We start from the raw sequence: 556,877 nt of genomic DNA on the forward strand, positions 1-556,877 counted from the left end.
TCTGAAGATTGGGGTTTAAAGCCAGACTGGGCAGGAAACTCCATAAGACTCCTCTCTCCAAGAGGAGCTGCGGCTCAAAGTGGTAGAGGACTAGCCTTGAGCATAAAAAGCTCAGAGATAGTGCTCTGAGTTCAAGTCCCCATGACCAAACTTCCCCCCCCCCAAAAAAAAGTTGAGCGTGTGGTTTATGTCTGTCATCTCAGTTACATTGGGTAGAATAAATAGGAGGATTACAGTCCAGCCCACTAGGGCAAGAAGTGAGACACTCTCCAAACTAATTGGAGCAAGGCTGTGGCTCAAAGCGGAAGAAAACATTGCTAGAAAGTGCACAACTCGGCGCTGGGATGTAGCTCAGTGGCAAAGCGCTTGCCTAGCAAGTGCAACGTCCTGGGTTCCATCCCCAGTACCAAAAAAGAAAAGACAAAAACAATACAGTTAAAAAAAATAAAAGAAAGTGCACAACTCTGAGTTCAAACCCCATTACAGTAATAACAATAAAGATAACCATAATGATGGTGGTGGTGATGATGATGTGTGCTGGGAAGGGGAAAGGACATGGCATGGGCTGGGCTGGGCTGAAAATAGAGCAGGATCACTGGTGGAAATTTGGTCTGGGTTTGCGGGAGCTTGGCTAACACCCAAGCACTGGGTGACCCTGCAGTAGAACAGAGACCTTCAACCTCCTGAAATTCCCGTCCAGGCCAGTGGGGGTGTCTAGGTGCTGATCGGACTCCTGGGACAGCAGAGCTAGGGTGGCCACACCTTCACCCCGTGGATTGTGGAGGAGAGAGGGTGAGGGCCTTCACATCTGTCTCCAGGTGTCAGAGCCTTCCTGACCTCCACCCCCATCTCACACTGGAGGTCACTCAGGCCCGGAGAGGGCAACACTCAAGGATGCTGGTTCTGCTCTTAGTTCTGTTCAGGTTGCTGATTCAGAATCTCCCAGGATGCCGTGCGGTGGGGCCTGGCATCTTCACGGGCAATATCTTCTCACTGGAGTCTGCACTGCCTGAAAGAGGGGAGGGGCGAGGGAGGAGGAGGGGAGGGGGAGCGCACAGACCCCCCCCTCGGTGGCGGGGGGCTGCAGGGAACAATCAAGCACTGTCTCTCTCCTCCCCACCCCGCTGCCTCTACAGCTTTCATCACTGACCTAACCCAGAGGGCAGAGTGCTGGGGGGCAACGGGGCCAGGGAGGGTCAGAGGTCAACCCACTGCAAGCCAAGCTGAGCCAGAATGGAGCCACTCAGGGGATGATGGGAAGGCCTACAACTCACCCTGGCTGAATCAGCTAGGGCTCCACCAAAGCTGGGAATTACTGAGTGGCTTTAGGCTGGAGGGGCATTTCCCATCCCCTACTGTCCTGTTGTCTCTGTGTCTCCCCACCCACCATCCCGCCCCCCCCCCCCCGCCTCCCACAGCCTGCCTAGGGAGCCACTGGGCTCCAGGCATATGCAGGTAGCTGCTCTCCTCTGCCAGAGTCCTGTGCCTGGTGGGCAGGTCTGGGGGCTGGTTTTGGCACTGAGGCACGCCCCCCCCGAGTCTGGATCCCCCTCACCTGGCCACCCCCATGACCATCATTTGTGGGGCAGCACAAATTTGTGGATAACATTGGCTCCCTCCCCATCCCTTGGAAGTGCTGCCCCCCCCCCTTGCCACAAGGACACGGCGTGGAGCCCCTCTCAGCCACGTCTACAGGTCCCATCACCATTTCCCATTGTCCTGCCCGACTCTGAAATCATGAGGCCCGTTGTGTTCTTGTGACTTATAGTTACTGATGAATTAATGAGTGAGTCAAACCTACTTCTGGCTTTGTGTGTGTCTGTGTCTGTGTCTGTGTGTATGCGCACTGGTACTGGGGCTTGCACTTGGAGTCCCCTTAGCTTTTGTGTTCAAGGCTACCAATATACCACTTGAGCCACACCCTCTACTTTAGTCTATTTTTGGTAGTTAATTGGGGATGAGAGTCTCAGGTACTTTCCTCGGCTGGCTTCAAACTGCCATCCTCAGCTCTTAGTGTCCTGAGTAGCTAGGAATATAGGAGTGGGTGACCAGCACCTGGCTTCCCCGTAGCTTTTATGTTCAAGGCTGGCACTCATCCATGTGAGCCACAGCTCTACCTCTGGCTTATCACTGGTTAACTAGAGATGAGAATCTCACAGACTTTCCTGCCTGGGCTGGCTTCAAATTCCAGTCCTGAGATCTCAGCCTCTTTGAGTAGCTAGGATTACAGGCATGAGCCACCAGCACTGGCACCCTTGGCTTTTTGACCATTACAGCAGCTGTCAGTGCCAAACAGTGGGCCAGAGTGAGGACTGTAGTGGTGACGGCACTGGCTAAAGGGCAGAGGGCCGGGCGCCACTCAGTGTGCCTGCGCCCAACACCATCCATCCTCCACAAACTACAAAGAGGCCCAGGCTACAGACAGCCCTGAGGCAGGTGGTGACAGTTGCTGGTGTCCTGGCTGTTCTGATGCCCCAGGAGCTATTTCTGCTAATGGCCATCAGGTGGCAGCATAATCCTAGGAAAGAGTGTAGAGGGGACCAGCTCTTAAGGACCTGTTCTGAGCCTGGGAACCAGAGGGGGACCCAAGTCAGTTCCAGAGAGGGACTGGAACTTATTTAGGGTCACACAGCTCTCAGTGGTAAGACCCAGTCAGGTCAGCAGCCCAGGAGGGAGAGGATCTGAGCTGAGTGACTGAATTCACCAAGGTTTCCTAGAATCCCACCATCTTTAAAGAAGGTGTCCTGGAAGTCTCTGAGACCCCACTGACCCCTCTTTCACCTGCTGAGAAAACCCAGGCCATTGCCGCTGTCCACGCCAGGCATCTCTCCTCTTCAGCCCTTTGGATCCCTCCCTGTCATGTTTCATCCGTAACTCATATAGGAAAGATGTCCCCAGGACTCTCCTCCCTTCTGCAAGAGCGATATGGTTTCCACAGTGCTTAACACAATTTGTTTTTATATAAACTCTAAGTCCCAATTTTAATTATCCTCTTTGTTTTTAAATTTTAATTATTAGCCAGGTGCCGGTGGCTCACTCCTGTAATCCTAGCTACTCAGGAGACGGAGATCTGATGATTGCAGTTCAAAGCCAGCCCAAGTAAGAAAGTCAGTGAGACTCTTATCTCCAATTAACCACCAGAAAACTAGAAGTGGAGTTGTGGCTAGAGCACTACCTTGAGCAAAAGAGCTCGGGGACAGCATCCAGGCCCTGAGTTCAAGCCCCATGACAAAACAATTTTTATTAATACACATGAGTTGTACAAGGGGATTTCATTGTGACGTTTCCACAGAGGCATATAATGTAACCTGACCAACCTCAGCCCTTCCATCTCTCTATCTCACTGCCCTATCTTAAAATCACCCCAACAGGTTTCATTGTTCTATTTTCTTTTCTATTTTTTGAAAGCATTTTGTTAAGTAGTTGTAAAATCCTTGTTAGGTTATGTGTACAATGTTTCTTGGTCAACATGGCTTTCCTCCATTCTCTTCCATCTTTCCCCTCCTGTCCCTACCTGCAAGTTACATAGTTCATTTTTCACATTGTTGAATATAATGACTTCGTTTACTCACCCTTCTTTCATTAAGGTAATCCCCCTCTGCCCACCCTCTACCAAAACAAATCCACGTCCTAGTATTCGTTGTATTTTGTTTTGTGTTTTTGTTTGTTTTGGTCGGTCATGGGGCTTGAACTCTGGGTACCATCCCTCAGCTCCTCAGCTCAAAGCAAGAGCTCTATCACTTGAGCCACAGCACCACTTCCGGTTTTCTGATGGCTTATTGGAGATAAGAGTCTTAGGGCCTTTCCTGCCCAGGCTGGCTTTGAACCTCGATCCTCAGATCTCAGCCTCCTGAGTAGCTGGGATGACAGGCGTGAGCCACCGGCGCCCGGCCTGTTTTAATAAGCAGTAGTTGTTCAGAGTTGTGCCTTTGCATCATCGTCGTATTTTCATACATGCAAGCAAACTTCCTTAGCCATATTCTTCCTCGGGCACCCTCTTCGCCAGCTTTCTCCGCTCATGTTGGCATACCCCCCCCCCCCAATAAAATGCCTGTTCTGCTTTCCCTGACCATGTCTTTCTGGTAGTCAACGCAGTTTCCTAGCGCAAGGCTTGACAACGTGAGAGGGAAGCTCCCTGGGTCTGTGGCCACCGCACTGCGCCCCGGGTAACCCCGGCCCGGGGATGCTCTCGTTGCCACGGCAACCGCCAGGCCCGAAGTGGTCCCCAGAGTGCCGCTAAGGAAGCTGGGAGGAACCCTGCCCTCCCCAAGATGGCGCTAGCCACGGGGCAAAGGGCGGGGCTCGGGACTGTCAGCCCGCCTAGACCTTTCTTTTGTTTCGTTTTTTCCCCCCACAGTAACGTCGAAGAACCCACACTGGCTCTGCTTCCCGCTTCGGAGAGTCCAGGAACACGGAAGGAAGCAATATTTGAGGAGACCGGGGCCGGCATCCGGGTGGGGAAGGCGGGACTTCCGCTCCCTGCCGGAAGTGACGACACAGTCGCGGCCGCCGCCAGGTGGAACGGCAGGTGGGCTCAGGTGCCAGCCTGGCCCGGGCCCGGTTGTTGACCGACGCTTCCGGTGAGCGACAGGAGCGACTCTCGAGGGCCTGGAGACCCGTGGGACGGGCTCTGGGGTAGGAGCCCATCGCCCTGGCCGGGAGTGCCCCCCTATATCTAGTAAGAGCCCGCAGGCCCTCCCGCCGACGGCCCTCCCGGGTGGGGAGGGAAGGGGAGGAGGCCCCGGACCGCGGGCCCCAGCCCCGCGGCGCGGCCCGGCGCTCGGGGCCCTCACCCAGTGCCTTTCTCTCTTCTGGCCCCAGTTCCCCATTCCCCTGGCGAACTGGGCGGTTGGCCAGCCCATCCCTACACTCGGAACCATGTTTGCAGACTTGGATTATGACATCGAGGAGGATAAACTGTGAGTATTTTGGTTTCCCCCCCAAGACCCGCAAGTTCAGCAGGCCCAGCCCCATGTCCTCGGGCTTCCCAGTTGTGAAACCCTTGCTTCAGCCAGGCACCCGTGCCTCACGCTTGTAATCCCAGCTACTCAGAAGATATGAGATCTGAGGATTGTGGTTCAAAGCCAGCCTGGGCAGGAAACTGTGAGACTGTCATATCCAGTTAATCACCAAAAAGCTGGAAGTGAAGCTGTGAGCCACACACACACACACACACCCCTTGCCCCGCAGCTGGGAGGACCCGGTTGTAACACACACACACACACACACACACACCTTGCCCCGCATCAGGGAGGACCCGGTTGTAAAACACACACACACACACACACCCTAGGAGGACCCGGTTGTAACACACACACACACACACACACACACACACACCCCGTGCCCCGCAGCTGGGAGGACCCAGTTGTAACACACACACACACACACACACACACACACACACACACACACACACACACACACACACACACACACACACCATGCCCCGCAGCTGGGAGGACCCAGTTGTACTGAAGCAAAAGTGGCCCTGTCCTTCCAGGGCTCACAGATGGCTCCAATCCCATTTGACTGAGGGACAGAGCAGATGGAGCAGTACTTCTGCCCAGGAGCCAGCTCCTGGAGGTAGCATTTGAGCCCAGTTTTGAAAGCTGGAGGAGCTCATACCTCTCTGCAGCAGATTATTAGTAGGACAGGTTTTCAAGAATTAAATTTGTCTGCCCATTAGAAAATATTCTCTGCACAACGACTAGGTCTCATGCTTTCTTAGTCTTATGGATCACTAACCACTGTTTTTTGAATGAGTGAATAAACTAATATGTGAGTCTTTACTACAGCACATAAGTAAATGCTAAATTATAGTGAAGAGTGAGGTAATTGAGTAGAGCAGTTGACAGATAAAGCAAGAGGAATGTCGGGTGGCTCAAGCCTGTAATCCTAGCTACTCAAGAGGCTGAGATCTGAGAATCACGGTTCAGGAAAGACAGTGAGACTCATCTCCAGTAAACCACTAGAAAACTGGAAGTGGCCCTGTGGCTCAAGCAGTAGAGCACTTGCCTTGAGATGAAGAGCTGAGGGACAGCGCCCAGGCCCAGAGTTCAAGCCTCATAACTGACCAAAAAAAGAAAAAAGAGTCTCATTGACTTTCCTGCCTGGGCTGGCTTTGAACCGTGATCCTCAGATCTCAGCCTCCTGAGTAGCTAGGATTACAGGTGTGAGCCACCATCGCTCAGCACTCTGAGACTCTTATTTCCAATTAACCACCAGAAAACCAGAAGTGATGTTGTGGCTTAACATGGCAGAGCACTAACCTTGAGCTGAAGAGCTCAGGGACAGGGCCCAGGCCCACAGTTCAAGCCCCATGACCAGAAAAGAAAGAAAGGCAGGCAGGCAAGCTGGAGGATAGTTGGGTAAAGAAGGAAAAACTTTCCAAAGGCAGATAGAGAGAATGTGACTCCCAGAATCCCATGTCCAATAGAATAGCAGCTCTAGCTTTGACTCCACATCTGCCTGACTCCCAGAACTGTGGTCCAGTACAGATTGCTCTCTGACCTTGGTGTTTGGAGGCCCACCCCTGCAATCACTCTTCCTCCAGGAACTGAGCCCCACTTGCCTTTCTCTCCAGCGGAATCCCCACTGTGCCTGGGAAGGTGACCCTGCAGAAGGATGCCCAGAACCTGATTGGGATCAGCATCGGGGGTGGGGCACAGTACTGCCCCTGCCTCTACATCGTCCAGGTACAAGGCACTTGCGTGTGGGCCAGGGCTTGAATCCCCTCCCTGCTTGGGTATGCCAGAGCCAGGTTTATTTCTCCACTCTGCAAAAATGGGCTGCTTCTCCTCCCACCTCAGCACACCCTCTGACCACCTGAGCCATCCGTTTTCTCTGCTCTTGTAGCTTGATCTTTGACTTCGTGGCATCCATTCCAGCCATCTGCTTGTTCCTTGCTCTGCATCCGGCTGTTTCACCAGACACTTGGCACGCTGCATTCTGTCTTTCCACTGTGATTAGTGCTAGGTGTCAGGTACAGTGCCTGCCATGTACAGAATGTTCAAAAAGCCTTTAGTGAGCCACAGCGCCACTTCTGGTTTTCTGGTGGTTCATTGGAGATAAGATTCTCATGGACTTTCCTGCCCAGGCTGGCTTCAAACCGTGATCCTCAGATCTCAGTCTCCTGAGTAGCTAGGATTACAGGTGTGAGCCACCGGTGTCCAGCTTTGAATTTAGATTTTTATTTTAAAATTTTCTGTATCTCTGAGAAGTGTCATTGGGATTCTGACTGATTGCATGGAATCTGGGTTAAGTCTTCTGGTTCACCAACATGGGATGTTGTCTTAGTTACTTTTTCATTTCTGTGACCAACTCCCAGAGAACAGAAGGAGGAAGGCCCTGGGGCCTTGCTGTTTGTGGCACACGTGGCCTTTCTGTGGCCTGGCTCTGCTCACTGCCCTTGCCTTTCTTTGGCAGACATTCGTGTTCCTTTCTTCTCTAGCCTCCAGGGTCTTCAGCTGCATGCATCCCCTCTTGGGCTGCCTGCAGGGGTCCTGGCCCTACCACTTGTGCCCTGGCCTTCTAGCCTTTGCTTTGACTTTTGGGTGGAAGCCAGCACAGCCCACCACTACTGCACCTGTGGAAGCTCTGCACACTGGCAGACTCTGCCACTAGAGTGCCCGCTATGCCTTCTGTATGCCAGCAAGCCAGCCTTGTGTGCACTCAGTGGTCCCATACCCACGTGACAGTACAGAGCTTCCTTCTAAAGTTGCCTTTCAAATGAATTAGAACCTATGTGCCCTGCCATGGGCGGCGTCTGGCCATTTCCTCAAGGCCTCTTTCCCATGTCCTAATGCTAAGTACTTGGCTTCTTTTTAATGATCTGAATGTCCTCAGCAGCCATACTCGCCCAAGCTGTTATAAGAAAACTGCAGGTTCGAACCTTCCTGCTCTGCTCTTTTTCACCACTCCCACTGTAGACTTGACTAGAAAGCACACAGCAGTACCCATGCCACAGTCTGGAAGCTGGGGTGAAATTTCTTCAGATGTCCTCCACTACATCAGCCTCCCACAAAGTCTCAAGGCACAGACAAAAGGCAGTTAAATCTTCTGGAATGTAACAGAAATGGCCACTAGCCCTGTTCCCAGCAGAGTCCCCATTGCCTGAAACCTCGTGAGCATAGTCTGGACTGTCTACATTTCCGTTGTTGTTTTCATCTGAGTTTTCCCCAGAAACATCTGTGGTGGGCTTACAGCAGTCTAGAATTCTAGCTTGCATCTCCTACCTCTTCTAGGTTCCTTCCACAAACAAACTCCAAAGGCTTGAGAACCACTTACCTCTTTTCTCTGGTACCAATTTCTGTGTTGGTCAGACTTTTCATGGCGGTGGCAAAATTTCCAGAGAGAGCAACTGGCCGTGTTCACAGTTAGAGAACGTGGGGTGCCTCGGGTGTCATGGCCGCGGGAAGCAGAGAGGGAGGCTGTGGTGCTGCGTCCTGTCCTCCTTCCTCCTGTGGGCCGTGCTGCCCACATTTGCAGAGGCCTTTCCCCCAAGCTAAACCTCCAGAAACCCCTTGCAGAAGCACCCAGAGGTGCTGGGTGCCGGTGGCTCACACCTGCAATCCTAGCCACTCAGGAGGCTGAGATCTGAGGATCGTGGTTCAAAGCCAGCCTGAGCAGGAAAGTCCGTGAAACTCTTATCTCCAATAAACCATCAGGAAAGCAGAAGTGACGCTGTGGCTCAAGTAGAGCACTGGCCTTGAACTGAAGACCTCGGGGACAGTGCCCAAGCCCAGGGTTCAGGTCCCATGACCAACAACTACAACAAAAGAAACACCCAGAGGTGCACTCTACTACCTGCTGCTTCTCCTTCCAGCTAAGGTCACAGTCCATATTAGCCACTCCTGCCACCTCCCATTATTTACTGCTTTGCTTAACAGTGCCTTGTGGCTGTTCTCTTTAGGTGGTGCCAGGCGGCGCCTGGGCCTTGTGCACAATGTCCCTCACTGCGCTGCACACGCAGCCCTATGGCTTCACCACGCTTATCTTTTACTGCCACTGTGGTATTCTCACCGTAATTCTGGAAGGTGGTAGAAAGAAACATATTAATCTCATTATTTGTAGCACTGTAAGTAAACATCGTAAACATCGTGAAGGGCCCTTTTGATGCTTTCTTATAAGACTTTAGGGACTAACGGTGCTGCCGAGGAGTGGTGTGAGAGCTGCTAATGATCCTGCTCCTAGCTGCTGCTTCTTGGGTCCAGTTTTGGGTCCAGTCTGTCCATGTGCTGGAGGTGGGGGCTGCTTTGCCCTTGTACTGCTCACACATTTGATCTTTGATGGACACACATTCTGAGAGCCTGTGAGTGCACGTCCTCCTGAAGGGGTCATCTTGAGAAAAGGGCTCACCAAGATGGTGGGGCCTTGCTCAGGGCAGCTTTGGGTGGTTCTTTGAGGACCAAAGTGAGAACTGTATTGGGGTATTGAGGCAGCTTAGAGCATCATTATTGGAAAAATTTGAAGAAATCATATTGAAGCTGCATGGGTGTAGTGTGCATGCCTGAAATTCCAGCTTCTTGGGAAAACAAAGGCTGAAGAACTCAGGTCCAAGGGCAGCCCAGATAAAAGCCTGAGATCTATGTGACTTAGTGGTAGAGTGCTGGCCTAGCATTCAGGAAGCCCTGGGTTCAATTCCTTAGTACCACATAAACAGAAAAGGGTGGAAGTGGTAGAGTGCTAGCCTTGAGCAAAAGAAACTCAGGGACAGTGCTCAGGTCCTGAGTTCAAGCCCCAGGACTGGCAAAAAAAAAAAAAAAAAAAAAATGCCTGGGACCCAATCGGACAAACTAAAAGCAAAAGGACTGGGGCACGGCTCAAGAGGTAGAGTGTTAGGATCCATCAAACCATCCCAGGGGACCATGCAGAGGCAAGCAGGCACAGAAGATTATAGAAGGTTTATTAGAGGGCCATATCTCCCCCTGGAGAGGGAGCAAATGGCATCTGCTCCCATCCAGGTGGGTAACTCTGGAGCAAGTGTTGTGTTTAGGTAGCTTGGGGTTGGGGGGGGGGGGCTGGGGAAGGGAGGAGGAGGGAGGGAGTGGCCAGCTGTATGGTGGGAACTCTTGTGGCAGGGAGGAGCTGAGGACCAGACACGGGGATAATACTAACATAGATTACCTGCCTAGTAAGCCCAAGGCACTGGATTTTCTTTGGCACTGCCAAAGAGAGAAACCAAGGCATTGGAGGACCAGCTGCTCAGATGGGTGTGTGAGTGAGGGCTGGAGTGTGTGCTACTAGAAGAGGGAGGTTTCATGAGTTGGAACTTCCCTCCTGTCCTCCTTCCTCTCCCGCAAGAAGTTGGGTCATTTATTTCTGCCGCAGTTTTCCCCTTGCCCTCGCTGGCTTTCCTAGAAGCCAGCAGGCAGTGGGAAGAGGAAGATGGCAGGGTGGCGCCAGGGCTCTCCTCAGGTGTCTCTGTCCCCCCACCTCCTGCTCACCATAGGTATTTGATAACACGCCTGCAGCCCTAGATGGCACCGTGGCCGCCGGCGACGAGATCACTGGCGTCAATGGCAGGTCAATCAAAGGGAAGACCAAGGTGGAGGTGGCGAAGATGATTCAGGAGGTGAAGGTGAGCCTTGCTGCTTGGGGCCTCACCCGTGCCTTAGTTTCTCCCCATTTACTTCTCAGTAAACACTCATCATGCTCCAGGACAGGTGCTGGGCCTGGGTGAGAGTGTGGACGGGACAACCAGGGCCCAGGAAGACCCAGGGAGCTGGCATGTGGGCAAGCCAGGCTGTCCCTGGCACGGCTCAAGTAGAGGCTGAAAGCCCACAGGTCAAAAGTTGGCGGCCTGGAGCCAGGTGCTGGTGGCTCACGCCTGTCATCCTAGCTACTCAGGAGGCTGAGAGCTGAGGATCATGGTTCAAAGCCAGCCCGGGCAGGAAAGTTCGTGAGACTCTTATCTACAATAATCAAAAAACCGGAAGTGGTGCTGTGGCTCCCTGAAGAGCTCAGGAATAGCGCCTAAGCCCAGAGTTCAAAAGCCCCATGACCGAAATAAAAAAAAAAGTTGGTGGGCTGTAATGATGCCAGCTGGGCTTGGGCAGGGCACATCCCTTATCCCTGCAGGAGCTTCTGGGTCAGTGGTCCCCCTCCATTCAGACTCCCTAGGACCCGGGTTCCCAGACCAGATGGGCTTCTACTGCCCACAGTCCCATGCCTCTGCCCTCTGCTCCCACTTGCTAGCTGCCCCCGAGGCCTTGCCAGTGCCCTGCCTCCCCTGCACAGCCGCCACGGCGTCCTGACAGCTGGATGAAAGCAGGCACCAGGCCCCCACCTCCAGTCTGGCAGCGAGCCTGCCAGGGGAGGGCAGAGCCCTGGACTAGGGTGGAGCCATTTCAGTCTTGTCAGTGCCCCTCAGGGCTCCCTGCTTAGATCCTGTCTTGGTTTGGAAGGATTCAGCTCCAGGTTCAAGGGCCTTAAGGAGTATGAGGACCAGAGTGGCCCTGGTGGCCTCCTGTGATGGGGGAAGGCTGGGCCTGCGTGGTTGGGGAAGCTGCCCCTCGGCTTAGAAGCCTCCCTTGGCCAGTCCTAGGACACGTTCAGTGATGCCTTGAGTTGCTGGTCTGGGGTTCTGGGGGCCCCTGTCCCATCTCCTTGATACTCAGCAGAAAGTGCTTGCCAGGGAAGGGCCCTGGGTCCAGGAGACTTCATCACAAGTACCTGTGCTGCAGGCTGGGAAAGTGGCTCAGTGGTAGAGCACTTGCCTTGCATGCTCGAGGCCCTGGGTTCGATTCCTCAGCACCACATAAGATAAAAGCCAAAAGTGGCGCTGTGGGTCAAGTGGTAGAGTGCTAGCCTTGAGCTGAAGAGCTGAGGGACAGCGCCCAGGCCCAGAGTTCAGGCCCCACGACCGGACCCAAAAAAAAAAAAAACAAAAACCAAGTACCTGTGCTGCCCTTGCAGGGGGAGGTGACCATCCACTACAACAAGCTGCAGGCCGACCCCAAGCAGGGCATGTCCCTGGACATCGGTAAGCCAGGCCAGAGCAGGCATCAGTGCCCCTCCCCCGCCCCCACTTGTGCAGCTGGGTGCCCTTTTTCTGACCAAGCCAAGCTAAAGAAGGGGAGCTGGGGTGTTCCCTGTATCTGTTTGCAGTGCTTGCCCCGATTGATTCCTGCTCTGCCCCACCCCTCACCCCCACCACCAGCCACCATTTCTGCCTCCTAGGGTCACCACTGTAGGCCAGCTCAGGGCTTGCCACAGCTGAGAGCAGCCCAATGCTGGCCTGGGGCTGTGTCCACCTACGCCTTTCCTGTCTGCCTCCTCCCACCTCCTGTTCCTGGAAGACTCAGGCTGTGACTAGGACCATATGCTTGGGCACAGGACACAGCTTGCTAATGGAGCCTCCTGTTGGAGGGCCAGGCCTTACTCCGTAGGACCTCTGAAACAGTGTGCTGGACTTGGTGACTCACACCTGTAATCCCAGTACTTGGGAGACTGAGGCAAGACAAGCATGAATTTGAGGCCAGCCTGAGCTACAGTAATAAGAGAGACTTGGAAGAAGACAGTGGCTTCCAGATCCTCTGGCATGACAGAGGGGCCTGAGGACCAGCGTGCTTGCAGCCCTCCTGCAAGCACACGGTGACCTCTAGTCACAACCCTTAAGGCTCCAAGAAATCCGTCCTGTCAGGAATCCTTGGCTGCCCACCCAGCCCCCTTCCAAGGTCTAGGCTAGCCATGTAGTAACCGAGTCAGGGCCCAAGGCCACTGGTGTTTGGTGGTGGTCACTACCCCAGCCCAGGCCAACTTTCTCCTTCCCTCCCTTCCCCTTGCCTAGATCACCAGAGAGGAAGGAAGAGCCCTCCCTGGCTAGGCTGCCAGCCGTTTCTGAGCCTGGGCAGTGCTGGGCTCTGGGTGGGGGCTTGTGCCCAGCCTTGGGCTGAGCCTGTCATGCTCGCCTCTCAGCATGCCTATCCCCTGAAGTGGATCATGGGTGGGGCAGAGGCTCAGGAACACCTCCCTCCCCACCCTCTCCATACCAAACCCCAGTGGAGCTCTGCTGCTCCCGGCTGGCCATTCCCAGTGAGTCACAGTGGGCCGAGATGGCCTGGGAACCAGCTCCAAGCCTGGGTCCTTTCCCTCCTGGCCCCAGTGCTGAAGAAGGTCAAGCACCGGCTGGTGGAGAACATGAGTTCGGGGACAGCTGATGCCCTGGGCCTGAGCCGGGCCATCCTTTGCAATGGTAAGAGTCCCCTTCTCCCTCCAGCCCAGACTCCAACCCACCGGAAAGGACACCCCTGCTGCCCATTAGGTTTCTTTCTTTCTTTTTTTTTTTTTTTGGGGGGGGGGTCTGGTCGTGGGGCCTGAACTCTGGACCTGGGCGCTGTCCCTCAGCTCTTCAGCTCAAGGCTAGCACTCTACCACTTGAGCCACAGCGCCACTTCTGGCTTTTTTCTTTTTGCTTATGTGGTGCTGAGGAATCGAACCCAGGGCCTCAGGCATGCAAGGCATGCGCTCTACCACTGAGCCACCTCCCCAGCCCCTGCCCACTAGGTTTCTGCAGGCTGGTAGGCACACCAAGTCAGCTATCCCAGCCCCTGCCCAGCTCTTGCATGCACCTCTAGTGCAGCCCTCACCGGGCGCTGGCACTGTTCCCATACTCTTGCCTCAGCTCTGTCCTTGTCCAGGAGGTGGCGCTGCTGCCCCTGGTTCCTGCCGTGTGCGGGCGCACTTGCACATGCTCAGACACACGTGCGCACGTTATCTCCCTGGGGAGGCCAGTAGAGCACGCGTCCTGCGCCTGCCTCACCAAACCCAAGCTTATAAATAGACTCGCTGTGCCCTGTACGCGGAGGGAGATATAAATACCTATATCAATTGTAGGCTCAGCCGGGCATGCTGGGCCTTATTGGCTGGGGAGGTGGGGGCGGGGCCCGAGCGTGTTCCAAATGGGGTAGCAAAGTGGCGGCTGCTATTTTCGTCCTCCTGGTGTCTGTGAATCCTGTTACTGTAGTGGCCATGCATCGAGATGAAATTGGAACTGGCTGTTGTGTCCCCCCCCTCCCCCCAAACCTTGCAATTTCACCAGCTGTAAATAGAGTTTCTAAAACTGAAGCTGTCATGATGTCCCGTGACCCAGCTAAAAACAACCGCACGACACTTGCGTGGCCGTGTGCTTGGCTGGAGGGAGCCGGGCCCTAGAGACTGCAGGGTGGCAGGGCCTCCTGAAGATGCCATGGTGCTCCCTTTCCCCTTACACCTGCCCTGCCCGCCCGCGGCGCAGCGTGAGGCCCCGGCCTCTGCCACACCCTCTCCCATGGCCGCTCACTGCCACGCCCCTGCCTCGCGTCTTTCTGGCCCTGGACGCCCAAGGACGGCTCTGGACCTCCATGGCCACTCTTGGGCCTACCGTGGTGGCTCCCGGCAGTGTTGAGTAAACGCCTATGAAGCAGTGCTGCGTGAGGACTCGCACGCGCCTCTCTGGTCCATCGCTGGCACCTCCCTGGCCCCTCAGGCTGTGTAGGATGTGTGGAGCATCCTGGCTGCTGCTGAGGAGCTTCGTGCTGGGACTCTGGGGTCCGCCCCTGGGGTTGTCCCTTCTGGCCTTGGGTCCCTTGAGAGTGCTGACACATCCCAGCCAGCCCACCCCCCACTCGTTTCACTGGGCACGCTCACTTTTGACACACTCCTGAGCCCAGCTGTAAGGGGCCAGCACGCCCTTCCCCCGCCCCGACGGGCCTCTCCTGCTCTTCCCCGGCTCACCTCCTCTCCCTCCCGGCAGATGGGCTCGTGAAGAGGCTGGAGGAGCTAGAGAGGACTGCAGAGCTGTACAGAGGTGGGTGGGTGGTGACCCAGCCTGGGCCAGGCAGTGCCAGTGTTGCCCAGTGCTGGCTCTGCCTCAGGATCTTTGCCCCACAGAGGGCAGCCGTGGGGCTGTGGGAAGTGACTGTGGGCCTGGGGTCCAGTGAGGCCCTGGGGGTGCGGGGTGGAGGCAGGGTTGAGGACCTGGGGGGAGGGAGGAGGTGGGGGTGGTGTGCCCCTGCCCATCCTCTCTTACTGGGTGTCTCCCACAGGGATGACAGAACACACCAAGAACCTCCTGCGGGCTTTTTACGAGCTGTCCCAGACACACCGGGGTAATGGCACCCCAAACCCACCATGTGGCCCCAGGCCAGTTACACCCCTGTCGGGGCTCAGCTTCCTCCCCCCTCCCCCCCCCCCGCCCACCCAGTGGCAGGCCCTTCTTTGGCACGCTGGCCGCATGCGCGCTGAGACCGCCAGCCAGGTGCCAGGGTGGTACAGTGGGGGCCAGGAGGGCGCAGCCCCACCCACCCCTCACACAGCCACGTTTGCATGGCCCTTCCTCATTTGGGAACTCGTTCATGTCCCCTAAGTCCTGTGGCTGGGCCGGACAGCCACAGGGAGCCCCGTTCTCAGGGGAGAGGAAGCCCGGGCTGGAAGTAGCCACGGCCTTTTTGAGGGGCGGAGCATCCTGGGACAGCTTGCTGGGGTCTGGAGGGCAGCTTCCGGGCAAGGCTGTGGTCTCCTCTGGCCACATTGCCACATGTCCCCATGGATGTAGACCCCCCTGCTGACCTGCCCTCCAGCCTGTCAGGCCCCCGCAAACCCCTGGCTTCTCCATTAGGGGGTCAAGTAGGGGCAGCCTTCAAGGCAAACTTGTCATGCAGCCTTTGGGGACGTGTTCTCTGTGATTGGGGTGCGGGAGCCCCAGCCAGCAGCCAGCGAGGCTTTTGTGAAGTTTGCCGACGCCCACCGAAGCATTGAGAAGTTTGGCATTCGGCTGCTGAAAACCATCAAGCCGGTGGGTCCCGTTGAGCGCATGCTTCGAGTGTCCCTCTTCCGAGGGAGGGGAAGGCCGAGTGGTTGCAGGGCAGAGTCCTGTGCTGCAGGCCAGGTGCCAGGCGGCGGTTGTGGAGTATCACCCACATGTCGCCACCAGTGGGCCCTGCACCGCCTGGGCGCGGTGCCAGCGCTGTCCTGCCCCTGGGGCACTGCTTGCCTTTCCCCTCAACGAGACACGGGCATGGCTGGCAGGCGCACCTTTGGCTGACAGCCCGCATCCATCCGCGGGTCACCTGGCCACGCATGTCTGTGACGTCTGAGCGGGCCTCCCTCCCTCCCAGATGCTGACAGACCTGAACACGTACCTCCACAAAGCCATCCCCGACACGCGCCTCACCATCAAGAAGTACCTGGACGTGAAGTTTGAGTACCTGGTGAGTGGGCTGCAGGCCGAGCCCTCCACGCAGCTCGCCTGTGGCCGCCAGCCACATGGGGAGGCCGGGGGGGGGGGGGGGGGGAGGCGGCCAGAGGCCAGATCTGCTCTCACGCACAGCCCCTTAGGGGTCTCGTCAAAAAGTGATCGCTGTGGGGCGTTGATGAGTCCTGGAGCCCTGTTGTGTAGTCTTAGGAGCTAAGGGAATGCCGTGCCGCGGCCGCTGGGCACCCTTTGCGCTAGGCACCTCAAACCGGCCAAGGGGCTTCCCAGGCCAGCTGTGGTGGCCATGGAATCCCTAACAGCCCCCCCCCTTTTGTGTTTGGCTATGCTGGGTGTGTTCTGCCACCTCCCAAGTCTCCAGAGCATCTCTTAGGGGTTGGATGCCCTCACCCACCTGCTGCACCCTCCCTGGGCCTCCAGAGCATCTCTCAGGGGTTGGATGCCCTCACCCACCTGCTGCACCTCCCTGGGCCTCCTGTGCACTTGAGCTCTCTTGAGTGGCAGCCAGCATGGCTGCTGCCCTCTGGATAGGCCCGGCTTCCTGGGTGGCCAGGGGGCAGCTGGGACCTGCGGATGGCCGTCCAGGAGGCCCGGCCACTGACTGCCTGGCCGCCTCTGCCCCACAGTCATACTGCCTGAAGGTGAAGGAGATGGATGACGAGGAATACAGCTGCATCGTGAGTCCGCAGGGTGAAGGGCCCCGCTGGCGTGGGGGATTCTGGGGAAGATCCCGGGACCTTCTTGGTCTGCAAGGAACCTGGCTGAGATCAGGCCAGCCTAGGGGCGCCTGGAACCTGGCTGAACTCTTGTTCCTATAGTTGGAGGCACTCCATGATCCCCCAGCCTCTGGGCTTCAGTGCTGGCTAGCTTCCCCCGAGGCCCTCCCCGGGCTGTCCTGGGAGCCCCAAGTCCGCAAGGCTCCTGCAGGGGGAGCCACCCCATCACCCTTCACGTACCTTCATGTCCTTTTTGCTCTCAGGATGGTCTTAAGGCCAGTGTTCATTTATTTAATGCCATTGTAATGGGCTCAGTGTGGTGCCCTGTGAGCTGGGCCCGCCCCGCAGCCTTCCCGCTCCCCACCCCCATTCTGTCCTGACCCTAATGTGTCCCCTGTCCCAGGCCCTAGGGGAGCCCCTGTACCGAGTGAGCACCGGCAACTATGAGTACCGTCTGATCCTGCGCTGCCGCCAGGAGGCGCGCGCGCGCTTCTCCCAGATGCGCAAGGATGTGCTGGAGAAGATGGAGCTGCTGGACCAGAAGCACGGTGAGGGCCGTGTGCCAGCCTTTCCTGGGCTGGAGGTGGGAAAACAGCCCAAGGGGGGTAAAGTCTCCCCAAGGTCCCAGGGCCAGGGACCGGCAGAAGCTCATCCCCTTCCCATGTCCCGCCCTGGAGCCGCAGGTGGGGCGTAGGCCGCACCCACCTCTGCCTCTACCCAGGCCAGGGCCAGGGAGGTGCCCGGGTAGGAAGACCGGAGAGGGGGTCCTGCAGCCACCTGAGTGCCATCGCCCCCACCCCAGTCCAGGACATCGTGTTCCAGCTGCAGCGCTTCGTGTCCACCATGTCCAAGTACTATAACGACTGCTACGCCGTGCTGCGCGACGCCGACGTCTTCCCCATCGAGGTGGACCTGGCGCACACCTCGCTGGCCTACGGCCCCGACCAGGGCGAGCTCACTGATGGCGAGGATGAGGAGGACGAGGACACGGCCCAGGCCCCCCAGCAGCCCCGGGAGACACGCGGGGCCGCCGGGCCTCTGGACAAGGGCGGAAGCTGGTGTGACTCCTGAGCGCTCCATGGGACGGGGCAGGGCAGTGGGAGGACCCCGCGGGAGCGGGGCAGCGGCTCACCGCAGGGCAGGGCAGGGCAGGGCGGCATAAAGGCCTGCTGGCTCGGCTTGGGGCGCCTGCCTCCCTGCTCCTCTGTCCTCGCACAGCGAATCCGGGCTCCTGCCCAGGACAAGCCCCAGGGCCTCAGCCTGGGCCCTGGACACCGGCCCTCACCCTTCCCACCTCCCCGGCCCGGCCTCAGGAAGGACAGGGCAGCGAGGAAGAGGGGCTGGGCCCGAGGTGCCGCTCCGTGTGCTCCGGCCTGCTGCGAGCGGGGCGGGTGGACGGCCAGGCTGGCCAGCCTCTCACGCACACCTCCAAGGCCTTTATTTATTTTGTTACTGGGCTCAGTCGCTTCTGGAGAGGGTTGGGCACCGGGCTTCATTGAATAAACTCAAACCCAGATAGCCCGGCTCCGCGCAGTGGCCTCAGCCCCTCCCTCGCTCCCTCCCTGAGCAAGGGGGAGGGGACGCCCCCCCCTCCTGTGAGTCTCACAGCCCCCTGGGGAGTGGCACCAGCTGCTGGGACAGGAGACCCCAAGAAGCCACTTGCTCAAGGCAGAGTGGGATCCGAACTCAGAACCCAAAGCCTTGTCACCTGACCCTACGAACCCATCTGGGCTGGATGTGGGAGAGATCTTTATCTGAGGTGGGCAGGCAAGGCCAGGGGCTCAGCCCCAGCTGCCCTGTGCCCTCTGCCAGGGCCACAGGGCAGCTCTGGAGATGCCGCCCTGGGCTGTCCAGGCCCTCTGCTCCTGCCAGAGAGAGAATGCGGGTCCTGGGGGGAAAGGAGCAGAGTCCAAAATGGAGAAGCAGGCTTCTGCCTGGCAGCTGTAGGCACGTGGTTCCGGGCAGGCTCGTAGTGGGGAGGGCTGGGCTGGCCGCGGGAGCTGCAGGCATCCCTGGAGCGTACCCACTGGAGAACGGGTGCCGGGCATGGTGCTGAGCACCTGGCTCCCACACGCTCCCCCAGTGTTTCTCTTCAACCTGCCTGGGTGCTAAGGAGGCCTGGTCCCAGGTCAGACCACGGTCACGGTCACGCACCCTTCTTATCCAGAAGCGATCCCCCCCTCCCCAGCCCCCTCTTCCCAGGGGGCGGGGCGGCCGACGCTGGAGGAGGCAGGAGCAATGTCTTTCAGCTGAGCTTTTATGAACTCGGGTTCCTTCCTCGAGGGGGGGGGGGAGCGCCTTGGGAGGATGGCCAAGGGGTCGACGAAGCCCACCGGTCTCCAGGAAGGACCGTTCGGCCAGGACCTCTGAGGGAGGAGCCACCTTCCCAAGCCCAGGGGCCAGCCCACCCAGCGCATTACACACACTCCTCATGGCCGGGCCTGGGCTCTGCCTCCGCCTCCAGTTCCGGGGACCCAGCAAGGGGGCTCAGCATCTCCAGCGCCTCCAGCCTGCTGGGCATCTCAGTGCTGGCAGGCGGTGGCTCGGAGTCCCCTTCAGCCTCCACCTCAGCCTCCTCCGTGTCGCTGGCTCTGCCCTCGGAGGCTGGGCCGGCCGGGGCATCCTGAGAGCGGCGGCGGCGGAGGCAGCAGAAGGTGGCAGCTGCCATGAAGATTCCAGCCAGGGCCACCTCAGAGCCGGCCAGGTAGAAGATGATCGCGTAGTTCTTCAGTGCATCCACCAGGCGGCCTGGGAGGGGTGGTGCAGAGGGGTCAGGGCCTGCCAGGGTTGGACCCCCTCACCTGCAGATATGGGGTGCTCCTGATTTCGTAGGGTGCACTGGTGACATTTCCTTGTCTATTTCTGTCTTGGGAAACCTCACACGGATTCTGCCATTTGGGGCATCGTTGGTGACGTGGGGCTTTTGGTCAGGCAGCTCTTCAACGTGTAAAAGCCGCCGCACCCCCATTCACGCTCACAGTGGCCTGTGTCCGCCTGGCCTGGCCTGCCCTGCCCTCCCACTGCCCCAACTCTTTCCACTTTTTTTTTTTTTCTGTCGGTCGTGGGGCCTGAACTCTGGGCCTGGGCGCTGTTCCTCAGCTCTTCAGCTCAAGGCGAGCGCTCTACCACTTGAGCCACAGCGCCACTTCCTCTTTCTGTGTCTGCCATCCTCCTGCCTCTCCCAGGAGGGCATGTGCACCCCGCACTGAACTCTGCACACGCTGGAGGCAGGCCTCAGCCCCTCATCCTCAAACAGGACCCATTTCCTCCTTTTCCTGAGGTTTCCCATCAGGTGCACACGTGCCTTCATGCTTGGGAACATCCCCCCCCTTCCCCCCTCCCTCCCTCCCTCTCTCCCCTCCTTACCTCCCCCCCTCCTCTTTTACTGGGGAGCACATAGGACCTTATTCATGCTAAGCAGGCATTTTCCTAGAAGTCACTTATCTGTAAATATTTTCCCCTAGGGTGTAGTTCCCCCTGGGGCTTTGCCCTCTGGGAACATTCTTGTGGCTGCCCACGCCAAGCTGTGATCTCTGGGGAGGTCCCTGGTATCCCCGGAGCGAGCCTCTAAGGGACACGGCCCTACGCATCCTGGATCCCTGTCCAGTCAGCTGTGGCTGCCTGTCCCTCTTCCACGCAACCCTGAGGGCTGTGACACACCGCCATTCAGCCTGCAGCCTGCCCACCTGAGCCTGACGCTCTGAGGCTCGACCCTCCTGCCGCCTGACTGTGGCTTCTGCCCTGAAGCAGGCTGTTTCACAGTAACGCAGCAACTCAGGCACACCTGTGTCCCCCATCTCCACCTTTCCGATCTTAGGTCCCTAAGCAGATCCTGTGTCTCCTCATATTGTGCCTTTCCCATTGGGATGCCCTTCCTGCCCTGAAAAGAGCGTCCCAGCAGTGGTGTGTACAGGGAGAAGGGCACCAGGGCCTTTCTTCCCCAGCTGCCCATTGAACACCCCCACTTTGCTTCGAGCCCGCCCCCCCTTGACCCCCAAAGACACAGTCCCAGTCTTGTTCTGTGTGTGTGGAAGGGGTGGGGCAGGGGGGGAGAGGAAGGAAGACACCAAAACATCGATACACTTTCAAGGTGTGGGCAGATCATGCTCTAACTCTAGGCCCACAGTTGTGCAAAACCTCCCGTGCCTGCTTCCTGTTCACCCCCACTTCACAAGGCCTTTGTGCCAACTGCTTGGGATGGCCCAGCGGGCCCGCGCTATCTGTTCGTTTTTTCCTGGCATTTCCGTGGCTTTTCCATCCGCACCCAGACTCTGCCTCAGGGAGGGGCTACCGACCGTAAAGGGGGCCCTGTCCGTCCCGTCAAATGCTGCCCGGGGCAGGGAGGGGCTTCCCTTGGGGCGCACCGGCGGAGGGCGGTCCGATGAGCACGGCCACGGCCTCCACGAGCAGCACCAGGCCGAGCGCGCTGGGGAAGCGGGGCGCCCCCACGGTGGCCATGAGCACCTCGAACTGCAGTGCGCCCACCATGCCGTAGGAGAGGCCGAAGGCCACGCAGAAGGCCACGAGGGTGCCGTAGGAGCGGGCGTGCGCGCTGCTCAGGTCGGTGAGCCCGTTGGCGAGCAGGGCCAGGCTGAAGAGGTAGGGCACGTGGGGTCGCAGGCGCGCCAGGCCCGCCAGGGCCCCGCACGCCGGCCGCGCCACGATGTCCACGAAGCCCACGATGGACAGCAGGAAGGCGGCCTCGGCGTCGGGCACGCCCGAGTCCTTGGCGTAGTTCACCAGCAGGATGGCGGGCACGAAGAGGCCGAGCGCCATCAGGAACTTGGTGACCACGTACACGAGGAAGGCGCGGTCGGTGCACACGGCCACGTCCAGCAGGCGGCGGCGCGGGGCCCGGCCGGCAGGGGGCGCCGCGCGCGGGCGCGGCCCGGCGCCGTCCGCCGCCTCCGCCTCCTCCCCGCGCGCGTGCCCGACGCGGGGCGCGCGCGCGGGGCCCGGCGGCCGCATGACGGCCCCGCAGGCGCAGCAGTGCAGCAGGAGGCCGCCGAACAGCAGGAAGCCGCCGCGCCAGCCGAAGCGCTCGAGCAGCAGCTGGCCGAGCGGCGACAGCGCCGACAGGAACACCGGGCTGCCCGCCGCCGCCAGCCCGTTGGCCAGAGGGCGCCGGCGCTCGAAGTACAGCCCCAGCATGATGAGCGACGGCTGGAAGTTGAGGGCCAGGCCCAGGCCTGCGGGGAGGCCGGGGCCGGGGCCTGAGCGCGGGACGAGACGGGGCGGACGGGGCAGATCGGGAGGATCGGGGAGGACCCAGAGGATTGGAGAGGACCCAGAGGATCGGGGAGGATGGGGGAGGACGAGGAGGATCGGAGAGGATGGGGAGGACGGGGCAGATGGGGAGGGTCCAGGAGGACGGAGAGGATCGAGGAGGGCGAGGGGGATCGGAGAGGATTGGAGAGGACAGGGAGGACAGTGGGGGGGCGGGGAGATCGGGAACGATCCGGGAGGACGGAGAGGATTAGGGAGGACCAGGGAGGCTAGAGGAGGACGGAGGAGGATCGGCGAGGACGGGGAGGATGGGGAGGACGGGGAGGATGGGGAGGACGGGGAGGACGGGGGAGGATGGGGAGGACGGGGGAGGATGGGGAGGACGAGGAGGATGGGGAGGACGGGGAGGATGGGGAGGACGGGGAGGATGGAGAGGACGGGGAGGACGGGCAGGATGGGGAGGACGGGGAGGATGGGGAGGACGAGGAGGATGGGGAGGATGGGGAGGACGGGGAGGATGGAGAGGACGGGGAGGACGGGCAGGATGGGGAGGACGGGGAGGATGGGGAGGATGGGGAGGACGGGGAGGATGGGGAGGACAGGGGACCCCCCCCCCCCCGGCCCGCGCCGCCCCGGCCCGCCCGGCTCACCCGTGAGCACCCCGGCCGTCAGGTAGAGCTCCAGGAGGCGCGTGGCGAAGGAGGCCAGGGTGAGGCCCGCCGACGCCAGCAGCCCGCCCACCAGCATCACCGGGCGGCAGCCGAAGCGGGTCACGAGGATGCTGGACACGGGGCCTGCGTGCGGGACGGGGTCACCCGCGGGGCCGCGCCTCCCTCCCGAGAGCGCCGACGGCGGGGGAGGCGGGGAGTTACGGGGGATCCCCGTCCATCTACCCGCGCGGACACCGCGCCCCGCCCCGCCCCCCCGGGGGCGCAGGGAGCACACGTGCGCCCCCTCCAGCCTCAGTTTCCCCCGCGGGTAAAGCCGCTGACCCGTGCCGTAGAGCATGGCCAGCATGATGGACGACACCCAGGCCGTGTCGCTGTAGCCCGCGCCGAAGTCGCGCATGAGCGCGCGGAAGAAGACGCTGACGGCCTTGGGGAAGGCGTAGGCGAAGCCCGTGATCACGAAGCAGGCGGCCAGCACCACCCAGCCCCAGCCGCCGTCGGGGGGGCCCGCGCCCCGCCGCGGCCCAGCGCCCATCGCCGCCAACTCTGCTGGGGAAAAGGAGGGGGCCGCAAGGAGAGACTGGGGCTGGAGGTGGCAGGGGTGGGGGGTGGAGATGCAGAACTGCAAGGGGAAACTGAGGCCCAGGACTGACTACTCTCCAGAGCCTGGCTTAGGTAGTGGAAGCAGGAGGGGAAGTCAAGGGAGGAGGTGTACCCGGGTACCCCGTCTCCCCCACCTGTGGGAGGCTGTGAGGGGTCGGGGGCAGGTCCCGGTGGGGCCTACTTGAGACCTGACTTCAGGACCGCTCCTTCTAGGGCGCTGCTCCTCTCAGGACCTAGTGATGGCAGGAGAAGCATGTGTGAGGGCGGGAGGCCAGCACCCACGATGTGCCCAGAGGTGCGGGGGGGGGGCATTGCCAATGTCCCCTCTGCACCCATGTCCCCAGAGACCCATGGGGGGGTCTCTAGACAATGAAATAGCAGGGCAGATGCCAGCTTCCCTGGGCCCTGCCGTACTTTCCAAGATCTCCTCAGGAATGACTGAGGTGCTAAACCCTCACCACCACAGGGCATGAAGTCTCAGAAGCCAGGGGACCCCAGGTCCAGCCATCCCTCCCCCAAGCTGCATGACCCATCACCCCCTAGACCAGAGGAGAGGGGCTGGATAGGTAGGGACCCCTGCCAGGGTACTGGGAGGGCTACCCTTCACCCCAGTGGCCCTCAGTCCCTCTGTCCACACAGTCTCACGGGTGGGCCTCCTGCTGGGGCTGGTGTGGGTAGGGATGGGGGGGCTGGTTTGGGACCACCCCGCAGCTCTTGGGGTCTCCCAGCAGGGCAGTGCAAGGCCCACCGGCCCCAGGCTCTGGCCTTCTTCTGCCCCCTCTCACGGTGGTGTGAGGCCAGCGGCAAGGCGGGGTGCCCGGGAACCCATGCTTACCCGAGCCTGGCTGAGGGTTTGGGTGCCCGGTCCCCCATCTCCCAAGGCCGCCTCAGTCCCAGTGCAACTCCGTCTCCTTGCTTTCCCACGGCCAGCCAGGGATCAGCCGCTGGCCTGGCGCCCTCCCGGCCGCCCCCCTCCCGCAGGAGTCGCGCCCCTCGCCCCACCCCTGATAAGCAGCTTTTGCCCAGGAAGGGAGAAGGGGCTGGAGTGACCACAGCCCGGGCGGCTGGGTCTCTGCAGGGACCAGAGCCATGGAGATTCCTCTGTCTCCCGTACAGGGACCCAGGGCCCTGGTCAGAGGGTCCTGGTCTGGGGCCGGGGGCACAGCCCTGCCCTGGAGACCGTGCCAGGCAAGATGGTGCCAGTCTCTGCCTCCCCCCCCACTCCCCCGCCGCATTCCAGCAGGGACTCCTGGCTTCCCCGGATAAAGCTAATCCAGGACTGCGTCTGGAGCCCGGGGTGGACAGAACAAAGGGCGCTGTGTCCCAGGCCAGCTGAGGGCACGCGGTGGTCCTGGCCGGGACGGTGCTCCACCCCTCCCTCCCTCAGGAGCAGGTGGAGATGGGGGCTGTGCAGCGTGAGGCCTCTGGGGCTCGGGATGAGGGGTGAGGGGCTGGGGGAGCGAGCATCCTGGGAACCCTCCATTCTCCATTGGGAATCTGCACCCGAAGCCCCACTGTCCCCCCAGTCAGACACCACATGCCTGCTGTTGCTTCCTTTATTTTTCCTTTACAAAAGTCCCAGGGAGAGCGCATGGGCAGAGGTGGGGCTGGCAGGGCAGGAAGGGGGCTGGGAGCAGGAGGCCAGACCTCCCCCCACCCCACACACCAGGAGAGGCCTAGCCCCTGGAAGGAAGATGCTGCTGTCCCCCAAGTCCGCCTGCTGCATGCTGAAGAGCCCAGGTCCTTGCCCGGTAGCGGCTGAGGCTGGGGGTGCTGGGCATCGGCGGCTGGGCACCAGCGCCCTGCCATCTTGGATCTAAGGCGAGTGTGGCCTGGGCAGAGCTCAGGGAGGAGGTGGCTCAGCGGATGAGGGGGGCTGAGCGGTCATTGGTGACGGTGGGGCGCAGCTTCACCGTGGCAAAGGGGTTTGTGCCCCTGTGAGGGGAGGAGAGGCTGGGGTGAGACAGGGCAACTGGCCCCGCATCTGTAGCCCACCTCCCCCCTGCACGGGGCACCGGCTTCGCCCCACCTGCCTCCCACCCGGGGAAGGGCGCTCACCGCGGGAAGAGCTCTGGCGGGTGCTGCTCCCAGGCAGTGAGGGGCTGCAGAGGGGGGGAGGAGGGCGGGCGTGTGGGGAGGAGGGCAAGGGAGCCCCGGGGCCTCTCCACTGGGTTTTTGTGCAGTCCTGGGGTTTGAACTCAGGGTCTCAGCGTGCTCCCTCACTTGTTCTTTGCCCCACGCGAGTGCTCTACCACTTGAGCCACAGCGCCACTTGTGGGTTTTTGGTGGTTAATGGTAAGTAAGAGTCTCATAGACTTCCTTGCTCCAGGTGGCTTTGAATCACAATCCTCGGATCTCAGCCTCCTGAGTGGCTAGGGTTACAGGCGTGAGCCACGGTGCCACCCTGGCAAGGTGACGTCCAGCTCTGAGTTTCCAGGCTTAAGACATCTTTGGGTTCTGGAGAGGACCCGGCCTGGGCTGCCCACCCCTCTAGGGTGCGGCCCCCGCCCACCGCCCAGGCAGCCGTGGCTCACCTTCACGTTGCTGGCCGCCCCCGTGCTGCCCATGCTGCCTCTGCGGCTGCCGGGCAGAGGCGTGGGCACAGGGCTGGGGGCACGGCTGGGGACGCGGCTTGGGGTCCGGGAGCGGGACTGGCCATCCCAGTACTCAGGGGGCACCGTGGAGTTGCCCGGCTGGCCCAGGAGGTCATTGAGGCTGTGGCTTCCCCGGAGGGGGTAGGACCTGAGAGGAGGAAGCAGGGGTCCGGTGGGCCTCAGCGCGCACAAACGTCTGCCAGGTACCGAGCATCCCACAGCCTCCCCCTGTATCTGGGCGGGGCCTGATCACGGGGCAGGGAGGACAGGCAGCCTGCAGAGTACACAGATAGGGGTGCCTGGCCCTGTCTGTCCAGGGTCTGTACCCCCAGGTTTCTCCTCTTGTGGGCAGGGTCACCTCCCTGGGGTCTGCGGCTGCCCATCAAGTACCTGGCAGGAAGCTCATTCATCGGGTTTGGGGAGGTCATAGGGCTCGGGGGGCGCAGGGGGCTCGCAGGCGTCTCCTCCAAGGGCTTCACGTAGGCCTCAGGGAACCAGCCGCTCCTGCGGGGCACAGGCGGGCCGCTGAGCCGGGACAGCGACTCCTGGAACCCTAGCTACTCAGGAGGCTGAGCTCCGAGGATCTGGGTTTGAAGCCAGCCTGGATAGGAAAGCCCCTGAGCTTTATCTCCAGTGAACCACCGAAAGGCCAGAAGAGGAGCTGTGTCTCGAGTGGTAGAGCGCTAGCCTTGGCCAAGCAGGAGGCCCAGGGTTCAAGCCTCAGTATGGGCATCGAAAACAAAAAAACCAAACCAGTTCCCGGAAGGCTCTTTTCGTTTAGGTTTGGCTTTTTAGGGGGTGGGGTGGGGTGCCTGTCCTGGGCCTTGAACTCGGAGCCTGGGCGCTGTCCCTAAACGTTTTTGCTCAAGGCTGGCACCCGACCACTGGAGCCACAACTCCACTTCTGGCTTTTTGGTGCTTGTTTGGAAAGAAGGGTCTCACAGACTCTCCTGCCCAGGGCTGGCTTCGAACCTCAACCCTCAGATCTCAGCCTCCTGAGTAGCTGGGATGACAGGCGTGAGCCACCCACCCTGGGTTCCTACAAGTGCCCTGCAAGGGAGGGGCCATTTTAGCCTGGCTCACACCCATCTGCCCCGGAGCCAGAGATCTGCACAGTTTCCCAGTCTTTCCACACCCTTTCTCTCACCCCAAAGGCTCTTCAGGAACGAGTGTGGGCCAGTGAGGCCGGGGAGGGGGCGCGGCCGGGCCGGGGAGGGGGCGCGGCCGGGCCGGGGAGGGGGCGCGGCCGGGCCGGGGAGGGGGCGCGGGCCGGGGAGGGGGCGCGGCCGGGCCGGGGAGGGGGCGCGGGCCGGGGAGGGGGCGCGGCCGGGCCGGGGAGGGGGCGCGGCCGGGCCGGGGAGGGGGCGCGGCCGGGCCGGGGCGGGCGCACTCACGCGGACGAGCCCTCCAGCTTGCCGTAGAGCCAGCCGTTCTGCGCCTGGGGCACCAGCACCTCCACCACGTCCCCGGCCGAGAAGCGCAGCAGCGTGTGGTTGGCGCCCTCGGAGTGCGACACGAGCGCGCGGACCCGCCGGGCGCCGCCGGGGCCCGAGGGCGCGCGCGGGGCGCTGTACAGCGAGGCTGCGGGCGGAGGGCGCAGGTGCGGGGAGCTGCGTCTCCGCGCCCCCTCCGGCGCCCCCTCCGGGGCCTCCGACGCCCCGCTCCGCCCTCCTCCCCGCGCGTCCCGTCCCGGCACTCACAGGCCGACGGCGTCCGCGGCAGCGGCCGGCGCTCGGGCTCCCGCGGGGCGGCGGCGGCGGCCTCGTCGGGGCCGTGCGGGCTGCGCGCGGGCTGCGGGGCAGAGGGCAGGGTGGGGGGCGCGGGCGGCGCTAGTGCAGCCACCACCCCCAGTCCCAGACGTCGGCGTAAGGGTTGGGGGGCCGGCGGCCGGGCCACCAGGGCGGCCCGAGGGGCGCGGCGAAGCGCGGGAGCCGGGGGCCGAGCGGGCCCCAGGGCCCCGGCACGGGCGGCGGGGCCAGCGGGGGCGCGAAGGGCGGCGGGGGCGGCCAGGGCCTCACCATGTCCAGGCGGGCGGGGTAGGGCGGCCCCAGCGCGGGGCCCAGCAGGCCGGGGGAGTGGGCGCGCGACGGGCCGCGGCTGGCCTCCGACTGCTCCCTCCACAGCACCACGCGGTTCTGCAGCGTCCCCCGGGCCTGCGGGCGGCGGGCGGTCAGCGCGGGCGGAGCGAGGGGGCGGCCCGGGCCGCACGCCCGCTCCCCAGCCCCCCCCAGCGCCCCCGGGCTGGACCTGGGCTTCCCCCGGTGGTTCTCCCTTGTGCTTTAGTGGGAGCAGCACCCCCACCCCTCCTTTGGGGGTGAGGACCACCCCAACCTCTTGGCTCAACTTTGACTCCCAAGAGCTGTGACCAGTGCCCAGCCCCAGGACTGACCCCCGGGGGTTTACTAATGGGAAGCTAAAGCAGAGCCTCCCATGATGCTTCCTGTGCTTCCCCATCCAGCTATGTCCGAAACCCTTCAGCTTGTAACTCTCACAGCTGGTGACAGCTTGTAGGTTTGCGTCCTTTTCTAGGAAGCCTTTCGAATACAGCCTTCTGGGCCCACCCCACGGCCTGCCGAAGCCCCGGTTTTCGAGTATCACTCCCTGATCTGCCTCTGAGTTCTTCCCAGGACAGGAGCTCAGGCTGACCAGGCTGGAGGCTTTAAATGGCGGCAAGTCACCTTCTCACATGCTCTCAATCCATCTGACATCTGAACCCCAAGCCCACCACCCCAGCCACCAAACCGCCTTCCCTGCCTGGAGTGGGCAGGGCCCGATGGCCAAGGCCGGGGCCAGTCCTGAGCTGCCCTCCACTCCTCCCACGGCAGGGTCACCGCCGGGCCCAGCCTTCCCCGTGGCACTTCTGTAGGACACTCAGCTCCCTCCATGGGAACATGGCTCTCCACAGCACTAACTGTGTCCCTGGTCCCCGGGTCCCAGTGCCAGCCTGTGTCACCTTAGAACAGAAGCGCTTTCCTTTAAGCCACAGCACAGCATGGGTTCAAGGACCACTGGGTCCTTGTCTGAGCAAAGAAGGAGAGGAGGAGGAGGAGGAGGAGGGAGAGAAGGAGGAAGGCTTTCTTCGGCTCTCCCTGGGCCAGGCCCCTAGGCCAGGCTCTGAACATTAGCGTGATGTGTGGTGAAGCTGGGGGTCAGAGGTCAGTGCTGGCTCAGGGCCTCCGTCTAGAACCCGTGTGGCTCGTGGCACAAGCCTATTTTATACGCAGCCTCTGGTAAGTCCACCTTGCAGTGACTTCTCTGACCCCAGCAGTAGTCAGGTGTCACTATAAAGACTGGGGGAGGGGAGGAGCAGGGGAGGGAGAGAAGCGTTTCCCAGGCAAACCCGGTCCACACCAGCAGGGGGCTCAACTCTCAACCTGACATCCTTGTGCAGTGCACAACCCGCACAGCCGGCCCTGCGAGCCCCACGGCCTCAGTTTGCACATGGGGAGGCCACGTTAGCCCCTGTTCCTGAGACAGAATGGGAGCTCGGGCTTGTTACGAACAGAGAGGCCTAGGACCAAATGGGGTCCTCCCTGAGCCTCAGTGGCTGCTGGACAAGACTGGGCTGAGCTTGGTCCGCACCCCCGAACCCCCGCTTTCCAGTCAGCACCTGCACTTGAGCACCTGTAACCCTACTCTACCCAGAGTGCGAACAGAGAAAGAGGAAAGACAGGAGCTCTGAGGAGGGCTGAGGGACCACAGAAGAGCCACGTGACCACAAGAGCCACAACACCCAGAGCACAAGCTTGCACTTGAGGCAGGACAGAGCAGGGAAAATGAGGCGTGCCACAAGGCAGCCTCTGCATAAAGCAAATCCACGAGCGCCATCGTCACCCATCAACTTCCCTTAAGATTAAGGGACCAAAGTTGTTTTAAGCGAAAATGGGAGGGGTAAGGGTAAATATGATCGATATATATTTATGTATGGAAATGCCCAAACTAAACCCCTTTATATAATTAATATACATTAATTAAAAGGTGCATGCATTAAAAAAAAAGAGAAAATGGGGCAGGATAGACTAGGGAAAATAAGGTGAATGGCAGCCAGGAATTTCAAACCAATGTATTTAGCAACAGAGAGCTATGCTCCTTGTTTTAACTCTCACACTCCTTTTTTTTTTGGGGGGGGGGGGTCCGGTCGTGGGGCCTGAACTCTGGGCCTGGGCGCTGTCCCTCAGCTCTTCAGCTCAAGATGAGCGCTCTACCACTTGAGCCACAGCGCCACTTCCAGCTTTTTTCTTTTTGTTTATGTGGTGCTGAGGAATCGAACCCATGCATGCAAGGCAAGCGCTCTACCACTGAGCCACCTTCCCAGCCTCTCTCCCACTCCTTCTTAAGCTGCAGTATTAGCACAAGGGGAAAACAAGGTCAAGCGCAGCTTCCTCCTCCTGACCTTGCCCGCTGGCCCCTAGCAATCTGTGCTCTAAAAACTGAGAAAGGACGTCAGAAAAAAGACATATCCTTGAGAAGCAAATACTTAGGAAAATGGCTCCTCTTGGTTTCAAATGCTCATCTCAAAGGATGAACATTTGTGACAGGATGCATTCTTTTTGTTTTTTTTGTGCCAGCTGTGGGGCCTGGACTCTAGGCCTGGGCGCTGTCCCTCAGCTCTTCAGCTCAAGGCTAGCACTCTACCACTTGAACCACAGCGCCACTTCCGGCTTTTTTTTCTGCTTATGTGGTGCTGAGGAATCGAACCCAGGGCCTCATGCGTGCAAGGCAAGCACTCTACCACTGAGCCACCTTCCCAGCCTTATCCAGATATTCTTTTTTTTTTGTCAGTCATGGGGCTTGAACTCTGGGCCTGGGCGCTGTCCCTCAGCTCTTCAGCTCAAGGCGAGCGCTCTACCACTTGAGCTACAGCGCCACTTCCGGTTTTCTGGTGGTTTATTGGAGATAGGAGTCTCACAGTCTCTCCTGCCCGGGCTGGCTTTGAACTGTGATCCTCAGATCTCAGCCTCCTGAGTAGCTAGGATGACAGGCGTGAGCCACCAGCGCCCAGCTTCCAGATATTCTTGTTCTACAATCGAAGTCAAGGACCCTAAATGAAGAGTCCCCACTTTTAGAGGGAAACTCCACAAACCCTCACTTGCATCTGGTGACAGACCGTGGAGGAGGAGGAAGAAGAGGAGGGGATGATGATGCCAGGAGAGACGACACTCCCAGGCAGACTGGGGAAGATGGATGAGATAAAGACACAGGAGAAGGTAACTCAGGCGCTCCCAGAGCCCGGCCTGCATCTGTGACTGCGCAGGCACTGGGACGAGGGCCTGAGTATGGGGGCGTCCGTGGGGAAAGACGCAGCACACAGGGCAGCACCAGGCTCCAGACAACCATGGGTACCATCTTGGACCAGAAGGCAAATGGCCTGCAGCTCTAGAGCCCTGGGGGGCGAGGCCTAGCTCAGGACAGGGGAGCCCCCAGGGGAGTATGACCGGGACCCCGCCATGAGTCTACATCTGCAGCCCTGGCTGAATTCAGCCTCCCAGGGGCTGGGATTACAGGTTTGCATCATCATACTCAATGTAAAGGTTCTTCACCTACAAGAACCAGGATGCAATGGGATGATCAAGAACTAAAAGTCCTGAGCTACTTTGGCAAGACCTAAGGTAGAAGTTCTCCAAAGGGTTCATCAAGCAAACAACCCCAGAAAATACTTTTCCAGGTCTCATCTTGCACGCTGCAAAGAGTAGTGCAAAGTAGGGTCTGTTAAAAAGCCAGATGCTGGCTGGGAAGGTGGCTCAGTGGTAGAGCGCTTGCCTTGCATGCCTGAGGCCCTGGGTTCGATTCCTCAGCACCACATAAGCTAAAAGAAAAAAGCCGGAAGTGGCACTGTGGCTCAAGTGGTAGAGCGCTAGCCTTGAGCTGAAGAGCTGAAGGACGGCACCCAGGCCCAGAGTTCAGGCCCCACAACCAGACCAAAAAAAAAAAAAAAAAGCCACATGCTGGTGACTCACTTCTGTCATCCTAGCCACACAGGAAGCTGAGATCTGAGGATCATAGTTCAAAGACAGCCCAGGCAGGAAAGTCCATGAGACACTTATCTCCAATTAACCACCAGAAAACCAGAAGTGGTGCTATGGCTTAAAGTGGCAGAGCGCTAGCCTTGAGCAAAAGAGCTCAGGGACAGCGCCCATGCCCTAAGTTCAAGTCCTACAACCAATCAAACAGACAAACAACAAAGTAGGGTCTGGGAGGAGGGGCAGGGAGTTAGGATTTCTTTTTTGAAAAGATAATTAACATATAGTGGTCATGAGTCACATAAAAGGTAATATTTACAAGAGAGGTATAATAGTTATAAACCCCAAAGCACCAAACAATACAGCAACCAAATATGGAAAGCAAAACCATTAGAAATCCAATAAGAAATGAAGGAATTGGACTGACCCAGCAGATGGAGCAAGAACATTGAGATTTTTTTTTAATCCATGGCTAATAACTGAACAAACCTATCCATTTATGAACATGTAAATGGTGAATATATGTATTCAGGATTTTTTTTAAATAGTTCATTCCTGCTGGGAATGTGGTTTAGTGGTAGACTGCTTGCCTAGCAGGCATGAAGCCCTGGGTTCAATTCCTCAGTACCACATAAACAGATAAAGCTGGAAGTGGTGCTGTGGTAGAGTGCTAGCCTTGAGCAAAAAGAAGCTCAGGGACAATGCCCAGGTCCCTGAGTTCAAACGCCAGGACTGTCACCCCCCCCCAAAAGAAAGTTCATTCCTGAATGAATTAATATGTCAATTAGCGAATCAGGCAAAACCAAAAGAATGAATGAATACCTGGGAAATACAAATAAACACAGAACTAGTCAGGTAGACTGGGTAGAGATGAAATTTTGCAGAGATGGAGGAAGCAGTCTTGCGAGAGGGAAGAAGGGGAGAAGATTCTGTGTGTGGGCAGGGCTCAGCTCGCTGCCCTCTGCCCCCCCATCCCCTCCACGCCCCAGCTCACCCGGCTGAAGAACTGCAGCAGGGTGTTGGAGAGCAGCAGGTGCTTCTCCGCCAGGAAGCGGTACCTGCGCTTCTCCTCCAGCTCGGCTGACCGTTGGCTCTCCGACACGAACGCCTGCATCTGCGCGTGCAGCCGGTTCACGCTCTCCTGTGGTGTGAATTTGGGGCTGGGCGTGGGGGGGCCTGGGGTGGGAGGGGGGCTGGCCAACCTCTCCCACCCCAGACCTGCCCTCCTCGCCTCCTGTGGCCACCCCAGTCCCCTCCCTGTACCTTCATCTCCCGCGCATTCTTGTCCCGATTGCGTTCCAGGCGCCACAGCTCAGACATGCACTTCTCCAGGTTGGCCGCTCGGTGGCGGTACTCGATCTCGTAGTGCTGGCGGCTATCCTGGGGTAAGGTGGGGGGACACGGAGGCCGGCACATCAGAGGGCTCTGGACATGGTTCCAGGGTTCAAAGCACGGGGTCGGGGACCAGGGATAACCTGGGAATGTGGAGAACCCAGGGCTGGTCTCAGGGTACCCGTCTGTCCAGCCCGACTCACCTTGATGTACTGCATGTCCAGCTTGGTGTTCTTCTCCATGTGCTGCAGCAGGTCTCCGTGGAATGTCTGCACCTGTGTGGAGCGCAGATTGGGGTTGCTCAGGGTGGGCCCTGTCCCCAGACCCCAGTGTCCTTCGCAGTTTCTGTTACAATGAAGTGCTTGGCCAGCCTCAGACAGAAATCCCCCTGCCTCTGCTTCCTGTGTAGCTGGGATTAATCTCTAATCGCTAAATTGAGCTGCCTTGGCCCAGGGTACCAGCCTTGGCCTCCTTCCTGTTCTGTCTCCATCCTTTGACCCCCAAATCTGGCCAATCTCTCTGCCCAGACCTGTCTCCTACATGGCTGACTAGCCCCAGCCTCTGGTTTGGTCCTAAGAAACACCCAGCTAGTGATGACCCTATTGGTCCCGAGAAAACATTGGCTGGCGTTATCTTTCTGGAAGTCTCTTTCACAGCAGACCCCAATAATCAGGACATCTTGTTGGCTGTTTTCTCACCTGAACCTCTTCCAGACACCTCCCCAGCCACGCCTCCCTCTTCTAGGGTCACACAACCACCTCACTCACTGCGGGAACACAGTAACCCCACTGAATAGAAGCCCAGTGACAAACATCTAGGAAATGAAATCGTCCATGCCATTTATGACTTCAGAAATCAGATTGGCAGGAATGGATCTAGTCACAGGTAGATGAGAACCTTAGGCTGAGAAGAACCAAGTAGTGCAGAGGAAAAGAAATGAAGGAAAAAATAAACGGAGATGGCATTCATCACCTGAAATGGAATATTAAAGTAATCGCCAGCCTCTAGATCAATGACATCTCTGTCAAAAATCCCAGTGCTTGACAGTCTGGCTATGCAACTGATGCACACATGCAAACAATCTTCAGCAGGCAGTACAATTCTGAAGAAGAACAAAGTTCTGTGCATCAAATACATGATACCAGAAAATGAATCAGCTGGAGATGTGGCTCTATGGGAAAGCACTCACCTAGCAAGTGCAAGGCCCTGAGTTCTAGCCCCAGTACTGCCAAAAAAAAAAAAAAGGAAAAGAAAAGAAACTGAATAAGCCAGGTACAATCTGGAAGATGGCAGTTCAAAGCCCGAGTGGGCAGAGAGAAGTCTAGGAGATTCCATGTCTAAAATAACCAGCAAAAGGTTAGGCTGTAGGCTCAGCTGAAGTGTAGAACACCAGCTGAGTAAGTGTGTGAGGTCCTGATTTCAAATCCTGGTACTACAATCATCATCATCATCATCTCACAAGCTGAAGTCAGATTTTTTTTTTGATTGGTCGTGGGGCTTGAACTCTGGACTTGGGCATTGTCCCTGTGCTCTTCAGCTCAAGGCGAGCGCTCTACCGCTTGAGCCACAGCACCATTTCTGGTTTTCTAGTGGTTATTGGAGATAAGAGTCTCACAGACTTTCCTGCCCAGCTGGCTTTGAACCGAGATCCTCAGATCTCAGCCTCTTGAGTAGCTAGGATGATAGGCGTGAGCCAGCAGCGCCCGGCTGCTGAAGTCAGATTTTATCCCTTCTTTGTTTAAAATCTATGAATGGTTCTGTGTTCACCTACCAGGTGAACAGCAGAACTGCTTGCTGCCCAGGGCCCTGTTCTGTTTGTCACGCCCTCCACCCTCCCTCACTGACGCCCTGCAAGCCCATCTTTCCCTGCTGCTCCTCTGCCCGCCCCCTGCTGGGCCCCTGGCTCTCCTCACCCATGCCCCTTTAGCCCTTTCTTTTTTTCTTTTTCTTTTGGTTCAATCGTGGAGCTTGAACTCTGGTCCTGGGCACTATCTCTCAGCTCTTCAGCTCAAGACTAGCACTCTACCGCTAGAACCACAGCGCTACTTCAGGTTTTCTGTAGCTAATTGGAGATAAAGAGTCTCACGGACTTTTCCTGCCCGGGGAAGGCTTTGAACCATGATCCTCAGATCTCAGCCTCCTGAGTAGCTAGGATGACAGGTGTGAGCCACCAGCACCCCGCTCCCTTTGGCCCTTTCTCTATTCCCTTTCTGGTAGCATTTCCCTCCAGCAGCTGTTAAAAATCGCTTCCCCTGATGTTCCCCACCCTACCCCTGCTCCATAGCTATCCTGAGTCTTCTGTGGGAGAGGCCACTGACCCGCTGGTCTGGATCCAGGACCCTGGGGGAGGGATCAAGAGCCCCTGCAGGCAAATCAGGGACACTTGGGGGGGGGCAGAGACCCGGCCGGGGCCTGGGCAGGAAGGAGCCTGGGTGGGGGGACCTCCAGTTTCTGGCACTGTTCTGGTACAGTTCTAGGGGGCCCCCCACTGGTTGTCACAGCCAAGACATGGTATCTGGAGAGGGTGGCTCTCCTTACATCTGTCCCTGCCTAGCCCAGGTGTGCCACAAATAACACCAGGACAGGAAGGCACAGCTCCCTCGGCGATGCCCAAGGACACTGGGGACACAACACCACCCCAAAGTGGTCACAGAGGCCCTGGCCCAAGGGGCCAGGGCACAGCGCTGCACGCGTGTGCGGGATGGATATTTTCTCTCCGTGAAACAGATGCCCACACCAAACAGTGTTTACGGCGTCCCCCAAGAGCACTCTGTCTTTAGGATCCCCCCCTACCCTGCTATAATTCTGAGCCTGGGAACTATCACATGGAAGTTCCTCCTCGGCCTTCCAGGCTGTCACCACCAGACCCTGTTCCCACCTCTCCTGCCTGGCAGCAGGCTCTGGCTCCCTTCTGCCCCCCACTCTGTGCCCTGGAAGCCCCCCTCTCTCCCTTCTCTCCTTTTATCCTTCTTCGCTCCTCTCCTGTCTCCATCTTGCAGCTCAGAGCCACGCCCCTCCAGGCTCTGCAGCTACAGAGTAAACATGTCCCACCTTGCTGGGCGCTGGTGGCTCACGCCTGTCATCCTAGCTACTCAGGAGGCTGAGATCTGAGGATCATGGTTCAAAGCCAGCCAGGGCAGGAAAAGTCTGTGAGACTCTTATCTCCAATAAACCACTCAGAAAACTGGAAGTGGCGCTGTGGCTCAAAGTGGTAGAGCGCTCACCTTGAGCTGAAGAGCTGAGGGACAGTGCCTAAGCCCAGAGTTCAAGCCCCACTACTGACTAAAAAAGAAAAAACAAAAGTCCTACCTTGCAGATTGGTAAGGTGAAGTCTATCTTGTTTGTTACAGCCAAGATGTAGGGAGAGGGGGAGATACAGGTGAGGTCTGATAGGTAAACTGAGGCATAGAGTCCAAAGGCACAAAGCAGGTAACTAGTGGAGCTGAGCTTGTGTATGGAGGGGACTTGAACTCAGGGCTTTACATTCTTGCTTAGCTTTTTTATTCAAGGCTGGTGCTCTACCACTAGAGCTGCAGCTCTGCTTCTGGCTTTTTGGTGGTTAATTGGAGATAAGAGCCTCACAACTTTCTTGCCCAGGCTGGCTTTAAACTGTGATCCTCACATCTCAGCCTCCTAGTAGCTAGGATTACAGGTGGGAGCCATTGGTGCCTGGCTGGATCTGGGCTTTAAACTCAGGAACTCTCTTCTTTCTTTCTTTCCTTCCTTCCTTCCCTACTTCCTTCCCTCCTTCTTTCTTTCTTTATTATTGTTGGTCCTGGGGCTTGAACTCTGGGTCCGAGTGCTGTCCTTGTACTCTTCAGCTCAAGGCTAGCACTCTACCACTTGAGCCACAGCACCACTTCCAGTTTTCTGGTAGTTTAGTGGAGATAAGAGTCTCACAGACTTTCCTGCCAGAGCTGGCTTTAAACTGAGATCCTCAGATCCCAGCCTACTGAGTAGCTAGAATTACAGGTATGAGCTGCAGGTGCCTGGCTGATCCTTGTTCTTCCCAGTCCCCCCCCCCCCCCCCCCCGATCCTAAGCGATGAACTAGATCTGAAAGACTCAGCTCCTCTTCTGTAAAATGGAAGGCCCTGAGTGTGCTGAAGGCACCACTGATCTACTACAGACCGTGCACCTGGGCAGACCCTGGGGAGGAGGGGCAGGGGAGGGCCGGGAAGGCCTCCCTTGTTCTCCTGGAAATGGGCCCCAGATGCTTGTGTGGCCACCAGGCCTGGGGACAGACACTCACCACCACCTCCAGGTCTGAGTTCAAGTGCCGTTGTGTGTCGGACATTTGCACTAGGATCTCACCTGGAGGAAGAAGCTTCAGTGTGAGGAGCCGAGAAGCCATGCCCGCCCTCCTCCCGCCCGCCAGCCTGAGGAACAAAGTCCGGGGACTTCCCACCTGCTCTACTGGAGCCTGGGTACTGGGCACAGCCCCGTCTGCACTCAGGGAGTGGGGGAGGGGTTGTGGATGTTGGGCTGCAGGCTTGAGTTGGGGGTGCCAGGCTTCTGAGAAGGACAGTGTGTATAAGGACCCCCCTCTGGGCTTTAGAATGTGAGCAAATGTGGGGCTCCAGCCTTGAGCAGGTGAGAGCTTGAGGAGGATTGCTCCCCACCCCCCCCCAGGCCCAAGACAGGGAGCCTGAAGTAGAGGGGGTGCCTCACCCAGAATCTGAGAGGTAGAGCTTTGCAGGGCCTGCTCCCCAATTTTCTGGATGGCGCTGAAGTACACCTCGGCTGCCTCAGACAGAGCTGCAGGGAGAGAGTGGCCTCAGCCTCGAATGCTGAACCTCCCAGCCTCCCTGTCAAGACTCCTCCTTTGGTATGGAGAGGATGTGGAGGGAGCGTGATGGGGATCTGTGTGTGTGTGTGTGTGTGTGTGTGCACCTTGGGCACTGTGTGCAGCTGTGGCATTGGTCAGGGGACAAGCAGGGACACAGGTTCCCTGGGGCCTGGCACAGAGCAGGTCCCCCATTTGTATTTTGGGGGTGGGGGGACATGGGGGGGTAGAGCACCGAGTGAGAGGCGAGAGCTGAAGACAGCTGGCGTGGGGTGTTGAGTTATAGGCTGGGACGCTGAGGGGAGCACTCACCGTGGAAGGCCCGCAGGTAGTTATTACCCAGGTACACCAGGTTCTCCAGGGCGGGGTTGAACTGTTCCATGATGCTCTGCGCCCAGGGGAGAGGAGGCCGGCCATGGCGGGAGCAGAAGGGAGGGAGGGGTGGTGGTACCCAGCCCCAGAGAGAAGTGGGGGCCCACCCCTCGGGAGCCCAGAATCCTCTCAGCTGCAGAGGCCTCCAGGACCATCTTTTGGGGACCCCTTCCCAGCCAGCTTGTGTTCATACCCCTGCCCCAGCCCTGGGTCCAGCTTTGCCCAGGCTGAACTCACAGGGCTTCTCTGCACCCAGCGGTGCAGGCAGATCTCACCCATCTCAAAGACGACACCCCCCACCCCCACCCCAGGATCCAGGATCCAGGCTCCGGCTGGGTCACCCTGGCCACCCGGGGTCAGGCCAGTTGGAAAGTATTAATGGGTGCTGGAGACAGAACCTCAGACTTAAGACTTGGCACTGAGCCTTGATTCAAATCCCAGTAGCACCTCTTCCTCCCTGGGTGACCTTGAACATGGGGTTCAAGCTCTCAGTTTTCTCATCTGCCCCACAGCATGGTTCATTTTCTATCTCACAAGTAGGGTGGCGTGAGGCTTGTGTGTGAGGGGGCCCTGCATACAAGGAGGCGCTTAATAAATGTGTCTACAGAGACTGTAACAGCTCTACTAGAGGTGAGGTGGGAAATGAGAGGCCCCGGTCCCAGCTCCTTTCCAAGGGGACCGGGTGGACTTTATGCTCTGCTCTGTGGGTCTCTAAGCCACAACTGCCCTGGTTCCCCAGCCTGGGTCTGCCTGGGGGGTGGGGGCAAGGATGGCCACTATCCCCAGGAATGCCCGCCCAAGGCCCAAAGCTCAGTCCACCCCGGCCCCCTTCCCACAGCCCTGGCCCCCCTCCCAAAGCGCTGGCTCGAGGGCCGTCTATTCTCCTGGCTGGGTCCCGCATGCTCACCTTGTAGATGGCCATGGTGGATCTGTAGAACTGGTCCATCTCGGGGGCCATGGGCAGCTGAGCTGGCACTGAGGAGGCGGAGGCCGGGCTGGGAGCCCCAGGGAGCAAGGTGGCTGCAAGTGTGCGCTGCAGCCCTGGGCCTGGCCTGGAAGGAGGCAGCTGCTTAATTATTCACCAGGCGGGATGTCAATGTGATCTGGGGCGTAACCAGACCCAGGCGGGGGGGGGGAGGTCTGTGACGCAGGCGGCTCGGGTGACCGGCTTTCAATTATTTACCCCTGTCTTGCAGAGGCTGGTGGTGGGCACTGGTGGCTGTGACACTCTCTCTGGGGGACCCTGTTTTGCTGTCTGCCTCTCCAGGGCACTGGCAGCCCCTGTCCCCAGGCTCTGGGCATCCTCCCAGCAGGAGCATCTGCACAGGTGACCCCACGTAGGCTCACCTGGCTGTGTCCAGGCCCATGCTGGGGATGGAGCCCAGGGCCTCATGGATGCTAGGCAAGGGCTCACCGCTGAGCTCCACCCCTAGCCCAGCGGAAAGCGGCCCGCGGGGCAGGGGCAGAGTGTGGCCGTGCTCATCTGCTCCCACGAGCATGGAGCCCCGCTTCCCTCTGGACTTGCTTGGGCAGGTGGGCCTGCCAGCCACCTCTGGCCATCTTCCAGCTTGCCCCAGGGAGACTGGGCGCAGGGATGGGATACCAGAAGACACTGCGGGTGGGGGACGGAGAGCTGGAGCCGAGGGGGCACCCACCCCATAAAGCACACTGCACAGGGCCACCTGAGTCAGAATAATTTATTTCACATTTCGGGGTGGCCCCTCCTGTTCTCACAGCACGTGGGCAGGGAAGTGAGCTCACAGGAGTGACCTTTGGGAGCTGGGCAGCTCTAGGGGTGGGGTGCTGGGGTGTGCAGAGGGCAAAGTTGAATGGGACACCCCACTCCTGGAGCCTGTGTTTCTGTAAGTAGTGGGGCAGTGACTCCCCATTTCTCTGGCCCCTACCGCCAGGGAAGGGGGTAGATTGGGTGGGCTGGCCTCCAGGCCAGGCGGGGTGGGGCTCCCCTGGTTTTTAGTCCCTCAGGCAAGTCAGGAAAGGGGCCAAGGGGGGCCTGAAGTGACAAGGCGGGGGGCTGGCCCCCGGATGCAGCCGCCGGCCCCTGGTGATCATGGAGCTGCAGGCCGGCTCTGCGGTCCCGGGCCGGCGGTGGGTCGGGGGCTCAAGGAGCGAGCAGCAGCTGGACCAGCTTCTGGAACTGCTCCCGCTGCTCGTAGATGTACACCTCCGTCTCCCACAGAGCGTTCACCAGCACAGCGTCGCTGACCTCATCCAGCATGATGTCCATCCCCAGCTGGGGGTTCAATCTGTGTGAGCCAAGGAGCCGGGCTCACCAGGGGGCCCGGCCTGGGGGCCAACGGGTCCCGCCAGGCCTGAGCCTCACCTGAAGTACTGGATGTCAACCATCTCGCACCAGGCCCGGGCCCGGTCCACGGCCCGCCCATCTGGATCTGTGCACTGGTGAGAAGAGCCTCTGTGAGCCCCGCCTAGCACTGGCCTTTCCCCACTGGGCTCCACCCACCACCAGGGTGACTCTGGGCCTCGGTGATGCCCAGCTGAGCAGTCAGAGGGGCAGGGCCTGCGCGGCACACACAGCTCACTGGGGTATGGGGGGGCAGTGGCAGGGTGACACCTCCCCCTGTGGCTTTAGTCCATGCACACCTGGCTCTCTCAAGAGATGAACGGGTAAAGATGGTTTGAAGAACCCCACCAAGGGCACTGCTGAGGGACAGGCCCAGCCCGGAGACATTAGGAGGCTGGACAGAGCCCCACTGTCACCCATGAGGACGGGGGGGGGGGGGTGATAGCCTGGGGGAGGCCCCAACTCACACAGTCCACCACCATCTTGCCCAATTCCTTGGCCCCGAAAACGGTCTTGGCCAGTTCCCAGGGGTTGCTGGGCCGGAAGACATCCACACAGGTCACCGGCACCTGCGGGGACCTCCCTGTCCCCAAGGAGACAACGATGGACAGTTTCTTCACCTTGCTCCCCTGGCCCTGTGGTGAGCAGGACAGGGTCAAAGGGGACCTCCCATGGGGGATACAGGGGAGGCAGAAGGGACCTCCCACAGGGAGCACAGGGGAAGTCAGAGAGGACCTCCCACAAGGGTATGGGGGGCAGAGAGGACCTCTCACAGAGGGCAGTGGGGGGCAGTGGGAGGTCCAGGCGGGCACTAGGAAGGGGACGTGGCCCTGGGGGGGGGTCTGGCAGTGTGTCTGAGTGCAGACTCTTGCAGACAAGCTGGTGTGGGCATCATGGCCATCTCTGGGGCCAGCACCTGTGTACCACAGGCCTCACAGGGCCACCCTCAGGGAGGAGGGCAGCCATGGCAGGCAGGGAAGGGCAGATTCGGGATCTGTATCAGTGTTTTACAGGCTGCCTTGCTCTACCATGATGGCTCTGAGAGGCTGCCAGCCCTTCCCGGGTCCTCTGAGCCCTGCACACAGACAGCCACTGGCATCCAGGCTTTGTAGAGGGTCTGGCCCAACTACAGTCTGTCCAGGAGACGTGCGTCCTGGCTGTCCCCTGGCAGTGGGCATGCACTGGGCCTCGGAATGCCTGGTTCCTAGGCTGCGGGCACCCGTGGGCGGCAGAAGGGCCACCGGGCTTCCCGGTGCAGAGGATGTCTGCCCTGTGCAAACATGCCAGCCCGGGGCTGCATGGTTCTCACCTTGCGGATCATGTCCTGGTTGAACTCATGGATCTCGGTCATAGCGTCCAGTGTGGGGTTGTTGGCCAGCAGCCCGCCGTCCAGGAAGCGCCCGTTGGGCCGGAAGTAGGTAGGGGCTGCCCCACTGCTCCGCGCCGCCCGCCATACCAGCTGGTCTAGGGGAAGGGGGAGGGGACCAGGTTGGCACAAGAGCTGGTATAAGGCCTGTGCCCTTCAGATCTCAGGGTGCAAGTGTGGGGTGTAGGGACAGGTGTCCTACATCCCAGTGAAGGTGCGGTGTCAGTGGGGCCCAGGAGCCCCCAGCAACGCTTGTCCTCAGCCAATCAGGACAGGGGTGGTGGGAGGGGGTTTGAGAGTACCCGATGCCCCTCCGCGACTCACATCCATCACCCGCATCCACATAAGCATTAAACATGGTTTGAACCTGAGGGGTGGGTTGGCGGCTTTAGGTTAACATTCTGAGTGAAGCGAGGCTCCCGAACGGCCTCTGGTGCCTCATAGTTCCGGAAGAGGTGGAGCTCAGCAGGCTGCCTGTCCGACAGCGTCCCAGTCAGCATCACCCTGGGGAGAAGGAGCGAGGCGCTGACCGGCCACCTGGTCCACGCTCCCCACCACCTGGCAGAGCTGCCACCCACACGGTGCCGGGATTCTCCAGACTGTCCTTCCCGGTGTCTGTAGCACTGGTGGTCAGCCCATGGAGGTGATTTGGCGAAAAGCGCCACATTTCCCACAGGTTTATCCTTACGCCCAAAAACCCACTTCGGGGAATTTGTCCTGAGCAATCACATGTATGCAAGACAGGCTGCCAAAGGCCAGGAATGGCAGCTGCCACTTCCTAAGTAAACAGCGCCAGGGGTGTTCACACACACCTGTAATCCCAGCACTCTGAAGGGAGAGCAGGAAGACTGAGGCAAGCCTGAGCTGTTCCACGGTGAGATCCTGTCTCAAAAACACCCAAAACCAAACCAGAGCAAACCACTAAAAAATAGCTGGGGTGTCCATCAGCAGGCCAGTGCAATACCCCGAGGCCATCTGCCCGATGGGCTCGGAGCCCTCATAGAACGGCTGTGGATATGTTTACGTACTGACAGGGAGTGGACTCTGGGACAGTTAGTAGGCCACCATTTACTCAAAACCGAAACAACATATGTTCCTGTTTACACAGCCAGAGGGCAACTCTGAAGGGACGTTGGCATCAGGCAGCACGGGCGGCTTTGGGGAAGGGCATGCGGGGGGACTTTTGAGACTTTTCAACAGCCTACTGAGAAGCCTCCTCCTGATCCTGAGACACAGGCACCCTAAACACTGAGGAGTGCCCTGGTGAGAAGCTAGTATGTGTTAAGTCCCAGCTCCTTTGATCTGAAAATTCCACCCTGGATAAAGTCTGTCCTAAAGGAACAATCCGGACCACAATAGTGGCTTCTGGTGCAAGGCTATTCTTTGCCCTGTGATTTATTAGAGTGAAAATCTAGCTGGAACAGAAGGGTAAGGAAACAATAAAACACTTTACAGCCATTCAAAATTATGCTTACAGAGTAAACCAGAAATGAACTCGTTATATTGTAAAGAAAAATACAGAGGAAGGGAAACAACCCTGAACAAAGGATTTTCCCTCACTTATGTGAATACTGCGGGAAGATTATTTCAACAGTGCTCCCGTTGAGAAAAACTGCAATGCTACATATATTTTTAATCTTAAAAGCATAAGAGATCTGACAAGATAGAAAAGAGCAGGAAAAACGGAGAATAAGCAAGAACTCAGCCCCATCTCTACTCTAACCAGAGGCAAATTACAAACCGCGGAAAGCTTGAACTTCAGGAGTTCTCTAGGGCAAGGGGGACCAGGTCAAAGTCCAGGGCCCTTCAGAGGAGAGGGTCTGGCTGGAGCCTTCCCATGCTGTGTTGGGGATCCTCAGTGTGTAGCTTCTAGCATCAGGATAAAGATGGGCTGGAAAGAAATCACCCTTTTCCAGACCCTGGGACTATAAGGAAAGCTGTCCTGGCCCTGGGAAGACACAAACCTCAGAAAACATTGACTATACTAGCCCTCATGCACAGGGAGTCAAGATTCACATCATCTGGGGGTAAGGCTCTGAACCTCCAGGACAGCAGCCTAGCCGTTAGTGTCCAGTGTCTAGAACAGGTCAACTCTCTCGATCAAGGAAGCCCATTCTGGCCTTCACAGAATCTGCATGTATTATTCTCAACACTAAGGAGCAGCACGTGGTTAAAAATAACAAAAAGTGTACACACAATGAGATAAACCACCATGAGTGAGAACGAGTTCAAACCACAGAAACAGCACAATGTATCTACAGAGCCTTCAGATATCGGAGGTTGTAAATTAAGATGACTACGTGGCGATACTCATAATGTTTGAAGCTAGCAAGCTAAGCTTGATAAAATCTTAAGGGGATAAGAGGTTGTAAATGCTGACACATGCATGAAATAGGACGATCACAGTCCAATACTACTAGCCTAGGCAAAAGTCTACCTGAAAACCAAACTAAAATAAAAAAAGGACTGGGGCATGGCTCAAGTGGTAGAGTGCTTTCCTGGCAAGGATGAAGCCCCGAGGTCAAACCTCAGAACCACCAAAATGGGGGGGGGGGGGGGTGAGGGACTATCAATAATGACCTGAGCCAGGCACCATGGCTCACGCCTATAATGCTAGCTATTCAGGAAGCTGAGATCTGAGGATCATGGTTTGAAGCCAACCCAGGCAGGAAAGTCCATGAGACTCTTATCCCAAATTAACCACCAGAAAACCAGAAGTGGCGCAATGGCTCAAAGTAGAAGAGTGCTAGTCTTAAATATAAAAGCTCAGGGACAGTGCCCAGGCTCTGAGTTCAAGCCCCACAACCAACAACAGCAACAAAAAAGACCTGAAAAATTCGAAGAAGAACCAGAGTATTTTTTTTTGGAGGGGGGGGCAGTTGTGGGGCTTGAACTCTGGGCCTGGGTGCTATCCCTTAGCTCTTCAGTTCAAGTCAAGCACTCTACTACCACTTGAGCCACAGCATCACTTCTGGTTTTCTGGTGGTTAATTGGAGATAGGAGTCTCACCAACATTCCTACCGGGGCTGGCTTAACCTCTATCCTCAGATCTCGGCCTCCTGAGTAGCTAGGATTACAGGAATGAGCCACTGGTACCTGAGTACTTTTTTTTTTTTTTTTTGGCTGGTCATGGGGCCTGAACTCTGGGCCTGGGCACTGTCCCTCAGCTCTTCAGCTCAAGGCAAGCGCTCTACCACTGGAGCCACAGCGCCACTTCCGGCTTTTTTTCTTTTTGCTTATGCGGTGCTGAGGAATCGAACCCAGGGCCTCATGCATGCGAGACAAGCACTCTACCACTGAGCCACCTTCCCAGCCTGCCTGAGTACTTTTGAGACTGAAAAATATCAATACATACAAGAATAGACTAAAGAACTCAATGGATGTGTTAAATGAAAAATTAGATAACGCTAAAGAGAGAATTCATGAGTTGGAAAATAGGTAAATAGAAATTATCCAGAAAAAGAATAAAAAATGATAGAGAAATACAATGACAGAAAAGGTAAGTTAAAAGACATTGAGAGAAAAGAGCAAAAATGTCTGTATTAACTGAATTTATGGGAGAAGGATAGACAGAAAACTAGGCAAAGGCAGGAGTTAAAGGGATAATGACTTGGGAGTTCCAAAACTGAAGGCAGAGTCAAACCAAAATATTAAAACACGGTGGCAGGGCTGAAAATGTGGCTTAGTAGTAGAGTGCTTGCCTAGCATGCATGAAGCCCTGGGTTTGATTCCTCAGTACCACATATACAGAAAAAGCCGGAAGTGGTGCTGTGGGTCGTGGTAGAGTGCTAGCAAAAGAAGCTCAGGGACACAGGGCTCTGAGTTCAAGTCCCAGGACCGGCAAAAAACAAAGCAAAAAACCCACAATGGGGGGCTGGGAAGGTGGCTCAGTGGTAGAGTGCTTGCCTTGCATACATTAGGCCTTGGGTCTGATTCCTCAGTACCACATAAGCAGAAAAAGCCGGAAGTGGTGCTGTGGCTCAAGTGGTAGAACGCTAGCCTTGAGCCGAAGAGCTGAGGGACAGCGCCCAGACCCAGAGTTCAAGCCCCATGACCAACAAAAAAAACAAACAAACAACAACAACAACAAAAAAACCCACAATGGAAGCAACAAAAAATCCTATGCAGGGGGCTGGGAAGGTGGCTCAGTGGTAGAGTGCTTGCCTTGCATGCCTGAGGCCCTGGGTTCGATTCCTCAGCACCACATAAGCAAAAAGAAAAAAAGCCAGAAGTGGCACTATGGCTCAAGTGGTAGAGCTCTAGCCTTGAGCTGAAGAGCTGAGGGACAGTGCCTAGGCCCAGAGTTCAGGCCCCACGACCAGACCCAAAAAAAAAAAAAAAAAAAATCCTATGCAGGATAAATTAGGAAAAAGCTGTATCTATATATCCAGAAAATTAGGGGAAATGTGTACCTAGATATTCCATAATACAAATACAGAGCCCCAAAACCCAACGAAGAGGCAAACAAAGAAAGGCATAACAGATTGAAATTGTGCAAAATGGAAGGTAACAAATGTTAGAACAAATGGCATCTGGCATGTCTAGAAAATTAGCAGGCGCACTGCACAGGCCCTGGAAAGAGATACGGAGGGCGGTGCCAGGGGCAGCGCCACCTGGCGGGGGTGGGGGGCAGCATCAGATTAGTGTTGGGCAGGGCAGTGACTGCTGCCTTCACTGGGTAGTCCAGAACACTGCAGGGCAGACAGACTGCCGGCTCACTGCTGGCTGTTGGGCAGATGACTTTGGGGTCTCTTCTAAGTGGGGAAGGCCCTGAGGATTTGGTAGAATGGGAGGGGACGCTCCATGAATCCGCACCAGCTACTCAGATGCCCTCTCCCACGCTCAGGCCCACGGGCTGAGCTCAGGGAAGGGCATCACCAGGGTGAATGGAAGAGTGCTATGCTCAGTCCCCAGTGACCTTCCGGTGAGGAGGGGCTACCAGAAGGGGCTTACTTGGGTTTCTTGACATCTGTCATCTTGGTGTGCTCCCCAAATTCCCGCTTCAGGAACTCCTCCAGGGGCCCCGACTCGTAGGGCCTTGAGCCCCGAAACACCTCGTCCTTCATGCGGAAGTACACGCCACGCATGTAGGCCATGGACTTGCCTGGGAACAGTGGGGGGAGGGGAGACTTGAGGGCCACACCCAAGACCGTCCAGGAAGAGGGTCTGCGCAGGCCAGCCATGGGGACCGGGGACCGGCGCTGGCAGGCGGTGGAGGATGCCGGGTCAATTAGACTTCCAGGCCCCTCCTGGTGAGTCGCACACAAGCCCAAGCCCCGTCAGCAGCCCCAAGGCTCTGTACCTCATCTGGTGTTCACACCTCTGCACCGTTTTCCTTAAAGGGTCCTAGATGTCTGTGAAAGCTAATCCCTACTAAGTGTCATAGGCAAGGTACAGCAGCCTGTCCTCTGAGCCTGCAAGGTGAGAGAGGCCACCCATTCCCCCCTGCCCCGAGGCAGTAAGTCCCAGGCCAGAGCTGCCACCCTGGCAGTGGAAAGTGGCTTCCACCTGTGTGAGAAGATGAGCCAGGTGACTTCACAACCCCCTTCCAAAGTGCCCAGGAGAGCCTTGGCTCATGCCTGTCATCCTAGCTATCCAAAAGGCTGAGATCTGCCTGGCGCCAGTGGCTCACGCCTATAATTGTAGCTACTCAGGAGGCTGAGATCTGAGGATTGCAATTCAAAGCCAGCCCTGGCAGGAAAGTCCATGAGACTCTTACCTCCAATAAACCACTAAAAAACTGGAAGTGGCACTGTGGCTTAAGCGGTGGAGTACTCGCCTTTAGCTGAAGAGCTCAGGGACAGCACTCAAGCCCAGAGTTCAAGTCCCATGACTGACCAAAAAAAAAAAAAAGGCTGAGATCTGAGGATTGCAGGTTAACATCAGCACAGGCAGAAATATTTATGAGACTCTTATCTCTAACTAACCACTAAAAAGCTAGACTGGAGGCAGAGCACCATCCTGAGCGAAAAACTAATCTAGAGTTCAAACCTATGGGCTGGGAACGTGGCTCAGTGGTAGAGCGCTTGTCTAGCATGCATGAAACCCTGGGTTTCATTCTTCAATACCACATACACAAAAAGCCAGAAGTGGTGCTGTGGCTCAAGTGCTAAGAGTGCCAGCCTTGAGCAAAAGAAGCTCAGAGACAGTGCCCAGGCCCTGAGTTCAAGCCCCAGGACTGGCAACAAAAAAAAAAAAAGAAAGAGAGAAAAAAGAAGAGTTCAAACCTCAATACCCACGCATAAGTGTGCATGTACACACACGCACATGCACACACACACACACAGAGCACCCTGGAGTCTAAAGACCTGGAGAGAGGCTTGGGAAGACCCTGCTGCAGGCCTCCAGGGGTTGGTCACCAGGCTGCAGGTTTCGAAGGCTCTTGGAGAAGATGGGAGCGGCCCTGCTGCCTGTACTGGGCAGGGCTGACCCGAGTGTCCTGCCAGCCAGCACCCCAGCTCCACTCCACAAAGGAGACACCACTTGGGTGGCATGTCTCTGGCCGATAAACCAAGCACCTGTCACCTGTGCTGGGCTGCACGAAAGGAGATGGAGTGGACAGCCACTGTGATGGGCTGGGGGTCTAGGGGCTTCTCTGGCCTGAGGAAGCCCGTGGGTGAGCCATGAGGCTTGGGCTCCGGTGTTCTGACTCAGGGGCTCCCCTCAGGCGAGGTGGTGAGCTCCACAGGGTTGGCTGGAGTGGGAACGAGGCCCCGGCACATGAACACCCCCTAAACTAGCTTTGCCCTCTGAGTCAGTCTGTACAACCTGGGACCCCAGCACCCCAAGGACCCCATGAAGGGCCAAGGTGCTGCCCTACATCCTTACCCCAACTTCATGCAAAGCTCTGCAGAGGCACTTGGTCCTCAGAGGTCTGAGCCCACCCCGTCACCCCTCTCCCAGGGACACTCACTGTGCAGAATGGCCAGGGCCAGGATGCCCCCGGTGCTGGTCCCTGCCACCCAGTCAAAGAGGTCCTTGGTGGCCATGCCAGAGGCCTTCTCGATGGCGATGAGGAGCTGGATGATGACCAGGCCTTTCACGCCCCCTCCATCCAGGCAAAGCAGGTGATCATGGCTGCAGGGGACAGCACAGGGAGCCCAGGGCGGGGGGCGGGGGTCCCGTGATGACTCGGCACCCCTGCCCCCACACTCGCAGCTAATGCCCCCCAGCATCTCTACTGTAGTGGACGCCAGCAAAGCCGGCCAGGCCTGCGTGGGGCCAGTGTGCTAGTGGGGAGTGGGTGGGGTGAAGGGAAAAGGTAGGAGGGCAATGGCACAGTTCCAGGTCAGTTCTAGGCCTGCCCCAAAGCAGGTGCTGAGCAAAGTCTGTTAGAAGGGAATGGGGGAGGGGGCGCGGGGGCGGGGGGAGGCTCCCTGCAGCTGGGTCAGGTTGGGGGAGAGGGCTTTCCATTTGGGAGATAAGGGAGGTTGGAAGGTCTGTGTGCCAAGGCCCTGCAATGCGGGGGACATGGGCATTAGCTCACTCTGTGCTGCCCCGTGCCCACCTGTGTGAGTGGAGGAATGAAGGCCACAAGTGAGGAGACTGGCACAAAGTCACATCCTCCTGCTGGCCCCCGAGGCGCAGGCGCCTGGCCTCTCTGGTCAGGCTTGAGGGGCCGCCTTCCTTCCGGTCTCTTCTCATCTTTCCCTCTCAGTTTGACTTGCTGTCTACAAACTCCCCAAAGTCAGCGGGCCCCTCAGGCGCAGCTGCCCTGTCCCCCTGGGTTCAGAGCTGTCTATGAACACCGGCCCTTGGTTCACCTGCTTCTCTCTGCCCTCACCTCTGGGCTCGATGCTCCACTAGCCAGGGGCCAGCTCTGCTCTAACTGCAAGATGGTGTCATCAAGTGAGGGGGATTTCTGCAGTCAGGTGGCAAGTCCCTGTCCTGGCATCGTGCTGGGCTGGCTAACATTCACCAGGGTCTGTGCCTAAAGGGACAGGCTTGGGCAAAGGGGGTCCTTGCAATGTGCATGCTGATAGGAAATACCCTGCTTGGGAGTGAAAGTGGTCCGCCCTGTGCTCTGGACCCTCTCCCACTTCCGGTCACTGGGGCTCAAAGTCCACAGACAGAGGCCGGGGGAGAGGAGAACCAGAGTTTTGGGGCCAAAACTACAAATGAATTCATTTCTCCATTCACATACAGAGTAGGCCATTTTCTCCTAATTGGGGGGGGGGGGGGGGGGGGAAGGAGTGCTCAGATTCAGACCTAGGGCTCAGAGGCTCCAGTAACAGACTTGGCAGAAGGACTTGAGTGTCTGGCACACTGGCGCCCCCAGGGCCTCCCCCATGGGCCTGGGGACACAACTCGGGAAACAACTCATCTGTGGAGGGAGAAAGGTGAATGAGGAAGCCATGGGGAGCCAAGAGACAGTGCTGGAATCTGCAGAGGGGTCTGGAGGATGCTCCAACTATGTATGGTCAGGGAAGAGGGCCACACGATGGCAGTGCCCTAAGGCTGCTGTGTGAGCCCGCACTGCCTGAAGGAATGATTACGTCATCACAGGCCGCAGGACTGGGTGGAAAGCTGCCTCACTAGGCAGGGTGGGACAAGGGACACCAAGGGAGGCGTCCATACCGGCCTGGCCCTGGCCTCGGCTCCACTTACGTCCGCTTCTCGTCCCTCATGGAGCTCAAGATGAATGCCGGCTTCCGGGCCCGGGAGATGGGCAAGAGGTCCTGCAGCTCTGCGGGGCACAGGGCAGGGCATGCTGCACATCTCATGGATCCTTAGACACCAGTAGAGCTGTGCCCCAGCTAGTTGTCTCTCCCTGTGCCCTGACCCTCTGCTTCCTGCCCCAGGGCCCATGGGCCCGCTGGGAATGACCCCGGCCCTGGCTCCCCAGCACACAGCCCCTCCCACCTCCTCCTGAAACTCTGCCCCAGTGCCCGGCGACTCAGTGCGCAAGCGCTGCCCAGTGCAGACCTGGCTGCTCTCAGCTCCCCAGGGGCATCACAGCTATTGCTGCCAACGTGCTAGCAGGCCCCAAACGTGCTCCGAGACCCATCAGAAGGGCTTAGTGCGGACAAGGCTGAGGACTGGACTCCAAGAATGAGGGGCACATCCCACCCATCCTTTGTCCTGGCCCCAGGTCTGAAAACTTCCTTGGTGGCCTGGGGATTCAGTTGCACCCACTCATCCTCTCCATCCAGTTGTCCTCTGGACGTAAGGCCCACCCCCTCCCAACAAGCAGTGCAACCCCACACGTCCGTGCTCGCGTGCCCGGCACGTGACTGACAGCCCATGCGCGATGGTGCAGGAGCTAGAGGCAGGCAGTACGGCAGGCAGTACGGCAGGCAGGCAGGAGCAAGGCAGTGTCCCCCCCACCCAGGACATGGCCAAGGAGCAGGCAGGGTCAGCAGGAGGCTAGCCAGGAGGGGTAGTGCTGGGGTGGGGGGGAGGTGCGTGTGCCTGGAGGTACAACTGAGGAAAGGAGAGGGGACCAGGGCTGAGGCTTTGTGGGCAGGGCTGGGCTCAGCGGCTTTCCTAGGCCCAAGCATTACCCTTCTGCCGCCACGCCCCAGGCCTACTGTCCAGCCTGGCTTGGGAGACTGCCTGCCTGTAAAATGGAGAGAGAAAGATGGGGTGCTGGGGGCAGTGGGGATGGCGGGTGCTGTGCTGGAGGGACTGGGATCTGCCTCCACCGTGGCTAGCAGGTCAGCTCACCAACCATAGGTTCCCGGCTGCCTTTGGAGCAGGAGCTCCCCTCCCCAACAGCCTAGGCTCCTGGTGAGCCAGACTCCAGAAGGCCAGAGCAGGGGTCCTGTCCTCTGGGGCTGTCCTCCAAGGGTACCAAGGCACATGAGGACAAATGCTGGTCACTGACCAAACCAGCAGGGGGCAGACTGGGGCTCTCACACAGGACAGACTCAGTAAGACAAGGATGGAAACCCAAGGACCAGAATCCCCCCAGGGGACAAGAGATGGTGAATGTCACAGGTAACATGGGTAATGCCGGGCCCCAGACTGAGTCCAAAGCACCCTGCTGGGGACTCCAGCTAGAGTCTCCCCAGGGCTTGGCTGTCCAGGTTGGCTTACAGCTCTTCCCCTTCATCTCTCGCTCCCTTCAACTCCTCCCATCCTCGGATCCAATTCTTCCTCTCCAGTGGGGGTTGCTGGGGCCCAGGCTTGGGCCCTGTGGGGTGGGTGGGTGGGGGCGGCGGGGGGAGGGCAGAGGCCTACCTAGGTTGTTTAAGCTGATCTCTGGGGGCTGAGCTCTCTCCAGGGAGAAGGGATGAGGTGACGCTGCAGAGCCCTGAGCCGCAGGGACCTCTGGGAAGCTTGGGATGCGGTAGTCAGCCCCCACGGTTTTCAGCAGGGCCAAGAGCGCCTTCCTGGTGACCACTTGTCGTGGTGGGAAGGAGAAATGGCAACAAGGAAGTGAGGTCCCTCCCTCCACACAGGAGCCCTGCCTCACTGCCCGGCCGCCTGGCGGTGCAGGAGCCGCCCGTGGGGTGTGCTGAGTGCCAGGCTGTGAGGCTCCACGCGTCTCTCGGCACTGGGGTGGGGAGTGTCAGGGATGGACCACAGGGTAGGACAGAAGGAAGGCAGAGTCACCTGCCCCATTATTTTGGGGTTTCCCTCTTTCCTTCTAATGTAATCAAGGAGGCAGGGGAACCATCTTCATGGTGAGCAGTTCTCAAAACCTCCATGTGACATTTCCTTTCAGAGTTTGAAAGGGACAAGGTAGCAGCCTTCCACTTGTCCACCCGTGACCTTTTCCCTTCTCTGCAGGGACAACTCTGAGCCAAGGGCCTGAGCACAAAGGGAGCAGACAGCAGGAGCAGGGAGGGCATGGACCACCTAGGTTGTTTAAACTGATGGTGGGGGCCGAGCTCTCTCCAGGGAGAAGGGGCAAGGTTGCAGGTCAGACCTCAACAAAAACCTCACAGGTCCCTCCAGAGGGGGCTCCGGGCCCCTGTAAAGACAACCTGCCACCTCCTGTGCTATACAGGCTCAGTGCGCAGGGGTGTAGCGCATGCACGTGTGTGTCTACGCACATGCACATGTCTGTCTGTGCACATGAAGGCATGCAAAGGCGTGTACAGGCATGCTCACGTGTCTGTGCACTAAGGGCATGCGAAGGTGTTACAGGCATGCACACACCCATCCTGCACATCCCAAGGCCATTCTGCTGCTGCCCATCCTAATCGTGCTCCCATAGGGGAATCTGAACCCCCAGGGGCTGCATGGGAAAGGACCCAGCTTGGCCAGCCCTTGGTGAGCCTGCCTTGGGGGAAGGACGCCCCCTCTTGGAGCCCCACATGCTCCTGGCCACCCTCAGCAGGGAGCAGTGGTGGTCAGCACAGGGCACTGGCACCTAATGGCTGAGCAGTTCGTCCTCAGTCTGCCCCTGTCCCTGCGCAACTCTAGTCCCAGGTGGCAAAGTACATACTTTTGCTGATCTTGGAGGCTATTAATGCAGGAGTCTCCCCGAAGTCATTTGGGACGTCCACCTCTGCTCCAAACACAATGAGGGCCTTGACCAAGTCTAAGTTGTCATTCTGTTGGGGACAGAGGGAGGACAACATGTGACAGCTCATCAAATAATGTGGGAGGGATCTCCCGAGCACAGAGACATTGCGGTCTCTGACCCCACTCCCAGGGAATCTGGTATTCCACAGCCTGCAGTTTGATGACTAGTGTCCTGACCAGGGGGTTTCAGAGCCCACATAGAAATGGGAGGGTCACCAGGCTCCTCTAGAAGCTCCTATGTGCTTCCAGGAGCCCTGGGATGCTAAGGAATTAGCTGCTGCAGCTCTCAGGGAAAGCCCATCCGGTCCAGGGAAACAGAGCCAATGCCTGGCCCAATGGCTGCCTTCTAGGGTAGTTTTTCTCTCTTTCTGGAGAACTTTCATTTAAATCTCTAGGGCCAAGCAGCAGGGTGGGAAGACTGCACAGGACAAACCGACTGGCAACTGGAAACCAAAGCTCTGTTCTCATCATGTTCCCTCCCAGGACCCCATTTCCCTGCCTGGAGAATGCAGCAGTGATGTGTGAAGTGGTTTCCCAAACATTCTTCACGTTTATGAAGATGCACACGGGATCCAGTAAAGCGCACATTCGCATCGCTCATTTCATGCTCTTGGGGGTTTCCTTTTACATATGGCACTGGTTTGTCACTTGTGCAGTGACAATGACTTCCACAGAAGTTTAAGGACATTTCAAAGTAGAACAGCTTGAAGATGCAATTGACCACCTAAATGGAGAGGGGGCTGAAGAATGGCTCAAAAGCTGTGAAGAAAGCAGGCACATGCAGAGGAGCAGCACACAGGAAACCGTGCACTATACTCGCAGCCCTCCAGCTGCTCTACCACTGCACCCCCAGCCCTCCGGCTGCCCTATCACTGCACCCGCAGCCTTCCGGCTGCCCTATCACTGCACCCGCAGCCCTCCGGCTGCCCTATCACTGCACCCGCAGCCCTCCGGCTGCTCTATCACTGCACCCGCAGCCCTCCGGCTGCTCTATCACTGCACCCGCAGCCCTCCGGCTGCTCTATCACTGCACCCGCAGCCCTCCGGCTGCTCTATCACTGCACCCGCAGCCCTCCGGCTGCTCTATCACTGCACCCGCAGCCCTCCGGCTGCTCTATCACTGCACCCGCAGCCCTCCGGCTGCTCTATCACTGCACCCGCAGCCCTCCGGCTGCTCTATCACTGCACCCGCAGCCCTCCAGGTGCTCTATCACTGCACCCGCAGGCCTCCAGCTGCTCTATCACTGCACCCGCAGCCCTCCGGCTGCTCTAATCACTGCACCCGCAGCCCTCCGGCTGCTCTATCACCGCACCCGCAGCCCTCCGGCTGCCCTATCACCGCACCCGCAGCCCTCCGGCTGCCCTATCACTGCAACCGCAGCCCTCCGGCTGCTCTATCACCGCACCCGCAGCCCTCCGGCTGCCCTATCACCGCACCCGCAGCCCTCCGGCTGCCCTATCACTGCAACCGCAGCCCTCCGGCTGCTCTATCACTGCACCCGCAGCCCTCCGGCTGCTCTATCACTGCAACCGCAGCCCTCCGGCTGCTCTATCACTGCACCCGCAGCCCTCCGGCTGCTCTATCACTGCACCCGCAGCCCTCCGGCTGTTCTAATCACTGCACCCGCAGCCCTCCGGCTGCCCTATCACTGCACCCGCAGCCCTCCGGCTGCTCTAATCACTGCACCCGCAGCCCTCCAGCTGCTCTATCACTGCACCCGCAGCCCTCCAGCTGCTCTATCACTGCACCCGCAGCCCTCCAGCTGCTCTATCACTGCACCCGCAGCCCTCCAGCTGCTCTAATCACTGCACCCGCAGCCCTCCAGCTGCTCTAATCACTGCACCCGCAGCCCTCCAGCTGCTCTATCACTGCACCCGCAGCCCTCCAGCTGCCCTATCACTGCACCCGCAGCCCTCCAGCTGTTCTAATCACTGCACCCGCAGCCCTCCGGCTGCCCTATCACTGCACCCGCAGCCCTCCGGCTGCTCTATCACTGCACCCGCAGCCCTCCGGCTGCTCTATCACTGCACCCGCAGCCCTCCGGCTGCTCTATCACTGCACCCGCAGCCCTCCGGCTGCTCTATCACTGCACCCGCAGCCCTCCGGCTGCTCTATCACTGCACCCGCAGCCCTCCGGCTGCTCTATCACTGCACCCGCAGCCCTCCGGCTGCTCTATCACTGCACCCGCAGCCCTCCGGCTGCTCTATCACTGCACCCGCAGCCCTCCAGCTGTTCTAATCACTGCACCCGCAGCCCTCCAGCTGCCCTATCACTGCACCCGCAGCCCTCCAGCTGCTCTAATCACTGCACCCGCAGCCCTCCAGCTGCCCTATCACTGCACCCGCAGCCCTCCAGCTGCTCTATCACTGCACCCGCAGCCCTCCAGCTGCCCTATCACTGCACCCGCAGCCCTCCAGCTGCTCTAATCACTGCACCCGCAGCCCTCCAGCTGCCCTATCACTGCACCCGCAGCCCTCCAGCTGCTCTATCACTGCACCCGCAGCCCTCCAGCTGCCCTATCACTGCACCCACAGCCCTCCAGCTGCTCTATCACTGCCCCGCAGCCCTCCAGCTGTCCTATCACTGCACCCGCAGCCCTCCAGCTGCTCTATCACTGCACCCGCAGCCCTCCAGCTGCTCTATCACTGCACCCGCAGCCCTCCAGCTGCTCTATCACTGCCCCGCAGCCCTCCGGCTGCCCTATCACTGCACCCGCAGCCCTCCAGCTGCTCTATCACTGCACCCGCAGCCCTCCAGCTGCTCTATCACTGCCCCGCAGCCCTCCGGCTGCCCTATCACTGCACCCGCAGCCCTCCGGCTGCCCTATCACTGCACCCGCAGCCCTCCAGCTGCTCTATCACTGCACCCGCAGCCCTCCAGCTGCTCTATCACTGCCCCGCAGCCCTCCGGCTGCCCTATCACTGCACCCGCAGCCCTCCAGCTGCTCTATCACTGCACCCGCAGCCCTCCAGCTGCTCTATCACTGCCCCGCAGCCCTCCGGCTGCCCTATCACTGCACCCGCAGCCCTCCGGCTGCCCTATCACTGCACCCGCAGCCCTCCGGCTGCTCTATCACTGCACCCGCAGCCCTCCAGCTGTTCTAATCACTGCACCCGCAGCCCTCCAGCTGCCCTATCACTGCACCCGCAGCCCTCCAGCTGCTCTATCACTGCACCCGCAGCCCTCCAGCTGCTCTATCACTGCACCCGCAGCCCTCCGGCTGCCCTATCACTGCACCCGCAGCCCTCCAGCTGCTCTATCACTGCACCCGCAGCCCTCCAGCTGCTCTAATCACTGCACCCGCAGCCCTCCAGCTGCCCTATCACTGCACCCGCAGCCCTCCAGCTGCTCTATCACTGCACCCGCAGCCCTCCAGCTGCTCTAATCACTGCACCCGCAGCCCTCCAGCTGCTCTATCACTGCACCCGCAGCCCTCCAGCTGCTCTCATCGAATGTCAAGGTGTTATCTGCCTCCTGTACCACTCTGACATTTGTACTGCTGGTGCCTCGCCACTAATCAAATTAACAGCCAGAGCACAGTTTTTGTCCAGAGAGGGGCAAGTTTCACCAGAGAATAGCTTTGGTTAAGTCATAGTGACATAGCTGTCTCTGTTACTAGCCCAATTGGCCACTTTGGCTCCAAGACTCTATTTTTACTAGAAAAGACTGTCAGATAAACTAGGTATGTCCTGCTTTGGTCATTTAGGGAATGCTTTCTCAAAACAGAAATTGGGAACCTGCTGCTTCAAGAAAAACAACTGAAGCCAGGCGCCGGTGGCTCACGCCTGTAATCCTAGCTACTCAGGAGGCTGAGATTTGAGGATCGCGGTTCAAAGCCAGCCCGGGCAGGAGAGACCGTGAGACTCCTATCTCCAATAAACCACCAGAAAACCGGAAGTGGCCCTGTAGCTCAAGTGGTAGAGCGCTTGCCTTGAGCTGAAGAGCTGAGGTACAGCGCCCAGGCCCAGAGTTCAAGCCCCATGACTGACCAAAAAAAAAAAAAAAAAAAGAAAAACAACTGAGCCAGGGCCAGTGGCTCATGCCTATAATCCTAGCTACTCAGAAAGCTGAAATCTGGAGGACTGACAGTCAAAGCCAGCAAGGCAGGAAAGTCTCCATCTCCAAGCCTGGCACTGGTAGCTTGTAATCCTAGCTACTTAGGAGGCTGAGATCTGAGAATCACAGTTCAAAGCCAGCCTGGTAGGAAAGTCCATGAGATTCCTATCTCCAATTAACTACCGGAAAACTGAAAGCGGCACTGTAGTTCAAAGTGGTAGAGCACTAGCCTTAAGCAAGAAAGCTCAGGGACAGCTCCCAGGCCCTGAGTTCAAGCCCCATGACCAACAAAAAAATTCCATCTCCAACATAAATCAGCAAAAAGCTAGGCTGAAGACATGGCTCAAGTAGTAGAGCACTTGCTGAGCAAATAAGCTGAATAAGAGTGTGAGGACCTGAATTCAGACCCCAGTACCAATAGAAAAAAGAAAAAAAACCCACCAGTATTCTTTGCCCATGGTTTCAACTAACCATAAGGATTTCAGGAAACTTGCATATTGCCATGATCAGCTTGACATCTTCCTCAAATTTTCTTTTTTCTCAAGGGTAGCACTTTACTACTTGAGCCACAGGCTCTACTTCAGGCTTTCTGGTGCTTAATTGGAAAGAAGGGTCTCATGCACTTTCCTGCCTGAGTTGGCTTTGAATCTCAGTCCTCAGATCTCAGCCTCCCGAGTAGCGAGGCTTAGAGAGGCATGAGCCACTAGTACCTGGTCTAATTAAGATGATGAGGTTGGAAACTCAAGCTTTCTATGACAATGTTGAGCACTCCTTACCTGAACTCTGGGACTCCACAGATATTCAGACAAGGTTGCCCAATGGATGAAGCATATGCAAAGGATTCGGAAATCCAAACCTGTGAGATGACAGTGGTCCTGGCCCCAAGCATTTTGGATCAGGGCTACCCAACCTGTACTACATATCCACACAGGCCATTCAGAGACCAATACTTGGTGCACTGATGTTTTCCAGGGACTACACCAAAGCATGATGGGTAAAGGTCCATGTAATACAGAAGAGGCAGCAGTGGGCACTCACATGACAAAGAACACAAAGTAGCCAGTCAAGCTACTCAGGAGGCTGAGATCTGAGGACTGAAATTCAAAGCCAGCCCAGATAGATAAATTTGTGAGACTACTGTCTCACAAAAAGCCAGAAGCAGAGCTGTGGCTCAAGTGGTAGAGCACCAGCCTTGAATGAAAAAGCCAAACAAGAGTGTGAGGCCCTGAGGTCAAGCCCTAGTGCCAGCATACACACACAAAAGCCTGTACAAAACAAAACCCGTTATTCACAGAAGTATCCATGGACTGGTTGAACCAAAGTTTGAGAATGACTAGTGAAGGGTCCAGTCAGGGCAACTACGTGACAGTCTTCATTATAGTTTGAGCATCCTGGGCAGCAATGTCTCTGCTACAGTGAGAACCTTTGGTAGGAATAAGATGTTTCAAATCCATCCCGACTTGTCTTTTGGTCTTGGGTGTCTGTCTATCCTCCTTCTCTGATACTTGCTCATCAATGTCTGCCATGTGGCATCACCACCCTCATGTGAACTGATGTAACAGCCCCTGCATCTAATACGTGCACATACTTTCTGAACAGACTGCCAGGGCTTCACGGGCCAGTGAGAAGCCAGCAGATGTCCCAGCCCACCGGGACGCCTGCTGTGTAAGGGGCCCTATAGTTCCCAGGGAGATGAGATGTGTCAAGGCGGCGGCCCTGGCCTCTATGAGACACCCGCCCCCCGCCAGGCACTGGTGTCCTACCAGGTGGTGAGTTCTACCTCGAGCTACCAGGTGCCACCATTACTCTTCTCCATCTTCCAGATGGAGGAAAGCAAGGCAGCCAGATGGCGAGCCATGACGTGTCCAAGGCAGACATGTCCATCTGCAGCCAGGGCCATTTGTTCTCTGACATGATTTAAGGGGCAAATGGGCTGGGGGCACAGAGAAGAAAAGATACTGGAAACCTCTCTTCGTGCTGAGGGAGGACATGGAAGGCTTCCTGGGGAGGAGGCAGAGGTCTGAACTGAGCCTTGGAAGGGAAGCGGGAGTGGAGGAGAGCCGTGGCGAGGCCTTCCTGCGCCCCCACCGCACGGCAGCCCGGCAGGCCTGGGCAGGGAGGACAGAGGCGGACTCACCGACATGGCCAGGTGCAGCGGGGTGTTGCCGTTCTCGCCGCGGGCGCCCGCGTTGGCCCCGTAGGTCAGCAGCACCATGACGCAGTCGAAGCGGTTGCGCATCACGGCCACGTGCAGAGCTGTGTTCCCCGAGGCACTGGTGCTCTCCACCTCACAGCCCCGCTTCAGCAGCATGCGCGCCATCTGGGGAGTGGCCAGGCCCCGTCAGCATGACGCTCGAGGGAGCAGCCATGGCCCACGATGCCTGGGCTATCACTTCCTCCCTGAGTGGTCTTCAGCCGTGAGCCCTCTAGAAAGCTCTAGCAATGGGAGAGGAGCCTGGGGCAGGCCTCCATTCTGGGGTGTCCCTGGACCCTGACTCCCTACATCCTCAGTACCCCAGGGACAAACAGCTGAAAGATGATTCTCTGAGCTTCTGGTCCTTTCCTGGAGCTAACGACCCCATCCATCTCTGCGAGGCCCCCTTGGCCCTGTCCCAGAAGCACCCCACTCCTTGTGAGGGGGGGGGCACGCTCAGGGATCACTTCTCAAGGGCCTTGGCACCTACATCCCTGCTCCCCAGAAACCTTCCAACCACAGGACTGTGGGGGACACAGCTGAGCCTCTCCTCCCGCTATGGCGGCCTGGACAGGACATGGCTGCTGGGGCACTGTCCTCTCTGTGAAGTAGGGCGTGTCTAGCTCACTGCGGGGAAGAGGCAGCCATGATGAGGAAGCATGAACAAGGGGTCTGGCACTCAGAGGTGCCCCACAGAGGCAGGCAGACTCCTCCCTTCTGGTTTGGGCCACAGAACAGCAAGATGGATCATGGGGGCACTGGTGCAGAATCTTCTCATGTGCTACCCTGCTGGTGTCAAACACCTCTAACAACTGGTACCTGCCAGCAAGCAGCAGAGCAATGCCAGTCCCTCAACTCTTCTCCTCAGGCTCATCAGCCCACTACCAGACCTGCCCTCAGTGTGGCCATCAGAGTCCTCTCAGGAGCCACCTTCCTGCACGCACCAGGGAGGCAGCTCTGGGCTGGGTCCGCCCCTCCCACCCGCAGACTCCGCCTACCTCAGCGTTCTTGGCCCAGTGGAGGGGGCTGGCTCCATAGCGAGGGTCTTTGCTGTGGATCTGGTTGCTGTCCATGCTGATAATCATTTCAGCACACCTGAGGGGGAAAAGGGGAGAGAAGAAGAGGAGGAGGAAGAGATGGAGTTAGCCTGGGTTTCTGACCCCAAGTTCTATAACCCCTTACTGATTAGGGAGTTCACCTACAAACAAAGGTACAACCAAACCCACTAGCTACCTTGGCAAAGTTTTCTAGAAGAGCACACCAAAGCTAAGGCTACAGAGGGGAAAAAAAATGAAAATATACTGAACTGCAGGCAATGGTGGCTCATGCCTGTATTCCTAGCTACTCAGGAGCCTGAGATCTAAGATCAGCCTGGGCAGAAAAGGCCAAGTGATATTGGCGATAAGCCAATAAACCACCAGAAAAACCAGAAGTGGCGCTGTGGCTCAAGTGGTAGATCGCTAGCCTTGAGCTGAAGAGTTGAGGGCCAGCACCTAGGCCCAGAGTTCAAGCCCCATAACTGACAAAAAGAAAAAAGAAAATATACTGAATTAACAGGCTGCTGCACAGTGAAAGAATCAACAACCTATACACTGGGGACAAAAATTTTACAAATCAAAGGGCTGGGAAGGTGGCTCAGTGGTAGAGCGCTTGCCTTGCATGCATGAGGCCCTGAATTCGATTCCTCAGCACCACATAAGCAGAAAAAGCCAGAAGTGGCGCTGTGGCTCAAGTGCTAGCCTTGAGCTGAAGAGCTGAGGGACAGCGCCCAGGCCCAGAGTTGAAGCCCCACGACTGACCAAAAAAAAAGCAGGAAATGGAGATGTGGCTTAAGTGGTAGAGTGCTAGCCTTGAGTAAAAATGCTCAGGGACAGAGCCAAGGCCCTAAGTTTAATCCCCAAGACACACACACACACACACACACATACCACAACAGACATCATTCAAAGATGGCATACAAATGGCCACCACATACAAGGCATCTTCTGTGGTCCGAGCCAGGCACACCAAAACCACTACGAGATGTCCGCTCACAGCTGGGCTTGGGCTCAGCCCCACAGAGCCCTCCTGGGCCAGCTGCCTATGCACCCCCTCCCCCAGCCCCAAGTGCCCTCCATCTCAGTTCATCTGTCTGATCATCTGTCCCCTTCCTCATAGGCAGGACTATCATGTGAGGACAGACACAGACCCAGGTCTTGTCAAGGTCAGCTGAGTTGAAGGACAAAGCAGAGGGACACCAGCCTGCGAACACAGGCAATTCCCAGAGCAGGGCTAGGCTGGCTACTGTGTGGAGACACTAGCACCACCCTGCTGGCACTCAGATGCCCCGTGCCTTCCCATCTCCACAGAGGACAGCCGGGGGGAGAGAGGGGAGGTGGCTGAGCGCGCTGAGGAACAAGGCTCCCTCGGAGCGGCCTGCAGCAGCCTGTGTGGCTTCTGGGTGCAGATCACCCATGGCTTGTGGCACTCGGGTCGCCTGACACTGGGGCTGTTGGTGATTACTGTAACCAGTCAAGTCCCTCTGAAAGTTCTAGTTCATTAGGGCGTGGGAGAATGAAGGAAAGACTGTCCATGCTGGGACCAGCCTATGAGGGGACAGCAGTGTCCTGTGGGTGCAGACCAGGGGGAGGGGCCTGCAGGAGAGTGTCTGTGGTCTCCCCTCCACACGGGGTGGGCATGGCTGTCCAGCACGCTGGTCCATGGGGGTGGGCGGGTGACTTGAGTCTCCTGCCTGGAGCTACTTGGATCTCTTCCGTGTCTGGGAACAGGGACCAGGTTAAAGGACCAGCTGACTCCATTCACTCATTCTTTTCCTTTTTTTTTTTTTTTTTTAAGGTCTAAGGGATAAGAAGTCAGTACCTGACGTTTACACCACTGGTTGGTGCTCCACCAACTGAGCCATACCTCCAATCCTGTCCTTCATTCTTGAGACATTCTATGTTGTAATAAGCCATCTCCAATCACACCCTCCCGTATACACACCCCACACAGTGAAGAACTGGAAACCAGGGTTCCAAGTCTGGGACCTGGGAGGGGCGGGAGTGGTGACACAACTTGTCAGGAAAGCACATGTGCCTGAGTGGACAGGGCCCTGGCCACCTTGGCAAGTGTCCTTGGGCTTCAAGCCAGGCAGGCACAGAAGCTCCGAAGCACTGAAGACCCCTAGAGGGGGTTTGCGTGTGGTGTAGAGGAGAGCTCCACAGGGAAAGGGGACCAGGCCTAGAGGCCCACCTCCTCTGGCTGAGGGAGTCCACGGTCAGTTAAGGTGCACTGACAAAGCTTCAGCCTGGCTGACCTTGAGGACAGAGCCCCAGCGGCCCCACAACTCTTTGCCAGCGCACGGTGGGCGCCAGGCCTGCACCCAGGGCTCGGGGCGGGCGGAGGCTCACCCCTTCTGGGAGAACTTCATGGCGGTGTGGATCGGGTAGCCGCCCGGCCCCATCACATTGCAGCGGGCATTGCACAGCAGCAGCACGCGGACCATCTCCTGCTTCCCCATCTGGCAGGCCAGGTGCAGCGGGGTCAGCCCCTGGTTATTCACCTGGTTCAGGCCCGAGGAGGCGTTCTTGCCCAGGAGCTGACAAAACAAACGAAAACAGCATGGTGGGTGGGAGCCCAAGACAAGGAACCCTTCTCCAGCACACTGAGCCACCTGCGTTGGGGACCACGTGGACGCTGACAAGAAGGCCGCGAAGAACAACAGACCAGGTGCCAGTGGCTCAAGAGGCTGAGGGCTGAAACCAACCTGGGCAGGAAAGTCTGTAAGCCTTTCCAATGAACCAGCAAAAGCCAGGAGTGAAGGTGTGGTTCAAGTGGTAAAGTATCAGCCTTGAGTGAAAAAGCCAAGGGACAGGACCCAGGCCCTAAGTTCAAACCCCAGGACTGGTGCGTGTGCACATGCACACTCACGTGACATGCATGCATGCAGAAGTGCACACAAACACACACAAAGTTTACATTATTTTTTGGTTTGTTGAGGCAAGAGTCACTGAGTACAAGGTAGGGACCCCTTTTCTGGAAAACCTGATGGCCAGGTAGAGAAGAAAAACCTTTGAAAGGACCTGCACATTCTGTACCACAAAGCATAACCTGAGTTCTGCCTTTTCCTTTCAATCGAATAAATACATGAAGTAGCTTTTTAAAAGTATCACTTCATCTACTTGCCCATTGTTTTTTGTTTTTTTTTTAATTTCTCTGTCCTACCTTGTATTCATATACTGTTTTGTAGAATGGGAACTTCTTTGTACAACTACTTAAAGATAATAATAAAAAAATTAAAATAAGATTAAAAAATAAATTCCTCTGTCCTAGAAATAAAAAATTAACATGAGCATCTCTGGCACCAGGGCCCACAGGAGCCAGTGGGGCGTTGGTTTGGCTTGGTGAGTTCCTGTTGGTTGGGTAGGTTGGGTAGGGGTCCCGCAGCCCCCAGGAAGGGGCTGGCTACCACGCCTGAAGCCTGGCCTAGGGCCTGGCACTGGGCCTTGCTGGCTCAGTGGTGCCTGGGGAAGCTGATGGTTTTGAGCTGCCCTGAGGTTAGTCTGTTGAGCTGAAAGACACCGTGGCTGTCAAAGCAGGGGCCAATGGTACGTCCCCAGATAGGGGTCAGAAGGGCAAAGGGAGTGTGCACCCTCCAGGGAGGAACTCAGCCTTCAATGATCAATGGGAGACAAGGAAAGGCCTAGGATGACTCATGAGTGCACGGCGCACGGGTGGCATGGTCCACACCAGCCTCAGCCCTGGCCCTGCTTACCTGCAGCACCTGGGAGTTGTCACCCTGCACGGCGTAATGGAAGGCCGTCTCCCCCTTGTTGTCCGTGACGTCCATCTGGGCATGGCAGTATTGCACCAGCTCCACCAGGATCTCCCCATTCCCCTTGCGGCAGGCCAGGTGCAAGGGGGTGCAGCCCTCCTCGTTCTCTGTGTTGTTGGCACAGCTGTGACAGAGGGGCAGGGTGGTCAGGACGGGCAGGTGGGAAACCCAAGTACATGCTGGGAGATTCCCACCTCCCAGCATGGCTGAGTCACGACTCATTTGGACCTGGGCTCAGTACCACACTGCAATGAGTGGAGGGGGACAAAGGACGCAGAAATCTCACACACTCAACCTCCCTAGGCTCCAATGGCCTTCTCTACTGTGCCCACCATGATGGCTCTAGCAAGGAACAGGCCTGCTGCAAGCCAAGACTTGGGGGCATCGTGGGAGATATAAACACATACACACACGTGGCCCAGACAGCTGGGCCGCCCACCTGATGATGCGGCTGTGGTGGAAGCACTCTCGGATGCCCAGCTCCACCGCCAGGTGAGCGGCCGACCAGCTGGGGTGGTTGCGGATGAGGTCAGTCAACTGCTGCAGGACATCCACCTGCAGGACCTGCGTGGAGCTCTCATAGAAGGGCGGCAGCTGGGATGAGTACTGTTGGAAGTTCACCTGAGCATCGGCCTCTGACTCCAGCTGGAAAAGCCTGGACAGGAGAGGAGGACTCCAAGCTGAACCCCATGGGGCTCTCAGCCCACAGCCCAGCTCAGTCAGGAGCCTTGGACCCTCCCCCCCCAAAATAGGACACTGCTGTTCCAGGCTGTAGCCTGTCTCTCCTCCCTCCAACACACAGCCTATGTGGAGTTGACCTTGACTTCTCTGTTTGAAAAGTGTCTCTTTCTCCTTCCTTTTTCCCCTCCCTCCCTCCCTTCCTCTACTTCTCCCTCTCTCCCTCTCTCTCTCTTCCCCTGCTTTCATATGTTACCCAACCAAATCCCTGCTATGGCCTTTTCCTAATTGGACTGTCACATCTGAGAGCCCCAGCTTAAAGTCTCTGGCCTCTTGTACATGGTCAAAATCAAACAAGGTCAAGCCAGTGCTGGTGGCTCTCTCCTATAATCCTAGTGACTTAAGAGACTGAGTTCTGAGGATCATGGTTCAAAGTTAGCCTGGGCATGGGCTGGGAAGGTGCCTCAGTGGTAGAGCGCTTGCCTTGCATGCCTGAGGCCCTGGGTTCCATTCCTCAGCACCACATAAGCAAAGAGAAAAAAGCCGGAAGTGGCGCTGTGGTTCAAGTGGTAGAGCGCTAGCCTTGAGCTGAAGAGCTCAGGGACAGCACCCAGGCCCAGAGTTCAGGCTCCACGACTGGACCCCCCCAAAAAAAAAAAAAAAGTTAGCCTGGGCAACAAAGTCTATGAGACTCTTTTATATCCAACTATTCACCAAAAAGCCAGAAGTGGAGGTGTGATTCAAGTGGTAGAATATCAGCCTTGAGCAGATAAAACTCAGGGACAGCACCCAGGTCCTGAGTTTAACCCTCTATGACCCATGTATGCGCGCCCGTGTGTGCACGCGCACACACACACACACACCACGATTGCATTTTGTAAGGCCAGCGGGGCCTGAGCCTCCAGAGACACTGAGGGTGTCTAGCACATGTCCAAAGGGTAGATGACAGAGAGGAAAAGGGTATGGTATGGTGCCACACCTACTCCAGTGGAGTCTGCTTAGCATGGGAAACCTGCTTTCAGACCTGAGAATGGGGCTTCAAAGAGGCCTACCTCCTGGAAAGGCTGGCAAGCCCCTGGGAAAGATGTGTTTCTGCTTTTCTTTTCTTCACTGTATAAGAGTGCCTATTAATCTTTTACTGTTTCTGCTGTTCATTGTACTTACTCATTGTCAATGTTCCCTTATTCAAAGCTCTTTCTTAAGAGTGTTGACGACTCCAACATCTGATGAGTGTCTTAAAAAATATGACTAACTCACCAGAGTTAAGTGCTACCCTGAAACCCCTCTTATGGAGGCTAGTAGACAAGTCATAAGCAAATATAAAAGTATTGGGGGTTTCACGATGTCACTTCAGCAGAAGGAATTGTTTGTAAGAGATTTGCTCGGCTAGAATAGAAAGAATGTATGGCAATTGCTGGGAGAACTACTTAGGAGAAAGAATTTCCTGCTACTCTCTTTTATTTACTAAGAGACTTGCTAGATCTAGGCCTCCGTGGCGCTTACTATTAAAGAAGAAACAGGAAAGATCTTATGGGACAGTTAAGGCCTCTATAAAAATAGGTAATGGTTAATTGGTGACAAACCGAAACCCATTGTATTTCTTAGAGATAAGCCGGAAACAAGTGCCTATCAGGCGACCAACTGGTGACCACCCAAGAATGAAGCCCTGCAGCAAGATTGTGTAACCTTCTACCCTTTCTCATGGAGACTTTTGCTATAAAAGTTTGTTATCCTCTGCATTAAATCCCGCTCAGCATCCACTCCTCTTGTGTGTGAGTTGTCTGTTTGCCATCTGCCCCCTATTCCAGGTTCCTCCCCTAGGTGTCCTCCGTTGTCCCGACAGAGCCGGTCCGCGGCAGTATGGGCACACATCAATGCTTATCTGGCCAGCTCCACCAGCCTACTCCACCCTGGCCCTGAAGCTGGCCCAGGCCCTTGGCGCTGGCCTAGACTCTTGCCATATCCTGCTGGCATGCCTAGGCAGACACAGCTCTGCCATCCCTGTGAGGACAGTCACAGGTCACCTTACAGGGCCCTCTCAGCCTCCTCCACCCTTCCCACATCCCTCCATCCGCCTGGGTCAACACCTAGGTGGGAAACAACTTAGGCTGTGCTTCCTAAGCCCTCCATAGAGACCTGCCTCTCCAATCCCAAGCCCTCAGATGGGCCCCAGAAGCCACATAGCACCTCCAGTGAGCTACTAGGAGGAGCCAAAGGACAGAGACGTGTATGTATGTGTATGTGCACATGCACGCCCACGCGCATGCACCTGTGTGTATCTATGTGTGCGTGTCTGTGTGTAATGTGTATGTGTGGTGTGTGTGTATCTGTGTCTGTTTCTGTGTGTATGTCCGTGTGTATCTATGTGTTTGTATGTGTCTCTCTATGTGTATGATGTATGTGGGGTGTGTGTGTGTGTGTGTGTGTGTGTGTGTGTATGTGTGTCATGGCTGACCACCACCCACCGGAAGCCGTTCTGTGAGTTCTTGGGGCTGATCAGGATGCAGTCCCAGGTGCGATTGGGAACATTCTGGAACAGGATCAGCTGCCCTTCCTCCCGAAGGCGCTCACTCAGGGTGTAGTCGACGATGGCCACCTCCTTCACGCGGTATGGGTTGGAGAACAAGTTGGTGACGCTGCTGAGGGTATTCACCAGGCGGCCGAAGAACTGCATCCTCTGTGGGGTGGGGGGCCCCACTGCCCGTACCTCCGTCTGCAAGACAGTGGGGTCTCGGGTGAGCTGGGCGGGGTCTCCCATGCACACCTGTGGGCAGCCAGGTCTTGTGCGGGCACCTCTGCAATGCTCCTCATTCTGGGCCTGCAGGGAGCTGAAAAAGGAAGGCAAGAAGGAGGGAAGGAGGGAGGAAGGAAGACAGGGAGGGAGGGATGGAAGGAAGGAGGGAGGGAGGGAGAGAGAGAAAGGAGCCCGAGTGTGAGGTCAGAAGGCTGAGAGGAAGCGTCCCAGCCCCGGGGAGCTGGGCTGCCTCCTGCCCCCTGCCTCCGTGTCCCTGTCAGATCACACTCCCTCGTGGGTGCACCATAGGAGCCAGCAGCAGTGAACACGCACCATGGCACTAAGGCCCTGGCAGGTGGACGGCTTCTAGCCACACCAAGCAGTGACCGTCATTCCAACTAACAACATCCCACCAGGGGAAAGGGACAGCGAGCAACCATCTCACCCTTTGCTTCCCACTGACTCTGGGAGAAGCCCAGGGCGTTGCCATGGGCGGCGGGGCTGCTGAGGCCTCTGGGGGTGGGGGATAGTTTACACTGCAAAAAGTGCTCTTTCTGCTTTGTGTACGCGCACTAAACAAGCTCCCTACCCCTGAGCTACATCCAGGCCCCCCAAACCTGCTATCTTATTAGTTCCTGAGTTCCCAGAAAGCACACTGACTCCCTAAGGCACAGCCACAAATCCTGGCACCAACCCAAGCCACCAGGCCACCTGCTGAAGGGGCAGGCAGCGCTGAGGACACTGATGTCTCTGATGAACACGGGCTTCACTGCCTGCAGAGGTTTGGCCTTGGAGACAAGGGAGATTAATGTATTCTTTTTTTTTTGGGGGGGGGTCCGGTTGTGGGGCCTGAACTCTGGGCCTGGGCGCTGTCCCTCAGCTCTTCAGCTCAAGGCTAGCGCTCTACCACTTGAGCCACAGCACCACTTCCGGCTTTTTCTTTTTGCGTATTTGGTGCTGAGGAATCGAACCCAGGGCCTCAGGCATGCAAGGCAAGCGCTCTACCACTGAGCCACCTTCCTAGCCCGAGACAAGGGAGATAAAATAAAATGAAATAAAGACTAGGAGACTACAGAGGGAGCTTAATAATGGAGAGAAAGAGCCTTTAGTGAGATGTGCTCAGGGGAGGAGCGTGAAAAGCCCACGAATATGGATTTCCCACGTTACAAACTGCATGGGTTCAGTAGCATGACCCGCCCCACTGGCTGGCTGTGTGCGCCTGCGCAGGGGGCTCTCACAGTGAGAGCACCGGTCCTCCAGCCCTCAGCCTCACAGCACGGCTGCACCACCCTCCCCGGAGGACACTTCCTAACAACGCGAGCACGACTCTGCTGGTCGTTACTCAGCCACATGGCAGCACTACCCTCCTGGTTGTTACTTAGCAGCACTGGGTGCACTGCCCTCCCAGGAGTTACTTAGTAGGTAGCTCATTATCACATGACTGTCATGGTATTGCACAGTGTTCAAGCAGTCCCTGTGTAACTTAATCACAGCCTCCAAACACTCGAGGGGTAACACCGACTGTGTGGACGTTCAGAAGAGCCCCAAGGGCTGAATGCACAGTGTGCGCTTGCAGGTGTCCCTTGAAACTACTGCAGTTACGTCACAACACACCTGCCCACCCCCCTTTGGGCTGAGCTCAGCACTCCATGGGATCACATCACTGAATTCTCACAGAACCACAGGAGGCATGTGTGCAGCGAGCACAGTGCAGACCTGGGGCCAGACCAGGTTCAAATCTCGGCTCACCATTTGCTAGCTGTGTGACCTTAGGCACAAGTTACTTCACCTCCCCGAGTCTCAGTTCCTAACCTGTAACATCGGGAACCAAAACAGTGCCTGGAAGTGGCACCCAGCAGAGGGCAGATGGCCAGTAGGTGGCAGTTGGCTTTACCACCCATTTACCGGTAAGGAAACGGGGCCTGCGGAACCTCAACAGCACAGCTCTGAAGCTATTCTTGCTGAAGCTTTGGAAAATCCTTCCTTTTAGGATTGGTTGGAGATGTGGTGGGAGAAGATGCGGCTCTCAGGGGCTTTGGGGACAAGGACGGGATCAAGGGCTCCCAGGAGCTCAGGGTTAGGGACGAGACTTGCCAGCAGGCTCCAGAGGCCTCACACAAAGGTCCCTGCCCAGGAGGCTGAGGCCTCTCCTCAGAGGCCGGGCCCACAGCCCGTGCCTCCCCCCCCCCCCCCCCCCCCCCCCCGTGTAAACAGGCCTCCCTCCGGCCGGAGTCACTAGCATGACACCATGACGCAGGAGGCCCTGGCACAAGCCCACTGGGGACCCACACAGCAGTTGCAATGTCACGAGGAGAAGCAAGGGAACAAACACCTCTGGCCACATCCTGGAACTCACAGCACGGCCAAGGAGGAAGGCAGCCAGCAGGGAGAGCCGCCTCAGGCCCTTCCTTCTTCTCCTGGCATCTCTCTCCACCCTGCCAGCCCAGGCGAGACTTGAATGCGTCCCTTCCCTTCCGAGGACAACCCCCACCCGGCCTCTCCCACCTGACCTCCCCTCTGCCTCTCCTCTGATCTTCCCATGACCTTCCTCTGATCTCACAGCCATCTGGCCCCTACTGCTCCCGACTGGGCTGAGTGCCAGTCAGTACCCAGGGAAGCCATGGGCCCCTTCAGATGCCAATGGCGCCTCCATGGATGAGGCTGGGGGTTTGTGACCCCTCAGAGCCTAGACTGCTTTTTTGTTTAGGGGCAATCTAGTGTCTGTGGGGGCAGAGGCTCTCCTGAAGGGGTGGAGGGCAGGAAGAATGCCAGCATCCCCACTTGACAGACGGAGGTCAGGGAGACCTCAACATGAGGTTCCAAAGGGCAAATGAATGTGGGACACATTCCCAGCTACTTGGGAGGAGACTGGGAGCACTGAAGGTGGAGACCAACCCTGGAAGAAGTGAGTGAGATCCTATCTCAACCAACAATCCAGGCATAGTGGTACATGCCTGTGGTTCTATCTATGAGCCAGGCATAGTTAGGAGATTGTGGTTCGGGATGGCACTGGGTAAGACACTGCAAACGATAACTGAGCAAAAGGGACTGGAGGCATGGCTCAAATTGTTAGAGGAACTCCCTCGCAAGCAGGAGGCCCTGGGATCAAACCTCAGTGCTGAAAACTAATGAAAGGTTGATATCCACCAACAAAGAAAAATAAACAAAAGCCTCTTATGAGGCAAGAGGGAGACTCGGTTAGGACCAGACCTGAGCCAAGGTCCCCAGAAGGCGTCCAGCCCTGCCAGGGGGACACAGAGGACATGGGGAGATGGGGGACACACTCCCTAGGAGAATGGCGGCTGAGAGCAGGGATGCAGAGCAGAGAGAGCGGTGGGAGGGGAGAGGCCCGTGGCCAGCAGACAGCCCTGTCTGTGTGGATGGGAAGCAGAGAGGGGCTTCTCCTCCTCCTCCTCGGCCCTGGGGGCCCTGGGTGGGCATGGAGGAGCTACCCCTCTGGAGGTCTTCTCCTATACCAGGAAGGGAGCTGTGTTCTGTGCTCCCAGGACTGTGGGACCGGAGTAGATGCCGTCCTCCAGGCCCACTCTCCCGAGGGCTCAGAGCACTTCACTCTCCCCCCCCACCCCCCCGGCCCAATTTCTGTACTAGGCCAGGCAGCCAGGCCACTCCCAGCTCACCAGTGACCCTCTAGGCCTGCTGTGCACAGTGACGGCTGGACAGTGTCGCCCTGCTGACACATCCAATGAGTCCCCATCCCTCCAGAGTGGCCCATCCCTCCAACCCCCACATCTCCCCCCCCCCCCCGCCCAGGTCCCCTGGGCAGCCACAGGGTACCAGTGCCCCAGGCCTTGGCTCCAAACACAGCACTCCTCTCCGGGGGTGCTTCCACACAGTGGCAGCCCCCTCTCGTCCTGCAGGCTCAGTCTGGGGGCCACCTCCTCCCCAGGCCCTCCCCGGGCCTTGGCCCCCATGCCAGCCACCCACCCACCCACCTGGGGGAAACCCTTTCTCCCTCTGGGCACAAGGCTTCGGAGGAGACCTCTCCCCAGTCAGCTCCGCCAAGTTCATTTCATGAACATCAGCGCTTGGCCCCTGAGCTCGCCCCTGTCCTGCAGGGGAAGGCCTCAGGCCCGGCTTTCTCCTTGGCAGGCTGCAGGAGAGACAGGACAGCCGTCAGGAGTGCGTGCCAGGACAAACTTCGGCGCTGGCCACGTGGAGCTCCAGGACCACGCGTGGACACACAAGAGGTGCCCACGATGACAAGTGAGCCTCGGGCCCCCACCGCCCAGCTCAGGACAGGATGGCAGCGACCGTCCCCAGCAGCGGGACCCTGACACCCAGGCGGCCAGCGCTTCCTGCCACCCCATCACAAACTGGGCTGAGGACACAGCACAGGGCCAGTGTGTCTCCACGTCCTTCCTGGTGCAGTCACACACAGGCCACTCTCCCTCACAGGGCCACCCGCTGCTGGACAGCACGCGACCCCGCCTCTGTCATCCGCCTCCCCCTCACAGCCACAGCGCAGTGGGGTCGGGCACAGTCCTTGCCTTCCCCAGCATGGGGGTGTGGGCAGCGAGGCCCAGGCCTGGAAGCGGGGTGTCCTGCCTGCCATCTGAACCGCACAGGCAAAGGCCTTGCACATAGCAAGTGCTCGTTAGCATGAGGGAAGCTGGGACAAGGAGGGAGGGGGTCAGTCACGTGCTATGCCTGCCTCTCACTCCAGCCACCCCAGCCTCTGCACCTCCCTGCACACCATCCTCCACCTGCTGCCTCCACCCTGCACCTGCCCAGCACCAGCGCCTGGGGCATTCCCGGCATACTGTGTCCTCAAACACCACCACTGCACCCAGGGAGACTGAGGCATAAGCAGGCCTGGTAACCTCCAGGATCTGGGCCCAGGGAAGCTGGCAGCCGGAACCACAGTGTTCTGTGCTCAGACTGGACCTTCAGTCTCGGGTTACCCAATGCAAGGCCTCCATCTACAACCACAATGCGGTTCACCAGCCAACCCTGCACCAGCACACAGGGGGACAAAATGCCCAGGAGGGCTACCAGGGCTCGCGAGGACTCAGCCGAGCCAGCAGAGGGCTGCCAGAGGGCTCCTGAGCTGCTGGCATGGAAACTGGTGGTCTGTTGCATGACTCACTCAGCAAATATTTACCAAGTGCCAACTGTAGCAGGCACTGCTCTAACTACCAAGGACAAAACCCTGCCCCCTGGAGCTCAAACAAGAAGGAAGAAAGCAGAACATATCCATAGACTACAGATATCAATTAGAGAAGAAACATGGGAAGTGTGGAGGTAGAGACTAAAGTTTTAGGGTGAGCAGGGAAGCCCTCATCAAGAACCAACAGGAAGGGAAGGTGAAAGTCTATTGGTTACCTAGTTAAAGAGCTTTCTAGCCTGGGTGCTGTCCCTCAACTCTTCAACAAAAGCCTAGTGCTCTACCACTTGAGCCTCAGCGCCACTTCTGGTTTGTTGGAGATAAGAGTCTCATGGACTTTCCTGCCAGGCTGGCTTTGAGCCACAATCCTCAGATCTCAGCCTCCTTAGTAGCTAGGCTTATAGACGTGATCTACCGGCACCTGGCTACTCTCAATTTTTTTTTTTTTTTTTTTTTTGGTCGGTCGTGGGGCTTGAACTCTGGGCCTGCGCACTGTCCCTGTGCTCTTCAGCTCAAGGGGAGCACTCTACCACTTGAGCCACAGCGCCACTTTGGTTTTCTAGGCAGAGGGAAGAGCAAGTGCAAAGGACGTGGGGCTGGACCAAGCCAGGTGAGTCCAGAGACAGCATGGAAGCCAGTGAGATCAGATCTTGTGCACTAAGAGCAGCCACTGCAGGGCTTGGAACAAAGGAGTGACACTTTAACAGGTAACACTGGCTAGTGTGCAATATGGAAGACAGGCATCAAGAATAAACTCACAGCTGGGTGAAGCAGCTCACACCTGTAATCCCAGCTACACAGGAGGCCTAAGTCACAGGATCTTGGTCAAGGCCAGTCTAAGCAAAAGGTATGAGGCCCTATCTGAAAAATAAACTTTAAAGCAAAAAGTGCTAGAGGTATGACTCAAGTAGAGTACTTCCCTAGCAAGCATAGGTTTGTGAGTTCAAACCCAGTAGTTCCATGTTCAGAAGCTTAAGCTTGCAATCCTTGCTACGTCAGAGGCAAAAACAGGGCCATTGTGGTTTGTCATCCTGGACAAAAAAAGTCCATGAGACTCCATCTCAACCAATGCCCGAGAAGAGTGGTACATGCTTACCATTCCAGTAGCAAAACGAAGTACAAATAAGAGGAACATAGTCCAGGTTAGCAAAGGCATAAAGCCAGAACTTATCATAAAAATAACCAAAGCAAAAAAAAAAAAAAAAATAACCAAAGTAAAAAGGGGGCTGGAAGTGTAGCTCAAGTGGTAGAACACTGGCTTAGCAAATGAGAGGCCTTGAATTCAAGATCCCAGTACCAACAAAATAATCATCACCTTGCAATTTTGGTCTGAGCAAATAAAAGAGTATTACTGTCATTTCTGAAAATGGGAACAAAAGTGGGAGGGGGGTCAGATTGTCCTAACTTATGTAACTAACCCCTCTATAAAAATGCTGAAATTTTTTTTTAGTAAGAGTGAGCTGGGCTCACAGACTGCTTTGGTTTTTGTTTTGTTCTGTTGTTGCTCTTGCTTTAGTCAGCCGTGGGGCTTGAACCCAGGGCCTGGCCTCTGTCCCTGAGCTCTTCTGCTTGAGGTTAACGCTCTACCACTTTCAGCTATAGCTCCATTGCTGGTTTTTGAGTGACTAATTGGAGGTAAGAGCCTCACAGGGACTTTTCTGCCCAGGATGGCTTTGAATAGCAATCCCTAGATCTCAGCCTCTGGAGTAGCTAGGATTACAGGTGTAAGCCACCAGCTCCCTGCAGGAGCTCATTTTTTAATATTTGTACATTTGAAATGTGCAAGTCTGAGGGCCTGAGTGAACAACTAGATTTATGAATCTGTCATCTGGAGGACAGGTCTAAACTGGACTGGAGATAAAAATTTGAGAGTAGCCAGGCGCCAGTGGCTCACGTCTGTAATCCTAGCTACTCAGGAGGCTGAGATCTGAGGATTGTGGTTCAAAGCCAGCCTGGGCAGGAAAGTCCATGAGACTCTTATCTCCAATAAACCACTAGAAAACCAAAGTGGCGCTGTGGCTCAAGTGGTAGAGTGCTCCCCTTGAGCTGAAGAGCACAGGGACAGTGCGCAGGCCCAGAGTTCAAGCCCCACGACCGACCAAAAAAAAAAAAATTGAGAGTAGCCAGGTGCCGGTAGATCACGTCTATAAGCCTAGCTACTAAGGAGGCTGAGATCTGAGGATTGTGGCTCAAAGCCAGCCTGGCAGGAAAGTCCATGAGACTCTTATCTCCAACAAACCGGAAGTGGCGCTGAGGCTCAAGTGGTAGAGCACTAGGCTTTTGTTGAAGAGTTGAGGGACAGCACCCAGGCTCAGAGAGTCAAATTGGGCCACAGCCTTAGCTCAGTGGCAGGGTGCTTGCCTAGCATGCATAAGGCCCTGGGTTTGATCTCTAGTATCAAATCAAAAGGACTGCAAATCGCTAAATGAACATCTAAGAACTGAATGAGATCACCAGCAAATGCGGCTGGATCAGACTGCAGCATTTAAGGCACTGCCCTGTAAAATCCACCTACAAAAGACAAAGACCCTGCTCTCCCAGGGAGACGCCCTCTATAAATACAGACCCAGAGCAGGTGTATGTATATGCATGTGTGCATGCACCTACACACAGTGCATAGATTCCTCCTTTCTGTACTTCTTTGTCACATCATTCTGCTGAATGAAAAGAAAACCCCTTTCTAGAATATTCAAAAGAGTAGGGAGAAACAAACACTCTGAACATGGAAAACCATAAGTGCGGTAGAACTGTCACACAAGCTCCAGTGCCTGTCACAATGTACAGTACTCATGACATAACTGGTCGCTGGTGGCTCACGCCTGTAATCCTAGCTACTCAGGCAGCTGAGATCTGAGGATCACAGTTTAAAGCCAGCCTGGGCAGGAAAGTCCCAGAGACTCTTATCTTCAAAAAACCAACAGAAAACCAGAAGTGGTACTGTGGTAGAGCACTAGCCTTGAGCAAAAGAGCTCAGGTACAGCACCCAGGCCCAGAGTTTAACCTCTACAACCAAAAAAAAAAAGGAAAAGGAGAAAGTGTCCTAACATAAGGCATTAACTATTCCTTGCCTACCAACTGGGCACGGCAACTATCACTGCCCAGTATGGAGAAAATCAAGTCGTAATGGTAAGCTCAGAAAAAAATCCAAACTGAATATCCTAAGTTAGGTTTCTGCCAAGTTCAGGGCCTCTCCGCACCACTGTCAGGTCCAAACATCCAATCAAACTTTTAAACTAAGGACCCTCTACACCATTCGGCTCCAACTGCATCAGCTGTACCTTAGACAAGTAATTCCTCCTCCTCCTGTTAAAGGGGATAACACTGGCTATGTCAAGAGTAGCCAAGAACGTTAGAGCCAATTAATACTTGTTCAATGAAAAATGAATGAGCAGTAAAAATAACTAATTCAAAAGAGCCTGTCAGGCAAAGTGGCTCACACCTGCAAACTTAGCTTGGGAGGCTGACATCACAATGAACTCAGATGGCCCAAAGGACAAAAAAACACGTAAGACTATCTCACTAGGCACCAGTGCCTCATGTCTGTAATCCTAGCTACTTGGGAGGCTGAGAGCTGAGAATCATATTTCAAAGAAAGACTGGGCAGAAAAGTCTACGACTCTTATCTTCAATTAACCAGCAAAAAGGAAGAGGTAGAGCCGTTGTTCAAGTAGTAGAGTGCAAGCCTGAGTAAAACAAGCCAAACCAAGCAAGAGTGCAAGGTCTAAGTTCAAGATGCAGTACTGGTTAAAAAAAAAAAAGGATGAATAATAGAAACAACAAACATAAAAGAGTCTACCTGGCTCCAGTGGCTCATCTTACTGAGGGGGAAAGAAAGTGAGAGCATATTTCAAAAATAATCAGGGGCTGGGAAGGTGGCTCAGTGGTAGAGTGCTGGCCTTGCATGCATGAGGCCCTGGGTTCAATTCCTCAGCACCACATAAGCAGAAAAAGCTGGAAGTGGCAATGTGGCTCAAGTGGTAGAGTGCTAGCCTTGAGCTGAAGAGCTGAGCGACAGTGCCCAGGCCCAGAGTTCAGGCCTCATGACCGATATAAATAAACAAGCAAACAAATAAATAAATCAGTTTTTAAAAAAAGGCTGGAAGCCGGGTGACCGTGGCTCACACCTGTAAACCTAACTACTCAGGAGGCTGAGATTTGAGGATCCCAGTTCAAAGCCAGCCTGGCAAGGAAAGTCTGTGAGACGTTTATCTCCAATAAACTATAAGAAAACCAGAAGCAGCACTATGGCTCAAGTGACAGAGCGTTCACTTTAAGCTGAAGAGCTGAGGGACAGCACCCAGGCTCAGAGTTCAGACCCCATGACTAAAAAAAAAAAAAAGGCTGGAAGTGTGGCCCAGTGGTAGAGCACCTGCCTAGCAAGCTTGGAAGCCTTGAAAGTGAACACGAATACTGTCCAGTCCAGAAAAGAACCTAGGGCTGGGAATGTGGCCTAGTGGTAGAGTGCTTGCCTTAGCATGTATGAAGTCTGGGGTTGGATTCCTCAGTACCATATACACAGAAAAAGCCAGAAGTGGCCCTGTGGCTCAAGTGGTAGAGTGCTAGCCTTAAGCAAAAGAACCCCAGGACAGTGCCCAGGCCCTGAGTTCAAACCCCAGGACTAGCAAAACAAACTCTGAAGCCTGATTTATGGGATGCAATTAATGAATAAACAATCAAATGAAAGATGAAACCATGTCTTTCTCTCCTCATCCCATCATCCTTTCTGTTTCCATTCCTTTCTGTCTTGCCTGTGACTTAGCAACCAAGCCCTGCATGTATGTGTGCAGGTCCCCGTCCGGTCATCAACGTTTAACCTTGTACATTTTTCTCTACCGAACCTCAAGGCACCTGAGTGGGCAGGAAACAGTTCCCCTGTCACAGATGAGGAAACTGAGACTTGGACACAAAATAGCCTCCGAACTCCAGGAAGATTCTAAGGCAAAGACAATACCAACACAGCTCGGGCCAAGCCAAACCTGCCAAACATCCTGCAGGGCTGGTAAGAGGGCAGGGGAGGGAAAGGTCCCGGAGCTTAGCGGGAGGGAGGAGGGGGAGCTATTTGTTTGGGGTCATGTGGGAAGCCCATTAAAAAAAAAAAAGGAAGGGCACAGAACCCAGGGCTGCGCCCTCCCTGTCCCCCACCCGCGCCCCGGCCCAGCCGTGCGGTTACCGGGTCACTCGCTCGGGTCGTCGCCAGCGTCCAAGCTATCTGTGGGAACAGAGGGGCCAGGCTGGGGCTGGGGGCCGCCGGGGTGGCCGAAGGTGGGGGGGGCACGTGGAGGCCACACCGCAGACGGCAAGCGGAGGCATGGGTTAAACACGGGGCCCAGCGGGCGGGGTGCGCGGCCCGGGCAGAAGCAGCGGGTCCCAGGTGAAGGCTGGTCTGGGAAGTGGGGGGACCGAGGGGTACTGGGGAAAGACCGCCCAGGCTGGGCCTGGCGGGGGGAGGTGGAGGGGGGACACAGCGGTCACGGGATGGGAGTTGGGGACGCTGGGGGAGAGGTCAGGACAGGAGCAAGGGGTACACAGGGGTCACGGAGGACCTGCCTCAGAACCGGAGACACCAGCAAGGCACAAAGTAGGGCCCGAGCAGAGACATCCGGTCGAGGGGAGCCGGCTTTGGGAAGGCCACCTAGGCCCCGCCCCCCCTCCGCCGTCACTCACCTCGGCTGGCTCAGCCCTGGTACTTCCTCCTACTTCCGCAAATAAATGCGTCCCCAACCACGTGAGGGCTCAGCTGCCGCTCTCCGCCAATCATCAGAGTCCATGCTCCAGACCGTCGCTGTGGCCCCGCCCCCGACCCACGAGCCTAGCGCACGAGGATCGGCGGGGGCAGTGTTCCGCCATCTTGTATAACCGCCCAATGAAAAGGGCTTCCAGTCTCCGAGGGCGGGGCCAGGAGAGCGACAGGAGCCAATCGTCGGAGGCTGTGGGAGGCCATGTCTGAGTGGGGCGGAAGTTCCTTGTGACGGCCTGTTGACAGACATGTTGGTGAAGGGCAGGAGTCTGGTACGAGTGCTCTCTGCCCTCCTAAAACCGCCTTAATGACCGCGCATAAAGATAAAAATAAAAGCCAACAAAGGCAGAGGGCATAACAGGGAGGAACCTGCTTCCACTTTTCCCAGATACTTCAAAGCTAGGCTTGCCAGATGTGTCCTTTTTTTTTTTAAAGGCCTCTAGTTGAATTTGAATTTCAGGTAAATAGCCAATAATACATTTTTTTAAAAATTTCTTTATTGAGATTAAGTGATCACTTTTTTTTTTGGGGGGGGGGTCGGTTGTGGGGTCTGAACTCCAGGCCTGGGCGCTGCCCCTCAGCTCTTCAGCTCAAAGCTAGCGCTCTACCACTTGAGCCCTAGCACCACTGTCGGCTTTTTCTGCTTATATGGTGCTGTGGAATCGAATCCAGGGCCTCATGCATGCAAGGCAAGCGCTTTACCACTGAGCCACCTTCGCAGCCCTAGGGATCACATTTCTAATCTAAGTAAAATAGTGCTAACAGAAATGCTTATCACTGGCAATCATATCTAAAGATGATCTCAGGAATACTCATCAATTTCTGGATATATTTGGGCATTTTTAGTAGAAACTTGAGCAAATGAATTCTGAACCTGAGAGGGTACAGTAATACAACTGAGATAAGTTAGTTCCTGAGCCTATCTAGAGTGGAATTTCAATAGGTAGCAGATTAATAATGCTGATAGTGTTCATTGGAGAGAAGCCAGGAGATGAGATTTTAGTCACATGGTTGACTTGACAGAGCAGGCCAATTCACAAAATCTAGTTGACCTTTACTTTCCCTAAGGATTCTGTACCCAAGGATGGATGCATGTGTTACACTGCTATCTGTCCAAGTAAGATGCTGGTGTCATTCTAGTCAACCAATACCTTCCAGACTGCAGGCCACCAATGGGGACTATCCTGAGATCTTTAGTTACAAATCTACAGGGTGGAGCCAGATGACATAATACTTGTAATCCCAGGCCTCAGGAGACTGAAGCAGGAGAATCACAAGTTTCCGATTAGTCTGGGCTATGCAGCAAGACTCAGTCTCAAAAGTAATAATAATAAAAAAGGGAAGGATGGGGAAGGGAAAGGGAAACTGAAAGGGAACCAAGAGAAAGGGAAAGGGGCAAGAAAAGGAAAGGATCTGAACACCAGTGCCTCACATCTATAATCCTAGCTACTCAGGAGATCTGAGGATCATGGTTCAAGCCAGTCTGGGCAGAAAAGTCTATGAGACTCTTATCTCCAATTAACTACCAGGAAACCAGAAGTGGAGCTGTGGCTCAAAGTGGTAGAGCACTAGCTTTAAACAGAAAAGCTCAAGGACAGCACCCAGGCCCTGAGTTCAAGCCCCAGTACCAGCACAAAACACACACACACACACACACACACACACACACAGAGTGGATTTTTGTCTTAAACACTTCCGATGAGGCATCCTGGGACCATCTTCTTTCCTTGTTTGTTTTTGTCAGTCATAGGGCTTGAACTCAGAGCCTGAGCACTGTCCCTGAACTTTTTTGCTCAAGGCCAGAGCTCTACCACTTTGAACCATAGCACCATTTCTGTTTTGTCTGGTGGTTAATTGGAGAGGAATCTCCCAGACTTTCTTTCCCAGGCTGGCTTTGAACGCTGATCCTCAGATCTCAGCCTCCTGAGTAGATAGGTTTATAGACATGAGCCACTGGCACCCATCAGGACCATCTTATCAGAGTTTTGGGGCTGTATGTGAATGGCTGTGTATTTCACCATTGTCGTGAATGTAGAGAATTAGAGGGTGATAGATACTGTGGAACAGAAGCAGGGATGAGACTCAGGGAAGGGTTGCCATTTTTGTACATGATCCTCAGAGCTCAGCCACTGGTGCCTGGCTAGATTTTATTTGTTGTGGTGCTGGGGACTGAACCCACAGCCTCACACATACTATGAAAGTATCCTACCCCTGAACTACACACCTCTAGTCGCTGCAGGTTTAGAGTGGACCGAAGAGGGGGCCGTTTAGATAAAGACATGACAGAGCCAAAGGAGGGAGCCAGAAGGACAAGCTGGAGACCAGTGATGCCCGGGGACACAGCACAAGAACACAGACCTGTTTTATCTCAGGAAAAGCAAGGGGTACTAAGGCTGGAGCAGAGTGAGAAAGTAAGGATGTACTAGGCCATGGGGCTACAGGAATGAGGAGAAGGGAGAGAGTATAAGATATTGTGGACTGTTTTAAGATCTGTTTGACTTTCACTCCCAGGGTACTAGGGAGCCATGGAAGGCTTCCTAGCAAAGGCGTATATATTGGGTAATCAGAACATGTTCGTTCTGTGAGAGCAGATGGTAAGGGCTAGGCAGAGGGCAGAAGCCAGGGAGGAGGGTCGCACAGAAGAGAGACTGTGGTACAACCACCTTTCCATTTAATTATCATAGCAAGGGAATCATTCCAAGCCGGGCATAGTGATACACATCTGTAATCCAGGTTCTCAGGAGGCAGAGGTATGAGGAGAATGAGGAAGATCTTATTGAAAATTGAACTAAAGCAAAAAGATATGAGGGCATTAAAAATGAGGAAGAGGAGGAGGAGGAGGAGGAGGAAGAAGAAGAAGAGGAGGAACAATATGGTTCATCCCCCTGCCCCTACTGAGAATTGAACCCAGGGCCTCACACTTATTAAGCAAGGGCTTTACTTGAGCCTCACACACTTTTATATGTTTGTTCGTTTGTTTTGAGAAAAAGTCTTTGTAACTTTTCCCAGACAGACATTAAGCTCTCTCCTTCCACCTCCACCTTTGGAATAGCTGGGATTATGGCTATGTACTACCATACATGACTTGCAAATGAAGTGGGTTTGTTGTTGCTGTTTTTTTAATACCAGCTATTTATGTTTTCATCCTTTCGACAATGGCACAGTTGAATAGTCTTGACACTAGCTGTTTGATATGCAAAGCCTGAAATATTTCTACAATCCTAGTCATTTGCAGGAAGAATGTTTACCAACTCCTGCTCTTAAATTAGGTTCCTACCTATGTGCGTCTGATCATGTAAAATAACACTTACCAAAGTGAACTCCAGGAAATGGAAAAAAAGAGTTTTTTTCTTTGTTGCTGTTTTTGTTTCCTTTTCTTTTTTGTCTTATTTATCTGTCTCTTAGGGGAGGGTAAGGGGGGCACAGAAAGGGAGGGACAAAGGATACTGTGTTGAAAATGAACTATCCAACCTGTGGATGGGGAAGGGAGGGAAAAATAGGGAGAGAGCAAGGGAAGGGGTGACATTGTCCAAAAAGAAATGCATTCATTATTTGACTTATATAACTGTAACCTCTCTGTATATCACCTTTATATTAACAATTTTAAAAATTAGGTTTTGAAGGTTGAAGAGGAGTTTTCCAACTAACTATCCAGTAAGAACTTTCCAGGTGGGAGAAATCACGTGAGGAAAGGTCAACATCACGAGACTGCCTGGGTTGTTTGGGGAAGTGCAAGGGACTGAACATGGCTGGAAACTTCCATGTGAGCGGGTGGGCAGCCAGGATTCGGACCTTCGTGTGCAGGCAGCAGGAGCTTTGGCAGGGGGACAAGGCAGGAAGCCATGTGGAAAAGCCTCTCTGCTGCTTGGGAGGGGTTACTGCAGGGCACAGAGTTGAAGAGGCAGCTGTATGGGATAGACCCCATGATGTGGCTTCTGAAGCCATGGGGCAGGCCCTGGCCAGGAAGGAAGCAAACGCAGGTGACTTCCTGCTGAGGCAGCAGCACATGCCCTCCCCATGCCTGGGGAAAAGCCATCCTGGCTAGGAAAGATGGGACTTCCTGTTGTTCCCCCACCCACCCCTGCCCCTTTCCAAGCTGAAGGGCTCAGTTCAACTGTCTGTGGGGCCAGAAGCCAGAGCAGAACCTGTGTCCTGACACGCAGGTGGGCAGATCACACAGAGGTACGGCACATGGGCAATGGTCAGGCAGTGTCTTGTGTCTCAGGATGAGATTGTTCAGCAGTTCTTGGGGATCAGAGTGTACAAGGCCTTTGCTACTCAACTGAAGCCCGGTGTGACAAGTACTGGAGACCAAGAGGAAAGGGTTATTTGAGCCGGGAACATGGTGGCTCATGCCTATAACCCTAGCTACTCAGGAGGCTGAGATCTGAGGATGGAGGTTCAAAGCCAGCCCAGGCAGGAAAGTCCATGAGATTCTTATCTTTAACCAGCAAAAAGCCAGAAGTGGAGCTGTGGCTCAGATCAGGAGGTAAAGGGCTAGTGTTGAGTGAAAAAGCTCCGGGCCAGTGCCTGGGCCCTCAGTTCACGCCCCAGTACCAGCACAAAAAGAAAAGGGGGGAAAAAGAGGAAGAAAGCCAGACAAACATGTCATGATTTCAGGCGTGGTATGCTCTGAGAGCGCACGTCACCACACGCCTCCAGTCACCAAGGCGGTAGTGTTAGGAGCTGTGGGCCTTGGGAGATGCTGAGGCCCCGAGGTTCTGCCATCACCAGTGGGATATCAGAGGTTGATGGAGCCCGATTGCCTCCTATGTCCCAGACACCGAGGGTGCGGGCTTCTTGGGCCTCCCAGCCTCCAGAACTGTAAACACTAAGTTTCTGTTTGCAAATTACCCAATCTAAAGGAGTTAAGGCAGCCTGAAGGACTGAGACAATATAGTATAGTCAAAACCATAAATTGTATCAGGTAGTATAGGTAAGGGAATGGTGCAGTAACAAATAGTCCCTCAAGCGCATTGGAGCATCAGCTTTACAAATAAACTTGCTCCTTTTCTACCTTGATGTGTTCTCAAATACTTTTCTGGGACAACATCAGGAACTGGATAACGAAGGGCCAGGCAGAGGCCTCCTCCCTTTTGGAGACCTCCTCCCTGGATCATGGCCAGGAGGGAGGAACTAGAATATTTGCAGCAGTCCCACAGGACTTCCACATGGATTAGTTCTCTTGAGAATGACAGACACAGCATACTTGATCAAGAAGAAGATGTGGTCCCTGGCAGTCTTCAGCAGCAAGGTTCTTGAATGTGTGAAACCTGTGACCACATTTTTAGAGATTCCTTGCACAGGGAAAAGAGAGACAGGGTTCTATAGATCAAGAAAAGACAGAGGGCACTGAGTATGGTGACACACACCTGCAATCCCAGCCCCCAGATGGTAGAGGCCAGAGGATTAGAGTTTGAGACTCAGTCTAAGAAAGAAAGGAAGGGGGCTGGGAAGATGGCTCAGTGGTAGAACACTTGCCTTGCATGCCTGAGGCCCTGGGTTTGATTCCTCAGCACCACATAAAGCAAAATGAGAAAAGCCGGAAATGGCGCTGTGGCTCAAAAGGTAGAGCTCTAGCCTTGAGCTGAAGAGCTGAGGGATAGCGCCCAGGCCCAGAGTTCAGGCCCCATGACCGGACCCAAAAAAAAAAAGAAAGAAAGGAAGGAAGGAGGGGGGGGGGAAGGAGGGAGAGAGGAAGGGAGGGAAGAAAGGGAAAGGAAGAGAAGAATAAATCAGACCTCTTTTGATTGTGTCAGAAACCCAACTCAAATTAGTGTAGGAAATAGGCAAAGGACTAGAAAATAGCCAGAGAATCTTCCAGAATATTCCAAGGAAGACAGACACAGCGAAACAGTAGAGGGCACCAGAGCAGACCCTAAGCAGCCCTCCTTGGCTACTAGAATGCATAGCTGCAGGCATGAAGAACTCAGTTCTCACTGATGAAGATGGATGGGGTCTCCTTCCTCTGCCTAAGTGTGTGTCCACCTCCCACCAATCGGCTCTGACCAGGAGAAAAGGAAGAGAGGAGGAGGAGGAAGGGAGGGGTGGTGGCGGTGGTACTGGGCACACTGGTCCATCCAGTAGGTGACGAAGCAACTTCTAGAGCTGTGAGGAGTTGGGAGCCCTGGGTGATGGGTGAGAGGGCAGGAAGAGCAAGGTCTCTAGGTTAGAGCGTGGGACTGCCCAAATCACCGAAAACATGAATTACCTACCTTCTGTCCTGGCGGTCCCTTGTGTGCCCCAGGTCTTCCTGTGAGTCAGGGAAATGAATAGGTGGTCGGAATGCCAAAGGACTTTCTAGAACACAAATGGTGTCTTCTGCCTTCCTCCTACTTCCACCTGCTCGACCTACTCTCTTCAGTCTAGGTCAAGATCCAAGGTCAACTCATCTATCTGTCCATCCCACCCACCCACCCACCCACCCACCCATCCATCCATCTACCAATCCATCCAACTAACCATTCATCCACCCACCCATCTATCCATCCATTCATCCATCCATCCATTAATCCACCCATCCACTCCACCCACCCTCCCATCCATCCACTCACCCATCTATCCATCCTCCATCCATCCATCTAACCACTTATCCACCATCTACTCACCCACCCATCCATCAATCCAACCACTCAATAAACACTTCCTACACTCCTTCTGTATGCCTGCCCTGTGCAGGTCCTGGGAATGCAGTGTAGTAAGTTACCCTGGTACAGTGACATTCAAGCTGGGGACCAAGGACAACCCCAGCTGGGAGGATGTGAAAGGAGGAGGTGGAGGACAGAGAGCTCCTAGCTCAGTGTGGAGGCAGCAGGTGGAGGGCGGGTCCAGAAGGCCTCAGGGTCAATAGGGAGCCATGGAAGGTTCTGAGCAAAGGAGTGGCTAGACCAAGTTTTGGGTTTTTACAAAATTCTCTCTAGCCTCCACCTGGAGGCTGGAGGCAGGGAGGCTGGGCTGCTTGCCGTTGTTCTGCAGAGAGACACCGTGAAGGAAGAGAAAGAGGATGGAGAGAAGGGAAGGTGAGGAGGTGAGGCTGCCAACACTCAGTGAGTGGTGAGCTGTGGGAGCTGAGGGACATGAAGGGGTTAAGGATGGTGGCCCGGTTTCTCTCTGGAAGAAGATGGTATCACCAACTTGGTAGAGACACCGAGAGGGGTGTAGGCAGCAAGGGTGGCCGTTATGACAATATTGAGCTGCACAGGCTAGGCTAGCTGAGCACATACAAGAGAGACTGGGTGTCTCAGACGCCTCAGGTGGCACCTGGAACTGAGACGGGGACCGGATGTCCCAGGGAGAAGAGAGCTGGGCAGAGGAGGAACACAGCCTCATGACGAATCTGGAGGTGGAGTGGGACCAGGCAGGGTCTGGGTCTAGGAGAGCCAGACACTTGGAAACCAAGAGGTTTTGAAAAACCATCCCCAAAGCCAGGAACCTGTAATCCTAGCTGATCAGGAGGCTGAGATCCGAAGACTAAGGCTTCAAGCCAGCCCAGGCAGGAAAGTTGGGGAGATTCTTATCTCTAATTAACCACCAAAAAGCTGGATGTGGAGCTATGGTTCAAATGGTAGAGTGCCAGCCTTAAATAGTACACGTTAGGGACAGTACCCAGGTTCTGAGTTCGAGCCCCAGTACTGGCACACACACAAAAGGAGGGCCTCTTCCCAGATTCTCCCTGCCCCCTGTATGGTGGGTTTGCCTACTTCTGGGTTCTGAGCTTGTGACCATTCATGAGTCACTGTCCTGTTGTCCATGAGGAAGGGAAAGTGGAGATCTTCATTGCTGATTTTTTGGGGGGTGAGGCGGGGGCTGGACAACTGGCTCCTGTAGCAATAAGAACAGAGCCATCCAAATGCATAGCATGCAAACAGGTTGTGTGTACTTAGCTTGGTGCCAGCCATAAAGGAAGTGTCTTGTTAATAGCAGGATCATTATTATGATAAGTGAATTTTTTAATGTTGTTGTTGGTCATGGGGCTTGAACTCTGGGCCTGGGTGCCAATCCTGAGCTTTTTTGCTCAAGTCTAGAGCTCTTGGAGCCATGGTGCCACTTCTGGTTTCCTGGTGGTTCATTGAGGATAAGAGTCCCATGGACAGGGGCTGGGAAGGTGGCTCAGTGGTAGAGTGCTTGCCTTGCATGCCTGAGGCCCTGGGTTCGATTCCTCAGCACCACATAAGCAAAAAGAAAAAAGCCGGAAGTGGCGCTGTGTCTCAAGTGGTAGAGCACTAGCCTTGAGGTGAAGAGCTGAGGGACAGCACCCAGGCCCAGAGTTCAGGCCCCACGACCGGACCCTGCCCCCCCCAAAAAAATAGAGTCCCATGGACTTTCCTGCCTGGGCTTGCTTTGAGCCATGATCCTCAGATCTCAGCCTCCTGAGTAGCTAGGATGACAGGCATGAGCCACTGGCACCCAGCTATGTTAATTATTATTAATTACCAATAAGAAGAAACTCATATGAGCCTATCGTGGGCAGAGGTTCTTAGAAAGTTCCAGAAGGTGCTGGAAGGTTCTTTTGGTATGGCTCCCATTCAGTAAAGGGAATCACAGAAATGGGGAAGATGGCCCAGTGCTGGATGGCTGCCATGATGGGGGGAGGGAAGTCTGAGGGTCCCAGGGTCAGGGCCACCAGAGGATATCCCCCTGGAGGGCCATCCACCCCTCTTGTCACCATGCTGGAAAGGAACTCAGGGCCCCTCAAATGCCAAGAGGTCCACAGGAGTTACATCCCCAGGACCCCTCCTCTGTAGGGAGGCAGTCTCCCCAAGCTGGCTTGCCATCTTCCCCAGAGGAGGGCGGGAGAGGGCCCACTACCACACAGGCGGCCTTCATCTGAGAGTCTAGTTTGGTTTAGGTGATTGAAAAACCACTGGCCTAGTCCTGTGCTCAGTCTGCACGGGGAGACTGAGGCTAGGCAAGAGGAGTGTTCCCAGCCCTGGCGTCAGCCAGGAGCTGTCTGAGCTGCTGAGCTCAGCTTGGATCCAGCCTGTCCCTGCTCCTGGGCACTTGTCACAGAGTCGGAGCCCCCTGGGGAGCTGGCTGGGCCCTGCTGGGTGGTCTGACACCCCCACCCCCACCCAGGCTGGTGAGCCAGGGATGCGGCAGGCTGTGCAGGCAGAAGGCGGGGCCTCTCCAGAAACTGGAAACAAGGAACCTCCCTTGGTGGCAGGTGAGGTCTCTGACTTGGTGTGACTCAAGTCACTCACCCATGGGGCGAGCAGGTTTTATGGAAGGAGTGTCACTCGCTCATCTCTGTCTAATCCAATATTATTGATCTTTCATTATATGTTAAGCACGGTGCCAAAGGCTTGTAGGTGTGAACTCATGGCATTGTTCCACATATTGGGGAACAGGCACTACAGGCAAGTCTACGGAGCAGGAGAGAGGGGGGGAAAGGGAGGGGAGAAGGAGGGGGAGGGGGAGAAGGGGAGGGAGAAGGAGAGGGAGAGGGAGAGGGAGAGGGAAGGGAGAGAGAGATATGAGCGGTTGAGGGCTGGGCCAGAAGCTACACCCAAGGTGAACTTGATGGTTTCTACTTTCAAGTTTTTGTCCTTGGTGGTGGTACTAGGGTTTGAGCTCAGGGCCTTTGCACTTGGTAGAGAGGTATTCTACCACTGGGCAATGTCCCCACAGACAGCACGTGTTTTCTTTTGAATCATGATATAGTTTCGAATTTTAAAAAAAGTTAAAGAAAAAAATTAGTTATTTTGTGTGTATGTGTATGTGTGTGTGTGTGTGTTTGAATTCAGGTTCTTGCACTCTTGCTTGGCTTTTTCATTCAAGGCTTGTGCTCTACCACTTGAGCCACAGCTCCACTTCTGGCTTTTTGTGGGTTAATTGGAGATAAGAGTTTCATGGGCTTTCCTGCCTAGGCTGACTTTGAACCATGATCCTCAGATCTCAGCCTGTTTAGTAGCTACAATTACCCTAATCAGTGAGTTAAAATCTATTATCACCAGTTATATGGATGCTAAAACTGTCCTGAATTTGGCCAATGGGAGTTCCTTCAATCTAGAGAGCCCCCTACCGTGTATGTGTGAGTGTGTGTGTGTGTGTGTGTGTGTGTGTGTGTGTGTGTGTGTATTGGTTGTGGGGTCTTGAACTCTGGGCCTGGATGCTGTCCCTGAACTCTTCAGCTCAAGGTGAGCACTCTACCACTTGAGCCACAGCACCACTTCCTGTTTTCTGGTGGTGAACTGGAAATAAGAGTCTCATGGACTTTCCTGACTGAGGAACCATGTTCCTCAGATCCTCCTGAGTAGCTAGGATTACAGGCATGAGCCACCAGCACCCAGTTTGACCTCAGCTCTTGAGAAGCCTAGAAATAAGGCTGGAGAAGGCAGATAACTCAACTGAAGTTTCTAGAATGGAGAATTTTGGAGAACTTTAATACACCAAGAGGTGCCTTGCATGGCTCTCTTAGCTGTGCAAGCTGATGGCAGAATGCAATTGGTTTCAGTGCTTTCTCTTGCACTCTAAGACTTTTCTCTAATTGGATCAACATCTGGTTACCTGCAACACAAGTGAGCCATCACATACAACATCCAAGGCCTTAGTGGCTTGTTCCTGTCATCCTCGCTACATAGGAGTTCTGAGGACTGGAGGGCTTGTTTGAAACCAACTTGGGCAGCAAAGTCCACAAAGCTCCAACTCCAAATAACCAGCAAAAAGCAAGGCTGGTGGTATGGTTTATGTGGTAGAGCACCAGTCAAGCAAGTAAGAAAAGCAAGAAAGAGGCCCTGAGTTCAAAGCCTAGCCTGGCAAAATTAAAAAAGCAAAAATCCACTATCATGGGGATAGATGTATCAATACCAGATGGACCAAAGCCCAGAAGCCCGAAAGCCTACCTTGAGCACTGACATGAAATTAACCTTCACAAGGGAGGAAGCCTTTCCATCCTGCACATGCGCAGTAGAGAAAGAACTGCAGAAGCAATTGTGCTTGGGTGATGATGCTTCAGGCAGCAAGATCAGCCACAGCAAAGACAAAAGAATGAACTGCAGCCCTCCCCATCTTGCCTTCAAAGCCGCTTTTCTAGGGTGAGAGCCCCCAGACACTGGGTCCAGCCTTCCCATTGTGCTGCCATGTTCCCCTGGTTAGAATGCCCTCCCAAACCTCTGGATCAGAACCAGAACCTGAGTCGAACACAACACAAGGTCCCACAGTCACAAAGCAAGTAGTAAGCAAATGCACAAACTGTATAGACATACAAGGGTGACAAGACTAAATGTCAGGGATCAAGACTCCGTTAGCCAGGAAGGTCAGGAAAGGCCTGCCATCAGCAGTGACATCTGAGCTGACCTGAAAGATAAGACAGGCCAGGAGATCCGGGCAAAAGTGGCTCATGCTTAGCTACTCAAGAGATTGAGACCTTAGCCGGGCGCTGGTGGCTCACGCCTGTCATCCCAGCTACTCAGGAGGCTGAGATCTGAGGATCCAGGTTCGAAGCCAGCCCGGGCAGGAAAGTCCGTGAGACCTGAAAACCGGAAGCGGCGCTGTGGCTCAAGCGGTAGAGTGCTCGCCTTGAGCTGCAGAGCAGAGGGACAGCGCCCAGACCCAGAGTTCAAGCCCCACGACCGACCACAAACAAAGACAAAACAAAACCCGAAGCCTTAGCCGCTGGAGTGGAGCTGGAGGCGGGCCTGGAGGGGCTCGGTGGTCCTTCCCCGAGGCAGGCTTGGAGCCGCGGAGGTGGTGTGGGGACGGGGTAGGCGGCAGAGCCCAGCCCCCGTCGGACCCTCACGGGGGGCGCAGCCCTGCCGCAGAGATATGAATCCGGGGCTCACTGGCACGAAATGCCACTTAAAATCACGGGACCGGAGGAGGGCACCCGGACGGAGGGTGGAGGTCGAGAGGAGAGGCCCGGGACCGTCGACAACACCCACGCGGCGCCCGCGCGCCGTCACGTGAGCGCGCGCAGCGACCGCGGGGGACCGGCGCCGAGAACCCCGCGGGTGGCGGAGAAGGCTGTGGTCCCGGAGGCGGGGCCTGTGTGGGCGGGGCCTGGGCGGAGGCGGGGCCTGTCTGGGGGCGGGACTCATGCACCGAGCGGCCGTTTGGGGGCCCGGGGAGGGGGGGGCCGGTGGCCGGGGCGGTGACGTCACCGCATGACTGGGTTTTTATGAATGAAAGGAATCCTTGAGTGAGTAATTCCGGGAAGCTCGCCTTACAACTCGCGCGGGGCCGCCCGCCCCACAGCAAAACTCGGCTCGGCGCTCCCCGAACCCCGCGGTTCGCACCGGAGGAGAGACCGAGCGGAGCTGCGGGCGGGGACGGCCGCGGGGACGGGCGCGGGAGCGCGCGTGCTGGGGCGCCGGGCCTAGCGGGCCGAGAGCGGTGAGGAGCGCGGGCGGGGACGGGCACGGGCGACCCTCCCCGGGAGGCAGGGTTTCCGCGCCCCGGGTCCGCGCCGGCTCTGTCGGCGATCCGGACCGCCGGCGAGTTGGGGCGGGGTGGGGCGCGGGGAGAGCCGATCTGGGGGGAACCTGACGGGGCGCGGTGGGGGGGGGGGAGGCGGGCTTTCCCGGGGCTCGGGGCCGGCGGAGCGGGGGCCCGGAGTGGGGGAGCAGCGGGCTGGCGGCGTCCGCGTCCGACCGGCGGGGGCGAGGGCGGGGTGCGCACGTACGTGACTCGGTGAGAACAGTCCCTGGACCGGCGCCCGCGGGCCGTGCGTGCGCGGTTTGTTTACGTCCGCGGGCGGCGTGCGTGCGTGCGTGGGTCCCCTGGCGGGCGTCGCGGGCGGGGGGGGGGGGGGGTCCTGCCGGGGCGTGCGTGCGAGCGTCCCCGCGCTCCCCGGAGGCCGCCCCCCGCGTGCCCGTGTGTCCACGGGGCCCCGAGTCCCGGAGGCTGCACCCCGCGGTCACTGGGCCTGGGCACCCTCGCCGCCGCCAGCGGGGACCGTCACCAGCCGGACCGCCCGGCTCTGGCTCTGTCTGGAGTTTCCCAGGGCTGTAGCCGAGTGACCCCAGGGCTCGTCCCGCCCAGAGCCAGCAGAGTAGAGGTATTAAACAAAAAATCATCCCCAGCTTGGCTGGGGGTGAGGTGAGGAGCCGCCCCTTCACCAGGTCTCGGTCACCCGGGGTTTCTCACTCCTGGGGAGAAGAGTTCCTGGGGGGCGGGGGGCAGTTCTTCCCAGAGCTGACCATGCCCTTCATCTCAGGAGAAAAAGGAAGAGCCAGGAAATCCCCCACCCCCACCACTGCCTCAAGAGGAAGGATCCCAGCTCCTCTCTGCGGGCGGGCGCACCGGCGCACCTGCTGGGTGGTGGAGAATAGGTGGGGCTGGTTGCCACCCTCCTGGGAGTTTCAGTTCACAGGTGGGACTAGTTAGACTGGACCTATCCCAGGACTGTGGGACTCGGGACCTCGGAGTCTGGTGGAGAACTGGGTCAGCTGGCAGCGGTGGACCAGGCAGGGACAGCAGGCAGTGGGAATCTGTGATCTTCCTATTCTGGGCAGGGCAGGACAGACCTAGTCCCCTGTACCTAGGAGTCGTGTGGAAAGTGCAGGCCTGTGGATGGGCTGTGGAGGAACCCCACTGTCCAGGCTGCTACTTGGTCCTGTCCTGTCCTTCCCAGAGGGCTACCAAGTCACAGGAGGGGGCGACTGATCTGGCTAGAGTGGCGATCCAGTGATCTTAGAACTTTGACCCTTTGAGCCTGTGAGCTCTGCTAGGGCAGTTGGGACCCCCAGTGTCCCTTATCTACAGGAGGAAGTTGGCAGCCTTCTGGGTGGCTGGCAGAATGGCAGGTGGAAAGGGAAATCTGGCAGCCAGTGTACACAGCCTATTTTCCAGAACTGTGGGAAAGCAGGACCTGTGCACGTGTGCATGCGTGCGAGACACACACACACACACACACACACACACACACACACACGGAATTTGAGTAAAGGGGGAGGGGGAGAGGGTTGGGCCACAAGACCATAGGAACCAGGCAGGCCCATCCACAAACCTGGGCAGGAAACATCTCCCAGTGGGGCCAGAGGTCAGGAGATGAGGGGAAATGGCTAGCTGGCTCAGTCACACATGGAAAGTTAGCACTGAAAGGCTTAACCTCCCTTTGGATCCCTCCCAGGCCACCCATGTGGTCCCCTCAGAGGCTTGGGGTTTTTGTTTTGTTTTTTTTGGTCAGTTGTGGGGCTTGAACTCTGGGCATGGGTGCTGTCCCTTAGTTCTTCAGCTCAAGGCTAGCGCTCTACCACTTAGCCACAGCACCACTTCCGGTTTTCTGATGGTTTATTGGAGATAAGAGTCTCACAGAGTTTCTTGCCCAGGCTGATTTTGAACTGCGATCCTCAGATCTCAGCCTCTTGAGTGCTAGGATTATAGGCGTGAGCCACTGGTGCCCAGCCAGAGGCTTGTTTTTAACTTTTTAGTTTTTAAGATTTGAACTCAGAGCCTTGTGCTTGCTAAGGAGGTACTCTGCCATTTGAACCACAGGCCTCTTGAATGATGCTTTCGGCCTTTCATTGCACTTAGGCCTCTGTGGCAGGCCAGGTGCTGGGGATACGATGGATAACCAGATAACCAGATCCAGAGCCGGACCTCTGGGAGGTGGGAGGAGCCACAGGGATACATGCAAAGCCCCAGCTGAAAGGAGAGCAGGCATGAAGGGGAAGTCAGTTTGGCTTAAAAGTACATGGCAGGGCTCTGGCTTAGCCAGAGCAATCATGGAAGGCTTCCCTAGGGAGGCATCCAGTGAGAAGTCTGGTGGCTTGGTGACTGTCCATGAAGCCCTTGAGGACAGAGATGTGATTCCTTGTTGGGCCTCTTTGGGCCCAGCACAGAGACTGACATACAGTAGGTCTTGGATGTTTGATGACTGAAGAAGTGAGCACAGGCTCGGTAGCACTGAAGATCTTCATGACATGTGGAGAAGGAGCTGGAAACAGGGAGGTGGGAAGCCTGGGCACAGGCTGTAGGATTCTTGCAGGAATTCCCCAGAGTGAGCTAGTCCTGCAGGGCCCCCCCCACACCTACTTTTTGGGTAGCAGTAATCAGGAAATCCACTGTCTGCTTGCTCATTTGTTGTTGGTGGGAGGAGGGAGGCAGGGAGACCAAACAGTAGAGGCCCAGGATTCCTCTGGGAGCTGGTGAGGAGGCTGGCAGCACAGGGTCTTTGAAGCAAGCCAAACATGGTCAGGTTTGTGTGTTGGGGTTTTGGAGGTGGAGGCAGACAAGACTAGAGGCCAGTGAGGAGGCCACCGTGGTCCTTGTGCAGCTGAAAGAGGAAGTGGTCTCTGGCTTTGCGAGTGGAGAAGCAGGATGGTCAGGCTGATAGTAGGGGTGTTTGTGTTCCCATGCCCTGCCTCCAGGAAGCCTTCCTGATTTCCTTCCCCTTCACCCAGGGCCTGTGCTCTGCTGGTGGTTTTAGAGCTCCATGTGCCAGAATCTGACCCTTTTAACTCACAGCTGTTATTGCTGGGTGGTATCTTAGGCTCAGGGAGGCTTGGCATGCCGGGAATGATGTACCTGCAGTCACAGTGAGTGTATGGGTAGCAGAACCAGGCCTAGAACCCCAGGCCTTGAGTCTCTGCGCTGCTCTGTTCTTCCAGCCTTGTTTCCTTCCAGCAGGCAGGGAGGAGGCGTCCCAGCCGGCACTAGCTGCCAAAATCTAGGCAAACACATTTTTTCCCTCTGTCCTCACCAAGCAAGAGTGAGTGGCTTGGCCCAGCAGCCAGAGAGGAACCCAGGCCAGCAGGAAGGGCTGGGGAGGGGAAGGGGGGGCCAGTGTCTGCAGGACATCTTCGGCCTGGACTTGAGGGGCCAGAGAGGGGGATACAGGAGGGACAGGACCATGACTGGGCAGCTCTGCCCCCCACCCTCCCCAGGAGTAAGCACACCCCTAGGCTTTGAAAACTTATTAGAAAGCTTGGGCCTAGAGGTCAGCTATGCTGGCTCAGGAGGGAAGGAGCTGGGAAGGGGGGGGGGGGTCTCAGGATTCAGCCGAAGAGGCCTCTTGGCTGGCTTCCAGGAGCCCTGGCTGGAGGCCCAAAACCCAAGGTGAGGGGACGTCCCCTCTGGTGCCAGTCCCTCTGGCACTGGCTGGAAGCTGAGCAGGGACATTCCTGGGCAGAGGGGCCTCGCTGGCTTCCAGGACGCTGCTGCGAGGGGGAAGGGGGAAAGTCTAGGTTTCACAGGGGAGCATACAGGACAGAAGGAAGAGTAACCCACCAGTCCCACCTCTCAGGCCTCTGGCTGTGTTGAGGATTGAGCCAGTGTCCAGGCTCCATGGATAGAAACCAGAGTTATGTTGAGAAAGATGGGAGAGACTGTCTCTTAGACTGAGGGGCTGTGTCTCACCAGGAGTAAGTGCTGTGGTTGATTAGTGATGTCTGTGCCCGGTAGAGTGGGAGATGTGCTGGGAGTCAGAGCACAGGTAATCCCCGACCCAGTCCAAGCTGACTGGGTTTTGGATATGAATGCTATTATGGTCACCACACTTCTGGGGGCCACTACTGGGGATTGGACTCAAGGCCCACGTTTGCTAGGCAGGTCTCTACCATGCGAGCCCCTTTTTTTATGTTGCTTCTTTTCAAGGTAGAATCTCTATCCCAGGGCTGGCCTGGGCTGCCATCTTACTTGTGTTTCCAGTGTTGCTAAGGATGACAGGCCTGTGCTGCTGTGCCCAGCCCTTGTTCCCCCATAGCTGGGGATGGAGTCTTGTGTGTGTGTGTATGTGTTCTGGGGCTTGAACTCAGGGCCCAATGGCTGCCCTGAGCATTTTTCTACTCAAGTCTTAGCATTCTATTGAGCCACAGCCCCACCTCTGGCTTTTTGCAGGTCAGTCTTACGGACTTTCCTGCCTGGGCTGGCTTTGAGCCATGATCCTCAGATCTCAGCTTCCTGAGCCACCAGCACCCGGGCTGCCACCTTTTCACCCAGGCTGGCCTTGAACCACAATCGCTCATCTCCATTTCCAACTAGCTAGGATTATAGGCTTGAACCCCACTTTACAAGTAAGACCAGGACCCGGACAGGACAGCTGACTTGAGAGGGACCAGGGTGCTGCATCAGGCACAGCACCTAGTACTCAGAATCCAGCACCCAGCAGGCTATCAGTGGACCTGCGCCGAGAGAGGCACGGGGTGAGGAAACAGTCCAGAGCAAGGGTGCTGCCAGGGCCACACTGGAATGCAGCATGTCGTTCTGTGTGGCCTCAGTCCTGGGCTTTGCTCCTGTTGGCTGTGTGACCTTTGCCCTCTGTCTAGACTTCTCTGGATATATGTGTCATCAGGGAGACCCGGAGGATGACAGTGTGGAGGGATCAAGACGCAGCCCTGCACCTTTATAGGTATTAACAATTTCTCCCTATTGGCAGAGCAGCAGCGACTCAGCTGCTGTGTGACTTCAGGCAAGAGGTGCCCCTCTCTGGTGCCCTCTTGATAGTGTAAGGAGGTATGGCCAGATGGCCTCTGGGGCCTTCCTTGCAGTGACTGCCAGCTGGAGATGCGGAGTTGGAGAAAGACCAGTGCTGGCAGAGGGCCTGACACCTCCTGGACAGACACTGCAGGTGTAATAACCTCCGGATGATCACCGACCTCTAGCTTATACCACATAAAACTGCTAGTGGCAGACACTGATCCCATCCTACAGATGGGACAGTGGAGGCCCAGGGGAGCCATGGTCACACAGCCTGGGGAGAACAGAGACAGGACTCAGACTCCAGCTGGTCTCCTAAGCCAGTGCTGCCTCCAGGGACCCAAAGTCACTATTTTCTCTCCACTAGGTTGGCTCTGGAGCTCAGTTGGGGCACTGACCAACTGGGTGACCCTGTCAAGGAATTCACCCCACCCCACCCCCTGCCTGTTCTCTGTTCTCTTGCCCCTGCCCTGTGGCCTCAAGTACCCAGGGCTGACTCAGCTGTCTAGACGGACGGCTGGCAAGGAAACAGACCATTACCTCCCCTGGTGGAGGTCAGGGAGGGCTTCCTGGAGGAGACATCTGTGCCAGGCGAAAGAGGAGCAGGGTGACACGCAAAGTGAGGGAGGAAAGAAGTGTCTGAAGGTAGGAGGTGACCCAGAGGAAAGAAAGGCAGGGAGGGGCAGCTGGGGGGAAGCGAAAGGCATTCCTTATGGCTGGAATGCAGAAGGTAGTGGAGGGGGGGGGGGTGTTGGGCAACAGGTGGCATCCAAGCCCTGGACACCCAGGCCTACCTGGAGTACAGCCTGGCTGTCTGAACTGTGCTCTCAGGGGAGTAGGGAGCATGGGAGGTAGCTCTCTGGCTGGGGAAAGATCTGGCAGTTGGCGTGTGGAGGAACACCAGGCCCTCCCTGAATGGGTCAGGTGGCTCTCCAAGGTGGTACTGCAGGGTGTGGTTGGTGAGATGCTTACAGGTTGGTGGCCTGTAAGCATCTCCAGGTGGACTCTGGGAAGTCAGGGCAGTCAGGGGGGTCCTGGGTTTGCTGAGAAGGAGGAACAGAATAGGACATAGATCTGCCATGAACAGCTAGGTAGGAAGCTACGGCCTGAGCTCCACAGGCGATGGAGAGACAGGCAGGCAGGGAAACAGCCCGAGGCCCACGCGTTCAGCACTTTGGGCTGCGGTTCAGAGGCCTCTTCTATGAAGTGGACCCCGCAGCCCACCCAGGATCTGCACGTGACAGACAGAGGAGCCAGTCCTCACCTGGGACTCCCGCTGAAGCTTTGCCCAGCTACATAGGAAGCTTGTTGGGTTTTGCTGTTTGTTTTAGTTCTATCTTGCGGCACTAGGGTTGGAACTCAGGACCTGGCACTTGCTAGGTAAATGCTCTGCCCTTGAGCCACGTCCCCCAGGCCCTGTTGTTTCATTTTTAAAAAAAATTTATTGTTATTATAAAGGTGCTGTACAAAGGGGTTACAGAGTACATAAGTCAGGTAAAGTCCATCTTCTTGGGCTGGGAAAGTGGCTTAGTGGTAGAGTGCTCACCTAGCATGTATGAAGCCTAGGTTTGACTCCTTAGTACCACATAAAAAGAAAAAGCCAGAAGTGGTGCTGTGGCTCAAATGGCAAGAATGCTTTGAGCAAAAGAAGCTCAGGGACAGAGCCTAGGCCCTGAGTTAAGCCCCAGGACTGGCAAAAAAAAAAAAGAAGTATATTTTCTTTTTAGACAATGTCACCCCTTCTCTCCCTCTCTCCTAGTTTTTTCTCTCCCATCTCCACCGACAAGTTGTATAATTTGTTTTCAACATAGTGTCTGGTGAGTAGGACTGCTGCTTTTATTCGCCCTTCGTCCCTCCATTGCTGTTGTTGTTGTCAGTTATGGGGCTTGAACTCAGGGTTTGGGCGCTGTCTCTGAGCTCTTCAGCTCAAGGCTAGTGCTCTACCACTTGAGCCACAGTGCCACTTCCAGTTTTCTGGTGGTTAATTGGAGATAAGGGTCTCACAGACTTTCCTGCCCTGGCTGGCTTTGAACCGTAATCCTCATATCTCAGCCTCCTGAGTGGCTAGGATGACAGGTGTGAGCCACCAGCACCTGGCTGTTGTTTAGTTTTTGAGACAGGATCTTGCTATGTAGCCCAAGCAGGCCTTGAACTCACAATTGTCTTGTCTCAGCCTCTTGAGCGCTGAGGTTACAGGCCTGGGCCACCACAAGGTGGCTCGTAAGCCTCTCCCAGCGCCAATGTGTTAGCAGCTGCCTCTGCCAAGGGGAGTCTTTCACACTGACAACTTACGGTCTGTCCCTATCCTTTCATCTGAACTGCCAGCCCTGCTCTATGGGCCAGATGAGGCTGGGAAGTTCCAAGAAGCACCGGACTGTCCCCACGTTTGCCCGAGTCACTCAGAATTCTACTAACACTGGAGTCCCTGCCCTGGTCAGACAGTCTAATCCCGGTAGCAGCAAGCATGGAACATGTATGCGAGCAGTAATGTGGCAGGAGATTCTAGGGAACATGAGAGTAGAAGAGGGACTGGGCGGAGTTCAGCGGCAAACTTTGAGCCAGATGCTTAAAGACTCAAAATAGTCCTTAGGGATCATTTAATTCACATTTCTCTTAAGGAGGCTGCACATCCTCTGGGATGAGTAAGCCATTCATAGTAATGATCTTTCTCTGGGAAGTCTGTTCACATCCTTCACCCTGCTTCCTGTTGAGTCTCACCTACCTGCCAGCACAATGGTATCAGTGGCTCAAGCCTGTAGGCCCATCTAGCTACTTGGGAGGCTGAGATCTGAGGATCATGGTTTGAAGCCAGCCTAAGCAGAAAAGTCTGAGAGACTCTTATCTCCAATTTACCAGCAAAAACCATGAAGTGGAGAAGTGGCTCAAATAGTAAAGTGTTATTGAGTAAAAGAAGTCAAATGAAAGCACAAGGCCTAAGGTCAAGCCCAGTACTAGCATGAGTGCAAGCACACACACACACACACACACATGCAAACTTAGAGACTATCCTGAGAACAAGAATGAGGGGCAGAGAGAGTGACCTGCTCAAAGGCCCTGAGGAGGGGCACAGGCTGAGGTCTCTGAGATGGAGGAGGGCATGGCTGGAAGAACCAGAGGAGTCATGCAGGTGCTGTAGCCAGCACTATGTGGGACCTTGCAGTGGCTGTGAGGACTTGGTTTACTCCGACTTAACAAGAGAGTCATGAAAGGGTCTCAAGATTGGCACAACATGATCTGATGGACAGCCGAAGGCTCTGAGTCATCCTGTGGAAAGGAAGGCATGGCCCTCTCAGAGGCACCAGGTCTGTGTGCTCTCTAGCCCTCCAGATGTTGCTATGAGAGTAAGAACAGTGAAGAGCAGCAGGTGCAGAGCCATGAGGCTGGAATGCCCATTTCAGGAGGCCACTGCGGCTGAGTGCCGGTGGCTCACGCCTGTGATCCTAGCTACTCAGGAGGCTGAGAACTGAGGATCACGGTTTGAAGCCAGCCTGGGCAGGAAAGTCCATGAGACTCTGGGGGGGGGGGCATGGAGAGAAGCTGTGACTCAAGTGATAAAGCGCCAGCCATGAACAGGCCCTGAGTTCAAGCTCCAGTACCAGCACCCTTAAAAAAAAAAAAAAAGGCCACTATGCTGGACCCTTGTGTTAGAAGGAAAGTGCCCTTGAATGTCAAAGTGTGTGGAGCTTGGATTTTACTGTGGATAGAGGGAAAAATAACCGAATGAACCAAAGTGACCCGAGCCCCGTTCTCCCCTCCAGGTCTTCAGACCCGAAGACTGTGCAAACATGTCTGTGGATCCCCTGTCCAGCAAAGCCCTGAAGGTGAGCCGTCTCCGGGGGCCCCAGTGCCTCCCTTCCCCCGCCCCCCACCGGGCCTCCACACCCCAACTTCCTCTTCCCTTCCCGGAATCCCGAGGGTGGTTCAGACCAGGCGGACCCAAGGCAGGTCCCTTCCCTCCCGCCTCCGCCGGCTTCCCCATTCCAAGGTGCTTTCCGAGGCTGGACGAGCCGCGGGGCGCCCTGGGGGTGACCTCTGACCCCGTTGGGCTGCTTTCCCCTTTCTGGACCAAACCCAGCACCGTCGAGGCGACCGAGGGGGCGACCCCCGGGGGACACGGCAGGCGGGGGGGGGGGGGAAGCGGTGCCCGGCACGGCTGCGCCCGGGCCCAGGCCCCGCGGGCGGGAGGCAGTGCGGGCCTCAGTTTCCCCGCGCCCGCAGGTCAAGCGCGAGCTGAGCGAGAACACGCCGCACCTGTCGGACGAGGCGCTGATGGGGCTGTCGGTGCGCGAGCTGAACCGGAACCTGCGCGGGCTCTCGGCCGAGGAGGTGACGCGGCTCAAGCAGCGGCGCCGCACGCTCAAGAACCGCGGCTACGCCGCCAGCTGCCGCGTGAAGCGCGTGTGCCAGAAGGAGGAGCTGCAGAAGCAGAAGTCGGAGCTGGAGCGCGAGGTGGACAAGCTGGCGCGCGAGAACGCCGCCATGCGCCTGGAGCTCGACGCGCTGCGCGGCAAGTGCGAGGCGCTGCAGGGCTTCGCGCGCTCCGTGGCCGCGTCCCGCGGGCCCGCCACGCTCGTGGCGCCCGCCAGCGTCATCACCATCGTCAAATCCGCGCCCGGCCCCGGGCACGGCCCCGCCCCAGGGCCCGCCCCCAGCGCAGACCCCGCCCCCTGCTCCTAGTGCCCGGCCCGCCCCTCCCCAAGCCACGCCCCCACACCCCGCTCCTTTCCCAAGTGCCTACAGGTCCCGCATCGCTGCGGTCACATTCTCTTTCTGGGCTGTCTTCCTCTTGCAAGACCCCCCTACCCCGCCCACCGACTCGGACCTGTTAGCCCTAGGGAAGGGCAATTTGGCTAGGAGGGTGGGATATCCGGGGCCACGGTTCTCTTTGGACTGAATTCAGCCCTCTCAGACGGGGAGGAATGGGATTTGCAGCCGCTCTGGAGCAGCTGTCTGTCTGGAAAAGGGAAAGCACGTCTCATTTTGGAACTGGCTCTCATTGTGCCAATACACCCTCCCAATCCTCCCAGAACTCACTTGTGTGGCTGCCATGCTGAGAAGCTACACTGGAAGACACCTCCCACATCTGTTCTGGGCCTGGGACGGCTGACTTTCCAAAGCCAGGAGAGGCCTTCATATGGTCAGTGGAGCCCAGTGGAGATGGGGAAGCTGTCAGATGGGCCAGTGCCCAAGGCCACATGGATCAGTGATGGAGCTAGAACCCAAAGCTTGGCTTTCTCACTGTTGTCCTAAGATTCCAGCCCTGGATTTCAAGGGGACAATAGACAGGGACTGAAATCATTTGGGAAGATCCTTTCTGGCCGGGAGACTCCGTAAGGCAGGGGAAGAGAAGCCGAAGGAGAGAGAAGGTGACACAGAGAGAGGAGTGGGAAGGAGCTGGTTTGGCTTATCCTAGGGCTCTCCCTGTAGGCAGGGTGCCCTGGACCTGGCCAGCCAAAGGAAAAGGAACAATGGAGGTGACCACCGTGGCATTCTGGGAAATGGGGTGGGTACAGATCCTGCGGTTCCCAAAGCTGAGATTAGGGGTCTTTGGGCTTCAGAATCCCCCCAGAACCCTTGAATATCCACTGTAGTGGGGGCTGGCCACTGCCATTGATTGCCACTCTCCTGGGGAGCCCAGCCCCTCCCCAATACTGTGTACAAGCTGCCCAGTCCCACTGTTTTATTTATTGCACAAATCTAAGTTATTCTCCCCAGCCAGAGCCCAGTTCCTGCTCTGAGGGAAGTGGCATGGGCTCTGAGCTGGACTTTATATTTTATATCTGCAAAGAAATCACATTTATCTTATATTTACAGAAAGCCAGATGGTGACAACAACAAAGAACTTATTTTTAAAAATTGCCCGGCCCCCAGAAGTTATTTATTTTCTGACTTACAGTGAGCCAGTTATCTATCTTGTGCATTTTGTAGACTTTCTGAATAAAGTCAAGCTCTCTTTCCACAGAGAACTGTGTCCTGGACTCTGTTGTATTCTGAGTGAACTACCCAAGATGCACCAGCCAGGATCTTCCGTGGGTGGGAGGCTGAGCGGGTCACTAGCTCTTGCAGCAGGGTGGGTAGAGGGTGGAACAGGGAAACTGTCCTTCCCTGGAGCCTCCCTAGAGGCTTCTCCATGCAGAGAAAAAGTTCTATATTCAGAATAATCTTTCCAGCACTTTCACACAGATTTGATTTTCTCCAGCCAAGTTAGAAATTGTTTCTCCATGTGTCTTTTCTTTAGTTGTGGAACTTGGGTAACTTTTTGCATCCTCAGCTTACACATCTAAAACTGAAGGTGCTCTATTTATTTTTTGGTGCTGGTCCTGGGGCTTGAACTCAGGGTCTGGGTGCTGTACCTGTGCTTCTTTTTCTTTTTTTGTCAGTCGTGGGGCTTGAATTCTGGGCCTGGGCGCTGTCCCTGAGCTCTTCAGCTCAAGGCGAGCGCTCTACCACTTGAGCCACCTTCCCAGCCCACCTGTGCTTCTTTTGTTCAAGGCTAATGCTCTACCACTTGAGCCACAGATCCATTTCCAGTTTTTTGTTTTTTTTTTTAGTAGTTTAGTGGAGATAAGGGTATCATAGTTTCCTGCCAGGGCTGGCTTCCATCTGCAATCCTTAGGTCTCAGCCTCCTGAGCAACTAGGATTACAGGCATGAGCCACCAATGCCCAGCAAGGAGCTATATATAAAATAGCAGAATCAATGTTTAGGTCTAACAGGCCTAGAGGACCATGTGTGTGGCTGGGCAGAGAGATGGCAGGCTGGAGAAGTGTCAGGATTGGAGTGTGGGGAAGGGCCAAACCATGTGGCTTGACTGAATCTGAAGGGCTTTTTCCCTCTCAGGTTGAGACTCTGCCAGGACCCAGTCCTGAAATGCTGAGCTCAGGCTTGGAGGCGTAAGCAGCAGGAGGCTCTTGGACTATTTACCTCCAGGTTACAGGCTGGCTAGGAATTTCCCCCACCCACACTACATTCCTGAGCACTAGGTCAGCAGCTGGCCAGGCCCCAGAAAAGCATGCAAGCTGAGAGCAGGTGCCCACGGTCCAATATGCCCCCAGACTCCCCGGCTTTGAGGGTCCCAGAACAGGGGATGGGCTCAGGGATGCAAGAAGAGAGCCAGAGGAGTCTCTTCTCCCCTGTGGGAAATGCCAGCAGCAGACCCCATGTGCATACCAGCTCCTGGCCAGTCTAATGGGGACCTGGAATGGGAGTTTGGTCCAAAGCAATGTGAACATCTCTCATTGGCTCCACATCATCTACAGGGAGAGGATGGAGACCCCTGCCCAGTACCACCACACACCTTCCCGGTCTTCAATATGAAGGAACAGAAAGGCAGGAAAAGAACCTCACCGGCAGGCAGAAAAAATTTCAATAAATCTATATTATCTTATAGATATACATCTTCCTCACTTCATGTGTTCAATTGTCACGCATCCAAAATGTCACAGAGACCAAAATAGAGTGCTTTCTGGTGGAACTCATGGCAGTCATACGACGAGATACAAAACTAGGGACTCTGTCTTCTCATACATCATACGGTTAATTTTTCAAGTATTTTTTATGTACAAAGAGCTACTCTATCTGGAAAAAAAAAAAGAGAAAGAGAGAAGGTAGGTTATGCATCCTAGGAAGGGGGAGGACAGGGGTGTCCGGCACAGGTTACCATCCGGCCCCCACGTCCCCAGAGACTACTGATTCACTGCCACGGGGCTCCCTCCAGTCTGTCCACACATGCGGGCAAGAGCCAGGGTGGGAGAAGACCGAGGGGGACAGAAATCAGCAACACACTTTGGCCTGGAAGAGGAAAGGAAAACCCATCAGAGAAACAGACTTGAGAAAGCAAACGTGGGAGGAAGCTGGGGCTGCTCCCGGAACAGCCTGCATCTGCCAGTGCCTTCCTGGTAGCTTGGGACCAGCTGGCCAGCACCCGCCCCCCCACCCCCCCCCACCTCCCCCCTGCCTCCATGGGGCCTGGAGCTGGCCTCGGCTACAAGGAGGGCAGGAGGCTGAGAAGGCTTCTGAGGTGCCACTGCCCCCACAGGCCCTTCTCACAGATCCCAGGAGCCTGGTCATTCCAGGAGGGACCAAAAGCAGGTTTCTAGTGAAGGCCACAAGCAGGGAGCAACCTCCTCTCTCTACTCCATCCACTTCTCCAGGCTACTGCAGCCCAAATGCAGGACTCTGCCTGCAGAACAGGGGCCTTGGGGGCTCTTTCTGGGACAGTGGCTGGCATAAGCTCTGTCTGCCTGGGGACTCCGGCCTTCAAGGAGGCGCCAGGTATATGGGGTGGAAGGGACAACGGGAGGGAACAGGAGAACCCAGCCACTCCTGAGGCCTGTCAAGGGCACCTGGCCCAGTGCTGCAGGATCCTGAGTGCCAGCAACTACAAGACACCCAAAGGGCATGTCTGGGGCAGACTGGGAGCTAGGAAGGGAGCTTTCATGTGTGACTAAGGCACAGAAGAGACGGGCTAGGGGCCAGACAAGGCAGAACACCAGGCCCTGTGTGGACAGGGGACCTGGAAGGCATCTGGGACCGCCCTTCCCACCTCTGGCCCCCTGCAGCATGGCCATCCCTCCTGGCCTCCCTGGGGGCTGATATGAAATGTGGAAATTTAAACCTTCCCCATGCAAACAGGAAGGGGCAGCCCCAGGGAGAGGCTAGGACCGTTCTAACAGGAAGGGGGAGGGGGGGTCGGCATCCCCTGAGTGAGGAGCAGCCAGGAAGCCAGGGCTCTGTCCCAGACTCCATCAAGAGCAGAACCCATGAGATAGGGCAGTGCAGGCTGCTGACCATTCTTGCCAGGCCAGGAGTTGGGCAGAGTGGCCACAGTGAGTACAGCCAGGAGCCCAGTGCCTCCTGCTTCACCAAGCAAAGGGCCTGGAGGATGAGACCTATCTAGTGGGACCCCAGGGTCTGGCTGTGATCCTTGCAGCATGCCAGGCAGTCCCAGATCAGGAGGAGGGGTCCAGAGTGTCCACACCCCCTCTTCCTGCCTGGAGAGGCAAATTTAGCATTGGACAAAGGTGGGTAAGGGAGGGGAGCAGGTAGGGAAGAGCCCAGTTGGGGTATTGCACGGTATGGGGGGCTGGGCCGGGCCCTGGGGCCTCAGCTCTCCTGGGGAGTGGCTTAGAAGACTGAGGCCACTGGTCCACACACAGACATTTGGATGTGAGCATGGCTGGTCCTGGCGTGCCTTAGCCCATGACAGGCTGCAGGTGAGTGGCATCGAGACCAGTGTCTTCTGCCCTTGGCCCTGTCTGTGTACATACTCCTGAAGGCCAGGAGAGCCAGGCTGTCCCACAGGCAGGCAGCATCATCCGCCTGCTCTTCTGGAAGTGATATGTGAGGGTTTCTGGTCCAATAAATAAAGGGCAATGGCCAAGCCGCACCAGTTGCCTCCTGGTCTGTGAGGCCAGGGGAGGGCACAGCTGCCCCTGGCACAGCGCCAGTCCTTCCCCACCTGCGCCCTGCCTAGAACTCATCGTCAGAGCTGAGCAGGAGAGTCTTCTCATTGTCTCGGGCACCGCTGAGGCTGTGGGAACGCGAGAGGCCGTGGGCACCACCCCGCCAGGTGGGCCCAGGCTCTAGTGTGGACTGCTGTGTGTACTGCTGGTATGCGGGTGAGAAGTTGTGGATGGCATCCTGCACGATGTCGTGCGGGTTCATGGTCTCCTTGAGGCTGCTGGAGATGCTCTTCATTGGGGCGCATCGGCCTGTAGAGAGGAGGCAGGGGGGGGGGTGAATGTCAAGAGGGCAGGAAGGCTGCTCATCCCTTGCCCCTCATTCGGGGACAAACCCTTACACCAAGGCTGTCATTCAGCTGTACCCTCCTGGGACAGAGATCAGATCCGGCACATGGAAAGGGGCAGGACAGAACTGTCTCCCTGGAGAACAGCCAGGGAGCCTGGGGTGCTATGGGGGAGAGGCTGCATGTGAGGAAGCAGAGATCAATGACCACTAGGAGCTGGGGTGTACGGATGGGAAGGGAGCTGGGTGGTGACTAACAAGCTACAGACAATGTACCTGGAATGTCTCCCCACAGCTCCTACCTAAGGAGTACCCCCCGCTGTGGGGGGCATGGCCCCTCAGGATTGAGCCAGCCCACTGGCTTTCCCTCCAAGAGGGTGAGTGCTCCCTGTCCCACTGGGCCTCCTCCCAATTCCCTCCATCCACTCATTGCACAAGCTCAGAAAGGCAAATGGCCACTAAGTCACGCTGAAAGAGATCAGCTCAACTCTGGACCAGGACGTCTGACTCAGACCTGAGTCTCTGTCCTCTGTGTTCTCTGCTATGGAAGCACTGATATACCTCCTACTATCCCTTTAAGGGGCACTGTGCCCAAGAACAGAGCAGGGAAGGTTCCAGAATGAGAGACCAGGCAAAGCAGGCAAGCTCTGTAAAGTGCTCTGGGCAAGCAGGTGCTCTGGGCTCTCCCACCCCGGGATGCCTGTGGGGAGACAGGGACACAGGGATACACCAAGGCATGCTAGTGAGTGACCAGAATGACGTGCAGACAGATAAGAGAGCAGGACCTACCGTAAGGGCCGTATGTTGGCACTGCCCTCGGCCAAACCCAGGGCATATGTGGGGCAAAGGGGTGAGGAGAGAAGCCAGAGAGATAGAGAAGAGAAGAGACAACTGAGTGAACCTCCGGTGCCCTCCCCAGGTTAAGATGACACCACATACCTTTCCAGCCCCCTCCCCCTCCCCACCCCCCTCTGGCTGCCCCTCAAGGCCTGTGGGACATCTCCCAGTGCTCAGGCTAACAGTCTTCCTGTCAGGGTGGGAGTTTCACTTCTACATCTAAGCCAGACCCCCACCCTGACTGCAGCTGCCCAGACCTCACTACACCTGCAGTCAAGGAAACAGGCTGGGGGAGGAAGGGGGGGGGGATCAGCAGAGCTAGCTTTGACTAATTTGAGGCTGGGAGGGGAGGGCACCTCTGTGGAAGGGTGGGTCACACCCTCGAGCAGCAGGAAAGCAGGGGTAGGCCAGCAGCAGCTTGCCCTGCTAGGCCACGCTGTTTCTTCCTTGGCAGCTATATCTGGAGGAGTGTGTGGAAAGATGGCCTAGAATGGCAGCAGTGAGCCTCCACCAAGCCCCTAAGGTATGGAAATGGTTTTATGCCACAGCCTGGCCTGCTCCTTGGGATAGCCTGGCTCCAGGCCAAGGGTGATGTTCCCACAGGCACAGGCTCTGTCTGACAGACCAAGTCCAGTGGGCATGGACTCCATACTGGGCAAGTGTTGGTCAGATCCTTCTCCTTAGGAGCCTAGCAGGCCAGCTGGAGCCTCTGCTGGCATAGGGTGGAGCATGGAGCAGGTGTGAGATCTAAGTAGTGACCGGAAGTCAAGTCACTGCAGGTGTGCAGGCCTCTCCCCCCCCCTTCCCCTCTCTCTTTCCCTCCCTCCTTCCCCAATCTTTCTATTCCCCCCTCCTCTCCCTCCCCTCCTTCTCTCTTTCTCTAACTCCTCCCCGCCCCCCCCCCCTCAGTTCAGTATATCTATCTCTGGCCGCTCACTAGGCCTGGCCTGGGAAAGGGAGTTCTGACCTCCAGCCACTCAGGACAGGAAGCTCAGACAGGAGGTGAATGACTGACAGGAGGCTCCCACTCCCTAGCCCTTTCTGCAGCAAACTGTCAAGGCCAGTCTGGATCCATCTCAGCCTCCCCTTCTTCCCATGGAAGAGGCCCTCCACCCTCCCCAGTCACCTAATCACCGGGGAGCTCCTAAACTCACAGTATCTCCCAAAATGGGGACATGGGGACAGATGGACGGGGACACGGACGGACACACAGGGACACACACATGGACACACACACACACACACACACACACACACACACACACACACACACGAGTTGATGCTCTCTAGAGCATTGTCGTGCTAACCACAGTTCTAACCACTGGTATAACGAGAAAGCTGTTAAAATCTATTACCATCTGACTGTGCTTGCAACAAGTAAGTAGAGTTGGTGGTTGTTCTAAAGAACTTCAGAGCTGAACTCAGCGCTAGGCCCTGAATTCAAATTATAGTACCAACAAAAGAACCTTACAAGCCTTCAAGCCTGTAATCCCCCACACCTGAGGCCCACGCAGGACCGCGAGCTCCAGGGGTGGAGCTTTAGAGAAGAAAGAATTATAGGACAAGACAGACCCCATACATAATGCCACATTTGACTGTTCATTAGTCATGATTCTAAAAAAAAAAAAAAATTAAACTTTTTTTTTTGGTCAGTGGTGGAGGGCTTGAACTCTGGGCATGGGTGCTATACCTGAGCATTTCTGCTCTAAGTGTGCGCTCTACTACTTAAGCCACAGCACCACTTCAGGTTTTCTGGTGGTTAATTGGAGATAAGAGTCTCATGGACTTCAGTCTCCTGAGTAGCTTGGAATATAGGCGTGAGCCACTGGTGTCCAGCTTTCTTTCTTTTTTTCTTTCCTAGTCCTGGAGCTTGAACTCAGGGCCTGGGTACTGCTCGAGCTTGTTTTTCTCAAGGCTAGCACTACCACTTGAGCCACAGTGCCACTTTCAGCTTTTTCTGTGTATGTGGTACTGAGGAATCGAACCCAGGGCTTCATGCATGCTAGGCAAGCACTCTACCACTAAGCCACATTCCCACCCACCTCTCCCCCGCCCTTTTTTTGAGATTGTCTAGATGTAGCCCAGGCTGGACTCAAACATGACATGCTGTCTCAGCAGGATTACAGGTATGCACTATATGCCTAGCACTTCAGTTGGGACTGTGTATAACTTTTCTGGGTCTCTACACTGGAACTTGATGCAAGACAGGTTCCAAGACTGGATCAATAGTGTTAGCCCTGCCACCCCTCTCTGCCCTCATCTCTGTAGTCCCTCTTCCTATGGCTAGAGCTAGAGCAGGATCAACCCCTGCAGGATGCTGGAGGTGCTCTGGAGCTCCCTCTGCTGGGGTGGGGCCCAGGAGTCTGGTTCCTACCTTGTGCATCCAGCCTCTTGTCAGCGTAGACCTTGTAGGTGAAGGCATGCCGCAGGGCCAGGGCAGCAAAGAACATCTCCACACAGATGATGAAGTCCTGGTAGCCGGCTGCCACAGTGCCCTCACCCACCGACACGCGGGCTGAGTGGATCTTGGGGATGGCCCCACATTTCTCCAAAATAGCCAGCAGCATGCCTGGACAGGGAGGCACTGTCAGGCCCCAGACTGACCCTTCCCAGGCCTCCATGAAGCCCCACCCAGGATGCCTGCACACCCCGATGAGGTCAAGAAAGGGCAGGAATGTTGTCACAAAGCCCAGAGCTTTGGAAAACCCCACTCTCCCAGCCTCTTGCCAGCCACACAACTGAAACATCCCCAATTAGGCAGCATCGCCACCCATAAGATGACACCAATATGTCCCTAAAACCTAACCCCTCACAAAGGCCCAATGGCTAGAGTTCCTGTGAACTAGGCTGGGGTCCTTCAGGACACTGGTGGCTTAGGGCCCCCAGCCCCAGATCCGTGATCAGGAGGCAGGGAATAGAGCTTGCAGGGGCCTCAGGAGGCTATGAAGCAGCTAACCTTGCCAGAAGGAGAGAAAGATGACAGACTTGACCATGAAGAACTTGAGGACAGGACTGTAGGGGCTGAGCAGCTCTCGCGTGGCGAAGTAGAAGAGGAAGAGGGCGTAAAGGGCCAGACTGACGGAGATGTTGTAGATGATGGTCACATAGAGGTAGCCGCTGGTGACACTGTGGAAGCAGACACTTTGCCTGGGACCCATCCTACTGAGGGAGGACACTCCTACCTCCTCCCTGCTCACATGGCTCATTGCCATGCTGCTCAGCAGGGCACAATGAGCCATTGGAGGGGGGGGACAAGGCTGTGAGGGGCACATGTAGAGTGGGTTTGGGGCTGTGTGCCTGCATACAAAACTGATCTCTGCCTGTTGCCCTCACGTCTCCTGGTGGAGGATGCTGGCGGGAAACCAGGGCCGTGCAAGGGGCCTGCCCTCCCTCAGAGGGGCACAGGCAGTGCTCACAAGCAGGGGCCAGCCTGGGGCCACTTTTGCTAACCCCCAAATGCAATATGTACGGACAACTTACATAGGAGGACTTTCCATCTTGGGGTTCTTTCCCTCACTGCCTTGGGAGGGGTCAGTGGCTCTGAGTGGTTTACCAGTGGGCAGCAACAAGAGCTCATTCCTGGGCTGGCACTTGGGCCAAGGACAAGGACAAGGACAGGTGCTGCCAGGTGAGGTGTGAGCTCTGTGAAGCTTGGGAAGGTCACAGCTATCCTGTCTGTCTGCCCCCAGCCCCCCAGCACCATCCCCTACCAATGCCCCAAGGAGAATCCCCAGCTTACTCAAAGTCCCCATCCCGGTACTTGCCAAAGGCCTGGAGGACCACAGTACTGACGGCCATGAGTGGCTTCACCACACAGAACTGCAAGGTGGCCTATTTGAGGAGAGCAAGGAGAAGGATGAGAACACATGAGAAGCACCTGGTCTGCGCCTTTGGCTGGACGCCAGGGACAGAAGAGGAGGCCTCATGGCTGTCTCCAGGGGAAGGTGGAGCATGTGGTCGAGACTATGCAGCACTGCCACGTGAGGAGACAGAATGGGAAGTAAGAACTCCTCAGCAGTGGGCCTGTCAGGAACGTGCTGAGAGAGAGGAGGCCAGGCTCCCAATGCAGGCAGAAGGAACAGCAACTACACAGGCTCAGAGGCAGAGTGTGGCCAAGTGCAGGGCTTGAGTACTGAGGAGGGGCTGCAGCAGCCAGTTGGGGCTGGGAGACTGGCACAGCTAGGGTCTGGAGGCCTTGGTGCTGAGAACCAACTCCATAGGGAACAGGTAGGCAATGACCTCCCTCCTTCTCATCCACCCTGCCTGTTTCCTCACCTGGGCTCAGCCCTAGGGACAGGGTTTCTGCTGGTGGCTGAGGCAGCCTGCAGAAGCAGCAAGCTAAGGAGAGGGACAGCCCAAAGACACGGGTATAGAGGTTCAAAGGCTGAATTTCAGGTGGGCCTGGCTGACCACTCGATACAATGGCACGGGCAGTCTCCTGGCCTCTGAGTGGCAGCACCTTGGTAAAGTGGTCACCTGCCCTCCACACAGTACAAGGTTGCCATGGCAGGTTGTAGGAGAGCCAGAGCAGGGTCTTCCTGGAGGCCTCCTACTCCAGGCACTCAGAACCAGCTTCTGCAAGCTCACTTAGCCTCCAGAGTACACCCTCAGAGAGGCTCCACCATTCCTGGAAGCTCACGAGGAGTCCATGCACCCACAGAGCCTCTGGGTTCATGAGCCTCCAGAAATCATACAATCCTAGCCATAGGCTCCTCATGAGAAGAGTTGAGGGAAGCCAGGCTGAGCCACTGTGGCTCGGAATGGCACAAGGAGTACAGCAGAAGAGTGCAACCCAGGGAACGTGTTTCTGGCCAGTTCCTGGCAAGGCCGGTGGAGGAGCCCAGGTGGCTGTGGTATGTGGCTGCTGCAGGTGAGGCACATTCCACTGAACTCCCTTGGCCCTCAAACCTGTACCCTTTGGGAAAGAACAGAGGTTCTCACCAGAGGCACGTGGGGGCAGGCTTAGTGGTATATGTGGGGGTGGGCTTAATGGTATTTCCTGAGAGGTGAGCACTGTCATCATTCCCAGTTACAGACAGAACCGAGGCACAAATAAGCTAACTAACAGATGTGGCACTACAACCTAAACCAGCAGCCACACCCTAGACCAGCCCACAGGTCCCAGGCATACTGGACACTGGAATGAATCACACATCAGAAATGAGGTGGTGATGGGGCGGAGGGCACTCCAGACCTCAACTGGACTGGGCTGGGGTCACTCTACTTTTAGCAAGCACTCCATTTGACTCAGACTCTGGGCTCTGGCCTGGAGAATGTCCAGTGGCTCTGAGATGAGCTGTGGGCATCTCTACCAAGGGAAAGTATAAAAAACTCTCATTTGTTCCCAGTCCTCTCACTTCCTCTTCCCTGCCATATCTGAGTTCAACAGCAGAGCATCAGAGCCCACAAGGCTGGGGAATAATTTATAACACAGTGACGCCAGTTCTCGATCATGAGATCAAAACTTTGTGGACAATATAATCATCAAACAAGGCTGTGAGTCACAGCCCGGTCTGGAACTGGCAGCTGAACCACAGTAAACAATGGCTCTTCATGCCCCACCCTGGCTGTGACAGCTTTAACTCCTTCTCTGCAGTTCCATGGCAGATTCTGAAACAGCCCAAGGGGGAAGATGTGGAAGCAGAGCTACAGCCCTGGTCCGTCCTGGGAGAGGCTTTGTGACCTGGCTACACTGCTGGCCCTGGTCCCAGTTCCAGCTCTCTGGCCACAATCGCTCACTTTGTGGGCTTTGTTTCATTTTTTGGCCATCCTGGAGGGGTAGACAGAGGCCCTGTGGAGGCCAATGGCAGGTCAGGAAGACTAGGTGAGTCACTTTCAGACACTACCTCCCAGAAGCAGCCAGTGCTGGGTTAAATAATTACAGCCATTACCGTATCTGTTCTTTACAATCACCCCAGAGATTTAAAAAAAAAAAACACAACAACAGTAACACCCATTTGTTAGGAGAGCAAACTAAAGCTCAGAGAGGTTAAGTCCATTATATCTGAGGTCATGCAGTCAGGAAAAGTTGGAAGTCAGACCCACATGGCCAGGCGCCTGTACCCAGACATCAATGCTCCTGCCTCTAGCTAGACACTGGCAGCTAAGAAAATGAGAAGTTCCCTACCACCAACTGGGAACGCAGGAGGAGAGCAGCCCAGGCCCATCCATCAAGTGTTTTTAATGCTGAAACCATCCTGCCCCCAGCCACAGCTGATGAGTTTTCAAACTGAGACTCTAGAATCCCCACACATTCTCTGATCCTCATAGACTCAGGCCAAACAGTACAGCCCAGAGCTGTACAAGACACCAGGATATTTCTGCTGCCTGTCAAAGCACATACTGCTGATACCATGTCTCCCTAACAGCTTGGGAGTGGCTGCTGAGGGCCTGGGGACTCCTACAGGTGGGAACAGGACAGCCTGCAGCAGGGTCCTCTAGCCTCCCAGACTGCTCTTTCTGACTCAGCAATGGTGGGCACACACCTGTTTGCAGAAGCGCAGGAATCCAATGGAGTAGGTCTTGCCCCAGAGGCAGCAGGTGCCGTACATACAGCTGGACCTGGGAAAAGCACAGGAGATGGACTGGTGAGCTGGGAAAGGCCACTCTCCCTCACAACAGAGAAGCTAGGGCCCTGAGCTGGGTGGCCTCTGAGCCTGAAGCCAAGGCCAGGGAGAGGCAGAGCACAGAATCTATGTGAGCAACAGGCCATGAGGGAAGCAGGACCACCCTGGCCCTGGGATTGTAAAGCAACTCAGGGGGAAAAGGGCTGAATGTAAAACCACAGGAGGGAAAAAAATAACAAACAGTAAGGTCAAGAGTAACAGGAAAAGAGAGGAAGAGAATTAGCCAGAGCAACCCTGCCAACAGTCTTTCCCACAGGAGCTGTGGGAAAGGCACAGCAGGTCAGGGTCATGGGCACAGATGGTCTGTGCCCAGCTGACCCAGGTGTGGGGCTCAGGGAGACTTCATCTACTCACTCAATGGCCTTCCCTCTGATCTCCGACATGATGGAGCTCTCTCCCCCGAGGTACTCATAGCACAGGCTCAGGAAGTTATAGATGACCAAAGCTGTAAAAGGGTCCAGAGAAACCATTCAGCCCAGCACAGTGGACACACAGCTGGGGGGATTCAAACTATGGAAAGTGGAAAAGTCATAGCCGCACACAGCACCAGAGAGGATCCTCGGGACATGAGTCACCATGCACTTAACAACCATTTGCAAGTTGTAAATCAGCACAGAACAATTGTACTGTACAGGTGAGTGGCCTTCTATGATGGTAATGCCCCCAAAGAAGGGCATAGGAGTGAGACCCACACATTCAGGATCACACAGAGGCTGAGAGTTGTGAGCACCTAGGGGCTTGGGAAGGCTGGCAGTGTGTTCATTAGAGGTCACGATCTTAACTAAGACTATGTGCTGGGGTCTTATGAGAAGCTGTGAGCAAAAACAAAAGCTGCATCCATCCTGTAAGCTGCACTGACATGTGCTATGAGCCCAGCACTGTGTAAGCTACAAGGGAACAGGAGAGACATAAAGAAGCAGTAGGAATGTCTGGCAAGCTCAGCCGGCCTGCTGTGAAGCAGGATGCAGTGAGCCGGGCATAGAGAAGTGTGCTGTGGATGTCCATAAAGAAAAATGAAACTGCCAGACACTGCTGGCTCACTCCTATAATCCTACCTACTCAGGATACTGAGATCTGAGGACTGTGATTCAAAGCCAGCCCAGTCAGAAAAATCCATGAAACTCTTATCTCCAATAACCAGCAAAAAGCCCGAAGTGGAGTTGTGGCTCAAGTGGTAGAACTCCAGCCCTAAGCAAAAAAACAACCAAAAACCTTAGAGACAGCACCCAGGCCCTGAGATCAAGCCCTAATACCTAAAGGGAAAAAAATAAAAATGAAATTATGTCACCTGCAGGAAAATAAATAAAATTGAAGGACATCATATTGAGATAATCCATGACCAAAAACGCCAAATACTGAATGTTTTCACTCATATGTGGAAGCTAGATCTAAACGATACACATATTCACAAACGTGATATTTATATATATACCTATATATACAAACAAATAAACATACATGGGTACTTGCAGGAGGGGTTGGGCTTAGAGGGTGAAAGGGGATGAAAATGGTTGAGGTAGACTGTTCACATCTAGAACAGAACAATGAATACTGTTGAAATTGTTTTGAGAAGGGGGAAGGGAGACTGAGAAGGGATAGTGGGATATATTGTGTCTATGTGTGAAATGTAACAAATGAAGAGTGGGCTATAAAGGCTGGTGCACAATGCAGCAGCAGGTTGGGCTGAGTCTTCCTGCCAGGTAGCTCCACCCAGGCCTGCAGGGTACCAGCATTGGGGAGGAAGAGCATGAGGGAAGAAAGAGGGTGCTGCAGAAGGCCATGAAGGCAGGAGCACAGAGGCAGAGCAGAGCCAAGGCTATGGAAACAAGGAGAGTATTCAGCAAGGACAAGAGTCCGGGGGGACAAGGAAGCCAATGAAGCCCCACAGCCACCCACATTTACCTGCCTTGACAGGGCCCATAAAACACTGGCAGAAGCTGGGCATGACAACTGGACTTTATTTGGGATGCTTTATGCTACTCTCAGTGCACTATCCACAAAGAACTCCCAAGCTCCCACTGTCTGCATCCATGGCTCGGAGCACGCCTGGCTATGGCAGAGCAGATGGCTTGTGACATGGCTCTGTGCCCAGCAGTGAATGAGCCTCGGGGCCTCAGTAATGGGGTAAGTAGAACCCCTCCTTCTGGCTGTGAGGGTTAAGCCAGCACACTGACTGCTCAGGCCTCAGTGGCTACCAGTGTTGGCTTCTTAGCTACCACTATTAATCTGCCTGCCTTCCTCACACCAATGCCCTTGACAGTGCTGAGGCCCTGCGCCCTGCCTACCTGGATGGGAGTCGGCTCAGGACATCTGGTGACAGTGAAACTCTCCACTGATCTCTAGTCACTCTTCACCGGTAAGAACTGGAGGGAGGGGGTTTGACCAAACCCATACCAGCCTGCTGATAACCTTTGTCCACAGCCGCTCAAGGCCAACAGGGCACAGCGATATGACAGATGGGACATTTTCCAAAGATGGCCACACCTGTGATGATGCTCCTCTACAGGAGACAAGGGCTCATTCCCTCCCTCTGTATCTGAGTGGACCTGGGTGACTGTGGAAGTTCCTGATGCTGGGCTTAGACAGGTGACTGATCTTGAGACGCTTGCCCTGGGGCCCACCCTCATGCCGTGAGGAGGGGGCTCTGGCGGACAACTGCAGCAGAGCCAAACACTGTGTGAGCAAGCCTTCCCCTGTGTCCACAAGTGCTGGGGCCAGACACTTCTGAGCAGAGACAAGCTGCCCTTCCAGTCTTGTCCAATTCCTGACCCACAGTGTCTACAGACAAAACTAATGGCTGCTTTAAAGCTAGAGTGCGTTGGTGCTAACTTCACTCAGCCATGCTAAGTGGAATGGTAACATCTACCACCCACATTCCCATGACCCCCTCCCCCAGACTGCTCATGCCCGTGCACTGGCACATTCTCGCTTCTCTGTTAACCCCCAGGGCCAGCACCTCAGAGATGTCACCTCTGCTGTCACCATGCTCACTTCTCACACCACTGCTGACCTGTCAGATCCTTCCTGGACATGAGGCTGCAGAGAGGAGTGACAAAGATCCCCAGACTCTCAGGCCTCACTGCCTGGCTGTGGACCACTATTACATCACTTATGAGATGAGTGACCTCAAAATCTCCGTATCTCAGTTTCCTCATCTGTATCCAGCTGGGACTAACTCCTATAGGCAGGGCTGCTATAAGAGGAGCACACGTGTGGGACCCTGGCTGAGGCTCACTGGGGCCGTCCAGAGTACTTTGTCCAGACTGTGAACCTTGCAACTAGGACCTGAGTCCCATCCCCAGTGATAAGGGCTTGCACTTACTCAACCCACAATGAGTCTAGTTGCTGGAGAGGCTGCTGTGAGGGAGACTTGGGAGGGCTGGGCCAAGTGGTCTACTCTTTCTTTCCCATGCAGGAAAGGAGTCTCAGCCTGCACCTGAGTTCCACGGTTCTGCCAGCTTTCCACATCCAGCTACACATTAAATTTCATCTGCCTCTCAATTCAAGCTTCTTGATCTTTTTAAGACTCTGGGGCCAATCAGCCTGTAAATACCAATTTGCTGACACTTCCCTTTACAGAATCATCAAGTGAGTCAATAATGGGACTCACTGACTCAGAAAAGGGAGATAGGAATCTCGGATGTGACTCAAACGCCCAAACCAGGGCCCACTGACCATCCAGACAAATCTACCCCCATCCCAGGAAATGACAGAGCCTCACAGAACACCACCCCAATTTCTAACAACAGTGCTTAAACTTGGAACCTGTACATAAAAGCCAGAAACAACAGGAGATTCAGTAGCCTGCTTTAGGAAAAGCAGAGAAGCTGAGCAGCAAACCCAGACCAAGAAGCTCAGGCAGCAGGCTTGTCATTCACGACCCTTCGGACCAAGGCTCTAGTTCTGGTCCCTGGGGAGGCCCCAGAGACACAAAATGACCCTGGTCTTCCCTGAATATCCATTGCAGCCGGTGTGACGGTCTCTATGCTAGCACTTAGGGACCAAGGGACCAAGGGATCCCTGAGGCTAGGCCTGCCAGTCAAGAAGGCAGAGATGCAATTGTGAAAAGACCAGGATGGAGGGGGCTGGGAAGGTGGCTCAGTGGTAGAGCACTTGCCTTGCATGCATGAGGCCCTGGGTTCGATTCCTCAGCACCACATAAGCAAAAAGAAAAAAGCCGGAAGTGGCGCTGTGGCTCAAGTGGTAGAGCGCTAGCCTTGAGCTGAAGAGCTGAGGGACAGCGCCCAGGCCCAGAGTTCAGGCCCCACGACCAGACCCCCCCCAAAAAAAAAAAGACCAGGATGGAGATGAAACAAGAACTCTACTGGAAGGTGGGCACTGGTGCACGCATATAATCCTAGTTATTCAGGAAGTGGAGATCCAAGGATTGCAGTTCAAAGCCAGCCTGTAAGACTCTTATCTCCAATTAACCACTAGAAAACCAGAGGTGGAGCTGTGGCTCAAATTGGTAGAACACCAGCCTTGAGGAGAAAAGCTCAGGGACAGCATCCAGGTCCTGAGTTCAAGCCCCATAACCACCACACCACCAACAAAAAGAACTACACTGGAGCCTTGAGACCTGGAAAGAAAACATCCTGTCACTGTGACAGCATCTTGTCCACACAGCAGACCCAGGACTTGAGTTTAATGGAAGGAACCGTTTCTAACAGACATCTTCAGCACAGGAAAGCATGAGTCCCAGCCAGTGGAAGTGGCAGAGGAGGGCGCCCATCAGCAACAACAGTATAAAGGGGTCCCTTCCAGCCCTGACAAGCTTTCTTTGCTCAGCTGCAGCTTCTAAGCCTACAGTTGTCTGAACAGAATTGCAGCCCAAGACACTGCTGTCCACCCAGCCTCTCAGCTGGAGACCCAACGACCCAATGACAATACAGCCCAAGCCCCAGGGTATCAGAGAAGATCCACTATAAAAGGCTCTTCAGCAACAGCATGGTCAGATAACATGGTAAGCTCACTCAGTAAGCACTCACCAGGCATCTACTGTGCCCTTCACTATGGGCAGGACCATGGCCCTGGGTGCACTGGGCCACTCTCCCCTCCCCACCTATCCACCCCCGCTGCTCTCCTTCAGCACCTACAGCTGGTCTCATGGCCCAGCCTTCTCTGCTATACCAACACACTCCAAGGATCTGGAAAGACTGCAGCATTCCACATCCTAAAAACCTAGCCTGGAGAACTGAAACTTGTCCAGAAGACTTCTCTGGCCAGAAATCTTTTCTCTGGTTCACAGAGGCCTCAGAACACCCTCTTGCCCCTTCTCTAGCAGGTGATCATGGTGGGGAACAACAGACACAGTGCCCTGTCCCCTTTTCCTCAGAGGATCCTGTTTTTAGTTCTCGACACCCCAGATGCTATTGTGACCTCTCCCTTCCATTGGCTCTTTACTCAGATCCACCAAACTCTTGTACTTCCTGGCTCTGTCAGAGCTGTAGCCAGCTGTGCCACAACCAGGGGCAAGGCATCCTTCTAACAGCAACCTGGCCGTGACTTTTGTGGCCTGTATCTGTGGCTCCCAGCTTGTTCATCTGCTGAATTCTCCGCCTGGGATGGCAGTTCATCTTGGGCCAGATACCAGGAAGCACAATTTGTCTAAAATCTGAAGTATGAGCCAGGCATCAGTGGCTCACATCTGGAATCCTAGCTACTCAGAAGGCTGAAATTGGAGGATCAAGGTTCAAAATGCTAAAAATTCTGGTTTGGCTCAAGTGGTAGAGTACAAGCCATGAGGCATAAGCCAACAAGAATGTGAGACTCGCCGGGCACCGGTGGCTCACACCTGTAATCCTAGCTACTCAGGAGTCTGAGATCTGAAGATCGAGGTTCAAAGCCAGCCCAGTCAGGAAAGTAGTCCGTGAAATTCTTATTTCCAATAAACCACCAGAAAACCAGAATGACACTGTAGCTCAAGTGGAAGAGTGCTAGCCTTGAGCTGAAGAGCTGAGGGACTATGCTCAGGCCCAGAGTTCAAGCCCCGGGACTGACCCCCGCCCCCCCCAAAAAGAATGTGAGACTCAAGTTCAAGTCCTGGTATGGCACACATGGGTGCATGCACACACACATACAATAGTAAAAAGAGCTAGATATTGTTAAGAAAAATTGAACTTTAGGGCTGGGAAGGTGGCTCAGTGGTAGAGTGCTTGCCTTGCATGCATGAGGCCCTGGGTTCGATTCCCCAGCACCACATAGGCAAAAAGAAAAAAAGCCGGAAGTGGCGTTGTGGCTCAAGTGGTAGAGCGCTAGCCTTGAGCTGAAGAGCTGAGGGACAGTGCCCAGGCCCAGAGTTCAGGCCCCACGACTGGACCCCCCGCTAAAAAAGAAAAGAAAAATTGAACTTTAATTCAGAAATGTGAAATCCTACCAAGAATTCCAAAATGAAGCCAGGCACTATTGGGTTACAGGTGTCTGTCGGTGGCTCAGGCCTGTAATCCTAGCTACTCAGAAGGCTGAGATCTGAGGATCCAGATTCAAAGCCAGACTAGGCAAGAAAGTCTGTGAGACTCTTATCTCCAATTACACCAGAAAACTGGAAATGGCACTGTGGCTCAAGTGGTAGAGCACTTGTCTTGAGCTGAAGAGCTGAGGGACAGCACCCAAGGCCCAGAGTTCAAGCCCCACAACTGGCAAAAAAAAAAAAAAAAAAAAAAAAAAGCCAGCAGTGGCTCTGTGGCTAAAAGTAGTTGAGTGCTAGCCTTGAGTGAAAGAGCTCAAGGACGGCACCTAGGCCCTGAATTCAAACCCTGTGCCAACCAAAAAAGAAAGAAAGAAAAAAAAGAATTTGGAAAAAGGACAGGCACTGGTAGCTCACACCTGTAATCCTTGTGACTTAAGAGGCTGAGATCTGAGGATCACAAGTTCAAAGCCAGCCTGGGCAGAAAAGTATGTGAGACTCTTATCTCCAATTAACTACCAGAAAACCAGAAGTGGCTCTAACAGGTAGAGTGCTGTTTTGATCGAAAGAGCTCAGGGACAGAGCCCAGGCTGAGTTCTAGCCCCATGATTGACTAAATAAACAACTAAACTCGCTTTCAGAGTTCACGAGGCTGTCCATGTGAGCTCTTTCTCAAGGAGCTCATAGAAAATGTCCACCAACAACAGAGAGAGCAAACCAGGAACAAGGCAGAAATGGCATCCAGGGAACAACGATGCAACCCACAAGAAGCCAACATTCCCAGAACTGCATTGAGTGACAGAGCCAGGGTGACACAGAGTACTGAAAGCCCCAAAAGCCAGCAGTCCAAACTGGAACAGAAAGGTTGGAGAAAAGACAAGGCCAGGAATAGAGCCAGTGCTGACAGATTTATATGTCCTTCTACCTTTACTGAGAACAAGACTGCTTATTTAAAAATCGAATTAGCTACATATGGTGGCTCACACCTATAATCCTAGCTACTCAGGAGGCTGAGATCTAATGATACAGATTCAAAGCCAGCCCAGGGAGGAAAGTCAGGAGACTTTCATCTCCAACAACTACTCAGAAAAAAATAACAACACAGAAGTGGTGCTGTGGCTCAAATGATAGAGTCCTAGCCTTGAGCACAAAGAGGCTCAGGGACAGTGCCCAGGACTACCCTCCTCCCCCACTCCCACCCCTAAAAAAGTCTACTAGAAACATTCTGGAATGAATGATAGGTACAAAGAAAACCGAGCAAGCCAAAAGGTAAGGTACCCTAGCAAAAACAAGAATCTCGGTAAGAACTGTGGGCTCAGTTTTGAACAATATTCAGACATCTAAATGCAAGCACTGAGTACACACTGATAAAATACTATAATGATGGGCTGGGAATGTGGCTTAGAGGCAGAGTGCTTGCCTTGCAGCAGGAAGTCTGGATTCCAGTCCTTAGTACCACATAAACAGAAAAAGCCGGAAGTGGTGCTGTGGCTCTAGTGGTAGAGTGCTAGCCTTGAGCAAAAGAAGCTCAGGGACAGTGCCCAGGCCCTAAGTTCAAGCCCCAGGACTGGCAAAAAAAAAGCCCAACTATAATGGTCATACTGGAAAAAGGGATAGGGGATGTACTCATGCAGGTATTTGTGTACAGACCTCAGTAAGTCATGTAAATCTGGGGTTGGGTGTGGCTCAATTGGTAGAGTGACAGCCAATAAGCAAGAGCATCAGATGCCAAGTTTGAGTCCAGGTCTCAGACAAACCAGATATGTAAATCAAAACCTTCTACAGGAGAAAACTTCATGTAAATCCATATATAGTTGAAAATCCAAGAAATAACAATATAAGCGTATTGGTAGGTTATCTTAGAAACTTGGGAGGGGTTAGAACACTTTTGTGTTTTAAAAGATGCATATTAATACTTTGATGAAAGTACATTTTAGTGCTTTTCTTAAGCAGGTTTTTTTGTTTTGTTTCTTTGGTATCAGTTGTAGAGTTTGAACTCAGTGCCATTTCTGGTTTTCTGGTGGTTAATTGGAGATAAGGTTCTCACAGACTTTCCTGCCCAGGTTGACTTTGAACCATAATCCTCAGATCTCAGCCTCCTGAGTAGCATGAGCCACCAGCACCTGGCCAGATTTGTATTTTTGTTGTTGTTGTTTTGTTTCTTTTTTTTTTTTTTTTGGTCTGTGGTCAGTTGTGGGGCTTGAACTCTAAGCCTGGGCGATGTCCCTAAGCTCTTCAGCTCAAAGGTGTGCTCTACCAATTTAGCCGCAGCATTACTCCAGGTTTTCTGGTGGTTAAGTGGAGATAAGAATCTCACAGACTTGCCAGGCGCCAGTGGCTCATGCCTGTAATCCTAGCTACTCAGGAGGCTGAGATCTGAGGATCACGGTTCAAAGCCAGCCCAGGTAGGAAACTCCCTGAGACTCTTATCTGCAATAAAAAAGCACTAGAAAACTGGAAGTGACGCTGTGGCTCAAGAGGTAGAGCGCTTACCTTGAGCTGAAGAGCTGAGGAACAGTGTCCAGGCCTTGAGTTCAAGCCCCATGACCAACAAAAAAAAAGAAAAGTCTCATAGACTTTTCCTGCCTGACTTTTCCTGCCTAGGCTGGCTTTGAACCACATTCCTCATATCTCAGTCTCTGGAGTAGCTAGGATTATAGGTAAGCCACCGGTCGCTCAGCTCAGGTTTTTTTTTTAATTTTTAGTTTTTTTTTTTTTTTTAAAGGCTGATGATAGTTGCTTACTCCTGTAATCCTACATACTTGGTGGCCAAGATAGGGAGGATTTTTGCTTAAGGCCAGCCCTTGATCCCATTACCCCTCCCCCCGCCCCCAAAAAATAAAAAGCTCACAAAAATCCCATCTAACCAATAGCTGTACTGTATTCAGTAGTACATGTGTACACTTGTCACACACACACACACACACACACACACACACACACACACACACACACACACACACACACAACATCATCCTCCTCCTAGCTAGGAGGAAGATGATGGGAAGCATAAACAGGCAGATCACAGTCTGGGCACAAACCCAAGGAGGAAGACTTAATCTAAAAAATAATCCAAAATGGGGGCTGGGAAGGTGGCCCAGTGATAGAGTGGTTGCCTTGCATGCATGAAGCCCTGGGTTCGATTCCTCAGCACCACATAAGCAGAAAAAGACAGAAGTGGGGCTGAGGCTCAAGTGGTAGATCGCTAGCCTTCAGCTGAAGAGCTGAGGGACAGCGCCCAGGCCCAGAGTTCAGGCCCCACAACCAGAAAAGAAAGTCCAAAATAGGGTGGGAGGCCTGGTTCAATGATAGAGTGCCTGTCTAGGAAGCATGAAGCCCTTGGTTCAAACCTCAGTACAAAACAAAACAAAAATAATAATAATGTCCTGCTCTGGGTGGCCTTCATCCAGGCTGACTGGCTGAGTATGAAATAAGGATCCTCAAGACAAGTTCTAAGGCTGCTCCCTGATGACTCAGTGGGTACTGGGGTCTGGAGGAGGAAGGGTGAGAGGATCAGAACTTGGAACCAGTCCTGACAGTCCTTTGAGTTTTAAGGGGCATATGCACGGGATGGGGTGCAGCTTTAGTAAAGCTGGGGAACTCAGGGCAGCCTGAACACTGGAGCATCTGCCAGCTCTGTGTAAATGCCCTGGAGTGGCCAGGCCAGGACAATCGTGTTGCTAGGAGATGGGTTTCACAGTGCGGCAGGTTTCCAGTGAAGACCTTCCCACAGGCGGCGAGGCTGGCTGGCTTGCAGAACAAAGAGACTTCCAGAGTAGAGGTGTCTACCGACCATCTGCTGCCATTTCTGGAGCACAGAGCAAGAGCCAATGGAGGCTCCTCTGGCTGTGTCCCTCACCTTCTGCTCAGCACCCCTCTCTAGGGACCAGCCAAGAAGAGAATATACTCGCCCCCTCAAACACACAGGAGAAGTTGGGAAAAGTGAAGGAAATGGAGTCTCAGGAGGAGGGGGGAGGGATACTAAAGGCTCAGCTTTTCTTTCTGAAAGAACTAAGTGGGTGGAGGCTACTCCTGGGTGTTCATATGAGAGTGACACCTGCAGGAAAAATAAAGGCTCGGTCCCATCCTACAGCAGCCCAGAGGGCTCCCTGGGAACACGCTATTTCCAGGAACTTCACACCCAGCCAATCTTTAAGCAGGTCCCCATCTGCCTCAGCACTCTCTCTTGAAGTGTAAGACAGGAGCACGGCCAGGATAAAAAGAGGCCCCACAGGAGCAAGGCAGAGCACCCAGTAGGAACTATTAAAGTCCTTTCTTTTTTCAAAACTCATTGAGTTGACTGGGGTATAGCTCAGAGGAAGAACACATGCTTAGCCTGTATGAGCCCTGGGTTCTAGCTCCAGCAACCAAAAATTAAAAAAAAGAAGACTAGTGCCTGCCTGCATGCATGCAGTTAAGCCACACACTGGAGCTGCCATCAGAGCTCAGTTTGCCAGCGAGGCAGAAAGTGAACACGGAGTGCTGGGAGCAACACCACCTCTGGAGGGGACACTGGGGAGCAGACAAGGATGAGCAGGGCAGGTCCCCCACAGGGCTGGGAAGAGCTTTCCAGGCACTGGGAGACGGCACATGCCAGGCTCCCAAAGCCAGGAAACACTTGATATGATCCAAGGCTGATCTGGCAACAGCAAAGGTTGGGGGGGAAGGGCAATGTGGGTGAGGGGACCTAGGGATGCAGAGAGGTGGCAGGAGGATGGTAGGCACCTCAATTTCCTCGCTAATGCACAAGCATTTCCTGAATCTGGAGTCCCAGCAACACATAGGTCCAATGTGGGACAGGAGGCAACTCTAGCAGCTTGGGGTCAATCGTGATGAACTCTGACATCCAGGAAGCCCCCTGGAAACCACTTGCCCGTAGCCGGTCTTTGGGCCTCTAGCCTTTCCCTCCACATGCAGGTTTTTCTCACCTAAAACTTTCAATCTTATCATGTGAGTGTGTGTGTGTACTTTTTTGCTCAGGGCTAGCATTCTACCAATTGAGTCAGAGCTCTACTTTGAGCTTTTTTGGTGGTTAACTGGAGAGATAGCCTCTTAGATCATTAGATTTCAGCCTCCTGAGTAGCTAGGATTATGGGTATGAGCCAGCAGTGTCCAGACTCACCTGATTTTTTTTTTTTTTTTTTTTTTTTTTGGGTCCGGTTGTGGGGCCTGAACTCTGGGCCTGGGCACTGTCCCTTAGCTCTTCAGCTCAAGGCTAGCGCTCTACCACTTGAGCCTCAGCCCCACTTCCAGCTTTTTCTGCTTATGTGGTGCTGAGGAATCGAACCCAGGGCCTCAGGCATGCAAGGTAAGCACTCTACCACTGAGCCATCTTCCCAGCCCCCCGATTTTTATCCTGCAAGGCAGTGAATGTCTCTGTGTGAATCCTCCCTGAGCTGAGCTCTGCTCTGGCTGAGGCCAGCCCTTCCATGTCCCCCAAGACTTCTTGATAGGCAGATTCCTCTTTCCCTGGGGACAGGGGAGTAGCATCATTGTTTCTCTGTGCTGATCATTCAGTGGCCACAGACCTCAGAGAGCAAGAGGGTGAGGACCAACTGGGTTAATTTTGTTTGTTTTGAATAAGGGGAAGAAGGTTCATTAGGACACTATTCAAAAGACAAGCAGGCAGCAGCTAGAAAGGAGTATACCAGCTTTTCCTCTTTGCCACCCACAGCCCAGCCAGAAACTGAAGGTCAGGACAGGAGGTGATGCCTCTTCTCTACACACAGAAACAAGGCATGTGAGAGAAGACACAGTCCCTTTTTCAAAGCACAGCAGTGCACCTCATGTGAAAAAAAGCCCTTCAATTTAGACCCATGAGAGTGGAGGCAGGCTTGGTCTTGCTGCCAACTTGCCATCAATTGTTCCATGAATCCCTCCCATTGAGCCCTGGGTCAGCTTACATGCTGCCTGTCCCCTAGTGGAAGATGCCAGAAGGAAGAAATGAAACAAGCAGGTCTCTGCCTCCAGGACTCTGTGAAGTGTTCTGGGACCCTGTAGCCAAGAACCCTGTACAAAGAGACTTGGTCTACTGGAACACTGTTACCTGTCGGTGTGGGGTGGACGGAACCCCAAGTGGGTAAGAAGTAAGAGTGGGTCAGGACTGGTTCTCAGGGGCCCAAAGACCCCTCAGAAGGATCATGAGGGCGAAGGCTTGAATATAGCCCCAGACCCTAGGCAGGAAGGTGGACGGGGTACCCCTTCACCTCTGTCTCCCATCAGCTTCCAGGCCCCATGATGCTCCCACCCCACTGTTCTCACCCTCATAGCAGTCGCGGACTGTGCCGAAGTACACGTAGTACTGGTCGTTGGTGAAGAAGAGCAGGCTGAGCCAGGAGTCGAAGGCGTAGATGGGCACAATGAAGAGGATGCGTACGATGTAGCGCTGCTCGTTGGGGCAGCTGTAGCAGCGCAGGTGCATGTAGATCTGGGGAGAGGACAAGGGTGAGCCCAGACGTTCTGTTGCCACCTCACTCCCCCCTCCCTGGTCCAAGACCCTCTTCCTTCCGCACTAAATGAGAGGTGAGAAAGATAGGAGTCTTGACATCTGGCTTTGCCCCTTATTCTCTCTGCAGCCTGAGTCTAGTGACTCAGAGCCTCGGAGTCCTCCCCTGCAAAAATGAACCAGACAACTTCCATTCTAAGAGACAAAGCAAAGGGTTACACAGGGCTGGACATGTTAACATAAAGTGACACAAATGAGGACACTCTTAGGAGAGGAACACAAAAGCACAATGCCTCTGTACCTCTGGTCATACAGAACAGTATTTACAAAATGGGGGCGGTGGGGAGATAAAGCAAAGGAGACACATGAAACTGGTAGGGTGACACACAAAGAGGCTTATCAGCTGGCCCTACAGATAGGGCTTTTCTCCCTCTGATGCCCAGCCTGGCCTGCCCAAGCCACACTGAATTGCACTAGAGACCTCTCTGGGTCCTTCTGGAGCCCCCCTGCTGAGCCAGTACCTGGTGGCAGGTGATGAGCAGGGCTGTCCACACGAAGAAGCCAGAGATGGCCTGGGCAGCGGTGGTCATCAGGAACACAGGCTGCTCCATGGCTGTGGGGCTACCCTCAGGGGTTGCAGTAACGCTGGGCGAAGCTGCTGCGGTTGTGGGCGACGCTGGGTCTGGGGCCAGCTCAGCGCCCCTCACTGTCATGGTGCCAGCAATAGGAGGCTCCCTGAGAGAATCGATTGGAGTGACAGATGGGCTAGCCTGCAGAGAAGCAGGCCTGGTGAGTGGCAGCATCAGAAAGAATTTCCAGTTCTCAACATCACCTTTAACCAATGACCAGCCCGACCCCAGGCCCACCCCAGCCCTAGCCATGGTCCCGCCATGCCCTATCCAGACCACGCAGCAGTCTTGTGACCACTCTTGAGACCTCAGTCAGGGCCCAGGCCTCCTTTGCCAAAACTCTAATAGGTCCCAGCTCTGTCAGAGAAACTGGCGCTTTACACTAACCCAAGAGTATGTGATGGGCCCGCTGTCCTCCGCCTGCTTTTGAGAGTCTTGTTATGAAGCCCAAGCGGATTAAAACTCAATCTTTTTTTTGTGTGTGTGTGTGCCAATACTGGGGCTTGAACTCACTTGAACTCAAGGCCTGAGCACCATCCCTTAGCTTCTTTTTGCTCAAGGCTAGCAGCACTCTGCCAGTTGAGCCACAGTCCCATTTCCGGCTTTTTCTGTTTATGTGGTGCTGAGGAACTGAACCCAGGGCTTTGTGCATGCTAGGCAAGCGCTCTACCACAAAGCCACATTCCCAGCCCAACTCTTTTTGCTTCAGCTTCTGAGTGCTGGGATTACAGGCATGTGCCACCATGCCTCAGGATTACTATAGTAATCTCAAAGAGTGTGGAGTTTTTAATTTTTCCCCAGTTTCCCTAATGGCTGACACCCATTCCTCACCACCTAGCTGTGCTAACTAACTGGGAGACATTCTAGCTCTATCTCAATTTTAGATTGTCAAGATGCCACCCCCTCCCCCCTGCAGTGCTGGGAACTGGGCCCAGGGCTTCACCCATGTGCATGCTAGGTAAGCGTTCCACATCCCAGCCCCACACTGCTCATTTACAATCTTGGCTCATATTCTGCCTTCTTAAAAGCCTGCTCCAGGGGCTGGGAAGGTGGCTCAGTGGTAGAGCGCATGCCTTGCATGCCAGAGGCCCTGGGTTCAATTCCTCAGCACCACATAAGCAAAAAGAAAAAAGCCAGAAGTGGCGCTGTGGCTCAAGTGGTAGAGCGCTAGCCTTGAGCTGAAGAGCTGAGGGACAGCGCCCAGGCCCAGAGCTCAGGCCCCACGACTGGACCCAAAAAAAAAAAAAGCCTGCTCCATATTCTCACCAGACAGATGCTACCATCCATTTCCTGTGCCCTTTCTGTTCTATGAAACGCACTGCTCTGTCTTTCCTTCATGTGTTTACCCTCTGGCCTGCTCTGAGGCAAGACTGTCTGGATCCCCAGCTCCTAGCCCAGCTATTTATAATGATCAATTCTGGCTCCTTACTTCAAAAGGAAGGTTCACTCCCTCACAGAGAAGCAAAGAATAGCACTGAGAGCAGACTCCAACATCAAGGAAAATTAGTGGGAACATGGGTAAAGCCCAGGGTATGTAGGATATAGAAGCAGCTCTGTGCAAGAGATCTTTCTAGAAAGTGCACTGGGGTCCCAGGTCACTTCAGTGACATGCGAAATGTTATTTTTTTATTGTGCTGCTCTTGGGGCTTACACTCAGGACCTGGGCACTGCCCTTGAACTTCTTTTGCTCAAAGCTAGTACTCTACCACTTAAGCCACAGCTCCACTTCTAGCTTTTTGGTAGTTTACTGGAGATAAGAGTCTCACACAAACTTTCCTTCCCTAGGCTGGCTTTGAATTGTGATCCTCAAATCTAAGCCTTCTGAGTAGCCAGGATTACAGATGTGAGCCACTGGTACCCAGCTGAAGTCCCAGTTATAGCCCAAAGAAGAGCTGTTGTCTAGTTCTCTGAAATTTACAGACAGAGCCAAGGCCAGTCCAGAGGTAGGGCTCACTTTCAGACAGCAAAGCAGCTCCAGCAGAATCTTCTGGAAAGTACTCTTAGGGATACAATGGTTCCCCCAAATCCATTGTTAAAATCTGATCACCGGGGCTGGGAAGGTGGCTCAGTGGTAGAATGCTTGCCTCACATGCATGAGGCCCTGAATTCAATTCCTCAGCACCACATATAAGTAGAAAAGGCCGGGAGTGGCGCTGTGTGTGGCTCAAGTGGAAGAGTGCTAGCCTTGAGCTGAAGAACTGAGGGACAGAGCCCAGGCCCAGAGTTCAGGCCCCATGACAGACAAAAAACAAAAACTGATCACCAAGGTGACAAGATCACAAAAGCACCTTCATAAAAGAGATAAGAGATGCCTAGCTGCTTTGATGCACCATAAAATAGATTCAAGAGAGACCCCTCATCCTTTCTACCACATGAGGACACCGTGAGACTGCTGCCCACCAACTATCCCTCAGTCAGAGGCTTGGTCTTTGTGATTATAAGAAACAGCCCCATTTGTTGCATTGCCTTATGGCAGGAGGCTGATGAACAGCTGACAGCTGATGGAGATGTGGCCTGCACACTGTGGAAAAAGCCTGCTGGAGTTCGGATCCAAGCCTCACCTACAGCTATGGGTCTTGGTGTGGGTTCACTGAGTTCAATCGGATTTCTGCTGTCTGACCCAGACAATGGCAAAACCAAAAACACCACCATCTTGATCTGGTCTCTGAGTCAGCACAGAGGACCAACCTCTCATGCCCCTTCCAGGACAGTGAGCTGATATCCAGGCCAGGTGTATAACACCTGTGGAAGCTCCCTATGTTCCTGGGGTGCAACCAGCTCATGACCTGACCCATTTTCAAGAAACCTTACCCACTGTCTACCACACCTCCTACCTTGGTCCTGCCTCCTCTCCCATGTGTCTAGCATCCCCTAACTCCATCTATGCCAGTTGACTCCTGCTGAGAGATGGTACCCAGGGCAAGCCCTTTACTATTCTCCTGTATAGAAACAATCCCAGCACACCGACTAAGGGCTAGATCTAGATTAAAAATTCATAAATGGGAAGGAATCTATATTAAGAATCTCAAAAATGGAGAAGGTGTCTATATAAAGACTAGTGGCAAGTTCTGGAAAAGACACAGTGACAGGCCTAATAATAGCTCCAGTAGCACAACTGCAAAGCTGAAAACCAGTGCCAGAAATGTTTTCTTAGCAAGAAGATCTGGGCTGTAAACCATCATCTTTGTCATCCCAGATTAAACAATAAACATGGAGATGGGAGGGGACAGAGGAAGTCCACATGCTCCTCCATTTTCTTCCCTCAAATATTATCTTAGATATTTTTCTCACAGCACCTTTTTAAAAAACTTTACTAATGTACAGAGGGGTACAGTTACATAAGTCAGAGCATACTTCTTTTTTGAACAATGTCACCCCTTCCCTTCCTCTCTCACAGTCTCACAGCACCTTTGAAGTAACATTATCTACTACATCTTGAATAGGACAACAAAGATGTGAGACTTGCTTTTATAGTCTCCCACGTTGGCAGCGAATGATTTCAGGGTTCCTATAATATCCCTCCTTCCCTGCCCACCATATATAAAGCAATGCCCTGACCTGCAGATATGCAGTCTCTGGCCCTCAAGAGGGAGAGGTGTAGTCCTTAAAAAGAGAACTGGCCTTGCTTCCTGGGCCTGAGCCTGAGTGTGTGTTGCTGGAAGTTGCTCACCACTGGCACCACGCAAGGCCCTGCAAACTGCGGTGGAGGTGGGAAGGGATGGGTATGAGGGTACCTCTCTGAGAAGGAGCCATTGCCTGCCCAGGTCTAACGCAAGTGGGATGTGAGCCCAGGAGAAAAAAACCAGGAACTATGGAAGCCAGAGCTCCTCTAAGAAATAAGACCTCGGTGGGTCTCCATGTTCAACGGGGTCCATACATGCCCAAGAGAGGGAGATTGACAGGCTGGAGGCTCCAAATCCCAGCAACACTAGCAAGTCTCATCATTTCCTATTTTTTGAGATAGGACCTCCCTGCATATTACAAGTTAGACTGAAACCCACATCCAGCTCTGCTCTTTCTTTCTTCCTTTCCTTCTTTCCTTCCTGTTTCCTTCCCTTCCTTCCATCTATCCATCTGTCAGTACCGGGGTTAAATTCAGTGCCTAGGTGCTGTCCCTTAGTTTTTTTGCTCAAGGCTAGAGTCACAGCTCTACTTCCAATTGTTGTGTAATATAATTTTATTGTCATTATTAAAAAGTGTTGTACATGTCATAAGTCAGGTAATGAGTACATTTCTCTTTTTGGACAATGTCAAATCTTCCTTCACTTTCCCCCAGTTTTCCCCTCTCATCCCTGCCTACAAGTTACATAAGTCATTTTTCACAGTGTATATTGAATAGCATGACTGCATTTACTTACTCTTCTTCCCTCCCTTGCTGGCCCCTTCCTTTCCCTCAAAAGGGGGGAAAAAAAAGGAAATCCAAATATCACCACCACCACCAACAAAACAGGGCCAGCTTTTTGGCAGTTAATTAGAGAAGAGGCTCATGAACTTTCCTGCCTGGGATGACTCTGAACCTTGATCCTCAGATCTCAGCCTCCTAAGTAGCAAATTGCAGGCATGAATAAGCTAGACACAGGCTCCTCCTCCTCCCCCTCCTCTTCACCTCCCCTCCTCCTCCTCTTCCTCCTCTTCCTCCTCCTTCTTCTTCTTCCTTCTCCTTCTTTTTGTGGGTTGTGGACCTGGGCACTGTCCCTGAAATCTTCAGCTCAAGGCTAGAGCTCTACCACTTGAGCCACAGTGCTACTTCCAGCTTTCTCTACTTATGTGGTACTGAGGAATCAAACCCAGGGCCTCATGCATGCAAGGCAAGCACTCTACCACTGAGCCACCTTTCCAGCCTTCTTTCTTTTTGTTTTTCCCCCCTCAAAATCACAGCCTCATGCTTGCTAGGCAAGTGTTCTACCACCTGAGCCACGCTGTTAGCCCTTTTTGCTTTAGTTTTTTTTGAGATAGGATCTTGCTTTCCTCCCAAGACAGCCTGGACCCCAATCTTCTTTTTTTTTTTTTTCCTTTGGTCATAGAGCTTGAACTCTGGGCCTGGGTGCTGTCTCTGAGCTCTTCAGCTCAAGGCTGGAGCTCTACCACTTGAGCCACAGCGCCACTTCCAGTTTTCTGGTGGTTAATTGGAAATGAGTGTTATGAACTTTTCTGCCTAAGCTGGCTTTGAACCACGATCCTCAGATCCTGAGTAGCTAGGATGACAGGTGTGAGCCACTGGCACTCGGCTGATCTTCCTATTTACACTTCCTGTTATAGTTGGGATGACAGGTATGAACCACCTTCTGAAGCTCAAGAACATTTGCCAGGGAAGGGCTCAGCTCCTCCCACAATTTCCTCAATTAATCAAATGTTAAGCATCAGCAGAAAGCCCTAGGGTATCACACTGGAATCACTATTCTAACAAGCATGTCCTGAGACATACAGACTCCTCCTGACCAGGGATAGGCACTGCTGCATGGAGAGACACACAACCCCACTTCAGAAGGACTCATGGCAAGTATGAATACCAGAATACCCACAAGTCTCCAGGAAAGAGGGCAGAGGTTCAGAATGTACCAGTGGCCACACTGAACAGTGGACAGTACATGGCCCAGGCTCCCCAACCCACCGATGGCCTAAAATCAAAGGCAGCTGAGGAGCTGTTATAGAGTAAGAGTTGAGAGACCTTGTTTGGGTCCCAATGCCAACAACTGACAATTAAAACACATCCTTGAAGCCGGGCACTGGTGGCTCACGCCTGTAATCCTAGCTACTCAGGAGGCTGAGATCTGAGGATCACGGTTCAAAGCCAGCCCGGGCAGGAAAGATCGTGAGACTCCTATCTCCAATAAACCACCAGAAAACCGGAAGTGGCGCTGTAGCTCAAGTGGTAGAGCGCTGGCCTTCAGCTCAAGAGCTGAGGGACAGCGCCCAGGCCCAGAGTTCAATCCCCATGACCGACAAAAAAATGTACTGTAGGGGTTGGAGGCATAGCTCAGTTGGTAAAGCACTAGCCAATGAATGAAAGTGTCATGTACCAAGAGTTCAAGTCCCAGACTTGGACCAACTAAAAGAAAAGGAAATAAAATGTAGTATGGAGGGCTGGGAATGTGGCTTAGTGGTAGAATACTTGCTTAGCATACATGAAGCCCTGGGTTTGATTCCTCAGTACCACATACACTGAAAAGGCCGGAAGTGGCACTGTGGCTCAACTGGTAGAATACTTGCCTTGAACACAGAGAGGCTCAAGGACAGTCCCCAGGCCCTGAGTTCAAGCTTTAGGAACAGAAAAAAATAATTTACTGTGGATTTTACTGGTAAGAATGTTCATTTAGGATGCTTTTAGAAGGTACAGGGGCATCTCTGGAACAAAGGGCCAGCCAGATGATCCAAACTCAGCACCAGGAGCATGATCCATGGAAGGAAAACAGATGAGATGAACCTAAGGAAAAGTAAAGGCTTTTGTATGTGAGAGACAAACAGCAGGGCAGAAGAACACAGACCTGGGAATGACTCCATAGTAAAGCCAGACCATCCAATCAGAAAATGGGGGAAAGGAAGTGGCGCTGTAGCTCAAGTGGTAGAGCGCTCGCCTTGAGCTGAAGAGCTGAGGGACAGCGCCCAGGCCCAGAGTTCAAGCCCCATGACCGACAAAAAAAAAAAAAGAAAGAAAATGGGGGAAAGACAAGAACAGGTATTTCATTGAAGAGACACACAGCAGACAGGCCCCAGGTAGATGGCCAGCATTATTAGCCCAGAGGGAAAGAACTCAAACTATAGCAAAGCATCCACACCCACTACAAGATTAAAAACAGTAACAACACCAAATGCTGGCAAAGACACCAAGAAACTGAATCTCATTTACATTCCTGGTAGGAGGGTAAAGCAGCCCAGCCACTGGAAAAGAGCTTGGTGTTGTTTTTTTTTTTATAAAACTAGCATGCAGCAAGGCTTGGAGGCACACTCCTATAATCCCAGCACTGGGGAGGATGAGGCAAGAGAAACACTTAAGCTCGGAGTTCAAGACCACCTTGATCAACATACTGACACCCTGTCTCAAAAAACAAATGTATCATCCAAACATTAAGATGTACCTAAAAGACAACCTGCTAATCACTCTCAACTACTTCTAGAGAGATGCAAACTTATGTGTACACAAAATCCATATGGTAATGTTTACAACTGTATGTGTAACCGCCAAACCTTTCCAGAGCACAGACTACTATTCAGCATAAAGGCCAAGCAACTATAGATGCAGGCAGCAATCTGGATGGCTTTCAAGGGTATTACGCTTAGTAAAACCAGCCTGTCCCAAAAGGTCACTCACTGTATGATTTCACCACAGGATATTCTCAAAATGACAAAGGGGAGGGAATTGTCTGGCAGAGGACAGCAATGGGTGAGAAGAGGGTTGTGCAGGCCTGTTTCTCCCAGGTGACAGTGGACAGTGGAGCAGGGCACTGTAAACATTTATGTCACACAGGTGACAACAGGTCTCGGAGTTCTACAGCCCAGTTCTCAGTCCTGCTCTCTGGGCCATGCCCTGGCTTTGATGTTGCTAAGCAGGTACATGGCACCACTGGTAGCATCTGGAGAAGGGAACATGGATGGGCCCCTTTATGCTATTTTCATAAGTTCCTGTGAGTCTCCAACTATTTCAAAACAGTTTTAAAGTCTCCAGTATGTACAGACCCACACTGACGTATTTGAGGGTGAAAAATAGCATGACATTTAGAACTTACTCCCTCCACCACCATCCCTGCCCCACCCCTTTTTGAGAAGGGTCTTACACTGTAGTCCAAGCTAGTCTTAAACTCCTGGGTTCTAGGCTCAAGAAACCCCTCCACCTTAGTTCTGAGACTAATAGCATGTACCACAGTACCTAGCTTGTGACTTTCTTTTCAAAGAGGGAGAACACAATGCAACAAGACTGCATTGTGAATTAAGTGCTGGGTCTCAGTGTAGGGCAGGGAGATAGACACCCTCGTAATAGGCTCTGCCAAAAGAAAATCCTTCAACAACTGTAGGTATGGCCCTAGTGGTAGAGCGCCAGCCTTGAGCAGAAAAAAGCTTAGCAAGAGTGGGAGGCCCTGAGTTCATCGTCAGCACTGCGCACGCGCGCACACACACAAAAACTACTTTCCCAAGTAGAATCCTTCAGACAGCAGAACCGAACTTTCTACAAAAGCTGGATGGAGTCAGAGGTGAGGGAAGAAGCTCCTCAGATCGGCGCTTTACTGCCTATCCTCCAGAAAAACGATCACTGGGGTTGAAGCCAGTGACCAGGCCCTGGGACTCCGAGTTATGACACTCACCTAAGCATCAGTCCCCAGCACTGCACAAAAATTATACTAACAGGGCTGGGAAGGTGGTTCAGTGGTAGAGTGCTTGCCTTGTATGCATGAGGCCCTGGGTTCGATTCCTCAGCCCCACATAAGCAGAAAAAGCCGGAAGTGGCACTGTGGCTCAAGTGGTAGAGCACTAGGCTTGAGCTAAAGAACTGAGGGACAGCGCCCAGGCCCAGAGTTCAGGCCCCATGCCTGGCAAAAAAAAATTATACTAACAGTAAAAAGGAAAAGGGGAAAATAAATTATTCCATATTTGTCCTTTTCTATGACAACTGGCTGACGGAGGCAGATTCCATCACTGGCTTCAAACATTAGTTGCCACAGCCCTCCACAGGAAGGGCATGCATCACGGAGCTGCTTCCTGAGAGACCCAGAGGCCTGCAGAGCACCAGGAGAATGAGTATTTGGTATACTACAGAGTTCTGTTACCCAAAGAAATACGTTGGACACTTATTTATTTATTTATTGCTAGTCCTGGGGCTTGAAGTCAAGGCCTGGGCACTGTCCCTGCCTTAGCTTCTTTTGCTCAAGGCTAGGATTCTACCACTTCAAGCTTTTTCTGTGTATGAGGTACAAAATCAAACCCAGGGCTTCATGCGTGCTAGGCAAGCACTCTACCACTAAGCCACATGCCCAGCCTGACATTGATTTTTTTTAATGGAAAAAAAAAAAAAAACAACGTGTAAATCTGAACACCTAAAAAAAAAAAACTTGATGTAACAAAATTTTCTCATTTGCTCTAGCTAGGAGGAATTTTCTCATTTTCCCTAGGAGCCTGAGATCTGAGGATAGTGGTTCAAAGCTAGTGTGGGCAGGGAAATCTGTGAGACTCATATCCAGTTAATCACAGAAAAAGCCAGAAGTAGAGCTGTGGCTCAAGTGGTAGAGCGCTAACCTTGACCAAATGAAGCTCTGGAACAGCACTCAGGCCTGGTCTAGAGTTCAAGTCCTAGGACCAGCAAAAAAAAAAATCTCATTTGATGCAAATGTATTTGAGTGTGTTTTTAGACCCATGCATTGTTAAAAAGAACTTTAAAATAAATAGCTGCTATTTACTTTACAAATCATCTGGTTGGCAGCAGGAAGGATGGAAATGTACTAGTCAAATTTCAACAAATCTTTTGCATCGTCAGTGGCTGGGATGGAAAAATAAGTAGCCACATTGGAAAAAAGAAATGGAGCGCTTCTTTCCTGTAAAGCCAGAACCAGGCAAGGGTCTCATTCAGGGAAGGAAAACCAAATGTAGAACCAGACCTTCAAGTGTTCCTAAGAGCACTATAGCCCACTTGCTCAAAACAATCAAACTTAAGAAGCCAGAGTGTTCTGCACATGCAACAAAATAAACTTCAAAAAAATTATGACAGGGCTGGGAAGGTGGCTCAGTGGTAGAGCGCTTGCCTTGCATGCATGAGGCCCTGGGTTCGATTCCTCAGCACCACATAAGCAAAAAGAAAAAAGCCGGAAGTGGCGCTGTGGCTCTAGTGGTAGAGCGCTTGCCTTGAGCTGAAGAGCTGAGGGACAGCATCCAGGCCCATAGTTCAGGCCCCACGACCGGACCCCCTCCCCCCCAAAAAATTATGACAGCTGAGCGTCAGTGGCTCATGCCTGTAATCCTAGCTACTCAGGAGGCTGAGATCTGAGGATCATGGTTCAAAGCCAGCCTGGGCAGGAAAGTCGTAAGACTCTTATCTCCAATAAACCACTAGAAAACCGAAGTGGTGCTGTGTGGCTCAAGTGGTAGAGCACTGGTCTTGAGCTGAAGAGCTCAGGGACAGCACCCAGGCCCAGAGTTCAAGCCCCACAACTGACAAAAAAAAAAATTATGACAAATCTGGGCACCAGTGACTTATGACTGTAATTCTAGCTACTCAGGAGGCTGAGATCTGAGGATTTTGGTTTGAAGCCAGCCCAAGCAGGAAAGTCTACAAGCTTCTTATTTCCAATAAACTATCAAAAAAAGAAAAAAAAAAAAAAAAAAGCCCTAAGTAGAGCTGAGGTTCAACTGGTAGAGCACTAGTCCAACAAAAAGAAGCTCAGGGACAGCATCTAGGCCCTGAGCTCAAGCCCCAGGACAGGCACCAAAAAAAAAAAAAAAAAGTTATCACAAGTCAAGTGACTGTGGCTCATGTCTATAATCCTAGCTACTCAGGAGGCTGAGATCTGATGATTGTGGTTCAAAACCAGAGTGGGCAGGAAAGGTTGTGAGACTCTTATCTCCATTTCACCAAAAAGCTGGAAGCAGAACATTGTTCAAGAAGTAGAATGCCAGGCACTGGTAGATCATACCTATAATCATAGCTACTCAGGAGCCTGAGATCTGAAGATCGTGGTTTAAAAGCCAACCCAGGCAGAAAGCTGTGAGACTCCTATCTCCAATTAACTACCCAAAATCAGAAGTAGAGCTGTGGCTCAAGTGGAAGAGCACTAGCCTTGAGCAAAAAGCTCAGGGACAGTGCCTAAGCCGAATCCAAGCCCCATGACTGACAAAAAAAACACGAAAAGAAAGAAGGAAAGGAAGGAAGGAAGGAAAGAAGGAAGGAAGGGAGGGAGGGAGGGAGGGAGGGAGGGAGGGAGGGAGGAGAAAGAGAAAGAGAAAGAGAGAGAGAGAGAAAAGAGCACTAGGGAGGAAAGGAGGGAGGGAAGGGAGGAAAGGGAGGGAGGAAAGGAAGGGAAGGAAGGGAAGGAGGGAGGGAGGAGAGAGGGAGGGAGGAGAGAGGGAGGGAGGAGAGAGAGAGAGAGAGAGAGAGAGAGAAGAGCACTAGCCTTGAACAAGAAAAGGAACAGGGCACAGGGCTCAGGGTCTAAGTTCAAGCCCCAGTATAGGCACATGCACACACACAAAATTATGGCTTTGTTTTTTGTCGGTCATGGGACCTGAACTCTGGGCCTGGGCACTGTCTCTGAGCTCTTCAGCTCAAGGCTAGGCTCTTCCAGTTGAGCCACAGCGCCACTTCCAGCTTTTCTGCTTATATGGTGCCGAGGAATCAAACCCAGGGCCTCATGCATGCTAGGCAAGCACTCTACCACTGTCACCTTCCCAGCCCCAAATTATGGCATTTTTAGCTTCTCCTCTGACTTATGTTCATGGACTAGCTTTTGTCATATATATAGTAAAGAGTAGTGCAGTGCTATGCACAAGAAGCAAAGTCTAAAGGCTTTCAGTCTCTCTGCCTCTCTGTCCTGATTCCTCCCTGGGTACATCCCACGAGCTCATACCCCCCAGACTGCAGCACTTACTTGTCCAGCCTTCCCAGTGGCCACCTATCAGCAAGGAGGTGGTGCCACACAGTCCCCCACTCACACACTGCCCAGAGGTGGTGAAGAGGCCATGCCACACATTTGGTACTTTGTCCCAGGCTGAGTCAGAGAAGTGAGCTGGAATCTCAGCTGGGACTGGGCAGGTAGTAGACTCTGACTTTGGGGAGAATAGCTCAGGTGTGTCCTGCCATGGTCAGGGCCTTTGGGCCCAATGAGATTCCTATGTGTGTATGTAACACGTATTATCTGTGATGCATCCTGCTATGTACAGTGTGACACCCTCACAGGGCCTTTGACAGCCCCTCAACCAAAGGCATAGCACTCCGACAGGGAGAAGCATGGCTAATTGCCCTAGGTGAGACATTTTTAAAGACCATAATTATTCTCACATCAATTCAGGGCAGATTTTTGCCACAAAATTAGCATGTTGTAACTGAGACAGGTCCTTTGGGATTTCTGTGTGCTCTGAATTCCAGCACAGGAAAGAGGAGGAGGTGGCCAGGGCGGCCCTGTACAGCTGTGGGAGCTGATGCCACTTACTTTCTAACGTAAGTGTCCCCTCCAGGTCTGAAATCCACTCAAGAGTCCAGGATCCTTGGCTCTTTCTTCCTTGCCTTTGTCATCCTTGTAGCTCCTGCAGGTATAAGCCCATCCCTATGTGTCCAGGCCTATGTGTCTAGTACCTTCCCTCTGCCCTTGTCTTCACTGTCAGGTGAATACGGTTTTTTCTTTTGTGGCAGTACTAGGGTTTGAACTCAGGGCCTGATGGTAAGCACTAAGAAGCCAGAGAGTTTTATACCTGTAAAACCTGAGCCAGTTTTAGGTTAATTTGCAAAGAAGGTATCCAGCTTATGCCAGGGCTGGCCTCAAACCCTGATCCTCCCTGCCTCCTGAGCAGCTGGGATTACAAGTGCAAACTACCATATCTGTACACTCACTCTTGCCTCTCCTAAATATCCTGGCGGCCCCTGGGCCCATTCACTTCAGTTAGACTCTGGTGTGCTCACTCCACAGTGTGAATGGCTGCCAACATTCCCATTGTCCACACTTCACCATCTCTCTAGGCTTAGCGCAATGTCACGCACACCACAGGAGGTGTGAAAGAAGAGAATCACATAACTGAGCAATGGAGCACCTGGCCTTGGTGCCAATCTTGCATTCTGTGGACTGTCACTGCTAGCACATTCCAGAGCTCAGGTGAAGGACCCGGTGCTCACTTGGAGGGAGGGAGGGAAGTACAACAGATGGAGACTGAGCCACACCCAGCTGTTTTCTCCCTACTAGAGAGACTTTCTGGAGGTCAGAGGTCAGGTCCTAGGTGTCCCAGCCTCAGGGCCTATGTACAGCATCCCACTTGCTTTGGCTGGAAAAATAAACAAACAAATAAACAAGCTGGCCTGTGTTTCTTTCTTACTCTAAATCACTCTGATGCCGTCCACCACTGCCCAGCCGTGGGACCAGGTCACTCTACTCTCCAAAGATCTCCAGCCCAGGGGCTGGGAAGGTGGCTCAGTGGTAGAGTGCTTGCCTTGCATGCCTGAGACCCTTGGTTCAACTCCTCAGCAGCACATAAGCATTTTAAAAGAAAAAAGCGGGCTGGGAAGGTGGCTCAGTGGTAGAGCGCTTGCCTTGCATGCCTGAGGCCCTGGGTTCGATTCCTCAGCACCACATAAGCAGAAAGAAAAAAGCCGGAAGTGGCGCTGGGGCTCAAGTGGTAGAGCGCTAGCCTTGAGCTGAAGAGCTGAGGGACAGCGCCCAGGCCCAGAGTTCAGGCCCCACGACCGGACCCCAAAAAAAAAAAAAAAAAAAAAAAGATCTCCAGCCCGACACCCTCATCACCTGCCACCTCTTTGTTGTGCCTATGCTTTCTTTCCATGGTCTTTGCCACAACTGTGATTATATTTGGTCATTTCACACCTGCTCCCAATAAGACCAGCTCGGTGAGGGCAGGGACATGGTCCAGGGGCCAGCTAATAGTGCTGCTAAAAATGGATTTGCTAAACAACTGCTCTGGGGGCAAAGAACACAGCATGGAGACAAGTGTGTTGCCCCTAAAACTCAGGCAGGTGGTGCTGGAACGGTATACCTGTGTTGGCTGCCAGGAAGCGAACACATGGTAGGAGTCCAGGGCAGTAACACTGACCAGCAGTGCTACCTGTGGCATTCTACTGTTTACGAAGTCCTCACCATTAGGTCAGTAAGGGCATCCAGGCAGGTGTGTCTCTTGAGAGGAGCCTCAGGGTACAGCAGAAAGTGGGGAGCTAGCAAGCCAGGCTCCTTTCTCAGGGCCTGAGGAATTTGGGGAACAGGCTCAGACAAACCCAGTTCACAAGGCAAGCAGGGAGGGGTAAGTTCTGAGCATCCCCTCCGCCTTCTCCCTACAAGAAAGCAGAACTAGTTCCAGAAGGAGCTGAGAACCTATCAGAGGACTGGGAAGTGGGAAGGGGCTCTTGGGTGAAGCTCAACCAGGCTCTGGCAAGGCCTAAGGAACTACAACAGCAAGCTCGGGAACCAACTCCAAGTGTTGTCAACTCTCACCTGCCTCTCCACACAGCCCCGACACCCTTTTCCAGGGAAGAGAGCTGGCGATCCCTCGCTGAATCCACCTTCCTTCCCCACACAAGCCTAACGCTAGGTGTAGCCTCCATGGCTTCCTGCCTAGAACTTTCACATTCCAGAGCATCTGGGCGCCTCCTGCAAATTCCACTCGTTTTAACCTCTTGTGTAAGGGGACACCTCACTGTGGCCTCAAGAGGTTTTACAGTGCACTTAGCAAACCGAAATTTCCACAGAGTAGTCCCGAAAGCTGCAGCATATCCTGACAGGACAAAAGGGACGTGGAAGATGTGCTGAAGCTGAGAATCTGAGGAGAGAGGGGCCAACAAGAGTTTCCAGGTGGCCCGATGTCATCACAGCGCTACTTCTAACACAGAGGGAGAGGGTGAGCGTGTGAGGGAGGCGGGGTGGCAGTGGAAGACACTCTGCTCCTTTAGAAGATGGAGGAAGGCCGGACACCAGTGGTTCACACTTGTAATCCTGGATACCTGGGAAGCTGAGATCTGAGGATCTTAGCCCAGGTAGAAAGTCCTTGAGACTCTCACTTCCAGTTAGCCACCAAAAAGCTGGAAGTGGAGGCCCAAATGGTAGAGCACCAGCCTTGAGTAGAAAAGGCCAAGCAAGACCCAAGGCCCTGATTTCAAGCCCCAATACCAGCACACAAAATAAATAAATGAGCCGGGCACCGGTGACTTATGCCTGTAATTCTAACTACTTAGTAGGCTGAGATCTAAGGATCGCGGTTCAAAGCCAGCCCGGACTCTTATCTCCAGTAAAAACCACCAGAAAACCAGAAGTGGCGCTATGGCTCAAGTGGTAGAGTGCTAGCCTTGAGCTGAAGAGCTGAGGGACAGCACCCAGGCCCCGAGTTCAAGCCCCATGACAAACTAACTAAATAACTAACTAAATAAATAACAAAAATAGAAGCTGGAGGAAGAGGTCACAAGTTACAGAACACAAGTGGCCCCCAAACCCTCCCTAATCCCTGAGGAATATAGCCATGCCAGCAGTTTGATTTTAGCCCACTGAGATACACTTTAGACTTCTGCCTCCAAAACTGCTAAGCAGTAAGTGTGTTATAACAGTAGGAGAAGAGTTTGAGGTGGAGCTAGAAGAACACCATCTGGTGCCAGTTCCTCACATGGCCCTTGCTAGCCCTGCACACTGTCAGTTCCTTCCCACTTTGCAAGGCTCTAAGAGCCAGGACACAAGACTTTACTCCCAGCTCTGCCCTTGATAGCTGTGTCCCAGCTGTGTATGCCAGAGACAAAACTCGGCTTGGCTTCCTCATCTGTAGCATGGGCACTCACGCCAGCCCACATTAGAGGGAGCTGTAAGGCAGGAGTTCCTGGCAAGTTAGGGGAGCTTAGTGTGGCCCTATCTATAACTGAATTAAAAAGAGATTTAAAAGACGTTTTCTGGGCCTGTGAATTAACTAAGTCCCTCAACTTTCTATCTGTGCCCTTTGATCTGAGCTATTGTCGGCTGCAGTCAACTTTGCAATCACTTTGTTTCCAGAAGATTCCGTGAGAAGCATCTTATGTGGAAGCCAAACTGTCCCTCACACAGGCAATGCCTTCTTTTTACTAATCCTACAGAAAACAGCCCCAAACTCAGGAGACCATCTGGTTCCGGCTCTGGTCCGGTGATAAAGTGATAACAATCCTCTAGGACTCCTCCAAGGACAAAGAATGAGCTAAGGGTCAACCAGGCCACACCTGTGACCTGGACTGTTTTAATGATGCGTCCTTTTCTCATCTCCTTCCCCAAATTCTCCCGATTTAAACTCTGGGCCTGGGGTTTCATTATTACTGCTTTGTCTCCTAGTCATTTCACCCTCCAGGCAGCCCGGGCTTCAGAAATGCAGCGTGTCCACCTCGGGTGGTTGACTCACTTTACATCTATGAGTTTCAGTTCTGAACCCTTCTGAGTTGTAGCCACAGAGCACATACTCAGACAGCTGCCTTGTTTTTGTACTTCCTACCCATGAGCAACTTCCATTTCACAGAACCAGAACCTGACTTGAGGGCTGTTAATCTGAACTGACCACACAGCTTCCTCTTGGGCTGCCTGCTGCCTCTGGGGGCTGCTCTGCTCCATTAGCTTCTGGGTGGCTGCCTTTAGGGGGAAGGCTGACCCACATCAGAAGCATTGGCGGTGGCCTACAGCTGGGCCCTTTTCCAAAAGGGGATTAGAGGGAGAGAGCAGCTAGGCCAGGAGCTGGCAGCTCCGCCTGGCCAGCCTTCTGAAAGGGGACCACAAGCCCTCACAGCAGGACAAGGGTGTACTCTGCCACCCACTCCTCTCTAGTCAACACAACCCATGTAGGGCTACTCTGGAGGATCCGCATCTCCTCCTCTCCCAGGGCACATTCCCACAAATCTTTCAAACAAGAAGGAAAAAAAATCAACAATCACATACCTGCCTGTCATTTGGAGTCAGGGAGATGCAGAAATAAAGGCAAACAGAGGAATTTAAAATCCTTCAGCGGGAGGTCCTTAATCCAGCCTTGAATTACAAACCAGTCCAAATTCTAATCACCCCCAACTTTCTCCCAAATTAAGTACAAATGGACCAATGCTCAACCTGTTTGCTGGGCTTGGGAGCACCTCTACAAGTAACCAGCACTGAGCACATGGGTACAGAATCCTAAACGCTCTACTGCCCCATGGGAGCTGGCTATCTGAGCTAAGACCCCCATACCTGCCAGGTCCACAAGACCCTGCCAGCATAAAACCCAGCCCAAGATTTCTTGGTGAAAAGATCTCAATTTGACCTTCCTTCACACAAATGTGCATTGTGCTAGGGATGTAGACACACACACACACAGTACTCACATAGCAATGAGTGAATGTGCACCCCACAGACAAGGGCAAAAGAGTTCACAGCAGAAGAGGCTGGGTAAGCCCTGAGGCCGCCCTCCCACAGAAGGGCTACATGAATAGGCATATTCAGTCAGCGAACACCTCCGCACTGTAGAAAAGAACAAATCATCTTACTGACAATGCGGAGGGAGAAAGCCAGACATCAGAGACTCTGTGCTCAGGGGATGCTCAAAACCAGACTAAGGAATCACAGGTGATGAGGAGCCATTACCCGACCAGGAGGAGGCCCAGGGTAGTGCTGTGTGGTTTCATCAGGACAGTGACTTACATAGTACATAGATATAAAAATCCAGAGTTATACTTCAAAGATTTGTGTATTTCTCTGTAGTCAGATCTCATGAAAAGTTTATAAACACCTTCTATATGCATACCAAACAACAGTGTAGACCTTTAAAAGCTTGTAGTAGTTGGGCATTGGTTGCTCATGCCTGTAATCCTAGATACTCAGGAGGCTGAAATCTGAGGATCATGGTTCAAAGTCAATCCAAGCAGGAAAGTCCATGAGACTCTTCTCCAATTAACCATGAGAAAACTGAAAGTGGAGCTGCCGCTCAAAGTGGTAAAGCACTAGCCTTGAGCAGCACCCAGGCCCTGAGTTCAGGCCCCACAACTGACAAAAAAAAAAAAAAAAAAAAGCTTACAGTCAAAAGTGCCCTTAGGCTGAGAATGTGGCTTAGTGGTAGAGTGCTTGTGCTTGTCTAGCATGCATGAAGCCCTGGGTTCAATTCCTCAGTACCACATAAACAGAGAAGGCTGGAAGTGGCACTGTAGCTCAAGTAGTAGAGTATTAATCTTGAGTACAAAGAGGCTCAAGAAGAGCGTCCAGGCCCTGAGTTCAAGCCCAGCATCAGCAAAAAGAAAAAAAAAAAAGGGCCCTTAGATACACGGTGCAGTGCCCATAACCAGTGGGACAGGCTATAAGAGCAAGCCAAGGTATTGGTACTACTAGAATGTGAGACAGGCAGAGATACTAATGAGAGCTTTGAGGCGAAGCCCACACCTTGGTATGGGACCCTGATGTGTTCTGCTTTCTCATCTGCACAGAAGGAAACAGGAGCTGCAAGCTGTGTTCTCAAGGATGCAAGGAAGGGGCCTGCAATTGCACAGTATGGAGCCCTGTCCTGAAGGCATGTCCCTGTAAGTATCAGTGAGTCCCCGCCTTCACCACTTCATTCTTCTGCTGCCCTTCTCTCTGCAAGCATTGAACAAATTGCAGGCTGTGAGCAAAGATCTACTAGGGAGGAGTCTGCAGCCCAGGAAGAATCAGATACCAGGATGGTGTCAAAAGTCCCAAGTACCCAGAGAGAAACAGTTCCAGCTGCTGGAGGACAAAGGGCAGTACTGTACAGGGAAAGGTGGGCAGGTAAGGGTCTGGAAGTTAGGGCTCATCAAGCACACATCAGGAGGCCTGGGATACCCAAGGCAGGTAAGGCTGCCTTTTGCCATCAATGGGGAAGACCCTGAGGGTTTTAAGGGAAGGAAGTGGCCAGCCACAGCCAGGATTCAGTGCCAAAGCTGGCCATTGGTAGGGAGGAAGGGGCCAGGGAAACACATTTACCAAGTAACCTCCAAACTCTCCTCCTCAGTCTCACTGGGCAGGATTCTGGTGCATTTTTTATTACCCAGCAGTCAGGGTCTGATGAGGCTGGCGCTTTTTTTTTTTTTGTCAGCTGTGGGGTTTGAACTCAGGGGCTAGGCACTGTCCCTGAGCCTCTTTGTGCTCAAGGCTAGCGCTCTACCACTTAAGCAACAGCACCACTTCCAGTTTTTGAGTGGTTAATTGTAGATAAATGTCTCACAGAGACTTTTCTGCCCAGGCTGGCTTTGAACCACGATCCTCAGATCTCAGACTCCTGAGTAGCTAGGATTATAGGCGTGGGCCACTAGGGCCTAGCTGGCTGGTACAGTCAGGGTTTGGTGAATCTGGCTGTCCTGGAGCGAGTGGTCAAATCTTTTTGCAGTCACATCACTCATGTTTTTCACTTAATTTCTGGAAGAATGGAAGATCTTAGTTCAATGCCAGCATGGGCATAAAAGTCTATGAAACTCATTCTCAGTAATGGCTGGGCACAGTAGGGGCCCAGTGTCAAAGGAAAACACACATAGAAGGACTGGGTTTATGTACTCAAGCATGAAGTGAGACCCTATCTTGACAATAACCAACACAAGAGACGGGCAGAGTAGTTCATGATAGAGCATCTGCTTAACAAGCAAGAGGCCTTGAGTACTACCAAAAACAAAACAAAACCAGAAAGAAGGTATACAGATAAGTCAGGAATGGTAATATGTGCCTATAGTTCTAGCTACTCATGGAACTGAGGCAGGAAGAGCACTTGAGCTCAGGGAGCTTAGAGCCAGATTGGGTAGCACAGTGAGACCTTATCTCTTGGGGGTGGAGGGGGAAGGGACATAGGACCATCTGCAACTAATCACCTGGTACCAGCACCCCCTAGAGGCACCACAGCTCCCAGATTCTTCCATTGTCCAGATGCCCTCTGTACACATATAAGCGTAGTCCCTCTAAGTTTTACAGTGTGGTGACACAACTCCCTCTACCTACCTCTTTCAACCCCATGATTTACATTTGCTACTGTTCTTTCTCAACATGTGGAGTTTCCATCTCATTTTTTATGGCTGCACAGTATTCTGTGGTTAGGACAGGCAGCCATTATTTGTGTATGATGCCCCAGTAAGTGGACAATTTAGGTTGTTTCCAATCTTTACCTATTTCAAAAAGGAAGCAACGACTTTTCAAGTAAGTCATTTTGCACATACACTGAATATGTCTGCAGGATAAATTCATAGAAGTGCAGCTGCTGGGTGTTAAGAATATAATTTTGAGGGGCTGGGAAGGTGGCTCCGTGGTAGAGCGCTTGCCTTGTATGCATGAGGCCCTGGGTTTGATTCCTCAACACCACATAAGAAAAAAGAAAAAAGCCGGAAGTGGAGCTGTGACTCAAGTGGTAGAGTGCTAGCCTTGAGCTGAAGAGCTGAGGGACAGTGCCCAGGCCCAGAGTTCAGGCCCCACGACCGGACACCCCCCCCCCCCAAAAAAAAAAAAAAAAGAATATAATTTTGAGCCGGGCGCTGGTGGCTCACGCCTGTAATCCTAGCTACTCAGGAGGCTGAGATCTGAGGATCGTGGTTCAAAGCCAGCCCGGGCAAGAAAGATTGTGAGACTCCTATCTCCAATAAACCACCAGAAAACCAGAAGTGGCGCTGTAGCTCAAGTGGTAGAGCACTCGCCTTGAGCTGAAGAGCTGAGGGACAGTGCCCAAGCCCAGAGTTCAAGCCCCACGACCGACCAAAAAAAAAAAAAAAAATATATATATATATGTATATATATATATATACATATATATATATATAATTTTGCTAGGTACCAGTGGCTCACACCTGTAAACCTAGCTACTCAGGAGGCTCAGATCCGAGAATCACAGTTCAAAGCCAGCCTAGGCAGGAAAGTCTATTGAAACTCTTATCTCCAATTAATCACCAAAAAGCTGCAAGTGAGCTGTGGCTCAAGTAGTACAGCGCTAGCCTTGAGACAAAAGCTCAGGTACAGGTACAGAGCCCAGGCTGCTAGGGAAGTCCTTCTAACCAATGCACAGCACATAAGGCCACCCTCACACAATGACACATACTGTCCTGGAAATCTTACATTTTTACACATCCTGTTCCTTTAAATCCCACTGAGAAACTCATGTAGAGATGACTGGCTACACTCCTATAGAAGGGCCCCAAGTTCCCTGGGAAGGTTTCCTGGCCTTGGTGTCTAAAGTCACCTGCTTGTGTCCCAGGTCCCTATATGTATTTCCAAGTGACCCTACTACATGAAAGCTGATTCCCTATTTCCTCTTACCTCTCCACCTGTCAAGCTCTACAGTACACAAAGCCTGAGCTCAACTGCCCTTAAGTCCCCCCCCCCCAGCAGAAAGACTTCTGCCTCCTGGACCCCCAGCTTTGACCTGTACCCTTAATGATACACTGCAGCAATTCATGATGCTGAGCTCTCCAGTGGATGTGAATGAGCTCTCTATGAAGACCAGTGCTGTGGCCAGCAGGGAATGAAATGCCAGAAAACCTGACTGTTACCTTCCCCATGATCTTAGGCAAGTCTGAGTCTCAGCTTCTCCTTCTGCCAAACAAGAATAGTAACAATAATTATTAGTATTCCAAGGTTCGCAGGCAATGTTAGGATTAAATGAAAGCATGTGTGTGAAATGTAATGTGCAAAGCCCTGTACAAATTACAGTGAAGAGAAAATTAAGATAATTAGCTGCTATTAATTAAGATGAACATAATCTCACGCATCCTTGCCAACACCTGTCCTTGTGCTTTACAGGCCCTCAAACTGATACTGATGGACCCCAGCATACTCATTGCTCACTCTGCATAAAATGAAGGCCACGGTGGTGAGAGGTGGTAGGTCAGAAACCAACAGGCTCTACCAGCAGGCACAGCTATAGCAGCACCATGGGGCTAGTTATTTTTCTCTCTGAGCTTTTTTGTAAATAATGACCCAGAGGACTTAGGGACAGCTCATCTAGCAGATCGAGGTTTGAGCCACTTGCCAGTGGGCAGGGCCTCCCTAGATGTAGCCTGTCCAGAGTTACAGCAGGAAAAAAATAGAGGGGGGAGGGTAGGCTGTCTTTTCAGGGTGACAGATGTGCTAACTTCTCACTCTATCCTCTCTCGGAGAAGTAGCCATCTTGAGAGGCACCATGATCCCAGCAAGGGAACCAGGGTCCTTAGGAAGATCACTGGACAGGTTTCAGGTTAGGAGAGAGGCAACATGCAGAGTGCACACCTACTTCTGCGCATGTTCATGCCCCCCACTCCTTCCTTCCTGCTTAGCCTCCAAACCACACCTCGAAATCAAGATATTCCTGCCCCAGCCTCCTGAGTGCTAAGACTAATAGGCATGGACCCCTACACCCAGTGAGGACTCAAAGTCTTCTGGGAACCCACCTGAGCCTTGCAGCATCAGGAGGTGAAGAAGGGGGAGAAATCTTTGTTGAGGGGTGAAGCTCAGATAGGACAAGTGGCTCACCCCAGGTCATCACCTGAATAACGTTTGGTCCAGTGTTTACACTACAGTGCTGACCAGGACAAAGGGTGGCTACCTCATCTTTCCTACACAGAACTTGGAACAAAGCACTATGGCTCTATTTAAGACAGATGATCTTGCCTCTGCCTCCTGAGTAGCTGGGATTACAGTCATGAACCACCCTATCTGGCCAACTTTCTTGGCTCTTTGTTTTGTTTTGTGCTGGTCCTGGGTCTTGAACTCAGAGCCTGGACACTGTCCCTGAGCATTTGCACTCAAGGCTAGTGCTCTATCATTTGAACCACAGTACAATTTCTTGCTTTTTTTTTTTTTTTTTTTGGTCGGTCGTGGGGGCTGAACTCTGGGCCTGGGCGCTGTCCCTCAGCTCTTCAGCTTAAGGCTAGCACCCTACCACTTGAGCCACAGCGCCACTTCTGGCTTTTTTCTGCTTACGTGGTGCTAAGGAATCGAACCCAGGGCCTCATGTATGCAAGGCAAGCACTCTACCACTGAGCCAACTCCCCAGTCCTTTTTTTTTTTAATAGTTAATTGGAGATAAGAACATCATGATCGCCTGGTGCCAGTGGGCTCATGCCTGTAATCCTAGCTACTCAGGAGTCTGAGATCTGAGAATCTCGATTCAAAGCCAGCCTGGGCAGGAAAGTCCCTGAGATTCTTATCTCCAATAAACAACCAGAAAACCAGAAATGGCGCTGTGGCTCAAGCAGTAGAGCACTCGCCTTGAGCTGAAGAGCGCAAGGACAGCATCCAAGCAGAGTTCAAGCCCCACGACCAACAGAAAAAAAAAAAAAAAAAAAAGGTCATGATCTTTCCTGCCTTGGCTGGAATTTTTTTTTTTTTTTTTTGCCAGTCCTGGGGCTTGAAGTCAGGGCCCAGGCACTGTCCCTCAGCTCTTCAGCTCAAGGCTAACGCTCTACCACTTGAGCCACAGCGCCACTTCTGGCTTTTTTTTTCTGCTTATGTGGTGCTGAGGAATCGAACCCAGGGCCGCAGGCATGCAAGGCAAGTGCTCTACCACTGAGCCACCTTCCCAGCCCTCTGTGAGCTTCTTTTGCTCAAGGCTAGCACTCTACCACAGGAGCTACAGCACCACTTCTGGCTTTTTCTGTGTATGTGGTACTGAGGAATTGAACCCAGGGCTTCATGCATGCTAGGCAAGCACTCTACCACTGAGCCACATTCCCAGCCCCCCCTGGTTGACTTTGAACATCCTCAGATCTCAGCCTCCTGAGTAGGAAGGATTACAAGCATAAGCCAACAACACCTGGCTTAAAAAAAAAAAACAAAAAAAACAAAAACCACCAGGATCTTGTAAGTAGCCCAGGCTGGTCTAGAATTCATGATCTTCTTGCCTCAGACCTCCCTCCCCCACTGCATGGATTACAGACCTGTGCTACCACAACCAGTTTTATCCTAATCCTTTCTGTATTCCAAGTTTACTACAAACGAGTACATCTACAGCATACTTGTTTCTTAAAGTTGCCAAAACTGAGAGGGACACTGTCAATTGCTTACTAAGTCAATACTTCACAGTGTGTCACTTCTGAAAACATGGCAGAGCTGGAAGTGATGCAGGTCAGGCACAAAGGTTTTCTGGGTGGGTTCTTCCCCTTCTAGTTTCCGCCCCACAGGAGAAGGAAAGGAGGTGTCTGCTGGGCTTCCTGCCTCCTCTCAGGCCTGAGAACTCCCTACCCTCCACAGGCACCGGTCCTTGGGAAGCCTCAAGCCTACTCTTGGGCACTACTGGGTCCCAATAAAATAATAATCTCAGTCCTAATAAACAATCTTATTCTCAGCACCATGGACATCCCTCCCATTCCAAAAGTAATTCCAGTATTATCTCAAGTGGCAATACCATTAACCCATCCACTGTCCATCTGTTCAGGACATGCCAGCATCTACTTGATGCAAGGCTGCATGCCAAACACTGAGCCATCACTAACTGAAGACTGGAAAAGCTACCCACTGGAAGCCATGTGCCAGCTTTCTAGGTTGTGCCCAAGTACAGAGGTTCAGCAGTGCTAACAGCACAGACAGGCACATGAGTGAATGCTGCCTGGGTATCCAGTCTAATTCCAGCTTCTCAATTCCCTCCAGGGCTGTGAAAAAGCAGTCTCGGGAACATAGGCTGTTAATGATGCCACAGTTTTGTCATGCAGAATGTTCAGTGTTAGGGTACCTCTACCACATTCACTACAGAGAGGAGAGACCATGGGGAGGGAAGGAAGAGGAAATCCAAAAAGTAAGTGTCCATCTAGTTTCTCCCTGCACTCCCTCCGGCTTACCTATTCCCCTTCTGGTCTCTAAGAAAGAGATCCTGGGGGCTGGGAATGTGGCTTAGTGGTAGAATGCTTGCCTAACATGCATGAAGCTCTGGGTTCAATTCCTCAGTACCACCAGGACTGGCAAAAAGAACAAGAAAAAGAAAGAGATCCCAGGGCTGGGAATGTGGCATAGTGGTAAAGTGCTTGCATGTCTAGCATGCATTAAGCCCTGGGTTCAATTCCTCAGTACTACATAAAGAACCTGTGACAGTTCTAACTGTCCTGTGATGGATGTCTCTCTCCCAAGGATGCAGCTCCTCACACACTGCCTGGCACACAAGACCATCATCTCCTTCCTGAATAAATAAACAGGCCTGTAAGTTAACAGGAAACACTGGTGTCTACTGTCAGGTGCCACACTGAGCTACATTCAGATATTTGGTCACCATAGCCCTAGCGGCACTATTAGAATCTCCACTGTAGCCAGGTGTCAATGGCTCACGTATGTAATCCCAAGCTACTCAGGAGGCTGAGATCTGAGGATTCTGTTTCAAAGCCAGCCCAGAGAGGAAATGGAGCTGTGGCTTAAGTGGTAGAGCACCAGCCTTGAGCAAAAAAAAAAGCTAAAGAGAGGACTTAGGCCCTGAGTTCAAGCCCCAGGACCAATACACATACACATACACTTTTTTTTTTTTTCTGGTCAGTGGTGGGGCTTGAACTCTGGACCTGGGTGCTATCCCTCAGCTCTTCAGCTCAAGGCAAGCACTCTACCACTTGAGCCACAGTGCCACTTGCGGTTTTCTGGTGGTTTATTGGAGATAAGAGCGTCATAGTCCTGCCAGGGCTGGCTTTGAACTGTGATCCTCAGATCTCAGCTTCCTGAGCACCTAGGATTATAGGCGTGTGCCACTGGCACCCAGCACACATATTTTTAAAGATCAGGAATTATAACCTGGCAAGCAACTTGCCCAAGGAAAGGTTTGAAGCACATTCCAGTTCTCACCCTGAGTCTTTAGAACTGCTCAGCTCATTTAAACCCTCTCCCTCCGGGTCCCACTGGCCTTGGTTGACCTGTTCTCAAATCCTCAACCACCGACACCAAGGCATCCAGGTCAGAATTCCCCCCTCTAACCCTAGCTCATCACCCCTGCCCCTTCCTTCTCAGCTAGGCTTCAGCAGTATTCTGTAAAAGACCCCACACCCCATAGCACTGCAAGGAGGGATGACCTGATTCCTCACACTCTAGTAAGACAAGCAAGTTGCATAAAATATCAGTTGACCAGAGCAGCCAGCAGAGTAGAATAAGCAAGTCCCTAGTGAGCTCACAAGCTAGACAGCAGCCAAAGCTAGTTTGCCGGGCTCTGAATCCAGTTCTGACCCCTGCTCCCCTCGGCCTGTATTTATAGAGCTGAGAACTTGGTGAGGGGCAGGAGCAGATGGGAATCATGGATCTTAAAGGCATTCCCCATGAGTGCATGAGAAGTCAGTGGTGACCATGAGACTTGAGGGAACGAGATTATACAGCAGTGGGGCCAATTTTTAGCAGTAGAAGAGGCCAGTTGCAGGGCAGACACATTGACCAGAGAGGGCCCAGCGGCCTAGCCCCATGACACACACCTTCAGATCACAAGTTCAGGAGGAAGAGAAAGGAGGGGCAGCAGAAAACTACAGAGATTCAGGACCAGTGGGGAGTAAATAGGAAGGAGGCAGGTCATCATGGAGCCATTGCAGGAATCAGGAAAAGGAGGGTACAAGAAGATGACCCTGCCATATAACACAAAGCTGACCACATCTCTCAAGGGTTCCTACTAAACCAGTCTTAAGGTTAAACTCTCTTTAGTGGGTCCTTTAAAGGTCTTCACAACTTGGCCCATGGAAGGCCTATTTGGAGACAAGGCATTTCAGGACTGCACATTGGCCTAGGGTTCCCAGAAAGCCCTCCTCTTCCTCTGCAGATGCAGCAACCCTAGTCTTTCAGGGGCAAGGGGACTTCTGGCACAGCCCAGGTCAGTGGCTCAGCTTGGATATAGAAAGTGATAGAGGATGAGAGCACTTTGAACTGTGCCTGGCACAAAGTAAATGCTCAATAAACAAGCTGTTGTTCCCATTGTACTCTGGGCCCCTTCAGGGCCCTCTGTTTCGAACACAAGTAGAGCACTGTCTTACACATATTTGTTACACATTGGTCTCCCTCTACCAACCACAGCCTTTTAAGAGGGCACAACCCATGTTTCTGGCCTAGCTTCTGGTGGTCCAACAGTGCTTGGCACACGGTAGGTGTTGAGTAAGAGCTTGCTACCTGCAACAGCCTCAGCCAAAGATCTTGGGGCGGACTCCAAAGAGCACCAGAGCCCAGCTGCAGGCCTTCTGGAACACACACACACACCAAATCCCCAGTCTCATTTGCTGCTACAGGTTTTCAAAACAATAAAGGGCTGTAGCCTGCCTTGCCAAGGCTGGTTTCTACTCCAGGGAATGTACTGAGAGAAATGAGCACAGCAGGGACTGGAAATAGCACTGAGCCCCTCTCTGGGAGAAGGCTGGGCAGGCCAGCCAGCAAACAGGAGCAAAAATCTCAAAGACAAAAATGAGTGGGAGCAGGCTGGGGATGTGGCTCAGTGCTAGAGAGCTTGCCCAGCATGTGCAAGGGCCTGTGTTCAAGCATCAGAAGAAAAAGACAGAGTGGAAGAAAACAACTTCCAAACAGCTCAAGCTCACAGAACTCAGCCAATCCCAAGGAACTGGGACAACTGGGTCACTGGCAAGCATTCGGCCTGGAAGCTCTCTTCCATCCCACTGAGAGAGTTTTAAAGGGCTCCTTATACAATCCCCATCACCATGGAAACAACGTATAACATATCCAGAATCCCCAGGACTGCACAAGGTCGCCTCAATTGCCTGTGGGTATGGGGGCAAAGGGGAAGTTAGTGCCTCCGGTATCCCCCAGTGGTCACACAGGGGCCTCTGACCAGATTGAGATCACTCTCTGCCCATCTCCCAGCAGACTAGGAGCCTCTAGTCCGACTCATCATCAGACCTCTATGCCCCTAGTTGTTTCTACTCCAGGGAACATAAGGAGAGAAAACAGCACAGTAAGAGATGGAAATAGCACAAAGCCTGATCCCTGAATGGTATAGATTCTAATAAGTTATGAGATGTGACAAGAGAGAGGCTCTGGCTGAAGGATAATTCCATCTGGCCTTCCTGTGTCACAGACAAGGGAGCCATGGCTTTCTTCAGAGCCTCAGTTGTTCTCGTCCTCAAATAGGCAAAACAACAATTCCTGATTCGCATGGCTGCTGTTGGAGTTAACTGGGAAAACAGACTTGGAAAGCAAAAGGAATGTCAGTCATCCTTCCAGTCTGAGCCCAAATGTCCCTTTGTGCAAGAGTCTTTCCTGCCAAGCATCTTAGGTCCTCCCCAGCTTGAACCCACCTTTGTATATACATCCCTTTCTCCTGTGTTTTGTGTATCAGTGTCATTACTGAGAGGTCTTCTATGCTTGTCCAAGGGAGCACAGACCTGGCTCCTGGAGCCTCCCACCCCACCCCACTGTCCCAACAAGTTCTTTTCCAACAAGACATTCCCATGTGCAGAGGCCAAGAGCCCACCAGATCATGTTGCCAAGGCACCTGGAAAGGGGCGCTGAGTGTACGGCTAGTCATCCCTCTGAGACCTGCGTCTCCTGTGCAGGTCAGTGAGCAAGCCTGTGTACAGGCCTGGCTGACGGCAGCACTCCAGCCTCCAGGCACAGATTGCTACCTCTCTCCAGACACAAGGCACCCGCAGCCAGATAAATAATACATAGCCTTCACCACACACACACACACACACACACACACGTATCAAGCGTGCAAACACCTGCCTGGCTCCACTATGCCCAAGCCCAAGTGCGGAGGGAAGGAGGGAAGAGAAGAGGGAGAAAAGGAGGGGGGAGAGGAGGGAGGGGAGGGGGTGAAAGGTCTGGCTTATCAAATACCCCCTTGGGATATCAAGCCCACTCCCCAGAATGGCTGCCTTGCCAAAAGCCCGGGGCCGCCTAGCACTGGACGCAAGGTGGACGAGGTGGACAGAGCCAAGCCAGGGGCCCCAGGGCGAGCTGGGGAGACAAGTCACAACTCACAAGACCAGCAACCCCCCCCCCCCAAATAAACCCCTCCGGAGCGGCGGGTCCCCGGCGACCCGATTCCACACGCGAGCGCCCGGCTTCCCCATCACGCAACGCCGGAGGCCCTGCGGGCCACCGCCAGCGCCCGGCCGCGCCCGGCCCCGCACACTCCCGGCCCGCCGCGCCCCCGCGCCCGGGCCCCCCTCCCGACGCCAGGTCCGGCCACACGGCGGGCGCGGGCCCCGCCACGTTGGCGCGAAGGGGGGGAGCGGGCACACCCACGGCCGCGCGCCCGCTCCGTCCCGGCCAGCCCCGGCCCCTGCGCGCCCGCCCCGCCGCGGACACGCGGCCCACACCCCCGCGGGCGCCCCCCGCCCGGGCCTCTGCAAACCGCCCCCCAGCCCCGGGAGGCTGCGGCCGGCCCTTCGGGGAGCCCCGCGCGAGGCAGCCGGGCGTGTTACCTCAGGAGCCCATGGCACAGGCGCGTGCGGGCATCGCGCGGCGGCCGGGTCCTGCGGGCGGGGCGGGAAGCGCCGCCGCCGGGAGTCGCCGCCGCCGCCGCCGCCGCCGCCGCCGGCGCGTCCAGAGCCCCGCGAGTGCCGCCCCCCCAAGCGCATGCGCGCCGGGAGCGCCGCCGGGGAGGGCGGGGCTGAGAGCGCGCGCGGTTGAGATCACTCAGCGGGTCTTAAAGGGGCCGCCCGGAGACGGAGAAGCTTCGCGCGCGGTGTTCAGGAGAGGGACGGCCTGGTTCTAATCTAGCTCAGCAAACTCACCGGCCTAGCAAGGCTGACTCTCTCGCTCCTCCAGCTCTTCCTGCCACATAGCTTCCTAGGACTGGAGGACTGAGTCTGGGCACGCTCTCTTCCTAGCTCTTATCTGGGTGGCTAGGGCTTCTCTCGCTTTATCCCTAATTGCCGTCATTTGAGCCTTTTTTTTTTTAAACCTACCTTGGATTTTATTTTATTTTTATTTATTTATTTATTTTTGTCGGTCATGGGGCCTGAACTCTGGGCCTGAGCACTGTCCCTCAGCTCTTCAGCTCAAGGCTAGTGCTCTACCACTTGAGCCACAGCGCCACTTCCAGCTTTTTCTGCTTATGTGATGCTGAGGAATCCGAACCCAGGGCCTCAGGCATGCAAGGCAAGCACTCTACCACTGAGCCACCTTCCCAGCCCCTCATGTGAGCCTTTTGAAGGAAAAACAAAACCCAGTGACTGTCAGTTGTGCAAAGGATGCGTGTGGAGTTACGGAATGAAGAAACACTGAGTGCTGTACACAGTTAACCAGACATGAAACTACAAAGCACTGAAAGGGTTTTTCTTCTCAGTCTGTAACAGACTTACAAGCTGCTTTCTCTGGAAACCACTGACCTCCCCACTGGGGTCTGCAAAACATCCAGGGGGTGACTAAAAGCCAGAGAGAACTTTAGTGCCCCAGCCTCCATTGTAGCTGTGTCCTTTGCTCTGAGCCATGCTCTTCTGCAGTCTCTTCCCGGTCACCTTGGGATCCAGGAAGGACGGGACTGATGGATAAATAGCCTGTGACAGGTGTGGAAACCAGCCCATGGACTGGACTTTCTCATCCAACAAGGCCCCAGCTGACCAATCCTGAGAACAAGCAACTTGCCCGCTCTGACCACTTCTGTCCACACCTGTGACTCGGACTGTCTAATAATTGTGCACACCTCTGTCTCAATTCTTTATCCACCTGGCACTTAGACCCCTAGGAGGGTTGGGTCTCTGGCCTTTGTTCTGGTTTAGGTAGGCCCATGTGAAAAGCAGAGGACTTTGTTTTGGTTTAGATTTTTTGTGTCAGTCAGGAGGCTTGAACTCTGGGCCTGGGCGCTGTCCCTCAGCTCTTCAGCTCAAGGCTAGGGCTCTACCACTTGAGCCACAGCGCCACTTCCAGTTTTCTGATGGTTAATTGGAGATAAGTGGCTCACAGACTTTCCTGCCTAGGCTGGCTTTGAACTGCAGTCCTCAGATCTCAGCCTCCCAAGCAGCTAGGATTACATGTGTGAGCCACTGTTGCCCAGCCTCTCTCATCTTCTTTAAGGGTTGGGCTCAGTTTACCCCCAGACTAGTAAAACTGTCCAAACCCCCAAGTGCATTCAAAATTCACCCTTCATTAATCTTGTTTTTTCCAAAACATGTATGTATGTACGATGTGTTTAGAGCTGGTCCTAAGGCTTGATCTCAGAGCCTGGGCACTATCCCCGAGTTTCTGTGCTCAAGGCTGGCACTCTACTACTTGAACCACGGCTCCACTTTTAGCTTTTTGGTGGTTAATTGGAAATAAGAATCTCATGGACTTTGCTGTGTCTTCTGGCTTTGAACCAGGATCCTCAGATCTCAGCCCCCTGAGTAGCTAGGATTACAGATGAGAGCCCACCAGCATCCGGCATTAATTTCTAACACATAAATTGCCAGTTTTGCTATTTGGCTTCTTCCTATAACACATAAATTCTGTGAGGACAAAGATTTTTGTGCTGGGCACTGGTGGCTCATGCCTGTAATCCTACTTACTCAGGAGGCTGAGATCTGAGGATTGCAGGTCAAAGCCAGCGTAGGCAGGAATGTCCTTGAGACTCTGATCTCCAATTAACCATCAAGTGGTGCTGTGCTCAAGTGGTAGAAGGCTTGCCTTGAACTGAAGAGCTGAGGGACAGCACCCAGGCTCAGAGTTCATGACCCATGACCAACAACAACAACAAAAAATTGTTCTGGTTTCTAGTGTAACCTAGTACCTAACATAAAGGCTGCTGGCATAACGAACTTGGCCAGAAAGTGTTGGTAACTCTAGAAACAAATGTCATAACCATGCCCTAGCCCAGGCCTGAAGTCCCCCCCTCCCCTCAGGGCTGGGAACCAGTCAATTAGCTAGTGATTAGTTTAGACTTCCCAGTTCTCTAGGCCTGCCCCTTACCCCTCCAGGGCAAGGACCTTGTCTCAACTGTCATCTCCCCTGCTCACCCAACAGACTCAACCTGATAGCCACTGGCCCCTGGGCCAAACCACACCACTTTCAACTTCTTAGGCAGGCTCCTCAGGGGTACTGTAGGTTCTCAATTACAGGGCCCCAGGCTGGCAGGGACAGAGGCAGGTGGTGGGTATTTTTAGGCATGAGTTGCCAGAACCCTTTCTCAGAGAGAAAGTCACTTGGCCTAGTGGCATGGCAGGTCAGCAGGTGGCACTGGAAAGCCCAGCTGGCTGCTCTTTATTAAGAGTTAAAAGCCTCCCCCCACCCCAAGGGAGGAGGGGTGGGAGAGGGAAAGAAAAATAATGACAGAGGAAGAATCATGTAGGAATTAATTCATGGTGTGGATGAACCCCTGTGGCTCACACCTATAATCCTAGCTACTCAGGAGTTTAAGATCTGAGGATTGAAGTTGGAAGCCAGACTGGACAGAAAAGTCCTCAAGAACCAACATAGATGATGGGTGCCTTGCCCCCCCTCCCCCACTGCTTCCCAGAGTATGATCCTAGCCACATGGCTTTGTCCCCAGTTTCCCCATCAATAAGAAAGCAGACTGACTGAAGCAGCCTTGTCTGAATAGATGTCTAGGAATACACAGCAAGGCATTTGAGCTGACAGTTATACAGCTGTCTCAGCATAGTTGAAGTCTCAACTCACATCCTACCGGAATTAGCCCCTGTGATGGACTGAAACTGAATTTAAACTAAGCTAAGTAAGGGATAAGAATACATGGGCTCAGAGACTGGGAAGGTGGCTTAGTGGTAGACTGCTTGCCGTAGCATGCATGAAGCCCTGGGTTCCATTCCTCACCATCACTCACATACACAGAAAAAGCCAGAAGTGGCGCTGTGCCTCCAAAGAAGCTCAGGGCCAGTTCAAGCCCCAGGACTGGAAACCAAACCAAAACAAAACACAAGAATTATGGGCACATTCAAGACAGATTTTTTTTTCTCAGTATGTACCAAATATGGTACTAATTGTTTTATTTGATTTTATTAAGTAGTTGGACAAAGGGATTTCAATTCCATCAGTTGGGTTTTTATGTTCTGTTTTATTTTGGTTTTGTACTTGTACTGGGACTTAAACTCAGGGGCTTCAGTTCTCACTTAGCTATTTTTGTTGTTGTTCTTTTTTGTTTTTGTTGTTGTTGGTAGTAAGGCTTGAACTCCGGGCCTAGGAACTGTTTCTGAGCTCTTTCACTCAGAGCTAATACTCTGTCACTTTGAGCCACAGCACCACTTCTGGTTTTCTGGAGGTTAAGTGAAGAGTCTCACAGACTTTCCTGCCCTAGCTGGCTTTGAACAGCCTCCTGAGTAGCTAGAATTTCAGGGATAAGCCACCAGCACTCAGCTCTGAAATTCCTTTTTTTTTTTTTTGCCAGTCCTGGGGCTTGAACTCAGGAACCGGGCACTGTCACAGAACTTCTTTTGCCCAAGGCTGGTGCTCTATCACTTGAGCCACAGTGCCACTTGTAGCTTTTTCTGAGGAGTCAAACCCAGGGCTTCATGCATGTTAGGCAAACACTACCACTAGGCCACATTCCCAGGTCCTGAATTTCTTTATAGAAGTGAAAATACCTAAAGGATCCATGGACCAGTTTTGCAGCAAACCTTCTCTTCCAACGTGGCCACCAAGTTTCCATTTCCAGAAGCTGACTTTGGTCAAGCACCTGGGTCTTGATGCTGAAACTGCCTGACACACTTCTCATCGATCTCCTTTCTTTCCTTTCCCCCAGTTCTCACCCTCCTTCAGGATCCCCTGGATTTGTCATTAAGTGGATTGAAAGAAGACACCAGTTAGCCAGGCACCAGTGGCTCACGCCTGTAATCCTAGCTATTCAGGAGGCTGAGATCTGAGGATCATGGTTCAAAGCCAGCCCGGGCAGAAAAGTCTGTGAGACTCTTCAATTAACCTCCAGAAAACTGGAAGTTTTGAACAAAACAGCTCAGAGACAGTGCTCCAGCCCTGAGTTCATGCACCATAGCTGACAAAAAGGAAAAAAAAAAAAGCTGTCATTGAGAATAACTCATACAGGATAGCTCAATTATGCAAATATGCATGTGTTTATGGATGAGTGATTTTTAATGATCCTAAACATGTAAGAAATTTCTGAGTCAGAAAGATGGATGCTTTATTAGTCAGATTTTTCATGGTTATGACAAACACCTGAGAGAAACAACAAACAACTTAGAAGAGGAAAAGTTTGTTTTGGCTCCATTTCAGAAGTTTCTGCCTGGTGGCTTGGCCTGCAATGAGAATGTAGGGTACGAAGCTGCTAACCTCAGCCCTTTGGGAGAGCAGAGAGACAGACAGGAAAGGGCCAGGGGATAAGATATACTCTTCAAGGACACATTCCCAGTGACCAATGCCCGCCCTTCCACCTTACACACACACACACACACACACACACACACACACACACACACACACACACACACACACACACACACACACACACACACACCGCACCACAGGTCAGGCTTCACCTCTGGTTTCCCACCTCTCCCAACATCTTCAAGTTAGGAATCAGTTACCAGGTGTGAGCCCAGGTATGGGATTATATATCTGTAATCCTAACACTAAAAGAGGCTGGGGCCGGAAGTTCCCAAGTTCAAGGCTATCCTGGGCTACATAATGAATTCCAATGAACCAACCAATCAACCTAATAAACAAAGATTCTTCATTAGGTCAGAGCCCTCACAATCCAATCACCTCTTAATAATTGGTTCTACCGCTGAGAACCAAGCTTTCAGCACGTGCGCCTTGTAAGGAACTACACATTCAAATCACAACACAGGGTCGCATGAACAGGACAAAAAGGATTAGATTTTTTTTTTTTGTGTGTCCCTGGAACCTCCCCAGCACATCCTCACAACTATAGATGGTGTGGTGTGGGGTGTGTGTGTGTGTGTGTGTGTGTGTTGGCAGTCCTGGGGCTTGAACTCAGGACCTGGGCACTGTCCCTGAGCTTCTTTTGCTCAAGCCTAGCACTCTGCCACTTGAGCCACAGCACCACTTCTGGCTTTTTCTGTGTCTGTGGTACTGAGAAATCGAACCCAGGGCTTCATGCATGCTAGGAAAGCACTCTGCCACATCCCCAGCCCCACAACTAGAGTTTTGTCTGCTTATTTTGGTGTCAGTAATGGAACTTGAACTCATGGCCTCAAGCTCTCACCTGGTGTTTCCACTCCAAGGCTAGCACTCTACCACTTGAGCCATAACTTCACTTACAGTTTTTGTTTCTTTGCTGGCTAATTGCATAAGAATCTCCTGGACTTCCCTGCCTGGGCTGGCTTTGAACTGAGCTCCTCAGATCTCTGCCTCCTGAGTAGTTAGGATGACAGGTGTGTGAGTCTTCAGCACTCAAAACAACTTCTATTTATTGGGCATTCAGTATATGGAAAGCGATGTGCACAACTTTGTTCTCTCAGCAAGAAGCAGTGACTGCCATTTGACAGATGAGGAAACTGAGGCCCAGGGAAGCAATGTGAGCTTGGCCAAGGCTCCCTAGGTCACAAAGCCTTTCCTGTTGCAATGAAAATGTTGAGGCATCACTGGGAGATGCCACCTGGTGTGTGTGTGTGTGTGTGTGTGTGTGTGTGTGTGTGTGTGTGTGTATGTGTGTGTGTGTGAGTCAGGGAGCTGATCTTCAGGTTGCTTCCAGAAGAGCTGGAGGTAGTAACCAGGGAGAGATGAGAGGTCTTTTCTCTGTCTTGCCCAGCTGCATTGCATACACTTCTCCAGTACAGGACAGAAATCTCCCTTCAGATTTCCATAGCCAATCCAGACACATGAGACCACCTATTTTCCCAGGCCGGTGAGGCTGGCAGCTTCCTTAGAATCACCTACAACAGGGGCTGGGAAGGTGGCTCAGTGGTAGAGCGCTTGCCTTGCATGCTTGAGGCCCTGGGTTCGATTCCCAAGCACCACATAAGCAAAAAGAAAAAAGCCGGAAGTGGCACTGTGGCTCAGGTGGTAGAGCACTAGCCTTGAGCTGAAGAGCTGAGGGACAGCGCCTAGGCCCAGAGTTCAGGCCCACTACCGGACCCAAAAAAAAAAAAAAAAAAGAATCACCTACAACATATTTCAGATTCTTTACAAAATCTCAGGCTGCAGCAAGCCAGCCAACAAGAGAGGGGTCAGTAGAATCTAGGGACCTTGGGGAGAGAGTCTGACTAGTCCAATTGATTGTTTTTCGTTTTGGGTAGCTGTCCTGGGGCATTGTCCCTAAGGGTTTGTGATCAAGGCTAGCATGTTACTTCTTGAGCCGCAGTTCTACTTCCAGCTTTTTAGTGATTAACTGGAGATAAGAGTCTCAAGGACTTTCCTGCCTGGGCTGGCTTTGAACCAAGAGCCTCAGATCTTAGCCTTCTGAGTAGCTAGGATCATAGGAGTGAGCCATCAGCACCTCAGCTCAGTCCAAGGTTTTGAGGTTTTCAACAGCAGATTTAATGGGAGGGAGAAGGGACCAGGGCAGGGGGAGCCAGAGACCTGGGTCTCCCAGGTCTAAAGCTGCTGAAACTTGTCAGGGCTCCCTGCTGCCCTGGGTAAACCTGGATACTGGAACTTCAAAGGGAGGGGTGGAGCACACCTGAATCACTGGTGCTTTGAAGATTCTGGATGAAAGGCGTTGGGAGATCTAATTATGGGAGAAACATTCTCCAGAGGGCAGGGAGGGGCCCAGGTAGTTGTCTGCTATCATCCAAGGTGGGGTCTCCAGTGAGGCCCCTTGAAAGGTACTGATGCTCCTCCTTGAAGCCCCAAGGCTGAGCCTTCTGTTCACCCCAACAGCCAGTCAGCCTGGCTGCATTTCCATTGTGTCACCCCCTCTCAACCTGAAGAAAGCTCAGCCCTGTGCATATGCAGCTGCAGCACCTTGCTCAGTTATCACGCATCATCTCACACGGGACACAAGGACCCCAAGATGCCAGTGGTACCTCGAGGGAGGCTGGAGTGAAAGAAAAGATCAGAGGAAGGAGGAGGGCGGTAGTGTCTCCATGGCAACGTTTATCCCTCCAGGCCACTCCTCCCTCGCAGCCTGTGCTTACGCGAGGAAGAAGGGCTGGCCCCAGAGAAGGAAGGAAGCTTTTCCAAAGAGCCTTAGCTGTCCCGGGCAGCAGTGAGAGGTTGTCCGGAATGTGCTGACTCCGTGGAATGGCCTCTGTGGTCTGTCTCATGCACATTGGGAAAGAAGACACCCAGGAGGGAGCTGGTTAATGACACAAGGAGTTTGTATTTTTGCAGAGAAAAAGAAGGTCAGAGAAGGAAACAGCACAATTAAAAGTCATTGCTAGCAAATCCAAAATAAAAATGGTCAGAGCCAGGCACTGGGGGCTCATGCCTGTAACCCTGGCTACTTAGGAGGCTGAGAGCTGAGGATTCCATTTCAAAGCCATCCCAGACAGACACATCTGTGAGACTCTTTTCCTCACATAACCAGCAAAAAGCCAGAAGTAGAGTTATGGCTCAACTGGTATAGAGCACCAGCCTTGAATGAAAAAGCCAAGCAAGAATGGGCAGCTTGAGTTTCAAGCACCCTTACTGGCCCTCAAAAAAACAAGCAAATAGCCGGGCACTAGTGGCTCATGCCTGTCATCCTAACTACTCAGGAGGTTAAGATCTGAGGATCACAGTTCAAAGCTAGTCTGGGCAGAAAAGTCCATGAGAGTCTTATCTCTAATTAACCACCGGGAAGCTGGAAGTGGCGCTGTGGCTCAAGTGGTAGAGCTCCAACCTTGAGCTGAAAGAGCTGAGGACAGCACCTAGGCCGAATTCAAGCCCATGACCAACCAACCCCCCCTCCCCCAACAAAAACAAAAAACAAGCAAATAAAAATAAAAAATAAAGTGTCTAGGAGAAGTGCCCTGAGATGGCTCTTTCTTGCCAGCCTATTGCCAACCATCCCCCAGTGCCCGGCCCTCCTGCCTCAATGCTCCCCCCCCCTCTCTGAGCAGACCCCTCCCTGGATTTAGGCTGAGAATGTCTTTCCCATGTTCTCACTTTCTCTCCAAGCTCTCGGTACTGCCCTTCCCCCAGAATAGTACCCCAAATGTCCCTGACTCTAGGACTGCTCACCCTTCCACCATCCCTGACCATAACTCCTTAATCCTTCCCTGCTTGCTTTCTCCTTCCTCCAGACTCCCTGCCCATTGTCTCCAGACTCACACTCAACATCCCCACATTCCCTCCACCAATCCTCGCCTCACCTTGTTGGTGCAGGCAGGTGCAGTCCAGCTGAGGGACATGAAAGTTGCCGGGCTACAGGAACATGGGAACATGCCGGCTCCTATGGTACAGATGAGAAAACCAGAGATCCAGATAGATGAACTAGGCCAAGGGGCTGGCGGATGGGGGGAGGGAGTGCTGTGGCTTAAACATGTAATCCTAGTTTCTCAGGAGGCTAAGATCTAAGGATCGTGGTTTGGTTTGAAGCCAGCCAGGATAGAAAAAAAATTTCCAAGCTTATCTCCAATCTTGTCTATAGTCAGAGGCCTGAAGTGGAGCTGTGGCTCAAGTAATAGAAGGCCAGCCTGAGCGAAAAGCTAAGTAAGAGCACAGGTCCTGAGTTCAAACCCTAGGCTGGCATTAAAACTAAATAAGGTTTGGGCTGGGAAGGTGGCTCAGTGGTAGAGTGCTTGCCTTGGATGCATGAGGCCCTGGGTTCGATTCCTCAGCACCACATAAGCAGAAAAAGCCAGAAGTAGGGCTGTGGCTCACATTGTAGAGCTCTAGCCTTGAGCTGAAGAGCTGAGGGACAGCACCCAGGCCCAGAGTTCAGGACCCATGACTGACCAAAAAACAACAACAACAACAACAACAAAAACCTAAATAAAAGAAAAAGTAAAGAATGATTTGCTTGCGGGTAGGGGTGGGAGTGACTCCTGTGGAATCTCGTGGATGTCTCTGGTCCAGCCTCAGCCTCTATGTGTTGCCCCTCACCCCTCTCCACCCCCCCACCCCTCTCCACCCCCCCACCCTCTCCACCCCCCCACCCCTCGCCACCCCCCCCCACCCCTCGCCACCCCCTCACCCCTCTCCACCCCCCCACCCCCCAGCCCCATTCTTGGATCTCCCTGAATCAATTGTACCACACTCTACACCTCTGGGCCCTTGCACATGCAGTTTCCTCTGCTGGGAATGTCTTTCTCCACTTCATCCCCAGCAAACACCTCCTCACGTTTCAAAGCTCTGGTCAAATGTCTTTGAAACACACCTTCCATGACACTAGATACGGGCCCTTGTCCCCCGGTGACACTAGGCAGCCACAATGCGTTCTAGATTGAGATGAACCACTTGCTGGTCTCCTTCACTCAAGAGCTTCAGGTTTCTGGAAGCCAAGACACACACCTGGGTTTCTGTTGGAAACGTATAGCCGCTATCACTGATGCTGCAGGAGGCACAGTGTAGGTTAAACATGGCTGTTGGAAGTGAAGGTGTGGCTCAAGTGGTTGAGCTCCAGCCTCGAGTCAAAAATCCAATTTAGCCAGGCACCAGTAGCTCAGCCCTATAACCCTAGCTACTCAGGGGGCTGGGATTTAAGGATTGAGGTTTTTCCACAAGAAAACCAGAAGTGGTGCTGTGGTTCAAGTAGTAAAGCACTAGCCTTGAACTGAAGAGCTGAGGGACAGTACCCAAGCCCCACAACCAGCCCCCCCCCCAAAAAAAAAGCATTGAGGTTTGAAGCCAACGTAGGCAGAAAAGTCCAAGAGACTAATCTCCATTTAACCATCAGAAAGCAGTAGTAGAGGAGGTGTGACTCAAGAGGAAAAATGCTAAGGGAAAGCGGGAAAGCACCCAGGTCCTGAGTTCAAGATCCAGTACCAGCATGGGCTATGGAGCCAAGATGTCTTCTGTGCCTCCATGTCTTCTGCTATAAAATAGTGGCTCACACGCCGGGCGCTGGTGGCTCACGCCTGTAATCCTAGCTACTCAGGAGGCTGAGATCTGAGGATCGCGGTTCAAAGCCAGCCCGGGCAGGAGAGACCGTGAGACTCCTATCTCCAATAAACCACCAGAAAACCGGAAGTGGCGCTGTAGCTCAAGTGGTAGAGCACTCGCCTTGAGCTGAAGAGCTGAAGGACAGCGCCAGCGCCCAGGCCCAGAGTTCAAGCCCCACGGCCGACAAAAAAAAAAAAATAGTGGCTCACAGGTGGCTCACACCTGTAAGCTTAGCTACTCAGGAGGCTGAGGCCTGAGGATCAGGGTTCAAAGTCAGCCTAGGTAGGAAAGTTTGTGAGACTCTTTTTTTTTTTTACCAGTCCTAGGGCTTGAACTCAGGGCCTAGGCACTGTCCCTGAGCTTCTTTTGCTCAAGCCTAGCACTCTGCCACTTGAGCCACAGCGCTACTTCTGGCTTTTTCTGTGCCTGTGGTACTGAGGAATTGAATTCAGAGTTTCATGCATGCTAGGCAAACCTGTCTGTGAGACTCTTATCTTCAATTAATTACTATATATATATATATATATATATATATATATATATATATATCCAGGAAGTGGAGCTGTGGCTCAAGTAGTAGAGTGCTAGACTTAAGTACAAAAACTCAAGAACAGCATCGAGGTCCTGAGTTCAAGTCCCAGGACTAGCACACACACAAAAATAGAGATCACAATCCATGTCATCGCACTGTCAAGATCAAAGGGGTGGCTCAGGTTAGCCCTCCAGGAACTCTCCCTGTACTCACCTGACATTCCTGACATTTAATCCTGGCAACCCTTGGAGGAGGGCACCTTCACCCCTTTTTGCACAAGGGGAAACAGAGACCCAGGGTCCAAGGTCAGAGAGGAACCCACCAGGTCCCCTGGTGCCAGCCCTGTCCTGTGCCTCTGCACCCTGCTCCACCTAGCACCTGGGGATACTCCTGGCACTGCACACAGGGTCAGTGGGTTTGCTGCATGACTGAAAATGACTCACCAGTGGCATGGTTGCCCTCTTGGGACTGGGCAAAACTTCCTGGTCCTAGTTTGATGAATGCTGTACACTGTTTGTATGGTTGATGTAGCCTAGGCACACTTTGTCTTCAGTGTAAAGTCACTATTTTGGGGGGTTAGTCATAGGGCTTGAATTCAGGGCCTGGGTGCTGTCCCTGAGCTTTTCCCCTCAAGGCTAGTACTGTAGCACTTTGAGACCCAGTACACTTCTGGTTTTCTGGTAGTTCATTGGAGATAGCCTTGCAGACTTTCCTGTGGGTTGGCTTGCAATCACCATCCTCAGATCTCAGCCTCTGGAGTAGCTAGGATTACAGGCTTGAGCCACTGGTGCCCGGCTATGAGGTCACTTTTCAATGCCAGCTGCTTCTTCATCCCAAATTCTTTCAGTCCTTGAAGAAACACAGGAAGGAGAAAACAGAAACCATGAAAAAGAATGAGGACGGACAGGATAGCTTGGGCAACAATGAGTCAGATGGTAGCTTTTTTATTTGTTTGAGAGGGTCTAAAATAAACTCTAAATCCTGCTGCTTCAGTCGCCCAAATGCTGGGAATGCAGGTATGCGCCACCTAGCTAGGCTCTGATTATAGCTTTTTTATATAGCATGATCTTCAAATATGTAAACATCTCACATTCTCTCAAAATAATGGCTAAGGATATGGCTCAAATGGTAGAGTGCCTAGCAGCTGTGAGGTCTGGAGTACAAACCCCAGTACCACAAAAAGTAAAATTAAATCAAATTGAAAAAGTTAACAATAAAGAATTTGAAAAAAAAAGAAAAGAAAAGAAAAGTTGGCATAACTACTAATTAGAACTGATTAAATAGGATGAATTATTTCAGGGCACTTCTGAACACTGTACCCTGACAGTACAACCAGAGTGATGGATTCCAAGGACAAAAACTTCATTTATCTATCTTGTGATGGTGCCAGGGCTTGAACTCAGGGCCTTGTACTCTTTTTTTTTTTTTTTTTTTTTTATGTCCGGTCGTGGGGACTGAACTCTGGGCCTGGGCACTGTCCCTCAGCTCTTCAGCTCAAGGCTAGCACTCTACCACTTGAGCCACAGCACCACTTCCGGCTTTTTTTTTTTTTCTTATGTGGTGCTGAGGAATCGAACCCAGGGCCTCGAGCATGCAAGGCAAGTGCTCTACCACTGAGCCACCTTCCCAGCCCCGGCCTTGTGCTCTTGTTCAGCTTTCTTGCTCATGTCTGGTACTATATCACTCAAATCACATCTCTAGTACATTTTTTTTCTTTTTTTGGTCTAGTGAATTGAAGATAGAGTCTTCTGGACTTTTTTTTTTCCAGGCTGGCTTTGAACCTTGGCCCTCCAGATCTCAGCCTCTGAATAGCTAAGATTACAGGATAAACCACTAGCATACAAGAACAACAAACTTTTAATTCTGAACAATACAGGTTTATTTTTTATAGTAATATTAAAATTGTTACCTTTCCTCTTTTGTTTCTTCTTTTTGCTGGTCCTAAGGCTTGAACTCTGGGCCTGGGCTCTGTCCCTGAGCTCCTTTTGCTCAAGGTGAGCACTCTACCACTTGAGCCACAGCACCACTCCACTCAAATGGTAGAGCACTCGCCTTGAGCTGAAGAGCTGAGGGATAGCACCAGGCCCAGAGTTCAAGACCCACAACTGACAAAAAAAAAAAAAAAATCCTGAGAGTGTCTGAGTATAACAGGAAAGCTCAAGCAGGAGGACCACAGCACAGATATAAAGTAACACCCTATCTTGAAAATAACCAGTGCGAAAAGGGACTGGGGGCATGGCTCAAGTAGTAGAGTACCTGCCTCAGAACCAAAAAGATGAATAGATTCCTTCCTTCTATTTCCCTCCGGACCATGCGGATCCTGTGGTCCGAGTAGGGTGAGGAGGGACCGGGTTTGGCTCTCTGTGGCTTCTTCCTCACTCAGCAAGTGTGAGTAAGGAACTCAGTTGTGTCTGGGTAGGTCTGTTTAACCACTGCAGGGCCACTGCTGTTCCCTGGTGTCCGAGTAAGAACCCCCATCCTCACCCCCTTTCCCTACACCTTACACAAGGACCAGCAAAAGACCATAGCCAGGCCCAGAAGCCAGGGTCAGAGCTACAGGGTCAGAGCTAGCACTGGGAAGGGCTCTCCCAGAATCACCACTCATTCCTAGCACTCACAGTCCCCAGATGGCCTTGCTCTTCTGGGATCATCTAGCAACAGGGGCTCTTGGGCTAGTGAAAGTACAAGTCCTCAGAAGACAGAGACAGGAGGTAACCAGGAATCATGGATCAGGGTTTTTTTCTCTTTTGGTTCCTATACTGGGGCTTGAATTCAAGGCCTGGGCACTGTCCAGCTTTTGTGCTAAAGGCTAGTGCTCTATCACTTCAAGCACAGTTCCACTTGACTTTTTGGTTATTAATTGGAGATAAGAGTCTCATGGACTTTCCTACCCAGGATGATTTTAAGCCTCAATACCCAGCTCTTAGCCTAGGATTACAGTAGGTAAGATTATGGGTATGAACCACCGGTGCCCAGCTCTGTGGCTCACTTCTGTAATCCTAGATACTTAAGACAAAAGACCGAGAGGATACTAGGGAGATTACCATTTGAGGCCAGTTTAAGAAAACCACGAGACCACATCTCAATCAAATGGAGCACAGTAATCTGCGTATGCAGGACAGCAGTCCCGGGCTGTATCCTGCCAAAAACTCAAGAACCACTGGGCATAGATAGGAGAGCGTCTGTCTGGTAAAGATCCTGAATTCAAACCTCAGTATCACCAACCTAAACCAAACATCTAAAACAGGAAATAAGCAGGGCACTGGTGGCTCACGCCTGTAATCCTAGCTACTCAGGAGGCTGAGATCTGAAGATTGTAGTTCAAAGCCAGCCTGGGCAGGAAAGTTGGTGAGACTCTTATCTTTAATTAACCACTAGAAAACTGGAAGTGGTGCTGTGGCTCAAGTGGTAGAACCTAGTCTTGAGATGAAGAGCTCAGGGACAGTGCCCAGGCCTGGAGTTCAAGCCCCATGACCAACAAAACAACAACAACAAACAAAACCAGGAAATAAATAAAAGACATATTAGCTTAGAAGCTGCGAAGACAAATGAGAAAGAGGGGCAAGGCTGAGGGCACCGTTATCAGAGCTGAAGGAACTCCAGTGGGGTTACCTCTCCCCACCCTGCCCCCTAGCCCAGGACCCCAGATCCAGAAGTCTTTCCCAGTTATGTGACTCACTGGGGTGAGACAGCCTAGACTCAAATCCTGGCTCTGCTACCAGAGCTGGGAAAGTCATTGCGTCCCTGCACTGCTTTGCAGCGAAGTCTGGATTTTCCAGAAACTTCTCAGAGTGGGCCTGGTGTGGGAATCACTGGAGCACACTGAGGTAGTCTTGTTCTTACCATGGCTGCTCTTGGCAAGACCTTCCACATCAGTTGGTGACCCCCACCCCCACCCCCGCAAAGAGGTAGACAGAGACTGCCACATCACTTTATTCTTTTCTACTTTATTACTTCAAATTAACAACCACAATAAAGCTCAAAAAAGTCCAGTATTTACACAGGAAAAAAGTACAAAATGTCCCCCCAAAGTTCTTCAGTAATTTTTTTTTTCAGTTTTTAAATTACAAAGTAATAAAAAGCTTTGCTCTTTAATTTAAAAAAAAAAAAAGAAAAAAAAAGGGGAAAACAGAGGTAAATAAATTAGGAAATACACACACCGAGAAAACAAACAAAAATAAAATAAACAAAACCAGTTGTTAACTAGGAAGGCTAAATCCAACACATAGCCCTGACCCCAGGCTCCCCCTCCAAAAGGCTGGGCCCAGGGAGAAGAGGCCCAGGGAGGCTGGCGGGCCCCGGGAGGAACTGGCACCCCGGAGCCAGAGGCAATCCACAGACTCTGCCCAAAGACCAGGAATGGAAGATGGAGCTGCCACAGGTGGGCACTTGGGGGGCAGTGGTGGCAAGGGTGCTCTGAACCCTGAGGGATGTGGAGGTCACTGTCTACCTCCTCTCCTTTTCAGGGGATGAGAATAGAAACTTGGCCTGGCAGGTGAGTAAGGCACCTGCTCTGGGAAACACAGGACACACACACACACACACACACACACACACACACACACACACACACACACACACACACACACACACAAAGGCAACATGGCCACCAACTTGCCACCCACAAAAGGTCTCCACAGGGAGGTGAAGGGAAGACCCGAATGCTCAGGAGACATTGGGAAAGTATAACAGGAAGTGGCCACTGTAATCTCCCGGGAGGGGGGGTGGGGATGACTCCTTGGATCCAAGGCTTAGGAAACCCAGCAGGACTTGACTTTGACTGGCCAAACCATCCCAGACATGAGCAACTCCGGCTGCCAGCCTAGGCTCTCCATCTCCAACTGGGACAGGATTCCTCGTGGTCAGTGGCGGCAGTGCTGGGGACACGTGGCTGGTGTGGCTGGTGTGGGGCTCGGCATCTGGCTCCTGTGCCTGGCCTCGTGGGGGAGCGTTTGGCAGCCTGGACGTTGGGGACAGCAGGCAGTGTAGGGACAGGAGTCTTCAGGGCTAAGGACGACCCATCTTTTTGCCGTTGGCAAAATAAAAATCAAAGAAACAAAATCCATCGTCGGTTTTGTGCTGGGTTGTTTGTTTTTTCTTGTTGTTCATTTGAGTGGTTTTTTTTTTTCCATCTTTTTTTTGTTTTGTTGTTTTTTAAAAGAAAATACAGTGAAGACACTAGAAGGGGAAAGAAAGAGAAATTAGGTGCCTTTGGTGTAAGAGCTGATACGGAAAAGCCTGCTCCAAGCCTAGCTTGTCACACTTGGGCTGGGGCTGGGGCTGGGGGGGGGGGGGGGGGGGAAGGGTGGGAACCTTAGTGAGGGCAAATCTTTGCCCAGAGTTCTTCCACACTGCCTGAAGGCCTCCAGACAGCCCAGAGCAGCCTTCCCCAGCTGCCATATAAGCCTTCTAACAATCCCTGTTCTTAATGCTTTGCAGGACTGAACTTGCTCAACAGTCCAGAGGCTGAGGTGGGCCCTGGAGAGAGAGGGTGGTCCTAAGGGCAGGCATTAACTAGCAGAATGAATCCACACAGGGCCCCAGCTTAGCACAGGAAGCCTGGGCCCCAAGTCTGGTTGACTCCAAAGGTGTAGGAGTAGGGGCAGAGGGGAGAGGAAGGGGAGTGTTGTTTTTTTTCCCCCCTGATGTCTGGATGCTGTCCCTCAGCTCTTCAGCTCAAGGCTAGTGCTCTACCAATTGAGCCACAGCGCCATTTCCGGTTTTCTGGTGGTTAATTGGAGTTAAAGAGTCTCACGGACTTTCCTGCCTGGGCTTACTTTGAACTGCGATCCTCAGATCTCAGCCTCCTGAGTAGCTAGGATTACTGGCGTGAGCCACTGGTGCCTGGCTGAGCATGTTTCTTGATCTTGGACACTGTCTCTTAGCTTTTTTGCTCAAGGCTGGGGCTCTACCACTTGAGTCACAGCTCTATTTCCAGGTTTTTGGTGGTTAGTTGGCAGTCTCTGTCCAGGCTGGCTTTGAAGCACAATCCTCAGATCTCAGCCTCCTGAGTAGCTAGGATTACAGAAGTGAGCCACTGGCTCCCCACAACTCCTCGAGAAGCCTTGGTTTGGAGGTTCAAGGTGCCCCCAGCCATGGCCTCGTTTTGAGGGGAGTCCACGGTCTCTCCTTCCAGGAAAGGCCTCCCCCTCACTGACACACACTAGCATTCCCCAGGGCCCTGCCAGGTGGTTTCAGCCCTGCCAGGTGGGCCTGCTTACACAGCAGACAACACTCACCTAAGCAAACACTGGTCCGATGTGGCTCTCCTCACTTCCCGAGATGGTCAAATGGCACGCTTGTCTTCGGAGAGGGGGCAGAGATGGGCTAAGTTTCAGGCAAACCTCGCCCCACTGTGGAGCTCCACCCCACCCCTACCAGGTCTCTCATGCCAGGAGGAGGGGCTTGGGAAGCCACCGACCCTCAAGGGTCCCTGCTCTGAAGCCAGAGCACTCACTGCCCAGGAGGCCACGTAACCACTCCAGGCCACCCTGGGGTGGGTGTGGGGGTACCGCACTATTTGCAGCAGGCTCCAGGAAATGGGGCTGATTGGACCTTGGGATTGGGTGAGGCCCAGTCTCCTGCTCCCGGGTGATTAGAGTTGGCAGGGAGGTTGGACTTGCACCCAGGGGTTCTCACTCTGCCATGGCCCAGACGGGGTTGGGGTGAGGGCCGCTCACCTGTGAGGCTGAAATCCGGGAGACCTCTTGCCGCCCAGTGAGGTCTGACGAGGAGACGTTGGCCGGAGCGCCCCTGTGCAGCCTCATGCTCACCTTCCTCTCCCGGTCGGCCCGAGAGATCGCTCTGGGAGAAGTATTGCCTGGAGGGTGGGGAGTGTGGAGAGCCACTCAGTGTGGCCACCAGGAACCCCCGGCCCCCTCAGGTTCAGCCCACAGCCCAAGACCTCTACGAACCAGCTTGCTGGATGCGGGAGCACGGGGTAGAAGCCACAGGCTCGGCTGCACTGCGGAGCCGGTTGGCAGTGGCACCCGTGGGCGGGCCAGGGGGCAGGGCTCGGGTTGTGGACCCCCGCAGCTGCCCCATCCTCTCCTCTCGCTCGTGTTCTCGCCGCTCCCGGTCCACGTCCTCGGGGTTCCGGGCTGCACCCTACAAGGACAGCAGAGGAGACTGGTCAGCTCTGCCAGGGCAGGGGGAAGAGCATCTCAAAACCCTCTGGTCAACCTTCACTAACAAAGCAAGAGCCCAGGTCCCAGGAGGGCTGAGATGGCCCCTGTTCACAGAGCGAAGAAACAAAGCCACACAGCACCCAAAGGCGGGAGAAGGCAGGGAGAGAAGCAGCGGAAGCTGTGTGCTCTGGCCTCCAGCTGGAGTCAGAACTTGAGGGGCTGATGTCCCCAAGGCTTCCTTTGGCCTCTACAACCTAGCTCCCCACCCGTCCCCCAACAAGAGAGCCCTGCACCCGTTGAGGTTTTCAAACCAAGCAGGGAAGAATTCGGAGGCCTACCTAACATTTAAAAAGGGGGTGTCTGTCCGGAGAAGAAAGCACAGGCTGACTTACAGCACTAGCTGAGGACAGGGCCAGGACTTGACTGTAGGTGCCCCTCACGCTCCCCACCCCGTGCCCAGACAGGGGCTCTTTTCACCAGGGGGAAGTCCTTCCCCAACCCCTCGACCCAACCACGGGTCCTGACAAGCTTTACTTGAGAGGCCCAGTGGATCCACACAGATGCTGTGAGCCTTGGGATGGGAACTGGGGAAGCCAGAGAAGAAGCTGGGCTGGATGCCACAGAAAGGAAAGAGCCCAGCAGGCAAGGCTGGCGAGGAAGGATGCTGAGCCCCGGGGGCCCTTTAGCCACTGCTGCCCAGTGCAGGAGGAAGGGAGAAAGGCCCGGGGAGGAGCAGGGCATGGAGCAGCACCCGCTGCATTACCTAGCTGGTCCTGGGGCCATCCACAGGGAAGGGCAGGGGGCTGGCGTGAGGGGGGCCGGATCTGTGGAGGAGAGAGCTATGGGCTGAGTTAGGAGTCTGGTCATAGGCCACGGGGTGTGGGCAAACCCATTTTTCCCAGAAACTAGCCGAGAAAGCTCTGCTGCCCTAGAGACATGGGTGAGCATCTTCAGGCCCCTCAGGTTGGTGGGGGCTGGGATTAGAATGACTACTGAACCCTAGGGGTAACCAAGTCAGGCTGGGTCAGTATTGCCTTGCTGGCCATCTTGTCTTTTCCTGGGGTCTATTCTGAGGCAGGCTTTGCAACCAGAAGTGGGACACAGGTATCAACAACCTTACCGTATCTGCTCTGGCTACAGAGCCTCAGGATGAGAGAAAAGCTGGGGGTTTGAACCCAGGTCCTGCCACCTAGTTCTACTCTGTCTAGAAACTTGTCTTCACAGAACCCTTCCCGGTCATCCCAACTAGCCCACCAGACAGGCGTGGGACCATTGGACCCTCGTCCGCTCACTCACTGGCTGGCAGACTCAGCCAGAAGCACAGCCCAAATGGAGACAAATGGCACCCATAAGATCCACCTGGGGTCAGGCACACTGACTCGGAAAGGCCAAACAATTTCTCCTTGCAGGGAATCTGACACTGGTGAAACTGGACAACACAAATAGCACTGTAGAACCAGTAGCTGAGCGCACCCCTACAGCCCCAGCCCCTGGCCACCCTGCGGGCTCAGGCCAATGCCAGCCCCGTGGGCAGGAGGAAGAGGCCTATCCTACCATTCCACGGGCTCAAGCGCCGCATCAAGAAAGGGACACTAGGGAGCTTTTCCCGTCTTTATTGGCCCATAAGAAAATACAAAAATGTCAACATCCGGTCATCTGGATCTCTGTCCATGGCAGGGTGGCGCTTCCTCCTGGCCTCCTAGCCAGCTGGTTGGACCGCACAACAGTGGCCGTGTACCGAGAACAGGATCCCAGGTTTCAGGTGCCCTGATGACATGGGACAGCGACCGCAAGGTCAAGGCAAAGGTCAAGCTCCTTTGAAGAGTCCATAGTCCAAGGTGCAGTATGGAGACCTGTCTGCTGCAAGGTGCTAGTAATGGCTTCTTGCAGGGTGGGTGGCTTGGCCTGGCCTTAGAGTGACAGTTGTGTGACCTCGCTTCTGAATGTTCTATAGATGCTCCTGTGGCTGGGGCTCACCAGGGGAAGACATGGGTGTTGACGCCTTTCTTCTGCTTTGGATCCCAGGGAGGGGGTGGTCCAAGTCCCAGCCGTGGAGTAGAGAAGGTGCGCCTGGCCTGGCCTGTGCTGGCTGGGCCCGCCGGAGGAATCATGACGGAGCCATCCAGAGCAGCTGTCCACAGAACTTTCTGGGATGACAAATGTCCTGCCTTGCTGGGTAGAGCGGCCACCAATGGCGGCTGAGAACTTGAAATGTGGCAAAGGCGACTGAACTGGCTTCATCTGAATTTGTTTGAGTGGGTTAAAGATTAGCACCGGGTGGTCAGTAACTTTCTAGTGGCTCTCACAGGTCTAGGGAGTATGAAATCTGTTCTTGCCTGAAAGCCTAGGAAGGGCTAAGCCCATCACAGAGCTTTTACAGCAGCACCCAGGCTCTTCCATGCTGGGAGGCACCCACCTTCCACGCTTACTGAGGAGGGCCACACAGGCCTTTCCCCAAGCTTCCTGGCCTAGGACACCCATTCCCTACCTAACCTCTGCTGTCCTCTTTAAAAGAACAAGACCAAGCCGAGTGCTGGTGGCTCACTCCTGTAATCCTAGCTACTCAGGAGGCTGAGATCTGAGGATGGCGGTTCAAAGCCAGCCCGGGCAGGAGAGACCGTGAGACTCCTATCTCCAATAAACCACCAGAAAACCGGAAGTGGCGCTGTAGCTCAAGTGGTAGAGCGCTCGCCTTGAGCTGAAGAGCTGAAGGACAGCGCCCAGGCCCAGAGTTCAAGCCCCACGGCCGACCAAAAAAATAAAAATAAATAAATAAAAAAATAAAAGAACAAGACCAGGGCCCGGGCACAGGTGGCTCACACCTGTCATCCTAGATACGTAGGAGGCTGACATCTGAGGATCATGGTTCAAAGCCAGCCTGGGCAGGACAAGAAAGTCCGTGAGACTCTTATCTCCAATTCACCGCCAGAGAACGGGAAGTGGCGCTGTGGCTCAAGTGGTAGAACACTCTCGCCTTGAGCTGAAGAGCTGAGGGACAGCGCACAGACCCAGAGTTCAAGCCCCACAACCAACATAAATAAATAAACAAACAAACAAGACCAGTCCACCAATGGATTCAGAGGGAAGAGGAGCCCCGACACCAATGTGGCATTCAGGGGGCCATGGCCCAGTCCTCAGCATCTGGCCCCCAGGCTGCCGTGAGAAGACGCACACCAGGGCAGAGAGCAGGGAGACGAGGCTTTAATGAGTTCAGGGTCAATACAGAGGCTGACGACGACGAGGCCTTGTCCTGGTGCTTGTGTCCACAGGACGCTTCCAGGTAAAGGCCACAATTCCTTCTTCAGGCTTATCCTGACTCTCAGTAGCTGGTTCATTCCTGAAAATCCCACGCAGGGCCTTTTCTTCCACACCCTCTCCACTGAATGGCAGGCCATCTCTCAGGGGGCTGCCAGCCCCTCCATCCCAAGGGATGCCTGCTCAGGCCTGGCCTTGATGCCTGCAGGCACACCTGGTAATGTCAGAACTGGGGCCCTGGAGTCCAGACCACAGGCCAGTAGTTTTGGGGAGGCAGCTCTTCTACCTCCTCCATCTCCTCCAGGGGCCTATCTGAGGGGCCTTGGGTGCCCAGGGGCGCCGGGCACCTGGAAGGGACAGAGAGATCACAGCTGAAGCTCAGCTTCACGCTTACTGGCCGAGTGGCAGGTCTCGGGCGTGGCAAGCGTCGGTGGGTCCTTACCAGTAGGTGGGTGGGCACACCGGCCCGGCGCATGGCCAGGGAAGGGGCCGAGGCGGTGCAATAGCGTCGCTGTTGCGGGGCTGAGCCTGGCTCGAGGAAGCCCCCTTTTCCAGAAGAGACGTGAAACAAGACATACGATTTCACAGATTCCGGAGCTCCAGGAATGGCGGTCGAGCGCTTCTCTCCATCCCACCCCACCCCCCCAAGGGCCCTTAAATGTGGGAGACAGAACGACCTAGCAAGACCCACGGTCCCATGACCAGAAAGAAAGAAGCCACTGTGAGAGGGTCCAGGCTAGCCAAGGAGGCCTGGGCGAAGGTGGCCGCCTGGCACGTGGAGAACAAGAGGAACAGGATGGTGCAGACAGCGATCAGGGCGGCAGAGGGGCCTGACAGCACCATCCACGACCTGCCACCGGGACTCTGGAGGGACCTGAAGCAGGGCCAGGTCCTCCATGGCCCGGCAAGGGGCAGCGCCTGCCAGAGGCCTGACCCCCGCCTCCCACGATGGCATACCCCCTGTATGTAGGTGCAGCTGGAGGAGAGGGGGGCGTGTGGGACACCAGCGAGGTCACTGCCACTATCCAGCTCGAATCTCCCATCTGCCGGGAGCCCCGCCTGCCACCAGGCCACTCTGGCACCAGGCATCAGGGCCTTCCCCAGCCAGTCCCCCAAGCCCTCCTTAGCCTCCAGGTGACTCACAAATTTGAGCATGTTCCAGTCGAAGACGTAGTCATAGGAGAAGCCCTGCCGGTGGAAGAGGTTGCGGAAGAGCTGGCGCAGGTAGGAGTAGTCAGGCTTGTCGTCAAACCGCAGCGAGCGGCAGAAGTTGAGGTATGTTGAGAACTCGGCTGGCGGGGAGAACGGAGGACAGAGGCCATGTGAGGCCCATGTTCCCAGAAGCACGCAGACGCTGTGCCCCCCCACCTGCTGCCCCTACAGATGCTCTGAACCTAGGAGGGCAGGACGAAAGAATAGCCCGCAGCCGTGGGCAGAGCTGCTCCCAGCAATGGCTGTGCAGCACTCGGTGTGGAGACCGGGTCACGGCTGTCATCATCTCGAAAGGCTAAGCAGAGCCAGGTGCTGGTGGTTCACACCTGTAATCCCAGCTACTACTCAGCAGGTGAGATCTGAGCACTGCAGTTCAAAGTCAGCTTGGGTAAGAAAATTCATGAGCCTTTTATCTTCAATTAAAAGTGGAGCTATTGCTCAAGTGGTAAGAGTTCCAAGCTTGAGCAAAAAAGCTCAGAGACAGCTGCTAGGCCCTAGGTTCAAGCCCCAGGACTAGCACACATGCATGCACGTGTGCGCACACGCACACACACACACACGCGCACACTCAAAGGTTGATCCAAAACCAATGATATGTGTGTGACCTAAGCCTATTCAACTGGTCTAGGCAAGGAGATGGCCCCTCGGAGGCAAGGCAGGAGTGTAGACTGGAGACACCTGGTGTGTGACAGCCAAGGAGCCTGGGGAACTGGGGGCCCTCAGCACACTGTTCAGCAGCAGGCAGCCCCTGAGCGGTGCTCAGGTGTCTGGACTTGGAGGAGCCTCATCCTGCCCCTCCCCGCCGGCTACTCACAGGGGTAGCCTTTGCAGAGGACCTCGATGGGTGTCGACATCTTCTTCTCGCTGATCCGCTCATACTTCTGGCGCTTGGTGGCTGCTTTGAGGCCCTGCCAGGGCAGGGAGCCCAGGTTGAAGTACATGAGCACGTAGCCCAGACTTTCCAGGTCATCTCGACGGCTTTGCTCTGCAGAGCCAGAGATGAAGTGAGGTGAAGGGCCCTGGCCACCCACTCAGGTCTGCAGCTCCTCCTCAGCTTCGTTCCAGACCGGGCACCCATACCAGACAACCCCTGCCCAGTGCCCGCTCGCTCCCCACAGCCCTGGGATTTACACAGACCTGTCCTCCTCCTGCAGCTTTCCCAGTTTTTCAAGCTCAGACGCTATTTCACTAAACAGTGGGTGGGTACTACTGACCCCTCACCTCTTCAACCCCTCCCCTCCCAGGGGAAGAGGGCAAAAGCTGTAGCATGAGACTGGGCTGGGGTCAAAACCGACTCAGACATTCATTCAGCTGCATGCTCTGAAGCATCCCATATGTGAAATCACAATTAGGCCGCTACGAGAATGAAGCAGGGCACATGAAGGCATGTGCAGCTTTACTTAAAATGGGCAAGCTGGGGATCAATTCCAGACTCGGGGCTGTGAGGTGGAGGGGTGTCCCTGTCTGAGGCTCCCCGGAAACATGCTGGGGCCTCCAAACCAAGTAGGGCCAGCGGCATTTGCTCCAGGCCCAGTTCACTCACCGATGCCCAGGTGGGTATTGATAGAGGCGTAACGAGCAGTGCCAGTCAAGTTCTTGTTTTCCCGGTAGGGGATGTGCTGGTGGGTGCGGGCGTCCCGATACTTCTTGGCCAGGCCAAAATCGATGATATATACCAGGTTACCTTTTTTCCCCAGGCCCATTAGGAAGTTGTCGGGCTTGACATCCCGGTGGATGAAGTTCTTGGAGTGGATGTACTCGATCCGGCTGATCTGGGGAAAGGAGAAGAGGAGACGCAAGTGTTCAATGGAAGGGCCTGCACCATGTGCTCTAGGCTGGCCTAGATTTGAGGCTGGAGGGTCAGGTCCCTGACCTCACCAAGGACCAGAAAAGATGATTTCAGAAGAAAGTCAGAGAAGGCTCCTGGAGGAAGTGACATTAGGATGGAGTCTGAAAGAAGAGTTCACAAATGTGAATGCAAATACCAACTGAGGACATGATGAGAGACAGACAGGGAGAGCGAGTGAGGAGAAAAGCCCATGTCAAGACTCCAAAGGAACTGGACACCGGTGGATTACCCGTGGCTCACGCCTGTAATCCTAGCTACTCAGGAAGCTGAGATTTGAGGATCACAGTTCAAAGCCGGGCCGGGCAGGAAAGTCTGTGAAACTTTCTTTTTTTTATTGGTCTGGTCATGGAGCCTGAACTCTGGGCCTGGGCGCTGTCCCTCAGCTCTTCAGCTCAAGGCTAGCGCTCTACTACTTGAGCCACAGCGCCACTTCCGGCTTTTTTCTTTTTTCTTATGTGGTGCTGAGGAATCAAACCCAGGGCCTCAGGCATGCAAGGCAAGCGCTCTACCACTGAGCCACCTTCCCAGCCCCAGTGTGAAACTCTTATCTCTGATTAACTACCAGAAAACTGGAAGTGGTGATGTGGCTCAAAGTGGTAGAGCACTAACCTTGAGCTAAAGAGCTGAGGGACAGTGCCCAGGCCCAGAGTTCAAGCCTCATGCACTCAGGCCCCTATAGAACCCTGCGAGGCTCAACCCACACAGACCTGGAGAGCTAGAGACACAGAGACAATCACAATCAGGAGAAGAGGAGGGCTGGGAACACCAAAGAAGACCCAGAGGGACAAGAGATGGAACACAAAAGACAGGGCTCATCAGAACTTCCAAGGGACACCAAAGTCAAACACACACAACCCCTTCTTGCTTTTTGTTTTTCTTCTTGGCAGTACTGAGATTTTTTTTTTTCCCTGTCAGTTGTAGGGCCTGAACTCTGGGCCTGGGCGCTGACCTCTTCAGCTCAAGGCTAGCGCTCTACCTACCACTTGAGCCACAGTGCCACTTCCAGCTTTTTCTGCTTATATGGTGCTGAGGAATCAAACCCAGGGCTTCATGCATGCAAGGCAAGCACTCTACCACCGAGCCACCTTCCCAGCCCAGTACTGAGATTCTGAACTCAAGACCTCATGCTTGCTAGTCAGGTTGTCAGGGTTCTATATCATTTGAGCCACACCTGCAGACCGCGTGCGTGCGTGCGTGCGTGCGTGTGTGTTGGAACTGGGGCTTGAACTCCAGGCTGGGTCACTTGTCCCTGAGCTTTTTCATTCTACCAGCTAGAGCCACAGTTCCAATTCTGCCAGCCTTTTGTTGCTTAATTTGAGCTAACAGTCTCTTTGACTTATCTCCCCCAGCTGGCTTTAAACCAAAATCCTCAGATCTTGGTCTCCAGAGTAGCTAGGATTACAGGCGTGAGCCACTGGTGCCCAGTACCAGATCCACTTTAAGTGGTGATTCTCCCCTCCCCCGCCCTTAAACTCCAACACTCATGCCATGCCATGTGTTCTGGCAGGTCAGTTGACCCCATTCTGGGCCTCAGCTTTAGCAGGGCTGAATACTGTATCTCCTAGAACTCCTCTGGGGGTTTTCCCTGTGGGTATCTGATAACCCACTCTGTACACACATTACCTGCAAACACAGGGTGTTCACAGGCCAGGGACAGCACCCGCTGCACAGCCCACATCTACATCCAGTAACTCTTCTATTGTGTGGTGCCACAGATGGAACCCAAGGCCTCACTGCTAAGTGCATATCCGACCCTCAGTGGCTTTGTTAGTCCAGCCTTTATCTCTTTGTTTTGTTTTCAGACTTCTCACTGGGTAGCCTGGGCTGGCCTCAGTGTGGGTGGCTGGAATTCCAGGTGTGGCTACCCTGCCCAGCCAGGTTTGTCTCTCTAACAAAGCCTTCCTCTGTGCACCAGGGCTGCAGACCTAACATCTACTTTGGCCCAGGCACCGTGTGACATCTCACTTACTCCCCAAAAGAGCCTGGCAATGCGGAGACTCACAGGGGATGGAGGCTCAGAGGCTTAACCATTCACCTTGGGTCACCACAAGGGGAAGGCCCAGGCCCCACAGCAGGAGGCAGGCTTGGTTAGTGCGCAGTTGGGCCTGGAATCTGCATTATAAATAAACACCAGAGGATCTGGCCACAGGGAACCGAGATTCCCTAACCAGCAGCCAGGCCTGTCCTCTACCCCTCCTCCAGCACCCCGAGCAGGTTCAGAGGTAGGGCTGGCATCTGTGCCCTTGGGCAAGATGCGGGGCTGGGGCTCACCATTTGGTCGGCCAGGAGCAGCACCGTCTTGAGGCTGAACTTGCGGGAGCAGAAGTTGAAGAGGTCCTCGAGGCTGGGCCCCAGCAGCTCCATGACCATGACATTGTAGTCGCCCTCAGCCCCACACCACTTGATGGACGGGATTCCCACTGCGGCAGGGAAGAGGGGCAGTCACAGCCCGGGTGGCTCCCTCCCAACACGTTGGCATAGCCCACATCCTGTCAGGTGCCCGCCCCTCCCCCCGCAGGAGCTCAGGCTCACCTCCCCCTTGCATCATCTTGTAGAACTTGCTTTCAATGTGCAGCTGCGGGTGCTTCGTCTTCACACACTCGAGCTTGATGGCTACCTCTTCACCAGAGGCAATGTTGGCACCTGCAAGGACAGAGGAGCAGGGTCACTTACCTCAGCCAGCTGGTAGTCCCCATTCAGCATTTCCAAGGCTGCTGAGCCCAAGCCTGGGGCACAGGGCCTCTCCAGAGGCTGTGGACAGAGAAGGCGAGAACAGCCCAGCCAGCCAGCAAGACACAGACCTGGAAGTTCACTGAAGCATGCAGGTGGAGATCCAAGAGGCTGAGCTCCATGAGCTCCATTACCATCCCGCCCCAGACCGATGAAGCCAAAATGGCTGAGGAGAGGAATCAGGAGTCCAGTGGGAAGGTGAATACCCTTGATAATCCCAAGCTTCCTGCAGAAGGTTCTGTAAGGGTTCAATAACCAGCCCTGACTCCCCACTCCCATCAATGCTGACACCTTCCAAGATGGCCCCCTCACCTCACCTCCCCGCATCTCTCGCTTGAGTATCCCTGTTACACAGGAGAGGGAACAGGCCCAGCCGAGAGACGTATCTAGGGAGTGACGAACTAGTATGAACCCCAGTTCTCTTGGCTTCTGAGTGTGGGCATGAGGGTCCTGTCTGCACCTCTGCTTCTCCTCAGCTCCTACGCTCACCTGAAGTCAAGACAGGTTCTACCAAAAATCCTCCCACACAGGGAGGCCCAGCTCTCAAGCCTGGGCCTAGCCCAGGGCTCAAGAAATCACAAGAGGGGCTGGGAATGTGGCTTAGTGGTAGAGTGCTTGTCTAGCATGCATGAAGCCCTGGGTTCTGTTCCTCAATACCACATACACAGAAAAAAATCAGAAGGGGTGCTGTGGCTCAAGTGAAAGAGTGTTAGCCTTGAGCAAAAGAAGCTCAGGGATAGCAGGTAGGCCCTGAGTTCAAGCCTCAGGACTGGCACAAAAAAAAGGAAAGAAAAGAAAATCACAGGTCAGACATTGAGGGTCTCACCTATAATCTCAGCGACTTGGGATGTAGAGATAAGGGGATTATAGTGCCAGCAGCCTGGAGAAAAAGTTAGCAAGACTTGCCAGAAAGACTCAGCCACTGGGGAGGCTGAGATCTGAGGATCGAGGCTTTAAGCTAGCTCAGGCAGAGAATCTGACATTCTTATCTCCAATGAACCAGGAAAAAGCCAGAAGCGGAGGTGTGGCCCTTGTGTAGAGTGCCAGTCCTTTTTTTTTTTTTTTTTTTCCTATTGTCAAGGTGATGTACAGAGGGGTTACCGTTATATAAGTGAGGTAATAAGTACATTTCTTGTCAAACTTGTTACCCCTTTCCTCATTTTTCTCCTACTTTCCCTACCTCCCCCCAACCTCCTCCCACCCCACAAGTTGTACAGATCATTACCAACATATGGTCTTTTGTATATCACTGTTGCATTGGTAGAGAGCCAGTCTCGATCAAAACAGCTAAGCAAGAATGCAAGGCCCTGAATTCAAGCCCCAGTTAGTGCTGTGTGTGTGTGTGCGTGCGCGCATGCACGCATGCATGCACACACACACACGTAAATGCACACACAGACACACAATTAGCAACATTATCCAAAAGAGCAAGTGAGCTGGGTGGAAGAGTAGGGTCCCTCACAGGACCAGCAGTGAGGCTGGTGGTCTGCTGATAGCAGGGCACTATCATGTAAGCATTGAGCAGACTCAACGGCCAGGAGACACAAGCAAGGAAGCACCAGGAAAAGCTGCACCTCCACGGAAGGATGTGGGTGTTGGTGTTGGGGGATGGGACAAGACCAGCACTGGCCCAGGCCCAGGCAGCTCATACCACAGCCAGGAGAAACCCAAGGGGAGGAAGAAAGGTTGTACGGAATTTCTAAGAAGCACAGCAGGCCATGATCTCGCTGTACATGTCCAGTAAAACTGGGCTCCAGTGGGTCACGCCTGTCATCCTAGCTGCTCAGGAGGCTGAAATCTGAGGATCACAGTTCAAAGTCAGCCCAGTCAGGAAAGTCCAAGAGACTCTTATCTCCAATGAACCACCAGTGCTGTGGCTCAAAAGTGGTAGAGTGTTAGCTTTGAGCAAAAGAGCTCAGGGACAGGGCCCAAGCCCTAACTTCAAGCCCCACAATCGACAAAACAACAACCAACCAACCAGTACAGCACTCCATTCTGAAGTACCCAGAACAGGCAGCTCCAGACACAGGAAATGGGATGGTGGGGAAGGGGAGGGGACACAGAGATGGCTGCCTGAAGGGAACTAAGTTTTTCCAAGAGGGCAGAGGAAGCGTGTGTTAGAACCTCGTGGGGTGCTCTGTTGTATGCATGGCAGTAAATGCCATTGCACCCCACTTCTTTTTCTTTTGTTCTCTCGCTTTCTGTCTCTCTTTCTTGATGCAGTCTCACTCGCTATGAAGCCTAGATTGGCCGTAAGCCTTAGATCCTTCGGCCTCAGTCTCCTGAATGCTGGGATTCCAGGAATGTACCATCACACTAGGTTTTGATCTGTATACTTTAAGATGCCTAACTAATTTGATGTTTTGTGAATTTTACTTCAAAAGCAAGTGTCAGATGAGAGCACAGACCTATTTGTCTCAATTTCAAAGCACGCAACACTCAATGCAATTCGGGGGCATAAGCATACGATGCAACTCTCAACAAAAGGGAATAACTTAAAATGTCAGCTGCTGACTACTGGTGAAGGGGAAAGGAGACAAGGCCAGCAAGGAACCCCCAGGGCTCTCAGATGGGAGGGGCTCTCATATTAATTAGGATGCGCTCTGCCTCTCTCTCAATATCCTCCCTCTTCTCCAAAAAGAGAACCTCTCTGCCTGGCAAAAAGGTCAGAAACGAAACTATTGTGCTGGCAGGTAGGTGAGACTCAACAGGAAGCAGGGTGAAGGATGTGAACAGACTTCCCAGAGAAAGATCATTAATATGAATGGCTTACTCATCCCAGAGGATGTGCAGCCTCCTTAAGAGAAATGCGAATTAAATGATCCCTAAAGACTATGTTTCAGCTGGCTGTCAGAAGTTCCCAGACAAGACAGCATCTGTTCATTGGCAGGGGCAGTGGGAGGGTAAGGGGGTGACCAGCACCTCCCTTTCCTGGGGGTTAGCCGACACCCAGGAACGATGCAAAGGAGCCTCACAAGGCTGTGGCTAACACTGTTTGTAACTATGACAGCTTGGAGGGACCTCTCCCCATGTCCAGCCTGGGCACTGGTTAAAGAACAGCCACCAGACGACAGAACGTGAGGAATGGGGAGAGAATGAGGAAGGCTTTCTGTGCAGAAGTGGAACGTGTATTCTACTCCTCCCTCTCTTAAAGAAACATGAGGGCCGGCGCGGGTGGCTCACGCCTGTAATCCTAGATACTCAGGACGCTGAGATCTGAGAATTGTGGTTCAAAGCCAGCCCGGGCAGGAAAGTCTGTGAAACTCTTACCTCCAATATACCACTCGAAAACCAGAAGTGGGGCTGTGGCTCCAGCAGTAGAGAGCTCACCTTGAGCTGAAGAGCGCAGGGAAAGCGCCCAGGCTCAGAGTTCAAGGCCCAGGACAACCAGAAAAAAAAAAAGAAAGAAAGAAAAAAGAAACAGGAGGTTCCCAGGTGATACCCCCACTAGATTCCTTGTTACATTGTTACATGTTAACTGCATAGCCTCTTTACTGAGATACATGTACACAAAACACAGTTCACCCACCAGTTCTGAGTATATTCACAATGTTGCACAATAGTCATGAAATCCCTTTTACAATGTTTTTATCAACCTGCAAACAAGCCTTACCCTTTAGTAGTCATCCCACAAATCCTGTAACCCAGGAACTCACTCTTCATAGACATAGTTCAGATGTGATCTTTTGTAATCTCCCCCTCCCCGCCAGTCACTGGGCTTGAACTCCGGGCCTGGGCTCTGTCCCTGAGTATTTTTTGGTCAAGGTTAGCACTCTACCACTTGAGCCACAGTGCCACTTCCAGCCTTTTCTGTTTATGTGGTACTAAGGAATAGAACCCAGGGCTTCATGCATACTAGGCAAGCATTCTACCACTGAGCCACATTCCCAGCCTGTAATCTGTTTTTGTGGGCAGGGGAGGTAGGAGAGCTGATCCCTGGCTTGAACTCAGGCTCTCATGCTTTTTCACTCAGCTTATTGCTATGGTTGGTGCTCTAGCACTTGAACCACGCCCTTGACTTCGCTTTTTGCTGATTATTTCGAAGACAGAATCTCTCAGATTTTTCTTCCCAGGCTGGCTTTGAATGGCAATCTTCCAAGTCTTGTCCTGGTTAGCTAGGAGCCACTAGTGCTGGGTTGTTTCTTTTACTCAACACATTTTTTATTGTATTGATTTTTGGGGTGTATGTGTGTGTGTGTGTGTACACACACACACACATAAGTATATATATGTATAGTGTGTATATATATATACACATATACACACACACATATATGTGTATATATGTACTTTCTTCTCTTTTTTTTTCCAATCCTGGGGCTTGAACTCAGAGCCTGGGCGCTCTCCCTGAGCTTCTGTATGCTCAAGGCTAGCACTCTACCACTTGAACCACAGAGCCACTTCTGGCTTTTTCTGTTTATGTGGTACTCAGGAATCTAATCCAGGGCTTCATGCATGCTAGGCAAACGCTCTACCCTAAGCCACATTCCCAGCCCTGTATATGTACTTTCAGTGTTTTTTTGTTTGTTTGTTTGTTTTTGGGTTTGGTCGTGGGGCCTGAACTCTGGGTCTGGGCGCTGTCCCTCAGCTCTTCAGCTCAAGGCTAGCACTCTACCACTTGAGCCACAGCGCCACTTCTGGCTTTTTTCTTTTTGCTTATGTGGTACTGAGGAATCAAACCCAGGGCCTCATGCATGCAAGGCAAGTGCTCTACCACCAAGCCACCTTCCCAGCCCCTCAGTGCTTTGATGGTTAACTAGAGATAAGATTCTCAGCTGGGCACTGGTGGCTCACGCCTGTAATCCTACTCAGAAGGCTGAGATCTGAGGATCACGGTTCAAAGCCAGCCCAGGGAAGGAAAGTCCATGAGACTCCTATCTCCAATTAACCATGAGAAAACTGGAAAAGGTGCTGTGACTCGAGGTAGAATGCTTGCATTGCCTTGAGCTGAAGAGCTCAGGGACAGTGCAGGCCCAGAATTCAAACCCCATGATAAAAAAAAAAAAAAATCGCACTTTCCTGCCTGGCTTTGGCTTCAAACTGTGATCATCAGATCTCAGCCTCCTCAGTAGCTAGGACCTGGCCTTAGCTTTTTTATTTTCATTTTGAGACAGGGTCTCATTATCTCATTATCTCTTTGCCCAACAAGCTGGAACTACAGACACAAGCCACCACACCCAGCCTTGTGTTTGAGTTATGAGCAATATCAAAGAAAAGTAAAATCAATGGGAGAGGCTGGTTTGCAAGCTGTGAAAGTGTGCTCAGCAGAGCACACAGGTTTCTGAGGGGCTTTGAGGACACAGTACAGGAGGGAAGTGGGGTGCCCTGGAATCTGCTAGCATGCCCATCCCAATGTGAGCATGAGAATGCAATGGACGCAAGTATCCACTCCAGGGACAGCTGCTGGAGTCCAGCAGTCCTGCCTGTGCCCCCTCGGAGCCAGGGAACCTTACTGCCCTGTGCCGTGTACCCATCTGCAAACCACTGGTAGGCTCTAGCTCACTAGGCTGTTTTGTGGCACAGATAAGCTCTAGCAACGAGAGTGCCTGGCACACAGCAGTCGCTCCACAGTGGGAGGGGTGAAGAGGAATGAGTAGCCTGGGCTGTAGACATGGACTGGGGGGAGGGAGGGGGACAGAGGCGGCAGCTGACCGCATGGGAACAAAGGAGTCAGGAGACAGAGACACGGGGCGGGATGGGGGGGGCATCTCCCTGGAGAGAAGGCTACCAGGATTGTGCCACCCACCCCCACACACACATCATTGCATGCGCAAAGGCCTGGCAGGAGGGAGTGCCACTAACTCTGCGTGGTCTGGTATGGTGGGGCCTTGGGTGGCTGAAGATGATATTGAGCCACACAGCCACCTCTAGCTTTTTCTGTTTCTGTGGTACTGAGGAATCGAACCCACGGCTTCATGCATGCTAGGTAAGCACTCTACCACTATGCCACCTTCCCAGCACCAGCACAGGGGCTTTGGGCGCCCCTTGACCTCGACGCAAAGGGCTGAGGAGATTCCAGCATGGGGGGAGACATAGAGGCAGCTGCCGGAGCTGTGCAGGCTGGAGCCGAGGACACAGGGCCTTCAGCAGATGTGTGCGGGGCACGGGCACTGCAGAGGTGGAGGCAGACAGAGCCCTTCATTCCCGTGGGCCCTGACTCCATCCTGCCAGCATCTCTTGACACATGAGAAAACCCAGTCTCCAAATGACCATACATCAAACAACTTCCAGGGTCCTGAGCTGTTAGACAAGGTCTTCAAGACCCACGAGCCCTGGTACCTTCCACGACAGCCCGGAAGTGCCAGTGGGGCAGCAGGCCTCCCCCGACCTCCACGCTGAGGTCCACAGAGGTTAAGGAACGCCAGGCTGGGCAGACCTGGGTGGAGCAGAGCCAGGACTTGCAGTTTAGCCTCCGAGGCCCCGTCTCTTCCTCCATCCCAATTTCCTGGTGTTTCGTTTATCCAATTTGCAGGTGGCACAGGGCATGGAGCAGCTGAGTGGGAGCAGGGCTGCCCTGGAGCCAAGCTCACTTTCTGTGTAATCAGCCAAGGGCAACTGGCCTGGAGAAAGGTGCCAGGGCAGGGGCTGCAGAGGGAGCCCAGCGGGAGGGCCATCCAGGCAGCGGGCTGCATGTGCTGTAATGAGGGGCCATGCTAGAGGGGCCCCGGTGGACAACAGCCTGGAGGCCAGCAGAAACATGGCCTTGTTCAGGCACAGCATGTGGCCCATCCGTGAGACACTGCAGCCCACTGCAGGGACGGGTCCACACCCAAAACAAATACAGAGAAGGGTATGAGCCTGGCTGGCCCTGGAGGGGAAATAATGGGCAGGGAGCCAGCCAACCCATGAGTGGGGGCTCATGGCAGACACCTGCACACAAATTGGGGGACCTGGCAGGGAACAGGGTGAGGGATGAAGGACATCTGGCCCCCTCCCCAGCAGCAGCAACTTAAGCGCCCATCTATCAGAGGCCCGGAGTGTTCACTGCACCCCCCCCTTACCCCCATAACCACCTATTGGGGGGGGGGGTTTGCAGCAGCTCTGTTCCCTACAGAGCAAAGGACCAGCAGTTTTTGTTTTTGTTGTCAGTCGTAGGGCTTGAACTCTGGGCCTGGGCACTGTCCCTTAGCCCTTCAACTCAAGGATGGTGCTCTACCACTTGAGCCACAGCACCACTTCTGGTTTTTTGAGTCATTTATTGGACATAAAAGTCTCATGGACTTTCCTGCTCAGGCTGGCTTTGAAACGTGTTCCTCAGATCTCAGCCTCCTGAATAGCTAGGATGATAGGCATGAGCCACCGACACCCAGCAAAGCACCAGCAGTTCTAAGAGGTCTACAGCATTCCCCAGGTTCAAAGCCAATGGTCCCCACAAGTGCCAGGAGCCTTTCCCAGCCACATCACAGTGTGCTCCCCAGTCCTGGAAAGCAGCGCTTGGGAGCTGCGCTGGCCCCCTGTAGAGGTCCTCAGGGGTCAGGCCCAGGCTCCTGCACTGGTGATGGTGACCAGAATGTGGCCAGCACTCTGAACAAAGGGAGCCAGTGAGCCCCACTGGGGAAGCCCCCACAATCACCCCACTGTCCCCAAGCCAAAAGACAGGAGCGGAGGCTGGCGCCAACAGGAGTTGTGTAAGGGCGGAGCCCCAACACCTGCATCCCAGTGAAGGCTGAGCATGAGAAAACTGGCTCCATTCCCATGCAGGCTCAAGATCCCTGGAAAGCAGCAGGGCCCAAAGGAGCACAAGGGCAGGGACACAGCAGGACACACTCCAAGTGTCTCTGCTGGGCCTGGCGCACACAGGTGTTTTACACAGCAGGATCCCCTTGCTCCTCACACCACCACTCTCCAGAAGGGGAAGCTGAGGCTGACAAAGGCCATCATTGGCTCCAGGGCACAGCAAGAGGAAATCAATTTACTCCAGAGCAGACACAAAAAGGAGTCAATATGGCCCTAGATTTAAAAATAAGCAAGATGACTCCATGAGGAAACAGGAAGTCCCGCCCCCAGGCAGGGACACCAGGGACAGTGGCTCTCCTAAGTGGCGTGGGCTGCCCCTCCTGTGGACTTCCACATCCCTTCTGCAAAAACAGGGCCAGGACTGGGAGCTGTCTGGGGCAGCAGGAGCTTGTCTGAGCTAAGGGGTGCCAAGAGCTGCCTTTGTGTCTTTCAGTTCCAAATCTGGGAGATTCCACTAGGGGCTTTCACCTGCCTATGATCTCCAACAGGAGACAGGCTAAGACTCAAAGGGCGTGACTTCTCCCAGGCCACACAACAAATGAAGACTGGGATCCTCAACTCAGCCTGGCCCCCAAGTCCCAACCTCCTGTCATCTTACTGTGAGGCTCTTCAAGCTACAATCCCTGCTTTCTCATTCTTTCACTAACAAGGGCTCATTGGACACACCCCATGGACAGCCATAGGCTGGGCCTTGGGGCACACGTACAAGCCCACCTCTCCTCCGGGAGGACCTGGAAGGTGTACAGCACTTCCTGATTCTACCCAAACTGGCCTTGAACTCAAGCAATCCTCAAGCAATCCTCCAGAGATGTACACCAACACGCGGGGTTAAATCACTTCCACCAGCACCCTGGTCTTCCCTCTTTCTGCTCCCACCCTGTTTCCAGGGGAGAGTAGCCAGTTGTGCCTGCAGTGTTGGCTATCTTATAACAGTGCTTGATCAGTCAGGCAGTGTCAACACATAAACTTTGCAGATAGGGGCACTTAAATCACAAAGCAAGGTCCAGAACTCAGGCCTGTCTTCTATACTCTTGCTTAACAATGCTGTGGTGGACAGGTCTTGGCTACTTTTCCAGTAATAACCATGGCAGGTCACCTTGGCTCGCTGTACCTCCAGCACCATCTCCAGGCTAGCCCTGAGGGAGACTTGGCAGGTAAGGGCTTAGGAGATCCAGTATCCCCGGAACCCGGTTGCCCTGAGTCTCCCAGAGAGAGAGATCTTTTAGGCCAAAGGAACAGGGACCCTAACCACTAGTGAAGAGAAAGGCCTTACAGGCTGAATTAATGAACACGACACACTAACTCGTCCCTTTTCCCTGCCCAGGACAGAAGTGATTTGACGCAAAAATGGCTCAGGCCTGCTTCTGAGGGCAGAGACAAGACCACCGATAAACCCTCCATCGGGGACTTGGCCACCGTGCCCCTTACAGCTGTAAGCCCCCCTCACTGACAATTACCAAAATAAAACTTCTCCATGCAGATCAACAACTGCGAAGGAAGCCATGACTCACAACCATGAGCCCGACAGGCTACAACAGCGGCATCCAAAGGCAGAAGCCTTCTGTCTCCCAGGCCAGAGGGCTGAGATGGCAACATCAGAACTCAGACTTCTAACCGGAAGCACATCCGGAGACAGAGCAGCTTCCTGGGGGTGGAGACCCCTCCCCTGCGTCATTCCACAGCCTGCCTGGGCTACATTCCAGGAGGCCAGATCACAGAGAGGGGGCCAGGCCCTCTGTCCACGAGCACCCTTCTCCTGGGATGCCAGAGACCAGGGTGCCAGCCCAGCCTGTGTTTCCAACACCAACTGGGACCCAGGTCAGCCACAGCTGGAGATCAGAGCTAAAAATACTCTCTGCCCAGCACAGCAAGTGGGAAGCCCGCCCACCCAGCTGTGAAGGGAGTCCCCTACCCCACGATCCCCTCTAGCTAAGGCTTCTTTCCACAACTGGCAAGTTATGCCACCAGAGCAAAGTTCAAGCGTCAGCCCCCAAAGTCCTGCGCTCTTTCCTCCGGCTCCTCTCCCTCCCCCGCCTCCTTCCCAGGATTGTCCCACTGTTCCTGGGTTCAGGTGGCAGCCAGGAACTCTTACCCAGATAGATGTCTCCAAAGGACCCGCTGCCGATCTTGCGCCCTAGGCGGTATTTATTCCCCACACGCAGCTCCATGGTTCACCCTTGCTGCAGAGACAAACAGAATCATAGGGGTCAAAGAACAGGAAGCTGCTGAGGGGACCCTCTCTTCCCTCATCAAAGGCCAGACAAAGCTGCAAGGGACCTGAAAGGCCAGACTCCTCCCTCCCACATCCAGGAAGCTACTGAGCCTCCCTTTGCCTGAGGGCACCAGGTAGCCCACACAAGAGGAACGGCTGAGGCAGGTTTAGAACAGGTTTCAGCCCAGTCTGAAATTAAAGCCAAGACCCCAGAGGAAACAGCCCAGAGGATCTCTTTGGGGAACACTCACTCGGGAACCCCTCCAAGAGGAGGCAGCTTTGAGGGGGTGAGACTGGTCACAAGGGGCCACAGCCCCCAGAAACGGAAATCAAGGACAAAGAGGGAAACAGGGATAGAGAGGGGAGTGGGAGCAGAGGGCCCCTGTGACTCTGCCCTCAGTGACCCCCACCTTCCTCCAGAGGCCAGATACAAAGTCTTCTCCACACTCCCAGGGAGGCTTAGACATCCTCAGAGAAGGGCCTGGCCCTCAGGAGCTGACCACCAGGGGCCACTGTAACCACCAGCCAAGTCCTAGCCTCCAGGGATGGGAGGGAGGACAGACTGCAGGAGGGGTCCCAAAGGTGCTGCTCAGTGGCCTTTAGGCCTCCGAAATGACAGGGTCTCCCCTGCACTCCAGGCGCCTCCCCCATCCAGCATGCAGTGTACAAAACTGGGCCAGGACTCCACAGCCCAGCTGTCATTCTAGCATGGCCTGGGCCCAGTGTGCTCTGCAGGAAGCTGGGGGGGGGGGGGGGGGATGTCTCAGGAAAGGGATCTACGCTGCTCAGGACACAGAACTTCTCTCAGGCCTGACTACACGTTTGTCTTTGGATCTCTTTGGATGAACTTCTGGGGCTGGCTTCCTTTAAGCCTAGGTGGGTAGAGGGTCTCCTGCAAGGGCCATGCACAAAAACGGAGCCAAGGCAGGTTTGCAGCCATCAGAACCCATGGGGCAGGAGGGGCTCTGATTTGAACAGGTTCCCTCCTTCCTGCAGCCACAGACAACAGGGCCTGGGCCACCCTGGGGCGGAGATCTGCATACTTGTGCTCCTGGCCAGCAAGTGAGGCTCAGAGGCAGGGGCAGTTTGGGTTGCTGGTGGAGAAGGGGGACAGGAAATGGGAACTGGAAACAGAGGGAAGAAAAGGTCAGGCGGGCACCAGTGGCTCATGACTGTAATCCTCGCTACTCAGAAGACTAAGATTTGAGGATGGTGGCTCAAAGCCAGCCTAGGCAGGAAAAGTCCATGAGACTTTTATCTCCAATAAACTACTCAGAAAATGACATGATGCTGTGGCTCAAGTGGTAGAGCACTAGCCTTGAGCTGAAGAGCTGACAGACAGCACCCAGGCCCAGAGTTCAAGCTCCAAGATGGACAGACAAAAAAAAAAAAAAAAGAAGAGGTCCTGACTTCAGTGCCTTCACAAAGCCAGGGACCTGGAGGGACAACTCATTTTTCAGGTAGAAACTCAGGTCCTGAGAGGCCTGGTCACTGCCCTGGGACCCACCTAGTCACCCAGCCCCATGCTCACCGGGTGACCTCCCACCCTCACGCACTGGACTTCTCTCGTGCAAAACAGGAAGGTGGCATGGCAGCTATGCTGGCATGGAGGGACTGCCCTTCCCCATACCAAGGGCTACCCAGGCCTGGCTGGAGAGTTGGGAGAGAACTACTTCACTGACAGGGCGGAGCTGCTGGCCCTGGCAGAGCCAGGGAAGCCACAGCTCCAGCCCAGGAGGCACCCAGCACCGCACCGGCGTCCGGAAAAACCACTACAACAGGCCTTTGCACGGCCACAAGGAAGCAGTCCCTGTCATGTCATGTCACCCAAACTCTGGACATTCCATCAAGGCTTTTCGTGGACATGCCTGGCCTGGCGTGGCCCAGCTGAGGTGGCCTGGCTGCCAGCAACAAGACTCCACATTTACAGGAAACCCACATGCCATGCATGCCAGGACCACGCACTCCATGTCCACGCAGAGAGCAACTTCCCAAGTATGCCTGGCCAAGAGTATAATGGAGAGCAGCACGTTTAGTGAGCCTGGCAAGGTGGGTAGTTGGGGGAATTCACACACACACACACACACACACACACACACACACACACACACACACACACCCCACCCCACCCCACCCCACACCACACCAAGGGAAAGACCACACATGGCAGCAGGGGAAAGCCGCAGGTTAGGAAAGGAACATAAATACTCAGGCATCCTATATTACATAAATACCCACGCCGGGTTATATAAATACCCATGCCCTCTGTCTGGGTGTCTTACATAAATATACTGCACATGACCCCCAGCCCCTCTGCTACCAGGCCGTCTGCTGAGAGGGAGACGCGGGGTGCAAGCTGTCAGCCTTGCAGGACCCCAATATAACCGCTCTGTGGCAGCCACAAAGTCTCCTCGGGTCTGGGGCCTAGGTCTCTAGGGAGACCACAGGCTGTCCCAGCACTCATCTCTCCCAGAACCCCCCCCCCTACCCCCCCAAGAAGGGGAAGGAAAGATGTTCATCGGGAAATGAAAGCAGCTTTCCCAGTCTTTGAGTGTTTCCCTCCCATGGGGGGTGGGGGTACGGGGTGATGGGGGAAGAGGAGATAAACAAAGTTATAAAAAAAAAAAAAAAGGCAGACATGAGTATTTAGGAGTTCCAAATGGTTAGAAAAAATTAAACTACCAAACCAGCGCTGTACACAGGCAGGGCGTGTGTGTGTTGTGTGTGTATTTTAACTTCCTGATGCCGCCCCTCTAGCCCAGAGCCAAGACCCTTTGTCAATGGGCAGAACATTTAAAATAAAAATTAAAGGGCGCAAAGAAAACCCAAACACAGGCATGGAGTGAAAGCCACCCAGTTGCGATCGCGTACCGCTCCTCTCCCCTCGTTTCCCGGGGGAGGATGTGTCAGAGGGGACGGACACCCGACAACTCCGGGCGAAGTCGGGGAGGGGGCTGGCCGGGCCTGGGGCGCCTCCCGGGCGCGCGTCCCCCTGGCTCACACTCGCGGGCACCAACAGTTTGGTTTCCCGGAGACTTGGCGAGCACGGATTTCTCCAACGCCGAAATGGGATAAATAACCCCCTCCCTTCCTCTCTCCACAAAGGAAAACAAAGCCGGAGGCCCGGTGCCCACGCACCCCGCTTCACCTCGGGACCCCCCCCCCCACTTCACGCACACACCCCGATCCCGCACACTGCGCCAGGGTGTGCGGTGGGGGGGGCGCGGGTGCGAGGCCCCGGGGAGCCACGAGAGACGCGGGGCGCTGCGGCTCCTCCGCGGAGCCCCACAGCAGCCCGGGGCTCGGCCGCGAAGCCCGAGCCCACGGCCGGCGCCGGGCACCCCGGACCCCGGCTCGGGCCTCCTCCCCGGGGCCCTGAAGCGCAGGCCGGGGAAGGCGGGGGTCGCCCGGGCGGCGGGACCCCGGCCGGGCTGGGGAGGGGGCGCCCGGGGCCCCGCCGATCGGCGGCCCCCTCCTCCCGGTCCCCGCCGCGCCTTTGTCCTCGCGGGCGGCGCCCGGCCGCCCTCCGCCGCCCTCCCGCGCCCCGCGCCCCCCCACTCCCGCGCCCGCAAAAACAAAGAAGAGGGGGGACCCCGGTTCCCCTCCGGCCTGCGCCCCTCCGCGGGCCCGCGGGCCCCCAATAGTTACCCCGCCGGGAAGGCACCGGTGCCGGGCCGCTGCTGGCGGCGCTGCCGCAGGCGGGGGCGGCCCGTCCGGGCGGATGCCGGGGGATTCGCCGAGCCGCCCGCCCGGCGCGCCCGCCTCTCGGGGCCCAGCCGCCGCCGCCGCCGCCGCCGCCCAGCGCCGCTCCGCTCGCTCCGCCCGGCCGGGCTCTGCTCGGGCTCTGCCGCCGCCGCCGCCTCCCGGCCGCCCGCCGCCCCCGCCGCCGGCTCGCGCGCTCCCGCCCCGCGCGCTCCCGCGGCTCCCATTGAGCCCCGGGCCCGCCCGCTGATGTCATCCCCGGCCCGCCGCCGCCGCCCCGGAGGATTTAAAGGGCCAGCGCCCCGCGAGCCCGGGGATGCTGGCGGGGGGGGGGGGGGGGGGAGGGAGGGGGAGAGATATGGAGAGGATGGGGTCCGAGGCCGAGATCGGGGAGCCCCGCATCCCCGCAGGAACCCGCACGTGGGGCCAGGGCGCGCGACGCAGACGGACATCCCGAGACTGGGAGGGGGGGCGCAGTGGTAGAGGGGGGAGTGGGGGCTGGGCGCACAAAAGCCGGGGTCGGCTGCCCGCAGAGCACCCCCCTCCCCGGGACTCCGCGCCGCCTCGCCCCCCCAAGGGGCGCCTCCCCAGGGGAGGACTTGCAGTCGGGCCCCAAGAGACGGGGGCGCTAGAGATGGAGGAACGTGGATAAAGGCCCAGGATCCCCTTGCCCTCCACCCATGAAAGGCAAAGACCCTTCTCTCTCTCTCTCTCTCCCCCCCCCCGCCCCCTGCAGTTCAGCTCAAGTGTGATGGGCACTGAGCAGGCCCTCAGATCTGGCCCTCACCCATGAGTGAGACCCCCACACCACCATAGAGTAAGCTGGCCCTGGCCCCAGGGGTGCACCTTCAGCCAGGACCCCTCCCAGCTCCAGCTCCAGCCGGACTGCCAATGGGGAAGGACCCTGACCTCTCCGGGGGTCGTGGGAAGAGTTCACGGAGGCTTCCTACTAGTAGGCTCCCAGAGAGGGGAGGGGAGAAGCTTCCAGCACAGGGTATTTAAAAGGATGATAGCTGCACCAAAGCTCCAAATGATGACACACCTACATTGGGACACACAAGACATCTGACTGTGGACACACAGAATGCCAGAAACACACCGCATCGCATGCGGAAGCGTGTTCCAGGGGGAAGAGTCACTTCCATAATGACCACATCTTCCCTCCAGCCTGAGGCAGTGAGTCACAGGCTGGCCAAACTGGTGACCTGGTCCCTTCCTAGGCCAGGAGATTGTTGGCCCAGAGAAGGTAAGGGGGTTTGCCCAGAACACACAGCAGGACAACCCTGGATTTCCAGTGGTCTCTTGGATCTCTGAGCCAAACAGCTCACTGGAAACAGCTGGAGAATGACGGAGAAGCTTCCTTGAAGGCACCTTGGCAGCCAGCTAGAGACCTACCCTCCCTCAGTGCCACCCTGGGGGAAGGGAGTCACCTACCAGGTGGTAGGCTTGGCTTGGCCTACATGTTTGCTTTTGTTGGATTCCCAATTGGTAGATTTCATATTACAGACCCATATACCCAGCTTCTCTTGAAGACCTGACAACTCTGGGCACAAGTTCTCCCCAGGCCCTAGCTACAAGCCCAAAGTTTCTTCTGTGTCCCCTTATCAGCCCGGAATGTAGCCTTGATGCTTCTGAGTAGGGATAAACATACACCCTTGTGTTTTCCTGTCCTCAGTTCACCTGTCCCTCCAACCTGGGCCTTGAAGCCAAAATGTGTGCTCTACTCTTCTGCAGCACCTACTATGCTCTAGCACCTGCAGACAGAGGCAGCTGCCTGACCTGATCCTCTCCAATCACAAAGGAAAGAGGGTGCTGATGGGCTCACCCCTGTAATCCTAGCTACACAGGAGGTAGGCTGAGATCTGAGGATCACAGTTCAAAGCCAGCCCAAGCAAAAAAATCCTCAGCCAGGACAAAGTCAGAAGGGAAGATGTAGCTCAAGTGGTAAAGTGCCAGGCTTGAGCAAAAACAAAATAAAAACAAGAGACTGAGGCCCTGAGCTCAAGCCACACACACACACATCCACACACCAAGGATGAACAGGACATTCTGTCCTTGGTTTTCAGAAGGAGGGTAAGGTTCCTTGGCACTTGCCAAAGGGCACAGATAGAGCCCCTCCCATCCCAGAGACAGGAACCCACTCACAAGCCCTTAGGAACAAAATTTGTCTGCAATGGCCTAGCTTTCCCTTCTAGTCCAGTCACCTTCCCCCTTCCGAATCCAGGGTTGGTGGCCACACCTCCCACCAGCTGGTCACTCCCAACCTAGCCTGAAGATTGGGTAGTCTCCCAGTCCCCCCAGAGCTCCTTCAGAGCTCCTGCCCCTCCCCTGCCTGCTGGGGAGTGCCAGGTATCTGGACCCTCATTCCCACCCTCACTATGCCTCTGCCACATCCCTACCCACTCCCTCCCTGGGAGGGATGCTCACCACCCACTGCTGCCCGACAAGCTGCAGTAGGCCCAAGTCCTCTTCCTTCCTACTCCCCCACAAGTCCAAACTGTGACTCCTTCAGAAGCTTCCCCCCTAAGCTGTAAGGAGACACAGGCATGACGCACACGCCACCAAGGAGAGGCAGTGGCGCCCAAGCTGTCTTTCTGCCCTCATTCTGCTGCCAAGGGCTGCCTTCTGGATTGGAGATGGCTCCCAGTCACCTAGCTGCTCAAGAAGCTGAGATCTGAGGCTCTTGGTTCAAAACCAGCCTGGTCAGGAAAATCCCTGAGATGCTTACCTCCAACTAACTATTTAAAAAGCCAGAAGTGGAGCTGGGGTAGAGTGCTAGCCTTCAGCACAAAAGCTTAGGGACAGCACCTAGGTCTTGAGTTCAAGCCCCAGAACCAGCACACCCCTCCCCACCCCACACCACCATCACCACTAAAAGGACTGGGGGTGTGGGTTCAAGTGGTACAGTGCTTGCCTAGCTCAGTTCTTCATCAGATGACACTAAGCAAGTTAAGTTTCTTAAACTATGCATCTGGATAATAACAAAGATGATAATCCAGGTAAACAACTTAGGCATAGTAGCTAATCTGAGTAGCTAATCTTAGCTACTCAGGAGCTTGAGATCTGAGGATCACGGTTCAAACCCATCCTCAATTAACCAGCAAAACACAAAAAACAGAAGCAAAGCTGTAATTCATGTGGTAGAGCACCAGTATTGAGCAAAAATGCTAAAAGTTGGGTGTGGATGACTCACTCCTGTAATCCTAGCTACTCAGTCAGCTAAAATCTGAAGATCTCAGTTCAAATTGAGCCAGGGCAGGAAAGTCTGTGAGACTCTAATCTTCAGAGGTGGTGCTGTGGTGCAAAGTGGTAGAGTGCTAGCTTTGAGCAAAAGAGCTGAGGGACAACACCCAGGCCCCATATTCAAGCCCCATGACAGAAAAAACAAAAACCCCCTCAGGGAGTTCAAGCCCCAATCTGACACACACAAATAATAGTAATAATTTTACTTTTTGTCAGTGTTTTTTTGTTTTGTTTTTGTCAGCCATGGGGCTTAAACTCGGCCTTGAGCTCTTCAGCTCAAGCCTAGCGCTCTACCACTTGAGCTACAGCTCCACTTCCAGTTTTCTGGTAGTTAACTGGAGGTAAGAGTCTCACAGACTTTCCTGCCTGGACTGGTTTTGAACTGCACTGCTCAGACCTCAGTCTCCTGAGTAGCTAGGATTGTAGGTCTGAGCCACCAGCACCTGGATGTCCCCGAGTGTTTGTGCTCCAGGCTAGTGCTCTACCGCTTGAGCCACAGCTGCACATTTGACATTTTGTTCTCATGGACGTTCCTTCCTGCAATCCTTAAATCTCAGCCTTCTGAGTAGCTAGGATTACAGGTGTGAGCCACGAGCCTGCGTACATACATATATACAGAGAGAGAGAGAGAGAGAGAGAGACAGAAGCCATGAGGCAAAGGCAATTGTTGCCTCAAATCCAGGTTGCTTGACCTGGATTCTGTCCTGTGCTTCAGGCCCTACTTTTTGGCCTCTTCTGTGTCTTTATTTGGCCTCTTCTGTGTCTTTATCCTGCCTCTGGAGTCTTCTCAGGTGAAGTGGGTTGCAGGACTTCAGGAAGGTTAAGGTCTCTACCGACCTCGTGTTGGTATCCCAGGGTCCCTGAATGAAGCTTCTCCATGTCTCTATCTTCTAGCTCCCGTTCCTGCCTATCCCAAGATCCTGAGGGGCAGGGGGGAGGGGCTAACCTGGACTCTGAGAAGTTCCCTTCTCCAGCTGCCCCCCCCCACTGTCTCTCAGGGGACCTTCACACATGGCCATGCCAGGGGCCTCTCTTGCCTCCTCCAGCTCCAGCTCCAGGGGGCAGGGTCTCAAGAGCCCTAGGCTTGTGGTCCCAGCCAGTCACTGAGTTATCAGGAGACCCTGGAGAACTCCTGCCCCTCTCTGGGCACTGGGTGAGGTGACATGTCATATGTCATCTGTCTCCCCCTATGAACAAGGGACTGGGGGCGGAGAAGTTGGCTCGGTGGTAGAGTGCTTGCCTCGCACACGTGAGGCCCTGGGTTCAATTCCTCAGCACCACATAAGCAGAAAAAAGCCAGAAGTGGCGCTGTGGCTCAAGTGGTAGAGTGCTAGCCTTGAGCTGAAGAACTGAGGGTCAGTGCGCAGGCCCAGAGCTCAGCCCCCACGACCAGACCCAAAAAACAAACAAGAGACTGGCTGGATGGGAGACTGCCTAGCTCCCCTTCAGGATACCATGTGGAGCAAGACCCCAGGTTCAAGGGTAGAGAACTCACCCTTGCCACCCCCTATTCAAATCATGAGCAACATCTACCAACTCTAGCTCTCTGCTCAGATCCCAGACACCTCCTATCATGACTGTCACCTGAACCTCACAGGTGGGTCACTGCACCCAGCTCTGTTCCTCAAGTGCTATGCAAATACACCTTTGATACAAGTCCCCACGTCCCCACCCAACCAGTCTGTCTCCTTCCCCCACTGAGCCCTGTCCACTGAGGAACTGGAGAGTTGACAATGAGGTATAGGGAGGAGGTGGGACGTGAAGATTGCCAGGTGCAGGCGGGGGAGACGCTGGAAAAAAAGAGCCCTGGCAAAAGCTCCATGACACCTAGGGCTGGTGCTTGTGGCTCACACCTGTAATCCTGGCTCCTCAATCTGAGGATTGAGGCTCTAAGCCAGCCTAGACAGAAGAAGTCTGTGAGACTTTTTTTTTTTTTTTGGTTGATCATGGGGCTTGAACTCTGGGCCTGGGCGCTGTCCCTCAGCTCTTCAGCTCAAAGCTAGTACTCTACCACTTAAGCCACAGCACCACTTCTGGTTTTCTAAGGTGGTTTATAAAAGATAAGAGTCTCATGGACTTCCCTGCCCAGGCTGGCTTTGAACCTCGATCCTCAGATCTCAGCCTCCTGAGTAACTAGGATTACAGGTGTGAGCCACCTGTGCCTGGCATCTGTGAGACCTTTTTTATCTCCAATTAACTAGCAAAATGCTGGAAGTGGAGGTATGACTCAAGTGGTAGAGCACCAGCTTGGAGCAAAAGAAAAATAAAGTGTTAAGGGATAGCACCCCGACCTTGACTTCAAGACCCACTACTCCCACAGATAAATAAAAGATGAGATTCTACTTCAACACCTAGATTCAAATCCTTCACTGTCTACTTTCAGCTAGCAGCATGCTCATATGCCCCACCTGACATGTGAACGGAAACTGCAGCTATGATTAATTCAGCTCTGGGGAGCAGAGCTGGGCCCGACCAGGCTTCATGGATGAGCCAGAGGGGACATGCTCATGGGCCTTGTCTGTGGAACTCACCTATTTCCAGAGACCCAGACCCGAGAGCGGGCAGAGCTCTTAGGATGGCAACAGATACCAGGAGAGTAGGGATTCTCCCATACTGACTTGCTGCCCTATGTAGAAGATGACATAGAAATGTATTTGAAAACTTGGCTGAAGGGCAGGCCAGAACCCTTCTCAGGGGGAAAGAGGTAGCCTGGCATAGGGCCAGGAGTGAGGGCTGCCACTGGCTGCCTGGCATTGGATTCCAGTTCATCTGGAAAACGCTCTGATCTGAGGATACTTGTATACCTAGTTGATGATATTGCTGTAAGGACTGGGGTTGGAGCTCTGTGCAGAGCATCTTCCCAGCATGCACAGGTTCCATCCCCAGTACCACAAAATACATTTTTTTTTGGTGCCAGTCCTGGAGCTTGAACTCAAGGCCTGAGCACTGTCCCTGAACTTTTTGCCTAAGGCTTGCACTCTACCACTTAGCCACAGGTCCACTTCCAGCTTTTTCTGTGTATGTGGTACTGAGGAATAGAACCCAGGGCTTCATGAATGCTAGGCAAGCACTCTACCACTAAGCCACATTCTCAGCCCAAAATACATATTTTTGGTTTTTTTTGTTTTTGTTTTTGTCAGTTGTGGGGCTTGAATTCTGGGCCTGGGCCTTGTCCCTCAGCTCTTCAGCTCAAGGCAAGCACTCTACCACTTGAGCCTCAGCTCCACTTCTGGTTTTCTGAGTGGTTTATTGGAGATAAGAGTCTCACGGCCTTTTCTGCCCGGCTGGCTTTTTTTAAAATATTTGTGTGTGTGTGTGTGAAAATACTGTACAGAGGGGTTACAGTTACATGAGCAAAGGTGATAAGTACATTTCTTATCAAGCATTGTTGCCTCCTCCTTTGTTTCCCCTCTCTCCCCCCTCCTGTTAGCTTTGAACCATGATCTTCAGTTCTCAGCCTCCTGAGTAGCTAGGGTTACAGGTGTGAGCCACCGGCGCCCAGCAAAATACATATTTTTTAAGAAAAGAATAGGCAGGCTGGGAGTGGCTTAGCAGTAGAGTGCTTGCTTAGCATGCACAAAGCCTTGGGTTTGATTCCTCAACAACACATAAACAGAAAAAACCAGAAGTGGTGCTGTAGCTCAAGTAATAGAGTGCTAGCTTTCAGCAAAAGAAGCCCAGAGACAGTGCTCAGGCCCTGAGTTCAAGTCTCAGGATTGGGAAAAAAAAAAAAAAACTAGGCCAGGCACTGGTGTCGCACACCTGTAATTCTAGCTACTCTGGAGGCTGAGATCTGAGTATCAAGTTTGAAGCCAGCTTGGACAGCAAAACCTGTGAGACTCTAATCTCCAATTAACCACACACACACACACACACACACACACACACACACACACAGAGCCACAGAAGTGGAGCTGTGGCTCAAGTGGTATAGCATCAGCCTTGAGCACAGAAGCTCAGGGACAGGGCCCAGGCCCTGAGTTCAATCCTCATGACAAGCACAAAAATAAATAAATGAAAATAAATGCACAATATTTCTCGAAAGCATGTGGAACAAGGGGCTAGCAGGTAAGGTTCTCAGTAATATGTGATTAAATATTTTTATCTTCACAGAAGGTCTCACTCTGGTTGTGTGTGTGTGTGTGTGTGTGTGTGTGTGTGTGTGTGTGTGTGTGTCTGTGTGTGTGTGTGTGTGTGTGTGGTGGTGTTTGTTTTGCTAGTCTTAGGGCTTTTTCTGTTTATGTGGTGCTGAGGAATTGAATCCAGGCCTTTATGCATGCTAGGTAGGCACTTTACCACTAAGCCACATTCCCAGGCCACAAGGTCTTATTCTGTAGTGCAGACTGATCTTGAACTTGAGATCCTCCAGCCTCTGCCTTTGGATGATGATGGGATTACAGGTGTATACTACCACACCCAGCTCTGGGAGATGTTTGTACGTCTCCGAAAGTATTATTTCCCAGATGCAAGGCAGAGATTTCATTTTGAGTTCTGGGTTAATTGTTATCCTAAATGTCCAGAAACTGTAACTATGCAATGAACCATGGTACTCTGTTTCAGAACCCACAGCTCCATAGGTCCCCACTTGCTAGGTCTGCCCAGGAGCAACAAGCCAGGGGAAAAAAGAGGAATGGGCTGGGAGAGAGAGGTCCTGGACCCTCACCACAGAAATCCTGCTGTTCAGGCACTCCTCCCAGGCCTCGGGGCCCTTTGTCTCCGCCAATAGCAGTGAATGGTGGTACAACTTCCCAGGAAAGCTGGATTTGGACCCAGAATGCAGTCCCCAGTGTTGGGAGCACATAGCTCCCAGACTGTCCCTGCCTTAACTGTGGTATAGCCACAGGTCCCCTGCTTCTGCTCCAAGTACACAGATCTCCATGAAGGTGGCCAGGGAGTTTGAGAGGTGATATTAGGGACCCATGATCAGATATTGAGTAGGCTGGTCAAGGCAAGAGGGGGGTATGGCTACCTATGGGTGGACGGGCCTAGTACCTGTGTGTGGGGTGTATTGTTGTTTTACAAAGAAGGAAATGAACTCAAAGAACAAAGATAGGTGTTATAAGCTGGTTCAAATGCAGCTAATGATTCAACCTTGACTTCCTCTCTTCCCACCCCCCCCATCCCATAGTCCTCCATAGGCCACAGGGAGAGTTAGGAGCCCAGAGGACTAAGCCTACTCCTTTATTCTTGCCTGTGTGGATCTTGGATAACTTGTGTTTCTGAGCCTCAGTTTCCTCATCTGTAGAATGGGTTCAACCCATCCATGTCCCGCAGGTCAGTAACCCATCCTCAGAAGGCTTTGCCTGCCCCTACACAGGGATGTGACCCTTCCTACTGCTCATGGCCACCTCCCTAAGACCCCAACATGGCACTACTCTAGGGGTTTTCTAAGAGCCAGCTCCCTCTCCAGCCTTTCCTTACTCTTCCACAGCTTCAGCTGCTCCAGCTGGATCCCTTTTCTATGTAAATTAACCTGCTTATTCCACAACACAGCTTTAGGTCTCCACTTCCCAGAAGTGGAAACAGACTCATTGTCTCTGTCTGTGTCTCTGTCTTTCTCTCTCTCTCTCTCTTCCCTCCCTCCCTCTCTCCCTCTCTCCTCCCTCCTTCCCTCCCCCCCACCCCAGTTTCTCTCTGTATCAATACTGGAGCTTGAACACAGGGCCTCAAACTCTTGCTTGGCTTTTTTTTTTGGGGGGGGGGTGGGTCCAGTTGTGGGGCCTGAACTCTGGGCCTGGGCTCTGTCCCTCAGCTCTTCAGCTCAAGACTAGCGCTCTACCACTTGAGCCACAGTGCCACTCCCGGCTTTTTTCTTTTTGCTTATGTGGTGCTGAGGAATCGAACCCAGGGCCTCATGCATGCAAGGCAAGCGCTCTACCACTGAGTCACCTTCCCAGCCCCTTGCTTGACTTTTTTGCTCGAGGCTGGAGCTCTATGTCTACTTCCAGCTTTTTGCTGGTTACTTGGAAATAAGATTCCGATGGGACTTTTCTGCCCTGGCTGGCTTCTAACCTTGATCTTCAGATCTCAGCCTCCTGAACAGCTAGGATCACAGTGTGAGTCCGTTCAAGGGCCCTCTGGCAGGAGGTCAGGCCCCTGGGTTGTAAGGGGCTTCCTCAAAGCCCCCATGTAGGAGGCGGACCCAGAACCTGTCTCCTCCTCCATCACCTGGCTGCCTCTCCTGGGTTCTTCCTCCCTGGTGCCCAAGCCCGGCCAGTTCCTCACATGTAACCTATGCAGCCATTAAAAGGTGATTACACATACCTGAACGACTAATAACAGGGAAGATGCCTGTGACAGTGCCAAGAGAGGAAAGCTAGATGTAAATCTGTAAATCTGTGTGACAAAGTATATCAATATCGCCAGGTATAGAAGAAAGAAAAAAACTAGAAGGAAACCGCCCAATATCCCCGTCTTATGGTTTTGCTTGTGTCTTAAGTAACATGGAGAATGTCTCTCCTGCTGTTCTCCATGTACCTAATAGTCGATCAGTGCACACTTCCTTTACATGAAGAAAAGACGTGTAAATACACGTGCCCGCATATGTGTAGCTGAAGTACAGGGAGACTGAGGCTTCCCTTTGAACTTCCTCTCCTTCAAATCCCTCCCCGGCCTCAAGACAACACAGCTACATCCAGGAGACAAGAAAGAAGTGTGGGGGACAGCCAGGACCTACCTACCCAGATCCCCGTCCGGCGCTGCCTCGGCGGGTGAGGATCCCCACTCCAACACCCCCCCCCCCCCCGCACCCTCTCTCCCAGGCTCCCACTGGCCTCACCTGGCGCTGGGAGATCCGGCGTTGCGAGAGGCGATGCGCACACCTGCCACTCCAGGTGAGGACTTGGGCTGGGGAGGCTCTGGCTGGGGAGGAGGAAGCCCGGAGGGGGCGTGGCCGTGGCGTCACCCACCGGCCCCGCCCCCACGCCCGGCCCCGCCCCTGCCTCCCAGCCGCAGGGGTCGAGGTTCTCATGCTTGCGGGGTGAGGTACCGGCACGCCCCGCGCGGCCCGGCCCGCCCCCGCTCTCCGCGGGCGGGGTGGGCTGAGGGTCTGCACGGCGGGGGTCCCAGGAGGTCGACACTCTGTTCAAATAGAACACGGGGTCTTCGGGTCCCAAGTTCACATCGCCTGTGAACCTTTGCTTCTGTCTGTACCCCCCGCCCGCCCCGCTTTCCTCGGGGACCCCGACCTCCCGGGGGTCGGGCGGGATGGAGCTGGGAGCCCGGGCCGGGGTGAAGCTATGGGGACTCAGACCCGCCCCGCGCTGCAGACTGGATACTGTATCCGTCTTCTCTCCGGGACGGTCTGGCCTCTCGGAGGAGCGCCGGATCCGTGTGGGTTCTCTATCCCCAGGGGGAAAACGAGCTGGTGCGCAGCACAAACACACTGGAATAGTATGCAATCGCGAAGAGGTGTGCTTGTATAAACAGCTGAGGATACTATGAGGAAATGCGTTCTAAGACGACCCGAGCCGCAGCAGGATGTAAATAGGAGGTGACAGCAGGATTACGCTGGGGCTTAGAACAAAACAAACCAGCCCCGAGAAGGGCCTGGGAAGAAAATGTTCACTGTGGCAACTCTGGGCGGTGGTTTGTTTTCATCCATTTTTAACATCGAATGGACTTATTTCCCTTGTATGCAGTTCCTCTATTTTTACTTTGTATTTTTTGTGGTGCTCGGGAGTAACTGCTAGGCATGCGCTCTACCACGACGCCCCCTGCCCCTTTCTTAAGGACTCTTTGTTTTGTTTTTTGTGTGCCTTTACTGGGTCTTGAACTCAAGGACTGAGCACTGTCTCTTAGTTTTTTGTTGTTGTTCAAGCCTGGCACTTTATCACTTGAGCCACACCACCACTTCCTGCTGTGTGTGTGTGTGTGTGTATGTGTGTGTAATTGAAGATAAGTCTCATGGACTTTCTTGCTGAATCCTTAGTTCTCAGCTTCCCGAGTACAAAATCCCTTAATTCTTAAAATATTCCATTTCTTGTCAGACACCGGTGGCTTACACCTGTAATCCTAGCTACTCAGGAGGCTGAGATCTGAGGATCATGGTTCAGAGCCAGCCCTGGCAAGAAAGTCTATGAGACTCTTATCTCCGATAAACCACCAGAAAACCAGAAGTGGTGCTGTGGCTCAAGTGGTAGACACTCACCTTGCGCTGAAGCACTGAGAGACAGCGCCCAGGCTCAGACCAACAACAAAAAATTCCATTTTTAGGGTTGGGAAGGTGGCTCAGTGGTAGAGCGCTTGCCTTGCATGCATGAGGCCCTGGGTTCCATTCCTCAGCACCACATAAGCAAAAAGAAAAAAGCCAAAGTGGTGCTGTGGCTCAAGAGGTAGAGGGCTAGCCTTGAGCTGAAGAGCTGAGGGACAGCGCCCAGGCCCAGAGTTCAGGCCCCACAACCAGACCCCCCCAAAAATAAATTCCATTTTTTTTAGCTACAATCTAGGATAATGTGACTCCTGACCTGTACTGAGCTGTCTAGCCTGTCCTTCTGAAGATGAGTCCCTCTTTGGGAGATTTTGACTTGCTGCCATGAAGATAGGGCCCCAAGGAGGCCAGAATGCTCAGAAGCAAGTCCAAGGGAGCAGAACTGGGGCTGCTTCCGTCCCTCAGCTGATCCACAGCTTTTTTTTTTTTTTTAAACTTAATTTTATTTTATTTGTGAACATACTGTACAGAGGGGACTCCACAGCTTTTATAGGTTTTTCTGACTATAAAAGCAGGAGGTGTTTATGGTGGAAAGGTAGAAAAGTCAGATGGAAGGAGGGAGGTGGATCGGATACATTGTACTCATGAATTCAGGGCCATGGAGAAGCCTCCCTTGTACCAGGAATGTCTGGCCTCCAGCCCTGCTTTTTCCTGGTTATTTTGGAGACAGAGTAAACTTTTCTACCCAGGCTGGTTTTGAACCTGAGTCCTCTGGATCTCCAACTTCTAAGGATTACAGGCTTTTCTGAATATGCTCATCACCACAAAAGGAAAGCCTAGGGCTGGAAAGGGGTGTTAGTGGTAGAAGCCCTGGGTTTGATTCCTCAGTACCACATAGACAGAAAAAGCTGGAAGTGGCTCTGTGGCTCAAGTAGTAGAGCGCTAGCCTTAAACAAAAGAAGCTCAGGGACAGCGCCCAGGCCCTGAGTTCCAGCCCCAGGACTGGCAAAAAAAAAAAAGAGGAAAGCCTATACTCACTAGCAACCACCACCAATACACTTTTTTTTTTTTTCTTTTTTTATCTTGGGGCTTGAACTCAGGGCCTGGGCACTGTCCCTGATCTCTTTTGCTCAAGGCTAATGCTCTACCACTTTGAGCTACAGCCCCACTTCTAGTTTTCTGGTGGTTAATTGGAGATAAGAGTGTCACAGACTTTCCTGCCCTGGCTGGCTTGGAACCACGATCCTCAGATCTCAGCCTCCCAAGGAGCTAGGATTACAGGCGTGAGCCACCAGCGCCTGGCAACCACCACATTTTTCTCCAGTTCCTCATCACCGCTATTCTCACTTCTGTCTCTGTGCTTTGCCTCTTCTTGACCTGTCATACAAATGAGCCCAGCCGTTTTGTGTTCTTTCCCTCAGCCGGAGGCTTTTGCAGTCAACCATATTGCAAGATGTGTCTACTTCATTCCTCTTCACAGCTGCCTGAGATTCCACACTCATTCCCAGCATCTGGATTCCACTGACTGCTCCTAGCAGGGTCTGGCCCGCACCCTTCCCTACACAAACCAGAAATTAGATGCAGACTTGGTGGCTTAATTAAATTTCCTTGTTCGGTCTTTGTTTCCCACTTTGAATCCAGGGCTTTGCACTTGAGTGCAAACGCTGCCACTGAGATGTCTGGAGTCTTTTCTTGTTTTTTGGCAAATCCTGGGGCTTGAGCTCAAAGCTTGGGCATGTCCCTGAGCCTCTTTGTGCTCAAGGCTAGCACTCTACCTCTTTGAGCCCCAGTGCCACTTCCTGCTTTTTCTTAGTAGTTTATTGGAGATAAGAGTCTCAGACTGCCGGGCACCGGTGGCTCACACCTGTAAACCTAGCTACTAAGGATGCTGAGATCTGAGGATCATGGTTCAAAGCCAGCCCAGGCAAGAAAGTCCGTGAGACTCTTATCTCCAATTAACTACCAGAAAACAGGAAGTGGCGCTGTGGCTCAAGTGGTAGAGAGCTCACCTTGAGCTTAAGAGCAAAGGGACAGTGCCCAAGCCCAGAGTTCAAGACCCATGACCAACAGAAAAAATAAAAATCTCACCAGCTTTCCTGCATGGGTTGACATTGAATTTTGATCCTCAGACCTCAGCCTCCTGAGTAGCTAGGATTCCAGGCATGATGGCCCTATTTAAATGAGGAAATTAAGGCCCCAATCATGAAGGGACCGTGCCTTTAATGAGTTATTGGGTGATTCGAGTCAGCAGATTCTGCCAACAGGAAAACATCGTCTGTGTTTGGTAAATATGGGCGTAGACAAAGTAATCAGAGCCCTAAGAGAGGTGATGCGAGTTTTGGAAGTCTTCCCAGAGGAATAACAGCTGGGGCCTCTGAGTATGTGTAGAAGTTTGCCATAGGGAGTCAAGGCAGAGGAATGGATCCACCATCTGAGTAAGGCCTGAGGTGTGATTTGGTGAGGGGCAGCATCTTAGAAATGTCTGCCCTTGGGCTGGAGGAAGAGGGCGAGGCTGGGCCGGGGGCAGGCTGAGGGTAGCAGACATCCCAACAGAGTGAGGAGTGCACAGGCCACTGCACCAGGCCTCTGAACATTCATGTTGGATGTGCTGAGCACAGGTGTGGTGCCTGCCCTCAGAAGCCTATGAAGCCGGGCATGATGACACATGCCTGGAATCCCAGCACTTGGGTGGCAGGAGAGTAGAGGGTTTCAGGGCAGCCTGAGCCAGCTAGACCTCAGAGGAGAAGGGTCAGTAGTTCCTACTGTAGAAAGTAGAAAGCTCCCTCCCTCCCTGCCCCCCACAACCCGTCCTCAACTTCAGCCCCAAGATTCTAAGCCAGGACCTGAAATTGAGTTGAAAGGAACCCAGCACTTCCAGTCCAGAGGTCCCAAGTGATGCATGCGGGTTGGTTTCTGGGTGCACACCAGAGCTCAGACAGGTCTAGAAGGACAATTTTCAGTCATGTTTTCTTCATAATAGAGAGTCCCTGGAAAATCAACAAGAAAAATGCCAACAATATAGTGCAAATCTGGGGCTGGGAAGGTGGCTTAGTGGTAGAGTGCTTGCCTAGCATACGTGAAGTCCTGGGTTCGATTCTTCAGTATCACATATTGGAATTGGCACTGTGGCTCAAGTGGTAGAGTGCTAGCCTTGGGCAAAAGAAGCTCAGAGTCAGTGCCCAGGCCCTGAGTTCAAGCCCCAGGACTGGCAAAAAAAAAAGAATGGGGCCTGAGGATGGAGGAGGTGGAGCCTAGTTTCCGTACTTGGCACAGGGGGTCGCTTCCCCTCCCCCTGCCACCCCTGGGAGAGCAGGCATGCATGGGGACGGGTCTTCAGGTGCTGGCCAGAGGCGCCCTCCAGAGAAGGAACTGGTTTGAACCTCTTGCTGATGCATTCATGATGCACGCAGTGATGACTGTGTGATTGAGGCAGGGATGAGAAGATGGAGTGGGGACAGTGACAAAGCTGGGCCCGCCCGCCCGCCACTCCCGGGCTGCTGGGGTGTGAGTGTGAGCCAGGATGACGACCTTGACCGTCACCCAGAGGCTCCACCCCCAGGCCTGGCCCTGCATGACTCCCTCCCACCCCCCTCAGCCTCTGCGAGAGCCCCGCCCACCTGTGGGAGACACCTAGCCCCATCATATAACAAACATGGAACCGGGCAGAAACCCAGGACCCTGGACTGCCTGGATCCTAGCCCAGCCCCCACTGCCCCAGCACCCAGAAGAGCGAGGAAGGGCCAGCCTGGAGGCTGGGAGGGGCATTCCCAGAATTAGAGGGGGCCAGGGCTGGGGAGCTCAGGCAGGCTACTGCAGGGGCATCCACCAAAGGAGCCCTTGAAGTGCCCACAGGTGCCCACTGGGCTAGTTTACGGTCAGGCACAGAGGAGGGGCCAGTGACCCTCAAGGTGTGATGGGTAAGGACAGGAAAGGGTCTAAGGTTTTCTTCTTATTTTTGTTTGTTTTGTGTGTGTGTGGGGGGGGGGGTTGGTGCCAGTTCTGGGGCTTGATCTCAAGAGCCTGGGAGCTGTCCGTCAGCGTTACTGGTCAAGACTAGCACTCGGCCACTCCTCCACTTCTGGGTTTTGATGATTAATCAGAGATAAGAGTCACGGACTATGCCTGGAGTGTTCTGCACAAGCAACAAAGTAAACTTTAAAAAAATTATGACAGCCGGGCGCCGCAGGTGGCTCACGCCTGTCATCCAGGCTACGCAGGAGGCTGAGAGCTGAGGACTGCAGTTCAAAGCCAGCTCCGGGCAGGAAAGGCCGTGAAATTCTTTTTTTTTTTTGTCGGCCCTGGGGCTTGAACTCTGGGCCTGGGCGCTGTCCCTCAGCTCTTCAGCTCAAGGCGAGCGCTCTACCGCTTGAGCCACAGCGCCACTTCCAGTTTTCTAGTGGTTTATTGGAGATGAGCTACCGGTGCCCGGCTAGGCTGTGAAATTCTTTTTTTTTTTTTTGGGGGGGTCCGGTCATGGGGCCTGAACTCTGGGCCTGGGCGCTGTCCCTCAGCTCTTCAGCTCAAGGCTAGTGCTCTACCACTTGAGCCACAGTGCCACTTCCGGCTTTTTTCTTTTTGCTTATGTGGTGCTGAGGAATTGAACCCAGGGCCTCAGGCATGCAAGGCAAGTGCTCTACCGCTGAGCCACCTTCCCAACCCCTAGGCTGTGAAATTCTTATCTCCAATAAACCACCAGAAAACTGGAAGTGCACTGTGGCTCAAGTGGTAGAGTGCTAGCCTTGAGCTGAAGAGCTGAGGGACAGCGCCTAGGCCCAGAGTTCAAGCTCCATGATGGACAAAAAAAAAAGTCACAGCCTTTCCTGCCCGGGCTGGCTTTGAATGGGGATCCTCAGATCTCAGTCTCCGGAGTATCTAAGATTACAGGCATGAGCCACCAGCAGCCTCTCCCTACTCCCCCACCCCCGCTCTGCACCAGCCCCCCCAAGCCCCCTCCCACCTTTCTTAGGCAATTCCTCTTTTGCACTGTGAGTAGGGAAGGCTGGGGAAACTGAAGCATAGATCAACTAGAAACTTGGCTCGTCTAGAAACTCACTCCTTACCACTCTTCAGGCTCTAGGGCTGCAGAGAAAGCCAAGAGACCAGCCATGGCTTCCTGGATAGATGCCGTAGCAGACTGGAATCAGCGGAGCCAAGCAGCCCTGGGGTACATTCCTGCCTGGTGTTTAGTTGGACAGGGAATGGCAAATAAGCTTTCAGGCTTCACCCATTCACCCAGCCCAGCCCAGAACCTAAACCTGATGGAAGCTTCCAGAAGGCTTCTCACCAGCCTGCTGCTTCCACAAGCTGTACTCTGGCCATGGGTGGAAATGGCTGGCATTCCTCTGAAGCCTGGGATGCAGATGGCAGTGACAGCGATGGAGGTGGTGATGGAGAGGATGATGGAGGCGGTGATGGAGGTGATGATGGTGGGCAGGAAGAATTTCAGGCTCTCTGGCTGAGCTGACATCTTACTCTGGCCCTGCATCTCCACGCCAGCATCCTGTCTTCCCCGCCTCCACTGTGGCTGAGCAGTCTGGGCTGGAATGCGGGTAGTGGGAGGAGACATGTCATCGTGCAGCACCTGTAGCGCCCAAGCCTGTCCCTGCTCCCCAGCCCATGGCGCTGATGCCGGTTCTGGTGGCTCTGGTTGTCCCTGCCTGAGCCCTGCCTTCTCTCCCCATCCTCGGGGCTCCCTGGCCTGCTGGCCTAGGATGTGCCCTGGCTCCCCGCCCCCCAATCAGGTGGCCAGCATCTGAACAGCTTCCCCGACTCTGTGTCCAGCAGAGGGCGCTGCTCCCAGGCTGCTGGCAGGCAGGGCCCCGGGTCTCCCGGGAATCGGGCTGGGACTTGGTATCTGGGCAGGCTGGAAGACCCCTCTTCTGCCTCTCTAGTTGTCCTGTATGTGGGGAAGGCAAGGGAAACTGAGGCATGGGAAGGTGTCCTGTGATCTAGAGACTCACTTGCCTTGCCACTCACAGAGCCCATGCTGGGCACTGGCTGCCCACACCTATCCTCCTACTCAGCAAGCCGAGATCTGACGATTGAAGTACAGTCAGCCCTGGTAGACAGATCTGTGGCTATCTCCAATTAACCAGCAAAAGGCCAGAAGTGGAGGTGTGGCTCAAGTAGTAGATCACCAGCCTGGAGTAAAAGAGGTGAGAGCTTAAGACTCTGAGTTCAAGCCCCAGTATGGGCCCTGACCCACAAAAAAGAAGGGGGGGGGAAGAAAGGAAGGGAGGAAGGGAGGAAGGAAGGAGGAGAGAAGGAGGAAGGGAGGGAAGGAAGGAAGGAAGGGAGGGAGGAAGGAAGGGAAGGAGGGAGGGAGTGAGGGAAGGAAAGAAGGAAGGAAGGAGGAAGGAAGGAGGAAGGAAGGAAGAAGGAAGGAAGGAAGGAAGGAAGGAAGGAAGGAAGGAGGAAGGAAGGAAGGGAGGAGATTCAGCATCCTGAGTGACAGTCAGTCTTGAAGCCCCAGGCTGGACTCCAGTCAGCTCCGCTGTCCATCCAGGAGGCCATGGCTCAACCTCATGGGCAGCAGGAGAGCATCATGGGGTGACTGGGTGGAGTGAGCTGGGGTGAGGTAGCACCTTGGGCTGGGCCAGCCTGGGGCAAGGTCCAGCCAGCGTGTCCCTGCGTTCCCGTCCTGCTCGGAGGTGAAGCGCACAGCACTCTGGCGCAAGGCCAGCGTGGAGCGATGGCGGTCCCAGTCCTGGCCCTGCCTTGGCATCTCTCTGTGCCTCAGTGTCTCCATCTGCTGGTGCGGTGTGCCGGGCGCAGGAGGGAGGCTCTCAGAGGCTGCTAAGCCACCCTCCTCCCACACCCGGCTTTGTCTCTCCCTCCCCAGGGGGAATAAAATGAGAGGCCAATGCTGACTGCCAGGCGTAGGGCAGGAGGCCCAGGTCCACTGAGGCAGACGTTGGGTGTGGTGAGGGGCTCTTGGCACAGTCCAGGGCCCAGAAGTCTCTCCCTTCTTGTGGGGCTTGAACTCTGGGCCTGGGCGCCGTCCCTCAGCTCTCCAGCTCAAGGTTAGCGCTCTACCATGGAGCCCCGGCAGCACTTCCGGTTTTCTGGTGGTTTATGGGAGATCAGAGTCTCATGGAAAGACAGGTGCTGGTGGCTGTCATCCTAGCCACTCAGGAGGCTGGGATTTGAGGATCACGATTCAAAGTCAGCCTAGGCAAGAACATCTGTGAGACTCTTATCTCCAATAAACCACCAGAAAACCAGAAGGGGTGCGGTGGCTTAAGTGGTAGAGCGCTTGCCTTGAGCTGAAGAGTTGAGGGACAGCGCCCAGGCCCTGAGTTCAAGTCCCATGACTGACAAAAAAAAAAAAAAAAAAGAGTCTCACAGACTTTCCTGCCTGGGCTGGCTTTGAACTGCGATCCTCAGAGTAGCTAGGATCACAGGCGTGAGCCACCAGAGCTCGGTGAGGCTTTGCCCTCTTGCGTAGCTTTTTCATTCTAGGCTGGTGATCTCCTCCTTGAGCCACAGCTCAACTTCTAGTGTTTTGCTGGTTAATACCAGATGTGAGTCTCACGGGCTTTCCTGCCCGGGCTGGCTTTGAACCTTGATCAGATCTCAATCTCCTGAGGAGCCAGGATTACAGGTGAGAGCCACTGGAGCCCGACTCAATTTTCCCATGTGTGCTTTTCATGGGGCCAGAAGTGGGTCTGGGAGTTGTGTGACCTCAAGAGCTACACCCCCCATCTCAGATGCTTTGCACCCCGACTCCAGCAGGATGCAAGAGACATTTATTTTTTAATGTTTTTTTTTTTTTTTATTTTTGCCAGTCCTGGGGCTTGAACTCAGGGCCTGAGCCTCTCTGTTCTCAAGGCTAGCACTCTACCAAATAAGCCATAGCACCACTTCTGGCTTTTTCTGTTTATGTGGTACTAAGGAATCAAACCCAGGACTTCATGCCTGCTAGGCAAGCACTCTACCACGAAGCCACATTCCCAGCCCGCAAAAGGCTTTTATGAGACCCTCATGGGGCCCCTGCTTTGTGAGCAGGGAGCCTGAGTGTTCATTTGTCAGGAATTATCAGAAACAAAAATGCCCTTGTAGCTGGACAAGGTGCCACATACCTGCAACCTGAACCCTTGAGAGGCACAGCCAGGAGGACTGACAGTTCAAAGCCAGCCTGATGCAAACAGTGTGCCTTGGAGACGGGGGAGAGGGCGAGAGACCGGCTCTGCAGACAGCCTGCAGATGAGGAACCTGAAGATCCTGGGGTGAGATCAGTCCCCCCTTGGGCCCTTTGCTCAGCTTCCCTCCTGGCCAGCCCAGGTTGTGCTCAGCTGCTGCCCCCGTGTGGCAGCTGTAGACATTGCAGGTGGGGAGCTGGGATGACTTTCCATGAGGTGGGCCTGGGATATAGAGCGCCAACGTTCAATCTGGCAGGTGTTTTCTAAACCTAATTATGTGCTGGTGCCTTACCTGCTGCGATCTTGGTGGGAAGACAAGCCCCAGTGGAGGCAGGATCCCCGTTAGCTGGACAGGCACTTATTCTGGGTGAAGGTTAAGGGGAAGGAACTGGGGGTGAATGGTGGGGGAGGCTGGGGATAGGAGGCCTGGTACCAGAGACTTTCTGAGATCCCACCTCATCCCACACAGTGCCAAGGAGGAGAGTTAGCACTTGCTGTTCTGCAGCTGGGCGCAAGCTCTGAGCTGGACTAGCAGGCTGGCATGAAGAGTCCTAGGCACCGTAGGGACAGGTGCCCACTGAGACACACTGCTAGGAGAGAGAGGCCATAGGACTTAGAGGCTGCATGTAGACTCCAGGAAAGGGTGACCCCTGGCCAGAAGACAGAGGCTTTGGGATTGGAAAGTACCTGGGGAAAGGGGTGCCGCAGGGCCTGCTGGGAGCTCTGAGCTAGAGAGGTGTGGAGGGGTGGTAGCTGAGGAGAGATCCCCTGGGAGGAGGCTCACCCTGGGAGGCTCGGCCCGAGGATAGGAGACCCACAGGCTGAGACTAGTCCAGGTGCCTGTGGCTCACGCCTGCAACCCTAGCTGCTCAGGAGGCTGAGATCTGAGGATTGAGGCTCAAAGCCAGCCCAGGCAGAAAAGCCCATGAGACTCTTTACTTCCAATTAATCACCAAAAAGCTGGAAATGGAGCTGTGGCTCAACTAGTAGAGCTCAAGCCTTGAGTGCAAAAGCTCAGGAACAGCGCTCAGGTCCTAAATTCAAACCCAGTACGGGCACCAAAATAAAATAAAATAAAATAAAAATTAAAATGAAGTGCTGGGAATGCGGCTTAGTGGTAGAGTACTTGCCTAGCATGCATGAAGCCCTGGGTTTGATTCCGCAGTACCACATAAGCAAAAAAAAGTCAGAAGTGGTGCTGTGGCTCAAGTGGTAGAGTGCTAGCCTTGAGCAAAAGAGAAGCTCAGGGACAGTGCCCAGGCCTTGAGTTCAAGCCCCAGGACTGGAAAAAATAATAGTAATAACATTAAAGTGAAAAAAGATAAAATAAAAAATGGGAGGGAGAGGGCAAGGGTAGGGGTGACCTTGTCCAAAAAGAAATGTACTCTCTACCTGATTTATGTAACTGTAACCCCTTTTACATCACCTTTTTATTTATTTTTTTCTTTTATTTATTTATTTTTATTGTAAAGATACTATACAGAGGATTACAGTTACATGAGTAAGGTAATGAGTGCACCTTTTTAATAGTGAAATAAAGATTGAAATAAAAATAAAAATAAAGGGCTGGGAAGGTGGCTCAGTGGTAGAGCACTTGCCTTGCATGCCTGAGGCCCTGGGTTCGGTTCCTCAGCACCACATAAGCAAAAAGAAAAAAGCCAGAAGTGGCGCTGTGGCTCAAGTGGTAGAGCGCTAACCTTGAGCTGAAGAGCTGAGGGACAGTGCCCAGGCCCAGAGTTCAGGCCCCACAACCGGACCCAAAAATAAAAAATAAATAAATAAATAAAAATAAAAATAAAATAAAATTGGAGACGGAGCCCGTGGCAGCGTTGGAGTTACCCACCCTCTGTGAACCTTGGCTGTGTCAGATGTAAATTACTATGAACTATCTCTCCACAGAAGCCTGGAGCTTTATGTCCACAGTGCAGGGCTGGCGATGGAGCCCAGGGCCTTGTGGCCTAGATAGGTAACTGCTCTCCCACATCTGCCAGCATCTGGACTGGGAAAATTGGACTTTAAAGCATGGATAGGCCAGACGGAGCTGCAGGGATCTGGTAAGCCCTGTGGGTGGTGGGCACCTCCCCCCTCCTGTCTAGAGCTGTCAGGAAGGCCCTGTGGCCAGTCAGCATCTTCAAATTCCCTCCCATCCCCTCGCCTCTGCTCTTAAGCCTTTGTCTCCAGGAAGGACACTGACATCTCTTCGAGGAGGGTGTGCTCTGCTCTGTCCGGGAGGTGGAGTCAGCCCCATGTGACCCAGAACCCAGACAAGGGGTTAGAGGAGTAGCTGCTGAAGACGGGCCTCTTGGCTGCAGAGTGAGGCTTCTAACCACCAGGCCTCCCCCTGGGAGTTGCTGGGGGCCTGACAGCCCCTCTGGGCCTGGCCTGAGCCTGGTATTCACTAGTGAAATCTTTTTCTCTCTTTTTTTTGTCGGTCATGAGGCTTGAATTCAGGACCTAGGCGCTGTCTCTGAGCTTGTGTATGAAAACTAGCTGGGGATGGAACACACAGCCTTGTAATCTTGGGTGGCTTTTTTTCCCCTTAAGGCTGGTGCTCTACCACTTGAGCCACACCTGTACTCTGGCCTTTTGCTGATGAATTGGCAGTAAGACTCTCCCAGATTTGTCTGTGGGGGCTGGCCTCACATTGGGATCCCCAGACTTCAGCCTCCTAAGTAGCTAGGATTAGAGATTGTGAGCTGCTGGTGCCTGGCTCCTTTGGGCCCATTTTACAGATGAGGAAACTGAGACTCAGAGATGGGCCATCTCCCCCATCCGAAAGGAATTCTTTGTTTACCAATGTGCCCCCTAGAACATCCCTCTGTGGTTCACTCAACAGAGACAATGTCCTCTGTGTTTTAAGTCACTAAAATTACTCTAGTCATCCACACGGATGGAAAGATATTACCACAGTCTAGAAGTACAGCTGCGGGCCCCTCTGAGCTCCCATGGCCATGTTTCCTTAAATAACAAAGTTCAAGGCGAGAATTGCTGAATTATGATTTGTGCCACATGCTCCATGTTATCAGGCACGGCTGAACTATTTTCCAGGGAGAATGAACCAATTTCCACTCCCACCCAAAGTGGTGAGAGTCTCCCCGGATCAAATCCTCGCCAGCTCTACCCAGTTCAGCTTCATACTTTCTGCCAAACTAGTGGGAGTAGAATTCCAACGCATTGTGGCTCTAATTTGCATTTCCCTGATTACTAATGACACTGAGTGTCTGTCTTATTTACATCTTGTATATCCTTAGTTAACTCTTTCATCGCCTTGGTGCTGGTCACTGAAAATTTGGGACTTTTTTTTTTTTTTTTTACCAGTCCTGGGGCTTGAACCCAGGGCCTAGGCACTATCCCTGAGTTTCTCTTGCTCAAGGCTAGCACTCTACCACTTGAGCACAGCACAAACTTCTGGCTTTTTCTGCTTATGTGGTACTGAGGAATCAAACCCAGGGCTGCATGCATGCTAGGCAAGCACTCTGCCATGGAGCCACCTTCCCAGCCGAGATTCATTTATCATGATGACAATGGCATCGCTCCTTTCTCCCTGCTTTGCCTTGTATGTTCCGAGGTAATGTTATCAGGTGTGTAAGAGTTTAGAATTGTTTCATCTTCTGGAACTGTTACTGCTTTGTTTCTAATAATGCTTCTTTTTGCCTTTGAAGCCTACTTGATCTGACATTAATATAATGACAAATCTTTTGATTTTCGATCTTCTCACAGAGGAGGAAAATGTTTTGCCTCCCCCTCTTCTTATATGAGTCAAGTCACTTCCAAACTGCCAGTTAGCCTTCGTAAGAGGTGACTCAATTTCTTATTTTAAAAATATTTTTTATTATAAAAACTTCCAAACATATACAAAAGTACAGGCTAAGCTGGGCGCCGGTGGCTCACGCCTATAATCCCTCAGGGACAGCGCCCAGAGTTCAAGCCCCAGGACTGACCAAAAAAACCCAATGAAGACTATGGTCAAGGCTAGCCCAGGCAAAAATGCCAGACCCTATTTTAAAAATAGCTAAAGCAAAGCAAAACAAAACAAAACAAAAACCCCCAGAGCTTTGTCTTAGTGGTAGAGTGCCTGCCTAGCAAGCACAAGGCCTTGAGTTCAAATCCCAGTACTGCCAGGAAAAAAAGAAAAGGACTCTTTAAAATGGTACCCCATGCTGGGCGCTGGTGGCTCACACCTGTAATCCTAGCTACTCAGGAGGCTGAGATCTGATGATCACAGTTCAAAGCCAGCCCGGGCAGGAAACTCCGTGAGACTCTTATCTCCAATAAACCACTAGAAAACCAGTGTGCTGTGGCTCAAGTGGTAGAGCGCTCGCCTTGAGCTGAAGAGCTGAGGGACAGCACGTAGGTCCAGAGTTCAAGCCCCTGATCGACAAAAAATAACAAACAAACAAACGGCACCTCAAACTCCACTTACCCTATATCATTAATTCCCTCAGACCATCACGATGATGTTTTACAGTTTGTTTAGTTTGAGTCCAAGTGTCAGTCTGCTGGTGAAATCTCACTGTGAAATCTGACTGAATCTGTAAGTTCTTACTCTGCCTTTCTGCATTTAATTTTTCACTGTACTGAGGATGGAACTGAAGACCTCCAGAAAGGGCTCCGCAGTCTGAGCCATGATCCTTCCCAGTTGTTTTGCTCCTGTCTATTTTTCAAATGTTTTCTTGAGCTTTGGTTGAGGACAGCCTCTGATTGAGATCCTCCTCTCCTTGCCTCCTGAGCAGCTGTTTGGTTGTTGTTTGTATGTTTTTGAGACAAGTTTCCCTCTGCAGCCCAAGCTGGCCTCCTGCTTTCCATCCAAATTCTGGGAAGCAGGGCAAAAGAAGCAGGGCTTCTTAGACAGGAAGGATCTCTGATGATTGGCCTAATAGGTGTATTTTATTTGTGTGCGTGTCTACTAGGAACTCAGGACCTGGGTGCTATCCTTTAGTTTTTTTTTTGCTCAAGGTTGGAACTCCACCACTTGAGCCACAGCTACACTTTCAGTTTTCTGGTGGTTAATTGAAAGTAAGAGTCTCGTGGACTTTTCCGCTCAGTCTGGCTGTGAACCACAATCCTCAAATCTCAGCCTCCTGAGCTGTTAGAATTATGGGCATGAGCTGCCGGCTCCCAGCTTACAATTATGAGTGTCTTTTAAGACAGCCACAGTGGCCCACGCCTGTAATTCCAATTACTCTGGAGGTGGAGATAAGAGAAGATCAAGATTTGTGGTACAGGGGCTGGGAAGGTGGCTCAGTGGTAGAGCACTTGCCTTGCATGCATGAGGCCCTGGGTTCGATTCCTCAGCACTACATAAGAAAAAAGAAAAAAGCCGGAAGTGACGTTGTGACTCAAGTGGTAGAGCACTAGCCTTGAGCTGAAGAGATGAGGGATAGCACCCAGGCCCAGAGTTCAGGACCAAAAAAAAAAAAAAAAAAGATTTGTGGTACAATAGCTAGCCAGACCTACCTCAATAAATATCCTGGTACAGCTCTGAGGAGGCTGAGACAGGAGGATTCACGTTTGAGGCCAGCCTGGGCTACATAGCTAGATTCTATAGGGAGGGCTGGGAATGTGGGTCAGAGACACTGCCCTGCCTACCTAGGAGCTCAAATCTCACCAATTAAAAAAAAGATATGAATAAGATATCTGCATTTGCTTTTATAGACTCACCTTTGAAGTCCCACGGGCATTTTCTATGAACACCACTTTCAGTCACTCCATCCCCAGGTCCAGAGCTTGGCAAGTTCTGGCTATGCCTGATGCTCTGGTTTGTGGGGGAGGGTGTCACACATGGCCAGTGAAGGGCTGGTTCGGGTCTAGGAAACCCACACGGGGATGAAGTCGGCCAAGCTCAAAAATCCCTCCTCCAACTCCTGTCTCCCAGCCCTGGCTCCACCCCACCCCGCCCCTGCCACACACACACATAGCTGGGGTGAGGGAAGGCATGAAGGTGGGGCCAGCGGGGCTCTGGGGCCTGGGACGCCAAGCCAGCCTAGGGGTTGGGGTGCCAGGCTGGGCTGGGGGCCATGCCAGCAGGCTTTCTGCAGCCGGCAGTCCCTGAGGCCACCACTGGGGGCGCTGTGGGGCCAGCATAGGGATGGGAACCCCGGGGCAGGCCTGGGGTGAATGGTAACTGCACTCAGTGATAAGACTTTCCTGGGGAGGGGAAAGTGAGATCATTCTGATGTGGAGGCAGCAGAGGGGAAACTGAGGCAGTGATGTGCCACCCTGTCCCCTCTCTCTCCAGCCACTGCAATGTAAGAACAATCTTCAGCCAAGTCCTGGGTGAGGGGACCTCGGGCAGCCACCCTGGCTGGGCCTGTTTCCTCCCCGGCACAGGACAGGTGTGGGTTATTGCAGACTCGGGGTAGAAAGGGCTCCTGCAGTGTTCCCGGGGGGCCTGCCACGGTTAACCTGTGCAGCAGAGGCCAGGCTTGGGGGATGATAGAAATAAAAGCTGCACCTGGTACAGCTCACGCCTGTAATCCTAGCTACTCAGGAGTCTGAGTCCTGGATGATCGCTGCCATCGGAAGCCAGCCTAGGCAGAAAAGTCTGTGAGACTCCAGCCTGCAAAATGCGGGCCTGGAAGTGTGGCTCAAGTGGTGGAGTGGGCCAGTGGAAGGGGCACTGTCACAGCACATGGAAGGAGCCAGGATGCTCATGGCTGAACCATGGCTATGGGGGGGGGGGTGGCAAGGCCATTAGTGGTCCCTTCCTCCCTTACCTCTTCCCTGCAGACACTGGGCCATCCTTCCTCTCTGTGCTCAATTGCCAGTGTGTGAATCCTCCTTCCTGGCACCACTCCATCCCTCCATTCCTGTTGTTAATCTGCCCCATACCTGCCAGCTTCCCAGGACCTGTCTGTCTCTTCTGAGTCCCAGTGCTGACTCCCTATTCTTGCTGTCCCCTCCAGCTTTCTTCAAGAGCCAGAAGCCTGGGGAGCCACCAAAGCTGTAAGGAGGTGCAGGGGGAGGGGGGGAGAGAGACCCTCCAGGCTGCTGCCCTGCCAGCATGGTTAGCAACTCTGATGCCCCACCTCCACTCCAGCCCACTCAGAAGCCCCAGTTTCCAGAATGCCACCTCTGTCACTCACCCCACTAGTCCCTCGCTGCCATGGCTCCCACTGTCTGTAGGAAAAGCCTCTGGATCGTCTATCTGATGTCCTCCCTCGCTCACCTGGCCCAGCTTCCCAGAACTGCCTGACCCCCTACACCGCGTCCCTTTCTCCTGCTTGGGCCTCGCCACCAGAGTGCTGTGGTCAAGGCTAAAGGGTCATCAATATAAAAGCCAGTAGGGTGGGCTTGATGGGCTTATGCTGCAATCTTAGCTCCTTAGGAGGCTAAGATCTGAGGTTTACAGTTCAAAGACAGACTGGGCAGGAAGGTCCATGAGACTCTTATCTCCAATTAACCAGCAAAATTCAGAAATGGAATTCTGGCTCAAGTGATAGAGTGCCATCTTTGAGTGGGCAAAGCTAAGGGAGATGGTGAAGCCCTGAGTTCAAGCCCCAGTACTGGCACACACACACACACACACACACACACACACACACACACACAAAGCAGACAGCCTTAGGGCAAAGTGCAGCACTGCTCCGAATCTCCCCATCTGTAAAATGGGGATGAGCTGAGCCGCTCACAGGCCGGCAGAGGTGTTCTAGAGCAACCAGCATCTCAGTGCTCCTGTCTTTTTTGTTTGTTTGTTTGGGGGGTCCGGTCGTGGGGCCTGAACTCTGGGCCTGGGCACTGTCCCTCAGCTCTTCAGCTCAAGACTAGCACTCTACCACTTGAGCCACAGCGCCACTTCCGGCTTTTTTTCTTTTTGCTTATGTGGTGCTGAGGAATCGAACCCAGGGCCTCAGGCATGCAAGGCAAGCGCTCTACCACTGAGCCTCCTTCCCAGCTCTTCACTGCTCCTGTCGTGTACGATGTTGCCAACTACTGGCTCAGTTCGATCCCACTCTATCCCTATCCCCCTGCATGTTCTAAAAGACACGGAACTGGGGGTCATGACAGCGAACCTTCTAAACTCAAAGATCTCTACAGAAATGAGACCCAGTGAAGTGATTAACATACAACGAGGCAAAAACCCAGTCTTAGCAGAGTGCAGTGGCTGTAAATCCTAGCTGCTCAGGAGGCTGAGATCCACGACAGTGCGGGGCCGAGTACCACCCAGCTTCTCTGGAAGCCTGTAAGCTGTTTAAGGAAGGAAGCCATGGGAGTCTTCCAGGGTGGAGCTTGAATGGTGGATTTCAGCCCCGCCCCCGCAGGTATGTGGGCGGGGCCCCGCTAGGACACACCCCTTTCCCTCGCATTGAATGGTGGGTTTTCAGCAACCCCCCCCCTCCTAGGTGTGTGGTGGAGCCCCTGTAGGCCACACCCCTTCCCCTCCCAGCCTTGGATGGGTTCGTAGAGCCCGCCCCAGGTGTGTGGGCGGAGCCTCTAAGCCACGCCCCTTCCCCTGCTCCCACCTGCGCTCCCAGCCGCCCACCGCTCCCCCTGGGGCGGTGACTTGGCAGGGTCGGAGCCCCTTCCCTTTCCGGCTCGGCTGGGAGGGTGGGCGGGGTGAGGGGGGCTCTCTGCGCCGGCCCAAAGCCCGGTCCTGGTTCCAAGCTCCAGGACATCCGAGCCTCTCCCGCCCCCACTGGCACCCGGAGCCGAGAGGAAGGAAGACCGAGGCGCGGCACGCGGAGGGCGGCAGGTGGGAGGGCTGCGAGCGGGAACAGGTGGGAGAAGGTGAGTCAGCGCTCTGCAGAGCTGAGCCAGCGAGCGGGAGCTCTGCAGCGCCGTCCTGCATCTCGGGTGGAGCCGCCCTGCAGCTGTGCGCTCGGCGCGCTCCGCCGGAGCCCCTCCCGGGAGACAGCCTCCGCCACACCCCGTGTGCAGCCCGGGAAGGCCTGGCTCTGGTCAAACGTGACCCTCCTGTGTCCCACGGGTCACCTAGCACGGGGTGGGGGAGATGGGGGTCATATCAAAAGAATCCACGAAAGCAGACACCAGAGGATCCAGCTACTCCCGAGGCTGAGAGCTGAGGATCGCAGTTCAAAGCCAGCCAAGCAGTAAAGTCTGTGGGATGCTTATTTCCAAGTCACCAACAAAAAGCCAAAAATGGAGGTTTGGTTCTAGTGGTTAAAGTGCTAGCCTTGAGCAATAAACGCCAAGGGAAGGGCACCAGGGTGCTTGAGACCCTGAGTTCAAGCCTCAGTACCAATACACACATGCTAAATACACACACACACACACACACACACACACACACACACACACACACACACACATTTGAGGAAGTGGCAAACTGTAGACAGATGGAGGAGGCCTGAAATGACCCCCCTCTGTATTTCTCCTCCAAAGTCCAACTCCTCTCTGCACCCCTTCCCTACCCCATGGCCAGTTCCAGGCAAGGTGGGGGCACTGAGCCAAACCATCAGCGCTCTGCTTCTTGCCTGACACTAGAGCTTCTTCACTGGGGGCAAAGAAGGCAGGAGAGTAAGGCACAGGCCAGGTCCTCTCCTGCAGGGCTGCAAAGAGGGACATCCCTGATGAGCTACCAGGCCAGGTGAGAGACCTCAGGGTGCTCCTGAGAACTTGGGCCACTGGGTAAGCTGATGTCCAAGTGGCCCTTGTAGGCTCTTGGAGGCACAGGAGCTTCTGGGAAGTCTTGAGACAGGGAGGAAAGCAGGTGGCCCTGTCCCCTCCCTGGGGAGGGAAGGAGTGGACATGCAGGCCTCTGTGCCTCTGCCACTCCTGCCCTTGGTGCAAGCCAGCTTCGAGTTCCCTGGGCCTGACTTTCCTGTTCTGTCTAGACTATCAGGACCATAGAGAAGACCATAGTGCTTGTTCTAGTTCTTGTTCAACTGTTGAGGCATGCAGGATGTACAATATTTACCCGAGGGCCTTGGAATATGGTCATTCACGGAGTGCCCACTGCACTTCAAAGAAAGTGAGTTCACTGCTAGTTCTGGGCATCCTGAGGTAGCTGGCACCTGGGCACAGAAGATTCTTAAGATCAGGGAAGGTGCTTTCTACTTTCCTACAGCCCAGACGCTGGGTACAGACATGTGGAGTGGAATGGGAGCCAAGGAATCGTGTGTGTGTGTGTGTGTGTGTGTGTGTGTGTGTGTGCTGGTGTGTGTGTGTGTGTGTGTGCGTGTGTGTGTGTGTGCTGGGGTGTGTGTGTGTGTGTGAGTGTGTGAGTGTGTGTGTGTGTGTGCTGGTGTGTGTGTGTGTGTGTGCTGGTGTGTGTGTGTGTGTGTGTGTGTGTGTGTGTGTGTGTGTACTAGGGCTCGAATTGTACTCTTGCTTCACTTTTTCTACTCAAAACTGGCACTCTACCATTTGAGCCACACATGGATTCTGGTTTTTGTTGCTGGAGGTAGGAGTCTCTGTCTTCCCAGACCTCAGCCTCCTGAGTATCCTGCCAGATGTGGCGGGTAGATCAGGCACTGTTCCCTCCTGCTGGGCATAACCTTGCCAAGGGACTTCACCACTTTCCCAACAAGGCGGAGTTTAATCCCGCCCTTTGGCCAATGGGATGCACTGGAAGAGAAACTATACAAGTTCAAGTGGAGGCCTCCAGAGACTCTGTATCTTCTGCTTTCCTTCACAAGTTGCTGCCCTGAGACACCATGATTGCCTTTGCTGTGGCTTACTGAAGGAGGGGAAGCCCCCAGAGGAGAAAGGAAGCCCCCCCCAGACAACACCAGCTCACCAGCTGACATGTGGGCGAGGCCCTCTTAGGGACAGCTGAGCTGTGGCAGGCACCTGGGTACAGCTGTTGGAGGAAGCCCAAGAGAATTGAGACGGGGAGCCCCAGGCCCACCCACAGGTCCTGGAGAAAGAATAAATCGTTGCTGCCCAAGTTATGGGGCCGGTGTGTTACACAGAGCAGGCTACCAACGGCCTCTCGGCGAGGAAGACCAAGTCTGGACTGTAATCAACTCCAACTGGTAGTCCTGTCAGTGGCCTGCAGGCAACATTAGCTCTGTGTGTGTGTGTGTGTGTGTTTCTGTCTGTCTGTCTGTCTGCTGTCTGTGTGGCAAATTCAGTGGGTCCTTCCCAACACCTCCAGGTTTCAGTCGAAGCTTTGGGTTCAGGACCAAGTTTCCCTGATGTCCACTCAGGGTGACCGTGAGAGGGTCAGTGTCTCAGAAAGGAGCCCACACACGGACACACTCACACGTGCACTCTCTCCATCGCCACCAGCCTACCCATCCCGGACCACATCCTTTATTAAAAATAGAGAGTTACAAACTCCTTATCATCCTGGAGGACTGAAGAGGCCACGAGGAGAGGGAGGGGCGGCCCTCGCCCTGCCTCTTTGGGTCCCACCTCTGCTCCCAAACCCAGCACCATTCGGAAACCAAGATGGCTGGCTGCGAGCGCCAGAAGGCCAGCCAGCTGGGTCAGGTCAGGGCTGGGCCTGGGGGGAGAGGGGGCGGGAAGGACACAGAGAGGACGCCATCTCCTTGTCCTACAGGTCAAAACGGCAGAGGTGGACTTGGTGTCTCCATCTCGCTCCGTTCATAGCTATGTACAAAAGGAAGTCATGAGCACAGACCACAGTCATGCAAAAAAGGAACGCGCCCGTCCCTCCCCCAGGCCCACCCTGCCCACCCAGAACCCCATGATAGCCACCCCCCCAGCAGTCCAGCCGCTGTCCCCAAGGTTCTGAGAGCAGAGGGGCCGTGTCCTTGAAGGGTCAGTGGGGAGAGGGAGGAAGGCCTGGGGGCCCAGAACTACCAGGAGGAAGGGCTGGCGAACCTGAGCTCTCCTCAGCCCTGGGCTCTGTAGTCTTAACAGGAATGAGTCCCCCCCTAGTCTTTGAGGCCCCCTCCCACCTTCCTCTAGAAGGTGAGTGTGGGAGAGAAGTCCTGGCATCCCACAGGGGCAGAGGCTCTGGCAGGAAAGGAGGAGGAGGAGGCCTGGAGGTCAGATGGCAGACTCCCTGCGGTAGGAGATGTTGTCCAGCGGGAGGGTGGCTTGCATGCGATCCAGATCTAGGTGGCTGCCAAACTCCAGCATTCGGATGATGCCCGCCTCCTCCTTGGAGCCTGCCTCCAGGCCCAGGCCTGCAGCCACGGCTGCCGCTGCGGCCGCCGCCTCCTCCTCCATCTCCTCTTCCTCCTGGCTCATGAGGGCCAGCTCGTTCTCGTAGCAGAAGGCACTGGGCGGCGGCGGCGGCGCGGGCAGCACGGTGATCTTGCTCTCCTGCAGCTCCCGTGCCGAACAGCAAGGCGTGCCCGCCACCTCGTAGGTCTTATGGAAGCGTGAATAGTCTACCTTGTAGTGGCTCTTCTCCTCAAAGACCACGGGCTCGAAGCGGTGGCCCCACAGGATCTCGCTGGCCAGGTAGGAGCTGCGGGCCTGGGTGGTCATGGCGGTGGCTTCCACCATACCCTCCAGGATGACCACGATCTCGAAGTCCTCCGACTCCAGCTCCTCCTTGCCCATGCCGTAGAGGGGACTGTCCTCGTCGATCTCATGGACGATGATGATGGGCGACACTAGGAAGATGCGGTCCAGGCCGATGTCGTAGCCCACATTGAGGTCCCGCTGGTCCAGCGGCAGGTACTCCCCCTCCTGGGTCATGTAGGGCTTGATGAGCTGGGCCCGCACGTGGGCCTCCACGATGTGGCTTTTGCGCAGGTTCCCCACGCGCCACATGAGGCAGAGTTTGCCATCACGCACCGAGATCACCGCGTGGTGGCTGAACAGCAGCGTCTGCGCCCGCTTCTTGGGCCGGGCCATCTTGGCCATGATGGTGCCGATCATGAAGGAGTCGATGACGCAGCCCACGATGGACTGGACCACCACGGCGATGACGGCCAGCGGACACTCCTCCGTCACGCACCGGAACCCGTAGCCGATGGTGGTCTGCGTCTCCACGGAGAACAGGAAGGCGCCCAGGAAGCCGTTCACGTGCATGATGCAAGGCTTGGGGACCGGGCCTGCTGCGCCACTGCCCGAGGAGCCCCCGGCGGTGGCGGACACCGCGGGGCTGGCCTCCAGGTCACCGTGGAAGAAGGCGATGCACCAGAAGAGGAGGCCAAAGAAGAGCCAGGAGATGAGGAAGGCTGCGGAGAAGATCATGAGCATGTACCGCCAGCGCGTGTCCACGCACGTGGTGAAGATGTCCGCCATGTAGCGCTGGGACTTGTTGCTCAGGTTGGCGAAGTACACGTTGCATTGGCCGTTCTTCTTGACGAAGCGGTTGCGGCGTTTCCGCCGGGGCACGTGGGCCTGCCCGTTGCGGCTGTGCCCGGGCATGTCCTGAGGCCGGCGTGGTCACCTGGGAAGATGCAGGGCCTGCGGGACAGAGTGGACAGGTGAGGGGCTGGAATGGCGCCGGACCCCGACTTCCTGTGCCCCTGCCAAGGGTAAGGCCAGGCTGATGTCCCCAGGGCTGGCCCAGCCCTGGCCACTAGGAAGCTTAAGGCCACCAGGATCCTGCTCCTAGTTCCCATCCTTCAAGCTTGGTTGCTCTTCTGGAACATTCCTGACCCCCATCTTGACTCTACCTCCACCCTACGTCTTGTTTGCCTGGAATGCTGGCACCACTCAGGTCCCTGGGTTAGCCTCTACACTTCTGGGCATCTCACAATCTGCACGTTCTCCTGTGATGTCCAATTCAGTAGCCATCCTGTGGCCATCCTGGGGCTTGAACTCAAGGCCTAGGTGTTGTCCCTCAGTTTGTTTTGTTTTGTTTTGGTTGTGGGGCTTAAACTCTGGGCCTGGGCGCTGTCCCTCAGCTCTTCAGCTCAAGGCAAGTGCTCTACCACTGGAGCCACAGCGCCACTTCCGGTTTTCTGAGTGGTTTATTGGAGATAAGAGTCTCACAGACTTTTCCTGCCCCGGCTGACTATGAACCATGATCCTCAGATCTCAGCCTCCTGAGTAGCTAGGACTACAGGTGTGAGCCAGTGGCGCCCAGGTCCCTCAGTATTTTTTAAAAGCTCAAGCCTGGTGTTCTACCAATTGAACCACAGCTCCACTTACAGCTTTTTGGGTAGTTCATTGGCGATAAAGAGTCTCACTGACTTTCCTGCTCAGGCTGGCTTTAAACTGCAATCCTCAGATCTCAGCCTCCTGAGTAGCTGGGATTATAGATGTGACCCACCAGCACTCAGCTTCCCTGTGGCTTTTTATAGCTGATTAAAATTAAACCAAATTTAGCTGGGTGCCAGTGGCTCATGCCAGTAATCCTAGCTACTCAGGAGGCTGAGATCTGAGGAATCTGGTTTGAAGCCAGCCTGGGCAGAAAAAACCCTGGGAGATTCTTTTTTTTTTTTTTGGGTCCGGTCGTGGGCCTGAACTTTGGGCCTGGGCGCTGTCCCTCAGCTCTTCAGCTCAAGGCTAGCATCTACCACTTTGAGCCACAGCACCACTTCCGGCTTTTTTCTTTCTGCTTATGTGGTGCTGAGGAATCGAACCCAGGGCCTCTGGCATGCAAGGCAAGTGCTCTACCACTGAGCCACCTTCCCAGCCCCCCTGGGAGATTCTTATCTCCAATAAACTACTCCCCTCCCTCCCCAAAAAAGTGGCACAAGTGAGAGAACACTAGCCTTGAACACAAAAGGCTCAGGGAGAGCACCTAGACTTGAGTTCAAGCCCCAGGATCAGCAACAACAACAACAAAGTAATAATAATAATATAAACTTAAGTTTCAGTTCATTTGCACTAGGATGTTCATTTGCACTAGCATGTTGGTGCTTGGTAGCCCCCTGGGCTAATGGCTACCGCCCAGGCAGGAACAGGAGGGGAGTCCCAGGGACATTGCTGGGTCCCACAGCTACCTCCTAGTCTGAGCTCAACTCTTAGATTCTTCTTTGCCAGGGTTGCCCTGAGCCACTGAGCCCCAGATTCCTGTCCTGTCCCCAAACTTGTTGAGAGCAAGGGTTGGGAAGAACTCGGTATGCTGGTCAGGACAGAGGGAGGGGAAGCTGAAACTTTGTCTCTGTTTAGGTACCACTATCCTCAGGAGGCTCAGAGAGGGAAAGTGGCCTTCCCAAGACTACACAGCTGGGAAGTCACTGGTCCAAACTGAAGGGAGGAGGAAAAGGTGTCAACTTTGATGAGCTCCTGGTACAAAGACTGGAATTGGGAGAGGCAGAGTTAGCTAGGTCACTTCTGAGCCTCAGTTTCCTCTCCTGCAAAGTGAGATAAAAAATTTCTACCTTAGCCAGGCACTGTGGATCACACCTGTAATCCTAGCTAGTCAGGAAGCTGAAATATGGGATCACAGGTTCAAAGCCAGCCTGGACAAGAAAGTCCATGAGGCTCTTTTTTTTTTTTTGTGAGGAGGTTGATTGTGGAGCTTGAACTCTGGGACTGAGTGCTGTCCCTCAGCTCTTTAGCTCAAGGCAAGCGCTCTACCACTTCTGGCTTTCTACGTGGTTTCTTAGAGATAAAGAGTCTCACAGACTTTCCTGTCTGGCCTGGCTTTGAACCTGGATTCTCAGATTTCACCCTCCTTAGTAGCCAGAATTACAGGCGTGAGCCACTGGCAACCAGCCCATGAGCCTCTTATCTCCAATTACCAAAAAGCTGGCAATGGAGCTGTGGCTCAAAGTGACAGAGCACAAAAACTCAGGGCAAGCGCCCAGGCCCTGAGTTCAAGCCCAGTACTAGACTAACACACACACACACACACACACACACACACACACACACACACACACACACACACACACACACACACACACACACACACACACACACACACACACACACACAGAGTTTCTACCTCACAAGACCTAAGAAGATAAAAAGCAGCTGCCCCCTGCCTGCTTCCCCTCCCCACTTCCCGGGAGCTGGTGAGAGGCAGGCCTGGCTGTCAGCCTTGCTAAGTTGTGTCAGTCACCCACGGGTGCAGACTCACAGACGAGGCACAGAGGGCCGATCCCGTCTCCGGTCCTTCATTGCTACCAAGGTCCTGGGGCAGAGAGTGTGGAGCCCCGCAGCAGAGGCAGGGCCAGGACCTGGCCTGAGTCCCTGATAACATTTTGGCCCCGAATTATATAAGGCTGGAAGTTTCTATTTTCTGTTCTATTCTTCTTCCTGATCTAATTGTGCATCTGTGGTAATGTTTATACACTTCCCTGGTTCAGGACAACTCCGTTGCCGCAGCAACCGGTGCTCGCCAATGCTATAATTTAGAGATCAACAGCTTCCAGCCTGCCTCTTCCCCAGAGATACTCCCTCTCCCGGCCCTCCCCTTGCCTCCCCCACAGTCGCCCCTCCAACCCCCCATTTCTTCTCCCGGCTCTGCCCCGCCAAAGGGCTCTCTGGGTCCCCCAATTCTAAGTTCATGTCCCGGATAATGCTGTGTGACTTGGGCAAGGTGCTGACTGCTCTGGGTCCATTTCCTTATCCAGACCCAGACATTTGGTTCCCTGTAGAAAAATTGCTCTGGTGGCCATGCCTGTAATCCTAGCTGTTCAAGAGGCTGAGAGCTGACGATCGCAATTCAAACCCATGAGACCTGAGCATCATGCTTCAAAGCCAGACTGGGCAGGAAAGTCTGTGAGATTATCTGCAGTTAGCAACGCTCAAGGCTAGAAGTGGTGCTGTGGCTCAAGTGGTAGTGTGCTAGTCTTGAGCAGAAGCAGCTCAGGGACAGTGCCTGGACCCCGAGTTCAAACTCCAGGACTGGTACCAAAAAGAAAAACGGGCCTTGTTCTGGTCCTCAGAGCTCCTAGCTTTAGCTGGGCTCCCAAACTCTGTCATCTGCCCTAGAGTCCCAGAAGCTGGACTCCAGGGGGCTGTTTGTGAGAGACGGGAGGTGCTGTTTCTGGTCAAAATTCAGCTTTTTTTTGGAGAGGCCTGCCTTCCACATCCTCCTCTACTGTGTCCCCCCATGGCCTCCAATTCCTCCCTCAGCACCCCAGACACACAGTCAGCCAGAGGAACGGGGCACTGACGCCATGCACGTCTAGGGATGGAGAAGATCCGCTGAGGTTCGCAGAGTGAGGCTGGGCTGGCCTGCCCTGGCCAGATCTGTGCACACATCCATCCACATCCTCCCTGGAAGGGCGGGGGGCTAAGAGGGAACACGCGCTGGAGCCCGTCGGGCCCAGCCTGGAGCCCATCCTCACGAGAGGGAGAGTGGACAGGGCATCGCAGCCCTGGCTTTTGATGGGTGTCCTGAACGCGGGAGAGGGGGACCGTCCCCCCCAAACCCAGGTGTGGGAGACCTTCAGTTCTTTGCTCAGGGGACCCGTTCCTGGCCCGGGGGTCTTCCCAGGCTGTGGGGGGCCTGGGGTGAGGGACTGAAGAATGGGTGCCCCCATGAGGGTGGCTGCCACACCTCCCTCTCCCAGCCCCAGGCATGGCTCCCACTGAGCCAGCCCAGGGCCAGCAGCAGTCCTGCTGTTCCCATCCCATAGTGCAATGCGGTAACCCCTTCACCCTGTGCCTCCCCTCCAGGTCCCATCGCCATTTCTTCCTGTGCTAGGCCCGGTCTGGGGTGGGGTTGTAGAGCTCCCAGCATGCCCTGGTGCATTACTATGCCCAGGAGAAAAGCCAGATCTCCAGAGGGGTCCTCTCTGTCACCCATGGCGGCATGTGAGGTCCCCCCCCCCCGCCCCCCTGGCTGTGCACAGACTGAGCACACAGCACCTCTCCCAGCCAGCTCAGGGTAGTTTCCTTGTGACCACCACGGGAACGTGGCCAGGGCTTCCTGGAGATAGTACACAGGCCTCAGGGGCAGGAAGGGACATTCAGCCTTAATTTAGATCCATCCGCCCTTAAACACAATGGGCTTTAAGAAATATTTAAGGGCTGGGAAGGTGGCTCAGTGGTAGAGTGCTTGCCTAGCCTGCATGAAGCACCACATAAACAGAAAAAGCTGGAAGTGGTGCTGTGATTCAAGTGGTAGAGTGCTAGCCTTGAGCAAAACTCTCAGGGACAGTGCCCAGGCCCAGAGTTCAAGCCCCAGGACTGGCAAAAAAAAAAAATTTTCACAGACTTTTCCACCTAGGCTGGCTTTGAACCTCCATCCTCTGGTCTCAGTCCCCCTGAGTAGCTGGGATTACAGATTTGAGCCTACCAGCTTCTTAATGTGAATAAATGATCATGCTACACCAGCAACCTTCTCTCCTCCTCCTCCTCCTCCTCCTCCTTCTCCTTCTTCATTGTGGGGCCTGAACTCTGGGCCTGGGCACTGTTCCTCAACTCTTCAGCTCAAGGCTAGCACTCTACCACTTGAGCCACAGCACCAGTTCGTTTTCTTGTGGTATATTGGAGATAAGACTTTCCTGCCTGGGCTGGCTTTGAACCGAGATCCTGAGATCTCAGCCTCTGAGTAGCTAGGATGACAGGCGTGAGCCACCAGCGCCGGCCTTTTTGTTCTTCTTTCTTTTAACTTTTCTTAAGCTGTGAACATGAGACACCTGGGAGCCTCTAGTCCAGACCTCACTGGACAGCTGGAAACAGGTCCAAAGCATGGCTGAGCTGGGTGGTGAGGAGGTGGTGTGTGCTGCTCACCTGGCCCTGCCCACTCCAGCAGCCCAGCCCTTCTGAACTCAGCCAGGACCAGAGGATGGAGCTGGGGGAAGCCAGCACCAGCGCAGCCTGTCTGATTCATCCACCACCAGCCTCGGAGGTTTGCAATTGGTGGGACAAGGAGAGGCCACACAGCTCAGCCCCGCCCCTGTCTCGGAAGCCTGTCCACAGAAGGAACTCACAGGGTATGCGGAGTCCATGCTGGACCCCGCCTGTCCACTCATGAAGCATGGCCACACATCTGTTTATTTAACAAGTACTAAGCACCAGACACACCATGAGAAGGTTCTCACTTCTCTTGCTCAGCGAAGGGATGGTAGCTGCAACACTGGGGTGACAAGCATCGGGAGGGGGGATGGGAGAGACGTGACAGAGCAGGACTTGCACTCAGGTCTAGCTGGCTCCAGGTTCCTGGCTCACGGTCTAGCCTGGCTCCTCTTAGGTCCTGCTCATCCCTCTCGGGCCCTGCAGTCTTCGGTTCTTGCTCCTGCCTTGGGCTCCCCACAGGACTTTTTGAAAGTCGTGTGAGGTTGCGGTTATGTCCTGCGGGGTGGCAGGACCTGGCTCTTGGCCTGGGCTGGAGCACCTCAGCTTTGAGCCTTGGTTTCCCTGCCTGCACATGGAAATGGCGATATCAGTACTGACCCCACCAGGCCACCATAGGACGAGACCTCAGCGCAGAGATGCTCAGGGTGGCGGGATGGGTCAGCAGGGTCTCCACACAAAACTCCACGTGACATGTCAACAGAGATCATGGAAACACTGGATTGAGAGCTGGGAAATCCCAGGCCTGGCTCCACCATGAAGCTGTTCTGGCGGGTTGGGGGGGGGAGGGTAAAAGAGGTGGAACCTGTCACGACGTCCAGCAGTCTTTGAACGAAGCAGGTGGGGGAGGAGTTTTGTCTGACAGACTCCTCCTCCCAGCCCCCCAGCTTCAGCCTGCAGTGAGGGCTGAGGAGGGGGCAGATGGGAGGATCTCCCTGGGGCAAGTGGCAGGAATTCACACCACTGCCCCTTTCCGAAGGAAAAGCTCTGCACTGCTCTGCATTCCAGCCCTGGGGCTTTTGGCCTGGACTCCTCTAGCTGGGCAGAGGCCCCCTCCTCCCTAATCCCTGGGGCCTCTGAAGGAAGGGAAGGGACTCAGGGCTCCAAGCAGCTGAACTTCAAAAATTAAAGAAGGGCGCTGGTGGCTCACACCGGTCATCCTGGCTACTCAGGAGGCTGAGATCTGAGGATCACAGTTTGAAGCCAGCCCCAGGCAGTCTGAGCGTCTAAGAGACTCTTATCTCCAATGAACCACCAGAAAACCAGAAGTGAGGCTGTAGTTCAAAGTGGTAGAGCCCTAGCCTTGAGCAAAATAGTTCAGGGACAGTGCCCAGATCGTGAGTGCAAGCCCCAGGATGGACAAACAAAAAAAAGAGCTAGGTGCAGTGGCTCATACCTGTAATCCTAGGTACTCAGGAGGCTGAGATCTGAGGATAAAGGTTCAAAGCCAGCCCATGCAGGAAATTCTCTGAGATTCTTATCTCTAAATTAACCACCAAAAAGCGGGAAGTGGAGCTGTGGAAGTAGAGTGCTAGCCTTGAGTGCCAAAGCTAAGGGACAGTGCCCAAGCCCTGAGTTCAAGTCCCAGTACTAGTATGCACACGCACGCACGTGCGCGCGCGCGCACACACACACACACACACTAATTTAAAAGAGGAGCTAAGACTAGAACTAGCCACAGAGGACGTTGTCCCCACTGGTCCCTGGTCCTCTGAGGAGCCAGATCCCTCCAGTCCATGAACCTCAGATTTAACTCTGAAGTCTCTATACACATTCTGTCTGTGTGACCTTAGGCTGGTGACTTAACCTCTCTGGTCCCCGCACACCTCACCAACAGGTCAAACTACCGAGCTCCCTGCATAAGACCCACTGCAAACAGAGCAAATGAGAGCCAATGCCTACAGAAGTGAAGACATGATGGGAGCTACCCCAAGCTGAACGGTCCTGCTACCCATTTCCTCCCCAGTCTCAGGGACCACGCTCCGGCCCGCCCAAGAGCCCGGGCCGGCCCGCCACAGAAGCGCTAGGCGGCGGTGACAGGCTCATTTGCAGGACCACAGCCATGCCTACCTGCACCGTGGTCCCAGGCTGCAGGGGGAGGGTGATGGCTGCCAAGGTGCAGGGTGAAGGGCAGGAGGAAGGGCCGCTGCTCTTCTCCCCGCCCCTTCCTCCGGACCCTGAAATCGCACTGCACACCCAGCCCCTCCCCCACCGGCCCACCACGTGACATTGCAGAACTCAAGGCCCCCGTAGCCGAGCAATGATGTCCCCATTTACTCTGGGCCAGGGCACTTCTGAGTGCTTTACGCTGTGATGGATCGATCCACTCAGTGACCTCACAGAAAGGTATTGTTACCGGGCCTATTTTAGAAATCTAACCGGGGCTCAGAGAGATTCAGCAAGTTACTTGAAGCCACACAGCTCTTAAGTGGCAGCACCTGAGCAGTCGCACCAGAGCCCCCTGCAAGACAGGAAGACCCTGTCCCACCACCTGCTTCTGCTTGATAAACACCGTGAGTCCTGCAGCAAGTCAGCCTCACTGGGGAAAGAGAACCAGCAGTCACCAGACAGGTCAGGGACTGGGGCAGGGCTTTGCTCTTCCCATCACCTCCCCCCCCCCCCCCCGCTGTTTCTCCCCACCAGCCACTCAAGCCGTGGTATTGATTACAACTGGGGTCCGATGTGGCCTGGAACTCACCCAGGTCTACGGGGGCAGCTGACACTCTGGCACACAAAGGTAGTTTGAAATCCAGCGAAAGAAAAGTTTGGTGTGGCAGAAGAAGACAAGGAGACTCAAAGGTAAGCTGAGAGCTGCGTGGGAATGAGGAACCCTGGGTGTCCTTGTGAAAAAAAAAATGATGTGTAGAACATTCTAGAAGAAGTCTGGTGTATTGAGAATGTTCAGCAGAGCTGGCTGCAGTGGTGCGGTGGGCAGGAGGGTGTGGTGCTCGGGATGGCTGGGCCCTTGCTCTCAGCCTGGGGTGGGGGGGCAGGTTGCCGGGTTTTGCTTGGTTTGGTCTTTTAAACTCACATATGAAATCTTGAAGACAAGCAGAAACAAGAAGTACGACAACAAGGCAGGTGCCGTGGCTCACGCCTGTAATCGTAGCAACTCAGAGAAGACTGAGATCTGAGGATCGAGGTTCAGAGCTAGCTCAGGCAGACAAATCCATGAGCATCTTCTAATTAAAACACACCAAAAAGCCAGAAGCAGAGCTGTGGCTCGAGTGGGAGAGCGCCAGCCTTGGGTGAGACGGGGAGGGACAGGAAAGGGGGAGCCAGGGATGATCTGGTCCTTAGAGCTCAGTTAACAGCACCCCCGCCCCCAGGAGCAGGGGGTGAGGACCCCCATTCCCTCCAGGGCTCTCTGCAGAGGTCACTGGGGTGGGGGGGGGCAGCGCCTGCCTGGTCCCCAGACTCCAGCTGGTCGGTGGCGCTTGCTCGTGGGAAGCCAGGCAGCCTGGCCGGCTGCAGCGCGGCTTGGAAGCAGCCCAAAGGCACACGGGCTAATGAACGGCAGCACGGCACACCACGCAGCAGCCATAAAAGACGAGGAGGGAGCTCTTTCGGGACCGTGTGGGTCTGGGGATGTATTTTTAAGTGGAGAAGGCCACCGCCATGAACGGCGCCGCGTAGAGTAGCTGCCGCTTGTGTAAAAAAAGGAGAGAGAATGAATTTATAGCTACACATATCTGCTCGTCTCTGGATGGAGACCCGGGAAGCGGGTGACATTGCCGGCTGCCAGCGAGGGAAGCAGGTGGCTGGGGATGGGGTGGGAGGAAAAATTCGCACTGTTTTCTCGTTGGTGTCTTTTTTTAATTTTAGAACCATATGAATGTGTTACCTATGGAGGGCGAAAATAGCCATGAAAAGTTTTTAAATTAGTGTGTACACGTGTGTGTGTGTGTGTGTGTTTGAGAGAAGGGTCACAGTGTTTACAAAGTCCTCGGCAGCAGAAGTCCTAGGAGCCAGAAGTCCCTGGAGCACTTCTCCGGTGTGTCTGCCCCGCCTTCCTCCGGGCTCACCCCCTGCCCTGTTCAGGGGCTCACACCCTGCCCAGCCCAGGCTCAGCTCCATGCACCCCCCCATCCTCCTGAGACCTTATCCAATCCTGTGGCTTAAAATGCCACACCTGACCACAGCACCCTGCCAGCGGCCGCCACCCTGCATCCAGAGCCCTGCAGGGGTGGCTGAGAGAGAGAGAGAGAGATCTCAGCCTTGGACGGTGCTGCTCAGACTCCATGCCTGGGACAGCTGATCCTCAAACGCAGGACACTTAGCAATGGCTTGGCGAGGAATTGCACAGTGTTCACCACACTCCAATCGCCCATTATCCCCCCAACTCCATCCTCAGACAGGGCGCTTACAGCCCTCAGTGTGGGAGCCCCATTCCAAGTGGGGTCTTGCCCTCTCTGCCCCGCCCCCCACCCACACCTGCTCCCACCCCACCCATAATAAAGGACCTGGCCTTTCTTCCTGTGCCTCCAACACCCCAAGTTTATTCCTACTTCTGGACATCTGCACTGACAGTTCCTTCTGCAAGGCCCCGAGACTTACACCTCCCTATCACTCTGTGTGTGTGTGTGTGTGTGTGTGCGTGCACACACACACACTAAGGCTTGAACTCAGGCCCTGGGCACTGTTCCTGCTTTTTGGCTCAAGGCTGGCACTCAACCACTTGAGTTTCAGCTCTACTTCTGGCTTTGTAGTGGTCAACTGGAAATAAGAGTCCCAAGGACTGTCCTGGCTGACTGTGAACGAGGATCCTCAGATCTCAGCCTCCTGAGTGGTTGGGGTCGCAGGCGTGAGCCACCGGCGCCTGGGGACCGTGGGTTAAAGGCTGTCTGCTTTGAGAGGCTCCTGCTCTCTGCGCCTGTCCTCGCCTGCTCTGCGGCCTCTCGGAGCTGACGGATCGCATTTGCTGCGTCTTCAAGTGCAGTGCCCTGGGCTGAGGCGCACATGGGACATGGGACAAGGACACGGCACGCTGTCAGCTGTCATAATTTCTGTGAAGGGCCTGTGCAGGGCGATGTCACAGACGATGACCAAGGAGAAGCTATTTTTGTGGCAGTAATCAGGGAGCACCTCTCAGCAGAGGTGGCTCAGAGCAGAGACCTTTGGGCCACCGGAGGCAGCATGGTGGCCTTGAGCAGAGGGGCAGCGGGGGGTGGGGGTGGGGGAGGCAGGGCACTGGAGGCCTCACCCTCTAGGGGACGCTGGCTTCCTCCTAGGTATACTGGGATGGGAGTGAGAGGACACACAGCCTAGCCCCAAGGTTCTGGGCTCCTGGAGAGGCTCCAGGGATGAGGGGCAGGGCCTAGGGGGGAGGGGGCGTCAGGGAGGATGGTGCGAATGTCTAGCCCTGGGTCCTCCAACACTCCTGCACAGCTACAGCCAACTGACAATCACTCAGAATGCCTGCAACGTGCTGGCAAAGTGCAGGGAGCTTGTTGCAAGCTTGAACATCTCTCTGCTGGTTCTCAAGACAGGGCCTCTCCCACTCCAGCCACCCCTCATCCATCCATCCATCCATCCATCCATCCATCCATCCATCCATCCATCCATCCATCCATCCCCCAGTGCTGGCATGGCACCTGCCTTCCTGCTTGATTTTGTCCAACCCAGCTCAGAACTGGAACCCAGACCATGCACTGAAAATAACTGGTGAGTTCTTGAGTATTTATTGAGCACCTAGTATGTACCACAGAAGAGCTATAAGACACAGGCCTGCTTGGCTGAGATGGGTGCCAGATCCTGGGCCAGGACATGAGCCGAGAGTCGGCACAGCTAGGGGTATAGAGAAGATCTGAGGAGGATGTGTGGACAGCCGAGAAGAGAAGAAGCCGGGCTGGACAGAGTGGGTGTGTAGGTAGCCCAAGCAGGATGGATCATTAGGGGGTCTGGAGTGTGGAAGAGGAGGCTGCTTTGGGGCTGAGCAGTAGTTGCCTGGAGTTCTTGGATCACAGATTTTTAGGAACTGAACTTTCAGGAGGAAAGACACTGGCGGTGCATCTGAGCTGTTCCCAGAGCCGCTTCTGGACCACAGGGGAAGAGGCTTTCCAGCTCGGTAAGGAAGGCCTAGAGTGAGCAAATTGCTACTTGATACTAGAATGTAATACTAGAGCACCACAGAAACAAGATCAAGCAAAATGTGATTGACTCTCACCCTGCACATATAGTCTTGAAATGTTTTTTTTTTTTTTTCATTATTTCATTTAAAAAATAAGTAGTCAAAAAAAATACAGTTTTAAAAAACCCAAAAGGGCTGGGACGTAGCTCAGTGGCAAAGCGCTTGTCTAGCAAGTGCAGTGTCCTGGGTTTGATCCTCAGTACCAAAAAAGAAAAGACAAGAAAAAAATAGTTAGAAAAAAATAAAAAATAAGTAGTGGGCTGGGAAGGTGGCTCAGTGGTAGAGCGCTTGCCTTGCATGCATGAGGCCCTGGGTTCAATTCCTCAGCACCACATAAGCAGAAAAAGCCAGAAGTGGCACTGTGGCTCAAGTGGTAGAGCGCTAGCCTTGAGCAGAAGAGCTCAGGGACAGCGCCCAGGCCCAGAGTTCAAGCCCCATGACCGACAAAAAAAAAAAGAAGGGTGGCTGGGAAGGTGGCTCAGTGGTAGAGTGCCTGCCTTGCATGCATGAGGCCCTGGGTTCGATTCCTCAGTACTATATAAACAGAAAAAGCCAGGAGTGGCGCCGTGGCTCAAGTGGAAGAGTGCTAACCTTGAGCAAAAGAAGCTCAGGCAGGGACAGGCAGGCCCAGGCCCTGAGTTCAAGCCCCAGGACTGGCCAACTCACTACGTCAGATCCACAGCTCCACTAGCAGGCCAGCCCCTGTGGAAGTGTGACTCTGAAAATCCTGTCCAGCAGGGTGCTGAGGCGCTAACTGGAGGAAGAGGAGAGCTAGTGCTGCCATGGGAACGGTGCCGGTGGCGCATGCCTATAATCCCAGCTCCTGAGGAGGCTGAGATCTGAGGATCACGGCTGGACACCAGCCCCACCCAGAAAGACGAATCTTTAAAACTCTTATCTCCAATGAACCAGCCAAAAGTCAGAAGTGGAAGTGTGACTCAAGTGGTAGAGCATCAGCCTTCAATGACAAAGTTCAAGGTGAGCTTGAGGCCCAGAGTTCAAGCCCCAGGAGCGGCACAAAAATAAAAGCCAACAAATAAATACAAGTGCAAGTAACACCATAGGCTCTGGGAGGCCCAGTCAGGAGGACACTGCTGGAGAGCAGGGGCACTGGGAGGCAGAGCTGCTCAACCCCGAGGCCCGGATGACCTCCGTGCTATATAGCCTAGACGAGGGAGAGGCGCACTGGGTCCTGGGTCCGATCCGGAGCTAGAGATGTGCAGCCCGGTGCCCCGCAGGTTTCCCGCCCTGCAGTGCCTCCCCTTCTCAGCAGCCACTTGATTTCAGCTCCGCTGTGAAGTCCCGTACTGGGGTTTGTCCCACCTGTCCTTGGCTGACTGTCTCTGCCTCCATGTTGTCCTATGACCTGATCCTCTCTCCTCTCTGCTGCCCAGCCACTGCCCCTGGGGTGGGGGAGGGGGGCAGGCTGGAACCAAGCCAGTGGGAGGCTCTTCCAGGGTCAGGCGGCCTTGGGAGCTGCAGCTGTGTGGCCTGGTGCCCGACTGCGAGCTCCATGCCCTGACTCCCCACCAAGCAGGTCTGGGAAGCAGAGCTGTGAGGCAGGGTACAGAGCCCTGGCCACCAGAGACAAGGTGTCCAAAGGTAATGCCTGGGGCGGGGGGCGGGGAGACTCCCCCATCTTCTATCTGTGCCCACCGTGTGCCCTGGGGCCCTTCAATTACACCCATCCCATCTGCCCCTCCACAAGGGACGCAGAGGCCAGACAGACAGGCCCGGTGCTAATTCTGCCCTCCCCTCAAGATGATGATGAATGTTCCATCCAGAAGTGGGGACCAGCTCCCCTAGACGCCCCTCCTCTCTCTTCTGCTGGACCCCCTCCCATCCTTTCGGCCGCAGAGCTGGGCTGGGTGGGGGCAAGGAAAAGCCGGGCCTAGTCCTCACCCTTCCACAGGTGGGCCCTGCTTGACAGACAGAGGGACAGGGCCCCTGCCAAGGTCATGCAGGGTCAGAAGGGGCGGGGCCATGGGTGCCCCTCCCCTTCTACAATCTGGGGATACAGACTATTGCCTCCTCTGTACCCCAAAGATACTGGAGACATCAGAGATGGGGGGGAAGGTGTCACAACTCTGGGGACTTCAGGTCCAGCCCCAGCTCTGCCCCCTTCGCTGTGAACTGCGGGGCCCTCCTGGCACCTTTGTCTCCCAGGAGACGTGCAGACGGGAAGCCAGACATAGGCGAAGGCTGGGGCTGCTGGGGGTTGCGGGGTAAAGCTGGAGTGAGCTCCCCGGCCGGCCCACTGCACCCCCTCACCCCAGTGCCCTCTGTCCCTGCTGGCCCCCCCTGGGCAGGCAGGTCTAGACCCACGCTCTCAGTGGCAGGTCGCCATGACAACGCTGCCTCCCTCTGCACAGCTCCCGCTGGGGTGGAAGGCAGAGGACCAACTTTTCTGGTCCCTCCTAGGGCCCTATCCTTGACAGGGCCACCTCGTGTGTCCCAGCGAGGCCAGTGTTTGCACTGAGGACCCCAGGGCTGGCCCAGAACTGGCCAGGTAGCCAAGGGAGTAGGTAAATTGTTGCAAGGAAAGAGGAGATAAGGGCGGGAGGCAGGCAGGGAGAGGGGGCACTCCCTTCCTCAGGAGGCCAACGGAGGTCGGAGGTCTCCGGACGGCTGGGAGAGGGCACATGGGTAGCACCAAAAGCAAGAGCTACGCCTACATGTAAGGTCGACTCTTGCTTCTCACCGCGCCTCCATTTTCTCATCTGAAAAGTGGGGGGGGGGGCTCCTGTGAATTCACGTGCACCAGGCTGGTCTGGCACAGGGTCCGGCTCACTCCTGCAGACATGTCCCCAAGAAAGAGCCTTGGTGGCCCAGATGCCAGGCAGTCATTGCAATGTTGCAGTCAGCCAGAGCAGCCCTTGTGTGTACGGATGTGTCCTTGTGCGTGTCAGGGGGAGGCTGTGGCAGCAAGAGGGGTGAGGGCTGGGGTCAAGGGCCAAACCCCAGGATCCCTTTCTCCTATACTAATTTCCCTGGCCGGAGTGTCCTGGCCTAGAACCAGGCAAAACCCTCCCATTCAAATGTGGTCCCAGATACTTTCCACCTGTTTCTAGCAGCCACTCCCTCTTGCTGAGCCTCAGTTTCTCTCTCTGAAAGTATGTGGGGCCATACCCAAAGTCTTCTAAGCTCATCAAGGGACCAGATGGGAGACCACGAGGACAGTACTTGCCTAGGCCGCATGGAGTAGGGGTCAGGGATCACAGCCAGCGGGACTGAGCTCCCAGCCCCCTGCCCCCGTGCCGCACCCCACCCACCACACCGCCAGCGCATGCGCGAGGGCCCGCCTGGGGGAGCGCGCGTGTGTGACTCAAGCGCTATTCATAGCCAAGCTCCGCCAGCTGCAGCGTCACACAGGCCTCAGCCCATATTATTATTTCAATTACCATCTGAATTAAAAGTTTAAGCAGCGATCAGCCCACGTAGCTCGGAGAAGAGGGAGCAGGAGAAAAATAAAAAGGAAAAGGAGAAGAAGGGCTGAGCCTGGAGATCCCCCCCCAGGCCCCCCCCCAGGAGAGGGCTGAAGGTGATGCCCAGCCCCAGAGCCCCTGACTGTCCCTTGCCAGGGCCTGGGACCCTCGTGAGGGTCGCAGGAGCATTTCCACAGGACAGTGCAAAGGCAGCTACTTCATGGAAAGTGAGCATTCTCATGTGTTCAGATTCTTTGTCCCACGGATGGGTGGACTAATCAGAGGTTGGTGGATGGAAGCTCTCTCTCTCTCTCTCTCTCTCTCTCTCACACACACACACACACACACACACACACACACACACACACACACACACACACACACACACACACAGAGGCCACTGTCTCCGACCTCTTCTTGCCAGGTAGGACCTATACTTGGCTTCCTCTCCTTCCTTCCCCGCACGCTTCACCAGGCCACGTGACTCTGAAGTCTGTGGGTGGTCCCAGGAGCTGGCACCAAGGACAGAGGTGGGATCTGCTGGGCCTCACCCTGCTCCTGTGCCTGGCTCTCCTCTCTGGAGCCATCAGCTCAGGCCACTATCAGCCCAAAGTCCCAGGGAGACAGGCAGCCCGGCGGATACCCTTGGACAGGTCGTTCTGGCTCTGATCTGAGTCTCATCCATACAATGAGCTCTCCCTTTGGTTCGTGAGTGGATCTGTCTCAGAGGGTCCCCGAAGGGGGTGTCACATTGTGGGGGTGATGAGACCATCTCCTGCCAAGTCCCAGTCCAGGAGAGGAATATCGCCCACTCTTTTCCCAGGGAAGCCCCAGCAACAGTCTAAACTCAAACCTAGGCTTTTCTACCCTTCCTTGCTGTGTGACCTTGGGCGAACAACATCGACTCTGGGCTGTAGCTTCCCCATCTCTAACATGGGACTGTTCGATCTACAGTGTACTGTGGTTGGGGGCTGAAATGAGGTGCCTCACCTGGTACTTGGTGAGCCAGATCAACTCCTGTCTGGGAGTGGGTAGTGGTGGTACCACCTCCCAGCGTCTCCCTGGGATTTTGGAGGTAGAGATGTCTTTTGCTCTCACCCATTAAGCAAAAGTCACCAGGCAGCATGCTTACTTCTATTTGAGAAGACCTTAGAATGAGGAGCTCACTACCTCCTTCACCACCTACACCTACTCTCTCTCTCCTCACCCCCAGCGCTGGTAATCTAGAATGAACCAGAATCTTCCAGCTTAATTCCAAGTCCAGCCTGCGTCCCTACCTGTGACAGACTTTCAAAGGAGCCTGAAAAGAATCCCTCAAAAAGACCCAAGAGGGAATGAGTCCCTGCCCTGGATGCTAAGGGAAGGAGATCAAAGTCGGAGCTGAGCTCCCAGAGCTTTCTTGCTGAGCCATGGTGTCCCCGGGGGTTAGAGGGCTTTTCCTGTCTGTCCGCATCCCAAAGCCACCGCTGCCACCTCAGAGCCACTACCCTCTCTGATGACAGCATCAGGCCAGTGAGGTGAGCTCCCAGCTTCTGTCTGAATAAAGCCATCTTTGGCCTCTGGCTCCCTTCAGCTGGCTACCCCAACCTTGGCCACCATGCTGGGAGCCCTAGGATCCCATCTTCAGGCCAGGCCCTCCTCTCCTCTCCGTGCCCCTCCTCACGTCTAGTCCCTTGGAGGTTGACTTGATAGCTCCATCGCTGCAGGTAAGGAGATGGAGGCCGCCGGCTCAAGGTCACCGGGCACCATTTCAAGTGTAGGGCTCACTCTTGGCCACGAGAACGAAAGCAGAGCACCTGGATTCAGGAGAGTCACCCGGACCTGGAGTGTCCAGCTGTTCTCTAGACAGCTGTGGAGGCTGCATGAGGGAGGGTGGAGGCATCTGTCCAAGGTCACACGGCGAGCCAGTAACAAATTGGGGTAATGAACTTTCCAGGGCTCATCTAGCCAGGGGACAGTGAGAACCACACTTCCCAGTCCTGGTCCTGAAATCTGCCTGGGATTGGGGTGAAGGTCCTGTCCCTAAATCTTGCATGTCAGCTCTCAGAACGCAGCCCCCCCCACTACGACTTAGGTGGGAAGAGCAGACAGAGGACAGACAAGAAAGTTGGGGGCCTCCTCCACGTCCAGGCCGCAGCCGGCCTTGGTCCCTTCCCCTCCTGTCCCTGGTGTAGGGGAGCGGTGGTGATGTAATGCGCTCGGCTTTCGTCCTGGTGCCAATCTCAGAAGAGAGACGACAGATTGCGTGAGCCAAATTTGGCATCCTAGGGGGAGAGGCATGAAAAGTGGAGATAGGGAGGAGAAGGCAGGAGGCTTGAGGGGGTTGCAGGAGAAGCCCCCTGCCCGGCAGACCGCAGGGTGCCTCGCTTCCCTCCACTCAGGGTCCCCTACTCTTCCTCAGCCTACCTGGCCCACCCCCTCCCTGTGCAAGATCACCCCGGCTGCTCCCCGGGACCCTCCAAGCTTGCCGCCGCCAGCCTTGCCCCTCCCCTCCCCACCCCAACACGCTGCTCCAGCTCCGTTCCCACCGTCGCTAGTTTCCTGGTTACCAGGCTGCCGGTTGTCATGTTGCTCCCATGTCCTCGTGACTCAGTGGTCCCCGCAGCGGGGCCCCTCCTCCTCACACCCCCCCTAGCCTTCACCCCCGCCTCCCCCAGATCCACATTAAGAACCAGCCCACCCTGCAAGCCTAACCCATTCCTCCTCCCATTCCCGTTCCCTCTGATGCCAACCTCCGGAGGGAACCTTCCTGAGGCTTCTAGAGCCACTTCATCCTGCTCAGAACCCACATGCCAGCTAAAAACCCGCCATGTCCGAACCCCAGGGCCCTGACACAGCCGCTCAGCCCTGGTGGGGGCCACCAGCCCAAACTGAAGCTCAGGGAAGTCAAGTCAGCTGCCCAAGGTCACCCCAGCAGAAACCCACGGCCACTTCTGTCTGGCCTGTCACCTCAAAGGGAGAGATTTCTTTTCAAGGGTGGTGCAGGGAGTCACAGAGCTTAGCTCCCAAGCTTGGGGTCCCCCTGGTGACCCCTGGACAGTCTTATCTCAAGTCAGTCTGATTTCCAGCTAGATTCCTTCCCTTTACTCTGCACCCTTGGGGCCACTAGTTACACTCCCCCCTCCCCCCTGCCAGCACTTTCCCTAGCCTGGGGAAGGGGGCTGTGCTGAAGTGGGGGGGGCAGGGGGGTGACACGCACATTCCACAGGTGTGGAGTTGAGGCTCAGGCGGGGAGCAGGACCTGCCCGGGGTTCTAGAGTCTCAGCAAGCCTGGGCTTATTTCTGAGAGTGTGGATGGAGCATCTATGAAGCTGGATGCCCAGTGTGGGAAACGCCAGAAAGTCCTTCCTTCCAATGGAGGATCGAGTGGAATGTTCTAGACTGGAACCTCCAGGCTCCAAGTGGATAGGGCGAAGCTCAGTGGCCAGCAGCCCTGTCCCTTACGCCCCAATCGTCCTTTCCCTCCATTTGTTCTCCTCACAAGAGAGCCAGGCAGGACGGCTGCTCCCCAAAGCCTTGGAGGTCATGGGCCTGGACTGGGGGAGGGGGTGCATGTGTGACACTCGTCTCCCCTGCTTTGCTCCCTCCTTTCTACAACCTGCTGCAGGCGCCGGGACGGACCCGCGCCCTGCCTGCCCAGCTCCCGTGTCCTCTCCCCGTCCTGCCGGCCCTGGGCCCGCGTGGGTGTGGGACATTCTGCAGGTGTCAGGGGAAGTTCTCTGGGGCTCATCCACCTGGTCCCTGGGAGGAAGTCTTCCTCTCTCCCCAGCCTCAGTTTCCTCGGTTGTGAAGGTTGCATTTACCCCACCCGCGGCCCACTCACCCTAAGGTCTGGTACAAAGCAAAAACTCAACCCAGAGGTGGGATTTTGGTGAAACACCAGGGCGACGAGGTGGGAGAGCCCCCGGCCCACCCCCGCCCCCAGTCACCCCGCGCCGCCCGGGCAGCGGGGCGGTGGGGAAGGCCACAGGGTCAAGGCCGGGGCAGGAGGTCGACAGCCTCTTCCTCCCGCCTCCCTCCGGCGGGCTGAAGCCCAGACCCAAGCCCTCCAGTGGAGGCCCCGACGGACGGAGGCCGGCCCGAGGGCGGCCCGGCCGGCGCGCGCCAGCCGGGCGGGAGTCACGGGACCGCGCCAAACGCGCTCGGGGCAGCCAGGACCCGGGTCCGGACCTGGGGGAGCGGGCCAGGCGCCAGGACGCACCGACCGCGTGGCGGGACACACGGACAGACGGACGGACGGCGCCCGAGGGCGAGCTCCGGGCTTACCGCGGGGACGAGGGTCCGGGGAGCGGGTGTCCGCGAGGTGGAAGCGGCGCTACATCACCGCGCGGTCCCGCAGGCGTCGTCTCGGCCGGCCGCCCTGCGCGCCCCTCGTCGGCTGCCGGTCGGCCCGGGCGCAGGTGTCAGGGTCGGGGGGGGGGGGTCCCCGCCGCCGTCCCGCGCCGCTCGCTCCCCGTCCAACTTTCAGCGCTGCCCCGCGCCGCGCCCTGGGCGCCGCCTGGGCGTCAGCATCGCCGCCGGGCCGGGGCCGGGCTCAGAGCGCGGGGCTCCGGGGGCCCCCGGGGCGCCCCGCCGCCGCCCCGCACCGCCGTCTCCCGGGATGCTCGCGCGCCGCCCGCGCTCCGCTGCGCTCGGGGGCCCGGGGTCGCCTCCCGCCCTGGCCGGCCGGGGTCAGCGCCGCCGCCGGCCCCGCGCCCCGCTCCGCTCCCGCGCTCCCGGGATCGCAGCGGCGCGGCCCGTCCTCCGCCGCCTCCGCCTCCCCGCGGCTGCGGCTCGCTCCCCACCCCGCCGCCCCCTGCCTCTGCCCCGCGTGCCCTGCGCGTGGCCCCGTCCCTCGCCGTCCTCCCCTCCGCCCCTTCTGCCTGGGACCCCGGCCCCCGCCTCTGCCCGGCCCGGCCCGGCCCGCCCGGGAGCCCGAGCTCCCGCCGCCCGCGGCGCTCCGAGAACTCCCAACTCGCCGCCCGCCGCCCGCTTTGCGCGACTTTCGCCCCTCCTCACACGTGACCCGCGCCCCACAGCGGAGGCCGGGCGGGGGGTGGGGGCTGTCGGCGAGCCGGCGCGGGAGCCCGGGACGGCGCCGGGGCCGGGCCGGGCCGGGTCTCCTCGGCCCACCCTCGCCCGCATCCAGCCCGCGCCCGCGGGGCCCGCGGCGTGGGGCGGGGGCCGGGGCTGGGGGCGGCGGCCCGGCTCCTGCGGGGATCCGGCCCGGGTTTTCCGCCACACTCCGAGCGCTCCTCCCAGAGCCCGTTCCGAGACCCGCTCCCGGGTTTTCCGGGTGCCCGGGGCAGGTGGGGGGGTGTTGTGGGAATGGTGGAGGGGTGGGGGGGAGCGGGTGGGCCTGGGGGTCCTGGGGCGCCCAGCCTGCGCCTTGGAGGTCCGCGACCCCCGCCCCGGGGCCTGCAGTGTGGGGGGGCATAAGCACCTTACTCCAGGAGGCCCAGGCCGCCGCTGGAGGGGCCCTGCCCGACCTAGGCCGCACCTCCCCATTTCACAGACCGCGAGACTGAGTTAAAGAGAGCTCGCCCAAGGTCACGCAGAGGTGGCCGGACTCCACCGGCCTGCTCTCCGCCATGCCCCGTTATCCTTCCTTATTAGCTGTCACAATGAGGGAGCACAGAGCTCGTCTCCACCCACTGCTTGTGTGTCAGGTCTGAGCACCCCACCCTGGGAGACCCCCGAACCCCAAAGTCCCTAGTGAACAGCTGTGGCAGTGGCCAATCTGCACCCCCCCCCCCCCCCGGCCTTATGAGGAGAGAATGCCTCTCTCCTGGCTGGTAGACTGAGTGAACATAGCAGGTAGACAGCCAGAAGAACTTCCAGCAAGTCTGGCCACTGTTGGTTGGCTCCGGTTCAGAGAGGGGGAGACCAGCACCCCAAGATTGAGTTGACGCTGAGCTCCCCTCCAGGCTCCTACTTCCCTAGAGCTCTCTCCCTTTCTGTGGGCTCTATCTATCTAAAAGTATCTGGCTCTGAATCTTCAGCATGACCCCTGCCCCACCACACCGAGTCCCACAGTTTCCAGAACATACCAGATGCCCCCACCTCTCTCTGCTCACACACTCTGTTCCCCCTGCCTGAGATGCCCCCAATGCCTTCTTTGCCCAGAGCCTTCCTGCAGTGCTCCAGGCCCCGCCTCAGTGCCTCTCTCTCCTGCAAGAAGGCTTCCTGATGCCCTGGCACAAGCCAGTCGCTACCCATTCATTCAGACAGCATTGGGTGCCCTTGGGCTGGACACAGGTACAGTCCCTGCTTACTGAATCTCAAAGTCAGATCCCACTTGGACTCCAAAAGCACTCGGGAACTAGGGGTCCTTGAGTTATTTCTTTGCCTATAAAATGCGGGTTGGGGCTGGGAATGTGGCTTCGTGGTAGAGTGCTTGCTTAGCATGCATGAAGCCCTGGGTTCGATTCCTCAGTACTACATACACAGAAAAAGCAAGCCAGACGTAGCACTGTGGCTCAAGTGAGCACTAGACTTGACCACAAAGAGGCTGAGGAACAGAGCACAGGCCCTGAGTTCAAGCCCCAGGAGTGGCCCACAAAAAGTTAAATAAATAAAGTCGTACCAGCTCCTTGCAGATGGGGGAAGCAGGTCAAGTGGGGTGGATGCTTACAGTAGGTGCTTGGTGTCATGGTGGCTGACCACTTGGGGCTCAGCGCTGAGGGTCTCCATAGGGCATGGCATTTTCCCATCCCCCGCTTCCCCTGCCCACCGGTTACGTGCTGTGTCCTCAGGCACACCACAGGACCGATGTCCTCAGGCACAAATTCTCCATGTGAGGACAGATGTGGGGACTCAGGGAACCTGCTTGAGCCACTTCTTGCTTTCTGCTGGTTAACTGGAGATAAAAGTCTCACAGACTTTCCTGCCTGAGCTGGCTTCAAACTGCAAGCCTCAGATCTCAGCCTCCTGAGTAGCTAAGATTATAGACATAAGCCACCCGCCCTGGCTTTCTATTTTATCTTTTAGTGGGCAGCAACTGACAGGGTGGAGGTAAGGTGAAGGGACCCGCCAGCTCTTCTCTGGCCAGAGGCTGGGCCTGATGGCTACTCCTTGAATGTTGGGTGCAGAGGAAAGAGAGAGAAAGCAGGAGGGGACATAGGCACAGGTATGTCTTTGTGTCTATCCAGAGCACTCTTCTCGCAGGACAGCACCCCAATACCACAAGGATGAGGTCACCTTGTGTCTGGGCCTCATCCCTGGGGCAGCCTCTGTGCCCCACAGGAAGCCTGGACTGGGAAGAGGAGAGGGCAGCAGTAGCAAGGGAAGTGACAGGCAGGAAGTAGTTCAATACTGCCAGGAAAGAGAGGTCCTCGCTGGGCCAGGGTGGCTCACGCCTGTCATCCTAGCTACTCAGGAGGCTGAGATCTAAGGATCACGGTTCAAAGCGAGCCCAGGCAGGAAAGTCGTGAGATTCTTATCTCCAACGAACCATCAGAAAACCGGAAGTGGCGCTGTGGCTCAGAGACAGTGCCCAGGCCCAGAGTTCAAGCCCCCATGACTGACACCACTCAACACCCTGGGGCAGCTCCCCCAACCCCCCCACACTCCAGACCTCCCTTTCCTTACATGGAAAGGAGGAAGGATGAGAGCCACCTGGAGCAGATGTCCTGATTGAAGACCAAAGGACAGCTTTGCCACCATCCGCCCCCTGCTCAGGCAGTATCTTGATCTGATGTTTGAGCTGGGAGGTGGCGAGCAATGATACAGGACAGGTGTGCAGAGAGGGTGGGGGAGGGAGAGGAGTACAAACCTTGAGGGAGGAAAACAAAAGGCCTGAGTATCCAAACCTGTGTGACTATGGGAAAGTCTCTTGACCTCTCTGGATCTCAGGGGCCCTGGCCATAATGGGACAGCCTGTGTTGGATCCCTAAAGGGCAAGTGAGTTGCCTTTGTCATCATCTGGCCTGGGTGGGGCAAGGAGAACCAAGTCCCCTGGAGCTCACAGCCCTCGCCCATCATTGTCCTGGACCCGGTCAGATGCTCTCAGTCCCCATCAGAATTCCCGTTTGCAGGCGCCATTGCCCGTGGAAAGATGGAGGGACAGGTGTGAGTGTGTGGCTTTGGCAGCCAGAGACCGCTGACTGTGAGCTCCATACTGGCGTGTGATGAGCAGGGATGGTCAGTCCTCATCCATCAGTCCATTTTCCTATAGCTCCCTCCCTGCCCAGTCTCAGTGAGGCGGGGCCGCCACCCTCCTCCCTTCCCAGAGGCAGACACTGAACTGATGCTCAGGGAGGAGAAGGGCTTCCCACAGCTAGCCAGGGAGGAAGCAGATGTCTGAGCCAGGACTCCAACCAGGCTCAACTCCTAGATCAGAGAGAAAAGTCATCCCACTAGCTGGTCCACACTGAGAGCTTGCTCACACTTCCTGGGTCCCCTGGGGGCCCTGAGAGCTTTGCAGAGAGCTGGGCAGAGGGGGGGGCGGGGCGGAGGGACTTGGGCAGGTGGGACAGCTGGAAGGGCCACCTGGAAATACCAGCATCACAGGCTCCTGGAGAGTTCCTTAAAACGCAGCCAGCCCATTCTGCCGAAGAGGTAAACTGAGCTATCCAGCTGCTTGGATAAGAAAGCCAATTGGGACACAGCTGGCCTGCCTCAGAGGGCTGAAGTGTTGGCAGCTCCAGATGAGTGAGTTCCAGAGGTGCAGAAAGGGATATGTGGGGTCCAAAGAGCCAGGCAGGACCCATCCCAGCAGGCTGTGCCCTGGGAAGGGGTCTCTCCTGCCATCCACCCCCCACCCCCCCAGCTCTCAGTAGTCACCAGGGTGGAATAATTTAGCACCTATAGAAAAACCGCCACAGACGGCCTGGCAGCTGTTGCTAAGGAGACGCTCCCAAAATAGCCCCCCTCCGCCAACCTTTCCTGCTGCTGCTCCTGCTGTGGGGAGGGGAGGAGGCCAGGCAGGGAGGGGTGTCACATGAGCCCTGGCCCCAGGTTCACCCGCCCACCTTGGCTCCTAGTGGTCACCCCAAGCCAAAGACCTGGGCAGCCACAGGTCTGTGGAGGGGACAGGACTGACCTGCGCATGCCTGTGACCTCACCAGGTCTCAGCTGGGAGAAGAAGGTCACCAGGTGAGCAGAGAAGGGGGAGAAGGCCCTGCACCCAGGACCCCAGCACACTCCCACACACCCTCAGTTACCTACAGCCATCCATGGACCCCACAAGTCCAGGCCCACATCGATACTGCACACACACCAACAGAGACATAAATAGATGCCTGGGTAAACACATATGTCATAAACGCACAACATACACACCTGCACGCACATTCCACACAGCCCTAAATACACACATTTACATACACAAACTCAAATACACGTCCCAAGTACACACAGACACCAGGGCATGTGTGCCAGGCACTTGGACACACACACACACCAGTGTGTGTGTGTTCCTTCACAGCACATGGACACACACACTTGCAGATACACACAGCTCTCCAACACACACACCTGGCACATGGCATTCAAAGGGCATTGGGTTACCCAATGGTCTCTGTCCAGGGACCGGGTCTGGGAGCTTCCTGTCCTCAGTTAGAGGAGGAACTTCTACAGTCTAGCCACAGGCAGAGGGGGTGTCGCGCCTCCTTGATTCCTCTAAGTCTGGGGTCTCAGAAGTGCTGCCCTGGCTCCATCTCATGGGGAGAAGTAAGCAGAGTGGACTCACCTGCAGACTTGAGACTTCTGGCATGCAGGGTGCGGAGACCCAGCTTAGCGGTGCTGCTGGGTGTCCCGAGGCTTGCCCTTGGGGGCTGGGGTGATGGGCCGGGACAAGATTGGCAATACAGAGGCAACGGTGGTGGTCCTTGACGTGTGCTTTACGGTTTACACGCTGCTTTTGCAGTCATTGATGGTTTTACACACTTGGTAAGGTATGGGAAGGGGTGGCTCATCTCTGAGACCCAAACAGAAGACGGACTTCAAGATCACAGCAAGTTACTAGCGGAGCTGGAATCAAGAGCCCAGGAGGCAGGCGCCGGCGCCCAGTCCCGCGCGCCTTCCACGAGGCTGCGCCGCGGCGGCGGGCGGGGGCGCGGCCACAGAGGGCAGGGCCCGGCCTGGCCCCGCTTCTCCGGGTGATGCTGGCTGGGAATCAGCCAAGCCCTCCTCCTCCTCCTCCCCACCTGCAAAGCCGGGGTGCAGGCAGCAGAAGCCTTGTGGCCACAGGCGGGCTGGGGCGTGGCGTCTCCCAGATGCCCTCGGGCTCCCAGGGCAAGGACGACGGGTGGCCGCGCCGTTCCCTCTTCCTTGGCCGGCCGCGATCTCTCTCCCCAAGCCTCGCTGTGGGGAATCCAGTCCAGAAATCCGGGATCCGGGTCTTCGCTCGCGCCTCATCACTCTGGAGACGCCGAGAGCGGCTCGCGGTTGCCATGGGAACCGCGCCCAGTCGCAGACGCGGTGCAGGACCGCGGGCTTCGGGCGCGGGGCGCCGGGCTCCGGCCCGCGGGCCGCCGGGCGGCGAGGGCCAGCGTGTCGGGGCCAGGGCACTGTGTCTTTTTTTCTTTTTTAATTGGGGTGTATTTCCAAGCAGTAGTGCATATGCGTTAGGAGCACAAGATGAGTGTGTTGCGCGTGTGTACGCGCGCGTGTGCGTGTGTGTGTGCGCGCGCGCGCGCAACGCGCTCCTGCCGCTCCACCTCGACCACGGCAAGGAGCACTGCCAGCCCCACCCCCCCGCGAAGCTCCGTGGGTTGGGGGCCTCCCGGAGCTGCTTCTTATAAAGAGGAGCGAGGGACTGACACCCATGTATTGCTTGCAAGACTCCTGACCACGCGGCTGACTCTGACCCTGATAGGAACCGAGGGCTGGGCCTGCGCTGGTCTCCCCTCCACGCTGTGATCTACTGAACCGTGATGCTTATCCTTTCCATCTTCTTCTGTTAGGAGAAAGGGAGGTGGAGCTAGAGCTGGAGGAGATTTCCCGTGTGTGTGTGTGTGTGTGTGTGTGTGTGTGTGTGTGTGTGTGTGTGTGTGTGTGTTTGCCAGTCCTGGGTCTTGAACTCAGGGCCTGGGCACTGTCCCTGAACTTCTTTTTTTTGGCTCAAGGTTAGCACTCTACCACTTGAGCACCAATTCCAGTCTTTTCTGTTTATGTGCTACTGAGGAATCGAACCCAGGGCTTCATGAGTGCTAGACACTCTACCACTAAGCCACCTTCCCAGCCCATCCTTGTGTCTTGACACACTTAGTTACTTCTACTTAGAACTCTCTTCCTCCAGGATTTATTCTTAGGATAAAGTTCTTACTAACCCTTCAAAGCTCACTAGGGCTGGGTGCCGGTGGCTCACACCTGTAATCATAGCTACTCAGGTGGCTGAGAGCTCATGATCTCCATTCAAAGCCAGCCTAGGCAGAAAAATCACTAAGACTTTTACCTCCAATTAACCATCCCAAACAAACAAACCATCCCAAAAAGCCAGAAGTGATAGAATACCAGTCTTAAGCTAGAAAAGCTTAGGGACACACTGAGACTCTGAGTTCAAGCCTCAAGACCAGCATATACGCACATGGGCACACACACACACACATACATATACATACACACAGCCCTACTCTTTCCCTCCACACTCTCCTCTAAGTCCTGTGCAGAGGCCCCATCTCTCATGGGGCCAGAAGAGCTCCTGGAGGCTGCCATATCCAGTCCTCAAGGTGTCTGGCACACAGCTGGTCTTCACATGTGCTCAGAACTGAAAGCGGAAGGGAGGTTCTACAACCCGGGCTTCCTGCTTTGTAAGCAGGGCCATTGGACCTGGCACATTTAAGATATAGAGCCGGGAACACCTGGGAGGGAGCAGCGGGGAGAGAAAGGCAGCAGCTGGCTTAGGCAATAGCTCATCATAGCCTCTTCCTGCTTAGACCTCCCGGGAAGGTCCATTCCTGCACCTAGCAGCAGCCGAACATCATGTCATGTCAGGCTATACCTTAGTGGCCTCTGGGAAGTCGGAGCAGCCTGAGCTATAGATTCCCACTTCTGGGTGATTGGTAGTGGGGTGTCCGTCATTTGATTCACTTTGCTTCTTCCATTTCCCTTCACTGAGAATTTGAAGCAGTTTGCAGGATATTCAATACAATGGTGAACTATAACAAAGGGCCAAGACCGTCAAGAAAAAACAGACCGTATGTACATATTTTCTCTGTAATTGATCAACTCCCCTACTCTTTCTCCCAGAATTTTGACCTTAAAACACAAACTGCTGCCTTGATAATAAGAAAGCCCTTGCCTTTTGTGGTGAAGGAAATTTCCCTCTTAAATTTTTCCTACAGTACACACAATTTCTTTTCTTTTCCTTCCTTCCTTCCTCTCTCTCTTTCTTCCTCCCTTTCTTTCTTTCTTTCTTCCTTCCTTTGCTCAGTGGAAGAGTGTTTCCTGATGAGTTCAAGTCCCTGAGTTCGGTCCTCAGCTCTGGAGAAAAAACAAAAAATCTATAAAAGACAAAAAAAAAGAAAACTTTCTTTCTTCCTTCCTTTCTTTCTTTTTCTTTGGCAGTTGAGGGGCTTGATCTCGGGGCCTAGGCACTATCCCTGAACATTTTTTCATTCAAGGTTAGTGCTTTACCACTTTGAGCCACAACTCCACTTATTGTTTTCTGGTGGCTAACTGGAGATAAGAGTCTCTAAGGGCCGAGTGCTGGTGGTTCACGCCTGTAATCCTAGCTACTCAGGAGGCTGAGATCTGAGGATCTCGGTTCAAAGCCAGCCTGGGCAGGAAAATTTGTGAGACTCTTATCTCCAATAAACCACTAGAAAACCAGAAGTGGTTCTGTGGCTCTAGTGGTAGAGCGCTAGCCTTGAGCTGAAGAGCTGAGGGACAGTGCCGAAGCCCAGAGTTCAAGCCCCGTGACAGACAAAAAAAAAAAAAGAGTCTCCCGAGGGGGTGGGAATGTGGCTCAGTGGTGGAGTGCTTGCCCTAGCATGCATGAAGCCCTGGGTTCCATTCCTCAGTACCACATACACAGAAAAAGCCAGAGGTGGTACTGTGGCTCAAGTGGTAGAGTGCTAGCCTTGAGCAAAAAGCAGCTCAGGGACAGTGCCCAGACCCTGACTTCAGTCCTCAGGACTGAAAAAAAAAAAAAAAAGAGTCTTAGGCCCAGTATTGGCGCTCACACCTATAATCCTAGCTACTCAGGAGGCCAAGATCTGAGGATTGAGGTTTAAAGCCAGCCCTAGCAGGAAAGGCCCCATGAGACTCTCAGATGCTCATTTCCAATTAACCACTCAAAAACTGGAAGTGGTGCTGTGGCTCAAAGTGGTAGAGTGATAGTCTTGAGCAAAAGAGCTCAGGGGCAGCGCCTGGGCCTTGAGTTCAAGCCTAATGACTGACCAAAAAAAAAAAAAAAATCTTTTGGACTTTCCTGCCCAGGCTGGCTTTGAACCATGATCCCCAGACCTCAGCTTCCTGTGAGATTCTTATCTGCAATTCCCCAGCAAGAAGCCAAAAGGGGTGGTAGCTCAAGAGGTAGAATACCATCCTTGAGTGAAAAAAGCTAACGGATATTGCCCAGGCTGAGTTCAAGCTCCAGTACTGCACCAACCAAAAGAAGAAGGAGAAGGAGGAGGAGAAAGAGGAAGAAGAGGAGGAGGAGGAAGGGGAAGAAGGAGGAAGAAGGAGGAGGGAGGAGGAGGGAGGAGGAGGAGGAGGAAGAGGAGGAGGAGGAGGAGGAAGAAGAGGAGGAGGAGGAGGAGGAGGAGGAAGAGGAGGAGGAGGAGGAGGAAGAGGAGGAGGAAGAGGAAGAAAGAAAAACAACTTTGGGTCTCAGTTTCCTCATCTGGTATGATGAAGATATCCTTTTTGTGGGCAGACTGGAAGACTAGATGCCAAGGGCATTGTCCCTAGGTAACACATGGGAGGTTGGGAGAGGGGACACAGCAGGCTCAAGGCGCATGTCAGGGCAGGGACCAGGCTCATTTCCTGGGGCCATCCAACCTGAGTTCTTTTCTCCTCGCTCTGGCCTTGTCCAGGCCCCTTGAGGCTGTCTGGGAGAAATGAAGGGAAGGGAGGACTCCGCCCAGTGCCAGCCCCCCACTGGTAGTCAGGCTGCTTCCCAGAAGGACAGATGTTTTGCCAAATGGCAAAGGCACGTGCCTCCCCAGCTTGGGGAGGAGGTGGGCGCTGAGAAGGAGATGCCAGCTGGCTGGGCACAGAGAACCCGCAGCCATACCTGAGAGATTTAAATAACCACCGCCTTCCTGTGTGGCCAGCTGGAGGGAGGCATCTGGACACGGTGGGGGGGGGAGGGACAAAAACCCCGAGGATTAGCACAACCCCTTTTTCCCAGAGGGCATCTAGTCTCCCCTGGCCTCAGGCTCCATCACCTTTGTGTCTGGGGGACACCTGACAGGAGGAGAGCATGCTGACCACCTGGGAGGTGCACAGAATTTGTGGGTTAGCTTTTTCATAAGAGCACTCAGTGTGGCTTTGCGCGCAGGATGTAGGTAGCAGGCTTCGCTCCTGTGTTATTTAGTTCATGCTGCTCACTTTCAAGTCCCCCATGAACCTTGGTGTCTTTATTTTGGTGGTGGTGTTGGTTATGGGGCTTGAACTCATGGCCTTGGCGCTGTCCCTGAGCTCTTCAGCTCAAGGCTAGCATCTACCACTTTGAGCCACAGCACCACTTCCAGTTTTCTTTTATTTATTTATTTTTGAGTCCAGTCATAGGACCTGGGTGCTGTCCCTCAGCTCTTCAGCTCAAGGCTAGTGCTCTACCATTTGAGCCACAGCACCACTTCTGGCTTTTTTCTTATGTGGTGCTGGGGAATCGAACCCAGGGCCTCATGCATGCAAGGCAAGCGCTTGAGCCACCTTCCCAGCCCCTCACTTCCAGTTTTCTGATGGTTAATTGGAGATAAGAGTCTCATGGATTTTCCTGCCTGGGTTGACTTTAAACTGGGATCCTCAGATCTCAGCCTCCTAAGCAGCTAGGATTATAGGTGTGAGCCACCAGCATCTTGCTTTTTTTGTTTTTGGTACTGAGGTTTAAATTCAGGCCTCACACTTGTTAGGCTGATATTCTACCACTTGTGCCACATCTCTAGCACTGTTTTTTTTTTTTTGGTCTGGTCGTGGGGTCTGAACTCTGGGCCTGGGCGCTGTCCCTCTGCTCTTCAGCACAAGGCTAGCGCTCTACCACTTGAACCACAGCGCCACTTCCGGCTTTTTTCTTTTTGCTTATGTGGTGCTGAGGAATCGAACCCAGGGCCTCAGGCATGCAAGGCAAGCGCTCTACCACTGAGCCACCTTCCCAGCCCTCTAGCACTGTTTTTTTGCTGGTTATTTTGAGATAAGATCTCAGGAAGATTTCTGCCTGGCTAGTATCAATCTGGGATCTTTCTTCTCTCAGCCTCCTGAATAGCTGGGATTACAGGGTGTCTTTTTTTATTTTTAATTTTTTTTTCGGTCATGAGGCTTGAACTCTGGGCCTGGGCGTTGTCTCTGTGCTCTTCAGCTCAAGGCGAGCGCTCTACCACTTGAGCTACAGCGCCACTTCTGGTTTTCTGGTGGTTTATTGGAGATCAGAGTCTCAGGGCCTTTCCTGCCCAGGCTGGCTTTGAACCGCGATCCTCAGATCTCAGCTTCAGGAGCTAGGATTACAGGTGTGAGCCACCAGCACCTGGCTAATTTTATTATTATTATTAAAGTTATAAGGACTAATGAGTTTTTGACACCACGTTATTTATGGTAAAACACTGGGTTGGAGCTTGGCTCAAATTCACCTGAGGATGCATGCTCCTCTGGACCATTCCTTCATTCTTGCTGTTACACTTTCGGGCTGAGATTGCAAAGTTGCTCCATTCATTATGGCACAGACGTTTGAGCATCCCTTTTTTATTATTTTATTTTTAGTTTGTCAAGGGGCTTGAACTCAGAGCTTAGGCGCTGTCAGCTTTTGTGCTTAAGGCTAGTTGAGCATCCCTTTCAACAGAGCAAGACTTCTGCCACATCCTCCCTTCAAATCAAGCATTGTCCTTCAGAGAAATATTTCCCTTTGTAAACGTTTTATGCCCAGAGAAACCATGTTCCCAGGTGTTCTTTCCAGGATAAGTGTCTTGGGCTGGGAAGATGGCTCAGTGGTAGAATGCTTGACTTGCATGCATGAGGCCCTGTGTTCGATTCCCCAGCACCACATAAACAGAAAAGTCCGGAAGTGGCGCTGTGGCTCAAGTGGTAGAGTGCTAGCCTTGAGCTGAAGAGCTGAGGGGCAGTGCCCAGGCCTAGAGTTCAAGTCCCACAACTGACAAAACAAAAAACAAAAAACTAAGATCTTTGCTCCAAATTTTGAACATGCAAACAAGGGCAGAGGGAGAGAGGGGGTGAGCAGCTCCCCCTGCGCACAACTTTTTTTTTAAAAAAACTAATTGTTGCATCTTGTTAAGGGAGTGTGAGGCGTGAAGCACAGAAAACAGTGCCCGTCAGCTTTTAATCAAGCTGGTCATCAATACAGTGTTTGTCTCTGAATTTCTGGCTTCTGTTTTCCACGCATGCCTCATTTTTTCTGAGCTATCTTGTCTCAAGTGTGAAAAAGTTCAGGGCCAGGGCCCTCATTGGTGCCTCTCTTCTTGGTGTGCTAAGGTATTAGAAACAGGAAGAGATCCCAGCTCTTCAGGGACAGGAAAGGTGGAGGGTGAAAATCTTCTCTTGGTGGGAGTTGCCGCAGTGCTGTGTGGCCTGAGCCTGAGTCTCGGCAGCTGTGGAGCAGAGCACACGACCAGAATCCATTATCACCTCTCCTTACCTCCATGGCTTCTCCTACTCAGAACCCTCTTGCCTTTTCCTAAGCAACTGGCCTCCTCCCACCTGCGTGGAGGACGCCCTCCACAGGTGTACCTGCACCCATGTGTGGGTAGTGGACGGTCTTTCTGACTTTTATTTGCATTACGAATAAACTTCCCTGGTTTCTCCTCCGTGATTTCTAACCTTTTTTTTTTTCAAGGCAAGTCCTCTCCCCCTCTTTCCTCCCCTCCCCCTCTTTCCCTCTCCTCTCCTCCTTTTTGTAATCCTCCCTGGAACCTGGCCAGTTCTGGTCCATTTATTGAAAACCGGCTGGGTACCAAATTCGCAACCCCATTTTACAGGTGAAAAACAAAATCAAGGCCGAGAGAGGGAAAGGCCCCAGCTCGGGGAGCGTGCAAACGGAGGTCAGCCCGCGCCACACCTGCACACCTGAGGGGCGTCATTACGGATGTCTACCCCAAGATCGGGTCGGGAAGGGTGGGGAGCAGCCCGCTCTCCGCCGCGACTCCGCCTGCCCAGGGACCTCGTGGTTCCAAGCCCAGGACGGGGACAGTGGACTGGGCCACCATGCCCAAGGGGCTTCCCTGCTGGGCCCAGGCCCGGCCCTGGCACCGGTGCCAGCCGGAGGGAGCTGGGCAGAGGCGGACTCGGCGGCGGGGCGCCAGGATCCCAGTTTCTGGGGAGGGGCGCAACCGCAAGCCCCGCCCTCCCTCCACGAGGCCCCGCCCCCGGCCTGGCCCCGCCCCGCGCCGCGCCCCTCAGGGACCGCGGGGGCGGGCTCTCCCGGCGCGGCCGCTTCCTGGCTCCTCACCGGCGCCCAGCCGGCCCGGCCACGTCACCACCCGGCCACGGGCGCGCGGCGGGGGCGCGCGGGCAGGGCGGGGGCGCGCGGGCCGGAGCGCGCGGGCAGGGCCTGGGGCACCGCGAGGCCGCGGCCCGGGACGTGGCAGCGCCCCGCGCGCCCGAGAAAGTTGCCTGGAAGTTTGCTGCCGCGGCGCGGGAGCGGCCGGCGGGACCATGAACGTGTTCCGAATCCTCGGCGACCTGAGCCACCTCCTGGCCATGATTCTGCTCCTGGGGAAGATCTGGAGGTCCAAGAGCTGCGCGGGTGAGGAGCGCCGGGGGGCCCCTGCCCGGACGGGGGGAATCAAGTCTGGGGGAGCCTGGCCACACCCTGCCCCCCCCGGCGGCCGGACAAGGGGCCCCGGGATTGCTCAGGGTGGGGACCCCGGCCCCAAGGGCTCAAAAAGAGCTCTTCCCCCCACAGTGAGGAGCGGGGCGCGGGGACCGCAGGGAGGGGCCCCGCCCCCAGTCACCCACTGGGGAGGACGCTCAGCAAGCGGCCCCCCTTTCCCCGGCAGGCTCCATCCTCTCTCCCCCCGCCTTGGGGTGACCCTGGGCGTGCTGTGGCCGGTGCCCCCCAGCCCAGGGCCCGGGACGCCCCAGGGGTCCGGCCTTCGCCCGGCTTGCCCCGCTCAGGGCTGGGCCGATGGTCTCGACATCGCGGGGCGGTGGGAAGCCGTCCGGCCTCCCGTGCCCTCCTCGTCCGGGTGGGGACGGTGGCGTGGGCGCAGGGGCCGCGTGGCGGGAGCGGCCTCGCGCGGCGGGGCGGGGCGGGGGGCCGGAAGGGCGCACAGCGTTGAGACTCCTGGGGGTGCGATCGTAAGAGGCCTCAAAGCCCGGCCCGGGGCCGTGGAAAGGCCCAGAGGATGACGCAGGGAGAGTGGTCCAGGGGGGAAAGGCCTTTTTGTATGGGGGGGGCGGGGACACCCCTCTTTGTGGAATCTGGAGGGGGAGCAGGTGGAGGCCGCACCCCCCCCCCCAGGGGCTGGCGGAAGCAGGGGGCTGGGGGGGGGATCCTTTGGAAAGGCAGAGGCCATCCGAGCGTGGAGAGGTCTGCACTCGAAGCCCTTTCAGGGTCTGGCTCCAGCAAAGTGGGCCAGGATGCTGAGGGGCGCCGGGGAGGGGGAGCCGGTCCCAGCCCGCGGGGCCACGCATTGTGCTAGGCTCCATGGCCGTCCAGGCAGCACTGAGCAAATGGGATGGCTTCTGAGGGGCCTAGGTGCTGGGGCGGGATGTGCACACAGTCCATCAGCACCAAGGGGCAGGCTCCATGCACGAGGCAGCCAGGCTCCACCCTGTGACCCTGGGCCCCTGCTGTCTGGCCTGCCCCTTGAGAGGGTGGGCTGCCCCTGGCTGTTCTTGCCCACATGGGCTCCAAGGTCCCCTTGGGGACTGGCCAGCCTTGGGCTGGCTATTCTGCTCTGGTCTCCATGCATGTCCTGCCTTGGTGGAAACCATTGATGTCTTTTGAAATTCAAAAGTACAAAAGCACAGCCGGTGTTGGTGGCTCACACCTATAATCCTAGCTGCACAGGAGGCTGAGATGTGAGGATTGTGATCTGAAACCAGCCTGGGCAGAAAAGTCTGTAAGACTTTTTTTTTTTTGGGTAGGGTTGTAGGGCCTGAACTCTGGGCCTGGGCGCTGTCCCTCAGCTCTTCAGCTCAAGGCTAGCACTCTACCACTTGAGCCACAGCACCTGTGGCTTTTTCCTTTTTGCTTATGTGGTGCTGAGGAATCGAACCCACCCAGGGCCTCATGCATGCAAGGCAAGTGCTCTACCACTGAGCCACCTTTCCAGCCCATTCGTGAGACTTTTATATCCAGTTAACCAGCAAAAAGCCAGAAATGGAGGTGTAGCTCAAGTGGTAGAGCACCAGCCTTGAGCAGAAAAAGCTAAACAAGAGCCCGAGGGCCTGAATCAGGGCGCATGCACGCACGCACGCACGCACGCACGCACGCATACACACACAGTGAGAGCAATGTGGTCAATGACCAGGGCTTCCAGGAGAATGGGTGTGAGGCCCAGGGCCCCACCAGCGGGGATGGATATGGCCCACAGGCTGCCTCCTGGACTGTCCTAAACAGGTTCGCTCTGATACGTATCTGTGCGGACACAGAGGTGGCCTTGTGTGTGTCCAGCCCAGCTTAGAGCTGGTCTTAGCCCCAGTCTGCACAGCCCCCCTGCCGTGGGCTCCCCTGTCCCTTTCCCCAACGTGCACAAGCCCCCTCAGTACTCTTATTTGGGTCTTCATTATTCCTCATGTCCACCTTCCCGTGTGTGAGAGGATGCTCAGTTTATAAGTGAGGAGCTAAGGCCTGCGTCCGCCGTCACAGGAGCGGCTTTAGCAGTGTTCCCCCTCAGTCGTTAAAAATGGCCCCCATGGAGGGAGGGAAAGTGGAAGAAAACAAGGGAGGGGGTAACAATGTTCAACAAGAAATGTACTGCTGGGTGCTGGTGGCTCACGCCTGTCATCCTAGCTACTCAGGAGGCTGAGATCTGAGGATCACGGTTCAAAGCCAGTCCAGGCAGGAAAGTCCATGAGATTTTTATCTCCAAAAAGTGGAAACTTTTTCTAGAAAACTGGAAGTGGCGCTGTGGCTCTAAGTGGTAGAGCGCTAGCCTTGAGCAAAAGAGCTCAAAGACAGAACCCAGGCCCTCAGTTCAAGCCCCATGACTGACAAAAATTAAAGAAAAAGTAACGCCCCCCAGCTCCTACAGCCTCCAGTGCCAGAGGCGTGCTTAGTAAAGCCATGTAGGTGTAGGTGTATGGTGGACCCAGCTGCTGGGTCAGGCCACACTGTTCTCAGCCCACACGCAGACATCATTTGGAATAAAATGCAGATGCCCCTACCCTGTTAGGGGAGCAGGGGGCTGGGGAAGAAGCTGCGCGGGCAGGAGCTCCTGAGCTGGGACAGGGCTTGGTTCTATTTTAAAGGCGTTTGGATGCCACTTATGAGCTTGAAGCAGTGACCAGTCATCATAGCTCATGCCTGCCATTCAAACTGGTCAGGAGGCAGACATCTGGAGGATCTGGGTTCAAGGCCAGCCCTGGGGAAAATTAGGCCCCTCTCAATGAGATGTGGGTGTGGTGGTTCATACTTGTCATCTTAGCTACTTGGGAGGTGGAAAAATGGAGAAATGAGGTCCAGGAAGACTGAACATAAAGTGAGAGCCTATCTCAAAACTAACCAAAGCAAATAAGGCTTGGAGCATGGCTCAAGTGGTAGAGTGCCTGTTTGGCAGTGTGAGGCCTAGAGTTTCAATCTCAACACTGCCAAGAACAGAAAAGAACTGGGAGGAGAAATTTAAAAGAAGGCTCATGCTTGTAGTTGTAACTACTCAGGAGGCTGAGATCTAGGGTTCATCATGGTTCAAAGCCAGCTTGGGCAGGAAAGTCCATGAGACTCTTATCTCCGGTTAATCACCAGAAAACCGGACGTGGCGCTGTGTCTCAAGTGGTGGAGCACTCACCTTGAGCTGAAGAGCTGAGGGACAGCGCCCAGGCCCAGAGTTCAAGCTCCATGACCGACCTCCCCCCCCAAAAAAAAAAAAAAAAAAAAGAAATTTAAAAAGTATCCCTTGGGATGCTAGATAGAAGATGGAATTGGGGTGGGGGACAGCAACAAAGGGTTTGGTGAGATCATTGAGGGGTCATTAGAAGAGGTGGCTGGGCTGAGGGGCAGTGGAATGGGGGAGAAATGGGGGAAGCTAAGTGATGTTGCGGGGAACTAGACGCTGGTGGCTCACACCTATAATCCTAGCTACTCAGGAGGCTGACATCTAAGGGTTGTGGTCGGTCGTGGTGCTTGAACTCTGGGCCTGGGCGCTGTACCTCAGCTCTTCAGCTCAAGGCTAGCACTCTACCGCTTGAGCCACAGTGCCACTTCCAGTTTTCTAGTGGTTTTTATTGAAGATAAAGAGTTTCATGGACTTTCCTGCCTAGGCTGGCTTTGAACTGCGATCCTTAGATCTCAGCCTCTTGAGTAGCTAGGATTACAGGCGTGAGCCACCGGGTGCCCTGCTCATCTGTGAGACACGTATCTCCAATAAACTACTCAGAAGAAGCTGGAAGTGGTATTGTGGCTCAAGTGGTAGAATGCTAGCCTTGAGCAAAAGGAGCCCAGGAATAGTGCCCAGGACCAGAGTTCAAGTCCCAGGACCGGCCAAAAAAAAAAGCAAAAATAACATTTTTTTTGGGGGGAGGGTCAGTTGTGGGGCTTGAACTCTGGGCCTGGGCACTGTCCCTGGGCTCTTCAGCTCAAGGCAAGCGCTCTACCACTTGAGCCACAGCATCACTTCTGGTTTTCTAGTGGTTTATTAGAGACAAGAGTCTCACAGACTTTCCTGCCCAGGCTGGCTTTGAACCGTAATCCTCAGATCTCAGCCTCCTGAGTTGCTAGGATGACACGTGTGAGCCACCAGTGCCTGGCTATGACTATAATTTTGATAACCAAGAAAGGGATTTTTAAACCTGCATTTTGGAAAATCAACTCAAATACTGCCCTCTTTGCACCTTCTTCCCCCTGTTCTGGTCTCCCTGGTAAATTGCACCCAGAGTCACTGAGTTGGTCCCCAAGATGGAGCTCTGGGGTTGAAGTGCAGAGACACCACAATACCCCACACAGCCTAGCTCATCACCCCAACCCCCCCTCACCCAGAATACTGGCTACTTGGTGTCCAAGTCTGTTTTTTGCCAAACCTGGGGTTTGAACTCAGGGCCTGGGCACTGTCCCTGAGCTGCTTCTGCTCAAGGCTAGCACTCTACCACTTGAGCCACTGCGCCATTTCCAGCATTTTCTGTGTATGTGGTACTGAGGAGTCAAACCCAGGGCTTCATGCATGCTAGGCAAGCACTCTACCACTAAGCCACCTTCCCAGCCCGTGTCCGAGTCTTTATGAGAGGAGTGGCTTCCAGCTTACTGAAGGGAGCAGGGACTCCAGTGGCGTGGGTGGGGCTTGTCCTGGTCCTCCAATCTGTGTCCTCATTGTCTCCTGTCCCTTCTTGGCACAGGCATCTCTGGGAAGAGCCAGATCCTTTTCGCACTGGTCTTCACCACCAGGTACCTGGACCTCTTCACCAACTTCATCTCCATCTACAACTCAGTGATGAAGGTGAGGGCAGCGGCCAGTGGCCGTGGTGACAGTGATGGTGGTGATGGTAGCGGTGATAGGATTGCTGCAGCCTGGTACCAGCTCCTGGTTTGTTGCATGGCCAGGGCCTCCAGCCTCCCTGCACTTGTGCCCCCTGTGCAGGGAGAAGGTGGTACTTGAATTTAGCGTAGAGGGTTTGCATGGGAGAAATGAAGTAAGGTTAGCCAGGCATTGGTGGCATACTCCTGTAATCCTAGCTCCTCAGGAGGCTGAGATGTGAGGATTTCTGTTCAAAGCCAGCCTGGGCAGGAAAGCTCATAAGACTTATTTCTCCAGTTAGCCAGTAAAATGCCAGCAGTGGAGTTGTTCAAGTGGTAGAGCGCTAAGTGTTGAGCGCAAAGTTAAGGGAGAGCACAAAGGCCCTGAGTTCAAGCCGCAGTGCTGGCACCAAAATAAACAATAATAAGCAAGGTAATTGATGCCAGTGCAGAAAACTCCACCATATAACAAGCATCTAATAAAGATTAGCCACTGCATACCCAGATGCTAAAATACACCCATTAGATGGGTGCCTTGAGCTTTCAGAAAACTTTCCTGGCTGGCCACTGGTGGCTCACGCCTGTAATCCTAGCTACTCAGGAGGCTGAGATCTGAGGATCCCGGTTCAAAGCCAGCCCGGGCAGGAAAGACTGTGAGACTCCTATCTCCAATAAACCACTAGAAAACCGGAAGTGGCGCTGTAGCTTAAGTGGTAGAGCACTTGCCTTGAGCTGAAGAGCTGAGGGACAGCGCCCAAGCCCAGAGTTGAAGCCCCACAACTGACCAAAAAAAAAAAAAAAAAGCTAGAAACCTGGAAGTGGCGCTGTGGCTCAAGTAGTAGAGCGCTCGCCTTGAGTTGAAGAGCTGAGGGACAGCGCCGAGGCCCAGAGTTCAAGCCCTATGACAGACCAAAAAAAAAAAAAATTTCCTGGCTGCCCATGCAATCTTCTCTCCTGCCTCTGGACCAGGCTCATGAGGCAAACAGGGCCCTTGTTCTCACTCTACTCCGATTTTAGAGACACCAGCCAGCCATTGATCAGGAACAGGGCTAGGCAGATAATCCAAAACCAGCCATGGTCAGGAAGTGGGGTTGGCTAAGGTCTGTGACAAGGAACCAGCCTGTGGCCATTGGAGGAAGGGCATTCCATGCCGAAGGCATTGCTGGGGCCAAAGCCCTTGGACAGGAGTGAGGGCTGTGTAGTGGGTGACTGAGGAGAGACCAGCAGGGATGGGAGGGCGGGCAGTCTTGAGACGGGGACGATGCTGGGGCTTGGGACTGTGGCCTGTGTCCACTGCAGCCCCAAGGCGGTCAGGGGCCACGTCTGAATGAAGCCAGCGTATGCTCCTCCTAATCAGAGAATGTCACAGAAGGACCAATGGTCCTGTAGCAGAATGCTCGCCAGCCATGACACAGAAGCTGCAGGCTTCTTGGTGGCTGTGCTGCCACTGCTGAACCCTTGAAAAGGACTCTCTGGTTCTGCTTGCCAGACACTTTTGATTCTTGGCCAGGCTGGCCTTGGACCTTGATCCGCTAGCCTCTACCTCCCAACTGCTGGATTGTAGACATGCGCTATCACACACTGCTACACCTTTGACCCTTTGTGGTCCCGTTTACAAAACAGTGGCTATTCCTCGGAAGGGTCATGAAGGCAGGTATGGTGGAGATGGGTCTTTGAGTTGGAGACAGTCTGAGCTGTTCCAAAAGTAAAATTGGCAGGCGGGGTGAGGGAGTTTGTGGGCCCCGGGCACCACACACACACTTGGTTTGTTAACACAAGACACAAGACACTGCCCTGGGCTGGGAAGGTGGCTCAGTGGTAGAGCGCTTGCCTTGCATGCTCGAGGCCCTGGGTTCGATTCCTCAGCACCACATAAGCAAAAAGAATAAAAGCCGGAAGTGGCGCTGTGGCTCAAGTGGTAGAGCGCTAGCCTTGAGCTGAAGAGCTGAGGGACAGCGCCCAGGCCCAGAGTTCAGGCCCCACGACTGGACCCAAAATAAATAAATAAATAAAGTAATTAAAAAAAAAAAAAAAGGACACTGCCCTGAGGCTGGGAGAAAACTTGGTTTCCATTTCTTTCTCTTTTTAGGTGGTTTTTCTCCTCTGTGCCTATGTCACAGTGTACATGATCTATGGGAAATTTCGGAAGACATTTGACATTGAGAACGACACGTTCCGTCTGGAGTTTCTCCTGGTGCCAGTCATCGGTCTCTCCTTCCTGGAGAACTACAGCTTCACACCATTGGAGGTGAGGAGGTGCTCGGCCCCAACCCCGAGTGCAAGGCTGCCCCTCTGCCTCACTTTTGCCTGCGATGCTAGGCTATTAAAGTTGTACCCATCGCCCAAGAGCGGGTCACTGAGCTCCACATGGTGGGGGGAGGCTGGCCTGTAGTAATCATGCTGCTGTGTCCCAGACTAGCAGATGCAGTCCAGGCCTGGGTGGTAGCCTTGGTGGCAGCAGCCTCTTTGGAGATCCTGATGTAGACTCACTATTTTGCAATCTTAAGAAAATTACATTCTGAAGTGGGAATGTGGCTTGGGAGTAGAGCACTTGTCTAGCATGCATGAAGCCCTGGGTTCCATTCCTCAGCACCACATAAATAGAAAAAATTCGAAGTGGCGCTGTGGCTCAAGTGGTAGAACGCTAACCTTGAGCAAAAAAAAGCAACTCAGGGACAGTGTCCATGCCCTGAGTTCAAGCCCCATGAGTAGGAGGAAAAAAAAATTACATCCCAAGATAGGCACTGGTGGCCCACACCTGTAATCCTGGCTACTCAGGAGGCTGAGATCTGAGGACTGTGGTTTGAAGCCAGCTGGGAAAAAAAACAGAAGTGGAGCTATGGCTCAAGTGGTAGAGCACTAGCCTTGAGTAATAAAAAGCTCAGGTATGGCACCCAGGCCCCGAGTTCAAGACCCGGGACCCTACCACTCCACCAGCCCCCTACAAATTCCAACCAGATGCAGGTGGCTCCCACCTACTAATCTGGACTGTTCAGGCGGCTGAGATCTAAAGATCATTTCGAAGCCAGTCTGGGTAGACAAACCTATGAGGTTTGTATTTCCAACCAACCAGCACAAAGCCAGAATGGAAGTTGTGGCTCAAGTAGATGAGTACCAGCTATGAGCAAAGTAGCTAAGGAAAAGTGCCCAGGCCTGTGCTCACACCGCAGTACCCGCACATACCCACATCCACACCCATTTCATATTTATAGAGCTCCAAGGGTAGAGCTGCAGTATGCAAGTTTGGATATGGCCAACAGTAGAGAGCTCGCACTGGAGGCTCTGGACTGATCTCCAGCACTGTAAATGAGCACATGTCCATAAAAGTTAAAAAGCTCCTCCAAGTGCTGGTGGCTCATGCCTGTAATCCTAGCTATGTAGGAGGCTGAGATCATGGTTCAAAGCCAGCCTAAGCAGGAAAATTTGAGACTCTTCAAATTAACCGCCAGAAAACTAGACTGGAAGTCTAGTGACTGGAAGTGGTAGAGCCTAGTCTTGAGCAAGAGCTCAGGGACAGCGCCCAGCCCGAGTTCAAGCCCCCCCCTCCCCCCCAACAAAAAGCCATTTGCTCTGGTAAGCACACCTGGTCAGCATTTATAGCCCCCTAAAGCCTCTGCCCTGCCCAGCCTCCTCTGCTTCTCTTGGGCAGATCCTCTGGACTTTTTCCATCTACCTTGAGTCAGTGGCCATCCTGCCCCAGCTCTTCATGATCAGCAAGACAGGAGAGGCTGAGACCATCACTACCCATTACTTGTTCTTCCTGGGGCTCTACCGACTGCTCTACCTGGCCAACTGGATCAGGCGGTACCAGACGGAGAATTTCTATGACCAGATCGCAGTGGTGTCAGGAGTAGTGCAGACCATCTTCTACTGTGACTTCTTCTACTTGTATGTGACCAAAGGTAGGCTCAGCAGTGCTGCGGGTACACACCTGCTCCAGATACCCAGACACCAGTGGAGCTTCCCCCTATCACTTCCAGTAAAGTGCTGGTGCGGGGGTAGAAGCAGACCCAGTAGTGTGTCCTGTGCAAGCCAGTGACATTTGATATGCTTGACTGGGCATGTTTAGGAGGCGTTCCAAGAAGATATAATGGTGCATGCCTAGTGCCAGCACTAGGGAGGCAGTCAGGAGGAACCAGAGAACTGGAGTACTCACCAGAGACTCAGCCCAGCCACGGTGATTTGCCCACAGAGCCACAATAGCCAAAGGAACAGGATGGCATTAACTTGCCAGGGGACCAAGGGTCACTTGGGAAAAAAAACATTATTCCAGCAATCCTAAGATACCCTAATGTGTGGCTTAGGTACGTGAGGTGGAGCTCAAACCACGGTGGCTGCTACCAGCAGTTGGTGGAGATAAGGACAAAACGGGCTGAGTGGAGGCGAAGCTGAGACTAGAGGCCTAGAGTTTAGCACGTGAGGGAGGCGTGAGGGGGTCGTCAGCGCACGCAAGGTGGGAGCTGGGAGCCTCATGACTAGCCTGCTTCCAAGTCCTCACACCTGCTCACAGCTACGCGTGGAGACGAGATCAGTCATAAAACGGCCTTTTAATCAGCCAAAATTCTAAGTTCATTTCCACTTTTTTTTTTTCCAGTCCTTAAGGGAAAGAAGTTAAGTCTTCCTATGCCAATTTGAGGACTCCCAGAGATGATCAACACTGTAACGAGGACAGTGCAGGATTTGGGACCCTATGTACTAGTGAAAAAAAAATACTTGTGTGGATTAGAGTGCAGCACGTTTGTCTAGCCACCAAGGCCTTGTTAATCCCTCTCAAGTACCACCCTATGAACACCCCAGAGCAGGAAACACACACACACACACACACATACACAGTGTCAACTGCAGGTGACAGTCACAGTTCATTTCCTTATCACATTCAAGCACAAGCAAACCAAATTGACCATTCTCGCCAAGCATTAATTTTGTGCCTCCCCTTTAAGCAAATCAATTTCTGCGGAGCTGGACACTAAGCGCTCATCCCCAGGTATCCTTAGTCTTGTGCCTCAAACTGTCTCACATTAGGACCAATCTACACTAAGGTCGGCCGGTCCCACCAGGTGCTACGTGGGCTGTCTACTCAAGTTGTGTCTTGAAGCAAAAGTAGTGTTAAGGACAAGCAACTATTCAGAAGCTTTAGAGAATAAACAGCTCACACCGTATTGTCAAGTGTTTTATTTATACCTACAAAAGGAAACAAGATGGTATCAAAAGGACAATTTACAAACTAAGAATAGTAACATTGCTCTTAGCCTGCATCCTGTGCCTCAACATCACACGCCTACAAATCTTTCAAGTCTTAACACAACAGGAATGTGTTCAGAGACCAGCAAGGACATGAGGAGAGCACTGATCCCAAGCAAAAGCCACTAACCTTTTAGTTGAGAGGTCTGCACAATAAACTGTTGGGGGAGGGGGAAAGGATGGGGAGCAGCAGCCCCTGGTTTAATACTGAAGCCCTTTCCACTACTACCACCAGCCAGCCAGGATTCACCACTCCTACTCTCAACCCAAGAGCACAACCTCAGAGCTATGCTCAGGCCACCAAGAGCTTTTGCAATGGCCAATACACTGTTATTTTCTGCTCACAACATTCCTCACTGAAGAGGGCAAGCAAGCGACTCAGATACTACACTGCTCACATACCCAGACAGCCTGTCCCAGAAACAGATGTGTTTGAGAGCCATAGAGTAGGACCTAATCTATTTAAAGGGGGGGAAAAAAAAAATCAACCTGAATGTGGCTGCAGAAATGTCCACAACAGCGTGCGTGGCCAGTGCTCAGACATGTTTTGGGAGCAGAGAAACACGGCACTTTGGTTGCAAGCACAGAGCAGTTTTACGTTTCTTCTATGCCTACTGTCCTCCCCACTGGGCCTCAACTTCTACAAGATGGGGAAAGAAAAGACAAAGAAAGTTGGATAATAAAAAAAAAAAGGCTGTCCAAGTTTTCACATGCACAATTTCAGCTTATGCTGACAACCTACCTGTATCTGCTGCACACTGAATCATACTTTGAGAACCCCTCAGAAACCATCCCTTTTCTCTCCCTGAAGGATTTTAAAGGGAAAACAAAAATAAAACCTTCAGAGATCATCTTAATGGTCAGGTATTACACACCAGCAAGCACTCAAAAGCCACAGCCCAAGAAGGCAGCTGGGGGGCCTTCCTCCTCTAACTGCCACCGGAAGCACAGGAGGGGGCTCAGGGGTGGAGCCCTCCTCCCACACAGGGTCAGGCAAAGGCCCGGAGCCGACTGTCTTGCTGCCCTACCTGGGCACAGTGAACTCAGAAGCAGAGAATGCTTTCCAGGTCCATCTGCTGTGGCTGGCAGCTGGGTAAGGCATACTTCCAGCAGGGGGTCAACTCACCTACCTTCACATGGAGGCAAAATAAAAAGGCCCCCAGAGCGTGTCCTAGACACTACCTACCTGTGGAGAGTACGCTGCGCACACCAGCACACCAGTCGTTAGAAAGCACTGCAGGACTGGCGGAGACCAGTGCAGAGTGAAATCTTGTCAAGATAATTTGGTCAAATGGGCAGTGGCGCCAGCAAAGAGTTGCTCTCATTCTACTTCTACAAATACTGAGTTTAAAAGGAAAATCATCTGCCCACTTCGAGTACATTGTTTCTAATTAAAGGTGCCTTTTACACTGCAGGTGAACGCATTTCTGTGAGCATTTGTGTATGTTCATTTGCTCACAGCAGTCTGGCTAGAAAGTGAATTTCATAGATGGTCCTTGGTTGCCTGGGCCCATATGCCAAACCAATACCATCAACTGGTGGTTTTAAATTAAAAACACATCCTAATGACAATGACAAAGCAGTGTCTTCAGTCATCTGGGCCTGAACCCTGATCAAACTTGAGCAATGGTAAACCCATTATGGGAAATCCCTCTCGGCTTTCTAACCCAGTTCTGAGAGCAATTTAGAGCACAGAGGCCTTCTTCCTCCTCCTCCTGCCCAAGTCAGCCCTCCCACCCCCCCAACTCAGGGCTCCCACAAAAGGGCCATTAGGTTTACATTTGAAGAGGAAAACTAGCTCAAATATCCTCAACATGCAAGTTGGGGGAAATTCATCTCCTCCAGTCAGACATATATATGTATGTGTATATATATATATATATATATTTTTTTTTTTACAAAACCTGTTACTGAAGACTGGATCACTTTTGGTGGGCAGAAGAAACCTGGCAGTGAGTTCTAACTAATCTGCATGAAAAGACAATCACAATGGTTGGGAGGGGGAAAAACAATGAAAGAAGTGTGGAAGAGCAGGGGAAAGAAGAAAAAAAAACAAAAAAAAAGGAAGGACAGCGTTCCTTTAGATGTTTTAGCTTGTGGGAGCCATTTGCCAAAGGGCTCACTTCCGTGAGGGGGGAGGGGGCGGGGGCGGGGGCGGGTACTGGTAGGCCGTCTGCCCCATGTAACCTATCATGTTGGTAGCTCCGGGAGGCTGTGCAAACTGTTGTGACATCAGAGGCTGCGGCTGCTGCCCAGACCGGCCTATCGCGCTAAACTGCTGGCTCGAGCTCTGAGAACTTCTCCCAGCTGAGGTGGTGCTACTAGCTCCGTACGTGCCAGCACCATACTCCTGGGCTGTATAGCCACTGGTGCCATACGCAGCTGCCCCATAGGTGCCTTGACTGTAGGTATATTGGCCTGCTTGGGCTCCAAAGGCAGAATTTGGACTTCCATAGCCACTGCCATTAGCATAGCTGGCTCTATCGGTTTCACTGCGATCCCGATAGCTCGCAGAGTCTCTCCGTCCACCATCTTTGACTCCTCGAAGCCTCCGGTCACACTCATCCTGATACATCAGGTTGGGGTTGTTGGCAGAAGAAGTAGTCCGGTATCGAGAGCGGCCTCCTGGTGGGAGGGTACAGGTATTTTTTAATGGCAGGTATGTGATCCACGCATAATATAAAAAATTAAATGGGGACGAAGTGTACAATTTGTTCCCTTCATCTGGTAGCCAGGCCAAGCTAAGTCAGTGTTTTATTCCACTTTTCACCTTTTAGGGTCTTTTCCTGAGGACCACCAAAAACTGCAATCTTAACTATCTTACTATATCAAAGTGGGAGCTGCTGGGCACTGGCAATAGCGCCTTGCCACTCAGGAGACTGAGATCTAAGGATTGCAGTTCGAAGCCAGCAGGGGCAAAAAAAAGTCTCAAGAGACTCTCAATCACCAGAAAACCAGAACTAGTGGCTCAAAGTGGTAGAGCGACAAAGCTCGAGACAGTGCCCAGTCCCGGAGTTCAAGCCCCACAACTGCCCAAAAAACAAGCCACCACAAAAAACCAACTGGAAGCCATGAAGCCTACTTTATTGCACAACTGTTTTTAAACATTCCAGCCACTGGGGTGCTGGAATTACAGACATGTGGCATTACAGGTACCTGGCTGGTTTAGCTTCATTTTAAACAGGCCAAGTACTGCTAAATCGCAGTGTCAGTTTAAGACTAGTAACCGACAAAAATGCTGGGCTGCTTAAGTAGCACAGTCATGCGATAAGACTTTAAGGAAAGGTGATGAATAACAACCTTAAGCATTTCGCCACATTCTCTCTAGCAACACACTGCACAGGCTTAAAAAAGCAAGGCACAAATAAACAGAAAAGGGATCTTGGCAGTACCTGGAAAACTCCAGGGTTTACCCTTACCCCCGCCACCGCCGCCGCCTCTGTGGTCCACCAGCTGCATCAGCTTTGGGTTAATGGCCTGATTGGCCTCTTCTAGCACTTTGATCAGCTCTCTGGCCTGCTTTAGGTTCCCTGGGGTGAAGAAAGTATAGGCAGTGCCCTTGTTGGTGCTCCGGGCTGTTCGGCCGATGCGGTGCACGTAATCCTCTGAGCTGTTAGGATAGTCATAGTTGATCACAAACTTGACATCTTCCACGTCTTCAGCGGCAATGTCGAGTCAGTGTGTAGGTTGACGTGGCAGAGAGAGAGAAGGCAAAGGACGTGCCCACAACAGGAGGGAAGCACGAATGCAGATGACAGCAAGAGGAGAGAAGATCAAATTAGTAACCACTCTGAGCAGGAACAAAAAATGAAAGACTCATCCCAACAGAGCAGAAGAGGATTAGTGATTCTTGCCCATCTTTGCTCTGAATCCTAAGGCAATCCGTTTCGACCATCCCAACTCCTGCTACTTCTGCAGTAAGTGATCTACTGCAGGAGCTGCACCATGGTCTTCAGACCTGCGCACTCCTGCGCCAGACTCCTCAGAGCCGGATGTACACAGCATGAGAGCAGACTCCTCTGAGAAGACGCAGGGTCAAATCACTTCTACTCTGTTGGGAGAAGCCTGGCAAAAATCTACCAACAACACAATAAACTTACCTTGCACCAGTCACAGAGCAACACACACAAAAAAGAGCTTCAGTACCTTACTACTACATTCCCAAGGTAACTTACAACATTCAGGTTAATTCTTTCCTTGCTCTTAAGTTTACAAAACTGATCAGCGCCGAAGCACACCTCTTTTCCTCTGCAGACACCCAGGATTACTTTTCCCCCTTCAATTGCCACAAGAGCACATTACACTAAAATTTCACTCTACTACTAAGCCCAGCTTCTGAAGGTTTTTTGTTTGTTTTTGTTTTGCTCAACTCAACGTTATTTCAAACCAAGTACCGTTTCCACAATCAGAGACTGTCCATGGGAACTAGGTAATGAAATGCATTGCCAAAAACAAAGGGAAAACCCTTGAAACATGAGACACATTTAATGCAGTCTGCGGCTGGGGACCGGGCTGAGCCACCTACCGGAAAGCGTGTAAATGTTAGTGTAATGCATTCACTACGTGGATTACCTACTTCAACCAACAAATTTAAGAATATAACAGAATCCTAATGTTTGGTGGAAAAAAAAATCTGCATTTTACAAAGAATATTCCGGAAATATCCTAGATAAAACACAGATTTTTTGTGATATAAATAATTAAAAAACATTCTCTGTTTGTTACCAGACCGATGCACACTCCCTCCTCCTTTGGGAAACCGCTGCAGCCGATCCCGTCTCTTTGTCTTTTATTTTTGGCGGCCTCCTTTCGAAAACTCCGCCTTCTGACACGGGACCACTGGAGCGCGGGGAGCATGCATCAAGGGTCCGTGGCAGTGAGAAGTCCCCACACACGCTCGCTCTGTGAACTGGCTTAGATGCTTCTCTGTAGCCCCATTTGGTTGCCAAGCACCGGAGAACCTGGGTTCGGGTAAAAATTTCAGGTCCTCCAACGCCTCCCCCAAGGATAATTGGGGTGATTGTAGAAAAAAATAATTATTAAAAAAATGTTACATCCAAAGGGTCAGACTGCATCTATTGCCCAGACTGGATTAATTTCAGGGGGATGGGGAGATGATTAGAAAAAAAAAAAAATCGGCTGTTGTTACGGGCTTGGGGAGAGGGGGCGTTAGGTCTGTTTCTTATTACAATAAAGGCTCCTCGGTCGTTACTGACCCCTAAAGTCCTGAATCACACCAGAAAGACGAGAAGGCACTTATCACAGGGGGCAGCGTGAGTCTCCAGCTAGAGTCGTTGATGTCATAAAGAAAAAAAACTTAAAGAGGGCAGGAGTGGATGGAGGTAAGGGGCGGGACGATGCGTGCTCACGACCACATCTTCAGAGCCTCAACACCACTCCTGAGCGCTCACACCGAGTTACCGAGCGTGAGTGTGGCAGGCAGAACCAAAATACTGCCCTTGGATGCACAGAAGCAGCAAGCAGTGTGGCTGCAGCCAATAGTTCCCTTGTGGAGGGGCTCAAAAGGGGCAGACAGGGTGCAAGTTCTTCAGCTTAGAAAGATGTCCTGTGTGTGCACATAGCTGGCCGAGGGCACAAAGGAGCAGGCGCAGAATCTGGCTTCTCCAGGCAAGCGCGCCCTGCTGTTATTTGTGCACTGCCACAGTATTATCTTGCTGTCTTTAGAGGAGATGCTGTAGCAGGGTAAGAGATTGAAACATACGTTAATGTTTTGGCCAGCTGCCTAGGACGAGGACCTTGGGTCCAGGAAGCCCTGGCAAGGCCCGCGTCTCGATGGCTAACTAGGAGAGGGTCTACGACTAGCCAACAGGCTCATCTAGAGCGGCTTCGGGCCAGTGGAGATTTGCCTTGGCCATGTACTGAGTGATCTGCAGTTGATAGCAAAGCTTCTGTTAAAAAACAAAACAAAATCAATTCAATGCTTTTAGTTCAACAGTGTGTAGGTTCAACAAAAAAAGGAGAAATTAAAAAAAAAAAATCCCAGCGGACAGGGAGTAGTGGTTGGCTGAAGATGACTATGAAAATCATGGGACTCCGGGAACTTACCTGAGGGAACATCTAAGAGACCATCGCTCGGCGGGAAGGGAAAAAAGGCCTGGTGACTCAGCTGAAAATCGCACCCTTGTCTGTGAGGTAGAAGCCTTCACTTTCCAGGATCTTGTAGGACCTTGGTCAGAATTCTGCCATGTTGGTGGGTTTTCTCCCTCCTTTTGATTTTTACAAGGCAGCGAACAAAGGGGCCCAACACAAGCTGAGGTTGCGTAACAAGAAACAGACTCGGGTTCCTTTCCTGTCCCCTCTGTGGACGAGGGGAGGTGGGATGACAGTCTAAATTATTCTAATGGTAGCCAATTGATGTCATTTAAAATGCAGGGGACATGGAACAAATGTTTTTAATTGTCTAGGCAAGATGCACAAAGAAGCTACCAGCACATAGCAAGCCTGTTTTAAAAAAAAAAAACAAAAACACCATTACTGAAAGCTATGATGGAAAGCGCTTTCAGAACTCCGCCTCCTCTCCCAACAGGCCCAAGATCTAACGGCAGACCAAGACATGACCTTGGAGGGCAGAGACAGCTTCCTGTCGTGGCTGTAGGCCACCACCTCTGAAGGAGGGAATGAGAAGTCTAACAGGTAATGGTTCCCATCACTTCCCTGTTCGTTTGAAGGCTATCCTCTTCATAGTAAATAGTATAAGGGCATATGGTACTTCTCACCTTACTTGGCAGGAAATTAAACACCTATCAATACTCTAATTCTAGATTTCCTTGTGATAGAATACCCCTCCCCTCCAACACAGGGTCTTGATACCGTCCCAAACTGGCCTCAAGTTCACAATCCTTCTGCCTCAGCCTCGTGAGGACTGGAATTATTGGAATGTACCACCACACCCAGCTAAAATGCCTTAAAATATTAAAGTTGTGAGTCAGACTTTAGTTCAAAATAATGGGATAAAAGTACCACAGGTTATTTGTACATCATTAAGGACTGAAAACTTAAGATGTATGGGTGAGAGGAGGGGTAACTGCTCAGTGGTATTGTACTTCAGTAATACTGGGCAAGGCATACTTAAATAGGTAGTACATTATGTATTTATTAAAGCCTATTTAATAAGCATTCACAGGACCAACCCTCCCCCTATCTATTGTAATGGAAAAGAATAACTGAAGAAGCCAGTTCTCTTAGGCTCCTTCCATCTAGTCAGGAATTAAGAGTTAAGCCAGCCAGGAGAAGTTACACTGTTCGATGCAATGTCTCCTCTCCCTCTAACTCAGCAGTCATGCCTAGGCCTTGCTGCAGACTAAAGCCTGTTTGTTAGGAGCAGGAAGACTGAAAATAAAAAGAAAATGGAAACAAAAACCCAACCCCAAAAACTCACCCAAGAATAAAAAATAAAAAAAAATAAAAAAGGAGGGCGGGAGTGGGGAGATGACCACAATTGCATTCCTCCTGACTGAATACATGTGTATACAACTCTAAATTTGAAATGGCAAACAAACCTTTAAACCAAAAAGATACATAAGCCAGTGACAGAGGCGCCTGTCTATACAAACCTAGCCCACGGGAGGCTACATCCGTGGCAATGAGAATGGGAGCCTTTCCAGAACGAAACTCTGTAAAGAAAACAAACAAAAACACACTATGAAAGCCAGGTTATGCAATCTCAAAGAAGACTTAGACTTGCAACCCTTCCCTCTGGTGAGTGTTGTTCATTTCTGAAGTATGTACTCTCCTCTCCCATTCACACAATGGCCTTGCCTTATGTATAGGACTACTACAGGGAAACATGCTAAGATAGGACCTCAGAGATGCCTTGAGGTCAAATCTGGTACAGCACCATTTTTCAATTCTATTTTTTTGTGAATAAAGCTTCCTGGCTATGTTTTCCTGTTCTGTCTTTGACTAGTTCTGGTAGAGCTCAGCCACTATTTGGTCTACAAAGCCAAAATGTTTACCCTGACATTTTGGGGAAATTCATTGAAAATGCCTCCTTTTAAAACTTACCATTAAGGACCCAGTCTCTTTCTGGTTGACTCTTGTCTCCATGGATACACATGGCAGGCCAACTGTCAAAAGAAAATTTAGAATGCTTTAAAAAAGGACAACGAGGGGCTGGGAAGGTGGCTCTGTGGTAGAGCGCTTGCCTTGCATGCCTGAGGCCCTGGGTTCGATTCCTCAGCACCACATAAGCAAAAAAGAAAAAAGCCGGAAGTGGCGCTATGGCTCAAGTGGTAGAGCGCTAGCCTTGAGCTGAAGAGCTGAGGGACAGCGCCCAGGCCCAGAGTTCAGGCCCCACGAATGGATCCAAAATAAATAAATAAAAAAGGACAACTAGCTAGGCGCTGGTGGCTCACACCTGTCATCCCAGCTACTCAGGAGGCTGGAACCTGAGGATCCTGGTTCAAAGCCAGCCCAGGCAAGAAAAGTCGGTGAGACTCTTATCTCTAATTAACCATCAGAAAACGGAAGTGGCACTGTGGCTCAAGTGTTTGAGCGCTTGCCTTGAGCTGAAGAGCTCAGGGACAACACCCAGGCCCAAGGTTCAAGGCCCATCACCCCATCACCAACAAAAATAATAAAGGAAAACTAAGCTATAAAAAGAACCTTTGTAACTAGAGGTAGGGCTCAAGTAGTAGAACACCTGTCTACAAAGTACAAAGCCTGGAGCTCAAAGACCCACACCACAAAAACAAAGGAATACGTTAACTAGCCCTTACTGGGAAGGGAATGCAATGCTATCCCCGTTTAGTTTTGGTACTCACCCGTCCCTGCGCATCCTGCGAGTGAGGTCATCACAGCGCCTCTTTGTCTCCACAAAGATTATTGTTTTGTTTTCCTTTTCAGCCATTATTTCCTCCATCAGTTGAATCAACCTGAAAATAAGACCGTCAATGCAGTCATCAGAGAAAAAAATCTCTCTGGATATTATATAGAGGATCACTGCAGTAACTCCCAAACATACATGCTTTGTATGGAAGTACATGCCTATAATCCCAGCACAGTATTTTACACATTACCTTTAAAACTTTGGGGAAAAAAAAAAAAAGACATAGCACTAAGCAACACTCTGATCTTAAAATACAAATGTAACCTTCCTAGAAGAAAAGAGGCACTGTAAAAAAAAAGCAAGGCTCTCCACCTGCTACAGATGCTCCACAACTTCAATGCTTCCCTCTAGGCCTCGCCCTCCCCCTACTCCTACTGTTTGCCACCCTTGGGCTTGAACTCAGGGCCTGGGTGTTCCCATTAGTTTTATTCAAGGCTGGTGCTCTACCACTTAAGCCAAGGTCCACTTCCAGTTTCCTGGTGATTAATTGGAGATAAAGGGCTGGGACTTTTCCTGCCTAGGTTGGCTTTGAACTGTGCCCCTGGCTTTAATTGCTTTTTTTTTTTTTGGGGGGGGGGGGGTCTGTTGTGGGGGTTGAACTTGGTCTTGGCGCTGTCCCTCAGGTCTTCAGCTCAAGGCTAACGCCCTACCACTTGAGGCACAGCTTTTTTCTGTTTATGTAGTACTGAGGAATTGAGCCCAGGGCCTCATGCATGTGAGGCAAGCACTCTACTACTAAGCCAACTTCCCAGCGCTTCAACTGCTTTTTAATTTTATGCCCAGGCCAGCCTTCGCTGTGATCCTTCTGCTTGCACTTTACTATTGAGTGAGGTGGAGTCTCAGGAACTATATTATGCCCAAAGTAGACTGCAATCACTGATCTCCACCTCCTAAGCAGCTAAGGTGACAGGTTTGAGCCACTGGTGCCCAGCTCCAACAATTTTTTTTTTTTAAGTTTCCAGGCCTCAAAAAAGGTACTGGTCAGCCAGGCGCCAGTGGCTCATGCCTAGCTACTTAGAAAGCTGAGATATGAGGATCACGGTTCAAAGCCAGCCCAGGCACGAAAGCCCCTGAGACTTATCTCCAATAAACCACTCAGAAAACCGCAAGTGGTACTGTGGCTCAAGCAGTAGAGTGCTTGCCTTGAGCTGAAGAGAGCAGGGACAGCGACCCAAGCCCAGAGCTCAAGCCCTACAACCGACCAAAAAAAAGTACTGGTCACCCAAGCCAGGTACAGTGACATATACTTTTACTTTCCCAATACTCAAAGAAGCTGTGGCAGCAAGATCACAAATTCAAGGCCAGCCTTTCCCAAGGAAGAAGAAGAAAAAAAAAAACTAAACTAAAATTTCAAGTATTACTAGGAAGGCTGAAGATTTATCAAAGGAGTGAAATCTAGCTGGGTGGCTCACACCTGTAATCCTAGCTACTCAGGAGGCTGAGATCTCAGGATGGAGGTTCAAAGCCAGCCCGGGCAGAAAGTAAGTCCATGAGACTCTTATCTCTAATTACCCACTCAGAAAACTGGAAGTGACGCTGTGGCTCAAGTGGTAGAGCGCTCACCTTGAGCTAGAGTGCAGGGACAGCGCCCAAGCCCAGAGTTCAAGCACCACAACTGACCAAAAAAAAAAAAAAAAGTACTAATAAAGAGTGAAATCTCTTCCGTACTTGTGGTCTTTTTCACTCTCCATACAGACATCCACGATCTGAAGGATGTTGTGGTTGGCACTCAGCTCCAGATTGCCCACGTTGATCTGGGTGTAGTCTCGGAGGAAGTCCTCAGCAAGTTGTCGCACTTCCTTTGGCCATGTTGCACTCCACATCAGTGTCTGCCGATCGGGCTATCATAAAAAGAAAGGCTTTCTTTTAGGCTAAGGATCTGGCTGACAGTCCAAATACATAAAGACAGCTAAGTATTAGCCTTCCATACCCTGATCTGATCAACAATTTTACGGATCTGGGGTTCGAAGCCCATATCAAGCATCCTGTCAGCCTCGTCCAGCACAAGGTAAGTACATCGGCGAAGGTTTGTCTTTCCCGACTCCAGAAAATCTATCAGTCTTCCAGGAGTAGCTATGCAGATCTCCACACCTATGAAGCAAAATCAAATCAAAGATCTATCCCTAGTGGACACACAGTCAATGCTACAGAGCAGTAACTGAATTTAACAACACAGTTCCGGTTCATGTACAACCATCAGGTCCTACTAAACCTTCCAGCGATGAGGTTCCTCTCCTAAAGACTAGATAGAATCTGAGCATTTCTAAGCTCCTGAAAACGCTTTATGCCCTCACAAGAACCCCACTATTTTGTTCAACTTCATTCACAGGAATTGGTAAGGTACATAAACTCACTACTCAAGACATTAATTTTTTGTGTGCGTGTCAGTCGTGGGGCTTGAACTCTGGGCCTGGGCGCTGTCCCTGAGCTCTTCAGCTCAAGGTGAGTGCTCTACCACTTGAGCCACAGTGCCACTTCCAAGACATTAATTTTTTATTACCTCTTTCCAGATCTCGAATCTGGGGACCTTTAGGCGCACCTCCATAAATGCATGTACTCTTCAACCTGGAACACTTGCCATAGTCATCAGCTACCTGCTGTACTTGCTGAGCAAGCTCTCTGGTGGGAGCCAGCACTAGACACTGCAGCAGGGAAAAAGACAACAAAAATCACTTAAGACACCCTCCCCCCAAAAAACCACTCTTCTATTCTTGGCCTGTTGCCTAATCTATGGATTTTCCAAAGTACATGATAGGGAGGGCACTGGAAGGGCAGGGAGTGTGGCAAATGACAGGATTCATCGTTTAGCATGGGGACGATACCAGCATTCTCAGTGGCCCGCTTCAAAGCCTTGAGCCTCTGCTGTCTACGTTGACTACACTGCACTATCTGCGCCCAACTACACACTTTCACAAAATGACTGAACGACTTTATTCCCACACAAAAACTATGGATAACTTATTAACAAGAAATGCAGATGGAAAAGTAAACAGCAGAGTTGGCATTCCTTGCTGAAATTCTTTGCTAGATACATTAGGCACAAACAAGCATATACTATCTAATATATCAGGATCGGCACCAAAAAGAAAAAAAAAAAAAGCAAGCAGTATTAAGTGATGGAGAACAAACCAAAAGTTAAAGTGTCTTAAAAGCTAGCGCTCTACACTTGAGCCATATCTCCACTTCTGGTTTTTTGGTGGCTAACTGGAGGTAAGTCTCATGGACTTCCCTGCCTGGACTGGAAAATTAAGATCTTAGCCTTGAGTAGCTAGGATTACAGTGTGCACTACTGATGCCCGGCTCAGTAGCCTGCCTCCCAGCCTGCCTGACTTTCCACAGGGCAGGAACCCCTGCCCATACCTCTGCATTCCCTCACAGCACCACTAAGCAACTGATAGCCCACAGGCACAGCTGGATTCAGCTGGGTGGTCAAAGCTTGTCCAGCATATAACATGGTTCTAACACGAGCTCAGTTGTAACACCACTTCCACCTATGGAGGATGGGCTTAAGAATGAAGTCAAGACAATATATATATATATAAAGCCTACTGCCCCACATGCAACCACCAGAAAGAACACTTACAATTGGGCCGTCTCCTCTTTCCAAGTATGGCTGGTGGTTAATATGAACAATTGCAGGCAGCAAATACTAGAGAGGAAGAACAACAATCTTACATCAAATTCTAGACCAATAATAATACCCAGACAGACTACTGCTGATATACAATGTAAATTTAAACATTTAAGTGCTCCAATATATTTGATAGTTAAAATGCCCACACTATTTGAACTACTTTTAAGAATTGGGAATGTATGTGATAGTAAGCTACTATACTGTCAAAGATTTTCAGCTGCTAATAATACCTACCGCCAATGTCTTGCCAGAGCCGGTTTGAGCAATGCCCACCATATCCCGGCCACTAAGAGCCAATGGAAATCCCTGGCACTGGATAGGAGTAGGTTCTGTGAAGTGCTGATCCATCAACACATCCATTACATATTCTACAAGAGAGGAAACATGTTACTTTCCCCCTGCATTCCGGGGATTGACAAGCCCTCCATCTTTTTTGTTTTGTTTTCAAGACAGTGTCTCTGCTTGTGCTGGCCTCACACTCCTGGATTCTTCCTGCCTCTGCCTCCCAAGTAGCTGGGTAAAGCATGGCTTCACTTCAGGTAGCTTTCTGAGGATTCACTAATTAATACACAAGAGAGCTCACTAACCACTATTTAAAAGTATCTAGGCTGGATGACAGCTGGATGTGGGTGGCTCATGCCTGTCACCCCAGCTACTCAGTAGGCTGACATCTGAGACTCATCTCTAATTCAATTAGCCACCAGAAAACCAGAAGTGGCACTGTGGTTCAAGTGGTAGAGTGCTAGCCTCTACAACTAGCCTCCCACAACGAGGGAGGGGGAGAGGGGAGGGGTCTGTGTCTAAAACACAGGCACATGACAATCACTTATTGCATGTCATTTCTTTTTTTTTGGGTCCGGTTGTGGGGTCTGAACTCTGGGCCTGGGCGCTGTCCCTCAGCTCTTCAGCTCAAGGCCAGCGTTCTACCACTTGAGCCAAGTGCCACTCCCGGCTTTTTCCTTTTTGCTTATGTGGTGCTGAGGAATCGAACCCAGGGCCTCAGGCATGCAAGGCAAGCGCTCTACCACTGAGCCACCTTCCCAGCTGCATGTTGTTTCTTTTTATGCTGATCCTAGTGCCTGGGCACTCAAGACAGGTGCTTGCTCTCTACCACTTAACCCACATCTCTACTTCCAGCCTTTTGGTGATTCACTGGAAGTAACTCTTATACTTTCCTCCCAAGCTGGCTTCCAATTTCAACCATCAGATCACAGTTTCCTAAGTAGCTAGGATTACAAGCATGAGCCACCGACATCCAGCTGTCAAATTCGTATTATATTCAACTAGAAAGCAATTTCATTCTGATGCTTTGTAGAAAGCAGAGGGAAAGCCTTAGAAGTTGAAAAACTAAGGGAAAATGTTTAAACTGGAGAACAGATGAGTATGAAAAGTAACCGAATCCCCTGTGAGCCAGGCATCAGTAACTTATGCTTGTAACCTAACTACTTCAGAGACTGAGATCTAGAGGAACAGTTTGAAGCCAGTCTGGGCAAACAAGTCTGTGAAGACTTCATTTCCCCAAACAGCAAGTAACCAGGCCAGAGGTGTGGCGCAAATGTTAGAATGCCAGTGAGCAAGCAAGCGGGGAGGCGCTGAGTTCAAAACCCAAGACCAGCAAAACAAAACGCCCCTCCACAACTCTTATGTGCCAACAGAGTTAACAGTAGTTTTTAATTTAACTGAAAACAGCAGGGCGCTGGTGGATCATACCTGTCATCCTAGCCACTCAGAAGATCTGAAGATCACAGTTTAAAGCCACAGTTTAAAGGCAGCAAAGTCCATGAGATTTGTATCTCCAATTAACCACCAGAAAACTGGAAGTGGTGCTGTGGCTCAAGTGGTAGAGCGCTTGTTTTTTTTGGGTCCGGTCGTGGGGCCTGAACTCTGGGACTGGGCACTGTCCTTCAGCTCTTCAGCTCAAGGCTAGCGCTCTAGCACTTGAGGCACAGCGCCACTTCCAGCTTTTTTCTTTTTGGAGTGCTTGTTTTGAGCTGAAGAGCTCAGGGACAGCGTCCAAGCCCAGAGCTCAAGCCCCATGACCGACAAAAACAGAACAAAAAACCCTGAATCCATTACATAAATTACTGTCTTTATAAGAAAGGTTTCTATTTAATATTTCAACAAAATCCTGAGCCTGTCCAAACCTTGAGAAACTATCATGTTTATTGCTCAACTAAATTTAACAACTATTAACAACCAAACTGAACTCCTCTGGACTGAAAGGTACTTACGTGGGAAATTAGCATGATGAAAGGCAAAGACAGGTTTAGGACAAACATCTCCACCTCTCACTGTAATCTCCTTCTTTCGGCGTAGCTCATCAACCTCATACTACAGAAAAAGATGAAGTAAGCTAAGTTAGTAGAAGGGTCTTGGTTTATATTCAAAACTTGCTTCCAGGCATGGTGAGGTTCAAGTGACAGAGCATCTACCTACCAAAGGTGAGGTCCTGATTTTAAACCCTAGTACCCTAACAGCATACTTCATGTTCCAAGTCAGAACACCTATTCTATCATCCCATTAACTAAGATGTAGATGATTAAGGGTTCCATCTTGTACAAGAGGAAAAAAGTAAGTCACTTGTATATAAGATCAGAACTAGAAGAGGGAGAAAATGTGGGGCTTGGGTCCAAGTTACTATCAGCATTTCGTTATTTTTCTGAACAAGCAAATAGTTCTTAAGTAGAATCCTCAAAATGAGGTTTAAAAACATACCAATTTTTCACTTTTACTTCATAAGTAAACTTTTAAAAAGGTAATTAAGCTTCAGAGATGTGAAGGCCTGAACTATGTAATAGAAAGTTTAAAATCCTGTATGACAAACACAGCAAGAAGCACAATCCGTCCGGAAAAGTAAGACAGTGTGTGCAGTTCACGCCAGTCTCTCCAAGGGGTCTTCTGAAGACTAGGACGGCAGTATACAATCAGCTCTGGCCACTGATTAATGGTATTAAACATAAATGCTGGTATTAAACATAAATACGAGTGCATGCGTGCGTGTGCAAGTGCACCCCCACACTTACTGGAGTGAGCCTGGCCACTTCTGGATGTTCTACATAGAAGTTCTTCTCAAACTTGGGAAGCTCACTCAGATCCCACTTCTTCTTACGTAAGCGCTCCCCAGGGTTACCAAATTTCTTCGGGGGAAGGCCACCACCACCTCTTGCTCCAAATCTAAACAGGAAAAATATTTCAGTTCGTGACTTTTTTTGGGGTGGGGGGAGGGAGAGGTATTAGGGTGGAACTCAGGGCAAAGAAGATGCTCCACCACTTGAGCCACTCTACCAGTCCCTGTCTGCATTAGTTATTTTTGTCTGATACCAGGGCTTGAACACAGGCCCTGATGCTTGTTTGGCTGCTGACTACCACTTGAGCCATAACTCTAGCCCAGCTCTTTACTGGCTTTTTTGAAGAGACTCTCACAGACTGGCTTCAAACAAGGGATCCTCAGATCTCAGCCTCCTCAGTAAGAGGATTACAGGTATGAGCCATCAACACTGAGCTGCATTATTTTGTGTAGGTACACCAGTACTGGGGAACACTGAGCTACATTGTTTGTGTAGATACACCAGTACTGGGGAACTTGAACTCAAGGTCTAGATGCTGTCCTTTACTTAGGCTTTTACTCAAAGCGAATGATCTACCATTTGAGCCACAGCTAAACTCCAGGCTTTTCGTTGATTAACTGGAGATAAGACTCTCGTGGTGGCTAGGAATGTGGCTTTGAGGTAGAGTGATTGCGTAGCATGAATGAAGCCCTGGGCTCAATCCCTCAGTACCACAGAAAAGGCTGGAAGTGGTAGAGCAAAAAAAACTCAGCCCCTGGACTGGCACCACACACACACAAAAAGTCTCATGGACTTTTCCACCCAGGTTAGCTTCAGACCATGACCCTTAGATCCCAGCCTCCTAAGTAGCCACTGGCACCAGACTAAATCTTTTTTTGTTGTTGTTTTTGTCAGTTGTGGGGTTTTAACTCTGGGCTTGGGCAGGGTCCCTGAGGAATTCAGCTCAAGGAGAGTGCTCTACCACTTGAGCCACAGCACCACTTCTGGTTTTCTGGTAGTTTATTGGAGATACAAGTGTCAGGGCCTTTGTTGCCCAGGCCGGCTTTGAACCGTGTTCTTCAGATCTCAGCCTCCTGATTAGCTGGATTACAGGTGTGAACCACTGGTTCCTGGTTCTGAAACAGCATCTCACTTTATGCTAAGGCTAGCCTGGACCATAATCCTATTTGTGCTTCCTTCTGTTGCTAGGATGACAGGTGAGTGCCATGGTGCCCAGCCACAGTTTGCAACAATAGTCTCAAGAACTTCTGTGCCCTGGGTAGCTTCAAGCTGGCTTCCCCACCTCTGCCTTCCAGGTGATAGGACCACAAGCTTAAAATACCTTGCCCAGTTCTGTCAGTAGTTTCAAAAAGATGCGGGGCTGGGAAGGTGGCTCAGTGGTAGAGCGCTTGCCTTGCATGCCTGAGGCCCTGGGTTCGATTCCTCAGCACCACATAAGCAAAAAGAAAAAAGCCGGGAGTGGCGCTGTGGCTCAAGTGGTAGAGCGCTAGCCTTGAGCTGAAGAGCTGAGGGACAGCGCCCAGGCCCAGAGTTCAGGCCCCAAGACCGGACCCCCCCTCCCAAAAAAAGATGCACCTTGTATGCCACAAAAAGCATGAATACAATGGACAACTAGGACAGAGAAAGAGATACATTTTTGTCCTTAGAGACCATGGGGATTTGATCAGACTCTGGATCCAGACAAGATTTTCTTACTCTACCACTTGCTGTACTATCTTTAATTTCTCTAAACTTGTTTCCAACAGAGTAGAACAATACTTTTTTTTTTTGGGGGGGGGTGGAGGATTGGGGGGACATACTACTTTTTGAATTCAAGCCTTGTTCTTGCTAGGCAGGTGCTCTACTACTGAGCCACACTTACCCATTTTGATACTATTTCCCAAACAGGGCCTAGTATTTTTGCATGGACTAGCTGCTCTTCCATTTCAGATAGGGTCTCACTCTTGCCAAGGACCACTATCCCTACCAATGCTTCTAGGTAAGCAGGTAGGGATTAGAGATGTGTACCACACCATGTCTAGTTTATCTGCTGAATTGGGGGGGGGGGGGGGGGGGGGGAGGGTGTCTTGCTCACTTTTTAACCAGGGTGGCCTCCAATCGTTTGTTCTGAGGCAAACAGCATCGATTTATAGAAGAATCCATCAATACACCTTATCAACAGATTCTTAAAAAAAAACCAACCTTTTGGGGCTGGGAAGGTGGCTCAGTGGTAGAGCGCTTGCCTTGCATGCATGAGGCCCTCGGTTCGATTCCTCAGCACCACATAAGCAAAAAGAAAAAAGCCGAAAGTGGTGCTGTGGCTCAAATGGTATAGCGCTAGCCTTGAGCTGAAGAGCTGAGGGACAGCGCCCAGGCCCAGAGTTCAGGCCCCACGACCAGTCCCAAAAAATAAGAAATTAGAGCTATTTTTTCATTTAAGAATCTAAAGATGTTTTTCATTTCCTTATACTAATCTGTCAGTAAAGTACGGAGATTTGCTTGGTAAATTACACAGGACCTTTTTCATTCCATTTCCTAACACTTTATTGAATTTGTTTTTCCTGTTCTTGCTGTTATTATCTTGTAGAAATTTTAGCACTGGTTAGAGTTTCAATTTCCTATGAATCAAAGTATTAGAATGTCCAGACCAGATAGTTATTTCTTTAAATACAAGCATACTAAGTGTTACAGCAGGAAATTTTATTGGGATCACTCACAAGGTACTCTGTGGCTGAAGCGGTAAGTGAAATTAATATTACTAAGTGAAATTAATTAATTAATTAATGCATGAAGCGTTTAGCATAGATAGGGGTATAGGCAGGCCATTATCTTTTACTTGTTCACAGGCCACACAGAACAAAGGCCACTTGGGTCAGCCACTCTATCTCACTTGCAGATGAAGCAGTTAACACAATTCTTCAGGAACCACTCTGTCTTGTAAACAAGAAAATGAAAGCCCCAAATCTTTATCTCGCTTATATAAATGTATGTGGTTCCTAAGTATTATTTCTGTTGCTTCTGCTGTATTCTAGTGTAACTCAGACCTTAAGGTAACAATGTAGATGAAACTATGTAATATTAAGATTTCTGTTAAGGTTTAAAGTTTTCCTTTCCTCCTGCCCAAGGCATACTACTTTACGCTAGGAGATAACATGCAATACTGTCGGTTCACAGCTTCTATCTGCTAGCATTAACAGTGAAATTGGGCTATGCAATAAACCTGATTTTAAGACTTGGAGATTCACATATTAGCATGTAAAATTGTACTAATTTATAAGTACACATCATTTTCTCTTTTTACAGTAATATTTCAATTCAGCACTGTAGCACTGCCAAGACTGAAACCATAGTAACTCAAATCCAAAGGAAAATTCAGGTGAAGACAGAATTAAGGCAGCCTTCAGGAGAAAGAATGCCTTTTGAAGCTTTTTGTAAAAATGTTTCTTGTGCCTACTGGCACATAGTTATAGTACTTGCACTGGGAAATGTAGTAAAATGGTGTTGTGTGTGTTGGTCCTGGGGTTTTAACTCAGGGCCTGGACACTCTACCCTTTGGGCCACAGCTCCATTTCCAGCTTTTTGGTGGTTACTGGGGGATAAACGGGCTCACCGATTTTTCTTTCTGGCCTGGTTTCTAACCAGGATCCTCTTAAGTCTCAGCCTCCTGAGTAGCTAGGTTTATAGGCATGAGCTACCAGTGCCCAGCTTGGGTTTTTGGGAGACCGAATCTTGCTTCAATCTTACAATATTCCCGTCGTCTTTGCCTTTCCAGTGCTGGGGTTATAGACACGGGACACCATGTTGGGCAACTAGAAATAACCTTAAATGATTTCATTCTAGACAACTTTCTTAAGAAAAAAAAAAGTCTTATTTAGAGTTATCCAAATGGATCCAAAACCTTCTCACAATTTAGACATCTGGGTTGTTTCAATGTCCTGTTTTCAGGAACTAGGCTGGCGTATTTTTCTGGACATGATCTGGGACAAACGTGGGATTTCTCTAGGATGTATGTCTTTAAGAGTATCACAGAGTTATTTTCAACTTTACACGTTTTTTGAGTAATTATATTGCTATTCACTTAGGTGGTGTGGTATTTGTATTTCAACAACAACAAAGTCTGGGGCGATCATTAATACCTCCTACACCAAGACCTATCTAACAGTTACCTAATTCCTGAGAACCCAGCCCAGTGAAGCATTGCTCGCTCCTTCAGAGGAGCACTTTTAACGAAAATGAAAGGATCTTGCCTAAAGTGTTACAGATACTGAAATCTGAAGCGGAGGGCGGGTGGCTCACGCCTATCACCCGAGCTACGCAGGAGGCCCCGACCTGAGGATTGCAGTTCAAAGCCAGCCAGTGTAGGAAACTCTGAGATTCTTCTTCAAGGGGCAGAGCGCGAGCCTTAATCGAAAAAGCGGAGACAGGGCCCAGGCCTTGACTTCAAGCAAAAACAACAAAAAAGAAAACAGAAACCGGAATCTCGGTTTCTGAAAGGCCTGCAGGTTTAACACCGCCTCCTTTCTCGAATCTTCCAATCCTGCCGGGGTAAGCCGGGCATTTCATAAGAATACTTCCTCGCTAAGGCGAGAAGTTAATGCTGCAGTAAACTGGGGGCGGGGAGGAGGAGAAAGGGCCGACCCCGACATTAAATCCCGACCCGGGGCCCGGCTCTCCCCTCCCCGCGCCATCCCACCGCTCTGCATTCCACCGCGAGTCCGCGGCCTTCGAACGCGAGCAAAACCCACGCCGCCGGCCCCGGGCCCGTTGGCGGCGCCTTGGGCCCCCGGGCCACGTCGCGCGGGGCCTTTGTCGGCTGAACCGAGAACACGGCGTTTCGTCCCGGTGAGGGCGGAGGCCCGCACAGGTCGGGGGACCGGCCCGCCGCCGCCGCCGCCCGGCCCCCCGCTCCTCGCCCGGCCCCAGGCGGGGCCCCGGCCGCGGGCCCGCGCAGCCGGCCGCCATTGTGCCTCGGGCGCCCGTAGCCCGCGCGGCCTCCCCCGACTCCCGCCGTCTTACCCGCCACGATCTCGATCTCGGTCCCGGTCCCCAAAGCCGCCTCCGCGCATGGTCCCAAACGGATAGAGATCGGGGAGCGGGGCACGGATGGCCGGGCTCGGAAGGGCCTGCGGTTCCGGCCGGGTGACGACCGATGGCGGCGGCGCCTCCGCTGTTGGGGCGGCGGCAGGCGCGGCGCTCTCTCGCTCCGACGCGCTGTCTCCCGTCGCAGACGCCACCGTCGCCGCCTCTCTCGTCGGAGACGGGAGCAAAACACAGAGAATCGGGGTTATAAAGACGGTGGGTAGGTCTGGATACGCTCAAACCGGGCAGGGCCTCGGTCTAGGCGTCTCCTTCCTTCCCAGCGACTGCACAAAATGGCGGCCGCCGCGGAGACTGCTCCAAATTAACGCTACGCACGGCGGGGACGGTACGTAAACAGCGTCTCGGAATAGCCCGAGGGCTCCGCTGGGTGCTACGGAAATTCTTGGAAGCGATTTACGTCAGTGTCGGAGACGGGTGCGTTTTGCTATCGGCGTAAGAAAAACAAAGTACGTAAGAGGCGTAGAATTCTCGCGCCGCCTGAAGTCGAACGTGGGGGTGGGGCGAGGGGCCAGCCCCTCCTCCCCTCGTGCGACGTAACATTCTTTAGTCGTTAGTCGGCCCACTATTGCGGAGCTGCGCAGTGTGCGTAGCGCATTCTGTTTGGAGAATAGAGGATTTGGCCGGATTCCGACGGCGGGACGCAACGTGAAGCCGCCGTACGGGGGATTGCTCTGCGGGAACAATGACTCTGCTCGCGTTGCTGTCGTTAAACTTGAGCGTCCTCAGGCTTGGGCCAGGCCTCTTCGGGAGCCTTGGCGGCCCTGTGGTCCCACCGTCCCCGGCCGCCGAGACAGGCCTCGCGCCTGGGAGCCATTTCTGCCGGCTTCCTTCCGCCCCGCCGCCGCCGGCAGCCATGATAGATGCGCCGGGTTTCCTCCGCCGCCGCCGCCATTAAGCGGTGTGGCCTGGAGCCGTGGTCGCCGGCCGTGCTCTCTTGGCGGGGCGGTGCAGCGCCAGACCCGGCTCTGCGCCCCGCGCCCGGCGCCCAGGCCCGCTGCCCACGCTGTCCGCGGCCTTTCCCTTCCAATGCACCTGCAAGTCTCCTGGCCTGGCCACGCAGCACCCCGGCATCGTGCCCCCCACCCCGGTCCTTGAAGCCTGCGCTTCCCAAGGCCTGGTTTTTGCAGTCGGAGGAAGGAGGAGAGAGATGGGGGCCGCCGGTGCGGGCGTCGGCTCCCGCACGTGCCGCTTGGGCCACAGCGGGTTCCTCCTCCAGCGGGTTTGCCAGGGTGATGGTCGGTCCTTGAACCAGTGTTGATGTTGAATGACACAATGGTGTGCAAATGCTTCCTGTGCTTCTCAAATTAGACCTCAGGCTAAAGTCCAGCAGTCCCATGTTAGATCTGACCACCAGCCTCCCATGTGCCAGGTAGAGAGACCTGATGAAGGGCAGCAAAAAGAGATTTATTTCACGGCAGCAGTGAGAAGACAGCACTGCAGTACACCTTCAGCCAGCTTTAGGAGCACCGATAATTGGCCTTAGGTTAAATAGAATTGGAGGCAGAGAATGAGAAAGGTTTATATAGTTTAAAACAGTCCCTAGCCGGGCACCCATGGCTCATGCCTGTAATCCTAGCTACTCAGGAGGCTGAGATCTGAGGATCAAGGTTCAAAGCCAGCCCGAGCAGGAAAGTCTGTGAGATTCTTATCTCTAATAAACCACTAGAAAACCGAAGAGGTGCTGTGGCTCAAGCGGTAGAGGCTCGTCTTGAGCTGAAGAGCTGCTGCGCCCAGGCCCAGAGTTCACGACGGACCAAAACAAACAAAACAGTCCCAGGTCAAGGATGTGACCTGGTTGACCATTAGCCCAGTCTCTGGGGCCCAGTGGGTAGTTTACCTGTTAACTGTTTTAAGATGATAAGAAGGTATTGCTAGCCAGGCACCTGTAGATTATGCTTGTAATCCTACTCAGGAAGCTGGAATCTAAAGATCATGGCTCAAAGCCAGGAAGGGTAAGAAGGTCCTGGCTGGGCAAGACTGGTCTCTGGTTATGAGCAAAGAAGCAGAAGTGGAGCTATGGCTCAAGGGATATAGCACACACTTTGGCTCGCTTTTTTTTTTTTTTTTTTTTGCTGGTCATGGGGCTTGAACTCAGGGCCTGGGCGCTGTCCCTCAGGTCTTCAGCTCAAGGCTAGCACTCTACCATTTGAGCCACAGCACCACTTCGGGCTTTTTCTGCTTATGTGGTGCTGAGGAATCGAACCCAGGCCTCATGCATGTAAGGCAAGCGCTCTACCACTGAGCTATCTTCCCAGCCCCTTGTTGTTGTTGTCGTTTTTCCTTTTTAAGGAAAAACAGGAGCCAGATGCTAGCAGCTCATGCCTGTAATCCTAGCTACTCAGGATGCTGGGATCTGAGGATCACAGTTCCAAGCCAACCCAGGCAGGAAATTCCACGATCTCCAACCAGGGATAGGAATGTGGCTTAGGGGTCGAGTGTTTGCCTTGCATGCATGAAACCCTGGGTTCGATTCCTTAGTACCACATAAACAGAAAAGGTTGGAAGTGGCACACTCAAGTGGTAGAGTGCTAAGGTTGAGGAAAAAGAAGCTCAGGGACGGTGCTTGGTATAACAGGCACCATCTTGATGGATGATATAGTATTGGGTTTGACAGGCACCATCTTGTCTTCATGGTGGAGGCAGGGAAATCCCACTTCCCAAGGGATGGGCATGCTTGAATTTCTAGAGGTAGGGGCAGGGACTTGGATAATAGGTTAGTTACTGGACCTGCCAGATATATATATATATATATATATATATTTTTTTTTTTTTTTTGGTTCCGGTCATGGGTCCTGAACTCTGGGCCTGGGCGCTGTCCCTCAGCTCTTCAGCTCAAGGCTAGCGCTCTACCACTTGAGCCACAGCGCCACTTCTGGCTTTTTTTCTTTTTGCTTATGTAGTGCTGAGGAATCGAACCCAGGGCCTCAGGCATGCAAGGTAAGTGCTCTACCACTGAGCCACCTTCCCAGCCCATGGTTATATATTTTTTAATAGTCTTTTATTGTTTGCCTGGGGTGACCTGGACTGCAATCTTCTTATTTATCTTTCTTGAATAACTGGAATGACAAGTGGGTGCCAGTGTACTAAGCTTTTTTTTTTAAATTGGTTGAAGTTGAGTTTGTCTGAGCTGCACTGAATTATTGATCATCTCTTGCTTCCCAAGTGGCTAGCATTATAGGCATGAGCCACCATGCCCACCTCACATTCATGATACATTTCCAACCCAAAGATGAACAGTTAGTTTTGTAAGTCAGGTAATGAGTACATTTTTTTTTTGGACAATGTCACTCCTTCCCTAAAAATGGTAGAGTTCTACATTTGAGCAGAAATCTCAGGGGGAGTGCCCAGACCCTGAGTTCAAGTCCCAGAACCTACACCAACCTGATACTGACAGTTGAGTTCTAATATTCACTGTGTTCCATGTATTTGCTATGAGTTTTCATTGCTTTAACTTCATCTGTAAGTGAAATAATAGAACCTCATTGGGATGTGGAAAAGATGACCTCTGAAACACCAGAGAGGTGCGTAGTGCATAATATGCATCGGATATGAGTTGTGTTCACTTTTCACTTTATGTGTGAAAGCTAACCCTCAGGTTAAATAGCTGGTCCAGGACCTCTCAATGGGCAAATGGCGTGTTTAGTACTCAGATGCAGATTCCTGGCAAGGCTCTGACTTAAAACTATGGACATTGTGATGGATAGTGTCTTATGGAGGGGTGTCCTGTACTTTGTAAAGATGTTGACCAACATCATTTTTTCTTTTGTCAGTTGTGGGGCTTGAACTCTGGGCATGGATGCTATCCTCGAGCTCTTCAGCTTAAGGCAAGGCACTCTACCACTTGAGCCACACAGCCACTTCCAGTTTTCTGTTGGTTAATTGGAGAGAAGAACCTCATGGACCTTCTTGTCCTGGCTGGCTTTGAACCGCAATCCTCAGATCTCAACCTCTGAGTAGCTAGAATTATAGGTGTGAACTGCTGGTGCCCTGCTATCCTTGTTCTTAACTATTAGATGCCAGGAGATCTCCCTCCTTACCCAGGTCATGACAACAAAAATGTCTCCAGATACTGCCTGATGTCTCTGGGGGCACCTTCCTATGGGATCAGAGAACCACATTTGTTCTTTCCACTGTCATGTTTGTGTATAGTTTGTCTTCTCAGACCTCTACCTGAGCCAATAATATCATTGCCATTTTCATGTTTTTTGTGGGTTACAAAGCAGTAAAATTTATACTCAAGACTCAGACAACTTTCAAACAGATACTTTTTTTTTGTAGTTTACAAAGCAGTAAAATTTATACTCAAGACTCAGAGAACTTTGAAACACAGAATGTTTTTGTTCAGATTTTAAAGTCTTCAGTTTCATTTTGCAGCGATTTATGCTGCAAGCCACCTAAGTTCTACACATACATTCGATCAAGTTTTTACCACTCTGAAATTTTCATCAAGCTCACCCCGCCAGGTGCTTTCCCACTTGGCCAGTATGGAAGTTTCCTGCTTAAAAAACTTCAGTGACTCCCAAAGACCTGGAGAGTTAGTTTAACCCCACAGTCTGACATTGTGGGCCTTCTAACATCCCTCTCTCTCCCCTCTGCTTCAGTAGCTTGCCTCCCTTCTCTATTCCTCACCCACACTTTTAAATTTTGCCAACTTCAGTGATTTTGGTTAACCCTCTCTCTATGCATAAGAATAGATTTGACTTGGGGCTGGAGGTGGAGCTCCGTGCATGTGCAAGGAAGGCCCTGGGTTCAATCCCCAGAAACCCCCACAGCCGTCACACACTGACTCTCAAGTCTCACTTCTGGCCTCTTGGAGACTTAGCAAAGAGATCTGTGCTTTGGCACTGATAGGCACTAATCACTTCCCACCTGAAAAGCAGATTCCTCCCCTTGACACACAGCACACAAAACCCAGAGACAAGAGGTGCAGACGACACAGCTCACTGGGGGTAAAAAGACAGGGTGACTCACAAGCCTAGAGAACAGTATTAATATGTCTTAAAAGACTCAGAAGAAGGGATTATAATTAACAAGGTGTGACAAATCCCACACGAGCACACACAAATGCTTGGCATTTATCTTTCCGAACACACAGGATGATACACCCACCCTGCCCTTTGCCTCAACAAATGGACTTTTCTAATTAGGGTGCAGCAAAAAATTCTAAATAGGCTGCAGCAAAAGGAACTATTTTTTGTGTGTCAAAATATAATAGCCCAGTTACCTTCTAAGTCATAGGGATCTTAGTAGATGAAAGCTCTCTTGTTTGTTAAATACGAAAAATTTTACAGATAGTGTTAAATGATGGCTATGAGGATGCAAATTTTAAGCCAGAAGAGAAATGGCTGCACAAGGGGTGGATGGGGAAAGAGGCAATGACTTACTTTTCAATAAAAATTGATACAGCTGGGCTGGGAATATGACTTGGTGGTAGAGTGCTTGCCTAGCATGCACGAAGGCCTGGGTTCAATTCCTCAGTATCACATAAACAGAAAAGGCCAGAAGTAGAGTTATGGCTCAAGTGGTAGAGCACTAGCACAAAAGGTAGAAGACAGCCTTCAGGGCCTGAATTCAAACCCCAGATCCAATAAGCACGCATGCATGCTCATGTACGCGTACACACACACACACACACACACACACACACACAGAGCCTTCAGGGCCTGAATTCAAACCCCAGATCCAATAAGCACGCTTGCATGCTCATGTACATGTATACACACACACACACACACACACAGCCTTCAGGGCCTGAATTCAAACCCCAGATCCAATAAGCACGCATGCATGCTCACGTACGTGTACACACACACACACACACACACACACACACACACACACACAGCCTTCAGGGCCTGAATTCAAACCCCAGATCCAATAAGCACGCATGCATGCTCACGTACGTGTACACACACACACACACACACACACACACACACACACACACACAGCCTTCAGGGCCTGAATTCAAACCCCAGATCCAATAAGCACGCATGCATGCTCACGTATGTGTACACACACACACACACACACACACACACACACACACAGCCTAAGGGCACCCAGGCCTTGAATTGAAACCCAAAGGACCAGCCAAAAACAAAACAAAACAAAACAAAAAACTCTAAGGAACTAGGAGCATTTTTGCTTTCTTTTTGGTAAACTGGAAGGGGAAGTCTGCCTGCCTTTGCTGGAGAGGAGGGTAGGTATATAGTAAAATCAAGACTTAGTAGTTGAGGAAGAGTTAGGCGTTTGCTGGGATTCTTTTGTGTCCCTGGGTAGATATGGAGGTGTCATTCAGACAAGGACTGAGTGGGGTGTCAGAGGAAAGCTATGTCCTGCCAAAGGTAAGAAGGAAAACTAATCACAGAGTACATAATTATGTATAGCCAATTGTATTTTAAAAAATATGGACTTAGAGGCCAGGCATCAGTGGCTCATCTCTGTAATCCTAGCTACTCAGGAGGCTGAGAGCTGAAGATCCTGATTCAAAGCCAGCCAGGGAAGGAAAGTCCATGAGACTCTTATCTCCAATTTAACCACCAGAAACCTGGAAGTGGTGCTGTGGCTCGAAGTGGGAGACCATGAGCTGAAGAGCTAAGGGACGGTGCCCAGGCCCAGACTTCAAACCCCATGACTGAAAAAAATATACTTAGTTTTGTAGTCTCTGTTTATCCGCCATTTATCTCTCCACCGGTTTAGTTACTCACAGTCAAATGCAATCCAAAAATATTCAGTGGAAAATTCCAGAAACAAATAATCCATAAGCCTTATTCTTTTTAATTTTGTTGAAAAATTAAATTGCTATGTTGCCAGGCCGGTCTCAAACTGATAGGCTCCAGTAAATGTCTCACCTCATCTCTAGAGTTGCTGGGACTATGTGTATTACTATGCTGGACTTAGCAATTCTTCAGTTTTAGTTTGTGCAAAGTTCTGAGTAGCATAATGAGACCTTGCACCATTCTGCTCTTTTCCTCCCCTCAGAGGTAATCATCCTTCTGTCCAGTGGGCCCACTTAGTATATACTACCTACCTGGTAGCTACTCAGCATACACCTGTTTCACTTGTCTTATAGTTCAATATTGTAATGTTTATTTACTTGAGTCTTGCTATGGAGCCCAAACTAGCTTTGAACTCCTTCTTTTTTTTTGGGGGGGGGGGGGGTTAAGTATTGAGGTTTGAACTTAGGGTCTTGTGCTTGCTATGCATACCCTTTACTGCTGATCTCAGCCTCCAGGCCTGTTTTTTGCTCATAATTTTTTTTATTGTGAAAATACTGTACAGAGGGGTTACAATTACATGGGGAAGGTGTTGCTAGTAATTTTTGAGATAGGGCCTTGCTTCCCACCTGAGTCCACACCTGGATCTAAATCCATCTATCTTAGGCTTCCCATCATTACTGGGACCACAGGCACAGATTACTTCATGTAGTTTCCCTCTGTTGCAATGGAATCTCAAAACTTTTTGGCTGCATGCCAGGGGCTCAAACCGTAATTCTAGCTACTCAAGAGACTGAGAGCTGAGGATCACAGTTCAAATCCGTGACTCATCTCCAATTCACCATCAAAAGCTGGAAGTGGAGCACTGTTCAAGTGGTAGTGCGCTAGCCTTGAACAAAATAGCTCAGGGACAGTGCCTAGGCCCTGAGTTCAAGCCCCAGGATTGGTACACACAAAAATTTTCTGCCCTGGTTGGCCTGGAGCTACAATCCTCCCAATTTTAACCTCCCACACAATTTAGGATGACAGGTACATATCACCATACCAGCTATGTGTTGATATAAAGTCTCACCAACTTTTCTGTCTGGACTGCCTTGAAAGAAGAGAGTCCCATTCTAAGCTTTCCATGTAGCTGGGATTATGGGCATGAGCCACCAGCATCCTATGGGAAAGTTCTGGGGAAAAAACAAAAAAAAACTTACACCCCACCTATTTGGAAGTGCATGTTGCGCTGGGTGAGACCTGCTGCTGCCCTGCATGAGTCCACAACCCAACAGCTCCTTTATTCCACTGTACTTACACCCCAGACTTCCCCCACTTGCCTTTAGTACCTGTTATATCTCCAATTCTCTTTGGTGTTACTTGGGGCCCCTCTTTAGTGCTGACTGATTAAAGCCTGACCGGATCTATTTGAGGTCTCGTTTTCTTTTTTTTTTGCCAGTTGTGGGGGCTGAACTCTGGGCCTGGGCGCTGTCCCTCAGCTCTTCAGCTCAAGGCTAGTGCCCTACCACTTGAGCCACAGGACTACTTCTGTCTTTTTTCTGCTTATGTGGTGCTGAGGACTCGAACCCAGGGCCTCATGCATGCAAGGCAAGCACTCTACCACTGAGCCAACTTCCCAGCCCCATGAGGTCTCTTGTTTTCTTTCTTTCCTTTCATCTGCTAGATCTTTCCTAATATCACCCACTACTGAGGCTTGAACTTAGGGCTTGGGCACTGTCTCTTAGTAGTGTTCTACCACTTGATCTATAGCTCTTCTTCCGGCTTTTTGGTGGTTAATTGGTGATAAAACTCAGGGAATGCCTAGTCTGGCTTTGAACCCTGATCCTCAGATCTCAGCCTCCTGAGTAAGTAGGATTACAGGCCTGAGCCCCAGTGTCCAGCATCCCTTCCAGTTTTGAATTTGTATGTATCTTGACCATCCTGGTTGTTTGACACTTCACTGTGATTCTTATAGTTTTGAGTTTAATTATGTCTCCCCAAAATCTATGTATATTCCCAACATCTTTCTGCTTTTATGTTTTGGATAGAGTGTTGTATTTTTGCCTAGGCCACACTGGATAGCGGGCTTCCTGTTTGTGTCTCCTGTGTATTTGGGATGGACATCATGCTCAGCTTGTTGGTAGAGATGGGATCATTTTTTGGCCTAGATTGGCCTTGAATCCCAATCCTCCTGATCTCTGCCTCCCTATGCTTAAGTTTTTTTTTTTTTTTTTTTGTGCCACTTCTAGTTTTCTGGTGGGTTTTTGTGTGTGTGTGTGTGTGATTAAGTGAGTACATAATTTCCCAAATTTCACCTATGCTTAAGTTTTGAGGAAGAGTTGTTAATACTATTCAAATTGTGAATAGGATAGTCAGTTTGGGGTGGCTATGGAAGAAAATAGAAGAGAGCTTATTATATATCTTCAAGGGAGGGTCACTACATTCCATATTGGATGCCATGCAAGACCACAGGGTGATCAACATCAAGGTGGTCTTAAGGCTGAAGGCTGGAATAGAGGACAGCTTGGGCTGTGGTCTTTACTGGCATGGTCGAGCGGAAGACAAGGCAGATAGGTTAGGGTAAGCAGGTGCGGATTGGCCCAGTTGGAATAATTTCTAGGGGCTCTAAATTAGAGGACTGGTTCCTTTTGCCTGGAACCAGTGCCTTTGGGATGAGGAAGGCAGAAATAGGTAGAGGTCAGGCTGTAGAGTGGTTAGTTTGCCATTGCTGCAGACCTTGCTGAATTGTCTCTCCTTCAGGATACCCATCAACCTTTTATACCTCTTCAGAGACTCAAATGATCAGAATCTGCCTTTGCTTCCCTAAGAATCACCTAGCCCAGGAAGGGCCAGAGGGGCATCTGCCTCAGCTAGAAAGATTTTTTTGAAGTTGTCAAAATACATTTATACCTGGGAAAAAACCCACACAAGTAAAGTACACATTTCTTTGAGGCAGGAACCATATTTTTTTTGTTCTTCAGCACTTCATTAGGTAACAAATAATGAACAAATGCCTTAATTGGAAAACAAAATGCCTTTTGTAGGAAATGGAACTTTCCATACTTGAATGTGTCATATAAACTAATTCAAGCCAGGCACTGGTGGCTCATACCTGTAATCCTACCTACTCAGGAGGCTGAGATTTAAGGATCACGGTTCAAAGCCAGCCTGGGCAGGAAAGTCTGTGAGACTCTTTTCTCCAATAAACCACTAGAAAACCGGAAGTGGCATTGTAGCTCAAGTGGTAGATGGCCTTGAGCTGAAGAGCGTGAGGACAGCGCCCAGAGTTCAAGCCCCACAATCGACAAAAAAAAAAAAAAAAAGTTAATGCAACATAAATATTAAATTCTTTTGAGGTCTGTAAAGATTGGCATTGTATATATTAGTATTTTAATTTTTAAACATTTTCACAATTCATTTTGTAAGCTTTTATTTTTAACAATCAGATAAAATAAAATTCTTGTACACATTTCTAAAATTACTATTCAGAAATTTTATACTTAAGTCAACAGTGTTTAGTAAAAAATATTTTGAATTCTCTACCTAAAATATAAAAAATCACATTCTCTTTATTATCTTAAACTGAAAATCTTTATCTTCCTGAGGGAACATATATGTATCAGAAATGCATTTTTCTTTTTCTGTTTTTTTTTTTTTTTTTTGGTCTTTGGAGACAGGGTCTCACTCTAGCCCAAGCTGACCCCAAATTTAAGATTCTCTTTCCTCAACCTCCCAAGTGCTGCAATTACAAGCTTGTGGCCACCATATTTGGCTCAGAAATACATTTGTCAAATGTATTTTCAAATTTTGAAAACATCAAATGATTAAAAATTTGGCTTTCTCATTTCTTGTCTGTTGCTGTGAGTTTATAGTTGGGTTGTGTACATAGTTTCTGGTGTCCTAAATATTCTCTACTCAAACATCACTGGCTTTGCAAGGCAGTGGTCCAGTGTCCTAGTAAAGTATTAGAAGGGAAGTCTGGGACCTTTGTAAGCTTCTGGACTTTCTGTTTACTTAACGGCTTACTTTGAGAAGCAAAAGGGAAGGAATCAAATACCCCTCCCCAAATAGTTTCTGACAGGCAAATGTGTATGTATCTATTGTAAGTAATTCAAGAATATGCATATATATTTTTGAATTGACATTCAATGTCTAGTTATATATCAGGAACTTTTAAGATAAATATAAGATTTAAATCTCTTTTGCTGACTTTCCATTAATAACATGTGAAAAAAACAAACTCTTCTTTCAAGATTTAAAATTCAAGATTGCTTCTCCCCTTCTTCAGCTCCTAATAAGCACCGAGAAGCAATTTGCATCAATTCACCACCTACTCCTTGGCATCCCCAATTCCTCCAGCAGTTATTGCGAAGGTGGCTTCATTTTCAGGCATCTCAGGGCTAACAGAATACAAGGGAACAGAAGTTTATAAAAAGCTCTATTTCTATAAATACTATATTCATGTCACAGGCAACATGCTCCATCAGTCTGAGTCTCCAAGGACAGCGCAGACTTGGTGCAGCTAAATGTGGACTATGGAATTTGCCTGCAACTTTTATTAACCCTCACATTTGTTCAACAAATTCTATGTATAAGGTTCTGAATATCAAAAAACTACCCCAAACTTGGAACCAGACAAGAGGGATAACTGCACCTTTTAGGGTACTGTCATGCCCTCAGACTTTCAGAACCTCTTTTCTTTAGAAAAATACAGCCTTAGTTATTTTTGTTAGTGTAATGAAAAGATGATTAGAGACCAAAACAGTTGACCTCACAGAGCATGTTCTTAACCATATTGTTCCTCAAAGATTTTGCTTGCTTGTTGTTGTTTGTTAGAAGATTGAAGGCAGTATACTTCTCGTGTACAAGGGTAAAGTTACTTCTCTTAGGAAATAGCAGAGGGGTTTCCTGAGGATAGCAATGGAGGATAGATAAGGTAGGCCTTGCTACACTCTTAACTGGTGTTGAGTAAGTAGATCTAAGTGGAATTACAAAATAATTTAGTAGCTTTATTTGAAACAATACTACCAGCTACTTTGAAATGGCAAAAAGTAAAATGAAAACTCTCTAGAGTTAGTGAAGGAACTGAAAAAGAGGAAACCCATACAAAGTATTTGTAAAGTTGAACAAGGGCTGTTTTCTCTGTGCTTATTTTTAAAACAGAATCAGAAGTAATTGCTTCAGAAAATTTGATCAGGAGTATGATTTTTCACTTTCTGATAGTTATTTAAAATTTTGTCTTTGACTTCAATGGGGGGAGGTGACCAAGTGAGTGCCCACGCATGCGCACACACATGCACACCCTGGGACTAAACTCAGGGCCTGGGCACTCACTGTTCCTGAGCTTTTTTTGCTCAAGAACTCTACTATTTAGACCACAACTCCCCTGGCTTTTTGGTAGTTTATTATAGGACTTTCCTGCCCAGGCTGGCTTTAAACCTTGATCCTCAGATCTCAGCCTCCTGAGTAACCAGGATTATAGGCATCAGCTACCAAAGCCCATCTGTGGAGTGCTGGGATTGCAGGTGTGCCCTACCATACCTGGTTTAAGGAAATTATATTTAAATTGAAAACATGAAAAGCATTAAGCTGGTAAAGAGGAAAAGGAAAATATATTCCCTTACTTTGCACTTCCTCAGTGTCTTAATACCTTTTTGTTGGAATTGATGTTAGTTAACTGTTTAGCTTCACTGTACGGAAAAGACAGAGACCAACGATATGTGACTACAGAATCCCTAAACCTCTAGTATCTATCACACACTAGGAACATTCCAATCAATTGCCTAGGTTTTGAGCAAGAACTGCCAACAGAGTATCTGCCAATGGAATAATTATAGCTTCATAGGAGAGGCAATTATGTTTAAAATCATATATACAAAAATCTGATGAAGAAAAAGAAAAAGACTTGCCTGTCATAAATCTTAGCAATTCTCAGTTCTCCTCTTCCCTTTCGCAAGCTTATTCTTGTTGTTGAAGCATGAGCCAGAATGTGGCCTCCGATGGGTTTTTTTGGATCTGCCTGGAAGCTGAATCAATAAAATGCCTTTTCAGGTTTCATCATAAAGACTGTATGTAGAGATATTGCAATGGCAAGACAACCTTTCTGGGCTGGGAAGGTGGCTCAGTGGTAGAGCGCTTGCCTTGCATGCACGAGGCCCTGGGTTCGATTCCTCAGCGCCACATAAGCAAAAAAAAAAAAAAAAAGCCGGAAGTGGCGCTGTGGCTCAAGTGGTAGAGCGCTAGCCTTGAGCTGAAGAGCTGAGGGACAGCGCCCAGGCTCAGAGTTCAGGCCTTACAACGGGAACCAAAAATAAATAAATAAATAAATAACATATAAAGATTGAGCCAGGTGTTGGTGGTTCATGCCTGTAATCCTAGCTACTCAGGAAGCTGAGATCTGAGGATTTCAGCTCAAAGCCAGCCCAGGCAGGAAAGTTGTGAGAGTCTTATCTCCAGTTAAGTACTATAAAGCTGGAAAGCTGTTAGCCTTGAACACAAAAACTCAGGGACAACTCCCAGGCTACAGGACAGGCACACATATGTGCGTGCGTGCACACACACACACACACACACACACACACACACACACACACACACACACAAACCCCAAAACATATAAAGATTGGATTTATTTATATTCACTCATCAGCAATATTAATGGTCTATTATGTGACATGCTAGTCTAATGACTAGGAATTATTCAGCCTTTCTCCATAATGGAGATTATATCTTTGTGCCTACGAGATCCTCAATAATTCTATCATTAACTGAATTATTCAGATTCAACAATCACTCTTTCAATGAGATGTAGACCAAGAAACTTTTCTTAAAATGTCTTTGAACTGGGCTGGGAAGGTGGCTCAGTGGTAGAGCACTTGCCTTGCATGCTTGAGGCCCTGGGTTCGATTCCTCAGCACCACATAAGTAAAAAGCCGGAAGTGGCGCTGTGGCTCAAGTGGTAGAGTGCTAGCCTTGAGCTGAAGAGCTGAAGGGACAGCGCCCAGGCCCAGAGTTCAGGCCCCACGACCGGACCCAAAAAAAAAAAATTAAAAAAAAAATGTCTTTGAACTCTTGAGTATCCTAGCAGTTATAACCAAGTCTTGAGGTAATGTACGAGAAGGTATAATAGCACTCTGAAATCTTTTAAAGGGCTTTAATTTACTTCTATTTCTGACCAAGTTAAAACAGCACCAGAAAGCCACCCACATCCTTCCGGTAGCCTATTCCTCCATTTTCCCTTTTTTATGTTCCTTTTCCTTTGCCCCCTTTCTCAGGAGACTGAGGAGTAGAGAGGAGGAAAGAGGCAATGGGGGTAGATATTAGGAATGAAAAGAGAATTATTCATTTCTCCCACTCTGGTTGAACAAGTGATAGAATTGTTATCATTGCAAGTAGGACCCAGAACAACCGGGTCTTTCAACTTTGAATTAGGATGCTGGGGTCATGAAATACAGAGCTATGGGATGGGATACAATGGATGAGTTCTGAGAGGAAAGGAGTACCAACACTGGATTCAAAGATACCTGAATTCAAATCCTGACCCTTCTATTTTTTTAATTGTATGCTTGGCTAGGCTGTAAATACTCCCTTCCCACCTTTGTTAATCAGGAATACTCACAATACTTCCTTAAGTTCTGGTCAGAGTATAACTCTGAGAGCCACAGTGTGCTTGTGGGCATTCCTGGTACTTTTCCCTTGTTTTTTTTTTTGTTGTTGTTTGTTGTGGGGCTTGAACTCTGGGCATGGGCACTATCCCTGAGCTCTTTAGCTCAAGGCTAGCACTCTACCACTTGGGCCACAGCACCACTTCTGGTTTTCTGAGTGTTTTATTGGAGATAAGAGTCTTACAGACTTTCCTGCCCTGGCTGGCTTTGAATTGTGATTCTCAAATCTCAGCTTCCTGAGAAGCGAGAATTACCGGCATGAGCCACCAGTGGCCAGCTTGGAGTAAGTCTTTTTGAGAAGGGGGTTTATTGAGGAGAGAAAAGCGAATGAACTAAAATGATGGGGAGGCCCTGAGTTCAGGAAGATTAGGGAGAAGAATACTGCCAGAAGAGAAGAATACTGCCAGAAGAGAATTCCTGAAAATAAAAAAGTTTATTTTAAAGACTTTTTTTTTTTTCTCTTGGTCATGGGGCTTGAACTCTGGGCCTGAGCACTGTCCCTCAGCTCTTCAGCTCAAGGCAAGTATTCTACCACTTGAGCCATAGCACCACTTCTGGTTTTCTAGTGGTTTACTGATGATAGGAGTCTCATGGTCTTTCCTGCCCGGCCTTAAAGAGTATTTTAAAGAAGTTTTGTTAAGTAATACTACCATTCTGTCTGCTCCAAAAAATGTAACCCCCCAAAAAAACAAAACAAAAACTAAAAAACCCAACCCGTCCCACACCTCTATTCTTTTTTTTTTTGTCATGGGGCTTGAACTCAGAGTCCCTGAGCTCTTTTACTCAAGGCTAGCATTCTACCACTTTGAGCCACAGTGCCACTTCATTTTCTAGTGGTCAATTTAGAGTGGTCAATAAGAGTCTCATGGACTTTCCTGCCTGGGCTGGCTTCAAACAAAGATCCTCAGATCTCAACTTCCTCAGTAGTTAGGATTAGAGGCGTGAGCCACTGGTGCCCATCAACCTCTATTCTTTTTTCAACATTTGAAGATGGAATTTTGGTTTTATGAGATTGGTTTCATAGTAAGCACAGGAAGGCAGTAGGAGGCTGAGAGAAGATGATGCATGAAAGCATCTGGTCCCTGGAAAGTAATCAATAAATCTAAGTGTTATTAATTTTGGGTAGTTCAATTAGTCTAAATGCCTTGCACAAAGTCACTGGTTTAATTTTTTTTTTTCCTGTAAACATATTGCCTCTTAAGTTATGCTAATGAAGTTAGTAGGTGACAATTTTAGAGAAGAAACTGTACATTTATAAGGCTGCAGCCAGGCACTGGTGGCTCACGCCTGTAATCCTAGCTATTCAGGAGGCTGAGATCTGAGGATCATGGTTCAAAGCCAGCCTGGGCAGGAAAGTCCGTGAGACTCTTATCTACAATAAACCACTAGAAAACCGGAAGTGGCGCTGTGGCTCAAGTGGTAGAGCGCTTGCCTTGAGCTGAAGAGCTGAGGGACAGTGCCCAAGCTCAGAGTTCAAGCCCCACGACCGACCAAAAAAAAAAAAAAAGGCTGTATATATTCTCACTTTTATTTTAGGAAAACATATACAATGAATGAATACAGCCACCACGGTGGCTGTTGTATTCACTGCTAATCGCAGTTTGCTCTGGTATGCAGCTGGTCAGGCTGGTCCTTTGACTTCCTATCTCTAGGATTCATCAGCTGGATCTTTCCTGTTTTTTTAAAAACTGTATCTGTAGCTTTGTCTGGGAGTTGCTACTCTGCTGCATTGTATGGCAGCTACTTGCCTCTATAATTTTGTTCCCTTTTAATACAATGTGTCGTCAAGTGTAATGCATAGGATATAAGCCTCAATTATTGTCAGTGTTCTTGGGGACCCATACCAATTACGGTGATATTTCTCTGACAAGCCCCAGGCAAGTTGCAGCTTGGATTTCCTCAACACTGAGAAACAAAGATATTTTCTTTATGGGAGGTCTTCTAAAGCATTTGGAATTCTTTAGTTTAAAAATGTCCTTTTTTCATTTAGATGTGGTAATTTTTGTGTTTTACATGAAGACTATTTAATCTGTACTTCTATAATTTAATATACTTCAGAACATACTAATTATAGTGAACCTTGTTTCCTTACAAGTTGGCTAGGTGGAAGAAATGTTTCACGGCAGACTTACCCAGCAAAAACACAAGCCTTTGTTACCTTCTCTGGCTCTCTACTTAGTTCTCTTCATTATAGATCTCCTCCCCTTTCCTTACCTTCTGCAATTATTTCCTTTTTGTCATATCTCTATATCTCCTTTCATTGTCTTATGGGAGAAAAGTCAAAATGGTTTTACTCTTTGAAACTTTCTACAAATATAAGAAAAAGAACCCCTGTCTGACCTAATTTCCACCGATTTTTTTTTTTTGCCTTGTAACTCTAGAGTGACAGTTTTGGCCTCTTCAATATTCCCTCCCCACACCTGAAGAAAGAACATTGCTCTTTAGCTTGTAATGTTTTATTTGAATGCAACCCACTTCCTCCCTCTGAGCCAATGAGTCATTTTCTCTTTTTAAAGCAAGGCTTAAAAATCTTCCATTTCTTTTCAGTTTAAAATTATTCGTTGTGAAGTACTTCGTGTCCTGTCTATGAAAGACAGCCCATAAGATAGAAAACTGCCTTAAGTACTCAAGGACTACACTAGAGATCATATGTGACATACTAAGACTTTGAATATTAAGTTCAATGGTTAAATGGATACCATTTGTATTTCTTCCTTTTGAAGCAAGATTTTTTTGTCTCTTTTTCATTAGTAAATTCTCAAAATCTTATTACATAGTAGGTTTTCATGAAATACTTGGTGAATTAATGATGACTGAATTTCTACTCACTCTCTCTTTTTTTGAATGGATATTGAACCTACAGCCTCAAACATACTAAGCACATACCTTAACACTGAGCTATACTCTCAGTCCCCCTACTCAATGTTTCTAACTGCTTAATGCCAATTATGTAGTTAGAATTTTCCACATTGGAATCTCTGGTAATTGTATAGAAAATACTCATAAAAGGTAGCACAAAATGAGTAATATCATACTGTAGAAGATGTAGAAATACCATTAGGACAAATCTAGGAAAAGCCTAAAAAGACATATTTAATTCGCACAATTTATAGACTTTCCACTAGTGTACCAAATATCTTCTAGCAAATATGTCTATATTGTTTATCTGCCACTATACTCTACTTCCTTTTTTTGTTGTTGCTGTTGGTCATGGGGGTTGAAATCAGTCAGGGCCTGGGTGCTGTACTCAGGGCTTGGGTGCTGTCCCTGAGCTCTTTTTGCTCAAGGCTAGCATTCTACCCTTTGAGCCATAGTTCCACTTCCGGTTTTCTGGTGATAATTGGAGATGAGTTTCATGGGTTTTCCTTCCTAGGCTGGCTTTGAACTGTGATCCTCACATCTTAGCCTTTTTTTTTTTTTTTTTTTTTAAGCTTGTGGGGCTTTAACTCTGGGGACCTAGGGACTGTCCCTCAGCTCTTCAGCTCAAGGTTAGGGCTCTACCACTTGAGCCACAGCGCCATTTTTGTTTTCCAGTGGTTAATTGGAGGTAAGAGTCTCATGGACTTTCCTGCCTGGGCTGGCTTTGAACTGCAATCCTCAGATCTCAGCCTCCTGAGTAGCTAGGATTACAGGCATGAGCCATTGGCATCCGCCAATCTTTGCCTTTTGAGTAGCTAGGCGTTACAGGTTAAGCCACAGCAAGTACCTGGCTTGCTTGGCTTTTTTTTTGCTCAGGGTTGGTGCTCTAAACACTTGAGCCAGGCTTCCACTTCCAGCTTTTAACTGGTTAATCGGAGATAAGAGTCTAAAGATTTGTCTACCTGGTGCTGGCTCTGAACCCCAACCACCAGATTTCAGCTGCCTAAGTAGCTAGGATTAATGATATGACTCACAGAGCCAGGCTAATGTGAGATATGCTGAAGTATTAAGTGCAGTGTCTGTAATCTTACTTAGAAAGATGAGATTAGGAGAATTGTGGCTTGAAACCAGCACTGGCAATAAATAAATAAAAAAATAAAAATTACAAGACCTCTTTCTCAACTTAGAGCTGGGTACAATAGGCCATGCCTGTTATCCAGCTATGATGGGAAGCCTAAAATAGATAGATCATGATCCACACATGTGACTCAGCAGGAAGTAAGATCCTTGACAGGCCTGGAGGCATGTTTCAATTGTATAGCATCTGCCCAGCAAGTGCACAAGACCCTAAGTCCAAACCCAAGTGCTGTCAAAAAAGAAAGAAAAACACCTCTTAAATGGTTTATATAAAGTACAATGTAGACAGGAATATGGCTTTGTGGTAGAGTGCTTGCTTAGCATGCATGAAGCTTTGGGTTTGATTCCTCAGTACCACATAAGCGTGGCTAAAGCAGTAGAGTGCTAGCCTTGAGTAAAAGAAGCTTAGTGACAGTGTCCAGGCCCTGAATTCAAACACCAGGACAGGCAAAAAAATTTACAATATATGTGTGTGTGTATGTGTGTTCATATACACACATATATACATATAAGTAAATGTATGGGCAGATTTTTATGAATATACACACCATATACACATACATGTAAAACAAAAAAGGCAAACTATTAATTGATGAACCTGGATAAATGATAAGTATTTCTTTTTGTGCTTTCAACTTTTCTTCAGTTAAAAAATTGTCTAAGCTGGGGGTGGTGGCTCACGCCTGTAATCCTAACTACTCAGGAGGCTGAGATCTGAGGATTGCAGTTCAAAGCCAGCCTGGCCTGGGCAGGAAAGTCAGTGAGACTGTTATCTCCAATAAACTACCAGAAAATCAGAAGTGGAGCTGTGGCTCAAGTACCAGAGTTGTGGCTCAAGTACTAGAGCACTAGCCTTGAATGGAACAGCTGAGGGACATAGCACCCAGGCCCAGAGTTCAAACCCTGGGACCCACCAAAAATAAAGTTTCCTAAATAGTTTCTTTAAGGGGCTGGCAATGTGGCTTAGTGATAGAGTGCTTGCCTGAAGCATTGAAGCCCTGGGTGTACTCCTCAGTACCACATAAACAGTAAAAGCTGGAAGTAGTGCTGTGGCTCAAGTGGTAGAGTGCTAGCCTTGAGCAAAAATAGCTCAGGGACCATGCCCAGGCTCTGAGTTCAAGCCCCAGGACTGGCAAAAAAAAAAAAAATCTTTAAAAAGTCATTATCGGGACTGGGAAGTTGGCTCAGTGGTAGAGTGCTTGCCTGGCATGCATGAGGCCCTGGGTTTGATTCTTCAGCACCACATAAGCAGAAAAAGCCAGAAGTGGCACTGTGGCTCAAGTGGTAGGGTTCTAGCTTTGAGCTGAAGAGCTGAGGGACAGCACCCAGGCCCAGATTTCAGTCCCCACAACCAACAACAAAACAAAACAAACAAGTCATTATCATACTTATGTAACTGTAACTCCTCTATACATCACCTTAACAATAGAAAAAAAAGTCATTGTTGCCAGGGCACTAGTGGCTCACACTTAAAATCCTAGCTACTTAGGAGTCTGAGATCTCAAGATAGTGGTTCAAAGCTAGCCAGGGCAGGAAAGTCCATGAAACTCTTATCTCCAATTAACCACCAGAAAACCAGAAGTGGAGCTGTGGCTTAAAGTGGTAGAATGCTTGCCTTGAGCTGAAGAGATTAGGGATAGCACCTAGGCCCAGAGTTCAAGCCCCACGACTGACCAAAAAAAAAAAAAAAAAAAGCCTAGTGTACATTGAAATTCTGTAGGATATCAAGTAGTAGACTTTCTCTAAACCTCTTTTAAGTGTATCTAATGTATATCCTGTGGAAAACCTGAACTTTGGGTTTAAGGCTAGCAGTGTATCATTGTGATACATATGTGTATGGAATATGTTTCAATTTCTCTAGGACCTATTCTTTTACTTTATGATCTCTATATATTTAAACCAAAATGAAGCCCCCAATACTAGTGGAAATGGTAAACTATTGCTTTTGCTTATAAGGAACTACAGAAAAGTGAATTCTGGATAGAATTTGCAATCATGAAATACGCACTGTGAAATAAAGAGCTCTGTGCCCACAATAAGGTTAGTTTTTATTATTACTATAATTATTTGATATAGGGTCTTACTCAAACTTTTTTTTTTTTTGGTCAGTTGTGGGGCTTGAACTCTGGGCCTGGGCACTGTCCCTCAGCTCTTCATCTCAAGGCATGTGGGCTACCACTTGAGCCACAGTGTCACTTCCTGTTTTCTGAGTAGTTTATTGGAGATAAGAGTCTTACAGACTTTCCTGCCCATCTGGCTTTGAACTGTGATCCTCAAATCTCAGCCTCCTGAGTAGCTAGGATTACAGGCGTGAGCCACTGATACCCGGTTTAGCCTCAAACTCTTGATTCTCCTTCCTCTACCCTACCAAGCACTAGTATTACAAGTGAGCACCACCATGCCTGGGTAAGGCTGATTATTTTGAAATTATTTTATTCTATAGTCTAATCCTCTTGATATTAGCTTCTGTAAAATACAGAAACAGAATACTAGGACTTACGTCATAGTTGCTCCTGGATCAGCAGTCATTTGATTGGTCACGAAAACAGCCACGTTATATTCTGCACCAAGAAATAAAATTAACAAGATGAGGGGACAATAAAATATAAAAGTTCAATGTTTAGATTTCAGAATTTAGTTTTCTCTTTTTTCTTTTTTTTGTCAGTGGTGGGGCTTGAACTCTGGGCCTGGGTGTTGTCCCTCAACTCTTCAGCTCAAGGCCAGCACTCTACCACTTGAGCCACAGCACCACTTCCAGTTTTCTGGTGGTTTATTAGAGATAAGAGTCTCACACACTTTCTTGCCTGGGCTGGCTTTGAAGCACAATCCTGAGATCTCAGCCTCCTGAGTAGCTAGGATTACAGGCGTGAGCCACCAGTGCCCTGACTGAATGTAGTTTTCCATATACTAATTGTTAGAACAGAAAAATGGACAGGCTAAATGTTCACTGAAGAAAAATTCATAAACTTGTATCATTTATCATGATGTGAATCTTTATATTAAAACTTAAAAAATCTGTTTAGAAATATTGCATCTGAAGGCTGGGAATGTGGTTTAGTGGCAGAGTGCTTGCCTAGCATGCATGAAGCCCTGGGGTTTGATTCCTCAGTACCACATAAACAGAAAAAGCCCAAAGTGATGATGTGGCTCAAGTGATAGAGCACTAGTCTTGAGCACAGAGAGGCTCATGGACAGTGCCTGGGCCCTGAATTGAAGCCTCAGAACTGGCAAAAAGAAAAAAAATATTGCATCATTAATTTATGTTGTTTTGTTTTGGGGTCCAGTTGTGGGGCCTGAACTCGGCCTGGGCGCTGTCCCTAAGCTCTTCAGCTCAAGGCTAGCGCTCTACCCCTTGAGCCACAGCTCCACTTCTGGCTTTTTTCTTTTTGCTTATGTGGTGCTGAGGAATCGAACCCAGGGCCTCAGGCATGCAAGGCAAGCACTCTACCACTGAGCCACCTTCCCAGCCCCATGTATCATGAATTTATTAACATGATCAAATTTCTATTTTGCATTGAGAACAGAAATTAATTTATTTAAACTTACTATTTACATCAAAATCAGTATTTTTAGTTAGGTTATATTCCCAAATACCTTCTGACATTATTCTGAGCAAATGTGCAAAGCACACTTAGCAAACAGTCATAGATACTATTCTGATAGTGCTATTTTATTTGAAAGATCTACCTTCTGAGATTTTTTGGAGACGTGACAACATCTGGGCCAATTTTTGCTGCCGTTCAGCCAACTCCCCACGACCACTGAAATCCACTCGAAAAAGTGCCATTATTGAATCAATGATCTGCACAGGATCAATATAAAAAACAAATATGTGCTTGGAAATGGAAGGCAGAGGTCCATTTAAAAAGAATCAATAGAAAAAATATGCCCTGGGAGTAAGCAGTATCAAAAACTCGCACCAATAGCTTGAAGATGCCAGCTTCTTCATGGAACTTTGCTGCTACATAATCAAGTAGCTCCATCTGATGTTCACCTAGTGGGAAATGCAGTGAGATATTATAAAAGCCAGAAGCAGTACTTCTTAGCATATATGGCAAATATATGCTATTCAAAAGGGTAGCTTAGAGGGCTAGAGGTATAGTTCAGTGGTAGAACACATAACTAGTCTGTATGAGGACCTAGGTTCAATTCTCAATACCACAGAAAAGAAAAACAGTGTTATTCTAAATTTCAAAGACATAGGATAAAAAAATAATTTGAAAGCATTTCAGTACCTAAGGACTTAACAGATGACAAAATATGTGGAGGAAAGTAAAATAAAATAAGGGAAAGCCCTTCAAAAAAAGTTAAAACAAAACAAACAACCCCTCCCTTGTTTTATCAAATAGTAATTATGCTGTCAATCTTACAATCACCCAAGCATCCAATTGCATGGGACTCTTACTAGTGTATGCACGTGCATAAAGTACATTGTCCAGTACTGCATCGTGGTCTACATTGAATCGGTCAGCAATGTCCCGAAGGCGATCTGGACGGCTGAAGTGTGCCAAGATTAAGGATTCAATAAATCAATTCTAAAATCATTTCAACAACTACGATTACTTCTTAAGTAAAGTAACAAAGAGGCAAAGAGGTATTCTGGAAGGTGCTAATAATCACTCTGTCTGTACCAGATTTAAATTTATTCAGTGTGTGTGTACCAGTCCTAGGGCTTGAACTCAAGGCACTATTAGCATTTTTACTCAAAGCAGGCACCCTACCACTTGAGCCACAGCTCTTACTTCCAGCTTTCTAGTGGCTCATTGTAGAATTGTTTCTGGTGGTTCATAGTCTCGTGGACTCATAACTTTCCTATCCAAGCTGGCTTTGAAACACAATCCTCATGGGCTGCGAAGATGGCTCAGTGGTTGAGCACTTGCCTTGCATGCCTGAGGCCCTGGGTTTGATTCCTCAGCACCACATAAGCAAAATGAAAAAAAAAAAAGCCGGAAGTGGCGCTGTGGCTCAAGTGGTAGAGCGCTAGCCTTGAGCTGAAGAACTGAGGGACAGCGCCCAGGTCCAGAGTTCAGGCCCCATGACTGGACCCAAAAAAAAAAAAAAAAAGAAACATAATCCTCAGATCTCAGCTTCCTGAGTATCTAGAATTACAGGTATGAGGCCCCTGGCCAGACTTTAGTTTTTCTAAGTGCTTCTAATTTATATTAATGGATATAGAAATGAAGAAAACCGGGTTGGGAAGGTAGCTCAGTGGTATAGTGCTTGCCTTGCATGCATGAGGCCCTGGGTTCGATTCTTCAGCACCACATAAGCAGAAAATGCTGGAAGTGATGCTGAGGCTCAAGCAGTAGAGCACTAGCCTTGAGCTGAAGAGCTGTGGGACAGTGCCCAGGCCCAGAGTTCAGGCCCCATGACTGACCAAAAAAAAAAAGGTGAGAAAATGGTAACCCCTTCTGTAATTACTTATGCTTAATAAAAATACAATTTTAAAAACAGTGAAGTAATGATTAATCAAATCTATAAAATAAATTGAAGGCTAGATGCTATGGCCTGTATTTTATTTTTTACAAATCAGGACACTGACAGGTTAGACAAATGACTCAGGATTATACAGCAAAGGATTTGAAATAGAAAAACTAGAAACTAAGGTTTGTCTCTTTTGTTCTCAGTTCTATAAAAATAGATCTATCTTAGAACAGTAATATCATGGAATTATAATGAGTCACTGCAAAATGAATTGATTCTAAATAATCAGCTGTTTAAAATGAAATAATAAACCAGTAATCATGGTTGCAAACATGATAAATTTGACTACATGAAGAGTAAAAAAGGTAATCTCATGTGTCCAGAAGGAAATGATCATCTCAGTTGTCTTCTAGAGCAGTTGTTAACTTTCTGAAATTAGTAAATTCATATGAAATCAAATTCAGTAAATATGCAAAAGTGATTTGGAAGATGTCACTAATTGCCAAAATCTATGAACTATGAAGAGGTAATGAAAATTATTCTTGGGCCTTTGATGATCCTAACTATGTATAAAATATACATATTTTGAGGTTAACTGCATGTCTATGATCTCATCATACTTTTTTTTTTTCAGGTAAGGGGTAGGTTTATTCATCGTTCCGGCTGGCACCAGGCCATCTTGGTCCTCCACACGGTGGGGAAAGAACTGGGAAAGAGAGCTGGGAGAGAGAGAAAGAAAGCTGCAAAAGAGCTAAGAAGGAAAGAGCTGAGAGAGAGCTAGAAAAGAGCAGAGAGAGAGCGTCTGGGCCTGGGCTAGGCCTTATCTAGGGTATGGGCAGAGAAAGGTGTGGCCACATCAAATTTAGATGTGACTTCAGCGGATGCAGACCATCATACTTTTATTTATATAATACTAACTATAAGTTATTGTAAAGCAAGGGATGGTATCTATCTGAATGAAATTTGAACTCAGAATCTCAGGCTTGCTAAGCAGACACTCTGCCACTTGAGCTTTTCCTTCAACACTTTTTTTCTTCAGTGCAGGGGATCAAACTTAGGGTCTTATACATGATGGGCAAGTGATTTCACTGAGCTACATGCTTAGCCATTGTATTATCTGTGATACATATAACTAGCTCAATATTGAAGTGTCTTTAGGATTTCTCAACCATGTATATCCTAATGTACTATATAAACACAACTGTTTGTACTATGTTATGTTTGTGTATCTATGAGCAAAATATCTGAGGGAATAACTTAAAGTTGGAAGAACTTAGATTGGCTCCCATTTTCAGAGTTTAGTCTGCCTGGGCAAAATCATGGTAGGAATGCTGGGCAGAGCACTCCTGTGGCCTAACCAAAACAGGAAGCAGAGAGGGGAAGGGATGCAGACTAGGTTTATTAAAGGCACTCCCTGAAAAGAGCCACAAGCTGGGGACCAGGTGTTCAATATGTAAACCAAATTCTTCCATTGATATTGAGTATAGATCTTTTTGAGGGACAAGTCAAAGAAAATAGAAACTGACGAGACAAAATACTATTTTTCAAGCTGGGTGCCAATGGCACATGCCTGTAATTATTATTAATCAGGTGGCTGAGATCTGAGGATCTCAGTTCAAACCCAGCCCAGGCAAGAAAGTCCCTGAAGTTCTTTTTTTTTTTTTTTTGGGTCTGGTCGTGAGGCCTGAACTCTGGGCCTGGGCACTGTCCCTCAGCTCTTCAGCTCAAGGCTAGCGCTCTACAACTTGAGCCACAGCACCACTTCCAGCTTTTTTCTTTTTGCTTATGTGGTGCTGAGGAATCGAACCCAGGGCCTCATGCTTGCAAGGCAAGCGCTCTACCACTGAGCCACCTTCCCAGCCCGTCCCTGAAGTTCTTATGGCCATTTAATCACTAAAAAGGAAGTGGGGCTGTGGCTCAAATGGTAAACATTAGCTTTGAGCAAAAGCAGCTTAGGGACAACACCCCCAGGCCAACCCCTGAAGCCCATTTTTTTTTTTTCAGTCCTGAGGCATGAACTTGAGGCCTGAGTGCCATCCCAGAACTTTTGCACTCAAGGCTAGCACTCTACTACTTTGAGTCACAGCTCCACTTCCAGCTTTAAGATAGGGACACAACACTTCAGCTGTGTGAGAAGTATAGATAGGGTTGTCTGGGTGTGGCCCACGGGAAAGTCTAGAGGCACCTGATAGAACAGCTAACCTACCCATGCACAAGACCTGAATTTTTTTTTTTAATTACTGTGACAAACACCCTGAAATAGAATGATTTTTAGTAAGAACTTGGAAGGTGACTAGGAAGGGGGGACAGATGGGGGAGGTTTAGATGGGTGGGTGAACATGGTAAATGCATGCTCTGCTCTGTTTGTCTATGGAAATGCCACTGTGCATCTCATTATTTTGTCCAATTTTGTTTGAATAAAACTGAAATTAAAAAAAAAAAAGATAGGGACACAGGGCTGGGTACCGGTGGCTCATGCCTGTAATCCTAGCTACTCAGGCAGCTGAGATCTGAGAATCATGGTTCAAAGGCAGCCCAGGCAGGAAAGTCCATGAGCCTCGTATCTCTAATAAACCATCAGAAAACCAGAAGTGGCACTATGGCTCAAGTGATAGAGTACTTGCCTTGAGCAGAAGAGCTGAGGGACAGCACCCAGGCTCAGAGTGAAGCCCCACCACACACACACACACACACACACACACACACACACACACACACACACAAAAGGTAAGGACAGAGGGAGCCAATACAATACCATGACTAGCCAAATTAACATTCAAGTGAGAGCATAATCAGCACATTTTCAAACATACCAGGATTCAGAGTTTACCACTTGGATTACATTTATGAAACAAGTAATTATAAACTGCAGCCAAAAAAGGGGAAGAATGTTTGGGGATGAGGAAAATTAGAGTTTAATTAAGCAACTTGTCTATCTATTAATGATAGACCCAAGACTGGAGACAGACATTTGAATTCAGAACCTTCTTTTGAACTACTGTGCCATGTTAATTCTACTTGTTAAAAAGGAACTTTTTACTCTTATTTATTTTGTTGGTCAGTGGGACTTGAACTCAGGGACTAGGTGCTTGTCCCTAAGCCTCTTTGTGCTCAAGGCTAGCACCTCTACCACTTGAGCCATGGCACCACTTACAGCTTTTGAGTGGTAATTGGAGAAAAGAGTCTCATGGGGCTGGGTGCCGGTGGCTCTCAACTATAATCCTAGCTACTCAGGAGGCTGAGATCTGAGAATAACAGCTGAAAGCCAGCCCTGACAGGAAAGTCTGTGAGACTCTTATCTTCAAGTGGTAGAGCCTTGGGCTGAAGAGCTGAGGGACAGTGCCCAAGTCAAGTTCAAGCCCCACAACCGACAAAAAAAAATTGTACTAACATTAGCGTATCACACTATGTTAACATTTCATTTTAAAAAGGTTACAAAGTATTTTCTGTATCAATGAAGATAATCTTTCCTCCAGAGTAGCCACCTGCTCCTGGAAGTTGAGCTGTCACTAGGGAACAATTAAAGAATTAATATTAGTGAATAAACTTCACACAAATGACTACATAAATATGAAATTTATGCTTGTTAAAACTCTTTAGTAAACAGCAAAGAATAATCATCATTTAGTTTCTAAACAACAACATGCCACATTTTCTTTTTTTTCCTTTTTTTTTTGGGGGGGGGGGTCCAGTCGTGGGGCCTGAACTCTGGGCCTGGGCGCTGTCCTTCAGCTCTTCAGCTCAAGGCTAGCACTCTACCACTTGAGCTACAGCGCCACTTCCGGCTTTTTTCTTTTTGCATATGTGGTGCTGAGGAATCGAACCCAGAGCCTCATGCATACAAGGCAAGCACTCTACCACTGAGCCACCTTCCCAGCCCCAACATGCCACATTTTTATCTGACAAGTGAGTGGTGAAATAGTATTCTGCCCGGATAGTTTTTTTTTTTTTGTGCTAGTCCTAGGGCTTGAACTCTGGGCCTGGGTACTATCCTGAGCATTTTTGCTCAAGGCTAGTGCTCTATCACTTGAGCCACAGTTTTGGTGGTTAATTGGAGATAAGAGTTTCATGAACTTTCCTGCCCAGGTTGGCCTCAATCTGCCATCCTCAGACCTCAGCCTCCTAAGTAGCTAGGATTATAGGTGTGAACCACCTATAATCTGGCTGGTTTAAAACGCATTTACTTGCCGTGGCTGGTGGCTGGTGGTTCATGACTATAATCCTAGCTACTCAGGAGGCTGAGATCTAAGGATTATGGTTCAAAGCCACCCCAGGCAGGAAAGTCCTTGAGGATCTCATTTACAATTAACCACCAGAAAACCACAAGTGGTGCTATGGCTCAAGTGGTGGGAGCACTCATCTTGAACTGAAGAGCTCAGGGACGGTGCCTAGGCCCCACCACTTGTGTAGGGAGCGGGAAGGGGGGAGAGGGGGAGCATGTACTTTTACGTGGCAGTAGTTAACACTAAGGAGGTACATACATTATTTCATTTACTTTTTAAAACAATCTCAAGAGTTGTCAGTATTATTATTTCTATGTTACTGATAACAATTTGTCCAAAGTCATATAGCTGTTAATGAGAGTGCCAATGGTGACTCAGATATTTTGATTCCAAAACCCCTTTCAAACCATTAAAAAAATTTTATTTTTGTCATTTGTGGGGCTTGAAATCAGACTCTGGGTGCTGTCCCTGAGCTCTTTTTGCTCAAGGACACATAACTACTTCTGTTTTTTTGGTGACTAATTGAAAGTAAGAGTCTATGGACTCTCCTACCCAGCTGCCTGTGAACCATGCTCCTCAAATCTCAGCCTCCTGAGTAGCAAGTATTGCAGGCCTGAGCCACCAGCGCCTGGCCCCTTTAAACCATTTTGCTGTGTTCCTTCTACTTAGATAAAAGAAATACAAAGTAGTGCCTTTGTGAAAAAGGAGATCTTTGCTCATTTTGCTTTGGAAAAAAGTTTATTTTGAAGTCTTCTCTTAGGCCAATCTTTACACCTCAACAGATTTTATTTCATTCTTATAAAAAAAAAGATACAAAAAGATGGAATGGGAAAAATTGGATGCCTTTCTCACCAGTGTACTCATGATCTACTTCCATATTTCCAGTCAGGTGTTCATAATGCAGCACATACAATCACACCTCAAATAGCACATATTCAGAAACCAACTCTGCTATCAGTACAACTCTGGGCAGTTTACTTACTTACTCTCTCTGATCTTTAGTTTCCTAAAAAAACTTGTTCAAAATACATCAGACTACGTAAAGTGTTAAGCATATAGCAATGTTGAGTAAGTGAAAGCCTGACCAGGACTGTTATATTGTTGTCATGTGTCCTTACCACAGAGGGTATGAGACAGCTGTGTTTTTCCAGTACGAAATTCTGTAAAATACAAAAAAAGGAATAAAAATATGTATACAGTTTTTACTTCCTTTAACAAAAATGGACTTAGAATTACTGCTTGCTTTTCCAATAGTCAACTCTCACTCCTAAAGAACCTCTCATGGGAGCTGGGAAGTTGGCTCAGTGGTAGAGCACTTGCCTTGCATGCATGAGGTCCTGGGTTCGATTCCTCAGTACCACATAAGCAAAAAGAAAAAAGCCCGAAGTGGTGCTGTGGCTCAAATGGTAGAGCGCTAGCCTTGAGCTGAAGAACTGAGGGACAGTACCCTGGCCCAGAGTACAGGCCTCACGACTGGGACCCCCCCCCCCAAAAAAAAAAAAGAACCTCTCATATCACATATGGACTCTGCATAAAAAAAAACCAAAACAACTTGATTCTTTTTGACAAAACTGTCTTTTTAAATGAAGGTTAAAACATTTTTTCCATAGAAAAGCTCACATAAATTAAACTTTAGGATATTTATCACAGGAAGAACAGCCTGGAGCTCTCTCAATGACCTGGAATTCTTTTTTTTTTTTTTTTTCTTTCAGTTGTGGGGCTTGAACTCATAGCCTGGGAGCTGTCCCTGAGTTGTTCTGCTCAGGGCTACTGTTCTACCACTTTAAGCTTTAGCTTAAAGTTTTTGTGTTTAGTTGGAAATAAAAGTCTCATAAGACTTTTCTGCCCAGGCTGGCTTTGAATCACAATCCTCAGTTTTCAGCCTCCTGAGTAGCTAAGATTACAGGTGTGACCCACCAGTGTCTGGCTAACTTGTAATTTGTTTTTTTTTTTTTTTTAATTTTGATAATCCAGGGGCTTGAACTCTGGGCCTGGGCACTGTCCCTGAGGTTCTTTTGCTCAAGGCTAGCACTCTACCTCTTGAGCCCCTCTGCCACTTTTGGCTTTTTCTGTGTATGTGGTACTGAGGAATCAAACCCAGGTTGCATGCATGTTAGGCAAGCATTCTACACTAAGCCAGATTCCCAGCCCTGACCTGGAATTCTTTTTTTGTTGTTGTTGTTGGTTATGGGGCTTGAACTCTGGTCCTGGGTGTTGTCCCTGAGCTCTTCAGCTCAAGGCAAGCTCTCTAACACTTGAGCCACAACAGTGCCACTTCTGGTTTTCATGTGACTAATTGGAGTTAAGAGTCTTTTGGACTTTCCTGCCCAGGCTTGCTTTGAACCATGATTCTCAGATCTCAGCCTCCTAAGTAGCTAGGATTACAGGTGTGAGCCACTGGCGCCCTGCTGACCTAGAATTCTTTTTTTTTTTTTAACCTACAATTCTTTTTTTTTTTTTTTTTTGGGTCCGGTCGTGGGGCCTGAACTCTGGGCCTGGGCGCTGTCCCTCAGCTCTTCAGCTCAAGGCTAGCGCTCTACCACTTGAGCCACAGCGCCACTTCTGGCTTTTTTTGTTTTGCTTATGTGGTGCTGAGGAATCGAACCCAGGGCCTCAGGCATGCAAGGCAAGTGCTTTAACCACTGAGCCACCTTCTCAGCCCCTAACCTACAATTCTTAAGGGAAGATAATCTCAAATTGGTTATCAACAGAAGCAAATTCTCTTCATAGTAAAACTGCCCTCATCCATAAAGTTAGGTCCATTAAACCCCTATAGATTAGAAACCTCCAAAGAGTAAATATGCAAGAAAAAAAGCTATTAGAGTAAGTCAACAGAAATGATAAAAAGATTCATTTCCCCAAGTCAACAGAATCAATAAAAAAAATTAGTTCCCTAAAGACTGCAAATACTAAGTGGGCACTGGTGGGTCACACCTATAATCCTAGCCACTCAGGAAACTGAGACCTGAAGATTGTGGTTCAAAGCCAGCCCAGGCAGAAAAGTCTGTCAGACTCTTATCTCCAATAAACCACTCAGAAAAGGCCAGAAGTGGTGCTGTGACTCAAGTGATTCAAGGCCAGCCTTGAGCACAAAGAGGCTCAGGGACTGTGCACAGACCCAGAGTTCAAGCCCCAGGGCCAGAAAAACAAAAGAAAACCAAACCAAAGTAAGCAAATACTGAATTATCAAAGGCAACATCTAATCCAACTATGCAGAAATTAAAAAAAAATATATGATATAACCAGGAAAGAGAAAATCTAATCTCTATGCTAATGGAGTATGCATTGCCTAGATATATGAACAACCTCATTATTTTATTACCTTCTGAAGGAATAAAGTATTATTTTTTCCCTTCTGTACTAACCAGAGATAAGAGGATGAAAAGTATAATAAGAACTACTGGTTAATATACATTCTCACTTATGTTCAGAATAATCCTATATTCTAATAACAGTTTTTATCCTGTGTTCCAAAACAGGAACTCGTTTGTTTACTATTATTATTTAATTATAACTGTATAACTTCCTAGGAAAAAATTAAGGTTCTACCTACCTCCAAAGGCTTCTGTTATTGCCATGCTTTCAATTCCACCTCCAAGCAACTTACTGGAAATAAAAATAAAGCATTAGCAACAGGGACAGTTATACCAAGAAAGAAGAATTTCTGTAAGTAACCTAGCATCAATCTATCTGTGTAATTCTTACCTGGACAAATAACACTTGTTCAGATCACAGGTTCTACTCTGAATGGGCAGCTAGGTAAAGAAAGCAACAAAACCCAGCTCTTCTTCTGGATACTTATAACAGATCAGTTAATAAGGTCTTAGGTACTCTATTTTTTTGAATCGAATCAGAATATATGATCTTGGGATTTTTGTTATTGTTCTTGTGGTGGTTGAGGATTAAACCTAGGGCCATGTGCATGGTAGGAAAGCACTCTACCACTGAGTTATATCTCCATTTCAGTTGTCATAATTATTAATTAGGTTTTTCAAATTCTGCAGAGACAATGTTTCTTTTTTTGTTGGTCATGGGGCTTGAATTTAGGGCCTGATCACTGTTCCTGAGCTCTTTTGCTCAAAGTTAGTACTGTACCACTTTGCACCACAGTGCCACTTCTGGTTTTCTGGTGGTTTATTGGAGCTAAGAGTTTCATGAACTTTCCTGGCTTTGAGCTGAGATCCTCAGATAAACTCCCGCATAGCTAGGATTACAGGCATGAGCCACCAGCACCTGGCACAATGTTTCAAAAAATCAATTTACTATTAATTTTTTAATATGCTGAGGAGGATATGAAAAACAAATACTAGATGTTGGCTGGGATGTGGGGAAAAAGGAATCCTATTGCACTGCTGGTGGGAATATGAACGGTGGTTTGGAGGTTCCTCAAAAAACTAAAAATAGGCAGGTGCCGATGGCTCACGCCTGTAATCCTAGCTACTAAGGAGGCTGAGATCTGAGGATCACAGTCCAAAGCCAGCCTGGGCAGGAAAGTCTGTGAGACTCTTATCTCCATAGACCACCAGAAAACAATAAGTGGCCCTGTGGCTCAAGTGGTAGAGCACTAGCCTTGAACTGAAGAGCTGAGGGACAGCACCCAGGCCCCAGGACCAACAGAAACAAACCAAACAACAATAAAAAAACTAAACATAGAACTTTATATGACCCAGCCATACCACTCTAGGGCATGTACCCAGAACATTACATGCCAGGATATGGTAAAGACACTTGCATATTCATGTTTATTGCTGCACTATTCACAATTACCAAGTTATATAAATAGCCCACACATCCTACAATAGATGAATAGATTAATTAAAAGTGCTACATATATACAAAGGGATTTTACTAACCCATTAGAAGGAGGCTGAGATCTGAGAGGATCATGGTTTTCTAGAAGCCAGTCCATGCAAGAAAATCCATGAGACTAATCCCCAATAAATGGCTCAGAAAAAGACAGAAGTAGTGTTGTGGCTCAAGTGGTAGAGCATTGGCTGTGAACACAAAGAGGCTCAGAGACAATGCCTAGGCCATGAGTTTAAGCCCCAAGACTGGCAGAAAAAAACAAAAAAGCATAAGGTTATGTCATTTGTAGGTAAATGTTTGGACCTAGAACAAATCACATTAAGTGAGGTAAGCCAAGCTCAGAGAGACAAACAGGGCTCACACCTGTAATTCATCAGGAGGCTAAGATCTATCGTGCAGTTTGAAGCTAGCTGGGGCAGAAAAATCCCCTTAAGATTCTTATCTCGAGGCTGGGAAAGTGGCTTAGTGGTAGAGTGCTTGTCTTGCATGCATGAGGCCCTGGGTTCAATTCCCCAGCACCACATAATCAAAAAGAAAAAAAGCCGGAAGTGGCGCTGTGGCTCAGGTGGTAGAGCGCTAGTCTTGAGCTGAAGAGCTGAGGGACAGCGCCCAGGCCCAGAGTTCAGGCCCAAGGACCAGACCCCTCCACCCCCCAAAAAAGATTCTTATCTCCAATTAACCACTCAAAGCACTGAAAGTGGCTCTGTGGCTCTAAGTGTTAGAGCACTAGCCTTGAGCAAAAGAGCTCATGGACAGCAGCGTAGGCCCTGAGTTCAAGCCCCATGACCAAAAAAAAAAAAAAAAAAAAAAGTAGAAAGAAAAGAAAATGCTAACAGAAGAATAACAGTATGTATTAAATTGATAACCCATGCTTTTGTGCAATGGATTTTTTTTTTTTTCTGGTACTGGGGTTTGAAATCAGGTCCTTGCATTGGCTAGGCAGGCACTTTACTATTTGAGCCAAACCTGTAGCCCTTTAGTGCAATGGATATTCTTGATATGAAAAGAATTAAATTTAAGTCATAATTTCATTCATCCACTCATTAAATACAATAAACATTGTGTGCTAAGAACTGATAGAAGTATTTAAAAACCTTTTGCAGTTTCAATTTGCATGTCATTTGGAATGTAATCACAAATCAGACAAAACCTTAAGAGAACAAATATTTACCTAATTTAAAAGAATAATTGAAATGTAAATTGAAGCAATTTTGGAAGTTATAAATTTAGAATGGGCTGCGTATTGCAATTTAAAAAAGTCTAGACACTGGGCTGGGAAGGTGGCTCAGTGGTACAGTGCTTGCCTTGCATGCATGAGGCCCTGGGTTCGATTCCTCAGCACCACATAAGCAGAAAAAAAAAGCCGGAAGTGGCACTGTGGCTCAAGTGGTAGAGCGCTAGCCTTGAGCTGAAGAGCTGAGGGACAGTGCCCAGGCCCAGAGTTCAGGCCCCACGACTGGACCACCCCCCCCAAAAAAAAAAAAAAAAAAGTCTAGACACTGACCTGCATAATTTGAATCGAAAGGGCAAGGGTTGAGAATTCAACCCATTTGAAGTACAGGCTTTCAGGGATCTTATGGTGTTGTGGTCTAAATTCAGTGGTCAGTTGGTGCTCTATCACTTGAGCCATACCTCCTGCCTTTCTTTTTGCTGGTTATTTTGGAGATAAGAGTTTAGAAAATTTTTCTGCCCAGGCTGGCCTAGAACTGAGATCTTCAGATCTCAGCCGCCTGAATAGCTAAGTCTCTTCTCTTTCTTCTCTCCTGCCTCTCTCTCCTCCTCCTCTCATCTCTCCTCTCTCTCTCAGTCTCTTTGGTACAGGGGTTTGAACTCAGGGGCTTCGTCATTGGTGGAATAGCACTGTACCATGCCTCCAGTCTCCTTGGATGTCTCTTAAGTCAGGCAACTATTAAAGAAAGTTCTGTTTATCCCTCTTAATCTTGGGAAAAATCACCCTGAAAGCAACAGCTCTAGAAAGTATTAGACAAAATTTCTGGTTACTATGCCCTATCAATGCATTGAAAAGGTTTCCTTAAATTATTCCTAGAGGATACCCCAAATTATTCGGGGAAATATAATCATTTCCTTTGTGAAACCCAAGAAAATTTAGAATTAGATCAAAGGCAATTTAAACATAGAGAAACAAAACCACAGTGTTTTCATAGTAAATTTGGCAATAATCTGTACATACTTGGTGTTTAAAAACTTTTAAAATATAGAGATTTGGTCTTATTAGACTAACAGAATAACCTCTGGAAGACTGAATGATATTGATTACAATTTGTAAGATGACACCAGGTTTATAAACAACATCTGAAAATTTATTTTATTTATGTACTTCTAAGTTCATTGCACTTACAAAACGTATTTAAGAATCTGAGAAGATTCTGCTTGTTAACAAATGATTAAGACTAATGAAATTCTAAATGGAAATTATGAAAGTTGCCAGGACCAAAATGCAGTCACTATGTCATATTCAAACAAGAGTTTATGAGATCACAAGATCAGCTCTTGTGAGTTGAAGAAGTCCATGAAAAAGAAGCCCTTATATATACATGCTTGAAACAAGATTTATCTCAAGATGTTCCTACAGAAAGAATTGTAAAAACTTCCTCAAGAATAGGAGTGCTTATACAAGAAAACATGTCTACGGCTGGGAAAGTGGCTCAGTGGTAGAGTGCTTGCCTTGCATACATGAGGCCCTGGGTTTGATTCCTCAGCACCACATAAGCAAAAAAGAAAAATGCCGGAAGTGGCGCTGTGGCTCAAGTGGTAGAGTGCTTGCCTTGCATACATGAGGCCCTGGGTTCAATTCCTCAGCACCACATAAGCAAAAAAGGAAAAAGCCTGAAGTGGCACTGTGGCTCAAGTGGTAGAGTGCTAGCCTTGAGCTGAAGAGCTGAGGGACTGCGCCCAGGCCCAGAGTTCAGGCCCCACGATCGGACCCAAAAACTAAAAAAAGAAGACATGTCTAGGAATGGCTGTCTTAGTCACTAAACTAACATCAACTCCTTTAAGAGACTCCTGTAACATTTGGTTTTATTTATTTAATTTTATTATTTGTCACCTGGAGCTTGAACTCAGGGTCTGGGCACTGTCCCTGAGCTTCTTTTGCTCAAGGCTAGTACTCTACCACTTTGGGCCACAGCGCTACTTCTGGCTTTTTCTGTTTATATGGTACTAAGGAATCAAATTCAGGGCTTCATGCATGCTAGGCAAGCACTCTACCATGAAGCCACATTCCCAGCCCCAACATTTGTTTTTAAAAGTTTACACAGGTGGGCTGGAAAGGTGGCTCAGTGGTAGAGCGCTTGCCTTGCACGCATGAGGCCTTGAGTTCGATTCCTCAGCACCACATAAGCAGAAAAAAAAAGCCGGAAATGGCGCTGTAGCTCAAGTGGTAGAGTGCTAGCTTTGAGCTGAGGGACAGCGCCCAGGCCCAGAGTTCAGACCCCACAACTGGACCACCCCCCCAAAAAAAAAAACAAAAATCTTTACACAGGCTTTTCCTTTTGTGTGTGCTAGTCCTGGGGCTTGAACTCAGGGCCTGATCACCGTCCCTGAGTTTCTTGCTCAAGACTAGCATTCTACCACTTGAACCACATCTCTACTTCTAGCTCTTTGGTGGTTAATTGGAGAGGAGAGTCTCATGGACTTTGCTGACTAGGCTGGCTAGCTAGAATTGCAGACATAAACCACCAGTGCCTGGCTATGTAGACTTCTCCTATTTAAAAGAACCCCCTCCAACCCTATGGCTGGTTGGCTATGGCCTGCTATAGCTTGTGTACCCTGAACTTCACTACTTTTAAATTGCCAGATACATTCAGTAGCAGGGCACCTGTGACTCATGCCTGTAATCCTAGCTATTCAGGAGGCTGAGTTCTGATGATTAAAGTTCAAGGCCAGCCTGGGCAGAAGAGTCCATGTGACTCTTTTCTCCAGTTAACTACCAGAAAGCTGGAGCTGTGGCTCAAGTAGTAGAGCACCAGCCTTGAGTACAAAAAACTGAGGCCTTGAGTTCAAGCCCCAGTATACGGGGGAGTAGGGGGGGGGGAGGGAGAGGGAAACAAGAAAAAGGTACCAGAGGCATGTCTCAAATATTGGAGCTCCTGCCTAGAAAATGGAAGGCCTTGGGCGTGGGGGGTAGAGAGGGGAAGGGATGGTATGGGGAAACAAAGGAGGAGGCAACAATGCTTGATAAGAGATGTACTCACTATCTTGCCCATGTAATTGTAACCGCTCTGTATTGTATTTTCACACAAAAAAGTGCAAGGCCTGAGTTCAAATCACAGCACTGATCACTGCCTCCCCCACCACCACCAGAAAAAAAGATCTGACATGAGGGACCTACAGCAGGAGCAGATTTGGAGCAGAGATCTGAAACTTGACTTTTGCACTTGTGAAATATCAGTTGCCTATTAGACATCCAAATGGAGCAAGATTTGATTCTAAAATTCCTTTTCTTACAGTATTTTATGGAGCAAGAGTTTTCATGAATATTTTGGAGAGCTATTCTTTTTTTTCTAATTGTTTTTGACTACCACTCTAACTGAAACAGTAACTTTCTTTAGACAGCATAGTAAAACCAAGTCTTCAGTGGAAAAAGAAATGAAAAGTTAACTTGATTTTTTAAAAATGGTTTTCAAGACTAGGAATGTGGCTTAGTGGTAGTGTGCTTGCCTAACATGCATGAAACCCTGGGTTTGATTCCTCAGTACTACATAAACAGAAAAAGCCAGAAGTGGCGCTGTGGCTCAAGTGGTAGAGCGCTAGCCATGAACAAAAGGTCAGGGACAGTCTCCTAGGCACTGAGTTCAAGACCCAAGAATGGCAAAAAAAAAAAAAAAAAAAAAAAAGGATTTGGGGCTGAGACTGTGGCTTAGTGGTAGAGTGCTTGCCTAGCGTGCATAAAGCCTTGGGTTCCATTCCTCAGTACCACAGAAATAGAAAAGGCCAGAAATAGTGCTATGATTCAAGTGGTAGAGTGCAAACCTTGAGCAAAAGAAGCTCAGGAACAGTGCCCAGGCCCTGATTTCAGGCTTCAGGGCTGGCAAATGAATAAATAAATAAATAAATAAAAATTGGTTTGTACCGGGCACCAGTGGCTTATGCCTGCAATCCTAGCTACTCAGGAAACTGAGATATGAGGACTATGGTTTGAAGCTAGCCCAGGCAGGAAAACCCATGTGACTTTTATCTTCAATTAACTGCTAAGCCTGAGGTAGAACTATGGCACAAGTGGTTGAGTACTAGCCTTGAACACAAAAGCTCAATGACAATAACTATCCCCTGAGTTCAAGCCTCAAGACTAGCACTGGAAAAAAAAGTTTACAGATTAAAATAGCTAAATCAGAAACTATTTATATGTTGGGTCTGAATGTCTTGGGAAAAACTGAACTCAGGCTTAAAAGCAGTCTAGAATTTGCACTTTGCCTTTAGGTGGAAAAACAAACCTACAAACTATTTCAAAAGAGATATCTATTTCTGGCAATTATAGTGGACATTTTGGGCAAAACAACGCAAAGAGGAAAAGTTACATGGTATTCAAAGATTGTGCTTAGTGGTTTAAAAAAATGTGAGACACAGAAGAGATAAAAATGGCAAAGAGGGGCTGGGAAGGTGGCTCAGTGGTAGAGCACTTGCCTTGCATGCCTGAGGCCCTAGGGTTCAATTCCTCAGCGCTATATAAGCAAAAAGAAAAAAGCCGGAAGTGGCGCTGTGGCTCAAGTGGTAGAGTGCTAGCCTTGAGCTGAAGAGCTGAGAGACAACACCCAGGCCCAGAGTTCAGGCCCCACGACTGGACCTCCCCCAAAAAATAAATGGCAAAGAAACACATGAGGAAATGTTCACCATCCCTTGTTGTAAAGGAAATGCAAATAAAGACAACCCTGAGATACCACCTTACCCCAGTCAGAATGGCCCACATCCTCAAGTCAGCCAATGACAAATGCTGGAGGGAATGCAGAGAAAGAGGAACCCTATTACACTGTTGGTGGGAATGTACACTTATACAACCACTTTGGAAAGCAGTCTGGAGGTCCTCAGAAAGCTAAATATTGACCTCCCCTATGACCCAGCCATACCATTCCTAGGCATCTATCCTGAACAATAGGAACCAGGACACATACACCTCCTTGTTTATTGCAACACTGTTCACAATAGCCAGGATATGGAAACAATCCAGATGCCCCACCACAGATGAATGGATCCAAAAATTGTGGGATCTATACACAATGGAATATTATGCAGCCATTAGAAAGGACAAAACAAGCCGGGCCCCGGTGCTCAAGCCTATAATCCTAGCTACTCAGGCGGCTGAGATCTGAGGTTCATGATTCAAAAGCCACCCTAGGCAGGAAAGTCTGTGAGACTCTTATCTCCAATTAACCACTAGAAAACCAGAATTGGTACTGTGGCTCAAGCAGTAGAGCTGAAGGGATAGCACCTTGAGCTGAAGAGCTGAGGGATAGCACCCAAGCCCAGAGTTCAAGCCCCACGACTGACCAAAAAGAAAAGAAAGGACAAAATAATGGCATTTGCAGGGAAATGGATGGAACTAGAAGAAATCATGTTGAGTGAGGTAAGCCAAGAGCTAAGAGCCAAATGACACATGGTCTCCCTGATAAGTGGATGTTAAATCCATAATGTAAGGTGATATGACAAAGTTAACAAGACTTGAGAAACAAAGGACCTCCACTCATCTGGTTGAATCACTACTAAATAACCCTATGCTGCTGATCACATATACGGTACATATGTGCACATCAGAGTAAAAGTAGGAGTAAAAGTAGGAGGAGGACACAGAACTAGAGGGAATCAGGGAAAAACATACAACAGCGGGACCCATCGGCTGTACTGGACATTGATCAAAATGAACTAGGCAACTCAATGGCAGTGATGGGAGGGAGGGAACGAGTGGGAAAGAGGGAACAGCTGATGCTATGCAAAAGGAAAGGAATGTACATATGACCCAATGTGGAAGAAATAACTATTGTCAAAGTCTCATAGAACTCATACACTTTATAGACCACAACAGACAATTTGTCCCATGAAAGTTAGAATGTATTTGTGACTTTAAGCATCACTATACCACAATACTGTGAAATTATGTAATTAATCACAATAAAGAATTTGCAAAAAAAATGTGAAATACACACTCGAATTCCTGACTTCCAGTGGTGATATGGAAAACCATCTTCCTCTTTTCACTATATTCAAATGCAGTTAAGAATCCTGGTTCCTATGGAAAGATAATAGGACAGGTTAAAAAAGAGCATAAAGTGATGGTTACAATGTCAAATGCTGCCAAAAACTACATGCTCAATGATCAAGGTCATCTCTTGTTGCCTTTATCTTCAAAGGCAATATCGGATTCTGGTTTAAAACACACAGAACTGCTCTCTCCCATGTAAGTTCAAACTATAGCAAACTATAGCAAACTAAGTTCAAACTAATACAACTCATAATGTATAGTATATACTTATATAGTTGTATGATAAGGGGTAAGCTACTTAATCTTGCTGTACTTTAGCTTTCTATGTTAGGTTTAATGAGTATAGTAATATGTCTCTTTATAGGGTACCTGTGAAAAGTAAATGAGACAGATTTGTGGCACAAAGCAGTACAGTGTTTTATTGAAGGAGTCAGTTGATTTTATTCAGCAGAATTTTTTTCCAACTCCAGATGTTTCAAAAAGCACAGAAATTATTGGTGTTGGGAAAACTGGGCATCCAAATGTAGAAGACTAAAATTGGATCCCTGTCTGTCACACTGTACCAATATCAACTCAAAATGTATCAAAGACCTTAAATTCAGACTTGAAACTTTGAAGCTACTACAAGAGGGAATAAGAGAAACATTAGAACTTTATAGGCATAGGCAGGAACTTTTTGAAGAGTCCCAGGGTCACAGCAAATAGGAAAGAGATTTGACAAATGGTATTACATCAAACAAAAAGGTTTCTACAAAACAAAGAACATAATTACTAGACTAAAAAGATAGCCAACAGACTGGAAGAAGATCTTTACTAGTTAAACACCAGACAAAGCCTAAAATATATAAGGAGCTCAATAAACTACCCTCCCCCAAATTAATAACCCAATCAATAAATGGGCATCTACCCAGAGCATTACACTATTTCAATAGCCAAGTTATGGAAACAGCCTAGATGCTCTACAATGGAAGAATGAATCAAGCAACTGTGTTACATATACAAAATGGAAGTTAGTCATCCATTAGAACGAATAATATATGTCACTTTCAGAAAAATGGATGTATCTAAAACAAATCATGTTAAGTGACGTAAGTCAGACGGTACATGTTTTCTATGTAGAGGCTAGATCTAAAGTACAAATATGCATGATAACCTACAGGGTTCAATTCATTTATACATGAACTAAAGCAGGACATACTAAGGGAGGAATCCAAAGGCATCTTTTTTTTTGCTTGTAAGTCATGGGTCTTAAACTCTGGGCCTGGGTGCTGTCCCTGAGCATTTCAGCTCAAGGTCAATGCTCTTATCATTTGAGCCACAGCTCCACTTCTGGTTTTCTGATGGTTTATTGGAAATAAGAGTCTCACGGACTTTCCTGCCTGGGCTTTGAACTACCATCTTCAGATCTCCAAAGGTGCAATTCTGAACAACTAAAGGACTATTTATCAAAATGAATACCAGGAAGTGAGAACATTTTTTAGGGGGTGGGCAAAGTGGGGGGCACAGGAATGGAGGGAGTAGGGGTGAGAAAATATTGTTTTTATACTCAATATACATTATATAAAATATGAACTATGTAACTTGAGGGTAGGGGTGAGAGGGGAAAATGGGGAAGAATGAAAGAGGTGACCAAGAAGCATTGTATTCATAACCCAACCTGTGAAATTGTAACCCCTTTGTACAAATACTTAACAGAAATGCTAAAAACTAAAAAAAAGCACAGAAATTTCAGTTTTCACTGTGATATAACAGCATTTTACAACTCATTTGCTAAGTGAACTACCGCTGATGTAGGGAAATTAATGAAAATGGAGCCCCATGTGGTGCAATGTGTGCCTGCTTTGTTGTTTCATGCTATTACAGTGGTTCTCAACTTGGGAGAGGGAAGAGCAAACCCAGGACCACCTTTAGCTTAGAGATCAGACTCATGGGTGCAGAAAAAGGATGTTTGAGTGAAAGAGGGTTTCTTTTCTTTGATAATGAGATTTCATTTCCAAAGAAATAAAGACTAATGTCTAAGAGCCATGAAGTAGCAGTTTCCCAAATGTTGGGTACTTCTGTTGGGCTTCAACACTTCAGCAGTTGAGGAACTGGCCACTGGGGTACAGTGCCTGAGCAACTAGGCTGCATTCTCAGAAGCTCAGCGGGGTCCTTTCCAAATTCAGGCCCACAATGCCACTTGCAATACTTTCCTGCTTGACTGCTTCTGAAGAAGAAAGCCAATTGGCTGTTCATGAAGACAGCTGGACCAGACTAGTTGGTATGAACCCAGAAATGGAGAAATATAAAGGAGGTTGATCTATAAAGAGAGAGACTTGGTGACTTTTGCATGTTACTATTTACAGAGCTGGTATCTCTAGGGACCCCCCCCCCCCCCAAAGCAGCCTACTTTTTCCTAGCAGCTACATGGGCTACTTACTGTGCCCCAACTGGAAGGTTGCATCAATGAGCATATTCATAGTCATATTTATTCAAACTGCACCCGTGTAGACTGCTGCTAGTCTTCAGTTGGCCTATACTAAGAGAGTACTATTTCTTTGATACCAAGTGCTTCATCACAGTCATAGATATGGTTGAGAAGACAAGGTAGAACTAAGGAGGAGGCAGGTAAAAACTCAGTAAAAAGAAGGTAGCCAGGTGCCAGTGGCTCATGTCTGTATTCTTAGCTACTCAGGAGGCTGAGATCTGAGGATCTCAGTTCAAAGCCAGCCTGGGAAGAAAAGTCTATCGGATTCTCCAATTAACCATCAAAAAGCCATAAGTGGAGATGTGGTGCAAGTGGTAGAATGTTAGCCTTGAGTAAAAAAAGCTCAGGGATAGGCACTGAGTTCAAGCCCGAGGACCAACAAAGAGAAGAAGGAAAAAAAGGAGGAGGAGGGCTAAGAAGGTAGCTCAGTGGTAGAGTGCTTGCCTTGCATGCATGAGGACCTGGGTTCGATTCCTCAACACCATACAAACAGAAAAAGCGGGAAGTGTCACTGTGGCTTAAGTGGTAGAGCACTAGCCTTGAGCTGAAGAGCTGAGGGCCAGTGCCCAGGCCAAAGTCAAACCCCTCGGCCAACCAAATAAAAACCCAAAACAACAACAAAAAAAAAAAAAAAAAAGAGGAGGAAGAACAGAAAAAGTATAAAGAAGACAAAGTTTTGGAAAAAAATTACCTTAATTAGCATTCTAGGTATTTATTTTTGCCAGTCCTGGGGCTTAAGCTCAGGGCCTGGGCACTGTCCTTCAAGGCTAGTACTCTAACATTTGAGCCACAACACACTTATGGCTTTTTTCTGTTTATGTGGTACTGAGGAAATCCAGGGTTTCATGTATACTATAAGCACTCTACTACTAAGCCACATTCCCAGCCCTATTCTAGGTGTTTAAATCCCTATCTTTTATAAACCCCTCAAGGTTTCATAAACAGTTCTTGCTTTGGAAATGAAGTGATAAAATGTTAACAAGGACAGAATAATGTTGTGATCTACAGGACTCTTGAGTCTTCCTACCAGAACAGGATAACATTCATAATGTTCATAATGAGAAAGGTTACAAAGATTCACTAGGCCCTTCTGAGCTAGAATAGTCAAGGATGTGTCTAGCTCACAATAAGTTTGTTGGCTGCCTCTTTAATCTTATCCACTTTGGCTTCTGAGAGCCCTTTGATGTTGCAGAGTGCTCTTCTTGTTGTCATTTGTATCCCTTTGATGGTACAGATTCCTACTGATTTTAGTTTCTTAATGTCTGCCACATTCTGTAAATAAAAGGATAACACAGGTTGATTAAAGGCCAGTCTGAAAGGCTTTCACACTATGTCATGTGCTTTCCAGTCCATCCTTCCATCATAATGCCATCTTTATACAGGCAATCAGGTGGAACCCACCCACCACATAGACAAATGTTCTGGAAATATCTGAGTAGAACATACCCAGCAGGCTGCCAAATGTTCTGGCTGTGCCCTGATTTCCTAAGAATGTTAGTGAGACCATGGCAATGTAACAAGGAACTCAAAAGAAAAGTCTGTTGGTGGAAAAACTAACAAATTTAGCACACATTCACCCCCTCAGTTCAGCTCCTTCCTTCTATAGAACTTCATTACCAATATGTTCCTCTAAATTTTTTAAAGTTTTTCCCCCTTCTGCCTCTAGAAAATGCAAATAACTACATCACCAAAAGACTGGGAGTTTCTCATGCTTCTGTTTTCAAAAATCAATGGAAAGAGATTAAACATGAACTTCAGAAGATAACATAGGCCAATTCCTGGTGGCTCTTGCCTATTATCTTAGCTACTTAGGAGGCTGAATTCTGAGGATTAGGATTCAAAGCCAGCCAGACAGGAAACTCCGTGAGACTCTTATCTCAAATAAACTACTGAAACAAACAAACAAAAAAAAAAGGCAGAAGTGGCACTGTGGCTCAAGTGGTAGAGTGATCTCCTTGAACAAAAGAAGCTCAAGGACAGTTCCCAGGCCCTGAGTTCAAGCCCCAGAACCAGAAAAATAAAAGATGGCATAGGTGATAGCCACTGAAATCCATCTAGTCTTTTTTTCAAAATTGGTGTTTCTGCCATCATTTGCATCCATTAACCGACAAAACTAAGTTTTCTGTTAATGGAAGCAGTATCTGTCCAATAATGTTTGACTTGAAAAAACAACAACAACAGGGATTAGCTCTACTGAGAGTTCTGAACTTCCAGTTTAATCAGTCATTCTCTATTAGGACCTATTCTGAACCTGAGGCTCTTGACAGTTTTCAGTGATAGTTTTGGAAGGGTGCTACTGAGTAGAGAAAGGGAAATGGTCTGACATGATCGCAGCCATCTTGAGTTTTAACTGTCATGACTGCCTCAGAGTGACATTAGTTTTTCCAGTAGAATTTCCCAGTATAGTATAAAGATCAAATTGTTAGAATGGTATGTGGACCGTTAAGAGTAGACCTTGGAATATGCCTCTTTGATATTAGCTTAAGGCAAACAAATACATTCTGGATTGAAAGCATTTGTCTGAGTCAATAATGTGACTCAAAAATCTTGGTAATTGGGCGGGGAACGTGGCTTAGTGGTAGAGTGCTTGTCTTGCATGCATGAAGCCCTGGGTTTGATTCCTCAGTACCACAAACAGAAAAATCTTGAAGTGGCTCTGTGGCTCAAGTGGTAGAGTGCTGATCTTGAGCAAAAAAAGCTCAAGGACAGGGGCTGGGAAGGTGGCTCAGTGGTAGAGCGCTTGCCTTGCATGCATGAGGCCCTGGGTTCAACTCCTCAGCACCATATAAGCAAAAAGAAAAAAGCCGGAAGTGATGCTGTGGCTCAAGTGGTAGAGCACTAGCCTTGAGCTGAAGAGCTGAGGGACAGTGCCCAGGCCCAGAGTTTAAGCCCCACGACCGGACCCCCCCCCCAAAAAAAAAAAAAAAAAAAGCTCAAGGACAGTGCCCAGGCCTTGAATTCAAGCCCTAGGACTGGCAAAAATAAATAAATAAATAAATCTTGGTAATGCTGCTGTGCAGACCACACTCTGTCATTAAGTCTCCTTAATAGATTATACTCTGTGCACGACTGGATCTAAGCCAAGCAGTTTTTCATGCCTGTAATACTAGCTACTCAGGAGGCAGAAAGTGGGAGAATCAAGATTTGAGGCTAGTCTAGGCAAAAAGTTTGCATGATCTCATCTCAACCAACACAGCGCTGTGCTGGTGGCATGTACCTGTCTACCCCATTATGTGGGAAGTATAAATAGGAGGACTGAAGTCCATGAGAAAAACAAAAAACAAAACAAAACCAAAAAAAAAAAAAACCTCCAAGATTGTATCTTAAAAATAATTAAAAGCGGGGTTGGGAAGATGGCTCAGTGGTAGAGCGCTTGCCTTGCATGCATGAGGCCCTGGGTTTGATTCCTCAGCACCACATAAGCAAAAAGAAAAAAGCCAGAAGTGGCACTGTGGTTCAAGTAGTAGAGCGCTAGCCTTGAGCTGAAGAGCTGAGGGACAGCACCCAGGCACAGAGTTCAGGCCCCATGACTGGACCAAAAAAAAAAAAAAAATAATAGTAATTAAAACCTAAAAGGGCTGGGATGTGACTTAAGTGTTAAGAGCACCTGCCTAGCAAGCATAAGGTCCTGAGTTTAGACCCTAGTACTGGAAAAACAACAAGAAAAGACTGGTTCTAGCTGCCTTTTTACTTTCTCAATGCACTCTCTCTCACATCTTGGGACCAACTCCAATGCAGAAGATAAACCTGCCATATGAAACAAAGATTTACCCAGTCCCAAATGCTAATAAGGCCAATGTTGAGAAACTCTGAGTTGGATAATTTAAGTTGAAAAACTACTTACAATTCCATGTTTCTGTAATAGGTCAATGTCTTGAAACAAAGACTCCTAAATGAAATGCAACAGAAAATGGAGTTTTTATTCATATCCAACTGTTTTGCATTTTTAAAGAGTTAATTCATTACTGAGTCACTTTAAAAATACCTTTAATTCTACTTGTGTAGGCAGACTGAGGTGGAAGCACTAATTTTTTTTTTCAACTGCATTGCTACATATAACACCAATATTGTAAGTTTGGTTAGCCAATCCTTTTTCCATAGCTTTCTAAAAATTAAAAAAAAACTTTATCCAGCCGGGCGCTGGTGGCTCACGCCTGTAATCCTAGCTACTCAGGAGGCTGAGATCTGAGGATTGTGGTTCCAAGCCAGCCCAGGCAGGAAAGATCGTGAGACTCCTATCTCCAATAAAACCACTAGAAAACTGGAAATGGAGCTATAGCGCAAGTGGTAGAGTGCTCGCCTTGAGCTGAAGAGCTGAGGGACAGCGCCCAGGCCCAGAGTTCAAGCCCCATGACCGACCAAAAAAAACAAAAACAAAAACAACAACAACAACAAAAAACTTTATCCAAAGCAGTGGAACAATATTTTACCTATTTGAAATGTTTTCTCAACCTTATTCCTCTCTAGCTCTTGATCTTATTTTTCTAAGGTTCAGACTGCTGCTATATAACAGGGTGCAAGGGTACCAGTAAGGTCATACTAACCAATGTATTTATAATACTTAAATACAGGACTGGGATGTGGCTTTGTAACACAGCATTTGCCTAAGATAAATCAGACCAAAGGTTCTATCCCTTGCCTCACAAAAACAAAACTAACAAAAATCACTTTAAACCATTTGTTAAGTAGCACCCCTTGCCAAACAATTTGTTACATATTTATAATATATACCTATGTCAGATTTCTACCTTCAGTTTCTAAAAATATCAGATAAAGGAATTTGATTTTTGTGGAATGACTAAATGTCTCCATATCTCTCAGACTTTGTAGTCATACCTCTTCATCCTGGAATCCTGATTCTTCCTGTACATGATCCTCCTTCATGTTGAGAGGGAGCAGAAAAACAACCAATTCTGGGAAAATAAGAAATATTAAGTAGTTGTAGTTCATACAGGAAAGAAAAACAAAACACCTTTGTTGAGATGCCTCTGATTTCATTTCAAAGTCACCAGTGATCAGGAAAGGACATTATATCTTTTGGAAGCATTGGCCTGGTCTATCTTTTTGACTATACTTGTGGCATTATTTCTTATGTATGCTGGGGCAGGGACTAGGATGGGCACAACTTAAGTTTCTCTTTCCTCAACACTAATGACCTTTTTATATCTTGATTTCCTTTTGCACACTTAATCATAACTATGGAAATAATTTTATTGCTTTTTGGGAGGTATTAACTTTTCAAGATCATATTTAACAACTTCTCAAACACTGACATTGTGTCATTCTTCCTTGTATCTTCTCTTGGTACCTCAAGCTTAGTCTAACCTCAACAAAAAGATTATTTTTCTTATATGCAATTAATGTATTTCTTCTTGCTGTGAATGGGAGCTCTGATAATTCACTTCTTTAAAATATTGGTTAGCTGGGCACCAGTGGCTCACACCTGTAATCCATCAGTTTCAAGCTGGGCAGGAAAGTACAAGAGGCCCTAATCAACAATTACTCACCAAAAAGCTCAAGTCGTACAACGCCAACCTTGTGCACAAAAGCTCAGGGATAGTGCCCAAGCCCTGAGTACAAGTCCCAGGACTGGCGCATGCACACACACACACACACACACACTTTTTTTGTTATACAGTATTTAAAACTTTTATGATTTTGTAAAAATATGGTGAAGACTCAATACTAAAAGGTTGGGAATGAAAGGCCCTAACAAGATCTTTAACTGATTCAACATTGTGGAATTTTGCTTTTAAAACAAGCTTGAAGGCACCAATCATGCTCACTTAATAAACTCATTCTGTTCTATTCCCTCATTTCATACCACAGTCCCAAGTAGAAGCCTGCTCAAAGGGGGCAAAAATCAGTAAAGCGGGAGGTGGGGGGAAGGAAAGGCGCAATGGAGGCACCGTTTGAATGGAATCTTCTAGAACATCGTCCCTCAGCTAAACCACCCCAAGTTCCACAGGCTGTCTTCGGGAAACGTCATCCACTTCTTCTCCCCGGGGTATAAACAGGGTTCCCGAGGTGTTCTACCAAGTGACTCCCAGCGGCCTGGGGCTCGGACGGCCTCGCCGGGCCTCGCTGGGCCTCCCTGACCGGCACGAGGCTGGGACCCCCGTCCCGGCCGGACTCGGGCTCATTCAGGGAGGACAGCAGCGCCGGGGCCCCAATCGCCAGGGGGCGCCCCGGAGCTTCCCTCGGGTTCCTCAGGGGCCTCGATTTCCCTGCTGCCTCTCCTCGCACCTGGCCTCCCCTCAGGGTCTTTAAGGCGAATCTCTCAGAACCCTGCTCGGGATTCCGCGGTGGGCCCAGTATTCCGACTGAGAACGCGGCTCTGGCGACTCGCGCGTCGAAGACCGAACCGTTTGGCGCCAAACCCGCCGGCTCCGAGCGCCTGACCACGCTAGGGGCGGGGCGAGCGCCGAGTGCAGAAGGGGTGGGGCTCTGAGGGGCGGGGCCGTGCGCCGTGCGCAGGGGGCGGGGCGCAGGGGGCGGGGCGCAGGGGGCGGGGCGCTGGGGGCGGGGCGGAAGCGGGCCCCCAGGGCCAAGTGGAGCTGCGAAAGAACGGTGCTGGGAGGAACCCTGGGATGCGGGAAGGTCGTTCTGGAGGATGGTGCTGACTAGAGAGGGCCCAGTCTTGGTGCTAGAAGAGAGAAAGACAGGTGCTGGAACCAGGGAAATGCTCCTAAGGCAGGTGGTCCTAGAGGCCCAGCAGGGATGCTGGCCCTGGCCAGAGGATGTCCTCAGATGCTTAACCCAAGCAGAACCTCTGGTGAGGAGGTCAATATGGGTCCTTTTCCCCTGCCCAAGACAGTTCCTCTTTGAGCTATCCATAACAGATTTTATACCTCAAAGTTCCTAATTTCCTTCCGCCTCTCCCTGTTTGCCAGTCTGCTTTCTGTGATTGAATTACCCGAGGGCCATTCATCATGGAGAGTCATTTTTCCTCCTCCTAACGAGTAGTTTTAAATAGACTACAAAAGCTAAACATATTTTGGTGCCATTTAAAATAATTTGTGGGCCGGTCGTGCTAGCAAGGCCATTTCTTTCAGCTTCACCCTTGTCCCCCGAAATGGAAACACACATGTTGAAGATAGTCGGGAAACCTTTGAAAGAGCATCTGTTGAGGGTGGCAGCCATATATCTTGGATGGATATCTGTGCAAACAGTTCTCAGGTTCAAAGTACAAAGCAACTCCCCCCCCCCCCCCGCATTCCTTTCTGCATCATTTTGCTGGAATTGAAAAAAAAAAGTCCACAATCGAGCAGCTGGCATTTTGTAGGATTCTCTCCTTTCCCAAGGCGATTGTTTAGAGAGACCACAAATAAGTGCCATAGCTCTTTAAAATCTGTTATTTTCCAAAAACATAGCCTGTCCTCCTTGTTAAATGGAAATTAATGCCCATTTTGGGAGGCACTGGATGCGATGATAGGCGCTTACAGGAGTCCTCACCTAAAATAATTATAGTAACTTTTGAACGACTTGTTAGATGAAGAACTGCAAAGAGTACAACAAGCCCATTTAGGGAAATGTAACATATGTAGTTTGCTGTAGTGACAGCTGGGAGAGAGAAATGTTCATAATATTTGAGAGTTGTGTGCAATACACTTAGAAAAAAGAAACTGCAATGAGATTGTTAATGACAAATTCATGAAGTGAGGATAAAAATTCTGCTGGGATATCATATTGATGGTTATATAAAATGTGTGTGTGTGTGTGTGTGTGTGTGTGTGTGTGTGTGCGCGCCCGTACTTTCTCTTGTGCTCAGGGCCTGGGTGCTATCCTTTAACTTTTTTTGTCAAGGCTTGGCATTCTACCACTTGAGCCACAGCTCTACTTTCAGCTTTTTGGGTTGTTAATTGGATATAAGAGTCCCATGGCTTTTTGTTCAGGCTGGTTTTGAACCAGGATCATGGACTGCTGAGTAGCTAGGATTATAGGTGTAAGCCATCAACAGTCAGCTAAACCTTAATTTTTTTGGGTGGGGGTGGGAGAGGGGAAAGGATGGGAAGGGGAAACAAAGGAGGAGGCAACAATGCTTGATAAGAAAGGTACTCATTACCTTGCCCATATAATTGTAACCCCTGTATACAGTATTTTCACAATAAAAAAATTTCAAAAAAACGTTTTTTTGTCAGTGGTAGGACTTGAACTCAAGGCCTGAGTGCTATCCCTGAGCTCTTTTGCTAAAGTCTAGCACTCTACCACTTTGAGCCACAGAACCACTTCTGGTTTTCTGGTGGTTAATTGGAGATAAGAGTTTCATGGACTTTCCTGCCCCAGGATGGCTTCAAACCAAATCTCAGCCTCCTGAGTAGCAAGGATTACAAGCGTGAGCCACCAATGCCTAGCTTAAAAATATTTAAACAACAACCAACTCTGGAGGATTTAATTAATGCTGTGCATATGAAGACCTTTCCAGTCAAATCAGGGCAAAAAATATATTCAGTCTTTCATATCATACAAAAATTCTGAATATGGTGAAGGTAGCATTTCAAACTGCTGAGAAAATGATGAGTTCGGTGAATGGTACTGGGATGATGGAACCATCTGGAAGAAAAGCAAAATTGGAACAATACTTCACACCTTATGCCAAAATATGCTCCAGATGGATCAAAAAATTAAATCCAAATAGTAACAAAAGTCCTAGTAGAAAATAAGGAAGAAAAATCTTGTGAAGGGGAGTGGGGGGGTGGTATGGGGTTTTGAACTCAGGGTCTCACACTTGTTAGACAGGCCCTCGAACACAGAGCCAGACCTCCAGCTCAGAAAAAAAAATTAAGTACTACTTAAAACCTGGAAACCATAATTTTAAAAAATCCCACATAGCAAAGTGCTACTTTCCTATCCAAGATGCAGAGAGCATGGCAGGCTGTAGCTTCCATGTCAGCTAGTAACTAGATACTATAACCTGCCCAATTAAGAAAATCCTGGGCTGGGAAGGTGGCTCAGTGGTAGAGCGCTTGCCTTGCATGCATGAGGCCCTGGGTTCAATTCCTCAGCACCACATGAGCAAAAAGAAAAAAGCCAGAAGTGGCGCTGTGGCTCTAATGGTAGAGCGCTAGCCTTGAGCTGAAGAGCTGAAGAGCCGAGGGACAGCGCCCAGGCCCAGAGTTCAAGCCCCACGACCGGACCCCCAAAAAAAAAAAAAAAAAGATCTAGCACAATTTTAAACTGTTACGCTTTACTGCCACTCTGTGGACAACAAGCTTATCGCCGACTAGAGGAACATGGTGACAGGGGAGTGGGCTTCCTCAAATTCCTGGGGATATATACATTCTTGCGGTGTTACTCTTGAGAAATATTTTACTAGAGAAATGAAGACTCATCATAATTTCACTGGGAGCCCATGGCTCATGCCTGTAATGCTAGCTACTCAAGGAGGCTGAGATCTTAAAATCCAAATTTAAAGCCACCCTGGAGACTCTTATCTCTAATTAACCACAAAAAGTCAGAAATGGAGCTGTGGCTTAAGTGGTAGAGTGCTAGCCTTAAGGAAAAAAAAAAAAAGCTAAACTAGCACATAAGACCTTGAGTTCAACCCCCAGTACCAGAAGAAAAAAAAAAAAAAGACTGGTAGATATCCACTTAAACATATTTACCTCATTCAGAAAATTGATTCTCGGGACTGGGAAGGTGGCTCAGTGGTAAAGCGCTTGCCTTGCATGCCTGAGGCCCTGGGTTTGATTCCTCAGCACCACATAAGCAAAAAGAAAAAAGCCAGAAGTGGCGCTGTGGCTCAAGTGGTAGAGCACTAGCCTTGAGCTGAAGAGCTGAGGGACAGCGCCCAAGCCCAGAGTTCAGGCCCTACGACTGGACCCCCAAAAAAATTTTTTTTAATTAAAAAAAAAAGAAAATTGATTCTCTATTTGATTCCCTACTATTTATCAGACTATTCTAGGTGTTGGATGCTGGGAACTTAACAAGAAACAAGACCCCGACCCTTCTGAAGATTCTAGGTAAGTACACTGTCAATTTTAAGTGTTCCTGCTCCTCTCCCCTGAATGAAAACTTATTCTCCATGAATGCTCTTGCCTTTCAACATAATGTGGGCTTTATGAATGAACACCAAATCTTGGATATTAAGAGTATGTGAATTGCTCTGGAGAGAGATTTTATATTTTGTCCAGAGTCATTTGCTCACATTCTAAAGTTAATAAAATACCTTCTCCTCTTCTCTGAGAGACCTTTGCTTATGTTTGAGGAGTTGTGAAGACCTGGGACTTTCACTGCCCTCCATATAGGAGGTGTGCCACCCCACCTCACCCTGCTGTGCAGAGAAGGGCAAATATATCTGCTATTCTATCCATCTAAACCCCAAGTCTCATGTTTTGGGGTTATTTTGCTGTGGTAGGATCTGCATGCACAGTTGATCAGTTGACCCTCAATCTGTGAGGAACTGGGGCCTGGGAAGCCATTGCCAAGAAGTTCTGTCAGTAACTACACTGTTACAGAAGGTAAGTTTTATATATCAAACCTCTATTCCCCCTAGTCAACCATTAGTAACAGCAGGGCACCAGTAGCTCATAGCTGTAATCCCAGCTACTCAGGAGGCTGAGATCTGAGGACCACTGTTCGAAGCCAGCCTGGCAGGAAAGTCTAGAAGACTCTTATCTTCAATTACCCAGCAAAAAGCTAGAAGTGGAGCTGTGACTCAAGTGGCAGAGTGACAGCCTTGAGTGAAAAAGCTAAGGGAATGGGCCCAGGTCTTGAGTGCCAGGCTCAGAATGAGAGCATGTGCACACACACACACACACACACAAAGAAAAAGAAAGAAAAAGAAAATCCACAAAAACAACTTTTACTAGTAGGTTTTAGAAAACTATATTTTACACTTTTCCTAAAAATGTCCCTGGACATTATATTCGTAAACTGCTTTGTTGAATGGTAATTTCTTTGTACAACTACTTAAAGATATATATATATATATTAAAAGTCTTAGGAAGAAGCTTCTTCATAATCATAATGACATGGCTCAGGTGTCATTCCACTGTCACCTGGTGCTCATGGATGGTTACCTCAATGGGCTATGCAGCTCATTTTCAAAGAAATTGGCAAGAACAGACTGTGGTCACGCCCCTTCTTTATACTATCCATTTACTCACCATCTGTCACTCAAAGCTGAAAGGTACAGCAGATTCTATTCACATAGAAGTATATACAAGGGGCTGGGAAGGTGGCTCAGTGGTAGAGTGCTTGCCTTGCATGCCTGAGGCCCTGGGTTCGATTCCTCAGCACCACATAAGCAGGGGAAAAAAAAGCCGGAAGTGGCACTGTGGCTCAAGCGCTAGCCTTGAGCTGAAGAGCTGAGGGACAGCGCCCAGGCCCAGAGTTCAGGCCCCACGACCGGACCCCCCCCCCCCAAAAAAAAAGAAGTATATACAAGAAAAGTGTGAGCCAAACAGTTTTTAAAAATCAATGTTTAACTTACTAAACTAATAACATTTTAAATTTTAGTTTTCTGGGCTGGGAATGTGGCTCAGTGGTAGAGTGCTTGCCTAGCATGTATGAAGCCCTGGGTTCACTTCCTCAGTACTGCATGAACAGAAAAAGCCAGAAGTGGCGCTGTGGTTCAAGTGGTAGAGTGCTAGCCTTGAGCAAAAAGAAGCTCAGGGACATTGCCCAGGCTTTGAGTTCATCAAGCTCCAGGACTGGCAAATTAATTAATTAAGTAATTAATTAAGTAATTTTAGTTTTCCGCCAGGTATTGGTGGCTCATGCCTAAAACCCTAGCTTTTTTTTGGTCCAGCTGTGGGCCTGAACTCTGGGCCTGGGCGCTGTTCCTCAGCTCTTCAGCTCAAGGCTAGCGCTCCACCACTTGAGCTACAGCGCCACTTTCGGCTTTTTTTTTTTCTGCTTATGTGGTGCTGAGGAATTGAACCCAGGGCCTCAGGCATGCAAAGCAAGTGCTCTACCACTGAGCCACATTCCCAGCCCAATCCTAGCTATTTAGGAGGCTGAGATCTGAGGATTGCAGCTCAAAGCCAGCCCAGGCAGGAAAGTCCATGAGACTCTCTTCTCCAATTAACTACCTGAAAACTGGAATTGGAGCTATGGTCAAAGTGGTAGAACACTAGCCTTCAGCAAAAGAGATCAGTGCCCTGTCCCTGAGTTCAAGCCACAAGACCAACAAGAAAAACAAACAAATAAACAAAAACTTTCCAACCAAAAATATCTAAAGTCCATGGGACAAATACACATTTCAATTTGGAGTTAACAATTAAAATGTGTAGTCATGTGGGGCACTGGTGACTCATGCCTATAATCCTAGCTACTCAGGAGGCTGAGATCTGAGGATCACAGTTCAAAGCTGACCCTGGCAGGAAAAGTCCGTGAGACTCTTATCTCCAATAAACCACCAGAAAATCGGAAGTGGTGCTGTGGCTCAAGTGGCAGAGTGCTAGCCTTGAGCTGAAGAGCTGAGGGACAGCGCCCAGGCCTAGAGCTTAAGCCCCATGACTGACAACAACAACAACAAAACAAAAACAAAAACAAAAGATGGTCATGCTGTATGAGTGTGGTGGGTTCTTGTTTTCTGGTACTATAGAAACAGAACTAGGAATGATGAGCAGTTGTAAAGATATTTAACAAAGAGAAGGTCACTCAGGAGACTGAGCAGTGGAAGGGACTGAGCAGTTGTCAAGGGACTTTCTACTGTGTTCCTGTTTCAGGCAATTGGTCAGATGGGGACTGGTTTGACTGAAAAACACAAGACCCTTCCCTGGTTGAGTATCTGCCTGGCAAGTACAAGGTCCTGAGTTCAAACCTCAGTACTGAAAAATATAAAATCCTGCCTTTGGCTCACACTGTAGTGAACTTTAATATGCTTTGTCCTATGGACTAGGAGTGACTACATTTGTCTCTAGTGCTGGTTACTTTTTTCTTTGGTTGTTTCTGTGTTGAGATGACATCAGACAATGTAAGCAGGCTCCTCTTAAGAAGCCCTTCTTGGTTCTTGGAGGAGATTCATCCGTGTGAGGTGGAGGAGGAGAGGCTGAAGATGGAGGGGTCCTTCTTGGACAGGACTTTCGGTTTCTTGTCTTTCTCCACCCCTCTGTAGAGGTAAAAAGACAAAAACATAAACAGATCAAACACCGAGGATGATTGAGATTATGTCAGCAGCCCAACTACAGCAGGCCAGAAAGCTGGGAGCTGACGAGCTCCATAATGTACTAGATAGAGAGTTATACAACTAGCAGAGAATTTGGAGGTGATTTGTGATGCATGTGTAAGAAAACAAAGCAGGGCTGGGAAGGTGGCTCAGTGATAGAGTGCTTGCCTTGCATGCATAAGGCCCTGGGTTCAATTCCTCAGCACCACATAAGCAGAAAAAGTCAGAAGTGGCGCTCTGGCTCAAATGGTAGAGTGCTAGCCTTGAGCTGAAAAGCTGAGGGACATGGCCCAGGCCCAGAGTTCAGGCCCCACAACTGACAAAAAAAAAAAAAAAAAGAAGAAAGAAAGAACGAAAGAAAAGAAAAAAAGAAAACAAAGCCAAGAGCCAGTGGATGATGCTTACAATCCTAGCTACTTAGGAGGCTAAGTTCATAGTTCAAAATCAGCCTTGGCAAAAATGTCCATGAGATTTTTATTTCCAATCAACAACTAAAAACCAGAAGTGGAGCTGTGGCTCACTATGGAAGAATACCAGCCTTGAGTAAAAAAGCTCAGTGGCTTACACCTGTAATCCTAGCTACACAGGAGGCTGAGATCTGAGGATCGAGGTTCAAAGCCAGCCCTGGCAAGAAAGTCCATGAGTCTCTTATCTCTAGTTAAACACCAGAAAACTGGAAGTGGCGCTGTGGCTCAAGTGGTAGAGCTCCTGCCTTGAGCTGAAGAGCTGAGGGACAGCACACCCAGGCCCAGAGTTCAAGCCCCACAACCAACAACAACAACAACAAAAAACCAAAACAACTCAGGGACAGTGCCCAGGTCCTGAGTTCAAGCCCTAGTACCAGTAACACACACACACACACACACACACACACACACACACACACACACACAAAGTGAGCAAGAAAACACATAGTTAAAATAGAGAGGCAAGACTTAATTCCAAGGATAGAAAATTTGGCAAGAAGAGAAATATAGCTAACGTATACTGCATAGCTCAGCTGATAGACAGATTCAGTGAGCACATGGCATGAAGTAAGAACCTATCTCAAAAATAACTACCGGGCTGGGAAGGTGGCTCAGTGGTAGAGTGCTTGCCTTGCATGCCTGAAGCCCTGGGTTTGATTCCTCAGCACCACATAAGCAAAAAGAAAAAAGCCAGAAGTGGCGCTGTGGCTCAAGTGGTAGAGTGCTAGCCTTGAGCTGAAGAGCTGAGGGACAGTGCCCAGGCCCAGAGTTCAGGCCCCACGACCAGACCCAAAAACAAAACAAAACAAAAAACTAGCACCAAAGAAGGATGGAGATGTGGCTGACAGATTGCCTACCAATCATGTATGAAGCCCTGAGTTAAAACCTTGTACAACCAAAAAAAAATCTGCAATTTCTTTTTTTTTTTCCTTTGGGTCCGGTCGTGGGGCCTGAACTCTGGGCCTGGGCACTGTCCCTCAGCTCTTCAGCTCAAGGCTAGCGCTCTACCACTTGAGCCACAGCACCACTTCCGGCTTCTTTTTTCTTTTTGCTTATGTGGTGCTGAGGAATCGAACCCAGGGCCTCATGCATGCAAGGCAAGCGCTCTACCACTGAGCCACCTTTCCAGCCCCAAGGGTTGTTTTTTTTTGTTTGTTTGTTTGGGTTTTTTTTTTAACTGTATTTTTTTTTGTCTTTTCTTTTTTGATACTGGGGATGGAACCCAGGACGTTGCACTTGCTAGGCAAGCACTTTGCCACTGAGCTACATCCCAGCCCAAAATCTGCAATTTCTTAACACATGACAATACTTGAATTTTTGTTAACTCTCAAGTTTTCTGTTGTTAGTCACTTTTTTTTTTTTTGTCAGTTGTGGGGCTTGAACTCTGGGTCTGGGCGCTGTCCCTTAGCAATTCAGCTTAAGATGAGCACTCTACCACTTGAGCCACAGCGCCACTTCTGGCTTTTTCTGTTTATGTGGTACTAAGGAATGGAACCCAAGGCTTCATGCATGCTAGGCAAGCACTCTACCACTAAGCCACATTTCCAGCCCTACATTGGTTTTTTTTTTTTCCTTGTGTCTTGCAGTTACTTCCCACAGACATATAGAATAGTCCTGTGAGTAAAGCACACCACATATACTCTGTGAGGTGTTTCCAACGATGTGTTGCCACAGATGCTCCATCGGGAAAGACCTCACCCCTACATTGGTTATTTTTGAGGTACATCTTACTTTATGCCTCAGCTGGCCTAGGCTGAGATCTTACTACTTGCTCTTCCCCTTGTCACTGGGAATGACAGGCTTACACCACTGCACCCAGCCTTTGGTTAAGACAGAATCACATGTGGGCTGGTCTCAAACCACAGTCCTCCAATCTCTACCTCTCAGGTAGTGAAATTACTGGCTTGACCCACCACATTCAGCTAGGAGTAATATTTTAAATAAAATGGTGTTTCCTCAAACCTGGTAGCAGAAGTACTGTAGGTTTCGGAGGAGCTTTCTGGGCACAAGGAACAGAACTCTTCATGGCTCTGAAGTGACACTGGAGAGGGAGAAGATTCCAACTTCTCTTCTTGTTTCAACACTTCCTTTTCCTTCCTGTGGAGGGGAAACAAAACAGCAATAAAACCAGTTGGAAGTTTCTGTGACATTTCTTTAAGAATTTTGCTGGAGCTGGGCACTGGTGGCTCACACTTGTAATCCTAGCTACTCGGGAGGCTGAGATCTGAGAATTGCAGTTCAAAGCCAACCCTAGGCAGGAAAATCTAATTAATCACAGAAAAAGCTGGAAGTGGCGCCGTGGCTCAAATGGTAGAGCACTAGCTAGCCTTGAGCAAAAAGGAGCTCAGGACAGCGCCCAGGTCCTGAGTTCAAGCCCCAGGACCACCAAAAAAAGAATTTCGCTGGAGTCTTGACAGGTGTTAAGAAAAAATAAAGAGCTTACAGATCTGTCTGTGTTGCTAACACAAGTATCAGAAGCAGAGCCTCAGCACATTCCGTTCCCCTCATTGGTCTTCCAGTCATAATTGAAAAGAAGTGGGGCATCCAAGCACTAGACTAGGCCTTAGAGTCATGGTCATCCAGGATGAGGTTCTTGACCTTTGTTTATCTCAGCAGATAAACAAACAAATCTAGACTACATTCTGGAGGATGAGACCAGAGACCAAGGCACAGTGGGTCTTACTTAGTAGGGCAGTCAGGGAGGCCTTCCTGGAGGAAGGCCCATGTCACTGACTCTCCTGCCTTCTTCTGGCTGCAGAGACACAAAGGCCTGGCTAATCAGAGCCTTGCTTTTGCTGGAACCTGCTGGTCCAGACCGAGAGGGTGGGGCAGAGACCCAAGCAGAGCCATCAGATTCTGTGAAACTTGGCTGGTAGAGGCTGAAGAGAGGAGGTGTCTCTTCCTTTTTGATCCAGCACTATGAAGACACAGAATTGGGGAATTGGGGCTGTCTGGGGCTCTGAGGGCAAAGGCAGCTTGGAAAAGGAGCCAGCACCCAAAGAGAAGGATGGTGGAGGGAGGGAGAGCATGAAAACATCACAGATCCCTTAGGAGAAGTTTCTGAAGCCCAGGATTCACTTTGTGCTCACTTTGTGTTGTTGCTTGCAACTAAGAAACTCTGATTTGCATATTCATAGAGCCCAGAGCCCAGGGCGGGGCTCCGAGGAAGCCCCCTGCCACAGTGGAGGAATCCCATGACAAGCCTTCCCTGCACTCTTTCCCACGGTGAATTCTTGACACTCTTCCCCCTTGAACTCTTTCCATGGTTTTGGTTTGTACCAACCTTGAAAGAACTTCTATTTTTTTCAGGTTTCCTTTCAATTTCCTGATTTCCAACCGGGGATAGGGCGGGATGAACATGCAGTTGGTCTTCCTTTTTTCTGCTTCTAATTTATCAATGCTCTTCATCTGCCTGGGTGGGACATGAGAAGATGGAGATGGGAAAGAGTCAGTGTGCTCTTCTTGCCAGTCCTGGGCTTTGAGCTCAGGGCCTGAGCACTATTTGTGAGCTTCTTCTTACTTAAGGCTAGCGCTCTACCACTTGAGCCACAGGGCCACTTCTGGCTTTTTCTGTTTATGTGGTGCGGAGGAATCGAACTCAGGGCTTCATGAATGCTAAGCCACATTCCCAGCCTTCTAAAACACATTTTTACAGGTTCATTCATCAGTTAGCTAAGAGCCATGCAAGGAATCCAGCTGACAACTCAGCAGTGACTCGGTTACTCATCTCAGATCCCTGGAGATGCAGAGAAGACAAGGAAGTGTCCCTGTAGTCTAGGACCATAAACACAAATTCCAGAAGAAGGCTTGATGAACATTAGCTACTGCTGCTATAGAATGTTTCTCCATGGTCTATGCTCATGTAACTTTAGAGTGTACAATGGGAAGGCTGAACTCGGTATTACATCAGCTGACTTTGGAAATGTGGCCAAATGTAGACACTTATTTTAGGGAGATGCAGATTATATGTATGCAAGGGAGGCAAAATAGCAATTAATGTGTGTGTGTGTGTGTGTGTGTATATATATATATATATATATATATATATATATATATAATGTAAATTAAGATGCTGTCATCAGCTGGAATGTGGTGTACATGCCTGTAATCCCAGCTACTTAAGGAGGCTGAGGCAGGAGAATTGCTTGAGCCCATGAGTTTGGAGACCACTCTGGGCAACACAGTGAGACCTCATCTCAAAAATAAAAATAAAAAAAGATGTTGTCATAAACTTCTCTGACATTAGAGGGAGATATAAAAGGGCTGCATTTGCCAGGCACCAGTGGCTCATGTCTGGAATCCTAGCTGCTCAGGAGGCAGGCTAAGATCTGAGGCTCACGATTTGAAGCCAGCCCAGGCAGGACAGACTTTGAGACTCTTGTCTCCAATTAATCACCAAAAAGCTGAGCTAGTCTTAAGCAAAAGCAGCTCAGGGACAGCATCCAGGCCCTGAGTGCAAGCCCCAGGAATGGCACCACCACCACCACCAAAACCCTTAGGATAACTTCAGCAATAAAGAAACAAGCACTCTTTCCCCACAGCCTTGTACCTCAAGATGTTGCCTTGCAGTTCCTGTAAGTAACTATCAAAATAATTCCATTCCTGCCAGTGCAGCTGGTTGAGCTGGCTGAGTTTTTCCTTTCTCCTCTTCATGTTGTACAGGGACAGGTTGATGATATGAGCATAAGTTGGGACAGAGTCAGTGGATTCCATTGTCAAGGAAAAGTCTCAGACTACCAGCCCTGCTGTCCCCTTGCTTTTACTGGCCTATGCCTACTTCATGGGGAAAGATCCCCTGTTTCTTTCTGTGAGTTCTGCAGGATATACCTGCAATCCAAGCAAGCAATGGCCATTTGCCAGTTAGCCACAGAAGGATGTCCAGTCTGAGGCTAGGAAGGCAAATGAAATCTTCCCCTACACCTGTGGATGGCAGGAAGCTAGGAAATACCTCTTGAGAATGTCTTAAAAGTCTCACTATTACCACCAGGGCAACACCACCAGGTCCCTCTCCTTTCAGGCCTAAGGTCTCATTCTCCACCTTTCTTCCCTCCTCCCTTTACCCCTTCTTGATTGGTAGAACCTCAGCTACATTTTCTACAAGCCAAAGAACCTCAGACAAGATATGTTATCTTCTTTAGACCCACTTTCTTGTCTTATTGTAAGAGGTGTAACTGTACCTATTTCAGATGCTGATGATGTTGATGATGGTGCTAGTTGTTTAGCATCAAGTGGATGTTATTTATTTATTTATTTATTTTGTCGGTCGTGGGGCTTGAACTCTGGGCCTGGGCGCTGTCCCTCAGCTCTTCAGCTCAAGGCGAGCGCTCTACCACTTGAGCTACAGTGCTACTTCCGGTTTTCTGGTGGTTTATTGGAGATAGGAGTCTCACGGTCTCTGTTGCCTGGGCTGGCTTTGAACTGCGATCCTCAGATCTCAGCCTCCTGAGTAGCTAGGATTACAGGCGTGAGCCACCAGCGCCCGGCTTACCACCATGAATTTTTATAATAGGGAATAGATTAAGATACATGGAGCTGAAGAGCTGGACACCAGTGCCTCATGCCTGTAATCCTAACTGTTCAGGAGGCTGAAAGTCAAAGGATCATAGTTCAAAGCCACCCCAGGCAGAAAAGTCCACAAGATTCCATCTCCAAAAAAAAAAACTCAGCAATCAGGTCTGAAGGCTTGCTAGAACACCAGCCACGAGCAAGTAAGCTGAGAAGAAAAAAAAAGTAGCCAAAAGCAGGTCTGAAGGCATGGTAGAACAACAGCCATGAGCAAATAAGCTGAGCAAGTTAGTGTGAAGCCTTGTGTTCAAACCCTAGGACCAAAAAAACCCAGAAGATACTGAGTTGGAGCTTAAGCTGTGCACACTGACATCCTCAGGCCATGGATTGCTAAGCCAGAACTCAGGTCTGGGGTCATGCACCTCCAGATAGGCGTCATCCACTTCAGCACACTGACATATAGAGCATGGAGTGACACATGAGAAATTGTCACAATGCCACACCATGCATTGTTCTTGTTCTTCCTATGGACATGTAAATAATTTGGTGGACATGAAGCTCTCTATGTTAAGTCCTACCTAGCTGCTTGCAAAGGCTCCTGGGATGAGGAGCCCAAAGTACTGTGTCCCACGGAGCCCTTCCTCCTACTGCACTCATCTGCCTAACAGCCCCATGAGATGGGGTTTTATTTTTTAAATCCAGATTTTATAGATTGAAAAACAAATGAGACCTAGAGAGGAACTGGAACATATCTGAAATCACTTGGCTGGTTAGTGGTAGTGCTGGTGCTAGTGCTAGACCAGGAGATCAATTTGATTTCAAATAGAGCTTATATTCTGACTAACCTGGATGGAAAACTGCTAAAACACCAACATCTGCCACACGTTCTTTGTGGACACCTTAGGTCTGAGTTTTTGTTGTTGTTGTTTTGTACCAAATCTTGGAAGTCATGTGAGGATGACATTAGAGAAAAAACCTACATGGACAGCAGATCGCTACTCAGTGTACATTCCAGGATCAGTTTGCATCTGGGAAGCACTAACTAGTTTTTTTGTTTTTTGACAGTCCTGGGGCTTGAACTCAGGGCCTGGGCTCTGTCCTTGAGCCTCTCTGTGCTCAAGGCTAGCGCTCTACTACTCGAGCCACAGTGCCACTTCCAGCTTTTTCTGTGTATGTGGAACTGAGGAACTGAACCCAGCGCTTCACGCATGCTAGGCAAGCACTCTACCACTAAGCCACTTTCCCAGCCTGCTAATTAGTTTTTGAGAAAGAAAAAGTGCCTACATAGCCATTCATTCTGGGAGAGAATGAAAGGAGTTTTGTGTACTTGAGGGAAGTGTGTGTGTGTCTGTGTGTGTGTGTGTGTGTGTGTGTATGTGTGTGTGTGTGTACATACTGAGGATTGAACTTAGGCGCTCATGTTCTTAACTCTTTCTACTTAAGGCTGGGACTCAACCATGTGAGCCACAGCTCCACTTCCAGCTTTTTGCTAGTACTGAAGAAAAGTCTCATAAACTTTACTCTCCAAGCTGGCTTCATACCTCGATCCTCAAATCTCCACTTTCTGAGTAGCTAGGATTACAGGAATGAGCCAAAGGCACCTGGCTCTCATGGGGAAATTTGGCTTGCTCATCATCTCTCAGCCATTTTGGGGCCTAGATGTAAAGCTAAGATAAGGCAAGCTTCTGCCTGAGGGTCAAATAGATGGCTGTCTTTGTTGAGCAGTCACGGTGCCAGACTTTGCATAAAAGCCTGCATGTTCCCCCACCCCCTACTCCTTGGAAAGGACAGTGGGGCCTGTGGGACCAAGGATATGGGAGGGCTTTGGTCCATTCCCGTCGGGTTACCAGCATATCCTGGCCTTTATGGCACAGGGTAGCATGGTTAAGAAGATAGTACATGATCAGCGGGCTCTTTCCATAGAGGTTGAAAAGGCTGGGGGTCATCTCAGGATTTTTGCAGGCAGTGCAGGACTGAGGAAAAAATAATTTTTTTTTGGTCAGTTGTGGGGCTTGAACTCTGGGCCTGGGCACTGTCACTGTGCTCTTCAGCTCAAGGCAAGTGCTCTACCACTTGAGCCACAGTGTCACTTCCGGTTTTCGAGTGGTTTATTGGAGATAAAAGTCTCACGGACTTTCCTACCAGGGCTGGCTTTGAACTGTGATCCTCAGATCTCAGCCTCCTGAGTAGCTATAAGCCATCAGCGCCTGGCTGAGAAAATAATTTTTAAGAGATATTGCCATGTTTATAGCATATATTAAGAAACAGGCCTGGCTGGGTGCTGGTGGCTCAGACCTGCTACTCAGGAGAGTGAGATTTGAAGATCGTTGTTCAAAACCAGCCTGGGCAGGAAAGTTCATGAGACTCTTTTTATTTTTTTTGATCTGGTTGTGGGCCTGAACTCTGGGCCTGGGCGCTGTCCCTTAGCTCTTCAGCTCAAGGCTAGCGCTCTACCACTTGAGCCACAGTGCCACTTCCGGCTTTTTTTTTCTGCTTATGTGGTGCTGAGGAATCAAACCCAGGGCCTCATACATGCAAGGCAAGCGCTCTACCACTGAGCCACCTTCCCAGCCCCATGAGACTATTATCTTTAATTAACCACCGGAAAACTGGAAGTAGAACTGTGGCTCAAAGTGGTAAAGCACTAGACTTGAGTAAAAAAAATCTCAGGAATAGCCCTGAGTTCAAGCCCTATGACAGACATATATATATATATATATATATATATATATATTATATGAGAAAACAAAAACGAAATATGGTGGCTCACACCTCTAATCTCAGCTACATAGGAGATAGAAATTGGGAGGCTTATCATTTGAGGCCATTCTGGGAAAAAAGCTAATGAGACCTCATATTAGGAAGTGGAGATGTGACTCAAATGGTAGAGCACCAGTCTTAACTGAAAGAAAAAGCTAAGCAAGAGTATGAGGCAAGGGCTGGGAAGGTGGCTCAGTGGTAGAGTGCTTGCCTTGCATGCCTGAGGCCCTGGGTTCGAGTCCTCAGCACCACATAAGCAAAAAGAAAAAAGCTGGAAGTGGCGCTGTGGCTCAAGTGGTAGAGCGCTAGCCTTGAGCTGAAGAGCTGAGGGACAGCGCCCAGGCCCAGAGTTCAGGCCCCACGACCGGACCCCCCCCCCAAAAAAAAAAAAGAGTATGAGGAAAGGCTCAGAGCTCAAGTCCTAACACTAGCACAAAAAATATGAAAAGCTGATAACCTAAAAACTATTTCAAGTATTATAATTTGTTATAGTACTGAGGACTGAACTCAATATCTACCAGTTGGTAGGTAGTTTCTCTGCCATTTGAACTACTCTGCTAGTCCCTTTTTGTATTGGATATTCTTGAGATAGAGTCTTGGTTTTCAGAGCAAATAAAAAACTTTTTTAGCAAAGCACCGGTGGCTCATGCCTGTAATCCTAGGTACTCAGGAGGCTAAGATCTGAGGATTGTAGTTCAAAGCCAGCTAGGGCAGGAAAGTCTGTGAGACTCTTATCTCCAATTAACCACCAGAAAACTGGAAGAGGCGCTGTGGCTCAAATGGTAGAGTGCCAGCCTTGAGCTGAAGAGCTGAGGGATAGCATCTAGGCCCAGAGTTCAAGCCCCATGACTGACAAAAAAAAAAAAAAAATTAGAGTAACCTTTTTTAGAGTTCTTACCCTAACATTTTCACAGAGATATATTTCCTAGCCATGTCCCTCACCCCCTTTTTATTTTCAGTACTGGAGCTTGAACTCAGGGCCTTGCATTCTTGCTTAGCTTTACCACTCACTCAAGGCTGGTACTCTACCACTTGAGCCACACCTCCACATCTGGCTTTTTGGTGGTTAATTGGATATAAGAGTCTTTCAGATTTGTCTGCCTCAATCATCAGACCTCAGCTTCCTGAGTAGCAAGGATTATAAGAAGCATGAACCATGGGCCCCTAGCCAATCCCACAAACTGACAACGGGGATACTGGGGCTTGACCTCAGGGTGTGGGTGCTGTCCCTAGTTTTTTTGTTTTTTGCAAAAGACTAGTTCTCTCCCACTTGAGCCACAGATCCACTTCTGGATTTTTTTTTTTGGTTGTTTAGTAGATATAAGAGTCTCACAGACTTTTCTAACCAGGCTGGCTTTGAACTGCAATCTTCAGATCTCAGCCTCCTGAGTAGCCAGGATGACAGGCGTGAGCTGCCTGGCTTTCCTTTTAAACCATCTCTACTCTGACATTTCCAGTCATGAATGCTTACCTCTTTAAACATATTTACATATTCTCTGGCTTCTGATATTCTCTTGACTTGTCGTGTGGCTTTCCTCCAGACTAGGGTCTGACGACGAGGATATCCTGTCCATGTGATGTAGCATAAAAGTGATCATGAGAGTTAGCCAGGGATGATGAGGAAAAGCACAAAGTCAGTCTTAGCCACCAGTGAGTGAAGAAACCTGGATGCAGTTGTACCACTGCAAGATGCTACAGGATACAGCTACCATAAATCCTGTGATTTCACTTGCTTTTCATCTGGATAAACACATGGAGGCCATGTGTTTGTTTATATACTAATCTATCTGTTATCCAACAAATATTTGCTCAGTACCTACTATGATCAGGTCCTTGCTCAAATGCTAGAAACAGACTATCTCCAAGAACTTCCCTGTTTACTGACAAAGAAGAGGAAATGTAAGCAATAAGATAACACTAACTAGGATGACATGTTAGCACTCTACAGGATACAGTATGTCCACAGAACAAGGAAGGAGGAGCTAAAGTATTTCAAAATGCGAGGCAGCAACAGGAAGGAGGTTGCAAGTAAGATAGCAAAACAACTCTTACACAAAATATTGCTTTTTTTGGGAGGAGGGGGGAACAGATTAACAGAGAATGGTTTAAAGACCAGCAGAGAAACAACAGATCGTTCATACAGAACTTATTAAAATGATTGCCGTTCTCAACAATAACAATGAAAGGTAGCAGTGGAACAAAATCATCAAAGCATGGTAAGCAAATGTCTGCTCATTATGGCTGGAAGTGGAGCTCAGAGCAACACTTGCCTTGTAGGTGACAAGGCCCTAGGTTTGATTCTAGTGCCACACCAGAAACAAACAAAAACAACTGAAGCCAGACTTTTATACCCAGCAAAACTACCCTTCAAGGACAAAGAAAAACATTCAAAGAAAAACAAAAATTACTAAGAACTTACAAAGAAACATGTGATTAAAAGAAAAAAGACTAATAAAAAAGAGGGGGAAGAGACACAGAGAGAGAAATAAATATTTATGCACCATGTATGTTTTTTTTCCAGAAAAAAGAAAAATAATCCCAAAAGGTGACTCTTCAGTAAATAGGCAAATAAAAATATACTTTAACATTGATCATAGAATTTTATGATAATAATAATGTCATTTAATTGTGGTGTTTTGAAATAGGACAGGAAGGCCAAAAATAATGGACAAAGTACCACTAAAGTATAGATGGAAGAGATTGGGATTGCAGTACTCACAAATCTTTGCTTTATTCAGGAAAGGGCAAGGGTTAAGGTATTTACTTTTAGATGAAGTTAAATACGCATATAATAAAGAAGGATTTAGTCTTGGCCTCAGAGGGACAGGTGGCTCTTTGTCATGGGAGACTGACCTATGTAGGCTTAGTAGCCTCCCTGACCTCTACCTGCTAAATGCCTGAAGCAACTAATCACTATAGCATACCTGGGCTGCCTTCAAACCTTGATGTAGGATTATAGGCATAAAAGCCATGGCCACCCAGTAATAGAACTCTTTACAGAGGAAAATTGCCCTGTTTGAGACCCACTGCAACAAAAATATGTACAGAATGTTGCTGTTCCCATATAGAAAGACTAGTGTAAGAAAAAGAGAACCAACCGGGCCCCAGTGGCTCATGCCTGTAATCCTAGCTACTCAGGAGGCTGAGATTTGAGGATTACGGTTCAAAGCCAGCCCAGGCAAGGAAAGTCCATGAGACTCTTATCTCCAGTATACCACCAGAAAACCTGGAAGTGGCATTGAGGCTTAAGTGGTAGAGCACTCATCTTGAGCTGAAGAGCTGAAGGATAGTGCCCAGGCCCAGAGTTCAAGCCCTGTGAGTGACAAAAAAGAAGAAGAAGAAGAAGAAGAAGAAGGAGGAGGAGGAGGAGGAAGAAGAGGAGAAGGAAGAGGAAAGAAAGGAAGGAAGGAAGGAAGGAAGGAAAGAAGGAAGGAAGGAAGAAATTTAGCAAGGGTCTAGTTTGGGAAAGAAAATAGGATAGGGCACTGGTGGCTCACACCTGTAATTCCTAGCTACTCGGGAGGCTGCAATCTGTGGATTGAGATTTGAAGCCAGCTGGGACAGAGAAGTCCATGAGACTCTTAGCTCCTGTAAACTACTCAGAAAAAGCCAGAAGTGATGCTGTTGCTCAAGTGGTAGAGTGCTAGCCTTGAGCAAAAAGAAGCTCAAGGATAGTGCCCAGGCTGTGAGTTCAAGTCCCAGGACCAACATACACACACAAAAAGATTGAACTATAGAGCATACCCAGTGATTATGGAACCAAAGAAACAATTTCATACTCTCTTAAAATACTGTTTTTTACTAAGGCCTAGGATAGAAACCCCAGAAAAAAAGCAAACAGCCAATGAACCAGAATTTGGAAGGTCAATACTGAATTGCAAACCACCATTTCCCCTTGCAGAACTCAACATACCTTTGGTAGCACCCTGCAATTGCCAGCTTTCTTCTGTACTCAACTTGCCAGGAGGGAGTTTATCATTGATCAAATATGCACTACAAGACTTCAGGAAGAAAAAGAGCAAAGTCAGCAATACTGGTGGCACAAGGAACATGCAGCTCAAGGGTTTCTCAGTTTTAGCAAAAGAACACAAAGACAGAAAGCACTCATCTCCAATTAACCAGCAAAAAGGTCAGAAGTGGAGCTAGCCTTGAGCAAAAAGCTCAGGGACAGTGCCTAGGCTCTGAGTTCAATCCCTAGGACTGGCACAACAAAACACACGTGCGCAGGCATGCAAATGCACACACACACACACACACACACACACACACACACAAAAACAACAACAACAACAAAAAAACTTCAGCAGGAACCAAGCACTAGTGACTCATTCCTGTAATCACAGGAGGTTGAGATGTAAGGATCACAGTTCAAAGCTAGCCCAGGCAGAAAAGTCTATGAGACTCTTATCACCAAATAATAACAAAAAAGCGAGTAGTAGAGATGTGGCTCAAGGGTAGAGTGCTAGCCTGAAATAAACAGCTAATCAAGGGTGTAAAGCCCTGAATTCAAGTCCCAGTGATGGCACACATGCATTTAAAAAAAAAATCAGTGACTTTCAGAATTCCAAAGTTTTGGATCATTTCTGTTTCTGGGTAGAAGATGGAATCTCTCAGCTGGGTTCTTGAAATAACAGTTGGAAAGCTTTATGTGTTACAGTACAAAGGCAGGCGGTTGTGACAGGCAGTGTCCAAACACTGAGTAATATTTTCATCTGGTTCTCTGAGTGACAGCTGTCCCTGAGAAGCACCTGTTCCACTGTGCTCTGGGGTGGCATTTCTGGAGCCCCATTCGTATGGGCCAGGAGTAAATGATCATCATCAAGTCTAGAAAGCTTTGGTGAGTGCCTTCTATGTGCTGGGCCTGTGTCCTGAGATGAAAGAGCTAGAACAGTCCTGGCGGAGAGCAGAATGGGGCGGCTGAGGAGAAGATGATCCTGAACTTGAGGGAGCATGAGTCTGGAGAAGCTGCTGGAGGTGGGAGGTTAGGCAGGAAGTGACTCCATTGGTAAGATACCCGTGGAAGGTCATCGCAGGAAGTGATCCCATTGATGGATGCCCAGGGAAGGCAGTCACTGGGTAGGAACTGAGGTGGGACTATGAGGAAAAGGAAAAAAAGCTGCTGTAGTCAGAGGCTAAGAGTCACCAGCCTGAGCATCAGACTTCCCTAGTGAGGCCAAGGAGGCAGCTAGATAGCCCAATGTGAGCTCTGAGCAGGGCAGGGTAGACAAAGGCCTGGTATTGCTGCAATATGAGGGGTGTTTGAAGCCACCAGACCAGACAAGGCCACCACAAGGTCACTCTGGGAGAAGATGCAGACAGAGCGTGACAGGAGCCAACAGAGATGCTTAAGAATGGGGAGCTGGCTTAATGTTGGTGGCTCATATCTGTAATTCTAGCTACTAGAGGCTGAGATCTGAGGATCACAGTTCGAAACCACTTGGGTCAGAAAAGTCTCTAATTCCTCAGCAAAAAAAAAAAAAAAAAACAGAAGTGGAGGGATGGCTCATGTAGTAGAGTATCAGCCTGAGCAAAGAAACCAAGCAAGAGTGTGAGCCCCTGGGTTCAAATCCCAATATACACAACACACACACACACACGCACACACACACATACACACAAAGGTGTACACACACACAGAATGGGCAGCCAGTGAGGAAGAAAGGTGCTCTGGCAATTAAAAAAAAATTGGTGTTAATGTAGATCATGAAGAACAATCTACTTTTCCCAAGAAACTAAAAACAGCTGGGCTCTGGTGGCTCACACTTGTAATACTGACTACCCAGGAAGCTGAGCTCTGAGGACTGATGATTGAAGACAGACTGGGAGGAAAAGTCGGTGAGACTCTTATCTCTAATTAACTACCAAAAAGCCAGAAGTGGAGCTGTGGCTCAAAGTGGTATGGCACTAATCTTGACCACAAAAGTTCAGGGACAGAACCCAGGCCTTGAGTTAAAGCCCAGGACCAACACACACACACACACACACACACACACACACACACACACACACACACACACACACACACACACACACACACACACACACACACACACACACAAAATAATAATAAATTTAAAAACCCAAACCTAACAATCTACCATATGATTCAGATGATTCAGCAACCACATTTCTGGATACCCATCAAAAGGAAATGAAATTAGCACAATAGTTACCAGTGGGCTGGGAATATGGCTTAGGGGTAGTGTTTGCCTAGCATGCATGAGGCCCTGGGTTCAATTCCTCAGTACCACATAAACAGAAAAAGCCGGAAGCGGTATTGTGGCTCATGTGGTGGAGTGCTAGCCTTGAGCAAAAGAAGCTCAGGGACAGTGCCCAGGCCCTGAGTTAAAAACAAACAAACAAAAACAAAACAAAAAACAAGCCAGGCACCAGTGGCTCACGCCTGTCATCCTAGCTACTCAGTAGGCTGAGATCTGAGGATCGTGGTTCCAAGCCAGCCAGGGCAGGAAAGTCTGTGAGACTCTTATCTCCAATAAACCACAAGAAAAACCAGAAGTGGTGCTGTAGCTCAATTGGTAGATCACTAGCTTTGAGCTAAAGAGCTGAGGGACAGCGCCCAGGCCCAGAGTTCAAACCCCACAACCGACCCCCCCCCCAAAAAAACCCCAACAAATCAGTGCTCCCATGTTTATTGCTTTGGGGTTCACAATAGCTAGGGTATAGAATCAGCCTACTTGGGCACCAACAGGGCAGGAGAAGCAGGAATGATGGATGACAACCAGATTGCAGGCTTCCATGAGGGTTAATGGAAGAAAAATGCAGAAAATATCTTATGCAGCCTCCTCGGCGCTCAGAGGCTGGCTCCAAGTCTGTGGCCACCCCTTTCTGAGAAAATAGGGTAGAACCAAGCAGGGGAGCCCCCTGGAGGTGTGGTTCAAATGACAGAATGCCATGTGTATGAAAAAACCAAGTAAGAGCAAGAGGCCTTGAGTTCAAGCCTCAGTACCAGCACATACACTCAGAGAAAAAATGAGCTGGTGGAGGGGGGCAGGGGGAGTGCAGGGGTACGGGGAGCCAATGCTGGAGCAGCCCAGGTCTCTTCAGTTTAGGGGCTCCTAAGAGTTCAGGTCTGGGTCTCCCCACTTACCTGAGCGTGGATGTTTTTTTTCTGGCCTGACTTGAGAGAGGTTTTCTTTAAATTGAAGAGAGAAAATTCTCTTCCTAAGAAAGGGGACAGGCTGTTATTTGGTTTCTTCCCCGCCTCTCCTCCCTTCCCTGCCTCTCCTCCCTTTCCCTCTCTTCCCCATTCCTATTCTTCCCCTGGTTGTGATTTTTTGATTTTGCACTCATCCAAGGGGCAAACCTCTTACATTTCCACCCCTCCCCGCCCGCCCACCCGCCCCTGCCCCAGCTCAGTGTGCAAACCTCTGTGGTACAGTTATATTGTCTAAATTGCCCCCTGGTTCACAGTGCTCCCTATCCTGGACACACAGCCTACCATAGCAATGACACATTGTAGACACCTCTCACTGGAGATTTGTGTGTGTGTGTGTGTGTGTGTGTGTGTAAGCATACATGAGTGCCAGCACTGGCACTTGATTTCAGATCCTAGGCCCTGTCCCTGAGTTTTTTTGCTCAAGGTTTGCACTCCATCTATTTGAGCCACTAGTGCCACTTCCAGTTTTCTGAGTGTTAATTGGAGATAAGAGTCTCAAGGACTTTCCTGGCCTGGCTGGCTTTGAACTGAGATCCTCTGATCTCAGCCTCCTGAGTCGCTAGGATTACAGGTATAAGTTACTGGCACCTGACTCCCTTAGCTTTTTTTGCCTAAGGCTGGAGGCCTACCATTTGAACTTCCAGCTTTTTTGTAGTTAATCAGAATAAGAATCTCATGACTTTTCTGCCCAGGCTGGTTTCACTCCTTAATCTTCAGATCTCAGCCTCCCAAGTCGCTAAAATTACAGACCTAAGTCACTTAAAACCTACTATTTGACTATAAAATTTAATTCCTCACATCTCAATAGTCACATCATAGGGACTCTAACTGCAGTTCACAAACATGGACGATGTACTCATTTGGAGATCCATGAGAACCGGGCTTGGGGACACAGATGTTATAACCTTCGGTTGCCTGGGTTAGATGGTGGTTGGGTGTGGCAGGGACGTTGGCTGGTATCTTACCTTTTGCCTGCCGTTTTCTGTGATTCAGTAATTCCTCTCTCCGGAATCTCTCTGGATCCAATTCTGAATAGTCCCACTCCTTATAGCTCTGTATACGAGGATATGTCCCTAAAAGAAGTTGAGAATGATAGTGGACATTTCTGCTAAGTAGACCGAAGCCTCAAAATTACACCTGGTTCTAGGGAGGCTGTGCTTCAAGACTAGCCCTGCCCACAGTGGCCTGAATACTTTACTTCCTCTCTATAGGGCTTTGTTTTATTTTATTATTATTTTTTGTGACAGTACTGAAACTTGAACTCCAGGACCTAGGTGTCATCCTTTAGATTTTTAATTTTTATTGTATTTTATTTTTGCCGGTTGTAGGGCCTGAACTCTGGGTCTGGGCGCTGTCCCTCAGCTCTTTAGCTCAAAGCTAGCATTCTACCACTTGAGCCACAGTACCACTTCTGGCTTTTTCTGCTCATGTGGTGCTAAGGAATTGAACCCAGGGCCTCATGCATGCGAGGCAAGCACTCTACACTGAGCCACCTTCCCATTTGTTCATTCTTGGGCTTCTTTGATTCTTCAAATCAGTATGGTAAGGAATTATTAGCAAGCCTGAGACTGCTACCCTTAGAGCTGGGCTTTGGCTGGTGTCTGGGAGTTTGTTGGGGAAGGAAGGGTTCCTTGTGCTGATATAAAACTTCATTACACTCCTTGTGCCTAGGCGCTTTGCACTCCTCGTGGGGCTCTTGCAGAACATCTGCTTTCCTGGAATTGTGAGGTAGGCTAGACAGAGCTGTTGCCATGTTGGTCCCTAATAAAACCTATACCACTGCATCTCTCATGTGTTTCCCCAGGGAAAACACCACACAAAGTTGCTTTGCTTTCTTCAAAGGGCACACAGGGCTCTGTGTGGAGGTGCAATAAGGCTTAGTAGTTCTGTTTTGTTTTCTTTTGGTTTTGGTCGGTCGTGGGGCTTGCATTCTGGGCCTGGGGACTGCCCCTCAGTTCTTTAGCTCAAGGTAAGCACTCTATCACTTGAGCCACAGCGCCACTTGCTAGGCAGGTACTTGACTGCTGAACCATGCCTCCAGCCCTATTTTGTACACCAATCGCAACTTTTAAGGAAGAGTCTGTGGAGCAGGCATGGAGCTGCCCCGTGTGTACAGGAGGGCAAACAATATTGGCCACTTGGACAGTGCTCAGGCCCTCTAATACTGGCAGGCGTGAGAGCACGCGCACACACACACAACCAAACAAATAAACAAACAAAAAATCCCAGAAGGTTCTGAGGTTCTGGTGGAAATCATTTGGTCCAAATTAAATTTCCTGAGGAGGAAGCAGCCACTACTCACCTGTTATCCACAGGTTCATGGTGTTGCAGATCTCCGTCTTAAATTCATGCGTGTTGAACCAGGACTGTGGGAAGCAGCAGCAGAAGCTGGTGTACACACCTTTGCTCAGAAGTGATGGGAACTTCTGCAGAGGGGTGGGGAGGGCACAGAGCACAGCCAATGTTCTCCGCATTTCTGTCTCCAGAAAAGAGCCTTGACTTCAGAAACGTCTGTGACCAAATTCTGGCTGGACAGCAAGCTGTCTTCTTGTTCCTTAGGGAGCATTCTGGGTCTTGGGCTGGCCCCATCCTTAAGGTCAAGTCCTCAAGCATCCTGATAATTATGCGGCAACCCCTACTCTCCCGAGAACCTCTATGCCTAGTCATTTGGTGCCCCAGTGCCAAGATGATAATAAGGCAGATAGCCCCAGAGTACTATCTCCCAAAGATCCTTGTAAGCATTGGGGTATTCTTGTGCATTTTCCCCCATTCCTAGAGCTTGAACTCAGGGCCTGAGCACTGTTCCTGAGCTTCTTTTGTTTAAGGTTAGCACTCTATCACTTGAGCCACAGCACCACTTCCAACTTTTTCTGTTTATGTGGTACTGAGGAATGGAACCCAGGGCTTCATGCATGCTAGGCAAGCACTCTACCACTACGCATTCTTGTGCATTCTTCACTATGACTGAGCTCAAACTATACATTTACATCTGACTATACCTATTTAATATTACAATACAAACACTTCTGCAAGTTATGATATATTCTTTGGAATTGTTTTTCACCAGTGACCTTCATGATATTATCTTGAGTGGACATAGCCAAAAGTATTTACACAGACCCATCAGTGGAGATTGTCTTGGTCTCAAGACATTACATATTACATTGAATATTTTTGTTTATTATGCTACCTAGCATAATAAAATACTTGACACTAGTATTAGTTCTAGACATCGAGCAGATAGACACTCAAAACTGCTAAATGGTTGAAGGTAGTGCTATGACTCAAGTGGTAGACCACCAGCCATGAGCACAAAAAACTCAGGGACAGTGCCCAGAGTTCAGGCCCTAGGACCAGTGCATGTGTGCGTGCGCGTGCGCGCATACAGACACACACACACACACACACACACACAAATCTGCTGATGAACAGAACATGTGAATAGAAACAGTTTCTCTTAAATACTAGATTATGACCCTAAAACAAAGTTAGAAGATTGGTCTTCTTTTTCCCTCCCTCCCTCCCTCCTTCCCTCCCTCCTTCCCTCCCTTCCTTTCTTTCCCTTCCCTCCCTCCCTCCATTCCTTCTTTCCTTCCTTCCTTCCTTCTTTTCAGATAGGGTCTCACTGTGTAATCTAAGCTAGCCTTGAACTTGAGATCTTCCTGCCTTTATCTCCTGAGTACTTGGGTTAAAGGTATTTTAATCCCCCTGGGCACTGGTGGTTCACACCTGTAATTCTACCTATTCAAGAGGCTGAGATCTGAGGAGCCTGGGCAGGAAGGTCTATTAGACTCTTATTCCCATTTAACCAGCAAAAAGCCAAAAGAGTTGGGCGCCAGTGGCTCACACCTGTCATCATCAGGAGGCTGAGATCTGAGAATCACAGTTCAAAGCCAGCTCGGGCAGGAAAGTCCGTGAAGCTCTTATCTCCAATAAACTACTAGAAAACTGGAAGTGGCGCTGTGGCTCAAGTGGTAGAGTGCTAGCCTTAAGCTGAAGAGCTGAGGGACATTGCCCAGGCCCAGAGTTTAAGCCCCACAACCAAAAAAAAAAAAAAAAAAAAAAGCAAGCCAGAAGAAAAGCTGTAGTTCAAACTGGTACAGTGCTAGCCTTAAGCAGAAAAGCTTAGCTTAAGGCTAGGACAGTGCCCAGCCCTGAGTTCAAGCCTTTTTGGCACAAAAAAATAATAGCCAGGTGCCAGTGGCTCACACCTGTAATTCTAGCTACTCAGGAAGCTGAGATCTGAGGACTGCACACACACAAAAAAGTGAATAGAAATCTAAGTTCTTTCCTTCTCCTTCCTTCCTTCCTTCCTTCTTTCCTTCCTTCCTTCCTTTCCGCCTTCCTTGTGGTAGTACTGGGGTTTGAACTCCAAACTCTGTGCTTGCTAGGCAGGTGTTCCCCTTTGAGTCTTGCCTCCAGTCCTTTTTGTTCTGGTTATTTGTGAGATAGGGTCTGGACATGATCGTTCTATTTATACCTCTCCACCATTGCTGGGATACCAGGAGCTGTCACCACACCCAGCTCTTTCTGTTTCAATGGGATGTTACAGTTTTTTTGTTTGTTTGTTTGTTTGTTTTTGCCAGGGCTTGCCTGGGACCATGATCTTCTCATGTAGCAGGGATGCCATGCATAGACCACCAGTACCCAGCCTAATGTTCAACTTTTCTTTTTTTGTTGTTGGGGGGGGTCCGGTCGTGGGGCCTGAACTCTGGGCCTGGCGCTGTCCCTCAGCTCTCCAGCTCAAGGCTAGCGCTCTACCACTTGAGCCACAGTGCCACTTCTGGCTTTTTTTTCTTTTTGCTTATGTGGTGCTGAGGAATTGAACCCAGGGCCTCATGCATGCAAGGCAAGTGCTCTACCACTGAGCCACCTTCCCAGCCCATAATGTTGAACTTTTCTAAGCAGTAGCTGATGCTTACTTTTAAAAGAGCCTCTTCATAGTGGGACCTGGGTAAATGGAACAAAATGATGGCATAATGTTGGGCTATTCGGTCAAACAGCTTATGCTGGATTTCCTTGTTCGGCTGCCAAGAATAGAGATGGAGAAGGAATTACTAGAATGCCTGTTGCAACATCCAAAGGGCTGGTTTCTTCTTTTGCAGTACTAGAGTTTGAACTCTGGGCCTCATACTTCCTAGGCAGGCACTCTACTGCTGAGTCTTGCCTCTAATCCTTTCTTTGATTTTTTTTGAGACAGGGTCTCCCTTCCTGCCAGACATGTTCCTGGACCTAGTCAGCCTATTTTTTACTTCCTACCTTGCCTGGCATGACAGCTGTGAGCCAACATGCCCAACTTCTTCCTTTGAGATAGAGTCTTATGGACTTTTCTTCCTGGGTAAATTTTAAACAGTAACCATTCTAACCTCAGTTCCCCAGATAGTAAAGATTATGGGATTGAGCCACCAGTGCTCAACTTGGGATTCTTTTTATTTGTCTGTTTCTTGTCTGGTTTTTGTTTTGGTACTGGTCCTGGGGCTTAATCTCAGGGTCTAGGTACTGTTCCTGAGCTTTTTATCCTCAGGGCTGGTATTCTACCATTTGAGCCACAGCTCTACTTCCAGCTTTTCTGGTGGTTAGATATAAGAGTCTACAGGATCGAGGATTCAAAGCTAGCCTGGGCAGGAACATCCATGAGATTCTTATCTCCAATTATCCACCAGAAAACCAGAAGTGGCACTGTGGCTCAAGTGGTAGAACACTCGCCTTGAGCTGAAGAGCTGAGGGACAGCACCCAGGTCCAGAGTTCAAGCTCTATGACTGACCCCCCCAAAAAAATGATAATAATAGCCAGGTGCCAGTGGCTCACACCTGTAATTCTAGCTACTCATGAGGCTGCGCTCTGAGGACCTCAGTTTAAAGCCAGCCTGAGCAAGAAAAGTCTGTGAGACTCTTATCTCCATAAACTACCCAGAAAAAGCTGGAAGTGGCACTGTGGCTCAAGTGGCAGAGTGCTAGCCTTGAGCACAAAGAGGCTCAGGGACAGCACCCAGGCCCTGAGCTCAAGCTCTAGGATTGGAATAACAACAACAACAACAATAATAGCAATTAGGCTGATCCTGGTAGCTTATGTCTGTAATCCTAGCTACTCAAAAGGCCGAGATCTGGGGATCAAGGTTTGAAGCTAGCTTGGGCAAGAAAGTCCTTGAGACTCTTTTCTCTAATTAACCACCAAAAAGCCGGAAGTAGAGATATAGTTCAAGTGGTAGAGCACTAGCATGAACACAAAAGCTCAAAGAACAGTGCCATGGTCATGAGTTCAAGCCCCAAGATCAGCACAAAATTAAAACCAACAAATAAAAAATATCTTAAGTGATAGAGAGAACCAATTAGATTGGTTTTACCTGGTACTTCTCATGAAATATCCACCAGAAGCTATCCAGCCATATGGCTTTGGGAGAATGAGAAGAGAGAAACTTCTCTAATTCTCTATCTGAACAGAAACACTTCAAAAGAAACAAAATTCACATTATTATTAATATGCTTGTTATTGCTATTATTATTTTGGTTTACTGGAACAGGGTCATGCTATGTAACTCAGAACTGACCTTGACTACTTGAACTCACTCACATTCCTTCTACCAGTGCTGAATTCCAGGCATGAGCCACTATACTGGAACTTTTTTTTAACTTTTAAGTTTTGTTTCAGGCTATACTTGGGTTTGAACTCAGGGGCTCCCAAGTCAGGTGCTCTACCATTTAAGCCACATCCCCAACACTTGTGCTTTGGTTATTTTTCAGATAGTATCTGACACTTTTCACCTGGGCTAACCCGAACCATGGGCCTCCTATTTTCCATCTCCTATGTAGCTGGGATCACAGGCCACAGGCATGCCCCAATGCACATGATTTTTTTTTTCTTAATTGCTTCATTTAAAATGTGGTTTCCCTCTCTAGTAGCTTGTTTATTGTTATTAAAGGCTCTGCCACCTGCCAGTCATCTGTAGATATATTGGGGTCATCACAAAAGTCCCTAACCTACTAGTGAGTGTCCAAGATTTGCATGGCCAGCTGTTTTTAGTTTTCAAGATTTTTTTTTTGGTGGGTCTTTGGGCTTGAACTCTGGGCCTGGGTGCTGTTCCTGAGCTCTTCAGCTCAAGGCTAGCACTTCACCACTTGAGCCATAGCTCCACTTCCAGCCAAGTGTTTTTAGATATTCTCACTTAACCTGGCAACAGCCATATGAGCACCTAGTATTGTCACAGAACAGGAAAGAAGATCTAAGATGTGGAAGAGCTTGGCAAGTAGTACAGCAAGCCCGGACTGCATCCCAAACTCTTCAGTCAGAAATGACCAACCTTAACCCATATGGGTACTAAACAAACCTGAGCACATGTATTCCCAAAGTAAAGCAACCATTCATGAGCTCAGAGCTGCAGAATACTTAGCTTGCTGTCCTAATATAACATATAACATTTACTGAATGTTTCCTGTGTGTCTGTCCTGGGCTCTGCACCTGCCTTCCTCATCTTGCTCAAATGGACTGACTCAGACACAGCCAGGAAGCAGGAAGGGCCAGGAAGAGAAAAAGGAGACAAAGGGAAAGGAAGGCATGGAAAAAGGGGAGGGCATAGAAAGAGAGGGAGGGAAGAAGAGAATGGGAAGGGGGAAGACAGAGAGAAACAGAAGGCAGGAGATGGGTGGATGGTGGGTACACAGGTTGGAATGGAGTAAGGGGGACATTCTGAGATGACAGGTCCTAGGAGGCTGAAATCTGAGGATCCAGGTTTGAAACCAGCCTGGACAGATTAATCAGCAAAACACTAGAGAGTGGCTTTGTGTGGCCACTTTGTTGCTTATGTGGTAGAGCATCAGCCTTGAGTGAAAGGGCATCAGGTACATCCACAGAACCTTGGCAGGGTGTTCTGGGCACAGCTCTCAAGGCTGTGCGTTCACCCAAGGGGCAGGAAGAAAATATTCCAACTAATGTCTGTACATTAGTCACTTTTATGTTTCTGTGACAAAATGCCTGAGGAAAGCAACTTAAAGGTTTATCTGAGCTGGTAGTTTCAGAGGCTTCAGTCAGGTTCTCTGGCCCTTGTAGCTTAGTAGAGGCTGACAAAATGGTAGCAGAAGTGTGGCAGAGGAGGTTGATCATCTCATGGTAGCCAGGAAGCAGAGAGAGAATGAGGAAGGGGACAAAGGACATGCCCCCAGTGACCTACTTCCTTCAACTAGGCTCCACCTCGGAAGCATTCCACCACTTCCCAACAAAAGCCATCCAACATTAAGGCCATCAATGGAATAATCTATTGTCAAAGGCAGATTCCTCATGATTCAATCATCTCCCCAAAGTCCCACTCCATATATTACACAGGGATTGAGGCTTTTGCACATGAGCCTTTTTGATGGAGAGGTCATACCCTCATACCCGTAACAATTTGATTAAAGGAAAATCAGCTTACTGATATGCACTGGAGCAGCTAACCACACAATGTGCAGTGCATATAGTCTATAAGCAGACATTATCCACAAAAGTGCTCAAAAGTTTTTGCTAATAAGATACATCATCAAAACACCCTGAGGATCTGGGCATTTGTGGCTCATACTTGTAATCCTAGCTACTCAGGAGGTTGAGATCTGAGGATCATGATTCGAAGCCAGCCCAGGCAGCTAAATTTGAGAGAGACTCTTACCTCCAAGTAAGCAGCAAAAAGTCAGAAGTGTAGCTGTTGCTCAAATAGTAGAGGGCCAGCTTTGAGTGAAAGATCCCAGCAAAAACACAAGTCCCTAAGTTCAAGCTCCAGTACTAGCACAAAAACAAAACAGGTGAGTACTAGTGGCTCACACCTGTAATCTTCAGCAGTCTGAGATCTGAGAATCACAGTTTGAAGCCAGCCTGAAAGTGGAGGTGTCACACAAGTGGTAGAGCTCTATCCTTGAGCAATAAAGCTCAGGGACAGTGCCCAGGCCCTGAGTTCAAGCCCCAGGACAGGCCAAAAAAAAGCCTAAAAATACCCACCTTAAAGACCACTGCTGGGGTGGGGGGAGTATAGTGGTAGAGATGGGAGGGCAGGGATGGTAGGGGAAAAACAAAGGAGGAGGCAACAATACTTGATAAGAAATATACTCATGAAGAAATCATGTTGAGCGAGGTAAGCCAAGAGCAAAGAGATAAAAGGTACATGGTCTCCCTGATAAGTGGATGTTAAATCCAAAGTGTTAGGTGATATGACAAAATTAACAGGACTTAAGAAACAAAGAACTTCCACTCATCTGGTCGAACCACTACTAAATAACCCCATGCTGCTGATCACATGTATGTGTATATGTGTACACCGTTATATGTTATAGACCGTGATAGACAATTTGCTCCAGGAAAGTTAGAATGAGTTTGTGACTTTAAATGAGCATCATTATTCCACAATACTGTGAAATTTGGGAAATTATGTAATCACTTAATCACAATAAAAAAAAAACCACCAGAAAACTAGAAGTGGCACTATGGCTCAAGTGGTAGAGCATGAGCCTTGAGCTGAATTGCTCAGGGACAGCTCCCAGGCCTAGAGCTCAAGCCCCACGATTGACAAAAAAAGAGAGAGAGAGAGAAAGAGAGATCTTTCATGCGATTGTTTCTAACATATTTATAAGATTATGTCTTAGTTGCCTTGTATGCCCCTCCCCCATGGTATAACCCCTGCTTTCACTACATCATATATGATGTTGGTATATGTGGAGGGGAAGGGAAAAAACAAATTGTTAAAACAGGCATACAGGATGACCCACTGCAACAATGAGATGTACAAGTCGTTATGTTGAAAAACGAACTTTACAAGTTTGGTTTGGGGGTGGGAGGGGAGGATACAAAGGGATGGGAAGGGGAAACAAAGGAGGAGGCTACAATGCTTGATAAGAAATGTACTCATTATCTTACCCATGTAATTGTAACCCCTCTGTACAGTATTTTCACAATAAAAAATAAAATAAAATAAAAAGAAATGTGCTCATTACCTTGCTCATGTAATTGTAAACCCTCTGTATGGTATTTTCACAATAAAAATCTTACTTGAAAAAAAGACCACTGCTCTGGGGGAAGACAATGAGAACATGGAGTGAACTCGGGCTGAGGTTTAGAAGCTTAGCTCAGTATGTGGCCCTGGTCAAGTTTAGAGTTGTTCCTGAAGTATATGAAGTATTATTAAAGGGGGCCAATTGTTGTTCCCCACCCATGGTGCTGCCTAGTGAGGGAAGAGCTATGGGGCAGGTGGGAGATCACCTGCCTGCACACTTTCCTTACCTTGCCACTTAAAGGGTTTTTCTCGGCCCGGATCACATTACCCACCATGTCACAGAAGTCCACTCCATTGGGAAGCTCGTTAGGATTCTCTTCATTAAATGGAGGATGTTCGTACCGCTCTGCCAGCAGATTTTTATCTGCTGTTTTCTGAAGCAAATAAAGCAGGTTATAAAAATAGGGTCCAGGGGCTGGGAATATGGCTTAGCATGCCTAGCATACATGAAGCCTTGGGGTCCATTCCTTAGTACCACATAAACCAAAATAGCCAGAAGTGGCACTATGGCTCAAGTGGTAGACTGCTAGCCTTAAGCAAAAGGAGCTCAGGGACAGTGCCCAGGCCCTGAGTTTAAGTCCCAGGACTGGCAAAAAAAAATATCTATATCTATATCTATATACAGGGTCCATCATTTTGACAGTTTACAACAATAACATACCTTCTTTTTTCTGTGTCTGACCCTTTCTGACACTGGAGTCAGGCTCTGTCCATTCAAGTGTGTCAAAGAACCTCTAGAATTACTGCGCTATTGTAAGCCCTTTGAAAAAGGGAAGCCAGGCACTGGTGGCTCCTGCCTGTAATTTTAGTCACTCAGGAGCCTGAGATCCAAGGATTGTAGTTTGAAGCCAGCCCAGGCAGAAAAGTCCATGATGACTATTTTGTTTGTTTGTTTTTTTGGTCTGGTCGTGGGGCTTGAACTCTGGGCCTGGGCGCTGTCCCTCAGCTCTTCAGCTCAAGGCTAGTGCTCTACCACTTGACCCACAGTGCCACTTCCAGCTTTTTTTTTTTTTTTTCTGCTTATGTGGTGCTGAGGAATCGAACCCAGGGCTTCATGCATGCAAGGCAAGCGCTCTACCACTGAGCCACCTTCCCAGCCCCATGATGACTATTATCTCCAATTAACCACCAGAAAACCAGAAAGGGAACTGTGGCTCAGAGTGGTAGAGCATTAGTCTTGAGCAAAAAAGCTCAGGGACAACACCCAGGTCCTGGGTTCAAGGGCCATGACAAGAAAAAAATAATAATAAATGAAAAGGAACCATGGTTTTCTTCATTCGAGTGGTTCCCTCCCCAAGCACCATGTTCTCCCTCCCCAGGAATAAAATTTAATTCAGGCCCAGTAGAAATGGTAAAAAGTAGCTGTAGTCCTTGGTCCTTACCCTTTTTGGTATGGAAACCCTGCTAGTCCGGAGTTCTGAGCCTTTGCAGGTAAGTAGAAATCTTTTCGAACTCTTGTCTAAAGGATGGAGGAAGAGAAACCAGAAATGAGAAGCCGTGGGCTGGGCCCACGGCTGGGTGCTGCATGACTAGAACTTGTCATTCAACAGACGGGCCCCATGCTGGCCTTGCTAGATCCCCACTGTGTCCCTGACTTACTAAGGTCCCCTTCCCTATCAGATCAGAAGCAATTAGGGAGCGCAGACTTGCCTCTTGGCCCTTGATTCTTCAGCTGCAAAACCTATCCAATGGCACCTACCTCCCAAGTGGACCATTATGAAGACTTCACAAGGACTGCCAGTGCCCGGATCACATGTCACATAGTAGGTGGGTCCTGCATCATTCTCCCTACTTCTTTTCTTGACATCATCAGGAAGTCAAAGATTGTGTGTGTGTGTGTGTGTGTGTGTGTGTGTGTGTGTGTGTGTGTGCGTGTGCGCGCGCTGGTACTGGGGCTTGCACTCAGAATCTGGGCTCTGTCCCTGAACTTTTTTTGCTTAAGGCTGGTACTCTACTGCTTGAGCCATGCTCCCCTTCTGTCTTTTTGGTAGTTAATTGGAAATAAAGAGTCTCAAGGACTTTCTTGCCCAGGTTTGACTTTGAATCACAATCCTCAGCTCTCAGCCTCCTGAGTGGCTAGGATTACAGGTGTGTACCACTAGTGCCTGGCTTCAAGAAGTCAGAGTTAAGGCTCCTTCAGAGGCAGGACAAAAAGATCCTCATCTACAACTCTGGAATTATTCTCTGTTGCATTTCAAAAACTGAACAATCAGAGTTAAGGGTATAGCTCAGTGGTGGAGCCCTTGCTCAGTGTGTGCAGGTCCCTGAATTTAGCCCCCAGCATCACAGAATGCCAAACCAGAGCCAGGGCCTAAAAAACTCAATACTAAAAAATCAAACTCCAGACAAACACTGCTAAGGCTTGAGAAAGTATTTTTGCCTCTGTCTGCTGGGCTGCTGCGACTTTTCTCTTTTAAAATATTCTTCTCCATCTCATATTTCTCAATCGCCTTCAAAAATCAGAAGAAAAAAAAAGTGGCATTAGGGGTTAGTGTAAATCCTGGGGAAGGGAAGGGCAGGGGTTGGAGGGGTCCAGGTCTTTTTACTTGTTAGTATCCAAAAGGCTTGGAGCTCCATACCGGGGGGGGGGGGGGGGGGGGGGGGAGAAGCAAAGTCAGCTGCATCTCTTCCCCTAGGTGATAGGACCTGTGGCCACTGATGTCACTGACAGCTTCCTTCCCTCCTCCACATCCCTCCTCAGTGTTACCAACACATCTCCCAAACCAGTACCCTCTTGTGCCCACCCCCTACACCTCTGAGGGGTTAAAACAGAATTCTGATCACAGCATCATAGGTTATAAGCCATCGTTTGATCTCTCAATAGGAGTAGGTAATAATAGCTACCTTCCAGGGTACAATCATGTAAAGTGCTTACAGCGTATTTGAAAACACTAGCACCAACCTGGCACAGGTAGCTCATACCTGTAATCCTAGATACTCAAGAGGCTGACATCTGAGGATCACCATTCCAAGCCAGCCCAGGCAGGGAAGTCCATGAAACTCTTATCCCCAACGAACCACCAGAAAACCAGAAGTGGCTCCATAGCTTTGAGCAAAAAGAGATCAGGGACAGAGCCCAAGCTCGAAATTCAACACCACCACCACCACCACCACCCACCCACCCACCCCCAACACTGATAAACCAAAAACAACAATAAAAGCCCACTAACACAGCCAGGCACTGGTGGCTTATAACATTACTCCTAGCTACTCAAGAGACCAGACTGGATGCCAGACTGAAAGATTCTTTTTTTTTTTTTTTGGTCATGGGGCTTGAACTCTGGGCCTGGGCACTGTCCTTGCGCTCTTCACCTCAAGGCCAGCACTCTACCACTTGAGCCACAGCACCACTTCCGGCTTTTTCTGCGTATGTAGTGCTAAGGAATCGAACCCAGGGCCTCATGCATGCAAGGCAAGCACTCTACCACTGAGCCACCTTCCCAGTCCCTTCTAAAAGATTCTTACCTCTAATTAACCAGCAAAATGCCAAAAGTAGAGATGTGGCTCAAGTGGTAGAATGCCAGCTTTGAGAGAAAAAAGCCAAGCAAGACAAGACTTTGAGATCCTGAGTTCAAGTTCTAGTACCAGCATGGGCATGCATATGCACACACGCACACACACGTGCACACACACACATACCTATCACAGGAACAATCAGGGCTGCTCCCTACCAGGTAATTAATGCTATGGATTGGCATACGGTCAAAAATCTTCTCTTGATCTAATTCCTCACCCCCCAATATAATAAAAAAGAAAAGAAGGAAAGATGAAGCCAGTGATTCTCTAGTTGTACTGGTTGAAAAACCAAGAGGCCAGCCAGCGCTGTGCTTGGATAAGAGAGTTACCTCTGTTCCAGATGCTGAGTGACACCTCCAGGGCAGAGTGGATGCTAAAGAAACCACCTGGCAGTGAATGCTGGGTGAGAAGTGAACTATACAGCGGGACCAGGAGGAATACAAAGGTCATGGCAGACGGTAACCCAAAGAGGGAGACAGGATAGGCCAAGGACGGGTTGCTGGCAGTAGGCAGTCAGTGCCAGCCCAGTTGACCAGCTTCCTGGGCCACGAGCAAGAAGGACCAGGAAGGGGTCCTCCCGCCCAGGTCACATGGAGACTCCAGGCTGCTCCTGGCAGCCCCATCCTGGTTGTGAGTGACAGTCAAGAACACCCAGGAGGGCTGGGAATGTGGCTCAGTGGTAGAGTGCTTGCCTAGCACCCATGAAGTCCTGGGTTCCATTCCTCACTACCACATACACAGAAAAAGCCAGAAGTGACAATATGGCTCAAGTGATAGAGCCCTAGCCTTGAGCAAAAGAGGCTCAGGGACAGTGCCCAGGCCCTGAGTTCAAGCCCCAGAGTGGTTAAAAAAAAAAATCAAACACGCAGGAGAGCTGAGGATTCTAGGCAGCTTCCTGCCAGATCCTACCAGGGAAAGAGAGAGACCCTTCATTGTTTCTTGAGGTTTAAGTTCTTATTTTAACTATATACCCACCAAGAGCTTGGGCAAGCCTCGAGTCCCTGGCACTGTGCTTAAAGACACAGTGACTGAGCCAGGCGCTGGTGGTTCATGCTTGTAATCCTAGCTAGTCAAGAGGCTGAGATCTGAGAGTCATGTTCAAAGCCAGTCTGGGCATGAAAGTCCGTGAGGTTCTTATCTCCAATAAACGACTAGAAAACGGGAAGTGGCACTGAAAGTGTAAAGTGCTGGCCTTGAGCTGGAGAGCTCAGGAACAGTGCCCAGGCTCAGAGTTCAAGCCCCATGACAAAAAAAAGACACATTGACTGGGACAGGGAGTGAAGTAGGACAAAGGTCAGGCCTGTAGAAACTGCGAGACTACTGCAGAGGAAGCGGGCTGGCTGGAAGTCTGAGGGTCAGCTGCTGCAGGCCAGCGTTGGGCCCAGACTGCCAGTGGGTGACCTCTATTATAGCTGAAAAAGCTTGTGGGTTCGGCCGTGAACTTGTGCACAGCACACAGGGTTCCCCAACAGTGGTCCCCTTCATCACAGTCTTCCCTCAGCTGCCAGGTATGCAGTGAGGTGGGTCACCCGGCTGACTGCCCCAGAGGCCTCACAGCTTTGAGAACCAGGTGCCTGGCATTAACTCTCGGTCCGTGGCTATTACTTTGCTGTTCTCATTTAGAAATATCTAAATCTATCTTAGAGATTTTTTTTTAGATCAATGTCTCATACTTCTTAATTACTGTAAAAGAGAGAGATAATCAAACATACACTGGTGCTCCAACCAAAGATAGTCAGGAAGATGGTGTTCCTCCACCTTGCCTGAGCTGTGTCACCAGTGCTTCTTGCTGAGCCCTGAGAACCCCTGCCCTCCCCGCCACCCAGCTGTGTGTGCGTGTATGTATTTGAGAATTCTTGGAGGGCCTGTTTTATATATTTTCTAACAAAAATGAATAAAAAGCAGCTTTTAAGTTTCTAGTTTGCAGCCTGGCATGTAAGGAGTTCAGCAGTCATTGCTCTGCTATAACAAGTACAAAGCAACAAAGGAGAAGAAACTGAACCATGTTTTAAAATAAACAAAGGGTCTCTAAGCCAACACAACTTTTTTTTTTTGGGTCGGTCTTGGGGCCTACATGTTGTTCCTCAGCTCTTTAGCTCAAGGTGAGTGCTCTACCTTTTGACTTTCCTGCCTGGGCTGCCTTTGAACCATGATCCTGAGATCTCAGCTTCCTGAGTAGCTAAGACTACAGGCCTGAACCCAACACAACTCTTGAGGACCCCCAGACCCTTCCTTCCCAGAGGCCTGGCCTCAGCCCCAGTGCCCGCAACTCACCAGGCTATTGGTCATCTCATTGAGACTCAGGTCTATTCCACCCATCCTTTGGTTCACCTGCTGCATGGAGCCAATAAGGCACGCTAGGAGGCAAGTTTGTTAAGGAATCTCTCCACTCATGATTTCCTCTGCACACTTTTGATCTTGTTAAAGTATGAATGAAAATCTATCATATTGTAGACATCGTACCCACAATGCCACTTTCCTAGAAACTCTTGGAATCTCGGGACATTCTGGAGGGGGATGGACAGGATCTCATTAAGTAGGCCAGCCTGCCTCAAACTTGTGATCCTTTTGCCTCAGCCTCCTAAGTAGCTGTAACTATAGGCATGGAACACATTGCTTCCAATGTTTTTCATATACATACTTTTTTTGCACAATTACAGTCTCAGTGAAAGCCTGTTTTACTCTGTCTTCTCTTCTACCCTCACTTTCTATATAGCTAAAGGATCTTCATAACAATCATTTTCCTTTTTTTCTGCCTGGATCTAACTAATTTTTTTTCCAATTCTTTATTGTGATTAAGTGATTAAGTAATATCCCAAATTTCACAGTATTGTGGGATAGTGATGCTTACTTAAAGTCACAAACACATTCTAACTTTCATGGGGCAAATGGTCTATTGTGGTCTATCACATTGGTGAGTTCTATGAGCTTTGGGATGTAGTTATTTCTTCCACATTGGGTGATATGTACATTTCTTTTGTTTTGCATAGCATCCGCTGTTTCCTCTTTCCCACTTGTTCCCTCCCTCCCACTGCTGCTATTGAGTTGCTTAGTTCATTTTAATCAATGTCCAGTGCAGCTGATGGGTCCTGCTTATAACAATAATTTTTAATAACTCTATACTAACCCATTTTGAATATTCATCTTCATATACATAACTGTTCCTTGGCTATTGATATTGAAGCTGTTTATAATTTTTGTGTGTGTGGGTGTATGCTGGAACTGGGGCTTGAACTCAGGGCCTGGACATTGTCCCTTAGCTTTTTCATTTAAAGCACTCTACCTCTTTTTTTGGGGGGGGGGGGGGGTCCGGTTGTGGGGCCTGAACTCTGGGCCTGGGCGCTGTCCCTCACCTCCTCAGCTCAAGGCTAGCACTCTACCACTTAAGCCACAGAGCCACTTCCGGCTTTTTTTTTCTGCTTATGTGGTGCTGAGGAATCGAACTCAGGGCCTTATGCATGCAAGGCAAGCGCTCTACCACTGAGCCACCTTCCCAGCCCCTAGCACTCTACCTCTTAAGCCACACTTCTATATCTCTATGTCCAGCTTTTTTGGCGGTTAGTTGGAGATAAGGGTTTCATGGACTTTCCTGCCAGAACTGGCTTTGAACCTCGATCTTCAGATCTCAGCCTCCTGAGTAGCTAGGATTATAGATGTGAGCCACTGGCACCCAGCTCTTTATAACTTTTTGTAGCAATAAAACATGTTGTGATGCATGTGGTCATGTACAGAGCTGTTTCTTTAAGAAAGATTATCAGGTGAGGGATGATTAGGTCAAAGGTTACCCTGACCTTGTTTACCTCTGTTGAAACATGCTCAGTTTTATGGACTCTCTTGCTCCCCTCTGAACTTATACATTTTTTTTTCTGTCTTAACGCCAGCTGCCTCAGATAGAATATCTAGGACAGAGCCTTTATAAAGGCCTATAATCCTATCACTCCAGTCCAGAATAGCTCACTCTTTTACCCTCCTCCATTAGGCTCAAGTGTTCTTACCAATCAGAAGATGATTGAAAAGAGAAGACACCAAGAAGGACCTGACAAATCACAGAAAGTGAAATGGAGGATTAGGGTATGATATGAGGGATCAGAAAGAAAGAGGGTGCATTAGAAAGAGGCCCGGGAAAGTGAGACCCTGAAGCAGATGTAGGTGCTTTGTAGTTTCAGAGAGGTACAGAATGGGAGAGGGACACATGGACACACTTTGTATGGAGGCCACCTGGCTTGAAGGTATGACACAGGTTATTTATAACCAGAGAGTGGAGAGTGCTACTTGCAGGGTGGGCTCCAGGGTTGCCAGGAGATGGGCTTCTGTGATGCTGGAACACATTTCAGAAGTGATATGAAGCTCCATGAAAACAGGACCAGGGAAGGCAGGTGCTGGTAGAGCCTGGATGATATCAGAGGGGCAAACACTAGGCCCAGGCAGAAGGGCTGACTGGGGAGGAGAGGTGGGGGTCAACCAGAATAAAACATTGACAAAGATGGAGTCACATGTGATAGTACACACCTATAAGCACAGATACTCAGGAGATGAAGACAAGGAGGATCTTGGTCCAAGAGTGGCCCTGGCAAAAGTCAGTAAGACAGCATCTCAAAAGCAAGCCACATTTGGTAGCATACACATGTATTCAGGAGACAGAGGTAAAGGGATTGAAGGTCTGTGGCTGGTCCAGGGAAGAAGCCATGGAGACCTTATCACCTGAAAAGTAAACTAAAAGCCAAAAGATTTGTGGTTTTACCTCAAGTAGTAGAGCACTTGCCTAGCAAGTGCAAGGCACTGAGTTCAATCCTCAAGTGCTATTGAAGCCCAGGGGGCTCCCAATACCAAAGCCCATAGTGGCCTGGCCCAGGACTTCCTAGTTGCTATCTATTACATCTAGAACAACCAGACTTTGGAAAAGAGCTGGAAGGAGACAAAACACAATGAACTTCTTTTCTCTTCTTCTCCATTCTTTCAGTAAAAGCATTCAGGCCTTCTTCTTTTGGGGCTCTTTCTAATTAAATCAGTTACAACCAAATTAACTGGGAACTGGGAATGTGGCTTAGTGGTAGAGTGCTTACCTAGCATGTGTGAAGCTCTAGGTTTGATTCCTCAGTACCACATAAACAGAAAAAGCCAGAAGTAGCTTGTGGCTCAAGTGGTAGAGTGCTAGCCTTGAGCAAAAGAAGCTCAGGGACAGTGTGCCCAGGCCCTGAGTTCAAGCTCCAATACTGGCAAAAAAGAAAAAAGAAAGAAAGAAAGAAAAAAGAGAAAAGAAAAAAAATTAACTGGGTTCATAGCCTATAATTCTAACTACTCAAAAGGCTAAGATCTGGGGCTGGGAAGGTGGCTCAGTGGTAAAGTGCTTGCCTTGCATGCCTGAGGTCTTGGGTTCAATTCCTCAGCACCACATAAGCAAAAAGAAAAAAGCCGGAAGTGGCGCTGTGGCTCAAGTGGCAGGGCGCTAGCCTTGAGTTGAAGAGCTGAGGGACAGCGCCCAGGCTCAAAGTTCAGGCCCCATGACTGGATCCTCCCCCTCCCAAAAAAAAAAGAGGCTAAGATCTAAGATCATAGTTTGAAGCCCATTCAGGCAGAAAGTCCATGAGCCTCCAATTCTCACACACACACACACACACACACACACACACACACTCACACACACACACACACACACACACACAAGTTTGGAAGTGGAGGTGTAGCTCAAAGGATAGAGTGCCAGCCCTGAGCAAAAAGCTAAGGGAGAGGTCTGGGCTTAGTGGTAGAGTTCTTGCCTAGCATGCATGAAACCCAGGTTTCCATTCCTCAGTACCACATCAACAGCAAAAGCTAGAAGTGGTACTGTGGCTCAAGTAGTAGAGTGCTGGCCTTGAGCAAAATAAGCTCAGGGACAGTACCCCTGAGTTCAAGTCTCAGGGCAGGCAAAAAACAAAAACATCTCAATTCAAAACAATCCTTATAGTCCCATTTCAAATAACAACTAGAATTTAAACATTTAGGAAAACATATAGTACAAGCTATATAGACACAAGCATAGACACTAGCACTAATCACTGCTCTGAGGTCTGACTCCGTAGTGCATGTGGCCAGGATACAGGGTGGATGTTCCTTTAAATCCTTCCTCAGAGAATCCTCCATTGCCTGCCGGATGCGCAGTGAGGCGGTCAGGTGCTTATCTATGGGTATCATTGGAAAGTTGGTTTCGTTGATGACTTCCAGATGCCTCATAAACTCCATTGTCCAAATCTCACAAACTGGCAAACGAAGTTTTCATGTCTGAAAGCTTCTCTTTTCCCACTCCTATCTTGTTCTTCCTTCAGTCAGCCTCCTGGAAATCACAGATAGCATGGACCCATCTTAGAAAACCCAAGAGAGAAAGATATACATGTACTCACCGTGGGATAACCATTTGCCTCTTGTCTTCCTGACAGAGGAGGTGACAGGGTCCTGCTTTTGTTGGCTTCCTTTTGTTTTTGGTAATTGGAATTTTCTATTTTAAGAGATTAAATTTTAGCCAGGTACTGGTGGCTCACGACTATAATCCGAGCTACTCAGGAGGTTGAGATCTGAGAATTATGGTTCTAAGGTAGCGTGGGCAGAAAAGTTCATGAGACTCTTATTTCCAATTAACTATCAGAAAACTGGAAGTGGGGGCTGGGAAGGTGGCTCAGTGGTAAAGCGCTTGCCTTGCATGCCTGAGGCCTTGGGTTCGATTCCTCAGCACCACATAAGCAAAAAAAGAAAAAAGCCAGAAGTGGCGCTGTGGCTCAAGTGGTAGAGTGCTAGCCTTGAGCTGAAGAGCTGAGGGACAGCGCCCAGGCCCAGAGTTCAGGCCCTACGACCGGACCCAAAAAAAAAAAAAAGAAAGAAAACTGGAAGTGGAGCTGTGACTCAAGTGGTAAAGCATCAGCCTTGAGGAAAAAAAAACAAAAACGAACAACAACACCAAAAAAATAAAACAAGCTTGTGAGGCCGAGTTTAAGCCCCAGTTCCAACATATACACATACACAAAAACCAACAACGATAACAAAACACAAAGGTTAAATTTTCAGCTTATTGTTTTTGCTTGCCTGAAAGTGTCTGTACTGCCAATCTCAAGATTGTCTGTTTATCCAGCTCTTGTTTGCTGGTGTCAGGTTTGAAGACAATTGCAGTGGGAGGCAGGAGGAGTCGTGGAGGCGGGAGTGACTTGTGAGGACATCTCAGGCCAGGGAGTGTGCGGAAGAGTGTTCCTTTCTGGCCAATGGCAGCCAACTGGACTCATTTCATATTTCAAACTTTCCCATAGCTGTCTATAGGACAGTGGTGCTTGAACATACCAATAAACTCCATAATGCCTCCAGCCCATGTTTCATGACATGAATACTGCAGAAATTTGTAAACAAGGCAAAACAAAAAAGCCATGCTCACCTGCTAAGTGGGGGCTGATGATAAGGCACATGACCCACAGGTACTGAGAGGAAGAAAGGCTTTTGTTGGTGCAGTCCATTCATTTTTGTTTTGTTTTTGCTGTACCAAGGTTTGAAGCCATGGCTTTCTGTTTGCTAGGCAGGTTTTGACCACAGAATGTCACCTCTAGTCCTTTCCTATGCTGGTGATTTTTCAGTTTACACTTCCTGCCCAGGTATGCATCTGAACCACCATCCTATCTTTTAGCTCTGGCCATAGTGAGAATGACTGCTATGTGCCACTACATCCAGCTGCTTTCATTGAGATAGAGGCTCATGGATATTTTTCCTTTTCTTTTCTTTTTTGTCAGTTGTGGGGCTTGAACTCTGGGCTTGGGCACTGTCCCTGCACTCTTTAGCTCAAGGTGAGCGCTCTACTGCTTGAACCACGGTGCCACTTCCGGTTTTCTAGTGGCTTATTGGTGATAAGAGTCTCATGGACTTTCCTGCTCAGGCAGGCTTTGAACTGTGATCCTGAGATCTCAGCCTCCTGAGGAGCTAGGATTATAGGTGTGAGCCACCAGTGCCTGGCTCATGGATATTTTCTAACTAGACTGACCTGGAATAGTAATCAGTCTCTCACGTAGCTAGGATGGCAAGTATACACTACTACACCCAGCAATTGGTCAAGAAGAAGTTTCATATGTATTCCAGGGCCAGCCTCAAGCCCATAATCCTTTCCATCTCAGCCTCCTGTGTAGTTAGGATTACAGGTATTAGCAACCCATGCCTGACATGAAGCCCACTCTGTGTGTGTGTGTGTGTGTGTGTGTGTGTGTGTGTGTGTGTGTGAGTGTGTCTGTGTCTGTGTGTGTCTGTGTGTGTGTCTGTGTGTCTGTCTGTCTGTGTGTTGGTATTAGGGCTTGAATTTAGGGCCTTTCAATCTTACTTGGCTTTTTCTGTTGCAGGCTAGCACTCTACCACTTGAGCCACACTTCTAGTTCTGGCTTTTTGCTAGTTAATTGGAAATAAGAGTCTCATGGACACTTCTTTTAGAGCTGGCCTTTGAACCATAATCCTCAGATCTCAGCCTTCTGAGCAGCTAGGATTATATAGGCATGGGCATGAAGCCTGTTCTTTTCTTTTCTTTTTTCTAGGTTTGAGACCAGGACTCCAATTCAGTACCTATAGTTGCTTCCATTCATTGGCCATACCTCCAACCCCTGAAGTCCATTCTTTTTCTTTCTTTTCCTTTTTCTTGGTCATGGGAGTTGAACTCAGGGCCTGAGGGCTATCCCTGAACTCTTGCATTTAAGGCTAGCGCTCTACCACTTTGAGCCACAGCACCACTTCCAGTTTTCTGGTGGTAAATTAGAGATAAGAGTCTCAGGGAGGGCTGGGTATGTGGCCTAGTGCTTGCCTAGCATGCATGAAGCCCTGGGTTCTATTTCTTAGTACCACATACACAGAAAAAGCCAGAAGTGGCGCTGTGGCTCAAGTGGTAAAGTAATAGTCTTGAGCAAAAGAAGCATGGGGACAGTGCCCAGATCCTGAGTTCAAGCCCCAAAACTGGCAGAGAGAGAGGGGGGAAGGAGGAAGGAGGGAGGGAAGGAGAAAGGGAGAGATTGAGAGTCTCAGAGACTTTCCTTCCTAGGCTGGCTTTGAATTATGATGCTCAGATCTCAGCCCCCTGAGTAGCTAGGAGTACAGGCGTGAGCCACCAGTGCCTGGCTTTCTCACTTATCAGTCACCATATGCTAACCCTCCAGCACAATCCTGCTTCTGTGAAATCAAAGACTTATGAGCTTCCCTCAAACAGCTCATACATAGAGAGCAAAGGTCAAGCTTACTGGGAAAATTACTCCAGGGTCTCTTTTACTACACTTTCTTTAACCTCTCCTCTAGTTTAGTCTTCTGTTCTACCCACTTCTCCCCAGTCATGCATCCTATGTTTCTGACCCACTGACCTTCCTGGTCCTTGACAGTGCTAAGCTATTCATGCCTCTGTGCTATTACACCTGCCCTTCCATCTATGGGACTCAGCACAGGTGATCTGTCTTTGAAAAACCGAGAATTATTCTGTGCCATTAGTACCACAATTCTTCTATAAAAGCTCAGAGTTCTATTTCCATCTATTACAGCACTTAAAATATCAAACTGGAATAAGTTGTGTCTAATCTCCTTAGCGAGTAACTCACCAGCAATAGTAAAATAATCACTCAATATTTAATTTTTCTTTTGGATTTCATCACCATACTATCTATAATCCAATTCATCTTGGGCTGTCCCAAGATATCTGGATCATAGGAAAGTCTAACTCAGGCCTAAGTTAACACGGTTTTCTAGTCTTTAGCCATACAGGGAAAGGGGGAAGAGGTAAAAAGGAAGAGGATTCTCATTTTCTTCCTACCCATTTGCTAGCATGGCTGGAAAACTACATGTTCTCTGAAAAGCCAGGCTTAGCTAGCTGTCAAGAAACTCCCACTTTAGTCTGACTTTATTACTCATGCCTGTGGGAGAATTCAATGGCACGCTTCTTGTGAGAAATGTTTAAAATACACACACAGTTCCCTGCTGGATTTTTCATCCTACCATTTAAGGGTATTCTGAAACATACTCAGTTTTTACTGACATTACTTGGGGAGGAGGAGGAGGGAAAAGAGTGGCTTCATTGAATACATGGTGGCAAGCACTGTGCTATGGGCTGGAGGCAGATGAGTGGGAGAAAAAGGAACTTTGTGCCATTGGGGAGCACACATTCTGACACCTGAGATTTGAATGTCCCCAATTTAAAGCTGACCTGTTCTATTCCATAGAAACCATGCTGACATTGGCGTTAGATGGTCTTGTGTCGTTCTGATGCACAGGATGACACAGATCTCATTCTGATACCCCCTCCCACAAGTCAATGGGTGTGCTTCTGCTGGGGACAGGACAGTGAAGTAAACCAGTCTTGACCCTTCTGGCTTAAATCTTCTGTGGAAGACTTGTATAATTCAAATCATTAAATAATTATAACTCATAAAAACAGTTAAACTAAATCATCGCAGTGGTCCCTATCCACATGTGACAAGTGAGCCCTTGAATTTTATTAGCATGAAAAAAAGAGTAAACTGTATTTGTTTGTTATTTATTTATGCTGGTCCTGGGGCTTGAACTCAGGGGCCTGGGTGCCATCCTTGAGGTTTCTTGGCTCAAGGTTAGCTCTCTTCCACTTGAGCCACAGCTCTACTTTTAGCTTTTTGGTGGCTAATTGGAGATGCAGCTCATGGAATTTCCTTCCCAGGCTAGCTTTGAAGCTCAGTCCTTAGACCTCAGCCTCCTGATTAGCTAGGATTAAAGGCATAAGCCATTGGTGCCTGGTGTGTGTGTGTGTGTGTGTGTGTGTGTGTGTGTGTGTGTGTGTGTGTGTGTGTGTGTGTGTGTGTGTGTGTGTATGCCAGTACTAGGGCTTGAACTCAGGGCCTGGGCATTCTTGCTTAGCTTTTTTGCTCAAGGCTGTTGCTTTACAATTTAACTCTACTATCAACTTTTTTGGTGGTTAATTATAAAGATTAACCATCGGACTTGCTTCAAACCTTGATTCTCAGATCTCAGCCTCCCAAGTAGCTAGGATTACAGGTGTAAAACATTGATAGCAGGAGCCCAACTAAATTTTTAAATCATTTAAAAAAAAAACCCAAGCAGGAAAAATTTTAATATTAATTATATCTGAAATGAGGATCGTATGGAACATATGGTGTTATATAAAGCATTATTCAAATTAACTATACTGATCTTTTATTTTGACCCTAAAAATATAAGTACTAGAATTTTCACAAATTACCCATGCGGCTTATGTTTCTATTGAACAGCGCCGGGCTGGCTTGTGCTGATATTGGATGTGAGAGATGGAGGCAGTGTTGTGGTGTAGCGGCAGAACCCCTGGTCCTGTCCTTCCTCGTCGCATGGCTGACCATGGTACACTCAAGGCAGCCAGTGACCAAATGGAGCTACAATGCAGAGTAGAATTCCGAACTGGGTTCGGGTACCTGGAACTCCAGTTTTCCTTGTAGAAGCCGAGGATCCTGGGGAGAGGGGGCGGGGGGACGGGGCGGCAAGGGCGGGCTTGCCCCGCCACCGTGGATGACAGGATGACATCCATCCTTCAGTCTTACCTGGAAGAATCAGCTGACCCTGCCCGACTCCGGGCGGGTTCCGCCACGGTCCGACTAGGTGCTTCCGCTAGGTCCCGGGCGAGCCCCAGGCACCGTAGCCCCATCATATGATCCACCAGACAAGGGGTGCCTTTTGCTTGGAGGCCTGGGCGGGGCAAGGAGGAGAGCCGGGCCCGTGTTGCTACTGTGAGTCCTGGCGTTGTCCCGGCAACTCTAGACACCATCCCCTCCTTCACCTTTTCCTCCACAATGGGAGCGTGGTGACCTCCCGCGTCCGCCTGCCTGACGCCGTTACCACGGCGACTGCCGCGGGGGCTGGGACCAGACCAATGTCTCCTGAGCGGGTGAGAGTAGCATTCCTTCGTTCTGCCCTCTAGCACACGGGGCATATCAACGACTCCTGGGTACACTTCCATCGTAAAATCTATTTAATATATCCAAGGGAGTCCACAGGGGTTCCGAAGCAGGCTGGGACTCTCGCGTAGGCTCGCCTTGGGAACCAGCACCCCCCTCTTCCTTGGTGGTAGAGTCCGGAACGGGGCCGCGCATGCGTGCGAGGCGGGGCGGGGGGTACCTGAGGCGAGGGTTCCACCGGCCGCGGTTGCGGCGGGTGACCCGGGCTGGGGTCTGGTCTTCGAAGGCGGTTTCAGGAGTGGCTGTTCCCCCCGGCTTCGGGACACATCAGGTACGTCACTGAGCCCGGCAGGCAGCGCAGCGCAGCCTGGTGTTTCCGCGGCGGGGAGGTCGCTCGGGCCTGCCCGGAGGGGCCCCGGGGAGGCCGGGTCCGTGGTGTCTCTGAAGATCCGGACGCTGACCGCCGAGGTGGTGCGTGAGCGCAGGTTCACCGCCGTTACTGCGTGCGGGAGGAGCACTTGGCTGCCTCTTCACGCCGGGACCCTCCGTGACAGCGAAGCCTGGGCCGGAGGGCTCCTGCCTGTTACTCTCATTAACTCGGAGGCTGAGATCTGAGGATCGGGGTGGGGGCCAACCGGGGCCCGCAAATCCGGCAGAAGCTGGAAGGGGAGCTGTGGCTCAAGTAGTGGAGCATCAGCCTTGAAAAGCATGAAAAAAGGCAAGTTACAGGTTAGGCGAAGTATTGTGGGTTTGTTTTGTGTGTGTGTTTGCGTTTTGTTTTTTTGGTGCTTATCCTGCAGCTTGAACTCAGGGCCTGGGCACTGGCTCTGAGCTTTTGTGCCCAAGGGTAGTGCTCTACCACTTTGAGAGATCTACTACAGCTCCACTCCCAGTTTGGGGGTGGTTAATGGGAGATAGGAATCTCCTGGAGCCGAGCGTAGGTGGCTCACACTTGTAATTCTAGCTACTCAGGAGGCTGAGATCTGAGGATCACGGTTCAAAGCCAGCCCCGGCAGAAAAGTCTGTGACACTCTTTTTATTATTTTTTTTTTAACTTTTTTGGGGGAGTCCAGTCGTGGGGCCTGAACTGTGGGCCTGGGCGCTGTCCCTCAGCTCTTCAGCTCAAGGCTAGCGCTCTACCACTTGAGTCACAGTGTCACTTCCAGCTTTTTTTTTTCTGCTTATGTGGTGCTGAGGAATCAAACCCAGGGCCTCAGGCATGCAAGGCAAGCGCTCTACCACTGAGCCACCTTTCCAGCCTAAGTCTGTGACACTCTTACCTCCAATTAACCACCAGAAAACCGGAAGTGGCACTGTGGCTCAAGTGGTAGAGCACTGGCCTATAATCCTAGCTATTCAGGAGGCTTAGATCTGAGGATGGAGATTTGAAGTCAGCAGAACATCTGTGAGACGCTTATCTCTAATTAACCAGCCAAAAAAAAAAAAAAAAAGATAACAGAAGTGGTGCTGTGGCTCAAGTGGTAACGCAGTAGCTTTGAGCAAAAGGAGCTCAGGGACAGTGCCTGGGCCCTGAGTTCAAGCCCCAGGACAGACAGACAGACAGAAAGAAAAGAAGGAAGGAAAAAAAGAAAGGAAGGAAAGAGAGGGAGGGAGGGAGAGAGAAGAGAGAAAGAGAAGAAAAAGAATCTGTTCAAAGAATATATGAAAAGATGCTCAATTTAAGTAATAGGGAAAAGCAAATTAAGGCAATCTCATTACATACCTAATAACATGACTACAATTAAAAAGCAGGTGACACCAATTGTTGATAACAATCTCTTGTATATTACAGGTAGGGTGTAATGGATTCCAACCACTGGAAAACTACTTGGCAGTTTCTACTAAAACTAAAGATACAGATGTTCTATGATTAACGACCATTCCTCTTAACTAGAGGACCAAAAGATGTTCAGAAATACAGATCCAAATAGCAGCACTCTTTTATTTATTTACTTTTGGTTGTGGGGCTTGAACTCTGGGCCTGGGCGCTGTCCCTGAGCTCTTCAGCTTAAGGCTAGCACTCTACCACTTGAGCCACAGCGCCACTTCTGGCCTTTTCTGTTTATGTGTGTATGGTACTGAGAAATCAAACCCAGGGCCTCATGCATGCGAGGCAAGCCCTCTACCACTGAGCCACCTTCCCAGCCAGCAGCACTATTTTAATAGTTGAAAAACTAGAAAGAGTCTACATGTCTATCATCTATAGCATGGACAAGTAACTCTTGATATGATTGTGCAATAGAATATTACAGCAATGCAAATGAACAAACAACTCTACCACAACATAGGTAAATCTCATAAACTCAATGTTGAGTATAAGAGGCCAGATGTAAAAGAAGACCTCATATATGAGTCTATACTTAAATTGAGTTGACAGGCAAGACTTTTGGAGGCTGATCTGGAAGGTGTGTGTGTGTAAAACTAATTAAACTTCAGACTTGAGATTTGTAGACTTTTCTGTATAAATGAAAAGTTGACCCCTTCACCCAGCCCAGGTGATGGTGGAGAATCATCTCCCCTGGTCCTGTGTGCACAGCGGTAGGTAGCACTCTCCTGGGAGCTGAGGCAGCTCTTCTGTGTTGTGGTGCTCCCCTTTGGGACACCTCGCATCTCACAGCGGACAGGTGACCTTGTCATATAAGAACAAGTGACGGGGGCTGGGAAGGTGGCTCAGTGGTAGAGCACTTGCCTTGCATGCATGAGGCCCTGGGTTCGATTCCTCAGCACCACATAAGCAGAAAAAAAAAGCCAGAAGTGGCGCTGTGGCTCAAGGGGTAGAGCGCTAGCCTTGAGCTGAAGAGCTGAGGGACAGCGCCCAGGCCCAGAGTTCAGGCCCCACGACCAGACCCCCCACACACACCAAAAAAAAAAAAGAACAAGTGGTAGAGCAGAAGAGCTCAGGGACAGACCCTGAGTTCAAACCCCAAGAGGGGGAAAAGGTAAAGGAAAATCCCAAAGTGGGTACCAGTGATTTATGTCTGTAATCCTAGCTACTTGGGAGGTTGAGATCTTAGGATCGAGGGTCAAAGCCATCCTTGAGACTCTTTTTTTTTTTCGGGGGGGGGGGGGTGTCCGGTTGTGGGACCTTAACTCTGGGCCTGGGCGCTGTCCCTCAGCTCTTCAGCTCAAGGCTAGCGCTCTGCCACTTGAGCCACAGCGCCACTTCCGGCTTTTTTCTTTTTTTTTTTTTTTTTTTTTGTCGGTCATGGGGCTTGAACTCTGGGCCTGGGCGCTGTCCCTCAGCTCTTCAGCTCAAGGCGAGCGCTCTACCACTTGAGCTACAGCGCCACTTCCAGTTTTGTGGTGGTTTATTGGAGATAGGAGTCTCACGGTCTCTCCTGCCCGGGCTGGCTTTGAACCACGATCCTCAGATCTCAGCCTCCTGAGTAGCTAGGATTACAGGCGTGAGCCACCAGCGCCCAGCCCGGCTTTTTTCTTTTTGGCTTATGTGGTGCTGAGGAATCGAACCCAGGGCCTCATGCATGCAAGGTAAGCGTTCTACCACTGAGCCACCTTCCCAGCCCCAGGAGGCTAAGATTTGAGGGTTGCAGTTTGAAGCCAGCCTAGGCAGAAAAGCCCATGAGACTCATCTCCAATTAACCACCCCAAAACTGGGAGTGGAGCTGTGGTTCAAAGTGGTAGAGTGCTAGCCTGGAGCACAAAAGCTCAGGGGCAGCACCCAAGCCCTGAGTTCAAGCCCCATGACTAAAAAAAAAAAAAAAGTGGAAGGCACTGTTATGAGTTGGGGATATAGCTCGCAGCAATGTGCAGAACGAGAGAGCATCTTTACCCTGGACAGGAACCTGGCCGTGCAGGTGTGAGACTAACCTGAGTCTCCATCACATGGAGCCACTCTGGCCTGGCTTCAGAAACTCCCACCAAGACCATATCTTTTTAAACTCACCTGTGAGATGGGGTAAGGAGCAGGAGCTTGTGGAAAGGTGGGCATGGGAGTTAAGTGAGATAACTGCAAGTTCTGGGCTCACCGCCTACCGTGTCGAGCTGCTATTGGGCATACAAAGTCGCGGGCCTTTCCAGTGCTAGTTATAATGATGGTCCTATTCTAAGGAGTTGCTAGCAGGGTCAGTAATAGCCATGGAATAAAATACCTGCTACCATGATTTGACAACAATGGCCTGGGGTCACTGATCAACTTGTGTGGCTTTTTCCCTCTGCCCCTAGGAAAAGGGAGTGTTGGTTCTTTCTTCATCAGGCCAGAGATGCCTCTCTTTGGGAATATATTCAGTCCGAAGAAGACACCTCCTCGGAAGTCTGCTTCTCTCTCCAACCTACATGCTGTGAGCATGGGTCTGGGGCCCAGCATGGTCTCACTGGGGAGGATGGGCCCCAGTGGCATCCTTGTAGGGGGGTCTAGAGTTAATGGGAAAGGAACTGGGACCAGGGCTCGTGTTCCATGGCCTCTGATGCCATCAACTGTTTCGCCCACAGTTGGACCGATCCACTCGTGAGGTGGAGCTGGGACTTGAATATGGAACCCCCACTATGAACCTGGCAGGGCAAAACCTGAAGTTTGAAAATGGCCAGTGGATAGCAGGTGGGCTGCATTTCCTGCCGTTTTGGTCAACAGGATGACAAATGGATAACCCACTCCCCCCTTAACTCCTGCCTGTGGTTCCCTAGACACAGGGATCAGTGGGGGCGTGGACCGGAGGGAGGCCCAGCGCCTCCGCAGGCGGAATCAGCAGTTGGAGGAAGAGAACAATCTTTTGCGCTTGAAGGTGGACATCCTGCTGGACATGGTGAGACTCCCCTCTCCTCCAGGCCAGCAGGGCTCGAGGAGCACCCAGAGGCCTTTGAGAACGTGAGCTGTAACTTGCAAGGGGCGTCTTTCTAACAGTGTGCATTGCTTACAGCTCTCAGAGACCACGGCTGAGTCCCACTTAATGGAGAAGGAACTGGACGAACTGAAGAGCGTGGGCCGGAGGAGGAAGTGAAGGCACTCAAGGGAGCACCCCCCCCCCCAGGGAGTAGGATGTGGCTGAGCCAGTTGTTTCGTGTAGGCACACTGGTGGAGTCGGTCCTAGGAGGTGGGCTGGCAGTGGCGGGGGGAGGGTGTTGCGGGGAAGTGGGGGACATTGGATGGAGGAAACCGAGATGCCAGACCAGGGCAGTCACTAGAACAGCACCCAGATGCACAGCCCAGGGCTGCCAGGCCGCATGCAGGCCCCAGGTGCTAAGCCTTTGAAAGGGTCATACCCAACACATGTGAGCATACAACTGCACATGTCCTAGAGTTACCCCAGCGGGTGGACTCTGTGGGAAACGCAGCCGCACCTCATCTTCTCACCCCATATGCTGGTGTTTGGGGTGTGACACCAGTCCCAGAGAGCCCTATATCTGGGATCTGGCATGAGCAACTCTCTTGGTACTGTGCCCCCCACCCCAAGGACCCTCCCTGCCCTTAAAAGAATACTCACCCCCAGGTCCACAACTTCCCCTGGCTTCAGCGACACAGCAGGGCAGGCCTGAGGCACATTGTAGTTCTGTGTTATTTTCTTGTTTGTATATTTTTTAATTAAATGGTGTTAAAGAATTTCTGTGTATGGGGCTGGGAAGGTGGCTCAGTGGTAGAGCGCTTGCCTTGTATGCCTGAGGCCCTGGGTTCCATTCCTCAGCACCACATAAGCAGAAAGAAAAAAGCCAGAAGTGGTGCTGTGGCTCAAGTGGTAGAGCGCTAGCCTTGAGCTGAAGAGCTGAGGGACAGCGCCCAGGCCCAGAGTTCAGGCCCCACGACCGGACCCAAAAAAAAAAAAAAAAAAAAAGAATTTCTGTGTAGGCTGAAGAAAGTAGCATGGGTGGTTCCAGGCGCATCTAGACTGAGTAGGGGCTCCGTGGCAAAGTGTTGGGCCAGCACTTGGGGGGGATGAGGGAAGCAGAAATAACAGAAGCCCGGATTCTCTACTTCCTGTTGCTTACTGAAAGAATTCTTACAGCAGCTTGAAGGAGAGCACTGGGGAAGGCTGACCGGGAGAGGGAAGTCTCCTGTGCTCACAAGCCTATCTTCCTGTTTTAGGGTGGTAGAACTGGCCCCTGAGCACAGCAGGCAAGAACTGGTTGACAGGCAGGAGCCAGCGCCTGGGTTGGAGTGGGTGGCCTCTAGCTGGAGCAGAATCCACTTGTGAAGTTGGGGTGGGTGCTGGGGTTGGGCAGCACAGAAATCACCAAATTCTGCTCACTCAGCAAGCCCTCCGCTGTACAGTTGCCCACAGCCCACAGCACATGCTGCTTGGGGCCCCTGGCTTCAGCCCCCAGGCGCCAGTGGTGGTGGTGATGGAGCAGGTATCTGTGTCCTTGTGGCAACTCAGTGCTCCCTACCTAGTGCTTGTGAAGCCCCCAGTGCTTTAAACTGGGGGCTGCTTGTATGGTTGCAGTTTCTGAATCCCCATTGCATCTGGTCTGGCCTCCGTCCTTTGCACCATCTTTTCCTCTCAGCCCTGTGCTCAGTGAATACTGTCCTCCTGCCTGTTTGCACTAAGGATGCAATGTTCACAACCATTGTAGAAGCTGGTGTAGGACCAGAGCCCACCGTGACCGAGGCCAGGCTGCCTCCATGGGACAGTCTGCCCCGCTACCAGCAGAGCGCTGCTGGGGATGGACAGAAGAACAGAATTGACTTCCACCTGTAGCCTCACTTCCTGATCAAGGACACTGTTCAACACAGAAGAAAAAGCATCAGGGCTGGGAAGGTGGCTCAGTGGTAGAGTGCTTGCCTCGCATGCATGAGGCCCTGGGTTTGATCTCAGCACCACATAAGCAGAAAGAGCCTGAAGTGGCGCTGTGGCTCAAGTGGTAGAGCGCTAGCCTGGAGCTGAAGAGCTGAGGGACAGTGCTTAGGCCCAGAGTTCAAGCCCCACGACTGACCAAAAAAAAAAAAAAAAAGCATCAGATTACACATGGTGTGTGTCTTCAGGTGCAGAAAACTGAACAACTGAGTTTGCTTATACCCAAGCCAATAACTTGAGCAACCATTCATTGAGCACCTTCAATGCTGGACACTTAATTCTCATGAAAACTCAGGTTTTTCATCTTTTTTGTGTTATCAGTCCTGGAGCTTGAACTCAGGGTCTTGGGTGCTGTTCCAAGCAATTTTGCTCAAAGCCCAGCCCTATACAACTTGAACTACAGCACCACTTCTGGCTTTTTTGGTTAATTGGAAGTAAGAGTCCCACAGACCTTCCTGCCCAGGCTGCCTGTGAACTGCAATCCTCAGATCTCAGCATCCTGAGTAGGTAGGATTGCAGATGTGAGCAACTGGTGCCTGGTTCATTATTATTATTATTATTTTAACTGAAGAAACCAGCCAGGACAGGCACTAGTGGCTCTCTCCTGTAATCCTATTAAGAAGGCTAAGAGCTGAGGATCTTGGTATGATGCTAGCCTGGGCAGAAAAATCTGTGAGATTCTGATCTCCAACTAAGCAGCAAAAAGCTAGAAATGGAGGTGTGGCTCAAGTGAAAGAGTGCTAACTGTGAGCAAAGAAAGCTGAGGGAGGGTGCAAGGCGCAGAGTTTAACCCCAGGACAGCACACACACACACACACACACACACACACACCATGACAGCACACACACACACACACACACACACACACACACACACGGAAAGAAACAGCCAGGCCTGAGAACTGGCCTCAGGTGGAGCACTTGTTTGTCACAGTGATGTGGATCCTCTCTCCCCATGACTGGCACCCTGCGGAGCCAGAGACAGGTACCTTAGGCATGCTGGAAGATATGGGGCAGTTCCACAGTGAAGGACTTGGTCAGAGTGAATGTGATGATTCCTGGGTGAAAACGGCCAGGCTGCGGGTAGTAGGATGGCAGAAGGAGGTGACATCGTCTGTGAATATGAACCCCTGATGCAGCCTACCAGTCTGTGGATGAAGTTGGGTATGAGGCAAGTCAATGAGCCTGTTGATTAAAGTACCTAAAAGGAAAGAGGAAATAACCAATCGTGTCACCTTGTTTCCCTTTCGTTTAGGAAGGTTTTGGGGTTTTTTTTCCTTGTGAGAACATACATGTTCATGATTTTTCCTTCTTAGTCATATATTCTGGTTAAAATTCTCCCTCAAAGCCCTGCTTAACCAAACCCAATGCTTATAGAGAACCCATGTACATAGTATGTTCCTTGACATGATCTCTCATAATGACAACAGTGTTTGTTGTGAGTTTAATGCCAAGCTGGATTAGGGAAGGGCTGTCAGGAGGAATGGAAATAGAAATGTCTGTGGGTGGGAGTGAGTGCAGTATTACTTAATCATCAGGACATTGTATAGCCTGAGTCCTTACAAGGTGCTCCAGATGTTTGGCTGTGCTTATACAGCCTGTATTATGGCGGGGCTCACTGCTTTCATTAGATTTCCAGAGGGACTCACATAACCCCTATCCTGCAACTATCACTCACCAGTTCCAAATACACACACACACACACACCTCCCCTCATAAAGAGGAAATGTAGATAGAAATCATGGGCCTGAGGGAAGGAGAGGAGAGGATCTAGGGACCCAGTGTTCCAGCAGGGGCATCACACTCGCTGGTGCCTTGTCTCTGTCTACTGACACGACCTCTAACATGTCACCTTCACTTCTGAGCATTTTTCCTTGAAGCCTTCCGCAAGGTTGCATTTCTCTAGTCCTCCTTTCCATTCCTGCCTGTCAGTGTCCCATTCCACAGAGCTCGTCCTCAGCCTTCCGTTCTGCCTTCTCTAGATCATCCCATCTGCCTGAGTTCTGAACATTGCACTTCATGATTCGTGTGTGTATGTGTGTCTGTCTGTTGGTCCTGGGGCCTGAACTCAGGGGGTGGGCACTGTCTGGAGGTTTTAACAGGAGCCACAGCTCCACCTCTGGCTTTGATCTGCGATCCTCCTATCTCAGCGCCCAGCACATTTCAAAACAGTGGTTAGGGTGGTTCATGGGCACTTGTATTCTCATTTCTCCTAATTCTGGAAAAACGACCAATAAACCTTTAGATTGACTCGCTTAGTGCTACCAAGTCCCAGACCCTGGACTGGCTTGCACGTGTCGGTCCCTCAGAGGGTTTCTGGGCCCGCCGGGTCGCAGTACAGGCGGAGGCGACGCGTGTTGTGGCACCAGCGGCCTGACGACCTGCGGCCGGAGGACCCGCGGCGGGGACGCCACTCTGTCCCCGTCTGCGTCTCGTTCCCGGAAAGACGCTCTGCCCGCCGCCAGGCCGCGCTCGCCTGCTCCCTTCCGCTTCCGGTGTCCCATACAGCCATGGCCGCCGCCGCTGCCGCCGGCGCTGGGGAGCCCGTGTCCGCCGACGAACTGCTCCCGAAGGGCGACGCGGAGAAGACCGAGGAGGAGCTGGAGGAGGAGGACGACGACGAGGTACGGGCGACCCGCAAGGAGCGGGGCTGGCGGCGAGCCGCCGCAGGTGTGGACTCCGCGTGCGGCGGTGCCCGGGCGCAGGGTCGGGCGGCGCCGGGCGCAGGGTCGGGCCGCGCCGGGCGCAGGGTCGGGCCGCGCCGGGCCCGAGCGCTGCGGCTCCCTGGGGCCCGGGGGCTCCCGGCGGCGCTCGGGGAGGATCCCGCCGCCGGGGCCTTGACTCTTGCCTCCTCTACCGCAGCTAGACGAGACCCTGGCGGAGAGACTCTGGGGTCTGACGGAGATGTTCCCAGAGAGGATCCGGTCCGCGGCCGGAGCCACCTTTGACCTCTCCCTCTTTGTGGCTCAGAAAATGTACAGGTAAGGGACGAGGGCAGGGTCGCCGTGTGCACGGGTGACCGAAAGACCACGGGCTCTGGAAGCTGCAGCCCTAGGCTTGAGTGACCTTGGGCTGATTGTAGTAACCTTTCGATTTCCTCTTCCGAAAGTGGAGATTCCAGGTCATTTCAGGGTATCTGAGATGACCGCTGCCTGAGCCGCTTTGTAAGAACTCGGCAGACTGGCGCACTGCTACCGCGCGGCTCCCAGAGCTGCCCCCGCCGTTTCTGGTTAGGAGTGGCCCAAGGAGCGCTGAGAATGTACTGATCAAAGACATTGGCGTGTGTACTCCGGAGATTCCGTTATTGGTTCCCTCCTGGCGTGGCTGTCTTGTTTTGGTCTGATTTTGTTTCCATCTCTCCCTGCTCCCCGTACCCCTCTGCAGATTTTCCAGGGCAGCCTTGTGGATTGGGACCACTTCCTTTATGATCCTGGTTCTTCCTGTTGTCTTCGAGACGGAAAAGTTGCAAATGGAGCAACAGCAGCAGCTGCAGCAGCGGCAGGTGAGCCCAGGCTCTGCTGGGCTTTTCCCAGCAGTGGAGACAAAAGTTACTTCTCTAATGCCCGCATAGATGGGACATAGGTGAGGCCGTTCACATGTGGCTGGGAGTGGAATTAGGCTCAGACTCTTAGATGCCAGCTGCTCTGCGTTGTTGTAAATTTTTGTGAACCCCCATTAGTTATGAAAATGAAACTTATAGACCAGTACAGTGTCTTAACTCCTCTCTCTCGTTTTTTTCTTTTCCAGATACTTCTAGGGCCTAACACAGGGCTGTCAGGAGGAATGCCAGGAGCCCTACCTTCACTTCCTGGAAAGATCTAGATTGTTATGCTATATTTGAGAAGTCTAGGTGGGAGAACTTTGAGATTCAGTTGTGTTTGAACTGCTGATTATTTGGATTTCTTTTTCCTTCTTTTAAATTTTGGCACAATGATCTATCCAAACCTGTTGGGGAAAATTCTCCAGACCTCATTGTCTCAAGGAAAGACTCCCAACTTGCAACTATGCCCTCCACGCTGTCCTCATTCTGATAGTGCAGCCATGTGGATGGTTATTCCAGCACTGGCTCTCATCCCTTTCAGTAAATTGCTCTCCTCACTACCCAGTGTGGGGTAGAAACTAAGGCCAGTGGGAGAGCAGCACCCCTGGCTCTTTTTTTTTCTTTTTTTTTTAAGATGGAGATGTCAGGGATGAACATGCACACAATACAAAACTGACAAAATGCATTGAAGTAGTAGTATAGAGTAGCCACCAGAGATCTGTTGGAGAGGAGCAAGGCTTGCTGAAGCCTTAGCCATAAGTAGGGATGATGGGGACTGTGGAGGACAGAGCAGGAGCTCATTTCCTCTCTACATTTTGGCTGTTAGACCTATGTGTGTGTGTGTGTGTGTGTGATGTCTGTATGTTAAAAAAAAAAAAAGTCAGTGCTCACTTTTTGTATTTAAATATTAAAAAAAATGATTCCACCTGAAAGTGTTACCCATGTGCTTGTGGTAAGTACTCCAAAATTACTGAGACTACTTTAGAAAACTAAAGACCTGTTGCATTTCCTCTTGCCTAAGCTAGCACCTAATGATAAAAAATTATTTTTGGCCAGGCGCCAGTGGCTCACGCCTATAATCCTAACTACTCAAGAGGCTGAGATCTGAGGATCATGGTTCAAAGTCAGCGCAGGCAGGAAAAGTCCATGAGACTATTAACTCCAATATACCACTCAGAAAACCGGAAATGGTGCTGTGGCTCAAGTAGTAGAGCTCTAGCCTTGAGCTGAAGAGCTCAGTGACAGTGCCCAGGCCGAGTTTAAGCCCCATGACCAACCAAAAAAATATATATATTTTTTTTTGGCCAAGAACCTTTTAATAGCCATCTTTGCCTCAAATTTAAGTAATCAGTCACTTTGAGAGTCAACAGCAAAAGAACTGGACTGTGTAATGTGTAGTCTTAATGACATTGTACATTTTATATAAACTATTTACAGAAAGTACTAGTTTAGGCCAGGCATTGGTGGCTCATGCCTATAATCCTAGCTACTCAGGAGGCTGAGATCTGAGGATTACGGTTCAGAGCCAGCCCAGGCAGGAAAGTCTGTGAGACTCTTATCTCCAATTAACCACCAGAAAACCAGAAGTGGTGCTGTGCCTCAAGTGGTAGAGCGCCTGCCTTGAGCTGAAGAGCTGAGGGACAGCACTCGGGCCAAGTTCAAGCCCCACGACTGACCTCTCCCATTCCCCCCCCCAAAAAAGTACTAGTTTATGCTTTCTGGGACAAGGGGTAGGTCTGCAGATAGGACTTTTTGTAATCTATGTAAATAGCAACAAGATTTAAGTGATTTGCACAAGGCCTCAAAGTAAGCTCTGAACCTGGATTCCAATGTAGCCTCCCAGCTAGACTCCTTGCTGGGCACTCTATAGAGAGGCGAGGCTCTGGGTTAAGGTGTGGGGAAAACAAATACAAGCAACCCAGCTAGGTACAGTGCTGATACAATGCTGCCAGGTGCTAAGGGGGGCTCACGCCTGTAATCCTAGCTAATCAGGAGGCTAAGATCTGAGGATCAGTGTTCAGAGCCAGCCCAGGAAGGAAGACTTGATCTCCGGCTAACTTCCAAAAAGAAGTGAGGTGTGATTCAAGTGGTAGAGCACTAACCTTGAGCCAAAATAGTGACAGCATCCAAGCCCTAATTTCAAGCCCCAGGACTACCACCACCACCAAAGAAGCTCTAGCCCCTTAGGGGTTTTTTGTTGTTGTTGGTCATGGGGCCTGAACTGTGGGCGTGGGCCCTGTCCCTGAGCTCTTCAGCTTAAGGCTAGCACTCTACCACTTGAGCCACTGCGCCACTTCCTGCCTTTTCTGTTTATGTGTGTATGGTATACTGAGGAATCCAACCCAGGGCCTCGTGCATGTGAGGCTAGCACTCCAGCCCCGTAGCTCCTTGGTTTTGAGGACAGAGTCTTTGTAGCCCAGGCTGGGTTCATTACCTTCTGGTCTCTACCACCCCAGACATGTGCCCCCAAGCTCAGCTCAGGCTGCATCTTTTGATGTATTAAAGAGCTTTTCTCTGGATTTTTTCAGGTGAGAGGTCTTATCAAAAAGGTGTGTGCAGGAAGTGGTGCTGTAGCTCAATTGGTAGAGTGCTAGCCTTGAGCTATAGAGCTAAGGGACAGCGCTCAGGCAAGTAGTATTTTTGTTAGCTGGGCACTGGGGGCTCATACCTGTGATCCTAACTAGGAGGCTGAGATCTGAGGATTGGAGTTCAAAGCCAACTCAGGCAGGAAAGTCTGTGAGACACTTAACTCCAGTTAGTCACCAAAAAGCCAGAAGTGGAGCTGTGGCTCAAATAGTAGAGTGCTAGCCCTGAACACAATAGCTCAGAGACAGCCGAGTTCTGGGTTCAAGCCTCAGGATGGACGGACACCAAGTTTTTATCTTCACGAAATTATAGAACTCAGACAAGGAGAGATTTTCTTTTTTAATATTTGGTTAAACAAAATACATCTTTGTAAACAAACCCAGCACAAGGCCAACAAAAAAGGGGAATAAAAGCAAGAAAAACAAAGCCTAGGGTTGCCCTTACTGGGCATCAGGGTCAGACCTACCCACTTCTTTAAAGGAAGTGGGGCTTTTTGCCCTTGGGCATCAGTATGGGTCCCTGTCCTAAGCACCAGAATTGGATATGAACAGAGAAACCAGCCCTGAAATGTTGAAGCGTCTTTGCATATCCATTGGCTCCTGGACTCTGCGTGCACAGGAGTCCTCTGAAGTGCCGTTTGCACAGGCCCAAGCAGTTTGTGGAGAGGAGCTTCCTCCTCTTCCCAGGAAATGGCTTACTATCACTGACAGTGCCAATGGACCCAAGGTCCTGCTTGTGACAATCAGCAGTGTTGGCTGTAACTTGTGGCTGGTGGTGTTGGAATGTCATTGTGCAGGGGTAGAGCTCCCTGTGGTGCCAAGCAGGTCGGGTAGAAAAGGGAGCAGAAGAGACTTCAGCCAGCTGCTGAGAGAGCATAACGAGTAGCTGCTTGGGCCTCTTGTTAAACAATTTGGCATAAAAAACAGCCTTGGATTGAAGATACATGTGCAGAAAAAGTGCTGGTGTAAACATGCACTCCAGTCACGGGAAGGGAGCCTCAGCTTCCCCCCACTAAGCTTGCTCAGAACCAACATGCAGGCCCAGGCTGGCTCTGCTGCTGGAGAGAAGTCTGGCCAGTGGGGCAGCTCTCAGACTCGCCAAGACCACTCATCTGCAAGGGTTGGCCTGCCCACCCCTGCATCCCCACCTGCCTTGCACCCACAGCCGCTGCGATGACAAGTGGTAGGATGCGTATTTCCACTGTCATGTTTTCCAAAGTTAGAGGAGAAGGGTGGCTTACAACTATCTCAAGAGGTAGGGGTGAGCTGGTCCTAAGCTGACCAAAAAGGACACAACATGACGTACCTAACTAACCTCCATGACTGTTTGTCAGTCATGGCCTCTGAGCCCGGGACTTGTATCTAGCTACTCATAAACACAGAATTTAACACCACTTTTCTCACCCAACTCTAGCCCAATTAGTGGCATTTATTGGGGTTTTGCCAGAATGGGCCAACTGGAAAAATTGTCTCCTTGTCTTTTGGCCCAGAGAGCATTCTACCCAATGTAGTGACATAATAGGGACAAAACTGTCCTGTACAGCTCTGGCCACACTCCCTTTGGCAACTCCCACCTTTGCCTTGCTAGAATGCTTGCTTGAAATACCAGAGAATTCCTCATAAAACTCCAAGGTGACTATAAACCACTCTCTAAAATGGGGTGAGGGAATGGACTGGAGGCATGGCTCAAGTGTAGAGCGCCAGCTGGGAGAGAGAATGGGATGAAGGTGGCGTTACAGGTCGCAGGTGGCATGAAGTGCCACTGCTGGGTTTTGGAGACAGTTTCCTGAGACACTTACTATGCTCTAGGTCCTTTGAGCCAGTCACTGGGTTCTCAGGGTCTTCAGACCCACGTGCCACAGGGGAGGCAAGAGGCCTCCGTGAGCCTGAAGCAGCAGTGACACCTGGAGCAGAACCTCCATCAAGCTCTCACAAAAGAAAAAATCTGCAAGGCTCACCTAGCCTCTCAGAAACAGAACAAAAGCTCTCTTTCAATGGCTTTCCCTAAGTGCTCCGAGCTCCTACCTTCCTTCCCAGGCACAGACAAAACTGGGTGGTTCTTAGAACAGTCCACACATCTGTCCTACTGCACTGGCAAATCTGAAGGGGAAACTCGATGAGATGTTTGGGGAACTAGTCAGGGCAGACCCACTTACAGGCCACCCCACATCACAGAGGGCTGAAGATTGAGGCAAGAGCCAGGCTGGGTAGAACCGGACTACACATCAGCCCTCCAACTCTGATGGGCTTCTACCTCTTCTGGTACCACCAGCAGGAGTTCACAGTTCTTCCCTCGCAAATGATGTTTTAGAAATTTCCTATAGAAGGAATAGCAAGAGAGAAAGTCAACTGGTGAATTGTGGAGAAATCCCAGTCCGGGATCCCAGTCCCACGCCTCCCCAGCATCCTCATCCTTGATGTCCATGGCCACCCTAAAGCATACTAGTGGGGAGTGATTCTCGGAAGGTTACATGTTTGGTTTCCAAACATCCAGCTAACCATGTATTACTGTCCACACTAGCCAGTTCTGTGAGAAATAAGACACAAAAGTAACTCTCTGTGGCCATTCTCTGAATGAATAGAAGGAACATGATGGTGGCCTCACCAGAGTAGGGGCCAGTCTCCCAAGCTGTGGAACCTGCCTACCGAAGATGGAGGCCCTAAAGGTCTTTCGAGTCTGAGGCCCTGTGATACCAAGCAAGGCAGGGAGATGTAGGAACTTCATTTTCAAGTAACCAGAGATGAACTCAATTTATCCAATATAGCAAACAAAGGAGCTGGCAGCTTAGCCACCCAAGGAAGATTACCTGAGCTCACTCTCGCCTCCAATCCATTCTGGCATCTTGAGTTTGGAGTCGAGGTTGTAGTATGCTCCTCCCACCTCTCGAACACAGATCCAGTGCTGCCTTTTGAGAGGCAACTTGAGTGGACCCCAGCACAGGCTGGAGGGCAGGTTCATGATGAAGCCCATGACATTAGTGAGGGCAATGACACCAACATCCCTGCAGAACAACAATGGGACAGGCTGAGGCAGCCAACCTTGGAGGTCCCCCCAAAGTCAGGCCAGAAGTGCCAGCACTGGGGGCTTGCACCACCCTGCTGGGCTCCATCAAGTCAGACCAGTTCTCATTACCTGCGCTTGTCCCACCAAACAGCTTCATAGCCTTTGGTTTGAAGTGCTGCCATGATGACATTCACATCGTAGTTTCCATTTCCCAGCATGCTCTTCTTGTGGGGTGTCACCATGGTGTTTGGAGACAATCTAAAATGTGGCAAGAACAGGGCTGAGACTGGCTGGCCTGCTCAACCTCCCCAGCGTGGCACTATCAGAAGGGCACCGCACATCGCTGCCCTGTGGTTCCTTCCTAGTATTTTTCCTACCCTAAGAATTACCCCTCTTTTTATAGAAAACAATTCCAGAGAGGGTGGACCTACCTGCCTCCTTTCAGGAAGTGAAGTCAATGGACACAATGTTCTGTGGAAGTGTCTCATTTGTGAAATCCCTATCCTACTGCAGCCTTCCTGCCTTTGATGTGTGCCTGTAATACTAGCACTTGGAGACCAAGTTATGGACCAGCCCAGGCAACCTAGTGAAACTCTTTCTCAAAAAAATTATCAAGCCAGACACTGGTGGTTCACTCCTGTAGTCCTAGCTACTCAGGAGGCTGAGAGCTGAGGATCGCAGTTGGAAGCCAACCTGGGCAGGAAAGTCGCCTTTAGTTCAAACTCCACAACCAACAACAACAACAAAAATCAATTGTGCCAGGCACTGGTGGCTCACACCTGTTGGAAGCCGGCCTTGGCAGGAAAGTATGTGAGATTTATTTCACACACACACACACACACACACACACACACACACACACACACACACACGGCTCAAGGGGTAGAACACTAGCCTTGAGCAAAAAAAGAAAAACAAACTCAGGGACAGTGCTCAGGCACTGAATTCAAACAAAAAACTTTCTCCATACATAACAACACTAATTTTTTTTTTTTTTTTTGGGTCCGGTCATGGGGCCTGAACTCTGGGCCTGGGCACTGTCCCTCAACTCTTCAGCTCAAGGCTAGCGCTCTACCACTTGAGTCACAACGCCACTTCCGGTTTTTATTCTTTCTGTTTATGTGGTGTTGAGGAATCGAACCCAGGGCCTCATGCATGCAAGGCAAGCGTTCTACCACTGAGCCACCTTCCCAGCCCAACACTGATTTTTTTTTTTTAATGGAAGTATTAGAGATGGGATCAAGGGCTTCACACCTGCCAAGCCAGACAAAGAGCTCTATGGCTGAGTTTTATCCATACTGCTAGTTTTCAAACATACTCCCACCACTGCTTCAAGCCACCAACTCCCCCAGCCCTTATACGCAACATAAACATCCTGCCCACCTCCCACCTCTTACTGGGCCCCCTCCTTTCTGCCCTTCATAGAAAGCTCTTTCTTACTTTGTGAGAAAGAGCTCATTCATGACCCTGTCATCTGGAATGTACTTCACTCAGACCATCACTTGCTTTTGTTCGTTATTAGGATCTCAACTATTCCTACCATAGAAAGGCCTTTTCTGACCACTTGCCTGTTTCTCCCAGCCACTGCCTGTCTACTCACCTTTGGCTTAATTATAGCCATTTCTAAATATGGATGCATTTTCTCATGTCTTTTTCCACACAAGCAGGAGAGCAGAGGCCTCTCTACTTCTCACTGTATTGCTTGGGTCTAAAAGGAGCCCACCTCACACATGACAGACACTCTTGTGTTTATTTTTGTTATTCTGTGTCTTCCTCTAGAATTATCAGTTCTCTTAAAAGTAAAAGAGCTACCTGCTTGTCTCCAGAGCAAAGATGGAAGAATGTGACAAGGGCATTCTGATTCCACGCCCTGCAACCAAATGTTCTTTAACCTGTAATAAATACCATGTGCTGAAAACCTGGGCCAAGCACTGTGCTTTCCTATGTCTTTCATTTAATCCTTACAATAAACCTATGTGGATATAAATCATTTCTACTTTGCAACCCTGAGGTTTGGTGATTCTAATGAACTTATCCATCTGCAATCAAGAAGTATCAGAATTAGAATTCAAACTTGAGTTTATTGAGAATATCTGAAGTTATGATACCGTACAGCCAGGACCCAAGAATCAGAAACGAATAGGGGTGGCAGGCTGCTAAGAGGAAAAGGCCAGCTGAGTCCCTGAGGCCTGGGACTAAAACATAGCTTAATAGGACAAAGTCCTCCACCCCTCCACCACCCCTTCAGTGAGAAAGCATAGGCAAGAGGACTGAGCTGAAGCTCTAATGGGTCTTTTCCCTCTACCCACTCTTGAGTAGCCTCTCATTCCTTACAGTGACCACTAACTACAAGGAAGAACCCCACCCCCACCCAGGGACAAGGCTGTCTCCAATTCCCACCATCTGCCTCCCTCCCACCACACTCACAAGTTTAAGTAACACTCTCCTGATTCCATGCTCCTTACTAAGGGATCTAGAGCCAAGTGAGGAAACCGGTTTCCTACAGGAATTCCAGGAGTGCATAATATGTTATTCTTTACCTTGAACCTCCAGAAAAAGATGTTATTTATATAAGATGTTTCAGATCCAGGTAACAGTGGCTCGTGCCTGTAATCCTAGCTACTCAGGAGGCTGAATCTGAGAATTCAGATCAAGGTTTAAAGGACAAACAAATTCAAGAGTCTTATCTCCAGTTAACTAGCAAAAGGCCAGAAGTAGAGGCACGACTCAAGTGGCAATGCACCAGTCATGAGAGAAAAAGCCAAGCAAGAGCCATAAGGCTCTGAGTTCAAGCCCTCCCCCATAACCTCTCCCCAACATTTTGTTCCCGAAGACAAAGTGACTACATGAACATTTGTCCCACAAGTGGTATTCATGGCCTTCACCTCATATCTCAGATTCAAATCCTTTTTTGTCTACTTCTACTGCTTCTAGCCTCACTGGGGCCTTATACCCAGACTTCTGAAAGAGCTTTCTAAACTGATCTTGCTTCCACACTTTCCTTCCACCAGTTCTCTGTACACTCCTGGCCTGCTCACCACAGCGTCATTTCACTCTCCTCTATGGAATGATGGTGGAACTAACTGCCTACCTTACCTTTCCTGGCCACCTCCCAACCCGAGCCCAGCTGAGGCCTCCCCCCTCTCCTGGGATGTAGGGCACTGCAAGCACAACTGCCAGCCGTTCTTTACCTACTTGTAGCTCCAAGTGAAATCCCACCGCTTCTTCAAACTCAACCCCACGGAAGCTGACCTGACTCTCTGAAACAGGACACACACATACACACCTGGATGCACATTTAGCATCATCCATACCAATTGTGAGACTGACTCTCCAAGACTGCCACCTCGTCTAGAAAATGGGAATGCTTCTACTTTATAGGAATGTTGAAGAAGTCACACTTTATATAAGTCCAACCAGATAATAAATTCCTGGAACCTTTTTACTTTTGACTCTTATCCCTCAGAGCGCCATTAACAACTGAATAAACATGTTGCCCAAGTGAGCAATACAGGAAATGCTGAGCAGTTTCCATCCCTTTCTACAGGGCTGATTACCTCCCAACACATCCATCATGTCAACTTATTTGCTTTTACTTTGTTATTTTATTTTATTTTTAATTTTTTTTAAATTTTTTTTTTTTTTTTCAGGTAAGGGGTAGGTTTATTCAGTAGACCTGCTGGGACCAGGCAAGGTTGGCACTCCACATGGCTGGGAAAGGCCTGGGAAGGAGAGAAAGCTGGGAAAGAGAGGAAAGAGCTAGAAAAGAGCAGAGAGAGGGGTGAGAACAGTAGCACTCACGTGGTATTCAGGTATTCAGAAGACCTGCTGGGACCAGGCAAGGTTGGCACTCCACGTGGCTGGGAAAGAGAGAGGAAAGAGCTAGAGCAGAGAGAGAGCAGAGAGAGCTAGAAAAGAAGAGCAAGAGCAAGAGAGCTAGAAAAGAAGAGCAAGAGCAAGAGAGCTAGAAAAGAAGAGCAAGAGCAAGAGAGCTAGAAAAGAAGAGCAAGAGCAAGAGAGCTAGAAGAGCAAGAGAGCTGTTTTTTTATTTTTTTAGCCAGTCCTGGGGCTTGAACTCAGGGCCTGGGCACTGTCCCTGAGCTATTTTTTGCTCAAAACTAGCACTCTACCACTTGAGCCACAGCATCCCTTCTGGGTTTTTCTGTTTATGTGGTACTGAGGAACTGAACCCAGGGCTTCATGAATGCTAGGCAAGCGCTCTACCACTAAGCCACCTTCCCAGCCCTTACTTTCACTTTAAAAATAATCAAATGTCTACTGGCTTCGCTGCTTCAATGGGCTGATAACTTAATCCAACAATTTTTTGAGATACTGTAAATAAGGAAGCAGAGGTGCAAAGGTTACAGTGACTTGCACAGTCACTCACAGCTAGTGAGAGCACCGCCAGATTCAGTCTCTACATCTGAGACAATACTGAACTCCTTGGGACCCACTCTGCAACTGCACGCCACTGGATCCTGAGAGAAAGTTTCCTTGAGACTCCCTGGCAAACTCCAGTTCAGGAGTGTTTTACTGACTTGCACAGAAGTTCTGAGCTGTGCAACAAGCCCCTGCTTGTCACAGTCAGAACTGACAAGCTCTAAGGTGGTCTCTAGTCCAGGTGTCTACTAACCTCTTCAGGTAAGTGCCCTTGCCCACACCCATGCATGCACACTATGACACTTGAGCAGTGACTCTGATTTTTTTTCTCTGGGATCAAGCTTCATCATTCCTGACTCTTCCATCCTGGGGCTCCTGATGGCTGACCAGTTCAGATCAGTTCTTTCTAAGTGTCTACTTATTTCTACTCCAAGTGTGAGTCATTATCTCACATCCAGGACTCATGGAACTCCACCCTTCTTTCCTATTTCTCTCTTCATCTGGCTATGATTCAACTGCTAGAATGAATTTCCTCTCAGTAAAATAGCACTTATCCACACCTTTTTCCCTTTTCTAATTCCCTCTTCAAAGCACCATAGAACTTTAGGTCTATAAACTAAGTAAAGCTATTGAAACTTACCAGCTTTACCTCTCTTACCATTGAGATGGAAAGAGACCATCTTCCCATTGTGAAAACTGCTCCCCGTTCCTGGCTCTGAGCTTCAGGCCTGCTCAGCAGCTGGCGTGTTTTTGTTCCTGTGCCTCCCAGTGCCTGGCACACTGCAGGCAGCTCTCCATGTTTGTCTAAAACATTCCTTCCTCTCTCTTTCACCTCTTCCCGCTTCGCTTTTCCTCAGGATTCCTTCCACACTTGGTTGTTGTTGTTCCCACCTATCCACACAGAATCAGTCCAAATAAAAATGTTCTTTATAGAATCCCACTTCTGGAATTCTCTTATACACTGGCTGGCTTTTAGTCTGAGGTGGTTCTTTATGGTGTGTTGACAGGAAGCAAAGCAGTGCAGTGGAATGTGTGAAACTTTGAAAGGAAGAGGACCCTGCTTTCATGTGAGTGGTTAGCAGACAGTTCCCACAGGGAAAACACTACTGCAAAATCCCTGTTATTCTCCACTAACTGAATGACCATAGTCTACACCTTCAGTGCCGGACTGACTCCACTTATTTGCTAGCAGGGGCAAACAACTACTAATCCAAAACTCCAACAAGGCTTTCCCATCAGTAGCAAGCAAGCAGCCCTATAATTATAAAGCATGGAACCAAATCCTGCCATTAGTAACTAGTAACTGTGAACTAAGCCAAGTGGTGGCTCACACCTGTAATCCTAGCTACTCAGGAGGCTGAGATCTAGAGATCATGGTTTGAAGCCAGCCCAAGCAGGAAAGTTTGTAAGACTCTTATCTCCAATTAACCATCAAAAAGCCAGAAGTGGAGCTGTGGCTGAAATGGTAGAGCTAGCCTTGAGAAAAACAAAGACAAAAACAAAAAAGCCCCCCAAAAATCTCAGGGACAGCACCCACACCCTTAGTTCAAGCCCCAGGACTGGCACAATAAGTAAATAAACAACTTGTGAGCTAACTCTGAGTGCCATGATTTCCTCACCTGGAAAAACAGAAAATAGAGCTGGGTGCTGGTAGCTCATGCCTGTAATCCTAGCTACCCAAAAGGCTGAGATCTGAGGATCACAGTTGAAGCTGGCCCAGCAGGAAAGTCCCTTAAGACTCTATCTCCAACTAACCACCAAAAAGTGGAGCTATGGCTCAAATCGTAAAAACTCAGAGACAGTACTTAGTACTTGAGTTCAAGTCCCAAGACCAACATGCAACTTAATTAGCATAAGGCAGGCACTCAAAAGGTGTTTTCCACATGGTGGTTATATGTTAGTGGTCTCTTCAGCATTATACCTCTTGCAAAGTACCAAGCACACTCAGCTGCTTGCTGTGAATCCTTTTCCCTGGTTTTAGATTGGGAAAACAGTTTACATGTAGGGATATAAGAAATATGAATGGCCTGTGAGCAAAGAAGTGTTTGTCCTTTCTCCTCCTTTTTGTCACGGGACTTGAGTGATTTGAAACATATTACTTATCTCCTCAGCCCCATTTCCTGAAGTATGAACTCAGTTTGCTGCCAGGATGACCCTGATGCAAAGGACACATTTGTCCTGCTGTAGTGAAGGCATTACTCTGGTTATGAGTGACACTGGAGAATAAGTGCTCTCACTATAGTTCTGGGCACACATTCAGATTACCATTCTCTTAAGAGAAGGCCTAGTGTTCTTTCAGGTTAAATGGTCCACACCTATGTTTCCCAAACAGCTCTTTCTGGCTGTAATTCACATTTTTTTTTGGGGGGGGGAGGGTAAGAGAGGTGGTCCTGGGGCTTAAACTCTGGGCCTGTGCTCTGTCCCTAAGCCTCTCTATGCTCTAGGCTAGTGCTCTACCACTTGAGCCACAGTGCTACATCCAGCTTTTTTCTGTCTATGTAGTACTGAGGAATTGAACCCAGGGTTTCATGCATGCTAAGCAAGCACTCTACCACTAAGCCATATTCCCAGCCTTTTTTTTTGTCAGTCGTGGGACTTGAACTCTGGGCCTGGGCACTGTCCCTCAGCTCTTCAGCTCAAGGCTAACACTCTACCAATTGAGCCACAGTGCCACTTCCAGCTTTTTCTGCTTATGCGGGCCTCATGCATGCAAGGCAAGCACTCTACCACTGAGCTACCTTCCCAGCCCCTGTAATTCACATTTTTGTGTGCAGAAATATCATCTCTAAGTGAAGGTCATCTGGAGCTGTCAATATGCACTGCTTAAAGAATTCTTGAGTTTTCTCTAACCTGAAGATTAAGTCTCTAATTGGAATAATCAGACAGGCTTACTGCTGAAGTTCTTATAGACTGCAGACATGCTGCAGTGTCTACTCAGATAATGCAAAACTAGTTCTCAAGAGAACTAGTAAGAGAACTGTAATCTTTTAAAATAATTCTGGGGTTTTATTGACAGGGTCTTTCTATGTAGCACAGACCGGCTTAAAACTCATGACCTTCTTTCCTCTCAATTTCTGGAATTACAAGTATATATCATCACCACCACTCCCAACTAGTGAAAGAATTTTAGAAAATCAGAGTAAAGAACAGAACTATTGGGTGTCAGTGGCTCTGGCCTATAATCCCAGCTACTCAGGAGGCTGAAATCAGGAGAATATTGGTTCCAGACCAGTGGGAAGAGGGTGGTAAAAAAACAAATCAGTAAGAAAAGCTGGCAGTGATAGCAGGTGGCTGTCATCCCAGCTGTAACATAAAGCATAAGTAGGGAGATCAAGATCCAGGCCCAACAGGACAAAAAGAAAAAGAACAGCAAGAATCTATCTCAAATAACTGTGACTCAAGTAAGAGCTTAGGAAGTATGAGATCCTGAATTTAAATCTCAGTACCATTAAAAAAAAAAAAAAAGAATAAAAAAAAAAAAAAGCTAAACTTCTTTCCACTGTAGGATGACTTTTATTCTAAGCAGATCAGACAGAAATGCTATTTAGAACAAAAGTAGAAAAGGAAAGCCAGTAGCTCATGCCTGTATTTCTGGTTACTCAGGGGGCTAAGATCTGAGGGATGCAGTTCGACGCCAGCCCAGTGAAGAAGTTCATGAGACTCTTTATCTCCAATTAACCAGCAGAAAGTCAGAAGTAGAACTGTAGCTCAAGGGCTGAGCCTTAGACTTGAGCAATAAAACACTCAGGGACAGCACCCAGGTCCTGACAGGACAGGACCAGCACCAAAAATAAATAAAAGTGAAAAGAGGGATGGATCTGGAGTCAGCTCCAAATGATAACTATGCTAGTTAAAAGCTACTTGCACTAACAACCTGACCTTTCTACCCATTTCTCTATCAGTAAAACAACAGAAGGCCAAAGAATGTATTAAAAAAAAACTAAGGCCAGCACACTATATCTCCAAAAACCTGAACACCATGGGTATACCTTTCTTGTGCTAGCCATCACATTACACCTTCGGTGACAGGTGACATTTCTTATCTGCTTCCAGACTGTAAACTCCTTTGTGTCAGGGCTTGAGAGAGGAAGCATTATTCAACTCAGTTGCCAACAGCAGAGATACAAATCTGAATTCAACCCTGGCTCCAACACTTATGTTACCCTGGACAAATTCGTGCACTTCACTCAGCCATCTTCATCACAAATTACAAATAATACTGATAAGCCAGGTACTCATGGCTCACACCTGTTATCCTAGCTTCTCAGGATGCTGAGATCTGATGATTCAGGTTTGGAGCCTGTCTGGGGAAGGAAAGTCTGTGAGACTCTTACCTTCAACTAACCAGCAAAAAGCTGGAAGTATGGCTCAAGTAGTGGAGCACCAACTACTAAGGGACAGCATCTAGGCCTGGAGTGTTAGCATAAGCCCCAGTGTTAGCACACAAAAACAAAGAATTACTATAACAGGGGTTCCACAGGGTTGCTTACTGGAGATAGCAGTAATCATAGGCTGGATGGCAGGCTATTATTCCCTAGCAAGTGGTCCATATCTGGTGGCAATTCTCTCATTCCTGTGCCCCTTATGCCTGCTGATGGCATCTAGCTAATCTGTGCAGGGATGAAAGTTTATGTCCCTAAGCCATTGCCCCACCCACCCAAACTCAAAAATACCGAAGAAGTGGGCATCCAGCTGCCAAGAAAGGGCACCCTACCTCTGGAAAATCTCCTGCAGCGTTTCCCGCGTGAAGGCGGTGCTGTCCTGGAAGACGTTGTTGAGGGCGTGGAGGGCACAGAGCTCGCGGCGCTGTTTCTCATGGTAGATTTGGGGGGGTGTCCCCTGGGGCAGCTCCAAGGATTCAGATTTGGCCTTGTCTCCTTTCCATGGCATGCAACTCATGTTTTTTGTTGTTTTTTTCGTTTGAGGGTCCAGAGAGGGCTGAAAACACCCCCCTCTTCCTCCAGAGGAAGATGTACACTGCTGTCTTTTCAGGATTCCTGAGGTCCACCTTATTTTCTGGTGTCCATAATTTATGCTTTGTCACTGGGAGAAACGGCTGCTTGCGATCAAAAGGGGGAGGGAAAAAAAAATCCACCTCTTCTCAATAGAAAAATAACTTTAGTTTATATTGCCAGCCCTGTCAAAGTGCAGAATTTTTTAAAAATCATATAAAACGTACGACGTTGTTTGCCCTTTTGCACAGCCCCTCTCCCGCCCCCCCTTTCCAAACAAACAAACAAACAAACTCGATTTTCTTGATGTCTTTTTCCTCTCTGCAAATGCCAACTAGGCCTCAATGCGGGAGGAGCGAAGGGATTTGGTCACATCGCTCTTTTTCTTCCATTTCGTTCCGATCACGAGGCCGCCACCGACTCCGAAGGCAAAGCCTAGGGGTGTGGATAAACGCACGGTTCAATTCGTGGGATCGCCGGGGTCCCGGGCGCAGCCCTCCATGCCCTGGGGCGGGCGCGGTGACGAGGCGGGCAGGCGGGCAGGGCTCCCCGGGAAGCTGGGGCTCGTCCTCTCGTCGCCGCCCTGAGGAGGAGACGACTCGGGTCAGCGCCGCGGGCGCACCCGGCCCCCGCCCGCGGGCAGGTCCAGCGCCCGCGGAGGCCCTGGAGGGTGGGGCCGGACGTTCGCCGCGCCCTCCCGCCAGCGGGGACCCACCGGGCTCGCCGCCCCGACCCCGACCTCCCCGCCGTCACGTGAACCGGAGCCCAGGCGCCCTCCGGTTCTCCCCCCCCCCCCCTCCACCGTGACCACCACCCGGCTCCCTACCCCGCCGAGACAGACTCGCCGCGGGCCGCCAGCCGCCCGCTCACCGCCGCGGGGCCACCGCCACCTGGAGCTGTGGACCGCCACCTGGGCCGCGCGCGCGGGCGGGCGGGCGGGCGGGCGCGCGCACCTGAACCCGACGTCGGCCGCCCCGGCTCGGCGCGCGCTCCTGAACGCCCTCCCGCGACGGTCCCGCCCTCGCGCGTCACGCCTGACGTCACCAGCGCCGGCTCCTCCAGCGCCGCGGCGGCCGCCGCGCGCGTGCGGGGCCGGCGCCGGCAGCGTGGAGCGGCCCGAGGGCTGCCGGGATCGGCGGATTGCCAGATGGCGGGGCTGCGGAGCCCGCTGGCGGCGGCAACCGGGCTGATCGCTGTCTGGCCCCTGGGCTGTTTCCGCCCTGACAGGGAGTCCCGCTTCGCCCCGCCCTCCTCCGGACCGCGGCGCTGTTCCGGGACGGCTGCGGGACCCCGGGCTGCCCTGCGCCGCCCTCCCCGGTGCTCCCCACTCCGGCCTGGGCGTCGTGAGCTTGGACTTCGGCTCCTGCCGTGACGTGTCATGTGTGTGTCGCGCGCCGCTCACCCGGTGTTTCCAAAACTCGGTAGTGACGCGGTCGGGCGCAGTCTCTCTGGGTCAGCGCTGAGCCCGAGCGGCTCGCGCTTCCCGGGATGGCCGAGGGTAAGTGCTCGCTCGGGAGTCGCATTTCCAGTGGAGAGGCCTGTGTCGGTTCCTTGGCGGATTCCCTGCGCGCAAACCGCTGCCCTTCTGCCCTGCACTCCGCTGCCATGGTGGCGGTCACGGATGTTCCCCCCCTCACCCCTGCATTTTCTCAAGCACGTTGTGTGAGTCTGAGACACACTACTTGCAGTGTCATGTGGCTTCCCCCCCCCATTGTTGGCTGGTGTGACAAGCATCACTATCCGGGTTAAATGTCCTCCTTTTGGATAAAAAGAATAAAAACGCGCACTCGCAGTTCAGTCGTTTCTTTGATCTTGCTCCCCCACAACTCTCATGACCAGTCTAGCCTGTGAGGGCCATCTGGCTGTGGCATCTGTGATCCTGTTGATGCCCAAGGTTGATTAGATGATGGCTGCCTAGGCCAGGTGTGACCCCTCTCTCACCTCTCTGTGAGCCTTTCTCCTGAAGCTGCTCCCTCTAGGAAAACATTCCTGGATAGGAGGACCCACTGTCGGTCAAGGGTATGTCAATGGAGCCCAAACCTCCAAACAAGCTCTAAGAACGATTGCAGTCTGCAGTGTTACTTAACACATCTGAGTTACTTCCTCAAACTAATTGGTTGGGATTTTTTGTGTACCAGTCTTGGGGCTTGAACTCAGGGCCTGGGTGCTGTGCCTGGCCCTTTCTGCTCAAGGCTGACACAGTATACCACTTGAGCCACATCTTCATGTCCTGCTTTTTGGTGATTAATTAGAGATGAGTTTCATGGGCTTTCCTGCCCCTGCTGGCAGGAACCTCAATCCTCAGATACCAGACTCCTGAGTAACTAGGATTACAGGTTTGAGCCACTGGCACCTGGCATACTACTTTTGTAACTTTAAGTCATTGCAGGGTTATGGTTATAACACAGATTAGTTATTGAGAGCTTGACGTGCAGCCAATACAGTTAACCAGAAGTGGAGGTGTGGCCCAAGTCAAGTGACAGAGGGCCAGCTGTGAGGGAAAAAAAACAAGAAATCAAGGTCTTAAATTCAAGCCCCAGTGCCCTCTCACCCCTGCCTCCCCCAGATACCTCGTTGAGTGACTTAGGACCACTTTGTAGTAGATTAAGGATCTGAACCTAGGCTATCCTATTTTCAAAAAGTAGATAGAAAGAGGGGTAGGAAAGTTAGGCATGGTGGTGCACAGTTGTAATCTTAGTATTCAGGAGGCCAAGGCAGGGCGATCCAGAGTTCAAAACCAGCCTGGATTATATAGTGAGCCCCTGGTTTTTGTTTGCTTTAAAGAGATCAGAAGGGTTTGCCAGGTGCCAGTGGCTCACACTTGTAATCCTAGCTACTCAGGAGGCTGAGATCTGAGGATCGAGGTTCAAAGCCAGCCAGGGCAGAAAAAGCTGTGAAACTCTTATTTCCAATAAACCACTTAGAAAACTGGAAGTGGCGCTGTGGTTCAAGTGGTAGAGGGCTTGCCTTGAGCTGACGAGCTGAGGGACAGTGCTCAGGCCCAGAGTTCCAAGACCCATGACCCACAAAAAAAAAAAAAAAAGATGGGAAGGCCCATTTGCTGGTGGCTCACACTTGTAATGCTAGTTCCTCAGGAAGCTGAAATCTGAGGATCTCGGTTCAAAGCCAGTCTGGGCAGAAAAGTCCCCATGAGACTCTCACTCCAATTAACCACTCAAAACTGGAAGTAGAACTGTGGCTCGAATTGGTAGAGCATTAGTTAGCCTTGAGCGAAAGAACTCAGGGACGGTGCCCTGGCCCTGAGTTTAAGCTCCATGACCAAAAAAAAAAAAAGACGGGAAGGGAATTTCCTCTAAAATGTTACCTTAGCCTTCCTCCATTCAATTTCAGAAGCATCTAATCAGAATATGTTCTCTGGGTAAAAACCTGAAATGGAAAGGGCATTAGTCAGTTTTTAGTCAGATATCAGCTGTTAGCACATTGTGAATTTAAACTTTTTCTGGAAGAGTTAGTAAGATGCTAAATACCAGTCTGAACAATATATCCAGTACAACCCAGCAACACTAGTCACCAAAATGTGTGTATTTCCTCCCCCTACCTCTAGCAACCAATCAGATTCTGCAGCAGACAGCAAGTAGGCACCCCTTAATTTAATTACATTCTCTTGCCACCTGGAGATAGCACCGGATCCAGATTCCCACAGGTTAAGGACCCCGGCCCACAAAACTGCCTCTCCAGGTGCCAGTTTGCAAGTCTGTTCTTCTAAAATTTATGGTGGACCAGAACCCTATATAAATCAGCGTTCCTGTGACCCTCTCGATACAATTAATTTGCTCACAGAACTACATGTAGGTTTAGCAGTTGATTGTAAAGAATATTGCAAAGGTGCCAGATGAATAGAGGTGCCAGATAATAGAGATACACAGGTACTTGTGGACCCTCTCTGGATGTCACTCTCTCTGGAAGCCTCTGTATATTTGGCTGTCTAGAAGATAACACATATACAGTCCTTTTGGAGTATGTTTTGGAAGTCTCATTGCATAGACATGATTGATCAAATTGGTATTGGTGATCTACTTAACCTTTAATCTCCCCAAAATTGGATCTCTGGGTGACTAGCATGTCAAAAAAAAAAAGTCCCAGGAGATCCCAAAGATTTGAAACTTCAACAGGAAGCAGACAAAGACCACATAGATATTTCACATTAAGACAATTATTGTAGAAACCAGTACCTTGATATTAATATTTAGTCTTTTTGTGTGTGGTACTGGGGCTTGAAATCAACCTCACACTCACTTGATGTTCTTGCTCACAGCTGGCACTCTACCACTTAAGCTACACCTCTAGTCACTAGGTTTTGGGGGAGGGTACCAGTCCTGGGGCTTGAACTCAGAGCCTGGGCACTGTCTCCGAGCTTCTTTTGTTCAAGGTTAACACTACCACTTGAGCCACAGCTCCACTTGCAGCTTTTTTTAGTGGGTGGGTGGGGGAGGAGTAATTTATTGGAGATAGTGTTTCACAGACTTTCCTGCTTGGGATTGCTTCAAACTGTGATCCTTGGCCTCCTGAGTAGCTAGGATTACAGGTGTAAACCACTGGTGGCTGGATTAGTCTTTTTTTTTTTTGCCTGTCCTGGGGCTTGAACTCTGGGCCTGAGCACTGTCTTTGAGCTTATTTTGTACAAGACTAGCACTTTATCACTAGAACCACAGTGTCACTTCTTTTTGGAGATAAGAGTCTCACAGACTTTTTTTTATGGGTCATGGAGATGGAACTGTGGGCCTGGGTGCTGTCCCTCAGCTCTTCAGCTCAAGGCTAGTGCACTACCACTTGAGCCACAGTGCCACTTCTGGTTTTCTGGTGTGGTTAATTGGAGATAAAAGTCCCATGGACTTTTCCTTCTCAGGCTGTCTTTGAACTGTGATCCTTAGTCTCAGTCTCCCAAGTAGCCAGGATTACAGGCGTGAGCCACTGGCACCCAGCTTAGTCTGATATTTTTACTGGTTAATTGGAAATGGAATCTCACCGAGGTTTCTGCCTGAGGGGGCTTTGAACCTTGATCCTCCAGGTCTCAGCTTCCACCACTTCTGCCCATTTACCACCAAATCATACCCACGGTCCAATATTTGACTTTTTTAAAGTCAGGATTTTCATTTTTTAACTATTTATTTTGGGACCAGATAGAATATATAGGATGATTTAACCAGGAAAATTTTACAAAAGACCAGAGGAATCTGGAAATTCAGTAACTTTTTGTCCTAGATTACCTTGATCATACCTAGCTGAAAATGAACAGAGTAAGACTGTCTTTCCTCAGAGGTAAATCCATTAAACTAAGCTAAGGTCATCTTGAATCTTGTCCCATGCTCACTACATTATTCTTGCCAAACCATAAGTCTTGTGTATGGGCTGCTTTTTCTAATCTACTGCAGGATGAAAGGCAAAGGGAAGCAGTATTATACCACTATTGATTCCTTTTGTCACCTAGCAGAAGGTATAGGTTTTTCAGACATTTGAAACAAGACTTTAAGGCACCATTGGCATTTGGGGCTTTCCACAATGGTGACACGTTGGGGAAATAATCCATAGGAAACTACCTTAACGAGCCCTGGATCTTGTGGTGAAGTGTTTTTGGCTTGTATTTTTGCTGTCTGTCCTTTGTTGTTGCTGTTGTTGTTATTGTTGCTATTTTCCGTATTTCGCACTTTTTTTTTCAGACAATGAATGGAGAATTCTCCCTAAGGTCAGCGTTTAATTAATTGCCTCACTCTGGCTGCTATACTATTACAACTCTTGGAATATACGGCATCGATTCTACTATTCAATTTGCCTGGAACGTGCCAACTGGACATAGTGTTCCAGTGACTGCCTCTGTCACTGGAGTGGGAGGCTCATTTTGCCGTTTACTATCTTGGCGTGTAGAGGCCTGAGGCGCGGGACCTAGGAGAGCTTAGATTGGGTCCCGCCCCTGTCCATCAAGGGAAGGCTCTTGGCGCTGACTGTTTGGCCGCCAGATTTGGGAGCTGTGTACCGCCCCTGGAAAGCTGGAGGGTGAGGGGGCGGGGTGGGGAAAAGCGTTGTATGAAGTTCTCTGTTCATTGGGCCGCCGCCACGTCAATTATACTAGCTTTGCTCCCGTTGGCGGGAAGATCCCGGGCAGGTAGCGTGGACGTCCTCCGGCCCCCTCCGGAGCTGGGACCGGGCAGCGTGACGTCTCGGACAAATTTGTTGTTGAGATTTGGGCCTCATTAATTATTCATGAGGATATTTGGAAGGACCGCAGCGATTGGCGGCTGGGAATCCCGGTTAATTGTGTCTGAGCTAGAGATAAGTGCGGCTGGAGAAGTTTCGCATAAATTATTCCAACGAGAGAGGGGCGGGCCCGCGCATAGATTAGTCAAATGAGCCGGGAGGAGGGCGGCAGACTGCGAATTAGCCTAAGTTATTAAAGATGGCGGCGGAGCGGAGTCGCTCCCCGATGGACTCGCCGGTGCCGGCCTCGATGTTCGCCCCGGAGCCCAGCTCTCCGGGGGCGGCCAGGGCCGCAGCGGCGGCAGCCCGGCTCCACGGCGGCTTCGACTCGGATTGCAGCGAGGACGGCGAGGCGCTCAATGGCGAGCCGGAGCTGGACCTCACCAGCAAGGTAGGCCCGGGCGGCGGCGGCGGCTCCACGGGGATCCGCGGCGGGCCGAGCCGTCTCCCCGGCGACGGTGGACACCCGGCCGTCCAGTCTTGGGGTAGGCAGGAACGCGGGAAGGGACCGAGCTCGCCCACCGGCCGCTCTCGGAGACGTGCGAGGGCCGAACGATCCCCGAGCCCCCCACGGCCACCTGGGTTCCTGGCGGTGCTGACCCGTCCTCCCGCGCTCCAGGCTCCCGCCGGGATCGCAGCCCCTCGGTCTTGCCACGTGGAACCGGGGCGCTCGACGCCCGCAGCGCGCCGTGGGGGTACTCGTCCCCGCGCCGGGCGCCGGGCGGCCTCGTCCCTTCCTCGGGTTGGATGGGAGACCCAGAGTGTTCGGTTCCCTGGAGCGTCCGGGAGCGGGGCGGCTTGGGCCGCGGGCGGGACGCTCCGGGACAGGTAGTGGAGGGAGAGGAGGCAGCGGGGTGGCCGCCGCATCTGGTCCTGATCTGCGGAAAGGAAACAGAAAGTGGCCGCTCAGTGGGGAGAAGGGTATCTGAGGAATGTCCACCTCGCGAGTCCCCCGAAAACGCGTTCTGTTTTCCACTTGAAAGATGGGCATGACCCCAAATCTCTCTATCTGGGAGTGGAACCAACTCTTGTACGTTAGAGAATAACGAAGGTCCTTTTAAGTAGTGTTTTAAATAAAATTGAGCTGTTAGGAATGGGAGGCAGGGATTAAGGGTTCACCACCTGCCTGGCGTTGTGGAGAAACGCAAAAGTAAGTATAAGATGTAACTGGTGTTTTGAAGGTGCTTAACACAGCCAAAGGAAAGAATGTCAGCTTGGGAGTCTGACAGGCTGGGCTCCCTTTCTTGATCTGCCATTCAAAAGGCTTGTGACCTTGGGAAAGTTTCTTAACCTCTCATTTCTCTACCCGCCTGGGCTTCAGAAAGTACAAATTTGCTGCAAAAATTAGAAGTGTATGTGAAGACATCTAGTGTGTGGTTTTTTGATCCCTACTAGAGACTGCCCATTTGAACTGGATAGCTGGTAGTTCTCTGTGCGGATTAAATAACAACTGATAGAAGACAGAATGTTAGTAATACCTCCTACCTGTGGTAGGACAGTTACAATAGAGATTTTTGTTTTTTGTTTTTTTGGGTTTTTTTTTGGTCGGTTGTGGGGCTTGAATTCTGGGCCTGGGTGCTGTCCCTCAGCTCGTCAGCTCAAGGCTAGCGCTCTACCACTTGAGCCACAGCGCCACTTCTGGCTTTTTCTGTTTATGTGGTGCTGAGGAATCGAACCCAGGGCGTCATGCATGCTAGGCAAGCACTCTACCACTAAGCCCCTTCCCAGCCCTAGAGATTTTTTTTTAATGGAGCTTTGAAAATATTTGTGAATTTTCATAGCTTATGTTGACCAGAAACTTAGTCCTTCGCTGCATCCTAAGTAAGCAATTGCTCAACTGTTCTTTGTCCTTCTAGTCTCAGCACTTGGAAGCGAGGTGGCTCCTGTTTGTCACAGTGGTCCTGTCTGGTTCCTCTAATGCTATCATGAGGGGTGGCAAGCTCAGAGAGACAGAAGGTTGGGGAAAGGGGCGAGGCAATGCGACCCAAGCAGTGTCCAGTTTATTATTGCAAGCTTCTATGAGTCAATTCAGGAAGTTATAGGATAGGCATCTGACTCAGGAGTGGACCAGGTAGAGGTCAATACCCAGCCAAGGTGCTGAAGAAACTTGAAGACAGGAAATTGTAGGGCAGCGTTGCAGAGAGGATGGGACCTTTTATTTTCTGACCAGTCTGTGTAATGGTCTTGGGTAAGGAAGTGATAAAGAGCTGGGAAATCCTCATAGTTTTGAAATTCAGAAGCCAGATATAATATAAATATTGATGGTATTGAAAAGAAAAGCCATGTGGAGGAGTAAAGGAATGGATTTAATAGATTAAGTCCTGAAAAGTGTAAAGCCTAGTGGTTAAGACACACTTACCACAATCTCATGTGGGGACCTAAGGCTCTAAGAAGCTTTTGAAGGGAGAAACAGTGAACATTTGTGGTGAGTTTCATAGAAGAAGGTTTTCCTAGAAACAACTGGGTAAAGAAAACACAGTGACCATTTACTGAGCTGTAGGCTCAATGTTGTACATGCTGTTGTAGTTGGTCTCTACAGTAGCTTTAGGATGTAAGGTGGCATTTCTGTTTTATAGACTGAGATTCAGAGAGGTTAAGTTCTTTGTCCAAGGTCACATAGGAATTGTCTGAGATGCCTCTTGGTGAAAGACTTCCCCAAATAAGTGGTCAGTACTTCAATGTGATGGACAGTATTTACACAGCAATGATGCTTATGCTTACTTTAGTGGTAGTGATATTTTCGTTGATGAAGATGACTCTTCTAGGCAGCTTTCTGTCCTTGAATTTCCAGATGCACACTGCAGGTAGACTGGCACATGGGTGTAAAGCACTGCTCATCAGCTTCTTCCTGTAGTGCCAGCTCCTCAGTTGTTTGGTTCCTGCCCCTCTTATGAAACTCAGAGGCAGGCTGCTTACACCTCTTCGTGGTGGTGGCTCAGATGTACTCAGGTTGTACACCATCTGGATCATATAAGGCTGCTTTAGGAGAGGAAGAGAGGGCATGAGGGGGCTGGGCTGCACAGCTGTTTCCAATTAGGGTACTGTGGGTTTGATAGGGTCTTTGGTCAGGCTGTTGATCAGCTTTGACTGGTGCTGTCTAGTAAGTGTGGTCCTAAGGCTGTTGGTTTCTCTTCTAGCTGGTTCTAGTGAGCCCTACATCAGAGCAGTATGACAGCCTACTTCGGCAGATGTGGGAGAGGATGGACGAGGGATGCGGAGAGACCATATATGTCATTGGGCAGGGATCAGGTGAGCATAGTTTTCCTTTCATTTATTTTAAACAATTATTTAGAGCACATTTGCCTCCTTTGTCACCATTCATATGTCTCAGTTGCAGTGATGCTTAGTGTCGCCAGAACTGTTGGGAGAACATAAGCAGGCAGAGCTCATGTCAGCTCCCACCATAGTGGTCACCATGTGCTTGGCTGTAACGAATCCAAGCAGTTGTACAGATGTTCCCCATTTGCATAAAAGGAAATGAAGCACCAAGCAAGGAAACTTCTTTTCCAAGGTAACAGGACAAGTTTTAGCTCTAGAGTTGGTCTAGCCTGGGAAAATCCAGTTCTTCTCTCCAAGCCCTGTTTATGGATCCCGTCATTCTCTGTATCCTGCTTAGTGGAGAATCTGTCATTCTTCTTTGTGTCAGTAAGGAACAGATGCCCAGAGTTCCTCTTCTCAGTCAGGTTGTGGCCCAGAACACAATGACCATTCAGTCTGGATAGCTGTGATAACAGAGGTCCCGTTTCTCCCCAGTAGATCCTGACAGGCATGCACACTTGAGAGCATGCTAGTTATTGTCATCCAACCTACTTATTCATTGCAATGGGGCCTCCTGTTTTAGAGGAAGGGAGCCCGGGACCGGATCCCAGATGATGTAGAGGAATGGTGCTCCATCCCCCAACACACTGCTAGTTTATCTCCTCAGTACAAGATCAACTTCTTTTCATCTTCCTTATGGCATTATCTTTTCTGAAATATGACACCTGAGATTGTTTCTTTTTTGGTGCCAGTCCTGGGACTTGAAATCATAGCCTGAATGCTGCCCTGAGCCTTTTTACTTACAGCTTGTGCTCTACCACTTGAGCCACCGCTTCACTTCCTAAGATCGTTACCATGAATGAATTCAGCCCATACTGGCATTTGTCTCTTGTCGTCTTTGCAGAAGGCCCCAGGATGGGCCTGGATACATCATTAAGGCAGCAGTTTTCTTTGCTCACTGTAGTCTTTGTAAAGGCAGCTAATAATTCTTTTGTAAATGGAATTGCTGAGCAGGATAGTCTAAGCCTGTCATCCCAGCTACTTGGGAGGTAGAGACAGGAGGGTCACAACTTGGAGGCCAGCCTGGGCAATTTAGGGAGACCCTTAAAAAGTAAAAGGGTTGGAGTATTGCTCAGAGGTAAGATACTCATCTGCTATGTACAAGGCTGGGTTCAATTCTCAAGACTCCCTCCCTCCCCCAATTTTTTCCCCTGACTAGTTGGCAAAAATCAGTTGAAAAGTATCTTTTCACTAGATGCTGATGACTCACTCCTGTAATCCTAGCTAATTAGGAGGCTGAGATCTGAGGATCAAGGTTCAAAGCCAGCTCTGGCAGGATAGTCCATGAGACTCTATCTACAATTAGCCACCAGAAAATGGGAAGTAGAGCTGTGACTCAAAGTAGTAGAGTGCTAGCCTTGAGCAAAAGAGCTTAGAGACAGCACCCAAGCCCTCAGTCCAAGCCCCATGACCAACCTAAAAATAAAAAAATAAAAATTAAAAAGTATCTTCTAAGATTTGATACTGTTGCATAGTTCTTTTGGATACTTTATTTTATTTTTTTCCTGAACTGGGTTTATAACTCAGAGCCTCGCACTTGCTAAGCCAGCACTCTACCGCCTGATCCATACTCCCAATTCTCTATTGAATACTAGAAATCAGGCCTTTGGGGCTAGAGGTGTAGCTTAGTAGTAGCCTGCTTACCTAGCATGTTCTAGGCAGGCCCTAAGTTTGATCCCCAGCATTAGTGGGGGGTAAATTTTATCTTTTTTTTTTCCCCCCTGGTCCTGGGGCTTAAACTCAGGGCCTGGGCGCTGTCCCTGGGTCTCTTTGGGTTTTTTTCTTTTTTTTTTTTGAGTCCGGTCATGGGGCCTGAACTCTGGGCCTAGGTGCTGTCCCTCAGCTCTTCAGCTCAAGGCTAGCACTCTACCACTTGAGCCACAGTGCCACTTCCGGCTTTTTTTCTTTTTGCTTATGTGGTGCTGAGGAATCGAACCCAGGGCCTCATGCATGCAAGGCAAGCGCTCTACCACTTGAGCCATGGCGCCACTTCTAGCCTTTTTGAGCAGTTTATTGGAGATAAGGGTCTCATGGGGACTTTTCTGCCTGGACCAGTTTTAAACTACAATCCTCAGATCTCAGCCTCCTGAGTAGTTAGTATCTGGTACCTTCTTCAAGGAGGAAAGATTTGAATTGAATAGGAAACAGTACTTGGAAATGCCACAAGATGACAAAAGAAAGGTTTGATCTCCAAATACTGATGTACTTCCCTGTGAAATGCGCCTCCTATCTCTCCTCATTCTTGCTGCCACCTCCCCAGTCATGGGTCTTATCATCCAAAAGAAGACTTGGTAAGAGAGATAGGCAGACCCAGGGTGCTGCATGTCAAGAGGGGATAAAGTTGGTTGGCATTGTTGAGTATTCCCCAGGCTGAAAGTACTTTTAGGTTCAGAAAAGGCCATTCTACTTGGTGACTAAGAAATCACTGATAACTTTACCCATGTAATTGTAACCCCTCTGAACAGTATTTTCACAATAAAAAGCTTTTGAAAGCTTGTCCGGTATATGTTTGGCAGGCTTTATTTAATAAGATGAGCATTTCAAAGATCACTTCATGCTTATAGAATTTCAGAAACCACATAAAGGTCAGTTTTGACAAGTGGTATGACTAGTCTTGAAGACTCAGATTTTTCTTTTCTTTTTTCTCTTTTCTTTGCTTTCTTTCTTTTTTTTTTTTAATTTGCGGAGGAAGGTGTTCAGTATGTAGCCCAGGCTGGTGTCAAATTTTATCCTCCTGCTTCAGGCTCTGGGAAAGACCTAGATTCTTAAGACTCCCTCCTTCTTGTCCTTTACTCTGTACTCTGAATTTATTGCCTTGGCAACTCACAACTAATTAACCCTCCTGTGGCAAAGCATAAGATGTCAAACACCCATTAGCCCATCTCCCACACACCCCAGCATTATCCTCCCATCGCCTAGCTGGATGCTATGCTGTGCATAGTGACTCCTGCCTGCTGGATTCTTTAAAGGCAAAAAGAGGTCAGAACTAGTTCAGCAAGTTGAACATCAAACAGACTGAACCAGATGCAGGGGCCCAGGGGTGGGCTTTGTTCTACTTCCTATAGTCCTTGGTGCTTCACCTCTCTGTCATGGCCTTCCTCTGGAGAAGAGGGAATGACACCTTCTCCATCCTGCCTCAGAGAATGGTGTATAAACAATTGGATGTAAAAAAAATTATTTTCTGCTCAGGGCCTGGGCACTCACTGTTCCTGAACTCTTTTGCTCAAGGCGAGCACTCTACCACTTGAGCCACAGTGTCACTTCTGGGTTTCTGGTGGTTAATTGGAGATGAGAGTCTCATGAACTTTCCTGCCCGGGCTGGCTTTGAACCGCGATCCTCAGATCTCAGCCTCCTGAGTAGCTAGGATTACAGGCGTGAGCCACGGATGCCTGGCTCTGTGTGTGTTCTTAATGTAAGGTTGGTATTTTACAAGGAGGCAAGTTAATGGAGCCTTGTGGTTTAGGTTTAGAGCTTGGCAGGGTTGGGTTTGCCTGGGACTTTTTCTTTGTCTCAAAATATGGATAACAATAGAACCTATCCCATGATGAATTCGTGGAAATTCAAAGAAATTACATGACATGTAAATAAATATTAGTATTAGCAGTTGCAGTATTAACATTTTCAGGATCCCAGGCTGTGCGGTTGATTTGCCGTGAGCTTTCTTTCCAACTTTGTTCATTTCCTAAACACTAAATCATGACCTTTTCGGAGTCATGATTGTGACCAGGTGCTCCATTAAAGTACAGGGAACATAGAAGGATGTTGTATCTTCACGGGGGAGGGCGATCAGGAAAGGTTATACGGGCTACTTGGGTTGGTCCTAAGCCATGAACAGGAGTTTCCAGGTAAATGGAGGTGGTGACGAGTGGGCAAAGGGAATGACGCAAGAAGGCATGACACACTGGAGACAGGCGCATTTAGTGGGTTAGAAGTAAGCCAGTAAGGTGAGAGTAGAGAGTGAGGTCAAGAGGGGAGACTGGACAGATAGACAGGGCTCAGGTATGAGGGTCCTTGAATGCCATGCTGAATTGGTTAGACACTTATCCCTAAAGTCTGGGGAGTCATTGCAGCGCACTGGGCTTATGAAAGGTAAATGAACTGGTGGGAGGGAAATCTGATAAGGGTTGTGTGTGGCTGAGTCTCTGGCCTTTAGTAATTGGACCTCTGCAGCTTTTGTCTCCACTCCTAAAGTGAAGAATGCAGTGAGCGCTAGAGAAGGGTAGTATGACCGAGATCCCTGATGGACAAGGTGACGTTGTCGACACATCCTGGTGTGGAGCAGGATCTGAAAGCACTGATTTTCCATATACTGTCAGAGGGGAGTAGGTAGAATTGAGGAGTCCAGGTGGCTTGTATCTGTAACTCCAGCTACTCAAGAGGATCAGGGTTTGAGACCAGTTCAGGCAAAAAGTTACTGAGACCTCAGTCAGTAAACTAAGCATGATGGTACAAGGGAGGCAAAGGTACAAGCATCTGAAAAAATAACCCGAGTAAAAAGGGCTGACTCAAGTGATAGGCCACCTGCCTCACAAGCGTGAGACCCTATGGTCAAACCCCAGTAAAAATATACTGCCCTCCGCAAAACATTAACAGGCGCTGGTACTCAGGAGGCTAAGATCTGAGGCTTGTGGTTCAAAGCCAGACTGGGCAGGAAAGTCCATTGATACTCTTATCTCCAATAAATCACCAGAAAACTGATAGTAACACTGTGGCTCAAGTGGTAGCGCGTGCGCCTTGAGCTGAAGACTGAGGGACAGCACCCAGACCCAGAGTTCAAGCCTTCCGACTGACAAAAAATAAAAAAAAGCCAAAGAAAAATACCTTCTGGCTGGGCACAAGTGGCTATGCCTATAATCCTAGCTACTAGGAGGCTGAGATCTGAAGATCTCAGTTCAAAGCCATCCCAGATAGGAAAGTTCATGAGACTCTTATCTCCAATTAACCACCAAAAGGCCTGAAGTAGCCCTGTGGCTCAAGTGGTAGAGCACCAACCTGAGCAAAAAAGCTCAGGGACAACACCCAAGCCCTGAGTTCAAGCCCTAGGATTAGCAGGTGTCACATGCATATGTGTGCACATGTACACACAGAAGTGCACACAAGATAACAAGATGTGTTCCTTGAGGATCACATATCCCAAGCCCTTCTCTAACCCAGAAAGTGTCCAGAGTTCACTTGCTCATATACTTAGAACCTCTCTTCCTCCCCACAACCTGTTGCTCTGTTTGGGTTCATTTGCATTGTATTTTTACCAATGTTTGGGACCTGAGGTTGAAAAGCTACCCCTGTGGGGCATCAAGGGTCAAGGAATGGTTGAAATACAGTCCCATCCTCAACATGTTGTATGGTCGGGAAGGGCCTGTGTCCAAAGCACCATTGCACAAGGCTGTAAGGGAGAGAAATGTCTGTGGGCCTCTGAGCAGGACAGTGCGTCAGGCCCTTCCCAGGATACCTCCTGACTGGCTCTGGTGGGACAGGAAGTCCATGAGCAAAACTGTAGGGCTGGGACATGTAGGAGCTAGCGGAAGGAGTGCTTGGGCCACGTGGACTGGGGCAGAGCTGATGAGGAGGTTGAGAAGGGAGTATACAAGCTGGGGAGGCCTTAGGGGATTGGGACGGAAAGGCTACTGGTTCTTTACAGTCATTGGGAGGTTTGATGTGGAAGTGACGTCTTTAGAGCTGAGATTCCTTTGGGGACTTAAGTGTGTGGATCTACACAGGATGAGGAGAGAGTAAGCTGGATCTGCTGAGACTAACAGAAAGTCTGTTGCAGTGACTCGGGTAGAATAATGGCTGGAGTCAGATGGGTGGCAGTGGACTGGCGAACAGAGTAGACAGTGAGAAGGAAGGGCATGGTGAAGAGCTGGAATCCGCAGAACTAGATGATGAGGGTGTTAAGCTCAGGTGACCGGAAGGAACGTGTTGTCATTATTGGAAGGGGAAGGGAGATCCACCAACAAGAGGGACACTGGCAAAGGACGAGGCTCTAAATTTGGACTCAGAAGACCACAGTTCATAAGGCCCCACTCTGAGGCCACTGGCTTCTATTTACCCCGCTTTTTTTTTTTTTTTAAAGTAGAATCTCTTTGATCCAGACTAATATTAAATTTACTATCCTCTGATCCCTCCGTGTCTGCCTCCTATAGTGCTGGGATTACAAGCATATGCCACCATGCCTGGCTATTTGCTACACTGTTAAGAGGAAGTAGCAATGCCTACCTAGTGCTTTAGAGGCAAATTATTTGCATGCTGCTGTTTGAAGTGGGTGCTGGTGGTTGAAATTGGATGAGACTTCTAGAGTTATCATCCAGGTCATTGGAAACTTGGTATGGAGCTCAGGGAGGAAGATACTACTCCATAGCAATGTTTTTGAGGTTGTCAAACAGTGGGAGGCTGGAGATGTGGCTTAGTGGTAGAGTGCTTGCCTTGCATGCATGAAGCCCTGGGTTCCATTCCTCAGTACTACATAAACAGAAAAGGCTGGAAGTGGTGCTGAGGCTCTCAAATGGTAGAGTGCTAGCCTTGAGCTGAAGAGCTGAGGGACAGTGCCCAGGCCCAGAGTTCAAGCCCCAGGACTGGAAAAACAACAACAACAAAACCAGTTGGAGCCATAGATGAAGACTCAAGATGAAGCCTCAGGATGGCTAAGGATCAAGTTTAGAGGAAAGAAGATGAGGGTGGGGTGGGGCAGGGGCTTGAACTCAGGGCCTGGGCATTGTCACAAGTTTCCACTTGAGCCACAGCTCCACTTCTGGCTTTTTTTGGTAGTTTATTGGCGATAAGAGTCTCACATACTTTCCTGCCTGGGCTGGCTTTGAACCATGGTCCTCAGATCTCAGCTTCTTGAGAAGCTCGGATTCAGGCATCTGGTGAGAAGAAGGTCTTTGATGACGACAGGTGAGACAATTGGGCCTCAGAAGGCAAGGCAGGATGGCAGCGGTATAGCACGCTGGAAAGCCATTGGTGATGTCTGTAAACTTTCTTCAGGAAAAATAGTCAATTCAGAGCAAGTAGAGTTGGATGGTCTACAAGGTGGGCTACTCTGGAGATATTGATAGCCCAGGAGGTAAACAGGAAAAAGGGAAAGAAGGTGGCTTTCTTTTTCTAGTGAGGTGCTCTACCACTTGAGTCATGCCCCCAGCCCTTTTCTTAGTGTAAATGTGACAGGCTTGTTTCAGGAGAGCATTGGAGAGAGAGGCAAGGAGCACTCCTGGCACAAGGTTTTTAGGTGGCAGAAGAGAAGAGGTTGCTCTGCTAAAGGGGCTCACCCCACAAGGAGCCCAGGGAAAGGCTGAAAGCGCAGGGGTGGGAGTTAAACCCCACAGCACCCAGAAGAAGCTACAGGTGGCTTACGGTATGTAGGCACTGGGGAACAAGAGCCACCCTCCTTCCTTGCCTCCCCTCCTCTTCCTGGACTTGAACCCCTTTTTCACCTGCTTGCTGGCCACGTTACCTGAGCCACACCTCAGTTAAAAGTCTACCTCTAAATAATCCAGAAATCTCCATTTCCTCCACCTTCCGGTCCTCATGGGTTGCGTAGATGACTCGAATTACTTCTCTCTGCTTCCCGTATCTGGCCTCTTGCTTGCTTAGCCATGAGATCTCTGTAACCCACCTTGATTTGATTGTGTTATTACTCCCAGCTTTGCTGCTGTCTGCTGTCCTGCCCCAGCAGCTCTCTCTGGCCGCCCCCCTGTCCCCTAGACTGCACCCCCATCACCCTGAGTGTCTTTCCTGACTGTACCACCCTCTGCTATGCTCCATGCTTTGTCTCACTGGCAGACTGTCCTGTTTTCTCTGTGGATTTCTTTCTCACCCCTGAAGACCAGGTTTGGAGTCAGCGCCCCCAAACTGCCCTTCTCCAGGCCCTGCTTTGCTTTCTTTCTTTTTCTTTTTTTTTTTTGGGGGGGGGGTCATCATGGGGCTTGAACTCTGGGCCTGGGCGCCCTCCCTGAGCTCTTCAGATCAAGGCTACCACTTTACCTCTTGAGCCACAAGGTTACTTCTGATTTTTCTGGTGGTTAATTGGAGATAAAGAGCCTCATGGACTTTCCTGCTTTCCTGCCTGGGCTAGCTTTGAACCTCGATCCTCAGAGTAGCTAGGATTACAGGTCTGAGCCACCTGCGCCCAGCTCCGTGCTTTGCTTTCAACAGCACAGTGCTGGAGCCCTGTTGTAGTTAATTTCTTCCCTCTTGCCTGTGTGGCAGTGAACTCACTAAGGACACCTGCATTCCCAGTACGGGGGCTTAATACCTAGGAGAGTGGCAGTGACTGTAGTTGAGTGAATTGCCCAGTGCCCTGCTTGGTGGGGAAGCCGCCGGCACTGTCACACCTTAACTCTGCGCTTCCTGTTTGCACTCAGGTAGAGACTGTGTTCTCCAGTGCCCAGGCAGGTCCTTGGTTAGTTGGGGCTGACTGGCTGGCTTGTTGCCTGGCTGATTGGTTAGGACTCTCTCTGTGGCTGACGCCTGCTCTCTTGTCACCAGATGGGACTGAGTACGGGCTGAGTGAAGCAGACATGGAGGCCTCCTATGCCACAGTGAAGAGCATGGCGGAGCAGATAGAGGCGGATGTCATCCTCCTGCGGGAGCGTCAAGAAGCTGGTGGCCGTGTGCGGGATTACCTGGTTCGGAAACGAGTAGGAGACAATGACTTCCTGGAGGTCAGGTGAGGAGGCCTCAAAACTGTTCCGGGGTGCTCCGTGTGGAATCATGTGGTTAGCGCCCAGCTGAGAATGATGATGGGGCCTGTGACACCCACCGTGTCAGCTCTCACCTTTCCTGAGTGGGCGAAACTGCCTGGGTTAGGATAGCATCACTGTTTCTGGGAAGTGTAAGAGCGGACACAGCCTGCATTTTGTGGGTACTGTGGGAGCTGTGTGGCTGAAAATCCACTTTGGGGTTCTTCCCAGGGTGGAAGTTGGAGAAATAGGCCTTAGTCACAGGGTGCCAAAGGGCATTGCACTCCCTGGACGTGGCTCCAGGGACATTGGCAATACACCCTGAGTCGAGGGGTGCAGGGCCACGCCTGGACTCGGGGATCGAGTTCCAGGCTCTTGAGCTGTCCTTCACCCACGGACTCTCACACGGATGCATGGGTTTGTGTCCACGCAGGGTAGCAGTGGTGGGCAATGTGGATGCCGGCAAAAGCACGCTTCTGGGGGTCCTGACGCACGGAGAGCTGGACAATGGCCGTGGCTTTGCCCGCCAGAAACTCTTCCGCCACAAACACGAGATTGAATCCGGCCGCACCAGCAGTGTGGGCAACGACATTCTGGGCTTTGACAGCGAAGGCAATGTGGTGAACAAGCCTGACAGCCACGGTGGCAGCCTGGAGTGGACAAAGATTTGTGAGCAGTCCTCCAAGGTCGTTACCTTCATTGACCTGGCTGGCCACGAAAAGTACCTGAAGACCACCGTCTTCGGCATGACCGGCCATTTGCCCGACTTCTGCATGCTCATGGTAAGGGGGAGGTGCTCCCCAGAGGACGTCAGAGAAGGGCAGCTGGGCCATCCCATGCAGGGGCTCGCCGCCATTCCGAGGCCCGGCCTGTGCTGTGGGCTCTCTAAGCACTGAGGTCTTCTCCAGCGGTTTACCTTGATGCTCCTGGTACAAACAGGGCCTCGTTTGCAGACTTATTTTTGCGAGAGGCATGGATGAGGGTTTCTCCTGGAGTTTACTACCTTCAGAAACGTTTCTTCCTGGTACTTACAGGAGGCCACGTCAGGCCTCTCAAAGAGGGGAGGCCTAGGGAAGGCATGGAGGGAGCGCCCCCTGTCAGAAGGCCCAGGCAGCAGGCAAGGGGGCCTCCAGTCAGAGAGGAAGGAATGTTAGTCAGGTGCAGCCGTTACTGGGAGCTTCCTATGGGCCAGGCCTTGGGTTCTGGTGACACAACCAGAACTAGGCCATGTTGGTCATGGGGCCTCCCAGAGAGCTATATTTAGTGTGATTAGACTTTTTTGGGGGGGTGGAGGAAGTATTGGGGTTTGAACTTGGGATCTCACTCTTGCTAGGCAGGCTCAACCACTTGAGCCATGCCCTTAGCCCATAGTATAATTAATTAGGTGTGTGTGTGTGTGTGTGTGTGTGTGTGTGTGTGTGTGTGTGTGTGTGTGTGTGTTTCGCCAGTCCTGGGGCTTGAACTCAGAGCCTGGGCACTGCCCCTGAGCTTCTTTTGCTCAAGGCTGGCACTCTACCACTTGAGCCACAGTGCCACTTCCAACTTTTTCTGTGAATGTGGTAATGAAGAATGGAGCCCAGGGCTTCATGCATGCTAGGCAAGCACTGAACCACTGAGCCACCTTCCTAGCCCATGATTAGGTTCTGAGCAGCTTACCATGCAGAGTCACTGGGAAGGAGAGAAAGCAGAGAACTCGTACTGGCTCATTCACATTGCCATGCTTGCCTGTGTGCCCCGCTGAGTTTCTTCACCAGACAGAGAGGGAATGGTGAGGCGCACACCTGCACAGTCCCCGCTCACCTCATGCAGAGAGGCAAGGGGGGAGAGGGGGAGAGGCACACTTGCACAAGTGAGTGTTATTTTCGTCTGGCATGTCCTTCCTTCCCCTTCCTAGTTCTTCAGCTGCCTGTGTTAATAAGTGTGGGAAACACAGACATCTGTTCCTAGCAAACCTGCTCAAGTTGCCCCACAAACACAGGTTCTCAGGCCAACTCCCAACTCCCCTAATGGGCAGGAGAGAGAGGCTGGGTTTCTTGTGCAGGGACTCCTGGCAGCTCTCTGCCTGAGCTTCCTGGCATTGCACCTGAGATGTGTGGGTTGCACCATGGTTTCATCTCGCATTCATTGGAGCATTGCAGGTCTGTCACCAGCTCTTGATCACTAGAGGACAACTGCTGATCAGGAAGTAGTCTCAGTGGAAGATGATTGGGTCGATTTGGAGCAGTAGGTGCTTTTTGTTCTTTTTATTTTATTTTTGTGGTACTAGAGTTTGCACTCCAGGCCTCACTTGCTAGACACACCCTGTACCACTTAAGCTCCTCAGCCAGTTCCATTTCATGGTGGTCATCTTTGAGATAGTCTCCTTTTATGACCGTGTAGGCCTGGACTGCGGGCCATTGGAATGATGGTACCTCACTGTGCCCAGTCATAGCTTAAGATGAGATCTTCTTTGAAATTCTGCCTAGCTGGCCTTAAACTACTCTTTCCCATCTCAGTCTCTCAAGTGACTATGGATGACAGGCTTGAGCTACTGTACTTTTTTTTTCATTTAATTAACACATTTTATTAACATATTTATAGGGTGCAATGTGATATTTCAATACATGCATGCAATGAGTAGCCATCAAATCAGGTAGCATTTTCTCTGCGTCTGAGTGCCTGTCTGTCTCTGCCAGTCCTGGGGCTTGAAATTTCATCACAGCTGGTTCTTCACCACTTGAACCGCACATCTATTTCTGACTTTTAATGGTTAATTGGAGATAAGGATCACTCAGATTTGTTTGCTTGGGCTAGCTTTGAAGTGAGATCCTCAGATCTCAGCCTCCTGAGTAGCTAGGATTACAGGTATGAGCCATTGTCACTCAGTTTTTTTTTTATTAATACAATATATATTATTTCATATTGTGTAAGATACATAAAGAATGAACCCACCATTTAGAGTCAACATTAACATGATGTATGGGTAAGGTACATGTATTTGTTTCCTTTTTTTGGGTTGAATCATTTAAAGTGAGTTGTGGACCCCAGTACTTAGCATAGTAAGTACTATCTCCTACTGTTACTGAGGCCAAGAAAGTGGCCAGTAACTTGTCTGTATTTCTATTATCCCAGATATTCCCCACTGGTCTTCTATTACAGCTGCTTTTTTCAAACAGTTTAATACTGCTCACCTGTTTTTCTCTTTTGTGGTTGTGGGGTGGACGCAGGGCCTGCACGTACTAATCACGTGCTAATCACGTGCATGGCCGCATCCAGCCCCACAGTTACTCGCCTCTGTATGGAGGCATACTACCTATAGCTTGCTTTTTAAAATTTATTTTCTCTTCTTTTAAAAGTGTTTATGGATGATTAGCCTATGTCAGAAGGTAAGAGTGCTTTTTTAGCCAGATGCTGGTGGCTCATGCTGCCATCCTAGCTACTCAGGAGGCTCATATCTGAGGATTGTACATCAAAGCCATTCCGGGCAGGAAAGTGCACAAGACTCTTATCTCCAAGAAACTACTCAGGAAAAGCCAGAAATGGTGATGCGGCTCAAGTGGTAGTGTGCTAGCCTTGAGCATAAAGAGACTCAGGGATAGCGCCCAGGCTCTGAGTTCCAGCCCCAGGACTGGCACCAAAAACAATAAAAAGTTTCTTTTTCCTTTTGTGCATTGCATTTTGAACATAAGCCCTATAATTTTTCTTTTTTTTTCTTATTTTTTTGTCGGTTGTAGGTCTTGAACTCTGGGCCTAGGCGCTGTCTTTGTGTTCTTCAGCTCAAGGCTAGCATTCTACCACTTGAACCACAGCACCACTTCTGGTTTTCTGGTGGTTAATTGGAAATGAGTCTCACAGACTTCACCGCCTGCACTGGCTTTGAACCACAGTTGTCAGATCTCAGCCTCCTGAGTAGCTAGGATTGCAGGCGTGAGCCACCAGTGCCTGGCTTTTCTTGTTTTTTTTTTTTTTTGAGACAATATCTTGCTGTGTAGCCCAGACTGGGCTGGCACTTGCTATATATAATCCAGGCTGGCCTCAAGCTCCCTGATGCCCTGCCTCGATCTCCTAAGTGCTGGCATTACAGGCCCACACCACCATACCCAGCAGTTCCATGTGCTCTTAATTTGTTTCATGAGTCTTTGTGGTGAGTCTGAAAAGCTTGTATTATACTGGAAGGTTGATGTGCCACTGCACAAACAGTTCATGCTGGGTTTTTGTTTTAGAACCTTCACATAATGTTAGGACATCTAAACTGCAAGCTCGGCCTTCTGAAGTGGAGATGGTTATCCCCATTTTAGAGATGGGAAACTAAGGGTCCAGAGATATTAAGTTGAATTCATTCTGACAGAATTCCGTGTGCACAGGTCTCTGGTTCTGGTGGTCTCATCACTGAGCAGGGTCAACGCCATCTGGGCCAGGCCCAGCTTTCACAAACAGCTTTCTTTGATACCCTGATCCCTAGCAACAGCAGACTATTCCTCTTGTCCTAACTGTTCTTTTTCTGCATTGGGACAGGTGGGTAGCAACGCTGGCATCGTGGGGATGACCAAGGAGCACCTGGGCTTGGCATTGGCACTTAATGTACCTGTCTTCGTAGTAGTCACCAAGATCGACATGTGTCCTGCTAACATCCTGCAAGGTAAATGAGGCCCGCACCCCAGCTGGTGACCTCTGGAACTGGCAGCACTGTCTCGGGGTGGTCTGTTGCCAGGGCTTCAGCCCAGAGTTTCCTCTTTCAAATCTGCTGCTGCTGCTGCTTCCCCTATTTAGTTCTTGGTACGAGTATGGCCTAGAATTTCCCTCTGTTCTTAGTTCCTTCCAGTTCAATGCAGAGGATCCTTAAGGTTCCTAATCTGGCACCTCTTTGCAGATGTGCCCTGGCAGCAGATGTGGGGCTGTGCCACTGAAGCTAGATGGACATGGAGGGGTTCAGGCGGAGTTTCCACTCAGGCTTGCGGGAGTAGGCCTTCATGTACCTCTTTTCCTCTGATGCGGATTATTAGGGAGAAGTGAAAAAACCTCATCATAAGAGCCTCTGCACACTTCTAAGAAACACCCAAGAGAGGGCTGGGAAGGTGGCTCAGTGGTAGAGCGCTTGCCTTGCATGCCTGAGGCCCTGGGTTCGGTTCCTCAGCACCACATAAGCAAAAAGAAAAAAGCCGGAAGTGGCGCTGTGGCTCAAGTGGTAGAGCGCTAGCCTTGAGCTGAAGAGCTGAGGGACAGCGCCCAGGCCCAGAGTTCAGGCCCCACAACCGGACCCCCCCCCAAAAAAAAGAAGAAGAAAAAAAAGAAACACCAAGAGGTCCTTTTGACAGATGAGATTTTTTTTTTTTTTCAGAAATAGAGCATTCTGGAAAGAACAGTGTCCTTCCCAGGGAACCTCTAAATTACTCATCTACAGGATGTGGGCTTTCTAGAGATTCTGGAGAAATCTGCCAAATTTCAGACTCACAACCTTAGAAAAGAGACCCCATCTGTGCGCTTTCCACACAGGCAATGCAAACCCGCCCAAAGTTTTGATCCTCCTTTTTGCTTCTCCATGCATTGTGGCATTTAACACTCCATCTGTCTGTCTGTCTCCTGCTTGCATCAGTAATGAATGGACCCGTCTTACCCTGGAAGCCTGGCTAAAGAGAAGGCTGTGTCCCCTAATTCTGTTCCGTTTCACCCTTTAAGAAACCCTGAAGCTGTTACAGCGCCTGCTGAAGTCACCGGGCTGTCGGAAGATCCCTGTGCTGGTGCAGAACAAAGACGATGTGATCGTTACAGCTTCCAATTTCAGCTCTGAGAGGTAAGGAGTGGGGGCGGGATGCTTCCAAGCAGGTGCCGATGCCAGCAGGCCACAGTGAACAGTAGGCCTAAAATGGCTGCTTCGGGCATGAGATCTCCTGGACATTCTTACTGTTCAGGAGGAAACATAATTACATGTACACATTGCATGTATACATACATGTATAATGTGTATCCATGTACTTATTTACATAAGGCATTTAGCACTGTGCCTGGCTGGTATAGAATAGACATATACCGAGTGTGTGTGTGTGTGTGTGTGTGTGTTGTGGGACTTGAACTCAGGGCCTGGGCACTGTCCCTGAGTAAATTTTGCTCAAAGCTGGCACTCTACCACTTTGAGCCACAGCACCACTTCTGGTTGTTAATTGGAGATAAGGGTCTCTTAGGCTGGGTGTTGGTAGCTCATGCCTGTAATCCTAGCTACTCAGGGGGTTGTGATCTGAGGATCTGATCTGAGGATCACCTTTCAAAGCCAGCCCAGGCAGGAAAGTTTGTGAGACTCTTATCTCCAATTAACCACCAGAAAACTGGAAGTGGAGCTGTGGCTCAAAGTGGTAGAGCGCTAGCCTTGAGCAAAAGCTCTCAGACAGCAACCAGGCCTAGAGTTCAAGCCTCCATGACCACTACCACCACCAACAAAAAAGACTTTCACTGACTTTCCTGCTGTCTTTGAACTGCTATCCTCAGATCTCAGCCTCTTGAGTAGCTAGGATTACAGGCGTGAGCCACTGGTGCCCAGCTGTAGCTATTCTTTATTATTCTATAAGCTTTTTATTTTTTTGTGCCAGTCCTAGGGCTTGAACTCAAGGCTTGGGCATTGTCCTTGAGCTCAAGGCTTGTGCTCTACCACCAGATTTTCCTGTCCAGGCTGACTTCAAACTGTGATCCTCAGATCTCAGTCTCCTGAATATTTAGGATTACAGGTGTGAGCCACCGGCACCAGCTGTATTAGCTTTTTATATTCTCAGAATCTTTCTGATCACAGGTTATTAGTGTATCCTTTCATTCCATAAGTATTCATTGGGTGTTTGCTCATGTAAACATGGAGGATTCAAAGGTGTCTGTAGCATAGTACTCAAGATAGCTAGTTCTTTGGCCCGACAGTTGCTTGCTAACAGTGATCTTGGTCCAGTTTACTCCTTGACCCAGAGCCAGGGGCCTCCTTAGGAGCCATCTGCCTAGTGATCGAGTTTATAGTGCTCAGTTCAGGGCAGCCTGGATTTTTGGCCTGTGTCAGTGACACAGTCCTGTCCTGCCCTGCTCCAGCTCATTGATTTGCAGGCACCATTATAGAAGCTATGGGACTGTGTACAACCTGGTCTCAAGGAATTTAATTCAGCCTGAATAGTTGGAAAAATCACGTAGTCCTAGGTAGTTGTCCACAAGCTGTAGAAGGGCTTCAGGACAGAAGTGGTGTGTGACGCTCTCTGGAGAAGGTGGCGACTGGGGTTGCAGGGTAGGAGCTGGCCGCTGAGCACCTCTTTCCTTTCTTCTCTCCCCCTCCATTTAGGATGTGCCCAATATTCCAGATATCCAATGTTACAGGGGAGAATCTAGAACTGCTGAAAATGTTCCTCAACCTTCTGTCCCCCCGTACCAGCTACCGGGAGGAGGAGCCTGCCGAGTTCCAGATTGATGACACCTACTCTGTCCCCGTGAGTGGCCAGGGTTGGGGGCTGGTGGGCCTCAAGGTAGGCCAGTTGGAGCGGGGCGGCTTATTAGCCTGGTCTCTTCTGTTTGCAGGGTGTGGGGACCGTGGTGTCAGGCACAACGCTGAGGGGCCTGATCAAGCTGAATGACACTCTGCTGCTAGGCCCGGACCCCCTGGGGAACTTCCTGTCCATCGCCGTCAAGTCGATCCATCGCAAGCGCATGCCCGTCAAGGAAGTTCGCGGGGGCCAGACAGCCTCATTTGCACTGAAGAAGGTGAGGGGGCACTTCCCGATGCCCCTGGCACTGTGTGTGCAAGGCACTTCACCACCTTCCCCAGTTCTGGTGGCTGCTCCCCAGCTCACTTTCATAGATGAGAAAATGGCTCAGAGCCTCGTGACTTAACTAAGACTCCCAGCCAGAAAGTGTTCGAATGAGGACTCAAACCCAGGACTGCTGCCTCCTGAGCTCTGGTCCTCCCTTGGATGCCTGAACAGGGGCCCCCAGCTTCCACGTCTTGATGAGAAGTCCACTCTGCATAGGGCCCTGCTCCACATGGGGTTCGGGGAGGGTGTGCCAGATCCCCGGGTCACTTGACTTCCTGCTTGGTGTGTTCACGCCAGCGGTCAGGCGTGGGGGCAGGGCCGGCCAGTGTGTGGCGCTGGAAGGCCTCGTGGTCCCTATGCTCTGTGGTTCCTCTTGCTTTCAGATCAAGCGCTCATCCATCCGAAAGGGCATGGTGATGGTCTCTCCGCGCTTGAATCCCCAAGCCTCCTGGGAATTTGAGGCCGAGATTCTTGTCCTCCACCACCCCACCACGATTAGCCCACGCTACCAGGCCATGGGTAGGTGTCTAGGGTACTATTGCCCCAAAAGGTACTCAGTGACCCAATCTCTAGTTCTAGCTTCAGCCCAGAGGCAGAGGTCCATTGCGTTCAAGCTGTTCCTCAGTTCTGCCCATGCGTCTCAGCATATTCTGTCCTGCAGACGCTCACCGAGGGGGCTGACCCCAGACCCGCCCTCAAGGACCTACTGTGTGTGTGGAGCACTGCTGTGTCCCAAGAGGTGGTGCTACACAGCAGAGAGCGAGGAGACAGTGGGCAAGGGCCCTTAATTATAGGAGCTCCCAGTCCAGTGAGGGATGCATGTAATCTCAGGAACTGGGGCCCTGAGTACAGGACTTGGGGGGCCAGCTAGGTGGGGAATGAGGCAGGGGGCAGGCCTCTAGTTGCAGCTAGTCTGCAGCTCCAGAGTGTTTCTTTCACTCACTGCTTCTCCCAGCCCTGAGGCCGTTAGCACGCCTAACCTTCCTGCTCCCTCTGCAGTGCATTGTGGGAGCATCAGGCAGACAGCCACCATTCTAAGCATGGACAAAGACTGTCTGCGCACTGGGGATAAGGCTACTGTCCATTTCCGCTTCATCAAGACCCCTGAGTACCTGCACATAGACCAGCGGCTGGTGTTCCGGGAAGGCCGCACCAAGGCTGTTGGCACCATCACCAAGGTACCACGGGGGCAGACCCCCTGTCCCAGGAAGCACCTGAACTCCCCCACCATGGCTGTGAGCACCACAGGCTTTTTAGGACCCATGCCCCTGCTCTCGGGGGGCTGGGCCAGCGCCCAGGTGTTGCTACAGTGCCATCTTCCCTCCCCTTTCCTTCAGCAGAGGAAGAAATGGACTCCACATGTCCAATCCTGGAATCAGCCTCATGTTGGCCCTACCTCCTGAAGGGTTTCCTCAGGCTCATCCCTGGGGACCAGACCTAGGGACTTCGTGGCCTTGAAGGCCTGCTTCTCTTGGGGCCAGCTGAGAGTTTGGCAGAGGCTCTAGGCCCCACTGTAGTGTCCTGTAAGGTTGAGCCTGGGCCACAAAAATAGATTCTGAGCCCAGCACTCCTGAGCAGTAGCTTTTATGGTTTCTTTTTATTTTGCCAATTCTGGGACTTGAGCTCATTTCTTTTGCTCAAGGCTAGCACTCCACCACTTGAGCCAAAGCTCCGCTTCTGGCCTTTTCTGTGTATGTGTTATTGAGGAATCCAACCCAGGGCTTCATGCCTGCTAGGCAAGCAGTCTACTACTAAGCCACCTTCCCAGCCCAGCTTTTATGATTTCTTACAAACTCCAGATGTTGCCACCTAATAAGGTATTCGCCTGGCATCTTCTTGAGGCCTGACCCTAAAACTTGGTCCAGAGCTGGCTGGGGCGGCCTCTGGGCCAAGTCTAAGATGGTGGAAGGGCAGGGAGTTTTCTGCAGGGTAGGAAGGGTAGCTGGGGCACAGCAGAGGCCCCAGCAACACAGTGGTGCTGGCCTGGGGGTGGGGTTGGGAGGTGTGGGCAGCTCCAGCCTCATGCTCACCACCAAACCCCCCCCCCCATCCTTTGGCTTCTGTAGCTCCTCCAGACCACCAACAACTCCCCAATGAACTCCAAACCCCAGCAGATCAAAATGCAATCGACGAAAAAGGGCCCCCTGACCAAGCGAGAAGAGGGAGGCCCATCTGGCGGGCCAGCAGTAGGGGCAGCTGCACCCGGAGACGAAGCTGCCTCTCTAGGGCTTGGGCAGGCAGCTGCATCCAGCAGCCTCCAGTCACAGGTGGGTGTGGGCCCCTCCTGGCCTGGGGCAGGGAGGGTTGCAGCTCATCCTGTGGAGGTGATGTCAAGAGCCCCAGGGAAGGTGGCTCCGTGATAGAGCGCTTGCTCTGCATGCATGAGGCCCTGGGTTCAATTCCTGAGCACCACATAAGCAGAAAAAGGAAGTGGTGCTGTGGCTGAAGTGGTAGAGTACTAGCCTTGAGCTGAAGAGCTGAGGGACAGCACCCAGGCTCAAAGTTCAGGCCCCACAACTGGCAAAAAAAAAAAAAAAGAAAAATGCTTCGTATAACTCCTGATGGACAGATATCATCCAAGGCAAAATGTATGTGTGGTTCTCATGACTCCTGTTTAACTGATCTTGATGAGCATTTATTTAGGGTTTTGTTTGTTTGGTGCAGCTAGAGTTTCAACTCAACCGATTCCTACTAGGCAGGTGCTCTACCAATTCAGCCAAGCCTCTGGCCCTTTTAGCTTTAGTTGTTTTTCAGAGAGCATCTTGCTTTTTTTTTATTTTTTTGCCAGCCTGATCTCTGGCCCTATAGCCTCCTATATTACTGTCCTTACAGTAATATAGACACCATTACCACTGTTGAGGTCTCACTAATTTTTGCTTGATTTGGCCTCTAGCCACAATCCTCCCTTCCTCTGATTTCCAAGTTGCTGGGATTACAAGCATGAACTATTGTGTCTGGTCTTAGAATTTAGCTTTTGGGTTTTGGTGATTTCTTTTTTACAGTACTGGGATTTAAACTCAGCTTTTCCACTTGTTCTACTACTGAAGCCATACCTTTAGTCCTGCTTTTTGCTGCTTATTTTGGAGATAGTCTAGGGAACCTTCTTACATGAGCTGGCCCCAAAGGGCTGTCTTCTAGACTACAGGTAGAAGCTTTCAGTGCCCAGACCAAAGCTTTTAGTTTGAATGAAATAAAAATAGAATAAAGCTGGGTGCTGGTGACTCATGCCTGTAATCCTAGCTTACTCAGGAAGCTGAGATCTGAGGATCGTGGTTCAAAGCCAGACCAGGCAGGAAAGTCCTGAGACTTATCCCCAATGAACCACCAGAAAACCAGAAGTGGCGCTGGGGTTGCAGTGGTAGAGTGCTTGTCTTGAGCTGAAGAGCTGAGGGACAGCGCCCAGGCCCAGAGTTCAGGCCCCACGACCAGACCCCCTCCCCCCAAAAGAACTAAAAACTTTCATGGTCTTTATAGTCACAGAAATACTGTTTGAGCCTGTAGGTGATGTGCATGTGCACTGTGGTCCAGTGACTGTGAGAGGTGGCGATGCTGCCTCAGTGGGTCCTGTGTCCCTGTCACACACGGGAGGCAGGGTGGCTGTGTCACCGCTGCTTCTACCGCCACCTCCCGTGGGCTCTCCCCAACTTCTCTCCTGGCCTAACAGAGCTAAGCGGCTGCTTCCCGGCAGCTTTTTTATTTCCTTTAGATGCCTATTTGGGAAAGGAAAATGTTCCTGGCTCTGTATGTTGTGTTCTGTCTCTCTCCTTTGTGTCTCCCTCCCGGTTCCCTCTTGTTGAGCTCTTCCTCTGGTTCTTTCCTTCTGCACGCTCCTTCTCTCCGCTCCAGCGTGGCTCACGTTTTGCGCCTCTCTGGGCGGTGTGTCCACCGTCCCTGCAGCTCCCAGTGCTCCCTGCCTGCCGCCCCGCTCCCTGGGGCCAGCGCTTCTCCAGTGCCTTCCTTCTCTCTTTTCAGTCCAAGCCTAGCAGTGGGGGCCGGCGACGAGGGGGCCAGCGCCACAAAGTGAAGACCCAGGGGGCCTGTGTGACTCCTGCCAGCGGCTGCTGAATCCTCATCACTCTGACCACCTCACTGGCTGGGCAGGGCAGCGCAGATCGCCATCCGCTCACCCCAGCCACAGCTGGAGCCTCCTCGTGGTCCCAGCCCCATTTTCCAGGGGGGTTGTAATTTATAAGCTGAGGAAGGTGGCCAAACTCCCCAAGAACTGACCGACTCCCACCTCTTCCTGCCTCCTTCCTCACTCACACATCTTTTGTACATCTGGGCCCTTAGTTTTTATTCTTTTTATTATATATCTGTCTCTCGATTTAGTGTGGTGTGTGTGTGAGTGTGTGTGTGTGAGGCGGAGTGTGGCCTGCCCGGGCCCTGTCAGTTCTCCTTTCCTCCTGGCCGGCCACCAGCCTCCAAGAACTAGCTACCGGCCTGTCCTATCCGTCCGTGTGTCTGTCCAGGTGAGAAGGCTCAAGGAGCCTGCTTCCTGCCCTGCTCTTCTCGGCCGGAAGCCCCTCCCCGGGGCTGCTTTTGGGGCTGAGGAGCCGTCAGCATTCAGGATCTTCTCTCAGAGTCTAAGACCCAGGGCTTCATAGCAGGGAGCTCGCGGTGGCTTCCCCCCTCCCTCTTTTCCCCGTGGGCCCTCAGGCACGTAATCGCAAACTCTGCAGTGGTGTGTGAGCAGCGCCTCAGGACTCTGACCACCCCAGCTCGCCCTAGTGGGCTTCCTCTTGGAGACAATCCTGTGCTCGTGCGGGCTGCCCCGGCGCCCGTGGCTCCGCCATCTGCCCACCAGAGGACTTGGGCCTTTGCCGGTGGCAGGCACTGGTAACTAGACTGGGTGTGGTGCCCGTTTCCCTAGCTCCATCCTGCCCAGCTGTTCCCGGAGCCCAGCTGGGTACAGGGAGGGAAGGTGGAGCTGTGGGAAAAGATTCTTCCCTGCCCAGCACAGCACTTAGCCTACGGGGAGCTTTGCTGCCCAGGGTGGGAGATGAGGCTGCACAGGACTGAGCTGTGCCCCACGGCTTTTCTAGGGTGCCCGGTGGGACGGGGTGTTGTTTAGCCAGGGCAGACACCCAGCTGGCTGGGTCCTCCTTCAGCCTCACCTTCCAGCCCTCAGCTGCCCTTCTTTCCCAGCTGCTGGTCCTCTCTCCTCCCTCCCTCTCCCCGCTGTTTCTAGTTACTACTGCCCTGTGGCCATGGACTGACCAGACCAGCATTCACAATAAAAGTTTCTTCCAAGTTGACAGTGTCGTGTTCCCTGCCCAGCCCTCCAGATGGAGGGGCGGCTGCAGGACAACGCAGCTTTACCTGCAGGGAGCTGGCTGCCTGTCAGCCAGGACGGGCCTATGAGCGCCCCTCGCCTCATCCATGGCAAGAGGCTCTGGGTGGCCAGAGAGCCGTTGGCAGTGCCGAGGCTGCAGTAGCCAGCACTGCCGGTGGCCTTTTTCATGTCTGGTCCACATTCCCGGGTCCCCTTGAGGTGGGCCTTGCTAACACGGCTCTTCTAGTTGAGGCTGAAGCTGGGGGCTTGCAGGCAGATACCGATTCCCCCACATGCCCGCCCCAGCCGCTGTTGCACCCTGCTCTTCGGGCTCTGTCTTCATGACGAGGGCAGCAGGGGGCTGGAGGCTGCTCCCCTGAGGTCCACGGTGGGAGGCCCCATTGGGTCTGCACTGTGTTCTGTAACCATTCTGGTGTGCTGGAGCTCCGGTGGAGCACCGGCCTCTGTCTGGGGCTGCTCGGGAAATGCCAGTGCCAGCAAGGACATGGCTGCACTCTGTCAGGAACAGACCCCGCAAGTCCTTGCAGGGCGCAGCTTTCCCAGCTAACCACTGGGGATAAAATACAAGCCTGTCCATCTGTCAGCCTCAAATGGCAAGGCCTGGCCCTTCCATGTGGGTGACAGGCTCTGGGAGGCTCTAGGCTGGTACAGGTGGACATGGAGGTGGCCAAATCTCCTTCACAACAGGCTTTGTCAGGGCTTGCCCAGCACAGTGGGGTTGGTTGGCAGGATTCCGAGCTCCAGTTCAGGGACATCCTGGGTTGGGTTGGAAAAGTGCCAGAGCTGAGTGTAAGGTGAGGCCAGGGGCCAGCGGGTGTTACGTGTGAGCATGAAGGTCCCGAGCCCGCACGGTGTGTGCAGTGGTGTCATTGCTCATCCGGGTGTGCCTTCATTTACAACTGGCGCTAGGTACAGAGCAGATGTTGGGGGTAAGGAGGCTTGGGGAGAGCGTGGGCCCAGCCCCCTCCAGGGACAGCGCCCTCTCCCGAGCCCACCCCTCCGCACTGGCCTTCCCATCTTGGTGTTCTCAGCCAGGGCAAGGTGCCGTGGTCAGGGAGAACTTGGGGTTCGGCTGGGAGAAGCAGATCCTAAACATTCAACTTTGCCTCTGGCTCAGCAGCACTGAGTCAGCTAAGGCCCTTCCTCCATCAGGGGCCCCGTGAGGTTTGGAAGCTGCCTCACTTCCGCCTGCCAGTCCCGGAGCCCCCAGCGCCGGTGTTGCCTCCTGGCTCCCCGCCGCGTCGTGGCAGGGCTTAGCGGGAAGTCCTGGGTTTCGAAGCTTTGGGAAGGGGTCTTGGGGGATGCTGGTGTGACGCCTTCCCCAATAACATCTTTGCTGTGATTGCCAGGTAAGAAGCACGCCCCACCAATCCTGGGCATCCTTTATTTTTGCATAGCCATAAATTAGAATCTGAAGATAAAAAAATTAAGAACCAACAGTGCAGCATTTGTGACAGGAGAGCACAGGCCCAGCCCCAGTGGTCTCAGAGGGCCAGGGCTGTGTGGGGCCTGGAAGCTGAGTCAGGCTCAGCCCTGTAATGCAGGACCCCTGTAACGCAGGACTGCCTGCCTGCAGCTCCTGCCCACAAGCCAGGCCCAGGCCCCCCTCAGCCAGGAACTAGAAACTGACTGCTACCCAGTTGCCCCAGAGAACGGGGCTAGGAATCAAGCCCTTAGCTTTTCAGTTTTAAAAAAAAGGGGAAAAAGCCTTGAAAAAATATATACACAATACAGCAGGCGCTGTGCGTCTCCCTGCCAGGCAGGGGAGCTTCTGCCAGCACCCCCACCCCATCCCACAGAGAGCCGGACAGGAAACAAGGTAAGCAAGAGCCAAGAGCCAAGGGGGTGCTGAGGTTGCCCCTGGGGCCTGGTGAGACAACCCTTCTCCCGCTGGCGACCCTGAACAGCACGGGGCCAGGAGAGCCCTGAGGTCCCCTGCTCCCTCCTCCTGGGTCCCCCACTAACTGGGGAGAGGGTGGACAGCTTGCACTGGGGTACTAGCGGGCCCTCACCCTAGCATCCGGGGTACACTACCCATCCCAGCACTGGGAAGGCCACATTGGCACAGACGGTGGCTCAGAGAAGCCAGCTCCCTCCAAGGTACAAGAAGCCCCCTGGCCTTTACTAACCCAGGACAAATGCAGGCTTCTAGAAGAACTCTTTGGGGTCCAAGGCCCGAGGCTCCCCACAGCCTGCCTTCTGGAGAGAACGGGCCCCTCCGCCAGATGCCTACTGCCTGGTGCCACCCACCCTCCTAGAGGCCTGCACGATGCACCCACCTAGTCTCCTGGGTGGCTCAGCCTGGGCACCTCCTCCGTCTACCTGCCTCCCACCAGAGTGACGGCTGTTGGCTTCACCTCCCGTCCCCATGGTGTGCCACATCTATACCCCCGTGCCCGCAGCTCGAGGGGGGGGGGGGGCGAGGGCTGCCGGCCGCCTTGCTACTCGAGGAAGCACACACGGTTTTCCTCATCTCCCGGGGGCTGGGGCTCTTCTTGCTTCCTGGGAGTCAGAATGCCCATGAAGCATGTCGGGGGGCGGGGGGGACAGTGGTAGGATGCTGGGCGCCCACTCCCTGGGCAGAGGCAGATGCTGGGGGAGGAGGGCAAGCCTCCGGCGTGGCTGGCAGCAGGCGTGAGAGGTCAAGGGGCTAGTGGGCAGGCTCCCCGTGCACCCTGAAGCGGTAGATGCAGGTGTACTCGGGGTGGCCCCAGTTGGTCAGGATCCGCAGCTCCACCACCTGGTACGTGGCCATGTTAGGGGTCTGGGTAGAGAACGTTAAGAGTGTCACGTGGTCCCTTGACATGTCACCAACACAGAAAGGGGAGGAGGAGCTAGCCCCTGTGGCCAGTCAGCTCTTCCTGTGGGCTCTGAAAGCAAGGGGGCTTCAGAAGCTCCGAGGACCCCGACATTTCACGGTCCCAACAGGGGTCACTGCCCCACAAGCCGGCACTGGGTCCAGGCTGGGGCTGATGGCAGCCGGGCCGCCGAGGCGAAGGGGCGCTCACGCCCGCATGCGTGGCTTCATCCTCATCATGCTGGCTGCAGCCCCAGCGCAGAGGGCTTGAGCACTCAGGGCTGCTTTTGTCTTTTATCTCATGTGCCTATTCGGCCATTCTACTTGTTTACCAGCCACAGTGCTGGGGGCTGACGGTGTTTGTGGGTTGCACAGCGCTTCCCACACTTGTGCCCTGACTCCACAGCGCGAGAGCCGCAGCTCGCAGCATGTCACCTGGGTGAGGCCCGGGCCTGGCGCCCTCCGCCAGCCTCGCTGACCTTTGCTGTACCCTTTGTTCAGGTCCAGCCTATCAGTGCTGCAGTTCCCGTCCCTCCTGGAATTGAGTCATTACCTCCCAGCTGATGAAAATGGGCCATCTCTAGTCCTCCCGCAGCACTGCCAGGCTACCCCACAAGACCCTGCAACTGGTGGGCAAACCTGCTCCTAGCTCTGTAGTAGTCCTGCTCCCTGACACGGGAGACTGAGGCTGTCCCCTGCTCCATCTTTTCCTGCTGCGCCCCTTAGCCTGACAGCCGGGGCCGGCCCAACTGCCGCCTCCAGCTCCCACCGCACCCCTCACTCCCCGTGCTCCCAGGGTGGAGGCCTCCCTGCGCCTTGTCCTCACTCTGCCCCCCCCCTTCCGGACCTCCCCCTCACTTGCCTCACATATACCCCCATGGTTTGTTCAAGTTCAGGGTCCTGGGTCCCCTCAGCTGTGAGAAATCCACGTTTCTGCCAGCCTACATCAGAGGGTGAAGGGCCAGGCCTTGGCTGAGGCCCCACGGCGCTGCGCCTCTGGCTACCTTCATGCTGGCGTCCTGGTCACCCCACCTTTCCTTTCATCAAACGGGCTCCAGCAGCGCTCTTCCAGAAGTGGCCCTGCTCTGTGCCAGCCACTAAATCAGCGCCACCTCTGACTCCAAGCTGAGGCTCATGGGGCAGGGATGCATGTCCGAACCCCAGGCCTGGCAAAGCCAGGGACCCCCACCACCGGCTGGGAGCACAGGGGCTGCCCGTACCTGGAAGTAGAAGGTCTGAATGGGCTCCCCGTCCTGGTCATAGGTGAATGTGCCAAGAAGCGTCCCTTCCTGCTGCAGGTCTTCGTCAAACCCCTGGAGAAGAGCGTGCATGGTGGGAAGGGGCCGGATGGGGCCAGGACTGTGGTGGGTCATCTTAGCTTCACATTTCACACATCTGTTCCTCTCCGTCCCTCCCTCCCAGCCAGAGCAGCCCGAGCCTGATTCCCAGTCCCCTCCAGCCCTCCCACTCCCACATGGGCCAGATACTCACAAAGATGGAGAAGTCCTTGGGGGCACTGGAGATGGTGCTGTTGGGTGACAGGGCCTTGGGCACGTGCTCTAAGGTGACAGCTGTGGGGCGGATGCGAGCGGAGAGGCGGACCACGGCGAAGCCCTGGGGCCCCTGGAAGGCCCAGCAGTTGCCTGGGTGCACATCTGGCTGGAGGGGAGGGAGGGCATGTCAGGACGGAGTCCAGCCCTGGCTGCTGGGGTGGCGGGGAGGGCAGTCCAATCATGGCCCCATCGAGGCACTCGCCCACCAGGACCCACCTGGAGAATGACGCGAGGCGACTGGGAGTGGTACCACAGCGGGATGCCAAAGAGGCTGAGGAGGGCCGTCTTGGTCTCATAGGTCTCTGAACACCGGGTACTGATGACACTGGCCCCTGACACAGGAAAGAAAGGCAGGCGGTCGCCACAGAGGCCACGGCAGGAGCCACAGGAGGAACTGCCACTGCCCATCTCCTTGCTGCCCATGGTGGGCAGGAACCGCCACTGCCCATCTCCTTGCTGCCCATGGCGGGCATGCCCTGACCCAGACCCACAAGGCTGCTAAGACACGAGCTCACCCCACTAAGATGCTGGTTGGTACCTTGGGCTCCCGTCAGTTTGGAGTCTAGCTTAGCTGACAGGTGCTGGTCTCGAGCCCTGCCTGCTTAAACCCCTGGCAGAGTCCAGGACCCTGCCGCCACCGTGGGGACCGGGCCGAAGCAGAGCGAGGAAGGTGACACTTACCTCCCGACTCCAGCGCGTAGTCCACCATCCCAATGCGGTCCTCGCTGTAGCGCTGCAGGGCCTGCTTGACAATCCGGTGCACCTGCTGTCAGGAGGGACACAGACCCTGTGAGAACTCGGCCCTGAGAGAGTACAGCCACAATGGGAATACTGGGATCCGTGGACGGATCCTTGAGCTCTGCATGGTGCTGGTGCCCAGGCGCGGATGGCACGCTTACACCATCCACATCAAGGGCAGAGCACACGCTGGCGCCTGCTGTGGGTCACGGGACACAGGAGGTCTGGCAGTGTGGAGCTGCCAGACCCGTGGCTCCCAGGGAGGAAGGCAGCATGGTGGGGCCCGGGTAGGGTGGGGCACTTGCTCCTTACCTCCTCTGTCACCCCCACCACGCCTTCTTTCTGCAGTGTCTGTCCCAGGAGAGCAGCGGCCTGGCTCACGGACTTGCCCTGCATTTCTGCCACGTGGGCGAGGATCTGACGCTCTAGCTCCTGCAGCTGAGTGTGCACCTCCTCCCTGTGCAGGAGGCTGGGGTGGGCGGCCCCTCCTCGGAGAAGGTACTGACCAAACCAGGTGGGGAACTGGGACTCCACCTGGGGACAGAAACCATGTCACTCCCTCTGAGGATTGCAGGTGGGCATCACAGCTAAGCAGAGTAGGGCAGGGTAGGGTAGCGCTCAGCCAGGGCATAGGCCCAGGTGGGAGGAGGGAGGCAAGGAGGCAGGCCCGCAGAGGCGCCAGCAGGCCATCAACCGGAAACAAGGGGGCACTCCTGCCACAGAGCCTGCCCTGTGCGTGCTTGGCGGTGGTCCCAGGAGCCTGGGGTGGGTGGTCCCTGAGGAAAGAGCCCCCAGCACTCACATCGTCCCGCACAGCCTGGATCTTCTGTGGCAGCAGCCCTACTTCCTTTGCCATGGAGCTCTGCTTCTGGGTCAGGGCCGCCAGCTCTTGCTGCAGGTTGGCCAGCTGGGCCTCCATCCGCCCCAGCTCCTTCCCAGAGTTCTCCTGGGTCAGCCTAGTCCCAGAGGACAAGCAGGGCAGGAAGGAAGATCTCTAGCTGGCTCTCCTGCACCAGGCACCGGGTGCGGGGGAGGGGTGCAGAAGGGGCACGGCCAGCAGCGTGGGAGCTGGCTTGCCCATCCTGCAGCTCACTGTGATGCAGGCCCCAGTTCCTGTGGGCTGGAGGCGGCCACACAGGATCCTGCACCAGGATCCCCACCCACACCCCCGCCCCAGTGGGCCAGTCAGAATCTTGCTCTGGGCTCTGTTCCCCAGGCCTGTGGGAAGCAGGGCTGGACATTACCTTAGCCACTCTGACTTCAGCTGCTGGACACGAGCCTCGGACTCCTGGGAGCAAGAAGAGCCCAGGCTGAGAACTACTGAAGATCAGAGAGACCCATCCCCAGAGGAAGACCGACGCCTTGTCAGGTTCTTTGCTTAACTATCCTTGCCCCAGGGTCTCCCAAAGATTGAACTGACCAGTCCTTCTGGCGTCCTGCCCCCGTCTGACTTGCTCTCTCTCTCTCTCTCTCTCTCTCTCGTGTGTGTGTGTGTGTGTGTGCGCGTGTGTGCTCGCGCGCGTTAACCCATTTACCGAGTACAGTCACCAGACCCCAGCACAGGCCCCATGCCCCAGCTCTGACCTGGGAGGCCTGGACGATCTTCTTGAAGAGGTCCTCAGAGTCCTGGTGATGCTCTGCCCGCACAGCGCCCAGTTCTTCCTGTCAGACAGCAAGGGGCGGGGGTGTGGAAGATTTGAACCTGCAGCTTGGAAGGGCTCTTCTAGGACTCAAAGCAGAGCTCTACTCCAGATCTCAGCCTCAGGCCTTGGCGGTTCTCAGAGGCATGCATACCCCACCGGCTCCCTTAGCTCGGCTCACTACCCGGGGTAGGGGATGGAGGCTTAAACAGGAGAGAGCTTAAACAGCTTAAACAGGAGAGAGGCAGCTGGACGGTGGCTCATGCCTATCATCCTGGCTCCTTGGGAGGCAGAGGCGGATCTGGCCCAGGCCAGCGGAGGCATAAGAAGCACTAGACCCTCGAGTACCTGCCAAGCAAGTGTGAGGAAAAGAGGAGAGGGCCGACAGTCTGCCTCTAAATGCTGCACTGGGGCCTCCGCGGGTCCCCTGGGGGCTCCTCGCCCCACTCCCCACCTGAATGCGGGCCGCGGCCTCTTTGCGGATGTCCTCCTTCAGCGCAGCCTCGCGGCGGCTCACCAGCCCCTCCAGGAGCGCCAGGGTGTCCTCGTGAGTCAGGCCCCCGCCTGCTCCATGGCCGGCACTGCCCTGCCGGAGCTCCAGGCGTTCCAGCCGAATGGCCTCCTTCTGCCAGTTGGAGGAAAAATCGGCGGCAAGAGCATCCAGGCGGCGCTCGAGGGCATGGACCCGGGACAGCAGGCGCTGCTCAGCCTGGCGGGTAAGAGGAGGGTGGCAGAGGTAAGGGACCCAGGACAGCCACCATGGCACCTACTGAGCAGTCACTGAGACAGCCAGTAGAGAGAGGGAAGGGAAACCCAGGATGGGGACCACAGGGAGCTGGGTGCACACTGGGAGAGGAGGATGAGGGTCCAGGACATGCTGTGGAACTCAAATGTCAAAAGAGTAAGATGCAGGTCAGGCACTGGTGGCTCATGCCTGTAATCCTAGTTACTCAGGAGGCTGAGATCTGAGGATCGAGGTTCAAAACCAGTCCTGGCAGGAAAGTCCATAGACGTCTATCTCCAACTAACCACCAGAAAACCAGAAGTGGCGCTGTGGCTCAAATGGTAGAGCACTTGCCTTGAACTGAAGAGCTGTGGGACAGTGCCCAGGCCCAGAATTCAAGCCCCATGACCAACAACAACAACAAAAAAGAGTCAAGGTGTGTGGGGGGGGCGGGGGATCTGACACAGGGACAGGCCAAGAAAAAGACAGGAAGTTGGGGGCAGGTAGCTCACACCTGTAATCCTAGCTACTCAGGAGGCTGAGATCTATGAAGCGAGGAAAGTCCTTGAGACTCTTATCTCCAACCACCAAAAAGTAGGAAGTGGAGCTGTGGCTCAAGCAGTAGAGTCAGCCCTGAGTGAAAAAGCTCAGCTGGAGTAAGCAGGAGGCCCTGAGGCCCCCATGGACTGGTACGTAGGCTGGGGGCGGGGCGGGGGGAAGGCCAGGGGCTGTGGCACCCAGCCTTCACTCCTTCCATATACAACCAGGACTAAAGGAGGAAGTAGCCTGAAAGTGCTTCCTTTTTCATCTTTAATGTAACGGGGTGTCCCTGAGGTCGGCACCTGACAGTATATCATGAATTTTGAGAACCTCAGTTGGCTGAACAACAAGGTCTTTGCCAAGAGAAATTATGAAACATAAAGGTCTCAGGAACGACAGTCTTAGACAGGAATTGTTTTTCTTTTTTCTTTTTTTTTTTTTTAATAGGCCATGCATTTTCATCAGCTGGATAACAAGAAGAAGCAGGTGCCAATGGCTCACACCTGTAACTCTAACTACTCAGAAGGCTGATGAAAAGCCAGACAGGAAAGACAAATCTCCAATTAGCCAACAAAATGCTGGAAGTGGAGCTGTAGCTCAAGTGGTAGAGCACCAGCCTTGAGCCTAAAAACTATAGGACAGTACCTAGGTCATGAGTTCAAGCCCTAGGACCAGCATACGTGTCCACATGCATATGCACCCCCCCTCCCCCCCGCAAAAGCAAGAAAATAGTCTTGCTTCTGTCCACTGCCTGCCCAGCAGCCTCTCCAAGAAGCCCAGCAGCTTCCCTGGGGTCAGTGCAAACGGAAGCAGAGATGGGTCAACTCCGCTTCACTTCCCCTCTCTACAGAAAAGGTGTCTGGAGCCAAGTGCTTTTATCACCTTCAATGATAAAAAGGGAAGTTGTAGCTGACAGAATGTCATTCTTTACACAATACTAAGCTTATTCTTAGCAATGCACTGTCCACAAACATAAGATTAAAAATATGGCACTGAATTTCATCCAGCAGTGGGTAAACCAGGGTCAAATGCACAGGGTTTTCAGTGACCTGGGACCCTACCACATTTTTGTTGCATCTAGTTGTCATGCTTGACCGACTGCAGGCTCCTGGAGGGCACAGCCTGGGCCTGACCCATCTTCAGATACCAGCTGTCAGATTACAAACTAGCTCCAGCCCTGTGTCGGCTCGCTCTGCAGTGGGACCCCACAGCCCTCCCCTTAACCTGCTCAAAGCCTGGCCTCAGCACAAGGCTGGAAGGGAGAGTGTACAACTCCCAAATCCAGGTCTCAGTCTGTCTGGCCTGCTTCCTCTCTGCTGGACCCATGCCCAGCTGCCCTGGGAGCATGCCCAGGCCAGTGCATGTTCAAGAGTCGCCCTCAAGGGCCCCGAGCCAACTCCTCATGTGCGCATGCACACACACAGCCTGGCCAAGATGATCTGACCCTTGCTCAGACCAAGAAGGCCCACAGACTTACACGCACGCGCGCGCGTGCGTACACACACACACACACACACACACACACACGCACATGCATGGAACATTTGGACACAGTTTTAAGTCATAGTTAAAGACAGATTTGACTCCAAGGCACCCCAAGCAGCAGGGAAAGGGGTGCTGCAGCGAGAATGGCATCTCAGCACTGGGGCAGGGGTGTGGCAGGCAGAAGGGAGATCTGCCCGGTGCTCTCTTTACTCACCTGGAAGAGGGGGGACGCGTCCCTCGATTCCCACGCCTCAGGGTGCCTTCTGCTGTCCGATGCCCACCAGGAGGCCACGGCAGGGTGGAATGTCTGCAGCACGTGTGGGTACACATACCAAGCACCTGGACACAGGAAGCAGCTGCTTACCATCTCCTCTGCCCCGTGGCCCGTGTCACCGCGTGGGCTCTGATTTTCCTGGCCTCAGACACTCTCACATCCCCTGCAGGCCCCCGCACCCACCCCGCATCTATTCTATAGACAGGGACATACAGGAACTGACTATAACTGGCTAGGGAGGTCCGAGGGTGGACTCCAGGGCCCCAGGCTCTGGGACTGGCCTTGAAGCACAATCCTGTGAATGACTAGACTGGAGACGGGGGCTGGGCTCCGTGTGGGGGTTGGAAACTCCCCAGCACTGGATCCAACGTGGGATGCTGATGGTCCCCAACCAGAGCACAAAGCTACACCCACACACAGACACATGGACCTTCCATGAGGCCGCATTGTGCTGTTTACTCTTGAGAAATGTTGTGTAAGAGAGAAACATTAAAATACAAACACAAGCCAGGTATTAGTGGCTCACACCTGTAATCCTACTCAGGAGGCTGAGCTCTTAGGTTTGAGGTTCAAAGCTAGCTTGGGCAGGAAAATCTGTGAGACTCTTATCTCCCATTCATCACTAAAAGCTTGAGATAGAGCTGTGGCTCAAGCGGTAGAGCACCAGCCTTCAGCAAAGAAAAGCTAAAAGACAGCTCCTAGGCCCTGAGGTCAAGCCCTAGGTACTGGCACACACACCAAAAAAAAAAAAAGACACAAACAGAGAAGGAGGGAGGAGAGGAACAGAGAGAACTTGAAAAGCCACACCTGCCTTCGGTTCCTTAGTCATAAGCAAGGGAAGGGAAGCCCCCAGCACAGGCAGAGAGCCACAGAGGGACCTGGGCAGGTCCTCCACCTGCATTCCACATGGCCGTGACACTAGTCCTGCCCACCCCATGTGAGGGGTTAGATGGACCTAAGGCCAGGGAAAGGGCTGCAGGACAGAATGTTGCAAGATTAGAAAGGACCATTATTATTGTAAGGGCGATGCCCAGTTTCCACTGGGTAGGAACAAGCTGTTCTTGTAACAGGAAACAAAAAGGAAACCAACTTTTGGGAAAATGTGCTTCCCTGATATTTTGAAAAGAAACACAAGTGGAGTAGATGCTAAGCCAATAAAATCAACTCTCTCTGAAAAACTAATAAAGCACGGCCTTTAACTATAAGTTGGTATAATCATTAAAAGAGATCCCGGGCCACACAAGCATCTCCTGTGAAGCTGGAGGAGCACGGGACATTAACATGACAAGATGGCACCAGGGCGGGCTAGAGCAAGGCAGGGCAGCTGCTAAGCGACTGCTCTTGGGGCTCAAGGGGGTGCTTATCTCTCCTTCCATCTCATTGCTTTTGCCTTAAAAACAACTCAAGATTTAACTTGATCTTGTGAAAACAACCCACTCACAGACTATGTCCTCGTGTGGAATGGAGGGAAAAAAACTGCTACTAATAATAGCACCCGAGTTCCTGCTTATGGCTTCTATCCCAGGCTGGGTTCCTGCCCAGATGGCACACGGGGTGTTTCTGGGGTGCTCTGTACTAACTACAGCTACAGTGTGGCTCCCCAACTCAGGACAACAATAGATGGTGTGTTTCTCCTTTGCCCCAGACAGCCTGAGAGTGGGAAGCATTGGGCCCAGGGCTCTGTCTGCCACACTGGGTCGCTAGCCCAGCACCTGCCACATCCTGCCCTTGCCCCTAGCACTCCCTACCCCTCGTCTGTCCCAGGCTCACCATAGGTCAGGCCGGTCAGCAGGAGCAGCAGCAGGAGGAACCAGAGGAACGGCTTCAGAGAGGAGAAGCGCCTGGACCTCGGGAAGAAGCAGACATAGGAGGATTCTCTACCTCTGCCTGCCTCTCCCAGGTCCTAGACTAGAGCAGTTCTCCTAAGCTGCTCATGGCACCAGGACCAGACTGAACAGCAGAGCAGTATCCGCAGGTCTTTGAGTGATGGGAGGCATGCTGACGCTGTGAACTTTATTGGCGTTATAAACAATAAGTAAGGTGGTCTTGGCAAAACTTAAACATGTTTTAGAGAGCTTCTAAGCAAGAAAAGTTAGGAAGAAAAATAAACTGCCAGCCAGGCACTGGTGGCTCATACCGGTAAATCCTAGCTACTCAGGATGCTGAGATCTGAGGATAGCAGCTTGAAGCCAGCCCAGACAGGAAAGTTGTGAGACTCTTATCTCTAATAAATTACTCAGAAAAGGCTAGAAGTGGCATTGTGGCTCAAATGGTAGAGCACTAGCCTTGAGCCAAAAAAGTTCAGGGACAGCACCCAGGCCCTGAGTTCAAGCCCTGAGACTGGACCATTTTCTTTTAGGCGAGACTTTTCTTGGCATGAACTGGTCCTTTTCCCTCTGCTCAGCCACTGCCAGCTGCCCAGCCCGCCCTGGGCCCTGGGCTGCGGTGAGTCTCCCTCATCCTTAGGCAGCACTCTGTGAGGCCTTGACCACCACAGGCCTGAAAGGGAAGCTGGGCTTTCCTGGAACCCCACTTCTGGGGCAGAACCCCATAGCCTAACAGAGGGAGTAAAGCCACATGCGGGGTGGATTTAGGAGGAAGTGTCCACACAGAAATAATCTGTGTTCCAGAACCCTGCTGAAGGGCAACTGTGTCCGTGTCCCACCCTCCTGCCACACCTCCCCCCCCACTACATCAGCAGCGAGGGGCCCTGGGGTCCACTTCCTGCTGAGAGAAGCTTCATGTAGCCCTAGACTCTGGGAGAGATGCCACGTGCAAATTTACCCACTTCGCCATCCTTCCCATTCCCGTCACCCTGCCCATCCACTCTCAGGGCTAGGGGCTCGCTCACCTGGTTAACACGAAGACGTCCAGGAGGGAGGCAGCTGTGGTCAGGCGGTACCACGTGGTGCCAACCCACCAGTACAGGAGTCCGAAGAGCCGGCCTGAAGAGCAGCCATGGAGTTCAGGACTTGGACTCACATTTGGCACATCGCCCTCTCCTCTCCTCCCTGGCCTACCCCACGCCCACCTGCCAGGATGTCCCCGTCCCATCCTGTGGTCCCACTCCCATGAGCCAGCGTGCCCCCGGCCCCTGGTCCTGCCAGCACCCACCTGGAAATGTGAGTACCATCCATACGAAGGAGCCTGCTCGTGACACGGCACTGCTTAACCGAGACCCTGAACTAGGCTGGTCCACATCCGGGTAGCCTGTGGGAAGAGGGGCAGAGAGTAGCTGGGCTGGGCCGTGGCCGCGGTGGCCTTGGGATCTGAAGCCTGCCTGCACCTAGTGAGGCCAGGCCCACAGCAGGTCGGCAATGTCTGCAGAGGGAAGGAGGGAAGGTTTCTGATGCTCTGCCTCCAACCACAGCTTCTTGTTTGCGTCTCTCTCCCTGCCAACAATCCTTGGAACCGCTGTTCAGAGCAGAGGTGGGGCTCACCTGCATATCTAATGTGAGTGACGGAGCACCTGCTGGACGAGGAGTGGCAGCCGTACACCCTGCCCTCTCCCCATCCAGGTGGTCCTGCCCAGGCCACCCTGGCCCCCAGCAGGCTGGGAATCTGCTCAGGGGGTGGGGAGGAGCACCCACCTGCAAAGTCATCCTCAGAAGAGTAGCCTGAGGAGGAGCCAAGGAAGTCCTCCCTGCTCTCCGCCAGCCCGTTGGTCTTGCTGCTCTCCGTGCCCCCAGTTCCTCTCCTCCTCCTCACCTGCAGGTCCTCACCTGGCAGGGAAGAACATGGGTGCTCCTGGGCCTCCCAGTAGCTGTGGGAGGCCTGGGGCAGGGGGTGCTCCGAGGGGGCAAGCTCCAGGGGGCCTCCGGGGGACACTGAGGATGAGGAAGCACAGCCCGGGAGGAAGGCTGCAGACACTCACTCCAGTAGGGCTCACTGCGCAGGCGGTCCTCCAGGAGGGCGCTCCTGGCCAGGGAGGCGGCCCGGGGGCTGCCTATGTAGGACTCCCGGACCACTGACTCGCTGTAGTAGGAGGTGTGGGAATCCGAGGAGGGGCCCAGCTGGGGGGCTGGGGATGGGCGCTTCATGTTGCTGGATTTCCTCTTCAAGGTCCTGTGGAACAGTCATGAGGGAAGGGGCAAGGAAGTGAGCCCAGTGGGGGACAGGAAGCCACAGCCAAGGCAGCTCTGTGCTCCTGATTGGTTTTGTTGCTAGGCAACCAACACCCCCTCCGCCCCGCCCCCATCTGCTCCTGCCTACCTTCCAGTACAGGTACTTTCTCTGTTTCTGATATCACTGATTCTCACCAGAGACAGGCAAGATCATCAGTTAGGGATGAAGCCAGTGTTCAAAGACAATCTCAAACTTCAAAGCCACAGGATTTGCCAGGCTTCCTCATGGGCCAGTAATTTCTACAACCCGCTGAAAACCCAAACAGACTTGGCCTCCTAGAGCTAGCGGGAGCCTCGGGGCCTCGTGTCTCCAAGCTGGGTGGCAGCCAACTGAGGAGACCTTCCAGGGGAGATGGACAGATTGCCACACCCTGTCACAGCAGGAGGGCTTGCTGAGAGCCGTGAGCAGAGCTATGGGGGTTTCCGGCCGGGCATGTGTGTCAAGCCGCCCCTCCCCACTTCCTGCCCCAGCTCACACCGACTGGAGAAGACGGGGCTGTGGGCACTGCCATCCTCATAGAAAGGCAGGACCTCTTGAGCCAATAGCAGTCTCTGGTCTCTGCCCAGGGAGGCAGGTCAAAGAGCCACCTGCTGTGTGGGCCTGCACAGGGGACAGAGATGATGGCACTCCCGCGGGCCCACCTCAAAGGACTGTCTTTGAACAGGGTGCTCTGGCTCCCTGTCACGGAGCTCCCTCCGCTGCTACTGCTGCCATCGTCGTCCCCTTGGGAGTAGCGCGAGAGGCGCTGGCTGCGGCGTGACATGACTCCTCCCCTGAAGAGCGGCTGGGGGGAAAGGACAACACACGAGACTGGAGGCTGTGCCGGGCCCATCCGCGCTGGGGCGGAGCAGCCCTGTGACCTGTGACCTGTGACCTGTGACGTGGGTGCCTTGGGGCCTCTGCGAAGCGTTCTCCAGCCCTCATACCCAGCTGCCTACGACCCCAGCCCGGCCTCCGACGTCGACGTGGTACTTCCTTTTTAATTTTATTTCTTTTAAATTTTTATTTCATATCTATTTATTTTTGTTGGTTTTTGTGACCAACGAGGGTTTACACTTGGGGCCTTGGCTTCTTTGCTCAAGGTTGGCACTCTAGCTCTTAGCCAAAGCTATACCCTTTCTGGCTTTTTGTTGGTGAACTGGAGATAAGACTCACAGATTCGTCTGCCATCACTGGCTTCAAACCTCAGTTCTCAGATCTCATCTCCTAAGTGGCTAGAATTACAGGTGTGAGTCACTGGCACCTGGCTCCACAAGGCTTTCTAAGGGTCAGTTTGCTTGTCTTTATCGTCCTAGACAGGACAGTCTGTGTGAACCAGAATGAGGAACGCCTCAAGCGCTGGTGTGTGACCGAGGATCTCACACTCAGGAGGGGCCTTGGAGGTGCTAATCAGGACTTGGTTTTCAATCCCCACTGCCCAGTATGCCTTCTGGCCCAGCCACCCTCCACCCTGCCCTCGCCCTGGAGCTGCTGCTCTGTCGATGGAGTGTGCCTTCTTTTCCTTCCTCTTAGCCATACTCACGGACTTTCCTTGTCTGGGCTGGCTTTGAACCATGATCCTCAGATCTTAGCCTCCTGAGTAGCTAGCATTACAGGCGCCTGGCCTCTCTTGTACTCTTATCATTGCTTGATGTAATGAGAAGATACTTGGTTGAATGCCTACACATTCCCCTGCACAACCCCATTAGTGGTGCCCACGAGTCAGTCCAGGTGGCATCACCACTCCCATGGGGGGGGGGGAGGGGAGAGCCTGGGACACTGAGCAGATGGGAACCATGTCCACCATCACCCAACTGGGAGGTGACAGAAGCCAGGATCCCTGCTTAGACCTGACAGGTGGCAGCGTCCAGGGCTTTCTACTCTACTAAAGAGTTTGCAAGTTGTTTTGGGGAATGTGTTGTGCGTTTCAACTGGAGTCTTTTTATAGCTCTAAATAAGCTGGGAACAGGGCTGCAGACTGTGATGACACCACAAATATTTCCTAACAAACAATCCGGGGAGGCGAAGTAGCAGCATGGCATTACAGTCAGTGCAAGCCTACGGGCCAATCAGCGCGGAAGGCAGTGACTGATAATCAGGACAAAGAGGCCAAAGTGAAAAGACCTGGCCAAGGGCAGGGTCCCCCACATGAGGAAGATTAACCTTTCACTTCTGGGAACCCAAATTCCAATCTCAGATTACCAATGTTCTGGAGTTTCCAAGTAGCACGGATATTACAAAATAGCAATTGCATCCTAAGCCCCTTCAAGATTTCCTACTACTTGTGATTTTTTTCTTTATTTCTTCTGATACTCCTGGTAGGTATGGAAACCACCAATTGCCAGGGCAGTGTGGTGGGTTTACCCTAACACTGTTCAATTCTGACTGTGAGAACCAGAAGGTCAGGTTCATCCAGCCTAGAGTGCCTTCATTTGGAAAACAAGTAGCCTCCTGTCTGGGCTACTTGGCATTTACCCAGGTGGGAATGCCTATCTGCTTTCCTATCCTGGCTTTAGCTGATGTTAGTAAAGAGACCAATTGGTAGTAGCCAGAGCAGGAAGTTGGCCTCGGTCCTGGGCTGTATTCCACTCCTTATAAGGCAGTCCACTCCCCTCGACTGGCAGCCTCCCTCACCTGACAGCTACAGATGCGCACCAAACTCTTGACCCTAGCCCTGCTTCAGCAGGCTGGGGAAGCCTTCACCCAGGGGCAGATACATGTTTGTACAGTACCCATGCTTCTCTTGGCAGGAACTCCAACACTCCCCCGAGGTGGGTGGGGAGGTGGGGTGCTAAGTGGCTGAAAACTGCCGGTCTGCCTACACTTCCCAGAGATCGGGCTGCTGTTGTACTTAGTCTCACTGAAGAGTTTCACAAACAAGAAGTAAACCCCCAGAAACTCAATTCTTAGGCCTATCAGTACAGACACTCCCCCAAGCCGGAAACCAAGAAACCCTGGGAAAAAAAAAGAAACAAAACATAATTCCAGTCAGAACCCTGCCTGTGCTAAACACCAGCAACTCAGGAGGCTGAGATCTGAGGATCCAGGTTCTATGCCAGCCCAAGGGGGATTCTTAACTCTCACTAACCACCAAAAGGCCGGAAGTGGAGGTAATAGAACACTGTGAGCAAAAAAAAAGCTAAGTGTCCAGGTCCTAAGTTCAAGTCCTAGTACCTGTGTGTGCGTACACACACACACCCCCTAAAACCACCTCATTCTCAACACCCGTGAGCTGACCCACACCCTCCTCTCAATTCCGCCCCATCACACGCGGGCCGGCAGGATCCGCTCACTCTTGAGACCCCAGCGAGATCGTGGGGGCCCTGCGCGTGACAGGTCCACTCCCAGGACACATGCCCACCGCGTGTCCCCGTGGGACCTGTCGAGCGCTCCGGGCCACCGCCCTCCCTGGCGGGAGGGGGGCGAGGGTGGCCGCTCGGGCCGCCCGCCCCTCCCCCGCCGCGCCCCGCCCCCCGCCGCCGCCCGCGGCCCGGTTTGTTTTGTTTCTGGACTGAGCGGACCGGGCCTCTCTCCGAGCCCCGGAGTTCGCACAGGCGCCGAGCGGGCAGGGAGCTGCCAGCGCCGACCCGGCCGGAGTGGCCCGGGCGGCTGGGGGAGCCCCGCCTGGCGCTGCCCGCGGGGCGCCGGGCCCGGGGGCGGGGCGCCAGGGCCCGGCCGGCCCGGGGGTGTGCGCCCGCCCGGCGGGGGCTGGAGCCCGGCCCAGCTTGGCCCGGGGAGGAGAAAGCAGGCCCGGCAACTCGAGCCTGGCCCGAGCGGCCCGCTGGGGGAGGGGGATGGGGTGTGACCCGGGGGCCCGGCGGGGCCCGCGGCCGCGGCCGCTCGACCCCACCACCGCCGACTTTACCTGCTGCCGCGGCTGCTCCGCGCGCGGCCCGGGGCGCGCGAGGCCTGTCGCGACGCTGGGCGCGCCCCCTTCCCGAGGACGGATCCGCGGGCGGTGTCCCGAAGCGGCAGCCGGGCCCCGGGGCTCCGGCGCACAGCGAGCGGCGGCGCGGGACGAAGCGGGCCGGGCAGGTGGACAAAGCTGCCGGCGGAAGCCCGCGCTGCGCGAGTGGGGCTGGGCGGCGCGCGCGTGGCCCAGTGTGTATGTGTGCGCCTGTCAGTCAACGCTGACAGGCCGCGGCCCATTGGCTAAGCCCCGCTGGCAGTCCCCGCCCCCCGCCCCCGCCCATAGGCTGGTTTGAACACAAAGGCTCCGGCTCGCCCCGCCCCCGCGTGGGCCCCGCGGCCTGGCGAGCGCCGCCCCCCGGCGTCCGCGGGTGGGAGCCGGGGGCGGACGCGACTCTCCCCGGGGCTCCGGGAGGTCGCCGTGAGGGCCGGCGCTGGGCCCGGGCGAGGCGGAGCCTGGGCGCTGGGGAATTGCGAGGTCTGAGGCTGCTGCGCGCCTCTTCCCGCCCGCGCGCCGCGCTGACTCTGCCGGGCGGGGTCCCCGGTGCCCCACAGGCGAGGGCCCCGGACGGCGCCCGCCCAGGGTGGCTGAGGCCGGGGCGGTGGCCAGCACCCCCCCCCCCACCCGGGTCGGATAAGGACCGGGAAGTGTCGCCACACGCCGGGCCCTGGGCTGATTGCTCAGCCAGTCCTCCCTGCACCCATCTTTAAGGCAAGGAAACGGGGTTCGTTGAGGTTTAACGTTTCTTGCAAGAAGCCGAACTGAGATTAGAAGGTTCCACTTGGGGCTGGGTTTAGGATTCCAGACATGGCAGGAGGCTCCCTGAGGCGGTTTTGGGGTTTTGTTCCCCCTCTATTTTACTTTAATCCTAGCTACCCAGTAGGCTTAGATCTGAGGATCCCAGTTCAAAGCCAGCCTGGGCAGCTCAATCTGTGAGGCTTTTTTTAAATCTTCAGTTAGCCAACAAAAAAGCCAGAAGTGAAAGTGTGGCTCAAATGGTAGAGTGTCAGCACTGAGTGAAAAAGCGGAGAGAGCGGGCAAGGTCCTGAGTTCAAGCCTCAGGACAGACACACAATTAACAGAGGGTCCCACAGTTGGTGTCAAAAGAAGGCAGGGCTGGTTGTGTCCCTGACTGCAGGGGGTCCTGTCCCTTGGCCTCACGGGCCTACTGGGGCAGCCAGGACAGTTGGGCACAAGCAACTTCCTGTGAGAGATGAGACCCAGTGCCATTACTTCACTTTCAAAGTGCCAAGAGGAAATACGACAAGACATGACAAAGTCACTGAAGCAGGCACAGGAAATGTGGGGGGTCTGAGACTAAGAAAACAGGAAGTCCTCCAGATGCAAACAGCCCCCCCTTTTTTCCCCCAGGGCTGAGGACCAAACCTAGGGCCTTCCGCTTGCCAGACGGGCGCCCTTCCGCTAAGCTAAACCCCCAGCCCCAACAGCCCAGCCCCGCTTTCTGATCTCCACTGTGCCACCTGGAAAGGGAGGGGTTCAACTGCCTTTGAAGAACCTTAGGGGAATCACACTGTGGGCTTAGCCCTAGAGCTTGCTGGGGAGCCTGGCAGACTCCTGTCTGTATCTGCTGACCAGAGGAGAGCAACAAACCAGGCAGCACCCAAGTAGGGCAGGGCCTCTGCACCCTTGATGTCCAAGATGCCCCCAATTCTGTCCTAGTGCATTCCAGCAGTCTCTGCATCCCACCCCTTCACGCAGAGCCTGCTCCCTCTTCTCTGAAGGTCCAGCAAACAATCTGCTCATAAATGGTGCTGTCTAAATGGGCCTGAGTAGGTGGAACAGTGCTCCCCAAAGATATTAAGTGCTAATCCTGGCACCTGTGGATATTATCTAAATGAAAGGGCTTTGCAGATGGGACTAAAGATTTTTCAAGTGTGAAGATTATCCTGGATTACCAGGCTGGGCCCTCAAGGTAATCATAAGAGCCTTCGCCAGGAGAAATGGATGAAGCGAGAAGGAGAGGAACCATCAAGGTAGGGATCAAGTGATGTGGCTGGGAACCAAGGAATGCTGACAGCCACCAGAAGCCAGAAGCACTGAAGACCAGGAATGGCCTTGCGTGAGGTGAGCCCTGCTGACACGTGATTACAGCCGGGATACTGACAGCAGATTTCTGGTTTCTGTGTTCTCACTAGGTTTGTGGTAATTTGTTACAGTAGCCCCAGAAAACTAATAAAGGCCCTGAGAAAATTCTTTGCCTTGGCATTCCAGGCTCTTATGATTGTGCCCGGACCCTCTCTCTCCTGACCGTCTTTATGACACCCCTTCCTCATTGACTTCTAAGATGCCACACAAACATGTCTCCCTAGGACGCCTGCCTTTTAAAAAGCCTCTTTACGTGCTCACTCAGCATCTCTTTCTGATCTTGACTAGGGGTTCAGAACAAATGAGGGATCCTGCCTCCTCTCTCCATCCCTAAAAGATGGTGGATGAGCAGTACTAGAGGTCTTCTGTGTTCTTTTCTTCACCTGAACGCACCGGTGAGCAACCAGAAGCCAAAGAGCCCCGGGGCTCTGCTCTGTTCCGCCATCATTAGGCCACCTTCTCCCCACTGCTGTGTTCTTGCTTCCGCCATCTCTCAGGTTGTCACTGTGTGGGGGGAGGAGTTTACCCTGTGAGGAGGTAGGGCTGGCAACTCTCACCAGTTCTGACTTCCTTCCTCGCCTCTGAGGCAAAGCATAGAGATAGAACATTCAAGGGCTCAGTGATAGAGTGCGTGCTTAGTATACAGGAGGATTTATATTCTTGTAAGTAAATACCGTTTTACAACTTGGTTGGCACAAAGCTGGCTATAAGCTAGACTTGGTCTGTTATTACACATTCATTATTATTATACTCAGTGTTTCTCCTGGTTTATAAGAAATCCAGATACACTTGACAGAGAAAGTGACCTGCACTGAAGACAGTGGAGGTAAGCCCAAGATGGCTTCCATCCAGCCCTGCTGCCCAGGGCTCACCTGAAAGCCCCTGTGCCCCTGATCCCTTCCTTCTTTTTTGGGTATGCCGCTATGGGGCTTGAACTTAGGGCCTAGGTTTTGTCTCTTAGTTTTCTCCACTTAAGGTATTCTACCATTTGAGCCACAGCTTCACTTTTGGCATTTTTGCGGGTTAATCAGAGATAAGAGTCTCATAGATGTTCCTGCCTGGGTTGTCTTTGAACCGTGATCCTCAGATCTCAGCCTCCTGAGCAGCTAGGGTTACAGGCGTGAGCCCTGGCCCCTGACCCCTTCTTATCCACAGTTGAGGGAAAGTACAACTCTAGTGCAGACACCCAAGGAGAAGGCCACTGCAGACCCGATCCAGACCACATATATATTCACCCTGTGATGCTGGGTGAGCCACTTCACCTGAGCCAGTTCCCCTTAGCATAAGATGCAGGTAATGATAACTGTCGTACGCGGTACCCGGAAGTTCTGTGACCTTGGCCAAGTCAGTGAGGCCTTTGATCTCTTTTCTGTGAGAGTCATCAGTCACCCCCCTCCTTCCCCCCCTCTCTCCCCCACCAGCCTCATCAGCCAGGGTGTTGGCGTCTGTCATTTAACCATCATAGGCAGACCTGGCGGAGGTAGGAACTTTCATGTCAGGCTTGGCAGCTCTCGGGGGTGTCAACCCTCCAGGAGCTTGGGGCCCTGACCCCCCATGAGGGTTGTTCCTGTGTCTCCTCAGTGATCTGATGTGGGCTGGCTACGCCACTCCACCCAGGCCTGTGATGGGTCACAAGGCATTTATGGGCACTTTCATCAGGCAGCTCAAAGAGTTCACCTTGGGCCGTGGTGGACGCACCCAGGCTCCCAGAGATTGATCCAGGCTTCAGGATGACTGTATCTTCATTGTGTCTGTCCCTCGCGCCATGACAGGATCCCGCTCCCAATAAATGCTCAATAGATGTGCAGTTCCTATTCTTTAATAGCCTAGCTCCTTGGCGTGGCTCCCAGGTGGCTTTGAGAGGCAGATCCTCTCCCCTTGTGGTCCTCAACTTTGTGGTCTCCCTCTCACCCCACTCCCACCCCCGCCTGGCCAAGCTCGGACGCAGGCTGGGCAGTGACCTAACCTGCCCTGTCCCTGTTTCTCTGTCTGATACAATTCCTGCCCGCCATTTGGGGACTAGCTCCCGTGTCTCTTCTTCCCAGCCCAGGTCTCCAGATGGAGCAGATGCTCGGCGCTTGTTCTCCTGTTCTGCACAGATCACACCCAGGGCCTTCACGCTGCCATGCTCTGGGATGGAGGGGGAGGAGGGAGGGAGAGGGGTGGACTCACCCACAGCCTCATGGGACAACAAGAGGCTTCTATAGGCCGCAGCCTGGTGAACAGGAAGTGTGAGTTATGATTGCCACTGCCAGCACAGAGCCAGGCTTGCCCTGCGCTGCCCCATGAGAGGTTGCCTGGAGTGCTCAGAGGAAAGGGAGGAACTATGGTTCCATGGTCAGAACTTGGGGGGCTGACACTGTAGGACCTGCTCCTGCTCCCTGTCTATGGAAGCTCGTTTCTCCTGGAAAGGTCTCAGCCTCTCAACACATCCACTGGCTCCACCTCCCATGGGGACATCCCCAGGCTCCCCGGGCTCACCAGAACCAATTACTTCACGTTTTGGCAGCCTTGATCTTCTCATCTGTACATTGGGGGTGTTATTAGTATATTGTCACCTTCCTAGGAGCTTGGTGAGCTCCATCTGAGCTGGTTCTATAATCACCTGTTGAGCTGGCGGCTGCTCGCTGCAGCTGTGGTCTGACCCCAGGAGGAACTCAGGCCTGTAAGGAGCCCCTATGGCTGAGGGCCATGGCAGGAAGGCCTTAGTATGACTTTCATGGCGTAAAAACCAGGGGCTGGGAAGGTGACTTAGTGGCAGAGTGCTTGCCTAGCATACATGAAGCCCTGGGTTCAATTCCTCAGAACCACATACACAGAAAAAGCTGGACGTGGCACTATGGCTTAAGTGGTAGAGTGCTAGCCTTCTGCAAAAGAAGTTCAAGGTCAGTGCCCAGGGCCTGAGTTCAAGCCCCACCCGCCAAAAACAACAACAACAAAAAAAAAAAAACATTCAAAATCCCCTTTCTTTATAAGAATAGTAATTTGTGACTGTCAGGGGTGCGGTGTGCAGGCATCCTCACTGTGAGTCTCTCAGGGGGTTCACCCGACAGGGCAGGACCGTGGGTTCTTGGCTATGGCTGAGGGCCTCAGGCTGGGAGCCCGAGGACTTTCAGTTCCTTATTTGTGTCTATCACCCTTCCCTGCAAGCCCTGTAAACCTGGGTGTTGGGTCATGGGGGACCACAACAAGGCCTTGAGGTGCTCAGGGTCAGGGAGATGGCAGCCTACAGGGCTTGACCACTGAGCTAGGAGCCAGGATCCAGTGTCATGCAGGGGGCAGGGAAGGCTGCCGGCAGGCAGGCCTGAGTGTGAGTCAGCTAGCCACCTAGATGTTCAGGCAGCTCTGGGAGCCCACCTGGTCCATGCACAGAATGAGGAGATGCCCAGACACCACTTTGCCAGGATGTTCCCTAAGATCCGAGGAGGGGCCCTGTGAACTTCCCCACTTCTGCTGGATCTGCTCTGCTCTGTTGTTGGACACGCTGGCCTTGCCTGGATAAATCTATTAAAAAACAGGGATTCTGCCACCAGGTTATCTGTTTGTAGGAAATCAACTTCCCTGAACAGGCCTCCCAGGAAGGCCCCCCGCCAGCCATGTTATGCCCATGTGTGGCCACAAGAGGTCGCCCCACACCGCCAGCAGCAGCAAGGCGAGCCTCCCAGTGGACTTTGGGCAGTAGTTCCCCTTAAGGAAGAGGCTGAACCTGGGCCAGACTGGACATTTTACCATCCAGAGGTCAGGGTGGCAAGGAGCCTGGGAAATTGGCTGACCAGCACACTACAAAGGGGCTTTGCAGTGCAGAGGAGAAGTGGACTCAGAAAGTGTGTATCTGGTCCCTAGGACACAGAGCTAGGTACCATGCAGGGCTGAGAGGGTCCCTGCATATCCTCACCATTTGGGTGTTAGCCAGGGCAGTGGAGGTGCTTTGGGGGCTGGAAACTAAGTCTAGCTCTGACTAGTGCTGGGTCAGGTGAGACTGGGGAGCTGGGCCTTCTTGTGCCCTCAGTGCAGCTTGTGACCCAGCTCCATCCTTGGCTGGCAGAGCAGGTGGCCGTTTCCCATCAGCCCCTGGGGCTGTGCTCCTTTCTTGCAGAACTCTGTGTCCCTGATGAGTCAACGCACAAGCTGGGCACTGGTGGCTCACAACTGTGATCCTAGCTACTCAGGAAGCTGAGATCTGAGGATCCTGGGTCAAAGCCTGCTCAGGCAGGAAAGTCTGTGAGCCTCTTAGCTCCAACTAACCACCAGAAAACCGGAAGTGGCACCATGGCTCAAAGTGGTAGAATGCTAGCCTTGAGCAAAAGAGCTCAGGGACAGCACCCTGAATTCACACCCCACAATTGACCAAAAATTAATCTTAAATTAGAACACAGGAGACACAGTCTTGGTCAAGGCCACATGGCTGGCAGGTGGTAGGACCCTTGAAAGAATGCAGCTCCAACTTTAAGACTCATGTGGCCCCTCTTCTGCTGCCAGATCAGTTAGCAAGGTTCTCCTTTTCTCCACCTTCCTCAGGGACCAGGTCAAAGGGGAGTGACTTTGTGCATCCCAAACAAGCCTGCAACCTTTTGCCATAGGCCTAGAAACTTCTGATGCAGAAGGCATCAGAAATCACAGGACAAAGTTCAGGCCCTGACCCAGTTTCTGACCTTGTGTCTCTGACCTTGTGTGTCCTGCTGCTCTGAGCCTCATAGAAATGCCTCAAAGAAATGAGGCTGGGAAGGTGGCTCAGTGGTAGAGTGCTTGCCTTGCATGCATGAGGCCCTGAGTTCGATTCCTCAGCACCACATAAACAGAAAAGGCCAGAAGTGGCGCTGTGACTGAAGTGGTAGAACACTAGCCTTGAGCTGAAGAGCTGAGGGACAGTGCCTAGGCCTAGAGTTCAGGGCCCATGACCAGCAAAAAAAAGAAAAAAGAAAAAAGAAATGCCTCTTCTGTCTTCACTCACCCCTCCCCTTCCTCCCTCCCTCCATCCATCAAGTCTTCCTCTACCCATCATTTCACTCACTACACCGAATCACATAGTCCCAGCCACTGATTAAGTTAAAGTGCAGCCTTTACAGGTAAGGTGACACAAAGCCCACTGGGGACACTCAGTGGCTGTCCATGGGTGTCTAGGGGTGCAGGGGGAAGGTGTCTGGAGGTGCTGGGTGTGCAGTAGGGCACCTGGGTCTAGGCTCTGTCCACTGGACTGCCCCGAAGACTTACAGAGGGCCTCAGGAGACTTCCCTGGCCCACTTCACTGGGCCGTTTCCAGGCTGGAAGAGCACAGGAAAATCCCCACGTGCACTTTCTGTCCGGGTGGTCTTTCCTGGCTCAGGATTGAAAGGATAGAGTCTGATCCCAGCTGTGTGGGGTCTTGTCCACTGCGGGGGGTGTGTGTGTGTGTGTGTGTGTGTGTGTGTGTGTGTGTGTGTGTGTGTGTGTGTGTGTGTGTGTGTGTGTGTGTGTGTGTGTGTGTGTGTGTGTGTGTGTGTGTGTGTGTGTGTGTGTGTGTGTGTGGTCACCCTGCCTCCCTCCTGCTTTGGTGCTTTGGCTTTGTGGGACCCAGGTATCTACAGGGGTCTAGAGACAATGATCCTCTGCTCCATTCACCCCAGCTTCCAGATTGCCACACCACTCACCAGGAGTGGAGCCCAAAGTGGCATTGGCTCCCGGCGCTGCCCCTGACCCAATTCCCCCAATGGCCTTGGCATGGCTAAAGCCCCTCCCTAGGCCCCAGCGTCTACGTTGGCTGTGAATCTGAACAGCCCCATGGCTGGCCACAGCTGGTCCCCACCACAGGGCAGGTTTCCTGCTCAGCCTCTGGGGTCAGAGGCCTTTGGGAATCCTGTCGCCCGGCGGAAGGGACAGTAGAACGAAGCCAGATCGGGCGCAGGACACTCCGTGCTGCGCTTGGCACATGTAGGGCACCGAAGAGTCTGGGAATATTAATAATAATTCCAATCTTCTGCCTCCTGGACCCACTGTGTCCCCGCCCCACGGCCTTTCTAAGGATTGAAGCGGGCAGCTGGCGGTGGGAGGTGGTTGCTTTAAATACAAGATGAGAGGAGAACAAAAGGGAAATAGAACAGAGTGGGGCTGCTGCTGGCGAGCCCCCTCCCCCCCAAGCCGGGGGAGGGTCTAGGGGACCCAAGCCCTGCTGCTTCCTGCTCTTGAGGAACTGCTGAGCCTCTTCTGAAGCAGCTCAGACTCCCTGCTGGGGTGGGGACACTGGTTTGGGCTAGGGCCCCCTCACCCAAGGCAACTCCCCCCCCCACCTACGTGCTTAGTCCTCAGAGAAAAAGGAAGTAGGTTAAGCAGATCCTGGAGTTTCTCCGTGCCTTCCAAGGCCACATTAAATATTCACCAGAAGGTTCTCCACAGGCCCCACAGAGAGCTTCAAAGGCTGCTCCTCTCCCCCCACCCCAAGCTGCCCTCCCTCCTTGCGTGGCACAGATCCTGGTCCCCAATCCTGGCCCTTCACCTTCAACTCAAACCACTGCCTTCTAGAAGCTTCCCCCCCCTCCGGTGGGTGGGACTTGTGGCTCTGTGGCCCCAGTGTGTAGGGGGTCCCGGGTTTTATTCTCTGAACTGGGTGTCACTCCCTCCAGACACTCCCGAAGGTGGGGGGCAGGGACCCTGCCTCCAGCTGCGTGTAATCCCAGACCTTGCAGCTGGGACTGCCGTGTCCGTGTCCGGGCAGCCAAGTTCCTCACACACAGGAGGCAGTGAGGGAGCTGGCTGGGTGGTGCATGGCCCACAGGAGGGACCAGGAGGCCAGCAGACTAAGGTACAAAGTCCTGGCTGGACCTTGGGCTCTGACCCCAAGCTGCAATCTCCATGTGCCTGGGGACAGGGCCGCCTTTGGATATCGCAGCAGGAAAAGCTGCTTTTACTGAAAAGCCCCTGAGTCCTTATTTGAGCCATGAATGAACTACAAGCAGGAGACAAGCTTGGTATCCGTGCCTCCATTTCATACCTGCCTCCGCTCTGAAACTCCCTCCTGTGAATCACCTTGGGTTCCAGGAAGGACAGTACAGGAAGGCTCTCCAGGAAAGAGCAGCCGAGCCCCCAGAAGGACAGACCCCGACCACCACCCCTCCTCAGGGGACACACTCCCTGCCAGCCCCTTCCTTTCCCTCTCTCCACTAGCCTCCTCCGCAGACCTCTGCAGAGCATGCACACCCATTTCCAGGGCTGGTTAATAATTATGCGCACCTGTCCCCCCCCCCCCCCCCCCCCCCGTCCCCAAGGCCACTATGTAAAGCTAAAGCAAATGTCTGTCTGAGAAAATGGATCGAAAGGCCACCTCTCCTCTTCCTTTCTCTGACCTTCGCCATTAGGGGTCTCTTTGACACACTGGAATCTGCATCTTGGGCCTAATACTCCTATGTCGTGGTGATCACGGAGAAGACCCGGCGTCAGCCACACCGTATGGCTTCCTAGAGGGCACGATTTTAATTCCATCACCCCACCAAGTGGGGAGGGGAAGGTGGGAACCCCTTTACACAGCCGTTACCCCACCCCCTGCTCCTCCCTCCCCCAGGAAAACACCAAGGCCTGGCTCCATGCCACCTCCCCATGTGACTTCCCCAGTCCCAGGGACCCACCTTCTCTCTCCTGAGCCGTCATCCCTCCTTCTCGTTGGTGCAGCAACAGCCCTGGGGTTGGCCCAGTGGGCATGGGCTAAGGGAAGCAGAGCCACTGGGGCCAGGAAAAAGCTTCCCTGGGAAACACACCTGCTCCACCCCAATGGCCACCCCACCTGGGAGCAGAAGTGACAGAGGTGACTGAGTACCTCTCTCTAATCCTGGGAAGCTGGCCGCTGGCACCCCATCCCCAGGGACAGTGCAAGGGACACAGGAATGACACAGCTCACACAGGGCAAGCAAAGACTGCAGCAACCCGAGAGGCAGGCATCCGGGGGGAGCCCCCACTCCACTGTCCCTGCTGTGGGCGGAGCGGGCTGCACTCGCAGGCACCCACAGGCGGTGGAGTAGAGGAACAGATGCCAGGCAGGCAGCTAATCCTTGCGGCTATTCCAGACTACGGCACCCCCTTGTCACCTCCCACCTGCCCCTGCCCCAGCCCTTCCGGTCCCATCTGCACGACTCCCCGTCTCCCTGGCAGCAGCCGACGTGGCACAAGGTTTCGGTAAGGAGTTGTCTCCCAAGTCCTGCAGACTGGAACCCCCACTGAGGCTAGATTGTCAAGCCCCCTGCTCAGATGGCTGGCCTGGGGTGGTCACAGTGACAACGCGTCTGCTTCTGGCCAGCACAGGGCAGCAAGCCTCCATGCGCACATGTATGTGCACACACGTGAGCACACACTCCCATCCAGCATGGCTGCTGACCGATCTAGCATGGAGACAGCCTCCCAGGACTTGTGGGCAATCGAGCCTTGGCCTGTCTTGCCCTAGTTCAGTGGGCAAGAGGACAGCAGCCTGCCAGCACGGCGCATGGCCAGTGTTCCCTGGCCTGAGTCCTGCACTCCAGCACCAGGTCCTGAGCTGCAGGAGCCTCATGTCCCTGACTGTGCCACGTCCATTCATTCCTACTGTGCAGGGGCTGGTAGCAGCCTCACGCCTGACAAGACCCACTCTCCCTTCCTGTGCATGCGTCCGCCATCTGCCCCCCCCCCTCCCGCCGGCCATTCCTCCCTCCTCCTAGAACATCCACTTTTCACATCTGGACAACATCTGCAGCGTTTCTGCTGTTCTACCTCCAGCTCCTGGGGCCTGGCCTCCACCAAACCACACCATGCGGGAACCGCAGGAGCGCAGTCAGGCCCGGCCCTGGCTGTGAGGGACGGGGGACGGGGGGGGGGGGGGGGGGGGGAGGGGGGGCGGGGGGCAGGTGGGGATGTGGGTGCAGAGCTCCCAGGACCCGCCCAAGCCCGAAGACATCCTTTTGCCTTTCCTCCCCTAAAAGTGAAGAGGCTGAAGACCAAGGTCAGTTTGGTTATTTTAATTGTAAAAACCAAGACATGTATATAAATAAGACCACTGTGTAAAATAGGATTCACCCTTCTACTAAAACCCTTCTCCCTATACTCAAAAAGAATATAGAAAAGCCAGCAGAGATAGAAGTACAAATCAGCATGCGGTCCCTGATAGGCCCCTGCAGGCCCGGCTCCTGCCGAAGGGGCTGCGTCTCACCGGGGCTCAGTGACGCCTCAGGGCCCTCTCCTGGAGGGCAGAGAGGCTGGCACCCCAGCCTGGCACCCCAGCTCGGCTCTCACTGCACGGCTGGGCCGGGCGGGGAGGACAGGAAGGCTGCCTGGTCCTCATGCCCAAGCCAGGGCCGGCGAGCCAGTGGTTTGATGAGAAGCCGTGGTTGTTCAGCCTGGGGTCACACTGGGGCCAGGCCTGGGGGGGGGGGGTGCCACTTCCCCAGGGGACAAGGAGAGAAGCTGCAAGTTTCTTGGAAGGAGAGACTCCTTCAGGGGGCCACTTCCATGTGGCCACTAAAGACAAGGACAGCGGACACTTCCCAGCAGGGCTGGGGACTGAAGGGCAGGGGGCTCCTGGCCCAGAGAAAGGTGGGACCACCATGTCCTAGTGAGAGAAATCCTTCACCCTGACCTATCTCCCCACCCTGCCCCTACAGACGCATGCCTCGGCCTGTCCACAGCCTGACTGGGCCGAGGAGGAGAGATGTGGACAAACACACACACGGCGTGGCTCAGGAAACTGGTACTACACAGGACAAAAGAAAAGAGCCCATGCGCTCCTGGAAAGAGCCAGGACTTGCTGGGGCTGTGCTCCATCTCAGAAGAGAGGCAGGCGAAGGCCCTGTGGGGGACGGTGTCAGGAACACTTCCACACACATACGGCCAGAGTGCCCCCAAAGTACAGGTAGAGGAGGTTCTTCACCTCGTGGGTGATCTCGAACCCGAAACCTTCGCCGATCACCACATGCCAGGAGGAGCCAAACTTCTTGTCCATGGTCTCTTTGATCATCTTGGCAGCACTCTGGAAGGGAGAGGGTGCAGGGTCAGGCGTGGCCTGGAAATGGCCTGCTGTCCTGCTCGCGGACGCTTCTGAGTGGGGTTCCAGGCAGGCACTAGCCAGGGCTAGCACGCAGGGACAGGAACTGACACCAGCTCATCAGTCAAAGAGGGAAAGCGAGCCACAGTGCTGGCCGGCCACCACCATCGCTCCACTGTGAACTGGAGGCCAAGGACCAAAGGAGACAACAGGTGTGCACACCGGCCAGGGCCAGGGCGGGCGCCTGCGAGGGCGCGTGGGAAAGGCACAAAGGCCCAAAGGCGCAGGGGCCTTCCCGGGGTGAGGAGGAGATGTAGGGAGGAGCGAGGCACGAAGCTGAGCAGCGAGGTGGCCCACCCAGCACCTGGTGTGCCTGCCACCCTGCCGGTGCCCCATGAAAGCTGTGTCCTCATCATCTCTGCAAATAAGCCCTCGAGAACGGCGGACACGCTGGGACTCTGGCTCTGAGCTGAGAATGGATCTTGTGAGCCCCGACTCAGCAAGGGCTGGAGCCTGTGTCTGAACGTGAGCCTGGGAGACCCAGAGCTGGGGCTCTATACCCGCCTGATGAGGGGCACACACAGCCACATCCCCAGCACCTAGGGTGCCCAGGCTGGAGACAGGCTTTCGACTTTGGGATGGATGGATGAAGATATGGATGAATGCCTGGCAGCCTTGGGATGGAGGGGGGGAGGCGGAGGGAGAAAGGGAGGCTGATGGGGGGGAGAGACCCTTGTGAGCAGTCCACCTGACAGGACCAGGGCAGGGCAGCACGGAGCCCCTTCGCCTCCCCTCCCTCCAGGACTGAGCGTGGCCCGCGGTGCCCGGATCGGCACCGGCCTCTTCCCTCACTGGCTGAGGACCGTGGCTCCGAGGCCATACTGTCACACGCAGGGCCAGCAAGGGCACGAGGCCCGCCTGTGCTGATGGCAATACCTCGTTGTTGTTGGAGAATTTTTCACAGGCTGTGACACATAGCTCCATGGTTTCCACTCGCATCTCCTCTGGCATGTCCGAGTGCTAGAGACGGGGCAGAGTGACAAACAGAGAGAGGCTTAGCCCACGACTGGCCTTCCTGGCCAGCCTCTTAAAGCATGGGCACCAGGTGCCTTCCCTGGCGCAGCCCTGGGCAGGGCTGAGGGTTGGGAAAAGGGGGTGTGGGGTGGAGCTGAACCCCTCAGCAAGCCAGGGACAGGGTGGAATGGAAGAATGCCCGGTTTACAGCAGGCGCTGCTGAGAACCAGAGGCGCTGCGCAGCCTTGCCTGGCCGGGCCTCCCCCCGCAGCCCTGGCTCCCTCCCAGCCCTCACCCTGTCAGCGTGTAGGTCCCCTGGCTCCACTGGCTCCTTCTGCCACTGTGTCCCCAGAGCTGCATCATCCACAGGCTACACTTCCTACATTATCACCCCCAGCTCCAACTTCTTCCCGAGACTCCAGACTCTCCTGCTCCCATGCCCGCCTGAAAACCTTAGATGGCTAAAAAAATGTATATATTACTTGAAGGTATAAAAAAATTATCTTGGGCTGGGAAGGTGGCTCAGTGGTAGAGCGCTTGCCTTGCATGCCTGAGGCCCTGGGTTCGATTCCTCAGCACCACATAAACAGAAAAAAGCCGGAAGTGGCGCTGTGGCTCAAGTGGTAGAGCGCTAGCCTTGAGCTGAAGAGCTGAGGGACAGCGCCCAGGCCCAGAGTTCAGGCCCCACAACCAGACCCAAAAAAAAAAAATTATCTCACTCAGGTGTCTAAAAAATTTTCCCCCAATTTTGGTCTATGGACACCTTCCCTTCTTGGTAATTAGCACATTCTTATCTTCCCGTTATTCAGGAGACACACCCTGGGGACCACCTTTGACCCTCTTCCCTTTAGACTCTGCCCTGGAAGCGGGTCCTGCTGCTCTGCCTTCAGGCAGGTGTCCTGCCTCTGCTGAGTCACGACTGGGCTTCAGATCCCAAGCGGCCCGTCCCTCTGGCCCGTGCGCCCTCGCTGCTACTGTCCTGCCCAGTCTGCTCTCACAACAGCTAGGGTCATTTGTGTGTGTGTGTGCCAGTCCTGGGGCTTGAACTCAGGGCCTAGGCACTGTCCCTGAGCACTTTGCTCAAGGCTAGTGCTCCACCACAAACAGCTCCATTTCCAACTTTTTGGAAGTTCATTGGAGATAAGAGTCTCATGGGCTTTCCTGCCTGGGCTGGCTTTGAGCCACGATCCTCAGATCTCAGCCTCCTCATCTCTAAAAACCCAGGGCAGACCCGTCACTTCTCCAGCCTCATTGCTGTGACCTCTGGCCAGCTCTGCGCGGGCTGCCCCCATCATTCTGACCTCAGACCCCGCCACCCCTCTTGGCAGCCCACACCAGCCGCACTGCCTTCACTCTGCTCCTCTAAAATGCTGAGGTCATCCTGCCCAGCATCCCACATCCCTGCTGGGAGTCTTCTTCCCTGGCTTGTCACAAGGCCTGCTGCTGATCTGGACCCGGGTCTGATCTCGTCCGGGGCCGGCCCCTGCTCCCCTGCCTCTCGTACCTGCTCGGAGCGCTTGCTCCGAGGGCATTCCCCTCACATGGGTCAGCCTGCCATCTGTCTCATGTCGCCACCCCCACAGTGCCAGAACTGAGCCTGGCACAGAGCAGGTGGCCTAAATATATACTTGGTGAATGAATGAATGAATGAATGAATCACTATTGACTTCCGGGTGTGGCATCTGAGCCAGCAGGGCCCTCTCTTCTCCCCGCTGCCGGCCTGCCGGCTGTGTGGGCCCTGGGGGCCACCTGTCTCCCTCCCTTGGCTTACCCTGACCAGAGGGAAGGTCTGCAGGCGCTTGTAATCAGCCTCATCTTTCTTTCCCTCGGTCTCTCCCATGTTCCTTCCACTGTGGCCTTTGCAGGAGGGAGTGGGCCTTCAGGAGATGCTGGCGCTGGTGGTTTGGGCGCCCTGAAGTCTCAGGAAGCAGCCCTGCCAACTTGGTGGGAGCAGAGATGCCTTTCCCCAATGGGTGCTGGAGAAAACAGGAAAACCAGGAGAGAAGAGCTGGCTTTAAAACCACACATCACAAATTAGAAATGTCTCAGTAACAAGTTGACACCTCCCCATCTTAACTCCTCCGCATCCTTTCCAAATGGCCAGCAAGTCTGCAGACGGAGGGTGAGTCAACGCGAGAGGCTGTGAGAACACACTGTCATTGTCAAGGCGGATGCTGACTGTGGGCCAGGCCCAGGGTGGAGCTGGAGCCGGCAACGCGCACACCAGCCTCACTTGCCAGTGACACGGGCTCCAAGCTAACGTTCAGGTGACCACGGACACTCTGGGTCCCCTCTGGAGGACTGGGAATGGCATTTGGCACCTTCTCTGTCAGGCCACCAGATCCTGGCTTCTGGCACAGGAGTCTAGGCAGCCTGGGCACAGGAAGGGAGGGGAGTGACCAGCTATGTGCCTGCGGGCCCGAGTCATTCATTGTTAGTAATGGGCCACTCACATTCCTCACTGAGAACTCAGTGACATGACGTACACAGGACAGGGTCACATCTCAGCAGTTCTTGGGAAAACCAATAGAGACCACACACAGGTATGACAGGAAATTACAGCAACTTAAGACACATACAAGTGCCCCCCGCAAGATATCTAGTTATCTGTAATGGATGTTCCCCTAAAAGATGGGCCTGGATCCTACATGTTTATCCTTTACTCCACAAGGCAACGTGGCCCATAGTTCCAAGGGCTTTTTATCTCAGAAGCATGACAAGGAGGAATGCAAATCACTGTCTTGATGAGCCTTTTAAACAATCTACACTTGACAAGCACAAAATGTTATGTCACCATTTATGTCACCCCCAAATAAGCAATGCCATACACAGCCATGGAACGCCAAGATTCCTAGCATATATGTATGGATGTGTATGTGTGTGTAATAAGGGACACACACACACACACACACATTCTTTGAAACAGGGTCTTGTTAAGGTTGCCCAGGCTGGCCTTGAACTCCTGGGCTCAAGGACTCCCTGAGAAGCTGGGACTATACGTTCAGTCTACTGTACTGGGCTAACAGGTAGACAGTGACGGGTAGGGAGTATATATTTGCTTGTACACAATGCGTCATTGCACCGACTCTGGAAATCATCGCCAGTATGAATGGAGGCAGGAGGGCCAAGATCACTGGCCTGAGGTCACTCATCTTGGGTGTGGCCAAGGCTTGGATCTGAGCCCTGGCCAGTTGTGGACACACCTAAGCCCTGCCTTTGGTGTCTCCTCAGTTCATGGCCGCAGAGCTGACCAACAGGGCAGCTGGGTTAGTCCGTGAGGATGGGAACCTCTGCTCTCCCTTCCAGCAGCTGCTGCTCAGATGTGACCCAGGACCCAAGCTTTCTGTGCTTGGCAGGCCATCTCTGTTGGGGCTGTGATGCACTCTTGATTTCATCCCCTCTCTGATGCTTTTGAAGCCCTCAATGCCACCCACCTGGCCAGCTTCCTTAAGCAAGGCCTGGCACAGACTCCACTGCTCTACGACCCTGGCATGTTCTGATTTCCCAGGGGACAGATGGCTCCTCTTATCTCCTAATACTCCTCAGATCATTAGCAGTTTTGTCATCTCTACGAGCTGGCAGCTTTCCGAGCACAATTGCATTGCACTTTCTGGCCAGGTTTCTCATCTCACCAAATCTGGTGAGAATCTGTCTCTGTTCATCGACGTTAAGGCCCATCTCCACTCCATCCTGTGCTTCTAGTTCTAGTGATGGTCACGCTACTGCCTCCCCTCCACTCTTATCAAGGAGTGGAGGGGTGCAGCTGTCCTGAGAATGACAGGGTCTCATGGTCTGTGGCAAATCACTTAACCCAGACCTGGGTTGTCTCCGAGAAAGAGGATCCGGACTTCCACTGTCCATCTTTTTTTTTTTTTTTTTTTGTCGGTCATGGGGCTTGAACTCTGGGCCTGGGTGCTGTCCCTCAGCTCTTCAGCTCAAGACTAGCACTCTGGGGGCTGGGAAGGTAGCTCAGTGGTAGAGCGCTTGCCTTGCATGCCTGAGGCCCTGGGTTCGATTCCCCAGCACCACATAAGCAAAAAGAAAAAAAGCCGGAAGTGGCGCTGTGGCTCAAGTGGTAGAGTGCTAGCCTTGAGCTGAAGAGCTGAGGGACAGGGCCCAGGCCCAGAGTTCAGGCCCCACGACCGGACCAAAAAAAAAAAGACTAGCACTCTGCCACTTGAGCCATAGCACCACTTCCGGCCTTTTCTGCTTATGTGGTGCTGAGGAATGGAACCCAGGGCTTTGTGCATGCGAGGCAAGCACTCTGCCACTGAGCCACCTGCCCAGACTCACTGTCAATCTTTTTTTCTTTTTGTTGGTCGTGGGGCTTGAACTCTGGGCCTGGGTACTCTACCACTTGAGCCACAGTGCCACTTCTGGTTTTCTGGTGGTTAATTAGAAATAAGATCTCACGGACTTTCCTGCCCGGGCTGGCTTTGAACCGCGATGCTCAGATCTCAGCCTCCTGAGTAGCCAGGATGACAGGCGTGAGCCACAGGCACCGGCTCCACTGCCACTTTTGGCAGGCTAATGCCTGCATCACACAGACCGGTCCGCACCTGAGGAGGGCTGCAGGTGCTGAGGCCCTCCTGAGACCGTCACCACACCATTCACAACCGCCATCTGACGGGCCAGCACCTGGTGGGCAGTATTCAGGCATGTTTATCAAGCACCATGACTTATGATCACAAATGACCTTTCCTAACCACCACATAGATTCTGTGTGTGCACGTGCATGCATGTGTGTGTTCACACGTGCACATGTGGAGTTCTTGGAGCCTCCTACTCTTGCTTGGCTTCTTTGCTCCGGGATGGGGAACTGTCACTAGGCTCTTTCACTCAAGGATGGCACTCTACCGTGAGCCACACCTCTACTCCAGTTTTCAGTTTTTCTTTTTTTGCTGGTTAGCTGGACTTCTTTTGTTTAGGCTGGCTTTGAACCTCAGATCTCAGCTTCCTGAGTAGCTAGGGCTACAGGCATGAGCCACCAGCACCCTGGCTAACCACACACACTTCTGCTGATCCAAAATAGATGAGGCTTCCAGAAGAGAAAGTACTTACAGCCGCTGTGCTTCCAAAAACAGAAGGGAGAATTTTGTTTGTTATGACGTGGTGTTATTACAGTACAGTAATAGTCATTCGTCCACAATTAGCACACTCCACTGAAGGGACACTGCCCAAAATAGCAACACCTCGGGTTTTAATAACCTTATCCATCTCCCACATGCACAGGCCTGAGAGGCTGTGTCGGGCCAGGAACTGCTTTGAATAATGTAAGCATGCCAACATCCAGGGTGTTTGAATGTGTCACTACTGAGGGTCCATGCCGGCCACTGGGCCCACAGTGGGGCGGCAAAGCCAGGGCAGCCCTGGCCCTCCCGCTGCCCGCATTCTCTCAGGTATACAGGAGGGGTGAGAACATGCATGGACTCTGGAAAATAAGGCCCAAAGCATCTGGCGGCCCCCAGAGGAGGAGAGGCCCAGTCAGTACTGGGGTTCTCAGTCCTCTATAACCTACATTGTTTCTAAAACTGCAGGACCCCCTCAGCGCGCCACTGCAGGCCTGTGCCACATTCCCACGTCTCATCTGCTTCCCACATAGGCTACTCCTCTGAGCCTGGATTTCCTACATGGCGTGAATAGGTTCCACCTCACAGAAATCACCTTGTTACTGGCGTGGCAGGAAGGGAACTTCCACACTCCCTGCCCAGCCGAACCTAGGCACTACACTGAAGCATTCAGCCAAAAGCTCCCTTTCTGAGTTCCCAGGTGACAAGCTGGGGAGGAGGCCCAACTGGGCTTCGCTGTGGCTACACTGTGGATACTGTCAACCTCATGATGGGCCTGGGATGGAAGTATCACTCCCAGCTCTCAGACTCAGTATCTGGGGCTGAGAGCTTTGGGAGGAAGGGACAGCCAGGAACAGGAGATCCAGGGCCTGAACCCAGATCTATTCTTCTGAACAGATGAATACCTTCTGTGCTCTCTCTCTTGGAATAAGGGAGAAACAAGGACTTCAGCATCAGCACCCACCAGCCCAGCCCTGGTCCCAATCCTTCCCCTACTTCCAGCAGGTCAGAGACCGTGCGCACACTGGTCCTCGCTGCCTTCTCCTGACCCCCACACCCACTGCCTTCTGGCAAACAAATAAGGAAGTTGACAAGGGGAGCGGGTCCAAGGACAGCAGGCATTCACTCAGAACATCCACAGTGAGGTGAGGAAGGAAGGTGGAAATCTGGGTTTCCAGAGGTGTCAGGTTCCCAGACCAACTGGGGGAGGGGTAGAACCTCAGTGTCCTGCTTCACTCTCATCAAGTAAGAGCATTAGGAAACCACTGTCTACTACCAACGAGGGCATTTCAAGTAAGGGAGCAACTCAAAATAAAGGCCAGCTCTTTTCAAGAAAACACACTGCGGCCAGATACTGATGGCTCACACCTGTAATCCCAGCTATGCAGGAGGCTGAGATCTGAGGATCATAGCTCAAAGCCAGTCCAGGAAGTAAAGTCCCTGAGGCTCTCATCTCCAATTAACTGGCAAAAAGCTGGAAATGGAGTTGTGGCTCAACAAGTAGAGCACTAGCCTTGAGCAGGGAAAAAAATAAGTATAGCATGAGGCCCTGAGTTCAAACCCTTGTACGGGCACAAAAAAGAAAAAGAAAACCCACAATGCCTCCCACACAAGGCTGTTTTGTTAGCACAACCCTCACTGCCCCCTACTGCCCTCCTGCTGAATTCCAGTGATAACTTTTTTGTGCCTTAAACCCTGAGGGAGGAGGAGAACGAGGAGCAAGGGCAGCAAGAAAGGCAGGGGCAAAAAGGGCCGGTGTCACCAGCCGCCGGTGGCTCACGCCCGTCACCCTAGCTACTCAGGAGGCTGAGATCTGAGGATCGCGGTTCAAAGCCAGCCCGGGCAGGAGAGACCGTGAGACTCCTACCTCCAATAAACCACCAGAAAACCGGAAGTGGCGCTGTAGCTCAAGTGGTAGAGCACTCGCCTTGAGCTGAAGAGCTGAGGGACAGCGCCCAGGCCCAGAGTTCAAGTCTCACGACCGACAAAAAAAGAGGGGGGCTGGTATTGACCACTCTAGATCAATAATTCTCAACAGTGCTGTCTACAGTCATGGGGCAAAATGACACTGACTCACGAGGTACACTCCACTTTGATGACAAATATTTTTTGTCAAGAGACAAGTGTAACAAGAAATCACAGCCAGTATCACCACTGGCTGTGCATGAGAGCAGTCTCCCACCTGACTTCTTCCCCACTTAGCAGAGAGACTTGAACACTTGACAGTAAGGGACTAAGAAAGACATTATCACAAAGCAAATTGGACTGAGCACTCGTTTATTTCCTGAGAATGCATTAGCAATCGCTAATTTCACAACGCATCACTTTACTGTGTGCCAAAGTCCAGACAAATCCCTTCTGAGGTTGAAGGACATTATTTAGTCTCTGCCAAGGGCCCTGGAACACACAGACCCGAGTATGGTGCATGGCAGAAGGGCAAAAATACTGGAATTGTAATGAAACTGTATTTCTTTTGCCCCCTGGGAAGGAAGAGGCCCTATAGAAACCATCCAGTATTTACTGATTGCTGATCTCCAGCCAGGCACAGGAGAGGAGCTCTCCATAAGTTCTCATTCACTCTCCCATAAGTCAGGTGCTGCTTTTCCTGTGTGAATGATGAGCCAGAGCTAGGGCTCCAGCCCGGATGTACTTGGATCCCAGGGGTATACTTTGATCAGCATGTAAGCAAGAGCCAGGTACTGATGGCTCACAGTTCAAAGCTAGCCCAGAGCAAATCCCACAGACTCATCTCCAATTAACCAGCAAAAAAATCTCAGTGGTAAAGCACCAGCTATAAGGCCCTGAGTTCAAGCACACACACACACGCGTGCACGCTCGCGTGCGCGCACACACACACACACACAGAGTCAGTCTCTGCCTTTAAGGAGCTTCCACTCTGATGTAATATAAGGACCAAACACTCATACCCAAGGAGCTATAGTTCATGGCAGAAGGCAGTAAGCACACAAGACAGATGCAGGGACAGAGGCATGAGGAAAATTCTTGAAGGGAAGGAAATAGAAGAGGACAGCAAGAAACGCTTGGTGGCAGGGGCACCATGGAGTCAAGCCTAGAGAGTAGAAAGGTGGGCATGAGGAGAGCTTCAGGCAGAGAAGGGCAAACCCAGTGTTTCAAGGTAGAAGGGGGGGTCAAGGCATCTTTTTGGGAAAGTCCAGCCACTCAATCTGGCTGGAGGACAGAATGTGGCAAAGGGAAGAAATAAGGCTGGGGGCGGGGGGACTGGAGTGGGTATAGAGAGAAAGTGTAAAGGGCCCTAACGCCCAGGTGTAGTAAGTGTGAGGAATGGGAAGCACTTGGGAGCTTTCTTGGTGGCTGGAGACACTGTTGTCTTGTTCTGATGTATTGGATAATAGCCTAGGTGACAGCATTAAAGACTAGAACCAGGCTGGGCACCAGAGGCTCACACCCGAGATCTGAAGACGGAGGTTCAAGGCCAGTTCAGGGAGCAAAGTCCCCAAGACTCTATCTCCAATTAACCACCAAAAAAGTCAGAAGTAGACCTGTGGCTCAAATGGTAGAGCCTCAACCTTGAGTGAACAGGGGACAGTGCTCAGGCCCTGAGAACAAGCCTCAGTACTGGAACATACACACACACACACACACACACACACACGTAAACCAGGCGGTGGCTTCAGGAATGGAAGGGGTATGATATCCTCCTGGAGCCGATTTTGGATAAACTGGGAAACTTGAGAACTGCCCTAGAGGAATAGACTGAAGGAGTGTGACGTGACACCCTGAACAACAGGTTGGTTTGATTTTAGAACTACTGACCAGAAATTGGGGGTGAGAGGATAAATGGAGGTGTCCAGTTGGAGGAGGAAAAAAAGTCACAAAATCATGGGCAACAGAGGCAGAAGGGAAGGCACTGAGTCCAGTAGATAACATCACTGTACGAATCTCCTCCTGTCTCCTCACCCCACACCAAGTCTTCCTAACCACAAAACCAAGAAAAGGTCAAAGCTAGAGAGCAGGTGTCAGAGTCAACTGGAAAGGCTAAAGGAGTTGATAAGACGGGAAAGGAAGAGACAAAGACAGGAAACTGACACTCTAATGAGTCTACACGGGACCTGACTCCTACTTCAATCGTATTATCCTCGGAATTCCCAGAGGAGCCCTGATTAGGACGTGCACCTAGCGGGTGTTCAGGGCAGCTAGGTACACTTGGGAGGGTCCTTCCTACAACTGGGAAGCCGAATTAGCTTTGCCAAGTTCCTTCTTCCCTCTCAGAAGGTATTCTCCAAACGCCTCCAGTTGGTTCAAAGAATAACCACCCAAAGGCCTTATGAGATCATCCCAACTTTGCATCTACAGACGGGCCGACCCGAGGCCCCCAAAGGGAAGTGACCAGTCTAGAGTCCCAAAAGGTCACCAACCCTCCAAGCCAAGGGGCCGGGGAGAGGGCAGCCCTGGGAGGGGGGAGTCGAGGTCCGGATCCGAGCGCGCGAAACCGGACGGGGCCTAGGCGGGAGGGAGGAGCGGCCTGCGGAGCCGCGACGGTGAACCCGTGAGCGCGGAGCCCGCAGGTCCCCAGGCGGGTGGGGTTGGGGGGCCCGGGGCTGGGGACCAGCAGGCAGGAGACTGGGGTGGGGCCTCGGCGGTGGGCGAGGCCTCGCCCGCCCGCGTCGCCTCCCGCCCGCCTCCCTCCAGGCCCGCCCTTCCCGCCGGACCGACGGCCCTCCGCACCCCGGGGCCTCACCTGCTCCCGCGGGGGCCAGAGCCGGGCTGCAGCCAACGCACCCCCGCCAGGGTTGTCAAGGAGCAAACAAGAGTGTCCTAGCAACCAGCCTGGAAGTCCCGGCCCCTCGCCGGACGTTGATCGACGTTTCACTTATTATTGGTGCAAAGAAGTGTCAATCAGTGTTGAGGGGTCCTACGACACACAGGGTGGCAGCGAGAGGGGCGTGGCCTAGGGGCTGTGTAGGCGGGACTTCGCTTATAGTCGTCTTCAGTGTGCCTGAGGAGCCGACAGACTAAAGTTGGCTTGCTTTTTTTTTTCTTTTCTTTTTTCTTTTTGGTGCCGGTTCTGGGGCTTGAACTCAGGGCTTGGCCGATGTCCCGAGCATCTTTTGTTCAAGGCCAGAGTACTACCACTTGAGCCACAGCACGGTTTGTTTTTTAACCTTCTCCCTCCTCCCTTCCCCCTCCTCCCTTCCTCCTCCTCTCCCTCCTCCTCCTCCTCCTCCCCCTCCTCCCCCTCCTCCTCCTCCTCCCCCTCCTCCTCCTCCTTTTCTTTCTCTTTCCTGCCTGGGCTGGAATGATCCTCAGATCTCAGCCTCCTGTGTAGTTCAGGTTACAGGCGTGAGGTACTGGTGCCTGGCTAAAGTTGGCTTTTGAGAGAGACAAACTTAAAAAAGTAGTATTATTTTGGGAGTTTTTTTTAAATTTGGAAATAACCAATGCACTTGTTATGGCACTGAGCTGCTATTGTAACAGGCCCCCAAGAGCCTAATGACGGCTAGCATTGATGTAGGGCTTTACCTTAGTATCTCCCAGATTCTCACCATACTTTTTTTTTTTTTTTGGGTCCAGTCGTGGGGCCTGAACTCTGGGCCTGGACGCTGTCCCTCAGCTCTTCAGCTCAAGGCTAGTGCTCTACCACTTGAGCCACAGCGCCACTTCTGGCTTTTTTCTTTTTTTGCTTATGTGGTGCTGAGGAATCGAACCCAGGGCCTCAGGCATGCAAGGCAAGCGCTCTACCACTGAGCCACCTTCCCAGCCCCTCTCACCATACTTTTAAGCAGTAGTATTTGTGATTCCATTTGAACCTAAGGGCAGAGAGGGAAAAATCAAGGCAATGCCCTGGAGAAGGAACCTTGGAGTTCTTCCACACCTTCCAAGGTCACCTTATCTTAGTTACTAGGAGACACTTGCACCTTGCAACTTAAGACCTGGTTGTCTGGAACCTGCCTCTGTTTCCTCTTGGAATGACAATAACCTAGAAGCATTAGTGCAGCTGGATGATAGGTGGTAGCTTAGTCAAAAGCATGAAGGATGAGATCCCAAGGTCTCTGAGAAAAAAAAATATTATTAAACTTCATGCTTCACAGATAACCTTAACCCTGAAAGTTGGATGTAGGGCTAGTGATTTCTCAGGAAATACTACTTAGGCTAATGCTCTTATTCTCACCCTGCAGACAACTCACTTTCAATCTGTTGAAGATGCATCTGTAACAGGTACTTAAGCTGTTAACACTACTGCAAATTAATTAAAAACAGAAGAGCCTAGCATCCTTGCCTTTATTTGGTCTCTCCATGGTCACTTTGTAATTACCTTGGTTTCCAGGAAGGACCAGACAGATAAGTAACATCTTCCTCTACCACTCTAAGAAATAGCAGGGATTTGCAGGATAGACACCCCAGATGAAGATAATTACCTGTAATGATCAGGCTGGCTCCTGCGGCCAGAGGAATCATCTCTTGGGAACCAGACTGCTCCCTTCAGATAATGATAGCCATAGCAACTTCTCCAATACCCAGGAGAACCAGAACCAGATGCTGAGCAGCCAGGCCACAATTGTAAATGGGACTCTTAAAACGATGTGAGCTTTTGCCCCCTTGCCCCAATGCTTCCTCTACTGTCTGCATCCTGAAGATGAACTGAAGTGCTGTCTTCCCATGACATCTGGCCATGTGAAAAATCTTCTCAGCTGGATGCTGGTGGCTCACACCTGTCATCCTAGCTACTCAGGACGCTGAGATCTGAGCATCGAGGTTCAAAGCCAGCTTGGGCAGGAAAGTCCATGAGACTCTTATTTCCAATTAACCACTAGAAAAACAGACGTGGCACTGTGGCTCAAAGTGGTAGAGCTCTAGCCTAAAGTAAAATGGCTCAAGGACAGTGCCTAGGCCTTGAGTTCAAGCCCCATGACAGAAAAAAAATATTATCTGCCAGCTCTATTTCCTAATAAAGGTTCCCATGCTTTTGTTGTTCCCCAAGTCCCACCCTTGGTACTAGAGCTTGAACTCAGAGCCTAGGATTTTTTTTTTTTTTTTTTTTGCCTAGAGCTGACAATCTCCCATATGAGCTGCATCTATATTTCTAAGTTCTTATTACGTGGGAATAAGAGTCTCTTGGATTTGTCTGCCCAGTCTGGTTTTGAACCACGATTCTCAGATCTCAGCCTCCTGATTAGCTAGGATTATAGGTGTGAGCACACTGCAATTTGCTTTTCTGTTGCTTTTAGTTCATCAGTCTTGCCTGACTTCTCTGCAGATGTTAAGAATGGAGTCGATGGCTGTGTTGACTTTCTGGGAACACCAGGGAGGACGAAGGCAAAGAACCAGCAGGCTCGATTTCTGATGATCAGAGGATCATTGGGGTACTTCTGTAATGAATTGTGTGTTTAACAATTACTCTGACATGGTGCTGTGTGGGAGTACAGAGTTTTGAAAGCTGCGAAAGGAAAATAGTAAGCCTCTCTTTTGGTAGAGGAACCCATAGAGGAGTCCAATGGATTTCTCTAAGAGAGCCATTTTTATAGTATGGAGCTTCTACCGTATATCCTCGGAGAGCTTTACACTGATTGCTTGATGACTTATGTATATACCACCCCAGCTCTTTTCACTGGTTGAACAGGCACCTAAGGCACTATGGGAAGAAGTGTTTGAATGGAACCCATAGCATTATGGGAAGAAGCATTTGAGCAGGAGCCCAAGGCACTATGGGAGCAAGAAGCACCATGATGGGCCATGGGTTACCTGTCACATTTATGTCTGCCACTTTTTAGCCCTATCTACCTATCAGCTCCTCTTTCTTTCCTTCAGAGGTGAAATCTACTGCTCCTTTTAATGGCATATAAAGAGCACAGAGCTGGGCGCTGGTGGCTCACGCCTGTAATCCTAGCTACTCAGGAGGCTGAGATCTGAGGATCACGGTTCAAAGCCAGCCCAGGCAGGAAAGACTGTGAGACTCCTATCTCCAATAAACCACCAGAAAACCGGAAATGGCGCTGTAGCTCAAGTGGTAGAGCGCTCGCTTTGAGCTGAAGAGCTGAGGGACAGCGCCCAGGCCCAGAGTTCAAGCCCCACGACCGACAAAAAAAAAAAAAAGAGAGCACAGGCAGCCCTTACCAAGGGCTAGTGGTTCTAAGAATAGAGAAGCTGATTGCATTGAAGTCAGTGTCAGTGCATGGAGAGACACAATTCTTTTTTGTTGTTGGTGGTGGTGGTCCTGGGGCTTGAACTCTGGGCCTGGGTGCTGTCCCTCAGCTCTTCAGCTCAAGCCTAGTGCTCTACCACTAGAGCCTGGTTTTCTGGTGGTTAATTGGAGATAGGAGTCTCACAGACTTTCCTGCCCAGGCTGGCTTTGAACCGTGATCCTCAGATCTTAGCCTCCTGAGTCACTAGGATTACAGGCGTGAGCCACCGGCACCCGGCTTCAGAGAACAATTCTTCCTACCAAGAGCCAAGGCTGGCCAGTTGTTTGATCTCCATAAGGAGTGAAGAACTCAGTGTGGCCCTTGAGTGGATGAGGCCATAGATTCCCAGCAGGCTGGGTAGAGACAGCTCAGTTCCCTGGGGGAGGGGCGGCTGGTGTCTTCATGCACCCTCTATTTCACTGCGTGTCGATGCAGAGAAAGCTGCGTGGTGATGGGAATGAAGACACTGAAAGGAATTATGGGGGCTGGGTGTTGGTGGCTCACACCTGTAATCCTAGCTACTCAAGAGGCTGAGATCTGAGGATCATGGTTTAAAGCCAGCCCCAGCAGCAAAGTCTGTGAGACTCTTCTCTCCAATTAATCAGCAAGAAATACAGAATTGGAACTGTGGCTCAGGTGGTAGAGGGCTAGTCTTGAGCAAAAAAAAAGCTCAGGACAGTGCCCAGGTCCTGAATTCAAGTCCCAGAAGTGTGTGCATGTGTGTGCACACATGTGCATGCACACACAGTATGGGGGAATCAGAAGGATTTTGAATGTCAGATCTCTTAGGTGAGGTGAGAATGGAGAAGAGTAGCAGCTGGAGGGTTTCAGGTAAGGCTGTAACAAGGTCATACTTGAGCTATAGGAAGATCACCCTGGTGCTAGAGACAGTGGACTGGATTTGGAGTGTGTAGACAGAAGGCGGGCCCAATGGGTTTGAGACTTGGCAGCCTGATGTGTTATGCATGGCCCTTACCGATTCCCAACTTGCCTCCCCTGGCACGTTCAGAGGGTCCACAGAATGTCTCACTCGGCCTCCAGATTTCCTTCATCCTCTGCCAGCTTTCTCCAGGAGGTAGAAGTGACCTCTGAGGAGGAGGATGCTCTCGCTCCCGCCTCTCATCCAAACCTCCCCAAACAGGGTCCACATTCCTCATCTTCTCTTTCTCACCTCCTGTTTGTTCTTCAACCCACTGCAATCTGGCTTCCACTCCCACAGCACCACTGAAATTCCCTCTTTCATGGTTACCAGTGACCTCCTGAGGAGCGGATCTGATGGAGCTGTTCAGTCTTTAATTAGGGAGCCCCTCCCGTCTGCTGCTGAGCCTGTGTCTTCATGCACGTCTCTACCCCAGAGGTCAGTTGTGGGGCACATTTCCCACAGAACTCCTGTCCACACGATCATCCTAACAGCTGGGCACATCACTCCAGTGCATACCCACAACCTCTTTCTTTTTGGCCTTCATCTTAGGCTTTCCATTTGTTCTCCGTGTTCTAATCTGACTCTCTTTTCTTTTCAACAATAGTCTCAAATTCCTCCCTTCTTCTTCCCTTCCTCCCTCCTTTCCTTTCTTCTTTCCTTCTTTCTCCCTTCTTCTTCCTTACCTCCCTTCCTTCCTTCCTTCCCTCCCTCCCTCCTTCCTTCCTTCCTTTTTTCTTTCTTCCTTTTTCTTTTTTGTACATACTGGAGTTTGAATTCAGCTCTGCTGGTGCTCTACTGTGAGAGCCACACTTCCAGTCTGACTTTGCGCTGGCTAATCGGAAATGGAGTCTTGCATACTTTTCTGCCCAGGCTGGCCTCCCACTTCAGTCCTCCAACACTCAGCTTCCTGAGTAGCTAGGATTACAAGCATGAACCACCAGCTCCCAGCTTGACATTTCTTGTTCCCTTAAGTGACCCCCTCTTCAGAAGCAGTGTTTCCCTCTCTCACATCCCCAAGAGTACTTACTGAGATGGAGTGTGTACTCTGCACCAGCACCCTGGGCATCCTGGACACAGGAATGATGGAACCCCACGTGGGTCTTGTTAAGTGTTTTGCCTTCAGAGCTGTCTCTTGGGGATCACTACCCGGGGTTTCTTTTGGCAAAGTCTGTCTAGATTCTGATGGCTCCTGTAATTCTCTTTCCAGATTAGGCCTCTAGAGTGCAGGCCCACATCCCCAGCTGGCCCTTCAAGCTCAGTGAATCCCAAATGGAATTGATTTCCTCCAGCCGTATTTCCTATCTGGTAAGATGCCCAGGAGTGGCCTCTGGCCTTCCTCAGCCATCGCCTGCCTCCAGGCAAGCATGAAAGGTTGGTAAAGTCAGGGGAAAACTTGTGTTTGAGATGGGGTCTATTCTTTTTGTTGTTGTTGTTGGTAATGCAGCTTGAAGTCAGGGCCTGGGTACTCTCTCTGAGCTTTATTGCTCAAGGCAAGCACTCTACCATTTTGAGCCACAGTGCCACTTGGAGTTTTCTGGTGGTTCATTGGAGATAACAGCCTCAAGGACTTTCCTAGCTGGCAATGAGCCATGATCCTCAGATCTCAGACTCTTGAGTAGGTACGGTTACAGGGATGAGCCACTAGTGCTGGGTAAGGGGGTCTAGTCTTTATCTCTGTTGTAAGGATTCATACCCTTGACATGTCTGGCTGCTTACAAACCACAGAGATGATAGGTGCAGTTGAAGTCAGGAAGCAAATAATTTCAGGAAAAAATCAGTACACAATAGCTGTGTTGGTTTGGTGGAAGGGATTCCCCCTCCCCCGCCACACACACCTCTCTCAGCATTTCTATTGCATTTCACACATTTTGGTGATCCCTATTTTTCACGATCATTTAATTCAAATTGTTGTGTAATCAAGGATTTCATCTTTAGCTGGATGTGGTGGTTTGTACCTGCAATCCCAGCACTGAGGAGGCAGAGGCAGGAGGATCTGAGTTAGAGGTTGCCTGTGCTACAAGTTCTAGGCCTACCTCAGCCAAAAGGAAGATTCTGTTACAAACAACAAACATCTCTTCCACAAATTACTTAGAAATGTGTTGTCTAATTTCTAAACATTTGGATAGAGTCTAGTTTCTTCTTATATGGTGAGTAGTATACTTCTGTTTTCTAGAATTGGTTGAGATTTCCGTTATTCAGGTATGTGACTAGCTGGTTTACTATGTGATCTCATGTGATAGTTCTGGAGGTTAGATGTTTGCAGTGGGGTTCACTGAGCGAAAATCAAAGCATCACAGGCCTGAATTCCTTCCTGAGGCTCTAGACTCAGTTTCCTTTTCTGTCCCAGCTTTCAGAATCCCTCATGTGCCCTTCCATCTCCATAGCCAATGGTAGCTGAGCTTCACTCAGTCTGGGTCTTCCACATTCGAAGCACCTGTGATCACCTTGGGTCTCTGGAAGACTGCCCTCATTTCATGAGCCATCTGAGTAGCAGCTTGGTTCCCTCTGCAGCCCTGTGCCCTTCACGACAGGACAGCACATCTACAGCTTCTGATGAGCAGCTGAGAGGGACTTTTATTTGCTCTACCATAATCAGTACATGCGTCCTCTGTCTTTGGAACCTTGGTCTTTTTCTGTCTCAGCCCCCCAAGTAGCTGGAGACAGGTATGAGCCACTGGTGCCTGGCTGTGATATATCTGATCATTTTCTACTGAAAGCTGAGTCATATATAATAACTTTGTGAGAGTTTGAATGATTAAATCTCGTCCTCCAGAAAGAATTTACTTTTGCTTCTAGCAAGCCGTTGGAGTTCATTCAAAGTGTGCTGAGGAGCTTTAGAGGATTATTTAATTTGTTCAGTTTTGAAATAAGGTCTTGTTCTATAGCACACATTCGCCTGGAACTCAGGATCTTTCTACCGCAGCATCCTAAGTGCTGGGTTTACAGGTGTGCGCTATCATGCTTGGCTGGCTTGGGAAAGGTGGTTTTTCTGGTACTGAGGCTTGAATTCCCGGGCCGGGAAACTGTCCCTTAGCTTCATTCAAGGCTGGCATTCTATACCTCTACTTCTAGCCTTCTGCTAGTTAATTGGATATAAGAGTATCCCAGACTTTCCTGCCTGGGCTGGCTTTGAACTGTGATCTTCAGATCTCAGTCTCCTGAGTAGCTAAACAGGTGAAGAGCCATTGGCACCCAGCTGCTTGGGAAATTATTTATGTATGTATTTAAATTTTCTATGCCAGTCCTGGGGCTTGAACTTGGGGACCTTTCCCTTCCCTTCCCTTCTCTGTCTCTGTCTCCCTTTCTCTCCCCTGTTTCCCTCACTTGAATTCAAGGCCCTGTGATCTCCTTTAGCTTTTTTGTTGTTGTTGGTGGTCATGGGGCTTGAACTCTGGGTTTGGGCGCTATCCCTCAGCTCTTCAACTCAAGGCCAGTGCTCTACCACTTGAGCCACAACGCCACTTTCGGTTTTCTAGTGGTTTATTGGAGATAAGAGTCTCACAGACTTTCCTGCCTGGGCTGGCTTTGAACCGTGATCCTCAGATCTCAGCCTCCTGATTAGCTAGGATTACAGGCGTGAGCCACCTGTGCCCAGCTTCCTTTGGCTTTTTTACTTAAGCTGACATCCTACCACTTGAACACAGCTTCTGTTCCACATTTTGCTGGTTAATTAGCGATAGGATACTCACAGACATTTCTTCCAGGATGGCTTTGAACAATGATTCTCAGATCTCAGCCTCTTGAGTAGCTAGGATTGCAAGCATGAGCTACTAGTGCCCGACTCTTTTTTGATTTTGTGACATAAGGTCTTTTTGTTTAGCTGAGGCTGGCCTAGAACCTGTGATCTTCCTCTGAGAGCTAGGATTACAGATGTATACCACCTTACCCAACTAGTGGTTTGTGCTTTGACAAACCTTCTGCAGAATAGTGACAAAGGACACAGTTTGAGGGCCCAGAAAAAGTGTATTTGGGGAGGTAAGAAATCCCTCAAGCGAGAGAATTGGCTCACATGAATGCCCCTGAGAGTTCCACAGAGGTGACAACAGGGGCCTGGCCATGGAGTTTGTAACACAGGCGTCCTTGGTGGCTGTGACAGGAGAGATCACGTGTAGTCTTGGGGCCAGTAGCTTGAAGGGAACCCACTGGGGTGAGTGAGAGACAAGGGGGCAACAGGCCCACAGCAGCTGCTCAGACCCCACGGGATCAGAGGGCAGGGCTGTGGCCAGCTCCTGGAGACGCTCCCTAACCACTTGGGCTGTCCTGCCTGATGCATGCGTCTTCGGTTGTATGACTGACACCCCGCCCCAGTACAAACCCTGCGTTCCAAGGTTCATGGCAGCCACCAGGTTGGCAGCTCTCTGTGGATGTGCCCCAGTGCTTCTGGGAGAAGGAAGCACCGTCTTTGGGGCTCTAGGAGGGGACAGCTTTGTGACCAGGGAGCAAAGGCAAGAGTGATCGCTGGAGGACCCAAAGGCTCACGTGTGAAAGCATGGTCCCCAGACAGTGGTGAAGTTGAGAGGTGAGTTTGTACTGCACGATTAAGAAGGAGGTCACTGGCGATGTGCAGGGAGCGGCGTGTCTTAGCCTGGCCTCTTCCGCTCTCTGCTTCCTGGCTGCCATGAGATGAGAAGCTCTCCGCCCCCCCCCCCCCCCCAATGCCGTATCTCACCATAGCCCAGAAACCACGGAGCCAGACAGAGTCCTGAAGCCTTCTAAGCAGTAAGCCAAAATAAATCTTTTGATAAGTCCTTTGAAATTGTTTCTTCTGGGACTTTGTCACAGCAATGAAAGGTGAAATAACACAGTAGGAATTTTGTTTAAGGGAGGAGACACAGTCAAACCCATGTGCCCATGGGAATGGCAGGCCAGCCAAGAAGGCCTTGTTCACTAGGGGGGCAGGTCAAGTGGGAGCATCAGAGGACACAGGACATGGGGGTTCTGAGAGATGCAGAGATGGCTCAGAGTGACAGGAGGAAGGCAAGCATGTGGGCAGGTTTACCAGCCCGCTTGGTGATGGGATGCTGCATCCTGCCTGGCCCAATGGTTCCTGTCCCTTCCATAAACTGGGAAGTGAGATTCCCCCTCCAGTGTGCAGGGCTAGGGAGCTGTGGATTTGAGGACAGTGAGGCTGCCATTTGGGAGAGCAAGTGTGTTAAGACAGCAGGACAGGGGAGCCGCACAGTGTCTTGAAGCTCTCCAGCTCTGATTGCCAGGGTGAGGCGTATGTGTCCATCCTGTGCTTTGGCATTGGATGGCACAGGTGCAGGCTCACAGCAGGTGGAAGCAAGGTGTGCCCGGAGTAGGCAGGGCAGAGGGAGGGCGTGTGTTTGCAAGCAGAAGTGGCAGGGAGGAGGAAGCCGGCGCCCAGCGCGCAGCACGGCTTTCAAGGTGTATCTGCCTGCGGCTCAGCGGGGGCGTCAGGAAAGGCATTTTTGTTTTAAAACAAATCTGGGTTTGTTCTGGCATAGGAGATGGAAAGTGCGAGGATTCCTCAGACACCTTAACAGTCTTCAGGGTGGCTTTCCTGCTCCATTTACCTTGGGAATTTGGGAAACTTTGGAAAAGTCTCAGAGCTGGGTCCTGCTGGTATGGTCTCCAGTCCCAGCCTGGCACCCCTCCCTCATTTACACACACATTTGATGTATATGTGAGGACAGGTCCTGGGGCTTGAACACAGAGCCTGGGTGCTGTCCCTTAGCTTTTCTTTTCTTTCTTTCTTTCTTTTCTGTCAGTTGTGAGTCTTGAGCTCAGGGCCTGGACACCGTTCCTGTGCCTCTTTGTGCTCAAGGCTAGCACTCTACTACTTTGAGCCACAGCTCCACTTCTGGTTTTTGAGTGGTTAATTGGATATAAGAGTCTTACAGGGACTTTCACCCCAGGCTGGCTTTGAACAATGATCTTCAGATCTCAGCCTCCTGAGTAGCTAGGATGACAGGTGTGAGCCATGGGAACCCAAAACACATTGGCTTTTCCCACAGGCCACTAAAGGACAAAGTTCATCCAGGAATGGTGACAATAAGGATCAAATGGCCCTAAGGTGGCATGGCCGGGGGAGCTGGGGACCAGACAGACGCCCTGTGGGGTGGGGTGGGTGTAGCCGCAGACCATGATGCAGGCCTGAGGGTCCAGGCCAGAATTTGAGAAGAGCTGAGCAGACTGTGGAGAGGGCAGGGCTTCCCAATAGGGTCCTCCTCTTCCCCACCCCAGGGGACACAGAACTGGGGCACAGTTGGGGAAGGGGTGCTGGCAATGAGGCCAAAGCCCAGTTAGGGAACTGGGGTGCCTTGTATGTGGGACTTTGTCCTTCATGGCCGCCTGGTGAATCCTGCAACTGGAGTATTTGAGCCTGGCCCTGGCAGAGCCAGTCGGCGGTGTGTGTGTGTGGGGGGGGGGAAATGGTACACTGAGGTGGGTAAAGCCTTGGAGCAGTCCGCTGGCAGATGCTGCTGAGACCCCCACCTCCACCCCGGCCGTGAAGAAAAGCCTCGAAGTAAACCACGTGTTTATTTTGAACATTTGAATTTACAAAAACCAAAAGATAACAAAAACCATGACACAGACACCACACACACACACACACACACACACACACACACACACACACACACACACACACACACACACTCTGCATCTCACATCACTTTATGTACAAAAGAGGAGGGGGAGGGTGGAGAGTGGGGGGGCACTAATTTCACCGTGTTGAATGACAGGACATGCTCACGGGCCTCACCCAGCAGGGGTGGGGTGGGGGCAGGAGAGGTCTGGGGATGGCAGGCGGCTGGGGTTAAAGGGTTAAGGAAAGTCAGCCCATCTCTAGGAGGTGGCCCTTCCCCAGTTCAGGGTGAGGGTGCTAGGCTCCAGTTCTGGGGGAGGGGTGGCTATGTCATCTGGGCCCCATCTGGGCCTCAACTTCCCTATCCATAAAGTGAGGGTTTTGACTTCCTCTAAGAGCTCATCCTGCTTGAGTCTGGGGCCTCAGGTCATGCATAGCCGGGGGGGATGGGGGGGGAGGGATGGTCCCAGACATGGGGGAGGGCACCACACACCCTATGGGTGGAGAATCTGGCAGAGAACAGCTGGGAAGTGGCTGTGGCAGGGGTGAGGGGCAGCAGCCCTTCCCCTGGCCCGCTAGGACTCTTGGGAAACTTCCACCTTCCTTTTCCTGCTCACCCACAAACTAGCTCGAGCCCAGTTTTGAGTCCGCTCTGAGAGCCTCACCAAAGGGCCCCTGACCTTGTGGCTCAGCTGACTACACCTGTGGCTCTTGTGCCATTCGGAGTGAGAGCAGCCGCCTCCATCCCTCCAGACCAAAGCACACTGGGAAGCAATGCAGCCCGATCCTGCTCTGTAGAGCTGGGCACTCTGCCCCTCCTGCTGATGAGTGAACCATACACCTAACCTGCTTTGCACTGAAATCTGCCCCCCCCCCCATCGCTGGCTGGCTGATGGACATCACTGGGCAGGTTGCTTTGCCTTGGAGCCCCAACTTCCTCTCCCCTGTATCACAGGGCCAAGAACAGTCCGAACTCATGATTGTGTGAGAATGAGCCAGATGGTGCCCGCAGAGCACCCAACACAGAGGCAGTGAGGCCCGAAAGGGCTCTGACAAGCTGAGATCTGTGCACCTCAGTAGCTCGGGGCTGCTCCGGGGGCAGCCGGGCACCATCCCTGGCTCCCTTTCCCTGTGTTCTTGGTCATGCCCCAAAGCAGCCAAATCTATCAAAACTGGAGTCCAGCCAGGTGCCAGTGGCTCTCACCTGTAAACCCAACTACTACTCAGGAAACTGAGATTTGAGGATTGTGGTTCTAAACCAGCTCAGGCAGGAAAGTCTAAGAGACTCTTATCTCCAATTACTCAGCAAAAAGCTGGAAGCAGAACTCTGGCTCAAGTGGTAGAATGCTAGCCTTGAGCTAAAAAGCTAAGGGAGAGGGCTCAGGTCCTGAGTTCAAGCCCCAGCACTGGCACACACACACATAAACTAAAACTAGTGTCCAAACAGCAGATGCTCAGTGCATGTCCACAGAACAATTAAGAGAAGGAAGGGCTGGGGACGCTGGAGATATGGGGACAGAAGCCCTTCAAAGAAAGCCATACTCAGGCAGTGTCTCTATTTGAGAGGCTCAGATGTCAGATCACCAAAATGAATGCAAAAAGCACTTAGGGTAATATGTCTGGGTGCCCTTAGGTGACCTCCCTCCTCAGCCCCTCGCTTCCTCTGATGTCCACATAAACTGCCTCTTTCAAAACAATAGCAGGGACCTGATGAAGCTCAGGGTCCCCGAAATGTCAGTTCCCGATTCTGTCACCCAGCAACAGTGTGTGTCATCATGAGGAGATGCTTGACCCAGCACTGGGCTGACGTGATTGGCTGTTACCAGGCAACCCGCTCTCTCGTCAGGACGGGCTGAGCCGCATGGCCCTGTGTTCCAGGGGAGTTGGAGCTGAGGTGCTGAAAATGGAAACAGAGATCGGGTGGCCCGAGGCGGCAAGGCCTGGACACGCTCTTTGGCCTGAGGCCTGTAACTCCTGCGTCACGTCTCAGGCTGAGCAGCAGTGGGGAATGGACACAAGGAACAAAAAGAAGCAGCAGTGCCCACCTGAGTCAGGCCTCCTGCCGCTGCTCAGTTGCCTGGCCGGGGAAGGACATCTGTGTCCTGCCAGCGTTTCACAATGGCCTTGTGTGGTTTGGAAACCATCTTCATCTCTGGGAGATGAAGGCCGGACTCAAAGACCCATCAGGGCAGGCAGTAATAGTAGCAATAAGTATGGCATGGAGGAAAGGACGCCGAAGGAGTCCAGCCCTGGGTTATAGTCCTGGCCTATCCTGCTGTGCTGTGTGATCATGAGCATGCTACTTGCCCTCTCTGAGTTCTTGCCTACTGTCACACTCGAGGGCCTATTTTCAGCTCTGACACTTCCTCTCCCTTGGGGGAACATGGTAAGGACTGAGGAGAAGGGACCAGGAAGCCACCAGCCCTTTTGACACTCTCTGATAGGCAAGGTGTCAGATTGGAGGAAGCCACTGGGAACTCCATTGGTGAGTCTGGACTGCCTTGAACCTTGCCCTTGCTCCTAATGACCCTTGACTGGGTCATCGTGCGGTTCTAGGCCCTGCCTCTGCTGAGTCCTTATTCCTTAGGCATCTCTGCTCTACCCCTCAGATGGTCAATCATCTTACATTCCACACAGATAGCTCTCAGGACCAATGCAATGTCACCAGGAGGGAAGCCAGGCCCAGAGAGGGAAAGCACGTCCAGAAGTCCACACAGCAGGTGCCTGGCTCAGAACCTTGCTCACAACCAGCCCTCTGTCGGTCCTCTCAGCTCCTCCCTCCCTCCCTCCCCGGGGCCGTGCAGAAGGGCTGGTGACACGGCTCTTCCAGCAGCCCAGGCTGAAGTGGCCCAGGCCCCTCCCTGGGCAGAGGGGGAAGGACCACCATGCCACTGGCCACCACAAGGGGGGGCTACAGCCCTTTGGCCTCTGAGGGTCTTGGTCCCTAGAACCTCCAGGCTGATGGGAAAGGGAATGTTATGGAAACGGGACGGGGTGGGGGGGAGGGGGGCGCTGGCCCAAGCATGGAACAGACAATCAAACCATTGCACACCAAAAAACAAGGAAGGGAAGGAAGGGGGAAGGGGGGCATCATCAGGACCATGATGCCCCAGACAGGAAGATGGAGGCTGACTGCCTAAGGCCCCACCATCTCCTTGTTCGGTTGCTGTGGGATCAGAGGGGCAGGGCCTGGGCTGGGGAGTGGGGGCCGCGGGGGCGCTGTTGGGATGGGGTCAGGTGTGACTGTGGGGCAGGGTAGGGTGAGGGGCCCCAGCAGAGCTGGTTCCCCTCGGGTTCAACCTGCTGAGGTGCGTATTCCCCATCCAGGTGGCTAAAGGGATGTCCAGTGAGGGGTGGTCAGGAGTGGGGAGGGAAGGGAGGCGGGCGCATGGACAGGCTGAGGGAGGAAAGCCCCCCTCAGGTTCCTGCAGCGGCAGGCGGGCGGGGCGGGGCCGGGCCGCGCCGCCTCATGCCTTGGCCCTCGCCTTACAGACGTTGAAGGGGGCTTTGGTGGCCCCACCGAAGGCCTCCACCAGTTTGTCCTCCCAGGGGAGGACGTTGCCCAGCAGCGGCCCAGTGCAGTTGGCGATGCCTACGACCTGGGCGGGTGTCAGAGCGTGGTCCCACAGGTTAAACTGGGTAATGTCACCAACGAAGGCCTGGGTGGCATCAAACCGGCCCCCCAGGGTATCCTGGGCCGAGAGAGGAGAGAGACTCGAGTGAGCAGTGGAACAGGGCAGGCAGCTCAGAGAAAGGCTCTTGTTCCTGCCACAACTGAGCTCCCAAAGTTCAGCCCCCCTAACCTTCTAGTTTCCCCCAAGGTCTCCCCCCCAGCCCCCACAAGGCTCCAGCTCCCCAAGGCTGGGCCCCAGGCAGATCTTTGTTACACACACACACACACGCACACACACACACACACACACACACACACACCCCTCACGGGCCACGTTGCGGGGAGACAAGCCAGCCTGGTACTCTTCAGTTTCATGTTCCACTGCTCCCTGCCCAGCACCCCTCCTTGGTCCCTATGGTGAGCCTCCAGTCTGACCCATACCTGCTCCTGGCCTAGAATGAGGACCCCATGAGGCTTGATGGGGTGCCAGGCCGCCAGGTTCTCGCCAGAACCCCGCAGCTCCCCATCCTGGTACGCAGACCACAGGCCGTCCCTTGTGGTCCAGGAGATGCAGATGTGGTGCCAGTTGCTGTCCTTCAGGCTCAGGGGCAGCTGGGCCACCTGGACACAGACAAAGACAGACAGACAGACAGACACAGACACACACACACCCCGCCAGCCCCAGGTCAGAGATGGCTAGAGGCCCACAGTGGGGCAGAGGTGAGGATGCGGCCTGAGTCCATCCTCCCAGGGCCTGACCCTCCCCTCCTCCAGTCTCCATTCCTGACCCCTCTCCTCTTCCCTCACAATGCGGCAGGTGGTTTCCCACAAGTCACCTGGAGCCATCCAGCCCTGGTTTTCGATTATTTCTGGGCCTACAAGATCATGTAGGGGAAGAGCAGTGTCTCTCAGGCCTGAAGCCCCAGCTATGACAGAATGAGCCTGGGACTCAGCCAGGAGCTGGTGTCTGGCCTGGGTTTTACCACCAGCCTCCCCCTCCCCCATGCCCCTGTGTGACTTTGAGGTGCTGTTCTTCCCTCCCTGGGCCTCAGACAGACAAGGGAGGGTAGAGATGTGCAGTCACAGCCTCTTCCTCCACCCTGGGCAGACATGACTAATCAATCCTGAACCTCCACTGAGCTACATAAGCCTCTGCTGTGCTCTGAGGGGAGCCTATGGGATGACAGGTCTTGCTGCCTGAATTGGATGCGCCTAGGGACTCCTCACTCTAAAGGTTCTTTGAGATTGTGATTTCGTGTAGCCCTCCCAGAGGTGGCTTGGTGCTAGGCACAGCTTGAGCCCAGGCTTGGGGCTAGAAGGAGGAGATGAGCCCGTGGCCCTGGTGGTGCTGTCCGAGGTGCTGAACTCTCCCTTGGGAAGAGGGAGCCCTGCCCTCTGCAGGACAGGGATGGCGGCCAGAGGGAACTGGAGATCAGCTCCAGGTGAACTCCAGCTACCTGGGATGTCTTGGAGCTTGTGGGACCACAAGGAAGTGCCCCCCATTACCCCTCTCTCTCCTCCTCTTCCTGAACATGAAGAACATGTCCTGTGTGGCTGGAGGATGTGTGACTTATGGGGTCCAAAGACCAACAGGTCCCAAAGCAATGTGGTGGACAAGGGGAGGAGAGTGTGGGGCATCAGATGCCCCCTTCTCCTACCTCCCCACCCCGACAAGCATTCCCCCCACCAGGTGTGAGCACATCCTTCAACACCCCCCAGCCAGGGGAAAGGTGATTACCGTTGGCCCAGCAGGGGAAGGGCAAGGCATAGTTTCCTGAATCCTGCCCTCACCGCTCGGCCAACTAGGGGGCATGGCTTTCCCCTTCTAAGCCTCGCCTCTCCATATTTGCAATGAGGACTTGGGAAGCTTGGGGTGGAAATGGGAGGTTAAGGGCATCTTAGCTACTGAGAACTTTCAGAGGTAGGGGCCAGTGCCATCCCTGCTTTACGGGATGAGGAAAAGGAGGCACAAGGCGGGTAAGCAATGAGCTCCCACGGTGAGCATGGTGCACCAGCCAGAACTCACCTGGGGCAGGGGCGGGCAGCAGCACAGGCTGGCTTCCTAAGTGGAAAGGGGTCAGCCAGGCCCGGAATCCCCTTCCCTCCTCCTGTGTTCAGGAGAGTGGGTGGGCCCTGGGAACAGACTCCCACCTGCCCGCAGCTGGGTCCCTGGGGAGTCCCTGGTCCCTGTCTCCTCCCCCTCCAGCAGCCTTTATGGGATGCATGCCCCCTTCAGCCAGTCCTGCCCCTGACTCTGGATTCTCCTAACTTAGCCTGGCACATGGTAGTTTACTTTATGCATACTGACTGTGCTATGCAGCTGCCCCCTGCCCACCCCCGCTCACCTTGTCATTGATCAGCAGCTCCAGGGGCTCATGGCCAGCCTCCAGCAGGACGATCTCGTTAGCCTGTCCCGGCACGGAGTAGGAGAAGGGTGTGCCCTGGCCAGTGCCACCTGACCTCGATCGCAGCCACATGCACACGGTGAAGGCGTAGAGCTCGGGCAGCGCCTTGCGCACGCGCGCGTACATGTAGTTGTTGCGGATTGGGATGCTGACCTTGAAGGCGTCCGGGGGGCTGTAGGCCGAGGAGCCTGCAGATGGCACTCGGGGTCACTGGGATGGAGGCCCACAGCTGTCGGCCATCTGGGGTGTGCTAGAGCCCTTCACCACCTCCCCTCTCTGCCTCTGTGCTGACCGGTATAGGTGTGGCTAAAGCCCAAGGATTCTGTACTGGAGATGTCCTGAGTTCCAATCCTACCCCCCTGTGAGCTCAACATACTCACTGGGCCTCAGTGTCTTTAGTATAATGGGATGACATTTCCTCTTCCTCCCCTGGTTGTGTAAGGGTTGGTAGGGCAGCATATGCAATGCGCCAGAGCCCATTTTAGCTGTAACTGTGATTACTTAGAGGTCCCTGTTTGCATAACATGCATTCTGTAATGCATTGTGTGGTAAGTGCTTCTCCGTACTATTATTATTTCATTCCTCATAAAGGACCCTACCAGATAGTCTCTGTTACAATCCTTATGTTACAGGTGAGGACAGCTTGGCCCAGGCCACACAGCAGAGGTGAGATTGCAGCAAAACATTCTTGAGACTCTATGATCTTTGGGGAATCATTCACCCCAGAATTTCTGGGGTTCTGTGTTGCAAGCAGCAGATGACTTTCCATAGGAGGTAAACTGAGTCACTGCCTCCAATAGGTCAGGAGGCCCTGCCACACACATCGTACCATCTGCCTGGGCCTCGGCCAAGGGCCAGGGCGGCCAGGCTGTGTCTGCTCTGTAGCCCCATTCACAGATGAAGAGGCTGGGCCCCAAAAAGGGAAATGACATGCACAGGCACCCAGTCTGCACCAAAATGGCAGAAGTGGAGCTGTATCTCCAGTAGGCAGCACTAGTCTTGAGTGAAAACGCTCAGGGACAGCACCCAGGCCCTGAGTTCAAGGCCCAGGACCGGCCCACACACACAAATCCCCCCAGCCAGGCAGCCCCATGAGTTCCATAGCATCCTCCCACTGTCCTGCCCAGAGCCAGTCTCAACGGGAGACCCACCATGCTCCAGGTCGGCCACGCGGCCCTGCAGGACATCCAGCTCCTTCTCCACCTCCTGCCGCTGCTGCTGGCTGCCGTGACTGAGGGCCGCACGCTCCTTCTCTAGGGCCAGCACCTTGGCCAGCAGCTGGCCTTCAAGTTCGTCCATCTTGGAATTCAGGGCTGTGGGCATCACAGGGGCTGAGGCTGGTGCAGTGGACAGGTTCACTCGGGCTGGGAGCTCCTGCTGCTCCCAAGAGAGAAGGGACAAGTAAGGTCACGTGGAGACCATAGAGACCATGCTGAACCACCCCAGGTGAGTCCCTGTGCAAAGCAGGGATGGTGATGGAACGGCAGGCACCCGCGCAGCCACATAGAGTGAAGGAGCCAGGACAGCTGCTCCCTGCTGAGCCTTCCTCCAGGGAGGCCCAGAGCCGCGGTGCTCATTAGAGCTCCATGGAGCCTTTACCTCCAGCCGTCCATGACCAGGCTGTGCTCCTGCCATGCCCTGCTGGCTGCTGTCCTGGGGCAGGGAGGGGATGCGGGCTGGTAACGGACATCCTTGACAGCAGAGTCAGCTCTGTTTGCCGTCCAAACTTTCCTAAGCCCCGGTCTCGGCCCCAGGCCTGCTGGCATGCATGCGTGGCCACCAGGATGCATTGGTTGCCTGTAGTTGGCACTGCTGTCCCTGGCAGATCCAAGGGCCCCATGCCAGCTCTCCTGGAGCAGGCTCATGGCGTGGCCTTCCCGAGGCACCAAGTGGATGAGATCCTAGAGTCTGGAGCTCAGAACCCCACGCCCAGCTTGGGAACCGCCCTGCTGTGTAGGAGGACACAGAGGCAAACCAGAAGCTGCTTCCTGCAGCTACTGCTGAGGAGGGGTGACCCGGGGGGCCCAGCCACTCTCCTGCCCAGTCCAGGACAATGTGCTCAGAGACACTACTTGTTCTGGCCTAAGATCCACATGACAAGCCGGGCGCCGGTGGCTCATGCCAATAATCCTAGCTACTCAGGAGGCTGAGATCTGAGGATCACAGTTCAAAGCCAGCCCAGGCAGGAAAGACCATGAGACTTTTATCTCCCATCAGAAAACCGGAGTAGCACTGTGGCTCAAGTGGTAGAGTATTCGCCTTGACTTGAAGAGCTCAGGGACAGCGCCCAGGCCCAAGCCCCATGACCGACCAAAAAAAAAAATCCACATGATAGGAAAATTGGGGTCGGAGCCAGGGGCCTCACCTTCCCTCGCTTCTTCTGGGGTAGAAGGAAACTCAGCTGCAGGCCAAGTCCTGGAAGGGACAGGCATCACGGAACATGGGCAGATGAATAATTCAATGATCTCCAAGGAACGGAATTAGGCCTTGCTCCCTTCTGCAGTCCCTAGGGATGGGCCCAATGACTTTGCACTACCCAGAGGTCAGCCAATGCTCCCTGTACCCTAGCTTAGGCCCTAGACACAAGCTCAGCAAAGCTTCCCGATTTATTCACTGAACAAATATTCAGTGAGTATGGACCATGGGCAGCGAGCACCTTCAATGCGCTGTAAGCACTTATCATGGACAGTGAGCACCTACTATGTGCTCTATGCATTATCATGCACAGTAAGCGTGTACCATGTTCAGGAAGCACCTATTTGCTATAAGCACTTCTCGTGTACAATGAGCACCTATTATGTGAAATGAGCCTCCTACTATGTGCTGTAAGCACCTACTGTGTGCACTGAGCAGCTACAATGTGAAGGAGCACCTACTCTGTGCTGGGCCCTATCATGAGCCAGGGCTGTGGCCAAGATAAGTAAGGGGGTACAGAGGACCCCGGCCCTCAAGCCTGGCCAGGATTGGTGTACAGAGCATCTGGTCTGGCACCAGCGTTCATGCGCTCAGCCCTCTGCCCCAGTGCTCTCCTCCACCTGGTGGCAATAAACAGGACCGAGGTTCAATCTTCTTGTCACAGCTGAGCAGTGGGCCGCTGGACACTGGGTCACTAGGGCTAGCCTGGGAGCTGGACCAAGACCACCTCAGTTTTCCCTCTTGTAAAATGGGACCCCAGGCCTCCCTCTGCGGGTCCCTAGGACAGATGGAAGGAAGGGGTGGGCTGACAGGTCCTCAGGGTCTGGGAGAGCGAGGCGGGCATGCGATGGCTGGGGCAGGACCCCGCCAGCCCTCAGGATGCTACACGGAGTGGTGCTCACCAGGGGCCGGAAAGGGCTCCTCCTCCAGGACGCTGCCTCATCCCCCCAGCTCTGTGCCACGGTGGCATGAGGGTCTCTCTCTCTCAATGGGACTTGGGGCCAGGCCCATCCTAGGAACATTCTACAAAACTGATTTGCTCAGAGTCTACCTGCACCCCCCCCACTGCTGGGAAACTGAGGCAGTGTCCTTCCATACTGTGAGTGAGCCCGCATGAGTGTGGGCTTCCTGCTGCCTTGGGGGGGGGGGGTAGGGAGGACACGAGCGTGAGGGCCGGGGGAGGCGCACAAGCTGTCCCTTTGTCCTAGCCGGAGTGGGGGGAGGGGGCTCAGCCGCACCCCCAGCGTCTGAATCAGAACGCGACGCCCCCACCCGCTTCCCATCTGCTGCGGGCGCAGGCTGCGCTGCGTGGGCTCTAGGCCTGGTGCCAAGTAGGCCCCAGGGGGGAGAGTGGGGGTGACCGGTACCCCCCCACACTCAGCTCCTCATGGGGCAGGAAAGTGGGGGCCACAACCCACAGCTGTCCCCTGGGAGTCAGGAGGGAAGTGAGTGTGACTCTGGGCCCAGAGCTCCAGGCCCGGCTCGGCCGCTGGGGCTCATGCAGGGCTCCTCTGTACCCATCACCAAGAAAGAATGCTACCAGTGGCTTTCTGGGGTGCTTCCCTGAACTGGGGGGACACAGCATACACATCTCACCTGCACGCTACCCTCTGACCCCCACCACACCCCAAAGCAAGAGCTCCACTTTACAGACCTGGAAGCTGCGGCTGCAGAGATGGGAGCCCGGCTGCCTGAAGCCCCACCCAGCCCTCTTTTTGTTGTTGGTGGTGGTGTTGGTCGTGGGGCTTGGGGCCTGGGTGCTGTCCCTCAGCTCTTCAGCTCAAGGCTGGCACTCTACCTCTTGAGCCATAGTGCCACTTCTGGTTTTCTGATGGTTTATTGGAGATTAGAGTATCATGGATTTTCCTGCCCAAGCTGGCTTTGAACTGTGGTCCTCAGATCTCAGCCTCCTGAGTAGCTAGGATGACAGGCGTGAGCCACCACCCAACCCTCTTGATTCTGCAACCTGTGCCCACTCCCTGTCCAACGCCAACAGTCTGGGGTTGGTGATCTGCCAGAGGGGGACAGGTGCCAAAGGCCACCTCTGCCTTGCAGGATGGTGACAGAGGTTCAGTGGCAGGGAAGATGGCGGCTGTTAGCTGTGATCCAGCAGGAGGGGCCGGCCAGGCGGGGTGGCTGAGTCCTTGGTGAGGAGGGCAGAGGGGGAGGCTGGACTTTCTAGGTCAGGCTCACCCCTTTCTGCTCAGCCTGGGGAACGGAAGAGGCTTTGGGACAGAAGAGGGGTCACAGCTTGGCCCTCCTCTTCCCTCCCAATTGTGCCCACATTCTGTGATCCTGGGTGAGCCTCAGATCCCCTGGCTGGGTGACTACGTAGTAGAAGGTTGCCATGCCTCAGTTTCCCCACTGGCACAAGCATCTTTGAGCCTAGCAGTGAGGCATAGTGAGCTCAGGGCTGCAAGGCCAGGAAGAGTGGACAGGGGGAGGGGGGAGGAGCTCTTCATGGCTTCTGAAGGGGGACATGACTTCCGTGCCCCCTGGAGTGGCCTTTTTTCCTGTTTCACTAATAGCAAGAGGCAGTAGCTATGGTTTAGATGATGCTCTCCCCCCCCACCCCCCACCCCCCGTCATGTGAGATTAGGGGTGTAAGGGCAGAAGGGTGACCTCAGAAGGAAGGCAAGTTCAGTCCCGCCTCCAAGTACTCAGCGTTGGGGGGCGGGGCTTCTGTGAGGCCCATGGGGGGGGGGGGGCGGAAGGGCATGGAAGGCCTCTAGGGGGCCGTGTCACCCCATCCCCCTGTCCTTCCTCCCCAGCAGAGGACCCAGAGAGCTCTGACTCCACCACACCAAGCAGCGAGGAGGGCAACAGGGATGGAAGGCAGATTGGTTTCTGTCCTGGCCTCCAGGCCAATTTGGAGCTGAAATAAAAGACAAATGGACAAAGGAGGCTGAGAGGGGAGAAGGGCTCTTGGGGGGGGGGAGGTGCAAGGCGGGTGCAGATCCTAGCCATCTGGAGGGGACTCCTTCACCCCAGGGCCTCTCGCCTCGCCTTCAAGCGCTCCAAGTTAAGCTGCGGCTTTGAGAAAGCCCCCGAGTTCCCCCTCCGGTGTCCCTGTCCTCCCACTTGCAGCCCTCACCAACATCCTCAACCAAAACTGGACGCCCGCTGGGTGCCCGCCTGTCATCCTAGCTACTCAGGAGGCTGAGATCTGAGGATCATGGTTCAAGGCCAGCCCAAGCAGGAAAGTTGGTGAGACTCTTATTTCCAATTAATCACTAGAAAGTCAGAAGTGGCCCTGTGGCTCAAAGTGGTAGAGTGCTAGCCTTGAGAGGAAAAGCTCAGGGACAGTACCTAGGCCAAGTTCAAGGCCCACAACCAACCGAAAACAAACAAACAAACAAAAAACTAGACTCCTACCCTGGCCTGCTTCCTTCAGAAATCCTGATGGAAGTCTTTGCTCAACCTCTGCCATGCTGTGTGGCTTTGGGCAAGAACCTCAGGCTCTTTGAACCTGTTTTCCCTGGAGCCAAATGAGGGCTTGGATGCTTCAATCCCTGCCCCTAGAGTGTCCCTGGGGATCATGTGCCCCAGGCTGTCCTGGGGAGCGCCCATTCTCCCCTCAGCCAGGAGCCCTGACCTCGCCCTACCTCCCATGGGCACAGACTTCACTAGGGAAGGCACTCGGTTGAAAACCACAGAGAGGCCACAACACCCACCAGGACAAAGAATGCTTTAAAGTGACCGGAAGTGAGCTGGCAAGGCTGGCACGCAGGTGGGCGGGTAAATGCTTACAGCCACTTTGGGAAAGCGTGTAACAGTACCTACTGATGCTAAATATACGCCCTGCCTGCCGCCCAGGCATCCCACTCCTGGGGACAGAGCCAGCAGAAACGAGGGCTGGCAGCCCCCAGCATAGCATAGGATGTCACAGCAGTGTCATTTATAACATGAAAAAAGAGCTCTGAGCCAGAGCTGGTGGCTGCCACCTGTAATCCCAGCTACTCAGGAGGCTGAGATGTGAGAATCATGGTTTGAAGCCAGCCTGGAACAGACAAATTTGAGACACTCTAATTTCCAATTAACCAGCAAAAAGCCAGAAGCAGAGACGTGGCTCAAGTGATAGAGAGCCAGCCTTGAGTGAAAAAAGCTAAGGGAGAATGTGAGCCCCTGAGCTCACGCTCTAATTCTGAGCTGGCACCAAACAAACAAAAGGTCTGAATGTCTGTTCTCAGAACAGTGGATGAGTGAGTGACAATGGGAACAAACGACATTGAGTCACGCCAACTGACTCCATGTCACAGCGAACACAAACAGGACAGCCACACAGACCTCGGTAACAGAAGCCAGACAGTGGGGTCCTTCCAGAAAGCACTGAGTCAGGGGGCGCACACACACACACACACACACACACACACGTGCATGTACACTCACGTGCACACACACATGAACACATGCATACACACATCTGCACAAAGCTGTCCTTGGGGAATTTAAGGCCTTAATGATTTATTATTATTACTATTATTATTATCAACATGGAAGGCCCTGCCTCCTACCCAAGAAGCTCCTGTTAGGCTGGGACAATGGGACAGGACTCCCCTCCTAGAAGGTCTGCTCCGGACAGGAGGCTGGGCTCTGTGGCTCACACCTGTGATCCCAGCTACCAAAATCAAGACGATCGCAGTTCCAAGCCAGCCTGGGCAAAAAATTAGCAAGACCTGATCTCAACCTCCAAGCTGGGCATGGTGGGCACAGGCCTGTCACTCTAGCCATGAAGGAGGCAGAGATCAGGAGCACTGGAGTTCAAGGCCAGCTTCAAAGACAAAAAGTTAGCGAGATCTTATCTCATCTAATACACCAGGCTTGATGGTAGGAGTCTGTGATTTCAGCTACACAAAAGGCTACAGGTTGGAGGATTATGTCTGTTCCTAGCCCCAGACAAAAATCTAAGATCTTAACTGAAACATAAAGCCAAGAAAGAGCTGGGGTCATCACTCAAGGAGTGGAGCACTTGCCTAGCAAGCAGGAGGTCCTGAGTTCAAACCTCAGGGTCATTCAAGGCTCAGAAAGCAAGAGTTGCAAGCAAGACCTCAGCTGTGCACAGCAGCCTCCATGCTTCAGAGGCTGTTCAGAGACAGAAGCCTCTTCAGGGAGCATCTAGCTCGCTGTGGGGGACATGGAAGGGGAATGGGATTGGCCTGGTTCTGCACCCTTGAGATCCCCTAAAGCTCCAGTTCCCCACCTGGAAGGCAGAAAGCGTAGTCTATTTCATGGGCTGGAAGACTGAATACACTAGCACGTATGGGGTAAGTGCCTACTAAAAGTCCACTGTGCTTATCAGGTCCTGTGGGAGCCTCTGGTGGTCTCAGCCTCCAGGACAAGCCCCTGAGCACCAGCTCCCAGCCCTCTTGCTGCTCTTGGGACTCAAAAGTCAAAGTGGCCCAGGGCAGGGTCCAGCAGTGGGCCTTATCCTCACCTCTCTTTCTTGTTCTCTTGTAGGTGGAGGAGTTCATCCCTGCAGATGAGCCTGGAATGGGCAGTGCAGATCACACATGGACAGGTCAATCCAGACTCCACTATGTGGACTCCCCATAACTGCGGACTCTCTCTCTCTCTCTCTCTCTCTCTGATTTTCTTTTTGTTCATGCTAGAACTCTACCACTTGAGCCACAGCTCCACTTGTGGCTTTTTTTTTCTTGATAACTAATTAGAGATAAGAGTCTCACAAGCCAGACACCGGCAGCCCACACCTGTAATCCTAGCTACTCAGGAGGCTAAAATCTGAGGATCATGGTTTAAAGCCAGCCTGGGCAAGAAAATCCATGAAACTGTTATCTCCAATAAACCACTCAGAAAAAAAATGTGGTGCTGTGGCTTAAGTGGTAGAGTGCTAGCCTTAAGCTGAAGAACTCAGGGATAGTGCCCAGGCCCAGAGTTCAAGCCTTCCCCCCTCTAACACACACACACACACACACACACACACACACACACACACACACACACAGAGTCTCTCACAGATTTTCCTTCTCCAGACTAGCTTCAAATTGTGATCTTCAAAGTTCAGCCTCCTGAGTATCTGGGATTATAGACGGAAGCCTCTGGCTCCCAGCAACCGAGTCTGCTTCTTAAACTGTCTGAACCTTCCTCTGGCTCCCAGCAACCGAGTCTGCTTCTTAAACTGTCTGAACCTTGGTTTCTTTGTAAAGATGGCTAGACTATCAAGGGTGTGTCTAGATTAAGTGAGCTAGTGTTCAGTGCCTAAGTGCTCAGGAAGAATGCACTGTTGCTATTAGAGCAAGAAATTGGCCTCCTTGGTCCCCTGGGCTTACTATCAGGAAGTCCCTGGCTGTGGCTTGAGCTCCAGGATGGGAAGGCGGCCAGCTTACCAGGCTGGGTTAAGGATGGAATTTATGTCAAAGAAATGCTATTTCAATCTATCTTGAAGCTTCATCCACACACATAAATTAGCACAAAAATGAAGCTTGAGGCCCTGCACCCATGGCTGGCAGCCCTGTAAGTGTCCAGCTCTCTTGGAAAGTGGTTCTTGGCTACAGCCCTAAAAAGTCAATAGCATCTGCCCCTAGTAATACCACTCCTGGGAATGGAGCTAAAGAATAATTTAAAGACTTGAAAAGAAAACAACTTTGGGCTTGAAATTCATCCTGCAATGAGCATCTGGAAGGAGAAAGATTAGAAGCAGCGGACATCTCCAGCAACACGAGAGCAGAGGGACGATGGAACCAAGTCCCTCATTAAAACGGCCACTATACTGCTCTATAACAATGGCCACTTGTGGGTGCTGCTGCAGAAAGGAAGAAAATGTTGGGGTTAGGGTGAGGGAAGGGGTGACATTGTCCAAAAAGAAATGTACTTTTTATCTGACTTATGTAACTGTAACTCCTCTGTCCATCACCTTTATAATAACAATAATTTTTTAATGTTGGGGTTAAATGTAATTTTTACCCTAAAATATTTTGACTTTTTTTTTCTTTTCTTTGTCAGTCGTGGGGCTTAGACTTAAGGCCTGGGCACTGTCCCTGAGCTCTTTTTGCTCAAGGCTAGTGCTCTACTAGTGCCACTCCCAGTTTTTTGGTGGTTAATTGGAGGTAAGAGTCTCATAAACTCTGCTGCCCAGAATGGCTTTGAACAATGATCCCCAGATCTCAGCCTCCTAAGTAATAAGGATTACAGGCTTGAGCCACTGGACTTGGGCTTGACTTCTTTTCTATGAGCAACAAAAATAAATAAATGAAGACATAAAAAAAGACCAAACAAGTTGCCAAGTGCTGGTGACTCATGCCTATAATGTTAGCTACCCAGGAGGCTGAGATGTGAGGACCACAGTTCAAAGCCAGCAGGGGCAGGAAAGTCTGTGAGACTCTTATTTCCAATTAACCCCCAGAAAACCAGAAGTGGAGCTGTGGCTCAAAGTGGTAGAGCACTACTAGCCTTGAGCAAGAGAACAAACAATTTCTCATTGACCATCAAATGAAGTTCCTAGTTGAGATCTGCAGGGGGACGTGGCAGCCTGAATCTTCCTCTCTTTATAGTCAGGGGTGGGAGATATAGGAGGGTGACATTCAGAGACAGACAGACAGACATCATCTAGCACAATCAGGGAGAAGGAGGAGTCCAGGTTGGCCCACCGGGGAAGCAGGTAGCACAGGCAAGAGGCTGCCTGGCTCTGGAATGGTGGCTGGAATGGAAGGCTGAGCTTACCCAGGGATTGGGAGAGGAGGGACACAAAGGTGGAGGGTCAGGGGGTCAGGGGGTCAGGGGGGATGAGGGTCCTCTCTACTGATGTCTAGAGATCTGTTGGCAGGAATGGACAGGTCTCAGATGTCTAAGAGGGCCAGCAGGATAAGGACTGAAAAGTCCCATCTGGTTCACCAACTTTGGGGCCACTAACAAGGACAGGGTCAGAGTTATGAGGCAGAGAGAGAAACCCTGAAAACCTGGGAGCTCTTTAGGGTACTGGTCAAGAAGAGAGAGGAGAAATAAGACAGTGACTCTTAGGGTATGTGGGTTCTAGCTGAGACCATTGGTCTGATTGGGCTCCAGATCCCTGCCCAAGAGACTGGGTGTGACCACTGCCAGGCTCAGAGGGCAGACCTGGTAGCCAGCAGCCCCCTGCCTTTTTTTTTCTTATTTCAATCACATGCTGAAAGCTTGAGAAGCCACCAGTTGCCAGTGGCTCACAGCTGTAATCCTAGTTACTGAGATCTGAGGATGGAGGTTCAAAGCCAGCCCAGGCTGAAGGTCTATGACACTCTTTTTTTTTGGGGGGGTCCAGTTGTGGGGTCTCAACTCTGGGCCTGGGCGCTGTCCCTCAGCTCTTCAGCTCAAGGCTAGCGCTCTACCTACTTGAGCCACAGCGCCACTTCTGGCTTTTTTCTTTTTGCTTATGTGGTGCTGAGGGATCCAACCCAGGGCCTCAGGCATGCAAGGCAAGCGCTCTACCACTGAGCCACCTTCCCAGCCCCATCCATGACACTCTTATCTCCAATTAATCTCTAAAAACCTGGAAGTGGAGCTGTGGCTCTGTAGTAGAGTGCCAGCCTTAAGCTAAAAAGACAAGGGAGAATTTGAGGTCCTGAGTTCAAGCCCCAGTACTTGGAAAGCAAATTCGAGAAGGTGTGTGTGGGGAAGCCGGGGCTCCCCAACCTGGAAGGCTGACCCATTGCCAAATGCCAGCTGCCAGGATCCCCCAAGCCTCAGCAGGCTCGGTGGAGGGGAGCACACTCTGCCAAGATCCCCAGGTGCTGGGGACACAGGTCCAGAGCCAGCTCAGCCCTGCCAGCCCCAGCCGTGGGAAGAGCCGTCTGTGCCATCTGGGGTAAGGACAGGCTATAAGCAAGAGGAGACTGACTGAAAACCAAATGATTTTCATGTGAATTGTCTGCTTCCTGAAAGGGGAACTTTTCCCATTCAATCATGTTTTAACAAATTAGAATTTTTACAGCACAATGGTAAAAATAGCCATCTTTGAGACGGGCACCAGTGCTCACACCTGACATGTTAGCAACTCAAGAGGTTGAGATCATGGTTCAAAGCCAGCCCAGGCAGGAAAGTCTGTGAGACTCTTATCTCCAATGACTACCAAAAAGCTAGAAGTGGAGGTGTGATTCAAGTCTTGAGCACAAAAGTTCAGGGAGGGGGCTCACACCCTAAGTTCACAGACCAGCAACAAAAGAAGAAAGAAAAACAAAGCCAACTTTAGGTGTTTTCTTGAGTCCAACCCAAATAAGGCCACAAAGAGGTACTTGCTAATAATGAGCCCATTGTACAGGTGTGTAAACAGACTCCCTGGTCCTGTTGACTCTGAGCTCTTCTTCGATCATCTTCCTGCTCGTGTGGCACCAGCAGACATCACCACCTTCTCCGTGTGCATTTCCTGGGCTGTTTGCCCAAGGACTTAACCAAAGGAGCTGTGGCCTTTCCCTGTGGCTCCCTCACCCCTGGCCTTGTCTGGCCATTCTCAGGAATAACTGAAGAGCAGCAGATGCTCCACAGATCTAATTCCCTTCCTTGTGCTCTAGAAACGGCTCCACAGCTGGGGATGAGCAGTGCCTCTTGGCTGTTTGTCCTGTCTTCTCTGTGCGTCTGACCCATGCTTACTGGGTGGAAGGTGGTCCTGGGACTCCAGAGAGGAAATGACTGGCCCAGGACCACACCAACTGAGCGCTTCCCTGCTGCCCCTGCTGCCCAGCCCCAGGTGTGAGCCAGGGGTGAGAGGAAGTGGGGGTGTGGCTGATTGGGGGTTCTGGAAGGGGATGAACTGAACCCTTAATGAAGTCCCAGGGCCTCCAAGCATTTGGACACATCTGTACTTCAGTCAATCTTCACTACCCGAGGACGCAAGCGTGGAAACTGCGGTTCAGGAAGATGGCTGGGGAGGGAAAGTGGCCAGGGACGGGGGGCCTGGCCGGAGCCCCTTCCATCACGGGGCCAGGCGTTTGGAGCCTGACCCCCGCAGCGAGACGCGGTCCTTCGGTTACACGGACGGATGGACGGAGGGCAGGACTCCCCCCCCCCCCAGAGTTACAGGGATGGACGGGCGGAGGGAAGGACAGATGTCCACCGCTGACCCCAGACCGTGGTCCGGACCCCCCTCCCGTCCCCCGCGGCGCCCCGCCCACCCCGACGGCGGCGCCGCCCTCACCTCGATGCGCTCGATGCGGTCGCGGAGGGCGCGCACGGCGTCCTCCAGCTCCAGGACGAGCGCGGGCGAGTCCCAGGCGCCGTCGGCCATGGTGTCGCGGCGGGGCCCGGCGCCCTGCGGGCCGCCCTCGCAGCGGGCCAGCTTGCCGGTGAGCTCGCGGATGGTGTCGCGGTCGGCGCGGATGCGCGCCTCCTGCTGCAGCGCCGTCTGGCGCAGCTGCTCGGCCGCGCTCTGCAGCAGCAGCAGCTCCTCGCGCTCGGCCGCCGCCGCGCCCCCCGCGCCCGCCGCGCCCGCCGCGGCCCCCGGCTCCGGCCCCGACGACGACGGGCAGGCGGCCGCCAGCGGCGTGCACAGGAAGCGGCTGAAGAGCGGCGCGGGCGGCAGCGGGCGCGCGCTGGCCACCGGCGCCCCGGGCAGCGCCGAGGGCCCGGCCGGGCTCCCGGCTCCGTGCAGCGCGCTCAGGCCGCGCTGCGGGCCCGCGGGCGCCGCCGAGGCGTTGTCGGGGCCCCCGGGCAGCGCCCGCGCGGGCCCGGCCGCCAGGGGCACGCTGGCGATGATGCAGATCACCGCACCGAGGAACGCCAGCATGCCCGCGGCCAGCAGCACCGCCAGGAACTTCAGCGTGAGGCGGGCGGCGGGGGCACCGAGGGCCCCCGGCAGGCGCGGCGACGGGGTCGGGGCGCAGGGGCCCGGGGAGCGCGGGGCGCGGCGGGGCGCGGGAGCCGGAGCCGGAGCTGTGGCCGCGGCCGCTGCTGCCGCCGCTCTGAGCCCGGGCTGCGGGAGGCGGCGGCGGCGGCGGCGGCGGCCCCGCCCCACTCGCTCCCCCGGGAGGCCCGCGGCCCAGCCCCGCACCCGTTCCGTGCCGGCAGCCCAGGGAACGCGCCCCCCTTCTCCCCCTCCCCCTCCCGTGCTCGGGGCCTCCCGGTCCCCCAGGGGTGCCTCGCCTCGGGCCCGAGCCGATTACAGCCCCGACTGAGATGGAGCCTCACGTGGACGCGCTCCGCGAACGAGAGAGGAAACTGAGGCCCGTGGAGGTCACATCGCTGTCCAAGGTCACACAGCTAGGGTGCCTTTGGCTCAGGGTGGACCCGAACAGCTGGATGGAAGGAGCTGGGATGGAAGGGAAGAGGCATTGTCGGAGGCAGGGTGGAGGTGTTTACTGTGGCCACTTGTCACCTGCCACCTCTAGCCTCTTAGGAGAGCAGAGTTGACTCCCTCTGTCCCCATTTTAAAAAATCCAGCCAGCCGGTGCCCCTGGCTCAGCCCCTGGCTGCTATTTGAGGATCAAGATTCAAGACCAACCCTGGGCAGGAAATTCTGAGACTCTTAGCTTCCAGTTAACCAGCAAAAAGCTGGGAGTCGAGCTGTGGTTCAAGTGGTAGAGTACTAGCCTTGAGCAAAAGATCTCAAGGATAGGACCAAGCCCTGAGTTCAAGCCCCAGTACTGGCATGCACACATGTGTACACATACTCGCTCTCTCTCTCTGTCACACACACACATACACACACACACACAATCTTTGCTCAAGCATTAACAGAAATCCCATCCTCTGAACCTTTGTCGTCCAGATCAAAGGTCCCAGAGGAGACCCTCACCACATTGCAATAGGAATCAAGATGGCAGTTAGGAAGGAAACCTGAGGGCCAGGTGGGAAGGGGGCTGGGTTGGAGGATGGGGGAGGACTATATTCTGTCAAAAATGTCTCTAAACCAGGCACCAGGGCCTCAGGGCCTATAATCCTTGCTACTTAGGAGACTGAGATCTGAGGATCTAGGTTCAAAGTCTGCATAGGCAGACATCTCCAATTAACTACTAAAAAGCCAGAGATGGAGCTGCAACTCAAGGGGTAGAGCACTACTAGCCTTGATCTCAGGGACACACACACACACACACACACACACACACACACACACACATCTATATATATCCTATTGTGTATTAATTTTCCATTTAAAAACTTAAAAAATCCTGGCATTTTCCACATCCATCTCCCTTTCCACAGTCCTCCCCTGACCACTATGGATTCCCAGAGCTGGAAGGGCACCCAGCAGGCTTCATATGTTCCTGCTACAGCCTGTGGCTCATAGTAAGTCCTAAGCTAAGCCTTGAATCCGAGGGAAGACTCAAACCTGGGTCTCTGAACCACCGCAGCTACCACTGTGATCTCCAGTGGTTTCTATATGACACCGCTGGCGGTGGGGAGACCAGAACATTTTTGAGGAGGCGGTGGCCCTGGGGACCCTGTCTGGCCACTGAGATCTGTGCAGTGGTCTCTGGGGACCAGTGTGCCCCTCCCTCCTCTCCACATCTACCAGATCTCATCCTCCATGCTCACCCCTTCTCAGGGAGTCAGAGATTTTTCACTCTGAACTGAGTTGTAACACAGGAGCAAAGAGAAGTCAGGCTGTGTGTGCGTGAATGGGAGCTTGTACTCACTAAGGCGATGACCTGAAAACCCGGCCCGTGCAGGAAAGAGCTTGTCGTGGACAGGAAAGCAGTTCACAGGCAGCGATGGGCTAGAATCGCGGTAGCAAAGGCAGGCAGCAGAGGCTTTAGCACTCTGGATACATCTAATGTGTCCTGAGAAGGCCTTCCCGAGGGAATGTTAGGAAATCTAGGGAAAGCCAGCAGAGGCCAAGGGAGGAAGCTGCCCACAGCTGCTGAGCCACTGGGCATCAGATGGTGCTGTGCTGTCTTTACATTAGCTGTCTGATGGGGCTGAGGACAGTTAGGTAAATGGTTGCCGAGGCTGGGGTTGAAGGTTATTTTAAGTGGTCTTGTTGTCTTCTAACATGATTGAAACACCACCCATTCATGCTGCCTGCTCTGCTCTAAGGGCAGTCTTGTCTTTGATGCTGGGTCCCAAGTCAAGTCTGCTAGCCTTGGTAGGCTAGCCTGATAGTTTGCAAGTAGGGCAAATTGCTGGCCTTTTCCAGTTCTTGATGCCCTCTGTGCCCCAGTTTTCAGATCTATAAAATGGGGACAGTAGCAGAATGTGAATTCACATGCTCTGTGTGTGTGTGCATGTGTGTACATGCACACGCGAGTGCTGCTGCGTGAACTGAGGACCTAGGCACTGTCCAAGAGTTTTTGTCACTCAAAGCTGACGCTCTGCCACTTGAGCCATACCCTCACTTCTGACTTTTTGGTGGTTAATTGGAGATAAGGACCTCATGGACTTACCTGCCTGGGCTGGCTTCCAACTGCAATCCTCAGATCTCAGCCTCCTGAGTAGCTAGCATTACAGACACAAGCTACCAGCGCCCAGCTCACTTTGCTTCTTACCATATTGGCCTCTCTGGGCTTGCAAGAGGGTTGGGAAGCTGAACACTGCCTCCCCCAGATACCCCAACCCCAACCCCACCCTACCCCCACTTCCCATGTCTTCATGCTCCTTCCATCCTTAGGGCAAAGAAAGTCTGCTGTATACAATAAGTATAGTCATTCATCCCAAAACACGGTTTTTGACTCCCTGTGTCAGGCATAGTGCCAGCCACAGAACAGGAACAAGACAAGCCCAGAGTTCATATTCTAGTCAAAGGCAGGCAGTAAGCAAATGAATAATTAAATAAACAAATCAATTTACAAGAATAGCGAGATCCACAAAGATCTCTTTTTTTTTTTTTTAAGTGAAGTGGTAGAAAGTTACAGGACTTGTGGCAGGATGGGCGCATTCAGACATTGTCAGAAAAGGCCTGAATGACCTGAGAAACCAGCCATGCAGAAGTCTGGGGAAAGGGGCTGGGAAGGTGGCTCAGTGGTAGAGTGCTTGCCTTGCATGCATGAGGCCCTGGGTTCGATTCCTCAGCACCACATAAGCAAACAGAAAAAAGCTGGAAGTGGCGCTGTGGCTCAAGTGGTAGAGCGCTAGCCTTGAGCTGAAGAGCTGAGGGACAGTGCCCAGGCCCAGAGTTCAGGCCCCATGACTGGACCCAAAAAAAAAGAAGTCTGGGGAAAGATGGAATGTTCGAGGCAAGAGGAAACAGCTAGTGTCAAGGTCCTGAGGTCAGAATGATTGTGCACTCTAGAAGCAGAGGGAGGGCTAGCAGGGCTGGAGCAAAACGTGGTCCAAGAGAAGGAGGAAGCTGGAGAAGGAAGAGGGCCTAGGCCATGGAATGCCTGGTAGCCGGGAATGCAAAGCAGGTGTGGGGAGAACCAGGTTTGATTCCAAGCCCAGCTGGAGGGACAGAAGTGTCATCACGTGCTGTATATTTTTTTAAATCCCTCTGGTAGTTGCCCAGAGACTGGATCACAAAGCGAAGGGCTGGGAGAGAAAGCAGGAGGGTCTGTTGGGAGCCACGCAGGTGAGAGGAATGAGGCGTGGAGACCACAAGAAGGAACAGGGGGAATGGACTGTGGATTTATTTCAGAGATGGCCTTTAGTCAGTTGGGTGCTTTAGCAAGTGGATATTAAGGCGAGGGTTAGAAGTGAACAGGTTGGTTGGGTGTGTCTGACTCCAATAGTTTAGCAGCTGAGTCTCCTTCAAAGACCAGGGTGTAAATGCTTGGCCCCAGGGTGGTGCTATTGGCTGGTGCTCTAGACCTTTAAGAGGAAGGGCTTGCTGGAAGGTCTTTAGGTCATTGGTGGGCGGGGGGGGGGGGGGGGGGGGGGTTTGAAGGGGATTATGGGACTTTGATCTCTGTCTGACTGCTGTGTCAGTGCTCCTGGGCAGGACCTGCTGTCCCTCACTGCTCCTGTCAGCCACAGGATGCCCCAACCCAACCGTGGACTTTGAACTTCCAGAATGGTGAGCTAGGTCACTTTTTTCCCTTGTAAGTTATCTGCCTTGGGCTAGCTCATCATAGCAATGCAAAGGTGGCTACTACAGGTGCTGAGGCTTGTGAAGGATAAAAGGGGAGGAGGCGGAATCGGGCCGGGAGAGCCTCCACCCCCAGTGCAGATCTAGCAAAGTCTTGGCCACCCCAGTAAGGTGCTCCTGGACCCAAGTCAGCCCTTGTCTGGGAGCTGCCCCAGCAGAGCCTGGCTTTGGCTCTACACTGGGAGCGAGTTGGGAAGCGGGAGGGTGTCTTCACCATGTGCAGCTGAGCGGCAGCCCGTTCCTGGACGGAGTGTGGAGTGGAGGGGGGGGGGCCCAACCCAGTGCTATCAAGGTCCAGGGAGGTTAGTGGCAGAGTCAGGATTTGAACTCAGGACACAGTGCCAACTGGCCTGGAATTTTCACATTTCAGGATGGAAATCCCTGCGTCTTGAGAAACTTGCCAGCGCTTGGCTAAACCACGGCCACTGGCCGTGCTGGTCATTCTGCAGCCCTGTCATCTTGCCACACCCACTCAGTGGACTAGAGTGGACACTGGCCATACTTGATTTCCCCTCTTCTCCCACTTCTTTGTGCCCAGGCTGGTTGCTCCTGAGGGCAGGGACCAGCTGGGACCACTCACCCTAGCGTCTCCAGGCCCGGTACCTGTGGATAGATGCTCAAAGTCCCAGTGAATGGAGCCAAGCCTCTGCTGGGTATGGCTGGAGGCAGAGGGGCCTCTTGTCCCCCAGGAGGTGGGAAATAGTGCTTGTCCGTCCCTTAGCTTTTTGGCTCAAGGCTGGCGCTCTACCACTTGAGCCACAGCTCTACTTCCCTGCATTTCCTTTTACCTCAAATTCGCCTGGAGGCTGCAGTACCCCCGACAGTGACTGTGCCCTTGCCTCGTGCTCTCTGCCACTTTCTGAGTAATCACCCACTCTCTGAGGAGTCATTCAGACTAAGTCAACACCCTCCTGCCTTCCAAGAGGGAGGCTGGGCCCAAGGGCCCGGCCTGTTGGCACATTGGCTGTGAGTGCTAGGACCAGGAGCCCTGAGCAGAGTGTGTGTCGAGGGAGGGGGAGGGGGAAGCCAGGAGTAAGAGCAAGCTTCTCCAGGGAAGCCCAGAGATTTCCACTCAGTGTCCGCCTCCTGGAGGCAGAAAAGGAGCCAAGCCAGCCACAGGCTTGGGCAGGAAGTGAGGACATCTGTTCCCTCACCAGCTCAGGAGAGTCTGAGAAACAGGCAGGAAGTGAGTGTCCTGGGGGGGGGAAGGGAGGGGGGAGAGGGAGTGCTAAGACTTGGCTGAAAAGTGTGTGCCTGTGTCCAGGCCCAGGGAAGGAAGGGAAGAAGAGAGGGAGGAAGGGAGAAGGGAGGAAGGGAAGAAGGGAGGAAGCCTGCCACCTCTTTCCCAGGCTGTGTGTCCAGTGCATGTGTGGCTCCTAGAGTTGTGGCTGGTCTTTACCTCTTCCTCCCCTCCCCTTCCTCCCTCTCCTTTTCCCCTTCCTCCCTCTCCCCCTCCTCCTCCTCTTTTGTGCCAGTACTTGGGCATGAACTCAGGGTCTGGGTGCTGTCCCATGTGTTTTTTTCACTCGCTCTACCACTTGAGTCAAGCTCTATGTCTGGCTTTTGGCTAGGTAATTGGAGATAAGAGTCTCACAGATTTGTCTACCCGGGCTGGCTTTGAACCATGATCCTGAGTGGCTAGGATTACAGGCATGAGCCACCGACACCCTGCCTCCTCCACTTCTTATTTACCAGGTCTCGCCTGTGACAGCCCTGGAACCCCCATATTCCATGGCTTCTGTGTCACAGTCAAAGGCATCAGGGCTCGAGGATGCAGTCTTTGAGACCCAGGGCTCCGTGGCCAGTGGGCATATAGCTTGCATGAGCCTACTGCGGTTCATCAACCTGCAAATGCCGAGGTCCTGGCCTACCTCTGGACCACGTCAGTATCCATACCTCCTGTTCTCACGTGTCCCTGTCACGTGTTGCCCGGGCCCCATGGGCCACCAGTTCCTTTCTCCCTCTTCTAGAGCGATCCTGATACCACACTCTCTCACAATGATCAGAGGCTCAGGACCTCAGAAAGGTCTTTAGGACCCAGGATGGGTCCAGAGTGCTTGCTTCAGGCACAAAGGGATCCAGGGAGTGGTGTCTGCACCTCTAACAACCTAGAAAAGACAGTTTTCTATGGGGTGTGGTGGCATACATATGTAATCCCAGCTACCCACGAGGCAGAGACAGGAGGATTGTGGGGTCAAAAGGTGGCCCATGCAAAAGTGCAAGACTCTGTCTGAAAAATAAGCTAGAGAGAGAGAGAGAGAGACAGATAGACAGAGACAGAGAAAGAGAGAGAGAGAGGAGAGGAGGAGGGGCTGGTGACTCATGCTTATAATCCTAGCTACTCAGGAGGCTGAGATCTCAGAATCATAGTTCAAAGCCAGCCTGGGCAGACAAATTCAAGAGATTCTTATCTCCAGTTAGCCAACAAAAAGCTAGAAGTGGAGCTATGGCTCCAGTTTAGAGCACCAACCAGGAGGAAAAAACAACAACAACAAGAGAAAAAGCCTTGAGTTCAAGCCCCAGCATAGCACATGCATGTGCGCGCACCCACCCCCACCCCCCCACACATACACACATGCACCCACACACACACACAAAGGGGTGGGGTGGGAGTATGGCTCAAGTGGTGGAGCACTTGCCCAGCTGAGTTCTAAGTCCAGTATCCCTCCACCCCCCCCCAAAGGAGAAAGAAATAAAATACTTGTTTGGCTGGTCCTGGGCACTGTCCCTGGGCTTCTTTGTGCTCAAGGCTAGTGCTCTACCACTTGAGCCACAGTGCCACTTTCAACTTTTTTGAGTAGTTTACTGGACATAAGAGTCTCATGAGGACTTTTCTGCCCAGGATGGCTTTGAACCACAATCCTCAGGTCTCAGCCTCCTGAGTAATTTGGCTATAGGCATAAGCCATGGTGCCCAGCTGGCAGTTTTTTGCTTTTTATGGAGTTCCCCAGGTTCTCCAGACACTGCAGTTAAGAGTTTGGGGCTCTGGGCAGCTTCCTTTCCAGTCTGTAGAGTGGGGATTCGTGGTCCTTCGCAGCCTTGGCCTCTTAAGGCCTGGGGACCTTGTCTGGGTAGCCATTTGCAGGTGCCCGACTACCACCCCTCCAATGCCACATGGCTCCTGCTGTGTCCAGGGTGAGCCTACAGGTAGGGGGCAGGTGGGGAGGCCCTGGAAGAAGGGGCAGGAGGCCAGGGTAAGGTTGGAAGCCCTCTATGGGCATCTGAGACAGACTGCCATCATGCAGGGGCCAGGAACACTTGGTGCCCAGCCCCTGTGCAGGTGTAGCTCTTGGAGTGGGCGTATGACACCCTTGCCCTCCGCCTTGGTGGTCTGAGACGCAGGGGGACAGCGGGCTGGGGAGGAAGCGATCAGATGTCACTTGCACACGGGGGTCAGTTAGTCACAGACGCTGCTGGCTGGCATGAGTCACAGACAGGCATCCTCACAGGGGCACAGGTGAGTCAGACGGCCTGGCGGGTCTGCCTGCAGTGGGGAGCTGAGTTTTGAAGGTGCAATTGGGGGTTTATACCAAGATAGAGTGGAGCGGTTGAAAACTTGGATTTTGAAGTCAGCTGCACAACTTGCTAATGGGGTCGCCTGGGGGAGGTGACCCAGCCGCCCTCCCGGGTGCCCTGGCCACCCCATAGGAGGGGGGACCTGGTGCCAGAGGGGGAGGGGTGAGCTCCAAGAGGCTTTCAGAGATGGCCACGCAGCAGGTCATCCGCTAGGGTGCTACCAGCCAGAAACCCCAAACCTCATTGTGTAGGGCCAGCACAGGGAGGTGACAGTTATGACTATGTGCCCCCTTGGGGACACAGGGCCCACATTTGCCTTTTCCAAAGCATGTCCCGGTTCCTGGCTCCCAGCTGGGAGTAGCCTTGATGGAGAATTCGGAAGCTTAGCTGCCCTAGCCAGCTTGTTGCCCATGGTAGAATTTCAGACCTGCAAGATAAGAAGGCTAGGGAAAAAGAGATACAGCCCGGGACCCCTGCTCTGACTTTGTTCCATTCCCATCAGCCCACCCCAGCTCTGCGGTGGCAGGCCGCTTTCTCACAAAGTCCGCCTCGAACCTTTGTGACGCTCAGAGCTCACGCAGTCTTTGGAAATGGCAGAAAAGACTTTGGTACCAAATTGGTCTAATGAGGGCTACATGCATGTAGAGGGACCACAGGGGGCCGTTCCCAGCCCTTCCCTCCCATCACCCCACATCTCACTGTCCTCCAAGGGACTACAGAAGGTTGGAGGGGAGCAGGAGGCAGGGAACGAGAGCTCAGTTGCTGCCCAAACATGACTTGTGTGTGTGTGTGTGCCAGTATTAAAGTTTGAACTCAGGGCCTGGGCATTGTCCCTGACCTTATGCTTTTGCACTCAAGATTAGTTCTCTAGCACTTTGAACTATACTTCCACTTCCAGCTTGCTTTCTTCTCCCCCCCCCCCCCATTTTTTTTTGGTAAGTTAATTTTGGAGATAAAAGTTTCCTGCCTGGACTGGCTTCCAACCGTGATTCTCAGATCTCAGCCACTTGAGTAGTTAAGATTACAGGCATAAACCACACTGGTGTACAGCACAGATAAAGTTTTTTACTTTTGTATACTATTTTTCCTTTTTTTAACTTTTTTACTGTAGTAAAACATACAACATAAAATTGATATTCTTGGGGCTGGGAACGTGGCTCAGTGGTAGAGTGCTTGCTTTGCATGCAAGAGGTCTTGGGTTCAGTATCTCAGCACCACATAAGCAGAAAAAGCCAGAAGTGGCACTGTGGCTCAAGTGGTAGAGCACTAGCCTTAGCTGAAGAGTTGAGGGACAGTGCCCAGACCGAGTTCAGGCCCCACAACTGACCCCCCCCCAAAAAAATTGGGCACTGGGAAGATGGCTCAGTGGTAGAGTGCTTGCCTTGCATGCATGAGGCCCTAGGTTCAATTCCTCAACACCACATATGCAGAAAAAGTGGGAAGTGGGGCTGAGGCTCAAGTGGTAGAGCGCTGGTCTACAGCTGAAGAGCTTGGGGACAGCGCCCAGGCCCAGAGTTCAGGCCCCAAAACCAACAAAAAAAAAAAAAAAAGAAACAAAAAAATTGATATGCTTTACTTTTTTTGTTTTGTTTTTGGTGCTAGTACTGGACCTTGGACTCAGATCCTGGCACCATCGCTGAGCTTTTTCTCACAAGGCTGGCATTTTACCTCTTGAGCCATACCTCCACTTCCAGATTTTTTATGGTAAATTGGAGATAAGTGTCTCATGGACTTTCCTGCCCGGGCTGTCTTTTACACCATGATCCTCAGATCTTAGCCTCCTGAGTAGCTAGAATTACAGGCATGAGCCCCAATGCTTGACTATATGATATCTTTATGTCAGTTACAACACTTTATTGTTTGTTGGTCATGGGGCTTGAATTCAGAGCTTAGGTGCTGTCCCTGAGCTCTTTCTCTTAAGGCTAGTGCTTTACCATTTGGAGCCACCACACTACTTCTGGTTTTCAGGTGGTTAATTTGAGATTAAGAGTCTCATGGCCTTTCCTGCCTGGGCTAGCTTTGAACTATGACCTTGGATCTCAGCCTCCTGGGCTGGGAAGGTGGCTCAGTGGTAGAGCACTTGCCTTGCATTCATGAGGCCCTGGTTCGATTCCTCAGCACCACATAAGCAAAAAGAAAAAAGCCGGAAGTGGCGCTGTAGCTCAAGTGGTAGAGCGTTAGCCTTGAGCTGAAGAGCTGAGGGACAGTGTCCAGGCCCAGAGTTCAGGCCCCACAACCGGACCCAAAAAATTATAATAATAATAATAAAATAAGATCTCACCCTCCTGAGTAGCTAGGGTTATAGGCATTAACTAGCAGCATCCAGCTAAAATACTGTTTTGATTACTATTTGCTATTGAATTTTAATCTACTTACACATCTATGATACCAATTTTTTGAAATTAACTTTATATCTTCCTACATGCTACATGTGGTAAGTTGTTTGTTTGTTTGTTTTTGTCTGTCATGGGGCTTGTGCCTGGCTGCATGCAGTAAGTTTGTTTTTGGTTTTTTGGGGTTTTTTTGCCAGTCATGGGGCCTGACCTCTGGGCCTGGGCACTGTCCCTCAGCTCTTCAGCTCAAGGCTAGCGCTCTACCACTTGAGCCACAGCACCACTTCTGGCTTTTTTTCTGTTTATGTGGTGCTGAGGAATCGAACCCAGGGCCTCATGCATGCAAGGCAAGCACTCTACCACTGAGCCACCTTCCCAGCCCCAAGTTTTTTAAATTTTCGAAGTGTGTTTGAGAATAATATGTTGTTTTGTTTGTCACTGAGTCACAGTTCTCTGTGTATTCTGGATATTACTTTTTAATCAGATATATGATTTACAAACATTTTCTATTTTGTGGGTTGCTGTTTTACTGTTGATCAGATTTTGTTGGGGGCAAGGGCTTGAGGATTTTGTGCTCTAGTTTGGCATTTTTGCTGTTCTTGGGTTGTTTTTATTTTTTTTGTCAGTCATGGGGCTTGAACTCAATGCCTGGGTGCTGTCCCTGAAGTCCTTTTTGCTCAAGGCTAGCACTCAACCATTTTGAGCCACAGTGCCACTTCCGGTTTTCTGGTAGTTAATTGAAGATAAGAGTCTCATGTACTTTCCTGCCTAGGCTGGCTTCGAACTGCCATCCTCAGACCTCAGCCTCCTGAGCTGTATTACAGGTGTAAACCACCTGAACCCGGCTTGGTTTCATCTTTTGGTGGACAAAAATTTTTTTTTTTTTTCGGTCGTGGGGCTTGAACTCTGGGCCTGGGCGCTGTCCCTCAGCTCTTCAGCTCAAGGCGAGCGCTCTACCACTTGAGCTACAGCGCCACTTCCGGTTTTCTGGTGGTTTATTGAAGATAGGAGTCTCACAGTATCTCTTGCCCGGGCTGGCTTTGAACCGCGATCCTCAGATCTCAGCCTCCTGAGTAGCTAGGATTACAGGCGTGAGCCACTAGCGCCCGGCTTGGTGGACAAAATTTTTAATTTTCAGCAGCCCAATTTGTTATTTATTCTTGTTACCTGTGTCTTTGGTGTCATACCCAAGAGTTTATCACCGGATTTACTGTGTGTTTTGTCATTTGAGGCAATGAGCTCATATTTGCAGGGTTTTGTTTTTTTTTTAATCTGTGAGAACACCGTGGGGCTTTGTTGTGGGACTGCCAACTGCCCCCAAGACTTGCATTAGCTCTGTGGTGTTTCCCACCCAGGTTTAGTTTTTATACTAATTTCTTAATGTGAGAGCTCTGGGGCTATGTGAGAAATATATGTATTCACACTCTAAATTTGTGTGAGGAAAGGTCTAGAGTTATAGTTTCTCAGGAGAATTCAATGAAGCAGATAGGAGGCAGATAGCTCCCCTGAGACTCAGCCCCTTAATAGAGGGGAGGGGGTGCCCACATTTCTATCTTCCCCGAGGACAGAGGTCCATTTTTACTCAGGCATTCTGGTTCCAAAGCTCTGTGGGGGCCCAGGCCTAGTGTCCAGGTGTAAAATCCAAGATCTAGATGTCCAACTCGAGTTTGTTAGTTGCCAGGATGGGCTAGAACAAGCCCTTTGCTCCCTTCCATCCCCACTGCCCCTCCCTGAGTCCCCAGAGGACCACATCCGCTTGTCAGTTGATGTCCTGCCCCTCCTTGCTTTTGGTTCCTGGGGTTTTTCCTGCTCTCTTCCTCCCTTGGCTGCTGTAGAGTTTGCTACATGATGTTTCCCACTCGGAGAGTTGGAAACTCGCTGTTCTTCAGTAATGGGGTCCTGAGGCAGAGAGGCAGAATACCTGGCCGCCCCTGGCATTTCCCAGCAGCCTGCGGAACTGCATGCCTGGACCTCTAGTGTTCCTTCCGGAATGGCCAGTGACCTGTACTCCCAAAGCAGAGGTGCCCTGGTCCCAGGGCCTGGAGGGGGAGCGGGGAAGGAAGAGCTTTCTCTGAACCTCAAAACCATTGTTGAAAATCAGTCCTGGACTCTGCCTAATCCATGCTTTCCAGGGGTTTCAATGCTCCCAAACCCACCTCCTGGCCAGGTTCCCAGCCCTTTGCCTGTCCCTAATGGCCAGTGCTATTAGACGTGGCTTCTAGAAACCGCTATAGGCAATCCATTACCAAATCCTAATATTCGCAATACTCTGTGACTCGGGTCACTTCCTGCCGTCGCCGCTGCCTCCGAGGGTGTCCCAGCCTCTTTATTCCTCCCCAGGTTACTTCAGATCCAGCCTTGGAGTCATGTGGGAGCCTTTCCTATGAAGCATGGTTCCTCACAGCACTTAGAGTACTTGGAGCTCTGGAGCCAGGACCTGGCTTCTGCCCTGCCACTTCCTTTGTGACTCACCACGGGGACCAGGTATCCTTGCACAGGACAGGCTACTGGGCTTTTTGAAGTGTCTCCTCTCAGAAGACAAGCAGCTGGAACAAAGAGAGGCAGACCAGCTCACAGGCTTCTCACCTGGCCCAGGAGGTACCTCGACATTTTGATGCAGCCTCTTTGTCTCCTTTACTCCAGGCGCAGCTTGTTAAGGACTAGAAACCCACTAAAGTTTTGTCTTTAAAAAAAAAAAAAGACAAAGATAGGTGTGCATGGTAGTATACACCTGTAATTCCAGCTGCAGAGGAGGCAGAGTTGGGAGGATCACGGTCTGAGGTTGGCCTGGGCAAAAACTTGAGATACTAACTAGTTGAAAAACTAAAGCAAGAGGGCTGGTGCGTAGCTGAAATGGCACTTGCCTGGCAAGCACAAGGACCTGAAACCAAGGCACAGTTTCACAAAAAAAAAAAAAAGAAGAAGGAAAGAAAAGAGAAAGGAAGGGCCTGTAATCCCAGCTGGGGTGGGGGAAGGGAGAAATAAGAGGAGGAATTTGTTCAAGGCCAGTATGGGCACAAAGTTCGTGAGACCCAATCTGAAGAACAAGCAAGCGTGTGGGGCCTGACTACTCAGCTACTCAGCCACAGAGATATAAAGATCACAGTTTGAGGCTGGCGCAGGCTAAGTTAGAGGGAAACTGTGTAGGAGACACTAAATTCCCTGGCTTTCTCTCCATGTGCGTGTGCGTGTGCGCGCACGTGCACACACACACACACACACACACACAATATGAAGTTGTTTTGCAAAAACAGTCATTCTTGCCCATCTCAGCTTCCGTTCCTCATCTCCTCCTCAAGCCTGGATTTCTTTTTTTTTTTTGGGTCCTGGGGCCTGAATTCTGGGCCTGGGCGCTGTCCCTCAGCTCTAGGCTAGCGCCCTACCACTTGAGCCACAGCGCCATTTCAGAGTTTTTCTGCTTATGTGGTGCTGAGGAATTGAACCCAGGGCCCCATGCATGCAGGGCAAGCACTCTACCACTGAGCCACCTTCCCAGCCCCTCAAGCCTGAATTATACAGAATCATTGGCCCATCCCTGGGAGAGGTAGGCCGGTGCCTTGTCTCAGGGGACCAGGCAACTGTCACCATGGTTGGCCATCAGCCTCAGCCATAGCAGCTCAGTGGTGGCAGGATTTGAGACGGGACAATGGCATCTCAGGCTGGGGGACACGTTCCATCGCCACTGTCAGGGCTGCAGCAGCTGGACGCGTCCACCTCGGTCCCCAGTCTGTTGTGCAGGAACCTCACTGTGGTGCTGGATGAGGTGGGAGCTTGGTGATGTTGGTGAGCCAAGGGCCTGCTGTGTGTTGGCTGCAAGTTCTGAACTTGAGGGAAAAGAGGCTCTGCTTGCAAGGAGGGGAAGAACCAGACCCCAGGTCAGTGGCAGGGAGATGTGGGGCCAGGAGGACAGTGGGAGGGGCAGCCCCCCTAGACCCGTGTGGAGAGGGTGGGGCGAGGGGATGAGGACACAGGCAGTCCCGAGGGCAGAGTGCTCTGGTGGCCTGCAGGGGGAGCTCTGCCCCCTGGGGTCCGGTGTGGAAGACCTGGATGAGGTACAGGCAAGATTGCGGATTGCTGGCCAGGGAGGTGTTGCTAAATGAGACAGGCTCCAACTACGGGGTGCAGGGGGGGCATGGAGAGCCAGTCATGGGTGCGGAAGGAGAGAAACACCTATCCAGGCCATGGGGTGCCCCTGGGTGGAGCTCACAGCTGGCGCCCCTTCCTCTCTGCGGGTGCTGGTATGGCGGCGGCCCCCTAGCTGTGTGCCAGCCTGCTCATCACCGTTCAGGCTGCCATCAGTGACAGGCGCTCACGATTCCCACGGGCCTGGCTCTGCATGGACCGGCATGTCCTCTCCCACCAGGCAGATGCTTCCAGAAGACCCCAGTCAGAGCAGGGGGGTGGGGGAAAGAGATGAGGCCGACACACCCAACCCAAGGGGGCTGGGCCTTCGCTTCGGAATGTGACAATTTATTTGGGGGTGAAAGAGGCTTCCACTCCCCTTTCCTGGCATCGATACAATATTGAGCAGCAGAACAAAACGTACAAGACAGAGTCATCAGCACGAACCCGCCCTCCCCTGGCCCAGAGTTCCCCAAACCTGGAACGAAACCAAACCCACACCCCAAATAGGCTGTCTTCCCCAGGGTGGGGCAGGGAGGAGGGGGGGAAGCACCCCCACGGCCTTCTCCTGCCCTACTAAACCCCCATCTTTAACCACGGGAGGCAAAGTTTAGCCAGCTGGGAGCTGGATGGTTGAACCACAGACAAAGGCAACAACGCTTCGTTTTAAAACGCAACGCGAGAGAGAATACAGTGCCCCTCCCCCACATAGAGCTATAGACGTCTATCTTATATATATAGAATTCATTCGTGCACAAGTCATTAGATGAGCTTTGCGAAAAATTAAAAAAAATTATAAGATACATATTTCTTTAGGCCTTTTGTGTTTAAATTAAAACCAACGTAAGTCTGTACCTCCCATCCACCACCGGCGAGGGCGGGCAGGGCACCCCGCTTCTCTGAGTGGCCCCCAGGAAGTGGGCTCCCCTGCAGAACGCCGAGCCCCCGCCCCCCGCGCTGCCTGGCTGATGCTCTGCATACAGCAGGCACTCATTGTGGGAGTCCTGACTCCTTCAAGAAATGAGGGTCCCCCCAGCCCCTGCTGCTGCATGTTGGTGACCTTTGGCAAGGGGGAGGAACGGGGAGCCCCACTCCTGGAGCACTAACCCCTGATTCTGTGCCTTCTGAGTTGAAAGGAGGTGCAGGGGAAAAGCAAACCCTTCAACATCTTCCTTTTTCTTTAAGAAAAAAAAAGTGATTCCTTGAACCATGCAAGTGGGGGGGGGCACGGAGCCCGAGATGGAGGGCAGAAACGGGCCGGCAAGGCCCCTCCATCCAGCATGGGCGAAGTGCAAACCAAAACAAAACCTAGAAAAGTGAGGAAATGGGGTGCCTTCTCTTGGGTCCCAGGGTCAGAAGGGCTGGCGGCAGCCCAGGCCTGTCAGCTGACCCAGCTCTGGGACCCCTCAACTCCCCAAAGGCCAGGGCAGCCTGAGGCCTAGTCTCACGGCCCCGGGAAGCACCTTTGCCCCCTCCTCCTACTGAGTCTAGGGAGCCAGCAATGTGGAGCACCAGAGTGGAGCACCAGAGGGCCTCATGCCAAGGCCTGGCTGCCCAGCATACCCCTTTCACAGAGGGGCACATGGAGGTCAGAAGGGGGCAAGAAGACAAGAACAGGCCCAGCGTCCCATCTCAAGCTGGAGACGCCCGGGTGTGCAGGGCTCCATGGAAACGCGAGCAAAGCCCACCCAGTAGCAGGCCGAGGGTGTTACCTCACATACAAAAATAAAGCAAACCAGATTGCAACTTCTGCTTGGTAATTAAGCAAGTGGAAAAGCAGCAAGGGGCAGGTGATCCCTACAAGTGTGCGGGGAGGTGTGGGGGCGTCAGGGGGCTGAGTCCCCAGGGGAGCTGGGCACACGTGGCTTGGGGTCCAGTGGCCCAGGGCAGCAACCCACCAGGTGAAAGGCTTTCCCTTCTCCCCAGCTAACCCAGTCGGCCACCACCTAAGGAGCCTACCACTTGCCCCTCAAGCCCCAGGCCCTTCCCCAGTCAGGCAAACTCAGGGGTGTCAAGGTCTTTGGGTGGGGCGGGGGGGGGGGGAGAGGGATAGGAAGCTGCCAACTAGGAACCATGGTGGTAGGCCCCACAAGTTGACAAAGGAATGGAGGTGAAAGCAAGCAAGCACTCTCCTCACCCAGCCATCCTGGAGCCAGCCCTCGCGGCCCCCACCCCTCCCAAACCTCAGCTCCATTCGCCCCAGCTTCCCCTTGGTCCTTTGGGCCTGGCTCTCAGCCTTCCCTCTGTACAAGGACTGCAGTGGCAGGCAAGGAAGGCTCAACCCAGCTGGAGCCCCAGAGGGACCGAGGGGCCAGGGGCCCAGTCTCGAGGGAGCCTCCATCCCTGGGCCTCCCCACAGGCCAGGCCCAGACCTCCACCCCAAGGCTGCCAACTCCCTTCCCCCTGCCCCCTGCCCCTACCTGTGCAATCACAGCGTTACTTGGTTCTCTTTAAATAGCTCTCTCCCCTCTCCCTTAGGAATTTTTTTTTCTATTTTTTCCTCTTTTGTTTTTTTTTTTGCTTTTTTTTCTTTTTTGCAAAACTAATTCTTTCACTTTCCTGTCATAAAATCACCTGTGAAAACACAATTTCTTTACAAAAAAAAGTCACGAATGACACAGACTCTCAGGAAAACACATTTCTATGGTCTCTGCAAACACCTGTAACTGGCACCAGGCGGCGTGCGCCTGGGGAGGGGGCGGGGAGAAATCGCCTCTGTGGGCAGAGGAGAAACACCAGCCCTTATTTTGGGGAAAAGCCAATTGGCACTTGGACGGTCTCGGAGCTAACACCAAGGGTAAGATGGGGGGGGAGGGGGTGTCTCAGGAGTGTCACCCTCAAACCCTGTGGGGGTGGGGGGGCCCTGTTTATACCCAGGCTGAGCTCCTGGCAGGGGGCTGAGCAAGGCCCTCCCCTAAGGACCAAGGTGCTGTCAATCATCTGCGCTGTTCCCTTTCTCCTCCCACCTGCCTTTGGGAGCGAGCCACTGGACAGCGTGCCCATGGCCACGCACACCGGAAGCTAGCTCAAGTCACCCGCAGGGATGTGCCATCCATGCTCGAGGGGATCTTGGGCAGCAGCCTCCACCCTGCCTGGGGGGGGAGGCAGCCTCACGCTCCTGGACAGGCTCCTTGGTGCTCTCTGGCCTGCCCGTGCTCCTGTGCCTGGTCTACAGCGGGGCTTTGGTCTTTGCTGTGGACACGAGCATGCCTCTGCTCCCTGGCAGCCAAGGACACAGCTCCTGCCAGGGCGCGGAGGGCCTCGGGCTGGGAGAATGCCCTGGTGGTCAGAAGCAATCGAGAGGGGTGGGAGAAGCTGGAGCCCCCCAGATGTCCAGGCCTCCTCCCTCTCTCCCCAAACTCGAGGAGGAATGGGGGGCTGGAGTACTCCCTACCTACCATCATCCCCCCCACGCCACATGGGCAGTGAAGGCCCAGCTACTGGGCTGACCACCCCCAACCAGAGGGCTCCGGGGGCTCAGAACACCCAGGACACCTGGGCTGGGAGGGTGAGGGAGGCCCAGGCCACCCCTTGATGAGCCTCTAGCCACCCTGAGCTGAGCAATGGAAAAGCGGGCACCCAGCATCCAATGCACATGCGAAGCCACATAAAAGCAGGCCAAGGAGCAGGTACGCACACAGCTCTGCGCTTCCACAACAGGCTCCGGTAGCACCTCTGGTGGATCTCAGCCAGCCCCTCAGACCTTCAAGAGGGCCTTCCCAAAGACATGGAGGGCGGGGGGCACAAAGGGGTCTGCTTGGGCATGGTCCAGAAGCGGGCAGCCCGGAGAAGTGGACCTGGGGCCACGCTGGTGTGGAGGGCGGGGCTGTGTGCGGCAGGAGCCCTCGCTCTCGGGGGTCGCTGCCATGCACAGGAAGCCGTGCATGGGACTGCGCCCGCAGTGCCGGCAGGGTCCCCAACGAGCCCCGACGCTGCTGGGTTAGCACCGAGATCAGATGCTGTACACGAGAGCAAGAAGCAAGCTAGGGAGAGATGGGGTGGGAGGTGAGCAGGTGAACCCTGGCTTCGGGGGCGTCACTGCGCACAGGCAGGGACGCTGCCTGAGAGACAGGAGGGAGCACTTTTGGGGGTGTGCCCCACCCCTGCCCTCACCCAGCCTAGGGCTGCCCGGCCCCCCCGGGGCGCTCTGGGGGCCACCTGCCCATCCCATCCCATCCCAGGGCCAGCCCCAAGCCGTCTGAGACAAGCAAAGCACAGGCAGACGGGTGGGCGCGCGGGCGGGCGCCCCTGGGGAGGGGGGCGTCCTCACTTGCTCACCCCGCCGCCCGCGCCCCCGGCAGCACCCGTCACCCCAGCCGCCACCTTCTCAAAATCCTCGGGGTTGCAGAACTCCTTGATGGTGACCGTCAGGAGGTTGCTGGTGACGTCGGTGACAACCACGTTGGAGCAGGGGGACATCTCGGGGCGCCAGTCCCCAGCCTCGGGCTCGGAGGCGGCTCCCGCGGCGGCGGCGGGGGGCGGAGCCTGGCCCTGGCCCGCGTCCGCAGGCGCCCGCCGGCCCGGGGCCTCGGGCGGGACGGACAGGTCCAGCACCTCGGGCTCCCGCCAGCCGGGGCCGGCGGGGCTCAGGGTCTCGGGGAGCAGCTTGGGGGGCGCGTCGTCGGGGTCGGGGGGCAGCGGCGCGGGGGAGGGGCAGCCGGAGGAGCCGGAGCTGCGGGCGTCGTAGGGCGCGGGCAGGGCGGGCGCGGGCAGGCGCAGCCCGGGGCCCTCGGCCTTGCCCGCGGGCGCGGACGCCGGGGAGGACAGGGGCGCGGGCGGGGGCTTGTAGAGGGCGAAGGCGCCGAACTTCATGTGGCGGATCTGGGTGCGGAGGATGCTGTCGCTGAACTTCTTGCTCTTGCCGATGACGCGGTTGCGGGAGGGCACGCTGGGGCGGGCCAGCGCGCCCGCGCCGCCCGCGCCGCCCGCCGGGCCCTTGTCGATCACCTTCAGGTTGAGGATGACGCGGCTGCGCTTGGGCTCGCGGGGCTTCACCTTGCGGTTGATGATGCGCACGGTCTCGGAGAAGGGCGAGATGGGCGGGCGCAGGCCCGGGCTGCCCCCCTGCGGGTCCGGGCGCGGCAGGGGCCGGCGGGACATGCGGTGGCAGCGGCGGATGTCCTTCTTGAGCCGGTGCACGGCGGCGCTGGAGTGCAGCTTGGGCGAGGAGGCGCTGGCGCTCGGCTTGACAGAGAAATGCACATCACTGATGCGGAGGGCCTCGGCCTGGGCCCGGGCCTGCGGGCAGAGGGGCGTGGTGGGACCTCCGGGCGCCCCTGCGCCAGCCGGGCCTCGGCTTGGAGACTGTCCTGGGCGGGACCAGTGAAACGCAGGCCGCAGGCCGCCACTCACTGAAGGAACAGGGCTGGGGGGGGGGGGGGGGTGCGACCCTCGCTGGCACAGTAGGGGTTCCCTGGGGACCGGGCCAGCTACAGGGCTGTCAGGAGCCTGCACCCCGAGGGCAGCCCCTGCCCAGCCTCTTCTCTGCCCAGCCTGGGACTCCTCCAGGGACTGATCCTCTGGGATGGGGTGGGGTGGACTCCTCAGCTCTAGCCACCTACTTGCAGAGTCCTGGGTACCCCCATGCCATCTTGCCCTGGCTTGACTAAACTCCAGCTCCAACCTGCCTCCCCAGAGGACCTCCATCTCCCTGCAGGGGCTCCACCCCTGGGGCCCCTCCTCTATCTCCAGCCTCTGACCTTGTCCTCCTGGGTCTGCTTCACCTGTCTGCCCAAGTTGTTTGCCTAACAGATTCTAAAACCTGCCCCTCGAAGCTTGGGCTAGAATTGAACCTGGTTAGACAGGACTGGCAGGAACAAGCCTACATGTGGCATTTGCCATGCTCCACCTCTGCCAGGATGGCCTGAGGACAGGATGACAGAGCAGAGGCCTGTGACAGCCACAGCCCAGCTGTCCTTCCAGCCCCAGGTCAGCCGCTACCTCCTGACACCTGGGGCGTGACAGGGCACTGAGGAGACCCCAGGTTCCAGCCAACCCACCCCTTCTAGACGGGGCACGGAAAGAGGGCTTGGGGTTCTGAAGGGCTCACAAGCTGTCCCCTCCATGGTGTGCAGCTGCGGCCGGCACACACGCGGCCCTCCACGAGCGGCCTGTGTTCTCATGGAGGGACAACAGGCGGGAGAAGAGTGATAGGGTAACGCAGTGCCCAGGCCAGCGCTGATAGGGAACTGGACTTGGGTCCTCACTCGGTGCCCAGTGTGCAGGCAAGCCCAGAGGCCAGGTCCGCAAAGGCAGGGTCTGAGGGTGGAGGCAGTGGTGGAGGACTGACCGCACGCTAGGGGGCCGAGCCTGAGGGCTAGGTGGTGACTGCCTCCACCCAGGTGGCACAGTGAGGGCAGGGAGGAAGGACACATTCCTACAGTCAGCTAGCATCCAGAAGTAGAAACTGTGTTTGGGGGCCTATCCATCTTCCATCTGCCAGCATCCAGGAGGCAGCCCCTACACCACTTCAGACAAGATGAGAATGTTTGGCCACAGCCCCCAGGTGGCTGTACCTGCTGACTGAGGATGTCTTTGGCATATGGCCCTCACAAGCCCCTGGGAGAAAAACACCTGAATGCCACCTGGTCTTTCCCACCCAGACTGGGGTGTCCTGAGGCTGCTTGTCAACAATCCCATTGGCCACTAGGTGGCAGCACACAAACCAGTGTTGCCAGCTACCATGGCAACCCAGGGACTGGGCTCCTTCCTTCCCAGACTAAGGCAGGGAAAAGCTCAGGTTTTCTTTAGCCTGGCAAGCTGGGTCCTATTGCAGGTACCCGCCACGAGCGCAGGGCACGTGCTAAGCGCATGCGTGGATGCCCGTTCATGCTGCACTTATCCATGAGTGTTGGGCTCCTGAGCAATCTGCTAGCATGTACTTCACGAACTTCCTATGAGAAACATAGTAATTCCTATTACTTCTATGATCATTAATACTTATTTCTGGGCTGGGAAGGTGGCTCAGTGGTAGAGCACTTGCCTTGCATGCATGAGGCCCTGGGTTCAATTCCTCAGCACCAAATAAGCAGAAAAAGCCAGAAGTGGCGCTGTGGCTCAAGTGGTAGAGTGCTAGCCTTGAGCTGAAGAGCTGAGGGACAGCAGAGCTCAGGCCCCATGACTGGCAAAAAAAAAAAAAAAAAAAAAACTATTTCTCCCCAGGTTGAGAATTCCTTGAAGGTAGGACCTGGGCCTGGTGAGTTAAAAAGTAATTGTAAGCCAAAATGTTTACTGTGCTCTCGTGGGGCGACAGGTAGGTAGTATCTAGACTGATGGGGAGTCTGTGACTGTGGAAAAGTTACTTGACCTCTCTGGTCTCTTTTTTTCAGGTTTAAGAGGGGGCTAACAGGTTCTCCCTCTCAGGCTTCCATTCCCTTCAGGCTAGTTCCTGCCAGAAAACACCAAGTGCAATTTGCTGGCCTGCCATGGGTTCTCTGAATCACAGAGCAACAGATTTGGGCCAGGCTGTCCTTACAGCTCCTTACAAACAGCCCTGTTGCTGAGTGGCAGTGACTCACGCCTGGTTCGAAGCAAGCCCAGGCAGGAAAGTCCATGAGACTCTTATTTCCAGTTAGCCACCAGAATACCAGAAGTGGCACTATAGGTCAATGTGATAGAGCACTAACCTTGAACACAAAAGCTCAGGGACAATGCCCAGGCCCTGAGTTCAAGCCCCATGACGAACAAAAAATAAACAGCTGTCACTCCTGTGCTACCTGTCCTGTGAGGTCTATATCGAGGTGCTGCCATCCAGCCCCACCTACCAACTCTGTAGCCTTCTTATTCCTTGTGTATCCATCTTCTCTCCTGATCCTGACAAATATTCCCCAGCCAGGAAGCTGGGTGGCAAGATCTCAGGCAAGTCACTTCCCCTCTCTGGATCCCTGACTGCTCCCATTTGTGCAATGGGACTAATGAGCCTCACTTCACGGGACTGTTGAGAGGCTCAAAGGAGGTTGTAACCCATGCTCTCTGCACTGTTGGCTCCTAGGCAGCTCAGGAACTGTAAACTGAACCCAGCCATCACCCGCGTGGCCGCTAGGGGGCGCCCCAGCTGTGCCGAGAGCTGTCACACCGCCCCCCGGCCGTCCAGCTGCTCCGCCCACCCCCCCTCCGGGCAGGCGCCAGGGTTAAGGCGGCTCCGCGACCCGTTAGAAGCAGCACGGTGGGTCCAGGGGGTGGGGTGGGGCGGGGCGGGATGGGGTTGGGGCGGGGGAGCGTTATAGGAATGCGGATTTCTGGAAAACACCCCCCCCCCCCGTTTCTGCTTCAAGACCCAAAGCAAACCCTGACACATGCACTGTCCTTCCTCGGGGGCGGGAGGCCGACGGGACCGGGGCCACCCCACCCCGCACTGGGCTGGGAGCCTTGGGGAGGAACGGACGCTTGGAGGTTCTGCATTCTGCAGCCTTTCCTCCCTCAGAGTCCTCCCTATTCTGCTGGTTGCCAAATGCCACAGAATCACCAGCTGTCCAGTGGGGAGGGGCTCTGGGGCCTCTGGCCTTGGGGGAGACTTGAGGTGACTCGGGGCGTCACACCTGCAGCTTCGCACGGGACGGACCCCTGGGGCTGTCTCCCCAGACGCTGTTCTTTTTCTCATCAAATTAAATAAATACCCCAACCCCCAAGATGGCTTCCTCTGGAAATTCTTCCCTCCCTCTGCCAAGAAAAACAGGCTATGCTTCACCACGTCTTGCAATCCTTATTAGAATCCGCAGAAATAGAGGCCGGGGGGGAGGGAGGGGAGGGATAAACTGAGGCTCAGGACCCTGAAGTCGGAGGAGGCCCGGGCCTAGGTGTGTGAACACACTCAGGTTGACACGGTTTTAAGATGAAATTCAGATTAGGCCTCGGAGCGAGGTGTGGTGCGCAGAATTCCTCCTGAGAGGAGTTGGGCAGCAGGGGCGCAGGTGGCCCTCGTGTCTCCCCGGGCGCCCTGCCAGGAGGTGCGCCCACTCTGCCCCTGGCTCCGGGGCACACACCCTGAGTGCCTACGGCTGGGGGGGGGGGGGCTGAGCGGTCTCACGGGCTGGGACAGCCTCCCTGCGACCTCCTCGCGTGGCACCCCCACCTGCTTCACGGCCCCCCTCGCCTGCCCCCCACCCCCTGCCTCCAGAGCCGGGCCTCGTCATCAGGATGAGCGATCCCCTCTCCCAGGCCCCTCGCTGGAGCTGGCGGGGGGGCTCACAACCCCACCCCTCTTGCCCGGCTGGGGCTCCCTCTGTAAGGCAGAGGCAGCCGGGTTGTCCCTCCCTTCCAGGCCCCGTGCGGCGCCGGGGCCGGGGGCCCGCGATGGGGCTTGCTGGGGCTGGGCCAGGTTACCTTCAGGAGGAAAGTTTTGGGCTTGGGTCCCCTCTTCTTGGGCCCATACAGCTCACGTTCCCGCTCCCTGCAGCGGAGAGACCCAGAGATTAGGAAGAGCGGGTCGGGGGGTCGGGGAGGGTCGGGGACCCCCGTCCCGGGCCCGCTCGCGGCCCCGCGCGGGGAAGGGGGGGGAAGGAAGGGGGGGACACTCACTTCTGCTCGAAGGCCGCGATGAGCCGCGCGTCCAGAATGTTCTCCTCGGGCTCCCAGGTGCTGTACCTGCCGGGTCCCGTGCAGAGCCCAGCGTGAGACCCGGCGGCAGCGCCCCGCGCCCCCCGCCCGGGCGCCCCCCCGGGCCCCACACTCACTTGATCGCCCACCCCTTCCATTTCACCAGGTACTCGATGCGTCCCTGCGAGACAGAAAGGGAGGAGAAGAGGGGGCAAAAAGAGGGGGTTGGGAAGGATGCGGGGACCCGGGCGGCGGCGGCGCGGGGGGTGGCCGCGGAGCCGGGCTAGCGGGACCGCTGCGATCCGAGGGCCCCCGGGGACCTGCGCCCGGCCTCGGGGAAGCCGAGGCCCGCCCGGGGCGGAGGCTCACCTTGCGGACCCGCCGCTTGATGATGGACTCGGCCGCGAAGACCCGCTCGCCCACGGCAGACAGCTCCATCTTGTTCGGCGGCACCCACAGCCCATAATACTCCCGGCTCCCGCGGCCGGTGCTGCACCGCTCGCGCACGCGCCGCAGCGCTCAGGCCCCGGCGGGCGGGCGCGGTAGGATGTGCGCGCGCGCGCGCGCTCCAGCTGTGGGCCGTCACGTGACCCGGCCGGCCAGCGCACCGTTGCCACGGACCTCCCCCTCCCTCGGGGCGGTTGCTAGGGAAAGAGAGCGCTGGCGGGGCGGGGGCGCGCGCTGGCTCTTAAAGGGGCCTTGCGGGGCGGCGGGAAAGCAGGGCGAGGGCCTGGCTTGCTGGATGCCTGGCTGGTGCCCAGCTGGGAGAGACGCACTGCAGCCGTACATTGCCTTCATCTTCTTGCTCCGCTCCCCGAGCGCTGCCACCCTGTCCCCTCCTTCGGATCCCCCCCCACGCAAGGTCGTGTCAGGTCCCGGATGGAGAAGCGCCTGGAGCCCGCGGGTCTCCGCAGTGGCTGCGCATCCTCCCCGGGAAGTTTGCAAATAGTTAAATATGATACAGCAGAAATACATTCGCGTGGCCGTGCCAAGCCTTGCGGGACTTTCCTTCAGACCCCGCCGCCCCCTTCCCCGATCCATTATTTATGTGCCCGTGGGAGTACGGTTTTGTAACCAGTTCACATGAGTTAAAACAAAAACGCCACCGCAGGCCAGGGGGTGCAGCCGGCCCGGGGCGCCGGCGGGGAGCCGGGCGCCGCGTCTCCGGCGGGGCTGCGGGCCGGGCCGGCACCTGCCCTCGCCCGGAGGCGGCGGAGGCGCGCGGGGGGGGGGGCCCGCACCCCGGGGTGCGTCCCAGCGGTCACCCGGGGGTCCCTCGGCGGAGCCACCCTCGGGTCACAGCGGCGTCTTCTCCGCTTTCCCCGGCCCGCCCTCCCCCGAGGGCTCCGCCATTGCTCCCGGGGAGGCCGGACCCCGCTTTCCGTCTGGGGAGGGGCTGGGCCGGGGTGGGGACGCGAAACCTGCCATTGCTTTTGTTTTTGAACTACGACAATAGTCTTGTTCTAAACATTAAGAACGCATGCAGATCTTAGGAAGCCACGCTCGTCATCTGAATAAAACGCTTGCTCGTGCGACCGTACAGTCTTCTCGCCCCTCCGTTATTCAGTGCCGGACACACGCCTGTGTCACGTTACATACGTGACACATTACATAGTTAATTTTTTATTTACACTGTTATTCAGTTGCTGTCTTGGACATCAGTGTCATGCGACTGCGACCTGGGGAGGGAGGTTCCTCTCTCCCTGCCATTGTCTATTGAGCAAGATTTGTACGTTTCTCTGCTGCAGCCCTGAGTTCTTGCAAGTTTCACAGCGACCACATCAAATGTATTACCTTAAGAGAGATCCCTGGCCTTGCCTGAAGATCTTTATGGTCCTGAGGAAAAATAGCTAGTCAGTGGCTAGCTGGAGCTGAATCCTTGTATACAGATGGAGCTGCCCACCTGGAGGAGAGCATAGGGTTGGGTGGGCAGGTGATGTATGCCGATGTATAAGCCTGCAGGTGTATGCAGCCTGGGAGGGCAGAGGGAAGGGTCCAGCTTGCATAGCCACTCATTGTGCAGCATGTTTATAAATCCTAGGCACTCAGGAAGCTGAGATCTGGAGGATGTCAGTTCAAAGGCAACCCAGGCAGAAACATCCTTGAGATTCCATCTCCAATTAACTAGCAAAAAGCCATACTGGTCAAGCACCAACTGAACAAGAGCAAGGGCTGTGAGTGGTTCAAATCCCCAAAGAAAAAACAACAGCAACAAAAACAAACAACAAAAATGACCCATCCTGTGTTAAACCTTCCAGAAACAAAGATGGCATTTAATGAGAAAGTTATCTACCACATCGTGTGTCTCAAGTGTTAAATAAACATGAATTAGTTTCATGTTGCTGCTATAACCAATTGCCACGAGGCCTAGTGGTTTAAGATGACACAGATTTATATGAGTTGAAGGTCAGGAGTCCCAAATCAGTGTCATGGAACTGAAGTGTTGTTCCAGGGAGCCCTGGTTCCTTCTGGGGGCTCTCCAAGAGAACCTGCCTCCTGTGTCATCCAGCTTCTAGAAGCTGCTATTATTCATTGGCTGGTGACTTTGTCACTCAGCTGTGGCTGCCATCACTTTGTTTTTCCACTGGCTGGTTGACCTTCCTCCAGGGGACCCTTGTGGTTGTGTTGAGTCTAGTGAATACTGGGGGACAGTCTGCACATGGCAACAGCCTTAACTGAACCTGGAATTGGCCTCCTAGTGCTGAAAGGGTCCTCCAGGCGGGAGGGTCATCTCTGGCTTTTGTATGGCTGTGTTCGGGGGACTGAGGAGCCTTCACATTGGCTGGGGCTTGGGCTAGGCTTTCCTAGGGGAGGACCTTGAGTACTGCAGGAAGTTGAACTTTGTCCCACACTGTGGCAGCAATGGGGGTCTCCTTGGGACCGCTGTGATGTCAAGGAGACTTTCCCCTCCCATGCTCTCTGCCTCTTAGTTGTTGTTGTTAAACTTCAACATGGTGGCCATTTTTAGTGGCTCGTAGTATTTTTGAAAATGGCTAGGTCTGGGTTCACTCAAAAAAATTTGTCTTGTGTGCTGGTCCTGAGGCTTGAACTCAGGGTCTGCTCAGCCTGGGTATGCTGTCCCTGAACGATTTCACTCCAGGCTGACACTCTACCCCTGGAGCCACACCTCCACTTCCTTCCAGCTTTCTGCTGGTTCACTGGAGAGAAGAGTCTCAAGGACTTTTCTGCTGGGGCTGGCTTCGAACTGCATTCCTCTTGCAGGCATAAGCCACTGGTGCTCAGCCACTCAAAGTATCTGAGTTATTTGTAGACCTCTAGAAGCCAATCCTGAGGTAATGAACCCTTGGAGAAGATCACTTCCATTTCATGAGGGGAAAAAAGAGTTCTCTCTTTCTCCCTCCCTCCCTCCCTCCCTTTCCCTCTCCCTGCCTCCCCCCTCTCTCACAGGCCATAGCTCCAATGATGGTTATTGCCACAAGGGAAGGGGGGGGGGATCTCCTTCCCTGAATGAGTGGACTCTCAGAGAGAGCACACTGCATGTAAGCCTGTGCTGCGGAACAGAGTCTTAGTGTGAGACACCTACATGGTCACTGAAAACACCAGAAGAGTGTTTGACTTCTGTAATCCCAGCTATGGAAGGGGCTGTGATTGGGAGGATTGCTTTTGGAGGCCAGCCTCAACTTCAACAAGCGGATGTGGTGCACACATCTGATACTAACTATACATGTGGGGGTTAAAGGAAAGAAAGAGGCCAGGCAGATTTGAGGAGGGGGATTTTGACTCCCCACCCTGGGTGGAGGAGTGACGGAGTGACAAGCGACCTGCAGGGGGGACTCACAGCTATTGTTACAACTCATCAGGAGTGGTCCCCACGGGACAGGGCTCCTCTGTAAAGCTTCAGGTTTCAGGAACCAGGTCTTCTACAAGGGCACCTGTGGGATTTAGGGGGTCAAACCTTTATGAGCTAACCAGTGAGTGATTTGTGGGATACATGAATGGGGACTGTTGTTGAAGGGATGGGGGGTGTTCAGAGCAAGCAAACACACAGTGGTGTCTCCCTCCCTCCCTCACTGCCCACTGGGCTCTGGGAATGGCAAGGGGAGGAGACTCAAGGATGCTCAGTAAAGAGAGAGACAGAGAGAGGCAGAGAGAGACAGAGGCAGAGGGAGACAGAGAGAGGTAGAGAGAGAGATAGAGGCGGAGAGAGAGAGAGAGAGATAAAAGTCAGAGAGAGACAGAGAGGGACAGGAGAGGCAGAGCGAGGCAGCCTGGCACGTAGGTGCCATCTGAGCTTAGAGTTCTCTGAGCTAATCTGTGCCTCAGTTTTCCTCATTTGTAAAATGGAGAAGATCGCTTCTACCTTGTAGAACTGTCTGAGGACCACACTTCATATGACAACATCAAAAGCATCGGACAGGGCTGGGAAGGTGGCTCAGTGGTAGAGTGCTTGCCTTGCATGCATGAGGCCTTGGGTTCGATTCCTCAGCACCACATAAGCAGAAAAAAGCGGAAGTGGCGCTGTGGCTCAAGTGGTAGAGTGCTAGCCTTGAGCTGAAGAGCTGAGGGACAGTGTGCAGGCCCAGGAAAAAAATAAATAACATCAGACACATACACATAGTAGGTCTGTTACTGGTATCGTGTGTGTGTGTGTGTGTGTGTGTGTGTGTGTGTGTAAGCCAGCTTATATCTCAGGAGAGAGTGATGCATACTCACACACACACACACACACACACGCATGTTGTTTAAGTTTAGCAGTACGGGGGATTTGAACTGAAGGATAGGCTCTCTACAGATCGAGTCACGCCCCCACCCGCCCTCCACCTTTTTTTCTTTTCTGCTCTTTTTCAGCTAGGTCTTGCTTTTTCTACCCAGGGTGAGGCCCAGATTGAATCCTCCTACCGATGCCTCTCTCATAGCTGGGGTTTTGCAGGCGGGAACCATCACACCTGGTTTGGTTCTTGAGATGGGGGTCTTGCTTCCTTTCTGCCCAACCTAGTCTTGAACTTTGATCCTCCCAACCTCTGCCTCCCAAGTAGATGAGAATACAGGCATGAACTACTATCCCTGGCTACACACACACGCTTTTCTTTCACTGCAAGTCAGTTTATTAAATCCATTCTAGAAACCAAAACTGTACTTGGGAAAAATGTCAAGCGCTAACCCTTTGCATATCAATCATCATGCTTCAAAGATTTCCTCCAAGTGCCTCTCATTTGTATCCCACATGAACTAATTTAATCCTACTAGAATGCCACTGTTACCCCGTCTCACTGTGGAGAGTATTAGATTTCTCTTACGCCCAACACTGAGTCCTGTTGGGACTGCCCACGTGAGGGGAGAGCAAGACGTGGCCGTGGGGAACTGTGGAGAACTCCTGTCCCTGGGAGGCTGGGGGTGGATGGGTCCCAAAGACCATCCAGAACATGGAGCAGGGAGCTGCGAGCTGCTAAAGAAAGGCAGCTATTTATAGACAGAGGGCAGTGGAACTGTTTGGAAGTATGCCTGACTATGGTCACCCTTGGGCAAGGAACCCAGCAAATGCTAGTTTGGGATGAGGGATCTTTTGGAAAGATAATTAAGACTCAACATGGAAGCCAAGAGAGCAGCAGTCTTTAAAAAAGTTAAGATAAATAAAATAAAACCTCCCAGAGACTCACAGCTCATTTCTGGAGGAAACCTAAGCTCTTTCTGTCACCCTGGACATTCTCTTCCTGGGGGCTGCTGAGCCACCTGCCATGTTCTGACGTCCCTGACATAGGTGTGTGTGTGTGTGTGTGTGTGTGTGTGTGTGTGATCACAGACATCTTTGGGGGGGCCACATCTGAGATGAGACCACAAAGAGAAAGGCTACAGCAGCTGTATAGCTGGACAAGAGCCTTCCAAGCAGATGGAGCAGCAAGTGCAAAGGCCCTGAGGCTGGGGCATGCTTTGTAGATCTGGACTGCAAAGAGCCAGAGAGACTGAGGTCAGCCAGAGGGCAGGGGCCCCATGTGGAGAGTCTTGCAGGCCATGTAAGGAGAGCTTGGACCTTATTCAAGTATGGTGAAGAGTCTCTGGGGGAGAAGCTAGAGAGAGGGGCCTGCACAGGCAGCATGGACACACTCTCCCACAGCTGGTGAGGTTCTGATGCCTGATAGCGGTCAGATTCTCACGTGTGCTGTAGCCAGGCCGCCCGTCTACACCAGGGAGGCAGCAGCCCTTGGAAATGGGAAAAGTGCTGCCCCCGGGAACTCTGAGCCAGACCCCTTGTCACAGAGAGGAGATGGGGGGGTGAGACACCCCCATACTATGGCAGCTTGCACGAGTTTCTCTTCCATGCCAGCGCGGCTGGTAGAGGCTGGAGGCCCTGACTAAGGAGCAGGACAGAGGGGAGCCCAGGCCACAGTGCGGGAACTGGGCTCAGGACCGGTGCAGTTACAGCCCAGGCTGGCTTCTGGCTTGTGAGGTCTCCTAACCCTCGAGGATTGTCCTCCTCTTTACAGAGACTGTGACACAGATGAACAAAGACCAAACATCTGTCACCTGCTTTCTTTCATGTGTGTGTCTGTCTGCATCTGTCTGTGTGTGCATGCTCCTGTGCACACACATGTGTGCATGTGTGCCAGTCCTGGGACTTGAACTCAGGGTATTGTCCCTTGGCTTTTTTTTTTGTGTCAGTCCTGGGGCTTGAACTCAGAGCCTGGGCATTGTCCCTGAGCCTCTCTGTGCTAAGGCTAGCACTCTATCACTTGAGCCACAGCACCACTTCTGGCTTTTTCTGTATATGTGGTACTGAGGAATTGAACCCAGAGCTTCATGCATGCTAGGCAAGCACTCTACTGCTAAGCCACATTCCCAGCCCTCCTTGGATTTTTCACTCAAGGCTGGTGCTCTACCACTCGAGCTACCACTCCACATCCAGAGGTTCTCCAGGGCTAGCTTTCAACTGTGATCCTCAGATCTCAGCCTCCTGAGTAGCTGGGATTACAGGCGTGAGCCACCATCTGCTTCCATTTTCTGGCTGTGTGAACTCTCCTCACTGCACTATTTTGGGGGATGCTTTCCTTTGGCTTCTCTCAGGGGTTGGGCTGGCTGCCCCAGGTCTGCCTGCTCAGAGGAAATGCTGGGGTGTCCCAGAGGCTGCTGGGAGGCCAGTGCCCTTGGGCTCCCCCTACAGGTCTGACAAAGATGGCCAAAGGACCCAGCATGGGGGACCCAGGTCACCTGGGCCCAGCCCTCCCCACTGAGGGTCTCTTCAACCTCACCTGACCCTTTCCTTTCCTTCTTGGGGATGAGTGGATCCTCTTGGGGTGAGTATCAAAAGTGTGGAGGTTTTTGTTCCAAGGTGACAGCGGTTCTGGGACAGTTTAAAAAGCAAAATGTCTGCAGCTGTTAGAACGGAACCTTCTAGAGGATTCTAAGAGCGCTGTCTCCCAAGCCAAGGCCAACAGGGAGGCAAAGGAAATGCTAGGTCCAGCCATGCCATGCTGATGCCCCCGCAGGGTAGGGGTGCTGGGGAGGGGGCTCAGGACAGGAGGGTGGGCCAGCCTGGTTGCACAGTTAGCTTAGGAGCCACAGTGGTGATCCCAACCTGTCAAAGACAGTCCTGGTGCCATGTCTGTCACAGGCCCAATGTGGGGTTCCTCACACCCGAGTCCCAGGGCCCCTTTATCTGGACCAGCTGCTGCTGATGCTCTGCCACCTGCAGGCTGGAATAATTCACCCTCTGAGGCTGGGGAACCCTGGTGCACCCCGACCTTGAGCTCTCCAGTGGTTTTTCTACCACTTGAACCACACCTCCACGTCCAGCTTTTTGCTGGTTAATTGAAGATAGGAATTAGCCAGGCACCAGTGGCGCACACCCATAATACTAGCTACTCTGAGGATCGCAGTTCAAAGCCAGCCCAGGCAGGAATGTCCCTGAGAGACTCTTATCTCCAATAAACCACGAGAAAACCAGAAGTGGCACAGTGGCTCAAGTGTAGAGCGCTCGCCTTGAGCTGAAGAGCTGAGGGACAGCGCCCAGGCCCAGAGTTCAAGCCCTACCACTGATAAATAAAAGACTGTTAGGAAAGGAGAGAAAGCAGGCAGAGACCTCAGCAGAGCAGAGTTGGCGTTCATCATGGCTGCAGAGGGACTCCTTGGAACACCAGGCCAGGTCAAAGGGCAGAGAGCCAGGGAGTATGGGGAGTTTTAGGTTTGTATACATTCAAGGGTGAGATCTTCTTTGAATTTCCTTCTCCTGTCCTGTTTGGGATTTGTGGTGCAAACTCTCCTGTCTGGAGTTTTATGGTAGAGGTAACCTTCTGAAGTCAACAGTCCTGCGCTTTCAGATAGGTCAGGGGGTGAAGTTTTCCTGAGAGCCAAGAGGAGTTGGGGGGTGGGGAATAGAGAGAGGTCAGTGGGAGCAACATGGTACAGATTCCCATCAAAGAGTCTTATAGACTTTCCTGCCCCAGCTGGGCTTAAGCCAGGATCCTCAGATCTCAGCCTCCTGAGTATCTAGGATTACAGTCATGAGCCACCAGTGCCCGGCTAAAAGGTAGCTTTTATGCACAAAAAACAATTATTGAGGGCTGGGAATGTGGCTTAGTGGTAGAGTGCTTGCCTAGCATGAATGAAGCCCTGGGTTTGATTCCTCAGTACCACATACACAGAAAAAGCCAGACGTGGCGCTGTGGCTCAAGTGGTAGAGTGCTAGCCTTGAGAAAAAGAAGCTCAGGGATAGTGCCCAGGCTCTGAGTTCAAGGAATGATTTATAGATTTGCTTATGCTTTAAAAATTAATATTCACTTTAGTAAAGTTAAACAGAGGGAATTTTAAAAAACCTAGTTCATCATTTGGCTTTTAATTTCAGCTTTAAATCCTTATTATTTTAATTATAGATTTGGAAAATTCAAGCAATCACTTTTAAGGAGGTCTTGATTCATATTTGGTCTCGTTTACACTTAAATTCCTTTAACCATTTCATATTGAACGATCCATCACATATATTTGCATAACTTCTCAAGTATAATTGGCTGGCAAACCTTTTCAAACTCTCAAGCACTTCTTACAAACCTAATGTATTGAATTTGTAAATCTGGTAAGCTTAAATACAGAACCATCTATTGAAGAGCAAAAGCCAAGTTTGGTCAATTACTCAACTGCATATTTAAAATTGGAATTGTGAAAACAATCATTCTAATTGACTTCCCTTAAGTATGATAAGAATACAAAATACCGCATTTTCATAAAGATGTTAACATTATGTTCTAATCTTTTTACATTTTGGTACTTAATTTAGATCTTCCTGGGGGTAAAAAGTACATATTACAGCTGGATGCACGTGGCTCATGCCTGTAATCCTAGCTACTCAGGAGGCTGAGATCTGAGGATCAAAGTTCAAAGCCAGCTTGGGCAGGAAAGTCTACAAGAATCTTATCTCTACTAAACCACCAAAAACCTGGAAGAGTCTACACACCGGATGGCTCATGCTTGTAATCCTAGCTACTCAGAAGGCTGAGATCTGAGGATCGCGGTTCAAAGCCAGCCTGAGCAGGAAAGGCTATGAGACTCTTTCCATGGGCTTACAGAACTACTCAGGCTTTCTTTTCTTCTCTTTTCCTTTCTTTTCTTTCCTTTCTTTCCTTTTTTCTTTCTCTCTCTCTTTTCTCTCTCTCTCTCTTTTTTTTTTGTCAGTCGTAGGGCTTGAACTCTGGGCCTGGGCGCTGTTCCTCAGCTCTTAAGCTCAAGACTAGCACTCTACCACTTGAGCCACAGCACCACCTCTAGTTTTCTGAGTGGTTTATTGGAGATAAGAGTCTCTCAGACTTTCCTGCCCTGGCTGGCTTTGAACTGTGATCCTCAGATCTCAGCCTCCTGAGTAGCTAGGATTACAGGTGTGAGACACCGATGTCAGGCAATTTCTCTGATCTTTTTTTTTTTTTTTTTTTGTTCAGTCTTGAGGCCAGAACTCTGGGCCTGGGCACTGTCCCTCAGCTGTTCAGCTCAAGGCTAGTGATCTACTACTTGAGCCACAGTGCCCCTTTCAGCTTTTTCTGCTTATGTGGTGCTAAGGAATTGAACCCAGGCCCTCGTGCATGCAAGGCAAGCACTCTACCACTGAGCCACCTTCCCAGACCCTTCTCTGAATCTTAAAGTACAAAAATGTGCCAGGTACAGTGGCTCATGTGTGTGAGCCCCAGCTACTCAGGAGGCACAGATCAGGAAGATCTCAGTTTGAGGCCATCCCAGGTGGGAAAAAAAATTACCAGGGCCCAATCTGAACCAATAACTGGACCTGTCTGTCTTCCTATCTCACTATTCAATAATCTACTTACTCACTATCTGTTTATCTATCTCCATATCAATAAATACTGATCTCATGATCCCTTTAGCAGCTACAGACGAGCTGCTGGCTGGCTGTGCCCGAATTCATTTATCCTGTCGGAATGAGACAGCCCATATGCTGTTCAGAGGTTTTCATTCTTTCTTTCTTTTTTTTTTTTTTTTGGTCAGTTGTGGGGCTTGAACTCTGGGCCTGGGCGCTGTCCCTCAGTCCTTCAGCTCAAGGCTAACGTTCTACCACTTGAGCCACAGCGCCACTTCCTGTTGTCTGAGTGGTTTACTGGAGATAAGAATCTCAGGGACTTTCTTGCCAAACTGGCTTTGAACCGCAATCCTTAGATCTCAGTCTCCTGAGCAGCTAGGATGACAGGCGTGAGCTACTGGTGCGGCTTGTTCAGCTGTGAAAGCACTCAGAGGCCTTGATGAAAGTCCTCAAACCCCTGTGCTCAGCCACTTGCCAAGTTATCTTCTTTTTATTTACTTATTTATTTTTATTTTTATTTTTTTGGGGGGTCCGGTCTTGGGGCCTGAACTCTGGGCCTGGGTGTTGTCCCTCAGCTCTTCAGCTCAAGGCTAGCACTCTACCACTTGAGCCACAGCGCCACTTCCGGCTTTTTTTTTTCTCTTATGTGGTGCTGAGGAATCGAACCCAGGGCCTTAAGCATGCAAGGCGAGCGCTCTACCACTGAGCCAACTTCCCAGTCCTCCAGTTATCTTTTTAGAAGGCATTTAGTGGGCAGAGTTTGGGAACATTCCAAACTTTAGGGGTGAGGTTACTGCTGCCCTCATCCCATCAATCCAGCTTTGCATACTTTGTGGGCCTGGGGACTCCCCAGCTCTGGTCAGCAGTCTCACCCCAGTCTTCCCAGCCACACGGCTCTACCTCAGAGCCTAGATGCGGTGCCCCTCCCTGGGGGGACCTGGCCAGGCGGAGTCTTTGCTTCTCTTCACCTGAAGAACTTCCTCACCCTAGCACTGCACTGTCTGGACCTTGTAAAGAGATTGGTGACAGGCGTCAGTCGCTGCACTTAGTGTTGAGTGCGTGCCTAGCATGTGTGAAGCATCCCAGTGCCACAGCAGGGAAAAAGAAACAGAGAAGCCTTTGCCTCTATCTGCCCTTCTGTCTGTCTGTCTGAGCCTGCACACAACGTGTTTCTCATTTTGTGAGGGGGAGGAGCCCTTTGTGACAGGAGAAGCAGGGGTAAAGGAACAGGGGCTTCAAGCAGAACCCCCCAGGCAGCCACTCCATGTGGGGCTGGGGAAGCATCAAAAAGAAAATGCAAGCCAGGCACCAGTGGCTCATGCCTGTCATCCTAGCTACTCAGGAGGCTGAGATCTGAGGATCCCAGTTCAAAGCCAGCCTGGGCAGAAAAGTCTGTGAGACTCATTTCCAAATAAAAACCACTAGAAAACCAGAAGTGGCGCTGTGGCTCAAGTGGTAGAGCGCTCGCCTTGAGCTGAAGAAGGCAGGGACAGCACCCAAACCCCACCACTGACCAAAAAAAAAAAAAAAAGCTTGGGGACAGTGCCCAGACCCTTAGTTCAAACCCCATGGCAGGCCCAAAAAAGAAAAAAAGAAGAAAAAGAACTAAATACTCTGTAAAGTTTATTGTTCAAGCTGAAGATTCAAACAATAGCACTAACAAGTTTCATCATGCTCACTCATAGGCTACTTTGCACATGTATTGGAGAATATGCATTCCTTTATGTTCACATGGAACATTTGTGAAAACTGACCACACATTACACCACAAGGCAAAATCTCAATATCATCCATAGGTCAAAGATAAAAATCACAATGGAAATTTAAAAAGTGTTTAACACTGAGAAACAAAGAAACATACTAAAACTTGTGGCACACAGTTAAAACAGTACTAAGGGGAAATGTGTAGTCTAAGTCCCACACATTGGAAAGACCAAACTAGTCTTTAAATCTTTGCTAATGAGCTGCCATCCATCTCAGGGAGATAGCAGGCAAAGAGACTCTAATGAACACAAAGCCAAATCTGGTCACTGGTAGCTCATGCCTGTCATCCTAGCTACTCAAGAGCCTGAGATCTGAGGATCTTGGTTCAAATCCAGCCCACGCAAAGATCTGTGAACTTCTTTAACTTAACAGCAAAAAGCCAGAAGTAGAGTGGGGGTTTATGTGGTAGAGCATTAGCCTTCAGCAGAAAAAAGCCAAGCGTGTGTATGAGATTAAGCCTAAGATTAAGCCCCACTTATAAGTGTGCACGTGGGTGTGCACACACACACACACACACACACACACCAACAAAACAAAATATAAACAACAAAAATGACAGAAGAACAAAAATAAAAAACAACAAAGCCAGCCGGGCACTGGTGGCTCACACCTGAATCCTAGCTACTCAGGAGGCTGAGATCTGAGGATCACGGTTCAAAGCCAGCCTGAGCAGGAAAAGTCCGTGAGATTCTTATCTCCAATGAACCAACAGAAAAACCTGAATTGGTGCTGTGGCTCAAGTGGTAGAGCGCTCACCTTGAGCTGAAGAGCTCAGGGACAGTGCCCAGGCCCCACGGCAGACAAAAAAAAAAAAAAAAAAAAAAAGCCAGGAAAGGAAAGGAAGGAATTGCTGTGGTTGGAATGTAAACATCCCTAGACAAGGGAGGCAATGACGGCCCAGGTGACAGCAGAAGAGCCTTCGGAGGTGATGAGGTTGGAGGGGGGGTGTTGTTTAGAACCCTTGTACAAGAAGCCAGAGAGCCCCCTTTCCCTTCCAGTAAGTGTGGGCCCAGCTAAAAGGCACCATCCACAAACCAGAGAGCACCTTCACCAGCACGGATGCTGCTGGAGCCTTGAAGTTGAACATGCAGCCTCAGAACTATGAGGAAGAAGCTCCTGTTATTCATAAGCCACCCAGTTTATGTAGTGTGTGTGTGTGTGTGTGTGTGTGTGTGTGTGTGTGTGTGTGTGTGTGTGTGTGTGTGTGTGTGTGTGTGTGTGTATGCCAGTACTGGGGCTTGAAGTCAGGACCTTATGTTCTCATTTGGCTATTTTGCTCAAGGCTGGCACTCTCCCACTTAAGCCACACCTCCACTTCTGGCTTTTGGTGGTTTATTGGAGATGTGTCTCAAGGACTTTCCCACCTGGGTTGGCTTTGAACCCCTATCCTCAGATCTCAACTTCCTGAGCATCTAGGATTACAGGCATGAGCCACCAATGCCTGGCCAGTATACAGTACGTTATTAGAGCAGCCCAGATTAAAGCACAAAAAAGAATAGAAAATAATTGAAGAGGGGCTGGGAAGGTGGCTCAGTGGTAGAGTGCTTGCCTCACATGCATGAGGCCCTGAGTTCAATTCCCCAGCATCACATAAGCAGAAAAAGCTGGAAGTGGCACTGTGGCTCAAGTGGTAGAGTGTTGGCCTTGAGCTGAAGAGCTCAGGGACAGCACCCAGGCCCAGAGTTCAGGCCCCACGACCGACAAATAGTAATAATAGAAGAAGAAAAAAAACAGACATATGGTGGAGCAGATCAACCAAAACAAGTAGGTCTTTAAAAATGGAAGAATGCTAGGCTCATGGTTCCTGTATTCCTCACTACTCAGGAAGCTGAGTAGGCAGCTTTTCCAGGCAGGAAAGTCCATGAGACTTTTATCTGCAATTAACCCTTAGAAAACCAGAAGTGGTGCTATGTCTCAAAGTGGTAGAGTGCTAGCCTTGAGCAAAAGAGTTCAGGGACAGTGCCCAGATCCGGAGTTCAAGCCCCATGACCCACAAAAAAATAAATAAATTTTAAAGTGGATGAACTTGGGCTGGAGGCATGGTTCAGTTGTAGAATGCCTAGCTAGCTAACAAATAGGAGGTCCCAGTTCAAACCCCAATATCACCAAGAGGAAGAAATTGATAAACTTCAGCTGAGATTTCTCAAGAGGAGGAAGAGAACCACAAATAGTATGATACCAAGAATAAAAGTAGGATCCCATAACTCCAGATGTTGTAGGCATCAATAAGATTATAAAACACTGTCAACAGATATCAATACAATTTAAATTGTATGCTGAAAAATAAAACCTCTAGAAAACATCTCTTATCAACATTGGCTCAAGATGATGTAGAAAATCTTAGTAGATGGGGCTGGGAAGGTGGCTCAGTGGTAGAGCGCTTGCCTTGCATGCATGAGGCCCTGGGTTTGATTCCTCAGCACCACATAAGCAGAAAATGCTGGAAGTGGGCCTGTGGCTCCAGTGGTAGAGCGCTAGCCTTGAGCTGAAGAGCTGAGGGACAGCACCCAGGCCCAGAGTTCAGACCCCACGACCAACAAAAAAAGAAAAAGAAAATCTGAGTAGAGGGGCTGGGAAGGTGGCTCAGTGGTAGAGCGCTTGCCTTGCATGCATGAGGCCCTGGGTTCGATTCCTCAGCACCACATAAGCAGAAAAAGCCGGAAGCAGGCCAGAGTTTAGGCCCCATGACCGACAAGAAAGAAAGGAAGGAAGGAAGGAAGGAAGGAAGGAAAAGAAAGAAAACTTGAGTAGTTCAGTAAGCATGAAATGCTTTGAATGAGTAATATATCCATGAAAGACTGGTCAGGAAATAAAAACCACACCACTCATCTGGGCAGAGAGAATTTAACAAAGCACAGGTGGCTGTCACCTGTAATCCCAGCTGCTCAGCAGGGCTGAGATCTGAGGATCGCAACAGTTTGAAGGCAGGCTAGACAAGAAAGTCTGTGAGCCTCTTTTATCTCCAATTAACTATCAGAAAAGGTCAGCAGTAGAGCTGTGGCTCAAGTGGTAGAGCAAAAAAGCTAAGGAACAGTGCTTAGGGGGAGAGAGAGAGGGAGGCATTAATCCAGAGATAAAGTAGAAAGGCTTAAAAGGCGCTCTAAGATCTGGAGGTAGAAAGTCCAAAATGCTACTGCTCCCAGGGCTGCTGGGAGAACAAGAAAGTTAGGATTGTGCCAGAACCCCCCCCAAAAGCTGTACGTGGCACCCAGGAGGAAGAAGTAGTGGCAGGGCCAGAGAGGTGACTCCCAGCTGGGAAGCCAGGGAGGGGTGTGTGTGGAGAGTGGAGCCCCATGGCGAGGCCCCACGGGGTCCAGCGGCTGCTGCAGGGTGACCTGCTGCTTCCCATCAGGTGAGAGGCTCCGCCTAGCACAGGCAGAGCAGTGCCCACAGGGGCTGCTGGATGCAGATTGCATGGCTGTCCTTTCTTCCTCCCCAGCCTGCCTGGTCTCTCGCTTGCCCTGTGCGGGAGTCTTTCCCTAATCCAGTAGCACACTGCAGCTAGCGTTGGTCACAATGATAACTCCTCATACCCCCTCCCTCCCCAGCACCATCAGAATGCTGTATTACCTAAAATGGAAAGCTAACTTCCAATCGAATAGGACCAGAGAAGAAAAGACACCCAGCAAGGAAGAGAATGCCCACGTGGCTCCAGGCCTTGGTTTCTGTAACTGGTCACTGGAGCTATAGTTGACACTTTGTTGTTGTTGTACTAGGACTTGAACTCAGGACCTCACGTTTTCTCTTGGCCTTTTCACTCAAGGCTGGTGCTGTACCACTGGAGCTACATCTCCACTCTGGCTTTTTTTTTTTTTTTTGCTGGCTAATTGGAGATGAGTCGCTCTAATTTGTCTGCCCCATTTGACTTTGAACCACCATCCTCAGATCTCAGCCTCCTGAGCAGCTACGATTGCAGGTGTGAGCCCTTTTTCTGTGCACTGGTTTCCAACTAGAAACATCAGCTGCCTGCTGTGTGGCTGGACTCCATCCGTTCTGTTCTTTCTCCTTGGAAGGTTAGGTTAGACGGTTTTCTCTCCAGAGATCATGTATTTCAGCAGAACTCCGCGATGGTAAAGTAGGTTCAGAGGCAAAGATAGAAG

The 556,877-nt window shown here is 52.0% G+C and overlaps 20 protein-coding genes and 1 non-coding gene across 38 annotated transcripts; 6 read left to right on the forward strand and 15 right to left on the reverse strand.

Moving 5' to 3' along the window:
- Positions 1–4,490: 4,490 nt before the first annotated feature.
- Pick1 (protein interacting with PRKCA 1) lies at positions 4,491–18,429 on the forward strand. 3 transcript variants are annotated; one of them, XM_042693342.1, is made up of 13 exons: positions 4,491–4,678; positions 4,822–4,919; positions 6,587–6,698; positions 10,454–10,582; positions 11,920–11,986; positions 13,109–13,198; positions 14,738–14,791; positions 15,030–15,092; positions 15,645–15,778; positions 16,101–16,193; positions 16,822–16,872; positions 17,315–17,459; positions 17,719–17,859. In XM_042693342.1, the coding sequence occupies exons 2-13, from the start codon at positions 4,879–4,881 to the stop codon at positions 17,769–17,771; spliced, it is 1,032 nt and encodes a 343-aa protein (XP_042549276.1). In that variant the 5' UTR covers positions 4,491–4,678; positions 4,822–4,878; the 3' UTR covers positions 17,772–17,859. The 3 variants fall into 3 exon arrangements, with proteins under 3 accessions (XP_042549276.1, XP_042549274.1, XP_042549275.1); XM_042693340.1 differs by having other exon boundaries at positions 4,492–4,678; positions 17,714–18,429; XM_042693341.1 differs by having other exon boundaries at positions 4,493–4,580; positions 17,714–18,429.
- Positions 18,430–19,327: 898 nt separating this feature from the next.
- On the reverse strand, positions 19,328–23,340 carry Slc16a8 (solute carrier family 16 member 8). The gene is made up of 4 exons (XM_042693053.1): positions 23,130–23,340; positions 22,788–22,931; positions 21,276–22,100; positions 19,328–19,659 (listed from the first exon to the last, which is right to left on the reverse strand). Exons 1-4 carry the CDS (start codon positions 23,338–23,340, stop codon positions 19,328–19,330), a joined length of 1,512 nt encoding a protein of 503 aa, XP_042548987.1.
- A 1,624-nt stretch (positions 23,341–24,964) lies between these two features.
- Baiap2l2 (BAR/IMD domain containing adaptor protein 2 like 2) lies at positions 24,965–39,536 on the reverse strand. Its single transcript, XM_042693181.1, has 14 exons — positions 39,359–39,536; positions 38,392–38,467; positions 37,965–38,051; positions 37,546–37,607; positions 33,498–33,569; positions 33,226–33,342; positions 32,957–33,103; positions 28,021–28,155; positions 27,703–27,793; positions 27,397–27,583; positions 26,393–26,506; positions 25,943–26,150; positions 25,467–25,510; positions 24,965–25,343 (listed from the first exon to the last, which is right to left on the reverse strand). Exons 1-14 carry the CDS (start codon positions 39,407–39,409, stop codon positions 25,268–25,270), a joined length of 1,467 nt encoding a protein of 488 aa, XP_042549115.1. The 5' UTR covers positions 39,410–39,536; the 3' UTR covers positions 24,965–25,267.
- A 596-nt stretch (positions 39,537–40,132) lies between these two features.
- Positions 40,133–78,899, reverse strand: Pla2g6 (phospholipase A2 group VI). 6 transcript variants are annotated; one of them, XM_042693115.1, is made up of 17 exons: positions 78,879–78,899; positions 67,821–68,068; positions 65,117–65,332; positions 64,618–64,801; positions 63,254–63,441; positions 60,863–60,959; positions 59,808–59,990; positions 53,533–53,641; positions 52,320–52,481; positions 50,745–50,823; positions 49,051–49,214; positions 47,091–47,241; positions 42,505–42,641; positions 42,081–42,235; positions 41,239–41,406; positions 40,793–40,866; positions 40,133–40,715 (listed from the first exon to the last, which is right to left on the reverse strand). In XM_042693115.1, the coding sequence occupies exons 2-17, from the start codon at positions 68,027–68,029 to the stop codon at positions 40,571–40,573; spliced, it is 2,421 nt and encodes an 806-aa protein (XP_042549049.1). In that variant the 5' UTR covers positions 68,030–68,068; positions 78,879–78,899; the 3' UTR covers positions 40,133–40,570. The 6 variants fall into 6 exon arrangements, with proteins under 6 accessions (XP_042549049.1, XP_042549050.1, XP_042549051.1 ...); XM_042693116.1 differs by lacking the exon at positions 78,879–78,899 and adding an exon at positions 78,762–78,829; XM_042693117.1 differs by lacking the exon at positions 78,879–78,899 and adding an exon at positions 78,385–78,406.
- Positions 78,900–91,104: 12,205 nt separating this feature from the next.
- Maff (MAF bZIP transcription factor F) lies at positions 91,105–102,272 on the forward strand. 2 transcript variants are annotated; one of them, XM_042693122.1, is made up of 3 exons: positions 91,105–91,281; positions 100,065–100,127; positions 100,525–102,272. In XM_042693122.1, the coding sequence occupies exons 2-3, from the start codon at positions 100,092–100,094 to the stop codon at positions 100,981–100,983; spliced, it is 495 nt and encodes a 164-aa protein (XP_042549056.1). In that variant the 5' UTR covers positions 91,105–91,281; positions 100,065–100,091; the 3' UTR covers positions 100,984–102,272. The 2 variants fall into 2 exon arrangements, with proteins under 2 accessions (XP_042549056.1, XP_042549057.1); XM_042693123.1 differs by lacking the exon at positions 91,105–91,281 and adding an exon at positions 98,074–98,123.
- A 1,312-nt stretch (positions 102,273–103,584) lies between these two features.
- Positions 103,585–416,079, reverse strand: Josd1 (Josephin domain containing 1). Of its 3 annotated transcripts, XR_006149513.1 has the most exons (6): positions 414,830–415,650; positions 405,865–405,993; positions 405,539–405,733; positions 403,866–405,049; positions 166,604–166,610; positions 103,585–103,602 (listed from the first exon to the last, which is right to left on the reverse strand). XR_006149513.1 is itself a non-coding variant. In XM_042693146.1 (5 exons), the coding sequence occupies exons 2-5, from the start codon at positions 415,012–415,014 to the stop codon at positions 404,950–404,952; spliced, it is 609 nt and encodes a 202-aa protein (XP_042549080.1). In that variant the 5' UTR covers positions 415,015–415,502; positions 416,021–416,079; the 3' UTR covers positions 403,053–404,949. The 3 variants fall into 3 exon arrangements, 2 of the variants coding, with proteins under 2 accessions (XP_042549080.1, XP_042549079.1); XM_042693146.1 differs by lacking the exons at positions 103,585–103,602; positions 166,604–166,610 and adding an exon at positions 416,021–416,079 and having other exon boundaries at positions 403,053–405,049; positions 414,830–415,502; XM_042693145.1 differs by lacking the exons at positions 103,585–103,602; positions 166,604–166,610 and adding an exon at positions 415,938–416,018 and having other exon boundaries at positions 403,053–405,049; positions 414,830–415,502.
- Tmem184b (transmembrane protein 184B) lies at positions 104,267–155,978 on the reverse strand. Of its 2 annotated transcripts, XM_042693141.1 has the most exons (10): positions 155,929–155,978; positions 126,888–127,136; positions 126,183–126,348; positions 113,870–113,960; positions 113,375–113,450; positions 110,629–110,720; positions 109,846–110,015; positions 109,264–109,458; positions 105,765–106,018; positions 104,267–105,722 (listed from the first exon to the last, which is right to left on the reverse strand). In XM_042693141.1, exons 2-9 carry the CDS (start codon positions 127,077–127,079, stop codon positions 105,777–105,779), a joined length of 1,224 nt encoding a protein of 407 aa, XP_042549075.1. In that variant the 5' UTR covers positions 127,080–127,136; positions 155,929–155,978; the 3' UTR covers positions 104,267–105,722; positions 105,765–105,776. The 2 variants fall into 2 exon arrangements, with proteins under 2 accessions (XP_042549075.1, XP_042549074.1); XM_042693140.1 differs by having other exon boundaries at positions 104,267–106,018.
- Positions 172,061–196,749, reverse strand: LOC122119159 (casein kinase I). 3 transcript variants are annotated; one of them, XM_042693137.1, is made up of 12 exons: positions 196,684–196,749; positions 192,916–193,003; positions 182,889–182,999; positions 182,628–182,776; positions 180,051–180,279; positions 179,322–179,492; positions 178,439–178,587; positions 174,804–174,864; positions 173,828–174,020; positions 173,594–173,733; positions 173,153–173,216; positions 172,061–172,091 (listed from the first exon to the last, which is right to left on the reverse strand). In XM_042693137.1, the coding sequence occupies exons 2-11, from the start codon at positions 192,989–192,991 to the stop codon at positions 173,200–173,202; spliced, it is 1,296 nt and encodes a 431-aa protein (XP_042549071.1). In that variant the 5' UTR covers positions 192,992–193,003; positions 196,684–196,749; the 3' UTR covers positions 172,061–172,091; positions 173,153–173,199. The 3 variants fall into 3 exon arrangements, with proteins under 3 accessions (XP_042549071.1, XP_042549072.1, XP_042549073.1); XM_042693138.1 differs by lacking the exon at positions 174,804–174,864; XM_042693139.1 differs by lacking the exons at positions 172,061–172,091; positions 173,153–173,216; positions 173,594–173,733; positions 173,828–174,020; positions 174,804–174,864 and adding exons at positions 177,227–177,642; positions 177,738–177,841.
- Positions 228,105–229,566, reverse strand: Kcnj4 (potassium inwardly rectifying channel subfamily J member 4). Its single transcript, XM_042693136.1, has one exon. The coding sequence runs from the start codon at positions 229,525–229,527 to the stop codon at positions 228,190–228,192; it is 1,338 nt and encodes a 445-aa protein (XP_042549070.1). The 5' UTR covers positions 229,528–229,566; the 3' UTR covers positions 228,105–228,189.
- Positions 261,971–274,311, forward strand: Kdelr3 (KDEL endoplasmic reticulum protein retention receptor 3). Its single transcript, XM_042693143.1, has 5 exons — positions 261,971–262,201; positions 266,950–267,050; positions 269,157–269,315; positions 270,717–270,969; positions 271,662–274,311. Exons 1-5 carry the CDS (start codon positions 262,111–262,113, stop codon positions 271,700–271,702), a joined length of 645 nt encoding a protein of 214 aa, XP_042549077.1. The 5' UTR covers positions 261,971–262,110; the 3' UTR covers positions 271,703–274,311.
- Positions 272,225–293,235, reverse strand: Ddx17 (DEAD-box helicase 17). The gene is made up of 13 exons (XM_042693135.1): positions 292,854–293,235; positions 287,814–287,964; positions 287,022–287,121; positions 285,025–285,158; positions 284,740–284,805; positions 283,657–283,798; positions 283,087–283,247; positions 282,825–282,997; positions 281,092–281,202; positions 280,334–280,395; positions 279,883–279,942; positions 275,728–275,964; positions 272,225–274,933 (listed from the first exon to the last, which is right to left on the reverse strand). Exons 1-13 carry the CDS (start codon positions 292,901–292,903, stop codon positions 274,428–274,430), a joined length of 1,953 nt encoding a protein of 650 aa, XP_042549069.1. The 5' UTR covers positions 292,904–293,235; the 3' UTR covers positions 272,225–274,427.
- Positions 303,622–341,798, reverse strand: Dmc1 (DNA meiotic recombinase 1). Its single transcript, XM_042693142.1, has 14 exons — positions 341,678–341,798; positions 340,268–340,344; positions 339,276–339,320; positions 336,557–336,703; positions 332,909–332,991; positions 324,499–324,551; positions 322,064–322,105; positions 320,159–320,231; positions 315,704–315,795; positions 315,219–315,292; positions 314,986–315,100; positions 313,799–313,859; positions 305,548–305,664; positions 303,622–304,038 (listed from the first exon to the last, which is right to left on the reverse strand). Exons 2-14 carry the CDS (start codon positions 340,313–340,315, stop codon positions 303,969–303,971), a joined length of 1,020 nt encoding a protein of 339 aa, XP_042549076.1. The 5' UTR covers positions 340,316–340,344; positions 341,678–341,798; the 3' UTR covers positions 303,622–303,968.
- Fam227a (family with sequence similarity 227 member A) lies at positions 341,417–384,288 on the reverse strand. The gene is given in 17 exon segments (XM_042693054.1): positions 341,417–342,077; positions 352,237–352,310; positions 352,313–352,424; positions 353,562–353,714; positions 356,333–356,490; positions 358,749–358,843; positions 361,191–361,278; positions 364,386–364,459; positions 365,420–365,527; positions 366,757–366,880; positions 369,377–369,481; positions 370,799–370,900; positions 374,692–374,838; positions 375,847–375,923; positions 376,845–376,914; positions 380,255–380,337; positions 384,058–384,288. Coding segments are annotated over 17 exon segments (2,373 nt in total). The 5' UTR covers positions 384,200–384,288.
- Positions 350,586–350,711, reverse strand: LOC122119329. Its single transcript, XR_006149537.1, has one exon. It is a non-coding gene; the product is annotated as a small nucleolar RNA SNORA18 (small nucleolar RNA).
- Positions 390,063–395,390, forward strand: Cby1 (chibby family member 1, beta catenin antagonist). Of its 2 annotated transcripts, none has more exons than XM_042693148.1 (5): positions 390,063–390,193; positions 394,045–394,160; positions 394,312–394,417; positions 394,504–394,622; positions 394,737–395,390. In XM_042693148.1, exons 2-5 carry the CDS (start codon positions 394,083–394,085, stop codon positions 394,815–394,817), a joined length of 384 nt encoding a protein of 127 aa, XP_042549082.1. In that variant the 5' UTR covers positions 390,063–390,193; positions 394,045–394,082; the 3' UTR covers positions 394,818–395,390. The 2 variants fall into 2 exon arrangements, with proteins under 2 accessions (XP_042549082.1, XP_042549083.1); XM_042693149.1 differs by having other exon boundaries at positions 394,048–394,160.
- On the forward strand, positions 399,089–401,055 carry Tomm22 (translocase of outer mitochondrial membrane 22). Its single transcript, XM_042693147.1, has 4 exons — positions 399,089–399,229; positions 399,468–399,586; positions 399,990–400,107; positions 400,353–401,055. The coding sequence occupies exons 1-4, from the start codon at positions 399,116–399,118 to the stop codon at positions 400,425–400,427; spliced, it is 426 nt and encodes a 141-aa protein (XP_042549081.1). The 5' UTR covers positions 399,089–399,115; the 3' UTR covers positions 400,428–401,055.
- A 5,352-nt stretch (positions 416,080–421,431) lies between the features above and the next one.
- Gtpbp1 (GTP binding protein 1) lies at positions 421,432–446,280 on the forward strand. The gene is made up of 12 exons (XM_042693254.1): positions 421,432–421,671; positions 424,418–424,529; positions 433,084–433,264; positions 433,711–434,059; positions 437,772–437,895; positions 438,933–439,047; positions 440,560–440,704; positions 440,793–440,975; positions 441,409–441,544; positions 442,025–442,203; positions 443,092–443,292; positions 444,998–446,280. The coding sequence occupies exons 1-12, from the start codon at positions 421,480–421,482 to the stop codon at positions 445,088–445,090; spliced, it is 2,010 nt and encodes a 669-aa protein (XP_042549188.1). The 5' UTR covers positions 421,432–421,479; the 3' UTR covers positions 445,091–446,280.
- A 1,408-nt stretch (positions 446,281–447,688) lies between these two features.
- Sun2 (Sad1 and UNC84 domain containing 2) lies at positions 447,689–464,250 on the reverse strand. 3 transcript variants are annotated; one of them, XM_042693103.1, is made up of 18 exons: positions 464,039–464,250; positions 460,836–460,978; positions 459,944–460,134; positions 459,660–459,791; positions 459,184–459,279; positions 458,921–459,014; positions 457,840–457,916; positions 456,010–456,134; positions 453,501–453,755; positions 452,991–453,068; positions 452,651–452,694; positions 452,209–452,362; positions 451,719–451,940; positions 451,350–451,434; positions 450,885–451,000; positions 450,607–450,774; positions 450,336–450,428; positions 447,689–449,082 (listed from the first exon to the last, which is right to left on the reverse strand). In XM_042693103.1, exons 2-18 carry the CDS (start codon positions 460,955–460,957, stop codon positions 448,969–448,971), a joined length of 2,166 nt encoding a protein of 721 aa, XP_042549037.1. In that variant the 5' UTR covers positions 460,958–460,978; positions 464,039–464,250; the 3' UTR covers positions 447,689–448,968. The 3 variants fall into 3 exon arrangements, with proteins under 3 accessions (XP_042549037.1, XP_042549036.1, XP_042549035.1); XM_042693102.1 differs by lacking the exon at positions 464,039–464,250 and having other exon boundaries at positions 457,840–457,910; positions 460,836–461,243; XM_042693101.1 differs by lacking the exon at positions 464,039–464,250 and having other exon boundaries at positions 460,836–461,150.
- A 10,875-nt stretch (positions 464,251–475,125) lies between these two features.
- Dnal4 (dynein axonemal light chain 4) lies at positions 475,126–487,059 on the reverse strand. Its single transcript, XM_042693192.1, has 4 exons — positions 486,966–487,059; positions 478,948–479,152; positions 477,099–477,182; positions 475,126–476,147 (listed from the first exon to the last, which is right to left on the reverse strand). Exons 2-4 carry the CDS (start codon positions 479,014–479,016, stop codon positions 475,983–475,985), a joined length of 318 nt encoding a protein of 105 aa, XP_042549126.1. The 5' UTR covers positions 479,017–479,152; positions 486,966–487,059; the 3' UTR covers positions 475,126–475,982.
- Positions 487,060–501,304: 14,245 nt separating this feature from the next.
- On the reverse strand, positions 501,305–535,113 carry Nptxr (neuronal pentraxin receptor). The gene is made up of 6 exons (XM_042693055.1): positions 534,931–535,113; positions 516,436–517,209; positions 505,052–505,277; positions 503,841–504,088; positions 501,937–502,116; positions 501,305–501,574 (listed from the first exon to the last, which is right to left on the reverse strand). Exons 1-6 carry the CDS (start codon positions 535,111–535,113, stop codon positions 501,350–501,352), a joined length of 1,836 nt encoding a protein of 611 aa, XP_042548989.1. The 3' UTR covers positions 501,305–501,349.
- Positions 531,560–541,294, reverse strand: Cbx6 (chromobox 6). Of its 2 annotated transcripts, none has more exons than XM_042693096.1 (5): positions 541,131–541,294; positions 540,899–540,942; positions 540,744–540,809; positions 540,549–540,615; positions 531,560–536,411 (listed from the first exon to the last, which is right to left on the reverse strand). In XM_042693096.1, exons 1-5 carry the CDS (start codon positions 541,197–541,199, stop codon positions 535,494–535,496), a joined length of 1,164 nt encoding a protein of 387 aa, XP_042549030.1. In that variant the 5' UTR covers positions 541,200–541,294; the 3' UTR covers positions 531,560–535,493. The 2 variants fall into 2 exon arrangements, with proteins under 2 accessions (XP_042549030.1, XP_042549029.1); XM_042693095.1 differs by having other exon boundaries at positions 531,560–536,465.
- Between the last annotated feature and the right edge of the window lie 15,583 nt (positions 541,295–556,877).

Source organism: Dipodomys spectabilis, unplaced genomic scaffold (assembly GCF_019054845.1).
Source record: "Dipodomys spectabilis isolate Male_0828 unplaced genomic scaffold, ASM1905484v1 ptg000163l, whole genome shotgun sequence".
In the NCBI taxonomy this organism is placed as follows: domain Eukaryota; kingdom Metazoa; phylum Chordata; class Mammalia; order Rodentia; family Heteromyidae; genus Dipodomys; species Dipodomys spectabilis.

What these genes read in the sequence shown, in the direction of transcription:
- Pick1 (XM_042693340.1), top strand. Translation starts at nt 4,879, where the DNA reads ATGTTTGCAGACTTGGATTATGACATCGAGGAGGATAAACT. An exon ending in GACTGCAGAGCTGTACAGAG is followed by an intron (nt 14,792 to 15,029) that starts GTGGGTGGGTGG and finishes TGTCTCCCACAG; the next exon opens with GGATGACAGAACACACCAAG. An exon ending in GCTGTCCCAGACACACCGGG is followed by an intron (nt 15,093 to 15,644) that starts GTAATGGCACCC and finishes CTTGTCATGCAG; the next exon opens with CCTTTGGGGACGTGTTCTCT.
- Slc16a8 (XM_042693053.1), bottom strand. Translation starts at nt 23,340, where the DNA reads ATGGGCGCTGGGCCGCGGCGGGGCGCGGGCCCCCCCGACGGCGGCTGG. An exon ending in GGCCATGCTCTACGGCACGG is followed by an intron (nt 22,932 to 23,129) that starts GTCAGCGGCTTT and finishes TCCCGCACGCAG; the next exon opens with GCCCCGTGTCCAGCATCCTC. An exon ending in GACGGCCGGGGTGCTCACGG is followed by an intron (nt 22,101 to 22,787) that starts GTGAGCCGGGCG and finishes GCCTCCCCGCAG; the next exon opens with GCCTGGGCCTGGCCCTCAAC.
- Baiap2l2 (XM_042693181.1), bottom strand. Translation starts at nt 39,409, where the DNA reads ATGGCCCCCGAGATGGACCAGTTCTACAGATCCACCATGGCCATCTAC. An exon ending in TGCTGCAGTTCTTCAGCCGG is followed by an intron (nt 28,156 to 32,956) that starts GTGAGCTGGGGC and finishes CGCCGCCCGCAG; the next exon opens with GCCCGGGGGACGCTGCAGAA. An exon ending in GGGCGGCCAGCAACGTGAAG is followed by an intron (nt 25,511 to 25,942) that starts GTGAGCCACGGC and finishes CCCCCTCTGCAG; the next exon opens with CCCCTCACTGCCTGGGAGCA.
- Pla2g6 (XM_042693115.1), bottom strand. Translation starts at nt 68,029, where the DNA reads ATGCAGTTCTTCGGCCGCCTGGTGAATACCCTCAGCAGCGTCACCAAC. An exon ending in ACTGGGCCAAGAACGCTGAG is followed by an intron (nt 59,991 to 60,862) that starts GTAGGCGGAGTC and finishes GCCACTCCCCAG; the next exon opens with ATGGCGCGCATGCTGCTGAA. An exon ending in CGCTGCACCTGGCCATGTCG is followed by an intron (nt 53,642 to 59,807) that starts GTGAGTCCGCCT and finishes TGTCCCCAACAG; the next exon opens with AATGACAACTTAGACTTGGT.
- Maff (XM_042693122.1), top strand. Translation starts at nt 100,092, where the DNA reads ATGTCTGTGGATCCCCTGTCCAGCAAAGCCCTGAAG. An exon ending in TGTCCAGCAAAGCCCTGAAG is followed by an intron (nt 100,128 to 100,524) that starts GTGAGCCGTCTC and finishes CCGCGCCCGCAG; the next exon opens with GTCAAGCGCGAGCTGAGCGA.
- Tmem184b (XM_042693141.1), bottom strand. Translation starts at nt 127,079, where the DNA reads ATGACAGTGAGGGGCGCTGAGCTGGCCCCAGACCCAGCGTCGCCCACA. An exon ending in CTTTCTCTCCTTCTGGCAAG is followed by an intron (nt 109,459 to 109,845) that starts GTTAGCTGCTTC and finishes CTCCCTGTCCAG; the next exon opens with GCATGCTGCTGGCTATTTTG. An exon ending in CAAGAGGCTGGATGCACAAG is followed by an intron (nt 106,019 to 109,263) that starts GTAGGAACCAGA and finishes TCCTCTCTACAG; the next exon opens with GCCGATGCGCCCCAATGAAG.
- LOC122119159 (XM_042693137.1), bottom strand. Translation starts at nt 192,991, where the DNA reads ATGGAGCTGCGTGTGGGGAATAAATACCGCCTAGGGCGCAAGATCGGC. An exon ending in CCTCTGCAAAGGCTACCCCT is followed by an intron (nt 178,588 to 179,321) that starts GTGAGTAGCCGG and finishes TCTCCCCGCCAG; the next exon opens with CCGAGTTCTCAACATACCTC. An exon ending in ATGGCCCCAGGACCAGCTAG is followed by an intron (nt 174,021 to 174,803) that starts GTAATGCAGCGG and finishes CTGTCCTTGTAG; the next exon opens with GGTGCAGCCCGGAACCCCGA.
- Kcnj4 (XM_042693136.1), bottom strand. Translation starts at nt 229,527, where the DNA reads ATGCCCGGGCACAGCCGCAACGGGCAGGCCCACGTGCCCCGGCGGAAA.
- Kdelr3 (XM_042693143.1), top strand. Translation starts at nt 262,111, where the DNA reads ATGAACGTGTTCCGAATCCTCGGCGACCTGAGCCACCTCCTGGCCATG. An exon ending in GAGGTCCAAGAGCTGCGCGG is followed by an intron (nt 262,202 to 266,949) that starts GTGAGGAGCGCC and finishes TTCTTGGCACAG; the next exon opens with GCATCTCTGGGAAGAGCCAG. An exon ending in TCTACAACTCAGTGATGAAG is followed by an intron (nt 267,051 to 269,156) that starts GTGAGGGCAGCG and finishes TTCTCTTTTTAG; the next exon opens with GTGGTTTTTCTCCTCTGTGC.
- Ddx17 (XM_042693135.1), bottom strand. Translation starts at nt 292,903, where the DNA reads ATGCGCGGAGGCGGCTTTGGGGACCGGGACCGAGATCGAGATCGTGGC. An exon ending in GAGAGTGAAAAAGACCACAA is followed by an intron (nt 281,203 to 282,824) that starts GTACGGAAGAGA and finishes TCTTATTTTCAG; the next exon opens with GTTGATTCAACTGATGGAGG. An exon ending in CGCAGGATGCGCAGGGACGG is followed by an intron (nt 280,396 to 281,091) that starts GTGAGTACCAAA and finishes TTCTTTTGACAG; the next exon opens with TTGGCCTGCCATGTGTATCC.
- Dmc1 (XM_042693142.1), bottom strand. Translation starts at nt 340,315, where the DNA reads ATGAAGGAGGATCATGTACAGGAAGAATCAGGATTCCAGGATGAAGAG. An exon ending in ACTGGAAGTCAGGAATTCGA is followed by an intron (nt 324,552 to 332,908) that starts GTGTGTATTTCA and finishes TTTTATTTCCAG; the next exon opens with TAAGTTGCTTGGAGGTGGAA. An exon ending in AATAACAGAAGCCTTTGGAG is followed by an intron (nt 322,106 to 324,498) that starts GTAGGTAGAACC and finishes TGTATTTTACAG; the next exon opens with AATTTCGTACTGGAAAAACA.
- Cby1 (XM_042693148.1), top strand. Translation starts at nt 394,083, where the DNA reads ATGCCTCTCTTTGGGAATATATTCAGTCCGAAGAAGACACCTCCTCGG. An exon ending in CTCTCTCCAACCTACATGCT is followed by an intron (nt 394,161 to 394,311) that starts GTGAGCATGGGT and finishes TTTCGCCCACAG; the next exon opens with TTGGACCGATCCACTCGTGA. An exon ending in AAATGGCCAGTGGATAGCAG is followed by an intron (nt 394,418 to 394,503) that starts GTGGGCTGCATT and finishes GTGGTTCCCTAG; the next exon opens with ACACAGGGATCAGTGGGGGC.
- Tomm22 (XM_042693147.1), top strand. Translation starts at nt 399,116, where the DNA reads ATGGCCGCCGCCGCTGCCGCCGGCGCTGGGGAGCCCGTGTCCGCCGAC. An exon ending in AGGAGGAGGACGACGACGAG is followed by an intron (nt 399,230 to 399,467) that starts GTACGGGCGACC and finishes CCTCTACCGCAG; the next exon opens with CTAGACGAGACCCTGGCGGA. An exon ending in GTGGCTCAGAAAATGTACAG is followed by an intron (nt 399,587 to 399,989) that starts GTAAGGGACGAG and finishes ACCCCTCTGCAG; the next exon opens with ATTTTCCAGGGCAGCCTTGT.
- Josd1 (XM_042693146.1), bottom strand. Translation starts at nt 415,014, where the DNA reads ATGAGTTGCATGCCATGGAAAGGAGACAAGGCCAAATCTGAATCCTTG. An exon ending in CTGCAGGAGATTTTCCAGAG is followed by an intron (nt 405,994 to 414,829) that starts GTAGGGTGCCCT and finishes GCCACATTTTAG; the next exon opens with ATTGTCTCCAAACACCATGG. An exon ending in GGAGGCGAGAGTGAGCTCAG is followed by an intron (nt 405,050 to 405,538) that starts GTAATCTTCCTT and finishes TTCCTTCTATAG; the next exon opens with GAAATTTCTAAAACATCATT.
- Gtpbp1 (XM_042693254.1), top strand. Translation starts at nt 421,480, where the DNA reads ATGGCGGCGGAGCGGAGTCGCTCCCCGATGGACTCGCCGGTGCCGGCC. An exon ending in TCCTGCTAACATCCTGCAAG is followed by an intron (nt 437,896 to 438,932) that starts GTAAATGAGGCC and finishes TCACCCTTTAAG; the next exon opens with AAACCCTGAAGCTGTTACAG. An exon ending in ATGACACCTACTCTGTCCCC is followed by an intron (nt 440,705 to 440,792) that starts GTGAGTGGCCAG and finishes TTCTGTTTGCAG; the next exon opens with GGTGTGGGGACCGTGGTGTC.
- Sun2 (XM_042693101.1), bottom strand. Translation starts at nt 461,026, where the DNA reads ATGGGCCCGGCACAGCCTCCAGTCTCGTGTGTTGTCCTTTCCCCCCAG. An exon ending in TCCAGGCTGTGCGGGACGAT is followed by an intron (nt 451,941 to 452,208) that starts GTGAGTGCTGGG and finishes TTCTGTCCCCAG; the next exon opens with GTGGAGTCCCAGTTCCCCAC. An exon ending in CCAAGGACTTCTCCATCTTT is followed by an intron (nt 450,429 to 450,606) that starts GTGAGTATCTGG and finishes GCTCTTCTCCAG; the next exon opens with GGGTTTGACGAAGACCTGCA.
- Dnal4 (XM_042693192.1), bottom strand. Translation starts at nt 479,016, where the DNA reads ATGGGAGAGACCGAGGGAAAGAAAGATGAGGCTGATTACAAGCGCCTG. An exon ending in AGACCTTCCCTCTGGTCAGG is followed by an intron (nt 477,183 to 478,947) that starts GTAAGCCAAGGG and finishes CCCCGTCTCTAG; the next exon opens with CACTCGGACATGCCAGAGGA. An exon ending in AATTCTCCAACAACAACGAG is followed by an intron (nt 476,148 to 477,098) that starts GTATTGCCATCA and finishes TCTCCCTTCCAG; the next exon opens with AGTGCTGCCAAGATGATCAA.
- Nptxr (XM_042693055.1), bottom strand. Translation starts at nt 535,113, where the DNA reads ATGCACGGCTTCCTGTGCATGGCAGCGACCCCCGAGAGCGAGGGCTCC. An exon ending in CGTGGCCGACCTGGAGCATG is followed by an intron (nt 504,089 to 505,051) that starts GTGGGTCTCCCG and finishes TGCCATCTGCAG; the next exon opens with GCTCCTCGGCCTACAGCCCC. An exon ending in TCATTCTAGGCCAGGAGCAG is followed by an intron (nt 501,575 to 501,936) that starts GTATGGGTCAGA and finishes CTCTCGGCCCAG; the next exon opens with GATACCCTGGGGGGCCGGTT.
- Cbx6 (XM_042693095.1), bottom strand. Translation starts at nt 541,199, where the DNA reads ATGGAGCTGTCTGCCGTGGGCGAGCGGGTCTTCGCGGCCGAGTCCATC. An exon ending in ATCGCGGCCTTCGAGCAGAA is followed by an intron (nt 540,616 to 540,743) that starts GTGAGTGTCCCC and finishes TCTCCGCTGCAG; the next exon opens with GGAGCGGGAACGTGAGCTGT. An exon ending in CCAAAACTTTCCTCCTGAAG is followed by an intron (nt 536,466 to 540,548) that starts GTAACCTGGCCC and finishes CTCTGCCCGCAG; the next exon opens with GCCCGGGCCCAGGCCGAGGC.